The sequence below is a fragment of the Notamacropus eugenii genome, chromosome 2 (genome assembly GCF_028372415.1).
Source record: "Notamacropus eugenii isolate mMacEug1 chromosome 2, mMacEug1.pri_v2, whole genome shotgun sequence".
Lineage (NCBI taxonomy): Eukaryota > Metazoa > Chordata > Mammalia > Diprotodontia > Macropodidae > Notamacropus > Notamacropus eugenii.
Window position 1 is genome coordinate 215,474,862 of NC_092873.1, and position 514,391 is coordinate 215,989,252.

At 37.1% G+C, this 514,391-nt stretch overlaps 1 protein-coding gene and 3 long non-coding RNA genes across 25 annotated transcripts; 1 reads left to right on the forward strand and 3 right to left on the reverse strand.

The window, feature by feature from the left end:
* Positions 1–24,817: 24,817 nt before the first annotated feature.
* On the reverse strand, positions 24,818–60,464 carry LOC140526789 (uncharacterized). 4 transcript variants are annotated; one of them, XR_011974526.1, is made up of 5 exons: positions 60,179–60,464; positions 59,831–59,978; positions 39,502–39,573; positions 39,267–39,400; positions 24,818–27,316 (listed from the first exon to the last, which is right to left on the reverse strand). It is a non-coding gene; the product is annotated as an uncharacterized lncRNA (long non-coding RNA). The 4 variants fall into 4 exon arrangements; XR_011974524.1 differs by having other exon boundaries at positions 24,818–35,016; positions 60,179–60,463; XR_011974525.1 differs by having other exon boundaries at positions 24,818–26,925; positions 60,179–60,461.
* A 64,555-nt stretch (positions 60,465–125,019) lies between these two features.
* On the forward strand, positions 125,020–215,078 carry LOC140526793 (uncharacterized). Its single transcript, XR_011974528.1, has 5 exons — positions 125,020–125,108; positions 183,826–183,912; positions 203,025–203,062; positions 208,083–208,135; positions 214,124–215,078. It is a non-coding gene; the product is annotated as an uncharacterized lncRNA (long non-coding RNA).
* On the reverse strand, positions 151,399–435,314 carry EPB41L2 (erythrocyte membrane protein band 4.1 like 2). Of its 19 annotated transcripts, XM_072643329.1 has the most exons (25): positions 422,271–422,487; positions 309,636–310,131; positions 307,558–307,770; positions 276,814–276,918; positions 262,262–262,304; positions 233,375–233,450; positions 220,709–220,927; positions 217,361–217,448; positions 215,094–215,246; positions 214,483–214,580; positions 205,145–205,317; positions 197,859–198,025; positions 195,861–196,502; positions 193,140–193,202; positions 192,998–193,030; positions 190,725–190,871; positions 189,152–189,253; positions 186,560–186,727; positions 184,707–184,760; positions 183,958–184,497; positions 181,742–181,864; positions 179,073–179,171; positions 177,702–177,782; positions 167,687–167,800; positions 151,399–152,724 (listed from the first exon to the last, which is right to left on the reverse strand). In XM_072643329.1, exons 1-24 carry the CDS (start codon positions 422,312–422,314, stop codon positions 167,693–167,695), a joined length of 4,035 nt encoding a protein of 1,344 aa, XP_072499430.1. In that variant the 5' UTR covers positions 422,315–422,487; the 3' UTR covers positions 151,399–152,724; positions 167,687–167,692. The 19 variants fall into 19 exon arrangements, with proteins under 19 accessions (XP_072499430.1, XP_072499413.1, XP_072499416.1 ...); XM_072643312.1 differs by lacking the exons at positions 186,560–186,727; positions 192,998–193,030; positions 193,140–193,202; positions 195,861–196,502; positions 422,271–422,487 and adding exons at positions 186,292–186,333; positions 192,683–192,745; positions 325,207–325,276; positions 326,293–326,377; XM_072643315.1 differs by lacking the exons at positions 186,560–186,727; positions 192,998–193,030; positions 193,140–193,202; positions 195,861–196,502; positions 422,271–422,487 and adding exons at positions 186,292–186,333; positions 192,683–192,745; positions 435,137–435,314.
* Positions 435,315–457,464: 22,150 nt separating this feature from the next.
* On the reverse strand, positions 457,465–513,656 carry LOC140526795 (uncharacterized). The gene is made up of 3 exons (XR_011974529.1): positions 511,870–513,656; positions 460,120–460,306; positions 457,465–459,916 (listed from the first exon to the last, which is right to left on the reverse strand). It is a non-coding gene; the product is annotated as an uncharacterized lncRNA (long non-coding RNA).
* Between the last annotated feature and the right edge of the window lie 735 nt (positions 513,657–514,391).

Here is a 514,391-nt window from a genome sequence, read left to right on the forward strand (position 1 = left end):
TGGTATAAACCTAATTTTATATGCACTGGGAAACTGAAAAAGTCATGTCACTCATTTATTGTGATATTCACTTTATTATGGTGGTCTAGAACTGAACATACAATATCTCTGAGTTATGCTTGTACTTGATTCTCAGAGCAGCCAATGTATATTCAGCTCTATGCTGTCTTCTGGAAAAGGCTCTCCTCTCTTATTTTCTTGGGGCCATCTTCTTTCTGATTCTTCTTTTCCTTTTATAGTTAAGGCATTATGCAATAGCACTGGGTTTTCAGAAGTCATTTCAAGTTAACCTCTTATATGTAATAAATACAAAGTGCCCCAAAAGTTAGTTTAAGCTTTAATGGTTTAAATTGGGATACCACATAGATAGATATAAATAGATTTATTTATATAGGGAGATAAAGATCTATTTATAGATTATCTGTTTACAGATAATCTACACATTCCATATTAATAGGCAATCTGTAGATTATAAATAGATCCATATCTCTAAAATAAAAAATCAATCTACCTATTTCTATCTATAATCTTAGCATCACTACAGACAAATTGAAAAAAAGCATCTCTCAAAACCATTCCACTGATGGAGAAGCCAGATCAGAATGTCCATAAATGAATGAATGGATGTCCCATGGACACTTAATATTAGGGGAAGGGGAAAGGAATTAGCATTTACATAGCACCTCATATGTTCTAAGTACTGTGGTAAATGCTTTACAAATATAAATTATTTGATCCTCACAACAATCCTGAGAGGTAGATGCCATTATTATCCCCATTTTTACAGTTGAGGAAACTGAGGCAAACAGAAGTTAAGCAACTTGCCCAGGGTCACAAAGCTAATTTAAGGCCAGATTTGAATTGAGGTCTTCCCGACTCTATGCCAAGTGCTCTGTCACCGTGTCACCTAGCTGCCTCATTAATGACCTGCCATTCATTATTGTGATTATTCCTTAAACCATTAGCAAATGGGACAGAGAATATGAGAAATATTTGAACAAGTTTCACATGTGCTATACTAATTTCAGAATTGTTCTGCATATTAATTAAAAGTTTGCATGCCATGAAGCAATGAAATATGTTATACAGAATTACAAAACGCATCTGGCCAGACATTTCTTGAACCTCATGACCAGCAATGAAACACAAACCTCAGAAGAAAGCCAATAACCTTTTTATTCCCTGAGTCAGGGAATCTGTTATTTATACAAGGGCAAAGTACTACCAGCAACACTGCTATAGGCTTCTCTCCACAACACTGAAGGACATTAATATCCTTCTTATCAGCCACTAAGCCCCTGGTTTCTTAATGAAGGCCAGGTTGAAGGAGATAGAATAAGTGGAAGGGGTAATAAACTGAGGGTAGAAAAGTCATGGAAATAGCAGTGAGTCCATGGGGTGATGTTAACAATGAATTACTGTGAATTATTTTCCAAACTCTTACCTGAAATAAAAGCCTCATATTTAGGGCTTCAAATTCATTTTCTTTCTAGATTATCTGTTGAAATTCTTTAGACATTTTCATGAAAAGGACAACAAAATTCTTTCATGAATATGATTCAAATGACTTCATAGAACTTATAGTTTTCTAGAGGAGATTGATTATAAAAAGGGATTATTATTTGGAGATGAGCTTATGAGAAGCTGTCAAAACTGTAGAGATTCGGGAAAGCTCGAGTACTCTCTAATGGATTATGTTATGAGGGAAGATCTGAGAGGGGCTTCAGAGAGTAAAAGCCTTGTCACTTGGGCAATCCAAATGTCCAGAAAGAAGTCATATTTATTGGATCCCTTCTACAGTCTCCACTGCACTATCTAGGTATGGGGTGGGGGGTAGGGGATTGGGCTATACACTAATTTTTGACACCTCACCCTCTTATGATACCTGTTTACAGAATAGCCATAGAAATTTCTAAGATTTTTTTTAAAAGGAAGAAGTCTTTCATGCATGTGATTCAATTGAGAAGAGGGTCAAATAGGGGTGCACTTATGAAAATCCGCCAAAATTTTTTAAAAACTGGTGAAGATTGTATTCCTACTGGGATGAGGCAGAATGACTCAAAGAGATAACCATACAGATATTGTTTACATCTATATCTTTCCAGATACACTGGAAAAAACCAAGAGCATTTTCCTGACCAAGATGATTTGAAAGTCTCCCTGGTTCCCCATAGAAACCTAACTGACATTTGCATTTCAAAATTTGAGTTCCTCACCTGGGTAATATGCTTTCTTTACTAAGCTAAGGTAGAGAAATAGGAATTAGTTGAGGTGCCCTTAATTTTCCCAAGAAGTCATTGGAGATGAGAAAATTTTATTATATTATAACCATTAATATTAACTAAATGATAAGTTTAGTAAGTAGTTACTGGATAAAATTAAAAAAAAAGAAAAGAAAAGAAAACTGTGCTAAAACCCATACTTCCAAAGAAAAGTATGTCACCATATCACTGAACTATTGTTCTGTGATGGTTCCATTTTGGTGATTGTAGCCAAAGATGACATTATAGATCCTGAATAAAAATGACAAGACCCTACTCACCATTATCACTCCTATAAAGTCTATCTGTATCTCAAATCTGTTGGAAGCCAGAATTCTCCGGATCTAGGAAATGGATATTAGAACACCTGGAAATTAAACCCCACAAAATAAAGATGAGGAAAGAGAAAGAGACAGAGAGAAAAAGAGAGAAAATGAGAATTTACAGAGAACTCTCAAGCACATAAATTATAAACTACCAAGGGAAAATTTTAGGCCAACAAAAACAGACAAATCTATCCAAAATGACTCCTAAATGTAATTCTTGCCGTCTTTTGTCATACCCACAGAAACATGGCTACATAAACCTTGCTTAAGGGTCAGAGACCTGTCTATTATAGGCAGTGAGACAGGATATCCAACATTCCCTGTCTTTTGGCTTCCTTGCACTTGACCTGGGACAAACTACCCAAAGTTCCCAGTTAACCATGACATTGAACTAGATGTTCAATGGCTTGTGTGGCCATGTGGCAGCAGGGGCCATCTCAACTACCTTCAACAAGAAGCTGCAAAGTAGTTAAACCAACAAGCAGAGAGGCCATGTGGAGCTATTAGAGGGGCAGAATGAGCCCATCTAGTATAATACAGAATGATCACCAGGAGTAAAGACCTGGAAGGATTCAGATCATGATTTCTAGAAGCTACCAGACATGTATTTCTGTCCCAGGTACAAGCCAGAAGAAGAGGTAGTCTTTCTCTCTCTCTTTTCCTGCCTCTTTGAAGGAGTAAAGGTTTTTCCTCATTGCTAATCAATCCCTCTCCTTCCTGTGTTCCTAGATTCTTCAGCCAGCACTAAGCAGTTCAATTTTCCTATTTTGTGCTTATGCTATTTAAGCATAAGTATTGATCAGCCAACCCAAGCCATTTGTACTAGTTACAGAACTGTGCAGAAAAGGGATGAAGATGGGGGAAGGAGGAGGAAGACTGTTTCCCCTTAACTCAAATTTGTGGAGAAGACAGGTTGAATCGAAGAGAAAGTAAAGTCTGGTATTTTTATAACACTGACGACTGAAGGAACCTCAAAGCAAGCCTTTTCCTTTTATTAAATACACACACACACACTCACACACACAGACATACACTCACACGCACAGACACACAGACATACACACACAGACACACACATATACATACACAGACACACACACGCTCATACACATAGACACACACACACACATACACAGAAAGCTGGGCTGTGGCTCTAAACAACCTTTGTGAATAGCTCCTAGCCAAGGCAAAGCATGAGGACTTGAACATGATGCCATTGGTCTGAGTGGTTGGGTTCTGACTATGCAGTTCTATTGAGTCATTGTCTAGCACTGGAGGTTGGATGGCCCCTGCCCCTACTCATGAGTTACCCTGATAGATATATAAAGAAAATGGAACCCTTCACATTAACCCAAAGAACACAAGATCCAAATGACTATGGGGAAAAGAACAACAGTGGCTTAATAACTGATACGTACAGTAAGTGATCCATTACAATTCCAAAGAACTCGTGATATAAAATTCTATCCACTTCCAGATAGAGAACTAATGGACTCAGAGTGCAGATTTTTATGGAGTTAGGTGTATTTTTCCTTTATTTTCTTGCTTTTTAAAAATTTGTAATATGATTAACTTGCAAATGTGGTTTTTATGACTATGCACATGTAAACATTTACATATATATGATGCACACTGTATTTTTTGTCTTCTCAATGAGTGTGGGAGGGGTGGAGGAAGGGAAAGTATATGGAACCAAAAATAAAAATACAATTTAAAAACAAAAACAATTGATATCTATCCTAGACACTGCAGGGCCCACATGGGCATGAGGCCATGAGGACTTCTCAACTCCTAGGAGAAAGAGAGAGAGAAGAAAATAGAGAAAAAGAAGGAAAATACTGCTGGTTTACCGGTCATCTGTACGTAGAAAAGCTGAAAAGTAATTATTCTCCTTGTTCTTGTATCCTTTGGAAACAGATCCAGAACAGAGAACACACCTGGAACAGGGTCAAGAAGTTGCTCCTTTATTATGGTCAACCAGAAGTGAAGAGGAATAAAGACCTTAGCAGACCTGTCTGCAGTCCCACCTACCTATTGCTGCCATTCAATCAGGTGCAACTCTTTGTGACCCTGTGGACCTTAGCATACCAATACTGTCCATAGGGTTTCCTTGGCAAAGATACTAGAGTGGTTTGCCATTTCCTTCTCCAGCTCATTTTACAGATGAGGAAACTGATGCAAACAGAAGTTACCCAGGATCACACAGGTGGTAAGTATCTGAGACTAGATTTGAACTCAGGTCTTCCTGACTCCAAGACCAGCATTATACACTAAGCATTCTGTTCAAATCAGATTAGAACTCCTTATCATGTGACTTCTTGCAAGGGTCTAAAGTTGTTTCTCAGTTCTTCTTGGAAAGGTATGACAGTATTTTACTTATTTTGCCATTCTACCACTGACGGAGTCAGTCTGCAATTGAAGGAAATTGACCCTATTCATAAACAGCAAGTCACTTCCATAATCCCATCTACATGACTCACTGAATCACAGCTGTGTATAAGGGAGAATCTCCCCCATTTATAACATGCAGTTGGCCCATCAATTCTAGAACCCATTGGTAAATTCCTATTATACAGGATGGATTAAATAAAGTCTTCCATGTCAATAGAAGATATTCATTGTTAAATCTAATGTCACAAAGAATGACTGAGTGAAGTGTCACCATAATATTTAATAAGTAATTATTTATGATTATATAATATAATATGATTATTCTCTTATATTATTAAATATATTTAACTAAATGAAATATGTGATTATAATAACATAATATAATTATTATAACTATTGATATTTAATCACAAAGTAAAAGTGTAAATATATGAAATACTAACAGCTAGAAGGCAGGCTTGTATAGCAAAAAGCAAATTATTTTTTAGAGTAGAGACTCTGGGTTCAAATTCTAGCTTTTATACTACTTGTCCCCTCAGACAAATCACTGTTCCTCTACAAAACTCAGTTGCTTCATCCGTAAACTGAGTATGGGACTAGTTGGTTTATATGATTATAAATATACTCCTTGCCAGGTGTGTTGGTCTGCACTTGTTTTCCAGGAGATACAGACTAGAATAAAACCCAGCAATAAGATATATACATACTTAATTACAGTATGAAAATAGAACATGATACATGTGTATATAAGAGGTTCAAGCAAGGTTCTATGAGAGTTCATTGTTGAAAGAAAACAATGATGGGGAGAAGCCACAGAAAAGACAACATGGGGGTCACTTTTTTAGCTTGAACTTCAAGAACGACTATAATTTCAAAGGATAGAGATGGAAAGAAGATACTCAAAGTATAAGAAATATCATGAGTTTGGAATGGGGGCAAGGAAGTAGTGGGAATTTTCAGAGGCAGCAAATAGCCTGTTTTCACTAGGGCACAGAGTAGATGAAGGACAACACATTAGTACAAATACAAAAAGTTAGGTGAAGGACAGATTGTGCTAAGGAGTTTGGACTTTATTTAGTAGGCAGTAGGCAGGCTGAAAAGCTTTATCTTTTCCTAAGGGATGCTTCAGTCTTTATCCAAACCATGATTTTCCTTAACAATCAGCCTCACAAGTAGGAGAAGTCAAGAGTTATATAAATATGTCATTTTAGGGACACAGGGCACCTCCAGACACTTCTTTCCCCAATCCATTGCCCACAACCTATTAGTACCTAAATTCCACACCTTTGGGTGTTGAAGGCTTTTCTGGTTTTCATAGACCTGTTGCTTTAAATTACAAAGCAGCTAGGAATAGTGGAAAGAACACTGGGCACATAGTCAATTAAGACCTAGGTTTATATTCTGGATTCATAGCTCATTATCTGTGTGAAGCTAAGCAAATCACTTAATCTCTCTGAAACTCACTTCGTCATTTGTAAAATGAGAATATTAATTTGAATAGCAAATCTACCTCAGGGCTATTGTGAGGATCCAATGGGATAATATATATATATATATATATATATATATATATATATATATATATATATATATATATATATACACATGTATGTATACATATATACACAATATATAGCGCAGTATATAAATATCAACTATTTTTCATTTCAAAAGCTATTTGGGCTCTTTAATGTATAATAGTGAAATAGTTTTACTCAAAACCAATTTATTCTTGTAGCACTTTACATCACTCTGAAGAACAATTTAATTATTTTGATGTCTGTCTTAAGCAGCCAAATAATATTAAGTAATAAAGAAGCAAACATAATTTTCAGAACTGTCAATATGGGAGATACTTTTGGGGATAATGTTCCCTTTCCAACTTCCGGGCACTAGGCAAGATGGAGCAGTGGAAAGAATACTGGATTTGGAGACAGGAGACCTGGGTTTGAATCTCTTCTCCATTATTTGCTAGCTGTGTGACATTAGCAAGTCACATATCCTCTCTGAGCTTCAGGCTCCTTCTCCATAAAATGAGATGAATAATGCCTGAAGCACCTAACCTGCAGGGTGTTTATGAGGATCCAATGTGAGGATAGAGATGGAGGGACTTTGTAAACCTGGAAACACTACAAAGCATCTTCTGCTGTTCAACCATTTAGGGCATAGTGTAGATAGTGTGGAAGGAAATACTGAGAACTAAGGCTGAAAGGATGTACATTTTGGTTTGGTTTTTTCTGTTGCTATGGATTTCACTGACAAAGCTTCATAATTTTATGTAATATAAGATATTGCTGTTATTATGATCACTATGTAATTTTGCCTATGGCTCTATGGTATCACGAATAGGTAAGAGAATATGGGATGAAGGATGTTTAGTATCTCTCCATGGAACTATTGTTATCATAATCAAAATTGGGATTTATAATTCCACTTCATCAATTTTCACTGGAATTTAGAATAATTAATTCTATTTTATTATGAAGTTTGTATTATTATTGAGTAATTCTTCCAGAGACAGAAAAACAACTTTCTTACAGGTTGATAATGAAATTTTATTTTAGAAAACCTAATAAATCAGAAAATCTAAATATTAGTAATTCAGATAATTTGTAGTTTTATACAAAATATAAAGGAAATTCTTTCTCTTTTTGTTTGACTGTTGAAAGTTTTCTAGACCCTTTAATACTTATGATAACCCAAGGGCTGTCTACATTTTATTTTACTTTGCTAACTTTAAATGCTCTCTTGAGATAAAAAAAATGATAAACTACTCCTCATAATAAACCAGTATAACATGATAAATGTGTTACCTTATCTGTGGAGGACACCCTAAGTCATGCCTGAGGAAGCAGGTATGGCTGTTGACTTCTTGACCATGCCTTATGAAGTAAATATTTCTGTGTAATGGTAAAATATAACCATAAGAAGACAAAGAATTAGAACTGGAATTTTCCCTTTACGACAAGTCTTTCCTTTCCCCAGGATATTATAGTCCTCCAGACTCATAGCACCATCCTGTGGTTTGCATTCTTGTTGGGAGACAAACATGGCGTTGCTAGATAGGCAACATCCCAACATTTTGGTGAGTCCTACTTCACCCCACAAAGATCCATATAGTCATCTAGTCTTATTATAATAACCTAAAGGTATAGACTCTCCTGGAAGGAAAATATACTTATGTTTACAAGACAGGCAACCCACCTTTCCATGAGACTTTTGGTGTTTGTAATTCATACTAATGTTGGAGGGTAAAATCCAGGCCCTTTGTTCCCTCAAGGCATGATTTGAGTTCCTTGTAGTCCTTTGCTTCTCCTCCAGCGGGGATTGGGAACATGAGACAAGAGAAAGCTTTTATACTTCATCCTCCATTCCTGTGAGGATCTCAAAAATTCCTACTCTTATGTCCAGGAAATGAGGAGTGAGATGATCTCACTGCTTGAGCCACTGTTATTTTCTTCTCCATAGATGCCATCTCTTGAGCTGACAGGTTATGCCACTGTTTCTCCAAGACTGGAGCCAGAAATATGGGTCTCAAACTGCGTGGCTGAGTCCTACAGTTTTCGTGTGTCTCTGATCCAAAGCAGTCATTAGAGTTTCCTGGTTGGAACATACTTCTTAGTCTTCCAAGACACAGGTCTACTCTTAGCTCTTCTGTACTCTAATGAGTACAGGGAAGTTGGTTTTGCTCAGTTGTTTCAGCTGTATCTGACTCTCCATGACCCCATTTGGAGTTTTCTTAGCAAAGATGCTGGAGTGGTGTATCATTTCCTTCTCTAGTTTATTTTACAGATGAGGAAACTGAGGCAAACAGGGGTTAAGTGACTTGCCCAGAGTAACACAGCTAAGAAGTATCTGAGGCTGCATTTGAATTCGGATCTTCCTGACTCCAGACCCAGCGCTCTACCCAATGTGCCACTTAGTGACCCTAATCTTCCTTATAATGAGAGACAATATATTCATAGTGAAGTTCTTTGTCAATAGATCAACACTTTTCAAGATACCTCTTCCCTTTACCCATCCTTTAGAAGTCTAGATTCAGTTAAAGGGTCCCATCTGAGGGCCTAGAGGGTCACATGTGGCCTCAAGGCTGCAGGATCCAACTCCTGACCCAGCTTCTCATCCTATATGTATTTATAAATGAGTATGTGTGGGTGTGTGTGTGTGTGTGTGTTTGTGTAAACAGGCAGATGAGTGAGTGGCACAGTGGATAGAGTGGTGGTCCTAGAGTCAGGAAAATTCATCTTCCTGAGTTCAAATCTGACCTTACACTTACTAAATGTGGGACCCTGGGCAAGTCACTTAATCCTATTTGTCTCAGTTTTCCCATCTGTAAAATAAACTAGAGAAGGAAATGGCAAATCATTCAAGTATCTTTGCAAATAAAATCATAAATGAGGTCACAAAGAGTCAAACACAACTGAAAAATGACTGAACAAAATATATATATATGCATATACATGTATGTATATACATATACATATATATTTTTATGTGAATATACACATATGCATGTTACTGTATACATCTATACATGTATCTCTATATGGCTGAATACATAGTAACATATGTGTTATATACATATATATTTATATACACAATCTTAAGTATCTACATTATCATCTGAAATTCTTAAGGCTAGGTACTATACAGAACAAGGAAGTGATGGTGCCTGCAGTGGACCCTTTCTGTTTCCAAAGTTATACCCTCAAGCCATCTGAATCATAATACCGGAGATGTTTAATTCTGATTTATTAAATCAGGAAACACATATTCTTAAAGGTCCTCTCTCCATTTGCCCAGCACTTGCAATTTACCAAGGGTTTCAAAGGTTCTGTTGCTATGCAATATTTGAAGATTTTGGCAGGTAAGGAGACGAAATTGAAAAACTGGGATCCCCTAAATCCTAAGAGAAGCCCAGGAGATAATCAGTGCATTTCGATATTGAAGGTTCTAAGATTGGATTTTTACAGTTAACAATAAATCTTGACAAGGCTTTCTAGTCTTTCAACAGCTGCAGAGAATTTTCTCTTCCTGATTTCCCCTGTAATTCTGAGGATTCAACATATGACAAGCAGAAACTCACATCCATCTGAGTGAAGTGGAGGGATTGGGGTGGGGCTAACATAATGAAATTAATTGAAAAATCTCTCTCTACTGATTTCCTGGAAATGATTTGTAATTGTCACCACCACATCCTCCTCTTTTTATATACATGGAAGAATCATAGCACCAGATCACTGCTAAAATTCATATCTTAACCACTGCTTGAAACTAATTTCTAATTTTCATCTTTTGTGTAAATAAACTAGCAAAATTTCTCTTTTTTCTGTTAAAATGTGCATTTTCCAGTGATGTTTGTGTGAACTTTTCCCTACCTTTAAAGTATTCCTACCTTTAAAGAACTCTGTGGTCAACTATTTTGATGGGTACAAAAAAATAAGAAATTTCTTCCCTCCTCATGAATGGTACTCTTCTGACAGTTACTTAGATAAAATGTAAACAAATGAGTAAAATGTTTTTCACTGGATTCCACAATTAATCCAGGTCCCTAAAGGTAGGAACCATGACTTTTTTTCTTCTGATTCTTCTAAAGTGTATAAAAATTTTCCATTCATCACCTCTCTGGGGCCTCAGTTTCTTTGTCTGTAAGATGAAGTGATTAGAATAGATGACTTCTAAGGTCATTTCCAGCTCTAAAATTATGATTCACTCTACAGCCTCCCATTGCATCTCTATAAAGTGTGCAATAAGTGTGCAATAACTTTCCCAAGGATGCTTCCATCCCTGGACCATAGTTTTTGATTACATGTTAAATGAGAAGGTTAGACCAGATGACTTATAAGGTCTCTTCTTAGACGTGATTGATTCTACACGTTAAGCACAGAGACATCAGTGAATAAAATTTTATTAAGTAGCATTTAAAAGCAAATAAACACAAGATATGGCAGTTTGTGTATCTGTTTTTAAATGGAATGCCCTGAGAACCCACTTGTTTCCCATGTAGAATCAACTTTCAATGAAATTGTGTAAAATAGGTGAAATTTGGTTTTGATTCCATATTCTTTTTCTGCCCCTTCTTCCTTCTGGGTCTCCCAGTCTCTAACCATCCCTATACCAATACCCCTAAATTCCCTCTAACCCTCCATTTGTAATTCAGGAAATCTGATCTAGGTGGTACAGCAGGCACAGTACTAGGTTCTAATTTAAACTCAGACATTTACCAGCCGTGTTACCTTAGGTAACCTTAGTCGGAACTTCAGTCTGATTCAGTTTCCTCATCTGTAAAATGGGAATTATAATAACATTTACCTGCCAGAGTTGTTGTGAGGATAAAAGTAAGATATCTGTAATGTGTTTTGTAAACTAAGATTGGTTTTTTACAGCAAACAGCAAATCTTGACAATTCAAGTTTTTTCTATAGCTAAATATAAACACTAATTATTATTAACATTATTATTATACTAAGCCCCAATTAATATGTTAATTGATAATTTGCTTACGGGAATTATTCCTGCATTTTAATAGAATTCTTGAAGGTTAAAAACAAAGGAATGAATTTCTACTTATGAAAATTCAGGCATCACAATATGCAGTAAGAAGTCTGGCCCCATGATACCCACTTCATTAAAACCAGGGATCAAATGAGATAAAGTTGGTAATGTGTTTAATAAACCTTAAAGCACCATATAAATGCTAGCTCTTATTATTCATTATTAATAAAGCCAAACATAAAAGCCATCAGCCTTTCTTCTTACTTTTCATGAAATCTTTGGAGAACACCTCTTTGAAAGTCTGCACATTCCCCACCTGTAATGCATAACTGAGAATCAGGCAAAAGCTCAAATTCTAAGGGAGCTATTAGTGTCAGCCTAAAGGAACTACCAAGCTAGAGATCACCAGACCATCCATTATAGTTCTAAGATGCAGTGAGAGTCAAAATGAGAAAAATGAATGATAATTTAACTCTATATGTCAAGCCTATCCCAAGCCAGGGAGTGTTACCCCTGGAAAGAGTCATAAACTTTCCAGATTATGTTCTCTCCCCCAGAAATCTCAGGAAACTAAGATGGTCCTTGGTCATGACAAGGTAGGACTAGGATCACGCATCATCAAGTAGAAGCGAAGGCATCGCCTTGAGATGCAGATCTTTCAGACCAACAGGCTAACATTTAGTTCAAAAGAGGACTAATTTGGATCAAATGAGGTATGCATGTAGCTAATCATCCATTTCCCCTAAGTATCTAAACCTCTAAAGATATGTTAAATAGAATCAGGAATTCTCCTTTGTTATATTGACATCTCCATATGCACCAGCCCCTACAGAGTCTAGTTCCCCAAATTGGTGCTCATATCTTTGTAAGTTGAGACCCCAGAAGTCTCCCCCTTGAGGGACTCCCTAAAGTTTAAAGGATAGTTTATGAATCTACATCTCTGTTGGACAAGCTGCTCATCTGGGCTCCCAGAGTCAACTCTTCTCTGCAGCTCTCTTCTTTACTGCCACTTTCCTACCACTCTACCCAACAACAGAACTTATCTGGTTTTTTTTAAGTTGATCAGGGGTATGGCCAATAGTGACCATTCCTTATAATATCAAGGCAAATGTCACACATTTCATCATAAATGGAAAACAAAGAGTTAAGAAGTTAATACTTCTTCATCTTCCCTGTATTTTCTGAGATAGATAGATGATAGATAGACAGACAGACAGACAGAGAGAGAGAGAGAGAGAGAGAGAAAGAGAGAGAGAGAGAGAGAGAGAGAGAGAGAGAGAGAGAGAGAGAGAGAGAGAGAGAGAGAGAGAGAGATGCATGGATGGATGGATGGATGGATGGATGGATGGATGGATGGATGGATGGGTGGGTGGGTGGATGGATGGATGGATGGATGGATGGATGGATGGATGGATAGATGGATGGATGGATGGATGGATAGACATATAGACCAACCAGATAGACAGATGGAAGGTAGGATGGATGGATGGATGGATGGATAGATATAGATATGGATATGGATACAGGTATATCTTTACATTTAGCTTCACACCTCTTTATCTGCGATTATCCTGGACTGTGAAAAATCAGTTTGGGCAGGGACTCAACTGATCCCTTTTCACATAGACAAAATGACCATTTGGTGTAGATTTCAATTGAAATCCTGGCTCTGTCACTTATTAGTTTTGTGGACAAAGTACTTGCCTATCTGAGCCTCAGTTTCCTCATCTGTAAAAGAAGACATTGGACTGTATAATATCTAAGGTCCCTTACAGCTCTAAGTCATTTGATTAGAGGACTTCTAGAGTGTAATTCCAAATTTTTCATGGATGCCTTATTCCTTTGAACTCTGTCCCAGTTCACAGTTGTAACACATCCTTTGTTGAGTAATTTAGGCTTGAGTACCTTCTGGCTCTGAACCCATCAGTATATATTCTGGACTAGTGGTATTTTGCCTTGGGGCTTGCTCATGGAAAGGATACTTCATGAGAGACCTTTTGGTTTCCTAGACAGGACTCTGTGTAGTCGTTATTAAGCGCCTCCCTCCCACCCCCCCCGCCCCAGCCCCAGGTTGTAAATATAAACCCAAATGTTGGTGCTCTCTCAGTCTGGTGATGTAATTTCTCCACTTTCAGGGTGCTGACCTTTCCCCTGAACAAATGGATGATGTTAGTCTTTCTTGGACACTATGATCACTAGACATTTGGAGCCCTGTCTATTGGATCACTCATCAAAGCCTGAGAGAAGAGACATCTGATACCAACCCTTGTGAGAACACTGGAACACTGGACTAGAATAAAGTACTACAGAAAAATATGGGGTTTAGTGGGAGTGGGATAATTGTTCATTGTTTCCCAGTTATTGTGGTACTTATGTTTCTATGGAGCCCTCCCAAGGAATGCGAGGATGGAGTATGGAGCCCTACCCAAGAGTGGAAGGATGTGCCCTCTATCACTAGAGGTTTTGAGAAAGTTTTCCTGACCACACTAACTTAGCCCTGGAGGAATGGGAGAGTCAGTGTTCATTGACAGAAGTGGCAGTATCCCATACCAGTCCAGAGATACCTCAACCCAGTGGAGGAGGCAGTGACTATGAAACAGGCAGTCACAACCTGAGAAAAGCCAAGCAAGGAGAAGCAGCAGTAGAGAGCTGCCTGCATTGAGATCCTGGCAGGAGCAAGATGAAAACTTTGCAGCAAGGCAGGAGCACTGAGGGTACTTTCTTACTACATCCCCCTGGAATGGGTTGTCATCCAGGGGATGGAGTTGTCTATGGTGGGATTGCAGGAAGTGTCATAATACCCAGGGACCTACCCTATTGGTTTTGTCACCTAACCACCCCTCAGGACTTGGAAGCAGGGGGTTGGAACAGTGTTAGGACTTGGACCCTTTGACTCATTTGAGCATACGTACACCTGAGAGTGCCGGGGGGAGCCTGCAACAGTAGTGTATGGAGGACACACTCCCAAGAGGACTTTATTCAGACACTCTGTTTGGATTTAGGAGATTGTAACTTACTGTGACCTAGGAGTGGAGTGTGTTGTATTCTCTGCTACCCCTAGGGATGTGCTGTGTTAAGGGAAGACCCTGGCCTGATGATATAAACAAGTACTTTGGAACAGTACCTAAGCGAGGAAGAGCTGGTTGCTCACTCCCCAAAGATTTTGACCCCTAAAGAATGTATAAGGTAGGGGGCATGCTACATTATGTTATACTGAATGATATGTTTTGTTTTAGGCTTTATGGCCATACTTGTTGGGGGAAAAAGGCAAGGCTATGTGACCACCCTGGGAATAAGTGTGTTATGTTATGCTTTAGTTTCTTGGCTTAAGGTTTAGTTTTGAATACATACCAATCACATCTCATTGGAGATACAGGTGAACATAAATGAAGCAGCACTGTTGACCCTAGAGAGTGCAACGTGGTAGGAAATACACAATATTTCAGTTCTAAGGATCTGTTTGGATCCCAGCTCTGTCACTTAACACAAGTGCTACATTGGGCAAGCCATTTAAACTTTTTGGTTATCAATTGCCTTATCTATACAAAAAGAGATTTCTTCCAGATCTAGATAGATGATCCTATAATTAAAGGCACCAATTTCAGCAAAAGCCACTTGTGCCCACAGATGAGTTCATGACCATGATTAATAAAGTAATAATGATGATAATAATGTAGAGTATAATGATGAGCAAGAATGCCATTTATTGATGGTCCTGTGATACAAAGCAATATACTTTGCCCGAGAACGCTTTGTTACTCTTTTGATCAAGACTTTGCATTGACTTGAATCTGGCATTTACTATGCAAATTAATCAGAGGATGTGGCCCCTTATAAGAAAATCACAACAATTTCTGAAAGGGACATGCCATCAGATTTTTTAAAAATGATTATGTCCACAACAATTGCATCTTTTTAAGATCTTTTAATCATTTGATGTTTGTCACAAACTATCATTATTCTCTGTGGAGGGCATACTTTTATATCATTGATGGGGTTATTCCTAATGATCTTTTATATCAGAGATGTCAGATTCACTGCCTGAAAACTTCCCAAGTGCTACAATGTAACTGGGAAATGTTTAACAAAATAAGTAAAAATGAAATACTACATAATATTAATTTATGGTTTCCAAATCAATATGCATGCAGCAGGGATCTGTTTCTATCTGAGCTTGACCCCCCTGCTTTATATGACTCCTAAATTAAGACCTGTTTTTAGCATTCTTTTTTTAAAATTCTAATGAATGCTTTGAGCAGATACATCGATTTCAGTTTTTCTGAACATGAACATGAAGAAAATTCTCTTTATTAGAAGATAAAATATTTCCACTGAATTTTTCCATTATTTCATCTTCCACACTTTACCTTGTAATCCACTAAAAATGCTTTTTATGTATATTTAGTAGAAATCTGTCATTTCCTACTAATTCCCTCTCCTTTTTGCTGGTTAGAATCCTGTGAAGCCAAGCAAAGTAGGATCTTTTGCTGTTTTTGTTTTAGTATAATCAAGAAGTATAATGCCTCTATTTGAATGAGATTAAAGAAGATCTTACCCACCCATTGATGGGCCTGCCCTTTAAGGGAAACTTGATTAGAGGAGTTATTTTATAGGAGGGTCCCAAGTACCCTTTGTTTTTTCTATAGAGGCACTGAGTCTGAGGGTCATGCCCTCAGCTCTGAAAATGTATAAATACTCTGAGGGTGAGGATTTAATTTGGGGCTTAGTTTTTGGATGAAGCTTTGTGTACCAGATAAGACTCTGGGAAGCCTCAATTCCCCATTCACCCTTTCCTCCAGTCTGTCCTCCCTTCTATTACCTGTCCCCTCTTTCTTTCATCCCCTTCCCCTCTATTTTCCTGTAGGGCAAAATAGATTTCTATACCCCATTGCCTGTACATCTTATTTTCCAGTTGCATGCTAAAACACTTTTTAATATTCATTATTAAAGCTTTGAGTTCCATATTCTCTCCCTTTGTCCCTTCCTATCCACCCTCATTGAGAAAACAAGCAATTCAATATAGGTCATACATGTGTAGCCATACAAAACACTTCCATAATAGTTATGTTGGGAAAGACTAATCACATTTCCCTATCCTGCCCCCCATTTATTCCATTCTCTCCCCAATTTGCTGTCCCTTCTATTATCTTCCCTCTCCTATCCCCTTCCCCCCAGCCTTCCTACAGGGTAAAATAGATTTCCATATTGGAATTGAGTGTGTGTTATTCCCTCTTTAAGCCAGATTCCAGGAGAATAAGTCTCACTTATTCCCTTTCATCTCCTCCCTCTTCCTCTCCATTGTAAAAACTCTTTCTTGCCTTTTTTATGTGAGATGATTTGCTATATTCTACCACTCCCTTTCTCTTTCTCCTAGTACATTTCACTCAACTGTAAATTTTATTTTTTAGATATTCACCCTTCATATTCATCTTACCCTGTGCCCTGTCTTTGTATGTATATAGATGTATACATATATACACATAAACACACATACACCCATGTACATATACATACATATACACATATAATATAAAGATACCTATCCATACACAACTATATAGATATAAAGATAGAGATACATATCTACATACATACATACATACATATATATTCTCTCTAACTACTCTAATACTGAAAAAGGTCATAAGTTACAAATATCATCTTTCCATGTAGGAATGTAAACAGTTCAAATTCAGTAAGTCCCTTATGTCTTCTCTTTCCTGTTTACCTTTTCATGTTTCTTTTGATTCTTGAATTTGAAAATCAAATTTTCTATTCAACTCTAGTCTTTTCAACAAGACTGCTTGGAAGTCCTCTGTTTTATTGAAATTCCATTTTTTTTCCTGAAGTATTATACTCAGTTTTGTTGGGTAGATGAGTCTTGGCTTTAATTCTATCTCCTTTGATTTCTGGAATATCATATTCCAAGCCCTTTGATTTCTTAGTGTAGAAGCTGCTAAATCCTGTGTTATCCTGATTGTATTTCTACAATACTTGAATTGTTTCTTTCTGGTTGCTTGTAACATTTTCTCCTTGACCTGGCAACTCTGGAATTTGGCTAAAATATTCCTAGGAGTTTTCCTTTTGGGATCTCTTTCAGGAGGTGATCAGTAAATTCTTTTCATTGCCATTTTATCCTCTGGTTCTAGAATATCAGGGCAGTTTTCCAGGATAATTCATGGTTTTCAAGTAAACCAATAATTTTTAAATTATCTCTCCTGGATATATTTTCTGGGTTGGGTGTTTTTCCAATGAGATAGTTCACATTGTCTTCTAATTGTTTTATTCTTTTAGTTTTGTTTTATAATTTCTTGATTTCTCATGAAGTCATTATCTTCCATCTATTCCATTCTAATTTATAAAGAACTGTTTTCTTCAGTGAGCTTTCGGACCTCCTTTTCCATTTGGCCTTCTGCTTTTCAAGGTATTGTTCTCCTCATTGGCTTTTTGGACCTTTTTTGCCATTTGGGTTAGTCTATTTTTAAAAGTGTTATTTTCTTCAGCATTTTGGGGGTCTCCTTTAGCAAGCTGCTGCCTTGCTTTTCATGATTTTCTTATACCACTCTCATTTCTCTTCCTAATTTTTCCTCCTCCTCTCTTACTTGATTTTCAAAATCCTTTTTGAGCTCTTCCATGGTCTGAGACCATTGCATATTTTTGGAGGCTTTGGATGTAGGAGCCTTGACCTTGCTGTCTTCCTCTAGTTGTACGCTTTGATCTTCTGATTGTATGCTTTGCTCTTCCTCATCCAAAAAGATGGAAGAAAACACCTTTTCACCAAGAAAGTAACCATCAATAGTCTTATTTTTCTCCCATGTTTAGGCATTTTCCTAGCCAATTACTTGACTTTTGAGTCTTTTGTCTAGTATACAGTATACTACCTCTGGTTTCAGAGGTTTTATGCAGCTGTTCTCCAAGATATCTCTAGAGACCTGTAAGTTTTCTGTTCTTCCATGTGGCATAGTCAAGGGAGAAGTGTTTACTCCTCTCTTGGCCTGCACTCTGATCTCTGAGCAACCAAGCACTCTTTTTCTGCCCTGGAACCGCAAGTAGGATTTCCTCTCCACAGCCATCACCAGCTCCCCGACACCAGCGCTCCTCCTCACCCCAGGATCACCACTCAGGACTGAGACCCAGATCAGCTCCTTGATTACCCCAAGGTCTGTAAGTTGAGAGCTCCAAAAGTGGCCACTACTGCACCAGTGGCTGCAGCTACTCTGGGGCTAGAGCTAGGGCTGTGTCTGGGGCCTGAAAATGTCCCCCTCTCACCCAGGTGAAAGATCTTTCTCACTGGTCTTTGAAGCTGTCTTAGGCATTTGTGAGTTGAGAAATCTGGAAGCATCAGTTGTCCGTGATTCAGTGGCCTGAAGCCTGCTCCAGTCTCATCTGTGCCAGTGCAGCCCATGCTGGGCTATGCTCTGCCCTGCTCTAAGCCTGGTGCAATAGACCCTTCCTGTCAGCCTTCCAGCCTGTCTTGGGCTGGAAATCTTTTTCACTTTGTCATTTTGTGGCTTCTGCTGCTCTAGAATTTCTTTAGTCATTTTTACAGGTATTTTAAGGGCTTTGGGGGGAGAGCTCGAGCAGGTTCATGCTTCTACTCCACCATTTGGCTCCACCCATGATTGTCAGAATTCTAACATAACTCAAGTTTGGGAACACCATGGCAGTTTTACTCCATGTGCGCTCTACCATTTCCTGTATACTGACTAGTCTTCTCTCTTTTTCTGTCCTCTCAAAAGAGTACCAATCAATTAAAATTCTCTCCTCAGATGCAACTGCCTTGAGACTTCTTTCTGAGAATTGGAGACCTAGGATTTCTCTCAGTGTTCAGTGCTGTTTTGTCCTCAAGCAATGTAGGAAATAAAGTCATGAGAACTTAGTCCTTCAGCCATAGCATCTGAATTTTCATTTCTTTCCCAATCCAGTTTCCACCCCACATGGGTTCTCCTGGTGGGAAAATGTAGAGGGCTTCCTGGGCCTTCCGAGATTCAAGAGTCTTCAGTTCTACTGTTCTATTTCTTTTAACTTTGCTCTCTGAAGTGATTTCAGAAATGCTTGGTTTAGCAAAGCAAAAATAATACAAACTGTATTCAGTTATACAAACTCCTTCTCATTTCTGCTAATTATCAAGTGGCACAGTAATGATTATGCCTATCAGGAAAAATGAGTCAAATTAACTTTGTTGTAAGTTTTATTTCATTACAATACTAAATCTGTTAATTTACTTTCACATCCTCAGATACATATACTTTCCCAAACAAATTCTACTCCTGGTCATTGTTTTTATGTTTGTGCATATCTCTTGTTTCCTGTCTGTCCTGCCTTCTCTACTTTACTTCTACCTTGCCCTCCTATTATTTGCCTACTTCCCTCCCCTATCCTCCCATTTCTATAATCTAAAGACCCTTCTATATCCCACTTTTACCTATTCCCTCACCTGCCCCTCTAAAGATCCCTCTCTTGTCCTCTCCTCCCTCCCTATGCCCCTACTGTTTTATTTCTTCTAAATTTAGAAGACTTTTATACTCTTCTAGGTATATATTGTTCCCTCTTAAACACATTCCTGATGAAAGTAGGTTACCTGAACTATTAGCCCTCCTTCCCATCTAATTCCTCTGTATCCATTCTACCTCTTGCATTTCATTTTTATAAAATAATCACTTGTTTTAGCTGTTCCTAAATGGTTTTACTTTTTAAATTCATATCATACTCAGGTTTATCCTAATGTTTCTTATGAGTTGCCCAATTATTAATAAGAATCTTAGACATACATTATAAATATACATATTTACATAGATGTGTGTGTGTGTGTGTGTGTGTGTGTGTGTGTGTGTGTGTGTGTGAAATAAACAGTCGGTCCTTATGAATCTCTTATAATCAGTGTTTGGTACGTACCTTATATTTCTCTTGGCTACTGTATGTCAAATCTTTTATTAAGTTCAGAAATGCCTTTTTTCTAAATAAAGTGGATACAATTACAAAAAAATATAGAATTTCTAAAGAAGGTATTGCATTTGTGAGTTATCATAAGCATTCTGAATGTAGATTATAAATGTAGATATTTGTAAGGTGGTTCCCTATGACTAATTTTAAGTTTCAAGAGGAAATAAACACCAAACAACCAAAATGGTTTCTGACATTGAAATATTAACTAGAGGGACAGGGTTGTCCATAGTCGTGGGAGAGACATTATGGCACCTGAATACAAGGTTGAGGTCACAACTTTTAAGTTTGTACTCTGGCACAGAATAAAAATTTAATAAATGTTTGTTGACTGGCTAAGTACTTTCTTATCTCCATATCATTTTGTGATATCTTGATCAATGTGCCATCCTTATGTAGGAAACTCTTATGTTTTGGAGGGACAAAATCTTTGGGAGGATTTTTTACTTCTCTAGGCCTGTATTCTCCACCTAAGAAATCTGGAGACAAAAAAAGTACATATACCTATAGAGAGATACACACATTTATGTATGTACATAAATATGTGTATATATACATATATATACATATATTTATTTTGTTATAAACACATATACATATAAAATATGCACATATGAAGGCATTCATGGTACCCTAATACACATACATATAAAATATTCCTATATGTGTAAAGAGAGAGAGAATACTTTCAATATCCCCTTTCAAACTCCTTACTTACAAGCAAACATTTCACATTACACAGAAGAAAATCTTGGGACTGGCCAGAAACCCAACTTGCTTGCCCAGTCTAGGGGGATTCTATTCTGGGCAGGCCATTTGTTTGCTTACAGCACCATTTATCCTCCCTTTATTCATCCGACAGTATGAGGAGGGGCCAAGTAGGAAAGAGGAGTGAGTATAAAGGACCTACGTTATCACCTATAGTATTACTGCAGCTGTAACTGAAAGCAGCTTCCTTTTATATTGAAGGTTCTTGTTTCTTTTTTTTTAAATCATGGACCCCTTTGGCAGTCGGGTAAAGTCTACAAATCCCTTCCCAAAATAATTTTTTTAAATGTGAAAAATATATAACATTACAATATATAATAATATAATATATAACATTACAAAGGAAATCAATGACTTCTTGAATTGCCATTATCAAAATATTTTTAAAACAAGTTCATGGACCACATCTTCTAGATGCTTATTGATGTTTTGATATTATTTCAAGATACTTATAACCATGCTCATTTACTATAAATTGTGTCCAAATTCTCGACAAGCAAATGGGGAGGTAAAATTACAGAAGGAGAAGACAGAAGTGAGACAGGAAATTCACCTAAAATAGTAGCCTCCTCTGTTGGAAGCCCTTCCCCTACAAGTATTATCTTCGATTGCCACTCTTTGCAGATAGGAGACTAGAGGTCATGGCAGCTCTTTTCTGTGCTGCAGATCAGGGCTGCTTTTCTATGCTCTGGATTTCTCAGGGGGGGAATAAGTTTCTTAGGTTCTTCACTGTAGTATCTTCCCCATTCAAGATGAGTACTTCTCTTTTGGGGTAACACTTCTTTCTCCATCTCTTTCTCTTTGTCCCCTCCCCCTAAATTCCATGAATTACAACACCCTTGATCTTGCTTGATTCCCTCATGTGAATTTCAATCATTTCCTTAGTCTCTAAGTAAAAATCGTAGAAGGGAGAAAGATTTGTTGCCTCTGGAATAAATGCAGACATTCCTGAATTTCAGAGTTTGAAACCTAAATACCCCTGAAGTAACTGAAAAGGAAACGAGATCATTGCAGAATGGTGGTTTATTTTTTCAACTCCTGTATTAAAATATGCAAGAAGACCTAATTACCTGTATTTCAGTGAGTTGGGAAATTTACAAGTTTTTTCTGTGGTTTTCCATGAACTGATTGGAATGCAGAATTTCTGTTTTATAACCAAAGGAGAAGATAGGTAAGGGTTAAAATAAATTTAACTACTGTAATGAATAGAAGACTTTCTTGCCCTTTGAAGGATCTGTAATCTCATCAATATGGAAAATTCTCTTGCCAAATGTAGATTGCAGCCAGCAGGGAGGATTGCAATTTCTTTTAACAGTATTTTGCACATTTTTGTAGTTGCTATTAAGATTTTTTAATTCCAGCATTCTTCACTGATTGAAAACCCTTACAAATGTTTACCACCTAAAATAGCTCAAAAGGAAACCATGCTGATGGCAAATGGCTCCTCTAGCACAGAAAGTATTAAATGAGGTCATGTAGTCGGATAATATGGTCAGATGGCGTTTCTTGTATGAAATGTTAAAAATTAATCAATTCACCAATCGCTGTGTTATTGGCCTCTGTGTTCTCCTTAGGAGTCATGGTGGGATTGAAGAGAAGTAATTGATTTACCTACTCTACCTTACTCGTATCCCTTACACATAGCCAAAGAATCTGTGGCCATAGGGACTCCCCCTGCTAATTCTCATTAAAATTTTCCCTCCCCTCTTCCCTCCCCTAGCTGCTACCTGAGATCACCTTTATAATCTTAACCAGCCTCTTCTTACCTTATCTGAGAGTGATGTTGGTGGTCACAATTACCCTGACTATCATCCACTTTTATATAACACCTCAGTTTTGCACTGTCCTCTCCTTACTCCACTCCCATCAAATTGGTAGTGAAAGTATTACCTATTTTATAGATGAGAAAACTGAAGAGCCTCTCTGTTCTTCCCACATGTGGGAAGAGGCTCAAAAATTATATCTGCCAGTTCCTTCAGTACTCTAGGATGTAGTTTGTCCTCCATCTGGTAACTCAATCTCACGGAAAACAGTTGAACTCACTGAAAACAGTTGAACTCATTGCTCTTACATATGTGTGTGTATCCTAGCTTTGCTTACCCTCAGCTTTAACTTCCTTTTAGCCATTGTTGTCCTGTACTCCCAGTTCAAAAATTACTATCCTTGTAGAAAATCAGAGTTGAATACTTTAACTTTCTCCCTATTGTCTATTATCATCATCCCATTCCCTGCCATAAACCCAGGAAGGATTCTCTTCCTTTTTGGATCCTAACCATGTCCCCAATGAAGCTCTTTTAAAAGTTGTTTCTGATATCATTCACATTCATCCCCAGCCTTAGTTCATGCTAAACTTCAGCATTTCTGGTATTATTCATACAATAGCACACTACTCTCTGATATTCATCTTCAGTTAAAACCCATGCTTCTGTTCTCTATACATATTTTTCAAAAGTCAGAGTTCGTTGATGAGTTCTCTGGAGAGCCAAATTGAGTTCTTTAAGCAGCTTTCCTTTCTTCCTTCTCTGTCTCAGAATCATTTCTACTTGTCTTTAGAATTTCATTCTTAAAGCTTTTTATCCCCCTTGGGTCAATATCCTCTAAAGAATATCAGACCATTGGCTTCTACCCTTGAATAACTTCAAATCCTTTACCTCTAAATCTGGGATGACCATCAGATTATATTTAGAATTCCTCTCCTTTTATTTCAAATTCTATGTCAAAGTGGTCATTGTCTCCAAAATTCCTGCTCTTTCTATCTTAGCAACCACTTTTTTTCTTGACGGGCAGAAACAACCCCAAAATAGCAGATCATCATGTTGCTTTCTCACCTCTACAAAAATTAAACTCTCATTAATGTAATACTGAATTGATCAGCCACTGTCTCTGCTTTAGACAGAGAGTGGGAGATCTGGCAGAAGTCTCAATAATTGAAGTCTGCCATCACTTCATTACCATATTTCCCTATTATGTATTTGATCTCTTTCATAAACTCCTCATCTAATTCTTTCTTCTATCCAGGAAGTTTATGGAATACAGTACTTAGATGATGGTCTCATTTGTTTCTCCCTCCATCAATTTTCACCTAGAAACTCTCCATGTTTCCCTGCCTTGGGTCTCTGGATTTCCTTCTTAATACACAGTGCTTTCACATACACACACACACACACACACACACACAAACACACACACACACACAAACACACACACTTTTGTTTTATCTTCCTCATACTTTAGCATAAGCTGTACCCTTGCACAGGCACATTTCAATCATGCATCTTATTATATCAAGTCTAAGTAACAACAACTAACATTTATATAACACTTGCTCTGTGCCAAACACTGTAATACCTATGAGAACAAGTTTGCTGCTTGCTTTGAAATCTCTGGTTCTCCTGCTGTCTTTACACTGTATAACCATACGTAAACATCTGAGGCCATGAATTTGATTGCTAGCTATCTCCTTGGATATTGTATACCACAAATGATTGGTCTTTACTTCTGCAATTTTTATTTCTTTGTTGTGCATACATACACACATACATATATATATATATATATATTTCCCCCTTTTGAATTTTTTTGAATCTAGTCAAAGAATTTTGAATTTTAAAAAAAGAGAGAGAGAAAATTGCCCACATAGACCTGCCTGTTCTGGTACCATATTAGATAGCAAGCCCAACAAAAAATGTGTGTGTGTGTGTGTGTGTGTGTGTGTGTGTGTGTATGTATGTCTGTTGACCATTGTTAAATTCACTGTTTCTCCATTCCTATACATTGAACTATGTTCTAAAAATCTGAATCCCTTTCAAAAATACTATCTTTGAGTCATCTGTTCACTTCCCAAACTCATCTCTGTTCCTAATCACATCTATTCCTCCAGTAGTAGAGATGATAACAAAATATATGCCTATAGGGTCTTAAATTTTCTGCCCAGAATTTCATAATCCTTAGCAATACTTTCTAAATTTCTTCTGATGGCATCACTGGTTCCCATATGACTGTTTCCATTAGGTTTGACAAGTCATCAGAAGACCTCTGTCACATCCTGGCTACATTGTTTTTGAAGTCAGTAGATTTCCATGTGGTTTACATTAAGACAACAAACAGCCACCATTGTACTGCTCATGAGGGAGTCAGCCATCCTTACTAATTGTTTTCTTTGATGAATGCACATCATAATTCCGTGGCTTTCTTAACTCGTATGTTACTGCATCCCTCTAAATTGATCCAGTTCTATTCTTTACTGGAAGTCTCATAATTGTTACTAAACTCCAAAATGTTCCTTCCTTTTCTGTTTCTGCCCTCCAATCTCCTGATACAGGTAAGAATTTCCGATTACCCCTATCTACACCACTCCGCTCCCCAACACACACACCCCTGTTGCTCCATTGAAATACTTCTTTCAAAATCTATTTCCCCTGGAAATCTAGAGAATAAAGTTTCATTCTTCTAACCCTTTCTTTACTCCTATACAATGAAAATTAATGTTCATTGTGTGTATAACTTCTACTTGGTTGTGGTGGGAACTTAAACATAGCATACTTCCAGCAGGTCATTGCAAAATTCTCCTTGCCTTTCACATCTCATACTCTACTTTTTTTTTTTTTTGGTATCTCCTTGTGGCTCATTGCTGCCACCCCGTTTGCTATGCTGAGGGGATCAATCCCTAAAGTTTCCACCTTTTCTCACAATAGACCACATTCCTGCCATTTGATAGCACAAACCTGAAGTGTCTGTGTTTACACTCTGCTGGACCAGCCATCAAGGATCCAGGATCACTTTCATACCTAAAGAGACACTAGAAGAGGGACTTAAGGGAGTAATAGTATATTTAGGGGAAAACATTTATTTATTTACTTTTGTCAATATAATCTCCTTTTCTTAAAAGAATATACTTTCCACTATCCCTAATGCAACTAGATTTCCAAACAACATTTAATGTTTGATGCAGAAATATCAGAAGGTCTCAGGTATCCTCTGGAAAACCCTTTCTACTTTCAGTTTCTCTCAGATAAAGCAAAGGCTAGAAAGTCCTACAGGACTAAAAAAAAAAAAAATGACTGAACCAAAAACCACTCATGGTAATTCATCCACACGGCACTCCTCCATTCTGACAAAGCTTACAGCTACCTTATACAAATCCAGGCATCTGCTTTCTTTTTATATATGTTTATGACAAATCTCATGTCAAGGCAACTACATGTCAAAAGCAGTAAATATGTTTACCCTCACTCCATACTATCAACATATTTTCCCAGTAACTCATTACTTTAACACACTGGGCTACACTCAAAACTGCAAGTTACTATGACAACAGTTATATTTGTGGCTTTCTACCCCAGTGTGTTCCTCTGTAAATCACATTTCTAAGGGTAATTTGCCTAACAAAGTGTTGTTTAAATGACTACAAAGTTACAGCAATTAATTTTTTTAAATTATAAGCATCAGAAAATTTAGATGCTTCCAAAAAGCTATGATTTTGCAGTGGATGCCCTTTGGCAATGTTTCCCACAACTCATAAATGGTCTTTGAGAATTATTGTAGCCAAAAGAATTAGTCACCTAGGGGCCAACCTGGTGGTGTGCCTCTCTGCACTTGGGCTGATTCTCAGGTTGACAGATATATAGTTTATTGTTGGACCTTCCTTGAAGGTTTAACAGCTTTGAAAGGCTTGCCAGAACTTGTGATCCGGTAGCATGGCCCTTGAGAACTCAGGTCACTTCTGTGCTGTGATGAATAGACCTGTTATGAAGGAACGTATTTCATATTATTTATTTCATCAAACTCAAAGGTCAAGAAGCCTCTATTTTCCTGGGCACATACAGTGAACTGTCCTTGTTCACATACAATGAGCAAAAAACTCTCCATTCCTCTACCTCTCATCACTATCCATCCCTGATCTCGGCTTTTTGTCTTCTGCAATTGCACCCTTGGAAAGCCCCGTTCTGTCCTTAATACTCTTTCCTTAGTTATATACCTTTTAAACTCACTTATTATCACAAAAACTTGATTTCATCTGTTGTCCTTCAATCATTCAGCTGTGTCCAATTCTACATGACCCCATGAGCCTTGTCCATGGGATTTCTTGGCAAAGACACTGGCATTGTTTGCCATTTCCTTCTCTAGTGTGTCCCTGTAAAATGCAAACCAGATGAGAAACTGAAGAAAATAGGGCTTAAGTGACTTGCCCTAGGTCACCCAGCAAGTAAGTGTCTGAAGCTAGATATGAACTCAGATCTTCCTTACTTTCTCCACTGCATAACCTAGCTGCTCTGGTTTCATCTGGAAGACACTAAATCTCAGGCTACCCTTTCCAGTAGTGGAAGACTTCTCTTTTATGTTTGCTCATTCATTGGACCAAGAGGAAGAGTAGGCATATTCTTTGTTCTAAGCTGCCTCTTTCAAACTCTCCTGAAACCCACCATCCCTGAATAATCTCTCTTCCTTGGAAGTTCAATCCATTCATTTGCTAGAGCTGGTTCATGCTGACTCATGAGAGTGATTGTTCAATTTTCAGCAATAGTTTACACCTTGGAAATCAGCAAATGCTACAAATCAGGTTTTGATTTGACATTTTGTTAATTGTGAAATTTAAGAAAGTGATGAAGAAAATGTCAATAATTCAAATTCAACTTTAAAGTGTGTCATGCACATATTTTTAAAAAATCATTTTCAGAAAGCTAGTTGTTAAACATTTACCCAAACACCATTCATCTATCAAGGTTTTTTAACCTCAGGTATGAAAATACAGGTAGAGATAGATAGATAGATAGATAGATAGATAGATAGATAGATAGATAGATAGATAGATAGATAGATATGTACATACATACACACATATATATATGAATAACTACATTTCAATGTGATTGGTTTCCTTTGTAGGAAATATATTTGTTTTATGCATTTAAAAACATGATTCTGAGAATGGGTACATAGGTTTCACCAGAATAACAAATGAATCGATTCCTGACACATAAAAAGATAAGAATCCCAGACTCTATTATCCTATCTGGTTATAGTTATTTTTCAAACATCAAATCATTCTCTGCCCTTCTTTAGAAGCTTAGTATTTGGCTTACAATTTTCCCCTCTACAACAACTCCCATTCTTATATTTAGAGACTTTCATGAGAATGTACCTTTAAATGTTTCCTCCTAATTCATCAGCCTCCTCAAGCCCCATGACCTGCATCTTCACTCCACCTTAGTCATCACAAACAATAGAGGTACTCTTGATCTCACCACTACCCATGCCTTCTCTGTCTCCAAAATACTTCAGAATCGAATTCCTCCATCCTTTTCTTCCATGTCAGTTTTTGCTCTGGCCTCACTTTCTTTCCTTCACAATCCAGACCCTAGAGTTGCAGTTCCACTATATACTTGGTTCATCATCCCTGTCCCTATTCACATGCCGATAAATACCACCACATTGAATTAGACAACCTTATTGTCCTTTCCAAATTTATCAGTTTTTTACCTGGTAAGACATATATGAACGGATGCTGAGTGAAGTGAGCAGAACCAGGAGAACATTATACACAGTAACAGCCAGAGTGTGAGAGAACTGATTTTGATAGACTTAGTCTTTCTCTACAATGCAAGGACCTAAAACAATTCCAAAGGACTCATGATGGAAAATGTTATCCATATCCAAAGAAAGAACTATGGCGTCAGAATGCAGAGCGAAGCAGACTATTTTCTTTTTTGTTTTGTTTCATTTTCTTTCTCATGGTTTCTCCCATTCATTATAATTCTTCTGTGCAACATGACTAATGTTAAAATGTGTTTAATAGGAATGTATGTGTAGAGCTATATCAGATTGCCTGCCATCTTGGAGAGGGAGGGGGAAGAAAGGGAGAGAAAATTTAAAACTTATAGAAGTAAATATTAAAAACTAAAAATAAATAATTTTTTAAAAAAGCAAATGTATGAGTTTTTTATCTACTCTTGGATGGGCTTTCACAGCTGCATGGTAATCCTTTTATTCTCCTCTGATCATATTTCTCCTCCTACACTCTGTGATCTAACCAAACTGGCTCCTCTCCGGTCCTCATATACAATAGTCTGTCTCTTATCTCTGTATCTTTGCCTGCCATCCCTCATGCATGGAATGCACTTCCCCTTACCTCCACTCCTTAGCGTCACCATTTTCCTTTATATGCAGCTTGAACAACACTACATTCTGTAACAAAGCTTTTCCTGATTCCTCCAATAGTACCCTCCCTATCTACACTGTATTTAGCTGCTTTATGTGTTTGCATTTATTCTCTTTATATTTATGCAACATATTATATGTGTGTATATATATGTATAATGCATACATACACACATATTTTTATATATATTTTCTTATTTGTTCTTATCTACCCAGTGCCTAGCATAATGCCTGGCACACAGTAGGTGCTTAATCATTACTTGTTAGTTGATTGATTTTCTATCATCTCTCCACAAGCTTTCTCTTTTCTCCTTGAGCTTTTATGCCCAATCTATCCCTCTCAGCAGAGCACCTCACCTCCTATTTTACTAGGAAGCTAAAGGATACTTGTGAACTCCCTCTTCTCTCTGGCACTTTATCGCCCCCTCCCCAGCCCCAAACTTACCCAGGGTTGCACCATCAGTGTGTTTCAGAGATAGGACATGAAACTGAGTGTGGCTGGGTTTAAGGCCATCTCTCTAACCACTTCATCATGCAGTCCCCCATTCATTTCTATTATGAAGTAGGAATTTTGTTGTTTGATTTTTAATCACAATCTGGCTCCAGTCTGCCTTTTCAGAGTTATTATCTTAGTGCTGCCTTTCACATACTCCATGTTCCAGCCAGAGGAGTCTACACCCTGATCCTTGTACTCAACATTTTGTCTCCCATCCCCCACCCCCTTAAATAGAATATATGACCTTCTCAGCTCTGCCTCTTTGACCACCATAAAGGGTCAGCTCAGATGCTACTTCCATTAGGAGACCTATCCTGATCTCCCCAGTTGTTAAGGCTCTACCTCTCCTCAAATGACTGTACATTTACTTATCTGCACATATGCGGTATTCTCTCCTCTAGAATGCAAGCACCTCGCGGGCAGGAACTATTTCATGTTGCACTCTATGGAGAAAGTAGAATTGAGTAGCTCAAAAGAAACCCTTTGACTCAGCAATACCAGGTCTATTTCCAAAGATGCTTAAGGAAAAAAGAAAAGAACCTATATGTTTTAAAATATTTATAGCAGTTCTCTTTGTGGTGGCAAAGAGCTAGAAACTGCAGGGATGCCCATCAATTACGGGGTGGTTGAATGAGCTTTGGTATATGGTTGTGATGGAATACTACTGTGCTGTAGGAAATGATGAGCTCAATGATCTTAGGAAAAACATGGATAGAATTGCACGAAATAATGAAGAGTGAAACAAATCGAACCAAGAGAACATTATATACAGTGACAGCAATATTGTTTGAAGAACAGCTGGGAATGAATAAGCCATTTTGACTCCATAAATATCCAAATTAACTGCAAAGGACATATGAAGAAAGATACTATCTGCCTCCAGAGAAAGAGCTGATAAATATTAGTGTGTATATAATGATTTTACATACATATAAATATTTATGTCTAATAGTAGCCATTTCTGGGGTAGGGGTAGAAGGAAAAGGAAAAAATAAAAGAAATTTCCATGATAACTTGATTGTATATTTAAAAGGAACAGCAAATTGTATGTAATAGATTTGCAGTTTCATGTGCAATCATTTTTTTATTATACTATTTTATGGAAATGCTTGTTTTATTCCATAAATTAAAAATGAAATAAAAAAAAAAAGAAGAAATCTGAGATGTACCAGTTTAGAGATATCTCCATTCCAAATGTTCATATGGACCATTTGTGCCCAACATGTGGAAGAGTCTTCTGAGCTCATATTGGTTTCACCAATCACAGTCAGGCACAGTGTACCTTGACCCCAACATAGTGATGTCATTTTGGTCCTCTTTGAGAAGTAAGGACAACCACCACATGCTAAATACCTTGCATAAAAGTAGACACTTGGCAAATGCTTATCCAATGGAATTGCTTCAGATTTTTGTCTGGTTATTTCGTATAGACATGCCTTGCCTCCACTGCCAAAGGCATAACTCTGTGTTCTACTTGGTTCTCCCCAGAGGCCTTCTCTGGGCACAGGGCAGGCACTTGAGAAATGTTTGTTGAATATTTATATTTCGAGGACCTATGAAACTAGATGATTTTCCATAGGCACAGTCAAAAACACAATGGGATTTTTTCAGGCTGAGTGATTCATTAAACATTCTAGAGATAAAAGCAAGAAAAAATGGGAAAACAAAATATAAATGTGTGTAATTTGAATATATGTAAAATATGAATATAATATGAACATGTATAGTATGTAATAGGAAGCATAACCAGTTGGTTTATTCAGCATGCAACCAATGAAAAATATCTTAATTTCAATTAATTATAATATTTAAATAAGCAAAATAATTTATTTCTCCATTTGACCATGTGATATGTAATAAATAGAGATCTATGTATGCATGAGATATATATATGTGGAGAGAGATTTTTGGTTGACAGACTACTTAATAAGCCAGCCTTTATTCTATTTATATATCTTATTCATAGAATAGTTTATTATTAATCAACCAGAACCCAACAGATGAGCCTTCAATTAACTGTAACTTTTTTACTTTTCTCAATGCACTTCAACTGAATTCAACAAGCATTTATTAAGAACCTACAATACACACATCGTTATGTAAGATTCTTGGGACATGAAGATGAATTAAGACAGAGTCAACTTTTAGGATGACAGATTCAGAGTTGGAAGGAACCTTAGGGGTTATTAAGTTCTGCTTCATCTAGTCCCTTCTGGTCTTGTTCCTGAAGTGTTTTGCATAGAGTCAGGAGCAGAACGGTGGGTTAAAAGGAATCACTTCACCACAGCTCTGTTTAGTATAAGTCTTGTTTATTAACTGTTCCTGGGATAATTTTCAAGGACCCAGTCTAGTGACCATCAGTAGGATAGAAGCTAAAGGTAATTAATTTTCTGACCAAAACTCAAATAAGAGTTCATACTGAGAGAGCCAAGGAAGCAATGAAGGAATTCAGTTCAAAAGACAGAGAATGTGCAAAGGTTTCTCTGGCTGGCTGCGGTGTTAACCTGCCTCACAAAAAGCTAAAATAGCCTCTGACTCTGAGCTAAAGGAACAGATAGACTCCCCTTCCTTCAAGGAGGAAGAGGATGCATAGTTCAAAACTGAAGAGCAGCAAATGGTAGCAAATAAACAGAAAATTCAGTGATGAGAGCTGCAAAGAGCAGCAGAATACAATTTAGAGGAGACATTCTAGCTTCCTTCTCAGTGATATTATTAAAGGACATTGGCAGCTTTACAGGAAATAGGGAAGCTGCACTGATAGGGAGGCACTTTACCTTAGAAAATCAACCTAAGAGAGAGAGAGAGGGTAGACTGACTGGACTATGTATCCTTAGATATGTTTACTTCATACAAGTTCCCTGGCTACCATGTTGCCTGCCTTTGCCCCTTCTCCCACGTCTTGAGCTAACTGCTGAGAGGGTAATAGGTATTGAGTCATTTTTATTGACACTTATTTTGAATTAGTGTTTAATTAAATGTCTTTGCTTAATCATAGTACGTCCTCCTTATCATGAAAAATGCTATCCATCTCCAGAGAAAGAACTGAGGGAGTCTTAATGTAGATCAAAGTATACTATTTTTTACTTTCTTATTATTCTTGGTTGTTGTTGGATTGTTGGTTTTTTATCTGTTTTGTTTTAGAATGTCACTAATATAGAAATATATTTTGCATGACTATACATGCATAACTTATATCAACTTGTTTGCCTTCTCAATAAGGAGGGTAGGGATGGAGGCAAAGAATTTGGAACTCAAAATTTTAAAAATGAATGCTGAAAATTGTCTATACAAGTAATTGGGGGGAAACAAGGTATTAAATAAATAATTTAAAATAGCATGTCCTCTAGTTGTCTGATAAAAGAAATATATCAGTGGAAGACTGAAATATCTGTTCAAGCGACTGCTGACCCACAACATGCCTAGACATTGGAGAAGTTATAAGGGCACTCATGTTTGAGTGGATTATTCAACATCTTCTACTTACTATTAAGGCAGAAGGCTAGATTAATAAAACTTAGGACAATTTTGGTAAAATAGAAAATACAACCAACCTAACTATCCCATTCTCTTATGATTTGAATTGGTTAAGACAACATACTTGAAATATTATTTATGTGGTTAATACAACATACTTGAAATATTATTTATGTGGTTAATTTACTCCAATGCTATAGTTTATTGGCCACCATACCATACCTATTCAACTGTACTAGCTTAGGTCAAGAGGGAGAGATAGACAACCCACTGCCTTTTCTTGAGAAAGGTCCCCTGCATCTTAGGTGGACTTCTTGTAGCGGCTTTGCTGAAAGATGTAGATAAAATCCACATAGGCATAGATGGGTTGAGATTTGAATTTACCAAAGGGAATAGCCATATTGATGAAATTCTACCTCCCCTAAATGAGGGGTTCTTAACTTAAGAGTCCACAGAATTTTTTTTATACCTGTTCAGTTGTTTCAGTCATGTTCAACCCTTTTGGGACCTATCTGTGGTTACTTGGCAAAGATACTGGAGTGGTTTGCCATTTTCTTCCCCTGCTCATCTTATAGATGAGGAAACTGAGGCAAAGAGAGTTAAGTGACTTGCCCAGTGTTACACAGCTAGTAAGTGTCTGAGTCTGGATTTGAACTCAGAGACAAGTCTTGCTGACTCCAGACCTGGTGCTTTATCCACGGTATCCCCTTAGTAACTGTATTTGAATATAATTGGTTTCTTTTGAAATCCTATGTTTTCTATTTTATGCATTTAAAAACATTATTCTTACAAGGAATCCATAGGTTTCATCAGACTGGCACAGGGGTCCGTGACAGGAAAAAAAGAAGAAAAAAGATTAAGAATCCCTGCAGAAGACAATCAGAGCACTGAACTATAAAAGGAAATCAAACTATTAAGTACCAATGTACAATTAATCTAGGTTAATTCAAAGGCTGTTTCTTTTTAATTGGCAATTATAATGAAATTCTTTGAGTTTCAAGTAAGTCCAGAGCTTTCTTAAAGTAGTGAAAAGGAATTTTTAAAAAAGGAGGGGGGAGAATCAGAGAAATCTATCATGAGACTTAGAAGCAATATAGGTAAGCACTTTAGACCAAAAAAAACAGATTTCTCACAAGCCCCCTGCCCCCCAATAAGTTATGGCCATCAGAAAACAGGTTTAAATGGACACTATATTTCAGCATTAACTGTGACAGTTGCTACCACTGTCATTATATTAAAGTTGAAACTAGCTGACATTGGCTAATAAAGGTACCAAGCAAAGCAGAAAAAAATGAGTGATGTTCTTTTGTCTTCAGGTTTCTGAGCTTCTTAGCACTATGTGAGTTGAATAGATTAACTTGGACAAAAAGGAAAGGAAAGGAAAAGTGCAGAGCAGTGCTGACAATCCCCTTGTAATATAGAGGTGATTTTCATTAGCAGCACCTTGTGCAAATGATTTCCATAATGTTGACCATTTTTAACATATACACTGCCATGTCCTTTGTACAGTGAGTGACATGCTGTGCCTTTGGATAATGTCTATAAATGAAAACCTATACCTATTGGTTGAGTTAGCTAGGTAGTGCAGCAGACCAGGCTTGGAGTCAGGAAGACTCTTCTTCCTGAGTTGAAATCTGCCGTGGGACACTTAATAGCTTTGGGACGCTGGGCAAGTCATTTCCCCCTGTTTGCCTCAGTTTCCTCATCTGTAAAATAAAATGGAGAAGAAAATGGTAAACCACTCCATTATCTTTGCTAAGATCTTTTCCAAGACCCCAAATGGGGTCACAAAGCATCAAACACAAGTGAAAAACATTTGAACAACATCAAATACTAGTTACTGCTTTCTCAAAAGGTCCAGAAGTTTCATTTCAGTTTAGTTATCATTTACAGAGGATTATCATTTTGGTTTTTAGTTCTCGAAAGATTGCAAGGAATCAAACTAATTCCCCCTAGGGAATCATTAGTCAAATACACAGAAGATTGAAATCACTGTATTTAACTTTGCTATATGTTTTTTGTATATTTTCTCTCTTTTTTGATTATGCATAAGAGAAGCTGAGTGAAGGAGGAATTTGCTTGGCAAGAGGAAGAAAGATCCAGGACCTTTTTAAAATCATTTATGTCCCAAAATGAATAACATACTCATCTCTTTTCTCTGCACCTGTGCTGGTTCATCTGGTCTAACAAAAGATTCTTTGTTCTATGTATTTAACTAACAAGCCGCTCTAAAGCACATGCTACTTCAATCTCATATTTAATGCTATCAAACTGAAAACAGAGAAAGTAGATGGAAGTGTTCCTTGGCTTATAACAAAAAGCAGCGAACTTGAGTCCTACATAGATACCTAAGTGTCAAAAAGAGAGATTACTAGAGAGTATTAATCAGGCAAATTTAAAATATGTTACTGGTCTCCAATTTATAAAATAGACTTTATGATAGCTTTATAATAGCCACATAGAGATACAGCAAAGAAAACTGAAGAGCTATATATAGAGACATAGGAAAGAGAGCAGCTTAGAACCACACTGCTTCCAATGATCTTTTCCTTAAATTTTTTTCCACTTACTCTAATGTAATAATTTTCTTTAATAATCCATCTCTGTTCCTGTTGTACAAAGATTTACAACAAATATGGAATATTATCACAGGGGTGGGGAACTTGCAGCCTCAAAGCCACATGTAGCCCTCTAGGTCTTTAGGTTCAGCCCTTTGACTGAATCCAAACTTCACAGATCAAATCCCCTTAATAAAAGAATTTGTTCTATAAAACTTGAACTCAGTCAAAAGGCTGCACCCAAAGACTAGAAGGTCACATGTGGCATTGAGGCTGCAGGTTCCCCACCCCTGGATAGGTTATTCTAGGTATTCCATAAAGTTGAAAAACACACAATCATTCATAGCAGTACTAATGACAACCACTATTTATACATAACTTGTCAGGAGCATCCAATATAGTGAAAATAATACTAGATATGGACAGGATCTAGATTTTCATCCAAACTGCTCCTCTTACTACTGGCATGACATTGGGTAAATCACTATATTTTCCTGGGTCTCAGTATGCCCATTTCTAAAATGTAAGGGATGTACTAGATCAGAGATTCTTAACTTGTGTATCATGAACCCTTTGTGCAGTCTAATGAAGTCTATGAGCCCCTTCTCATAATGTTTTAAAATGTTATTTATAATAATAATCGCCAATAACTATTACTAATAACTATTAATAATAAATATAATATTATTATAAACATTTATATAGTGCCTACAATGTGTCGGGAACTGAGATAGGAATTTTTTTTCAAATATGATATCATTTGATCCTCACCACTCTGAGAGGTAGATCATGCTATTATTATCCCCATTTAACAGATGAAAAACTGAGACTAAGAGAATTCAGAGTCAGGTTCTCTTGGCTAATAAGTATCTGAGATAGGATTTGAACTCACATCTCCCTCAGTTCCAATAAATTGTATTGAAATACAATAATTAAAATATTCTTTAAAAAATAATTCACACAGAACTAAATAATCTCGAAGGATGTTTCCAGTTCAGAAATCTTCTTATGCTGAGGTTTAGGGAGAGCTTTCCTTCTTCCCTCCTACTGTCTCTCCTCTCCTTACAACCTACCCAAAATTCATATTACAAGTGAATCAAAGAGAAAACTAAGTTAGATTCTTTCCTTACTTTCTTCACTTCTACAGTTACTCGGTACCTATATTTCTTCCCCATCCACAACTATGATACCCACCACCTCACCCCACTATGGGTTCTGCTGGTAAATATTTAATAATCAAATCACAAAGAAGAAGAAAAAATGTATGCCTAACACACTTTTAAAATTAATCTGTGTTATTAACATTTACCCAATCGCTTTCTTAAATCTAAAATTCATCAAAACAATAACTCAATCTATTGTTTTCTGATTTCTAGCATTTAAACATGCACACTGAAAATGTAAGAGCAGACTTTCCCAAGCCAGTACAAGCTTGCCTCTCCTGCCCTCACCACCCCAAATCCTACATTTTTCTCATCCTCTCTGACCCTGCCCCAGTGTCAGTGGGACTGAACCGAACTGAAAGTGAAGCCATGGTAACCATTGTGAGCCAGTGCCCAGGACACTGCCATGTCTCCCTTAACCCTTTTCTTCTCTCCTGTTTAAATGAACAAGGTTAGTAGTCGCAATGGAGGGTGACAGCCATAAGGCAGAAGATTAACCAACCTCTCTGAGTTCATCCTGGTCTGATTTTAAAAGCAGTAATAAAGGTTGGGTTAATACAATCTTTCCCTGTCTAATGGCTTCCGTCAATTCAATTTAATTCAATTCAACAGGCATTTAAGATACTTCTTTGTGCTAGGTACTGGGGATAACAAAAAAAAAAAAAAACCTACTTCTTCCTAGAAGTTCACATTCTAAGTCATAACCATCTCTCCCAGGATTCCACTTGGAATCTAACAGGTAAAAAGGATATCATCAGTTCCAGGTTCCCTCCCACAAAAACAGAATGGCAAACCGTTGACCCTTGGGATAAGGTGACAAATGATCCACTGACATTGATATAGCCTTTAAGGATTGTAAATTTTTCAGTGGAATCATAGGTCTGTACAAAATCAACAATAATGAAACCACATTGGTAGAAGACAGCTCTTTTCCTTTCTGATTTATGAGAAATCACATGCCTTTGGAGAGACTGGAGATGAGTTGGAAACACAATCCAAGGAGCTATGACTAAGGCAGGCAGACTAGAAGCTCTGAGAGTCTGTACAGGCAACCACATTAGGCATCAGACCCTAACACTCTGTATTTCAAGGGTGCCTGCAAAAATAATGGAAGAGGAGTGCAAGGAGATATTGCTGTCCACTGGAGACCAGACCGTGACATAAGTGGTGCACATTCTAGACAGTAGACAAAGACCAAAGATCATTAGAAGCAGCTACCAAAAGGACAGAGCAAGCAAAGGTCTAAAATAAGGAGACTTATTGTGTGCATAGATAACCAGCTTATCATCAAAGGTATGAATGAATGGATTGACAACTAGAAAGAAAATGGCTAGAAAACAAGTAAAAATAAAGATGTCCACAAAGACCAATTCACTAAGCTGGATAATATGACTGTTGCCTCAAAACACCTAGAAACCAATCTAGATTGCTTGACCACTCTCATGACTTAGGGAAATGAGAGTCACCAACTTTTCCTTCAGGTAAAATAGACTGTGAAACAAACCTTGCCCTCTGCCCTGACACTGCTTTCTAAGGACTTCCTGGCTTTCCCATTTGACCTGCTTGTATGCCCTACAGTTTCCCAATATCATCCGACTTTCTGACAATCTAAAGATGCCTGTCTGGGCCATGCAATCTGCCCCTCCAGCGCATTCTCATCACTTTTAGGACTTAGAACTTTTAAAAGTCTTTTCATTTACCCAGCAACTGAACTCTCTAATGATATGTTGTCTTCTTTCCTCCTCCAAAGTGTGAGCTTGACCATAGACTGTCTTTCTGTAGTTGTCATCCATCCCCAATACTGAGCATAGCACTTGGAACTTAGTAGAAATTGGAATTCAATAAATGTTTTTTCATTTAAAAAAAAGGAGTTGAAAATTCTGTATTGCCTAGGGGCCTGGAGTCAGAAAGAACAGAGTTCAAATCCAGCCTTAGACACTTACTAGCAGTGTAACCCTGGGCAAGTCACTCAATTTCTGATTACCTCAATTTCCTCATCTTTAAAATGGGGGTAATAAAGCATCTACCAAATAGGCTTGTTGCAAGGACGAAGTGCTTAGCATAGTGCCTGGTACATATATAATTGCTAGCTATCATTATTATTAATTATTATTTATTGATCATCATGGTGACTCTATGAAATAAGTGCTGTTACTCTCCGTTTCACACATGAGGAAATAAAGTGGGTAAATTGATCACCCAAGTCAAGTCAACAAGATGTTATTAAGCACTTACCACGTACTAGGTACTTAGAGTACCTAGATGAGATATGAGCCCATGTCTCCAAGATTTCCAGTTCCATTCTCTATCTACTATAGCATAAGAGTCCTTCCATCCATGGAGCCATTTTATTTTTCAACACTCAAGAGCTTTCATAAAACAATAATACCAACAAAAACAGATTAGAAACTCAAGGTTTAGAAAAAAAAAACCATATTACTCATCTCCTAACTTATTGAATAGCACTTACTTTGATTATATTCCGATAATTTCACTGAATATTAGTCACTCAAATTGGTGGTAGAATGAGCCTCCTGAAAAACTAAGTAAATAAAAAAAGACAGAAGCAGATGGATGCCATATTATTGCCAGTCTGTCATGTAGCATGTGTCACCAAGAGCAAGGACTGCCTTAATTACCAGCTGTGTGAATTTCTGATCACTCTTATGGCAAAATTTAAATCTGGTTAATTTTCCCTGGCAGCTTGACAGCAGCTCATTTACAACCCTTGGGGCAGAGGGGGTAGGGGGTGTGGATGCAGGGAATGCAAACTTTATAGGTTTCTATCTCTAGTGGGAAGGCATCATTCAAACAAAAGTCTTTTAGGGGCCTCTGAGTTTTGTGACCTTGAGCATCATTCAGGACACACTTTGAATCCATAAGAGCCCAAGTTATGATTTTTAATGTCTCGGTGCAGGAAATACAAAGACATAGTGTGGGCAGAAAGGCAAGTAAGAGAAATTTGCTATGAACCTTCAAAACTGAAGCATGCTCCAGAGTTCTTATTTCTATAGGAACTCCACAGACTCAACCCAGGTAGAGCATAGCATTCCTTTCCTGAACCCAATGCCTTGTCATGGTAGAAGGGTTTGCATAACTCAATGAAACTATGAGCTTTACCATGCAAGGTTACTTAAGACAGACAGGTCATGGTGGAGAGTTTTGACAAAAGGGTATCTATTGGAGAAAGAAATGGTGAGCTATTCCAGTATCTTTGCCAAGAAAACCCTATCGACAATATGGAGGACAGAAGGGCCTGATGTGCTATGGTCTGTGGGGTCATGAAGAGTCATGAAAAGCTAACAACAAAAACGTAGTATTGGTATATGTTAGCCTGATAAGTCTAAAATCTTAATTTTATACTGTCAAAATCATAGGATCATAGAACTCAAAATTAGAGCACTCAGAGACAGCAGAAGTGATGTGTTCAACTTCCTCATTTTACAGAAAAAACTGAGGCCCAAGGAAATGGTTTTCCCAAGATAATACATAGTACTTACCATACTAGTATGTGTTAGTCAGGATTTAATCCCAGGTTCTTTGACTCTAGAACCAATGCCCTTTCCATCATTTCATGATAGGAGTACCATTACAAGTTCAATGCTAAATCGCAATGTCCCATTAGGAGTCAACATGATGAAATGGGTAGAATATTAATCTTTCAGTTAGAAATTCTCGGTTCAAGTCCTGTCTTTGAAAATTCTATCTGTGACCAGAAGTAAGTCAGTATTTTAGGAGTGGAAAGAATCAGATAACTTGGACTCCAATCTCTTCTCTGACATTTACTATTTCTGTGGCGTTGGGTGTATACCCTAAATTCTCTAGGCTGTTTCCTCATCTGTAAAATGTAGGCACTTAATCAGTGTTTGCTGATTAACTTAGACTCCCATATTCCAAACAACTTAACCATTTATTGTCCCTTGGCAACTCTAAAACCAGATTATAGAAGAGCTGTTCATGTCCATTGGTGAAGAGAGTTTCAACTATGGAAGTTCTCTACATTGATGAATCATAGTTTCAGATTAGATTGTCCCTCCCCAAAAAAACCCAAGACTTATATGATCCTCTTGACTAATAGAATATTGAAAGATATATTTTCTAATAAATTAAGATGTCTGTTTTATAAAATAAACTTTACAAAAACATGGAATATGCTCCTCCCCATTTGTTTTCTATGAATGTTCCTACTAAAGAATCATGAATGTCTGAGTATGCAAAATTATCTTAGTGTTTCCCATTTATAAGAATAACACTGGATCATTGAATATGAAGCTATCCAGTCTAACCTTTTCATTGTACAGATGAAGAAACTGAGATCTTGAGACATGAAGTGATTTGTATATAGGTAGTTAATGACAGGGATGGCTAGATGATTGCTCAGTGGATAGAGAGCTGAGCCTGGAGTCAGGAAGACCTGAGTTCAAGTCTAGCCTTAGACACTTAACGAGCTCTTTTATCTTGTGCAATTCAATTAATCCTGTGTAACCAGGAGGCAGCAAGGTGGTTCAGTGGACGGAGTACTGGACTTGGAGTCAGGGAAACTTGAGTTCAAATCTATTGGCTGTGTGAACCCAGGGAAGTCATTAAACCTCTGTTTGCCTTAATCCACTGGAGAAGGAAATGGCAAACCACTTCAGTATGCTTGTGAGGAAACTCCATGAGCAGCATGGTCCATGGGATCATAAAGAGTAGGTCACGGCTGAATGACTGAACAAGTAAGTTCCAGAGAAAGGATTTTGAACTCAGGTCCTCTGACTCCAAGAGAGCTGTTTCACCCCCTCTCAAATGACTCTTATCCTTTCTCTTTCCTAAAAAAAGTCCCCAACCTAGATTGCAGAGCTCTGGAAAATTATGCAGAGCAGTCTGAGATTTATAGCCACGCCTGTGAACTTCTCAAGGGGTCCTTGGAATCTTCTTTCCATAATATGCTGAAAAGTAACTTAAGGAAGCCCTCAGGAAATATTTAAAGGAATAGGTACTAGACCTATAGCTCAATGGCAAAGAGAACTCCTACGTGAAGACACTCTTTCTAATAAAAGTTGGAACCTTCTGCAATTCATAGTCTTAGAAGTGATAAAAGTATTCAGAGACTAAGTGCCTGGACAGGGCCACACAGCCATCAAGGCAGAGTCTGAACCCATCGTGTCCCGATTTCAAGGTCATCTTTCTATTCACTACATCATGTTTCCCCTCAGGAAGTACTGATATTCAACCAGAAAAAAAGAATTAAGATGAAAGCTTTTTTATACTACTTTGACATCAATTTGAAATGAAAAAATGATTCCTTTATATAGTAAATATATTCATAAACACATTTGCATACTAAGAACAGAGTTTTGTGGATATTTAAAAGACACAAAGCATTTTTTATGGAGGAAAATAAAATGTGTAGTAAGTAATACCCATGTTTTCATTTCAAGATAGTTTGACACCCCTCACCCCCCGAGGAAATTGGTCTAAAAGATTAGATGACTGCAATAAAAGCTTGATGCTGGAAAACCTGTAGATACAAGGCATGGGGCCCTGATGGCATGTGGGTTTTTCATTTTATTATCCTTCTCTTTGCATTCTTCCATTCATCTTGATGACATTCACAGCCCACATATACTTTTACATCATCCAAAACACATAAGCTGAAAACAATTGCCATTAGCCTGGAGAAGTCATATATTGTTCTACTGCATGAGCTCACTGTCTTTTCTGAATCACCATCTTGTAAAGGTCTTGAGGCTAATCTAGAAAAGGTAGACAGCAGGGCAAAATATTAATAGTTACCTTCTTAATAAGTAACTGAACAACAAGCAGAGCCAATTAAACAATACGCACACACTTTTTTTTGAGACATAACTGCTCACCAGTGATTCAGTTGGGATATAGAAAGTCTAACTCCCATCTGTCAGCTCTGAGATTTGTTTGAATATGAAACTAAGTTTGAGGTTTAAAAAAAAACAACTTTCTTTTCATTGACGAGAGCATAGGGAATTTGGGCTAATTAACATATTTTCTTCAGAGGCAGAAAACGTTTTTGTCTTAAGTGATTAGCCAACTCTCACTTTATTGCCTCCCTTGGTCCTTAAGACCTTCACATGGTCTTTGCCATAAGGTTTTGATTCCCCCTCCAATTCACCTCACTAATATAATTTCATCTCTGAAGTCAATAGAGAATAAACATGGTGGAATACAAAAGTCTTACTCCCTTGGTGTTTGTAAGCAACAATAATGGCTCACTGCAAAGCATTGTACACATACCGCTTTGAGGTCAGTAGCCCCCAGGTAGGTGAGACAATGGATTCAGTGCTGGACCTGGAGTCGGGAAGACTTACCTACCTGAGTTCAAATCTGGCCTCAGATACTGTGTGACTCTGGGCAAGTCACTTCATTCTGTTTGCCTCAATTTCTTCATCTGTAAAGTGAACTGGAGAAAGAATCACTTGACATATCACTCCAGTATTTCTGCCAAGAAAACCCCAAATGCGGTCATGAAGAGTCAGACACTACTGAACAACAACAAATAGGACAGTATAGTTGCCATGTAAATGCACTTCTTGGGCAGCTAGGTGGCACACTGGATAGAGCACTGACTGTGCTTGGAATCAGGAAGACTCTTCTTCATGAGTTCAAATCTAGCCTCAAACACTAACTAGCAGTGTGTCCATTATGTTTAACCCTGTTGGTCTCCATTTCTCATCTATAAAATGAGCTGGAGAAGGAAACGGAAAACCACTCCAGTATCTTTGTCAAGAAAATCTCAAAATGGAGTCACAAAGAGTTAGACACAACTTAAAAATGACTTAAGCAACCACAATGTGCCAGGCATGGTGCTGCCTGCTGGGAATACAGAAAGAGGTAAAAGATAGGCATTCCCATTAAGGATCTTGTTACATTCTGAAGGAGGAGACAAGGTGCAAATAAATATATAGAAAGTAGGATAAATGAGAAATAACTAAAAGAGGGAAGGCACTGGAATCAGTAGATCCTCATCCAGAAAGAAAATTCCTGATTAGGAGTATGATGATGAAGTTACAGGTTTGGGCAAAATAAAAATTAGTATTTACTTCTTTGTGCATTTATTGCATTCCTCCCAAGAGAAGGTAAGCTCCCTGAGGTCAGGGGGTGCTTTTGTCTTTGCAGGCCCATCTTCTAGCACCTTACCTTGCTCCTGACAGATTATCATCATCATCATTATCAATGTATTTGAATTGTTTATTGTTTTCAGCACAATAAAATGATTTCAACTAGACCAGCAGTTTTTTTGTGTGTATCCTGTACCTTTTTTGTGTCATGAACTCCTTTGGCATTCTGGGGAAGACTATGAATCCCTTCTCAGAATAATGTTTTTAAATGTATAAAATAGTATTACAAAGGAAGCCAATGATATTGAAATGTAGTTATTAAAATATTAAAAAAAAAAAAGCAAAGTCATACCACAAGTTAAGAATTTCTGAACTAGATGATTAGAGGAGCAATTAGTTGTGTCCCTTCATTCAGAGTGTGAGTCCTGCCTTCCTGAGGAGGTCTGCTCCAATTGACTACACTTAATGCAAGCCAAGGTAATTAAGAGAGGCAGTGCGACTTGGTCATAAACCTGACAGCGCCTCTGCATAATGGAAAGGACTTTGGATCTAATCAGAGGGTTTAGATTCAAATTGCAGTCTTAATTTCCTCTTTTGTAAAATGAGATAATCTCTAAACTCCTTTGTAATTGTAAATCTCAATCCCACCAATATTTTTGGGAAATCATCCAGCATCACAGCTTAGTTTAGAGAAGACTGCCACAATGATCACTTTGGCCTCTGAGTTCTGAAATGGCACAAGCATGGGTGTTCTGGGTATGCTGTCATGCCCCTGCTGGTAGGAGGGTGTCTTCTTCCTCCTATAAGCACACGCGCGCGTGCACACACGTGCACACACACACACACACACACACACACACACACACAGCGTTTCCTTCAGGCACACTTATGGACACAAGTCACCTTTCTTTATCCCCTTTGAAGACCAATCTAGAGGTGCTTACTGAACTAAGAAAATCACAGAAATCATCCTGTCTTTACAGATACCCAGAAACCTATTCTATGAACTTTAAATGTTTTAGAAAGACAAGTATTGTCAAAATAGGTATATCATTTGGACACAAAGGGTGATATAAGCAACTCAGGGGACCATGGAATATTTTACCTGACAGATTGATGGAAAAGAGAAGAATTTATGACCATATAAAAGGAAGAAAACATTATAGGAATTACAATGTACAGTTAAAAAGATTTTGTACAACCAAAATCAATGCAGCCAAGATTAGAAGGAAAACAAGGGGGGGAGGGGCAGGAATTTACAACTGGTCCTGATAAAGGCTTCATTTCTCTTCATTTATCAAATTTATAAAACAGTCATTTGCCAATTGATAAATGATCAAAGGCAGTTTTCAGAAGAAATCTACAGTCCTATAAAAATGTTCTAAATAACTATTGATTAAAGAATGAAAATTAAAACAACTCTGAGATATCTCTGCACACCTATGAGATTGGCTAATAGGACAGAAAAGGGAAATAACACATGCTAAGGGGGATGTGGAAAAATAAAGACACTAATGCATCATTGATGGAGTTGTTAACAATCCAACTATTCTGGAGAGCAATTTGGAACTATGCCCAAAAGGCAACCAAATCTGCATACCCTTTGATACAACAACACCACTACCAGGTCTGTAACCCAAAGAGATTAAGAAAATAGAAAAGGATCTATAGGTACAAATATATAGCAGCTCTTTTTATGGGAACAAAGAATTGGAAATTGAGGGAATACCCATCAATTGGGCAATAACTGAACAAATTCTGGTATATGATTGTGATGGAATTATATTGTGATGCAAAGCAAAATGAGCAGAATCAGAACCTTGTACACAGTAACAGCAATATTGTACAAACTATGAATCATTTAGCTATTCTCAGCAATACAATGATCCAAGACAATTCCAAAGGATTTATGATGGAAAATGGTATCTACCTCCAGGGAAAGAACTGATGGAGTAAAAATGCAGATTGAATCATATTTTTTCTACTTTCTTTATTATTCTTGGCTGTTGCGTTTTTTGTTTGTCTTTTTGGTCTGAGCTTTCTTTTGTAACATTGGCTAATGTGGAAATGTTTGGCATGATGAACATATATATTCTATTTCAAACTGCTTGCCTTATCAAGTAGGGGCAGGGGAGGGAGAGAGAGAATATAGAATTCAAAACTTTACAAAAAACATTTAAAAACTTTGTTTACATGTAATTGAAACAAATTAAATGTAAAATCTTTAAAAAAACAAACAAAAGAAAGGAAGGAAGGAAGAAAGGAAGGAAGGAAGGAAGGAAGGAAGGAAGGAAGGAAGGAAGGAAGGAAGGAAAGAAAGAAAGATGAGTACTCTAAATTGATAAGGAAGGTAGAATTTTCTTTCCTTAAATTGAACCTGCCCTATTCATTTGTTTTGAGAAAGCAAAAACAAATTTCTGACCCTTCACTATTTGAATTAATTAGAAATTCTAAAGTCAATAGATCATGATTAATGAGGTTTTACTGCTTTACCAACTCCTAATTACTCAAAGTCAAAAGAAACTACCATGGCATGGATTAGCCACAAACCACAGACAAACAGTCCAAGCGTGTACATTGAGGGCCCTTTCAGAGAATTTAATCAATTTCCTTTAAAAATATCTAGAAATCATTATGTGAAAATTTCTGCAAATGCAAAATAGGCCATTGAAAGACACAGGTATTCCAGCATTGTAGAATTATTAATGATAAAAAAAGCAAAAATGGTGGGGGAGGGGGGAGTTGGGGGAGGACACTTTTCCAGGTATTTCAGAGAAGAATCACAACCACTCAGCACAATAGTGAAACTGATGAAAGTATCAGAAATCAACAAATGGATTCTTTGAATTTGCTCTTTCTTTTCACTTCTCTCCCTGGCCTTCAGTAAAGGTGAATTCAAATGATAATTTAGTAGGTACTGCAAATCCCCTGCTGTCTCTCCATATAGCTGGCCCCATTCCTCCTCTACTTTTAGGACAAAGGCTCTTAACTGAGATCAAGGAACTTTCAGATAGATAGGTTAGATAGATGAGAGATAGATGAGAGATAGATAGATAGATAGATAGATAGATAGATAGATAGATAGATAGATAGATAGATAGACAGATAGGCAGACAGATGAACAGACAGAGATAGAGATACCTGCATTTCAGAACACTTAGTTTCCTTGTTAGTCTTGTGTATTTATGCATTTAAAAACATTATTCTGAAAAGGAGGTCCATTGGCTTCACCAAACTGCCAAATGGGTCCATGGCCCTTAAGAACTTCTGTTATATGGTAAGATCCTTCTGGTATTACCTTTTGCAGCTGACATTATGCTGATTACAAGGCCGGAAATACTGCAGAACCACCCCCTGTCCAAAGTGTCCATGATACAATAAAGAACTTCTGCTTTAGAAGATTTTTCTCAAAGTAACCCCAACGTACTTAGAATGAAACCAAGACTAACTGCCTGAGAAAGTCCAGATGGAAAAACAAGAGAGGAGAAAGTGAGAGTGCCCCCTCTAAACCTCAAGATTCAATGGAAGCTACTTTGGCAAAGGGGAAAGTACCTAGGTACTAGAAGAAGAGAGGAAGCAAACAGAAATGACTCAACATGAGCTGACAATGGAAACCAGAAACTTGTTCTAGTAGTCCAAGAAGAATGCATTCTAAAGCATCTTATGATGCCCTGGGAGAGGGATGATGGTTACTATGGGACCCAGGTGTACAAAAAGTTTCCAAGATCCAAAGTACTATTGCTCAGAGGTATGGTTTAGAGTTGGAACACATACAAGTGAGCTATCTCTCCAAGCTATGACCTGGTTGCCTGTGGAAGGTGGCCATTGCCATCTGCTGGAGAGAAGAAGCTAGCAGAAGAACTCAGCTATAGGTGGCACAGTTATAAAAGACTATGTAGAATGCATGAAGGGACCACTACCTTCAATAAGCTAAAAACAACTGTAGGAAATAAATAACAGTCAGGAGGAGCCACACAGGTAATACAATGAATATAGGTCTAGAGTCAAGAAGACCTAAGTTCAAATATAACTTCAGACACTGGGCAAGTCACTTAATCTCTATTTGCCTCAGTTTCCTCAACTACAAAATGGGGATAATAATAGCACCTACCTTTCAGAGTTGTTGTGACCATCAAAAGACATTTGTAAAGCACTTAGCACAGTGCCTGGCTATAAACTCTATATAAATGCTTACTCCCCAGCTCTGGATTACTTGTCCTTGATAGTGGTCCAGTTACCTAAAAGTTGTAACTCCCAGATACTATATGAGTCCTTGGGGGAAGGGAGAGAAATGTTAACTTTCTAAGGAATATAAATATGAGCACCTTTTGGACCCATTGGTTGATACATTAAGCTGTGATATTTTGAGCCTTGTGACCAGGAGGGCTTTTAAGAAGTGACGGTTGCTAAATACTGATGCTCCCAAGATCCATTTTAATGGAATTAATGAATTTAGAAATGGGGAGAAATCCTTGAAGTGTTTTGAGGCAAACTTTGACACAAAAAATAAAACAAAAATTTTTTTAAAACAAATAAACAAAGGAGGAACAAATGACCTTATTTATTCACAAAAGCATCAAAATGTTAAGATTCAATTAATTTGCATTAATCAATAATTCAATCAGTTATTGAGCATGTCCTCAGTAATTGATTGTGGTCTCCCAGATTCACAATTTCTTCACAAATTCTTCACACTTACTCACCTATGCATTTAGTTCCCAAGGCTCTTTATATCTGCCTCTATCATGTATCTCCTATTCAATCCCTTCTCTCTATTCATGTGGCTGCCATTCCAGTTCTTGCCTGGGTGATTACAATGGCATCCTGATGGTTCTCCCTAACTCAAATCTTTCTCCACTACTATTCATTCTCTACACATTCAAGTGTTTTTTTCCCTAGTCAATAAACTTCAGTGGCTCCCTGTTGCCTCTAGGATCAAATATAAGTTTCTTATCCCTTTCAGATCTCCATGTCCCCTGCAATGTCCTCCTTATTTCTACTGCTTAGAATCCCTTGTTTCCTCAAAACTCAACTTAAGTATAAGTAATCAAAATTTATCTTCCTTTGGACAGAACGTCCACATGTAAGGGTATGACTGCCTATGTGGATAGAGGGAGAAGGGAACAAGGAAAAGGAAGGGGAGGAGAAGGTGGTAGAGGAAGAAATAGCAGCATTGCTTAAATGGAACTAGCAGGTTGCATCCCCATGGGGCAACTACTCACAGAATATTTTCTGTCCTTCTTTCCTGAAGAGGACCAAGGACATCAGGAGGGTGAAGTCTTGACTTGTAAGTGAGGCAATGCTGTACAAGGTCATCAACTTCACTCTCTGCTCCAGAGTCATTGGAGTCCAACAGTAAGACAAAAGTCAAGGCTACTGCTGATAGCCCAGATGCAGTGGAAAACCTTGGCATTTTTAAGTTAAGGTCATTCCCAAGTCTCAGTTTGTTGGAGACAACTCCCATAAGGTAATTAAAGGAAGATGGCCTAGTTTGCCTTTACAAAAGAATCTGCCTGGGAGGGGAAGACCTTCAGAGTTTCTGGCAAAAATAGAAACAACTGCTATTTACAATTCCCATCAAAACCCAAACAATGAGCAAGTGAGGGTGGGGCTGCAACCTATTATTGGCCAATCAATGAAAGCCATAGTGATTTGGAATTAAAGGCATAGTCAAGTAGCTCCATTTGCATCCCAACAGGCTTTATCAAAGTCCCGTTTTTCAGAGCTATATTTCAAGAAATCATAAATGAAAACTATGTGAGACAAAAAAGTTAACTATCCCAGTTTTTTGGAGAAAAATATGATAGAATAGATAATAAATATGGAAGAAAAAGAAAATAGCCCCCAAACTCCAAGATACTTTGTGAAGTAAAAGCTCAACTAGTATAAGACTCAACTAAAGAAAGTACCAATTTCTACACCAGTGGGTTTAAAGGGCAGCTAGATGGCAGAATGAATAGAAAGCTGGGCCAGAAATCAAGAAGACTTGAGTTTCAATGCAGTCTCAGATACTTACTAACTATGTGACCCTAGACAAGTTACTGAATCTCTGTTTGATACCGTTTCTTTAACTATAAAATGGAGACAATAATAGTACCTACCTCCCAGGGTTATGGTGAGGATCACAGAATAGTGCCAGGTCCAGTAGGTGCTTTATAAATGCTTGTTTCCATATTTCTTTAAAGTGTGGTCCATGGATACCCAAGAGTCCCCTAGCCACTTCCCGGAAGTCCAAGGGGATCAAAATTATTTTTCAAAATAATACCAATGTTATTTGCCTGTTAAAGTACCCCTTTCCTTTTCCAACTATACAGCTGTGTGACACTGGATTTTCTTGATGGATTTCAATCAAAACAGCATATAGCAAAAAAGAAAAAGAACAATGTCAAAGCAGAGATGAGAATCCAGCTGTTTTCTATTAAGTCAGACATAAAAGAGATTTGCAAAAACATGCAAACCAATACCTCTCTGTATTTTCTTTTTTTGTTTTGGAATATATAGCTATTTTCATTAACAAGTAATAGGTTTATTATTGTTATCAAATTAACATTTAAAAAATATATCAGGTTTCATTTTAACATGGCAAATACTGATAGCTATAACCCATACAAACCAAATTTATTTGTGTTCCTCAGTCATTTTTAAGGTTGTAAAGAGGTCCTGAGGTCAAAAAGTTTGAGAATCATTGTTCTCCATCATGGCTTTCCAAATCTTCCATAGTGTCTATCATCCTCCCTCCCAAATTTACTGGGCGTTTCTTTATATATAATGTGTGTATCTGTGTGTATATATGTGTATACATCTGTGCATGTATGCATGTGTGTATGTGAGTTTATGTGTATGCCTATGTATGTGCATCTATGTATGTATAAAGCATTCCTGTGTGTATATGCACATGTGGGTACAACTATGTATGCATTATAATATTATATATAAAAACTAAGTAATGTGATATATGTGATATATGACACCATGTAATATTTTATACTTATACCTGCACACATATGTATGTGTATTAATTTTGAGGAAGCAGGTGATACACATGCACATATACATGTGTACATGTATGTATATATAGTGTACATATTCATTTATCTTTGTTTCATCTCCCCTGACAAAATGTAAGCCCCATGAGAGTAGGGATCATTTCATTTTTGTCTTTGTATGTTCGTTATTGAACACAGAGTCTGGCGTGTAATCTGTGATTAATTACTGTTGTTCACTGATTAATATGTTACTAGTGTACCATGGGCAAGTCACTTAATTTCTCTTTCTGATCCTCATTTTCCATCACTATAAAATGAGGGTGGGAGTGAGGGAGGAGGAGGAGAGAGAAGAGAAGCAGTTCAGTAGAGGAGATGGAGAATAGGACCAAAACTGAGCCTACTTACTCTACCACCTGGAGTAAGTCATCTACCCTCCCAGTGCCTCAGGCAACTCTAAAACCCTTCATTTGCATAATAGTTCTTGATCTACACTGATAAAGGGAGTTTTCTTCTGAGGGAGTTCCCAACTCAGTTGAAATCTCAAACCCAGGTCAAGAAATGGTAATAATATCTGCCCAGCCTCACATGGCTGTTATGAAGCTCAAATATATGTATTTTTAAAATAGTAAAGGACTATAAATGTCAGTTGATTTTCATGCTGGCTTGGTCTGTTAGTGCTCTGGAGTTTAAGAAAAAAGAAGAATGTTTTCTTTCCATTCAACATTCAAAGACAAAAGCAGAAAATATTTCAGTAATTTAAAAATTTACTAGGATCAAAAAAATCCTTAGAAATAAAAACTAAATACCAAACAAAATAATTGTTTTTCTATATGACATGCAGTAAACTAATCTATTTCTTTGAGAAAGTGAGAGAGAGAGAGAGAGAGAGAGAGAGTGTTTTATGTAAGCCAGAATAATTATAAGGAGACTTTGGGGTGACTGGGTTCAATAAAAGATACTATTCACATCTGAACTGATGAACTAAAGAGGGTAAACTTGAGGTTACAAACTACCATAACTGAACAGGCTTTAGGGCCCAAAGTCAGTGATAACTGGTTTCTTCTTTCTCTCTCTCTCCCTTTCATTCTACTGAAAAAAAAAAAAAAAACCTCTTTTTAAATCTGCACAAGAACCCAGAAATGTGCCAATATTGCCCATACAATTCTGCGACTGAATTGGGATGTTGAAATGTAGCAAAGAAAAAGAAAAGGACATGGAAAATTGAACGCATTCCAGGAATTATAAATGACCGTTTCATGTCCACATCCTAACATGGTTAGCTTCATCGTCTCTGACTTGGACAGCAACCTACAGCAATAGAGAAAAGGTCAAAGAAATAACAGAACATTAAGGACAGCCATATCTGTCACAGGCTACATATGTTCTGCAAAATATCATGCAGCCAACACTGTGCTTTTTCAGAAGGACTGGCCTGTTTTGTCTAATGTGCTTTTGTGAGGATTCAAAAGCATTGGAATGGGCAGGTGCCTTGGAAAGAATGTTTTGATCAAGTTAATACTCAATGTGCCTACACACAAGTAATTGACTCCTTTTCAGCCACATCCCCAAATAAACTCAAATTGTACATTAAACTGCTCTGCGGCTCTACCATATTAGGTCGTCTTCATCATCCAGGGGTTCAGCCCTCCCCTTATAGGCTAACAGAGAGAGAGAGAGAGAGAGAGAGAGAGAGAGAGAGAGAGAGAGAGAGAGAGAGAGAGAGAGAGATTTTATATATATATATATATATATACATATATATATAATTAAAGGTATGGTAAGTAGAGCATTCTGGCTATAATGGAGACTTTGCATTGAGGATTGGGGAAGAGATCAATAAGGGAGGGAAAGTAAGTCTTCATCAAACTACAGAGGGCTATCAGTACATTTGGATTTGACATTATGGTGTTGGCATCAAAAGTTATTGAGAAACCTTCCCAATATAACCAGAGGTGAAGCAAGGATGATCATTATCATCTCTATTATTTAACATTGTACTAGAAATGCTAGCTATAGCAATAAGAGAAGAAAAAGAAATCAAAGGCAAAGAAAAGGCAATAAGGAAATAAAACTATATGTATATATATAATCTCTCTCTCTCTCTCTATCTGTTAGCCTATAAGGGGAGGGCTGAACATGGAATTGCTTTCTTCTATGACAAATGACTTATTTAAGCTCCCGACTTCTCTAGAATCACATAATTTTTCTTTTATATGAAAGAGACCTTAGAGGCCATTTAGTATAAGTGCCATTAAAGGATGAGTAAACACAAGCTCAAACATGTAAAATGACACATAGAAGAGCAAAGACTTCAACCCAGATCTCTGGACCTCTGCTCCAATATTCTTTTCTCCATAGTGTGCTGTCCCTCATCGGTTCCTTCAGTTCAGCTGGTTACCTATAGCTGTTCATAGTGTTCAATCTCTAATGACTTTGAATTGGCTCCCCATAGGGACAGCTTTCCCTTCTTGTACCTGGTACAGTGCTTTGCAAATATAGAGGTATTATTGACTCTTGGTCTCGCAATGAGTTGTTCTGGGCTCAGTGTCCTGATCTGACACTTACTAGCTTATTTTGTTGTTGAGCAAGTCTCCTGATTTCTCTGCTATTAAATTCTTCACCCTCCATATCTATAATGCACTGCCTCCATAAGACCACATGTGCTTTATGTCCTAACTCAGGTATCTCTTCCTCCATGGCCTTCTTTCATTCCCTAGAAGAGGTACAAAATCCAAATATTTCACATTAAGATATAGATAGAGAGAGAGAGATACAGAGATAGATGATAGATAGAGAGAGAGACAGAGAGAGAGACAGGTATATATATATGTGTGTATGTATGTGTCTGTGTATGTATATATATATATATTCACATATACAAATATATACACACATATACACACCCTACATGATTCATATACATATGTATCTATGTATGTGTGCATGTATATATTAGAGCATGTTAAAATTATATACATATCCATATCTCAAAATAGGATGATTTTTTTAAAAATTCTCAAAAAAAATTCAACAGTAAATGAATGTTTTACAATATGACTTTTATATAAAACACTTGTAAAATATTCTTAAAAATAAATAGTGAAATGCCAAGCCAATTTTATGGAGTACAAGTTAATGAGGCAAAGTAGGTATTTCTTAGTTTATACAGTTTAAAGAAAAGTTCTGTCATATTCCTTGGCACTAGAAGGCATTTTAGTCAGTCACTCATGAAACATTCAGTCAAAATATCGGCAGTTCTACTTTTACTTAAACATTTGAAAAACAATGCGTTTGGATGATCTCCAAAGGAAGATTTTATTCCTTTCTTAATTTCTTTCTTAAATTGTCTGAGATACTTATCTGAGATCTCTCCTTACTCTTTATCACATTCTACTTTACCAGTTTAGTATTATTCTTGGTTTAAATTGTAATCTTTTGGTGGGTGACTGCTGGTTTTCGTTTTTATATTCCCAGCACCTAGCATAGTGTCTTGAGCAGAAAAAAAGTACCTTAGAATGTTTGTTAAAAATCTATTAAAAACATTGGTTAATCTTTGCTTCATTCATCATGTATATATAGATACGTCATCTCTTTATTTATATATAGATATATGTGTGCGGTATGAGTGTGGAGAAAGAGAGAGAGAGAGAGAGAGAGAGAGAGAGAGAGAGAGAGAGAGAGAACCTATAAATAAAGTGTTCTGGTGGATTCAGAAAAGCATAGGAAAAATCTCTGTCCTTGATAAGTTGATAAAATAGTTAAAGAGACAAGATATTCTCACATAAGAAGTAAAATGCCAGTATAAAATAGTACAGGCAGTCTCCAACTTGTAAGCTTAATCACAACCATTAAAAAAAAAGTTCCTAAATAATTCATTCACTTGAAGGCTGAAGAGTTACTTAATAAAATTTTTTTTGTTTACAATAGTCCAAATAAGGTGAACTATATGAATGAATGAATGAGAAAGCACAGAATAAAAACTTAACATGTCAAGCACTGTGTTAATCACCGAGGAGACAAACAGAAAAAGTGCAACAATTCAAAACTCTCAAGGAGACACACACACGCAGAGTCTCCTCTTATAAGAATGTGAGCTCCTTGAGAATTTGGATTGTTGCACTTTTCTGTTTGTCTCCTTGGTGACTAACACAGTGCTTGACACATGCTAAGTTTTAATGAGTGCTTTTTCATTCATTCGTTCATTCATATAGTTCACCTTATTTGGACTATTGTAAACAAAAAAATCTTTATTAACTAACTCTTCAGCCTTCAAGTAATTGAATTATCTAGGAACTTTTTTTAATTGTTGGGATTAAGCTTACAAACTGGGGACTGTTTGTACTATTTTGTGTTGACATTTTACTTATGTATATATGTATACACACACACATTTACACACATATGTGTTTATAGATGCAGGGTAGATAGCAATGTCTGGGGGAGCGGTTTATGGTGCAGGGGGTACACACTGTAGAAGCCTAGGAATTACTCAGATTTAAATAAAAATGGCCAAATTAGGCCACCAAATTCAAGTCCTAGTACTAAATTATACTTCCTTTATTTCCATAAAGTTACTCTCTCCAGAATTATTTAACTAATAAACCAAATATTTGATGATACCTCATTATGTAAGGGGCAATATGACAAAAGGAAAACTGACCTACCCTAAAGATGCTTACAAATAAAGGAAAGAATAATAACATAAATAATTACATTACAAAGCAAAGTGTAATAAGGGCCACAAGGTATTAGAGGTTCAGAGGAGGAATGAGAAAGGCAATTTCTCCACTTAAACAAGAAAAATTAACTCTGAGGCCAATTATGAAGCAGCTAGGTAGTCCAGTGGATAGAGGGCTGAACCTGAATGCAGGAACTCCTGAGTTCAAATTCAGCCTCAGATATTTCCTAGCTGTATGACCCTGAGCAAGTGGCTTAACTGCTGTCTGCCTCAGTTTCCTTCTCTGTTAAAAATGGGAATAAAACATAATTGTGTCTGTTTCTCAGGTTTCTTGCATTTGTACAGCACTTTATAAACCTTAAGGCACTGTATAAATGCCAATTATTTCCCTGTTTTTCTTAGTTAGCAAACAGGATAAATGCCACTGGAAGAATAGGGCCAGGAAAAGAAAGGGGAATATCCTCCAGAGATCAACTACCTTGCTATTCATTTGCATATCTAATCTACTCTGAAATTAGGGACTATCTATACTACCCTATCTAGGTATCTGACTCAGGCATCTGCATCTAGAGTGCAAATTGGGAGGAGAAGGGGTGGCAGGTGTCTTCCTTATATAACTTAGTCACCATGGAGCTAGAAGCTATAGGGTCATAGATTTAGGGCTGAAAGGGACTTTAGAGATCAGTCAGTCAACTATTGTTTATTAAACATCTACTATGTGCCACATACTATGCTAAACACTGGGATTATAAAAGCAAAAGACAAACACTCCCTGATCTAAAGGAGCTCCCAGTCCAATCAGGTCATCTAGTCTACTCCCCTTATTTTATAGATAGGAGCATGAGGTCAAGAGTTTAATTGATTTGCCAGATTCACAAGTTAATTTATCAGTTGACAGTCAGAATCCAAAAATAAAAGATCTGGAGAAGCTGGAATGTTGAGCTGAGTTTAATAAGATAAAAAAGTTTAGTAAGATAAAATTGAATACAAATACATATAGAGTCTTACATCTCTATTTGAAAAATCAAATCAACTACCAAATGGAGAAATGGTGATAACTGTTTTTGATTTAAAAAAAAAGATCTTGGAGCAAAATAATTTCAAATTATTCAAAGCAATATGAAAAACTGTTACAAGTTGCTAATAATAAAAAACATGAAAAAAACAATTCTGAGGTTTCACTTCACCCAACAAATTGGCAAAAAGGCAAAAAATGGAAATAATCAATGTTAGAGGGATGATGTAAAGACAGGAACACTAATACATTGTTGGTGGAGTTATGAATCATTCTAACTATTCTGCAGTTAGGCTGCATATTCTGTGCCTGTCTTGGGTAAGCTAGTTGGCCTTTGAGGTCCTTCTGATTCTTGCATTCCATATTTAAGTGCCAGTTGAAGGTATGGTAAGTAGAGCATTCTGGCTATAATGGAGACTTTGCATTGAGGATTGGGGAAGCGATCAATAAAGGAGGGAAAGTAAGTCTTCATCAAACTACAGAGGGCTATCAGTACATTTGGATTTGACATTATGGTGCTGGCATCAAAAGTTATTGAGAAACCTTCCCAATATAACCAGAGGTGAAGCAAGTATGACCATTATCGTCTCTATCATTTAACATTGTACTAGAAATGCTAGCTATAGCAATAAGGGAAGAAAAAGAAATGAAAGGCAAAGAAAAGGCAATAAGGAAATAAAACTATCACTCTTTGCAGATGACATGATGTTATACTTAGAAAATCATAAAGAATCAACTTTAAAACTCCTTGAAATTATAACAACTTTAGTACATTTGCAGGATAAATATAAATATATTAATACATAAATCATCAGTATTTCTATATATTACTAACAAAGTGCAGCAGCAAGAGATAGAAAGAGAAATTTCATTTAAAATAATGGTAGACAATATAAAATACTTGGGAATCTACTTGCCAAGACAAACCCATTAATTATATGAACACAACTATAAAACAATTTTCACACAAATAAAGTCAGATCTAAACATGGAAAATGTTAATTGCTTGTGGTTAGGCCAAGCCAATATAATAAAAATGACAATTCTACTTAAACTAATCTATTTTTTCAGTGCTATACCAATCAAATTATCAAAAATTATTTTATAACACTAGAAAAATAATACCAAAATTTATCTGGAAGAACAAAAACTCAAGGATATCAAGGAAATCAATGAAAAAAATGCAAAAGAAGGTCATCTAGCCATCCCAGATTTCAAATTGTATTATAAAGTAGTAATTATCAAAACTATCTGGTACTGACTAAGAAACACAGTGGTGGAGCAGTGGAATAGACTAGATACAAGTTACACTATAGTAAATTACCACAGTAATCTAGTATATCATAAATCCAAAGATGCAAACTTTCAAAACAAAAACTCATTATTTGACAAAAACTGTTGAGAAAACTGAGTAAAAGTATGCAGAAACTAGGGATAGACCAACATCTCACACCATATACCAAGATAAAGTCAAAATGAGTGTATGACTTAGACATCCAGGATGATACCATAAGTAAATTAAGAATGCATGCAATAGTTTATCTGTCAGATTTATGGATAAGGGAAGAATCTAAGATCAAAGAAGATACAGAAATCATTAAAATGTAAGATAGATAATTTTGATTATATAAAATTAAAAAGTTTTACACAAACAAAACCAATGCAACCAAAATTATAAGGAAAGCAGAAAACTGGGGGAAATTTTTTGCAACAAGTATCTCTCATAAAGATCTCATTTCACAAATACATTAAGAACTGAGTCAAATTTATAAAAATACAAGTCATTCCCCAGTTGATAAATGGTCGAAGGACACGAACAGGCAATTTTCAGATGAAGAAATTAAAGCTACCTATAGTCATCTGAAAAAATATTCTAAATCACTATTGATCAGAGAAATGCAAATTAAAGCAACTCTGAGGTACCACCTCACACCTATCAGATTGGCTAATGTGACAAAAAAGGAAAATGATAAATGTTGGAGGGGATGTGGGGAAACTAGAACTAATACATTGTTAGTATTAAGTTGGTAGACTTATGAACTATTTCAGCTATTTTGGAAACCAATTTGGAGTTATGCCCTAAAGGCTATAAAACTGCATACGCTTCGATCCAGCAAAACCTCTGCAAGGTCTGTATCCCAAAGAAATTCAAAAAAAGGGAAAAGGACCTATTTATACAAAAATGTTTATAGCAGCTCTTTTTTGTGCTGGCTAAGAATTGAAAATTCAGGAGATACCCATCAACTGGGAAATGAATATAGAAGCTGTGATATATGATTGTAATAGAATATTATGGTGCTGTAAGAAATGAGAAGCAGGATGATTTCAGAAAAACCTAGGAAGACTTACATGAACCGATGCATAGCGAAGTGAACGGAACCAGGAGAACGCTGTACATAGTAACAGCAATATTGTTCGATGAAGAACTGTGAATGACTTAGCTACTCTCAACAGTACAATGATCTAAGACAATCCCAAAGGCCTTAATAATGATGTATACCATATGTACCTCCAAAGAAAGAATTAATATTGTTTGAATATGGACTGAAGCATGCTATTTTTCACTTTCTTTTTTTTTGAGTCTTCTTGCACAAAATGATTCATATGGAAATGGTTTACATAATTTCACAGGTATAACCTATGTTTGATTTCTTACCCTTTCAGGGATGGGGGAAGGGAGGGACAGAAGTTGGAACTCAAAACTTTAAATAAAAAGTTAAAAAAAATTTACAGTTATTGACAAGTAGAGTGGCATGGTCATATCTGTATTTCTGCAATACTGATCTGAAAGCAATGTGAGGTATACCACACTACTTTCCCAACCCCCATTCTCATTGGTAGTCTGGTCCCCCAAAAGGTAGCTGCTGCTGCTCCCCTCAGGGTCTGACTGAACCTGATGGGGTTAGAAAGTATCTTTTCAATGTTATAACATTCCTGCATTGATTATGCTTCACCAATTGATTATCATTTGGTATCAATTAGTGAGAGAGATATAGTTTTTAGAGACAAGTATTTACTAATGTGGTATGGCAAGAATTATAAAGTACCTGGGTGGCATTGTGGACAGAGTTCAGGGCCTGGACTCAGCAAAACATCTTCCTGAGTTCAAATCCAGCTTCAGATACTTACTAATTGGGTGACCCTGGGGAAGTCACTTAGTCCTGTTTGCCTCAGTTTCCTCATCTGTAAAATGATCTGGAGAAGAAACCACTCCATTATCTTTTCAAGGAAACCCCAAATGGGCTTGTGAAGAGTCAGACTGAAAAAACGACTAAACAACAAATGCTAAGAACATTTGGATAAATACACACACACACACACACACACACACACACACACACACACACACACACACCCCTCTACATATACATTTACACACAAAATGGGAAACATACTTTTCAACATACAGAGTCGAAGGGAATATGAATTCAGACTTCAGCACATGTGGCAAGGTGGGCTGGGAGAGAATCACTCACAGCTCATTAAGTCCTTTGCTGAAAGTTTTTTTCTCCACTTTATGGGGTCCTCAAGAAATCCCCCGAGGCATGGTGGAGCTTTCTCCTGGGCTCCTGGTAGAGGCCTGAAGCTGCTTTTCCTCAGCCTGTCTAGTTTGTCCTTGACTCTCAATGAAAACACTGTTATCAACTGTTCCAGGGACATTGCCTGAATGCTGATGTCAAGTCCAAAATCTTCCAGACCTTTTGAAATTCACAAGGTTATCCTCTTCCCAAGGGAGGGAGAAAACAGACACTCTTCTCTCCCTGGCCCCAAAGTACATCCCTCTCAGAGGCTTTCCTGAAACTTGCTATTTCCTGTAATTTGCCCAGCACTCAAATGCTGGGTTCTGAACCAGCTTGATAGCTTATAAACAACCTGCAGCATATAACAGGGAATATGTTAGTTTCATGCCTGTGACTGATTTCAGTGGAGATTTTCTTACCTGATAAAGGTATCAGGGATAGAATATTTTATTAGTTACTTACTCTACTGGAGATGAGATCAGCAGTATGTTGGAGATATCTCCACTGTTAAACTTTCATTGTGAACATTTATACCTTGGAAATCATCAAACACTACAGATGAGGGTTTGATTTATTGTTTTCTTGATTGGCTAGACTTAGAAAAGCAATAGGGAAAATGCTAATTATGCAGACTAAACTTAGAAGTGTGTCCTGCATATTTTTTTTTTAAGAACCTGGTTGTTAAACATTACAATCCAAGTGGGGCAATTCATTTTTTGACACACACCCCTTCCCTTTACTTAGACTAGAATGACTGGGGAGTAATGACTGGATATAGGGGAAATGAGCAGCAGTTCATCTCCTTTTGATTTCCATTTTTATGAAAAGATGCTTGTTACAGAACTCTCAGGGTGCTTGCCATAGGTGATGCTAGTATTCTCTTAGTGACACTAAGACACTAACAGAGTTGTCTCAACAGGCAAAGCTACCTCAGTAGCTCTATCTGATTGAGAACCGGCAGAGGTGTCATGGTCACATAATTGTACAAAACAAGCTAGATTAATTTTCAGGAGTCTTTTGTTATTTGCCACAAGCACAGTCCAGGTTCTGCTTATCTTATAGATACTATGATTGTTCTAGAAAGTTTCTAAGCATTCTCCCTAATTCCAGTCTATCTTCGAATTTTCAAACCATCCTGGATATCACTACCAGACTTTGTTGTTGTTTGGTCAATCAAATCCAACTCTTTGTGACGCCATTTGGGATTTTCTTGGCAAAGACACTAGAGTGGTTTAACATTTCCTTCTCTAGTTCATTTTTACGGATGAAGAAACTAAAGCAAACGAGGGTTAAGTGACTTGTCCAGGATCACAAAACCAATGTCTGAGGCCACATTCAAACTCATGAAGATGAGTCTTCCTGATTTCAAACCCAGTGCTCTATCCCACTGTGCCACCTAGCTACCAGACCTGCCTTCCTTTCATCTTGACACTTGCTCAAAAACCATGTGGGCTTGTTTTATTTATTCATGTTTGTTTTGTTCCATTGATTAAAAGTAAAATAAAAGAAATTTTAAAAAATATGTCATGTGGGCAGGGTCCACTCAGAATTTTGTAAGTTCAAGATCTGTCATATTTTGAGGTTAACAAGTATAAGCAATAGAAAGGGTTTATTTATTTTGTGAATAGCATGCTTAGTAGAGTATGTATACTAGTTCCATTGAATGTATACTTGTAGCAATAGTGGGATACCGTGATGTAAAGAGTTGTTCAACAACTGTTATTTGCTCTACCACCCCTTGACTACTCACTCATTACATAGATGAGTTTCCTGGCATAACTACTCTGGGAAATTGTGTCAAAAGACTTATAATTTTACATGAAGACAGATATATGTACATATATGTATATAAATACTGATACATATAAATATAAGTTCATATTTATGTTTATATATAATATATATTTCACATACTCATTAACCTCAAATAATGTCAAACCTCAAGCTCATAAAGAGCTCAACAAAATGGCTACTAATTGTTGAAAGGAAACTGCTTGTGTGACTTTCCCAACTCTCCCATAGTGTTGCCAATGTTCAGTATGCCACAATTCCTCATGGCAAAAGATACTGCACCATGATTTTTAAAAGAGTTTGAGAACCACTGACCTAGTTCAGCCTTACTAATACTTTTCTCATATTTACAGAGATATTTATTCTTATATAAACATATAAACACAAATATAAACCTATATATGCATGAATATATAGGTACATTTATGTATGTCTATCTCTGTCTTTAAATGTAAAATTATAGATCCTTTAACACAATTGCATGTGGGATGTGTGTGTGTGTGTGTGTGTGTGTGTGTGCGCGCGTGTGAGTCCCTAGCCAGAGATAGCACTCTAGCAAAGCAGCCCTGTGGTAGATTTATCTTTCTTCTCTGGGGATGTTGCATGCTTTCTCCCAAATGTTTTTTCAATATGTATACCCAGACTAGCAAAAACCTGTGGTTAACACTGTTTATAAAGACCAAGTCAATATCTAAAACAAAGAATAAAAAAAGGTAAACAGACTTTCTTTATCTCCAGAGCTAAAATGTTCGGGTTTCCGTGAAGGAGCCCACAGTAACAATAGAGATTGTGACAAGGAGACCACCTTGAGGTCTGTAATAGTGTTAGGCATATTTCAGGTAGCCAAGTTTTTGTGGTTAATCTGCCCAAACTTACTCTCAAATTCCCCGCCCCTCTCTCTTTATGGAAGGTGCCTGTATGTGAGTGAGTGTGTGTGTGTGTGTGTGTGTGTGTGTGTGTGTGTGTGTGTGTGTGTGTGTGTGTGTGTGGTGTCCACTCTTTTAACTCCACAAAGCTTCTCAGTTTCCCCTTCTGCAGTTCTGTGTATTTTCCACATATCTTATCAGGAGCTTGAAACCTCTCTGAGTTGGACTTTCACTTGGCTGGCCTGAACTGACTTTTTGAAAGTCACCTTGGGATAGGGGTGCCATAACTATTTAGTGCCCCCTTTATAATTCACTCCAGGGCCTTGTTTACATATTATAAAGGGAACATCTAGTTTACTTCCTTTTTCTGTGATGAAGTTTTCAACTTTCAAGGACCAATTCCTATACATATCAGGCAAAATTATTTTTAAATTTTCTTTTATCTGCAGTAACATAGCTTTCAAAATCTCACAATGCAACTAGCATATCCTTTGCAAACCACTGATCCAGGTCTTTTCCTGTCCATTTGAACTTTGAACATTCACCAAGCTAGTATGCCTATTCTTTAGCATTTAGCACTTATTCTTTTTATCTTAGGAAAAACCCTGGGATTATTAGAGTACTTGATCTGACTTTATGTCCCCTGCTTTTTTGAAAGAGGTGGAACTTCTTTCTTAACAGCAAAGATATTTCCTCTTTCTTTTTTGGCTTAGCCTTAATACAGACAGACAGATACAGAGAGAGAGAGAGAGAGAGAGAGAGAAAGAGAGAGACAGAGACAGAGAGAGACAGAGAGATAGAGAAAGAGAAACAGACTAGAAAATGACTATTCAGAAGCAAGTCATAGATGAAGGCTTTTGTTTGTTCCAAAGTGTCCCCTTTATAGTTACATCACACACTCTTGACTAGGATGAATTATTTTGTCCAACTCACATTATTTAAAATCTTTCCACTCTGCTTTCAAATTCCTCTTAAAAACCTAGTTTATTCACAAAGGACTGGTACCTTAAAATGACCTGCTGTTCCTATGCAGTGTTCTCCTTTGAGGACATAATCATTCCTTACAGTTCCTTAACCATTAACTGATAAATGATTTAGCAATTTCAAAAAAGCTACGTAAGTATCACTAGTGCTCCCTTTTCTCAAAAGAAGTAAGAATTTAAAATGTGAATGGCTAAAGCTGGGATAGGTCAACATACACAAGCTAACAATTCACCAGGTAGTATTACATAGCTCGTGAACAAGATGTGGATTTGCGGGACAACAATCTCAATTTCAGTTGGGTAATGGCCCATAGACAAAAGCAGGTACAAGAGTCACAGAGCAAGAATTTTAAAGAAGGGTAAAAAAAAAAAAAAAAACAGCTTAGTCTCCCAGGGGCCATATAGTCTAGTAGAAAGCACTCAACCTGGATAATATCAAGGTTTGAGGTCTATGGCTACTATTTACTGGCTATGCAAGTATACCCAGTGCATTGATCCTAAGTTTACTCATTTGTTAAATGCACATAAGAATATCTGGCCTCCTTACATAACAAAGTGGGAAATGCATAGGAAAATGGATCTAAAGGTGCTTAGTAAACGGCTTTACAAGCTTAAATGTAATGGAGATAATCATAAAATCTCCTCCCTACCCTACGTGGTCTGACCTAAGCATGCTGCATATAGCTGAGGTATGTTGTCCTCATTATTCCCCTAGACCACTTTCCTGAATCCTGGTTCTTTTTTTCTCCATGCTTTAGAACAGGGGTTGGTGAACCATAGTTCACTCATATTGACCTCTCTCCAGGAAGCTCCCTATAGAAACCTTACTATGCCTTTAAGGTTTGGGGAGAGTATGTCACATAATTTGGGGGCAATGTTTTGTAACTATACTTACTGTACCATCTTAGTAAATGCCCCTCTTTAAAGGTTACATAAGGCTGGCTGGCTAAATTGATCCTCAATGGATAACCTTCAGGGGAAAGCACACCAGTGGAAGTTCATTCTGATGCCACTGGAGAACCATTCCTGACTCTTCAGTAGTACTCTTACAACCCCAAGAAATAACTTTGCTCTAGGACGTAAGTCTATGACAAGGGCAATTGGCACGAGAACCCTTAAATAGCATAGAGGTTATACAAGGAAGCAGGAGACGGCAACCTGAGGTCATTGAATACTTAGTAGTCGAATCTGATTGGAATGTAGAATATGGAAAAGGCATTCACTTAAATGAGACTGAAGACATTGTGGTGAGGAAAGCACTTTGTAATCCATAAAGCACTACAGAAATACGAAATGATCAGGTCATAAGATAATAGCATCTAGAGCTAAAAAAGATTCCAGTGACCTTCAGAGTCAAGATATTTTATGAATGTGAGAAACTAAGCTCCAGTAAAGGGAAATTACTTGCCCTGAGTTCACAAAAGGAAAGGAAGAAAAAGGAATAAATGTTTCTAGCACACCTACCGTGTAGCAAGCTCTTTGCTGAGTACTTTTTATAAATATTATCTCCCTTCATCCCCACCTTGCATAATAGATATTACTAATACTCCCATTTTACAGCTGAATAAACTGAGGCAAACAGAACTTCTGGTTACACAGCTATTAAGTGACTGAGTTCAGATTTGAATTCAGACCTTCCTGACTCCCAGCCCAGGGTTCTACACACTGCAGCACTACCTTACAAAGATGGTAAACAGAAAACTAGGGATTCAAACCCAAGTCCTTGACTCCAAGGCCTCACGGGACCTTCATTGCTATCTAAACTTCAAACTGACTTTCATCAAGTCTTAATTTCTCTGAGTCTCAGTTTCCTCATATTTAAAATGAGGAAATTGGACCAGATGACTTCAGAGGTGCCCCTCCCAGCTCTAAATCAATGAGCCTTTGTTCCTATGATCCTGTTACCTTTACAACATAAAACAAGAAAAACAAAACCACATTTATTAAGTGTCTACTATAGGTATAGCTCTATGTCTATGGGCAAACTCTTGACTACCTTTTATTATTTTGGCTGTTCTCTGGTAAAAATAAAAGGCAATTAAGCGCCTCCTCGGTTTAAAACACCCAACGTTGGTGCCTTTTTTACCTTTTGTTACATTATGTTTTTTTTGCTGAGACAGAAGAGAAGAAAAAGAATGACCTAGTTAAACTCAGCAAAACTAATCTTTCTGATTGATAAAAAAAACTGCTTCACAAAAATTCCCTTTTTAGAAATGCCTTGGGAATACTTACTAAGGATTTTTTTTAAATCCAAAATGCTGCACTGAATTAGGCCAGAAAGTCTCTATGATTCTTCATAGTCCCACCAAAAAAAGAGCTTTTTAAAAAAACATGACAGTTTTTAATAAACTAACTTGTTTTTATTATGGGTCTGTTTTACTTTTCTCCCTCCTTCCTTCAGCTCTCTCTTCCCCAAATCTTTGTAAATAGCACAAGGTCAACTTCATTCCCTTTCAGAACCCCAGGACTATATTTGAAAAGCTTTGTGACTGTTAGCAGTCAGGAGATGTAGACATCAAGACCAGCCACAACACATGAGAATTTCCTGCTAATGAAGCCACATTGATCCTATCAAGAATGGGCACATCCTGTCTGGCTGACCTGACTGAAAATAAACTGGATAATTGTATCCAAGTCTAGTCAGGATTCTCGACAATAGCATTGATCTAAGGGTCTAGGTCAGGCACTGGCAACCTACTGAAAATGATTTCATTGGATTTTCAGTTGAAAAAAGCAGCAGAAACAGGAAGTTGCTACTAAAGCCAAAAGCAAAATTACAAAATAGGAGAAGTTTACCTTTCCTGCCCTCCTTTATCTCATGGACCCAAAGAATATTGAACCTTTGAAATCAAATAGTCCAATGGAAAAGTCAATTGATTTCAACAAGTTCACATAAGAAATTGACAGAGGTAAATCTGACAAAGCTGAACCCCACAAAATTATTCCATAGAGACATGCTATGAAAGGAATATAAAATATAGGCATAATATTAGCTCAGTGATGCATACATCAATCTGCCAAACACATATAAGCTTGGGTGAACTGTTAATTCAAGAATAAACATAAGAATTTCTCAAAAATTATTCTATACGATGGAAATAGTATTACAATAAGCCACATAGTTAATAATTTCTCTTCTGGGGTCATCAGGACCTGTCTCAGCAAAATGTGGGTCTCATAATTCCTAGAAGAGAGGAGAGAAATAAGAAAAGAAACAAACTTAGGAACATTTCCTGGTTACTAGTAAAGTACGCATCTTCTCTCCTCTGCTGACAGAGAGTTTGGGGTGGGAGGGTTGTCTCAGGCTCCCCTGCTGCTCCACCTTTTTGCAAAGGAGGAAGCTGGGTCAGCAACCAGTTTGGACAGCTACCTACTCATGTGTCACTGGAAAAGAAGAATGGAAAAGAAGAATCTAGAGCAAACAACACTCCAAAAGACCTGGTTAAAACCACACCTACAACTCTGGTCAAGCTAAGTAATACACTCCTAGTTATATGCTCTCTCTTCAGCTCCTTTGTCTCCTAATATGCAAACCTACAGCTTCTGATGCTAAACCCAGTCCCCTTTCCAACATACCTTATTTTGAATTTACCATGAAGATACAAGCATCTGACTTGACAATAATACCTGGCCACCAAATGATGGTGCTTCACTTAAATAGAACTGTCTTCCTAATCCCACAATACTGAAAAGACATTTCTCCAAGAGCAAGAGAAAGGTTGAGGATTAAAATGGAGTTTAGAGAAAATCCAAAGAACACAGTATCTGTACTGCTGAGAAGCCTGAAGGCACAAGTCTCCCCAAATCAATAATGAGCCTCCTCAGAACAGAAATACCACTCAACAAACCACGTAATGTTCTCAAGGTGGATAAGACATTTGAACTAATATCAGGAAGTTATCTCCATGAATACACTAGCTTGTTTCAAGGAAGCTTCTTTTAAATTATCTTTCACAGAGTCGCAATTAGGTAGCATAGTAGATCAAGAGATGGACTTGAAGTCAAGAAAATTTGAGTTCCAATGCTGCCTAAGATACTTACTAGCTGTGGGACCCTCCATCTCTCTCAGGCTTCAGTTTCTTCATCTGTAAAAAGAAGATAATAATGGCTCCCAGGATTGTTGTGAGGATAAAATGAAAAATAGAGTATCTCAAACATCTTAGTGCAGTTTTAAGCTCAAAACTTCTATTAAAACACAATAGCTTTTAGTTATTAATTCAATAGTGTTAACTTTAATAGTTACTATACTATTAAAGCTTCAAGTTGCACTGAGAGGTTTGGGATACTCTGAATACACAAAGCATTTTGCAAACTTTGAAGTGCCATGTAAATGTTAGCTACTGTTGTCCTCATTGCCATTGCTATTAAATGTGTATGTATATGTGTATTTTGGGGAGGACACAATTCAGAATCTGGGAAAGAAGTGGACTACATGGTCTCTTGTAGAGACTCTCTAGGGTTTCATCTAACCCCAAAAATTCCATGAATTTTCAACTTTTGTTGATATCAGCTTTATGCACTGGACAGAATACTTCCAGATGTTTTCACTACACTGGTACCCAGATGAAAGTCCTTGAAAATCATGTTGGAGGAGCAAAGGAATATGAATGAATATTGCATATCATACTATACCAACAAATGCTTCCAGGCAGTTGGAAGAACTAAAATGCCTCCCTGTGAGCTAACTGTAGTTTTGTAGATTTCTTACAAGTTTCTTCCTGGAGAGGATTCTGGGAAGATGGTGGAGTAGGTGAGAAAATTCCAAGTTCTCAAGATTTTCCCTCACAAAAGAAATAAAATAGCTCCTCCGGGGAAAATGTGGGTGGGGGAGTATAAAAATAAGTAAGAGTGGGGGTCAGAATAGTCTGGGAGAAGATCTGAAGAAAAATCCCAGGAAGAGACTTGGCTACTGTGAAGAATAAATACCTCTAGGCTAAACAACAAACAGCAAGCTCCAAGGTTAGCTGGATTGGGAGGCTGCCTCCAGCCCAGCCACAGGAACTTTTACCCCAAGGAGGAGAGCAGTTGGGCATCTGACCCAGGGAAGATTGAGGTAACCTCTGCTGACAAGGAGTGTCAGACTCAGCTGTGCTGCTGAAAATTACCTGGGAGTGAGAAGGAAGCAGCACACTCCCAGGTGAGTACAGAAGCAAGTGGGCAAGGATGAGGCTGGCTGTGGGCACTTACAGGAGGCTGGAGTTTGAGGTTTCAGTTGTAGGCCAGAGGAGAGAACTGAAGAGAATTTGAGGCCAGAGGCATCATTCCACCCACTCCAGGACTAGAGGTGATTACAAAAATTAAGTTACTACAAATTAAAAAAAAAAAATCACAGGCAAAGGAGAAAGAATTCAGCCACAGAGTTCAACCAACTACGGGAATGGAGAAGATTGGAGTTCGTTTTCGGAGGAGGATACTGAAGCAAAGAAACACTCTTCTACCACAAAGAGGTGTGTCAAATAGTCACCTGCCCAAAAGGAATTCATAGAAGAACTTGAAAAAGACTTTAAAAATCAAATGAGAGAGATTGAGGAAAAAACACACAAAAAAGAACAATACAAGAAAAACAAGATTATGTAAAGAAAGTCAACCAATTAGAAAAAAGAGATCCAGAATTTTAAGGAAGAAGCCAACTTCTTGAAAATCAGAACTGGCCAAGGGGAAGCCAATGAAATTATGAGACATCAAGAAATAATAAAACAAAATATAAAAAAATGAGAAATTAGCAGAGAATGTGAAACATTTCATAAGAAAAACAGCTAATATGGAGAACAGATCAAGAAGAGAAAACATAAGAATAATCCCATTGCCTGAAAGCCATAATAATAATAAGAAGAATTTTGACACAATAATAAGAAATAATGAAAGAAAATTGTCCTGAAGCATTAGAACAAGGAGGGAAGTAGAAATAGAAAAAATCCGCAAATCACCACCTGAAAGAGATAAGCCTACAGGAGTAATATAGTCAATTTCCAAAACCCTCAGCTCAAGGTGACAACAAGAAAAAAAAATACAATTTAAATATGGCAGTGCCACAATTGGGATCACACAAGATCTAGCAGCAGTGACACTAAAAGACATCAGGTCTTGGAAAACTATATGTCAAAGAGCAAAAGAACTGGGCTTCCAGCCAAAAATACCATACCCAGCAAAGCTAAGCATAATCCTGAATGAAAACAAAATGGATATTTAATGAATTGTCAGACTTTCAGGACTTTGTTTGAAAAAAAAATCCTGAACTTAATAGAAGATTTGATGTACAAGAGCCAAGAGAATTATAAGGTACATACCAAAGACTATTTACAAGGGACTTGGTAAGGAGAAACTATTTACCTTTTATGTGTGTAAAATGTATGTCTAATGATTGTTAATATCAATTGGGTAGTTCATAAGAAAGGTTAGTGTAGACCTGAATATGATACGACTTTAAAAAGTAAAACTGTTTAGGAACAGCTAAAATGAGTAATCATACAAATGAGGTGAGAAAGGAGGAGCTGACACAGGAATTAGATGGCTGAAGACTGTTAGTTCTGGAAACCTACATTCATTGGGAATGGATTCAAGTGGGAACAATACATATATCTAGAAGAGTCTACTAAATTCAGAAAGAAATAAAATGCCAAGGGGATAGAGAGGGGGGAAAGGATTAGGGAGGGATCTCTAGATGGGAGGATGAGGCAATAGGTCAAAGAGGGGCATAGAGGGGTGTTTAGATTAATGGAAATGTGAGAATAAGGGCGGGATCTTTAGAGGGGGGTAGGTTAAGTAATAGGAAGGCAAGGTAATGGGTAGAAGAGTCAGGAGGGACAGGGAATAAGAGATATGCACAAACATGTTAGGGAAAGTATAGTTTATATATGTATGTGTATACATATGTATACAAGTATGTGTATATATGTATATGTGTATGTATAATCTATATCTATATCTATATCTATATCTAAATATATCCAAGATAATTTGTAGCCATCTAGGGGCAGGGGAGAAGAACAAAGTGAAAAGTGCACAGCAGAGAACAAAAGAAAACTTACAAGGAAGCCAAAAAAAAAGATGGATAGCTCTCAACACCACTTGTAGTATTTATTATGTATGCTTTCTTGAAATGGAAATTTATTAGGATATAATTTGAATCTTCTCTTACGTTCTGCTGTGCACATGACAGTTTTTTTCTTTTCTTATTTTGTATTTAAGTTTTAATATTAAGTTTATAATGTTTTTTCTTTTCTTATTGTTTGCTTTAGAAAAATAAAATTTAATTTAAAAAACAAGTTAATTGCAACATCATTTTAACTTTAGTATTGTGACTTTCCATCTACTCATTTTGTCCTTTTTTATGTTGCTGAACCCACAGTAAACTACCTCCTAAGACCTGTGTGACTGATTGATTAACTCTGCCAGCAGGAAGCTCAAGGAAAAACCCAGATATGGGGCTTGTTTTTATGTCGTTCATCACAAGTGATAGTTTTCAAGTTCTCCCAGTGTTATTTGAGAATTCCTCACAAATAGCTCAGATATTTAACCTTGAAATAAACTACAAATATCAGAAATTGTTTAGGAGTCACTTACATTTGTAGACAAGTACTTTGCTTTACAGAATAAATTGGTAAATATTTCAAAGTTCCATAATAAAGCTGACCTAACATTTTAAAAGATTCTTATTTGCAGAAGGATGGGCTGAGTCATAGATTTAGAGCCCAAGGAGAACTTCGAAGTCATTCAATCCAACCCCCTTATTTTACAGGTCAAGAAATTGAAGTCCCTGGGGGCAATGTGAATTGCCCATGGTCACATTATTAGTTAAGTGTCAGATTTAGAATTAAAACCTAGAATAAAAAGCCCAGATTTAGAATTAAAAACCTAAATTTAATTTAGAATTTAAAAAAGTTCTCAGACTTGAAATTTAGCATCTTCCCTACAGCACTCTCCAGGGAAAGTTCTGGAGCTGAGCCTTGCCCCCTCACTTCCCTGTTTCCCCTCCCCATTTGCAGCTGCCAAAACAGGAGACACAGCTTTTCATTGTTATTAGAGATAAAAGGCTGGTTGAGTTAACACATTGTCAAACTCTTCTATGCTAAAGCACAATCAGTCAATCAGTCACAAACTGAAAATTATGGAAACCACTAGTACTTTGTTGGAGCTGAGAGAGGTGAGGAGAATAGGCAGTCCTGTTTACCTCCAAGCAGGTCAAGACAAATAAAGGCTGTGTTCAGAAGTAGTTTTGCTGAAGCAGGGAGGTTACACTATTTCAAGAGCTTTAAAAAACATTTAACACCAATGACTTAATTATAAGAGAGCTTCTTTCCCAGAGGCTTGGTTAACATACTTATCATTAAGCAGGCAGATCCTGTGCCAAACTGACTACCAAGGACATGTCGTAAGATCATTTTATAATGTTGCTCTTAATATAAATTCAGCTATAACATTTATCTTCAGGCAAAACATCAAAGTCCCATTCAGTACAATTCCCTTTGTACTTTCCTCCCTCCATCTGGCATGTGACCTGTCTGCTCTCCATCCCAACACCACCCCCATCATACATCTGTCCCAGAGACTCCCCATTGGTGTTAACACCCACACAAAGCATTTCAGTGCCCTTCCCAGAAGCTGCTCATGACCAGAGGCAGAACAGAGGAAAGAAGAGTCCTTCTGGAATAGAGGACTAAGTTTGAGCCCCAGTTCTAGCTCTTAATCCCTGTCTAAACCTCAGTTTCTTGCTGTTCACCTCCTTCTTTATTGACCCAAACCTTTGCCTTAGTTTTATTTAGTTCAGTTGTATGCTTTCTCTTTAGGCACCCTCCACCCTCCACCCTCCCTAGGGTCACCCTCACACAACTCTATCATGTTTGGCTTTTGACCTAGCTTGGCTCTGATCATCCCAGATGCCTCCTATAAAACTCCCTAGGCCCTAAGTACTCAGGAATCTCCTACCTCCCCACCTTAATAGCCGCCCCAGGAAATGACTAACCCTTCTCCCCAGCAAGAACATTTACTATTTATAACATAATTCCTGTTATAAGTGCAACTATTAGCACTGTTGAGCCCAATGTCCTCTGATGCCTCGTTAGAGTGTGAAGGGGACTCTGACTTTTCAAAGTTTATGCTGTCATATAGTAAGCTTTTGTAGATTCTACTAAGCTGAAAAGCTTTTGAGTAAGGCCTCATGTCTGCATGGTCAGGACCAGTCTAAGTTTAGAGATGTTTCTTATCAGAAAATTGGGAACAAGAGATAATATTTTCTCCATAGCAAGGAAGGATAGGGATAAAGGCTAGATCTATGATTTTATTGATAAATTACCCCAAAATTCCCTTATGAAGAAACTATCACTGCTATTCATAGCATTTCAGAGTTGCCTCGAATGCTGAAAAGTTAAATGACTTGTCCAGGGTAACACAGTCAGTAATGGTATGCCAAGAGCTGGATTTCAAGCCAGGCCTTTTTGACCCCACGACCAGTTAGCTCTCTATCCACTAGATCAGATGCCTCTCACTATAAAAAAGAACATATTTAAGAATTACTTTTACTAATGCAACTATTTTTAATGGCAGAAAATTCTGTTCTCTAAGACCAGTAGATGTTTATTTATAATTCTCCATGGCGTTTGTTATAGTGAAAGTTGCCTTTTGTAAGCAGTAACATCCAGGAAACCCTTGCCTAGGGCACAAAAACAGAGCTCTATTCCAACATCTAAATATTTAGGATAATTATAAATCACTCCATCCAACAAACCAATTCATTGAGGATATAAGTTCCCCATGGAACGTAAACTTCCTTATAATCTCCTTGAGAGTGGTGGTGTTTTGTTGAATCATTTCAGTTATATCTAACTCTTCATGCCCTCTGCACCCCCCAACCTGGGAGTTTTCTTGGCAAAGATACTGGACAGGTTTGCTGTTTTCTTCTCCAGTTCATTTTACAGATGAGGAAACTGAGGCAAACAGGGTCATACAACTAGTAAGCATCTGAGCTCAGATTTGAATTTATAATGAGTCTCCCTGGTTCCAACTCCAGCATTCTATCCATTGCAACCACCTAGCTGCCTCTAGGTAATCGTTGAGGGTAGGGATTTTTTATTTGGTTTTGTCTTTTTATCCCCAGCACTAAGCAAAAACATAGTAGGCACTTATTAAACATCTGCTTTTGTTATATATCAGGGTGGGAGGGAGGAGGGAGAAGGTTAGTTTTCAGCTAACATCCTGGTAGATCCATCAGACTGCAGACATTCTTACTTGAAGAGAGCTGATCCCTTGAGGCTCTTCTGTGGATGAGAAAGTCAACCTGCCCTTAACATTTTTCCAGGCTAAGGTCTTCTTTTTTTTCTTTTTCCCCCAAATTTATTAAATTATTTGTTTTCAGTTTTCAATAATCACTTCCTAAGGTCTTCGTTCCAATGTTCTTTATGGGGCAAAAGTCAGAGGTCTTAAATAAATACTACTATAAAGGTCTGAGAGGTTAAAAAGCTCTTCTTTTAAAAAAATGTTACCCTTGTCCTCAGGCAGCCCTTCTGTCTAGCCCTGTTAAAGTAATCCTTTGCTTAGACAACAATAGAAACTGGACTTTCACAACAGATAATAACATCTGTTCTCCTTCAGGTTTGCTCCTTTAAGAGGAAAGAAGGAAGGAAGGAAGGAAGGAAGGAAGGAAGGAAGGAAGGAAGGAAGGAAGGAAGGAAGGAAGGAAGGAAGGAAGGAAGGGAGGGAGGAAGAAATAAAGAAGCATTTATTAACTACTATGTGCCAGACACTGTAGTAAATGCTTTACAAATATTATCTCATCTAATTCTCACAATAACCCTGGACAGTAGGTGCTATTATTATCTGTATTTTACAATTAAGGTAAACAAAGCAGCTAGATGTTATAATGTGACTTGCAGGATCACAGAGGCAGAAAGTGTCAGAGGTCACATTTGAACTCAGTTTCTGCCTCAACAACCAGTGTCACCTAGCTCTCATTTACCTAAAATATGGACAGTTTGTGCCAGCATCCCATGATTTCTGACACAGACCCAAGAGATATTGCCCAAGAGATATTATCAAGGCCAAAGCTATCCTGTGGCATGGAGTCATCCATTGCTCAGAGAACAGATGTTCTTTGGTGAGCCTAGCACTCAACACAAGACATTCTCAAGAGAACATGTGACCATAGACACAAAAGAAAAAGCAACAGGAAACCAAACCTTTGGAGTTGCACTGTTGAGGGGACTAGAGATCATACGATAAAAGGAGAGCATAAAGGAATTGGAGATATTTAGTTTTGAGAAGAAAAGGCTTATCATGTGCTTGCATGATATCTTATTGTAGAGTACTTAAAAGGTTGTCCTGAGGAAAACATGTTGGACTTCTTCAGCTTGTCCCCAGAGGGCAGGATGTTTTAGAATTCATACACAAACACACACACACACACACACACACACACACACACACACAGACACTTATTTAAATATTTAATTCACTTCAAATGTCATCCAAATTATGTTGGTTTCTATGCACCCCTAGAATTTTCAATCATTTAGCTCAGGTAGATTACAAACATAATATATATTCATCCTTCCAGTACAATGGTGTATCACATCAAATCCTTTTGCGTATTTTGAAATAATTTAGAAAGAAATATGTAATATTCACAATATTCATAGGAACAAGCAAAAGATCAAGTAATCTGCCTATTTCTTCTGAGATGTTCTCACATCACCTTCATAAGCATTCACCCTACAAAATATTAAGCTAACACGGGGAAACTGCAGAAAACTTGATTTTTGTCCATGTAAAGAAACACTTCCTAATAGTTGAAACGAGTTCAAAGTGGAATTCAGAACACTTTAAGTTTGAAGTAGAGGCATGGCCTCCAAGCTGAAAGGTCCAACAGACCATAGGAAATATGAGACTGAAGTTGGAGAGAAATATTAGGACTAGAAACTTCTATTTGGAAATTCATCTGCATTGCAGAGATGGTCAAAGACATGAAAGTAGCTATCCTCACTAAAACATCTTCCCTCCTAACAAATACTTAAAATGATCACCAAGAGCAGTACAACTTCAAAAAGATAAAATTTCAAACTCTTTTGAGTCAGAGGTAATGGGAGGACAGTGACTACAGCCAAAGACCTTACAGAATCTCTTACAAAACCCAGTGACTTCTTCCCATTCCAAATAAATAATCTAAATTTAGAATGTGTATTCTTGCACATTAGTTACTAGGGTTAAATGCAAAGTGAACAGTGATTTTTTTTTTTTGCAATAGTAAAAAAATAACTTTTGAGAGGCTGAAAATGGATAACAATGCATTCTTTTCTATAAAACTTAGAAAACAATTTCTTTAGGGAATACTTTTTTTTTTAAGGAGGAATAGTGCCAACCCAACTGGGGAAAATTGATAAGGAATAAGAACTCAAGGTCACTTAGTATCATCCACATAAGGCAAAAGTTATCCAGTGTCAAGAGAAATACATAAACACAATGAGACTGTTTAAATATCTAGTGAAGGAAGGAAAAGAAATGGGCAAGAGCTAAGAAGGACATCTTTATAAAAACTGAAAGACCTTTAGGATGTGAAGCTTAGACACACTGCAAATGTGTCTAAAATAGACTACTGCGAATGAAATAATGTCAAGACTTGTTAGCCTGAAACTGATCTGCCTCCTCTTTTTCAGGGATATCATACAAAGACTTTCAATAAGTACCTCCTGGAGCAACGGAACTCAGTATTTATCAAAAAATTGCTTTACTTTTACAATTAGGTGTTGTTTTTGTTTTTAAATAGAAGGTCATGGAGCAAAATCCCCACAACTGCTAAAAGGAATGATTTTAATATATTCCTGTGTAAAGACATCTCTGATATATCTTACTGAAAAATTAAAAGGGTAATTTCTTAAATAATTAAAATCCACATTTCATTAGGAGGAAATTCATTACAGCAAAATCTTAATTAAGAGGCAGCATAGAATAGTGGATGGAGAACTGGACTCAGCGCCACAATGACCTGCATACAAGTCCTGACACATACTGGCTGTGTGAAATTATTTAATCCTCAGAGCTCTAGGCAGCTAAGATTTCTAAGTTTCAGGGAAAGTATCTATCTGCACTGGTAAAGGGAGTTTCCTCACCTGGGAATTCTCTATGCCACTGAAATCACAGGTCCATTCTTTATTCCTATCTCCATCCTTAAAGACTTAATTATTTGATACTTAGACTGACATTCTTAACCATACTAGAATGAAATTGCAAGCTTGGGATAAAACATAGGAGGTGATCTGCTGTTGAGAAAATCTTCTTCATTGAAGACATTCTATGAGTCTGGACTGCCAGAAGAAGGAAAAGAATGCTTTCATTAGCTGTCTATAACAACAGAAATCAAGTTCTATGAATACCCAGAAATGAGAAGGGCAAAAAGCATCAGAAATAATGAGAGCGCAGTTGAAGTAATCATAGACAGGCAGATAGCAACAACAGTGGAGACAGACTGTTGCAGAGATAGACCAAAATACGTTCTAGGGGCATTTTAAATGGTAGGATTTAGATAGAAGGGATCCCCTATCTCAGAGGTTCCCAAACTTATTTGGCCTACTATCTCATTTTTAAAAAATTACTCAGTATCCCCCTGGAAATATACTTTCTTTAACCCTTTAATGTGTTTTTTTTTTAAATTTGTGTCATTTCAAAAAACTATAAAATGTTTTTTTTTAATGATGCATGTTAAGTTTAATGATTTATCATAAATTTATGGGAGTTTTCATGCATTGAAATTTTTATGATACAATGATGCATCATGGAACCATATAATATTGTATTGTAAACAAGTCATTGCACTTACACATTCCTGCAGACACATGTTGGACTTCTTGACAATGCTCAACATGCTCGCCTGACAACATTTGCTTGTTAAGATCTGTTGGCGAATTTGACCATTGATCAGTTAGAACTTGCATTTTCTATTTTTATTTGGAAAATAATGTAAGCACTTTAACCTCTATTACACAACAGATGGTATATATACCAACAGTTTTTCAAACTTTCCTTCTCTTCTTTTCTTATACTTCCACCACCCTTTTATTTTTATTCAACACCCCCAAATTGTACCAAAGGCTACTATCACCCTCCCCATAGGGAGCAGTATCACCCATTTTCGGAACTTCTGCTTCTAATCCAATCCTCTGCTTTTATATAAGGAAACTGAGGCCCTAGAAAGCTACATGACAGACCCAAAGTCAAACCACTTCTTCTGCCTAAAAAATCCAGGGCTCTTTTCCACTATACATAATGACAACATAAACTACATTGCATTTTATTAGAATCTGAGAGCATTTTCAGGTAGACATACAACTCCATGGCCTACCTTTTACTATTATATAATGATTGATATTTCTAATAATCATCAAAGAAATGCTACATTTTTATACTATTTACATTTTACTTGGAGAAATATATTATACATTTCAAGAGAAAATCATCAAAAGCATGGAGAAAAAAAACATAATTCAGAGATTAATCAAAGTGATTTTATACTGAATTTTATACTGAATTTTAAAGTTAGCATTTGCGATATCATCTCACAAAAACTCTGTAAAGTAAAGCACAGGCGCATTATTGTTTCCATTTCACAGATGAGAAAACCGGAACTCTGAAAGTTTGAGTGATTTACCCAAAGTCACACAGATAGTGTGTGCGTCAGAGGCAGGATCTGAAGTCCGATCCTTCTCCTTGACTCCAACATTAGCTTTCTATACATTATAGTATGCTGCCTAAAAAGTGAGTTATTCAGAATATCTTTCCACAACCACCTGGATCATTAGAATATAGAAAAACAAGTACTGGTAGCCTCGCTTCAAAGTCCTAAAACCTAATTTTGAGTTGTACTTCTGCTCCTTAGCTATATGACCTTATACAAGTCACTTAACTTCTCAGAATCTGTATGCCCTTATTTGTAAAATGGGGGTGGGACTTATAATACCTATCTCACAGGGCTGTCATAAAAAATGAAGCGCTTTAGAAGGGTGCAGCATTATGTGAATAAAAGCCATCGTCATCATTGTAATTATGCCAAAGAAAGTTTTTTCCTTCAATTTTCCCTATTATTACTTGGCACCCTGAATTTAATATCTGGAAAAGGCAGGATCAGAGAACAAAGGGTCAAAATGACAAAAAAAGTCTATATGCTTTATAAAATTATCCATAGTTCCTTTAAAATTTTTAAGTCAAAAAAGAACTTGCTCACATATTCACAGGCCAAGAATGTGAGAAGACCATAACTATTACAAAAATGTATGTGCTGCCTTTTCTAAAAGCAGAAGGAAGGACTGGATGACTTTTTGATGTGAGACTTGCTAAAAATTCCCAGAAATCCCAGCCTTTTACTGGTGCTAAAATCTCCAGTCATAGAGAGACACCTCTGAAACTTTCTCTCCCTCTGGGAAGCAGGTCATACCATACCTGACAACCTTTGCCTGCTCACACTAAGTAGGCTGTTTAAAACCAGGGCAGAAGGCAAGCACCTCTCCTCACCTCAAAAATTCTATTCCTGCTGTGCTGTCTTTGTGGACTTGTCTATTCCATGTCCTGAGACACTATTCCCCATTTCTCCCTGTTCTGGTCCATTCTCCACCTATTTTCTTGGGCCTGGTTGCCATCTTGGATGTCAAACTCTATCTGTAGATTGAGAGTTGTGTTCATGCCCACCAACCTAGACTAGCTCTCTAGAAACTAGCTCTGGTTCACCGACGTGGAATCTACACTTGACTGACACTCTACTCTTTGACTTCAGCTTGGTACTCTGGATTCATAGCGCCAACCCATCCCTTTGGTTTGTTCAACTTCCCTGGATATGAACTTTGGCTTATATAGCATATTCAGTTGTCAGTCATCTAGCATTTATTAAGTACCTACTGTATACCAGGAGTTGTGCTAAGTGATGGGGATACCAAAAAAAAAAAAGGCAAAAAGCAGTCCCCTGCCCTCAGGGAGCTAACAATCTCAAAGGGGAGACAACATATAAATAACTATAGATAAACATAATATATACAGGAAAAACAGGGTGGGGTGGGGGTAGGGGTGTGAGTGGTGGGGAATGGTATTCCCCGAGGGAAAACGTTAAGATTAGGAAGACCATAAAAGTTTCTTGCCAAAAACAGTCTTGACCATTCCCTTAGCATTCCATACAAACATAGTCTACCTCTTTAAATGTCCCATCCTACTACTATTTCCTATCACCTGAGGTCACCATTTAACATGCATTTAATTTCAAATCAATTCAACAAATATTTAGTACCTACTTTGTACAAGATACGGCCCATTAGGTTGATAGAACTTGAGGATGAGGCATATTAAGGGTAGCTATATCTAGTCTCTCTGTAAAACATACTACCTCACACATAGTAGTTAATAAAGATTTCTCAAATTGGAAAATAAAATAAATTAAGCATTCTATCGTGTAACTTCATTTAAATATATACGTATATAGATATGTAGATATACTCTAGCATCTAACTAAACAATATATAAAGTCGTTCAACAAATACACCAGTAAAGATGTGTCCTTGGACTGTATCAGTCCATCCAGAGAAAACTTCCTATATCATGAATGTTTTATAACCTCAAGAAACCAAATGGTTTGCTCCAATTCAGCTTTTCCTATTCTCTTATATTAATATGATTTTTATTCTGAGACCTTTAAAAAATCTCTGACCCAAATAGAAATTGAAAAAGGGATAACACACAGAGTCCCCAGGCTTTTCCATCATAGCCATCTGACAAAAATAATAATAGATCGAAAATCCATTTATTCATTCAACAAGTAGTTATTAAAAGCCTATTTTTGTACAATGCACTGTGGAAGGCACAGATGAGTTAGATATGGTGGCTGGCCTTTAGAAGCTTAAAATTGGGAATGAGCTATAATATTAAACAAATAATTATAATAGGAATCAAATATAATAAATTAGAAGCAAAAATTAACATACTGGTTGACAGAATCAGGATCTAAAAGGACCTTGACATCTAGAGCAGGATTTAACCTGGAATCTGTGAATTATTTTTAAAATATTCTGATCAGTGTATTTCAATACAACAGGATTATTTTATAATCATATGTCTTTTCTTTTATGCATCTAAAATCATTATTCTTAGGAAAGGTTCAGATAGTCAAAAGCATCCAGGACACAAAAAAGATTAAGAACTACCGGGCAAGAGGACTGGTCCATATCTCATAAGATGAAATTCAATAGTAAGAAATGTAAGTTTCACTTTTAGGGTACAAAAAATTAGCTTCATAAGTACAGGATGGGGAAGATAGTATTAGACAGTAGTTGTTTTTAAGAAAAAAAGATCTGGGTAGTGAGTGGACTTGTACTCAATGAGTCAGCATTGTGGTGTGGCAGATATTGCAATCCTGGGCCAAACTCAGAAGCACAACTTCCAGGAATAGGGAGATGACATTCCCACTGCAATTTGCCCTCATTAAGCCTCATCTGGTGTATCGTGTTAAGTAAATTAAGTAAGAAGATTGTTAATAGTTGAAGAATGCCCAGAGTTGAACCATCAGCATAGGGAGTGGCCTTGAGTCCTTGTCATGTGAGGATCATTTGAAAGAACTGGGCATGGTTAGCCTGGAACAAGCATGTTTACCTCGAGGATGGGGAGGACATAGTAGCTGTCTTCTAATATCTGAAGGTCTAGCATGTGAAGAAGAGATTAGGCATGGTCTTTGCCTCCAGAGGGTTGAACTAGGAACAACAGCCTTTTGTAAAGAGGAGGATTTTGGTTTGATGCCATGGGGGAAAGAAAAAACAAAAACAAAACTTCTAGATAATTAGGACTGCCCAAAGTAGGATAAGCTACTTCAAGAGGTGGTGCGTTCGCTCCCCTTGAACATATCAGAGATGGAATGGCCACTATGTTATACCAAGGATTCTTTTTGTGTATGGGTTGAACTAGATGATCACAAAAATCCCTTCAGCTCTTAAATTCTGTGATTCTATGCCATAAGACAGGCTATGGTATGTCAGAGGAGAAAGCACTTGAAATTGGCTCTGACAGATTGATAGAATTTTGAGAAGCAAAGATACTGGAAGCTTAGAACATTCTAGGTAAATGAAATGGCATCATTAAAGGCACAGAGTTTGCTGTAAAAACACAAGTTATATTTAAGGAAGAGTAAAGAGTCCAGTTTGGCTAAAGCAGAAGTTTCCTTTTGCAGTATCATGGGAAATAAGGATGGAATCACTGATGATTTTCAGGTCATGAAATAATCGTGGTACTTTACAACAATTAATCTGGCAGTGATGGGTAGGGTAGATTAGAAAGGGTATAACTGAAGGAAGGGAGACCATACATGGAACCAATCCATCTAAAAACCTAAGGAAACATGCTTGGAATGAGTCAATTTGTAATCAATAGCTTCATGGGCATGAAGTAAAAGTGCAGATTAAGAAGAGGACCCACAAGTAAAAAAGTCGTAAATGGCTCCCTTTTCATTAGTGAGTTGTCTAAACACAATACTCTGACATTCAAAGCCTTTCACAAACTGATCTCATTATGTAATAATATATGGACAAGTATTAGAATGAGTAGTCCTGGATGGACTGCCAACTGTAGCATTAAATTGAGTACCAACATTATTTCTATCATAGATCTTTTGAAGTACTTCAAATATCATTAAAATTCAAGTATATAGCAATAGGACTTGAATGAGGATGGCTTCAATGAAAATGGAAAATGAGGCACAGATGCAAGAGACAATAAAATAAATTGTTATTTCTCTTGTCACTATTGATATTTTGACCCTCGATATTTCCAGGAGCAAAATATATCCAAAATTCCCATATGCTACTGCTTGCTCTTAACAAATCCCCTATAATTTCTCATCAACTAGTGGTTTAGAACATTTGGATGGAAATCCATAACTCTGGAAACTGGCCAAATGAAATCTTTGTCCCCTTGAGTTTCAGTAATTAATGTATAGGATATCATAAATTATCAGTCCATTTCAATGGATAACAAGAATTCACATTTCTATAAATTTTAAGGTTTACATAGAATTTTCCTAACAACTATACTGTGATGTAGCTAAAGCAATCATTATTTTACAGAATAGAAAACTGAGGGTCTGAGAAGTTAAATGACTGACCCAGGATGACAATTAAATATTAGAGCTGGGATTTAGGCCTGGGTCTTTCAGTTTCCAAATCTTATGTCCTTTTTGCTATAGTACATTCCTTTCCTAAAAATCTAACACCAAATAACATTTTAAGAGACTTTCATGATAATGTTTTTTAATGTCCATAAGCAATCAGGTTTTGGCGACTTGCCCTGGATCAAGCAGCTAGTAAGTGTCAAGTGTCTAAGGCTGGATTTGAATTCAGGTTCTCCTGACTCCAGGGCTGGTACCACCTTGTTGTCTCATCTATGATTCCTTAAGAAGACATAGAAGCACTCTAAAGAATTCGTTAGTTTATAGCAAGTGTTGTTATTCTACATCACAACATACTCTGAAATTGGGCACACAGCATTTTGTCATGAAATGTCCCACAATGAACATTCAAACAATGCTTGAATTTGAAGAACTGAAATTGAATTGTGTTCAAGGACTTGTAAGGTAAAAATATGTGCAAGCAAATCTAGTGAGGCAGGAAACCAGGAGAGTTACATGAATGCACTCAGCAAACTGGGCATTTAAGGGGAGAAATAAATCCTCAAGAGAAATAGAGGGGAAAAAAATCTTAAGATAAAAGTATCATATGATCTATGACATGATTAGAGAGCAAGATGCTAACTTTTACAGACTATGGCAACTCAGCAGTCACACTTAAATCAGAGAAATATCAGGTCTTGTCTAGATAAGATGTGTGAAAATGTTGCATTTCAAGACTGACTCCCTAGCTATCCACAGTCAAGTACAATGCACCAAGATAACATCTTGTGATATATAGCCATGATAAGCAGTGGCAACAGATGAGTTCTGACAGTCTCCTACTAGACAGCTTCTGACTTCTCTCTCTTCCCCATCCAATCTACTATAGAAGTCAACAGTACTAAGCCTTCCATTATATTATAAAAATTAAGAATTGGTGTTGTAACAGTGTCTTTGGCCTGGTAACTTAAAAAAACCTCCCTGGAGTAGGGAGCTAGGGTATGCATTTCATCTGGAAAAAAGTTGAGTCTTTAATTCTCCAAAGAAGCCAAAACCTAGCATCCTTTTGTCAATAAAAAGGAAATGTCCACTGATTTAGAAGAAACCAAATATAGAGAAGGGATTCTTTTGTTGATCTGGACCTGACAGAAAGAGAAAAGATTTTAGTTTCTCAGATAACAGATCTTGACTTAAAGGTTTATTCTCCTTAATTCTATTAAGAACATTTTAAAAACCCTTAGACATAAATTTTTACTCTTATTTTACCTTGCTGCATGAATTCCTTTACCTTTGTTTCATGATTACTATAAAACAGAAGTTGATAATGACTTGGGTCAGAGAGAGAGAGAGCTGTCTATGAGGGGAATTCTGTCAATCTGAACCTTTTTCCACGGAGAAATACAGCTGACTACTTCCCTCAGGGTTCTAAAGGTAACGCTGGGGTGTTGGGGTATCTCCTACTGTATTTTGCCCATTGATCATCTGCCTAACTTAATTAGCTTTTAGAAATGGTGGTTACTAAGCAGGTATAGCAGCAACAGTTATTAGAGAATCAGCCTCTCTCCCAATTGCAAGTATATGCTCCCCTTCCATTCACAGGGTGCCTGGAGAGAGTAGGCTCAGACTTAGAGAAACATCTCCTTGTTGCTGGGAGTTTTTTTTCTCCATGTGGGGTCCTCATGAAGTTCCCCTTAGATATGACTGGCTCTCTTCTGGGCTCTCAAGGTCAGTGCCTTTCCTTGCTGTCTAATTTTTTCTTGATGCATCTCTCAGTTTCTGGTGCAGACACTTCTGGGACACTACTTTTGTCTTTTATAGGCATTGCTACCACCCACAGGTCACAAGTGGAACTTCTGATGGCTTTGATAGATTGACTGAATTCATTAGGTTGCTCGGGGTTGGTGGGGAGACAAGAGAGACTTGGTTAGAGTTGCTCCTCCCCTAAACTAGCCTGTTTCTGGAATGCATGTTTCTGAACTGTCTTTCTGTAGACTAGACATACTCAGAAATCTGATTATTTTGGTCAATTAAAATATATTTCCTATTTGGGGATTTGTATCTTTAACCACTGATCAAAACACTTGACTCCTCCCAAATTAATTAAGGATTTACTTGTATCTAGTTTATACTTTAATTGATTCAATGGAGAAGTCTGAGTCTCCTGTGTTTACATGAATTGGGGTGGGGAATAGAAGCCTGACAAATTGCCTGATAGTTTTTGGCTAACATGAAGAAAATGGGACAGTTTTCTTTGGTATTATCTAATTTTATTTCCCAAACATTACTCTCTACTACAATCGGGGAGAGGGGTCTTTTCACAATCCTACACCCATTCCATACTCATTTCTGCCTCTGGACCTTGACTTAGATTGCCTTATTTGCCTAACTGGCTCTCTATCTATCCAAACCCTGCCTTCTTAGACAACTAGCTTGTCTCATTTTATCTCATTATTGTAGGCTTCACTGATTTCTCTCTCTGCTAGATTTCTATAGCAAATACGAACTAGATTTAGGGTGAGAGGTCCCAGCTTTACTAATAGTTCCCTATGTAACCTTAGAACAGTCACTTAGCTTCCCTGTGCCTGTGCCTCAGTTTCCTTGATCTCTTCCAATTCTAAATGCTGTGATCCTGTCTACTAGTTGGTAATCTATTTATTGTAATTTCATGTGTCCCCATCTTATCTTCCCAATTAAAGTTTATGTTCCTTGAGAACAAATCTTGCACTTTTGTGCCTCCCAAGGAGCCTGGCACAATGCTAAGCAGGTACAAGGTGTTCAATCAGTACTTATTCATAGAATCATAAAGCTGTATGTGACCCTAGAGGTCTTCAAATACAACCCCCTCATTTTATAGATCAAGAAAGTGAGGGTACATGGGGATTAAATGGCTTGTCCAGAAACATACATCTGGTTTTTGATTGATGTATTCAATCTAATTCAGTTCAACAAGAATTTATTAAACACCTATTTATGCCAGGTGTTATCCTAGGCATAGGGATTCAAAGACAAATTAAACAGTCTTTGACCTTAAAGAATTTTATATTTCTAAGGGTGAGATCAAGGTTACTTTACCACATTTTAGAAGTGATACCTCCCCTAGGCAAGGACATATCTCAATCAATCATAGGCCTTCAGAATAAAAGTGAAGGCTTTAGAAGCCATTTGATGAACTGAAATGACATTTAAGTTACAAGTCTAGGTGATTGGGAAGGTAGTGGTGCACTTTGCAATAATAAGAAAATAGAGACAAAAGAAGGCTTGGAGGTAAGGGTAATAAATTCTGTTTTGAACATGCTGAATTTAAGATGTCTAGGGGACATCTAGTTTGAAATATTCAATAAGGAGTTGAAGATGTAAGAATAGAAATCAGGAGAGAGGGTAAAACCAAATAATTAAATCTGAGAATCATTTACTGAGAGATGATAACTGAATTTATGGGTTATGATGCAATCACCAAGTGAAATAGTATAGAGGAATAAGAGAAGAGGCCCCAATAAAGAGTCTTGGAGGGTGGGGGGAGGAAAAAGGGATGATACACATGATTAATAGCCATGACCTTTATGAAGACCCAGCAAAGGAGAATAAAGAGAAGTCTGGTAGAAGGAGAACTAGGAAAACACAGTGTCACCAAAACTCAGAAAGAGTATCAAAGAGTAAAGAGTGGTCAACAGAGTCAAAGGAAACTGTTGTTCTTGTCTGTCCTTTGTTCTGGAAGAGGACCATGACATCAGGAAGGTGATTCCATGACCTGGAGGTGAACTGGATTTAAGTGAGGGAGGGCTGTGCAAAGCCACCAGCCTCACTTTCTCCTCTGGAGCTATCTGGATCCAACAACACAATATAGATCAGGACAACTGGAGATGGCCCCTGCCAAAGGAAGCAAAGAGGTCAAAGATGATTATTGGGAAAATGTCATTAGATTTAGTGATTAAGAGTTCATTTGGAGAGTTTCAGTTGAATGGTGAGGTCCAAAGCCAGACTGCAGAGAGTTAAGATAGTGACTGAGGAGAAAGGAAGTGGATGTGCTAGTTGTTGGCTTTAATTAATTTGTAGTCTTCCTTTATATGAATGCATCATAATTTATTTAACAATTCCTCTATTATTGAACAAGTAAGGTGCTTCTGGTATTTTACAATTATATATAATGCAGTTATTTTTAAAAAAACTTCTAACAGCTACTCTTTTTTTTTCTTTGTTCAATGCTCCTTAAAGGATATATTCTCACATATTAAACTATTGTATCAAGGTTATGATTATCTTTGTAATTTTTTTGGATAATATCAGAACTCCAAGCTTGTGATTCCGCCATCAGTGAGTAAATCAACAAATCTATTCTTCCACAAGATCGTCAACATTGTTTCTATGCTTTTAATTATTTTTGCCAATTTCATGAGTATAAGATGGCATTTCAAAATTGTTTAAATATTTCTTTCCTCAAATATCAGTAATGTTGAATATTTTCAAGTGATTATTGATTACTTTTATTTTCTCTTTTGAAAACTTTCTGTTCATATCTTTGGATCTCAGTGTCATAAATCTATATAGTTCCTATTGACTATGGCAAACTTAGAAGATCCATAACTATAAGTTCTTACTGCCATCTCTTCAAACAATTTTTCTATTTATATGGCATTTTCCTGAAAGAGCCATTGCATCACACAACAACTTAACCTTTATTTCTTATCCCATTCAACCAAAATCTTCCAATGCCTCACCCTGGTATAGGAGGAGGGTCTGGATTTTTTAATGCGACACCATTAGAACTTTAAGAAGTCCTATCTAGCAACAAACTATTTGGTTGTCTGAGAACCAGCCTAGCTAAGCTCAGACAGACTAATTACCAGAAAGATGACCAACATGGGGTTAATTTTTAGATACTGCAAAATCTAAAGGAATAGGAGGGTTTCAATTTATAATCTACATAAACAGAGGTCATATCCATCCCTGAGGAAATTATGGATCTCCTGAAGGATTGAAAAAGCTCCATGTGAACTCACTTTGAGGAGTCTCTTCCATTACGGGCGGGGCTCTCTTGCTGGTAAGCTCAATAAACCCAAAGACAAGCTTGATATTCTGGTGTCTCATTATTCCTGCATCATTCACAAACTCATCCCTCCCCCCCTTTTTAAGCAAAATTTTCACTTTTATAACTATTACAGTATTTTTAACATTTCCAAGCTTCCTTCAGGTGGGAAAAATGACTCCAGAAGTGTGAGTGGTTATATTAGTTTTTTCAGGACAAGTCTTAACCTTTTTCAGCCCCAGTTTTTTCCACTGTAAAATAGTAATAGTAATAGCATCTATTTCATGATGATGCTGAAGATCAAAGGAGATAATGGATGCAAAGTGCTCTGTAAACCTTAAAGCACTATTTACATGTTCTTTATTTGTTTATTGATTTAGTATTGTTAACTTGGTGACAAAAAAAATTAATACATTTCAAACAGGGCTTAACTTACACTGACAAATTTTCAAGAATGATCTCTTAGCCTGAAAATAATAAATTTCCCAGTGGAATATAAGCTCTTTAAGGGTAGGGACCATTTCATTTCTATCTGTGTCCCTAGCATCTAGCACAGTGACTGCTACAGCAGCAATGTTTGTTCAGTTGAATTGGGGCAAAAACCTTCAAGTTAAAATAAAACTTTTAAAAAATGAATCAACCATCTATTAAGATAATATTGAATTATAATGATCATAGTAACTACGTTTCATATTTTCACTAAGATCATGTCACCTAAGACCAGTAAAGAAATATTAGAGTGGGTTCAAAAATATAATAAATGAAGAAACATTTCATAATCACTTTAATGAAAATTATTCTTTCATTGACTTCCTTTATTTTCAATTATTATACAGTCCTAATATGCCATGATTTATAATGTCAGTTTCACTGGTATATGTCTTCCCCTAGAGAAAACATCCCCTTATTGATGGGTTTTATGTTTATTTGGACAGACTGCCCTCCTCAACCATCTGCCCTCCCAATAATTGCATATTGTTTCAAGGATCATGCCTGATGTTTAGTGGAAGTACATATTGCTGAAATTCACATGTTTAGTGAGATTTTGACAGAAAAAATAGCGTTCTTACAAATGTGAAGGTTGAAAAAACAAAGACTTTTCATAAATCACTATAAGGTAATCTTAAAATGTAGTACGTTATCTGAGGTAGGACAGTAGTTGTGTGAGAATTGACATGGTAGGGGAAAGGAGAGTTATTCCGCACCTAGTATTGTCAAATACTTGAACGTCTTTCACCTTGTCAATAGCATCCTATAAAAGTGGAGTAGGTGAAGCATTTCTCATCTTCAACAAGACAATGGGAAATACTAAATTGAAATTTTAAGTAAAGATAAAGTTCCTGTGTTTTGAAAAAAGCACTCCAATGCATGCCCCAGTCACAGAAACAAAGTTATCAAAAGAATAAGATGTACTTGAGAGAGACAGATTTAGTGGGAGTCAAGGACTAACCTTCTCTACTGTCCCTGAAGAGGAAATCCATTATATCAGTGGCCATGAAAATAGAAAACATGAAAGTAGGTGGGGCGGGGGAGCTGCATGATTTGCTTGCTCTGCAAAGTATTTGCCTTGAGCTCAATGATCTTCATTGATTTTTATTCTCTGACATACAAAGGTGATCTAATAATGGGCTTTTTCCTTTTACCTCTTGTTTCTGTGTGGCTCATAATAATCTCAAGTAACTCCCGTGACAAAGTAGGACAGCTAAAGCATCTCTCCTGCCACCTGGGAGTCATCTGCCCACACCTGCCACAGCTGTATCCAGGTCACCTTATCCTTCTGTTATATCCCCTGCATGGTGATGCAGAACACAACTACATTTTCAAAGCAACTCCTAGGTTTGAGTGACATTTTTCTTAAAAAGTAGAAAAACAATATATTAAAGTTAAATTTTAACTAAGAAAAGCATGGATTCCTATCTGGGGTACCTCTCCCAAACTTAGGATCCCTCTTGGGAGAGAAACCTTTTGTGTGTTCTATTTTTCCTTTTAAACCACAACTCCAACAAATATGATTAGTAATATAAAGTGCCAGTCATCAAAGTTGTCACAACTAGTAATGATTGGTCATCATTTTAATTGATTACTTTTGCACTTTCTAATAAGGATTCTATGATCATATATCTAGACTTGAAAGGGACCACAGAGGTTAACTGGTCCAACCTTCTTATTTTACAAATGAGGAAACTTAGGTCTAAAGAGGTTAATTGACTTACCCAGGGTAATACAGGGAATAAATAATGGAGCCAGTCTCTCTGACTGTAAATTCAGTGCCCTTTTCGAAAGGACATTTAAAGAAATTCTATTTGCTATTTATATGCTTTACATTAAATTCTGGTCTAAACTCTTAGTTTTATACCCACAGAGTTCAGAAAGCAAGGAATTATACCAGTATGCCACTGATGAGCTTGTGATGAGGCGTTTGCTTATTTCCAACTGGGGCTGGGTAAATATAGACTGACTGAGGGAAGATGAAGTCACTACTGAGTTACTACAGAATTTCAGTCAGAGGGGGAACTGTAATGGTCATCTAATTCAACCCACACCTGAAAAAGAATTCCTATGACATACCCAACAAATGGGTCTTTCCTAGAAGACCTCCAATAGGAGGGACCAAGCTACCTGCTGAAGGCGGTCCATTTGGGATAGTTTAAATTGTTAGAAAATTTTTGTTTATATTAAGTGTAAATTTATTTATTTTTTGCAACTTTCTCCCATTCTGTCTAGTTCCACCTTCTGGAGCTAAGCAAGACAAGTTGTCTCCCACATAAAAACCCTTTAAATACTTGAAAGCAGCTATTTTGTATCTCTAAGTCTTCTCTTCCCAAAGGAAAATATCCCCAGTTCTTTCAAATAAGTCTCATATGCAGAGAATGCACCATTCCCCAAGGAAATATGGTATACATCTAGCGCTAGAAAGGATTTTATAGTCGATCTAGTCCAGTCCCCTCATTTCACAGCTGAATAAATTAAGACCCAGGAAGATAAAAACGATTTTCCCAAGATTACACAAGTAGCACTCATCAGAAGTGGAACGTGAACCCAGGTCAGAGCCAATATTCTTTCCTCTATATTAAAGTGCCTCTTCCAGAAGAAGGTGGCAGGGAGATACCAGTCAGGAGGGAATCTGTCAGAGCCAGAGAGATGTCACCAGAAGCAAATTGCCCTCAGCACTGCTCATTACCTGTTCCTTACAAGCAGTAGCAGGGAAGAAAAGGAGAGGAAGCTTTTCTCTTTCTTTTTCTTTTTTTTACAGAACTCACTTTGGTGTAAGCAATAATGGGGAAATGTCACTTTTCCTTCACATCCATGACAGAGGATCAGACAGAAGAAGCAGCAGAATATCCTTTGATCCAGTAATACCCCTTCTACGTCTGTATCCCCAAAGACATCATAAGAAAGGGAAATGAACCCACGTATACAAAAATATTCACAGCAGCTCTTTTTGTGGTGGCAAAGAAATGGAGATTGAAAGGAGGCCCATCACTGGAGGGGTGGTTGAACAAGCTGTGGTATATGAATACAATGGAATACTACTGTTCTATAAGAAATGATGAGTATGTAGATTTCAGAAAAACCTGGAAAAGCTTACATGAATTGACGCTGAGAGAAGTGAGCAGAACCAGGAGAACACTGTGCAATGTAACAGCAACTGTGATAGGCTTAGCTCTTCTCAGCAATACAACAGTCTAAGACACTTACAAAAGACTCATGATGGAAAATGCTATCAACATACAGAAAAAAACTATGAAATCTGAATGTAGATCAAAGCATGCTATTTTCTCTTTTTTTTCTTTCCCATGTTTTTTTTTCTTTTGGTCTGATTCTTCTTTCACAACACGACTAATGTGAAAATATGTTTAATATGATTGTACATGTACAGACTATATCAGATTGCGTACTAGCTTGGAGAGGGAGGATGAGAGAGAAGAAAAATTGGATCTCAAAATCTTGTAAAAGTTAATGTTGAAAACTCTCTTTACATGTAATTGGAAAAAATAAAATACTATTAAATGTGGGGTGGAAGGAAGAAGCTGCAGAAGGCCTCTTTTTTTCCAGAACCTAAAATTTCTCAGGGACGGCTAGAGGACACAATCTAAATACCTTCTTTTGGCCTTAGATATCCAGGGATGACATCAATTAGGAATCATGGGATATACCACTGAAGGCAATTATGACAAGGAAGAAACTGAACTGGGCAATCATAGCTGCAGCAGCTGGTCATTGGGCCTCCGACCACTCAGTGCTGTGGCTAGAGATTGTGTCATTATTCTCAAGGATAAATGTATGGAAAAGAACAAGGAATGTGGCTTCTAATGGGATTTTCCAGCACCAAAGTTACCCTTGAAAGAGTCCAAACCATTCTGGAATAGTGGATAGAATACTATGCCTGGAGTCAGGAAAACCTGAATTCAGATATGTATGGCAGTACTCCTGGGAAAGTCACTCTCTATACCTCCATTTTTGTCTTGGTAAAATGAATAGGTTGGAATAAAGGACTTTATTCCATTTATTATTTATTCCATTTATTAGAGGTGGATCCTTTCCACCTCTAAATCTGTGAACCTATGATTCTAGGATCACTGCTCTCCAGAAGTGCTACTCTCCCAAATTATTTCTTCCCAATTTCTGTGCTCTGGTGAAGGAGAAAAGTCTGGCCTAGTTGTATCATATTCACATTCTGCTTTCAGAGAACCTTGCTACTTAGTGCTTATGCAGCAGTGGTGAACTTCCAGACACTGGCCTACAGTGCCAATATGGTTCTACTGCTGACCAAAGTGTTTAAGTTCCAGTCATGATGACACTGTATTATCTTAAAATATCTATTAGCAGAGTTGGCCTTAGAGTAAGTAGAACAAACTATTGCCTTCTTGAGTGACTTGAAGGTCCCTGAATTGCTCCCCTTCCAAAATCATCCCTCCAATGTATCTTAATTACTAAAATTATACTAATAGAGATGCATTTTACTCCATGAAAACATTCCAACCTTCAAAAGTCTCTTTATTAAAATCCAAATAGCCTCAAGAAGACCAACCATATTAAAAGATTAATTTGTTATTCATTTGTTTCAGTTATGTCTGACTCTTTGCAACTCCATTTGAGGTTTTCTTGCAAAGATACTAGAGTGGTTTGCAATTTCCTCCTCCAGTTCATTTTACAGATAAAGAAACTGAGGAAAACAAGGTTAAGTGACTTGCCCAGGGTCACACAATGTCAGAGGCTAGATGAGTCTTCCTGAATCCTGCCCCAGTGCTCCACCAATGGCACCAACTAGCCATGCAAAATATTAATAACCTATGATAAATTAGTTTATTGTATCCCTTTTAAATGTAGTGACTAGCTATGAACTTGAGACGAATGAGAAATAACAGGAAAATTTTGGTGGAAAATAAAGAGAAGTGTTCAGAGAATGGAATGGCATTGAGGCATTGAGTACCTGTGAGCTGTAGCAAAGGCATGACATAGGGGCAGCGGGAGATCTGAGGCTGGTTGTGTGACCCTGGGCAAGTCACTTAACCCTGATTGCCTAGTAAAAAAGAGAAAAAAGAAATGTTTACTCTTTCTAAAACTACTTTTGCTCGCTTGTCATCAGCTGTCTTGTACTATGTGAAGCATCCTAGTATTGAGGATAAAGAGTAATCCTTGAAGCCATGGAGACTGCATACAAGTCCCATCTCTGCCACATACCAGCTATGACTCTAAGCAAGTTATATTACTTCTCAGTGCTCTAAGCAGCTCTCTGAGATGATACATTGCAGAGAATGTGCCAATATGGAAAGAAATTTCCTTACCTGGGAGTTCCCAGTACCAGTGCCCTGTCCAAGCCCTGTCTTTCATTTCATGTTTTCTGTATGTCATATCCCCCTGCAAGACTAGACTTTCTGTGAAGGCAGGATATACTTTATCTTAACTTTTATGGAACATCATATAATACCACAAGTACCACAGCACTCTCTCTGCACATAGTAGGTATTCATAAAAAGTTTGTTGAATTACATTCCATCAAAAGCAGGGCATCAGAAGGGAGACTAAATTAGATCATCTCCAAGACCCCTTTGCAATCTGCATCCTTGCATCATAAGACCACAAATACAAACTTCCACTACTCTGCAATTTTATCCAGGGCTGGGTCTATGAGACTCAGGAGTCTAAGAAGTTTAAAGACTGCAAATGTCACTGAAACTGACTTTTTTATACTTATTTTGAAACATTCTGCCACCAAGGCTGCTATTATTTAAAATGTTATTGACACATCTATTAAAAAACACGACATAAACATAACTTTATCAGTAGTGTCAGACATTAGTCCCCTGTGCTTTTAAGTCGAATGCTGAAGTAAAGAACTTGAGCTCATCCACTGAGAGAGTTTTAAAATAAAGCAGATTATATTAAAACACCCCCTTAGATAACCTGGTACTTTTAACATCAACTGCTATTTTTGTTTTGCCCAACTGTGATTTTCCTGGTATAGGAAGCTCAAGGAGAGAAACTCTCTGTCAATGTAGGACAGCACCTTCTCTCTAACTTCTAGTCTTGGACAATTGTCTGGAGTGCCAAGGGTCAAATAGCCAGTTTGCGGCAGAGGTTTAACTAAAACCCAGGTGGCCTTCCTCAGTGTGGAGCCCACTGTAATCACTGTGTGATGCAGCTTCTGCAGGTCACCAGCCAGCACCCAGTTTCAAAAATGTAACAATACCTCAGAGCAAAATACCACACAGACAGTGGTCCAAATATAGAGTGTACTGCATGTTAAAGATGAATTTTATGAAACCTGAGTGAAGTACATAATCAGTATCAATCTCCGTTTTTATCATTTAGATACTTACCTATTGGTATATATGTATATATTTAGGTACTGAATGTGATATTATTGAATAATTATTGAATAAAAGTATTATTCAATTCACTTGATCATATACTTTATGCTGGTTTCACAAAATTCATATTTCATCAAAAGGATTAAATCCTTTTGATTTGACATCCACATTATGCGTGTGTGTATTTATGCATGTGTATGTATATATGTGTATGTGTATATACATATGTGCATACATATATACTGAATACCATTTTATTGAGTAAAGGTAGTATGTATATATATTTATATATAGGATAAAGGTAGTATAAGTATGCTATACATGCATGTATGTATATATACTGTAATATGTGCATACATACATACACATACAAGTACATGTGTGTGAGAGGCAGCTAGGTAGATTAGTGAACAGAGCACTTTTCCTGGAGTCAGGAAGCCTTGAGTTCAAATTTGACCTCTTATACTTCCTAGATGTGTGAATCTAGGCAAGTAACAAATTCTGTTTGCCATAATTCACTGGAGAAGGAAACACTAAACCACCCCAGTATCTTTGCCAAGAAAACCCCATGAACATGGGATGTTATGGTCCATGGGTTTACACAAATAATTGAATGCAATTAAGCAATGTGTGTGGGTACAAACATATACACATGTGTATACATTTACACATTAATGTTACATATGTACATGTGTATAAATATATGCGCATATATTCCTACATGTGTATACATAAATATATGGTACCAAATATATTATTGAATGAAGATAGTATGTATGTGTGTATATATGTATATGTGCATATATGTGTATGAAATATATTATTCAATAGAACAGAGTATCCTTAAAATGAAATCTCTATAAGGGAAAAGATATATAAACGTAAAATATAGATAGCTAGGTAGATGTCTAAATTATGTAAACAGCAAATAGCATTGATTATGTATTCATTCAGGTTTCATAAAATTCATATATACATAAGCATATATATGAATTTTATGACATGTATGTGTGCGTGTATGTATGTATATATGTATGTTGCAACTCAGTTTTTCTGCAGCTTATTCCTTTGGTCTTATTCCACAGGACTCTGGAATTTAATTTCATTGCATTTTAGAGGTCATGGAATTCAAAAGGAGAAAGTTACTGCACACTAGGGAAATCAAAACAGGTCTGTCACATTCTTAAATTATTTAATCAGACATGACAAACATAGGTGCCAGAATGGATTTCAGAGTTACTCTTATTAATTTGTGTTAATTAAAATAAGACAAAAGAGTGGCTTTGATTTCAATCATCTGAGGAAAGAATTTAATTATTAAAATGTTATTAAAGATTTTAAAAATTCTTTAAAATCACATAGCAATGGTCAAAAAATGAAATTACTATGACAAGTTACAGAAAGGTGTGTCAGGCAGGCAGTATGTATTATGTACCATATGCCAGAGCCAGACACCATGCCTAGTGTTTAGGATAAAATTTAAAACAAAATAGTCCTTGCCCTCAGGGAGCTCATATTCTAACTGGGGAGACAGCATAAAAATAAAAATGTACATGCATACAGGATAGATACAGAGTAAATATAAGGTCACGTCAGATGATGACAGCACTAGCAGCCCAGGGTAAGGCTGGGAGGAAAGGCTTCCTGCAGAAGTTAGTATTTGAGCTAAGTCCTGAAGGAAACTAGGAAAGCTAAGAGATAGAAGCAAAAGGGCAGAGCATTCTCAGAATGGAATTGCCAGTCAATGAAAAGTCATGGACTTGGGAAATTAGTGTTTTGTGAAAGGGATAACAAGAAGACCAGTGTCACTAGACTTTATATGTGCAAGAGAATAAAGTATAAGAAGAATGGAAAGATAGGAAGGGTCCTACCTTCCTTTAACAGTCTTTAAGAGGACTGTTAAAGCCAAACAGAAGATTTTATATTTGATCCTGGAAGTAAGAGAGAGCCATTGGAATTTGTTGAATAAATAAGGGGCAGGGATGGGTAGAAGAAGGAGACATGGTAAGAATTGTGCTTTAAGAAGAGCCATTTGACAGTTGAGTGATGAATGGACTGGAGGGGAAGAGATGTACGCAAGGAGACCCACTAGCAGGTTATCAGAAGGCACCTGCAGCAGAATGCTAGCAGTATCAGAGGAGACAAGGGATGCTACAAAAGAAGAATCAAGAGGATGTAGAAATTGATCAGATCAAAGGAGTAAGAGAAAATAGAGTCAAGGATGACACCTATTGCAAAGCTGGGAGGATGGTGGTGGCATTGACAATAATAAGAAAAGGAGCTTTTCAGGAGAGCCAGAGAGGTGGGCAAATTATTTCAGTCTGGACATGGTGAGTTTAGGATGTTTGTGGTATGCTGAGTTCATGATTTCTCATTAGATAGTTGAAGATACTAGTCTGGAAGTCAAGAAAGAGTTTGGAGTTGGATAAGTAAATCTGAGAATCATCAGTATAGATAATTGAAACCATAAGAACTGATGAGATTACTAAGTGAAATAATAAAGAGGGAGAAGAGAACAGGGCCCAGTACAAAGCCTTGGGAAATAACCATTGTTAATCCTGTGGTCTGGATGAAGATCTAGCAAAAGACAATGAGGAACAATCAGACAAATAGGAGGAGGAAGGAGGGAGCACTATTACAAAAACCTAAAGAAAAGCGAATGTCAAGGATAAGGGGGTGATTGACAGTGTCGAAGGTTGAAGAGAAGTCAGAAAGGATGAAGACCAAAAAAAGTTAATTAGATTTGATAATTAAGAGATCACTGGTAACTTTGGAGAGATTTAAGTTGGATGATGAGGTCTGAAGCCCAACTGCAGAGAATGAAGAAGAGAGGGAAGAGGTCTATTGTAGATGGTCTTCTCAAGGAGTTTAGCCATGAAAGGGTGGACAGATATAGGACAACAGCTAGTAGGGATGGACAGATAAGGTGAGGGATTTTTTGAGGATGGGAGAGACTTGGGCATGTTTGTAGGCAATAAAGATATGCATAGACAAAAAAAGATTGAAAACTAATGTAAAAGTAGGGATGAGAGAGGGAACAATACACTGAAGAAGATGAAATGGACCAGGATCACTTTTGCTCATGGGAGAACTTACCTTGGTAAAAATCTGAAACAAGATTTGAACTCAGGTCATCCTGACACCTAAACCAGTTCTATCCTTGGAGTGTGCTAGATTAGTGAAATCATAAGTCTAAATCAAAATGTCCTTGCTCACAAACACACACATACACATGAATACACACACAATACACATCTCAAAGGCATTTATAAAATTTAATCATCTAAAAATTTTTCAATTAAGACCAGGGTAAGAGCTGAAAATTTTTTATTAGATTTCCCAAACTTCTAAATAAATCAACTCCCTGTCATGATTCTATGACAGTAGTAGTTGTTTACAGTCATCAATCTTTAGTGGCAGGCATCTAAAGACATTTTTCATGCAGAATCTGTGTTTTATTGGCAGCTGTCAAGTCTAGTAATAAGACAGAAAACCAAAAAGTTACATCAGTATTCGTAATGCTTAGCACAAATAGATGTGTTTTTCCTGCTTCTATGGGGAATCAGCTTTAGTATATTTGTGGTATGTAATAATTAACAACTCATATTTACATATCACTTTGGTGTTTACAAAGTGCTTTGTGAATGCAAACTAATTTAATCTGTAAAACAGTTCTTTAAAGCAAACAGTGCTAGTATTATCAACCTCATTTTACAGATGAGGAAACTGAGGCTCAGACAAGTTAATTAACTGCCCCCAAGTACTTTCTACTATACCAACATCAACTGTAAAAAGAAAAATTGATTATGGCAATCTAGGGAAGAAGAAATGGGAGAGTAGCACAAAAAAGCATATTAAATACTTTTAAAATTATAAAATATTGTCACTCAAATGATTATAACGTAATGTAACAACAGTATAAGGGGAGATGGCTGTATTTATAATTTTGTTATTTGTCATATGTAGCATTCCATTTCCCAGCTCTTTGTCTTTGTTGTCTATTCCCCATGTCTAGAATGGCTCTTCTCTCTCCAGCGTCTTAAAATCCCTAGCTCTTTTCATCACTCACCTTCCAAGGCCACCTCTAAATGAAGTCTTTGTAGATTCTTCCCCAACTCAGGCTGCTCCTGTTTCCCCAAAAGACACTGAAATAACTTTGTATCTACTTTGCGTATATTTTATACCTATTTGCATGTAAATATGTTTCTTACCCCAATAGGAAGCAAGCTCCTTAAGGACAAACTTCTTGTCTCTGTATCTTCGGTGTGTAGCAATTGCACATAGTAAATGCTTAGTAAATGATTATTGTTTGATTTATTAGGAAATCAGTGTGGAAACTCCATCCACCAATGCAGAGTAACAACTCAATCTGATGTGAATCAGAACTTGCCTATGATAGATGGACAGATGGATGGATGGATGGATGGATTGAATAGATAAATAGATAGACAGAGTCTATATAATGCAATTGACTCAACTTCCTGAGTTCAAATCCAACCTCAGACACTTACTCGCTATGTGACCCTGGACAAGCCACTTTGCCTCAGTTCCTCATCTGAAAAATGAGCTAGAGGAGAAAATGATGAACCACTCCAGTATCTTTCCCAAGAAAGTCCCAAATGGGGTCACAACCAGTTGGGCACAACTGAAAAACAACTCAGAAACATGTATCTATTATGTATATGTACATATATATATTATATGCATATTATATATTTATAGTATGTATATTTTATATGCATATACTTGTACACACATTTGAAATATACATACAACATAAAAGATACAATCAATATAGCATATATGAGATATACAATCAATACAGCATATATGATATATAGTAAATAGATACATACATATAAAATATTGTCAATATAGTAGAATTACTTATGACATTGACAGAGTAAGTGGCTTGCCTATAGTCACATAGCTACTACATGTCAGAGACACGATCTGAATCCATTTCTCACTAAGTGCAAGGCTGGTCCTCTATCCTCGATGCTTTGCCTCTTTCTTGATAATGTAGGAAATGCTTGTAATTGTTTAAAATGGTAGTCTGTTGCATATTTTAAATGTAAAGGGATGAAAAGTTATTATTTAGCCTCTGCATAATATTTATATATGGGTTCTACTCAAGTGTAATAGTCATATTCACATCATAAACTGTATTTACATGACATATATAAATGTAGCACGGTAATAAAATCTCATTATTTTGCAATTTATCTAGAAAAAATTAAGTTTTACCTGCGTGCTTCAAATAGTCTGCTTTTTCATTTAATTGGGCAATAACAATGTGCTCCAAATAAATGTCATCCACATCCAGAGAAGGAACTATGAGTCTGAATGCAGGTTGAAGCACACTCTTTCCTTTTTTGTTGTTTTTTCTTTCTCATGGTTTTTCCTTTTTGTTCTGATTCTTCTTTCAAAACATGACTACTGTGGAAATATGTGTAATATGATTGTACATGTATAGCCTATATCAGATTGTTTTTCATCTTGGGGAAGGGGGAAGAGAGAGAAGGAGGAAATTTAAAACTCAACATCTTATAAAAGTGAATGTTGAAAACAATAAATAAAAAAATAAATGATTTTTTAAAAAAATTAAAAAATAAAATTAGGAAGATCACCAATAAAGTGGAACTACTTTTTGAAGTATTAATTTCTCTGCTTCTACCTCATAGTGTGTTATGTTCTTCAAAACCAGGAATAGGACAAATCTGGTATAAGATAGAGCACCAGAGTTCAATTAGACTTCAGTTATATTTCAGGTGCTCCACCTGATGGACTGTCTGTACTCTACCTTGACTTGACCACACTTCCTCTAATTGTAATTAAGAAAATAAGGTGAGAAAGAAAAAAGGTAGAAATTGCTTCCTTCAGGCAACTTAAGTGATGGTCTGCTTCATATTTTTAATTCCAAAATATTTTTTAAATGAACTTAACTGTTAAGTGGTATTTATGCATGGAATCTGCCCAGTAAAATTCTAAAGGCAGAAATATTTTTATGATTGTCATTGCATCATATCTTGCAATGGACCCTTCACAATTAGGGGTTCCATCAAATGCAGGTTCCCAAAGGGAGGCTGATAGTAGTTCAAAGGACTTAAAACTGAAAGACAACTGAAAGATCCTGTAGTTCAAGGGTTCTTGATCTGTTTGGGGGTCATGGATCACTTTGGCAGTCTAGGGAAGCTGATGGACTGCTTCTCATAATTATATTTTTAAATGAAATAAAACAAAATACATAGGATTGTGAAAGAAACCAATTATGTTGAAATATAGTTTCAATTTAAAAAAAAACAAATTCATGCACCCAAGACAAAAAACTCCTACTGAATGATATTGGGGAATGGGGACACAACAGATGGGGGCTCATGAAAAACAACATTAAAAATCACAGCCCTTCAGGCTTATCTAATGCTAGAACCTTGAGGGGAGACTGACTGACCTCTGGAACCCAGTCCCAAATTGGAGTTGAAAAGTGACAAACAATATACATCAATGCTGTCCAAGATTCCCATTTTACAAAGAAATTGATATTGAAACCCCAAAAGTCAAGTGACTTGTCCATGGTTGTAGCGACAGCCAGTAGAAATCAGGCTTTCAATCCAGATCCTCTGACACTCCTTCTTCCCAATCCAATTCTCTTTTCACAATACAACTGGGAGCTCTACACCATCCCACCTGTATTAACTAAGAAGCACTTCCCATTTATTGCAGCCCCATAAGAAACACTGTAGTCAATTAACTAATCTGAGACTCAGTTTCCTTCATCAGCAAAATAAGGGATTGAACTAAATGCCATCTGAGATCCTTTCTTGCTATGAAGTAAAGTAAAAATGAGAACTGATGTGAAGGTTGATTTAAGTACCTCTTCAGTACGCTTTTGCCACCTTGGTCCTAGCCTGTTGCTTTTCTCTTCCTTAGGATATCCAAACTGGAAGCTAGTTCATGATGAAGCCATCCATTTCCTATTAAAGATGTTTCCCCTTTAAGAATGGCACCACCAGGAACAAAAGGAAATAATTGCAGAGCAGATTTCTCTTAATGTCTTTGATTGAGCGTATTATTCCAGAACCCCAGATAGCTGTGTTTGCCTCTGATGATACACTGATTGGTGAAGAGTGCTAGACAATAAATGCTACGGGAGGGCTTTGGAGAAACAGCAGGATGTTGATACATGATGGTAACAAAAAAATAAAGAAGGATGAAGCAATACAAGAAATCAGCAGGGAGAAAGAAAACAGAACCAGGATAGGAAGTGGAAGAAGATAAAGAGATGCATGTGCTAATAATGAAGGAAGACCATAGTTTTAAGACCTACAGAGGCCTTGGTGTGCAATTCAATGGGACATTTTCAGAAGCAAGTGAAATTCATTATATCTTTCCTACTCAAGTTGTAACATAAAATTTAGCTCCTCTCTTGTTCTAATTGGAACAACAATCCTAGAAGTTCCAATGAAGTCATAGAATATTTTTTTTCCTTCTTGGAGCAATATCCAAGGAGTAGTGACATTTGTCATTAATAGTGACACAATAGGCTTATACCAGTTAAGCTTCTTTGTTGTCAGAAAATGAAAGATTTCAGTCATTCTGCAGTTCATAAAGAGACTCACACCTTAGCCCTCCAGACTACTCTTGTGACCTTTCCATATTGGACTGTATCTTTTCCTTTCAGGAAATTATCATCAGGTCTATGCTGCCCTCAGGAATTAATGGAATCAAGAGGTTGTTTGAGACTTTTCTTGTGGAGCAGGAAGCTGGATTCTTTCTTGACCTGCCAGCAGCCTTCAGAGTTTGCATCTGCTTGGCAAATATGATGTCTCTGAGTTTCTTTCAGATCCAGTATCCATTGGTCTTCAGCCTAAGTGTGTGTTATTAGTTGAAGTAGTCTGCCAAAGCTCTATGTCCTGGTTAGGAGTCCACATACTCATAATAAGCACACTTGCTTTAATCTTTGATTCATATAGGGGCAGCTTTGCGTTTGCCTAATTTTGCCTTGTACAAAGAAAAGGACATTTCTTTAATGCACTTTATATAATGTACTTTTAAAAAAAAACGTAAGGGTACTCACTTAATGGGAGTTTAATTTGAATGCTTCAGTTGTGACCAGAAGAAATCCCTATTTTCTTCATCCAAGGAACTTCATGAACTGTATGCTCAACATACCTCTTACTCAACTAAAGTTAATGAAATCCATTCTTTCCTCCTGGCAACACATTTATAGTTTATAAAATGTCAAAGATGATCCTAGGATTCTAGAGGTCTCATTAACAATAACAACCGGAAAGGATAGTTACTACGGGGTGGGATGGAGCATGCCATTACTACTAGTTACACCTAAAATAACAGTATCTAATCTGTATACTTTAATGGATCAGCTATGTCATAGATGTCTGTGCCCCTTCTTTCCACATCTCATTTCATCTATATTCATCCACCTTAGTTCTAATCTTAACCTATCTCTTGTATTAGATACATTAAACTATACCTTCCTCCTAGATCTCAGTCTTCTCTGAGTATTCATGACAGTTTTCTCTCCTCATTTGCCTCCTACGAGAACGGTTCTTTAGACTCCCTTTTTTTTAGGTTATCATTCACATCTCTCAACCTAAACTGTTGGTGTTCTCCAAGGTTCTGTCCTAAAATTCTCTTATTTTTCAAACTATTCCTTTTGGTAATTTCATCAGTATTCATGGGTTTAACTATCATCTTTATGTATGTGACTCCAAGATTTATATATAGCTCCACTGTTTCTCCTGAGAATCAGCCCCACAAACCAATTGCCTATGGGACATTTTAAACTGAATGTCTCGTAGATATTTTAAGCTTAGCCTGGCTAAAACTGAAATCAGTATCTTTTCCTTTAAACCCTCTTCTTTTCCAAATTTTTCCTATTTCTGTCAAAGGCAGTACCATCCTTCCAATCTCCCAAGCTGATAACCTCATGCAGCATAAATGAAATCCTCATTCTCCCTCACTCTGCATATTCATCCAGTTACTAAATGTTGCCATTTTGACCTTCATAATATCTCTATTTAAATGGTCTTCTCTCTTTTCCTCACAAAAAAACATTCTATTTCATCTCCATAGGTTTGCAGTGACTATTCCCCATATCTGGAATACATTCCCTTCTCAATTTTGCCTCACTGAGTCCTTTAAGATACAATTTTAGCATCATCTTCTACAAGAAGTTTTTCCTATATCTTCCAAATACTAGTGCTCTCCTTTTGAAACTACCTTGTATATATTTATACATACTACTTTTAATATATTTATATTTCTTAACTTTTTATTTATCCTGTATATTTTTTATATTTACTCAGAAAAGTTATCTCATTAGAATGTATAAGCACTGATAGTAAGAATTGTTTCATTTTTTGTACTTGTATCCCTGATACCCAGAACAGTGCCGGAAAGACTGTAGGCCTGTAATAAATTTGTTAATTGATTAACAAGTTTATTAACTTGTTCATTAACAAATATTCCACAGAAGATCCAGCCTCTTCGTCAGGGGGCTTTCCTCTAGGTCAATGGTTTCCAAATTATATGCAATAATGTCCTTCTTCTTTATATACGCACACAAAAAAATCAGCATGTTCCTCACCTTTCAAAAAACAATACACATTTTTTTCTTAGCATGTATTTTATTTAAAATCAAATTAAGGATTTATTAAAACTTTGTAAGTGATCTTAAATGCAGTAAATAGAGTAAAATATAGTTTTTTTTAAATTAGTGTACTTTACAATTCTAAAACCCTTATGGATGCTAAGGACAGAGTATATAAAATGCCAGTTCTAGAGTCAGGAAGACTCATCTTCCTAAGTTCAAATCTGGCCTCAGATACTTACTAGCTGTGTGACCCTGGGCAAGTCACCTACCCCTATTTGCCTTAGTTTCCTCATCTGTAAAATGAGCTGGAGAAGGAAATAACAAACCAGTCCAATATCTCTGCCAAGAAAATTCCAAAAGGGGTCAGTTGGACGTGACTGAAAAACGACTGAACAATAGCTTAAAATTTTCATACTTAAACTTATAAAGATAATGAAAACAATACTATTAATATGAGTGAGTTTATTTCTCATTACAATTTCTTTCATAAATGCAATCCCTATCTTTTTAGATCAGAGTATAAATTTGAAGACCTTGCATTAATTGCTCATAAAACAGTTAAAAATATACAAATATGCAGTATATGTGGTGTGTATCAGTCAGTCAGTCAACCAGCATTTATTAAATGCTTACTGTATGCCAGGCTATATCAGTAAAGGGGTGCTGCTATCACAGGTTCTTAGGTCTGCATTCATAAAAGGAAAACAACTTTTAAAAGGTTAATAATCACTTTATTCAAGCACATGTATCATTCCTTTAACCAAGTGCATATATCATTCAGTTAGTTCAGGGAGTCAGCATCCTGAATTTCAAAGAAAATACAGAGAAATTAAAAGATCAACATACATTGCTTCCTCTGCCTGAATTCAACAGACAACTGGACCCCAATTGTCTGACCATTGTTACCAGAGAGGGAAGCATGACATCTGGGTGCTCAAAGCCAGTGAGCTTCTTAGTGGCTTCCCAGAGTCCTCACCTGTTCAAACAAACACTTCCAGTCAGTAAGCCCCAAAGTCATCAACAGACATGGCTTCCTCTGCCTGAATTCAACAGACAACTGGACCCCAACTGTCTGACCATAGTTATCAGAGAAGGAAACACAACATCTGGGTTCTCAAAGCCTGGGGGCTCCTTAAATCAAACCTTCTTACCAAAAACTAAGCCCCAAAGCAAAATCTCAACTCAGAGAATTTACACATTTTTTTAGAGCCAGAGGGCATCACAATCCTTGAGAACTAGTACTTCATTAACAAAAGGTTTGGTCCTTCCCACAAATCTTCCCTGATCAATACACTGACCATGAGAGGGACCAGGAAAACCTTCCAGCAAAGATTAGGATTTCATCTAAGTGTTAAAGAAACTCCAGAAAACCAAAAAGAGAAAGAAGAGAATGCTAAACAGTACGTGCTTATGTGTGTATATATGTATATACACATACTTACACACACACACACACACACATTGACCAAATACACACGTTTCATGATGAATTTTTGGCATAAAATAAATTTTCTTCATCTTTATTATTATAACTAAGAAAAATGGTATTTTCTTTTAGCTCAAACATCCTTCAAAATATTTAGATATGATAAAGTCAGTATGTTTTGCAATAGTATAAAAATGTCATATACTTCTGTCATCACACATTGTTAACAAAAGCTTTCCTTTTAATGAACTTTTTAAAAAATTTAAATTTATGACTTTTTTAACAACTTGAAAAAATTCTTTTTTCTCTATGCAACTGATTCTATGAAGCTTGACATTATCCGTATTCTGCTAAGGATTCCATTTTTAAACTAATGCTTATAGATCTACACATCATCCAGACATCAAATGAGCTCAGTCAGTGCAGTGTCCAACACAGTTCTCCCAGATCATATCTTTTTATTTTTAAGAATTAGTCAGTTAGGTTCCAGATCACATGACCAACAAGAATGAAGACTACTTATTCTGTTTCTCATAATGCCTCAAACCTCTCCAAAACAAAAATTATACAGTAATGATAAAGCAACTTCAGTTGTCTTGATGATCTAAAATACCAGTAACACAAAAGAAAGCTTAAGAAACAACCCAACAAATATTAACTATTCTAACTCACATTTATTTGGCACCCCCTTAAATATAATTTGCTACACTACTGACAGTAATGTTACAATAGTCAACCCTACTCATCAGCTTGTAATAAAACCCTACCAACTCTACCTTCTCTATCTTTCCAGTGCTTTGGAAATAGGTTGCAGGCTGTGGAAGTCTTCTGCAGCCTTGATGGCTGGTACCACAGCAGCATTCTATGTGGCAAAAAGATCTTTTCAGGTAACTAGAGAAACAGGTTGGGGCAAGATATGTGTCTGGGCTTAAAATAGAACTCAGCTTTATATTTAAACAATCCCTACTTCCTCAGCTTTCAGGGACTCAGAGTTACAAACTGCAAACTCTGTAGAAATCAATGCACTAACATCATCTTGATAGTGCTCTGAATCACTGGGCCAGAGAACTGCGCAACAGAGGAAACAGGGCAGGACATCACTGGGGCAAGGAGACATTGTATGGGGCTATTTGACACTCTGTTAAGTTGGAACAAAGAATCCAGGATTCAGTTGGGGCTAGTTCTGTTTCTCAAATAGTCACTTGGGGCAGAGATCTATACTAGTCAGCTATGAATTGTACAGGATGGAGGCTGAGATGCTTTGAGATCTAGACCCCAGGGAAACCACTATCGGAGGGGTGGGGAGTCAGAAAAATAAAAAATTGGGGAAAATAAGAGGAAAAACATACTGAAATTATTAAACATCTTAGGAAGGAGAAAACTCAAAGACTTTTAGAATAAGCCCATAAATTAACTGGGAAAACATTAACAGCAGAAGGAAATATGACCTCCAGATCTAGCAAATAAGTTCAGACCTCTATGAATTAATACCACAAAACAAAGGAAAATGACTTAACACTTGATGAGACAAAGGACTCTGTGGAATGTGAGGAGAACATGGAACCACAACACTTTGTTTCTAAGTGAATTAAAAGAGAAATTAGAATTACGAGAACAGAAATTATGGCCTGAATAGAAAACATAATTGTTAGAATAGATTAATGTGAACCTGTAATGGTCAAGTCTCACCAAAGAATTGAGAGATGACAAAGGATAGGGAACGCAAATGCACAAAAGTGAAAGACAATCTAGAAGAAGTAATAACATTAAAAAAATTGTCAGTTCAAGCAAAACATATTGATGTTGAAGACAGGATGTAGAGAGACAACCTAAGGATACTAGGTCTCCCTAAAGAACATGACAAGTCGAAAAACATGAACACTATATGTGAAAGAAATAATATAAGAAAACTTCTGAACACAGAAAAGGAAATACTAGTTGAAAGTATACACATAGATCATTCCTAGAAAGGGAAAAAAAATTCTGAGGCTGCAAACTCAAAGATACATAGTGCTAAAATTTAACAATTTAACTCAGAAACAATAAATTCTGTGAATGACAAGGAGAAAGCCATTCAAATATAAAGAAAATGAAATTTGAATAACACAAGACTACTTTGTACTCACTAGAAAATGTTGGAGGGAATGGGATAATGTATTTTAGAGAGTATTGGAGTTCAGGATGCAGCCTAGAGTGATCTACCCTGCAAATCTGAGCTTAATAAAAAATGAAAAAAGATTAACAATTGGATAAAGAGGAATTGAAAACATTCATAGAAAAAAATCAGACCTGAAGAGATTATTTGCTTCTCAAAACCTCAAACCATAGCAAATGCAGCAGCCAAGGACAGCAAGAGCAACAGAATGACAGCAGAGAGTACCAGTAAGAGCCTTTAGAGAAATTGTTATTAATAATCAATGACCTTGGGGAGATCCAGAGTTTTCCCCTCTTTCAAATGTCCTCATTTCAAGGCTCAGCTTCTGAAGGACAGTACTGATAATAGTAGGTAGGATTAATATTCTATTCAATCTAAATATTGCTGCTCTATCCAATTTTACTGGGAATTTAACCTAAGGTGAAGCTCTAGTCCATCGTCTTCTGCTCAGACATATAAATCCTTTGTCTAGATTGCCGAGGCTGAGGATAGTTTGAAAGTTAATGACATAATCAAAGTTACAGTCCCTCAATCCCTTACTAAAATAAGTCCACCTCTCATTAATTGTTCACCAAACGGAGTTGATTGGTACCCTCAGGAATACATACTCTTCCAAAGACATATAAACCATGAACCCATTACCATGACTCATCTTTGGCATTCAAGAGTCTCACTCACCTTTTTATTAGTAATATACTAGCATGATTAATAAAATGATTAATTATGACTCTCAAACCTTTTAAACATCACAGAGGTTCTTTCTAGACATACACAAGGAGAAAGGGATAAAGGAGGAAGTCAAGTGGAAGTGATGGTGGAGAAGCAGACCTGGGGCATTATGGACTGAATCTTACAAAATTTTACCTCCAGGTTAGTCAATGTCTTTCATGGAACTACATTACAAAATGGGAGGGTGAGTGGAAGAAATGTGTGATTTGACAGGCTAAATTGAGAGCTAGCAGTGAAGGATGGTCTCCCAGGAAATAGATGCGAAGGAAGAGAGAAGGCTCAAAGGGGAGAGGAAAAAGAGGATCCATGTTTTGGTAGTGGTAGAGGTTTCCACTGATGAAAGTTACTATGAATGAAGAGAGCTATTCTGTGAAGGGAGATAGGGCCACATGCTGGGTTTTGTCTGTTGGAATTTAGGGCTTGAAAAGGCCACTCTTGAGGGGGCAACATTTGGAAGAGTGAGAGAGTATGACTCCACGGAGATTCAGGGAAAAATGAGAAGGAAGGTGATTGGGAGGATATGTGTCAGAGGCGGGCTGTATGATCAAAGATGTAGTATGATGGGCACAAGGTTTAGGCATGATGAAGTGTCCTCTCTGTCACCAGTAGAAGTTGGTATTTTTCTGGCACTGAGGCACAATGGAAAAGGGGAATCTATAGGGCAAGCTCCACATGACGGTGGCAGACACTGCCTAGAAGTGAGAATCCAGAATGGATATCTCAGAAGTTTCAACACCATGAGGGATGCAAAGAATGGAGAGACTAGTGAAGTATGGCAATCAAGAACCAGAGAAAGAGGGTCTGGAGTAGACAGAAAGGATGGATAACAAAGAGAGAAAGAGAAATCCTACCTGGAAAAGGATACAAAAATGAAATTTAAGAAACAAATGAACCAAGACTAAGAGATGGGGATGACAGGAAAAGAGAATCTATCTGACCACCTGGGAGGGAAAAAAAGAAAGAAAGAATTAAACAAATAAAAGAAAGAAAGAAAGCAGAACCAACAAGCAAAACTTCTAAAGAAAAGAGATAAAAAATGGGAGAGGAGAAACAGAGTGAGGGAAAGATAGCTAGTGGGAATAGGGCCACTTCAAAAAAGATTAAAGTAAAATAAAGATGAGGAAAAGTACTCTATTTACAGTGGAAATACAAATGGGGAGGGGGAAATTTCCAGAAACAAATGGAGGAAAATATAAACCTAACTCTCTTAACTTTAAATGTGAATTAACTCAATAAAAGAATAAAATGAAAAAGAACAAAAAAATGAATCAGAAAACAAATCCAACAATCTGTTGCTTACAAGGCACACATTTTAAAAACAAAGAAAAACACAAAATATACAAAATAAAATTGAAGGAATAGAAAAAAATTTTTACTACACATCAAATCAATAAAAAAGTAGGAGTTGCAAGCATATTAACTGACAAAACAAAAACATTTTAAAAATTAGTCTATCATATTGACAATTTTTCTTGAAATACCATTGTCATCAATAGGTTTACAAAATACCAGGTTTTCCCTAACATCCATTTAAGTAATATATAATACATATGCAATCAAATGATTATATCGCTAAGTACATCTGCTACATTACTCAATTGCAAAGCAAAGCAGACTTTATTGGATATATGAGAAATTCCACTTTCCAATTTATTATCTGCAGGTGGAACCATTCTAAGTTGTTTCACGTATGATTTTTCAACCACCATTTCATCCATATCAGTAGCTGCAGGTGGCAATAATATTTCTACTATTCAACGAGGCTTTTTTATACTGAAGAATTCTATAAATAATCTTATATGAAACAAGCAATGGTTTTAATGTCACAGACACAGAAGTTTTTTTAAGTGTGTATTTGCTTATTAAAAAGCATCCAACTTTCTTTGGAAAGATACTCTAACCCTGCCACTATTTTCTGCATATATGCTTTCAAGATTTTATTTCATTTATTAAGCTTAATGCTATTTGCATTATTGCTTTCACAGAAATCAAACAAACACTACTTGTGAATTCTGATGATTAATAGAATGGATTATATTTTCTGGATTTGAACTTTTAATAATCTCTGCGTGTGTATACATAGATACATATATCCACACACAAGTGTGTGGATATATATAGATATACATGTATGTACATGTGTGTATATAAACATTTATATGAAACTTAAACTGTCTCTATATTTTTTGCTTTCACTTAGTTCAGCTTCTCCAATGAATTATTCATGTATTCATTCACCATGAAAGGACATTATTTCATTTTAAAAATTAGAGATAATAAAACATGTAAGACATTTAAAATTCAATTACAGAAAATTTTCAAATAATCTTCTATAGATTTTTTTCTTATTTCATTTTTTAATAAAGTTGAAGTGTTTTGGTTTGGGGTGGGGGTGGAAGGGTAGAGAAGTAGAAATTATCATATTGGTCCTAATCAATTAATTTCCAGTAAACTCAGCTGATGTAATCACAAAAAATAAAGGTAAGGAAACAGATACACACAGTAAGGTGCTAATGGCTTAAAAGACAAACTTTACATCCTTTCAGTATCATGAATTGTGAATCATGACTTTGTTATCCCTTTACGAGTTGTGAAGAAATTCCCCTTGGTGAAATGACAAGACAGCTGCCAATTGGTTATTGGATTGGATACACTCTTGGTGGCCTTTGAAAGTATGTTTGCCATCTCTGGAGTGAATGGGGCATGAAATGACTCTAAGGAATGTGACTCTTGGCGGCAGAGAAGAAAACCAGATATGAAAGAAAAACTTAGACCTTGTGGATAAATTCTTACTTCTTCCTCAATTCCTGGGACAATGGAAGAATTTCTCTCCTTTATCCAATGAGTTATGGCATTTTACAGCAGAGCTACTCACCTGGTATAAGACCCTGAACCAAGCAGGTCTGAAAAAGTTGAAAGAGTTGAGATAGTCTTTTGAAGTGTGACTTGGTAGTAGAGAAGATAACTAGCAATGGATTAAAGAGCGAATTAGCCCTAGAAGTCAAGAGTTGAGCTAAAGAGGTGAGTAAGCTCAGGGAGTCTAGCAGAGTAGCTTAGAAAATAATATGAAGACATCACAAAAAGTGGAAAGATCCCAACATCTGCAGCATTGGAAGTGGAAGTTGCCTTTGCCATATATATGCCCAAGTATGTTCCTCTCTATTATACTTTATGTGAATACTTACTTTTTATTAAAGATAAAAGCATCATTGGGGGTTCATAAGCTATACTTCTAGGAGAACAGATTCACAGAGTACCATGAACCTTGAAAATCACTCCTTGGGATGACTCAATCTGAAACTTCAAAAGCTAAGGGGTAATGCCCCATAGAGATAGCTATGTTTTGGGGGTCTTGTCTATGATATATTGGGGGTGGCTTATTCATTTATAGGGACCCAATAAAGATATTCTTGATCTAGGATTTTCATTAAATAATGGAAAAGGCAATGTGACATAATGGGGGGGAAAGCTGAATTTGTACTCGGGAAATACCTATGGTTAAATCCTGCCTCAGGATTTACTCACTAGCAGCAAGTCACTTAGCTTTGCTTTCACATCTATAAAAGGGAAATAATATCACCTATCTCACAAAGTTATTGTGAATATCAAGCGAATGTACGAAAAGACCTTGACAAATTTCAAAGTCAGCAATTAATATGCTTGATATAGAAAATAAAGGTTTTTTTCCATTAAAATTACAAAAATAGATGAAATGGGGGGTTTTTTTGTGCTGATTTCAAATACAGCTTCAGATGTTGTCTCTGACCCATTGTTTTCATGGGAATCAGTTTTATGTTTTCAAAATTTGTCTTCAATAAACAAAATTGTGCTCAATCAACCCATTCAATGTGTTCGTCTCATGAGTTCATCTCTGCTCAGCATCTAGCTGAAGTCAACCATCATGTTTGGCCTCTGTTCTGGTGTCCCCTTATCCAGATCTCTTAGTGGAAATATTCTCCATGTGCATTATCCAGGGCTTTTTGGGGGGGAATCCAAATGTGAATCCAAGAAATGGCTCCTAAGTGACATTTCATCCTATAACTTTAAATACTTTAAAAACATATTTTATGCATTTTTGATATTTTCTTGACAATTTTCTGACTTGTAATTCCCCCCCAAAATTTTCAATTATCAGAAAACGACATCTTCAACTTCATCCAATATTTCTTTAAATGTTGAGGACATTTGTGGGTCCCTTACTTGAGGGACTCACAAATAACCCCTCTTTGACTTCAGCTTCATTAATCATTGGAGATTTATTTTTCAGATACACAAAACCTGAGCCAGCTCAATACATCACTTTGATACTTTGAGACAAAATTTTTGTCTCAGAGATGACACTTGACTCCTTTAGCTAAGAGAGCATATGAACACTGTTCTAGTTGCAAAATAAGTAATGAGAAGAAAACATGGTTCCTTCACTTCTTTTATGCCATTTCCATTAGACAACTAATTGACTGGAGACACAACAGCAAGAAAGCTTTTGCAGGATTAACCAGCAGTTGGCTTACCATATTTTTCTTTCTTAGGATCAGTGCTTTTTTTGAGATCAGGGTTTTTAAAAGTCATAGGGCTTTTTCCTGCTTCTGCCGTTCCATTCATAAATAAAAGAGCACTGTTTTGCATATACAAAGTAATGAAAGAGAAATCATGATCAGATCTCCATACTTGCTAAGAAGCTTTTTTTCATTTTATTTCACTGCAACTTCTAGAAATCTTTCGGTTTCATTTGTAGCAAAAATGTGAGCACTGATGTGGTTCATATCCACCAGTAGTATTGTCATTAGATCAGTCTCACATTTAGAGTACCAATATAAATGAAAGTTTGAAGATGGCATTCAATTAAAAATTGAATAATTCTCTACACTTTTTTTGCCTACTTAATACTGTCATTACGAAGTGGGGCACACATAACTACCCTTTTTTAATTTTAAAAAAAAGGAGAGGGATTTTTATGTCTGAGTAATTTATTACCTACTAATCAAACTACTATTACAAGCCTCTCTATTCTTATTTAGGCTAGATTATTATGAAGATAGCATCTCAATCAGAGGGATATGACACTGATATTACTTTAAAATATTTTCAAAGTGTTTTTACACCTTTTTTATCTCTGAAGCAAAAGGGAATGTGTCCTGTAATTATCTACTTGTATAATCAGAAAAAGTGTTTAGTCCTTTGAGGATTTGTGATAGAAGCACTGTTGTTTTTTGTTGTTTTATCATTTTCTTGTTCAAGACTTCATGACCTCATTTGGGGATTTCTTAGCAAAGATACTGGAGTGGTCTGTCATTTCCTTCTCCAACTCATTCTGTAGATGAGGAAATAGAAACAAATAAGGTTAAGGGGCTTGCCCAGAGTCACACTGCTAGTAAGTGTCTAAGGCCAGATTTGAACTCAGATCTTCCTGACTCCAGGCCTGGCACTCTATCCACTGAGACACCATATAGTACATTAGAAAGAACACTGACTAATTTAAATTTTGGCTTGCTACTTACTCAGGTGAATTTCACAAGTCACTTAATTTCTCTGGACCCAGTTTCTGCATATGTAAAATGAGGGAGCTTGCTAGGTGACTTCTTAAGTCTCTTCTATGTTCCCATGATTTCTTTGCTGTGGGACTCTCACCCACTTCCATCCTCTCCCTGTGCCCCTCCACCAATGCAGTTCACGACCCCTAGTAGATGGCCTTTATGAGTTACTTTGCCCAAAAATTTATCACTGGTTAGCAAATATCTTGGAATGGATATTAGAAAAATATCAATACCATGATTCAATTAAATTCAGCAAATATATAAGATTACATAGGCTACTAGGTGACTAAATAGGTGAGAACTCCAGACTTGGAGTCAGGAAGACCTGAGTCCCACCTCAGACACTAATTCAATTATGTGACTCTGGGTAATTTGCTTTTCTCATCTGTAAAAAGTATGACAAGAGTTGTTGGGAGGATCAAATGAGATATGTACAATGCCAGCTATTACATAAACTGAAAAAGAAAAAAAAATTTAAGCTGAAACTAAATCAGCAGCAATATTTAAGAATGTTCTCTCCGAACTACAGAAATCCAAATAAAGAAAAATACCATAGTATTCATTCTAATGGACAAAAGTCATCAAATATAACAACAGAGATGAAATACAACAAAAGAGTCAAAAACTTGAGAGCTGGTATAACGAAAGCATTGCAAAATGTGGGATTTGAAAGCAAAATCTATGCCCACCAGCTCCACATATTGGAAGTTTGGTGGCTGGACCTTTTTATCAACTCCATCTTTCGAATAGAGTTGTTGGGGACCCTGGAAGGATCTCCATAACATAATAAATTAGTCAGGATTGTGGTACAGTGGAAAGAGCATTGACTATGGATTTGAGAGCTTAAATCTCATGTCTGAGGGGATTATTATGCTACTTGCATGACCAAAGCCAGGTCATTTAATTTTCCTTGGCCTCAGTTTCTTCACCTGTAAAAGGGTAAATGAGCTATATGTCAGATATTTCACAGAGGGGCTCTCTGTTCAGATATGGGCTCTTCCAACTCTTCAAATTCTGTGATTCTATGGAAATAACAGTTTAAGATTAGGTAATCTCTTAGGTGTTTTCCAGCCCTAGGCCTAGGTTTCTTTAAGTTATTCTATAACAGTGATATCAAACTTCTAACTAAGCAGATTCCTGAGGGCTGCATATTGACTTAGAAAACCACAAATTAACATTATCTATACTGTATTTTTATTTACTTTGCTAATCATTTTACAATTTTGGCCAGTGAAATCAAACTCAAATCTAAATGGATCCTTACAAACTGCATTTTAACTTAGAAAACCCCAAATTAATATCATCTATGTTGTATTAGACTTTTTTTATGGTACTAATAATTTTCCACTTCTATTTTTATCTGGTTCTAACTTCATTCAGAAGTTTCATAAGCCTCAGAGTCCCAAATTTGTCGTCTCTGTTCCACAATATCCTTGAGTTATTCTTGTTTTCTTTTTTAAAAAATTATTCCTGTTTTCTTTTATGAGGCAGTTTGAATTACTATCCTCTAGCCTCTTATGAACTTGTACTTCTAATTACTCCCAAGTAATAGACCAGATGCCTAACACTGGCTCTTCAATTTTAAAGAGTCAATGTTAACTATTGTTTTTCTTTTCCATCCTTCTTTAGAAAAATTAACCTTTTATCTAATGGAGCAACAAATTCAGTTCAACTTCTATTGGCACCTTTCACCTTTATTTTGGCTTCTCCCATTCTTATCTAATCCACAGACGTTGCTAAGTAGCATCCTCCACATGGACTGTGCTTTTGCTCATCAACCTTAGCACCAACAACAGCGCTTACACCCAACATCAGTCATTCCAAGGCAAAACAGTCACTCTCTTCTCTCTAGGAGTCAGCTATAGAGGTGGACATACACTTTGCATTCTCCCAGATAAAGACAGAGAGACAGTGCAGTTGGATGGAATCCCATGACAAGAATTTCTCCGTCTCTCATTCTTTTTTAGGGGGAATGGAAAAGAGAAAATAGGACTGCCAGATGGCTACAACTCATTACTGTATGGCAGCATTCAGGGGTGAAATGAGAGTAAATTAATCCACATTCAGTAGGAATGAATGGCAAAGGGTGATGTGTATTGATGCTATTTTCGCTCAAGTCAAATTAAACCTGTACTACTGACAACCTACATTAATCTCACTATTGCCTCCAGTAGTCATGCAAATGAGCTTGTGGGGCCTTTTTTATTTTTTTAAACAAACATCTATTATTCCCCTGTAACTACCAAAGCAAGACTTTGATGGACTGGTAGGTTAACACTACCTATTAATGCAGATTGTAAAAGTGAATGCTGCTGTGCTAATAGGAAAATAGCTTCTTTTATTGAACATGAATCTCTCTGGCTACTATCAGTCAATCACTCAGCCAGTCAATGAGGATTTTTAAAGCACCTACTACGTGACACACTATGGTAAGGGCTGAGGCTAAAATGAAAAGCAAAAATCAATTCCTGCTCTTAAGGAATTCATAGTCCAATGGGGAAGACAACATGCAATATACATATATATATGTATGTATAAAAAGACAAATACAGGATAAATTGGGGAAACTATGAGAGGGAAGGCACTAAGATTTAGGAGACATGGGAAAGGCTTAATGCAGAAGGTGGGATTTTAAGAGAGACTTGAAGGAAGCCAGGGAGGGTAGGAGGCAGAGATGAGGAGGAAGAAAGTTCTGTGCACAGGGCATAGACAGAAAAAAAATGTGTAATTGGGACATGGAATATCTTATGTTAGGATCAGCGAGGTGGCCAGTGTTTCTGGATCATGCAATATGTGGAGGGAAATTAATTATAAGAAAAATGGAAAGGTAGAAAGGGGTCAGGTAATGAAGCTGCTGTCAAACTAAGGATTTTATATTTGATACTGGAGATGATAGGAAGGTTTACTGAATGGGGAAGGGGGGCAACATATACCAGCATATTAGGAAAATCAACATGGAAGTAATGTTCATGTGAATTTCCAGGCACCTTAATCTGTAGGCTAGAAACATTAAGGCCTTAGATAATCCCTGTAGATTTAGCGTTTTGATGTTATTGAAATAAAGGCGATTTCTTTTCCCAAGGAATATTATGAGTTTAAAAAATTACTAATTTGTATTTAAAAAGCTTGATTATGTTGTCTAACATTCAGCATAGCATCAATGTACTTTCTCAAATAAATGTATTTAGGATATGTTTGGTAATATAGGCAAAGAAGTTTTCTCACTAAAGAAAAAAATAAATTATTCACAGGAAATAAATGATTTGTTTCATAAATATAGGCCTGGTCCATGAACAGCTTCGTACAGATAAGCTTTATACAGGACAAATTGGAGATAATCAATGGCGGGAAGGCACTAGCATTAAAGGGGATCAGGAAAAGACCTTGTAAAAGGTGGGATTTTGCTGGGACTGGAAAAAAAGCAGGGAATCCAAGGGGTGGAGATGAGAAGGAAGGGAATTCTAGGCATGGAAGAGAGCCAGTAAAAATGCCCAGAGTCTGAAGATGATGTGCCTTGTGCAAGGAACAACATGGAGGCTGATGTCACTGGACCAGCGTACATCAGGGTACATAAGGTGCAAGAAGACTGAAAAGTTATGAAACACTTTGAACATCAGGCAAATGGTTTTATATTTGATCCTGGAGATGATAAGGAGCCATTAAAAATTACTAAGTGTGAGTGAAAAGATGATATGGTCAGATGTGCACTTTCCAAGATCACTTTAGGAGGAAATCAACAGAGTCTATAAACTATTGACCATGGTTGACTAAATTAGATGGTTGGTGATGAGAGAGAGAGAGAGAGAGAGAGAGAGAGAGAGAGAGAGAGAGAGAGAGAGAGAGAGAGAGAGAAAGAGAGAAAGAGAGAGAGAGAGAGTTAGTGATTACAAAGAGTCAGCAGGATTTTATCAAGAACAAGTCATGCTGGACTAACCTCTTTTTTTTTTTTTTACAACTTTTCTAAATTAGTTGCTGAGAGGAATGTTGTGATAATAGTTTACCTAGATTTTAGTGAAGCTTTTGATAAAGTATCTCATGCTATTCTTGTGTAAGATAAGGATTAAAACAATACAGATGGATTTTGAATTGGCTGGATGACCAGACTCAAAGAATGGTTATAAAGGGATTTAATGGAAACCTAAAAGGAAGCCTCCAGTAGGGTACCTCTGGGATCTTTGTTTAGTCTCAAGCTGTCTAAAATTTTTATCAATACTTGGATAAAGGCATAGACTATATGCTCCTCCAAGTTGTAGGTGGCTGCACAAAGCTGGGAGGAATTGCTAACAGTGTGCATGACAGAATACAACTCTAAAAGGATCTTGACAGGCTACGGAAGATATAAGCAAGTTATAGACTATGGGTCAAATCCAACCCATTGCTTTTTTTTGTAAGGCCTGATGCCCAGAACTGAGAAATGGAGCATCTATTTAGTAGAACAGCAAAGAATCCAGTGTCACTGGATCAAGGGGCACACAGTAGGAAGTAAGATATAAGAAGACTGGCAAGGAAGGAGGGGACTAGGTTATGAAAGGCTTTGAATGCCAAAGAAAGGATATTGTATTTAATCTTGGAGGTGGTAGGAAACCACTGGAGTTACTGAGCAGGAGAGTGACATAATTAGACCCTTGGGAAAACCACTTTGATGGCTGAATGGAGTATGGATTGGCGTGGGGAGAGAGTTGAGGCAGGCAGACCTATCAGTTGGCTATTGCAGTAGTCCAAGCATAAGGTGATGAGGATCTGTATCAGTAGCATCATCACAGGAGAGAAGGGAGAGTATTTGAGGGATGTTACGAAGATGTAATTGATAGACCTTGGCAAGAGAATGGATATAGTGTGTGAGACATAGTAAGCAGTTCAAGGTGACCCACAGATTTAGAGTCTGGAGATTTAGAAGGATGGTGCTGCACTTACAGTAACAGAGAAGTTAGGAGGGAGTAGAAAATTGAGATAATATGTTCTCTTTCATGGAGATTTTAAAAAGTCTAATGGACATCCAGTTGAAGAAGTATGAAAGGCATTTGGAGGTGTGAGATTTAAAGTCAGCAGAGAGGTTGGCAAGACAGGTAGATTTGAGAATTGTGAGCAAGAGACATGGTAATGAAATCCATGGGAGCTGATGAGAATAGAGGGAGAAAAGAAAAGGGCCCAGGACAGAATCCTGTGGGACACCTACAGTTAGAAGGTGTGACCCAAATGATGATCTGATAAGAAGATAGAGGAGTGGTTACATAAGGTATGAGGATAGTGATTTCCCAAAAACTTATAGAGAAAAGACTGTCAAGGAGGAGAAGGTGATGGGCAGCATCAAAGGTTGCAGAGAGGTCAAAGAGAATGAGGACTGAGAAAAGGGTATTGGATTTGGCCTTTTGTTATTACAAAAAGAAATGGTGCTGGCATCTACAATTTTTTTTCAAGTAAAACAAATAGTTGATTGATAGTTTTTGTTTTGTGTCTTTGTTTCTAAATACATCAAGAAAGTGTTCAACAGTGTCAAAGACTGCATGCAGATAGGTCAAGAAGGATGAGGATTGAGAAAAGGTCGTTAGATTTGGCAATTAAGAGATCATTAGCACCTTTAGAGAGTAGTTTCATTTGCCAAATGAGGTCAGAAGGCAGACTGTAAAGAGTTATGAAGAGATGAGGAAAAAAGGAATGACATTTTCCCTCAATCTATTCTTCTTCCAGTGGGTACCTATCAACAGTCTTTCGTTAAAACAAAAAGACTAATATCTATTAAGAAAGAGAATAGCAGCGATAGTTTTACTCCTTAATTCAAATTTGAAAAGTGATATAAATGGGCATTCTCACCATATTGTGGAAAACAATGCTGCCAATAAGAATCACTTATTCTAATAGCCAGATTGATTTCAGGCCAAAGTCTTGGTAAATCATCAAACAGATAAAGTATTTCAAAGTCTTTCATTTTTTCACAGTAACTATGCTCAGTAGGTATCATCTGAACAGTGGTTCTCAAACTTTTTGAACCCTTCATGCTCTTAAAAATTTTTGAGGACTCCCTCTACCAATTTGTTTTTTGTTTATGTGGGCTAAGTCTATATTTTCTGTATTTGAAATTAAAAAGTCTTAGTCTTATATAAACACTGTTTTGACATCATGGACTCCCTGAAAGGGTCTTGAGGATCCAAGAGGTCCCTGTACTGTGCTTTGAGAACAACTGATCTGCAGAAATGTGAAAGGACTGGGATCCAAGGCTTTAACAGATAGAGTTTACATGTCCTAGAACTTCTGGTTTATGGCTAACCCATAAGTCTCCTAATAATTCTACTTCCAGAGTACTCTAAAAAAAAAATACTTGAGTGAACTCTCAAGACAGAGCCTTTCCAAATAAGCTCCGGGTTCATCAAAATACCTTAGCAAGAAGAAAGGAAATAAGATGCATACTCCTCCCAGAAGATGGAAATTCCATTCATCTGCCTTATGCTTTTACCTGCTCAGATGTGTACCAAGGAGACTGGTACTTTAAACACCAATTTCTGATGGAAACTGAACAAATTCCAGAGTTCTTGTTTTCTCAGAAACACACACATGAGTACTAATAGCCATGCCACTCAATGTGACAAAAGCCAAAAGAAAAATAAGCTTTCCAGATTGCAAACAAGTGCAATAAATGCAGGCTTCCTCCTTTGCTATGTTAAATTGGGTGCTCTGAAATTAAGATGCCACTCCTGAGACATGGTAACTGCCTACTTGGTTCACTGTACAGGAATGCCAGTCAGGCTTTCCAGAGAATGGATCTGGGTTGAGTGTCATTGTGGGAAATGGGGTCTGGATTATACAGATGGGAGCAAGTTACGACCACCTGGGGATGTCAGATAACTGATTGGATAATTCTGAATCCTACTGATGGAGCTTGTCTTCCTTAGTCTTGTCACTCTCAGAGAGGGGAATTAGGGAAGGTTTAATAGAGGAAGTGACACCTGAGCTCGGCCTTGAAGGAAAATGAAGGTTTCTACAATTCGAGACTGGGAAGGAATTCATGGAAGACAACCTACTGAATAAATGAAGGATAACTGGAACATAGAGCCTGTTCATATGCGGAATTATTATGAAAAGAGGAATCCAAAAAGAAATTACAGCCAAATCATGGAGATCTTTTTAGGATGGGCAAAGGAGTTTGTAGTTTATCCTCAAGGTAGAAAGGCACTGAAGATTTTTGAATAGGGGAGTGACATGGCCGGACCTATATATTTAGAAAGACTATTTTGACAGCCATACGAAGGGATGAATAGAAAAGAGGAAAGATGGGCAATAGAAAGGCCAGTAAAGAGCATAGGTTAGAGGTGATAGGAAGAGGACCTTGTGTCCTCGCTGTATGATTGGAAAGGAGAGGTTTGGGACAGGTTATCAGGTAGAACTGAAGCCAATTCACTTCACCAAATATGTATTATCTACCTGTGTGCCAAGTGCTGTACTAGACCCTAAGAAAACACAACAAAAAAAAAGCAAAAGAAAATTTCTTCTCTCCAGGAGCTCCCAATCTAACAGAGGTGACAACATGCAATCAATTACAAACAAATAAGCTACATGCAAGATAAATAGGAGGTGATCATTAAAGAAAAGGAACTAAGATTAAGAGAGACGTGGGAAAACTTCCTAAAGGAAGTGAGACTTGAAAGAAGCCAAGAAGGGCAAGAAACAGAGATGAAGGGAGTGAGAATTCTAGGCATAGGAGACAACCAGTGAAAGAACCAATGAGTATGGTCACACATCTTTCCACTGTTCCTCCAACAATTACTATTTAGAGTCACTTATCACCTTGGAATCAAGGCTTAGGTTTCCTTTTTGATCCTGGTTTCCTGACTCTCCATAAGGCGAAATCTCAAACTCGTTTATTTAGCAGTTGTGGTCTTCTCCCAAGAGAACAGAAGCTCCCTGAGGTCAGGAATGACCTTGCTTGCCTGTATTTGTATCCCAGCCCTGTATCACTGTATCACTACCTGAAACATAACAAGTCTTAATAAATATCTGTTTGTAATTTGGAGAATTTTTTTATGTAGTTGTTGATAGTTTGAATTTCTTATAAGAAATTTTTGTCTTCATTCATTAACCACTTATTTAATGGGTAATGACTCTTAGTCACATATTTGTGTCAACTCACCATCCATCTTTGACAGTAGACTTTGATCAATCATTTGATGATCTCCCCTTCCCATTTGATATTTCCTTTTCTTATTCAAACTACATTGAGTGTATTCATCCAAATCTTTTTAATTTCATGTAATCAAACTGTCTACTGTCTTTTAAAATTGTTTTATTTTATTTTATTTTATTATTTATTTTATTATATTTATTTTATTTTAAATTTATGGAATAAAACAAGCACTTCCATAACATAGTATAACTTTTCAAAAAGATGATTGCACATGAAACTGTAAATCTATATTACTATATTACTATTCCTTTCAAATATATAATAACACTATTGTGTCAGTTTCTTTTTTTTCTTCCCTTCCTCCTGCCCAGTCCCTCCCCCTCTCACCCCCAAGTCATGGGGGGCTGGGGGGAGGGGGTAAATGGCTACCATTAGACACAAACGTCTTTTTAAAATCTCTTCTACCCCTTGTTGGGTTATAAATTATATCCCTATCAATGAAAAAAGAAATTAGAAAGAAATTCGTTAACTTTCTAGGTGCTTTCAGTTCTAAAAACTGAAAATGAAAGTACACAGATCTCACAAACTATATTAGTTCTTTAGCTTTTTCTACAGATAGATGTGCAGAAAAGCCAGTATTTGGAGCAAATCTGAATGAGTGGACATCTACCCATTCAGTCCTTCTGGAAGTTATTTCTTTCCTTTGGTTCTATTTTAAAAATAATTTGACTTTTTACATTTCAGGACTTCTCTATTTGAGACTTGTTATGATATATGCTGTGAAGTGCCCTATATGCTGTGAAGTGCCCTCTTAGACTTTTGAGGTTGACAGGAGATGAGTAAGTAGAACAGAGGGTGAAGTCCAACAGAAACTAACTGATAAGAGGAAAAGACTCATACATAGGACTTTGAGCTAGATAGGACTTCAGGCATTGTTAGGGACAGGAATGTCAATAGTAACCTGTAAGCTTGGGGTTGATTTGGGAGCTAAAAGAAGTGCTAAATAATAAACAAAAAGAGGTTTATTTAATCCTAGCATAGCAAGTGCTGCAGGATGTAATGGCACTTTAGCTTCCCTAGACCCCACTATCTCTATCATGTCAAGTCTGCAAGGGAGGATGTAGTGACCCCTTGATTTTCATGTATCAATCATGTCCGAGGGACCCTAACTCCATGTGGGTGGGACTTTTTAATGCCCTTAGGTAATTAGAAAGATGTGTCAAGGGATGTAAAAATATCTTTTAGGGAAAGCTCATCCCTTTTGTGGAGAAAAAGGAATCTGGTAGACACTGGTCCTGTCAGAGAGATTAATTCATCCAACTTCCATATTTTACAAAAGAAGGGGAACGCAGAAAAGTTAAGTCAAGTTCTTAAAGTCATATAGGTAGTAAGTAGAAGGAATGGGATTCCAACTCAGGTTCTCTGACCTTAAATCCCACAGTTTCTCACTAAAGTTTCCACCACACTAACTCCAAGTAATAAGGAAAAAAAGAAATATATCTTAGACACTTAAAACTCCTCAAAATTTTTAAAAATATTTTAAAAATCATTTTTTAAAATTTCTTTATTTTCTTCCTTTTGTGCAACATGGCTAAAATGAAATATAATTAGCATGATTTCACATATATAATGAGTACCATATTTCTTACCTTTTTAATGGGTGGATAAGAGGCTGGAGAGAGGGAGAGAATTTGGAACTCAAAAAATTTTTAAATGAATGTTAGACACTAAGAATCCATCATTTACCTGACTAGGGTAGGTTCAGAGAAGAAAATAAAGACAAGATAGTCCCTGATTGTGGGAGAAAAAGAAATATGTGCGTGTGTGTGTGCGTGTGTACGTATACGTATGTACACATATAGAGAGAAAGATAAAGATACATACATTTATACACATATTACTGTTTCTAACCCTATTCTCTTGGATTAATCATATCTTGATTTAAATTTTGCATGTCTATGGGAATTACTTATTTTTCTTATATCAGGTTTAGGTAAAAAAAAGATATGGACCCTTCAAGTAATTTTAGTTCTAAAGTTCGTCAAGGAGAGGGGAAAATTTTTTTTCTATCCCTGAAAACTGATAAAGCACTGATAGATAGAGGTAGGTAACTCTTTTTTTTTGCCTAGATTAAAATCCAAATGACCCCTGGCTGCCCGGGGCAATCTGTGCCTCCCACCTTCCCACACCCCCACCCCCTCTTTCTCTCCCATGCATCTTCACCCTCCATAAAGGATTCAGTACTGGGAAATCTTGAGATGTTTCAGTCCTAAAACTTTGCACTCGAGTTACAGAGTAACTTACTCCCACCCCCACCCCCATTCATTCCTCTTAGAAATCATGGGGCTATTTAAACAGGCCAAAGTCCACTGAAGGCTACAATGGGATCCACAAAGCAGGCCAGAGAGGACATTAAGTGGAAACCCAGTCTAAAACGGAGGGGTCTCTCCATTACAGATTGGATCCTGGGCTCAGCTCCTCTGGCCTGCAGAGGCTGACACCACTGGCAATGAGGTCTCCAGCTGCAGCTTTTCTGACAGAGCTTCCAGGCTGGTTCCTGTTTTCTGGGATCTTTCTGCCCGTGACTGTACTGCTCCTCCTTCTCATTGCTTACTTCAGGATCAAATTGATGGAGTGTAAGTGAAATACCATTGAGGGGCAGAGGGGAGGGAGGGTAAGGAGTCTTGCTCAGTGACAAGTGATACCAGGCCAAAGCAATTAGCCCAGCTTCTGAGAGGACTAAGGGCACCTACGGTACTACTTTGATTTGCAATTACTTTGCATTAGACCCATTTTCAGAATACCTAGAAATTTAATGGAGCAGATTTTCAGAGTTTTAGAACAGGAGGTTTCTTAACCTGTTTTATATACTGGACACCTTTCCAGAATAATTTTAAATGCCTAAAATAAAGTATAGGAAATTACAAAAGAAACCAATTATGTTGAAATGAAGAGGATTTTTCTCCCTGATCCATCATGTTCATGGACTCCCTGAAACCCATCCATGGTTCTCAGAACCTGCGTTAAAAACTTCTGTTTTAGAATATATCCCTGAGGTAGAGGACCATGGTAGAGATTCATTAACTGTTGAGACAAAGGAAAACAGAAAAGACAAGCCACAAATCTCTAAACCTCTCAAGACAGAAGGAAAGCTTATGGTTAAAACAAACACAAACCCTAGAAAATCTAAATTGTTTTTGGTTTAACCATGGGCATGTGTATCCCACTGTAATTAAGGCTGGAACTGTGGTTTGGTATTTTAGTTAATATAAAATAATAATATGTAATAATAATAAATGCTAATTTATAAGATTCAAAATATAGATTTGGGAGGGACTTTAGTAGCCATCTAGTCCAACCTTTGGTTTCATGTGATAAAACAGCTTTAGTTTCAGGTAAGCACTGTAAGCATAAGGGAGGAGATCAACCCACCAAGACTGTCTGATTGAAGAGTTAGTGCTTTTTCCACAGTTATGCACTACCTCTAAAACAGGAGATCTTAATCTTTTTTGTGTCATGGACCCCTGTTTTAAAGGCCTAAAATAAAACAGATAGGATTACAAAGGAAACCAATTATATTGAAATGAAGATGTAATCTTTTAATATGAAAGTTCATAGACTTTCCTTAAATCTATTCACAGACTTTAAGGTAAGGAGCTCTGCTCTAAACCTTCATAAACACAAACAGAACAGACATACACATATCATAGTTATCATTTTGGTCATAATGTGCTAACATCTATAATTCAGAATTAGGAGGAAATTATTCTTAAAACTTCCCTAAGATGTGGGTGATCTGCCATTAAAGTGCTAAAAAATAATAACACTTCCTCAGTCTAAATGATGTCTCCTGGTGAATAATTATATTTCTTTACCTGGCACAGAAATATAAGAATTGCCTTAATTACTTAATTCTGTAGCATGAAATATAAACTTGAAATTTGAGACATCTCAGAAGATGAATGACAGATAATTTAATATTACATTGAATATGCTCAATATCTCCTTTGTTTTTCATTTTCTGTGTTTCACCTTTACAAATCATGGTCTTGTGGAATGTCCACGCTGATGCACCCAAACTATGCGTGATATTTGTGCTACATCCCCCTTGTAGGCTACTTTGGACATCACTGTTCCCAAGACCATCCTGCTAGGTATCTGACCATACAGTCACTCCTTATCAATGAGTCCTGGGGAAGGACTGTAGAAAAAGGACACACCAGTGAATTCCCCCTCAGAACGCACCAAATCAATTTAATAGCTACACAGGGCAAACAGAATCATTTCTGAGTCTCTCTTTCAAAGCTACTGAAATAGGAGCTATCAGTCATGTGTAACACAGTCTTCCTTGCATCTAGATGGCCCCAAGGAATGGGAAAAAGGATGAACATGTCACAGTTAATGACAACACTTTTATCTGTCCCAATTTTTTTCTCCAGCTGCCTCTTTGGCTAGATTAAAAAAATATATACAAAAGCCCTCAGCCTCCCTAAAAACCCACCAAGCATTAAATAAGGCACACAACATGCCAGAATAGCCTTATGGACTTCAAGGTCACTGACCTCTATGTGATGGTTAATATAGGTCAGCTATTTCAGTGTGACACCAGGGTGTTGGAGCTGAGGCAGACAGGCAGGCTCTGTAAATGACTTTGAATCTTGGTTCTTATATTTCCCCCTGAATCTGAGCAACATAATGGGAGGAAAATCCTGCAATATGAAATATCACCTTCCCATGTGGTTACTACACTTTTACTTGGACAACTACCTGTTACAAACACTCAAAGCATGGTTCCTTCAGGATGCCCTGGACAGCAGTTAAGTATTGTAAATTGCTTAGTGGGAAGGAAGCAAAAAAGGAAGAAAGGAAGGAAGGAAGGAAGAAAGGAAGGAAGGAAGGAAGGAAGGAAGGAAGGAAGGAAGGAAGGAAGGAAGGAAAAAAGGAAAGAAGGAAGAGAAAGGAAGGGAGGGAGGTAGGGAGGAAGGAAGGGAGGAAAGAAGGAAGGAAGGAAGGAGGGAAGGAAGGAAGGAAGGAAGGAAGGAAGGAAGGAAGGAAGGAAGGAAGGAAGAGAAAGGAAGGGAGGGAGGTAGGGAGGAAGAAAGGGAGGAAGAAAAAGAATTAAACACCAACTATGAGATGGGCATGGTACTGAGCACTTTCCAAATATCTCATTTTATCCTCACAGCAACCCTGGGAATTAAGTGCTATTACTATCTTCATTGGCAAAAACTTAGCAAAGCTGAGGTAAAATGACCTGCGCAGGGTCACACAGCTAAGTGTATGAGGCTAGATTTGAACTCAGGGTTCCTAACTCCAAGCCCAGGATTCTATCCAGGGTGGATAGGAAGAGTACTACCTAGATGCTTTTAAATAAAGTGCAGGAAAGGGGTTGAAGGACTGGAATTACAGCAACCCAGGGACAACATTGTCAAATCCTTTTCTTCTCACTTCCTAAATCTCCTTGTATTTATGTTTTGAATGTATTTTTGTGTGACACTGAACATTTAACCCTGTTTGCCTCAGTTTCCTCATCTATAAAATGAGCTGGAGAAGGAAATGGCGAACCACTCTAGTATTTTTGCCAAGAAAACTCCAAATAGGATCATGAACAGTCAGACACCTTAAACAACTGAACAGCCTACACATGTGTACATTGTCTTATTCGGATGAACTGTTAGCTCCCTGAGGGAAAGGAAGGGAATTTTTTTTTTTTTGCTTTTTTGTTTTATGCCCAACTCCTAGTACATTGCCTATCAAATAATAAGTATTAATTAAATGCTTGCTGATTAACTGATTTGTGGAGTAACCAACCTAACTGATTCTTATGCTTATCCTAGGGACTAACTATGCCTAAATTTCTGTCCCTTTCTATCTACCAGATCTAGAGACAGACATTCTCATCCGGTTGGTACAATGCTTCCCCTGGAGTATGTCAGTGAGTGGGGATCCCTGGAGAGAGGGGGGTGAAGTGCAGATGATATCACTCTTGACCCTATACAAACCTGATGACTTTTTCACTTGCTTGCCTGGCCAAGAATACTGAAAGACCCCTCACGCCTGAGAGAGATTCAGGCTTAGGAGCTGAGACCTGTGCCCTGTGATGTGGCTGAACCCAGAGAAGAGATTTTTGCTTCTTGGGCTCCTGACACCTTGGTTCACTGTGGAAAGGTGAATTTCCCAGGCAGGCAGGCAGTGAATAAAGTATTTCTTAAGCACTTATTCAATGCCTGAGCACTTCTTGCTAAGTGCTGGGTTTACAATTATAAGTAGAGACAAAGATAGTCCCTGCTCTCAAAGAATTTATATTCTAATGGGAAATACAACTCATAAAAGGAAGCCAAAAAGTGGAGTGAGGGATAGTCAAAGGTCACAGTAGAGAAAGTCTAGATTTCAGCCTGGAAAGGAATGAGATATGGATTGCTTAGCTGCCCTCTTTAAGGTTCCAGGGAGGAAGCTTCCAATCAGAGGGAGAGGCTAGAGAACAGGATACTTCCTGGGAGTAGATTGCAGCTCTAGATTGCGGCTTCAAGACGAAGAGCTGGCGCCTGAAGGTAGCAGGGAAGCCAGAGGAGCGCCAAGTCAACAGAGCAGTGTATTTCTGCAATGAAGTTGGCATAGTCTTGACTAGCAGCACAACAAGGTTTTACATGAATGATGGCCAGAGATGCCACACACTCAAAGTCATGTCTCCTCTTCTTTCTTTACTACGTGGATCCAAGCAATTTGTCGGTTTGAGAGGTGACCCACCTTGGGTGATTCATACTTAAGAAACAAAACACAAACTGTCCCCAGATGATTTGTTATTTAGAACTCTTGACCTTTTATACTGTCTCACTCAAACCAGACTCTTTGTCCCTAACTTTTCTCATGCCTTCCTTTCCCTATACTTTTTAAATTATTGAAATATGCCAGCTCAAATGCCATTTCCCTCAGGAAGTCTTTCCTTCCCCCAAGTTGGACTGGCATAACATTCTGTTTGCATTTCATTATGCCTTCACTAAGGCAGTATGGTGTGATAGAGCAGAGGTGTTCTGATAAATGTTTAACAGCTGACTCTCCAGGAGGGGGCCAAGTACATGTGGCACACTTTTAAATTCAATTTGCATTATTAATATTTTCTCCACAGCTTTCATAAGTCTAGAAATCAATTAAACAATAAATTAAGCCCTGATTTGTAGTATTTGCTGATTTCTGGTGTATAAATGCTCACACTAAACATTTAACAGTCAAGTCTGGTCATCTGAGCTGGCTCCAGCATGACCCTGATACAGAACCAGCCTTGGATAACATTAGCTAATGACAGCTAACATTTAAATAGTGCCTATTATGTGACTGGCACTGTGCTAAGCACTTTGCAAGTATTATATCTTTTGACTCAAAACAACAATAAGAGATAGGTGCTATTATCATCCCCATTTTATAGATGAGGAAACTGAGGCAGAGGTTAAATGACTTGCCCAGGGTTACACAGCTAAGTATCTGAGGTCAAATTTGAACTCAGGTCTTCCTGACTGCAGGCCTGGTGCTCTATTCACTGGGCCACATAGCTCCATGCCTTAAAGCCACAAAGACCTACATTTAATTCCTGTCTCTTACACATACTGGCTCTATGACTCTCAGTGTTCTAGGCAATTCTTTAAGACAGGAGCTCTTAATCTTTTTTTGTTTCCTGGACCCCTCTGACAGTCTGGCGAAACCTGTGAACCCCTTTTCAAAATGTTTTAAAATGTATAAAAGATATGAAATGACAATGAAAATAAATCATATTTAAATCAAATTATCAAAATACTTTTTAAACAAAAAGGGTCATAGAACCCATGTTAATAACTCCTGTTCTAAGATTTTAAGTTGTAGAGAAGGTGAATCAGTAGAGGGAATTTTCCCATTCTAAAGGTTCCTTATATTAATGAAATCACAGGTCCAGTTCCTAATTCATGCACTGTGTTCAGTTTTGTATTATATACATTTCTATGTGTTATATTTCACTAATGACCATGGCACTGCCTCCTTGCATTTCCTCTAGAATATGGCACAGGGCCTTTGCCCATTGTAAGTACTCAATGAATGGCTAATGAATATTTTTAGAACTCAAGATCAGTGACAAAGTGCTCAGGAAGTAACTTTTTCCTCCTTAAAGCATCCTGTCCCCTTCTCTACTATCCTCATTTTTGTTTCTCAAGAGTCACTGGATTCCTTTGGGTTTCTCCATCTCTATTTGTTAACTGTGACTCATGACTTCTACTTTCAGAACCTTTGTCATTCTCATCAGTCTAGGGCTTAACAATTTCAATTCAATTCTGGATTTAGTCAGAGGTTCAGCAAATTAGGGACCCCCATTTTTTGAGTAAAATAACTATTTTTTATACTTTGAAGCCAAGTATATCTCCCCAAGCTAAGGTTCCCTTCTGCCTGACATCACCAGGGCTAGGCTTTCATTTTACCTATGGAAAGTATTCTTAGGATTATGACATCAGAGAAGGGGCATCTGATAAAAATGATGGAAGCAGAAAACCTTCTCCAGTGTAGGGCTTTGGTCAGTGGTCAGTTAGGTGCCAAGTAAAAGAGACTATCATAGTGGCCTCTTTCCCTCCACCTTGAATCCATTCAAGTTAGAGTTAAGCACTTAGTCCATACAGTTCTTCTAAAACCTGAGATGTACGCTTGGGGCTGAGTGACCCTCTATTCTATTACTGTTTGGTTTCTTCTCTATTTGTACCCCCCCATAACCCCACAGAACTCTAATCTGATGAAATGAAGAAGATCTTAAGATCACAGATTTAGAGCAGGAAGGGATATTCCATACCACTGAACCCAAGGTGACCAGAATGTGTGCACCTGGGCACCTGTAATTTCTTATTAGTGAGCAGCTAGGTGGCACAGTAAATGGAGCACTGGCCTAGAATTGGGAAGCCTCAGATTGGCTATGTGACCCTGGACAAACCACTTACCCCTGTTTGCCTCCACTTCCTCATCTGTAAAATGAGGTGAAGAATATGGCAAACCATTCTGCCAAGGAAACCCCAAATGGGATCACCAAGAGTCAGACATGAATGAAATGACTGAACGATAAATGTGTTGGGAACTGTGCTAAGTGTTGGAGATACAAAGAAATAGCACCATTCCCTTCCCTCAAGGAGTTTCCATTCTACTCTGACACAAATATGTCCAAAGACCACCTGTTGGGATTGCAGCAGAGGGACTGATTTCTGATTTAGGAGTTGAACTAGGTGATCTTTCCAGCTTTGAGATTTTGGGGTTCTAAGATGTTGTACTCATTCTCTCAACTTTCTCCCAAAGCAAAATGAGCCCTGAGAGCCTTGACCAAATTCTTATAAGTATATATAAGAATTATATATAGATGACATAATATTGTCTTAAATATTAAGACACAACACTGTTTTAAAAACACTAGAATAAGCTGATGCCTAAGATCCATGTTTAAGTCTAGGCTAGACCACTGGCTTGTGGTGTGTTAGCAAATGAGATAAGGGGTGTGAGTTGACATGATTGTAAACTCTTCTCATTATGCAATTAGCAGGTAGCCTCTTCATAAGCTGGGCTAGGGCTAGCTCTTCCTTCATCTGAAGGCTCTAGAAGGATACAAAGCTTTAACTGCCATTTGCTTTATGGTCCTTTTCCCTAAAGGCAAGCAATAGCAGCCTCTTCAGTCTCAGGGCAAATGAGATCATTCAGCCTAAAATAAAATATCACCAGTTTGTATCTCTATATAGCACCTTCCATTTCAGGATCTCAAACAGATGGTCAAAAGTTATCTCGTTAATCTTCAAAACAGGGTTGTGACAAGTGCATCATCCCCTTTTTGTCACAGTAAAGAAAGTGCCATAGACAGATTAGCTGGCTTGTGGAAGAAGTTGATGGCCTCGGGTGGGGGCACAGAATGCAGAAACTCTGAATTCTAACCAGGGAACAGCCTGTCTCTCTCAGCTATGTATGTCCAAGTCCATTGGACCAGAGAGGCAAAGCATTTGAAGGTCTGATGGAAACCATGTGAAGGTAGTGTAATTATTCGACATCAATCCCACCACTTGCAATCTTAGGAGGTAATGGGGCATGTAAATTTAATTAGGATGCAGAGAACAGGTTTTTTTTAGGGAGTAAGAAAGCGAATTTGACTTTCCGGGCTTGTCACTCTGCTGCTGTCACCTATCTACCTTGCAGAGTGGAGTGGCTCCTGGGTTTGCAATACTGAATGTCTGAAAAGTCTCCCTGAACCAAGTGCTCCCACCAGCAAATGCAAAGGTTATATGTGATCAGCCATTTCTTTTAATGTTCCCAAGGGAGAGTACCTCACCCCGCCCACTGCCACCTGATCTCCAAACATCTAAGATCTTGATTGTAGAAAAATCAAAACACCTGCTTTAAAGGTTACTGAAGATTCAGAAAAGTCCACAGTTAGTCTTCATCATCAAAGTGTGAGTATAGCACTGTGTTCCGTACTGAATAAGGTCACTACCTTCAGCAGTTTACTCTCTGAAACCGACAACACTGCTGTAGTCATATATGAATAGGTGATTTGTCACTCAGCTACATGAATAAATATTAGATTTCATCAATGGAACAAGGCATGAACAAATGCAAAATTAAATTAATATTGAATAAGTATTTCCATGTAGTGTGCTACACTAAAAGCAGTGGGCTGGCTGGTTAAGGAGTGCTGCTGTGTTCAGTCACGTCTCATTCTTCATGGCCCTATTTGGGGTTTTCTTGGCAAAGATACTGGAGTGGTTTGCCATTCCTTTCTCCAGCTTATTTTACAGATAAGGAAACTGAGGCAAACGGCGTGAAGTGACTTGTCCAGGGTCACACAGATGGTAAATGTCTGAAGTTGGATTTGAACTCAGGTCTTCCTGACTCTAGGCCCAGTGCTTTAGCTACTGTGCCACTTAGTTGCCCGGGGTTAGGAGTACAATTATATAAAAGTCCTTTTGCTTGCAAGCTTGATATGAATAAGCACAACTTGCTCTCATAGGAGCTTCACTCCAGACACTGTGCAACTTAATGGGAATCAGGTTTTTAGAAATCAGGTTTTTAAAGGGGGAATGGGTCAACCTATTTCTAAGTAGTTTGTTGTTTCTTCACAGGTATTCATCTAATGATGAGAAATCCAAGATAAGGACCAAATTTTGATTAACAGAGAACTAGCTAGGGAAAATGGAGACATATTATTTATTCCATGGTGCTATCACCATGAAATCCACGTTCAGAATCTGGTTTCCAGGTCCTTTATCAGCCTATTCTACTTAATCCATTTCCTCAGGCTCCCTTTTAGGATCCCATCCTTTGTCCTCACTGTAACTTCCATCCTTTGGTGCTTTCCTAGCTCATCAGCCTTGCTCTGGCTTCACTTTCCTTCCTTCTCCATCTTGACCTTGTACTTAACTAGTTCCATCATCTACTGTTTTCTACACATGAATTCCTTGACCTTCTGTCCTTTTGCTATTCATATCTTGCCAAATCTGCCTTATTTCCTCTTACTCTCCCACTGTTGAGTTGTTGTTGTTGTTGTGGTGGTGGTACTTGTCCTTTGTTCTCCAAGAGGACCATGACATTAAGATGATAACATGACTTGCAGTTGACTTTGAGTGAGGGAGGGCTGTGCAAGGTCACCAATCTCACTTTCTTCTCCTGAGCCATCTGGATCCAGTGGCCTGATATTCATCAGGATGACTGGAGATGGCCCAGGATGCACTGGAAGACCCTGGTCCTTTCAGGCTAAGGTCTTATCACATTCTCACTTTGAGAGAGATAGACCCATTCAATGAATAGGCTTTTTTAAATAGTTACTCAAGGGATGGCCCCTTTTAAGAAAAGAAAAATAACTGTTGAGTAGTGATGTAAGAGGCCACAACTGTCTTGATTGGGCTCACTACAAGTTTATCTTACCTCTGGTCCCTTGCAAGGCATAAATTAGTCTTTTTTATTTTCCTTTAATTAATTATTATATTTCCCCTACAGTCTATTTTCTCAAGCTTCCTACCCCATCTTTCCAACCTCTCCTATTCAGCATAGGCCCTTATTTCATACCTGTGTTAGAGATATGTTTATAGATTATAGTTTGTGTATATAAACACACATACACACATATATAATTTATATATAACATAATATATTTTACGTTTATATATTACAATGTAGTACTTACATTATATAATATAAATTATAGATTTATAGATTATAGATCAAAATCCCTGTACTCTCCTTTTTTTCTCTAGTTTCTTATCAAGAAGTATTTTTGATCCTTTCACCTTCTGTCTCCTTTCTAATTATACCCTTCCACTAAAGTTTAATCTTTCCCTATTATATGCCTTTCTGCTGCCTAAAAACATACCTAGAGGCAGGGAGGTAGCATGGTGGATGAAAGAGTTGGATCACAAGTCAGGAACACCTGAGTCCAAACCTGTCTCAGATACCAACTATCTGATGCTGGGAACTCACAACTTCTGTCTGCTTCACTTTCCTCATCTATGAAACAGAGATAATAACAGCACCTTCTTAATGCTCCCAATATTCCTAATCTTTAGTGGGCTGTCATCCCTGGCTTAGGAACCTTGACTATCTTGATTTTTAAAAAATCTAAGCACTTGCTTTATAGGTTAGGAACGAATCAAGGGTAGAGCCATGATAGCGGAGTGCAGCTGAGCCCTTCTTATATTACCCTCCAAAAAGCTTAAAATTAACACCTCAAATCCAATTCTGGAGTGCTAGAGTCAACAAAGGGTCAAAGTGAGACATTCTTCCAGCCCAAAACAACTTAGAGTTTGGAAAGAGAGATCTATGGCATAAGATGGAGGCTGACCTGGATCCCACATGGATAAAACATCAGTGGTGACAGAAGTCCCAGCAGCTTCAGGAGCTCCCAAGTCAGAGATGGTAAAAAATAAAAACAAAAAAACAAACCCAAATGCTGTTTGGCAACTCCATTGTCTGTACCCACTTTTGGTCAAGAGGAAGTGAAAGTCCTGAGGAGCAACTGTTTGGCAACTTCATTGTCCATACCCATTTCTGGGTCATACTTCAAGGACAGAGAAGAGCACTTCCAGTGAAGAGGGTATGAAAATCCCAGGGAGCAATATCAATTCCGGTCCCAAGGGATCAGGCATCCCAAAGAGCAGGATTAGGGGCCTTTTCTGAGTGTGGAGAGGAGAGCACTGACCTGTCCCCAGATCACACAACTTTGGAAGCACTGAAAACTCTCTACCCTCAGAACTAGCTCTGGAAACACCAATGAGGAAAAGCCTGAAACTTGAGACAATGTTCCTCCACCCTACACACAGGGGACAGAGCCCAACATTAACATAAAGTTCAAAATCAAGAAATAGGGCAGAAAAATGAGAGAACAACCACAAAAAGAAGAACCTGGTCATTATATGGTGACAGAGAAGAACAAGACAAACTCAGAAGACAATGAAGTGTAAGCAAAGTCTCGAAAGGGGGAAACGTGAATTCGACATAAGCCCAACAAGAATCCCTAAAAGAGCTAAAAATGACTTTCAAAACCAAATAAGAGTGGTAGAGGAAAAATTACATTAAAAAAATGAAAGCAAAGGAAGAAAATTATGAAAAGACAATTAACAGCTTAGTAAAAGAGATACAAAAATACTAAAGAAAATGGCACCTTATTGGATAAATAGATTTGGATAAATGGAAATAGAGGTACAAAATCCCACTGAAGAAAATAATTTCTTAAAAATGAGAATGGTCCTCAATTGTTCTCTCTCTCTCTCTCTCTCTCTCTCTCTCTCTCTCTCTCTCTCTCTCTCTCTCTCTCTGTCTCTTCTCTCCTATATATCCATCTCCAAATTCTCCAAAGCTAAAATTCTATCATCAGCAACTGTCTATTTTTACCTAGATGTCCAGAAGGCATTTTAAACTCAAGAAATCTGAAACAAAACTTGTTTCTTTTTACCCCAAATGCTTTCTGCCCCATCTTTCTGTCAAGGACACCACTATCCTTTTAGGCACCTAGGTTTTCAACCTAGAAGTTATCCTTCACTCTCTTCTTCCCTCATCCTCTATATCCAGTCAATTGTCAAATCTTGTCAGTTTTACCTCTATATAGTTAACACTGGTCCCATTCTTTCTGCGCCCAGGGTTACCACCTTAGTTTAAGTATTCATTTTACTTCTTGGCCAGACTATTACACTAATTTATTAATTGATCTTTTAGGTTTGTCTCTCCTCTTCAAACATTAACCATACATTGCTAAGATAATATGCCTTTTTTTCTAATTTCCTTATTTGCAAAAAAAAAAAAATTATTTAAAATCCAAAACAAAACACTTAGCTAAGTACCTTATATACCATTTGTAGTAGGAACATTTTGCTTTTAACATGTGGAATAGTCAGAATTAAATATTACTACAAGTACTTCGAAACTCTTTTGAATTTGTATGGCTATTATGGAATTTTGAATAAAATTTGTTTCCATCCTCTACCATGATGATTTCGAAAAGAAAATGATCATGGAAATTTCTGTAGTGGTATGTACCATACTACTCACTTTATATATAGTATGCCCTAAATTATATCCACATTTTATACATATACATATATATGTATATACATATATATATGGAGAGAGAGAGAGACATAGACATATAATGCATGTGTGTATATGTAGGTTGCATATAACATTATGTTATACATCACACATTACATAGATACATGATACATTCAATAAGCACAATTACATATTATACACACAGTGAATTATATTCACATAGTATATTACACACGTACACAGTATACATATTTTACATTGTATGTATGTATATACACCTGGTCTCCAGAGCAACCTCATCTCCTGCCTTAGAGGAAGGGGAATAAAACCATTCCTTTAGTTCCCCAAAACTGGCTCCTCACTTGAACTGCCTAGGTCTCTAAATCCAGCTATCTACCCTAAGGCTAGCCCCTATGGAGATAATCACAGAAATGTGCTGATTGGGTCCAATACAAACATACATTACATAATCTCAACTGGGTCTGCATTACTACAGGACAATCCTTTACACTTCCCTAATTAACTCACTATAGCAACTCTTCTAAATATTTTCATTCATCCTCAACCTTCTCATGTCTCCTCTTTCCCCAACCCTCTCAGATGAGAACTTTGCCTCATGTTTTATTGAAAAAATTATCCATTCCCCATCCTGTCCCCTGCCTGCATCCCATATCACCCAGGTGCCTTCTGGCACTACCTCCTCTTTCACCCCTGCCTCCCATGATGTGATGGCCCTTCTCCTTGGCAAGGCAAACTCCTATACATGTCCTATAGACATCTTAAAATCAGCATTTTTAAAACTGTGTAAAACTGAACTTGTTTTCTCTTTCTCCCCTTTACCTAACTTCCCTATTACTGTTAGGGACACCATTTTTCCACTCACACATGCCAAGACCTGTTGATTTTGCCTTTGTATGTATATGTATACACACGTGTGTCAACACATATACACACAGATATGTCAACATATACATATAAATATACACATATGTGTATATATACACATATAGTACACTGTAGAATAATATCTAGTACAATAATACAGTAAACATTGTATTGATATTAAATACAGAATGTACTACATAGAACATATAGAGTATTATACATACCCCCTTGAATGTCTCTCTGATTATATGTCACGCACATAAATCAGGTTTCCATGACAAAGTTCTCCAAAGGCAGAGACTATATTTTCTTCTGTCTCCCTAGCAGCATCTAGAATAAGGCTGCTTAGCTGTAATTACTACATAAAAATTTGTTGACATCTTTAGACTTTGTCTGGCTTACTATCTTGTCCCTCTACATCTCATTACGTTTCCTCCCCTTGTGCCTTTGCCTAAGTTGCCTAGGCTGTGAATCCCTTAGCACTTTTTATTTCTGGTTTGTGCTGTACTATCTCATAATTCCATAATCCATACCTGTTGCTTTGGAATCCAACAATCACTCAGTCAGCATTTATTAAGTGCCTACTATATACCAACTACTATGGTAAGCTTTAAGAATAAACTCCCCAAAACACAGAACCCCAGAGATGGAAGAAGCTTTAAAGATACTGTTGAATTTCTTCATTTTAATAGTAGAAGAACAAGAGGTCCTAAGATTACATGATTAATTAGACTGGCCTTCTCATTCTTAAGTTCAAAATTCTTTTCACTTCTCTAGCCACTTTATTCAATCAGTTGCCAATCAATAACAGGACCATAAAATCATAGATTTAAAGCTAGACAGGACCTGAGGCCAGGGCTGTCTTCTTATTTAATCTTTCATGCAGCTTAGCACCTTGTAGGATAGGAGCAAAATTATTAGATTGAAATGAATTGAAAACCTTTGCGCCCTAACAGATTACAAGGAAAATGGAAGTAAGGGAGTGATTCTATGACTTGCCTAAAGATGAATCAATTTTAAACTGCTAATGAGAAGATGAGATTCCACACCGAGGTGCTTTTTCTGACATTGGGATTTACAAAGAGCCTTTATGTTTGGAAATTAACATTTTTATACTGTATTCTTCTTTTCTCCTTTTTTAGTCTCCAGGGTCTAGATTGGTGATTTCATGTGCAGACCGAAAAGACTTCAGGTCTCTTCTTGTATTTATAAAATCAATGAAACACAGAAAGTCAAAGAGGGCAGGAAGAGATATTAAAATTTATCATTAGAGCTGCCATTGACTGTTTCCTCTCTGCTGTCTCTCATCCCTTGTCCTGACCAACTCCTATTATATCAGTTGCCAAGCCTTACAGATCTTACTTCTACAACACCTATTATATCATTCCCTTTCTCTCCACTTATGTAGATTCTACCCCAGTTCTGGCCTTCATCACCTTTCTTTAAAAAAATATATGTATGCATAAGTATGCATAATACCACTGCCTGCTTTGATCAAAACAAAACAAATTTAAAAAGAAATACTAAAACGCTCATCATAAACCTGCATAGTTCAGCAAAATAAATTCCCACATTGACCATGCCTGAAAATACACCTCTTTTTCTATTTTAAGTTCATCACTTCCCTGGCAGGAGGTAAGCAGAATGTTTCATCTTGAGTTTTCTGGACTTGAGGGCTTATTATTACATTAATCAGAGCTCTAAAATCTTTCAAGATTGTTTTTCTTTCAAATGTTGTCATTGTACAAATTGTTCTCCTGGTTCAACTCACTTTGTTCTGTGTCTCATCATGTAGAAATTGTAAATCTTCCCTTTTTTCCCTCTGAAACTGTCCATTTCCTTTTAATTATGGCACAATAATTTCCAGGACATTCGTATACTATGAATATTTCTATAACATATATGGAATATGTGTGTGACCCTGGACAAGTCACTTAACCTCTGTTTACCTTAATGTATTGGAGAAAGATATGGCAAACCACTTCACTATTTTTGCTAAGAACACCCCATGGACAATATGGTCCACAGAGTCACAAAAAGTTGGACACAACTGAATGAATGAACATCAGATAGTGTGCATGTGTATATATATATAGATAGATATAATATGTACATACATATGATATATGTGTATACATGTATATATGTATGCATATTTAGGAATTAATATTCCTAAAGATTAGGTCTTTTTTATTTTATTTTTTAGGAAATAGTATTTTATTTTTTTCAAGTTAGATATAAAGATAGTTTTCAATGTTCATTTTTTAAATAAGATTTTGAATTCAAAATTTTTCCCCTCCCTTCTTCCCCTCTCCCCTCTCCAAGATGGCAAGCAATCTGATATAGGTTGTACATATGTAAACATGTTAAACATATTTCCACATTAGTCATGTTGTGAAAGGAGAAATAGAACAAAAGGAAAATATATCACTTCTCTTCTTAAGAAACTCTTATGGTTCCCATTTGCCTCTAGAGTAAAATACAAACTCCTCTCTTTTGAATGTAAAGTCTTTCCTAGTATGGCTCCAGCCTGTCTTTTGTGGTTTAATGAACATTAGTTTCCTTTCTATTTTCTACATTTTACCCAAATTAGCCTATTTGCAGCTCCCTATATGCAATAATACCTTCTACCCCTTTGACTTTGAAAAGGCTTTAAATTTTGCTGGGTATATCAATGCTTTATAAATGATTAATTAACCAGATGCCCTTGACCCTGGTCTTCCATTTCATTCTTAGCTCTCTCTTCCATATAGTCTCACTCTTTGGATTGTCTACCTAATATCTGCCATTTGTTTCCTATTCCTTTACCCAGCATTTACCGAAAATGATTCTCCCTATACTAAACCTTTCTTTATTAAGCCAGATCAGGAGAAAAATTAAACATCTTTAAAAAACAAAAGGAAATTGGAGTCTTTAAAAAATTCCCCTCCAAATCCCACCCTATTAGGATCCCTTAAAAAAATTATGCTTTTCAGCAATTCTTGTCTTTATCTGTAGGCTGTTGGAAGACAGGGCAACTCTGTCCTCAGCATAAATATCAGGATTAACCCAAAGGTATTTAATATTTTATGATAAAGGTGAAATGCATTTGGGATGGTGAATAGTGAGCAAGGTTGTGCTGGATGCCTTGAGGAGACAACAGGACTTGGAGGAGATAACAGTTTCAATATAGTCTGTAATGACCAAACTAGACCAAAGAACGGAGGGCTTGAATCCAGTATAGAATGATTAAGGGGCTCTTTAGGGGTTAAAAGAGAAGAGAAACTTGGCTTTGAACAAATGCAGCGTGCACAGGCAGTATTAAATTTCATTTGGTGAAGCAAAGAATTTTAACAAATCCAAAATGTAATCAGCAGGCAGCAATTCTTTTGTCTTTGGTAATCTCATCAAGCCCATTCTTTAGAAATGTGACTAATTTCTTTTGGGAAAGGATGGGGAGGGAATGAGGAGAGCGGGGAAAGAGAGGCTTACCAATTTGTCCATTTCAGCATGTTAAGGATGCATAATAAGCCTGAGCATGCTCTGGAGACCCAGGCACTGGCATAATTCTGACCTGGAACTTCAGGGCCAGCAGCGAATGGATGCTATCTGCTTAGTCATTAATAACTCAAGTCTGTGAATCAGCCAGCACTTTCTGTTCTCTCCAAGGTAACAATGGCTGTCCCCTCTCTACAGTTAATGCAGAAGTGGCCCAGGCTTCTGATCCCCGAGACATTAACCAAGATGACTATCTCCAGTACCAGAGACTGAAGCAACAAGCCATTCAGAGATCAGCCACAAAAACGAAATGAGTTTAAAGGGATTCGTGCTGGGTGGGCAGATAACCAGCAACAAATCGCTCACATCTAGGTATATAAAACAAAACCTCAAGGGAAACAAAACGGCAAGAGGTTTGTCCTATACGCTATCTAGCACATGAACAGCAACTGTCATGCATAGGGCCTCATCACTTTATTTTATTTGCTGTGAGATGCAGCTAAACAACAGCTTTTCTGATTCACCATCAACAGTGGTTTACTAAAATACAGTGTGAATTTTTAACAAGAATTCTTCCCCTTTCTTCAGTACTTGGCTTCAGGGAAGAAAACATCAATTGAGTCTATGTGATTTTGGTGATTTAATAATTTCCAGGGACAAGTGTAATTATATACAGTATTTACAGTATACCATTCTCAATGGTGTAGAGAGTCTCAGTGGTGTGGGTTGTTTTTAAGAAAACATACACACACACACACATATATACGTACAACCTTGAATTAATATTTACATAATCTAAAAGCAGCACACGATATTACCTTGATTTTACATGTGAAGAAAATGTGGCAGCAAGATCAAATGTCTTACAAAAGATGAGAAAGTCAGAAAGAGCTCCATGAACAATCCATCCCAGGCTGGACCTGATGCTTCCTCTCCTGACTTAAACTTCTATCCAACAATATCCATCTCCTTCAATAGTATTATCACAATTTTGCTACATGTATTCCTTCCTTTTTGTGAATTCATAAAGTTGAACAACATGGTGAAAAAGTGAAGCAATTCCTCAAAATAAATGAAATTTCTCAACAATGAATGGATCACTTTGGTTAACGACAGTTTTCAGTGCGTGGTAATCCAACCCCAAATCACAGAATCCTAAAGTTGGGGTGAGGGGAAAACCTGAGAGGCCATTATGTTTGGAGGATTGGTGGTGAAAAGGTAATAGGACACTCACAATATTCATGAAAGGAAAACAGATTTAAAACTTTGCCTCTAAAGTAGAAAACCTGGAAGGTTCATTCAGAACATGGCAGCAGGTGAGTGGCTAGCATGTAGCAGCTATTCCATAGGACGGGTTAGTTGAATTTCTTGAATTGAAAGCTTCTCACAATTTTTTTAATTACCATAGAATAGATTTTTTATGCTGCCATTAAGTGTCAGTCTCAACACAAACCAAGCTCTGTACAATGAATCATTCATTAGAGTGGTTGGGAAAGTCATTTACATTTCTGAAATGGTTTTCAGTGATATGGATCACAAGAGTTTTGGGTCCCAGGATGATGTTAATTTTATAAAAGAGAGGAATTATTTTTAAAAGGAATATCTAGCCTCACTGTAGACCAACAACATCTGATGAAGTCATAGAATTTTAGAGCAGAAAGGGGATTGAAGAGTATTTAATCACATGATATGCTTCTTTTCCTCTGGTGCATTCTTCAGATATATCCAGTGAGCTATTAGTCCCCATTTACACTTCTTGCATAATATAAAACTCACTGTTAAACTGGAGAGACTCATTTCTGTGTTTTATTAATGCTGGGTTACAATGAAAATGTCTACTGGGGCTTTCAGACTGGGGTTATTTAGAATAACAGTGTTTATGCCATATGGAAGGAATAGTAATATTCTTTCAGTTCTGGGAAAGATCTCATTTTAGCCCCCGGTGGAAATCAGCTTATTTAAAAATGCTTCCGTTAACAGAAGGCAAGGAAGATCACATCTTATTCTTATTCCAAGCAGCTGCCAGCCAAACCTGTAGCTCAGCCATTGGTGCTACTATATTTCCAATATAAATTATAACCATGGAAGCCGATTCTTTAACTTTTATATATGGATATCAAATTGTCACCTCTCACCGGGCAAGGAAAATATGTTAAGGTACACCTCAGCCACGGGGATGAGGCAGGAGTCTTTTAAATATATTTTCCCAGATTCAAATGACATCTGCCTTTTTCTTGTTCATGCTGAACAAGGTAATAGTAAACAATTCCTACTGAAATCAGTTCATAAATATTTTATTGTTGCAGGAACAGAAGAAGCAAAACACCACAGTTTTTCAATGAAAAGCAAATAAGTCCAAAGTGTTCCATTGTTATCTATTTGGAATCACCATAGGCAATTATGCAAAAGCAGTTAGGGATTATATTGAAGAAACGATTGGAGAGAGGGAGCAGCTCCACGTACATTTCTATAGCCTCTGAACTTCGTAATTCTTATGTTCTCTGGATGATTTGATGACATCACACAAAGTGCTTTCCAAATTTTCAAGCCACTGCTTTAAGATTCATAAAAATGACCTGGCATAACCTGGAAAACGTTTCATGAATTTTAGGCTTACAGGCATCACCAAGACAGACTTTATTTCTTGATAAATTAAAATAGAGCAATCTCCCCACATTCCACCAAGTTGATATTTCTCATTATGGTGGTTGTGGCTATACTTAGAATGTCACTTGCCTCCTATCTTGCTCTTTTCTCTGAATATACATTTGATCTGAGAATCATAGAACTTCCTTTTATGCATTCTCCCTCTCTGGGTGGTCTTTTGGATCACTCCTCATTAAATGACCATTCCCCTGCTTATCCTCCTTGTCATTCAAGTGATGGCCAATTCACCTTTAAAAGATTCATATTGTCTTCTTAATGTTCAATAGATCATTCTAAGACTGTACTTTAAAGCCCTTTTCCACGGTGTCAAAAGCTACAGATTGTCCCAACTAATTCCATCCAAATTTTGGCTAACACTGCAACTTCTAAAATACAGGTCAGATGTTTTAGTCAATGACTCAGTTAAGCATCTTTTTTAGGATAAATTTTTGTTGATATATTTGATTCTTACATTGCCTAAATTTTTCAGCATATTCATTTCTCAGAGAACTATTCTGTACTAACTAAAAAAAATTTTAAAGAGGAAAGAGGAAGAGACAAAGTTAGCAAAACTGATCAATATATTTTTTTAAATGAAAATATATGCTGTGTTCCACACCTGTGAACTTCTCACCTCTGCAAAGGGATGGGGGTATCTTCTTATCTCTTTTCTGGGGTCCATGCTCATTTTTGTCATTTTGCAGCATTCTCTTTTGGTTGTTTTGTGGTTATGATTGTTGATTTGCATAATTGTAGTCACTGTATTTATTGGGGGTTTTTTTTATAGCTCTGCTTTCCATCAGTTCATGTAAATCTTTCTGTGCTTTTCTGTATTCATCAAATAGTTTCTTACAGCACAGGGATATTCCATTATGTTTATGTACTTTGCTCCACAAAAAAAAAGTGCTGCTATAAATATTTTAGTGTATGTAGGAATTTTCTTCTCAACAATAATTTCCTTAGGATATACGCCTAGTGGTAGAATCTCCAGGCAATTCCAAATTGTTTTAGAAAATGGTAGTATTCACTCACTGATCTATCAGCAATGGATTGTCCTGATCTATGACTTGCCACTGGACCCAGATGGCTCAGGAAGAGAAAGTGTGGCTGGTGAATCTGCACAGCCCTATCTCACTTAAATCCAATTCACGTGGAAGTTATGAAATCACATTCTCAATGTTACAGTCCTCGTTGAAAAATAAGAGCAAACAACAACAAATATGTCTGTCTTCCCACAACCTTTCCAACATTGACTAATCCCATCATTTGTCAATATACTGGGTGTTAGGTGAAGCCTCAGCATCATTTGGATTGAATTTTCTCTTATTTTTAGTGATTCGGAACATTCTTTCATATGGTTGCTAGTGGTTTGCAATTCTTTGAAGAACTATTTGTTTTGCATCTTTGAGCCATTTATTTCACTGTGGAATTAGCGTATTGGTCTCTATACATACACAAATGCAGATAGAGAGTTGTCTATTTGTGTTGTATACAAAATTCTTGTTTAGAAAGTTTGGTATAAAGATTTTCGCCCATCTGACAGCAGTCAAATACAATGCAAAAATCTGCAATAATTTTGTGCAGGAACTTTTCAACTTCATGTAATCAAAATTATTTATTTTGATTCTCATTCCTGATTGGTTAAGAATGTATCTCCTACCCATAGCTATGAAAGGTATTCAATTTACTTCTAACTTTAAAAAATGCTATCTTTAGTACTAAGGCCATGTATCCACTTTGAAATTATTATGCAACATGGTAAAAGATTATGTATGGTCTAAGCCCAAATTCTGCTAGAATACTTTTTAGTTTTCCCAGAAGTTCTTATCAAATAGAGATTTTTGTCCGATTTAATTTATATTTTGGGGTTTATAGCACTTCTGGATTATTGAGTTACATTATTCCTGATCCTCTCCTGTCTATTCTATTCCATCAATCTATTTCTCTATTTTTTTTTAAACCAACACCGAATGGTTTTGGTAAATGCTGCTTAATAAATATAAAGTCTAGAAAGCGCCCATCTTCTTTTGTTCCTACCTTGTTCATTATTTGTCTGGATGTCTACGTTTTGTTTCTTTAAGTGAATTTGGCATGCTTTGGTAGATTGATCCCCAAATGTTTTCTCTATTTTGTATTTATTTTGAATGGGATTTTTCTATGAGTGTATCTTAGATTTTGTTATTTAGAATACTGTTGATTTTGATGGTTTATTTTGTAGGCTGCAACTTTGCTGAAGTTGTTCATTCTCTCCATTGATATTTTGGTTGATTCTTCAGAATTTTCTAAGTATGCCACCATATCATCAGAAAATAGGAATGGTCTTGCCTCTTCTTTACCTGTACTTACTCTTCTGATTTCTTTTCCTTGTCTTCCATTGTTAACATTTCTAAAGTGATGCCAAGTTATAGTAAGAAGAATAGACATCTTTGCTTTCTTTTTTCATTTATTAGGAAAGCTCTTATGATTTCACATTGTACATGATGCTTCCTTTTGACTTTAGACACTTGATATTTTTAAAAGATCCAGTAGCTATCTCTAGGGTGAGGTGGAGGGAGGGAAGGAAAAAAGAAATTTACACGATAATTCTGTTGTATATTTCAGAGGCACTGCAAGTTGCGCATAGCAGATTTGCAGTTTCATGCACAATCTTTTTTATCATACTATATTATAGAAATGCTTGTTTTATTACATAAATTAAAAATAAAATAAAAATCCCTCTATGCCTTTATTTTCTAGGGTTTTTTGTATAAATGAGTCTCATACTTTGCCAAAGGCTTTCTCTGCATCTGCTGAGATAATCATATGGCTTTCAATGTTTTTATTCTTAATATAATTGATCATGTTAATTATTTTTCCAATGTTGGATCATTCTTGCATCACTAGTATAAATCTAATTTGGTCATAATTTATAATTTCTTGAATCAATTGCTATCATCTCAACAAACATAAAGGTGCCTACTATGTGTTAGGTATTATGCTAGATTCTAAGGACACAAAATTAGAAGTAAAATTCTTTTCCAACTTACTAACATGTTCAAAGGAGGAAAAATCTATTCCATTATAATAAACTTTCTCAGGGCTATGCTACTTTTCACAAAAGTGATGTTTTGATAGTATGACTAGCTTAGTACAAATCCACATCACTTCTGGGTGTTAGTTCCCCTTGCTGGACCAGTATATCTGTAAAATATTACTCAACAAAATTTATTGAGCACCTACTACAGGCCAGGCATTGCTCTAGGTACTAGAGATACAAAGATAAAAATCAAGGTCCCTGCCCCCAAAGAACTTACTATCAAGAGAGGAAAATGTAAACCAAAAATGAGATAATTTGGAGAGGTGCTAGTAACTGGAAGGAATTAGGAAATGTATGCATGATATGGCAGGACTGTTTGAAGTGAACTCTGAAGGGAGCTAGGGAGTCTAAGAATTGTTTAGGAATGTGCCATACAGGCAGGAGGTGGAATATTGTGTATGAGGAAGGTTAAAAAGGCCAGTTTGGCCAACAACAATCTATGAAAGGGTAATGTAAGTCTGAAAGAGTTATACCTCTATGAGAACATACCTGAAGATAAGCTTCCATTTAAAATTTTTTTTAATTTTCAAAATTTAATTTTTTATTTTTTTAATGAATTGATTTCTCCCCATAGTATGTGATAAAATATGCTTCAAGTCACCTTTTTGTTTTGGAGCTCATTTTCCTCAGCTCTTATGGAAAACCTAATCTTATTATCACTACTTAAAAGCGTTAAGTTCATGGCCAGGACAGATATATCCTCAATTTTAATGGATCCAGTGTTATAGGAAATTGAACCAGGCATGGTCTCTGAAACATTTACCTGTTATTCATCAAAATGCTGAACTTCCTTATTTTATAACTATTAGTCTAACCAGGTTGAGACCTTCAGCCTATTCTAGGTGCAATTAAGAAGCCATTAAAGGTTAACTATGGAGGCTCATACTCAGGAAATAAAGTAATACTAATTTAACTCTGTAAGGTTTTGACAGAATAAGATAATCCATAAAGGCAGTGATCACATTTTTAATGAGCCTGCCTGCAAGGGCCTTGAAAATGATTCTCTGGTATCTCAAACTTCAATGTCAGATTTTACTAGGATGCTCATAATGCCTCCTCAAGCCCCTGCTGCTTTCTACCATCATCATTAGTGCTATCATGCTAATAGGATTGAGTTGATCATTGGAATTTATACAATGGCATTTTCCTTAAGCAACCAAATGCCTAGAAATTGACAGGGCTGAAAAGGTCATTTCACTTTAAAGGAAAGCATTATTGGATGAATATGCAATAAGATTTTCTGACTAATTTAGGAGAAACAATACTATCTTGTCTGGTTGACTGGGTTCAGTTAAACCACTGTGCCAATGAAGTCATGGGTTCCATTACTGTGTTTTCGAATGAGCTTTGTCCTGCAGTCACAGACAACAATCCTAAAGTGAAAAGGACATCTGGCAAGAACGTGTCCTTGATGTGAAAGTGTGTGCCTGGGTAACTGAAATTTACACAGTAATTAAAAGTTTGCAAAGCTCTTCTACATAATTTATCTAACTTGACCCTCACAACCACCTTTAATCTTTATCATTAGCATTATCCCTATTTTACAGCCTTATCAAAGTTTGGAGGTCAAATGACTGGTCTATGGTTGCACACTCAGTAAGTTTCAGGTCTTTATGACTTCAATTTCAGGGTTCCACTCTGCTCCCTTGTCTCTCTAGATCAGTTCAAGCCCATCCCTTTTACTGTAGAAATATTTCAGAGTGCAGTCAGTCCCACGGACCTTGGTTTATTATCAACATTTTCACATAGGTAAAGAATGTGCTGGAATGCAATGTTTAAAAAAACAGCTTGTGAGAGCATACAGCAACAGCCCTGGAGGCAGGAGGACCTGAGTTCAAATCTGAACACAGACACTTACTAGCTAACCTTGGGCAAGTCACTAAACCCTAATTGCCCTCCCTTTCCCCCTCAAAAAAAAAAAAAAGAAAAGAAACACCAATTTGTGGCAATCAAACTAACTGCTTTTTTGTATGAACTTATATTTCATGGAATTTTTAAAAATAAGAATATAGAGGAGATTGATTGTAACAATGACAAATTCTTTCCCCTATAAAACATGGGGATATCAGCTTGGTTTTTTTTAACTTACATTTATTTTTTTCCAATTAACAAAAAAACCACCTTATCTCTCCTTTCCCCTTGACAAAGAAAATGAAAATTCTTGTAATAAATACATAGACAAGTAAAACAAATTTCGGTATTGGCCTTGCCTAAACAAAAATACGCCTCAATCTATACCATCTCTCCGTCCATCATCTAGAACCTAGACTCCATCGTTGCTCTATCACCTTTCATCCTCAGTCCTCTGGAATCCTGACTGGCCACTGGGTTCATCAGTTGAGTTTTCCTTTACAATATTAGTCATGATATCCTCATGTAAATTGTTCTTCTGACTGCTCACTGTAGCTCATACAACTCTTAACAGGTTTCCCTGAAACCATGTCCTTCATCATTTCTTACAATACAATACCAGGGAAATCAGTTCAAAGAACAATAATTCTCATGTGTTTAATTACTAAATGCTACTGGTTTGTATCATGGGAAATAAATATGAGGTCACACCAAAAAACTATTCATAATGAAGACCAAACTACAGAGACTAAATATTTCACATCATTTTATCTTTCAAGCTGTTACAGACCATGAAAAATATAGAGATATCCCTGCCCATCTGATACTGAGGATCAAATGAAATAATAAAAGTTTTATGATGCGAGTATATGGCACTATTATCATCAACCTCATGGAGAGGTTACATGGGACAGTGAAAAGACCACTGGATCTTAAGTATAAGATGCAAGTTCAAACCTACACCTGCATGAGCAAACCTATTGCTATCTTCTTGAGCAAGCCTCTGGGCCTCAGTACATTCAGAAAATGAGGAGGTGGGCTAAGTTCTTTTAGCTCTATACTCACGATCAACACTGATTTTGGTTTATATTTTCATAAATAATCTCATATTAACTGCTTTAATTCTTATTGATCTTACTGAGGCATAAAACTCAGTCTTATAGTATGTATGAGGGGATTAACTATATGCAGGTCCACTTTACATCAATGAAATAAACACGAAGTGGGACCAACAGAAGTCAGGATTTTTTGTTTTTGTTTTTACAGATATTTCCTTAAGTGGCAGTCACTTAGAAATACTTTTACTTATTTAATACTTTCGGTCTCATATTTTCCAACTCTGGTGAACCTTAAGCTTGAATCTTGGGGAGACTCTTTAATAAGGATTGGTTTTCTGTTTGTTTTTTTTTAATTCAAAAGAAATTAAGGAAATGTTTTCCTATAGGCAGCTAGGTGGCACTGTGCATAAAGCACTGAGCTTGGCTTTCGGAAGACCCAAGTTCAAATCAAGCCTTTGACACTTAGTGGCGATATGACTCTGAGAAGTCACTTAGCCTATGTTTGGCTCAGTTTCCTAATCTGTAAAATAAGTATGATAATAACATCTCCCTCCCTGGATTGTTCTGAAGATACAATATTTGTAAAGCATTTTGAAACTCCTAATGCACCAATGCTAGCTACGATTATTATGACAGCGACAACTATGTCTCTCAAGAACACAAAGAAAAATAATTTAGTAAAAATTGAAACATCTGATGCATTGCACAGCAATGCAAAATATCCAAGCTTACCTTAAATCATGATGGAAAGGAATAATGGGGCATTCACAATGAAATCTTTCCCATGTTCTCTTTTACCATGCAGAAAGGTACTCAATCCAATAGAAATTAAGTAAATAAATTGCTTCCATTCAGTATCCCAATTAAAAAAAAAAAAATTGAGGGATACCTTGACTCTTTAGTACCACTGCGGGGAATCTTCCTAAAAGAATCAAGCCATACAACACAGGAAGGAGGATATGCAACAGAAAAGCTGTTCTTGAGGAGAATAAGGAAGGAAAACGGAGTATTTGTGGTAAACCCACCATTTTTCACATGATCCACTGTAGAATGGCTTTGTATAACAATCTATTATGGAGTAACTGATCAGTTGATCCCCTTTCCTAGGTGATGATAATTGGATATTGTTTCAAAGAAATTAAAATTACTGAAGGATTCTGTAGTAGAGTTCATCTTGAAAGGAAAGCCCCAGTCCACTGAAGCAAGTGAAAATGAATGTGAATTATTTAACCAAATTTAACTAAATGTGGGTGCTCTAAGTAGCAGTTATCAGCTTTCAGTTTATTTGAAATGGTGGTGATGCAACAAAAGGTTTCATAATTTCAAGCCCTGGAAGATGAATTTGCAGGGGAAGTGATTAAAAATATCAACTCTTTCTTTTCCAAACCTTTTAGATTAAAGAGAGATGACCAATTTAGAGAATAAACAAATTTTATTTTATAACAGTATTACAGAGAGCAAAATACCACTTAATACAATTTCAAGCTGCTATAAATCTAATCTGGCATTGTAACTATAGACAGAGTCAACAGCCAAAAACAAAATCAAACAAAATAACAACAACAAAAACAAAATGAAATTTCAACACGGTTAATCTTAAATCCCCTTTCTGGTGTCTCTGGTGACAGCTTCAAATGGTGTAGCTTTCTTTTCACCACCATAAAACCACTGCAGCGCCCATCCCTTTCCCTTGGCATCCTTTAAAACCTGCATGAATCATCAGAAACACTACCTGAAACATCTACCTTCTCAGCAACAAAAGAGGGTCAGTTTTTTTTTTTTTAAACATGTAGACAATGAGGTTTAATAAAAAGCAAGCATTCTACACAAGGGTGCAAATAATGGAAGATTTTGAAATTTGGACTTGTTAAGAGAAAAGCACTAAGGTTTTAAGCTGCCTATATATTTTAACAGGAGGGAAGAAATGTCTCTCCTTCCTTCCCTCCCTGTTCTGGAATGCTTCAGGAGACTGCAAGTCTGAGAACCAGCTGAGCATTATTATCTGCACTGGAATGCAAAGTCTCTAAGAATGGTGCTCATGGGCCTCCTGCATAACTCTCTACTCTGGAGAATCTGCCTCTTACTTTCCAATGAAAGTAAAGAGCATTTGGAATGAAAGAGTTAAGAGGGCTCAATATAAAATATATCTCAAGTGAAATTCTCAAACATGACCAAAATTTTTCAAAATGTAGGAAAAACTTTACAACAACCCTACTTTGTAATATTATCTTAGGCAGTAATATTGACTTCAATCTGAAAAATCAGTAAGATTTCAATTGACAAGACTGAAGGGGAGGGGGGAATCCCCTATCTAAATTAGTCAAAGATTTTCCTTTTTTTTTTTTTTTTTGTACAACAGCACCTGTTCAAGTGAACAGCACCTGACAGCTGAGGCTGGCTTTGTTCACCATCATTTGATCAGAAAGCAGGCATAATTAGCAGGTAGTTGTACACAAAGTCAAAGACAAATTCTAAACTTTGAAAAATAAAATAAAAACCAAGAATATTAGGAAGTGGTTATACAAAATAAAAAAGATGAATAATCATTAAGATGTCAGGAAACAGTATAGACTGGAGATGTTAAGGTAAGGTTTGGTGTCGGCATTTTAATCTTCAAGTGCCTGGTCACTGTTACCACTTGGGGTATGAATTCATTAGAGTAGTGGTGTGGAATCAAGACTAGGATTGGTCAGAATTCTTCATCTTCACAGAGTTGAATGTAATTTGAAAAGAGCAATTCTGGGAAAGAAGAGAGAGGCAAAGTTTATTCAGGATACAAAGACATCAATATTTAGCGAATTTCAATGGCAAAATTCAATGTTAAAAGCAGCAACTTTTTTTAAAAAAGCATTTATTTGGCCATTTATTTAATCATCACTGCTCTAGAAGACCATGAATATAAAATCAGCAATGAAATATAATCCCTGCCCTGTTTTTGGAAAAAATACATACAAACACTTAAAATAGTAAGAGAACAAGAGAGTATGCCTTAATATATTTAGACTACTTGGCCAAGAGAGTAAGTTGTGACAGGTGTTCAGAGGGCAGTGAAATTGGTGTAAGCTGGAATCATTAGAAAAGGCTTATGAAGAAGGTAATGGTTTAACCTGGACTTTGAAAGATGGGTAAGATTTTCCCAGATGAAGAGGAATGGGGAAAATAGTGGAAACAAAGATTCAGTGGGAGAAATGTGCCTATTGGGAGTGTGTGGGATAAGAAGTGGACAGAACCATGTTGTTATAAGGGTGGGCTCTTTTTTTGGGGGGAGGAAGTGTGAAGGGGGTTTAGATCTTTGATATCTTTGGCACAAAGAACTCCTGGATAGGGAAACTCACCCTAATGCAGACAGGTAATTCAGTTCTACAATTTAGTCTTAGGTGGTTGCCTGGGGTACCAAGAAGCCAAAAAGACTTGTTCAAAATCATAAGTGGAGATAAGACATGTGAAGGGGCCCCCTAAATTTGTTTTCTTGAGTTGTCCTATTTTCTAGAGATAAAGTCCAGACTAATAAACTGTGCAGCTGGGACCCTTTCAGAAAAGCAGAACAACCTTGCTCCATGGTCCAACAGTTCCCAAGCCCTCCTGCTCCCCTGCTGCTGCTCTCTTCCTTGTCCCACACCACTCCCATCTGGGAGGGGATTGTCCTCCACTCCTCTCATGAGACCTCCCCTTTCTGCTGTAATCCTTAAATACCCAAGGCTTTGCCTGCATCATCAGCCCCCTTTGTACTCTGAACAGGGGAGGACCAAGCATGCATGTTTCAGCTTTCTCCTGTAATAAAGTAAGTTACTACTTAAGTCTTTTGGAGTTGTGACTGGTTGACAGCAAGGATCTGAAGCCAAGTCTTCCAAATTCCAATATAAGTTCTCCTTGAAAGCTAAATTTTTATCTGATAACCTTATATCTACAGTATGCACTTAAAATGCTTTCACTGTATCTTTATTTATAATCAAATAGGAATGACTGGACAGAAACTGGGAGATACAAATACAGTTATGAATCTGTTACAGTAGGGTGAATGAAAAAGTCATAAGGGCCTAGGACAGTAGGAATCAAGAAGGAGCAATCAACAAAATAATTAACTTGGTGATTAAATATTAAAATCCAGGACAAAGAAGAAACTAAAGTAATTCTTGAGGTATTGTGCCTGAGGCCCAAAGAGAATAGTTTATGAAAATACTTTCCTACTAACTGAACTGGGAATCGTAGATGGGGAACAACACTGTGTTTTGATTTGGTATGTATTTACTTTTGGATGATACCAGGGAATCAAAATGGAAAATGTCATCAAATTATATTCTTACTTTTGCAAAAGTCACAAAATAAAGCTTAATTCTCTAGGCTTGCCCAGCTGGCTAGTGTAAATATCAGACTAAGTCTCAGATGGGCAGCTAGATGATACAGTAGGTGGAATGCCAGGCCTGGAGTCAGGAAGACACCTTCCTGAGTTCAAATCTGACTTCAGACATCCTAATTGTGTGACCCTGGGCAAGTCACTTTTTGCCTCAGTTTCCTCATCTGAAAATGAACTGGAGAAGGAAATGCAAACCACTCCAGTATCTTTGCCCAGAAGATCTCAAATACAGTCACGAAGAGTGAGACACAAATGAAACAACTGAACAGCAACCCGAAGGTTTGGATATAGGTCAGGATTAGAGACGTAATTCTGGTCATGAGAGTAGATTATAAATGCACAGAAATAAAAATAAATACAGAGGGGAACACAGAATAATTGTGTCACCATCTTGTTACAGATGTATTTATATATGTATATATAATGTGTGTATACACACATATACATATACGTACACACACATACAATGTTTATGTGACAATGGGCAAATCACTTAACCTCTGAAAGCTCTGGGAAAATCACTAAAACTAAGTTGCAAAGAAGGTGCTGACCTGAATTAGACTAGAAATTTCCTCACATTCTGTCCCTGTTGTGTGTGTTTGTGTGTATGTGAGAGACAGAGAGAGAAAGAGAGAAAAAGAGAGAGACAGAGAGTGACTGAAAACTGCAGTAAAACTAGACTTTTGGGCCACCACACCACCTCCACCCACCACCCCCTCCCCGTATGTATATCTCTTAAAAAGTAAACTGTGTAATGGAAATTCATGCTTTCTTCTATAATCCTCCTTTTAGCTCTGTGTATACTGAAATATTCATTTGTTGATAAGTATTGAGTTCTCACTAAGAAAAGAATCTGAAGAGAAAAAAAGGAAGATAGGGACAAAGTAAGGATAAAATACTGTCACTAAAGGAGGAAAGAGCTTCAGAAAAGGGGGCGTTTTACTCATCTTGAGTTTCAAAAACAAGAATTTCATTTCAGCTCCTTTCCAAGATTCCCTGAGAAGTAATTATGGCTCTTTTTCTGAATAACTTCAAAGGATGGTAGTCCTAAAGTAAACTGAAATAGTTAGTTTTTCATATTCATATTTGAAAAAATTATAGAAAAACTCTCCAATATTTAGGTTTTAGTCCAGAGTCCAGACTTCTGATCATTTAGGGTCTGGTTACACACTGATTCTTTGTTTTTCACTTCCTGACTGTCTTAAAGTCATTAAGCCATTAGGCTTTACTTCAGGGTAAAATGAGTGACATCAAAGGAGAAAACTCAAGCCAATCCATTTTTCTTCTAGTGAGGAACTCTGGAAAAAGGATTTGGGGTGGTTTGTTGAGAGGGTTAAGAAATGGGGGGAAAGGATAAGGCTAAAACTGAACCAATATAAGGTGTACTTTGTGTTTATCAGTTATAGACGTTATTATATTGTATTTCCACTATTTAGTAAAACACACTGTTGAACAGAGCTAAAGCCCTTCCTACTCCTTATCAGAAAGAATGAGCCCTAGAAATGTCGGAAACATGTCTAGATACAGTTCTAAGTCTCTTCACATGCCTTCAGATTAAAGAAAATGAAGTTTGGATTAACATAGGTCCCCAAACTAAAGAAACAATTTTATTCTGGAAGGACTTCCCATTACAAACATGAACTTTTTTTGCACGGGGGGAGGGTAGTGGGTTATCCATCATCAGACAACCTTAAAAAAACAGATTTTTAAAAGTTTTATTTGTCTTTTAACATTTTTTAAAGTTTTGAGTTCCAAATTCTATCCCTCTCCCTCCTTCCTGATATGGTAAGCAATCAGATATAGGTAATATATGTGCATTTATTAAAACATTTTCATATTAGGCATTTTGTATAAGACTTGAATAAAGGAAAAAAAGAAAGTGAAAAATAACATGCTTTTCAGTCTGTAATCAATCAATATCAATTATTTCTCTAGAGGTGAATAGTATGCTTCATCATTAGTCCTTTAGGATTTGTCTTGGATCACACTGTATTGCCAAGAATAGCTAAGTCATTCACAGTTCTTCATTGAACAATATTGCTGTTACTTGTACAACATTCTTCTGGTCCTGTTCACTTTACTATGCTTCAGTTCACTTTCTGAAATCATCCTGCTTGCCATTTCTTAAAGCACAATAACATTCTATTATAGCCATATACTACAGTTTGTTTATCCATTCCCCAATTGATAAGCATCCTTGTGATTTCTAATTCTTAGCTACCACAAAAAGAGCTGCTATAAATATTTCTAAACAAATGGGTCCTTTTTTCTTTTTTTTCCTATGCCTTTGAGACATAGACCTAGTAGTGGTATTGCTGGATCAGAGGGTATACACAGTTTTACAACCCTTTGGGTATAGTTCCATATTGTTCTCCAGCATGGTTGGATCAGCTCACAACTCCACCAACAGTGCATAAGTGTCCCAGTTTTCCCACATCCCTTCCAACATTCAACATTTTCCTTTTTTGTCATGTTAGTCACTCTGATAGGTGTGAGGTGGTACCTCAGACACACATGCATTTCTTCTACACTACATGATGGAATCTAAGCTTGCTCCCAACAGGTCAATAAACAAGATGTTAAGAGGAGGGTACAGACTCTTAACACCTTAAAAAACCTATTATGCCACATATATACAAGACAAACATTTAATTGATCCAGTAAACATTTATTAAGCATCTACTCTATGTAAGTCACTGCACTAGGCTCTTAAGATTACAAAGACAAAAACTAAACTGTCCCTGTTCTCAGGAAACTTAACATTCTCTTGAGGGTGGGCAAAGGCACGTAACAACAGGTAAATATACAGTAATGGGAAGGTCATCAATAAACAGGGAAATAAGAAAAGGCTTCTTGTGGGAAGACACACTACAGCTGAGAACCCTGAAGGGAGTTAGGGAGTCCCAGGTAAGGAGGGAGAACATTTCAGGCTCAGGGGGAAATAGCTTATATGGAGGCAGGGGACAGCATGTCCTGGAGGGAAAACAACAAGATGGCCAGTTTAGATAGAACATAGTAGAAGCTAGAACAGAATAATGTGAAGTTGGTTTGGAACTAAAATACAAAAGGCTTAAATGCCAACAACACAGGAATTTTTAAATTAGCCAGGAAGCTTCTCAAATAGGTAACAGACCTATGCTTTAGGAATACCAATTTTGTAGGTAGGTGAAGATGGACTGCAGATGACAGAGACTAGAACTGAGAGAGACCAATCAGGAGGACACGGCAATAGTCCAAAGGAGGTGATGAAGGTCATAACTAGGGGAAAGTCTGTGTGAGTACAGAAGAGAACATATGGGAGTGATGATGTGAAGGTAAAATGGATAAGACTTTGGCCAAAAGGGATATGGGGGAGAGGATAAAATTATGACTATAAATTAAATTAAATAATTTAATAAATTACATTAAAATAAATTAAAAGTTTATCCAGAATTCAAACCAAAGTAAAATGTTTTCCTCATTATTTATGTGTATATGTATATATTACACACAAACATGCATGTATGTATATATACATCTATATGCACACACGTATGTATGTGTACATACATACATACATATCTATATAAATGAGTGACATTAAGAAAGAATCTTGAAACAATGATGGAACTACGTTTAGTTGTTTTAATGTGTTTCATTCTAAGTCTTTCTCACCTGGGTACTTATAAATAATAGCTATTACAATTAAATAAAAATTTAGTAATCAATCAGAATATTTGCTGGTCAGAACTTTTCATTCTCCAAGTATTTCAGGTGAAATTTATGGCAATTTACTGTGTCAGTGAATTTAGGAATGGAGGAGAGGTTGACTGGTTCCTGGTCACAAATCTCTTGAATAAGTCCCCTTTTCTCCACGCAGAGGTAAGAACTTCTGGGTGAGGCCCTTATCAACCTCTTGCCTAGATAATTCCAATACAACAGCCCACTATTTGATCTTTTTACCCTAAAGTCTAGTCATCTAAGTCCATTCTCTATATAACCAGCAAAGTGATTTTCCTGACAACAGTATCCGTCTTGAATTGCAGTGGCTTCCTATTACCTGCAAGCTCAAAAAATATATTCCTTTGCTTGGTAATGAAACCTTTTCACAACTGGTTCCCTGCTACCCCTCCATTCTTATTGCACATTCCTCCCTTCTCCATACTCTACAGTTCTGCCACATTGGCCTACCTGCTCCTCATGCGTGACTCTCCATCTCTAGTGTCTGTGCCTTGGTCATAGTTTTTCTCCATACTGGTTCTCTTAGAGCATGAAGGAAAACAACTAACCAACAACCCAATCTCCATGCCTGGAATGCAATTCCTCACCTCTCTCACTTTGGTTATCTGGTTTACTTTAAGCTTTAGCTCAAGTATCACCTTCTGAGGGGGTTTTTCCTAGTTCTCCCAGCATCAATATCTTCCCATCTAAGGCTACCTGTTGCTTTTTTTTTTTTACATTTTTGATGTATGTGTAAATATGTATACACAAATACAAGTATTGCATACACATACACATACACAGAACATGTCCCTCATTAGAATGTAAACTCTTGAAAGCAGAAACTTTTATTTTTGTATTTGTATCCACAGTACCTGAGTATTATGTCTAGCATATTGTGAGGGCTTAATAAATGCTGACTGATTGATATGTAGAGCTATGCAGCTGAATATACATGTATGTGTGTATATATACACATGTACCTTCACAGATATTCATACATGTATGTACATATATATTCATCTTTATGTACAAAATATCTAATGATGAGAGAATAGGGGATAACGTCAGTGGAGCAACTCTAAATGAGATCCTCAGTTATCTGCCTTTGTGGAATGCATGCAGCACAGGAAGCAACAAACTAAAAACCTAGAATTCCATCTTAGAAATCATCTGGAATAATAACCCATTCATTCATTTTACAAATGAAGAAATTAATATCAGAGAGGTCAAGTGACTTGCTTATGGTCATACAATTAAAGTTAAGTGGCCAACTCAAACTCACATCTTCTGACTTCATCTTCTGCTTTTTTCTCCCTGGACTTAAATTTAAAGACTAGCACATAATTTCTTATTTCAATGAAGCGGAAAAACAATCTCAGTTTGCTCAACATATGTCCCAAAGTGAAAACTAAGTAATGGTTTCTTTGGTTTCTTGCTGTAAAAGCACTATTAGGATTTTCATCAACTCTTATCATTTTTACAGCTTGAGTCTCTTCCTATGGGGGTTGTAGAAACACTTTAATTTCCTAATCTTAACATGGAGTATGTATCAATCTAACACAATTGTACACTTCGCTAACATCTGCATGGTCATGTGGCTCCTCTTGTGCTAAGGTGAGATCTCAGATGTTGCAATATACTGCATTAGTTTGAATTCTGGTCCAGTAAAAACAACACTGTTTCCATTACTTAGTTTTATTCCCTCCCCTAACCCAACACCCCCAACTTCACACACAAATATTTCTAGATGTGATACTCATACATATTCCCTTGCCTCTATCTCCCCCTTTAGGATACTGTGCAAACATACTGATTCAGCCAGACTTTATTTCCTCCATTAGGAACAAATGCTTCATCAATAGTTAGTTGCCAGCTTCTTTTTAAGCTCTCACAGTACATCTGTATTTGATTTTCTCAGTATGTTAGGTGAAAATCTATGGCAGATAGCCAGAGAAAGGAATTTGGCACACAGTGAGGTGATAAAGCCTTTCAGGCATGGACGTCAAGAATGCAGCACACAGTGACAAAGTGCTTCATGATTTACAGAGCTTTTCTCAAAATAATACAGTAAGGCAGGTAGAGCAGGGATTATTAATTTTTATTTACATAAAAGGAAACTGAAACTCAGAAAAGCTAGGTGATTAATCAGGTTCACATAAGCTAGCTAAGTTAGAATCAGGATTTTAACCTCCCAACTCCAAGCTCAGCGTTCCTTCTCTTGTACCCAGGGATAAATATTTCAAAATGGTGGTTTAAGCATATATGATACTGAGACACTAGGTAAAACAGGTGAGTTTAATGGCATTTTAGATCCTGCATGCAAGAATGACTGTCTAAAATGAGTACCTTCCATGTGAATGATGAAGAATCAATGAGAACACCACTCTGAAGTATCTTCCTTGGGAAGACTGCAGTGTCTTACAGTGAAAAGAATCAGATTTGCAGTCCAAGGACCTGGGTTTGAACACTAGTTCTTCCACTTTCTGAACTGTGTGACCTTAGACCAGGGGTTCTTAAATTTTTTCTGTCATAGGCCCTTTTTGGCAGTCTGGTAGAGTGTATGGGTCTCTTTTCAGAATAATGTTTTAAATGATAAAATAAAATACACAGGATAAGGATGGAAACCAATTATATGAAAATATAATTATCTAAGTATTGTTTTAAATGATAAGAAATCCCTACCTTAGATAATAATTTCTCTAGGTCCCTATTTCCTCATCTGTAAAACAAAGTAGATGACTGTGAAGGTTCCTTCAAGTTTTATATCTATACTTCTGTGATGGAGAGATCTGAGTGTTTGAAGCCTGGCATTACCACCAATTGTCCATGTAATGTGTTAGTCCCTTATGTTCTCTGGTCCTCAGTTTTCTTTCCTGTAAGATGAGGATAAGTTGAGCAAAGGTCACCCCTCCCTCTAAGAGCTGATAATTCCAGGGTTCTGAAAACATCTGGTGACAGTTAAAGGAACTACTCAAAAAGAAGTTTTGAGGCTCTCTCTCCTGAAAGGGCACTCCAATTCTGTCCCTTCCCCTACTGCTTGAGAAGGAAAGCCATTAAACCCATGGGAAGGGGGGGAGGCAGGTCCTTTTATTCCTTTCATTGACTAACCGTACATGTTTTATATGCTAGGAGGTCTCCTTTTTTTCTTTTTTCTTTTTAAAGGGACTGCTACTTCTAAGTCTTAGGCAAAGTGGCAAAGCTTTCAAAGGGAATCCACTTTTGGTTATAATGCTTGGAAGGTATTCTGGTGAATTCAACTAGATTAAGATTTCTTTTAAAATAAAGCACTCAAAAAATCTTTAAAAAATTTTTTTCAAACAATAAATATAACAGAAAAAAGCATCTGGTATAGAACCACTGAAAAGTCCCACAGAGGAGAACCACAGTTAGTGGTTGTTCATTGATGGCCATACACCAGGGTTAAAAGTAGTGGGAAAAAGTACTTTCATCTCAGAGAGATGTGAACTGTTCTCAATGGGCACTTTTCTGTGGGGAAAAGGCATTAGATAGAGGAAAGAAAGTGGTACTAAGTGAATACTTGGGTTCCAATCTCTGTGACTTGAGGGACATTAAACTCTCTAGGGTTCAGTTTCCTCATTTAAAAAAAAAAAGAGAGAGAGCAAACACTCATCCTGATTATTTCTTGGACTTCTTAGCATTAGAGGAGAATTATAGATATGAAAAGCACTTTGAATAAAGTAGTAAAATACTACACAATTATTAAAATCTTACTTGACATACTTTACCTGGTACTTAAGTAATTACACAAGCATTATGACATCCTCTATTAGCCAGACACACTCTGATTGTACACACATGTGTCTGTACATATAAACTTCATATATAGTAAGCAAATACATATATGAAACGAACTTTTCATATATGTATATGATTACATAATTAAAAAATGAACTTTCAAAAATAAAACTATAGCCAATTTTTTAAAAAGTTTTAAACTAGCCAACTTTCTTCAAGCATAAGGAAATGGAACATAAGGAAAATATGGACAAAAGCCTTCTTTAGCCAATATTTTCAACTTTCTCCTCCAACCATATACTTCTCCAATTTGCTATGCAACCTTTGATAATTTCAAATTTCACCTTTTTCCATATTTTTTTCTTTGCTTAACTTCCATCTATGAACATTATGAAGACTAGGTTCAAAATCATCAGCAGAATTCAGAGGCTAATTATAAATTTAAAATGGTCATAGAACTGTAGGTTCAGATCAACTTTATCACCAATCACCAATAAAACTTAACACTCCATTATAGGGAACCTCATCAGGAATCCACAGGATCATAGATCTGGACCTGGAAGGGTCCTTAGAAGTCATGAATCCAACTGTTTCAGTTTACAGATGAGGAAACTGAGGCCCAAGGAAATAAAGTGATTTGTCCAGTGTCTGAGGGTGAGATTCAGATTTCAAGTCCAGCACTCTATCTACTATATCAAAGTGATTTCATGTAGCCTGTTCAATATCTCACAAGGCAGTCTGTACTATTCTTGGACTGCTTTGATTTTTTTTAAAAAAAGGGATTTTTTAAAATAATTATAATAAGCCAAAATCTCTATCTGCATAATTTCCATCAATATTCTAATCATCTGTTCCTCAGACATAAACATGCATAGTACAACCAAACACTTGTTCTTCCCTATATTCTATAATTCTTCCCAAGGGGAAAAAGTGAAATGAAAACTATTTTAAATACTCAATAATCATTCCACTTGAGCTCATGTCCAGTGGCTCATTGATGTCCCAAATACTACAGCTCTGTCCAACAGCATTAGATAGCAGCCTGTCTGTATTATGGTGCACAAGCACTATGATGGAGTCTCAGTAAACCTTCACTAAAGTTATGTAGAAATACTAACATTATCTTTCACAGGGAAAACTGCAAAGGGGGTAGGGGGGAGTAGAGTTGGAAAAAAAGCTATGCAAAACCAAAACTACCTTCCACTTATTCATTTACTTTGGATTCTAATACTGGGTCAGGCTTTGTTTGGGGTCTGAGTAAAATTGTACTGAAAGCAGAGATTCCAAATCATCCAAATTTCAAGAGTGAGACTAATAAAAGCGAGCTGGAGGAACTCCTGGCTCGTAACCTGAAAACAGTCATTTGGTAAATCAATAGATTTGCCCTTTTCCTCAAAGGTGGAGGCAATGCTAATCAGAGCACACGTGTAAATGAGCATCTCCTGATTAGTGAGAGTTACTTCATCCAAAATAATTCTTTACTCCTGTTAAATTGGTTAGATAGCTCATGCTAATTTTCTGCTTGGCTTGTGAGTTCATTTTCCAGCATCTTTAATATGATCCCTCCTTTGAAATGTTGGTTTGAACAAGGAAGTGACTCCTGTTTAGAAAATCATATTCCAGATAATTCATGCAGTATCCATACTCCTTCACACTTTTATTGAAGTGTACACAGAAGGACAGAAGAGTGGAAATCAACCTCAGTAAAGTGGTATTTGAGAGGCAATGTGGTGACTAGGCTGTGAAGGCAGAAAGACCCAAGTTCAAATTCTGCATCTGAGACATACTAACTCTGTGACTGGTTGTTGCTCAGTTGTTTCAGTCATATGTGACTCTTTGTGACCCCATTTGGGGTTTTCCTGGCAAAGATACTGGATTGGTTTTGCCATTTCTTTCTCTAGCTCATTTTACAGATGAGGAAACTGAAGCAAACAAGGTCAAATGATTTGCCCAGGGTCACACAGCTAGTAAGTGTCTGAGGCCAGATATGAACCCAGGAAGATGACTCTCCCTGAATTCCAAGCCCAGAACTCTATCCTGCATCACCTAGCAGCCACAGAAAGCAATTCATTTCTAGGTGATCTAAGAAATTGCAAATTGCAGAGAAGGTGCTAACTCACAGTTGTCTCCTCTGGGAGTTCCCTATATCAATGAAATCACAGGTTTAGTATTTATTTCTAAAATAGCATTTTATTAATAGTTTTGATAAAAAGCTAGATAAACAAAGAGGGTAAAATTATTGGCTAAGGTAAGGGACATAAGGTTTGGAAAAGCTGCCTATGGTACTTATTCACCCTTCCTATGGATTACTGTGAGACTTAGTTGGATGCACTTGAAAGTGTCTGATGAGCTCAGCTGGTTAAAGCATAGTGCTAATGGGATTAATGTCATGAGTTCTGTCTTTACTTGGCTTTCCTCCCATTCCATGGCCAAAGACAGAATCACTGTTCAGACCCACTGTTTTACAGACAGTGGTTCTGTCTTTTAGCACTATGCTAATCATATTGAAGGGGCAGCTAGGTGGTTCAGTGCATAGAGCACCAGTGCAGGAGTCAGGAGGACCTGAGTTCAAATCTCACCTCAGACACTTGACACTCACTAGCTGTGTGACCTTGGGCAAGTCACTTAACTCCAGTTACCTCATCCTGGGTCATCTCCAGTCATCCTGATGAATATCTGGTCACTGGATTCAGATGGCTCTGGAGAAGAAGTGAGGCTGGTAACCTGCACAGCCCTCCCTCACTCAAAACAAAGTCAAGTGCAAGTCATGTCATTAATTCTCTGATGATATGGTCTTCTACGGCAACAAAGGACAAACACATCATATTGAAATAGTTATCAAAATACAAAGGCCCTATGTTAAAAATTCCTGCTAACTATCCAGCCAGTGTAGATATAGTAAGATAGCAATGTTGTCCTATTTTATCACCCAAATGCATTTTTTTTCTGGAATAAATTATGGTAGATTGATGCAAAGACTTAAAAGAATGTAGGGACTAATTTATTATAAGGCAAAGTAGAAAGAGAAGCATCGGATTTGGAGTCAGAGGACTTTGGACAAGTTGGACAGTAAGTCTCTGGCCTCGATCTTCTCATCTGTAAGATGAGGAGATTTGTAGTAATGATCCCTAATATCCCTCCCACTCAAGATCCACGACCATATGACTTTTTTCCTTTCAAATCCTCATTTATCCCTTCATTGTTTCTCAAGATAATATTCTATACCAGGCACAAAGGCCAAAGTAACAGACAGTCAATCTCAGTGGTACCTTATCCAAAATTCAGAGCTTTCTTGAAGTGAGAATGTGTCAGCTTAGGAAGAGGAATATAGGCTTTTCACTATTGTGATTTTTTCTGTTTCTGATATATCCATCTATCCTGGATATTCTCCTCAAGATATCAGCCTACCTGCTGCTTTGTAACCACAGGAGAGTTATGATTGGCTGCTCACCCAGTTAGAGAGGTGTTACCTATAGGTAGATGCCTTAACAGACTATTAGAAAAACTGAGGGTACACGTGAGGAAAGAATACAGACAAACTGATTCACTTAAGTAAAACATTTGGAATCTACTTAACGTATTTATATCCTAAATGGATGACTATAACAATTTCCTCAATGGTGTTCCAATGGCCCAGAAGAGCAATTGTCATACATTCCCCTAAAGTGCTTCCACGGGACTTAGAATCATGAGTTCAATCCTGCCTTAGACACTTACTAGCTGTGTGACCCTAGGCAAGTTACTTAACCCTATTTGGCTCAGTTTCCTCACCTGTCAAATGAACTGGAGAAGGAAATGGCAAACCACTTTGGTATCTTTACCAATAAAACCCCAAATCAGGTCATCAAGAGTTGGACAAGCCTGAAGAACAACAAAAAGTCTTTCCTTGCTGGGGAATGCTAAGAGTACTTTCAAACTAGACTAATGTTTTCCAAATTCAACATGATACCTCCCTGCATTCACAAAGATACTCACTCTCCTCTTTCCCATGCCTGGAATGCCTTCCCTGAACCCCACATTTCCCACTTCAGTTACTAGTGTCTCTCTCCAAAAATTACACTGTATTTTCTTTATAGTTGAGCAACTCTGCCTCCTCTGCAACTTAAATCCAATTCATGCAGAAGTCAAGACATCACTCTTGATGTCAATGGTCCCTTTTGAAAACAAAAGACAAACAACTTTGAAAATAATTAGGTGTACGCCATATCATTTCCCCCTATAAACCATAAGCTCCTTAATGGCAGAATCTATTTCATTTTTGTCTTTTTTACTCCAGTGCCTAACAGGATGTCTGGCACATAGTAAGCACTTAATAAATGCTTATTGATTGGATGTTAAAATCTGTATCATCCTTTACGGCTCACCTCAAGTGGCCCTTCCCTGATCCTCTCGTAACTTCTCCTTTGTAATTCTCCTGTTCTACCCTGTTTTACATTTATCTGATTTGAAGTAAAGGGGAAAAAATGGGAGTTGTTGTTTCTTTTTTGCAGTCTAGAAACCCAAAGAGGAAATAGTTCAATGACAATAGAAGCATCTGGGATAAAAAGGTCTTGAGGAAAAATCAGCTGGAAAAGGAAAGAAATTTGAGAGGGTGTGTGTGTGTGTGTGTGTGTGTGTGGAGGAGAGATGGCATGAGTGAGGAAAAGTAGGAAGTATCTCTTTGGATACTTCTATTGAATACAGTACTCTTTTCATTGGATTGCTTATGGAAGAACGATGTAAAATGTCAAAGGAAAAGGATGCATTCAGAAAGGCAGAAAGGGATCCACAAGGACAAATAGCTGTCTTAGATGTATCCTACTTTTGGCAAATGCAACATCTGAAAAACCTGGATTTAAAAAATAAATCAGGAGGCAATTTTGCCACAGGTGGTTTTATTTTTAACATGATACTTCACAGATGTATCTTACTTCATGCAGCAGATGGATCATCATTGAAACAGCAAGTTATGAGTCATGCAGAAAATTGTACACATTCAGTTTCTGTAATATTTAAAATTCATTAGGGAAGCTTGCCTTTTTTCCCCATTATACAAGGCTAGTTCATTTAGGAAGTCATGCAGGTGAAGGCAGAGTCTTACTAGTGTTAAGCAGTCACCAGAACTTGAACTTTGTACTTGTGACCAGTTCAGAGAAACCAGCCTACAAAAGCCTAATGCCTTATATTTTCAAACCATTTAACACTTTTCAAAGCCCTCTTCATATCCATGGTCTCACTGCAAATCCGATTTTTACGGCTGAAGAAAACCAGGCCCAGAGAGATTAAGTGACCTGCCCAAAGTCTACACAGGTAGTTATAATGCAACTATAATGAACTAGGACGTGGGTCTCTTTATTCCTAAGTCATAGACACTTTCAACTATACCTACACAAATGTATTTTATTTCTAAAATAACTTATGATTAATTTCTAGGACATATTTACTATATTTGGGGAAAAACTGTGTGTGTGTGTGTGTGTGTGTGTGTGTGTGTGTGTGTGTGTGTGTGTGTGTCAGATTTCATGATTTCTGAAATGAAATGAAAATGACCTTGGAGCTGGCAAATTCTCTTACCTTGCTTTATTTCAAGATTTCTAATCTAATAAAACATGAACTGTGTTGAAACTCATCTTCAAAGAGGATTTTTGGTGAAGTTAGTGGTGTTATACTGAAGAGATTTTAAAAGGCATTTTAGAAACATACCCAAATTCATTCACAGAATTGCTGGAAATGCCTTCTTTTGTCTTGAGGACTACCTAGGTATACCAACCAAGTCATATGGTGCATAAGTAAATGCAAATCACCCATGCAGAGCAATCTGCAAGATTAAATTTTTAAAATGGAGTTAAATCTAGCATGTTCTAAAGGAAGAGCCACGACAAGGACCTTGGAGTCAGCAAGTTCTCTTACCTTACTTCATTCTTCCTCTTCTTCTGTGACTCCTGTCTCTTTATGCACCACCACTCTTGTGACTGACATGTCAGGGTGCTGCTCTTTGGCTTCCTTAATGGCTTGGGCCAATGCCTAGCAGGGGTTGAAGACAGATCATTTAGGTTAGCTCATCAGTGGTCAAATTAGAAAATAGAATTTTAAAAGGATCTCTGTGGAGAGGGCCCTGGGCTTAGAAGTAGAAAGACTCATTTTCCTGAGTTCAAATCTGGCTTCAGACATATTGTAGCTACGTGATCCTGGGCAAGTCATTTAGCCCTGTTCTCCTCAGTTTCCTCATCTATAAAATGAATTGGTAAAAAAGATACTCCAGGAGCTTTACCAAGAAAACTCCAAATGGGGTAAAAAAGAGTCAGACATGGCTGAGAAGACTGATCAACACAACACAGCTATCTCACTACTGGCATAGGCCAAAAGATCATCAAAGACAGAAAGAAAAGTCCTATCTACTAGTATCTATATGAATATAAATACACACATCTGCCAAAGCATTAATCAAAGCCCCTTTTCAGCAGAAAAAAAAAGGAAACAAAGTGGGTGACTATTGAGGAAAGATCAAACAAAACAATGGTATAAGAATGTAAACGTAAATAATGTGCTCAAAGAAATGATTAATATGAAGATTTCAGAGAAACAATAAAAAGACCTAAATGAATTGATACAAAGTAATGGAAGCAAGCAGAACCAAGAGGACCATATACAAAATGACTACCATGACTTAAATGAAAACAACTCTAAATAGGCAACTGAACTGGGACTGAATTTAAGAACTAATCTTGGTCCTAGAAAACAATGCCTATATATACAAACATACTCCCCTCTCCCCTTTTCCTAGGGAAGGAGTTTAAGTATCTGGATGACAGGATTATATATCTAGAGTTGGAAAGATAATCAGAGGTCTAATCTAGTGGCAACCCCTTTATTTTACCAAAGAGGGAAGTGATTTAAATGCCCAAGGAGCAATGGGTTTTCTGTTTTATTTAACTGTTTTTCTTTATGACAAGGAGGATTTTATTAGGGGTGGGAGTGGTACAGGCATGATGGGAAATAGCTATTATTGCTTAAAAAAAACCCAAACCAAAAGCATTAATAAAACTCCTTTTAGAGGGGCCAATTGGTTTCTAACAGAAGAGTATGCTGCTAAAATTCTCCGGACTTAAGACGTTCATTTCCTTGTATGCATGTATGAGGGAAAGATGGGTTATGGTGCCCCCTAGCGCTCATGTCGGGCAATTTTCTCATAAACAAAGTAAAATTCTTTACGTTTATTCCCTTGCTTACCTCTCCAGCCCACCCCCCTCACCCCCTTTATTGTGGAAATATAGAAAATCACACAGAGGTGATTAACAAGGACAGAATAATAGAATGTAAGAGTTGGAAAAGATCTTAGAAATCACTTAGTCTAACTTCACATGAAAAAAATTGAAACTCAGAAGCAACTAAAATTCAACTCTCAACCCTTTTCAGCACACCAATCTGAGAAAACACTGATCAGCATAAGCTTTCCTTATCCACCCAAATAAAAAGCATGTAATCTTTGCAGGTAGGAGGCAAAGGAAAACAGAATGAAGGATTTGGGGCTTGAGAAGCACAAAAAGCATTGCTCTTTGGAAGAAGTTAGAATTCCCTGAGGGAAAAATTAATCATTTTTTTTCTTTGATTTTTAAAGTTGGAAAGAAATCCAACCTAGGAGAGACTACTGTATCTTATTAGGAAAACATGGATCCAAAATGTAACACTACAATATGCCCAATACCATATGTTACTTCACTAAATCTACTGGCATTTGGTTAATGCCAAAAAATTAGCTTTTACAGAATGATTTCAGTTGTAAGCTATTCTATACAAAGAGTATGATCTATAAAAACAAGAGTTGAAAAATGGAGACTATGAGAATTGGGGAAAAAACTTAAATATACCTAAATGTTCGTGCTATCAGCAGAAAGTGGAAAATTAGGAGGAGGAGGGAATTTGGAAAGGATCATAGGTACAATAATATGCTGAAAAATCTTGTGAATGTGTGTGTTCGTGTGTGTGTCTGCGTGTGTGTGTGTGTGAGTGGAGGGAAAATCTGGGAAAGAGTAAGGATGGAAATAAATCTACCTGCAACTATAAAGTGTCAAGTATTACTGCAAGGTTTAAAACAAAAAAAAAAACCTTTATCTAAGGTCTCATATAACCAAGGCAATTCTATGTAAACTGTTTAGGCTTTAAAGAACTTGAGACACCACCTAGGCACTGTAGCTCTTACTCATTTTTGGGTCATAGACCTTTTTTAGGTGGTGTGAAGCCTACAGATCCCTTCTCAGAGCATTTGTAGCCTATATTCCTAATTGAGAAATAGCCTAAATTTCAGCTGGAGGTTAGTAAAAAAAAAAAAAAAAAAAAAGCAGTTTGTTTTTTTTCCATTCAAGTTCACTAACTCCTTGAAATCTGTCCATAGACCAGTGGGGGGTGGGGGGAGGGGAGGGTGTCTGTGGATCCTCCATTAAGAACAGATCTAAATCAAATCTTTCACTTTACAAATAAATTAGTAAATTAGTTCCATGGTAATTAAGTTCTTTATGTATAGTAGGTATATAATGAATGTTGGTTGAATTGAACTGCAATTTACAGTACTTTGGCAGATACATCCAACATTTATTCTACAACAAGCAACTCCTTTACTGGGGCACAGGGTTTGGGAAAAGTTGGTGTTTAGCTGTCCAGCGGTTGTTTGATGTAGAAATAGTTTTGTTATACCAGTCATACCAACATACAGCTTTAGAATGGATCTATACTCTTTAAAGTGGATTCCAACCTGTATTCATTAGGTGAGCATCTTACACAGGAAATATGCCTGGTACATAATGGAACTTCTGTGCATTAGAGCATGTTTTGGTTGGCTGAAAGTTAATTAGGCGCTGAGCATTGCTTCCCTTGCCTGGGCATCAAGGTAAATGTAAAATCAGAAGCTACTGCCATAATTTTCCTTCCATAAAACCAGCATTTTAAAATTGTATTCATTAGCAAATATGAATTTGTTGGCATTCTAATTGAGAATTTTGATAAAAGATGGTCATTTACTAAGTACAACATACCAGGCACTGTGTTAAGTTCTAGGGATACAAATGAAGGTTAAAAATAGTTCCTACCTTCAAGAAACTTACATTGTAATGGGGTTAACTTTGTATTTAAAAATGGAGATATTAAGGACTTTAAGGAGGTAATAATTGGACTTTACTGAGTAGGGGGTGATGTGGGCAAACCCACGCTTTAGGAAAATCACTTTGGCAGCTGAGTTTAGGATAGATTGGAATGAGGAGAGACTAATTAGAAGGCATTCATTCAGGAGAAACGCAAGGAGAACCTGAACTACAGCAAGGGCTATGTGAGTAGAGAAAAGGGGATGTTGGACAGAGTGAATGAGTGAGAATGAGGAGAAAGGGATGACACCAAGGTTTCGAGCCCTGATAATTGGGAGAACCAGTGGGGAGCTTGACAATAAAGGGAATTTCAGAAGAGAGAAGGGTTTGGTGGGAAGGATAATGGACATATCAAGTATGAGGACCCCATAGGCACCTTGAGTTTGGGTGGTCCAAAAGGTACTTAATAGGCACAAATCCTAGTAACTTCCCGTGGAGAAAGATCAAGCATAGGGCATGATTGGTCTCTTCCCTCATTAAGATTTGAAAATTTAATACAGAATGTATCATGCAGGTTTCTGCTATTTGGAACTGGGTGATGTAGTGTATAGAGCACTGGATCTGGAGTCTGGAAGACCTGAGTTCAAATCCAGTTTCAGCTGCGTGACCTTGAGCAAGTCACTTTAATCCTGTTTGCCAAAGTTTCCTCATCTGTAAAATGAGCTGGAGATGGAAATGGCAAACCACTCTAGTATCTTTGCCAAGAAAACCCCAAACGAGGCCACAAAGAGTCAGACAGGACTGAAAAGACTGAACAACAATACAGGCTGTTGATGTCTGTACGTCCCCCCGTAGGTTTTAGAAAGTATCTGGCAAAAAGGTTTGTGATATTGATTTGAGATACTATTTGATCTTCCCAATCTCAGCAATGAACTGAAAGCAAGCATGCTCATTTAATTCTCAACAGCTTGGTCATTTAATTACAGCCTTCAAGAAAAGATAAGCACAAGAGAACATGAAATTAAATTTCCTTAAAAATCCTATGCTACATTATAATTAAAAATTAAAATTAAAACAATAGGTTCAGACTTTTTTAAAAAACAAGTTTATTTTTTAAAAACAAATTTCAGGGAAGGCTAGCGAGGAGAAGGCATATAGATTTTGGCTCAGTTTAAGAAAGGACTTCCTTCTTTTTTTAAAGCAATTTAAAACTGCCCAAAAATGAAAAGGGGTTTTCATGCTAGGTAATAATATCTCTGCCATGGAAGTGGTTCAAGTAAAGGTTGGATGACTGCTTTAGTGGATGTTCTAGAATGGATCTGCTTGTCATTAAAGGGGACTGGATAGAGGGTAGGTGGCACAGTAGAGTCAGGAAGATTCATCTTTGTGAATTCAAATCTTGCCTCAGACACGTCTTAGCTGTGTGACCCTGGACAAGTCGCTTATCTTAGTTTGCCTCAGTTTTCTCATCTATAAAATGAGCTGGAGAAGAAAAAGGCAAACCACTTTGGTATCTCTGTCAAGAAAACCCCAAATGGAGTCATAAGGAGTCAGACATAACTGAAAATGACTGAACAACACCAACCAAAGGAGTTGGACTAAATGACCCTAGCAGAGATCCTGAGGGTCTAAGACATTTTAGATCCTCCTCACCTGCATGTTATTTCCAATTTCAAAACAAGATCTAAGTCATAACAACAGCTGTATCCCTGAACAGTAATGCCAATATTTCATTACAATAAATGCCTAATATTAAAGTTGTGCATATGTACTATTTGGCACCTACATTATAGATTTCTGCATATTTGGTTTTCACTAAAATGTGTTGCAAAATACTAATACTAGACTAGAACTTCCATGTAAACATCAAGAAAGGCAAAAAGACAGAGCTGAAATCATGCCTGAGTTAAAATTCCTGTGGGAAAGGAGCTATGTTGAAGATCTAAGGAGTTTGGTTGCAGGGGTAAGAGAGAAAGAGTTGGAGGGAAATCAGCTTCTGTTTGGGGGAAGAAGAAACTTCCAGGGGTAGCTCCTTCCCAGGCTTACTGTGAAGCAGCCTCAGAACTGGCAAAAATGGTTGGCAAAAATAAAGGGCAGCAATCTGGCCCACTTCCATCTGAAGCTGGGAAGTGGAAGATGCTCACTCAGACTAACCTGAACTGACAGGTCATATATAATCAGTTCCATACCTTTCTCAAGGTCACATGGATAATACAGATAGAATGCCTTCTGGTTACAGTAAAGGAGAAATGTTACTTTAACTTTAAAAATTTATCTTTGCTTCTAGTTCCTGTCCCTGCCCCCCAAGCCCTGCTCATTCAACCACATAAAATTTGGTTTTCCTCCCCTCCACTTTAAAGAAACTGGCTCAGTCCTTAACTTGGCCTCCTTCTCCTTGATCTCTTTGTAGTGGTTGATAATGTGGACGATGACTTCATTTCCAGATACTCTCCTTGGCTTGTCCAAATACCAAATTCCTGGTAATGTTCCTTCCTGATTAACTCTCCTGTTTCCTCTTCTTGCTTCTCTGTAGCTCAAATCTCTGCAAAAGGAGCCAGTGAAGGCCTCCTGGATCACATTGGGAGATGAATCTGATCTTGATAAGAGAGATGGCCATTTTTGTGTTCCCCCAACATTCTCTGCATAACAACAGAAATGGTCATCCTTCCTTGGAATTTAGGTAAAAGTACACTGGTGTGGAATGGTACAAAGAGCACTGATTTCGAGCAAGAGCACTCTGCTTCAAATGTGAGATCCTGGCAAGTCACCTCAACTCTCTAAGCCTCAGTTTCCTCCTCTGTAAAATGAGGGGATTCCATTAGATGAGTTTTTAAAGTCTTTTCCAGCTCTAAAGTCTATCATCAAATATCCTTTTTAGGTCTTACTCACTGATAAATAATATCCATCAATCAACATTTTTTGGGGGGGGAGGCAATCGGGGTGTGACTTGTCCAAAGTCACACAGTTAGTAAGTGTCTGAAGCTGGATATGAACTAAGGTCCTCCTTACTCCAAGACCAGTGCTCTATTGGCTGTGCTACCTAGCTGACTCATCAATAAACATTTATTAAGCACTTACTATGTTCTAGGCACTGTGCCTCCTTCTTTGAAGGAAGGTACTTGGTTTACCTTTTATCTGTATAACCTCAATGTCCAGCATAGTGTCTTAAACATATTAGGTATTTAAAAAAAAAAATACTCACTGCACTAAAGTTGAGTGTTATTCAAGGTTCTGGCCTTGGACTTCTCTCTCCCTCTCACTCCCTTGGCAATTCCATTTTCTTTTATGGTTTCAACTATCACATCAACGCAGATGACTCCAACTCTATTTGGCCAATCTTAACCTCTCTCCCAAGCCTAGGACGTGCCTTTCTGAATGCTATAGGGATATCTCCACCTTGGAATCTTACAGGTATGTCAAACTCAACATGTCTGCCACTGATTAGGCTTATTACCTTCTCCTCCTGATTTAATCATGTTTATTGATGACACCAACATCCACCCAAGGTCCCATGGCCACACCCTGGGGTTTTCTTTGATATTCCCTGTGATAACTCATCTGTATTAGTTATACTAACATCTCTCTTCCCTCTGTTCTTTCTGTGCCCATTGCCTCCACCCTACACTGGGCTACTCTGACCTGCTTCTCCTAAATCCTTAGATTCTTCTGCTCAGAAGCTTTGAGCATCTCTCTATTATCTCCTGAGGAAAATGTAAACTTCTTATCCTAGCATTCAACATCCTTTATAGTTTGGTAAAACTCTTATCTTTTCAGGTTTATTTCATAGCAGGGATCATCACCCATACATGTCCCTTACTTTCCCATCTCTTACGCCTTAGCTTGCATTGCTTTCTATACCTAGAATGTACACCTTTTCCTTCTCTCTATTATATTCTTGCTACTCCATTAAGGTTGAGATCCAATACTATTTCCTACAAGAAGCCCTCTCAAGATCTTCCACAATCTGGTTCTATTCATTATAAGCTTTAAGCCATCATCATTCCACACTCTATGTGGCAGTCAAACTGGACTGCTCTCCGACCTCCAAAGACACCCTGTAATCCTGTAATCTCGATCCTCTGTAATCTTTCCTAATGCTATCCCTCATGTCTACAACACTGTCCCTTTTTTTCCCATTTGTCAAAAGCCTTCCTATTCTTTAGAGGTCAAATGCCATTCCCTCCCCAGCCTAAAGATTTTCCTTTATCTGTACAGCTGGTGATGACTTTGGATCTCACATTACACTTTCATTAGGGCTAAAGGTAAATGTCTGGCACTTCAAAAAAATCAACTCTGTAAGCATAACATGAAGCATGGCATGAATAGATAGCAGTTATTCTGAAAAGCCTGTAGCTCAACATGAATTAGTAGGGAGATGTGGTCGCCAAAAAATTTAACACAATTCTAGACTGGATTCAAAGGGACAGAGCTTCCAGGAACAGAGAATATCATTGTATATTGTATAGAGAATAACCTTGTAACGTATCATTTACAGTATTATGTTCAGTTCTATGTGCCATGGTTTAAGAAAGACATTGATGAACTTAACAGAGGAGATTGGCCAGAACAGTAAAAGGTATGAGTTCATATTACACAAGGATCAAAGAAACTTCAGAGAGGATATCATATCATAGCTTTTTTCAAGTATCTGAAGGGCTATCATGTGGGAAACTGAGCTAGGCTTGTTTTATTTGGTCTCAGAGGGTAAAACCAGGGCCAGTGGGAGAAAGTCACAAAGAGGCCAATTTAGGTTCAATGTCAGGAAGAGCGTGTCAGCAATAGAGCCATCAAAAAGTGGAAAGGGCTTATGAGATGGGTACTGGTTTCTCCTTCCTTGTACAAGATTTTAGAGGAGAGAATCTAAACAACCACTTCCTGGATATGTTATAGTGGGCATTCATTGTGTAAATGAAGCAGACAAGGAGTCAACTAAGAGCCCTTCCAACTCTTAAATCCTTTAACTCTAATACATTTGTTTCCGGGATTTTATGTATTATTGTTCTCTAGGTTTGTGTCTTATTTCTCTACTAGACTATAAAGTTCATGAGGACAAGAATTATGTTTTATCTAAATTTTGTACTTACACCTCATTGCTGAGCATGGTGCTCTGATCAGAGTTGGTGCTTATACATTCTTTTGTTGTTGATGAGCCTGTGTATATCTTATATAATAGACATACATACACTTCTACCCCTTATCGCAAATATATGCTTTCATAAACTGTAAATCTTCTCATAATACTAAAAATACTAAAATTCCCTTCCTCTGAGGTCAGGTTCTATTCATTTAGAAATGATTAGCTCTGATCTGTACCTGATCCAAGCTATAAGAATCAGTGGTGTATTACTGTATTTTGCAGTAAAAGGGCTCAGCTATCTTTAAATGTAGCAAATTAAAAACACAACACACACCTGATATTCATATCAGCTAGTCAGCTCCTTTAAAAGTTTCCAGTATACCACCTATTGAAAACCATTTATGTGGCCACAACTCAATACTAGGAGTTCATTCACAATTTTCCTAGACTCAATTAATTTAATGTCCCACTTTTTCCTGCTAAACTAATAAAGATAAGACAAAGTGCAGAAGAGATATAGCTGATTCTGGAAAATGCACAATTTTTCAGGATTATTAAAAAATATCTTTAAAATTAAACTTTTCAAATAGTTTTGGTTAAGTAACACACCAGCAGCTAATCTCACTATACTCATTCATTTTATTTATTAGTAACCATCATGGATAGGTTATCATTAATTCTTGTAATACTGGTGACTTACATTATTTTTGACACATCAACAAACTGGCCTCACAACTCAACCAACTGCAATCCAGTAATACTTTCCCATCAAAATAATGAAGCAAAATCAAATACGGAATTTTCAACCAACACTATATTCATTTTACCTCAAAAGAAAACAAAAAAACAAATAAAAAACCAACAATTATATGAAATAACCAAGAAAAAAAAGGCTCTATAGATTATTCTAGCTTCAAAAGTATAGGTGTAACAGTAGGGGAAAAATAACATTCTATTTCCTGTATTTACGCAGTTCTAAACACTACTTTATTTTCATACTAAGCTGTAATTCTAAGTAGGCCAACTAAATATGGTGTGAGAATAAGCACTGGTACATGTGCCTTTGGGTCAAGGAAAAAATGGAAAAGGCCTAACTCAGGGGTTCTTAAACCTTTTTTTAAATAATATTTGGCTACCTGAATTTGAATATAATTTATTTCCTTCATAATCCTATGTAAATTAACCTCATGCTTTTTAAACATTATTCTGAGGAGGAGTCCACAGGATTGACCAGACTGAGTGGCGTAGGGAGAGGGGAGATGATACAAGTTAAGAATCCTTGGCCTAACAGAAGTTAAGCTATGCACCTAAAATATGTTTTTATATTTTGCTTCATTTTTCAAAATCATTTTGGTTTGTTTTTCTTTTATATGTGTTTTGAGAATGATGCCAGAATATAATTGTTAGGTATGTATTAAACAGGGTTTGATATTTACTTTATAGAACAGACTTCGGACAGGGACTTATTTTCTATCAGTCTACTACTACAAGAAATAAAAAGCAGGCACAACTGCTGACATAAAGGAAGTAATATCCCAGATTATCAATCAATCAATCAATCAACAGCCATTATTACATACCATGTGCCAGGCACTGTGATAAGCACTGGAGATACAAAGGTAAGATAAAAGAAGTTCTTGACGCAATCTGAGCATTACTATTGAATATTTTTGAGTCAAAGGTTTTCTGAGAATTAGGTATTCAAAAACGGAACACATGCAAAACTATATGAATACACATGAAAAATCCTGTTTCTACAACCTATGAGACTCACCTGGTCATGATCAATATCAGCATCTCCTGTGATGACAATTCGTTTCTCAATTCTTGTTTCTGACACTCCACCTTTTACGGTCTAAAAGTCATAGGGGAAAATAAATCGGAATAAAATTATTAAAATATGTTTCTATTTAATCAAAGACAGGAGAATGGGATCTAGTATTGTATTACGAGGCAACTAACTAGACCCTACTGGAAGAATGAAGCTAATGGTGGTTTATGCTTGAAGTTATAATGAGCACTGTTGCACCCAAAGATGGAATAAGTTTCCAAGTGCAGTTAAGCCCTAAGATGTACTTGTCCAGAATCACTTGAAGTTAGAATAAAAATATAAAGTAGACTGCTCTTTTTGTTGTTGATTTGTCTGCAAACTTTGACTTGGTTTAAAAGTTGGTTAAAAAAAGTTTTGGTATTTTTTTGCAAGTTCAGTAAATTAGTTGCTTTGGTTTTTAAAACATTTTATTTAATCCAATTTGCTTTTTAGTGATAGGGATTAACATATGGATGCCTAGAGGAGTAAAGGGAGGAGAGGGGAGAAGACACTCACATGTTTTCATGTCTTAGTTAAGTTCACAGGGTATGTCAGGGAATAGTCTCTAGAGATTTTGTTAATCTACTTACTACAAAACAGCATATGACATTTTATTACAGGCAAGAAAGCTCTATGTCAAATAGTCCTTTCAGCAAACAAACATTTAAGAGTCTGTAAATCTCTTAGATTCCTGAAACCACAAGGGGCAATGTTTTTAAAGGATTCTGGTGCATGGATAACATGAAATTTAAAAGCAGGTTCTTTTAAAAAATAAAAGTCCTGGCAAATGTGCCGAGGGACAAGGGAGAATGCCCAAAAATATTTCAAAGTATTAAAAAAAAAACCCTAGCATCACTGATATGGAAAAAATGAATAGGGAAAAATGGATAGGAAAATAACTCTAGGAAGAAATTTTAATGGTATGTGGTTTTATCAGATGATCAAAATGGTACTTAAACCACAAATAAATGACATAAAACATTTAATAGCAATATTTTTAGCCAGTATCCTCCTTAAGATGCTTTGGGAGACTAAGCTTTGTAATACTTACAAAGTCTACAGTGCTTATTTTTTTCATCAACATTGTAAACAAATGAACTTTTTAATATCTTCCTCCTCTCACCCTTTTAGGATGACTGTGTATATGATACAGATGAATCTGACTTCAAAACCTGAGTTCTTAAGTGATGGAAGTGAAGTTATGGCATTTTTAGTCTTAGCATTATCACTTTAAAGCTGTACAGTAAGAGGGTGGGATGAAGAAAAAAACACAATTCAAAAAAAGGTAAATTATTATGAAAGGACCATCTTTTAGGTTCATTTTAATTACTTTACCTTGGTGATGTGTGTTGTTGTAGTTGTAGACACGGATTCAGAAGTGATGGTTTGAGCGGTCAATAATGTGCCAACATCACCACCAGCACCACCATCAATCTTTATATAGTTTGGGAGGAAAATAAAAAGTAATACTTAACTTTGAGTATTAGTAGTGAGGAAAAGAATCTCCCCCTACCACTGAACAAGAAACTATGATTATCTTTTTTGTTGCAAACATGTAGAATCTATAGAAAGAAATGTATTCGTATAGGGTAAGCCATTGGCTAGGAGACCATCTGGTGGTTGGACTGTAGAACAAAGATAAGGTAGAAGTCAGTTTTACCAAATAAAATTGTAAGAGATGAAGGAAAGGGAAAACAGGAAGATAATCAGGAAGAGAATCTACAGGTAAGGAATCAGAATATTGAGAGGGCTTTGAGTGATTAAGGGAACCAGTTATTCCTAGTCTCAGTTTTCCCCATTTGTGAAATGAGGGGATGACATTTGAGGTCCCTTTCAGTTCTAGATAGCAAGTCCTATGGTCACAGGATAGAAAGGTAGGCTTGTGGCTGAAAGACTCAGGAATACTTGAGGTCCAGAAGAAAAACTGCAGAAATCAAACTAAAAAGTTTATTATGTGACCCGGAAAGAATAAAGAGAGTACTTGCACTAGAGGGAACTTAAAAGAACGATCTCCTAAATAAAGATAGCAACAGGCTGATCTCAAATGATAGGTGATCTAGAAAAATGGACAAAAAAGGAACAGAAAACCCCTCCCAATACTATAAGACTTGACCTTTTATAGCTGTCTTCTATGATGATATTTTGTGCCTGTATCATTGTGTCTACATCTACATCAGGCCTGCACAACCAATGGCCCACTTGCCACAGGCCCAAGGATTTTGGGCAGCCCAAGAAACATCTTTTACATTTTCCACAGGCTGCTCAAAATCTTTGGACATGCCCACAAGCCACCATAAGTGGCTGTAAGGTTGTGCAGGCCTGAGCTTTACAGTTAATACTATGATAATTTTCACTTCAGTGGCTTTTGGTACACAAGCTAGCTGTCAACACCTTATAATAGTGGTTCCTGAACTTTGATCTCAGGGGCCCTTTACACTTTTAAAAATTATTGAGGACCCCAAAGAGCTTTTGTTTACGTGGGTAACTTATGTAGTGTGTTATTTAACATGTTAGAAATTAAAACTGATAAATTTGTGAAATATTTATTCACTCTTCTAAGAATAACAATAATAAACATAATATGATACCATAATGTTTTTATGAAAAATAACTATATTTTTCAAAATAAAAGAAGTGATCATTGTTTTACACATTTTTTGCAAATCTCTTTAATGTCCAATTTATTAGAAGACTTCTAATAAATAATAAAATAATAAATAATAGAATGTTTCCGCATTCAAGCTGTTGCCAAATCTTGAGGTTGAAGTCTATAAAGAAAATCTGGCCTCATACAGATACATAGTTGGAAAAATGAAGAATATTTTAATAAGCAAACAGCATCTTAGTCCTATTATGAAAGTAGTTTTGACTTTATGGAGCTCCTTGAAAGTTCTTGGGGGACCTCCCCCCAGGAGTCCTTAGATCTCAGTTTGAAGACCTCTGCCTTACAGTAATAAGGAGAAATAGGAGATATAAAGGTGGAAGTGCTGCCCACTTTGGGCAGAGACATTAGTAACGACAAGGGAAGGAAAGTCAATCTGAGTCGGGTGATTCATCACACTTAGTAAGCTTCATTTTACTAAATTCAATTAATTTGACTCCAATTCTCAGACACTCACAAAAAAATGTAAGAATCAATCCCAGGGGAAAAAGTGAAGAGGGCTGAAAGAGCTAAAATCCTTTACAAGTAAAATAGGTTGAATGTAGAAACAATGTGCCAAAACAAACTTTCATGATGGCTCTTAGAAAAACAACATCTTTGTATTACCTCCCCTCTCCCTCTACCCGAATAAAAATATCTCCTAAAAACTTACCTGCTTTTGTTTCTGGAGTATGTGTGGTTAATATCAAATATATGCCTATAATATCATTTTGAAAACTATGTATTTAAGACACCATACACACTGAGCAATGCAACAAGGGAACAACTTATCATACACAATAATTAACTCTTCTCAGAAATTTAAGACTTCTTATGGGCAAAATCATTATTTCACATACTTCAGTGACATTCTGAAAAGTTGAATGCATCCAGCACATTTGGTATCTCTTGAGGGAAGCCACGTTTATACTTTATTTCTACTATTTTCATAAACACTGACTGAAGAACAACCTAAAGTTTAAAAACACATGTGTGGCAAACTATAGATGTACATGGTAACATGTTTCATATCACAGAAAGTCTTATATACTCTAGTACCAAATTAAGAGATAATTGGAAAGGCTTTAAAAAATAAATAAAAATAAAATGAAACATAGGTAACACTAAATTTCTAGTTTTCTAAGTCTGGTCCACAGGGATGCATTTCTATTTGAGTTTGACACCTAGCTGTCTCATCAAAGGGAAGGTACCAAAAGATATCTCAACCTCAGGGGCATGTGAATCACCAGAAAATAATAGAGAAAGATAAGACAAAATAAAGTATAAAAAATTAAAATATTAACCCCCTCCTGTACATCCTCCAAATTTTCTGGCTTTTTTTTTTTTTTTTTTTTTTTTTTACCTGTGGAGATTCATAAGTGATGGTTTTGGTCTCTGTTTGGACAATTGGGACTTCCTTGGTGGAGATCTCTGTTCTTTGTGAAGCATCAGAAATAGTTACCATCTCTGTTTTTACCACTGGTGGCTGAAGTGGAAAAAGGAAGGAAACAATTAGTTCTAAATGTAATTAGGTAAAGTTGTTTAGTGGAGCCGCCAAAATAGCCATAAGAAACATCCACACATGCATTCACGCACAAGAGAAAAAAGAATCAGCAGGGAAAGAATTTAAGCAAATCATCTTTCCCAATACAGCAAGAAATCAAATAGGAATGAGGGAGAGGGAAAAAAAAAACAGTGATTTGAAATCTCTCATCTATTCTACTATACTGAGAACACATTCCCTCCATAAGGTAGGTGTCAAACCTATCAAACCTGGATTCACCCCTCAGGCTTAAGCAAGTAACAGTAGAATGCAAGAAGTTATGCAGAATGAAATCCACAACAGTTGGCTATAATTCTATAAGGTGACCACTTTTTAGAAGTCAATATGGCAGACACCAGAGATTTCACTGCTTGTATCCCAGTTTGTATAAAGGTGCATTCACGGGCAGATGGTGTGGAGGCTCAGGTGGATTTGTGTTCGCTCTTTCCTCATATTCTTCTTATCATTCCCACATACAAAGGGTACAGTGAGGAAAATGTTGCTTTCTTGAGAATTAACCACAGAGTTCTTTGTTTAAAGAAGAAAAAGCTGTGTTTTCTCAACATCACAACAATTAAATTTTAAATGGGATCAGAAGAAAGCTACCATATCCATTTTGTGTTAGGCGTAGCTAGAATTCTTCCCCAGAGTGCTTTAAAATGGCCTCATGAGCTGGCATCACTTTAGCCTGTTAAGCAAGTGTCAGACTCAGCTCTGGATCTGCAGTGGCAATGTATCCTTGAAAATTAATTAAAACAGCAGCACTATTAATTCTTGGAAATCACACTCTGAAAAGACCTATCTGTGTTGGTTTAAATATTAACAACTACATGTTAAAAGCAAACAATAATAATAATGCCACAAAAATAAAATCACAGGCTCTCAAAATGCATGTTCATGAGATAAGAACATAGCCTTAAAAAGTAAATAGCACACAAATCTTCATTAAAATTTCAATATACAGTCAATTGAGGATTATAAGCCCTAACAAAGGGATGGTATGTTTATAAATATCTAAGAAAAAATCTAAACATCTTGTTAACTCAGCTCTAGATGCAGATAGACAGTGTGCATAGTTAATATTCCCCTCTACCTACAAAACAATTTGGACCACCAAAGCAGGATTACTAGAAGTCCAGGAAGTTGATGGCAACAGGGGGAGAAAAGGGAAAGACATAGAAATGCTATGGATAATCCATAAGACATTTAATCTTGCTGCAAACAATCCAGAATTGACTGTATAACAAAATTAAGGGTGAAGGAGGGGTCTCCGATTTAACAGGCTCTCTAGTTGATGAGGGCTGGAAGGAAGCTCTTAGACAAATCACACAATCCACAAACCTTCAAAACAAACACCACAATGACATCCCAAAAGCAAAGCTTTGAATCTGCAAGGAGATACTACCAGAGTATGGCAGTAATAGGAAGTGCTGCCCTCCTTAACATTGTTTCACCTGGATAATCTCTTCCTGGCTCCATTCCACTGATAATGCTCTAATTATCTGGGAGATGAAAGAGATAGATCTGACACTGAGCTGAAGACTGAGAGAAAGTTTAGTTGCAGAGACCAAACCCAACAATAAGAGCAGGAAAACGCAACCACTCACCACCCTTTGGGACACATTTCTCCACATTCAAACAAAGATCAATTTTCTTGTAGAAGCAATAAAAAAAGGGACATTTAGTCAGCAGAAACTAAAGACAAGACATATTCTGAAATATTTAGAACATGCAAGGACAAACTTAAATGTGAAATAGGAAGGAAAAAAAATAAAGGGCATGATATAGTGGCTGTAGGATGTATGGTGCCCTACCAGATGATCCAGTTGCAGCAAAGAAGTTAGAAACCATGAATTAAGCTGGTAGAAACTCCCTGCTCATCCGTGGTTTCTCTCTTCCATTAGAGAGAGAAGGGTCTGAATCTTGCTGAAATCCCTGAACAAGAACTGGGAGGACAGGAGGAAGAAGAAAAGGCAGGTGCTTTCACCCTGGTAAGTGATGCTCTAATTCAGCTCCCGCTTGGTGCTCCCATTTACCTCTGAACAACAAATGATTTCTGGCAAGACATCGATGCCAACATGAGACACCTCTCCATTTACTGGGTGCTGCTCTTCCTCAGTGTCTTCTCTCTCATCTTGCTCATCTCCTTCTTTTAAACTCTTTTCTCCACAGACCTTTTCCCAGGCTGCTCTGTCTGCTGTGATGGGCTTCACAGAGTCGGCTCCTGGAACTGCTTCCCCATGCTGCGCCACCTCAGAGGCTGCCTCTCCCTTCCCCTCCTCACCCTCTTCTGCACTTTCCTCCTGCTCTTCCCGGATGGTACCCGTGGTCCCCCGGTGGTGGGGTCGGTACTCTCCCACATCTTCTTCCTCACTTTCACTGCTGCTGCTGCTGCTGTTCTCTGAAGACAGTGAGGGGGAGTCTTTGTGTGTCAGAGACTCCACCTTACAAGTCTCCCCAGGATCACTCCTGGGTACTTTGTCTCTACCGTTCACACCTTCTGTGATGACTCTCTCTTCTTTCCCAACCTCTGCCTGCTTCTTCACCTCCACTACATTCAGAGTCTCATGTGAACTCTGTACAAAAAAAAATGGATGAGGAAAAACAAATAATATATGAATAAACCAAAAAAAGGGATGAAAACAAAAATTAACTGACGGCAGGTTCATGTCATGGAGAAAAACAAGGATGATTGTGATGGGCTGACTGAAAGGGAAGAGGGGGAAAATGTGAGGGTGATCAGACATGACAAGCGATGGAAATTAACATGGAAAAATGGGAGAACCTTAACAGCATCGTTGGCTCCAGAACAAGGCCCTTCTGCTGTGGGAGCACGTTTCTGTGGAACAAAAAGCAACCAAGGACACAAAATCAATAATGGTTTACCTCAACACCCACCAAAACAAATATGACACAACAAAGGCAGAACAGAAAGAAACAACACCTTCAGGAACCCTTTGCTCTTATCACACAAAACACAGTCAATACAAGCACTAGAAGCCTAAGGATCTAACTCCTTGATGACCCCCACCCCTCAAAAAGCAAACAAAACAAAAAACCAGGCAAAGCCCCCTTTCAATCCTACAAGAACCTCCTATTACATCTGCCACCTTAAATTAAAGCATCAACACTTAAATCCTACCAAAGCCCACTGATCTGTGAGAGTAACAGCTTCTTGATTTCTCTAAACTGTTCTAGAAAGAATACTGTTGTGTTTCTGTGGACTAGAAAATTCCTCACCTCAAGAATCCTAAATTAATGCATTGTCAAGAAAATGCTATCTTATTTGAGAGAATGGAGTTAAATTCCACATCTGGCTATTAATTCATACAGACTTCCATGGAGGCTAGCAAAATGGAACCCTAGAAAGTTTAGGCTGAATGATGATGTTCTAATGCCGGTAATCTGACTATATTAAACTGAAACCATTTTTAGTGTTTCAGATGCTGTCCCCAACAGCTTTCAAGATAATATTCTTTGAGGCTAATTACAATTTACTCTAGGTGGATAATAATCAAGATATGTAATAGGTGCTTAAAAAGTACAACCTAAATAGTTTACTACTGTAATCACTACAACATGACACATATGGCTATGAGGGCCAGCAAAGCAGGATCTTTGGCTGTTTTTGTTCATGCCAAGAAGTACAATGCCTCCAAATAATGTGACTAAGGAGGATCTTTCCCACCCATTGTTGGGCCAGGGAAGGTTTGTAGGAAGGTTCACACCTTTTGTTCACGAGGCACTAGTTCTCAAGGGATATGATACCCTTTGGTTCTAAAAAGTGTTTCAAGACTCTGAGGCACGAGTTTTATTTTGGGGCTTAGTTTTTAGAAGAAGGTTTACGTGCCTGGATGAGAGACTCTGGGAAGCCGCTAAGCAGCATCCTGGCTTTGAAAACCCAGATGTTAGTGCTTCCCTCTCTGCTAACTATGGTCAGACAGTTGGACCTGTCCATTTGTGATATATGTATTGGTTTTCTCTGTATTTTCTCTGAAGTTCAGGGTGCTAGTCCTCTGAACTAGGTGAATGATATATGTGCTTGATTAAAGGAAAGATACATGTGCTTGATTAAAGCAACTGTTAACTCCCTAAAAGTTGTCTTTTCTTTTATAAATGCAGATCTAAGAACCTATGATAACAGGCCCCCCACGTATGTTAGGGTGCTTATTGTTACAATGGCACGCTGAAATGGTACACTTTTATTCGGGGAATTTTTTCCCCTAAAGAGTTTTCATTCTTTTAAAAATCCAATTACAAGATAACTTGCTCATTAAGCAGGTTGGGAGCCACAGTTTCACTTCTCAAGGCAAGGAAATTTATATTAGGAGGAAGAGATGTTGCTATGATACAGGTGAAGGGAATATTACCATTGGAAGATGCTTTCCTTTCCCAAGATGGCTCCTAAACACCTGTCAATGGGAATAGAGCCATATTGTAGACTCAAATACCCACTCCCCTACCCATCTTTTTTCTCCCCATGTATCATAGTTATTAATACTATTTCTCCTAAATGGAGTATATTTTACTAATAAAAGCTCACTCCCCTCCTCCCCACCTAGTGAATCTTCAAAAATCTTATTCCTTCACATGTGGCTTTAAAGAACAGGAGAGGGAGGAAAAAAAAGCAAAATGCACCTCAGGCAACTGTGAGAAGGGCGAGGAAGAAAGCATTTCAGAAGGTACACTATAATTCGCAGCAGAGCCCTCTGCTGTCCGAATGCTGGTTGAGGTGAAGGTGGCTGTCATGCTAGCAGAAAAGCCCTCTTTACTACATAAAATTGATATTATCTCCTCTTCTAGGCTCTAGACAGTTAGAAAGGGAAAGCAAAGAATTAACAACAAAAGAGAAGATACAGACAACACTGACCTATGAAAGGAAAGATTACACAAGACGGGAAACATAAAGAACAGTATAAAACAGAAAGAAAGAATTTCTCATTCTAAAAAGGTTCTCTGGGCCTCATCATGTCACTCCCTTGCTGGGGAGCCATGGATGGCTCCCCACTGCCTATAGGATAAAGTGTACTAAGTGCCAATCTGAGCATTGGCTCAGGCTAGATTATTCTCTGACCCTCAAATATTCCAAGTTTGGTCCCAGTAGATATTCAGTAATATTGGAAAGAATCACTGAGAACCCAAATGGAGAACGTACCTTTCCACCACCACCACCCCCTAGCCTCTGTAAAAGAAATGACACATGGATCAATCACACTTCAAATTCTTGGGTTTAAGTGCCCAAAATCATTAAATGGCTTGCCCCAGGTCCCAAAGGCAGTATCACTGGTATCATGTGAACCCAAGTCTTTAGACTCCGGGGACAATGCTCTTTCCATTGCACCATTCAGCAAACACTACTAAATCAGCTTTTCAGACAGATGATGAAAATCCAGCAAGGAGAAGAAGAAAATGAGAAGCCCCTTTGAGAAATAATAAAACCTTACATTTGCCTAGCACTGTATAATTTGTAACATTTTCCTTGCAATAAGTCTCTGAGGGGGATATTGCAAGTATCACACCCATCTTCATTTTTAGAGATGGGCAAAGTGAGGCTCCAAAACGTTCAGGATATTTTCCCAGAGCTTGTGTCAGAGTCAGAACTCGATCTCAGGTCTCTAAATTACATCTCTAATGCTCTTTTTACCTGCATTCTTCTGAGTGTTGCACAAACTTTTAAGGGTGTTAAGAATGGGTGGGTTTCAGACTAAAAACCATACAAAAATAGTGAAAAAATGGGGTTCAATTTCTGAGAGGAAACTGGAAAAAATGACAAAGCTTTAATTTCTGTTGTTAGTGAGAATGAGGATGAAGGTTCTAAATGTCTACATCCTAACTCCATATTTTGTATGGTCAAAGAGAAAGGGATATGACTTTTAAATGGAATACTGGAAAATTAACTAATCCCTTCCCAATCTAAGGGAAAAAAATTCTGTTCCTCCTTTTTCCATTTCACTTGATTATAATATCATCATTAAAAACACTACTGTGAAAGTCTTTTGATCTCATTAGAATTGGGGTAAAACGCTCTTTGCATATAAAGATTAAGTTAGGCCAAGAGAATGTGAGAACTGTGGACTTAGATACCTACTATTAGTAGAATCCCTAATTTCATGGATGAGGAAACTGAGGTAAACCCTCCCTTCCCCTCACCCTCAATGAAGTAATTTCCTCAAAGTTGCTGACTTGCCATTAGCCAGTCTGCCATATGTTCTGAGTTCTTTCAGATGGAGTTATGTTAATTCCTGCCCTGAATTATGAATGCATTCTGTGCTAGAAGAACAGCTAACTAGTTTATTGAGGGATAGAGAACCCATGAGAATTAAATCTGGAACCCTATACTCATTAACAGAGTATTCTAACCAAGTGAGCTAATTAGCCCTAGAGAAAATACCTTTCTACAAAACACTCCCTTTCCCCAAACCTGAGTTATTGCATGGTAAAGGCAAATTGAGTAATTCCAAGTGTCCCCTCAAATAAACTAAATTCTCTAATAGCAAGACCATGCTGTTTCTTTTGCATCCTCCCAGTGGGTGTGGTGTACGTGGCAAATACAAAAAACACACTGTGGACTGACAGTAACTGCCCTCAAACAAGGTAAACATTTGCTCTGCAATACAGAAGACACATGAAAAGCACTGGAGAAAGAAGAAAAAGAAAGTGAGAGAATTCTAACTTGGCAACTTAGCACTGGTCCTTTCAAAGAGCAGAGGTACTGTTCACTGGGTTGAACAGAGGTTTGACGGGCTGCCATAGTATATCACTACCTTTTTCTAGCCTAATGAAAATTTAGCCTCAATGTAGTTCTAATTTTAAACAGTCACATCTCTTAAGCATTCACAATTGCCACTTTGACAATTTCAACACAATATTTGCAAACACCAGGTATTTTCATTAGAAGTCATGCTTTTTCCAATTCCACTTTCCAATTTCCACTTCACCCAATTCCAGGGAATGCCTTGGATGCCATCTGGGATGACAGTCACTTATGCATTCAATGCATAAGTCATGATTTAAAAAAAAATTCCTGAGGAGTAGTTACTTAATTGATATGTTTTGATCCAGCAGCTATCAAAATACAATTTTTTAAATGCAAAATTTAAAAGAAACCTGTTCCAAGGGGGTTCCCTCCCCCCCCCCCAAAAAGTTCACAGATGCAGAAAAGGGACTCCAATAGTCAGAAAAAGAAAAGGGGAAAAAGCAAAGGTAGATACAAGGATGCAAGGTGAACACCTTGTCTGTCTCCTGAGCTTTTTCTTCAACAATCAGGGCTGCTGGGATCTGCTGCTTCTCCTTCACGGGCAAAATATCCACTTTGAAAAGGTGATCTTTTCTCTATTATTTTAAACATTGAACATAATTAACACATAACACAAATACAAAATGCCCATAACAACACAGACATGAAATAAGTTTGTAGGTCAGTAGAACAAACATTTCAGGGAAATGAGACAGTGGGCTTCTGAGGAGTCTTCTAACCTTCTTAATCTAACACACAAGCATACCATCACATCATACATAAAATTTATCCATTATAAGAGATATTCATCCTGTTATAAAAGAATGAACTCATTTTATCAACAACTTCAGCATACCTGAAAGGAAGAATATAATAGTCATAAATAACAATCCTAAGCATCCACTTATATACCTTAAACCTTAATTAACACCTCAAAACATTTCAGATATAAAAATGGAATATTATTGTTCAACTGCTTTCATTAACTGACCTCTAAATTAAAGAATTTTTTCCTTTTAACCTCTCATAAAGCTCCTGATTTCATAGTTCATATAGTTTTTGGTTTTTGAAATATGGAAATAGCAAAAGTGATATTTTAATACCTGGATCATAACTGGCTGTGATTTTGTAAACTACAATCTAAATCATGACATATTACAATTAATTCACTAGAGAATGTGAGTTTGGAGGAGAAAAGACTATAGTTACACTTTAAAAAATAAAACAAAAAACTAGAACAAGTAGCATAATAAATCATTGCCTTCCTAAGTATAAAATCAGTGCCCATGAATGTCATTTGTGAATGACACACTAGTTATTGGGGCCAGGAGCTAGAACAGATGGAGGCCTATTTTTTTCATTCCAAAAACCTTTATTAAGCACCTATATTATGCACTAGTATTGTGCTAGGCATACAATGAGAAAAATGAAATGGTCTCTGCTCTTAATGGATTTATACTGAAGCAAAAGAGAAACAAAACGAAGAGAGTATTCTAAAAAAAAATTCTTATTTTGGTAATGAGGACAAAAGGATGGGCAAAGTATATTACGATAACCTTGGTAGAAAACGTTTTGGAACCACTAAGTCCTCACTTCAAAATATAGACAGGTACAGAATTGTATGCATTTTATTATTTCTGTTAACTTAAGAGATATTGACAGGAATATCGTGAAAATTAGAAATTTCTTATCTATTATCTTTAACTATTAACCAACTTCTTAATGTAACCAAGCTCAAACTTAAACCTTTAATACCCACTGCAATGCCTTGTTGTAGTTTTTAATTCATGCTTCAATGGTTTTAGATAAACCCTGTTGCAACTAATTGAACTTTAAAAAAAATGGGCCTATCTCTTCTCACATTCCTATCCAAGAATGGGTTCTGTGACTATAATAAATTGTTAATATATATTTAGTATTTTAAGAAATTGTTAGAACAACTTTAAAAAATTGAAAGGGAAACATTTCATACCTTCCTGATGGAGATTTCAACATAGCAGGCCAGAAACTTTAATTTTACTGAACGGCCCAAACAAAATACATGCTCACAAATATCTAGTGACATACCCCTTGTGTCTGTTGGGACAAAGGTGTGATACGTCGTTTTTCCCACTCATTGGGGCGTGGTTCTGGTGTGGATTCCATAAAATGGCGCTTGAGTTCACTAATGCTAGCCTGATGTTTCAGTATGTCGTCCTGGGTCTTATCCAGGTCCTAGCAATGTGCAACGTAAAAAAAAAGAAAAAAGAAAAAAAAAATCCAAAGGGACAAAAACAAAAGAAAAGGCCCAGTAGGAAAAATAAAAAACAAAAACACAACAAAGCAAATTTATATAATTGAAAAAATAAAAACAAGAAAAATGCCAAGTCTCAAAAGCCATCTTGCTATTCACAAATTACCATGTGTCAAAATTTGAAAAACAGGCAACTAATTTTCTTGTCCCCATTCATATTTAAGACAGTTCTAATTTTCCTTCCCCCCCATCTTTGCATTCTAAGAAACTAGTATCTCAAAAGAGCTAACTGAATTGGAATGAATCATGATTTTCCTTTCTTCCTTTCTCTCTCCAACCATAATTAATTTGCTTTTGGTTAATTTTTAAAATTAATTTGAATTTCCCAATCATACAGTGGGAAGTTAGGCAGAGAAGTATACTTGAGGAATGGTGCCAAGTTAAAAAAAAAGACAATAAAAAATAACCAAGAATAGATTGCATTTTTGCAGTCTACAAATTCCAAAGACTGCTTCTGATACCTTAAGGAACAAAAATTACGAAAGTAGCTGCTGCCAGGGGTTATTGTTACCCTTTGCTTAGGGATCTGGGTATACGAGCAGCATTCTGTCATAATCACACATTACCAAGTGTGATGTAGACACAGGCAAGGGAGAAACAGAAAGGGAGCTACTCCAGTTTGACAGCTGCTCATTCTGAGAACAGCAAATCCTACTTATGGGAGTAAATAGTACCTATTAAGCAAAATGCTTTTAGTTGAGTTTTAAGAGTGATTCTTAAATTTTAAAATTCAAGGAACAAATTGTATTCTTTCATGTCTTTAAATCCCTCTCCCTAATACAGAGGGGCAAACCATCATGCATCTCCCAAAATTAGCTATTCCACATTCATGCACAAGCACAGTAGCTGTTTTAGGGACTCATATCACTATTTTTAAAAAACAGAAAATTAAAAACAAAACCAAAAACTAACACCTTTGCATGGCATGGAAAAATTACTGTGGCTTGAGATCAGGCACATTTCTTGGATTTCTTCAAAGCAATGTTATACATTACACTTCGCAGAATTTTAGTAAGTTATGCAAAAATACATTTCTAGCAATTATCAAAGCTGCCAAAAAGCAACCAAAGAGATTAGTCAGATTACTTTGACTCGCAAACCTCTTGTATACATATTACAAAGACTGTCTTAAATATGAAGGGAAAAAAAATTTAAGTTCTGCTGTGACACAGGGAATTCAAGAGCCCACCCCCACCTCCCAACCTCCACAGGATGAATAAATTCTTTGTTTTTTAAATCAATAGAATCTTATCAGCTATCATGCCTTCAAAGAGAATATCTGAATAAATATTTATGTTCCCAATTCCAATTTCTACACAAAAGGTATGGACAAAGACCAATCAGCTAAATGGTAAAGTGATGCATTTTCAGATATCTTAGCATACTGATGGGAACAGAAAGTGAAGAGAAGAGCTTTACAATCTACATCCAGAGATCTGCAGAGAAATAAGTAGGTTTACTTACAAACCCACATCCTATTTTAAAAGGCTTGCTGATCAAAATTTCATTCATTGGTATTTTTCCCAGTTGCCACTTCAAGAACTTCCAAAAGATACATTCTTAGAAGCTACTATAAGAGAATAAGATTGACATCATGCACGCCCAAGTTGCACATCCCCATGCATTTCATGCACTGTGCTCATAAAGGATTGCCAGCCAGCCTGCAGTGACCTCCCATCCTTAGCAGCCTGGCAGCCATGAAAACAGAATGGGTTTCTTAGATTATACAAACCTCCAACATTAAATTGCTATGTCTGACATAAATATTTTCCCCTTCTACTCTCAAGGAATTCTTCTGTGAAATTAAATCACACACAGAGGGGGGGGAAAGGCAAATATAAACATAAATGTATCAACAAGCACCAGAAATGAGCTAGAGTTTGATAATCTGAGACTTTAAAAACAAATGAGAGCAAAAACCAAAGCCACCACTCAAACCAAACTCACAAATACACTCTGCAAGCATCTCCCAAACAATCATGATAGCAAGCAGCAACTATCAGATGTGTAATTTTAGGAAGGGGGAAAAACAAAAAGCATCCACCACCTCCAGCTGTGTTTCCTCTTCTTCAGTCCCCACCTAAAAGGGCACATAGTAAATGACCAGGAAAGAATGAAGTATCAGTGAGATTTCCAAATCAATACAACTGAGCTCCATTTAAGGTTAAAATACCCAGTTCTAACTTTACCAACCTGGATTGTTCAGTCTCAGAAGCAGCTGTAAATGTTAAGCCACTCTGGTCTTCCTTCACCTATGGTGGTTGTACAAATGGCTGAAGTAATCTTTTGCAAGGGTGAAATGGTCAAGATGGAAGCTCCATTGTCTTGCTCTCTCTCTTTTAGCCCCCAAATTGTGTTTTGCTCTTTTGAATGCCTTTCCCATAGGTGAGTGAAACTGGACAGAGTGCAAACCAGCACAGTTCATTGGACACTAGAGCTGGAAATTTTAATGCATGATGAAAAACTGAGGCCCAAATCAGTTAGGTGCCTTGTCCAAGGTCACACAGGTACTTAATGCCAGAGCCTGGATTCAAACTCAGGTATCCTGATTCCAAATCTAGCATTCTTTCCACTCCACCATAATCCTCCCTCAATCACTTCTAATTTTACAAGTCCAAGTTAGTTAGCTAGTTAAACAGAGAATATATAACTTGAAATTAAATTGGGATTTAGCCTTTTTCCTAGGGATAAATGATCTATGCATGTTGTCAAATATTTGAGAATGCTACATTTGAAAAAAGAAACAACACTTTGTATTTGTTTACATCTTTTCAAAAAGCTTCCAATTTTAAATAAAATGTTAGGCTATAGTCACTTTTATAAAGGACAAATAACATCATAAAAGAAAAATTCTTCACTTGGGAGGAAAAATCTTAAACCCCAATAATGTCACACATTAGGAACATCTGAAAAATTCACAGCTTCTCAAGAGAATGCATTTGGAAATCTTGAAATCCATGCAAACAAACAAACAAAAATGACTGAAAGAGGAATAGAAGTGAAGTTCACTAGTTTTGTTATTAATGGAACAATATATTTTTCTCACTTCATTCTCCAAGGATGCAAACATTTGCTTCATTACTGTAAAATTCAACATTTATTAAAGGTTCACTGTGTGCAGGGCACACAGTAAAGTCTAAGTGGCCTGAGTCTTAAAAAATGAAAACTAGATAGCATGCAATTGCTACACTATGAATCATAATGCATTGAAAAAAAACCAACTCAGTTTATATATAAAGGCCATTCTGAATTTAGACAGCACCATCTTCTGAGTTCAAGAAGATCTGCATAGTTTGTCATGTGGTCACAACACTCCCATAAGGGTGAAAGGTACTATCTTTTTATATGTGTAAAAACTGAGGCCCAACAACTCTCCCCCCAAAAAGTCAGTTTCAGAACTATCCCCACCAAGTTCTGAACACTTAAACACTAACATTTCTGTATTATGCATTCAGCTGACTTTCAACAGCACCATTTTCTTCAGAGTAGCAAGACTGATTTCCAAATTATAGTATTTTGTACACATTTGCATTTTAAGTCCATAATAAATGTTTCCAGTTTTTCATAGCCATTAAACACTATTTGCTTATAGTAAACAATGGGATGAAGGCACTAAATTAACCAATAGCACTTATCAAAAGGAAGAACTATCTGTATTTTCTGACTCTGTGGAATAGCAGTTGACTAATTTAGAGATAATTTTAAAAAATTATCTGCTGACCAACAATCAGGTAATAAAAATGGGCAGATTCCAAGTCCTAAGAAAGAATACTAAGATCTTCCACAGTTTCTAAAACTACAATAAAGTTATGAAAACATTCCTATGCTCCTAAGGAAATAACAACAGCATACATTTTCCCCTCTTGGATTACCCAGCACTGAAATTTTAAGATTCATGGATGATTTATGTAAAAACTTATCTGAAACCCACCACAGTCCAATAATACAAGGACTAGAAAGTTTCAAAACTATGGCTGCAATTACATCTTGCAGTTTTAAATCAATACTGTACTATAAATTCCAAACATTTTAAAAGGTTAGGTGAGGAACAAAGGAAGGGGGTTGGGGGCTGGGGAGGAGTAGTTACAATTACTCTTAAAGCCAGAAAGGCTAACAGTATCCAACAATAGTAGAAAGAAACAAATCCAGGTGTATTTTGTACGTGGTGGATTTCTTGAGCACAAGAGTTGGGAGTTAAAAGCCCAGCAGGTATTCACACCAAATATGGTGAACTCCAGAGGTGTATAGGGTAGGGAAGCCTTAAGCACACCAGACCAGATCAGAAATGGAGGAGGTCAAAGATTCCATGACAATCAGCAGTGGGATCAAGCCCATGAGTGGCCACTATAGTTTTAACTTAAAAATGAGAGGGAGACCCAGCCTCCAAAAAAGCAAAGAGGTTGTGGGGGAGGGGAGAATGAAGTTAAGAAATTCTACTACACAAACACCCATCTACACAGCAGCTCCTTCATAGAAACCAAGTTTCCTTTTTAAAGACTAGCATTTATTGGTTGTGTCTATTTAAGAGGAGGAATGAATAATATTCCAGGACCAATGGAGCCGGTAGAAATCATTCAACAATGGCCATTTTTTGTTCCTGTTTCTCTTGTTTTTTAATTACCAGGATTGGCTATGGGTGTACTCCCAAAGTGACTAGTAAATCACGTAATACTTTACTCTGCATAGTTGGGTAGCTATGGCTACAGGCTAGCAATCAATATATTTCTTACATTTACTTCTCATGCACAGATATATTTACTTGTGAACATGAATGAAGCTCTACTTTTCTGAAGATTAGTTGTGAGAAAGTTTATATTTGATGTCAGTAAGCATAACAAGATTCAGTGGGTTTTCATCAAGCTGATGAATTTCAGTCTATGTAGAAGCAATTAAACAACAGGGCTACACACCTCCTCTTCCTCTGCTTTGTCATGCAGGTCATTGTCATAAGAGGTGTTTAATGAAGTTGTCTTAGGCTCCAGGTAGCAGAGAGATAGAGCGAGAGGAAGGGAAAAGGTGAGTGAGAAAGGAACGGACTGAAAAGCAGAAAGCAGCAGCCCAAAGATGAGGAGAAAAGAAGGAATAAATGAAGGTGATGTGATAGGAACATAATGCTGTAGGTCAGCAGGGAGGAAGGAGACGCAAACCTTGGGGAGGCTGGGGAAAGTAAGGTACCCATCTTCATCAAGCAGTGAAGGGAAGTTAGTGGGAAAGCATTTGCAGAAATTGAACGAAAAGTAACCAAACTCAGTATCTTGGTAGTCAGCACCTTTAAGAGTTTTCCCATGGATTGGAGAAGGACAGCGGTGCTTAGCTGGGGATAGGGGAAGATCCAAGACAGAATCAAGGCGGGATACTTCAGTATCACCATGCCCTGAAGTTTCACTTAGAGAACTGAATTCCAAGCTCTCTAGTGTGATTTGATCCACCTCCCCAAAGAGGTCTTCCTCTGAAATGTCGGAAAGCACTTCCATTTCAGGGATTGGCAATAGGTTTGCAGATCGAGATGAAACACAGTAGATGGGTAGTGATGGTGGGTATATGGAAATGGACTATTTATGGTTAAATAAAATAAAATGTATGTTTGTAGGAAAAAAGAAATACATGGGGGGTGGGGGTGAGGGAGGAGAGAAAAAAGAAATGGATAATTAGTGAAAACTTTTACCTAGCAGAATGGAGAGTATTCCCAATAATTAAGTTAAATCAATGACCCAGTTTTTGTTGTTTTTTTAGAAAACTAACTACATTATTTTTATCATATAAAAATGCTAGATGACTAATAATTTAAGTATTATTTCAGAAATGGCAACAAGAAGTTTTTGTGAATTAGTCACTGAGTCCTTACTATAATTACTTTCAACAGGTAGGTACCAATAGAGATTCAAAGCATTAGAAGAAAAGCCATGAGAACAAGCAAGTGTGACTGTCAAACCTGAAAAGGTCTTAAAATTCACCCACACACACACACAAAAAAGTAGAATTCAGTTCAAATTGATCCATCTCTACAAAAATAAAATGCGACTGACCATTTCAGAGACCTCTCTGATCGACTGCTTTGGATAACTCTGAAAGTGGTACTACCAACTTCCTAATAGGTCAAAGTGGCACCCCTGTTTGACACAGTTTATGATATTGAAAAACTAAATGATTTACAAACCATGATCATAACAAATTCTTTGAAACTATAATGTAAAACATTCATTTTTTTTGCTAGGAAAGCAGAGTTAAGCAATCTATCCCGACATTTCAGTTTCAGTAAATGACTACTTTTATGTCTCTTCAGTTCATCCAATTCCCATCCTTAAAACAAAGGTTCAGTTTTGGAAATTATATCTTAAGGTTTTCAGTTTGGAGAATGTAACTAGTAAACATAAGTGTTAAATGAAAATTCCTTTCTGTCAAGATTAAAGCGAACTAATTAATATACATACAGCTGTTTCTCAGAGGGCACTCAAAAGCATATATACAAAATGATACATGAGGAAAAGCCCAACAACATATCATGTTTGCAGCCTTTAATTCAGGAGGGAAAAAGACACATGATCATTAACCTTGAGAAATCCTGAAATCTACCCAACAAACACTCAATGCAGATGTAAAACCCACCACAGTGTTTGTCATTAGAGGGCTCAAATTACATAGCAAGTACATGAAGATAAATCAAGAAATCGAGTTACTAGCTAGCAGGAATGTACAAAACATGTTGCTACCTGAACAGAGTCTAGAGTCAAAATGGACTCAAAAATCTATAACCTTTTAGCATATTTGGTAACAAAATCTGTCAGAGAAAATGATGTAGTAAACTCAAAATGCTTTGATTTCTAATATATCAAATATTACAGATCTGTCTCCAGCATAGGAAAGTGTTTGGTTTTTTTTTTAAACTATATTATTTTGGTTGATCATACCTTTCCTTCAGTAGTAAACTGTAACTGTGAAGTTTTGGTTGGGCTTTTGACCTCCCTTTTGCCATCTCCATCTTGAAATACGCCTTGGCCAGCAACTCCAGGGCCATAAACAGAAACCTCACCAGCAGGGCCAGGGAAATCCTTTTGGTCCATGACACCAATAGGTGCTAGGCAAGAAGAACATGGAGTTATATTTGTTATCATGTATGTTACAAAATCCCATAGGCTGGGCTTTAAAAAGTGTAAACACCTGTTTGCATGTATACCCGATTAAAAGGAAGGAAACACATACTCTCTCTTTGTCTGTCTGTCTGTCTGTCTGTCTGTCTCTCTCTCTCTCTCTCTCCTACCTTCATTTCTCCCTCTTGGTTTCCCTGAAGTCTAGACAACAATCCCAACTTCTACAGGATGACTTTTTGATTCAACCTTTCTAATGCATTCCCCTGTAAATTATTTCTTATTTACCCTATACATGTAGTGTGTTTGTACACATTTGTTTATGTGTTGCCTCTCTTATTAGATTGAGAGTTCCTTGAGGACAGTTCCTGGGACAGTGCAGGCTCCTGATTTACACAGACACCACCCTAGATAAAGCCACCTTCATTCTCTAATCTAAGTTACTGCATTATCTCCTGACCAGGTAGGTCTTTCTCTTCTTCAACCCATCCTCCACAAAGCTCATAAAGTGACATTTCCTTTGCTCAGGAAGGTCCTGAAGCTCTCAGCTCCCCCAAGGATGAAATACAAACTCCCAAGCTGGGCATTTAAAGCCCTTCATGACATGGCTCTCACTGATCTTTGTTCTTCACACAATCTGCATTCCAGCCAAATTGTCCTGTTTACTGTTTCCCCCATACACAATGTTCCAGCTTCCACCTTCATGTCATGACACAATTTGTTCCTATACCTGGAATGCTCTCCGTTCCTCACCTCAAGGAATTCCTACCTTCCTTCCAGGCTTGGGTCAAGGGTCAACTCCTACAAGAAGAGTAATTTGTATATATTCTACCATGTACACATTGTCCCTGCCCTCCAACCTCAATAAAAGGCAAACTTCTAGAAGTTGGGGATGATTTCACTTACATCACTGTATATGCTTGATATATATTTAAATGCTTAACAAATCCTTATAGAATCAATCACTCAACCTCTATTCCACGTGGTCCTGCACTGCCAAAATTCATGGATTTTACTCTCGACAAAGCATTAAAACATATGCTGAGTTTAAAATACACTATACTTAATATCATTAGTCACTCAAATACATCTTAGAGGCCTAATTTGTTTTATTATAGCACTAGTCAATAGGGGGAGCTCTAAGACTAGCTGAGTATAGAAGACAAGGAAAGACCAGAACATCCTTTGTAGGTAATGCTTTAAACAAAACTGCCGCAGAGACTCTGGAAACTCACCTGACAAACCAAAGCTATTAATGCCATAGTTGGTCTATCGTAACTTAATTACTTAAATACTTTATTTCTGTGGGTCACATCTTAAGGATTTGCCTTTCCTATGGCAAAAGATGATTCAGAAAATTTGCAGTAATCCCCAGAACAAGATATTCTCATCTTAGCTTTGAAAAATTCAGTATCCAAACTCAATAAATACTTACTGAATTGACTATGATAAATTTAATTGCAGCAATTTCTGTGTGGATATTTTAATTTTTTTGTTATCTTTCCACAACAGGGTCAATTAGCCAATAGGATGGATTTATAGAATCTGGATTGGAAGGGGCCACAGAAGTCATCAATCCAACAACAAATATCTTAATAAGAATCCTTTCTACAATTTAGCTTGATTTGCTTCCCCCTTTAGCAGAGCATCTAGGTGGTGCTGTGGATAGAATGCTGGTCCTAGAGTGAGGAAGACATTATCTTCCTGAAATCAAATCTGGCCTCAGATATTAGCTATGTGATCCTGGGCAAATCACTTAATCCTGTCTGCCTCTGTTTCCTCATCTATACAATGAGGTGGAAAAAGAAATGGCAAACCACTCCACGAAGTACCTCTGCCAAGAAAACCCCAAATGGAATCACAAAGAGTTGTACACAACTGAAATGAATGAACAGCATTGGGGGTGGGGAGGAAGGGCTCCCACTGTTACCTCCAGGGAGTCTGTTCCACTTTGGAACACCTTTAATTGTTAGGAAACTTTCATTCAAATCAAATCTAAATCTGCATCTTTGCAGCTTCAATCCATTACTTCCAGTAGAAATTATCCTTTAGGTTCCTAACATCTATACAGACACTGAACTATCAAAGATTTGACTCATGCTAGAAAGAAATGCTGAAAAAGTTATGGACTTGTTGCAACTACCAGTTCATGCATTTACTGTCTTCCTTTTCCTTACTGGTACTGTGTTGGATGGCTTTTTTAACTGCTGTTTTTTGTTTTCCTTCGAACTGATTATGTGTGTGTGTATGTACATATGTATAATGTATGTATGTATGTATGTATATATTTTTTCTCTCTCACTCACTTTGCCCTTTAAAGTCAAGCAGAATAAATCCACCAGATAACAACCCTTCAAATACTTGAAAACAGCTATCACGCCTCTTTTAAGTCATCTCCTCTCCAGGATGAGTATCTCTAGTACCTTAACTGATCTTGATATGGTACAAACCCCAAGTTGTTTGCTGTCACATGGACACTTGCTAATTTTATCAATGCCCTATCCTGGGCCTACTAAGTCTTCTTTTCTCATAGGATCATAGATTTAGAACTCAAAGGGACTTTAGAGGCCATCTACTTGCAACCCAGGGGTGGGGAACCTGTGGCCTTGAGGCCCTGTTCTTTGGGTGCAGCCTTTTGACTGAGGACAAGTTTTACAGAACAAATCCTTTCATTAAGGGGATTTTTTCTGTGAAGTTTGGATTCTGTCAAAAGGCTGCACTTGAAGACATAGAGGGCTACATGTGGCCTCGAAGCAACAGGTTCCCCAGCCCTGGTCTAACCCCTCATTCTATAGATAAGAAAACTGAAGCTTAAAAAGTCAAATCATTTGTCCAGTGTTATACAGTTCATCGTGATAGGCAGAACTAAATACTCTAACTGATCCTTAAATGATATTCACAAGGATAGGGATAGTTCCTATCCAATAGGGACACCCATGATTTCAATGGTACAGGGAACTTCCAGATGAAGAAACCCCTCTGCCAATGTAGGTTGGCACCTTTTTCCTACAACTTATGGTATTCTTTATGCAAATCAGGGTCTTAGGCTACATATTTTCTGGTACTCCCACATTATTACTACAATTCAGCTACTAGATCACAAAGTAGGTAGTGAGAAAGGGGAAGAGAGGGGAGGGGAGGAGAAGGAAGGGGAGGGAAGACAGAGGTGCTGATCAGAGAACTACAAGTCATCCCAATTGCACAGTCCATCCCCCTATACTCAAATCATCACTGTGGCCAAGAGGCGGATGAGGATATGGGAAATGAGTTCTCCATTTCTAACTCTCAACTTAGGCTCATATCTTGAGTTTCATTTTTTCCTTCAAGGATGCCCTTGAGTATTCAAGTTTAATCTGATCCTACCCTATATAAAATGAGTTGAGGAATGGGCAGTACAATGTTATGAATGCTATTTATCTTTCTAATAAGAAATATTTTAAATCTTTTATGTCCTCACTTTAAAAAGTAATGTTTATATTTTTAATTTCCTTTTCCTTCTTCATTTACAAGGTTCCAGGTTATAATTTGCTAGATTCTAAGAAGTTATTCACTTGGTTTACCAAAATGTTTGGAAATCCTCAGGATGCATGCCAAATTTTCTTTGGCCTCAGCTCATTTAACATCAAGTACTTCCCATCTTCCCCTTCCTGGCCCAAATCAATCTATAAGCCAAATAGGTTAAATCTGTACAATATTTTGCAACTTTATTACAAATATTTGTCATTTAGTATATGAAGTTAAATGGCAGAATACACCAAATATCAACATGCTTCTATGCTACTTCATCAAAGTTTCCTTGGGCACATGGGAACAGTAGAACTTCGGTTAAAAAAATGCTCTAAGAATAGAGTTCATTTTAAGTCAAGTTGGCCTAGTTGCAAATGAACAAATAAAGACCCATCTAGTAAAGACTGGTTTTTCCTCTGCTGGGCTGGTGGTGGTAGTGAAAAGAGAGGGATGCTCCCATTTCAGAACTTAAGGGAAGAGGAGAGGCTCCCTCTTCCCTAGACACCTAGGAGCTAAGGTGTTATTGCTTCAGGCTAGGCACTGGGCAGGCACCATTCCTCAGAGAGGTAGAAAACCCCTTCTCATTGGAACAAGAAATCAGAAAAAGGTCTTTAAGAAATGGTAGCATTCCCCAACCAGGATAAGAGAACAGGGAAATGTCATCCCAATTAATGTGGAGAGAAAAGCAGGATACTTCATGGGGAGGGAATCAGAGATGCTTCTAAAATATTAAAAAAAAAATCCAAATGCTACGTCAATCAGAGCACATCCTGATAAATGTGGTGTGGAGTACTCAGCATAGAACAGCCTTCTAGTACAAATTTGTTCTGAAGAAGGAAAAGAAAGGTAACTTTACTCCCCAATTGCTCACTATATGTCCAGTCATACATCTGCATGAAAAGCCTTCTATTTTATTTTCCACAATAGCCTTTTTGAGAACACACCCATCTTATGACTTAGAGTATCCAAGACAAAGAGCAAAAAAGAATGAACCACTGTGTAATGTTTGGTGCTTCTATCTGCAAACTCATTGTTTTCAGACACACATCTACTGTGGCCCTCTGTGCTTACTGGCTACACAAGATGGTGGGCTTCCCTAGAAGGAGCTGAGATGCTTCATATGATTCAAGATGATTAACCTGGTATATCACCCATCATAACAGTGTAAAAAGACACTGGATGAGAAGGAAAAATATGCAAAATTCTAGTCCAAGCTCCACCACTTACTAGTTGTGGGACCTTGGGCAAGTTAATTAATTTACTTAGTTTCAGGTTTTTTTCCTCTAGCAAACAGAAATGAGGACTGTTATCTGCCCAGATTACCTTACAAATTCACATGGAGATCAATTAAGATATGGCAGGTAGAAAGTGCTTTGTATGCGGTAAATTATTATTGCAAGATTAGCTGGTTGGTGGCAATGGGAAATAGTTTAAAATGAGACTTATCAGAACACCAAATAATAACAATTTTCTATGTTGCAGGGATTCTGTGTGGCAAGGGGCAAACATGTTCAACCCAGGTTAGTAACTTTTGGTACTTGAATGTCTCAAATGATGAACCAGGGGATAGTTTAACAACTTCTCTAGTGATAAACATAAAAATATGCTGAGAAAATTATTGTAGTTGTAAGTACAATCATTTATTCTAGATTATCTTTTTGCAGTTTTTGGTTTCATGGAAAAAAATGTGGCAGATTCTCCAATGATTACTGTGCTAGAAAATTTAGGAACACTGCATTATTGAAAATGATGGGTTGGGACTGTTTCATTTGATTCTGTGTGCCCATTTGTTTAGCCAAGTGCCTGGCATACAGTAGATGCTTTAAAATGCTTGCTAATATATTGGGACAACTGAGTACCTAAGAAATTTCCTTATGTATGTCTTCTATTTTATATATTGAGCTAATAAAATGTGGTAGGACAGTTGATTCATGTTGAGAAAGCTTTTTAAGAGTGTTGGATTCAGGAGAGTTAAGTTCAAATCCCATTTCAGACATCAGGACTGTGTGACCTTAGACAAATTACTTAAATTCTCAGAGTTTCCATTTATAAGGGAATAATAATACTTGCACTATCTCAATAGGCTGCAGTGAAGAAACTCTTAGCAAACATTAAAACATTAGAAAAATGCAAATAATCTAAATGAATTCCTATTTTGTAAAGGTTATCAAAAAGGTGTTTTCACAAAACAATAAATTTATAGTGATTTAGTTTCTAGTAATCCAATTGACTTCCAGTGAGAACCAGCAACCAACTATTTTTTTTAAATGAGACTAGTAATTTAAAATCCTTCTTCTGTATCCCTCATGTATTGGAAACTATATTTGGAGGATGTATTTCTTTGGGTAATAAACTATCTGCATTGATCATATCTTACTCATGCATAGGTAGGGAGAAGTAATACTAACCTATCTCTACAAAGGAGACACATGGAAAAAAGATAAGAAAAAAGAGAAACAAAAAAAGACAAAAGCAAGTGAAGGAAAAAAGAGAAAAAGAAGAGAGGTAAGGAAGCCACACAGATGAATAAATGAAAATGCTATGGGTCAGGCACTCAATGATAGGGATAAAAACAAGAAAAATAGAGTTAGCCTTGCCTTCAAAAAGCTAGGTTTCTAATACAGGGAGATACCACAACAGAAGTGTGGAAGGATAAGGAAGAATATTTTGGTTTCAAAAGTCCACACAAGAATGTAAGCAGAATAGGAGAACAGAATGATATGGTCTATCCAAAAGCAATGGCAGTCTTGATGTGATTCTGGATCTTAAAAAAGGAGAGAAAACTAAAACTGAATATTGAAGTATATGTACTTCTTTTCACTACAAATATAAAGACAATAATTATATTATTTATATATTTTTTGATCCATCAACATTTTATGCAATCTCACTCCATATTAATAAAAATACCAAATAAGCTATCTACAGAACAATTTTGTTCATGATTTTACATGCTGCAATATGCTATACATGCTATGAACATGTCAATTCCTTTTAAATTATATACTGGAAACATGGCATATCTATGGAAGTATGGAATTAAAATTTTACCACTATTTACATTTTAATTGAAGTCTCATAGAAGCAAAAATGTTTTCGAGGCAAAACAGCTACAGTAAATTCTAGGTTGCTGAGGCTCTTGTCAACTGGAAATAGTTACTAACAATCATTTCTACACATGTGTATCACAAAGAGACTTAATGATCATTATTATTCCCCCAAGTAAGAAAAGATCATGAAATATCATCAAAATATAAGAAATACTGAAACATATATATATGAACATTTGAACCATTAATGTATTTTCTTATACCTTAAGACTTGGCAATTTACATATATATATATGATAAAAACTATGTTATCTAAATAATACAGCTTAACATATTTGTCAGAAGAGTTCTTAATCTACGATCTGTGAACTTAAAAAAGTGATAACTATATTTCAGTATAATTGGTTTCCTTGGTAATCTTACATATTTCATTTTATGGATTTAAAAACTTTTTTTTCAGGAACAGGGCTCATAGAGTTGACCAGATTGCCAAAGGGGTCATTATAGTAAAAAGGAAAGTAATTCCTTCTCTATAATTACTTATTTTCTTACCTCCATCCAGACTTCTTGAGACCCGTTTGCTGGAGGTACGCTCAAAATATGGAGCTGGTCTGTCTATGAGGGTGCTTGCCTGTCGGGTCTGTGCTTGAGTACGGCCACTATATCGGAACTTAGACCCCAAAGTGAGGAACTTAGCCTTTGGTGGCTGTTCTGGTGACACAAGCCTATATGAGACAAAATTATAAAATTACAATTTGCAGCTATGATTCAGAAGAAAACCTTGTAATTTTTGAAGGTTTAATTCTCTACTAAGCATCTAAGTTTTCAAATAGAGTGTAGTTACTCAATTTTGAAAATGGAAGAGTCCCAAGGGTGGAGAACCTGGGTCTCAAGGCTACATGTGGCCCTCTAGGTCCTCAAGTGTGGCCCTTTGCCTGAATACAAACTTCACAGAACAAATCTCCTTAATAAAAGGATTTATTCTGTAAAACCTGGATTCAGTCAAAAAGGCTGCACCCAAGGACCTAGGAGGCCACAGTTCCCCACCCTTAAAAAAGATAATTACTCACAAGTAATATCGTGTGCTCTAAAGTAGGCTCGTAAATAAAACCAGACATTCCCAGTCCTCCCATCTTATTTCCCTCATACAGAAATAAAACAATAAGAAAGATAAAACCTTTATAAAAAGACTACTTACTATGTCCTTATTATTTACTTGCTACTTACTACTAAGCTAAGCATTTTACAAATATTATCCATCTGATTCCAGTAAATTTGTGAACTAAGCATTATCGCCATTTTAAGTTGAGGAAAATGAGGCAGACTGCTTTGGTCACTACCCAGGGTCACATAAAACAGTGAGGCCACATTTCAACTCATCTTTCTAATTTCAGGGCCAGCACTCTATCTGCTATAACACCTATCTGCTTCTAACAAAATGAATAAAAATCAATATTCTTTCCTATGCTTTTGAACTATGATAAATATCTAAGGCTGTAGTCAAGATCATAGTCACAGGGGTCTTATAATGCTTATGGTTCTATATGTTACAGGGGTATAATCCTAAAGACTGAATCTTTGCTTTTGGCTATAAAATTGCCAAGTAATTTGTTTTTAGTTTTTATTTGTGAAGCTTAAAGATATTTCTACTACAAAAATACCAGACAATTCATTGGATCTACTCCACTGAATAATTCTTTCCTGTGAAAAAAAAAAAAAACAGAATGAAAGTAGACCAGCACAGATGACTAACATGTTTGCTTGCCAGAATGATTCCATCACTTAAGCCCTGAGTTCATGAAATGAATGATAAGTCAACACTGTAGAATATGACACTATGGTAGACTGATGCAATTTTAAATAGAAGGAAAAAACCCACAAAACTTTTAGGCTACTAGTAGATGAGAACTGTATAGCCTAGCCAATCTATACCAGGAATGCTAGAATATGAATTCAGATATACATCCTTCATTGTGATAACAGGGTACACTGGAAAGAGTGCAGAACCTAGACTCAGGAATATATGAGTTCAAATCCCACCTCTGACATTAGCAGTGTGACCATGGGGTACATTTCTCAAGCATGGAAACACTATTAAATACCAGCTACCACAATATGGTCAAGAACAAACCAAAGAGATTAACTGTGAAATTCAAAATTTGCCTCAACACAGTTCTTGATTTTTTCAATCAACTAATGGGTTTTAGCCAACCATTTTATACAATGTGAGGAACACGGCAAGCTGTTTTCCTTAATCTGTCAACAATCATTAACATGCTGATAGCACTTTACAGTTGTAAAATAATTTGCTTACATTATCTCATTTGATCTTTACAACCATCTGTGGGCAGGTGTTTTTATTTCCATTTTGCAGATGAGAAAACTGATACTCTGAAAAACAAAATGATTTGCCCTAGGCCACCCTACTTCTCAGAATTAGTCTACATGGTACAATTCTATACAGCTCTACTAGCTCCATTTCTGCTTTAATTTTAGAAATCTTTTAGTGCCTTTTCATCAATGATGAGCAAGTGCCTCGAGGCAATAAGAGACTGAGCATGCCAATGTGCCAAGCAATCCCTGGCAGCCTCCCAAATGCTCAGTATTCTCAATCCATGCAATGCCAAAAAGTCTCTAGAATAGCAAAACATCAAAATCAAGCCAGTTACTAAGACAAACTGAATTACATTTTTGAATGTTTGGCCCTAAATCTCCTAATCCACTTTTGAGTGACTGCTACTCTATTGGGCCTCTAATTTTCTAATGATGATGGTGATAATGATAGCTTTTATGCAGCATTTCAAGCTATACAAAGAACATGTTTTCTTGCTTACTTACACTTGAGGAGAAGTGGTAGGGATAAGTACATGAAATTAGATTATGCCTATGACAATAGGCCCCGTGGTTGGAGAAATGAGGTAACCAAGAAGGTAATGCTACAGGGAGGGGAAAGTAAGCAGATTAGCTGGCAGTTTCGTATTTTGAATGATTCTTATTATGCTACATAAGATTGGTTGTTTCTTCATATTGGTATACAAAAATTTATATTAACCAACTTTTAATAGACTCAGGCAACATAAAGTCCATGCTTATCTTCATTCATGAAACATTTTTTGGCAATAATATTTATACTAAATCACTGGGTTATTTTTAAGGAAAACTGGTTTGTCAATAATATAACTGCAATTCATTAATGTATTTAATTTTAACAAGAAGAACAATTATCTATAAAAACATACCTCAAAAGAAAAACATAGGCATTCATGATCCAAAAAGAAATCTTTAAAAATGATCAATAGGACAAAAAAGTGAACTAGACATATTAGTTACATTAAATTTATTGAAATCTTAATGTAAAAAATATTAAAATAATATATAATATTAAAATATATGCATGTTAGATATTATATAAATACATGTTACATATATATAATATGAAAAATGTACATATATTTTTTAAAAGATTGAATTTTATCTTCCTCTTTCATAGGATGAAGAAAGATTGAAGAACTCATATTTCAAGGAGGAAAAAATTGAGGAAAAGTAATTTTTTGGATTTTTCTCCCATACCAATAATTAGGTCCTTGGGGGTGGAAAGGGTCCTGCTTTTTCTCTTTTGTATGTCTCTCCTGGAGATTCATGACAAGGTTATTAAGAACAAATGATAACTTATGGTAAGCCTAAATGCCCCAACAATATCCATACAATGTCAAGAGAACAAGAAGAAGGCTCCTGAGAGAAATTTCTAAGAGAATACAAAAGAGCTGAACAGGAGAGGGGCCACAGTCTGCATCACTGGAAGTATACACATGAATGAGATCATAAGTCTATTAATGTTATCTCTCCATATCAAATAAAGTAGGGGTCTACACCTAAAATGATTTACAGTTAGCAACTGATAATCTGCCTAAATAGAATCTTCAATGGTTAGCCTACTCCTCTGTCATACTTTTCTCTATCCTAGGGCTTCTGACCTTCCAGCTGCTGTATAAACTCTCACTGCTTGCATCCTCTCTACATGCCTCCTCAACCCTTTTCCTCAAGTTCCACTCTAGAACTACCTATTCCTTTTTCATTGTGCTGTCTGAAATCTCTGCTACATAGCTAATAAACTTGCTTTCATTTTAAACCTTTTCTTTTCTCACTGCTTCAATTTTTCTGGCACATACCAAGACCTGACTCAATCCCAAAGACAGGGCATCCCTGGTTACCCTTTCCAGCTCCTGTTGTATTTTCTCTCACACACCTTGACTGAATGACCATGTTGGAGGGATTTGGAATACTCCTTGCAAGGTTCATTCAATCCATATTTATCATCCAATCAAGATGCCAGAAACTATCATATATATATGCACCCCCCCAAAACACTCTCCTTCCTTCCTCAGTAAATCAGTGTCTACCTCACAGTCTCTCTCTACTGTAACTCCTGATCTCATGCTAGGGAACCATACATACAAGAGGATATACCTTTGATCTTACCATTACACAGAAATGGGTCACTCCCATGTTCATGAACTCCAAAGTTCTTTTATCTGATCATAATTTTTTATCATCTCCTACTTCCCTTTGCCTTTCAACCACTATTCCTTTTTCTCCTCCCACCACAACCACCAACCCCTCCACACTTTAGTTCTTTCCAAGGCCACACAGCCCTATACTTGCTACACTCTTCTCCCTGCCCCATCTCAACCACTTGGTGAATTTAATTCTACCCCATTATTGTCATGTTTGTCCTTCATTCTCGAAGGACAACGACATCAAGATGATAACATGACTTGCTCTTGACTCTGACTGAGGGAGAGCTGTGCAAGTTCACCAATATCACTTTCTGCTCCAGAGTCATCTGGGTCCAGTGACCTGAAATTCATCAGGATGACTGAAGATGGCCCAGGATGCAATGGGAGACCCTGGCCCTTTTAGACTAAGGCCTTTTCAGGTTCTCACTTTCAGTGAGATATATCTATTCAATGAATGCCCTTCTTTAAGTTACTGAAGGGATGGTCCCTTAAATAAAAAAAATTAAACTGGGAGAAGACCCTCAAAGTTCCTGGGTAAAAAAGAAAAAATTACTATTTAGTTATTACATTCACTCTGTGGTAGATGGGGACTAGTTGTCCAGTCTATGAGCTCCAGAGTGAACTGGGTTTAAGGCTTGATCTTCGTGCAAAAAAATGTAGCCAGTAAACCCAAAGGAAAAAAGGCAGCTTATGGCCATGGCGTGTACCTTCCCTGGGAAGGATAGGGGAGGGGAGGGAAGAAGAGAGAAAGAGGGAGAAGAAGGAGAAGAAGAGGACAGAATTCTACCCTATACTTTACACCTGAATACCTCAGTCCCTTAATCCTACTGAATGCCTTTCCAAGTCCCAGGTTGGGAATACTACCATCCACTCCTACTTCCATGTTCCTGAATATAACTGGAAAAAATCAAGAAACCACTATGACTGTATGCACTAAAAATTTATGTTAAACAATCTAAATGGGGGCCTAACTATGGCAAGGTATTCTTTTTACAACCCCGATTGATTCATCATCCCACTTACCACAAGAGCCTTTCCAAATTTTATTTCTCCCCACACCCCAATGGCTCCCACTTTCCTCATTCTCTAAGCTACAAACTTTGCCTTATAATTTATTGAAAAAACTGGGGTCCCTCTTTAAGATTTCCTCTTTTCTCCTCCTCCTCATCTCACATCTCTCAGATGCCATCTGCCACTGCTGGCTCCTTCACCCAAATCTGACATGAGGAGTTGAAGATGGTCTTCTTGCCAAAGCAGACTCCTCAACAAGCACAAATGACTCCATTCCATCCAATCTTCTCCAGCAGCTGCCCCCTCTATCATCCTCCCTTTCTCACTAATCTCTAATCTTTCTCTACTGACTGCTTCTCTACTATCCACACACACCCAGGTTTCCTCCATGGCCCCCAAAGCCATCACCTGATCCATCCTTGATAGCTATTAGCCCTGTGAGTTATTATCCTTTATCCTTCTTCGTCATTTAGTGACTGAATTCTTGAGGAAACTGTCCTACATATATATATGGCCTATCTCAATCCTCACCCTTCTTGGCCTATCTGAGGCCTCCAATGTTCTCAAGCATCCTCTCTTCCCTTGGTCATTCTTTCTTCTCTAGGTTTTTGTTAGCTTGTGTCTCCTGTTCTCCTCCTTTGCCTCTTCCTTTCCTTTTCTCCTCCTTTGCTGGCTCTTTATCCAGTTCTCGCCCAGTAATTATTGCTTTCTCCTTTGCCCTCTGCTTCTCTTCTATAATTCCTTGGCGGTTTCATCAGTTTCAGTGGATTCAATTATAATTAATATGTATATGATTCTCAGGTCTATAACCTCTTTGTTGATCTTCAGTCTCATATCTCCAACTGCATATTAGAAATCCAGAACTGGATTATTTCCACAGATACCTTGAGTTCAGCATGTTCAAAACTGAACTCATTATCTCTTCCCCAAACCCTCCCTTCTTCCCAACTTATTTATCCCTATGAAGAGTAGCCCTCAGGTTCATAACCTCAACGTTAGTCTCAAACTTCCCCTCCATTATACAATCTGGTGCCAAATCTTGTAGATTCTATCTTTAATACTTCTCATATATGTCCCTTTCTCTCCTCTTACTTAGTCGTGCAGCCTCTAATCATCTTTGGTCCATGTTACTGCAACAGACTTCTAAGCTTGTCTCCCCATTTCAAGTGTCTCCTCACTTCATTCCATCATCTACTCAGATGACAAAGAGATCTTCCTAAAGCACAGATCTAACCCTATCATCTCCCTATTCAAAAAACTCCAATGGCTTTTTATTACCCCCAGGACCAAATAAAAAATCCTGTAATTGGCTTTTAAAGCCCTTCACAAGCTAGCCCCCTTCTGCCTTTCCAGTCTTATACTTTACTCCCTTCCACCTTCATTCATTCATTCAATAAACGTTTATAAAGCATCTATTATGTTCCAGGCACTGTGCTAAGTGCTAAGGATACAAAAAGAGGCAAAAGACAAACTGCCCTCGATGAGCTTATGTTCTAAAGACCAACAAGGGCTTCTTGCTGTTCCTCACACAAAATTCCATCTCTCCACTCCATGCTTTGTCACTGGCTTCCTCCCAATGCCTGGAATTACTCTGTGGTCACCTCTACCATGGGGCTTCCCTTGCTTTCTTCAAGACTCCGCTCAAATCCTACCTTCTGCAAGACATCTTTCCCAATTTCATTCTTACTCTCAAACTGTTAGAGCCTTCTTTCTCAGATTACCTCCAATGAACCCTCTATGTGTCTTGTATGTACATAGATAATACTGGCATGCAATCTCCTTCACTTGCCTTTCTTTTTATCTCCAGAACTGAGGGTGGAATACAAAGATCTCCAAATACTTGTGCCTGGCACAAAATAGGTGCTCAATTAATACTTGATGAGTTAAGGAGCTTTCAAATTAACCACAAGGGAAAATTCTAAGACATTTATAAAATATTATTTTAGTTTTTCTTTTTGGGTGTTTCCTATGTAGTCTAGGTCTAGAACTATATCCTCTCTCTGTTTCTGTCTTTCTGTCTCTCTCTCCCCCTTTTTCTCTTGTTATGATAATAAAGAAACAGGTGATTCTGAGTCATAGTTCTTCCATTTAATATTAGAATCCTACCACAATTAAGTATAATTATACAATAGTTTAAATAGGAAAAATGGTCATACAAAAGAACACAAAGAAATCCTTTCAATTATGAAGGGAGGTAGTAGAATACAACCTATACAGGTCAGGATGCACAATCAGGTAAAAACTTTAATCAAAACACTCACATGAGAATAAGGAGAATCCTATAAAGCCTACAAAGTCATTTCTATGCAAGTTCCTTACATTGGTTGGGAAAACTGGTTTTCTTTTCAAAGCATATTACAATGATTTTGTCTAGGTACATTTTATTAAAGGCATTTTGTAAACATCACAGATCCATTCTCAGGTCTCAAATTCTAGAGAAAAGTTTTAGGTTTTGCATGAAGTTGTGAGTCGTCATCTTGTACAAAGAAAACACAAAAGATGTAACTTCTGGACAACTGAATTTATAGTCTTTCAAACTAGGATGAAAAGCTCTCTGAAGCTTCCTATTTCAATGGGTATTACATTCTCTTGCACAAACTTCCAGAATATGACTGTGACTAGAAATTTTCTAATGACATAGCAAGTCCTAGGGGAATTCTGTCTCAAATAGAAAGAGACTAGCTGTTTCTTTAATAAAAATGTGCTATGCTGAGCAAATATGAATATAAACCTACCTGAAGTATTTCCTAGAAAATACGAGGAGAGAGGGAACCCAAAAATATTTCAATAATATTTATCTTTTTTGGATCAGAAAACATTTGTTTTCTTCAGATAGAATATCTTTCACTCCCAGGCCCTCTCTATTATACATTGTGATAAAATATATCCATCAGCCAGAAATTTACTCTAAGACATTAAAGTTAAAATAAAAATACTAAAATTCATATGGACTAAAAAAATTCTTTGAGCAAGAGCAAAGGAATAAGACATTAAAAAGGAAATCTACTTATACAGATTTCATCTCTTAAGGTATATATTTACATTGACATAAGACTTAGCAATGCAAACATTACTAAAGGTTCCCTTGAAAAAGAAATAAAAGGGATTTTTAAAATCCTAATGATTAAAAAAGGCAAAGTCACATATATTAGCACCAGTGCCATCATTTAAAAACTTTTATTTAATAAACTACGGTCTTATTACTACGGGCAACTTAGTATCAACATGCAAAATTTAATGTTTCTTCATTTCAATAAAATATGACTTGAAAATTTTCAGAAAGCACCCTGCTAGTACATATATCCTCGTGCACATAAAGTAGCCTTGTATTCTGTCTGATCTGATATTAAAGGAAAAATGTACTTGCTTTTTAACTGCCTTTACGTGAAAATTAGGACTATTATTTTTAAAAGAAATCCATGGTTTTAAAAAAAATGCTTCCATTAAAAAATTATTGATTTAAAAAAATACAAAAATTAAAATTTGTTTTACAAAGTCCAATCAAATTTATTTTTAAAATGTTTAAATGAAAGTTTTTTCCCCAATATTTGGGATCTTAAGTTGATGTTTACAAATAAATTCCCAAAATCAGGTTCATGGGGCTTTGGCGGTGGAGGAAGAGGAGATATGAGAAGCCTATCGTTTCTGCTTCTCCACTGCAGTGGCCATGATAAAATACGTAAGGCTTTATGTCATCTATGGAAGAAGAAGAAACTTGCCTCAGAAATGACTCTAAAAGAGTTAGATAGATTTTTTTTACCAGAAGTCCTGAGGCTTGAATAAATGGTACTGGACGGCAGTAGCACATGCCACCATTACCAAACAAATTCATTACTCAGTAGCCACTTTTTTTTCTGGCTGGTAGAAGCAAAACTCTTTTGGGCATCAGGATATTCACTCAACAAAAGAGTAAAGCCAACGATTCAAAGATACTAAGGGTTTTAAAAAAAACCTATTGACTTACATTAATTAAAATACTGTGAATTTTTGTTATGTTGTTCAGGTGTTTCAGCTGTGTCTGACTCTTCGTGATGTGATCCCATTTGGGGTTTTCTTGTCAAGGATACTGGAGTGGCTTGCCATTTCCTTCTTCAGCTCATTTCACAAATGAGGAAATCGAAGCAAAAAGGGTTAAGTGACTTGCTCGAGGTCACACAGCTAGTATCCGAGGCTGGATTTGAACTCAGGCCTTCCTGACTCCAGGCCCAGCAACTCTATGTACCATATACTGCAATTTCTACCTTATATTCAACTGAACATGAAGGGAGAAGTCTGGATACACACATAGTTAAGAAAGATGAAACTAACCCATACATTCTTTCCTGACAGAGTAATTCCACCAATTGTGTCTCCTAAAATTACCTGTAGAAAGTATGATGCTCCACACACACTTTCCATAATCTTTTAGCAGCCCGGTGGTTTGGCAGTTTGAACCCAATGGTGCTCTCAAACTGTTCCAGCTGGAATGAATCCACAAAACAAATTAGCACATTTAAAAGTTCATCACTGACCAGTACCAGGGCTTCTAGGTTTCTATCAGTAGTAATTAGTAATTACCCTTTCTTGAGAAAGGCAAAAGGCTAGTTGCCACATACTTAATAATGTCACTGCACCAGATGGATATCTTGTGCACTGTAATAATAACAGAATTTTCTGTTTTCATAGACATAAAAACCTACTCAAATAAGCTTATTATATTTAAGTGTACCCTGAAAGTTATCAATCCTTTCACATATCTTTAATATTCCTTTCCTATTGATTTCCTTTTTAATTACAGGAATGTAATTAGAGAAAGGATTAATGCTGGAAAAAACTATTTTTGGGAAATGACCAACTGTTCATTAGATTTAAATTATTGTAAGAAAAAGTGATTTAAATATAAAAAACTTGTTTACTGTAAAAGCAATTAAAACTGAGAAACATGGAATTAACTGATTAAAGACACTCATAAAAACTGACTCCACACTGCTCACCTCTGCTGGCCTGACTTTAATGTAGAAATTACTGCGCTTATAGGAGATTTTCAGGATTTTAGGCCAGGCAAATCGATTAATTCTGAGTCTGTCCTTATAAATAAGCAGTCCATTAGCACATACACCCAGCTTGATGTCCACACCTTCTGAATCCTACCAAACACAAAGTATTGAATGCTAGATAAGAACAAAAAAACAAAATAGCAGTAACAATAATAATAATAGCTAGTATTTATAGCTTGCTTTCAGATTTGTAAAGTGCTCTACTTATGTTATCTCATTTAGATACATGATCATTTGGTTAACTAATCCTTTAAAGGACAAGAACAGAAAGGATGATTTTTATAGATTTCACCTTTAAATAATAGCAAGAGCAGAAAAATAGATTGAGACTGTACAAAAGGTGGTGTGTGCTAGAATCTATCCATTTTCAAGGATCATATTTTATTTTCCAAAGAACTGTTGTAATGTAATCTCAGATCTCACTACTTTTTAAGAGGCATGTGGTGAGTGAATTATTGAACTCCTTTGTTAGGGTTAAGAGGACAAGAATGGGTGGAGGGGGGAATGGAGCTAGATTTTCCACAGAGAAAGAGTAAGATGTTAAAATGTGTGTTTTGTTGGAATATATACCAGTCTCCTGTGGCAAGGTGACAAAAAGGACGCTTGGCAACCCTGACTCTGAATTCAGTCATTTTGGTTTTTAGTGTCTTTTTTTTAAACCATCAATGAATCATTTTGGCTGACAGGCATAGGATGATCTCAGTATTACAGTCTGCAAAAACAATCATTCATTCCCTTCAAGGCAAGCTGAGAGCTGCAATTTCCGCTAGTGTAATGGAATCCCCAAATTTTTCCAAGCAGGTCACCAGTAATACAGTGTTGACATCTACTTGTCATTACAACATTCCTTTGGCTGGCACATTTTTCAAAGGATTGCAAACTATTCTTGAGTTCACTAATATTGGCTTTCCTCTAAGGTTTTTGTTTGGAAAAGGAAGGCAATCTGAAATAACTATCACCCAGAAAGATTTAAAGGTACCAAGGAAATTGAGACAAAAATAAGCAACATGGCATATGTAATTCTCTGACTGTTCCAGTACTGTAAGAGATACAAGACGTACAATCCTGTAAATATATCATTCATTAATACTTCATAAAGCAAGAGACTTAGATTTCATTAAAAACATACAAACTAAATAAAATTACCCAAAGCCATCACATATTAAAAATCAATTAGTGACATGATACATGTGCTATTTCTTACAACATAAATGCAAAATGAACTGAATCCCAAAAATATCACCAGTTTCAATCATAATCCAATAAATTAAAATTCATATTTCAACCTGGCATTGAAAAAAGCTTTTTATAATGTTTGTTTTAAAAATAAATGTAGTGGTAGGGCATTTCATGACTACTGATTGCCAAATGTTTTCTCTTTAATTATACTTCTAAAATTCATGTGTGTACTTGAAAATGCACTAAACCAACCATGTGAATAGTGTTGTTTTGAGGGGGAGAAGGGAATCTAACCCATGTGGTGTGTTTTTCACTCTTCTGGAAGAGAATCATCAAGAAGTCCTAGAAATACTAGGAGTAGGGATAAAAGAGAAGAATCTCTTTACAAAGCTACTTGGTCCCCAAATCAGGCTGCCAAAAATTACATGCTAGGACCAGAGAAGCAAGAGGTTATCTATGCAAATATTAAGCTTTTACTCATCTTTTAAAGCCCAAATTAAAGTTCTGCTTCTATGAAGCCTTCTCTGAACGTCCTACAGAGTCCTAACCCACCATCCAACCTTTCACCTCAGGGAGCTCTCTGTTCAGCAACTCTCTAGGATACTTTTAATTTAATTTTGTGTATGCCAGATCATAATAAGTTCCATACCAGTAGAAACTATTTTATCTGAACTTTCCCAATATTTAGTGTAGTGCTCCACAAAGTGTTTAATGCTTGTTGAATGAAGAGATAAAGAGAGGTGGCCTCATCATAAATAAGAAAGCAAGCCCTATATGAAGGATTGTGTAAACCATTTCCATATGAGCTCAGCATTTGAAGATGTCCAAATATGACATTATTTCACATATTAATAATGGTGATTTGATTTCAGAAAAATTGAGCACATGATCTTAGATAAGATCATTATACTGGTTGGTTTTGCTTAACTGTTTGGGTTTAATGAGAAGCTACAGATTAAATGCAGAAATACCTTTTTGAGAATATCATATTCATAATGAAACTTTTAAAAACAGGTTCACAGTACCTTGGCATGATGTAGATCTACACCATACATGGAAAGTCTCTTTGCATTTTCTAAGAACTGAGAATCAGCTTGTGCTGGAGATAAGCCCCTAAGAATCACAAGGAATAATATTATTTTACTAATGGGAAAAAATGTGAATAAAATCCATGACCAAAAAACACTTTTCAATTTCATAGAAATGTACACAAATCATATTTTCCCTACACTTAACCTTCTTCTCCCTTCTTTGGACATCCTAAACATAGTTTTGATTTTTGGCTTGTTTTGTTTAAAAAAAAAAAAAGGAGGCCATATTTACAATTGCCTAAAGAAGCTATATTTTAAGTATTGTCTTATGGAAAACAGAACTTCATTAAGTCATCAAAGTTCAACTTAACTACTTTTTATAAATCTATCCCAGATGAACAAATTCTAAATCCTTCTTTTATTCTCAATTACATTATTTGATGACATAATTAGCTATAGATATCCCAAAGCAAGGTCACAGCAATTTTTAAAGCTATAAATAAGAGATGAATAAATAAATGTGGATTATTCAAGATGTGTTTTCAGTAGCTAAATGCCCTTCTGAAGCTATTCTGAAGTTCAAATGTAATATATCTGAAAACTTAGAAAACATGAAGCCCCTATACCAGGTTACTATTATTATGGCTATAAGTGAAACTCAAGATCTTATATTACATAAATAAATGCCAGTGTCAATTACCACAGATTAATCTCTTTGCTGCTGAAGTGTGCTTGAAAAACAAAACAAAAAACCTCCAAACTCCTTAAACTCTTCTACTTCTAGGTGTAAAAAAAAAAAATCTTCAAATCACAGCACTCCTTGTTATTTAGATGGATCTATTATTATATAAAGACATATATGCACTACCTCAATCAGGGAAGACAACACATTCTCCTTCCATAGAATTCTTGTCATAGATTATCCACAGAGATCAGCCAACTGTTGGAAGCTTTCTTATGGGTCTCTTTAAATTTTGTGGAATTAGCACAGCAGTCAGGCTTATCTATCTGTCCTCTCTCACTCTAAGACCAGTCCACCTCCTTTTCTAGTGACAGGCCTTCTCCATTCTATTCCACATTTTTATGATAACTCTTATTGGAAATATATAGCAGCCTCGTGCCCAACATATACCTCCCCATTGACTCCTGCTCTCCTACAATTTTGATTCTTCTGAATTTGTGATGTTTTAAGATTCAGAACATGTTGCATCACTAGGGAAACATTTGCTTTACAAAAAAAGGTTTTCATATCAGGTAGCCACTTGAGATTATTAAGCACACTGCCAATTCCCAACTGCAATCCAGCTAGATTTCTTCGTCCTACTCAATTGTCCATCAGATAAGTACAATGACATTATTGATATACTAATTCAATGGACAATACATCTAGCTGCATGTCACAAGACAAGAGACTTTTTAAACCTATTTACTATTTAATGTATGAATTATTAGGACAAGTTCTTTTAAGTAGTCATGGATCTCACTGGGAAAGGACTATAACATTTTGGGATTAATTATTACAATATACAGGACAGTATCAGCTGAAAAAAAGGATCATTTGGAGAACTCCACCATCTTCCACAATGACTACTTCTTCCATTTGGACTCATTCTCCATGGTTGTGGATGTTAGAATTTATCTCCCTTTGTCATTCCTACCTTGATGTTAACAATTAGACAGTTGTTAAACAGAGGTGGCATTTATCAAAGATTCTTGTAAAAACTTAACAAATTCATGAGAGATTTCTTGCTGCAGCTTTTAAGGCAAATCCATGAACTTATACTTAAGATATTTTGCTATGTGGATTTCAATTTAGTTGCTTTTCTTTCTAGTCCTACGTATTTTATTTTATGCATTTAAAAGAGTTCAAAGGCTTTCACTACTCTGCCAAAGGGGGAGAAGGTTGATGGAGGACCGTGAAACAAAAAAGATAAAAAGATTTCTGCTTACTTTTCCACGTTTATTTTTCTTTTTCAAATTCAGAGAAAAGTAAAGCACATGGTGATATAGATCTACATCTTTCAGTCAAATATGTAACTGTGAAGATATGGTCTTCTGCAGAAAACTGAAATACCCTGTCTTTTTCTTACATATGTAGATCGCTCTCAGATTTTATGAAGATGAGAAAGTAGACACATGGGTCAGAAGTTACTGATTTTTTCTCAATTCTTTTTTTGTGAGAGGGTAATTTCTCTTCCAATTTATCCTTTGCAATAGATGGTGATGGAGAAGGTACAAAGTTTCCAATTATGCTGTTGTTGGTTATGTACACTATAAGCATTGAATGATAAAATGGAAGCGTGCTCAACAGAATCTTGTTTTTTGCTACATTTGGACATATGACAAAACAACTCTCTGTCATGACTCTCCAAGGAAAGCCACTGAAGCACCTTTCCATTCAAATACAACTTCCTTTTATCTTCTAGTTTTATTGATCACAGGAATACCAATATGGTGTGATTCATTTCCTCTAAAAGAATACCAATTTGCTAGTCACTAGTCAAAGAACTCACCTTGATGAATGTCTATAGTAAATGTTTATAGTTTTCGTAAAAGCTGTGTGATTTTTACTTAGCATACCTTGAGCTCTATTTTCCACTATTCCATCACCACTTTGGGAGTGGAAGAAAGCCACAGAGTACTAAGGGCTATTCACCTTTGTCATTCCCAAAGAACACATCACCTAATGGCTGGCCTACTAGAAATAAATCTTTGCATTTCATGGAATTGGTCCTTGAACTATGGGTCAAGAACCCAAGGCATCAAGAAAGAATTTTCCTTTGGAATATTTATTTCTGATCCTCCTTGTCCAAGACAAAAGGTCATCAAATATATGTGTGCATGTATATGTGTATGTGTATGTATATATGTGTGTACATACATATACGTACATGTTTATGTATGTATAGGAGTCATTCATGTTTCATGTACCACATCTATTCCCACCCAAACTACACTTCATAGTCTATCAAAGCTTATTTAACAAATTCATAATTAAATATCTAAAACAATACTGTTAATAAGGATAAGTAGAAGATATATATAGAGAGAGGTATATAGGTATATATCTATATATATACACATAAATGAATACAAAAAATGAAATTCCTGAAGGGTAAAGTTAGTTTTTTCAAAAAATAAAAATTCATTATCATTTTTCTCCATTTATTAGGAGTTGGTCAGATAATCTTACTTTAAGACACTGGTAGGTGGTGACCACAAGGTAAAATGTAAACAATCTGCTAAAATATTCCATTTATCAGTTTCCAGATGTTAAACTAATCATATATAAGTAGAATTAATCAAAACCATTTGCCCTCTCCAGCACAAAAGTGAACAGACCTGTGAGTTTTGTGCAGCTCTATTACTTTGTCTTCCATCTCCTTAGTTTGATTGGGTGCAAACTGAAATTCACTGATGTAATCACTGCTGTGTTCCTCTGGGTCATAGTCACCAAGCTCAGCTTGTAGTGTATATGAACCAAGGAGAGCATGAGTCACAAAAGAACAGGGGAGGCGGCCAGAAGCAATATCCTGTCGAAGTTGAAGGCACAGGAAATATCTATGGTGGGGGAGAAAAGAAAATCACTTATTTTCACAGTACTTACAGGGTTCTAATAATATTCTTCAAACATAATTACATTAAGAACAAATGTTCACACAAGAGATAATATTTTTATGACAATAATTCAATTTGACAAAGCTCATGCTCAATCATAAGTCTTTTGCCTACATATTGTACAAGCTGTCTGTGCATTATGTGCATTGAATTATCAAATGCAAATGTAAGATTTGATTATGTACTGCTGACAGTATAGTTTTCAAATTTTTTATTTCATTTTTTCCAATTACATGTGAAAACCATTTTTAAAAATTTTGAGTTCTAAATTCTCTTCTCCCCCCCTCCTTGAGAAAGCAAGCAATTTGATATAGATTCTATATGTGCAATCATGCAAAACATATTTCCATATTAATCATGTTGCAAAAAATAAAAATTATGCTTCAATCTCCACTCAGACTACATCAGCTCTTTCTTTTCCTAAATTATTTCATTCGTTTTCAGTTTTCTAAAATCACTTCCATATATCTTAGACTTTTCCCCACCCTCCCCTTCCTTTCTTCCTCCCAGTCCCCTCCCTCCCTGAGATGGTGTACAATCTTATATAGGTTCTACACATACATTATTATTAAATACATTTTCACCTTAAGTCATGCTGCATAGAAGAATTGAAATAGGTGGGAGAAACCATAAAAACAAAACAAAACCTAACACAAGGGAAAATGGTCTGCTACATTCTGAGATACAATTCCATAGTTCTTTCTCCAGATGTGGAAGGCATTTTGCCTCTAGAGTCCATTGGGAATGTTTTAGGTCCTTGCACTGCTGTGAAGGGATAAGTTTACCCGAAAAATTCCTTGCACACTATGGTTATTGTTTGGTACAAAGCTCTCCTGGTTCTACTCCTTTCACTCAGCATCAGTTCATATAAGTCCTTCCAGGTCTCTGTGAAGTCTTCCTGTTCCTCATTTCTTATAGCACAATAGTATTCCATTACATTCATATACCACAACTTGTTCAGCAATTCCCCAAATGATGGACGTCCTCTTGATTTCCAGTTCTTGGCCACCACAAAGAGAGCTGCTATAAATATTTTTGTACAAGTGGGACCCTTTCCCATTCTTATGATCTCTTTATTAACTTAATTATTTAATTAATAATTTTATTAAAATCTAATAAAAATTTTAAAAATTCAAAATTCAAATTCAAAATTCTTAATTTCACCTTAATTCTCAGGTGAATATATATTTAATAGGAATGCATGTGTAGAACCTATATAAAATTGTATGCCGTCTCAGGGAGGGAGTTAGGAGGGAGGGGGAATGGAGGGGAAGGGAGGGGGAGAGGAAGAAAGAGGGAGGGGAAAAAAATCTAAGATATATGGAAGTGATTGTAGAACACTGAAAACAAATAAACTAATTTAAAAAAAAGGAAAAAGAAACTGAAGGAATTGAAATAGGCAAAGAAGAAACTAAGTTATCACTTAATTAAATTTTAATTTTAAGAATTTTAAATTTAAGAATTGAAATGAATGGGAGAAATCATAAAACAAAACAAAACATAATGCAAAAGAAAATGGGCTGTTTCATTCTGTGATTGAATTTCATAATTCTTCCTCTGGATATGGAAGGCATTTTGCCTCAAATCCACTGAGAACTTTTAAGTCCTTGCATTGCAATGATGCACTAAGTCTACCAGAAAAATTCCTCGCACACTGTGGTTGTTCTGTGTACAGAGTTCTCCTGGTTCTGTTCCTTTCACTCAGCATCAGTTCATATAAGTCTTTCCAGGCTTCTCTGAAGTCTTCCCGTTCATCATTTCTTATAGCACAATAGTATTCTATTACATTCATATACCACAATTTATTCAGTCATTCCCCAATTGATAAGAATCCCCTTGATCTCCAGTTTTTGACCACAACAAAAAGAGCGGCTATATAAATAATTTTGTACATGTGGGACCTTTTCCCACTTTTATGATATCTTGGGGATACAGTCCTAAAAAGCAGTAATGCTGGGTCAAAGGGTATGCATATTTTTGTAGCCCTTTGGGCATGACTCCAAATTGCTCTCCAGAATGGCTGGATCAGCTCACAGCTCCACCAGCAATGAATTAGTATTCTAATTCTCCCACATCTTCTCCAACATTTATCATCTTTCTGTTTTGTCATGTTAGCCAATCTGATAGGTGTGATGTGGTAACTCAGAGTTGTTTTGATTTGCATCTCTCCAATCAATAGTGATTTAGAGCATTGTTTTCATATGACTATAGATAGCTTTAATTTCTTCCTCTGAAAACTGCCTGTTCATATCCTTTGACCATTTATCAATTGGGGAATGACTTGTATTCTTGTACATTAACTCAGTTCTCTGTATATTTTAGTAATGAGGCATTTATCCAGACACTAGTTGGAGAAGTTCTTTCCCAGTTTTCTGCTTCCTTCCTAATCTTGGTTGCATTGGGCTTGTTTGTGCAAAAACTTTTCAATTTAATGTTATCAAAATTATCCATTTTGTACTTCATAATGTTCTCTATCTCTTGTTTGGTCAAAAATTTCTCCATTCTCCATAAATCTGACAAATACACTATTCCTTGCTCCCCTAATTTGTTTATAGTATCAATCTTTATACCTAGATCATGTATCCATTTGGATTTTATTCTTGTGTATGGTGTCAGGCACTGGTCTATACCCAGATTCCACCACACTGTTACTCAGTTTTCCCAGCAATTTTTGTCAAACAGTGAGTTCTTATCCCAGAAGCTGGGGTCCTTGGGTTTATCAAACAGTAGATTGCTATATTCATTAACTACTGTGTCTTGAGTACCTAACCCATTCCACTGGTCAACCCCTCTGTTTTTAGCCAGAACCAAGTGGTTTTGAGGATTGCTGCTTTATAATACAATTTGAGATCTGAGAGGTCTAAGCCACCATCCCTAGCATTTTTTTTTCATTAGTTCCCTTGATATTGTGGACCTTTTGCTCTTCCAAATGAATTTTAATATTGTTTTGTCTAGCTCTAGAAAATAATTATCTGGTAGTTTGACTGGCATGGCACTGAATACGTAAATTAATTTAGGCAGAATTATCATTTTTATGACAATTAATTTTATGACAATTAATGTAGCCTACCCATGAGCAACTGATGTTTTTCCACTTTCTTAGATCTGTCTTTATTTTGTGAAAAACGTTTTGTAATTGTGTTCATACAGTCACTGGTTTGCTTTGGCAGGTAGACTCTCAGATATTTTATAGTATCTACCATAGCTTTAAACGAGATTTCTCTTTCTATCTCCTGCTGTTGGGCTATTGTTTTAATTTCCTCCTTGCTGGAGGTGAGTTCACCGTTTTCATTTTTGGTATTGGTAATTTGGTTTTCTTCTTTATTTTTTTAATCAAACTGACCAAAAGGTTATCAATTTTATTGGTATTTTTTTCACAAAAGCAACTCTTAGTTTTATTTATTAGTTCAATAGTTTTCTTAATTTCAATTTTATTAATCTCTCCTTTGGTTTCCAGTAGTTCTAATTTGGTATTTACTTAAGGATTTTCAATTTGTTCTTTTTCTAGCTCTTTCAGCTGCATGTGCAATTCATTGATCTCTTCTTTTCCCATTTTATTCATGATATAAAACTTCCCCTAAGAACTGCTTGTGCAGTATCCCATAAGTTTTGGTAGGTTGTCTCATTATCGTTATTCTCTTGAATGAGGCTGTTGATTGTTTCTATGACTTCTTGTTTAACACATTCATTCTTTAGGGTTACATTATTTAGTTTTCTATTTTTTTATTATTTAGTTTATTATTTAATTTTTGGTTTCTCTTTCCATGGTATTTTATTACATATAATTTTTATTGTATTATGATCTTAGAAAGATGCACTGACTATCTCTGCCTTTCTTCACTGGATTGTGAGGGTTTCATGGCCTAGTACATGGTCAATTTTTGTATATGTGCCATGAGAAAAGGTCTGAGAGAAAGGTATACTCCTTTCTATCCCCATACAATTTTCTCCAGAGAGTTATCATATCTCCCTTATGCAGAGTTTTATTCACCTCCTTATCTCCTTTCTTGTTTATTCTGAGGTTAGATTTATCAAGTTCAGAGAGGGGGAGGTTGAGGTCCCCCACTAGTATAGTTTTGCTATTTCTTCCCGTAACTCCCTTAACTTCTCCTCTAAGAATCTGAATGCTATAATACTTGGAGCATATATGTTTACCAATGATATTGCTTCATTGTCTATGGTGTCTTTTAGCAAGATATGGTTTCCTTCCTTATCTCTTTTGATTAGATCTATTTCAGCTTTTGCTTTGTCTGAGATTAGGATTGCTACCCTTGCTTTTTGTACATTAGCCGAAGCACAATATATTCTGCTCCAACCTTTTACCTTTACCCTGTGTGTATCCTCTTTTCAAATGTGTTTCTTGCAAACAACATATTGTTGGATTAAGGTTTTTAATCCATTCTGCTATCCACCTCCATTTTATGGGAGAGTTCATCCCATTTACATTCACAGTTATGATTACTATATCTGTGTTTTACCTTTCATCTTCTTCTCTCCCACCCCCGTTTATGCTTTTAGTTCTCCCTTCTCCCTTCCCCTCCACAAGAGTTTTAATTTTAGACCAGTGCCTCCCTCAGCCTTCCCTCCCTTCTTTCAGCCCCCCTCCCTTTTACTCCACTTTTCCTTTACTACTTCCATCCCTTTTAGCCTCCCTTCCCTTTTCTTTCCCTTTTCTCCTCCTACAGACTACAGAGCTAGATTTCTATAATTAACTGAGTTTGCTGTTCCCTCCTTGAACCAAATCAGATGAGAGTAAATCTCAAGCAATGTTCATCTCCCTCCCCTCTTTCCCCTCTACTGTAATATGTTTTTGTGCCTCTTCCTGTGATGTAATTTATCTTTTTCTGACTCCTCCTTTTCACATCTCCTGTTACAATCCCTTCGTACCCTTAAATCACATTTCTATCATCACATTTAATTTATACCTGTTCCCTCTATTTATGTATATTCCTTTTAAATGTCATAATAAATATACAATTTAAGATTAACAAGTATCATCTTCCCTTACAGAGATGTAAACAGTTTGCCCATATTGAATAACAAGTTTTCCCCCCTCTTTACCTTTTTAAGCCTCTCTTGAGACTTTTGTTTGAAGATTGAATTTTTTATTGAGCTCTGGCCTTTTCATCAGGAAGGTCTGGAAATCCCTTATTGCATTGAATGTCCACCTCCTTGCCTGAAATATTAAGCTCAATTTTGCTGGGTAACTGATCCTTGGTTGTAGTCCCAGATCCTTTGCCTTATGGAATATCATATTCCAATCCCTCAGATCTTTTAATGTAGAAGCTGCAGGGTCCTGTGTGATCCTCGATATTTGAATTGTTTCTTTCTGGCTGCCTGCAGCATTTTCTCCTTTACTTGAGAGTTCTGGAATTTGGCAATGATATTCCTTGGTGTTTTTATTTTGGGATCCCTTTCAAGAGGTGAACGGTGGTTTCTTTCAATGACTATTTTGCCCTCTGGATGTAGGACTTCTGGGCAGTTTTCCTTGATGATTTCTTGGAAGATATTGTCTAGGCTCTTTTTTTTCATCATGGCTTTCTGGTGGACCAATACTTCTTAGATTTTCTCTCCTGGATCTATTTTCCAGGTCACTTGTTTTTCCAATGGGATATTTTAGATTTTTTTCTATTTTTTCACTCTTTAGATTCTGTTTGACTGATTCTTGATGTCTCATAGAGTCATTCACTTCTACTTGCCCAATTCTAATTTTTAATAGATTGTTTTCTTCAGTTAACTTTTGCATCTCCTTTTCCATTTGCCCAATTGTTCCTTTTAAGGAGTTATTTTCTTCTGTTAGGTTTTGTACTTCCCTTTTCATTTGTCCAATTTTTCTTTGTAAGGAGCTATTCTCTTCTGTGAATTCTTTTTTCATATTTTCAAAATCATTGGCCAGTTTTTCTTCTACTTCTGTAAGCTGGCTTTTAAAATTCTTCTTGAGCTCTTTCAAGAATGTTCTTTGGGCTTGAAACCAGTTCATATTCCTTTCTGAAGTTTCAGGTGGGAGTAAAGTCTCAATGCTGACCTCTTTGGTATTCATGTTTTGGTCCTTGTCCCCATAGAAAGATTCTATGGTCTTTTCTTTTCTGGTTTGCTTCTTGCTCATGATGATCACCCTTTTCCTGGCTTTTAATGTGGATCTCTGCTTCTGGGGCATAGGGGGGTCTGTCCCATGGTTCTTGTGCTTAGAACTTGAGGCTTTGTGAATTGTGGCTTCTGGTTCTTTCAGCTTGAAACTAAAATGCTGCAGCTTACCTGGTGCTGGAAAGCAGAGGCCAGGTGAAGTCTTTCTGAGTTTCCTTGGAGTTACTCTGGAGCTAGTTGCATTAGGTGTGGGGGAGGGGTGGTCTGGCCACAGGAGGTCTCCTCTACTGAGGTAGAGCACAGGCAGGCTCAGTGGTTGATGAACCTCATCTGCGCTAGTTTCATCACAATTACCTTGGCTGTGCTGAGGCATGCCTGGAGTCCTGGTGTTGGAGACTGCAGGCTCCACCTCCTGGGGCTCAGGATCTCCTCCCAGTTCAGTGAGGTGGGGCTATCTGGGACAGCTCCAGTCCTGCACTGTTCCCCTTCAGCCACAGCAAGAGGGATGCCCCTTTGTGATTTTCCTAGCCTCACGGGCTAAGAGACTGTTTACCCCTTCAGCTGATCCTACTGTTCCAGGATTTTTCCTGGGGAAATAATTCCCTGGGTTTTTCAAGGTCAACAAGGGGAGGGATGGCATTTACCAATCTCTCTGCCATCTTGGCTCCCAGAAGTTCAAGTGGGTGACTTACAGACATTTAATCTGCGGGCTGATACTCTCAGAAGTGACTGCTGCAGTTACCTGGTGTTCTGCAGTTCTCTCTCATTCACTTCCACTGGACTCCCATCCTGAGCTGATATGTTTGAGAGTCTACACTGCTGCTGCTGCTTCAGATGACCTGGGGCTTCCTGCTCGGCTTTGCTGTGGCAGGGTCTGTGCTGGCACAGTCTGTGCGCTGTGCACTCCTCCAGCCCCGTGCAACAGATCCCTCCCATGGAGCTTCCATTCTGTCCTGGGTTGGAAATCTGCCACACTGTCTCATATTGTATTCTGCTACTCTAAAATTTCTTCAGATTCTCTTTTAAGAGGTATCTGAAGGAGTTTGTCTTAGAACTTAGGTGAGTACTTGCTCTCACTCTGCCATCTTCACTCTGCGCATTCCCCCCCCACACACACATGAGTTCTTTAAATGGATGTGGATAGCATTTTTTTATCTTAAGTCCTTCAAAACTGTCTTAGATCATTGTATTTCTGAGGATAGCTAAGTCATTCACAATTGAGCAACATACAACAATATTGTACAATGTTCTCCTGGTTCTGCTCACTTCACTTTGTATCAGTTCATATGAACCCAGGTTATTCTGAAACCATCCTGCTCATCATTTCTTGTTGATGCTGTTACTTATGTGAAATATTCTTTGAGTGTGCCTCATCTCCAACTATTTCCCACCACTACTACCATTTTGGATGTAATTAGTAAACTGGTGTCACTTGAGCATTTAGTACAGTCCCTAGAGACCTAGACCTTAAGCCTGAACCAGTGCCCTATTATAAACAGAGGAAACACTGCACCAACACTATCCTCTAGCTGGTACATTCCTACTCTCCTGGTCTCCCACAAATTCACTAACATCTCTTATTTGACTATCGCCATTCCTTACTAACTTTGTCTCTATTCAGTTCAGTCTTCCACTCCCCATTTCCTTTCCTCATTAGCCTTCAGACTTCTCCCTCCTCCCAGGGAGGATAAAACTTCCTTTCATCTTCGAGCTCTATTTTTACCCTCTTCCCATCTTCATATACTAACAGAAACCTCATTATTTCTAAGACTCTCTCACCAATGCTTCCTACCCTGTATTTTAAACCTCTGATACACTGTATAGAAAGGAGAAGTTGGGATATCCCTTGCCCCCTGAAGCAACTTCTTGACTCCCAAACCACCATCACTGGGCAACCTCTCCATTACTGAGTTTCCCTTCATCCATCTACATTTCTCAATAGCAACAGGGTCCACTGCAAGTTCAGAACATCTTATGTCAACCAGGCTCTCACTGTCTCATAGCAAAACATGTATCCTTCTTTGATTCAATACAATTAGCATTTATTAAATACCTTCTAGATACAAAACACTTTGATAAGCACTGGGAATAAAAAGCTCCAATACAAAACAAACAGATCCTGCCTACTAGGAGCTTCCCAGAGAGGATGAAACATGTGCATTGATAAAAACAACTTCTACAGAAAGGAAAGTCAAGAAAGGGAGAGCAACAGGAGCATTACCCCCTCAATCCTAGGAGGGAACAACAGGAAAAACTTTTGTGGAGGAGGTAATGCTTGAACTGTGCTTTTAAAGGAAACTAGAAGTCCCAGGATGCACTTGGAGAGAGTGAGAAAGAGAGTATTTCAAAGAAGGGATCAGCTTGCATTTAAAGTCCTCTACAGTATAGCTACCACCTACCTTCCCAATCTTATTTCATTTTATTCCCTTTCATGTACTCTCTGTTGCAGTCACATTGACTAGCTCTTTTTTGACGAGAAAGAGAGAGACAGAGACAGAGACAGAGAGACAGAGAGAGAGAGAGAGAGAGAGAGAGAGAGAAAGTGACAAAGAGAGACGGACAGAGACAGAGAGACAGAGACAGACAGAGAGACAGAGAGAGACCAAGAGAAGGTGTGTTCTACACTGCAAAAATTGCACATAGATCCATGAAACACAGCATCCAATAATTTAACAAAGGACAGACAAGCAAGTGGCTCCTTTCAGGACTGCACAGACATTGCCCATAAACTAGGCCTTCAGTGTACCATTCAGGATTATAACTCTTTTAATTGCTGACAGACTTGCTTTTCAACATTTGCATGAAGACCCAAAGCACTTATTGATACTATAAAAAACTATAACCAAGATATTTTAATCCCTCAACAATTTACAGCAGGGAGTATGTATGTATGTAGAGTGGTTGTTGGTTTACAGAGCCCTAATTAAGGTCTATTATTTAAAAGCACTCTTGCTCAGAAGCTCTGTATTCTATGCATGTCAGCATGTCAGATTCAATGCTCCAACAGCTTACTATGCAGTTAAAAAGGCCATTATTTACTAGCTGAAGCAAATCCAGATCAGAGCTGGATTAGTAATGATGCATCTCCCCCACTTCAGCTACAAGCAGGGGAAAGTCAAGTTGCATAGCTTTTTACGCACTCCTGGAGAGGCATCTGCATCATCAGAAATTCATGTTAACATCACAGCCCCCTTGGGTACCTATACATGGTCAATGTGTGACAGAAAAAGGAGGCAGGAATAGACCTCAGTAAATTGTATCAAATGAGTATACAGCAAATTTACAAAGCTATCTTTTCCCTAAGACCTATAGGCAAAGTAAGATGAGAAAGTGTTTTATGAGATTAGCTCTCCATGTGCAAATTTTGCCATGTGCAAAGCCTCAAACCAAGCTGACTTACATACAGAGAGACACATCTACACCATTCATAACTAGAATGATGACTCCCATATAAGTCAACACCAAGAAAATACTGTAACCATTTTCTTATGTAGCAGAGAAATGATATAGATATACAGATAAATAACACTTTTCTATCTCAGTTTCCTCATCTGTAAAGTGAAAATAACAATAAAAAGCACTTACTTCCCAGGGTTATTGTGAGGATAAAATTAGATGAAATAATATTTTTTAAAATACTTTAATGCATTATATGAATGCTAGCTACTATTTTTGCTATTATTATTATTAGGGAGACAGCATAACATTATCAATTAATAAATAAACATTAAGTGCCTATTATGTAGTAGGCACTAGGGATACAAAAAGAGGCAAGAGATAGTTTCTGCCCTCAAGGACTTCATAATCTAACAGGGAAGACAATATATCGACAAATATATACAAAGCAAACTATATAAAGGACAAATAGAAAATAATTAAAAGAGGGTAGGCACTAAAATCAAGAGGCTTGGAAGGGTTTTTGTAAAAAAATGAGATTTTAGCTAAGACTTAAAGGAAGGGGAAATCATGACTTCTAGGCCTGGGGAACAGCCAGAGAAAATTCCTGAAGCTGAGAGATGAAGTGTTAGTTTGTGGAACAGCCGGGAGGCCAGCATTCCTAGATCAAAGCGTATGTGTCAGGGAATAAAGTATAAGAAGACTGGAAAGGTAGGAGGGGGGTAGGTATTGAAGGCCTTTGAAAGTTAGAGGCCTTTGTACTTGTTCCTGGAGGTAACAGAAAGTCAAAGGATTTTATTAAGTAGAGTCCATGCTTGGACTTCTGTTTTAGGAAAATCACTTTATCAGCTGAATGTAGAATAGACTGGAGTGCAGTGGGCACAGACTTGAGGCAGGCAGACCAACCTGCTGGCTATTCAAGAATCCATGATGAGGGCCTGTAGCAAAATGGTGGCAGTGTCAGAGGAGAGAAAGGGGCAATCATACTTGAGAGATGTTGCAAAGGTGAAATTGACAGGCCTTGGCAATTAGCTTGAATAGGTGAGGTGGTAGGTGAGAGAGAATTAGGAGTTAAGGATGACACCCAGGTGAAAAAACTGAGAGACACTCAGGATGGCGTTGTCTTCTACAGTAATAGGGAATAATAATAGTAATAGGTGGGAAGTCTGAGGGTAGGATTTTAGGGGGAAAGATATGAGTTTGGCTTCAAAAATAACAATTTAAAATGTCTACTGGATGTCCAATTTGAGACATTTGAAAGGAAACTGAAGAGGCTAGACTGGAGGTCAGCAGAGAGAGCGTAACATAAAGAGGAGGCACTGGTTTCAAGAAGAACCATATTCAAGTTCCACGTCTAAATATACGTGTGATGCGAGATTGGATAAATCATTTATCCTTTCTTTCAATGCACCAGGCATTTCTTTAAGAGGGTAAAGGAAGTTTCCTCACTGGGAGTTCCCTAAGAAAGGAAATAAAAGGCCTAGATGTGTTTGTGTGTGTGTATGTACACATATAATAATAATAATAATAATAATAATAACAATATATAAATATATTTATACAGATAGAGAACAATACATAAAGGATCTCAATGCAGTGTAATATCTTTTAAGCACAAACTCCAAGTCTCGTATTAATAATCTACTACTTTTTAAAGGCATCACCAGGTTGCTAATTCAAGTTTTAACTGATACCACCTCCTTCAGCCTTCTCTCTCCTCTGATTAGAAGTCTGGAATTGGACTTCCAGGCTCACTGCACTCTTCACTGGCAACTTGGCTTGGTTTTCAATGACACAGAACAAAATACCCAATGGGGTCCTCCTGTTTCCCTACCCACCTCCCCCTCATCTACTACTTTCCTTCACAAAGTCCAAAGGACTTCTCTTGATTCTCGTTTTCAGTACTACTACTAACTAGTACTACTTTGCTTGAATAACACCAAAGGCCTTCTCTTGACTCTTGTTTTCAGTGCCCTTGCTAGGTGAAAGGCAAAATTATTTTAAGGCACACTGGAATAGGTTGCTGCTTTGTTTTGCTTTTAATTGTAAGGTTCTCTCAATAGAGCACTTTAAGGTGCCCCGAAAATTCAGTTTGGGCCAAGTGAAAATGAAATTTACATCTGATAAAATGCCACTGCATTACAAATAAAGAAAACTGCATTAAAATTCCAAAGAAAAGAAAAACAAAGAAATGAAAATGAAGAAAGGGTTATCAAAGAAGTAGAGAAACACTTTTACTTTCTTAAACTACTACAAACTGATAAGAATCTATGCTATTTATAAAATCTCCAGCAAAAGAAACTTTACAACCTTCTTTGGCCACCATCTTGTCAAATTTCAAGTAGATGGTTAAGAAAAGGTTAGTAATTGTAACCTGGACAATAGTAAGAAAAGAACATCTGGCCCATCAGCCTCTGAACAATCATACAGCAGACAGCTAAATTACTAAATCTCTCCATTGGTTTTCGTTTTATAGGAGTTTTTAAAAAAAAAACTAATCGAACTATTCCTGGCCTCTGACATGCCACTAGAATATAGGCAAGAATATATTAATTGTACAATGAAAATCACTGAATTAAAAAAAACTAAACCTTTGGATCCTATTCTTGATGGAAAGTTTGACAAAAGAAACCACATTATCAGCAATATCAGCTTTGAATATTAATGGACATTAATACAATGATACTATATAGCAAAGGAAAATATAAAAGTACAATAATGAAAAAAGAGAAAAAAATTTCTTTTTTAAGGTCTTAAGATGTCCCAAAGAAATACCTGAATAAAAATATCTACTAAAAAGTTGCCGTTTTGAAACTCCTCCTGGAATGATTCCCATTTCTCTAAAACACATAATTGAACAGTGTCACGTTTTTTAGTTTCAAAGTGAAATTTATTCTAAAACACAAGTACCTGGTGATGTCTTCAGTCAGTTGTGAAGGGTCAGGAGGATAAAATTTCACATTAAATGTGAATATCCAGGGAAGATCTGCAATGATTAAATAGCAATTTATTAACACTCTCAATGATCAGATGACAGATTTCCTTTTATGACTTCCAAAGAGAAGGAAAAAGTCATCAAGAATCACATCTTCAGTTCTGAATATTTAATTAAACCAAAATATGAATAGCATTTACAAGAATGTCTAAGAATCAAACAAGAAACAACAGTGAAACATGGAGTAACCTCATTAATAACCTGGTTTGACTCACATTAATTTATCAGCACTTTTCTATGAAAATTTCTTATGGCAAACTGGTATACAATCTTAACATGGCCTATAATAAATACTTGTAGGACACTGATTCAAAAACTCAGTTCCAAAAAAAATATTGAATGTGTGAGATCATCAGATGCTTCTTTTTGTCTCTTTAAGGACTAGGTTGGGGTGAGGGATGGGGGGAATAATAGAAGAAAAAGATGTTCTGAGATTTCCAAAATGTTGATTATGGAAATGATAATTGACCACGAGGGATGATCTAGAAAAGAGTAAGAGGGGCTAGGTATCATACACAGGACTCATAATCTGGAAACCTCTAATTTAAATCCCCCCTCAGATATTTACTAGCTGTAAGACCTTAGGCAAGTCACTTAACATGCTTGTTTCAGTTTCTTCATCTGTAAAATGGGGATAATAATAGCCACTACTCACAGGGTTGTTGTGAGGATAAAATATTTGTTAAGCACGTAGCAAACCTGCAAATGCTATATAAATGTGAGTGGTAATGGTGGTGGTGGTAGTGGTAGTGGTGATGATGGTGGTGATGATGATGATGATGAAGAAGAAGAAGCTCAGAGAAGACAGAACAGAGGCGTGAGGTGAGGTGAAGCAGAAATAATGTGTTAAAGAAAGGATTCTAACAGTTTGTCAGTAACTCAATGTGTGAGTCCTATTGATGGCAACTGCCTTCCTCAATCCCATAGTTTGAAAGGGCAAAGACAGAAATCTTTGTGAGAAGAATGCTGTCAATAGACCTAGAAGGTATTCTACCAAATTCCTTTTACAACACTTAACATGGTGCTGATACCTAAACCACAAAGAGCAAAAACAAAGAAAGAAAACTATAGACCAATTTCCCTAATTAATACTGATGCAAAAATTTTAAATAAAATATTAGCAAGGAGATTATAGCAATATATCACAAGAACCATACACTATGACCAGGTGGGATTTATACCAGGAATGCAGGGCTGGTTCAATACTTGGAAAACTATCAGCATAACTGACCATATGAATATCAAAATTAATCAGACATCAAATGATAATCTCAACAGATGCAGAAAAAGCTTTTGAAATACAACACCTATTCCTATTAAAAGAAAACATTAGAGAGAACAGAAATAAATGGAGTTTTCCTTCAGTCTCTACCTAAACCATCAAAAGCATAATCTATAATGGGGATAAGCTAAAAGCTTTCCCGATATGATCAGGGGTGAGGCAAGGATGTCCCTTATCACCCTTATTATTCAATGTTGTACTAGAAATGGTAGTTATAATAACAAGAGGAGAAAAAAAGAAGGAATTAGAATAGGGAATGAGGAAACAAAAATCTTTCAAGTGCTATGATCCCAGGCAAGTCACTATCTCTCAAAGCTTTAGACAAATCCCTAAGACTACAAAATTCAGCCAATGGCTGAATAAGTTATAGATGTGGTGAAATACTAAAACTGTTCTGTGAGAAATGATAAAGGGGATGGTTTCAGAGAATGCTGGGAAGATATATGAACTGATTCAGAGTAGAAGGAGCAGAACAATTTATTCAACAACAACAATATTTTAAAGACAAATAACTTTGAAAGACTTAGGAACTCTGAGCAATGCAATGATCAACCATGATTCCAGGGGGACTTACTTACTCATATCTGCTTAGGGAGAGATGGACTCAGAATGAAAATTGAGACAGTCTATGCAGAACTTTGTTTTGTTTAACCGTATTTCCTTGTAAAACCAGGGTTTTGCTTTTCTTCCTGTCTCAGTAAGTGGAGGCAGTGGGAGGGAAAGAAGGCAGATTTTTCTTGGTTGAAAAAGAGTTGTTTTTTTTAAAGAATTTAAGTTGCAGAGAAGGTGCTAACTTACTTGGCAAAAGGAGCATCCTCTCCCATGGTGTTCCTTACACCAAAGAAATCACAGATCCTGTCAAAAATTAATTAAGTATGTACATGTTGTCTCTAATAGAATCTAAGTTTGGCAGGAGCATATTGTTTCATTTTTGTTTTTGTATCCTCTGATATACAGTACAAGGATGGATACATACTAGGTGCTTAACAAAGTCCATTGATTGCTTCAGAAATCTACTATTTATACGTGTATATAATATACACGCAACTGGTGAACATATGAAGTATAAGCAAAATTTAATTAATCTATTAATAATCCTAAATGATAATCAAGAAACTAAAATGTTGACTGATAAACTAACCTTTAGTTGTGTTGGCCTCCTCACAGTTTAGAATGGCTTTTGGAAGGATAAACAGGACCTTATTGTTTTTAATGTCCTCCAGGTAAGTATGAATGAATAGTTTCTTACCCAATTTATTTCTCTACTGCAAACAGAGCTACTTAAAATGATTCCATTGATGTTAAGAGTTGTGCGCAGGAGTTCAATAATTTTTCTTTAAAAAAGAAAAAAAAAGGACCACCACAATGTCTACTTGAGGTCTCTCTAAGAATTTTAGCTGAGGGCATTTGGATAGGAGGAATCCCTTCAATCTTCTCTTACTCAATCTATTTCCTTTGCCCTCCCCTGTCCACCCTCTCACAACTCCTAGGTCAACATCAAAGACAACTTAAAGGGTAAAGGAAATTAAAGGAGGCAGCAAAGGGAGGGAAAAGAGACATTTACATTCCTTTCATCATGACAGCAGAAGCTTCATGACTTTGTGCTGGAATGAATTATTGGTGTTGGGGTGCACAGTGGATGTAGACAGAAATACACAGAGATGTATCTGTACAGAGTTAACTGAAATCAAGAAAGTCAATGTGTTTGCCAAGGGAGCAACACGAGCAGAAAATATACGAAAGGTAGAAAGCATAATCTTAGGGATGCCTTCCTCCCATATACATTTAAGGGAGGGGAGGATGAGAGAGAAAGGATATACAGAAGGAAAAATAGAGAGATAGAAGTAGGGGCACACCAGGAGAATCTAACACCAAAATCCAAGAGCAGTTAGAGGAGAACATCTGAAGCAACAAATACTGCACAAAAGTCAAGGAGGTGGGAAGGAAAAAGGGAGGGAGACTAATTACAAGCATCAAGTATAATCTGAAAGTCATCTCATTCCAGGATCTTCTTCAGTACCATCGCCCTCTCTTAGCAGTAAGGATGTAATTAAATGAATAAGGAAAAGCATTTAGGAGTGAAAATAGATGTTTTTAGGTATGTTAATTAGTTTAAAAAAGCGATTATGTTTAAGAGACAGCATAATTTAAAAACATAGTTCTTGCTTTAAGGAATTTACAATTTTAAAGAAGTTAAGACACTTAAAAGGGATAAATACAAAGTTCAATCAATGAGTTATGAGAAATTTAAGGAGAGACAAATACCATCCAAATTAACAGTTATGGTTCACACCTGTTTCTGCCACAGGAGTGACCTGATCAGAGCAGAGAATAAATCATTTCAATACTCTAAATGAGAAGGCAGGAGGATCTTGAGTCATGGTGGCTGCAATGGAAATACAAAGAAGTAAAGATGCAAGACATATTGCTAAGGTCTAATCAACAAAGACAAGGCAATGTGGCACTGAGTGAAAAGAATGCTGTATTTGAAGCCAGAGGCCTTGGGTTCCAATCTCGCTCATTCATTTATTAACTATGTGACCCTTCTGAAGTCTGTTTCTTCATTTGTAAAATTAGGGTAATTGGATCAGGTTATGTCCTTTAAGATTCCTTCAGCTCTAAATTCATGATCCTCTTCTAGGCAAATTATTACATGTTTGAGAGAGGATGAGTTGGAGAGAGGGAATAAGCTCATATAAAGGACCACAGTGGGAATGTTAGAGTTGGAAGTGATCTTGAGGCCAACTAGTCCAATATCCTTATTTTATTTTTTGTTTTTTCAGTATCCTTATTTTAAAGGTAAAGAAACTAAGGCCCACAAGGTTAAGGTATTTTCTCAAAGTCACACAAGTAGTAAGTAGTAGTAGGTCCTCTTATTCTAGGAGTCACTGTCTCCAAGGTTACATAGTTTGGATAACTGGGAAGATAATGTCACATCAACAGAAACAGAAGAAGGGAGAATGAGAGGATAAAAGGAGAAGTTGGGAATTGAATATAAGGTCAATTATAAGCATACTGAGTTTAAAATACCAGTGGGCCATCCAAGTAGATCTATCTAATAGACATTTGAAAATATTTTACTGAATTTCAGTTCATAGTTCAGGTCAGTTCAGTGCTAAGGATACAGATTTGAGACATACCTACTTAGAGATAACGAGTGTGGTATAGTAAAAAGAGTATAGACTTTGGAGTGAGAAGACTTGGATTGAAATCCTTGATCTGTTACTTACTACTTGTTGACTGGGGGCAAGTCCCTTTACCTCTCTGGGCCCCAGTTTTCTCACCTGTAAAATGATGGAGGTGAACTAAACAGCCTCCCAGGTTCATTGCAGCTCTAGACTTCATGACCTTGTGAGCCTACAAATCATAGCAATAAGCACCTTTTCCCTATCTAAGTGAATTAATTTGCCAAGGGAAATTATGTGTAGAAAGAGTAAAAAGAAGACAAGGACAGAAAGTATGTATTTAAGGGAGGGAACGGTGAGGAATCAGTAAAGGGAAGGAAGAGAAAAGAAACAGTAGAGAGGAGGGGATATCATGAGACTACATTGTCATGTAATCATATGGAGGAGAATATACCCTAAAGGGAACCTGAGGACCACATACGCCAGAAATATCAAGGAGAATAAACACTTCAGGAGAAAAATACTAATATTAAGCATGATCTGAAATTCAATACTAGGTGCCAATTCTGACATCAGTATCAACAAGAGAATTGCTCAATACTCCTCAAAAAGCTAAAATATCAATGGGAGTGTGGGGAAACATAAGGGCAATTAAACAGTGAAAGAGGATGACTGCATGGGTTGAGAAATAGCTTTTAAAGAGGAAAACTAGTCATAGAGAAGCCACAGGCATGAGAATAAGTTCACACCAAGGAGATGGTAGGCTTAAATGGGAACAGTAGCAATATGGAAAGATGATTTGGAAGGTGATTATAGTGATCAGGTGCAGGTTAGAATTTGGAGGAGGGTTTGGTGTGTTTTTTGATGCTTTTGCATATTCATTGAGCAGAATGAAGAAACAGTAGGAGTCAATCAAATTGGACAGTTCTGGAGATTTTCTTGAAGACAATGGAAGGGTTTTTAATAATCAGGGAGGAAGGATAAGGGAAAGTTAGTAGTTTTAGAATAATGACAAATTTCAGTCAGTCAATAAGCTTTTATTATATTCTTACTATGTGTCCCCCAAAAGATTAAAAATTATTTAAATTACTATTTATTAAGTATGCTTTATATTATAAATATAATAAATTACTTTAAATTGTTTTAAAATTTAATGATATAAATTATTTACAAATTTAAAATTATTTCCTATCATCAAGGAACTCCCATTCTAACGGGAAAGACAATATGCATAGACACAGTATAAATGGTGGGTAATCTCAGTGTGATAACACTATTAGGGATGAGGTGGAGGTACTACAAAGGGGGGGTGCATACTAGGAAAGGCATCTCAAAGAAAATGGTATTTGAGTTCCATCATAAAGGAAGCCAGGAGTGAGATGAGGAGGAAGAACATTCTAGGTGGGTGTTGGGAAATGGAGTATCACGTTCAAGAAACATGAAGAAGGCAATGAAGAACAAGAAAGCCAATATTAATTGATGGAAAACTGGAAATGGGGTAAATATTATAGAACATGGAGGTGATCTTGAGTAGTATTATGGTTATTTGCTTAGGAATTGGGACACAGATGAAGGATCAATGGCTAGAAAGTCTAGTCAAGAAATTCAAGTAGAATCAAAATCCTGCCTTTGAAAGGCTAGTTGAGTGAACCTGGGATATTTAGACCAGCAAAGAGAAGATTTAAGGGGGAGACAAATATTTAAAGGGCTGACATTTGAAAGAGAGATTAGATTTGTTTTACTTGGTCCCAAAAGACAGAACTATGAGGAATGGGTAGAAGGTTTAGCTCAGTATAAGGCAACATTTCCTAATCGTTATTGTTGTTCAGTAATTTTTGACTCTTTAGGACACCATCTGGGGTTTTCTTGGCAAACATACTGGAGGAGTTTGCCATTTCCTTCTCTAGCTCATTTTATACATGAGGAAACTAAGGCAAACAGGATTAAGTGACTTCCCCAGGGTCACATAGCTAGAAAGTGTCTGAGGCCACATTTGAACTCAGGAAGATGAGCCTTCTTGACTCCAGATCCAACACTCTCTCTACTATATTACCTAACTGGCCAGTGCAATGGGCTGCTCAGGGGTACAGTATCAAGGCACTTACGACTAGAGATCTTTCAGTGAAGACTAGATGTCCCTTTGCCCAGGCATATTATAGAGAGAAATCCTGTTCAGGGTACAGAGAACTGGATGACCTCCGGGGTATAAAAGACAAATATTCTAAAGAAAACTTAGCTTGCTTATAAAGCATCTAATAATAATTAACGAGAGCCAGCAACCAGGTATCTATCAGGTATCTAGTAGATACTTCTAAAACTTAAAAGTGACTCACTGGTATAAAAGTGATTCTGAAGTACTCAATCATGTTATAATTGGGAAAATTATGATATTGGTATAACTACACACCTCATACGCAGAATTGTTTCAAAATTTATGTACAGTAAAGCCCCATTAATTTCTATTTCAAGAATTGAAACTTTGTAACAGTTCAGACCAGAGACTGAACATTCACTTTGACACTAATTATGATAAAATGTTTACTAATAAAATTAACAGAAGGAAACAAGGTGACAAGAGGACTAATGAAACCTATTTGTTCTCTCAAGCAGTTTTAAGCACCAAAAACCTCAGAAGCATTCTATTTTAACAAAACTATGTCAATTCCCAAATCATTCTCATCTTTTCATTAAAGCAGGTTTCTTATCTATGTAAAAAATACAGGTTCAGTCTCAAAGTTCTTTTTATCTTCAACAGCAGATCATTTCTTTAGTGGCCAGTCTAAAGAAATAAATATTTCCAATTTAATATTGGCTTTCATTGAGTATGAATTATTAAAGTATGATCATGATGCCTATGAAGCTCTAAACATGTAGATCTTAATACTTAGTCTTTATTTTCAAGTGGCATATCACTATATTTAATATAATGTTAGTGAATTAATGAAGTGATGAAAACAGGTTGTTAATTAGTTAAGCCTCTTTGTGGATTGACAGACAGCAGAGAAGACCAGTTAAATCCTTTAACTTCTCAGGACTCTGGCCCTATGATGTCAAACTCAAATAGAAACAGGAGTCACTAAATTGTGTGCCCTGAGGGCACACAAGTGACTTAGAAAACCACATATTAACATTGTTCACATTTTGCTATATCTTTATTTATTAAATTCTGTTAACTTCCATTTGATTAAATTTTAATCTGGTTCAGGGGCTCTTGGGGGTATTGTACATGGCATGTCTGATACCTGCTCTAAATAACTTGCAGAAGAAGATACTGATCTGTAATCTGTAAGAGTTTCATCACCAGAGAGTACCAGAGTACCAGTGGAATTATAGATCTAGTTTCTCTCTTATTTAAATCACCTTAATGGTAAATAACAGAGCCAGGTTTTCCTGTAAAATTAATCTCACTTAATATAGTTCATTGAGCTTGTGCGGGATCACCATGTTTACCTGCATATTTTCTACACTGTTCTCCCATCCCAAATCTAATTTTGAGAAAGAAGTCTAAGTGCTGTCCCACCCCCATTTTCAATTATTCTTACCAAACTTGTAATATAAAATTTCTGCCTTGTCAGAACCAATGGAGATTTAAGTTTTTCCCCCAATTTAGGTGGTAAAATAGCTGCTTGGGAAGAATGTAAGGAGATGGAATATAAATAAATAAAGCACTCTCCAAATCAATACCAAACACGGTCTTTTCAAATGTAGAACACTGATTTTAATACCCTAATGCTGTTATCAAAATAATAAGACGTCATACATGATTGAAACATAATATGAGTGGAAAGACACTCCCATAGTATGACAATCAAGAGGCCTGACTTCTAGGAATATAGTAAAAAGGCCTCTGGAGTCAAAGAACCTGGGTTCAAATCTCCCTTTCCTCCTAACACCTGTGTGGACCACGAGCAAATTACTTAAAACCCCTTTCACCCCATTTTCCTCCTCTATAAAATGATGCTGGGTGAACTAAATGGCCTCTCAGCTTTCTTCAAGCCTGGATTTATGATGGTGTTTCTAGCTTAATCATTTCCTAGCTGTGTGACCTTGGGCAAGTTATTCAATCTCTCTGGGTGTCAGTTTCCTTACCTGTCAAAAGAAAGAGTTGTGCTTCATTGTCTCTAAGACCCCTTTCTTATCTAAAAATCTGAGTCACTGCTACCTTGCTCTGTGCAGGCTAACAGACCTTTCCAATTCTAGACATGCCCCTAACCTGAACCCTCAGATTTGTTTCTTGCTGATGGATAAGGTAGAGAGTGTTACATTCACCAAGTTAACAAACACAATTTTCACTGCAGTCATCACTACTACATGCAGGTAAAATTGCCCAGACTCCTAGATTTCCTTCCCCTTTCACCAGTATGACAGAACCACACTTGTCCTCTCAGTTGGCCAGCATATCCTATATAGGAGTGTAAGATCAAAATAAAACAACTGTTCTATATACACTGGCCTGAAGCAAAACCCTAATAATGGCCTGGAAAACAACTTCGTGCCTTACCAAACTAGAGTCACAATCTCAAGGGAGTAACCCTATCCTTCCCTTCTTTCAGGAGATTGGATTTTTCTAAGTATCAAAATGAAAAGAACTAATAGAAAAGACAAATTCAGAGTCCACATTTACAACAAAATGAAAAAGTGTGATAAGGAGCGTTGTGGGGAATACAACACTTCTTCTAAGTCATAACTTAAGCTCTGATCTATGAAAGATGGAAATATGCTTATCAAAACCACCACCAGTAAGGATGATGCTGAAGAACAACAGTAGATAGAAATATACTAAGGATAAAAGGCTGCTTTAAGAACCAAAAATAGAATAAAAATAACAATCTATGATCTTGAACTAAAGAAAAACATGCATTTTTTTATATCTGCTTTCCTCTATCAGTTTTACTGATAGAGCTCTTCCTCAATTGCTTTTTCATCACATTAACACTTTAGAGTAAGTTTGAGCTCTTAGTTTGAAACAGAGTTTGTTCATTTCATTCACTCAAATTCCATTGTCTTTCCTAATCACTGGGCCTCTCTCATCTGACAAATCTTGTCTTAAATGGAGAATTAAAGGGTAATTCATTAAAGACTGTTTCTTCCTAAGCAAACTCCAGACTGGAAACAAGTTGATATTTTCAAGAGGTGAATCATGTCTAAACAGACTAGTGCATCACATGAAGAAAGAGGCTTCAAAGAGGCTGTTCTTTCCTCTTTCACCAAAGATACTGGATTATAAATTCATGCCTTGTTTTCCCCATAAGTCACATTCCTGGAAAGAATCTTAGTTTTTGGAATCAGAACATAATGGAAGCTCATGAAAAAGAATAGTCTTTTCCAACAACCAGACAGCCTTCATTTAGCCATGATAGAATTATTATAAAAACTCTTCCACTTCCTTCAATAAGTTACTTAAATCTTTAAAAAAAAATTAACACAAGTTAAAAAGTGGTTGCATTTAAGGACCACTCATATACAACTGGGAAAAATTTTCTAGATGAGAGGTGACATTTTCTATTGTTTTTTCATTATGACAGTAAGTTTTTGAGTCACCAGAAGACAGTTTGATCCAACAGTGCTAAGACGTTTGGGCATGGTGATGTAGTTCCTACTAGAGGTTGAGAATGATGGAACTCTTGAACCCAGGAGTTCTAGTTATAATGGGCTAAGTCAAGCAAGTGTCTGCACTAAGTCTGGACCCAATATTGTGAGCCTCAAGAAACAAGAAGCCACCACGTTGCTTAAGAAGGAGAGAACCAGGTAAGTCCATAAATGGAGCAAGACAAAATTCCCATGAAGATCAGTAGTGCAGACAGGTCTATGAATGGTCATTATCATTCTTTAGGCAAGATATTTAAAACCAAAGCCACCACCACAATAATGTTTCCATGGACACTTCTGAGTTATACCATTTTTAACAGGGAAATACCCACTAAATCTTACACAGAAGTGTGCTAAAAGCAAGCCTGCATATTTACTGTTACAGAAGCTTTAACTGTCCTGTGAAATGAGTTCTGCTTTGTGAATTATAGCATTTCTATATAGTCAATCAGCAAGTATTTATTAAGCAGGCCAGGAATTGTGCTAAGCTCTGGAGATACAAAGAAAAAAAGCAAAGACAGTCTCTGCAGTCAATAAACTTTCTTCTTATGGAGAAGAATCAGAACATACAAAATGAATACAGAATTGAGGGAAGGTAACATTAAAAGAGGTGATATTAGCTTCTGGAGGTACCCTAAAATGCTTCCAGGAAGAGGTGATGGTTGAGTTGAATATTAAAGGGAGCCAAGGAATCTAAGAGCTAAAAACTGGGAAAGAGAATAGTGGAAGAGACTCACTAATAAAAATATGCCTTCTTTTTGAAAATTGGGCCATTACTTTATGCTTTTCAATTAAGTCCACCACAAAAGTCAAATGGAAAAAATAACACAGGATCTGACTGGACTAGGATAGAAGAAAATGCAATTTCTAAGGAGGAATAAGAAGACTTTATCTGATCCAAAAAAGTTGCCTTTTGAGGATTAAACAGAAAACAGAAGACTTGTCAGTGACATTTTAAAAAATAATATTAAATGAAATGAGTTATGAAATAGCCCTTGCTATAATATAAAGGGAAAGAACATGTTGAACTTAACTGGGTCTCCTTAGCATAGTCTCATGTCTAGCATTTGTCCCCAAGTATAATCTCTAAAGAAACTTTTTCCCATAATCCCCTTACAACATCCATGACAAGGGAGCATACTTAGCTGTCCACTGCTGAAAAACTTTACTTATTAGATCCTGCAAGCTAGGTGTTATAGTGGATAGAGTCTCAGGCCTGGAGAATGACCCTGAGCAAGTCACTTAACCTATGTTTTCCTCAGTTTCCTCCTCTATAAAATGAAGATAAAAGCACCTCCAAATGAAAGAACACTTGCAAAACACTTAGCACAGTGCCTAGTATTTAGTATGTACTATATAAATGTTTGTTATCATCATCATTATTAAAATAAAGATTAAATCTAATTCTCTTTAATTTCAATCTCACTGGCCTTAGTTCTGTCCTCCGGGACCAAGCAGAACAAAGTCTAGTCATACCCTTGACCACCTTGAAGACACTGAAAGAAAGATAGTTGGGTGGGTCAGCAGATAGAGCACCAGCCCTGGAGTCAGGAGACCTGAATTCAAATCCAGTCTCAGACGCTTACTAGCTATGTGACCCTGGGCAAGCCACTCAACTACAAATGCCTCTCCAACCACCCTTCTCCCCCGCAAAAAAAAAAAAAGACACTGGAAGAAAACAGTCCCATCCTTCCCAAAGGCCCCAGCACTGTACCTGAACAGGCCTTTGTTCACACTGACTACATCTATAGGACTGATACATCAATGCTGCAAAACCTCTGCCTTAAACCTGAAGACCAAAGACTCCTTCTGATGCTAGATTTACTTGAAAGAGATGCTAGGATGGATGATGTATCCCACATATAGTGCCCAGCCACTAAAAGAAAGGAAGTAAGGCTGTTTTAAGAACAAAAAAAGGGACAAATATAACAATCTGTTGTCTTAACAAAAATATGCATTTCTTATATCTGAGGCCAAGGCATTAAACAGAAGAAGAGTTAAGGGGGAAAATGTATCTTTCTTAAGTTTTTCTAACATTAGAGATAATCTAGTTCAATCTTTCATTTTAATAATTACAACAATAATAATATCACATATAGTGCATGTATATGTATATGTGTATACATATACACACACTATATGGATATGTATATGTAGATATATACACATAACACTTTAAGGTTCACACAAGAGAAAGGGACATAGGGCCAACCATGGAGTCAGGAAATCCACATTCAAGTCCTGTCTGACATATTTTTAGCTGCATAACCATGGAAAAGTCACTCAGCCTCTCAGAAACTTCTAGTTAATGCTTCCAGAATAGAAATTACAAACTGTTCATCTATAGTCATGGAGAATATCAGTAATAATTCCCTCACCGTCATTTACCTGTAACTAGTTAATATGTATAGAAAACATACTGAAGTAGACATGTAATTTTTTCCAGCTTTTTCTGTCATCTTTTATCACTGTTCTTTCTTTTAAATTTATTTTTATTTAATATTTTATTTTTCCCAGTTACAGTAATCTTTTCAACGTGAATATTTGCTCCAACCAAGAAGATCAAAACCAGTCTGTGCCTGCCCATCCTGGGCAATTTTTGTCCATGTTCTCCTTTGGGTTTGGTCACTGGATTCAGACGGCTCTGGAGAAGAAGTGAGGCTGGTGACCTGCACAGCCCTCCCTCACTCAAAACAAAGTCAAGTGCAAGTCCTGTCATCATTTCTCTGATGGCATGGTCTTCTTCGGCAACAAAGGATTAGCACACACACACATCCAACATACTAAGGACTTTCCTCATTTTGTCTTAACCTTGTAAGGGTAAAAGTGGAGAACCTATGCTGTCTACCTGTTACACTTTTTTTAGTTGATTTTTCTCATATATTTCTAGCTTCAGCATTGTTATTAGGTGTCACAGCCTGCTGGCATCCATTCTTCTTTGTTCAATATTGATTTTTAATTCTTTAGAGGCTAGAAGTCTCTAAATCACAATTAAAACATTGGTATTAAAAAGATGGGAGAAGTTTGATTCATTGGGAAAGATTTCTGAAGGTTAGTCTAACCCATTCTGGCCACAGCAACAAGAAAAATGATAAGAGGCTGATTATTAGGGATTTAAACAGGGAGCTTGTTTGGAAATAATGACATTGTGGGCATCTTCAAGTAAAGTAGATTTGTTCTGGCAAAAATTTTGCTCCTCACAGAAATTTCTGTCTCCTACTGATACTAGTCAGTGTACCACACTGAAAAATCCACATTTTGTTGAGGCTTTTAACTCAAAAATACTTCAGAAGCAGCATGAGACACATTCTTAATGGGGGGGAAAGCAAAACTCAACACTGTACAATTAACATGATTCATGGCATCCCCACTGGAGAGTCACATTCATCCTCCCCATTCTGGAGGGTCACTGTCTGAGTCACATAAAGGCTAGCTTGTGTCTTTCTACTATTTATGTTACTTCCATAGTTTGGCTCACAGTTGTGGAACAGTATGGGTTAAAGATAAGGCTAAAAAGGAGAAAAATCTTGAAAGTTCAATTAAACTCCTGAACAACTAAAGTATTTTTTTTTCTTGGGTGGTGATAAGACTGATCCCCAAGAAGAAATTTAACACTTTTGTCTGGTTTTGTTTTTTCAGAACTTCTATGAACTTAAATGTTTCTCTGTCCATATTTTTTTAAGTCACTCCTTACTTTCCCTTAGTTGTTTTCTTTTTTTTACCACCAACCGTGCAATGCTGTAGAGGGCTTTCCATATCTATATCTCAATCAATCCAACAAACATTGATTGTGTCTCTCACGTGCCAGGCACCACACCGAATGCTAGAGACGGAGACAAAACAAGAACAGCTCCTGTTCTCGTGAACTACCGATAACAGCCGAAATTCATCTACTACTTGAAGGTCTGCAAAGCGCTTTTACACACTCATTTGATACAACTCTTTGCAGGAAGTGTTATTTTATCCCCATTCTACAGATGAGGAAACTGAAAATCAGAATGTTTAAGTGATCTGCCCTCAATGTCATGGCTAGTAAGCAATTGAAGCAGGACTCAAATCCAGGTCTCCTTGATTCTAAGGGTAACACTCCATCACACTGAGGAGATGCTGAGTAGCACATTGCATATACAGACATTATCGCAGCTCATTTGGTCCCCACTTACTTATTATATTAACTATATGATGAGAAACAATTTTGGTGAGAAAGAATTTAAAGAAAAATTCTATTAGTGTTAATGAGATAAGATAAGACTAGTATACTTTGAGTCTGGAAACAAAAATGAGACACTCTCAGAATTGTAAATTTTCAGACCTACACTAAAAAAAAAAAAAGAAAAAAATATCACCAATTTTTATCCTAGTAAATAAAGATGATGTTATTGAATTTCATGAGGTACACATCTGTGTTCATATCTGTCTACAAGGAGGAGGTGGGGTAAGCATGGAGCAGAGAGGATATCTATCTACTTATTAATAAGCAATGTTGTTCCTATATATACTTACCCTCCTTGCTTTGACTAGTTAGACCACGAGCCAAGGAAAATGGGGGCTGGGGTATTTGTTGGAGGTGGGGAAGCAAGGAAATACACTGTTAAAATGTTTCTCTCTATATGACACCTTGACAAATGAAAGGGAAGAGATACAGAGGCTTCTTCTAATTTTGTGATAAGACCCCAGGGTTACAATGTACATACAACTTTACTAGTGGCTGATGATACAAAAGGGGTTCATTTTTCAAACTGCAAGAGACATATCAATACTAATCTAATCTTAGCTCTACCTGGTGATGTTGGAACAGCTTTGAGGGTGATTTTCAAGCTATTTGGATGCGTTAAAAGGCTTCAGATACCAGATGACAAGTGAAAATGCAGGGACTTGGCTGAGTTCTCCCAGATTCCTCTCCAAGCAACTTTAAATAATGCCTCAAAATTTCATATCACAACAACTTACAAAGTCTGCAGGAAAGCTCTTCTGCACTAGGGTGAAAGTGGAACACAGTCCACAGATAGGGCAGGTCACACCCCAGCAAACTAAGAGCAGGAACTGCAGGCAACTATATAGCAGCATGTTGATGTCAGAGCTCTCAGCACACAGACTATAAGGGGGTCAGGTGACTGTACAAAAGGATATTACAGGGATTCCTTTACTGGCACTGAGCATAAAACTCTCTTGCTTGGCCCACACCAAGATCTGGGATGCAGTCCCAGGGCAAGGAAGAGCACACAAGAGCTTCTAGTTGCACAGGAGCAGGGACCCTGGTCACAGTTCCACTAGGAAAGAAAAAGAAAAAAAAAAGCGCTTATAGTAGCTCACAGACCAGTCAGGTAAGAAGAGTAGTAAATACAGCTCTCGTATCATACCACCTCAGAAGAACTGAAAACTTACAAACCTCTAGAAAAAGTTTTGAAAATAGGGGCAAAAAAAATCTAAAGTCTGGAAAGTGGTGTCCCTTCCATCCCAAGAGCAGAGTTCAACTTGAAAATAAAGTTAAAAGTCAAGAAACAGCTTGGAAAAATGAGCAAACAAACAAATAAACAAACAAAAGAACCTGACCACAGAAAATTACTATGATGACAGGGAAGATCAAAACACAAACTCAGAAGACAAGAAAGTCAAAACTGCTACATCCAAATCCTCAAAGAAAAATATGAATTGATTTCAGACTGAAAAAGAACTCCTAGAAAAACTCAAAAAGAATTTTAAAAATCAAATATGAGAGGTAGAGGAAAAATCGGGAAAAGATATGAGAGTGATACAAGAAAATTATGAGGCACAAAAAATACTGAAGAAAATAACACTTAAAAAATACAATGGGGAGGGGGGCAGAGCCAAGATGGCAGAGTAGAAAGATGCATATACTCTAGCACTTCCCCCACAGCCCACAAATACCTGTAAAAAATGACTCTCAACAAATTCTAGAGCAGCAGAAGCCACAGAACAACAGAGCAAAAGAGGTTTCCAGCCAAAGGTAACCTGGAAGGCCGACAGGAAAGGTCTATCTCACAGGACACTGAGCAGAGCAGAGCCCAGCCCTGGCCGTGTGGCAGGAGGAAGAACAGGACCTGAACAGACCTCCGGGGCAGAGTCCCTAGCAGGGAGGGTTCCAGATACCTCAACCCACAAGGGACAAAGAAAGCTCCAAAGGTCAGTGTGGGAGGGATTTCCAAGCTGGGAGAGAGGGAACTCAGTTCCTCCAGCGATAGCCCCAGGCAACAGCAGAGGCTGAGGCAGCAGATTGCTGGCAGCTATAGTGACTGGGAAGCAACTTGGGTCCATTGTCCAGGCTGTTCAGCTTAAAGTCTCTGGTGGTAGGGAGCAGCTGATCTAAACCTTAGTCCTGAGTGACGGCCCTGCCCTCACCCAAAGCACTGGGGAATCAAGTAGCTGAGTCGAATCTCAGCCTTGAACATGGCACTGGGGAGAGGAGGGACAACAGAACCATCCTCTTGACAAAGGATTCAGAAGTCAAGTAACTGGCTGGGAAAATGCCCAAAAAAGGGAAAAACATAAGACGATAGAAGGTTACTTTCTTGGTAAAAGGTGTCTCTTCCCATCCTTTCAAATAAGGAGGAATGAGGCATACTGTCACAGGAAGTCAAGGCCCTGCCTCCAGTGCCTCCAAAGGGAACTTAAACTAGGCTCAGGCAATAGAAGAGCTTGAAAAGCGAGTTAGCAGCTTGCTAAAGGAGAACCAAAAAAATGCTGAGGAAAATAACACCTTTAAAAAGAGGCTAACTCAACTGGAAAAAAGAGATCCAAAAAGTCAATGAGGAGAAGGAGGCTTTAAAAGGAAGAATTAGCCAAGTGGAGGAGAAGGTTCAAAAGCTCACTGAACAAAATAGTTCTTTGAAAGAGAGAATTGAGTTCAGGGAAACGAATGACTGTGAGATAAACCAAGCAGTTAAAAAACAAAAGCATGTTTGAAAAAATAGAAGATAATGTGAAACATCTTACTGGAAAAACAAATGACCTGGAAAACAGATCCAGGAGAGACAATTTAAAAATTATGGGACTACCTGGAAACCATGATCAAAAATGAGGTTAGACATTATCTTCCATGAAATTATCAAGGAAAATTGTCCTGATATTCTATAACTAGAGGGCAAAATAAATATTGAAAGAATCCATCGATCATCTCCTGAAAGAGACCCAAAGAGAGAAACTCCTAGGAATATTGTGGCCAAATTTCAGAGTGCCCAGGTCAAAGAGAAAATACTGCAAGCAGCTAGAAAAAAACAATTTGAGCATTGTGGAAATACAATCAGGATAATACAGGATCTGGCAGCTTCAACATAAAGAGATCGAAGGGCTTGGAACAGGATATTCCAGAAGTCAAAGGAACTGGGATTAAAACCATTAATCACCTACCCAGCAAAACTGAGTATAATACTTCAAAGGAATAAATGGTCATTCAATGATACAGAGGCCTTTCAAGCACTCATGATGAAAAGACCAGAACTGAAGAGAAAATATGACTTTCAAACACAAGAATCAAGAGAAGCATGAAAAAGTAAACAGCAAAGAGAAATAATAAAAAGACTTTCTAAAGCTGAACTGTTTACATTCCTATATGAAAAGAAAATATTTATAACTGTTGAGACTTTTCTCAGTATTTGGGTAGATAGAGGGATTGTACATACACACACGCGCACACACACACACATATAGACAGGGAGTACAGGCTGTGTTGAATCAGAAGAGATGATATCCACAAAATAAAATAAAATAAAAATTAAGAGGTGAGGGAGGAAAATACTGGGAGGAGAAAGGGAGAAATGGAATGGGGCAGGCCATAACTCATAAAAGAGATAAGAAAAATCTTGTTCAATGGAGGAGAAAAAGGCGAAGAGGAGAGGGGAAAAGTGAAGCTTACTCTCTCTACATATGGCTTAAGGAGGGAATAACATGTTCACTAAATTTGGTATGAAAATCTATCTTACACTACAGGAAACTAGGGGAGTAGGTGACAAGTGGGGTGAGAGGAATGATAGAAAGGAGGACAAATGGGAAAAGGGAGTAACTAGAAATAAACATTTTGGGGAAGGAACAAGGTCAAATGAGGGAATAAAAAATAAGGGGGGACAGAGCAGAATAGAAGGCAATACAATTAGTATTACACAACATGATTATTATGGAAGTCTTTTGCAAAACGACATATATTTAGTCTGTACTGAATTGCTTGCTTTCTCAGTGGGGATGGGTAGGGAGAGAGGGAGAGAAAGAAGTTGGAATTCAAAGTATTAGAAACGAACGTTGAGAAGTATTATTGCATATAGTCAGGAAATAAGAAACACAGGTAATGGGGTACAGAAATTTATCTTGCCCTACAAGAAAAGAGAGAAGATGCGGATAAGGGAAGGGTGGGGTGTGATATAAGGGAGGGTAGATTGAGGGAAGGGGTAATCAGAGTACAAGGTATTAGGGGGAGAGATGGGGAGAAAAATTGTACATGTTACAAAGTGATGTAAAAGCAATTAGTATTAAAACAATTAACTCAATTAATTACTGAGACTAAATCAGAGACATCTTTAGTTTGAGGGAAAGAATTTTAGTCTAAATTTCCTAGAGGCAGGTAACCTCGGATAAAATTTGGCATTGATGGAAAAGTTAAGGTTTTAATGGTACATTTGATTTTATGATTGCTATTTAATCAGAACTAGAACATGTATAGAAAGGCAAATAAGCCACTTAAGATTTGCCTCAAAAGATGTTCCTTAGCCAATGTGAAATTATAGTCATATCTGAAACCTGGTTATTGGAACTTGCTATTTTAAGATGCTATGGGACTATTAACTGACTGCTCTTCTGAGTCTAACTCCAGGTACGGATAGCAAGAAAGGCGGTCTGAGTCTCCAATCCATGATGCCAGTAAGCCTGTGAGATGCTGGTATGAACTGAAAAAGGTCATCTCATGGGAAAGGTGGGAGAATGGCTGTTAAGCCTGGGCTGAGGTAGGATTTTCCCAACTCAATTTCCCCACCGACACCTGGCAGACTTTAAACCTGACTGAATGCAAGTTGACAATCTACTCCTGCCGGGATTAGACATGAAGCTGGAGAGATACTGGTTCCCTGCAATGTCCCTACTCTTAGTGGCAATTTCCTACCATCAAAAGGTTTGTAAGCTTAATACCAAATCTATTAAATTATAGATTGTTGGCAGGGGCACATCTGAGGTTAAGTCTAAAATTAAGCTATTAGGCTTAGGACTTTAGACAAACAGCAAGAAGTTAGGGTCCTTTAATTCTTAGCAATAGTGTGGAGACAATTAGGTCAAGGGCTTGTGAAATTATCATACATAATTATTATTTGTGTATCAGTTGGTTAATGCTAAAAAAAAAATTCGTTTGTGGTCTATATTGGAAATGCTTTAAAAGAAGTATCACCTGACCAAAAGTTGGAATTGTTTTATGTGATATGAACTGTGTTAAAAATAAAAAATAAAAAAAATATATAAACTCAAAAAAAAATACAATAGGTTAAATGGTAAAAAAGGCACAAAAATCTGCTGAAGAAAAGAATTCCTTAAAAAGTAGAAATGGCCAAGTGGAAGTTAATGACTCCATGAGACATCAAGACACAATTTTTAAAAATCAAAAGAATTAAAAAATAAAAGAAAATGTGAAACATCTCATTGGAAAACAATAGATCAGGGACAGACAATTTAAGAATCATGGAATTACTTAAAAGTCATGTTCAAATAAAGGCCTAGACATCACCTTTCAAGAAACTATCAAGAAAAACTGTCCTAATATTCTAGAGCCAGAGGATATATAGAAATTGAAAGAATCCAACAATCACCTCCTGAAAGAGATCCCAAACATCAGAGGCCTCATCATCCCAGTGCAAGTCAATCTGGTCACCAACAATCAATTCTTATCCCTGTGCAACTGAGAGAGGAGAGAGAGAAGCAGGAGGAGGACAAAAGGAGGGAGAAAAGGAGGGAAGAGGAAAGAAAGACAGGAGAGGGGAAATAACAGACACACAGTGAGAGACAAAAGAAAGACAGAGAAAGCGTGAGAGGCAGGCTAAATGGCCTGCTACTTGCAACCTTAGGAAAGACAGGTACATAATATTTCTCTTATTTAGGACCCCAAAACATTTGTCCTATTATTAGCATAGTATTTTTTCAGAATTCCATAAGAGACCCTATAGAATGGCTTTTATGAATGTGTCAGGTCTCTTCTAGGCAGCTCATGTATAAATGCTTTGAATTATTTATAATTTATTGGCAAAGCAATGTATTAAGAATAGAAAGAACACAAGGCTAGGGAAAAAACAGGACGTTAGTTGTTAGTTGTTCTCTGCCTCTAACGAGCTGTATGACTATATGCTATTTAAGCTTTCTGCCTCAGTTTTTACACATGGGAAATGAATGCATTGGACTGTAAGTTCCCTTGTTAGTGTAAAATTGGATCTAAGTTTTATGTGCCAACCCCATTAGGTTCCTTTTAAAAGTCCACAAAACCCTTTAAAAATCCAAATAGTACATTAATTGTTTTCTGAACTTGTAAGGCACAATTTACTGTATGTAGTATTTAGGCTTCTTAAACTTTCCATCTGTGTGAAATGCTAATAGTGCCAATGGGAAACAAAATGCACCACCATTTAGATATGGGGCTGGCAGAGGGCCATTTCTCTGTCACTGGCTTTTATATTCATTAGTTTCAACAAACATTTATTAAAGGTCCACTATGTAAGAGTTGTGCTTTGCTCAGAGGGTCTTACAAATCCAGATGTGATATAGTCCCTGCCCCCAAGTCACAAAAAACTTGTTAGAGAGATAAGACAGAGATACAAGGAACTTGGATATAATTTGAATATGATGAGTAAATAAGAAATATAAAAAGTGATGGGTATATTATATGTGTGCACGGTCACGTCTGGATATCAGTAGCTTTGTTTATGCCTGTATATATTTTTACATTACATATATGAAGACAAATAAAACAATTCTACATAATAAAGAGAAAGAAACGTACAAATTTATACAGATAATTAGAGTCAAGTCATAGAAAGTTTTTTTCCCTAGAAGCCTTCAGTAACAGATTCTTATCTTTTTATAATGGTTTCCATGTATTCCAGCCAGGTAACAAGATACCTGACTGAAGTGCTTCTCCATATCTCTTCTGGCCTACATTCAACAAACATTTATTCAGAACCGACTACGTAAAAAGTCTTGTGAGAAACACTCAGGATACAAACGCACAATGCAGTGGAAAGATATTGACATTTGGAGTCAGGATAAACTGAATATGAATCTCATCTTTGTCCTACCCTTACAGGATTTACTTCAACCTAAGTATATAGTCTTGTGACTATTAGAAGGATATTTAATTGACTGTTGCCATTTATCAAATGCCCTTTAAGAGATTAGGGTGGTAAAATGACCCCTACTCTCCTTATGAGAGGAAACTGTCAATTAATATTAATTAATATAATATCAATAGAAGTTACTTGTTAATAAAACATGATGAAAGTATTCTTCCATTATGAATCTATATTGAAGGCATGGTCTTCTTCAGCAACGAAGAATGAACGCAATATTGAAGGAATAGTCTAGTAATCTACACCCAGGGGTAAACAAATACAAAAAACACTCATCAACCCAAGAACCTATAGTAGCTACACCAAGGAAAAGTACGAAATAATTTATCTGTCTGTTACTTCATTTCTGACAATGAGCTAGGAGTTAGCTGGATACCAGTAAGAGGAATGTGATTAGGCAAAAAGTATTTTTCTAAATGAAAAAGTACTCTGGTGGAAACCTCTACTGGAAGCAGCACTGTGATGACAGGCGTCAGGGCTAGGTTTTGTGGTCTTGGATCACATGGACTCCAGTACGCAGGTAGGTCGGTATGAGAAAGAACCTTTCCATGTTCTACAAAAATTCTTCCTTTGAGTTTCAGGAGTCCTGTACTGACTTTAGAGTTGTCTTGTTTACCTCTCTGAAAGACTTCAATGGTTCCATTCTCTGGAAGTGCCTGACCAATTCTTTAACCCAAATGACTTGCTGTTAACAAAATATCACATTAATAAACTAATAAACTAATGTTTCCTAGAACTCCTGAAGAATAACTCAACATTTGCTTCTAGGTCCTTATATCTATCAGTAAGGATATATAAAATGCCCCAAATATAACTGAACCTATTACACAGGTAAACTCTGGGTCATTTTACTGTCACAGATAAACAGAGCAGTAAGAAAACATTATCAATGTTAATTCTCTCAAAAAGGAAACCATTTAGCCACACTGTAAATTTTAAATCATATTTAAAGCTTGCTTTAATGTTTGGTATCAAAACTATCAACAAACCTTCTAAATACCAAATCTGAGCCATTGATTGAATGCCTTCTATGTATAAAGCATTGTGCTATTTGAAGAATACTATCCACCTTTAAAGATCAGATTTGCAACTGCTTTACAAAATGTATAGTCTTGAGTGTTGCCTAGAGCACTGAAAGGTTAAATCATTTGCTTGTAGTCACATAGTAAGTATATACATCAGAAAGGCTTGATCCGAAGCCAGCTCTTGACTATAAGGGTGGTTCATTAGTTTTATCACTGAATCCTAAATTGTCAATGGCTTACCTATGAGGCAGGCTTCAAAGCCTAAGCGTACTGCAAACTCCTTGAGGGGACTGGTTAACTGGCTATTCACTCATTCATTCTCATTCTCTCTCATTCTTTCTTTCTCTCTCTCTCTCTCTCTCTCTCTCTCTCTCTCTCTCTCTCTCTCTCTCTAAAGTAAATAGGGGTTGAATTGAATATGAATGCTTTAAGAGTTGAATGAATGAATGTTTTAAGAGTTAAGAAGCAGGAGAAAATACTACGGATTGCTGGAGTGGTAAGGAATAATCCCTAAAAAGAGGTTATTAATCAGAGCCTTGAAGGACTGGCAAAATCCAGGCGAGAGGCAAGGAAGACAGTTTTTATTCCAGGTAGAAGGAATAGCCTAAGCAAAAGCAAGAAGGCAGAGGTGTTGTGGTTGTTTTTCAGTCTTGTCCAATGCGTCATTATTCCATATGGGGTTTTCCTGGTGAATATACTAGAGTGGCTTGTCATTTCCTTCTCCATTTCATTTTACAGATAAGGAAACTGAGGCAAAAAGGGTTATGTGACTTGCCTTAAGTCACACAGTTAATAAGTGTCTGAGGCCATATTTCAACTCAGACCTTCCTGATGTGAGGCCCAGGGCTCTATCGACCTGTGTCATTTAGTTGCCCCCTAGAAGGCAGAAATAGGTAGAGTGTATTTGAGGAAAGAGTGGGAACATCGGTCTGGCTGGAATACAGGGTTATGTAGAGGAACACTGAAAGATGTGTCAACAGGCTTCTTGTGACATCAGTGAGGGTATGATGTCATCAAGGAGGGCAATCTACACTGGTTCTAATCAATGCAATTTTTGGCCATATTGCTTAGTAGAGCTTTTTCTATTTTATTGATAAACAGCATACATTCTATCCATTTATTATATCTTTTCCGTTTACAAGTCTGATGTCTTTCATGATTACAACTTGATTTCCCAAATATGATCCACCATGAATGATCTCCTACTCCTACTCAATTCTGGGTACATAGCCTTATTCATCTGCCACGTTAGTCCTGGATAAATGGTGGACTAATTGCCCTTCCAATTTCATAAAATAAAATGCAGAATTCTTGATCCATTTACTTCTCCCTCACTAGATTATTAGACTGATCTCTAGTGTTATTACAGATATCCTTGAGAAGGTCCTTTAGTTTTCTGGGGCTTGGCATCACAAAATACAATTTCTTCTGCAAACAGAAACATCTGGAGAACCTCAATATTCATCAGGAATCTCTTTTCAATTTGAGTTTCATGAAAAATAGTGCCCTTATCGTTTAGACTTTGACATCTATCCTTAGAGGAATGTTGACTAAAATTTTATCTGTCATCCTAACAACCACAAAATCTTATAAAGCATTATGATATACATAAGAGGTTTCTTGTTAGAGGAAGGTCTTAAAGGCTGCATTTTGCTCTATCAAGCCAACTGTTCGTACTCAGCCATAAAGATAACTGCAGCTAATCCTTTTATATAATGGGTAATGAAAGATGAGATCCACTATAGATAGTTTTCTGCAAAAATAGTTACCAGAATTCTGCACCAAATCAGACAAAATGACTAGAACTTAAATTAGAGTACCAGTAGTAAGAATGGAAAGTTAGGAACATATGTGTGTGATTATAGAGGATAAATTGACAAGATTTGGTGAGTTATAGAAAAGGGAGAGAGAGAAGTGGAACCACGTTTGTGTGTTGAGGGGAGAAATGTGAATTTGTGAACAGAGCTATAAATGATTCATCCAGTTTTAAACACATGGAGTTTGAAGGAACTACAGTAGATGCAAATACAAGAAAATCCGATAAGCAACTGGAAATATTAGGGCTGGAACTCAAAAGAGGTCAAAACCTGGAATACAGGTATGGAATCCCAGTACAGAGGCAGAAGGTTCTTTCAGGGTTACCTAAACCAACTCCTTTATTTTACTGCAGATAAAGTCATACAGAATGAGATGATGACTGAAGATACGAGAACAGATTAGCTCAAAGGAGAGGGTCTGAGAGAATACCTGAGAACCAGTGATCAATGGGGACAAACCTGACAGCTTAGATAAGTAAACAAATCAGCATGTCAATGTCACAGGGGCAATGGCTTCTCAAATTCTCTATCACTACACAGTCAAAATCAGAAAAATTCAGTGAAGTCCACCTAGCTCGTGTTCTAAGGATTTCTTTTAACATACAAGGTACAAATAAGTATTAAACAGCAATGCATGACCTCAGTCTTCTCACACTGACAGTTAATCCATAATCTTCTGCTGACTCTATGAAAGTTATCAAGACACTTAAATATCCCCTTGTCTGATGGATTCCAGGATTTAATCATGGGTCTAAATCTCTTGTAAACATATTCATAAAGCCATATTTACACTAGGGAATTTACTTACTTTTTTTAGAACATATTGCCAAGTCAAGAGGAATTTCTCATTCCTTACTGGGCTGACAGCTCACATGTACATGGAAACATGCACACTCTATGTAGTTAAATGAATGTACTAATATAACAATGCATCCATCAACATATTTAAATAACATAAGTAAGCAAAGTGTCAGCTAGTCTCATTGCCTCTCAAAGACTTAAATATTCACCTTTATTACTTGCCTATTAAACAAAAACTTTTCATTAGTGAAGACAGAAGCTGGGCAGAGAACAAAGGGCAGTTTTTAATCTAAGATTTCAAAACAAGCAGGAAATGAAAGCTAACATACATCTATACTCTATTGCTCCTTGGGTTTCATGATTCTGACAGTTCAGGAGATCACTTAAAGAACTGGCTCAAAATTTGTTTGAAATAGTCAAATCCTATTTGTTACTTTCCTTATTCTTGCCAAGCCATAAGGGCAAAAAAGTCTTAAAAATAACTCTCAGAACACTTCAATAACAACCAGACCATAAAAAAGCAGCTCGTAATCAGAAAGAATCTTGTCTTCCAAAATTTAGAAAATCTAAAAACTCTGAAATGTATGACATAGAAAAATAATCCATCTAAAAGCCAAAAACAACCAACCCACAAGAAACACAGAACCTGAGAGTTGGAAGAGACCTCAGTGGCCATCGAGTATAACTCATACCTGACCTCGCTGAATTCCTGGCTGACTCACAGTATTTCTCTCCTCCCCAACTACTGCCCTTAATATAATGGACTTCAACACACACACTGATTCTCCCTCCAACATCCAAACTCTCCAGTTCCTTTATATAACAACACAGAGATGGTTATACTTCTGATCGTGCTATCACCCACAAATATTCCATCACTACTCATAACTCTGTTCATGCATGCCATGACCTCCAGTCTCTCCACCCCAGTTCCTTCCCAGGCCAACAACTCTGTTCAGGTATACTTGCCCCTAATTCTCCACCTCAACCATTTGGTGAATCAGTCCAACTTCATACTGTCCCTTGCACTCAAATTTCTTACTCCTGTGTCCTATTACTAGTCAAGTCTTATCTTACCAGATTTTAGTAAGACAAGATTGGTGAAGGCCTTTTACTCCCATTCCTGTCTTGTTGAACAAAACTGGAAAAAATCACACAAGCATTCTGACTTATTTAGTTGCTTTTCAGTCATTTCCAACTCTGTGATTCCTTTTGGAGTTTTCTTGGGAAAGACACTGGAGTGGTTTTCCATTTCCTTCTCCAGCTTTTGTTAAAGATAAGGAAACTGAGGCAAAGAGAGTTCAAGTGACTTGCCCAGGATCACACAGTTAGTAAATAAGTGTCTAAGGCTGGATTTGAACTCAAGTCTTCCTGACTCCAGGCCCACCAAGCTATCATTTGCACTGTCCACTACAAATCTGTGTTATGTAATCTCTCTCTGTCTTACACACACACATACACACACACACACACACACACACATCCCTCTCTTAAATCTACTAATATCTGCCTTGCCATCTACAAATATACTCATGTCTCCTGATCCTGAGGAAAAACCTCACTTGATTCCACCTTCTCTACTGGATAGTATCCTCTATCTCTCCTTTATTTTTACTTAAACTCTTTGAGAAAGCAATTTACTCACTTCCTGATCTCCTATCATTTTATCTAAACCCTCTGCAGTCTGGCTTCTGATATCATCAATTCACTGAAACAACTTTAATAAGAGTTAGCATGTATCCAGCACCAAGATTTACAAAGTACTTTACAAATATCGCACTTTTCTCACAATACCCTGTGAGTCAGGTACTATTATTATCACCATAATATAGATGAGGAAACTGAGGTTAAATGACTTGCCTAAGGTCACATAGCTAATAAGTGTCTGAGGTCAGATTTGAACTCAGTCAGTCCTGACTTCAGGTTCAGAGCTCTATTGTATCAGCAACACAGCAATGATCTTAATCACCAAATCTAATGGTCTTTTCTTAATTTTCCTCCTTTCTGACCTCTGTGCAGCCTTTGCCACTATCAAGCACCATCCTCTGGATAATATCACCCCTTTAGGTTTCCATGACATGAATCTCTGGTGGTTCCTCTCCCTACTACATCTCTGATCACTCCTAAATCTCTTTTGCTTTATCACTATCTAGATTATGCCCAATAATTGTGAGAATCTCCCCAAAGCTCTATCCTGAGCCTTCTCTCCTCCTTCAATACAGTCTCACTCTCCTAAGCCCCCCTCAGAGTCCTATAATCATCTCTATACAGATGATTCCGACAGATGGATAGATAGAGATATCCAGACTTTATTTCTCTCCTGAGATTCAGTCTCATATTACTGTATTCTAGATATCTAGAATTGCATGTCCTACATACATTTCAAACTCAGCATGCCCAAAGTCAAGAAAGTGCTCATGAGAATAACAAGAGACAAGGGCAAATAAAAATGAGGGAAGTGCAGGTGTGGTAGCACACCAGGAATCCTTGCTAAGGGGGAAGCTCAAGCACTGGTATTCTGAGCTGTAATGGAGCTGAAGCAGACAGACTGTGCAGGCGCCAACAAGCCTTCTGGGGTGGGGGTGGGAGGGTGAACTGACCCAGGTTGGAAACAGGGAAGGTCAAAGCTTCCCCAACGAAAGAAAATATAGGAAAAAGGGAAAGGAAAACAGATCGGGAAAAGGGAGGAGGAAAATGAGGAAAGGAAGAGGGAAGATAAAGAATGTAAGGACAGAAGAAAAGCAAGAGAAAAAGAAGGATGAGGAGAATCAAAACAAGGAGCAAGGAGGGAGATGAAGGAAAAATACTAAATACATAGTTTTGTAAAGTTAAAAGAAAGTGGAAGGAAAGAAAAATGAGGGTAGTGTTCAAATGTTTTAATTGAGTAACTACGAAAATGTGGAGAAAGGGCAGGACTACGAAGAGTATTTTGGAGTTGGACACACTGTGAAACATGTATCTTTAGTTACCTCTGGCAGTCTTACAGCGCCTAGCTCACCAATCCGCAGCCCTGAGTTCTCTGGGATCTTTCCCAAGTATATAGCCCCAGAACAGCAACCCCTCACAGCTCCTCATCATCTCTGATTCTATCCTCCTTCGATTGTGCTAAAGAACTGGACATTCAGCCTCACATCCACTACTCTCATAAGAGGTCCTTGCAAAGGGCGGGTCTCCTGAGTCAGCAATCCTCAAGCAAAGCAAAGGATAAAGGGAGCCCTCAGTAGAGTATAAGAAGGGAAGAGAAAAACAGCCCTTGCTCTAGACATGAGCACTTTGTGGTTCTCACAAATGCACAACCCAGTGAATAAAGGGAAGAGGGTATCTGTGGGGTTTGGCATAGGCTCAGCATCATACCAAGAAGGTCACAGGGCACCCAGCAAATGAAGGACCATAGCAGGAGACAGACCAAAAATGCGACCATGTTGGCTTCAAAGTCTCGATAATTTCAGCCCTAGAATTTACATTCCAGTACAATATTTTTTTTAACACTTTCAATATGTAATATGTTCTCCTTTTGCTGAAATCACTCCAGCACAACTTTACACCCTCTGTAATTTCAGAGACAAGTTTAGTTCTCCAAGGTATTCATATTCAACCGTCAAACATAAATGTGCATCTTTAAAGAGACCATGAACAGCAGCAAGAAAACAATAGCAATTTGCATTTTAAATCTCTTAAAACTGTGTAAATGCTGAATGAAAAGGATTACTCGCAAGATATAGGACAGTAATTATAGCTTTATTAATTAAATCCACTTCTTATAGACTTTATTCTAGGTTGTAAGCTACATGAGGATTAAGTTCATAACTCTGCCACTGACATGTTTAAATACTTACTTCGAACTTGTTTCTTGATCTCCTTTGAAGGATCCAGCCAGCTCTTTAAATAAAAAAATAAAAAAAAATAAACATTAGGACTCAGATATTCTAACACAAAAGGGAGTAAGGTACAATGGCCCAGCACACAGATGTGTACATGCATGTTTTAATAAAAGTTCAAGTCAAGATGAACTACACAAGTAACAGGAAGAAGCAATAATGTTCAGAAGTCTTCTGCTCATCATCTTATATTATGGTCATAATTATATAATTATACCATGTTCTTTCAATGTTGCCTAATTACCTTAGATATAAAATTTAAGCATATAGAACATACAGGAATTTGGATAAATTGAATTTTGCAGATTCATTCATTCAAGCATTTTATTAAATGACTACACTGTGCCTTGTGCCAGGTACGAGAGGAGGGATAACATTTAAACAAGACATAGGAAATAAGTAATCTATGAAGTTGATAAAACATCATTAGCTACTACAAAATATTAAACAACTACTTTGGAGATTTACTGCATGTTGTGGACAGTCTAAATGGGGAGAATAGTGGCTGACAAAAAAACTGAGGGAAGGCTTCATGTAGGAGGCATCTGAATTAAATATTAAAAGATAGTTAAGTATTTAATAAGCCAATAAAGAGGACATTGTCAGTCAGTCAACAGACATTTATTTAGTGACTAGTACGTGCAAGGCACTGTGCTAAGAGCTGAATATACGAAAAGAAGTGAAAGACAGTCCCTGCCATCAAGAAACTCACATTCTAATGGGGATCTGAGCCAAGACAGGAAGGTAAGAAAGTACGCCCCTGGGTGCATTGACTGAGTCCAAGTTTTACAGAACAAATCCTTTTACTAAGGGGATTTGTTCTGTGAAGTTTGGATTCAGCCAAAGGGCTGCATTTGAGGATCTAGAGGGACATGTGTGGTCTCAAGGTTACAGGTACCCCACCCCGGAATAGGGTATGCTTGGGAGAATAAATGTCACCCAACTTTAGTTGAGTCATAGAATATGGGTGACGGATTAATATGAGATAAGGAAATAGCAGAGGATCTTGAATACCATACACACCACCATGTAATGATCACCTAGCTGAGAAGCCAGCACCCTACTCATAACTGTATCTTAAGTTTGGTTAAAAGAAAAGAGTAAATAATCCTCCACTAAATAAAAACATCTTTAAAATTATTTGAAAATAATGTCTAATATATACTTACCCCTACCTCTCTCTCTCTATATATGTATATGTGTGTATACACATATGTACTAGAATATATATACGTAATATTATGTGTGTATATATGTATATATATACATATACTTTTTCTCTTCTAGCATTCTACATTGCTATGAACTAAAAAAAGAAACTTAATGATTCAAACTGATCGTTCTCTCCCTAAATCTCTCTAAGCTGGCCATAAAATAGAATGTTCTCTGACAAAACTATGTAAAAATAAGTAACTGATTTTTTGGAGGGGCAGACTAATGCATCTGGCTTTTAAGACAAGGCACACTACTGGTTTAGTGATGAATGGCACCAGTTTATAAGGAGCAATGCTGCTTTATGCAAAATTTCACATATAAATAGTCAGAAGTTCTAAAGCAGAAGTTACGGATGGTTAGGGAACTTCCAGTGAGGAAACGGGCTATCAATGAAGATCTGAAACTGCTTGGCAATTTAAAGTCTTAAAAAATTGCCAAGGTGTAATTAGAGATTAAGTAGCTTTCCCAGGAAAATAGTACCAGCGTATTCACAGAGCTGAGACTTGAACCCAGATCTCCTAGACTTGGAGACTGACTCTCAATCCATAATGCCTCTTTTAGACTAAACATGTAACTATAAATCAATTATACCATATTTTAAAGTATCATCTTTTATTTGAATACAGTTTCTTATTTTCCTCCAAATGCTCTCATATATTTTGATTTGGTCACATGAAGCCTGGCTATAGAGTAAAAATTACTACCAGCAATTTCCAAATTCCAAAAAATCAGAAATTGAGCCCAGGTCTCCTATCTTTCATCTTAGTCTTCCTTACAACAGGTACTGGAGAAAGGGGGGGGGGAGGGAGAGGAGAAAAGGGAGAAAAGGAGGAGGGAAAGATGGAGGGAGGAGAAAGGGGAGGACAGAGGGAGGAGGGAGAAGGAGGAAGGAGGGAAGGAAGAAGAGTAATAACTACTCCCATTGATACAGCACTTTAGGATTCACAAAACACTTTATAGACTTGATCCTGACAACCACCCTGGGAGATGGGTACTGTTTACCACTATAATACCCATCCTACAGATGAAGAAACTAGAGCTCAGAAAAGTTAAATGACTTACCTCTCTGAGTCATATAGGAAATATGCATGTATATGTGTGTGTGTGTATATATATATATATATATATATATATATATACATATATATATAGACAGATAGATAGATAGATATATCTCCAAATCTAAATGCTTCTAAGTCCAACACCCTACATCAGGAATTGATTTTCTATATCACCTTTACATAGTCTGAAGTAAACTGAATTAAAAAATCTCAAATTATCCAGGTTCCTTTCTTCTGCTCTTAAGTCTTCTGACTACTTAAAACATTACCTAGACTTTATCCTATTCTCTTTTTAGCCAAATATTATAACAGAGAGCTAGGCCAAAAGACATTATTTGACAGATTGCTTGAGATTATCATTTGGCTTTCTCACCATCAGACCTCAAGAACCCCTTCAAGTATCCTACACCCCTACCCCCAGCCGAAATATTCAAACTGACTTCTTTTCCTTCTGTCACATTTCTGTCAGACTTTACAGGACTCTCTACACATCATCAATTCAATTCAACATTTATTAGAACCTATGACTAAATGTTAGTAATTCAAAGACAAAAATAAAGTCACAATCTCAAGGAGCATTACCTAATGTGGGGAAATACAACATGTAGCCAGACAATTATATTTTAGAAAACTGGGAGTGAAGGAGGTACAAAGGATCAAACCAAGTGTTTAAGTAACATATGATGAAAAGGAGAACACTAATGCTGGGGGAAATCAGGGTGGGCTTCACAGAAGCAGTGTCAGACTTCAGCTAAACCCAGAAGGAAGACAGGAAGCCAAACAACAGAGATAGTGATGGTATGTGTTCCATCCACAGGAGATATCCTGTACAAATGGAAAGGAAGTAAAAGAAGGCATATTAGGTTTAGAGAACAGTTAGTAGCCAGTGTGGATGCAATGGAGAGTCACAAACAGGTACAATATGATCGGAAAGACACGCTGGAGTGACGATTTGCAGAGGCATAAATCTCAGAGTTCAAAGTCTGTATTTTGTCCTGTGTACAAGAGGGAGCGAAGAGTGTGACACAGGACACCTAGGTCTTAGAAAGATAATTTTGGCTACAATTTGAAGGATTGCAGAGGGGAGACAGTGGTGGTAATGAAACCAATGAAGAGGCTATTTCAATAGTTCAGGAAAGTAGTCATGAGGATGCTTTAACTAGTGATATGATTTTGAGTACTGAGGAGGGGACAGAGATGGGTTATTTATTCCTCTGCCCAATATAAATCTATCAAGTCAAAATTCCTCTACTGTGCTTTTAAGATTTGACAGTTTACTCCCACTTTACCACAATATTGGTTACAAACTTATTTCACCTTATTGACAACATGTAATTTCTGTTCTAACCATATATTCTACTAGGTGTCAACACAAAGGTCTTTCCTGCACCCCTCCATTTAACCAAACTCTATCCTTCAAGGTCAAGTTCAAGTCCTAAACTTGTCCATAATGTTCTGACTAATCTAGCCCACACTTAAGTTTCTCTCTTCCCTTTTCAGAAAATCTACTTCTACACATTTTACATTTAATCTCATTTTATTTCATTTGTACTGTCCTGTTTTCCTAGATATACTGTAAGCTCTCTGAGGGGAAATGGGGAGGAATCGTATTCTTTTGAATCCCCCAAAGTACTAGGTACAGCACTAGGCAAAGAAAACCTCAAAAAAATACCACTAACAACTCAAAAATCTCAAATCATAGTATCATGGATTTAGAGCTAATAGGGTCCTCAGAGTTTATTTAGCCCATTCAACTCATTTTACAAATGGGGAAAAAGTTTCAGAGTTAAGTGACTTGTCCAAGGTCACATAGTTAAAAAAGGTGATTAGGCCTTTTCTTTCTTAGTGTTTTGGCAGCTAGGTCGTACAGTGGATCCAGTGTTGGGCTTAGGATCAGAAATTCTTGAGTTCAGTTTCAATTTCAGGCATTTTAGAAGCTGTGTAGCTCTGAGCAAGTCATTCAACCTCTATCTCAATTTCCTCATCTGTAAAATGAGCTGTAGAAGGAAATGAAAAACCATGGGTCACAAAGAGTTGGACACAATTTAAACAACTAAAACAGTAATAATACAAGAGATTTCAGTTTAAATACAAGTTTATACAGTCACAAAGGGAAAAACTGAGCAATAAAATCTTTAAATTCTCATAAACTTTCAAAAGTAATGCAGCAGAAAATAAACATTCATATTCACAGTTTGGATTGGGGAATGAGGGAAAAATGTTCTGAAAAAGACTGAAGCCCATGTGGACTTTACTTTTGTTAACATTACCTGGACTACATTTTGGGGAATGTTTGTGAATGATTTCAAAGATCCAGAGGTATACATCCTTCTACTTTAGATTAGCCACTTCAAAAAATTCTAATAAACACACTATTGAACTCAGTCTAGTTTCATGTTATACTGTGTTCCCCAGCTGCACAGATTACTGATGTGAAAGGTCAATGGATAGCCTCTAAAAGGGAGCCCTGGTGCTGGGTTAGGGAGCAGCTTGAATTCTGCACTCAGAAGAGGGCTTAGCATTCACTCTCCACACCCTGCAGCTGCAGACCAGCACAACAGCTGGCTCATAAATGGACAGCTGTGATGAGTGCACAAGAATGAGGGAAAAGAAAAAAAAAAACATCTTTCAGGATTCAGCATTGCCTGGACCTGGGGGGTGTAAGAAGGGAGGAATATGGGCTGGGATGTGTGGCATTTTAATCTGAGGAGGTAACAACTACTGCAGGGGGAAAATATGAATCAGAGGAAGAGCTAGGACCAAGAGAAAACAATTATTTATTCCTACATCCATCATCCTAGATCATAGAGTTAGAGCTGGAAAGGACCTTTAGAGATCATCTAAAAACCTCATTTTCCAGATGAAAAAGTTGAAACCCAGAGATGCTGAAAAGTAACATAAAATGGGAAATAAGTAAAAGAGAATAGCCCTTTAGACCTACATATTACAACTCTTCTAACCATTCAGTTTTTCATTAAACAGGCAGTTTGATGTAGTAGAAACCAGTCTGATACAGGGTGGCAAAGAATAACATTAGTCCCACAGATAATAGAATATTGTCCAGGACACTGTCCAAATAGGAAAAATTGGTTGTATTTTCCCAGGGAATTATGACATTCCAGATATGTGTCACCTCTTACACTTCACTGTCAGTCACCTATCCCTGAAGGACATAAAATTTTAGTGTCATTTACATGACAGTTTCTGCATGACAAAAGGTACTTATTTACAGGGTTGTAAAGCCACTGAGTTATGCCTCAAAACCAACCAAATTCCTCTGCAATGTCTCTGAATGATCACCTCTCATGGGGCTGCCAGGAGACTGAAATCTGACCAAGACTGAGCTAGCTCTGCCGCACTTCACTTCTTTCACACCCAGGGGTATGCTGGAGCCAGCTCCTGAACAGAGAGTCAATTGTTAAACTGTCAGTGTGAGTATTTACATATCAAAAATCTGCAAACACTAAAATGAGGGCATGATTTATTATTTTGCTGTTAGTCCAGGCTTAAAAAAGTAATGGAGAAAATGTTAATAATGCATATTAAACTTAACAATGTGTCGTGCATACAACGCCCTCACCCCTACCTCAGAAACCAATTGTTAAATATCATGAGTACAACCCTTCATTCTTCAGAGCCAAAGACTCTGAGGGGCACCTGTTGAGAAAATCAGCATTACAGGGAATAAGCCCCAATTAGTTCACTTCATTTCCCTCCTTTTTAATCATACTCTCTTCCATGAAGTATGTTCCATTACTGCTAAGAAGCATGAAGACCTCCCAAGCACTACAACTTTTCAAAGAAAGTGTAGGAAGGATCATGAAATCTGACAATAGCTCAGTGATATCCAGTCTACCCTCTCATTTATTGAACAATCAATAAGTATCTATTAAACACTTACTATGTTCCAGGAACTGTGCTAAGTACTAGGGATACAAATGCAGGGAAAAGAAATGTTTCCTCAGATTCTACTGGGTGTAGAGAAGAAAGATCAACAGATAAATGGAAGGAAGGAAGGAAGGAAGGAAGGAAGGAAGGAAGGAAGGAAGGAAGGAAGGAAGGAAGGAAGGAAGGAAGGAAGGAAAGGTGGTGGATAGATAGATATGGATAGATAAATGATAGGTAGAGATATAGATGATAGGTAGATGGATGGATGGATAAAGATATGGATGAATGACAGATAGATGATAGATGAAAGAGAAATGATACAAACATAACACATAGATAGAAAGACAGATAGATGATACATAGACAGATGACTGATAAATAGAAAGGTAGAAAGAGAGGCACATAGGTAACCAGATGATATATGATAAGTAAGCAGGTAGAGAAAGACAGAGGCAGATTGATAGGGAGATAAACAGATAAAAACAGATATGAATATATATACATATATAAATATGTATATATGTATATGTATATCTCACCCCTATCCAAAGTTCGCTTGGAGCAGCTCCCTGAAGAACAACCCTGGGACTCTGCACAATGACTCTGAGAGACCTCTGAGCCCTTGATGTGAGAGACTTCTGAGAGAGAAAGAAAAGCTGAGTTCTAGAGATACTGGCAAGAATCAAGGTGAGAACTTTTGAATGACAGATGAATGGCAGATATGAGACCTGCTTGAAGAGGCAGACACATGGGGGGCCACTCCTAACATTTTGCTTGATTCCCAGTACCTTCATCCCCAGAATCTGTGAGGAGAGGATTTCACCCTGAAGATCATTCACTCCTTGCTTGAGATGAGGTTTTATCTTCTCCATGAGTCAAAAAGAGTTCATTTCATTTACTGCTGTGTATTTTATCATCTACTCAAATCTATATAATGTCCCTGATTGGCTTTTGTATGGCATTTGATGGGAGATAACTAAGTTGGTTGAATCAACTATTACCCTCCTTTTAGAGAAAATCCTATCACTAGACTACTAATATTTAATAAATAGTAAATAGCTCTAATTCTACGCCCACTAACCCTCTTGGAGACAGGAGCATCCCCCTAGACTACTGGTGGTTCAGCCAAGGTCTCCTCTTACATTCTATAATGGTGGAAATCAAAATCCCCTTGGAGAAGGAATATGTCAAATTCCAGGTCATATTTACAGCTAGCATTTGCATAGCATTTTAAAGCCAGCAAAGTGCTTAACATATGTTAACTCATTTAAGTCTCAGAACAAACCTGCGAGGTAGGTGCTATCATTATTTTCATTTTGCAAATAAGGCAACTGACACAGAGATATTAAGCAATTTAACCAAGAGTCACATGACTAATAACTCTCTGAAGTAGGATTTTAATTCAGGTTCTCCTGACTCTTAAGTCCTGGCTCACTCAGCTGTCTAACTAAATATATCCCCACAATGTAGGATACTCTGAATCCCTGTTGGCTATTGCAGGAGCCAATCTCCAATCTACTTTACATATGCATTATATACACCAAATACATATAGAGCAGAGGGATGGTATACTTAAAAGGGAACATTCAAGCAGCTGGTGGGTGGCAGGGGGAGAACAAACCACAAAAGGCAGTGGAGGGGCTAGTACTTGAGCTAAATCTTGAAGAAAGCCAGGGATGCTCCAAAGTGAAGGTGAGAAAGGAGAACACGCAAAGCTTGGTTAACAGCCAGGGTCAAGACAGAACCCAGAGATGGACTCTTGTTTGAGGAACAGCTACAAGGTGCAAGGTGGGGAAGGAAATGAAGTTTAAGAAGACTAGAAAAGTAAGAAAAGGCTAGATATAGAAGAATTTTAAATGCTAAACAAAAGACTAGAACTAGTAACCATTTCTATACCTAAAACAACAATGCATGGAGGGTGGGAATATACTAATGTGTGCTGCCACTCCCTAGGAAGAATCAGAAATATTCAGGGACCTTGCAGACAATGGAATGGCATCGATTCCCTACTTTTGCCAGGAAAATTTAATAGGTATCCCACCTTTGCAGTGGCTATACCTACCAGTGCAGTAGTTGCTATTTGTCTATTTTATAAAAGGAAGGTTCACCAAGACCATTGTTTCAGTATAATATTGTACTTGGCTTAATATTAATTGTTAATAAATATACTTGGGTCTACCCCATCCTCTATACCTCAATTTCTCATTTAAAGGCTGATTATAACATAATGTTGTTTTATCCCAATATGTGACATGCACTACATTCAAATACTTACTGTATGCTCAAGTCCCCAAAGGTCCTCCTGTGTTAAAAACATGTTTAATTCTAACACTGCATATTCTAGTGATCTTATGAAGATCCTTTTGGGTAGCTCCTCCCTTCATCAACCTTTATATATAGCACCTTAGGGTTTACAAAGTGCTTTACAAATATTATCTCATTTTATCCTCACACCAACTGTAGAAAGTAGGTGCTATTATTATCCCCATTTTACAGATGAGGAAACTGAAACACACAGAGCTTAGATGTCTTGCCCTACAGTCATACAATTAGTAAGATCTAGGGCTGTATTTGAACTCAGGTCTCCTAGACTCCAGGCCCAGTACTCTATCCATTGTCCATCCAACTGCCTCCAGTGAATCAAATACTTAAGATAAACAATAAGAAAAGTGAAACTGTGTATTCTCTAAAGTATTTGGTCACTTGTATAGCTTATAAACATTTGGTTTTCAGTTGCATATCTTTTGTAAAAAGCTACCTGCTACTTACTCCCTTCTCAAATTTTTCATCAAAGGTATATTTGATAATTATACAGATTATTCACATAAAGGTCTTGTAAAAATGAAAAAGCATACATTTTATTGCAAGTTCCCTTTGTCTTCTTGGACTTATTAAAAAGTTTTTATTCATGATTTTTTTTCTAATTGTTTAGTACTTTTCCCTCTTTCAGATATCTTGAAAATCAGTAAATCAGTTCCAAACAAAACAGGGTCAATTATGGCAGATTTCCCTTTTATTTTTCTGTGTCTGGTTCAACTGCTCTTCCAGACTTCATCTACTAAGTACCATTTTTATTTCCCCCTAATATGTATGGTATGTAGTCAGAGACCATATTTTTACCTTTATCAGTTTCATGTTGTTGTTTTTTTCCCACTCAGTAGACCAGATGAAAACAGAAAATATCTTCTCATTTTTACCATTTCTTCTTGCTGTGTGTTGATTTTAACTTTTAAACCATGATGGGCTGGTATTTCTACACATGCACATCTGATATGGAAATGGCTCCCCCATCAATAAATAACCAGCCATTTTCAGTCTGTTAAGATGATTACGTTCATGACCTATGATTTGAGGTGCTTAGTATGTCCAATGCCTTCTTTTATTTCTTTAACAAAATATTCATGAGTTAACATGGAAATATTTTGTATGAATTAACATGTATAATCAATATCATATTGCTTTCCTTCCCAATGGGTGAGATGGAGGAAAGAGAGGAAGCCAAAATTCCAAAAAGTGAATGTTAAAATTTTTTTACAAGTAATTGGGAAATATTTAATGAAATAAATAAAAATATTTTTTAAAAGTATTCATGGCATATATAGCTATGGAATTTCTTTCTGTGTAATCTACAAGACTGCTTTCCAATTTACTTTTCTCTCTCTTTCCCCTGTATTCTTCTTTGCATTTAAGTATCAAGATTTGGAGAAGTTTCTTAAGTTCAAGAAATTTCCCTATTGCACACTTTGAAAGAGATGCTGGTACATAAGATGCAATTATTTTCCTGGTGGTGTTTTTGCTTATGCTAATTAAGCTCACTGCAAAGCAAGACAAACAACCATCCCATGAAATGATGTTTCTTGTTGCCTCTGCATATACAATGAAACCACTCTGCCAATTTCTTTATCTGCCTTTCCAAATTTAAAAGTGTTTTGACATAACTTAGGATGAATACGGCTTGCAGACAATTTTCACATCAGGTAAAACAGGAGGGAAATTAAATGAAAAATATAAGAATTATAGCATAGTTTTCCATCAAGGGTGGAAGGTGGGGAGAGAAACAGTGACTAATGGAACCAGTGGCCTTGAGGCCACATGTGGCCCTCGAGATCCTCAAAAGTAGGCCTTTGACAGGATCCAGACTTCACAGAACAAGGATCTCTGTGCTTCAAGGGCACAGGCTCCCCACTCTTGAACTAACATTTGATCCTAGAAGCTATATCAGTGTCTTTAAAACTTTTATTTTTATGATTAGGCTAAGAGAAAACAGCAGGCTGGCATTTCTTAACCAAAGGCCCTACTATTAGTTAACTACAAAGGGTCTTACTAAGCAGGCAAAATGTACATTTTGCCTAATTCAATGCAAAAGCCTCAGTGTTCTTAGCTCTCATGAAATAGGCAGCCTCCTTGGTACACTCGTCTTTCTGGTATGCTTCTTAAATGAATCCTTGGTACCTCAAGGTAAAATGAGACCTATCTGTAATGTATGCCACATAATATCAAAGGAAAGATTTTTTTTCTGGGTGTACAATTTTTAGTTTTAGTCTACTGCCAAAAAAAGATATAATCATTAAATGTGTTTTAATTATTTTTTTCACAGGAAGTTAGCTGTTAATATCAACTAGCACCTCTAATGAATTTCTCTTTGAATCCATCATGCAGAAAAACTATGTTATAATCCATGGGTTAAATGCCAACAACAAAATTTCAAGGCAACATCTGTCCTTTAATGAGTCTTAAATCCTTAATGAAATTTAGAAATGAATACAAGAGTTATATGAACATAGAATCCACCTCTAGAGTAAAACATTGCTGTTTAATGCTGCCAAGATTTTAAATGACACTTTCCATAGCAGAATTTATATAATGGTTCTCAACATACATTAAAAAGATCTAACACTGAAATGGATATTTTTATATGCAGTGTCAACTGAAACTCTTCCAACTTGGTGTGTAGTTGAAAAAAAGCGACTGAGCTCTGGTTACATCAAAAGTAAGCTTGAGATTTTTGTTTCAATGGAAACAAATCTTCATAAAAACAACAGTGGTCTTGGTCAGTCTTTCTTGAAAAATTATAAACTGAAATTATAAACAAGAGACTTTTTCCAAAACAAATAAAAATCTCATCCTGGAAACTGGTAGTACTTCTTGTGAGCTACAGACACTTCAACATCTTAATGCTGAAATTTGCATTTCAGTGAAAAAACTCAAGGCCATTCATTTCAACTCACCTTTTCTTTCCTCATTTCACATCACTCAGATGCCTTCTGCCACCATTTCCTCCACAATTCCCTCACCCCAGTCTTACATGAAGAGGTGACTCTATTCCATACACAAAGGAACACTTCCCCCTCCATATTCACAAATGATTTCATTCCATTCCATCTCCAAGAGATTGTCTCTGCTTTTCATTCCTGTTTTCTCATTGCAATCTCCATAACAGCTGCTTCCCAACTATCTACAAACATACTCATGCCTCCTCTATATTCCAAGAACTCTCACGTGCTCTGTTTATCCCCACTAATTAACATCCCCTATCTCCCACAGTTAGTAGGTGCATAGCAGGTAAGATAATAACAAGGAGAGAAGTCACAAAAAAACAATAAAAAGGAGGAGACAATCATTTTTAATATCTCATTTCAGTTTAATATCTTATTATTTTTTCTTTAATTATTAAAAAATATTTCTTGAAAAGGCTGCCAGACAGACACAATAATAAGTTCCTGCACAGAGATCTAACAGATGTTGGGGGGAAACTCAAGGAGGAAAATATTACAAATAAACTTCAGTAGGCAGATATTTAGAGCAGCTAGGCAGCACAGTGGATAGAGCCTTGGAGTCACAAGGACCCGAGTTCAAATTTGGTCTACTTTCTTAGCTGGGGGATCCCAGGCAAGTCACTTAACGTTGTTGGACTCTTTTTTCTCATCTGTGAAATGAGCTGGAGTAGGAAACAGCAAACCACTCCAGTACCTTTGTCAAGGAGGCCCCAAATGGGGTCACAAAGGGTCCAATATGACTGAAAAACTTAATAACAAAGACAGAATATCTGTTTGGAAGTAGAGAATGTAAATTCATCAAGGGGAGGAAATATTTTCTATGTCTTTGTAGCCCCCAAAACCAGTATAGTGCCTGGCACACTGTAAGGACAGACACTGGACTCGTGATTTCATCAACACTGGAAGCCCTGGAATGAGGAAATATCTTCTGACAACACCAGGAGTCATTTTCTTTGCAACTTAAACATTTAGAATGCCAAGAGGTTACATTATTTGTTAAGGTCACAGTATAGTGGAAGAGATGAGTCTCAAACCCAGGTCTTCCTCATTGAAATAGGAAATAGGTATTTTTTTAAGCCCTTTAAGTCACTCGCAGGGAATTTTATAAGCCATTCAGGCTTATAAAGTATTAAATAGAGTAAATAAAGTATTGTAACTCAACTGCAATGGAACAAAAACTGAGAAATATGGCAACCCTGCTAACAGGCACCCATTTACTTCAGTTTCTTTTTTCTTTTGGGGGTTGAGGGGACAACTGCCCAGGGTCACACAACTAGTAAGTGTCTTAGGTCAGCATTGAATTCGTGTCCTGTTGACTCCAGGGCCAGTGTTCTATCCCTTACTCCACCTAGCTGCCCCTGCACTTCAGTTTCTACATGGAGCTGATTACTTAAGAAATTTTTAGATCTTAGCTGAGCATCAAGGCCTGGCTGAGAGGCATTCCTTTAAGGACGGATGACATGGAGTTACCTCAGGGGCCATCTGAGACAATCAGAAGACTCTTGTATCTGCAGGCACTTTCCAGGATCTTATTTCTTCTCCCAATGCTACAATATAAAAATGCTTTTTTGCCTCTTCAATTTCAGATCCCCTTCCTCATCCCTGTCCCATCCTTGATTTTGGGTAACTTAACCACCCTACTTTCTTCTGGCCTAACTTTTACTTTGTTACAGCTCTCACACTCACCACAACTCCGACCCTTACCCCATTCCAGCCAATTTCCCACTTGCACTGAAAAATGTTCCACAGGTAGCATGGTCTGGGTATCATCCAGGGCCTGCCTCACATAGCTTTCTAATTGCCATCTAGTAAAACCAGCCAGTTCCCTAACTGCTCCTCTATTCCCTATTATTCCTATGGTCCCAAGATACCTTGGGCATAACAGTAATTAAGTTGGAAGGCATAACTGGCTTATCCCCCAGAGTAATCCAATCATAGAAAGATTAATTTGTTTGTATACTGGATGCTTGCTGTTCTCAAGTCTTCAAAGTCAATTTTAAAAGTACAAGAATTTCAGTTATACAAACCAAGCAGCAGCTGGGATGTACAAGAAACCACAGTTTATATCATACAAACAGCACAGATTTTAACCAGGTTCTGATTTCTACCAGTAATATCTAATTTCTCAGAGTTAAAAAAAAAAAGAATAAAGTGGATTAATGGACTCCAATAGGTTTTCGAAGTTTATTACACCTCTTAAATGCATTCAGCAACTGGAAGGTAGGATGTCTCCTAGGCTACTGGTGAATTATCTCCTTATTCTTAGAGGTCATGCCTTTTGTAACACAGTTTAAGACTATATTAGGTTTTCCATTAAAATCCCCAAATCTCTTACAGTAACATTGCTATGTAACCATACTCTCCTATATTCTCCTTGTGAAGTCAATTCTTTTAGCCTACATGTAAACTTTACATTTATTCCTATTAATTTTTATTTATTAGATTCAACTCAACACTCTTATTTGTCAAGATCCTTTTGTATCCTAATTCTTTTAGCCACTGTAAATTTGTTTTTACCCCTCCCTCTTTTTGTTACCTTCATAAACCTTGACTGGCAGGATGATAGAGTACTCCTCCTCTCCAGCTCTTAGTCCCAGTTAAGTCAGTGAACAAGCACTGATTAAGCTCTTCTAATGTATCAGGTATTGTGCCTAAGCTAAGATACAAATAAGGACAAAAACACAGCTCTAGTGCAAAGATATTATATCCTAATGGGAGCAACCACATGCACACAACTGGGAGAAGAGACAAAGGGTGGGAAGGACCAGGAAAGGCCTTTTCAGAAAGTGGCATCTGAACTGGGTCTTAAAAGAAGTCAGAGAAAACAGATGGTGGAAGTGAGAAAGGAGAAGAGCATTCTGCACACAACCACATCTACCACATTGCATCCTTCCTTTTCATCTTTGGCGATAAATGCCAGATCAGATATTCCATTTTATAGACAAATTTTTTCTTTAAAACTCAATGAATGAGAAACAAAATCTAAGAAGATTTACTTAGGACAAAATAAACTATTTCAGAGAGAAACCTTTTCTAAAGAGATAAATATAATAAAAATAATTCCTCTTACCTTCTGATCATTGTTCTCTTGAAATAAAAGTCCAAAATAGTCCTTTTCCAGTAAATTGAGTTGCTCACATACTTTGTCAAATAGTACTTGACCTGTAGCCCGTTTCTGAAAAAGAAATAAAAAATACCTTTAGTGATATCTTAACTTTCTCATACAATTTTAATATTAACAAAAATGCAAAGAGTAATATTTTAAATGGATTAACACAAAATATTGAGTGCCAACTCATCCAAGCATTTTTCATTTTACTTAGGTGACAAAGTAGTTTGATTTTCTGAATTTTGTTTCATATGCTGTTTAGGGGGGACCTGAAGCTAAGTCTCATTTAACTTCTTACAGCCCAAGTCTGCACTTCCATAAAATAGGAATTTACAGGACCAACTTCACAGGATGGTTGTAAAGATCAACCGAAGAAATACAGAGTGTCTTAAAAGTCTTACTGCACTAAGACTTTTGGGACATCCTATACACAGCAAGCATAATTGCAAACTTTAAAATAATTTATAAATAGTAGGTGAGTTGAAAAGGGGGAGTAAAAACAGCCTGGATTGATTTCAGAAAACCAAAGAGCTTTTTTACTGTGGAAAATCACATGAAAGCAAAGGTCTATCACTGAAATACTAACATTTTATAGTTGTTGTTCTATGGCTATGAGATATAAAATGCCAACAAAAGCCACCAGAAAGCTGGATGGATCCCCTGTGGATAAGTTTTAGGAGAACAGGGACCAAGGTCACACAGAATGGGTTATGATGTGCCTCACTTGGGAAGAACTACTGAATTAATGAGATGACAGGTCCTTTGGAAGGTGTTAGTTATCACTGCTATCATCACTGACAACTATCATCAAGAAATTCCAGAGCTGAAAAGTTTCCCCAAGGTCACCTAGTCTAACCAACCAGTACCTGAACTGAGATCCCTTCTACATGGTCTGAAATGGCTAAATAGCCTTCAAGGAAAGATTTCTGTTGAACTGGAATCCATAACTTCCCAAAACAGCCCATTCCACTTTAGCACTAATTATTAGAAATTATTTCATTACATTAAATGTCAATCTTCCTTTCTGCAATTTCTAATTCTATAATCTAAAGCCAATAAGAAGTCTACTCCCCTTTATGTATGGCAGCCCTTACATAAAATGCATAAAAAAGGCTATCATATCTCTCAAAGATATCTCTTCTCTGAGCTCAGCATTCACAGCTCCCATTCTCAGCTCCTTTCTCCTAGAGTATGACCTTCAGTTACCTCACTGTCATGGTCCCTGCCTCTCAAAAACATGGTACACAAAATGAAAGATAATCCTACAGGTGTGGTCATTCCAGGACACAGAAGGTTGGGACATGGCCCATATTTCACTTTTATTTCAGTTTTCATCATAAAATGAGACACAAATTCTGAATATTGATAGACTATTATACAACAAAAATACAAAAAAGGGGGAAAAAGAAAAGGACTATACCCCATTTTCTTGATACCAGATATAGATCCCAAGAGAACTCATGAATAAATCCATTAAAAGGAGTTTTTGGAAGGATTTAAGAGACAGAAGCACAGGATAGAGATATGCTCAAAGTGTTTCTTAACTCACTACCAACAACAACAACCAAGTTATCCTGTGCTATACATACAAAGGCATGTGCTCATGCCATATCCCCAGGGACACTTCTCTCCTCACCCCCTACCCTTTCAAAAACAAAACACTTTTGGACAATGTAACTGCAGAAGGAAGTCCGTCAATATTCAGTGGACATGAAGGATTAATTTTGTTCCTTCATATTTACAGAATATAAAGACTTTAAGTAGCTATATATAAATATCCTTTTAAAATTCCTGTTAAAACAATATACCTCCTGTATTCATTCAAATAGGGCAAATTTATTGGGAATGGGGTATTACACTCTCTGCCTCTCAAGCATTTAATATACTCTTCATACACTTGTTGGCAAATAGGTTGTTTTATTTAAGCAGACTGCTATCAACAGGAACATAAATGCCTTTGACAACCATAGAAAAGCTTATTGTCCAATCAATGACAGAACACAGTCAAAGGGGGAGCTCATTTCCAATTAAGATGTGTGCCCCCTGGGAACACCCAACAGAGAAGTAAAGCCAGACACACTCCTCCTTTTCCTTAATGAGTTTATACAAAAACACTCTTCTGGGCTCCAAGAGGAAAAAGGAAAGCCACCTCTGGTACTTTTTAAATGAGTGAGACCATCTCATCCAAGTGTTCACAGTTTAGTACGATAAAGTTCAATATTTCCTAAACATATTACAGTGGGAAAGAGCTTAAAATATTTCATTTTCAAATTTCACAGAACTTCAAATAAAGTGCAGCTGGTACTTTATCTCATTTGGCAACTTTGCCTTGTCTCTTCCTTTAAAAAAAAAAAAGCTGTACCTTATTTTCATCAGAGGTTAGAAATAGATGTCTAGAAGCCCTAAGAAAAAGAGATTGGATATTTTCTCTTCCCATCAGTCTTTGATGATGACTCTTAGATATGCATCAGAATTTTTTATAAATGAGAAGAATGCCAAATTAGGCTAGTTTAGTCATGTTAACACTAACAACAGATGATGATTTAATTTTATCATATGACTTGAATTGGAAGAGCATGATACACATACGTATCTGCATTAGGACATATTTTCTGTATATGTGTATGTATTTAAGTACACATACATCATCGATTATAAATTAATTTCCAGTAGGTCAAATGGGCTAGTAAATTTCAAACATCACTAGTCTCTTGGTGCAAGTCTTCCAACTTGAAGAAAATAAATTAATTATATATTTCCAACTCTTTATCTAACTTACAAATTGACATGATCAAAATGAGAGACAAATGGTATAATGGACAGAGTTGTTTGGCTTGGAATCAGGAAAACCAGAACTTGAATGTCTCCTCTCACCTGAATAATTACATAACCCTGGTTACAAGTCACATAACTTCCAGGTACTTCTAGAAACTCTCAACGATTTACCTACTACGTTACAGGGGGTAGGATGTACAAGTTACTTCAACAAGGTATTCTCTAACTATGCTGAGATGCTTCCACATTCATATGCGATTAAAACATTTTCTGGTTTACAAAATATGTTAATCTAATTTTAAAGAGTGGAGATGATACTTTATTTAAAAAAAAAAAAAGAAAACTCACCCTCTCGCAAATATTTGGTAAAATCCCTATTTTATACATTTCAGGAGACCAAGGATTTCCTACAAATAGCAATGAGGTATAAAAAAAAAAAAAGAAATTCAATAAACCACCTACATCTTTGTCACACATTAACATCAATTATAATAAAGCACACTACAAGTACTGTACCATATAAAAGGGATCATTGTTCACTTTCTGAATTCCAGGCGACCAAGAAATTCTTCTTTACTAGTAGATTATTACAGCTCCTGTCTCAATCACATGTTTAGGATTCATCCCTGGAAGTGTTTTTAAGAAATTTAAGGGGTCACTTTTATTAATATGGGGAACCTAATGGGTCAAGTAATTATGTATCTCTTAAGAAGATGATAAGTATTCTTTCACAGAAAGTATTCAAAACTAAAGGTTTGGTTCATAGCCTTAATAACTCAAGAGTTGTAAAAGACCTCAGAAGCCATCTGGTTCAAGCCCTTTATTTTACGTATGAGGAAACTGAGGCCCAAGTAGGTTAAGTAATTCATCCAAGGTAACACTGGCAGTGTTTACTGAGATATTTGAAGCCAAGTTCTCTGACTCCAGAGTCAATTAATTATTTGCCAAGAATTTCTAAGAGAAACATGCAAATTACAGCCATCAGAAGCAGAGGAAATTTATGGTTCTAGAAAACAGCTATAATCAGAGAGAAAATCAAGGCACCAGGCATTTATTCATCTGTGCTAAGGACTGGGGGTAAAAAGAAACACAAAAACAAAAACAGTGCCTCTCTCAAGGTGATAATGTGGTAATTAAGTAAGTCACAGATAGATAAACAAACACATAAATGAAGTCATGAATAAATAATAACTATCAACATTTATGTAGCTGGGGAGGAAGTGACTGATTCATCTTAGCATTTGTAAGAAAAGAGAAAGAAAATCAGGATGACACACACCCTACATTTTGGTGAGAAGAGATTTCAGATGACGCAGAGGAAGACTAGCCCCGTGGACTAAAATTCTATAGGGGAAGAAGTTGGTGCAAGACAATTATAGGATGATCTCGAGGAAAATTCTGAAGAGGAAGAAAAAGGAGATGAGACAGAAGCTGGCATGAATGGGCAAAGACTCATCATCCAATTCATATTAAAAATAAAAACTGGTGGGAGGTGTATATATGAGATGGAAGGGCCATGTCAAGACATCAGTTTGTGTGAACAAAGGTTCTGGTGTTTCAGTGAATTGCAAGGTGAACACTAGTTAATGGAATGAGAAAGCAAACAAAAAATTAACTTGGCATTAATGAAGGAATAGTTTCCATAACATGAAAGTTAATAGTATTACTTTATTCTTAGGCAGATAAGATCAAACTGTATTATAGCATATTCAGTTGCACACTATATTTTAGAAAGAACGGTATTTAATAAGTATTGGTTGAATTGATTAAAAACCAAACTTACTGCATGCTGGGTACACACAACAGTTCTTTATTTCATCTCTGGAAATACTCTCTCAGCCAATACAGAGTCTAAGTCTTTTCTGCCCTACTAAGTAATTTTAGTTTTGGTCTATCCCTTTCTCTTCCCTTCTCCTAACCCTCTGGAAAAAAAGCACTACTCTAATGTTTAACCTTACTGAAGGGTCTCTTTGAACTCAGATGAGCTGGTCCTTGGAGAATAGATATACAATCCTTAACTGAGCCCATATGAGAAGCTTTTCCAAGTTGGTACGGTCTTCTAGAATTTGTGCTCTGCTGATAGAAGCTTAGAAAACTCAGGGTCACTTCCCCACGAGCCACTGAAAGCCAACTTGAGTGGAAGAGCCTGCTGGACACACTGCACGATACATCCTTCCAGGCTGTACCCAGTGCAACCTCTCAACTAGCAGACATCTCTTTCTCCTTTCACTTGGGAGGCCACAAAGTCTAACAGAATTAGAGTCTTATAAAAAGTAATAAAGATTCACTAAAATGATCTGGTCATATGCTCTCATTTTATAGATGAGGAAAATGAGGACTTAGGGCAGTTAAGGGACTTGGCTACAGGTCATAAGCAGTCTCTGAAGTTAGATTTCTATATACTAAATTATCACTAAATAGACAAGAATAAACAAGAATTTAGCTAAGTGTGATCATAGATTAACATTTAAAGATGACAGAGACATTGGAAATTATTTAGTTCAACCCCCTCAATTTTACAAATGAGTAACCTGAAAGCCAGAAAAGTTGTAACTTGGATACCTTTTCTATAGCTTTTTGCTATCAAAGCTAAGAACCTAGCTTACTGACATTCAAGTTAGTGCTATCTCTATTATTATCCTATTTTTTACCTGAATTGTCCCTGCCCCTTCATGCCTGAAGGGCTTTAAGAAGTAGGCAGCTGAGGCACAGTGGCAAAGACCAGAGAAAGAAGGATGGTTGGTTCCTTCTTCAGAATGGAGGTTTTAGGAAGAACACACCAATGGGAGAAGGGGGCTGCACAGGGCTTGTTTTCACTTTGTGCTATCAAAACACTTGCTTTGAATAGGCTACACTTGTTGAGAAGACAATCGTGTCAATGGGTGAAATTTCATTTTCATTTGGAAATATTTAATTGAGAGAATAAAAACAGAGCATATTAAAACTTACAAAAGTCCAATACTCCCTACATCAGATCATTTTTATCCATTTCTCTCCTCTCACCCCAAACCTAACTCCCCAGCTCTCCACAATGTAAACAAGGCATTTCCATATGTTTTGACTGTGGGTAATTAAAAAGCAAGCTTTCCTTCTACTTTCTGGATACCAAATTTTTGGCAACAGTTCCGTTATACAAGAAACAAAAGAGAAAGGGAAGTGGTGTGGTGAGGGTCGGGGAGAGGGAAGGAAAGGGGGGGAGAGAGAGAGAGATACCTTTCCAGACCAGGCTGTGAAATTACACCAGGGGGTGGCGAGATTGCTTTGAGAAAGCAAATTCTCTCAATAAATGGCAGTGAAATCTGTTGCTGGCATCACTGAAGATCAGCATTCTAAAGCCTCTGAACTTGAGGGAAGTCTTCCATGCCTAGCCTGTTATTTGTGGCATTCGTGAATGGGGCCAAAACATGGCATTTCTGGAGGCCTCTCTGCTTAGAGGAATTTTTGCAATTGCTTAGCCTGCAGATTTCTACAGATGCCACACACCACTGCAATTCCATAAAACCACCATCATCTGTCTCTGTGTAGGCCCCTTTGACACTACAGTTATTGTGCACTTAGGAGAAGAGTGACTGAGAGCTCACAATGGAATACACACACAGCACGATCTTCAAGCTATGTATTCTGTCCTAACTCAAAGCTATACTATACAAATATGAAAGGCCAAGAAGAGAAAGGTATGTGCAGAGCAAACAAAACAACTGAGACACTTATTCAGTCTGGAGGGGAAAAAATTCAAATGGAACTATACAGAACAAGAAATATCAGGGCTTCTAAGAGAATCTGACGACAACATTAATCCTGCAATGATCCTTCCCCTCCTATCAATCTGAGATAGCGCTGATTATCCTCTTGTCTTCTTAAACTCACACAAAGCAACCTTCCCTCCATTTTTATTTTAAATTAAAAAATCATATTTGGAGAAGTTTGGATTTTTTTTTCTTTTCAAAGTACATTTCCAGAAATATAGTCCAGAAGCTTACCTAGTTTCTACCATTATCTACCCTTTGTTTTTGTTTGGGTTTTTTTTTTTTTTAAATAGCTTTCTCTCAACCTCTTTAAAAATATGGAAATAATCATGTTTATAAAAATAGAATCCAAATCATTTTAGAGCTGGAAGGAATCAGTTCTTAGTCTACCCTTTTCATTATAGGGAGGAAATAAAAGATACTAAGTGTAGTGACTTGCTCAACAATATACAATGACTAGACTACAACCCAGGTTTTATGATTGTCACCCAGTTCTTTCTTGTACCACCACACAACACTACTTCCTCATTATCACGACTACTACTATTATTATTATGATTTACTACTACTATTATAACATAATTTTATTACTGTTAATAAATCAAAAGAATTTTTGCATACTATTTGGAGAATATACTAAAAAGGGAGGGAGAAGAAGATACAGAAGAAAAGTTCACACTTAACTGACAGTTTCTACTAAGCTTTTAATAGTAACCAATTTTTTTCTTCCATAGGATCTGAAGAATAAAGGACAGAACAGTGGGAAAATAGAATGTTGTAGCATTGTTCACATGAAGGATATAATATACCAATTAAATCTGTTTTAAAGTCCCAGGAATAAAAGTAAAAAGTGGTTATTATTGAAAGAATATAAATACTAGAAAAGAATATTCTGCCAATGGATCCATCAGAGAAATCACTCTATAATAACCTCAAATGAAATTATAGTGCAGCCAGCAATTTGTATGCTTTTATAAGGTGTCCGAAAAGTCTTAGTGCAGTTTTAAGCCATTAAAGCACAGAACTGCACTAAGACTTTGGGGACAGCCTGAAGTTGGTGAAGACATAAAATAGTTAGCAAGCATAGCACATGCTACACTATAAAATTATAGGAACAGTGGCTTCCATAGCTATCCAAGGCAGGACGAATATTCATGGATAAAGAGGATGTTTTTCTGCCTCCACCTCCCAAAGCAAGAATCTTAAATTTTCAGATATTTTAAGAACTTCCCAAAATCATTTATGGAACAAGCTCATTGCGTATAATTGTCTCTCACAAACAAGAAGCTAAGTTCAGGCCACAAATGCTATTTCTTTGGTCCCCAAAACTGGGAAACGTAAATCTGCCTCCACCATAGTGAAGACACAACTACAGTAGCAAATCTGTAATTCAGAAGGCCGTCTTCATGGCACGGTCATTTTTATAAAACAAGTGTTAGTTTTCCATTTCAAAGCATGCACAGCACAAACACACACGTGCCAGTGTGCGCAAACACACACACACACACACACGCACATCTCAGAACTAATCTCCTGTCCACAATCATAATTTTTGTAAAACAGTTTTTTCAGGATTCCAAAAACCTGGAAATTTTCTTTGAGGGTTTTCAAAACTATCTAGGTCAGTGTTGTAAAAAGAGAGAGGGAATTCAGTGGGGGAACGGATGTGGGGGGGGGGGAGAAGAAGAAAGGGGAAAGAGAGAGGGAGGAGGAAAGGAAGAGAAAAGAAGGAGAAGGAGGAGGGAGAGGAAAAGGCAGAGGGAGTTAAAGCCACTGGTGAATACTGATGGGTCTCCTCAGACCTTTTATACTCAAGTGCCTGTCAGATTCTTCACAGAACTGCTTCCAGACAGTTATTAACAGGCTTCCCCTCACCTCAGTTCCACTCTAGAACTTCTGAATTAAGCCAAAGATTCAGGGGTGGAGCTAGAAGAAACCTCAACCTAAAAGTAAGACCAGCAATTCTGCTGGAAAAACTCTCTCCCCTTCACTTTTCTGCCACAGGCTTTATGAAATGTTGGCTTAAAATGAATGAACAGCAATAATTTGCAATTGATTTAAGGGCTGTAAAAGGAGAGCTTTCTGGATCTGGCTAGCTGTAAGTGATCTCTTTTCAAATTATACTGAATTTGTGTTATTTATATGTTGTGAACTGTAAAGCCCTGCAACCAGTCAGACCTACTGGTACCTACACTACATGCTAGACATGCTAAAAACAAAATGAAAATCTCTCTGCCTTCAAAGGTCTTACATTCTATCTGCTTAATCAGTCTGTTACACTTTGATTAAAGCTTAAACCTAGATTAAGACTTTTGGGACACCATGACAATACACAAGGTAACAGGGCATGGAAAGGCTCTGGCAACTGGGGAAATAAGGAAATGGTGAATTGTAGGAGGTGGGGCATAGGTTTAGAGAACATTAGGGCATCGAAGAGGCTGAGGTAAGGAGGGATCTTGATGGCAGAAACTTTTTTATTTTTATCTTTATATCCTCTGTGTATTTTTTTCTTAAAGTATCAGGATGAGTGCCTACTGAACTGAGTAAAGCCACTGGTATCCAGACTAGTTTGTAACCTTGGGCCTTTGCTCAGAACCTCAGCTCCCTTTTCTACAGCATAGGGATGACAATAATTGTAGTATCTAACTCATAAGATTGTTCTGAATTAAGCATTTTGTAAACCATGAAGTACTCTATTACTGGTAATTATAGCACTAAGACTATAACAACTCAAGAAAAAGATACATATTCCTCTACTGACTACTTGAAACTATGAGGTTCAGATGCTATAAAAAGACCAACTACCTCATTAATTAGCATAAATAATAAAGTCTTATAGCTGAATATTAAATTAGTCATGCTCTGATATTCCCATTCATTTTTAATAATAGTAGAATGACTGGATTATTATTCATTATTCAAACTCAATCTTTTATGTTAAAAATGCATGTATACACATATGTACGTATGCATACACCTACACATAAGGAACAACACCATTTGATTTTGATTCAGTAAAGCTTTAAAGAATAAAAACCACATTCTGTCACTTTTAATACATATCAATTGTTCAGCCGTGCATTTGTTTCTGCACCCTTCCTTTAAATGGCTTTCGTAATAAAAGTTTAATTGGAACAGCAATGTGGTATAGGAAGAAGTCCAACAAAATCTTCATGTTTCAAGTAAATAATGGCTACTAGGTTGCCAGCATTGTGCAACACTGAAATTATCCATTTTTTTTATTTTATCATAAATTAATTACAGCTGGAAAAACACAAACATTATACCTTCAAGTCCTTATTTTAAAAATCAAAAAAGTCAAAAGTGTGCACATGTGTGTCTCAAGGACTTCTTTCTATCCTTGCCTCCTCATTCTGTATTATCACCAAAATGTAAATGGTCCCAAACATGTAGGATCTTTCAAAAGAATTTAACAAAGTGTATTTAAGAGGAGAATGTCTTTTGTATGTTTGAAGAGCACAAAATTGTTGAATTTTTATTCAAAGAAGGTTTTGCAAATGCCAATTTCATTGTGGCTGCCCAATTAGTATAAAATTTAAAATCTGGGTTCTCAAGTCAAAGTATCAGTGATGTGCATTTTCTAGTCCAAGTAAAACCATTCTTGACAAATCATAATTACTTTAAAAGTAAATAATTAGTTATCCCATCTTCAATCTTTTCCCTACTCCCACCCCCCAATCCATCTTTCCCATTGATAGATTTGATGACATCAAGGCACTTAAAAATATTTCAACAGCTTCCCATTACGCATCAAAGTTGAGGCTCCTCACACTGGTGATTAAAGCTCTCTACCATCTTGCAACAACCTATCTGTCCATCCTTTGTCACAAGTTGTTTCTCTGCAAATTACATTCTGACCCAACTAGATGAATCTCCATTCGCAAACAGTTCGTAAACTTCTATTAATGTTATTAATCCTTCAATTAAGTCCTACTCATTGGCCTCATCATGGTATAGATGTGATCCTGGATTTTCTTGCTTTCTCTGAGATCATGATTGCCATGACCCTTCGGCCTGGAGCTCTGAATGCTGACTATAATATTCCTGAGAGCTTTCCTTTTGTGGTTTCTTTTAGGTGGTGACCAGTGAATTCCTTTGATTTCAACTTTACTCTCTGGCTCTAAGATATCGTGGCATTTCTCCTTTATCATTTCTTGAAATATGATATCTAGGCTCCTTTATTATGTTCATGGTTTCAGGTAGTCCAGTGACTCAAACTATCTCTCGTGATCTATTTTCCAGAGCAATTGTTTTCCCTATGAGGTATTTCACATTTTCTTTATTTTTTTCAGGATATTGACTGCTGAATTATAGCTGAATATCAAATTAGTCATGCTCTGATATTCCCATTCATTTTTAATAATAGTAGAATGACTGGATTATTATTCATTATTCAAACTCAATCTTTTATGTTAAAAATGCATGTATACACATATGTATGTATGCATATACCTACACATAAGGAACAACACCATTTGATTTTGATTCAGTAAAGCTTTAAAGAATAAAAACCACATTCTGTCACTTTTAATACATATCAATTTCATGACGTCTCATGGAATCATTAGCTTTTGTTTGCCCAATTCTAATTTCCAAGGAGCTACTTTCTTTAGTAAGATTTTGTACCTTTTTTACCATGCTGCTAATTAACTTTTCCCACTTTTTCCTCTACTGCTCTCAATTGCTTTTTTTTCAATGATTTTAGCTCCTTTAACTTCTCTAAGTATTCTTACTGGGCTTGTATCTAATTTGCACTTTTCTTTGAGGTTTTGCTTATAGATTTTTTCAAGTCATTCTCTTCTACGTTTGAGACTTGAGCTTCCCTGTCATCATAGCACCTTATTATGGTTGTGTTCTTTTTTATATACATTTGCTTATTTCTTAACTTTGGACTTCTTGTTCATGTTGGGCAGATCTCTCTTCACTTTGACAGGAGGGACAGTGTCCTTCATAAACTATGTCCTTCATATTTACAGCTTTCTGCTCATATATATTCTCTCTCTCTCTCTCTGTGTGTGTGTGTGTGTGTGTGTGTGAGAGAGAGAGAGAGAGATGGAACCCTGTGGTAGTATGATGAAATCCATGGACTCTTTCTCAGAATTCTGCTCTTAAATGCATAAAATAAAACATATAGGATTACAAAAGGACAAAGACTGGTGAAAGTAATAATTTTTCTCCCAACCAAGTTTATGAATTCCCAAAAGTCCATGAACCCTGATCTATAGGATTCTTCAGAATATAAACTTTAAAAATTGCATACTTTAAAAATTACCTAAAGAGTAAATTTGACTTTCTAGAGCACCTTTAAGAAATTTAATAATAACAAAGTATAAAATGCCAAGAAAATTGGCATCAAAACAAAGACAGCTGCAAGAAGAACCTTAGTTTTGCTGAAGCAGGTGCCACAAAAGCCACCACATCCAATAAGAAATTCTACTTAATGGCAAGGATGTTCAAAAAACCATGTCAGCTCCACAACCCAGTTTTCTAAAGAACTGAGCTTCCTACCTAAAAAGACAGATAGCCCCAAATCTGTCGAACCAGGATTTATAAATGAAATGTCATCGTAATCACATGAATAAGGACTATTTTTCCTATAGTCAGACAGTAATCTCTGTGATCTTCAAATAGGAAAAAAGAGTAAATTCTCCAAGACAATTACCAAAGATGTTGTTTCTCTGATATGTGATCTCCTAGAGAGTTTATAAACTGTAATACCCATTAGTTTAATCTTTGCTATTTTGTATTTAACTGCAATGCACTGAAAGATCTGATTTCATTGGTGTAAGGTACAATTTAATATCCAGTGCTTCCTAGGTTACTGTGATGAAAACACTTAACTGCTTCTTGGCCAACCTTCTAGTATTTACTAATCAGCTGGTTTTTAGAAAACAGACACAGGGTTTGGGTTTCACTGGCCAGCCTTTTAGAAATATAGCACCAAGCAGAGCTTGCGTTCCACTGACACCACTTCAGAAGCCCAAGGGATCTCCAAATCACAGGCAGGACTGCAGCGGACAACTTCGTTATCTGTTTTTGTTCATCTGGTAACTGGTAGCACAATGACAGTGAACAGAGCACTAGGCTTTGAGTCAGGAAGATCTGAGTTCATAGCCACTCTCACACATTTTCTAGCTGTGTGACCTTTGGATAGTAACTTAGCCTCCTCAGTTTCCTCAACTGAAAAATGGGAATAGTAAAGGCACCTGCCTTCACAGGGGTGGTGTGAGGATCTAATGAGGTAATATGTGTAAAAAGCACTTGGTGTGATACCTGGCACACAGTAGGCACTATATAAATGATTATTCTCTTTCTTCCTATTTTTCTATTTCAAAGATTGAGCTACACATTGATCTGTACTAAGAAAAAATTTGCCTCCAAACTATGAACAAGATTGATGGCCACTGAATGGGGTAGGAGTGGGAGGGTAAGATAAAATCCTTAACAAAATATTTTTTATTGTAACTGAATCATTTGTTTGAACAAGAATTTAATCAGTATGCAACCAATCACCCAAAAAAGACATTAATTACAAACAAATCATTCTAATTCATTCATTAAAAAACATTATGGACCTCAACTGGGCAATATTTTGTTCTCCGTTATAATTACTGTACACACTCAAAAATTTTAACAAAATTATTTTCTTTAGAAAAATATTTGCTTCCTTCCCAGTTAGCAAACTCTAATGGGTGAGGGTTTGGCTTTTTTCCTACAAGAAAAAGTCTATAATTTGGAAATTAAAGTAAATTTGATTCCTTTTTGCATATCTGTTTTATAATTAATGTTAAAGAAATCTATTTATGAAAGAGAAAATTTATTTTTATATGTAAGGTACACAAAATCATATGCCACAGGAGCCACTTTGATCTTATAAAGATGAGACATTGTATAGCATAACAATAAATATATGTCATACAAACAAGTGACTTGCAGCTGAAAATTACTATGGATGATACTTGTGTTTCCCCATGAAAATGTGAGTTTGTCGAGAGCTGGTAGGCCTGCCATGTTTTTTCCTGTTTGTATCCTCAGTGCTTTATATATGATAAGCACTTAAGAAATGTTTTGTTTCGTTTTTCATTCATTAATACCATTCATATAGCTAAAGTTCCACGTCTCATTTGGAGTATTTGAACTGAGCCAATGAAAATATCCTTGAAAATTCAAAGTGCAGTTTAGTCTAAAACATCTATTTTCCAATGATCTATTAGCTCAAGGACATCATTTGTCTATCATGTAGTAATGACATCTGGAGTGAGTTTTACTTGTCATCTTTTCATTCAATGAGGGGGGGCCAGGATCTTAAATAAGAGTGCATGTGAAAATGTTCAGAAATGTTTAAAACATATCACAGGATACAAAGCATACAGTGAAATGATACAACCACTTGTATGTTTTAATTATTGAATGTTATTCTAAAAATACCAAATATTTCACATCTAAAATACCTACTATTGTCCCCACTCCCATAATGTATTACAACTGTTAAGTCTAGTCTAATCTCCCATCCTAGAAGAATTTATGAAATTTAGCAGACAATACAGAACTGGTTTTTACATTTAAGAGAGAAAGGAAAATTGCTTCTCAGAAGACATATTAAGATACTAAAATATTATGTTTTCATATATTTTCTTACCTGCTTACTACAGACATAAAAAAATGACACTACATGAGTGGTTTCTTGTAACTAACTACTTGTCTGGCTAAAAATAATGCAAAATGATAAATAGAGACACAAAACTGTTTAATAATGATCATTCTCTTTTTTTAAGCATTAAGTACCAATTAACACAGAATTACAGAATTATATTGTTCCATAGATAGATTTCAAGTTGGTCACAAAATTGGAAGGGAAAATAATTCATCATTATTTTTACTAACTTCTAAATAAAATTCAAAAATTGCTCCAACTATGAATGTAGCCAACAAAATATCTATAGGCTTCTCCAGATTGTCAAAGGGGGTACATGATACACACAAAATAGGTCAAGAACTCTTGTTCTACAATATCTACCAATGGTCAAAGGCCTAAAGTGAGGAAGAAATCTTCCAGGGATCCTCATTTTATATCTGAGTATCTTTGTTAGAAAGTTCTTCCTCACATCAAGCCTAAATCTGTTAGGTCTAAATCTGTATACTTAGGATACATCTTGGTTACCCTCTCCTGAATGTGCTGTAGCTTGTCAATGTCCTTATTAAAATGTGAGATCCAGAACTGAACAAAGTATTACAGAATTCAGTCTAAAACTGAATTTGTTTTTTTGGCTGCCATGTCACATCTGTGATATTTATCAAGTGTAAAGTTCACTACCTTCTCTGTTTCACACCAACTGCTTGACAGCTATGCCTTTACTCAAACCACTGATAAAGATGTTAAACAATCAGGAATATCATATGAGTAACACCAAGTAGGTCTCCATAATACCTTCTTTGATTCATCCATCACATAGCACCATTTCTATGACTTTCTATGCATTTATCATTTTGTATCTCATCTGCCAACTTAAACTCACCCTACCCTCTTCCAAAATGCCTTAATTCTGTCAAAGGCACTGCTATTCTTCTAGTTTACCAGGTTTATAACCTCAGTCTCATCCTTGATCCTTGAATTTTCCTAACCCCATACATCCAATCAATTGTCAAATATTTCTGTTTCACCTTCTACAACATCTCTGGCTTCTAACCCCTTCTCTCAATTCATACCCCTTTAGTTTAGACATGCTTCACTTCTAAATAGGTTTATTTCAATGGTCTCCAAATTGGCATCCGATCTAACCTCCAAAAAGTTGCCAAAGTGATATGCTTTAGGTGAAGATTTGACCATCTCATGTCTCCACTGAAAAAGCACTAACGGCTTCCAGCTTCCTCTAGGATAAAACAGCAATTCCTCTCTCTTGCGTTAAAGGCCATTCACAACTTGACCCCATTCTATTTTTCTGCCTTCTTGATGTGTTACTTCCCTTCCTCTGCATGCTATAGTACCAGCCAAACTAATATTCTCTTTCTCACAAAAAGCATCTTCTCTCTCCCATCTGCTTGCTTTTGCCCAGGCTGTCCCCCATGTCTAGAATGTACTCCCTCCTCACTTCCACCTTAGAATCCCCTGCCCTCTTCAAGATACAGCTTAAGCATAACCCCTACACGAAGAATTTCCCAATTGCTGGTGCTCTCCCTCTGTAATGACTTTGTATCTAACTACTTTGTTCTTATTTTGTGTTTTTTTCTTCTGTATATATCTAGCCATATGTGCCTACTCTCATCTCCAGTAGAATGCTAACTCTTTGGCTTTATATTTGTATCTCTAGTACCTAGCACACAGAAGGTGCTAAATAAATGCTGATATCTAAACTTATTTTCCCCAGCACAGTACAATGTAACTTAGTAGGTTACTTCATTGTTAATGGAATTGAATTGCAGAATAGCAGAACTTGTATGGACCACGCAGAGATCAATAATTAAATTCTATTCTGTATAGTTCTTGTAAGAGGAGGCTTTGATGAAGTGGGCTGAGGCCTGGGTTTGGAGTCCACAAGGTACTGAGATTTAAGTCTCCTTCCAGTTACAGGCTAGCTTCAGTGACTTGCTCATATGAGCATATATAGCAGTGTGTGTGTATGTGCATGCATGCACATACACATGTCTTTTAGTGCTACAGATCAAAGGCATCAACCATGTGAGGCTTGAACCAGAATAGTTAACAAAATAAGTAAAAACACAATAAAATACAGATAACATTACATTTTAAAACTAAGTCACTATGCAGCCAGCAAGGATACTTATTTACGGATTAACAATACTCATTTCTATTTAAATTTGACATCACCATCCTAGAAAGCTGTCTAAGGCTCTGTGTTCTAGTGGAAAGAACTTTCACAATGGAAGCTTTGCACCTAAGTGAATCCCACCTCCCTGAAAAACTCCACCAAGAGAACCCACAAAAGCCCTCTTTATGGCTTCATTTTTTCCTAAGACTACATGTATACTCCACTGCAGAAAATATGGGACTTGGCTAAATAGTTGGTGAATTTTGCCCTTTTTTCTTCTTGTTTAACCTTATTATAAGATATGGGAAGAAAAAGAAAGAAAAGTGACAAAGACAAAAGGCAGCAATAAAAAGTAAATAATAAGTAAAGGGTTCATGTCCTTTATGGGATGTCCCAAAAGTCTTAGTGCAGTTTTCAGCTGTTTGAGAGTTTTTAGGACTGCAAATTTTGCTAATTATCTATCAGAGAACTTGCAAAAAGCCAAGCACCTAATAGGTTTTCAATACTTACTGATTAAGTATAGCTAAAGATGAATTTTTAAAAATCTTTTGAAAACGACAAGGCTTACAAATCTAAAAAATAATTTCCATACCAAATTTGTTAAGAATTCTTAGTTTTCCTTCACTGTGCTATCAGTGACTCGACCTTTCCAGATTTAAATGAATTCAATAACTTAGAAACTAAAATGTTGTCTATCAAGCATTTATTAAATAATTACAATGCACCAGCATGGAAAATATAAATTACACTCTGGTGAGCATCAGTCAGCACAGAAATGAACATTCCAATGGCTTTTAACTATACATACACATACACATATACACTGTCTATACATATATACACACATATATAGCTAGTTTGAAAAAAACATTTATTTTATATACACTCAAAGGACCAATATTTTACACACTCCTACAGTACTGTAAATCTGAATGATGCATTCTGTACATGTTTATATTGTGCCTTGGAGATTTTATTTTTGAGTGCTGGCAACATGTTAGGCAGTGTAAGGAATGCACAAATGATATGGCTCTTATTCTCTTGAGAGCAATTGAAGGCAGGGCAGAAACATATTTATAGCAGTATTTCTCAAATTCTTGTGACCCATCAAGCTTCTCAGTTTTTTCCATAAATAAAAGATTTTTTTTTAAGCATGATGAGATTTCCAGGCTGAGCAAGGGAATAGATAACAATAACTTCTCTTGAGCAAAGCAGAGGAAAGATAACAGGAAGAAGGGCAATAAAGAGAAATGAAGTATTCTGAACACTGTAGGCTCAGCAAAATGGTACAGGATGCGTACTGTGAAAATGCTATAATATGAAAGGGAGTGAAACTGAGTCCAAGAAACATAGAAAGCAAAGACGATGGCGTAAGTAAAGAGCTTCGGTTAAGGATTATATGACCTAACAGCTTTAGGGACTCATCTTTTTTCATGATCTTCATATGGGTCACATTCTTCATTTGGGGGAAAAAAATGAATTTGCAACTGGAGGACTTTATTTTTAAATAGTCATGTTTCCTTCTCCCTAAAATCTATCAAATTTGGAGATATTACTTCAATTATTATAATCATTCCATTCTTAATACTTTTCAGGGGGTGGGGGAAAAAAATCTAAAGAAGAATTCTATAAAAAACCTTCATCCTGATCTATCACCTCTTTATCTTAGGGCAAAATACCTCTTAGTAATGAATTCCAAAAGAGACTTTGCATGCAAAAAGATCCATGATCTTTAAGGGGAGCACAATGGTAGAAAAGTAAAGATACACATATGATTTATCAAATGACTAAAAGGTAGGTGTTTATATACAGAAGAATCTCCTTTCCTTTCAAGTTTCAGATTTGAGGCTTAAAATTTTAAAATGATTCAAAGGACCAAACTGTTTCAATAAAGGTGATGCAATTTTTTAACCCGTAAGGCAAATAAAATAGAAACAGTAGAATGAAAAATTTTATTTTAAGGTAAAATTAGATTTTTTGGGAGGGTGTCAGTTGACATATCTGATTCCAGAAGGAAGAACCAGACATCTTGTCTAGTTTCTGCAAACTAGGCTCATTGTTTTGGTATATCACCTAAGTATTACGTTGGAATCTCAAAGACCAGAATACTCACCAAACAGAAGGAGGGAGAAAAATAAAATAGAAATTGAGAGAAAGGCATGTGGAGGGAGTGTGCTGACTCACTACCCCTTCTCCTAATTTTTCAGTAACAAAAAGGCCAATGATGTTTTTGTCTAAACCTATGATTTCATTGGTGTTGGGAACTCATTCTGTTCAGACTTCAAGGCATATCAGTAACTCTCCTGAAATTTATAGTCTTACAAGCTTGCTGGGTCATTGAAACATTAAAAGTAATTTGGCTAGGCTCACCAAAGTCAGAAACAGTCTTGAACTTGGACTTGGCCTTTGTCTAAAAAACAGGTTCTCCACCCACTTTACCATCAGTTTTTCCCAGTATGATTATCGCTCTTTTACATTAATGAATAATGTTCTCAAAGCTCCGCTCTAAATTTTTACCAACTACCATTTCTACTCTTTCAAAGCTAGTAGGGGGAAAAGGCATGGGGGGGAGGGTGCGGGAGAAGGGGAAGATTCCTCAAAAACATATAACAAGTTAGATAAAGGAAACTTTTTTCTTTCAGTTCCTTTCAAATATGATGTGAAGAGGTACCAGATACAGTAGTAACAACTTCATATTTTATATGGGTAAAGGAGTACTGAGATAAAATAAAAACAATAGTTATTAAGTACTTTTACGGATAAAGCACTTAAATATCTTATGGGAAGGAGGGGGGAATACAACATACTGTCCAAGCCCTCAATGAACTAACATTCCAGATGGTAAGACAAGACATGGGAAAAGTTAAAGCCACACAAGTGATATATATTAACCCAAGAAGGTGTTTGATTAATTACCAAGTAAATGAGAACAGTATATTATTTGTACGATATTGGCCAAATCACCTCACTTCTCTGAATTTCAGTTTTCTGACTTGTAAGATGATTTCTAATGCCCTTTCCAGATTCAAATCCCATGACAGTCAAATGTTATAGGAATTTTTTAAATGGAGAGATCACTGCAGGCTAGAGTAAAACAAGGAAGAATTCACAGAGAAAGAAAGGGTTAAACTCCTTCTTAAAGGAGTCCAAAAGATTAAGAAACAATAGGACCCATTTTTTTTTAATTCAATAGACATTTAGTAAAGGTCAACAATGTGCCTGATAGTTGGAAAGGACAAAGATGGGCCTGAGGTCATAGGATTATACATTTAATCCACCCCTATGATTTTAAAACAGACAAGGAGAAAAGGCCCACCAGAATAAAGTGACTTGCCCAAGTCACTAATGAATAGGAGAATTAGGATTGAAACTCAGGTTTTCTTAGTGATTTTTCCCCCACAGTGGAGGGAGGTAGGGTGTAAACAAAACAATCAAAAAAACCAAAGATATATTCATAAATTATTGAATAGAGTAACTGAACTAGTGGGAAGAGATAGTGACTAAGGTAACATTTTCAGAGGGCCTTGAATGCCAGGCTAAGAAGGCCTGAATTTTATCCTGTAGGCGATGACTAATTACTAAAATTTTCTGAGCATGAAACAGGATAAACAGTTTCTCATATTGGAGAAGGTAGGGGTTGGGAGGTAGAGGAGTGAGAGTAATAAAGAAGCAGAGGAAGGTCTGAGAACCTGAAATATAACTTATGGATTATGATAAACAAGTAAAAACAGTAAAACAGGTTCACAAACACGAAGAGAGTAAATTAGGTTTCTTAATTCCCTTAGACAATGTACCCAAGGAGATCTTTAGACGGTGACTCAGAGAAAAGTTATTACCAGCAAAGAATTACAAAGGAAAAGAGGTCCTCCACTATAACTGCTCCCCCTTATTCATAACACCCAATAGAAATGATGTCCACATTCCAGTGTGGGCAGAAACAATACCCTCAATTCTCACCCCATGCAGACACGTGGGGACAACTCTAAGATGCCGAAGGAAAATGTGAGCAAAAACAAATACAGACGTATTGGTAAGGCCTTGCACTAATGTACTCCTAGCAAAGTATCAAAAACAAGAGCCTGGAAATGCATGACTGCTAAAAAACCAAGGGTTATAACATGGAGAGTAGGAAGTATTCTTTCCTTCCTTTGTAGTCTGAGCACAATAACAAAGGCAGATTAGGTGACTTTTCCCAAGCAACCCAATGAGTCAAAGGAATAGAAACCGAGATCTTTCTGACTTCATTTCCATGGTACTAAGTATATCTAATCATATGTAATTCTTATATAAAACAACCTCACTATTAAATTCCCATAGGGAGGAGTTGGCACAGTTATTATTAACTTTAATTATGCTATCCAAGTTTTACTAATAACTTCTTACTTATAACTTCTCCTCTGGGGATAATGTTCCAAATTAGGAAGAAGGTAGGAGAAGGGCATAAGCTTTTATATACTGTCTAATGTGTACGCGGCCCTGTGCTAAGCACTTCTACAAATATTATCTTACCTCATCATCACAATAACCCTGGTGAGATAGGTATTATTATCCTTATTTTTACAGTTGAGGAAACTGAGGCAAACAGAGGTTAATGATTTGCCCAGGATCACACAGCTAATACCTGAGACTAGATTTGAACCCAAGTCTTCCTGATTCCAAGTCCAAGGTTCTTTGCACTAAACCATGCTTCCTTTCTATCTTCAAAATAAATGAGAACACATGACATGAGATCAGGGAAATCATCTCTGCCTCTTAGATCCCTGGTTTCCCTCCATACTCTACTCCCCAAGTGCTACCTTCTCCATGAAGCCTTTCTTAATGTCTTCAGTTCTGAGTGTTCAATCTCCCAAATCTACTTAGTGTTCATTCTGAATACATTCTGTAGGCATTTACATACCTGGTCTTTCCCTTCTTTAGAAAGCTCCTTGAAGGCAGGGACAATTTCCTTTTGTATTTTTGCAAATTTCTTGGTATCCCCCAACACTCAGCACAATTCCTGATACATAGGAGATTCAAAAAAAGTGGCTGGGAGAGGATCTGAACACAGGGCTTCTAAGTGAAAATCAGTTGCTCTTCCAGAAGAAGAGCTTTGTTTTATTAAAATGATAAGACTTAGATAGAAGAGGGCTCCTCTTTTAGATCTTTAAAGGCATTTATGTAAGTCATCACCCAAAAAGATTAAGAGGTGACAGGATCCATTATTTTTTTCATTTCAATAAGCATTTATTAAGGGCCTACCAGGTACTAGGCTCTTTACTAAGCCTAGGCATACAAATAAGGAAAAGAAAAAGTCTGCACTCTGAAGGTTCCAATCAGATGGGGGAAGACATCCAAAAGAAAGCTAGAAAGGGAGCGGGGAGGATGAGGTACTAAGGCAAAAGAGTATCACATTCCCTACAGACCATACCAAACAGATCTGCTGATGGAAAATAGACTCAGCTGGAAACTTCAAATCTTAGTCTTCTAAAAAGAAAGACTTTGGGACTTTAGTGTTCCATCCTTCAGGTCTCTAATCAAAGTGAAGAAGAGGTTGATTTGAGAAGGTGTTGAGTATCCAAAGCTTAATTAATCTCAGCATAATGATGAGATTTCATGTTATCCTGGGTAGAGAATTATTAGAAGGGGGAAGAAAAAAACTGGAAACTTGCTTCACTACAGCACATACTGAATTCCTTTTTGTACGGATGTCCAGGGGTAGTGGTAGTAGCAGTAGCAGCAGCAGTACTATAGTAACAGTGGTAGTAATAGCAGCAGTAGTAGTAACTGATTTACCAAATGCTTTCTAATGTTGTCTCAACTAATCCTTGCAACTGTAAGGCACATATTATCCCCACTTTACAAAAGAAGAAAAAAAGATTCAAGAAGTGTATCTAAATGTCATAGATCCAGTTTATTACTGCTAGATAAATTTGGAATTCACATTTCATCTCTGCCCAGCTGTAAGGTATGCCTAGTTAGCTTCGAAGAACATATTGAATCCAAATTCAGAATTTCTGACAAATACAGATGGTTTTGTGCTTGTCTCTACAAGCAAATACATGTTCTGCAGTAAACTTATTCCTACATAAAACTAAGTAACTATAAATTAATTTAGTTCCATTTTGTGAAAACATTCTTTATCTTTCAAAGACAAAAATATGAAAATATATCAAAGGATACAGTTTTATCTAATTATAAACTATTAATGACTATATGAAAACACTGAAACACTAAGAGAAATTCAAAATAAAATCTGAGTATCTTGGTAGATCTAGAAAATTGGAAAAGATGACAAACAATAGTGGCGGTTAGTGTGACAGTGGTTACTGAAGTCAGGTACTCTGAAATGCTACTGTTGATCTATCAATCCAACCACTCACAAATAATTTTTGATTATGAAATTCTGATAATGAAAGAATTAGAGACATAAGTTACATACCCTTTGAGCCAGTTATATATTAAGCATACAACCCAAGCAGATAAAAGTCACAAAGAAAGGTACAGTATGTGCAAAATATTCATAGCAGCAATTTTTGTTATAGCAAAGAATTGGAAATAAAATGCCACATAATAAGGGAATGGCAATACTGAAGGAAGGGAATGAACAGAATACAAATGAAAATTTTGAGAAATTCTAGAAAATGGGAAGACATGCCAAAGGCAACATTGAGTGAAATAAACAGAAATAGAAGAATGCACATAATGACGAAAATTATGTAAATGAACATTAAAAGTAAGCCAAATACTGAGTATTTCTAAAAATTGGTCCCAAGGGGCCTTTATGTAAACTGAAAAAGACTGTGAAGCAAGGTAATGGAAGGCTAAATTAAGGGAAACACAGAAACAACTGATATAAAAACAAACCAAAAAATGAGATATTTACTTATATTTATTTATAACAAAAAGGATTAGTAAATTTTGCTCACGTTTCATTTTAAGATAATATTTATTGTTTTATTTTCTGCACTTACCTTGACATACATGTGCATATTTTTTCCTGAATCAGCTTACTTCATAATCTGAATCAGTTTATTGAAAAATGCTTCTATACATCTTTGTATTCATCATTTTCATTTGTTACATCACCGTACTGTACTATTATATTCACTCAACACACTTTAGTTAGTCATTCCTCAATAAATGTGCCTCTCTATTTCATTTATAACTCTTTACAATCAGAAAAGGTGCCCTGATTAATATTTTAGTGTTTGATCAATGACCACCTTGGGACACATGCATAGCAGAGCAATCTCTGGGTTAAAGAATAAGACCACATTAGTCACTTTGCATAATTCAAAACTGATTTCCAGAATCACTGTACCAGCTGTACCAATGATGTATTAATACAACCCTTTTTCTACAATCCCTCCAATACTGATTACTCCCATCTTTGATCATCTTTGCCCATTCACTAGTTGTGAGATAAAACCTTAGAGCTATTCTGGTTTAAATTTTTCTTTATTATTAGTGATTTAGAGAATTTTCATCATATTGCATTAAAATTTGCAATAGTTTTTGGAAAATGTTCAAATTTTTGACCATTTATCATCTAGGGAATGGTTTTGGGTTTACTAGTTGTTGATATGTCCAGGATTACAGAACTTTGTCAGAAACATCTGATAATTAAGATTTTCACCTCATTCAAATTCCCTTTCTCATTCTAGTTGCAGTAATTTTGTCTGTGCAAAAGTTTTTTAATTTTATGTAATCAAAATTATATGTCTTATCTTTTTAGTCATCTCTATATCTCTTGTTTAGTTAAAATTTTAGTCCCTTCATACAGCTATTAAGACATGATTTCTCTTCTAATGTTTTTTATGATATGTTTTTTAATATTCAGATTATTCACTTTGAATTAATTGTGGGATATAGCATACATGTTGGTTGAACCTAATTTCTGCCACAGTGTTTTTTAATTTTCCCAGTTGTTCATATCAAAGAGGGAATAATTTCATAAGAGATTAATGTTTTGAGGCTTAATATGAGAGTTATTAAGTTTAATTATTTCTAACTCTCCCTTATCTAGTCTATTCTGTTGATTGGTACTTTATAATATAATTTGAGGTTTGGAAGTATTATTTGCCCTTCATTCTTACTTTTTCATTATTTCCCTTGGTAGTCTAAAACTTTTAAACTTCTGAATGAGTTCTGTTATTATTTTATTGATTCCTTTGACAGTTTAATTGGTATACCACTATTAACTTTGTGAGTATTGTCTTTTTATTATATTGGCATAGCTGAGCCACAAAAACTGACTATTCTCTCTATTTAAGTTGTTCTTTATTTCTTTAAAGGAGCCTTTTGTAAATTTTATCTATATAGGTAATGACAGTGCTTTTGGAGACTGACTAACAGATATATTATACATTCTGTAAGTATTCTGAATAGATCATCCCTTTCTACTACTGCCTCTTGGATTTTTTTTTTATTATTATATTGTGATATTCATGACTTTTGTGGTGTTATTTTGTAGCCTACAACTTTAATGATGCTTTTAATTGAATCAGTGTGTTTATTTATTCTCGAGGATATAAACTATCACGTCATCAGCAAGTAGGGATAATTTTGTTTCTTCTTTGTCTATTTTTGTGCCTTTAATTTCTTTATCTTGTCTTATTCCTATTACTAAAACGAATTTCTAGAACTATGTCAAATACTAGTAGGGAATGGGGGTAATCTCATTTTATTCCTGTACTTAATAGAAGAACTACTAGTATTTTCCTATTGCATAAAAGTGTAACTTTTGGCTTTATAAAAAGGTTTATTCAGTGCTAAAAGCTTTTCCTGCATCTATAAAAGAAATGATGTGGTTGCAGATATTTTTATCTGAGGCAATTATATCTTGAATCTCTAGTAAAATTACAACTTTGATTATAATGAGTTTTTTGTTGTTAAATTGTTATAGTTCTGGAGGGGTTTTCTGGGGGGGAGAAGGAAGGGATTTTATTTTAAAATTTTTACCTTATATTTATTAATATTGGTTTTTAGTTCTCTTTCTTTGCTGTATGATTCCTTGGTTTAGATATTAAAAATATATTTGGCTCATAAAAGAAGCATGATAAAGTGCTTTCTCAATTTTTGATAAAATATATTTAATACAAGAATTAATTTTTCTTTAAAAATTTGACAGACTTCTTTTGCAAATCCATCTGACTAGGAAATTTTTCCTTGGTAGTTCTTTTATAGTTTATATATGGTGTTCTGTTAATTTGAGAATTTTGTATTTTTTGTTGGTAATCCCTTATTTCTTTTGTTGGCATAGAACTACATATTGCAAGTTCTGATAATTCTCACTTACTATTGTCAAATCCCACAAGTTTTAGAGAACAGTATCAGACTGAACTCCTCACTAATCTCTACATAATGTATGCTCACTAAGGTGTCATATCTGGAGTCTTGCAAGAACAAATTCTATAACTCTTATCTTATTTGTAAGTTTGTTATCAGCAAGATCCAAAATGGCACCTGAGTTACAGATGTTACACCTAGCACAGTCTTAAGAGGCATCTATTAAAAGTGAAAAAGGCCAAGTTAAGGAAAAGGGAACAATGTAACTAACATGTCTATAAAAAGAAGAAAAAAAAACCAGGATGACTCGTAAGGGTTAGAATTGGGAAACCAGAGGCCATGGTATTAGAAATTGGACAGTGAGGAAGGTGCAGAAAACCAGAATGAGATAACACCACAATCAATATAATCTCAGAGAATCAATATAATCTCAGAGAATTATACATCTTAATACAAAAATTGGTGTTTTACCCTACAGAGTACTGAGTTGGATAAAGGTAGTCGTAAGAAATTGATATATTTCAATATATTCATAGGGAACATAAAGCAGATATTCATGAATTGCAACTGATTTGCATATCTTTAAATGCATGTTTGTCAAATCCTTCCTATAACATACCTATTTACAGAAAACTGCTAATATAAATATTAACATAAGGACAGAAAATTGTTAATACCAAATATAACTTGCCACTCCCTTAATGATCCTAGTAATGTTAGAATTTCAGTTAATGTCTTTACAATTCCTAATCTTAAAATATTTACTCTTGATTAGGTTGAGTAAAATACACCCTAAGTAAGCCTGCCTCTCTGCCCTTTCCCCTTCCAGAGATTTTATACTATAGAAACATAACTTAACCTGGATCTCAGCTTGTAATGTCCTTGCCCCTTCCACTGGGATTCATGGCACGAAGGGCAAAAAAGCCAGAACGAAGTAGTTTTCCTTGGCTGTAATGCCAAGGGCCATTGGGGTCCCATGACCAGGCCCTGTTACTTCATACAACTTTCTTCCTCTCCCCTCCTAAAAGTATAAGAACCTTTCCCTATGAGTCTTCTGGCGGGACATGGCCCAGGGAAGCAGGTTTGCTACTCTGTTATCTCAATTAAAGACATTTTATTTCTCAACTCATGGCTTTGATTTATTTCAGGACTTGACACTATCTAATGCCATAAATTTATTAGTCTAAATTCTCTGCTTTTCTTGGTTTATAAGACCAGCATCCTACAATTCCTATTATTTTGCTACCCGGCCTACTCAAATTAAAATGGTCCTAACTTCCTTTCAGATCAATTTTAAACTTAAATTACTCTTGTCAATGGAGTGGAAACCTGGTTCTGCTTTTTTCACCCAACTGTTTTTCATGCTAGTACCCTATACCTATGCTTCAGATAAGAGCTCTACAATGCTTCCTAAGAAAATTAAGTTCATTCTAGTTTTTATTCATGCTGTTCTTCTACCTAGAATGCCCTCTACCAAGCTCCAATTACCAATCTTTCAAAGTGCTAAGTCTTCCATAAAGCCTTCACCAATATATTCCAGCCAACAAATGACCTCATTCCTACCTACCAGCAGTTCCACTTGTCTTTTGTATGAGTGATCTCAAATAGATTGCCTATTTGTTTTCCCTTTATAAGCATTTCCCCTACAGCAATACCTACATCTTTGTTCTCTTTCACAAAGACTTTAAATTAAGTATGATGTATCTGAGAAAAAGGGGCAAAAAGCAAAAAACCAAAAGCTGACTGTAGGTGTGACAATTCTGGTCTACACTATATTTATGGCATTTCATTATGCTTAACACTATTGTACCTTGTTTTGTGTTTCTCTAATTTTTTCATATATACATATATGTATATATATTATATTTTAATATTTCAAGGACTCATTATTCATATCCATATACAGCTTCATATTCCATTATGGCATCCAATCCAGCACTTGGCACAGTACTTGGCACATAGTAGGCACTTAATGCTTATTAACTTATCAGCCACTCTTTTATTTTTTGCCATCTTACATGCCACAGCAATATCCTCCAAACCACATAGACCTCCAGAGACCAGGCCCTAGAGGATTAAGCTACTCAGCTTTGGAGCTCCTAATTTAGACCTGGTCTGTCCTGATGAGCAAACTAACAAAGCCATATATGAAGCCAGTCTCAGATCAAGCCATGCTTCACATCTCATCCAGTCATCTACCCTAGGCATTGCATAAGTCACCCTTAAACACACAAACACACACACACACACACACACAACCACACCACACTCATCTCTCCACCTTTTGCTCTGGGAATAGTAATCAGATTGCTATGACCAATGCTTCTGGAAAGATCATGTTAATATCTGCTGTATACCTTCATGAACCATCCCCTGTGACTTCCCAGACCAAAATATCCTTCCCATCCCCACTCCCTCAAATGCATGTTCTCCGTCCATTAGTATTCTCTAGTCCTTAGGATAATACATCCCGTTCATTCATTCATGCTTTCAACGACACAAGTTCTCTTCCTTTACTGATACAGATTACAATCCCTGCATGACTTGAGTAGCTGAAAAAATGCTCCTATTCAATGCTATCAGTTCTCACTTCTTGTGATGAGGTTTCCCCAAACTTAAGTAGGATGATTCTCAGAAGAGGAATATTCAATCCACAATTGAAAACACTGCAGCTTTCACAACTTAAAACTCTTCTGAGATAGCCCTAGAAGGACCAGGAATTACTGCCATACCAGAATGAAAACAGAACAGGACTTTAGTGGATTAAAGTTCCTTCTCCCAAAAGATTATAAATGACAAAGATCACGTCATATTTTTCTTCTGGATATACCTCATAGATACTGGCAAAATGCTAAGTATAAAGTCACTGCATTTCCCACATTAATTTGGGCAAAAATGCTTTGAGTATTTAAATATATAACCAAAGAAACATAAAGAATAGTCCCATGAGTCGATGGAAATTGGAACGCTCACCAAAGATAACATGGAAAACAGAAAATTTTTAGGGACATTCAAACAAATTATATCTCTTTTCATGATAAAAACTGCTTCCAAAAGTGATATAAATATGAACGCAGCTAAGTGGTGGAGTGATAGAGTACCAGTGCAGGAGTCAGGAGGACCTGAGTTCAAATCTCAACTCAGACACTTGACACTCACTAGCTGTGTGACCTTGGGCAAATCACTTAACCCTAATTGCCTCATCCTGGGTCATCTCCAGTCATCCTGATGAATATCTGGTCACTGGATTCAGACGGCTCCAGGGGAGAAAGTGAGGCTGGTGACCTGCACAACCCTCCCTCACTCAAAACAAAATCAAGTGCAAGTCACGTCATTATTTCTCTGATGGCATGGTCTTCTTTGGCAACTAAGGATGAACACACACAAACAGAAACACATTTTATCTTTTAAAAGTAAAACCAACATGAGTATTAAAATATTTCATGGACCCCTATTCACATCATACAAAACATGGAACAATTCGAAAAATACTCTAATTAAATCAGTTCTTTGTAGAATCTAATTTGCATCTCTTGTCCCAAATGCTTGCTCACACTCTCTCTCTCTCCCTCTCTCTCTCCTCTCTCTCTCTCTTTCTCCCTCCCTCTCTCTCTCTCTCACACACACACACATATACTCTTCTTAGTAAATATTTTATATAAATAGGTTAAGAACAAAAAGTGGAATTAAATACCCAAAAAGCAAAGAAGCAAGTCAATGAATCCTGAAAAACAATATCACTAGTGATATCTGAAGTCATTAATGACAGTGAATAGATGGAAATCAATATCATTAAGAAAATCATCAAGTAACATATAAAGTTACTTCCTCATTTTATTCAGTTTTCCTGAGGCTCAAGTGCATCAATAGCAGTTTCACAAAATACAGTAATTCAATAATTCTCAGTCTTGGTTTCCTGCTGTGGTGGCAGCTATTATCTTAAACTATATCTAAAATTCATAGTTTGCTTCAACAAGAACAACAGTAAATTTCTGCTGTTATTGTTCAGTCATTACCAACTTTTTGTGGCCCTATTTGGCAAAGACACTGCAGGAGTTTGCCATTTCCTTCTTTAGCTCTTTTTACAGATGAGGAAATTGAGGCAAAAAATCACTGACTTGCCCAGTTCACACAGCTATAAGTGTCTGAGATTAGATTTGAACTCAGGTCTTCCTGACTCCATGCCTAGCACTCTATCCACTGAGCCCCCTAGCTGCCATTCTAACTTAATAATAGGTAGCTCGCATTAATGGGGTATTTTAAGGTTTGCAAAATGCTTTACAAACATTTTTATCATTTCATCCTCACAACATTCCAAAAATGGAGGCAAAAATCCCCATTTTACAAATTTATTACTGTAATCTTAAAGCAAAGATGGTATGAGTATTTGAACAGCATATACTATTTTTCCAAACTACATTTCCTGCTTTAAAGACCATGAAAACAAATATAATTCAAGAAGATTAAATGCTGCTAAGCAAAAACACAAGTCTTATCATGTCCTCTTAACTTCTGTTCTTAATAACTGAAAAGGCAAATAAATTAGGGGGAAAAAAAACCAGGAACATTTAAACAGATTAGAAAATCTAAATCAAAATATATAAAGCAAAAAAATTCAAATCACATAAAATAATAAGTTGTATCTTTAAAAAAAAAACTAAAACTCACAATTAGCTTTAATTGGAATTAATCACAATTCTATGCATTCTGTGCTCTGGAAGCTTGGGCTCTTCATTAGCTGAACAATATAAAATGAACACTGTGCCATTCTAGGCTAGTGCTTATCAGTTTCAGATTTTAAGATGCTCCACTGCTTCAAACTGCATTAATTTAAAAAGTCTACCTAGCTCTGAATTTTCTCCTTGAGGGATAATCTTACAGCTATGTCCTAAAGTTCAGAAGATTAACTGTTCATACTGAAAATGCTAACTTATCACTCTCTCTGGCCCGCTGAATGTGACTTTGCACCAAACCAGCTCATTAGAACTTTGCAGGGGGAAAGAGAAGGAAAAAGGAGCAACCAACCAAAACTGTATTTGTTGTGCCATCCAGCAAACAGTAGAACACTATATGCATGCTGCTTTCATAGCACACATAAGGGTCTCTTTATACCATGCCTACTGCCTTACCTCTAGGTCACAGCTGTATTCCGTGCCATCGAGGAGCATCACTTTACACAGCACCGTTTTCATCTTCTTGGAAGCTTTCTGGGCGGCTTTCTCTGCCTTGAGCTCAGTAGTCTGAACTTCCTTTGTCTCCCTTTTAGCTGCTTCTCCTTCTTTGTCTTCCTGGATTCCTTCTACCTTTGCTGCTTCTATCTCTTTACTATCTTCTTTAGCAGGCTGTTAAGAAGTCAATATAATAAATCGTTACTATACAACAAAGGCAAACCAACTTCCCAAACACAACCATTCTGATGAATTTAATTATCTCTCAACCAGGGGTTCTTAACCTTGGATACATGTTTTTATTATTTTAATACTCTGAGAACTATATTTCAATACAACTGGTTTCCTTTGAATTCCTATGCATTTTATTTTATGGCATTTAGAAATATTATCCTAAGAAAGGGTCCTTGGGCTTCACCAGACTGCCAAAGGGGTCCATGACATAAACAAAGTTAAGAACCACTGCTGCACAAGAAGGCTTCAGAAAAACCTAGAAACACTTATGTGAACTAGTATGCAATGTATTGATCAAAGCCAGGATAACACTGCACACAATAGCAGCAACATTGTACAATGATCAACTGTGAACGACTTAGCTATTCTCAGCAATACAATGATCCAAAGGACTCATATGAAAAATGCTGTCCACCTCCAGAGAAAGGACTGATGGAGTCTGAATGCAGATCAAAGCATATTTTTTTAACTTTATTTTTTTTGTTTTGTTCTGGTCTGTATTTTCTTTCATAAGATGGCTAATATGGAAATATGTTTTGTATAACTGCACATGTTAATCTGTATCAAACAGCTTGCCTCCTTAAGGAGGTGGCAGAGGAGGAAGGGAAAGAAAGTATTACTCAAAACTTTAAAAAATGTTTAAAATTGTTTCACATGTAATTGAAGGGAAAAAAAGGAAACATAGAAAAAGAAAAAAAAGAACCACCGCTCTAAGCTAACCATAAGTAATTGCTACCACTGTACATAATGTTATTTCAAAATCTCCATTATCCCTTATCCAGAATGTAGATTTCATCATTCCTTTGGGAAAGAGGCAATGAAATACAGAGAAATTATTCCCCAAATATCTTTAGTTCGCTGTCTATCAGCTAACTCTATCAACAATTTTGGCATTAAAGAATAAAGATCTAAAGTCACTACAGTGCAAATTGTACTGATGATTAAAAATTAATACACAAGAAAAACATTCAATCTACACAGTCAAAATCTCTGAGTAGTACTGCCAAAAAATTGACCAAGTGATTAAGAGGAATTTCTGGGCTTGTTTTACTTTCAAAGTATCATAGATCTACCACCAGAAGGGGCCTCAAAGGCCATCTATTCAAACCTCTCCTTACAGAGAGGAAATTAACTAAGGCCTTGAAAGTTTAAGTGACAAAAGTAGTACTAGGTCTCCTGACTTCTGAGCCAATGAATGCCCCTTCCTCTGTACCATGCTGCCTTCTTCTTTTTATTAAAATGAACATCTAAATTAAACTAAGCGGAAGCAGGCTCAGATCAATTCCAAGTTATAACTTAATTTAAAAGTTACCTTAATTTAAAAATTATCATTGAGTGGTACAGGTAAGAGAGAGACAGCCTCAGAGTCAACCTACCAGATATGACAAGAGTTAAGTTCTAGAATGAACCTTAGAAACAATGTATCATGATTTATCTAATCCAATTCTGCTTATTTTTACAGGTGAGGAAACTGAGGGTGAGGGGAAAAAATAAATTGTCCAAGGGCACCCAAGGTTTTGTCGCTAGCTGTATAAACCTAGTTAAGTCACGTTCCTCCTCTAGACAGTTGTTACCACTTTCATATGCAGAATACAATTAAACTGGATAATTTCTAAGCTTGTTATATCCTATAATCCTATTCTTAAGGGTCTCCAGGTAGAGGCCAGTTCCTAAAGTATTATGGATGATCTTAATCAGAGTAGAGAAATTCTGAGTATTTAAAGACTTGACAAGTCCTTTTTATTTCTCAGCCTACATTGCTAAGCTGTACCTTTATTTGTTCCAAATCATCTTTTTAAACATACCTGTGTCTCAGCACTGCTAACTGAATGTTTCTCGTCCTTATCATCAATTCTAACATCCTGCTGCTTTCTCTCGAGGACTTCTTCCGTGTCTCCCCTGGCCATGCTCCCTTCTTCTGGAAGGGATCCATCTTTTTCGACTATGGGCTCTTCCAAAACGGCCTCAGGGGGCTCTTTCCTTTCGACTTCATCTTTGGCCTCCACCAGGTTATAGGACTTCTGTTTCTTAAGCCACGGGGGTATGAAGCGAGAGATACCCCGACTCTCTGAGGGATCCTTCTCCTTCTTCTGCCTCCGGGGGCTGCTTTTGCTAACAGCGGCAGTGGGGGACACTGGATCTTTTTCCTCCTCAGGTTCCGAGGATGGATTCTGTTGACTTTCTGATGCTTCTTCATCTGGGTTCTCCTGGGCGGCATTTGATCCCATTTGCTCAGCCTGTCTGTTCACTTCAGACTCAGAACCGACTTCAGTAGTCATGGTCACCGTGGATGCTAAGATGCTAAAGACAAAATGAAAGCACAAGGGTTACCTTTGCATTTGCTCTCAACGTTAACCTAAGGGACACGGATATGCCAAGAGGGAGGACAGAGCATTAATTGCGATCCTCTCAAAAAAAAAACAACAAAAACAGACAAAGCAGCTCTGAGGTTTGAACACACACGATCTAGAGGTAAAAAAGCATCAGGATCTCTAATGTACAGCATTCAGTTTCGGCTCTTCTTAATGCTTAGGATAGTGCTGGCACACAGTAGGTGCTTGATAAACATTTACTGACTGACTGGCTGATTGTTTAGCTCTTGTTGATACTGAGATTTGTAGAGGGAACCGCTAAGGAAATCCTCTTGACCAGGGCAGACTGGATGTCTGATACTTAAAATCTTAGGTGGTAACGTGGGGCACTAAGGTTAAGTTAGGTTAAATATGTCCTGGGTCACATGGCCCTGTAGATGTAAACTACAGAAATTTAGGGGGAAAACCTTCCTGTATTTCATTGCCCCTTTCCCTGAGGAATGTTGACATCTACATTCAGGAAAAAGAGAGTGAAGATTTAAAAAATCATATATTATTTACAGTGATAGCAATTACTGATGGTTAGCTGACAGCAGGGGTTCTTAACCTTGCTTATGTCATGGACCCCTGAGGCAGTGCAGTGAAGTCCAAGGACTCTTTCCAGTATAATATTTTAAACGCATAAAATAAAATATGTTAGAATAAGTATTTGAACCCAGGTCTTCTTGACTCTAGGGTGGGCTGGCTCTCTATCCACCAAGCCATGCTTCCTCTGAGTATTGTATACATGAATATAAATTAATTCCCAAATGCTAATGGGACAGCCAGTGATACACTGGATAGAATGCTGGATCTGAAAAGAGGGATACCTTTATTTAAATCTGGTCTCTGACACTAGCTATTTGACCTTGAGCAAGTCACTTCACTTCTAATTGCCTCACTTTCCTCCTCTGTAAAGTAGAGAAAATAATAGCACATACTTCCAAGGGTTGCTCTGCAGATTGAGAAAATAACTGCAAAATGCTTAGCACTCTATCTGGCACATAGTAAGTATTTTATATTAGCTATTGTTTTTATTCTTACAGAACTTGGAATTTCTTTCATCCCATATCCACCCCAAATAATAACTACAAAGAACTCTTACAAGACAATGGTGTTTTGCCTTTGTAAAGAAATTAGAATTTTATTCTATTCTTGGCTATAAAAAAAACTTGAAATTTTGGCTGCTGACATTACAATTATTAAGACTTTTTAATTTTAAAGTCTGTCAGTTTTTAAGCAAAACTCAAATTTTCCAAAGGTGTAAAGTATTATAAAATGAAACAGATAATTTTTATACCATATACTTCTTGTAAGTGCATAGGTGTGCATGGTGTCATCCCCTTTAGGATGTCAATTCCTGGAGAGGCAAGGACTGCACTTTTGCCTTTCTTTGTATGCCTTTGTATGCCTGGCACATGACATCCAGTTAATAAATGTTTATTGACTTGCTTAAGAGTGAGAAAACTATAAAATCAGAAATTTTCTATTTTTTACATCAAATTTCAAAATCTATTCCTAAATATCCTTCCTTCTATTCCAACTTACACTAATTTTAGAAACATCCAAGCGCCTCCAAGGATCAAACCCTTGGTTTTATTGTTTGGAGGGGGTTGTGTGCTAATAGAACAGACTCCACTCAAAGTTGAAATTAGATATCTATTCTGAAGGTAACTGTCTCAAGGTTGAAGCAAGTAATTCCAAGGAAATTACAGTGAAAAGATATTAGAACCAAAAGGGGCCTTGAGGGTTGGAATCTTACCTCACTATTACAGATGAAGCAACTTTGGTCTACAGAGAGTGACTGGCCCTAGATTACAAAATTAATTTAGCAGCAGATACACGATCAGAATCCAGATCTAACTCCCAAGTCCTATTACAAATTTTGCCTTACTGTAAAATACCAATAGGCATCTTAACACATTACTTTAGTTGGTGTTTAAAACTTCCCAAATCAAAGCAGTATTAAATCTAAATATTCAACATTGTTCCAAATTTACTTGATAACCAACAACCCCACTACTTAAGTTCATTTACAAGATTTAGGTTTCTAAAAAAGGGCTAAAGTTGAAAATTTGCCAAAATATTTTAACAGCAGTAAAACATCATCCTCAAGTTTCTTACGGCTATTTTAACTATATGCAGGTGTTATTTGCTTTTAGCATTTAGTAAAGCATAAAATCTATTCTGGCCTAAGAAGTAAATCAAATATTTGCTGACCTCCCACCATGAACTGTGAAGTTATTTTATAATTCAATCAAGGTTCTATTATGAATTGGTTTATCACCCAGCAAAATAATATATACAAGTATTTTACCTTTCTTATAGGAACTTAGGTGGCACAGTGGATATAGAGCTGAACCAGGAGTCAGGAAGACCTGAATTCAAATCCAGCCTTAGATACACTAGCACTGGGATGTTGGGCAACTCACTTAACCTCTGCCTTCCTCAGTTTCCTCAAATGTGAAATAAAGATAATATTTTAGCACCTACCTCATGGAGTAGTTGTAAAGATCTAATGAGATAATATTTGTAAAGCATTTAGCATAGTGCTGGGCACACAGAAGGCATTTAATAAATGTTTGATTCCTTGACTCATTCTTAAAGAAGGCCAGCACCATTCTGAACTGTGAAGTACAGAGGCGCATAAATGTAGACTATAATCTAACATAATAGGGACAAAAAAAAATTAGCTTTTCAGATTATGATCACATTTCAAGAAAAATAACGTGAAGAGATCTTATTCAGCCTTAGCATTTATGACCTAACGGATTGGAGACCTACAACTGGTTGAGCCAGATGTTAATTTTAAAACAAGCCATTACCAAATAGCTCTGTTTTATTAGAAGGTAAAACTGTACCAAGCAACTTCAGTTAAATTCATCTTCAAATCACTACCAAATGTTTATAAATCAATGACCTAATGAAATATAAACATACAAAAATGAAAAAATATTGCCATTTTGAGCATTTTCACCTGAACCGCTGAATCTCATTCTATTAATGTTAGGGAGCAAATTCTTAAAGCAGTTAAAAAGGTCAAAGCTAAGTAACTATCTTCATAGTTCCTACACTACCACGTAATAAAGGTTACACAATATGATAGGATGCCTTTTTTTTGCACAGGATTTTTAAACCTAATTGTTAATTACATTTTTCTCAAAAAACTATAATTCTAAATAATTGCAATACTGTCAGTTGCTTCACCTAGGACCACAGAATCCTACCATTTTACATAATCTTAGCAATCATCTCATCTACCACATCCTCTCCCCCTTTCCAGATGAGAGTACTGAAGCCTATATAATTAAGTGATTTGTCCAAGGCATGAATAGCCAGGCTAGAAAGAGAAATATCTTCAAATTTCTACTAATTTTAGGACTCCCCGCCTCCACTAATCTCTAATTACTTTTCCTTAAAATCTATTATTTATAGAGCTATATATTAAGTAAAATATTTTCTGTGTTTCCATTTGCCTTATTATCATCAGCTAAAAGAAGACTGGAGATTAACAGCGAGCTCATTAGGAGATCATGTGGTTTCGACATAATCAGCACATTAGCATGCTTCATCTGTGCTTATAAAAGTTTTCATTATTGTAACAGTACCATGAGAAAAAGCATGCATCACTTAACCGTCAGTCATGCAGAAGTTTCCATTAATAAAATAACAGTACTGGTTAGGTGGGCAGCTTTGTAATATGAAACCATTCTTTTTCAAAAGAGAGGTTAATTACCAAGTTATCAACTTCACTATGTCCAAATACTAATTAGTTTTTTTGGGGAGAGAGGGGTAAATCAGCCACTGATTAAAAAACAGAATGTTAATACAACCATGATCACTCTCCTCCCCCCAAAAACCCCATATACTAAAATATTTCCAACCACGAATTCCCAATATTTGGGGGAAGGGAAAAACTTGTGAATTTCTAGAAGTCTTGAAATCATCAAAGGGGAAGTGAGGATAGGGGTAAGTAGAGGGTGGAAAATGAGGTTATTTATAAAGTCCCTGTATGGGCAAAGGACTAGGCTGCTAGCTAAGCTTCCATTTTATGTAAGAATCCTAGCAAACCATGATCATTTGGGCATTTAATCTTAGATTTGGAAGGGATACTATAAACAATCAAAAACAACTCCCAATTTTTACAGGCCCAAATTGGGTTTCCCAATGAATCCAACCCCAATAATCAACTACAAAGATGGTCTCTCTCCTTTAGCTTCTTATATCACCGTAGAATTTTTCTATATGTAAATGATTTACCTTCTCATTCAGTTATTTTCATACTTATTTCTTTTGCCCTTTCCAAGGTGAGTGGAACTCTTAAAGGGCAGGAACTGTGCTACTGCATTTTTGCATCCCTACTCAGAAGAATCAATCAATCAATCTCTGACCCCATTTAGGTCACCTGGAGAACCAATAGCTAACAGGTTGACTCAACTTCTCCTTTCCTGCCTCTACAGCTTCAACCTTCTTAACAAGGTGTCATCCCCTTTTCCTTCCCTACCTGGTTAAAGAATCCTCATCTCTACCTTGCAGGAGGAAAACAAGAATCTCTGACCAGCAGGTCCCCTTTCCCAATGATGGTGAGCTGCTGCTGTAGGACAGATATCCTGATATACTGACCAAGAACTTCTTGGACTTCTGGGTCTTTCCATTTGTCCTACTACCAATCTTTCCTCCATATACTGTCTCCCCTAGTTAGGGAGTATGAACTCATTGAGAATAGGACCTGTGTTCTTTTTTATATCCATCCCTAGGATAGTGGTTGGCATTATAGTAGGAACTTAATAAATTCCTTCATTCATCCATCAACAAACATTCTCTCTTAAGGACGTGCTATATGCAAGGGCACTGTAGTAAGCCCTAGAAATATAAACACAATGAAAACAATCCCCTACTGGGAAGGACCTCACATTCTAATGAGACACAATAAGGATATACATAAGTATATCAAGAATAAATATAAATGAATGCAAAGCAGATAAATACAAGATGGTTTGGGAGGGAGGGCACTGGCAGTTGGAGAGAGGCAATGGATGGGGAAAGGATTTATATACAACAATAATTTCCCAACTTTTTGGTCTCAGGACCCCTTTATACTTTTAAAGTTATTGAGAACCCCAGAGTTTCTGTTTATATGGGCTATATATATATACTGGTATTTACCATAGTATAAATTAAAGCTGTTAAATTTATTAAATGTTTTGTATTAATTCATTTTAATAAGTCCATTATAGAAAATACACATTTTAAATAAAAACATACTTTCAAAAACAAAAATTTGGTGAGAATACTGTTTTAGATATTTTTGCAAATCTCTTTAATGTATGTCTTAATAAAAAGGTAGCTGGATTCTCATATTTACTTCCACAGTCAATCTGTTAAGATATGTTGTTTTGGCTTAAATATATAAAGAAAATCCAGCCTCACACAAATGTATACAGTAATTGGAAAAGGGAGGAGTATTTTAATGGGCAGATGTCAATATTATTAAGAAAAATAATCTTGACTTGGTGGTTTTGGGCCATGGACTACCCACTACCCTTTGAGAACCAATAATGTAAAAAATGGTGCTTGAGCCGTTCCTTGAGAGAAGAGATTCTCTGAAGTGGAAAACAAGAAAGGAGTGCATCCCAGGCATAGGAGGTTGGTCAGTGCAAAGGAAGCATTTATCAAATGTTTGTGAAATTGAATTTAGTGACTTGTCTCAGATTACACAACAGGTTGCTAACTCAGGTTAGTAGCAGAACAGGGATGAGATTCTCAGTCCAGTCCTCTTTACACTATCATATAATCAATGAGCTAGCTTTAGATAGGGCAGGGTAAAATGACAGCACCCTCAAATTTAGAGATTTACCACATAAATAAAGGCTTTAAGATGAAATGATTGCCATATTCCACCAAACCTTGTCATTCTGCTCTGTGGAGGGGGAAGAAGAGAGGAAGAAGAGAGTAAGTATTTATATAACACCTGCCAAAAGCCAGACCCTGTGCTAAGCACTTTACATACATTATCTCATCTGATCCTCAAGATAACCCTGGAAAGGAGGTGTTATTATTGCTTCCATTTAACAGATGAGGGAACTGAGGCAAACAGAGTTGAAGTGACCTGCCCAAGCGAACATAAGAAGTAAGTGTCTGACTCCAGGTCCAACCACCCATCCATCTACAATATCCTATATACCCAGAAAACTGGTGTAAAGTCTTCAAGCTTCCTACAGTGTCTCCACTCTGCTCAGCTCTGCTTGTATGACACAATCCCCTGTATTGTTATTCTGCTTAAAGTCAAATTTTCATAGAATTAAAAGTGATGTAATGTTCCCACCCGGCCCTCCCAAGGGCATATCAAGTTTCATGTACTTGTTACCTCTAAGGTTCCTTTCTACTCTAAGAATAAAATAAATAAGAGTCCGGCGCAAAAGAGAAGACTGAGTTGAATTAAGGAATAGTAGCACATCTTTAGTCAGCTCTGATTATCCAACACATATTGCAAGAGAGTCGTTTAAAATCTACTGGTTTAATTGAACAGAAAAGATGAAGTTATCAAGTTAACAAGCATTTATTAAGTGTTTTTTATATGCCAGGCATCGTTCTAAGCCCTAAGGATACAAAGTCAGGCAAAAACAAATCCACAAACCAGAGTCCCTACTCTAACCATTTTGATTCCTGTGCATCCTAAAATTGAGGCCTTCTAAATTCAAACCTACAAACCAAGCAAAGGGTAAAAAAGCAAGATACCAAAACCAAAAGCCTAGTTCAAGTAGCAATTCTGGTCTATCTTTGAAAGAGTTTGTTAGCAACTGGATGAAGAACAAGGGAGTTCTGAGAAGGAAGAAGTCAGAAAGCTTCCCAGCTCTTTGCAAGTCAATTATTTATAGTATGTTTTGAGGATTTTCTACGAAATATTGTGATGGGTCAAGAAATTAGAGACTCCCCACTCCAAATGAATGTGGAAGGCTTAATAATTTAGACTACCAGGGCAGCTAGCCTACATGTTAGCAGTGTATGCATCTGCGTGCATACGTGTGTCTCTGTGTTTATATGCATATACATATGTGTATATGTGTAGATATAGTTCCAATATACAAATTTATATTACTACATCAATTTATTATCAAATAGCCTAGGAGAAACTACATGGCATAGCAGACAAAGCACTAGAACTGGAGTCAGGAAAACCTGAGTTCAAATACGTCCTCAGACACTTGTTAGCTGTGTGACCCTGGGCAAGTCATTCTGTTTGCCTCAGTTTCCACATCTGTAAAATGGGGATAATAACAGGCTCTAACTCCCATGTGGTTGTGAGAATCCAAAGAGGTGATAATTGTAAAGCACTTAGAGTACAATGCCTGGCACATAGTAGGTACTCTATAAAAGTTAGTTATTATTATTATTGCTGTGGCTATTGAGCTCCTCATAGATAACTGACAAATGGGTATACTCCCAAAATACTTTAGTGGTTCCTACTCCATCTAACTTTATATAGTCATTACACAGCTTTTAAAAATAAGAAAACTGGATCAAGATAGTGATCCTGTAAAAGTTATCTTTTATTGTTCAGACATTTCAGTTGGTTCTGACTTTCCATAATCCATTTGGGGCTTTCTTGGCAAAGATACTAGAGCAGTTTGCCACTTCCTTCTCCATCTCAATTTATACAGGAGGAAACTAAGGCTAACTGAATTAAATGACTTGCCCAGGGTCATACAACTAGTAAATGTCTGAGGCCAGATCTGAACTCAGGCCTAACTCAAGGCCCAGCACTCTATCTACTGGAGAATTATCTTTCAGAAAAATACTACATTGACACTTCAATTTTTAAAAATTATTTCAACATATTTCTCACATTTATTTTGTAAGTCACACTTTTGTGGCAAATAGAAATCCAAAGAGGATCAAATTAACTTTAGAGCATAGTTATATTAGTCTCTATGCATAATCTGTATAAAGTAATGAAAAAGAAGCCATAAGCATAATGAAGCTTATGGGGGAAACTCACATGTAATCATTAGTCATCTGCCTGGCTATATGCCCATGCACACCTGTCTTTAAATACCAAGGTCTTGAAAACTTGTCATTTTTTCCACACATTCACGTTCTCTGAGTTGAAAAAGAAAAATCTAACACCTCCAGTTAATGTTTATTAAAAGAACTTTAAATTCTACATCCCACCATCTCAAAAGAAAACAAAACTACTCAATGTTCAGCCACATGAGGGGTCCTTTTCTTCCCATTTAGGGTGGAGTACTTACTTTCAAAAGGATCTAATTTAAGATACATCAACTAAGAATCATATCTGCTTAAAAATATTTTCATGCTGTATCAAGTATGATGACTAGAAAATATAACTATACCAAGCAAGGTACGGCACAAATCTGGCTGAATCATGGAGAAAGACTCTTTATCACACGTGAATCAGAGATATCAGGCAAGCAGCAATCATTCCAATCACGGACACTGTTACTGAATAGCAACAATGTGGACAACAAACAGTAGGATGTAAGCTCCCTGACAGCAAACATTCTCCATTTGTCTTTGTATGACCAGTTCCTACCACTGCCTAACACAGAGTAGGCATTTGATACTTGTTAACCCATACATCCTGCTTCTCACTCTGGCAATGAGAAATACATGAATAAGGGTAATGAAGTGTATTTTTTTTGTTTTGTTTCTTAAGTTTAGTATTTTATTTTCCCCCCAATTACACATAAAAATAATTTTAACATTCTTTTGTTTCAAATATTGAGTTCCAAATTCTCTCGTCTATCCCTAACTCATTGCAAGGGCAAGCACTTTGACATAGGTTATACATGTGTACTCATGAAAAACACATTTCCTTGTAAATCCATATGTATATTTACAGAATTTAATAACAACAGCTAAATTTTTCACCAGAATAGTTAATAGACAAACTATTTCCTCACCCTCAGTTCCAATTTCAAGGCTACTTTAACATTTGTGAGCCAGATGGTCACAGTGAGAGTGCCCATGTTCATTCAGCCACAGATCAGAGTTAAAGTCCACTAGTCTCCACAGGCATTGATTGACACTGTGGTTTTTGTATATCATACCCACCATGTTCTGAGTAGTTAACATTTACTAACATTCAACAAGAAATGTAGATGTTATGTGAGGGCAAGAACCTGCATTGCCTACACTTTTTGTCTCCCCCAACAGAAACTGCTTAAACAGAATGTTTGCAATAATACCATTAGTTTGCAATCTGATTTCCATATAACCTTATTCACTGTGAGTCACTCCAACCCTCAGGCTGAATTCAAGTACATGATCTGGGATTTAATTGTCAATATGATACCAGATTTTAAAAGTGTCTCCAAGTTAAACTCTTTTTTAATGATATACTTCTGACTCAAGGTTATCTCAGTGTCGAGATAAGTATTTTACGTGAACAGGTATAAGAAACATGCCATCAGTTGACCAACAAATTAGAACTTATAAAGACTGTATCCATGGCCAATCACAACTGCTGTCAGAATACTGGAGACAATTTTAATTCAACTGAATTTCACAAGTATTCATGGATTGTATTATGTGCCAGACACTGTGCTAAGTGCTGGGAATACAGGACCTGACTTCAAAACATTCAACTCCATGAGTGGGGACAGTAACAATATAGAAGCATATCTAAAATGATCTCAAATTAAATGAGGTGATTTCAAGAGAACTACACTGGTAGCTACAGAGATAAAAAAAGATCACATATAGCAGGAAACTAGGGATTATCCTAAGAGGAAAAGCTGAAGATAGAATTTCTGGCATTGGGGGCTGCCTGTGCAAAGGCATAGAGATGACAGATGGAATGTTGTTGGGGACAAACAGCAAATGGCTATTTAGACCATACAGTATAAGGGGAATAATGTGTAAAGAGTCCCTGTCCTCCAGTGTCTTATATTCTTAATGGAGAGAAAGAATATGTAAACAGAAAATTAAGAACAAAATATGCCCCATGAATAACTGAAATGTTACTTCTATACCCTACCACATAATTTTGGGGGCAAAGATGAACCCCAAAAATGAACCTGACTGAATTGTTCAGTCTAATCCAATTCAGTCACTAAGTAGGAAAGGTATGAAATGAAACTGAATTTCTACTGTATGATGATTTAAGACTGTCTCTATCTCTTCAAGGAAATGGATTTCTGTCAGACTATAAATGATAAAGCTTTATGAAAAATAACCTGACAATACCTGCCCCACCATCAATTGGGAAAGACTGACCCAGGGGGGTTCTGCGGTGGAATGAACAGTAGTAAGTCTGCTGTAGAATGAGAGATGAGACAATCAGACAGCCCTCCCCTCAAGAAGAGATTTCATCTTTCCTTAGTGCCTCCAATATGCTAAGAATTCTTGGCAGGTTTTTTTTCTTTCTCCCTTTTCCACCAATTATGGAGAAAAGAGCAAGTGTCCACTCCTCATTATTACTGACCCACATAAAAGCAGGCTAAGGAAATTACTTCTATTTATGATTTGGAAGGCTAAGAGTCAGGCTGTTAATATTCTTGAGCAATATTGGAGGGGGGAATGGGAAGAGAGAAAAAAATACACACACACATAGATACTAGTCAGCAGCTTCCTCCTTCTCAATCATTAGGGGAGAGGAAATAGGGAACAAAAGTTGTCCCTGGAAGAACAGATATCATCACACTTCCTGTCCTTACCTCTCCCCTAAATCACATCTGCTCCATTTCCCTGAAGTGAAGAAAGGAAAAGCTCTGTTCTCTCAGCACTGTGTAGTTATCCTAAGCACATTCGGACGAGTATTAGAGGTGTGTACATGTGACAATAAGCTTCCTGAGACTACATACTGTATCTTAACTAGGTATCTTCCTGGCTTAGCACAGTGCCCTGTCCATAGCAGGAACTTAATAAATGCTTGCTTCATTTGGCGAATTTTAGGAGCAAACAAGCTACTTACTACCATTAGAAAGTCATATATAACTCTCTAATTCCTTGGTTTATCAAGAAATGTCATTTTTAGATGATTGCTCTAATGACTTCAGGGGCAATTATTCTGGTCACATTATTCATTACTTTATTGGAAGAGAGACTATAAAAATATTTTTGTATGAAGCTTACTAGACTACTTCCAGGGACATGTATAATCAACTCATCAAGCAGACCCTTACCAACAATAAACATGCACTGGATCAAAATAGGCTAATTATTAGAACTAAACAAAAATGTATTTTTCCCTGATTCTTTACATATATCCACTAATACCCTACTTTTAAAAGAATTATTTGGGAGAAATTCAACAAATTTCAAAAACATTTATTAAGCACCTCCTATGTGTAAGGTGGGGCAACTAGACGGTTCAGTGGATAGAATGCTGGGCCTGGCAGTCAGAAGAACTTATCTTCCAAATGAGGTCCCAAAGGGCTGGATACAACTAAAAACAACTTTAACAACATAAGCAAGGTACCATTTTAGGTAATGGGAACAAAATCAAAATGAAAAATGATGCACTTTAGCAGATTATGTTCTACTGAAATAAGATAATATGTATACAACTAAATCTAATAAAAGGAAAATTAGGAGACAACATTAACTACTGGAAGTGAAGAGGGAATAGGAAGTTTTACAGAGGAGGTAGCACCCAATTTGAGTGCTGGAGAAGGATGAGGATTTTGAGAGACATGGATGAGGAAGGAGTTTATTCTGGTCACAGAAAACTGCTTATGTGAATATATTTAAGGGGGAAATGGAGTACTGAGTTTGAAGATTTGCAAGGAGTTCATAAGAGTTCATGAAGGGGAGTAGTATGAAATATAACTAGAAATGCGGAAGTCAATACTGTGGAAGAGTTTGAAATGCCCAGCTAAGGGGAATAACAGTTTGGGGGTAGAGGAGTAGAAAGGGTATACAACTATAATTAACAGTACTAACAAGAGCACTGTCTTTAAATAACCACTACTTAACTGAATCTGTGCTCTCTCTGGTGCAGATACTTTCCCCAACGATACGTAACACAACCTATCCATGCTGGGCAACTGCTATACATATCCCACTTTAAGTCTATCACAGGGGATTCATCCAATGTGTTGAGGGACACCTTCCTGGCTTTCTTTTGAGATTATAACAAGAGTCTATGTATTATTCATCACTTCAATTCTTTTCAGAATACAATGTTCCATGATATTTTTAAATGGCTCTCTCTTTCAGGGAGAAGCTTCAACCTATTCAACTTGCACGAGTAGAGGACTGTGAACTGGCATGGCCTTTCTAGGAAGCAATTTGGAACTATGACCCAAAAGTTCTAAACCTGCATACCCTCTGACCCAGCAATATCAAGACTAGACCAATATGTCGAAGAGGAAAGGGATCTATATGCATACAAAAAGATTTACAGTAGCTCTTTTGGTAGGCCTCAAAACTTGGAAAATAAGGGAGGAACCACCTGTTGGGGAACAAACAGACTATAACGGACAAATCTAATGGAATATTACGGCTCTACTGGAAATGACAAAATGGACTATTTCTGAGGAAATTGGCATAGTAAAGTGAGACAACGATAAATCATGAGTCCAAATGATTAAAGATGAAACACACCACTCACATCCTTCCAAAAAGGGGATGAACTTAAAATATGGAATGAGAAATGAATTTTGAGACCTATCCAGTGTGAGAATCAATTTTGTTGGACTATTCCTATCTGTTACAAGGTTTCGTTTTTGTTTTCATTTTTTGCTTTTAATTGTTTAATAGAAAGGAAGAAGAGGTGGAAGGGGAGGAAGAGTTAATAAATTCTAGAATGTATGTATAAATAAATGAATTAATGAACAAATAAAAGTAGCAGCCAATTTCTGTTGTTGTTCAGTTGTTTCAGTCATGTCCAAATCTTCATGACCTCATTTGAGGTTTTCATGGCAAAGATACTGGAGTGGTTTGCCATTTTCATAAGGAAACTAAGGCAAACAGAGTTAAGTGACTTGCCTAGGGTTACACAGTGAGTGTCTTGTGATAGAATCTGAACTCAGATCTTCCTCATTCTACTACCTGGAGTACCAGTTTAGTACCACTTAGCTGACCTACCAGCCAATTACATATTTAAAAATTAACTTTGAGAACTGAATAGATTTGAAAGTCATTCATATTATATTTTACCTTCCAAAATAAAACAAATTAGGGAAGTTACATAGGGATCTGGGGCACGTACAAACACAAATAAGTACACCAGCTTGCTTACAGTATTTAAAACATACTCAAACATCACTGGCTCCATCTGTATGAGCACTCCTTAAACTGATGAAGATCACAACTAATATCATAGTATCACAAAATAATAGATTTAGAATTGAAAGGGGCCTTAGAATTTACTGTCTAACCCCCTCATCTTATAGATGAGGAAACTCAAAATAAAGAGAGAACAAGTAACTTGCCCAGCATCAGTGACTTGGTACAAATATCCATCCTCCAACAGCCAAGCCAGAGATAAGCCATCTCCTACCTTAGCCTGGTTGCTGACACAGACAAAGGCCGCCTCTGGGCTCATGCTCTTAGAGTGTTTTTTAGCTGATTTCTTGGCAGAACCTGAGATCTACCAGCATAGCCTTTGGGAACACAGAATCAACACAACACTATGAGGTCTGAGAGTAGGACTTTAGTGTAAGAAATATCCATTCACTCAGATGGCAACATGCTAATAATAATTGAAAATGTAGCATGTTTTGTCAATGTGAATTCAGATCTAAAATACTACAGTCAATAAACATTGGTAGCAGCTAACAAGGTCCTCTCCAAACACCCAACAAATCCATCAAGGTTAACTGCATAGGATAAGTTACTGGCTGCAGAGTCAACAATTTAAGCAGTCATATGACAAAAGGATGTCAGAGCCAATCAACTTCCCACACTATGACAAGTCTGCCAAGCAGGACAGAGCTCAACAGATCTCCAGCTTCCAAATGCTCTCCTACGTAAGCTCAGGAGCTCTAGCCTGAATGGGCATTAATGCCTCAGTAACATCAATAAAACATAATTCACTTTTGAAACTTGACCATCTTTGCCAATTCTCTTCCAAGGGTTTCAATGAGATACATAATAATAAAAGTCTACTAGGGTTCACAGCCAAAGAACACTACTTCTTCCAAATCAGGATACAAAGATCACTCGGGGTCTGTGGTTAGATTTCAGAGAGTTCTTGAGCTTGGGTAGGGAAAATAGCACCTTTATGTCAATATAACCAGTTTCCTTTATAATCCCATGTATTTTATTTTATTTTATTTCATACACTTTAAAACATTATTGTGAGGAGGGGTTCTTAGGACAAAAGAGGTTCATGATATAAGGGAAAAAAACCTTTGTTCCAGATTAATATACAAATTTAACTTGTATCTTGCTGCCTCGAGGTGAACTGATTCCTATATTAATGCCACTCCATTGGTCAGTCAGCAGATGGTGCCACAAGAGTGCTACTGCTACCTTCTTCCAAAGTCTGAAAATGATAACAGTAATTTTCCCAGGCCAGGAAAGTTAACACCATAACTGTAAAGAAATTACACATATCTCATTTGGAAGGTCCAAGGGTCAGTCTCCATCCTCATTTTGCTCCCCAAAATGAAATTTAAAACTACTACTGTATTATCTTTTGAGGGGCAGGTTAAGCCACCTTCTTTAGCCACCTTGAATACCTTCAAGTAACTAGAATAGCCAAGGGAACTTCCTTCTAATGATGGTATGTGGGGCTTAGCTGACACTTCAGAAAAGTAAAATATAATCTTTCTTAAGGTGAAGTTGTGAAGCTTGAAATACTTTTGGTTTGTGGAAGGTGAAGGATATCACACGATAAGGACTTCACCTTTTCAGGGCTCAAGTGAAACTAGAAATGAAGAGAACTCAAGCTTTCTATCCTCTTTATCATGTCCTCAGTCCTACATTACACATTACTGGTTGGCAAAGTAACTCACAGTTACCACATGTTCACAGAATATGAATTCTAACAAGAGACCTTTTTTTGGCTGGCTTTGCAGTCAGCAGAGATGATATCATTTTTAAAAATCCCTACCCCAGAGAGTTATTCATTCCAGTGCATAGGCAATCGACAGACGAAAATGTGGAAGACTTCAACCTCCCTCCTATACACAGAAGAAATAACAAATTACTTCGGTGGTAAAGGAGAAATCCCTACCATGACAACAATAAACAATAACCCAGGTAGTGACCGTATATACATATGCACATGGCAAGAGCTGCGTTTTCAGTCTTGGTAAGAAGGCAACAATCAAAGCACGGCTCTATGACAGTATTGGCTGTCATACAGATGGAATTTGTAAATAAAATACAGACAGCAGCTCCAAAAATCAAGCTAACTTTCTTAGGTCCCGATGACCAAACTTGAACAAAAGATGTTGCATTCATATTTCTTCACTGTCAAGAGTAGACTAGTAGTTCAGCAATGACAGTAAAAGGGCAAGGATAAATATCAGTATTTTACCATTTGCAACTTACTTAGTGACAAATGCCCAACCATATAACATCCAGGATGATATTGCTGATAACTGTCGCTAATATACCAAATTGCAAGCTGAATGAGTCTGGTGTTCTTAGACAATTAGAGTCCAGTTTGGTGACTGTGGGTTCCCCACCCCTTCCATCCAAAGCAAAGAAAAAGGAGAAATATTCTGCAAGGCAGCGCAAGTTTAATAAACCTGTTGAGGTCAGCAAGTACTGTATTTTTAATATGACATGATATCCATGACAAAATCAACTGTAAAATAGCAAACAAACAAATAAACAGGTGGGTTTTCCCATTCATATACTGTTCATCAAACTTCAGAAGATCACTATAACAAAAGTCAACTTAGTAAAAATTCACCATCTGTATCCACACACAAACAGGTGGCATGAAACAAGTTTGGCTTCTGAAAGAATGGTAAAACATAATATATGCTGTTCAAACAGACCTACAGCACCGAGATGTTTGCCAACTCCCTCATCAAACAATACGCACCCCCTTCTGATCTACCCTGGCTAAAAACAATATTATAAAGCCTTCTGGGTATTGATTCAAATTCTCATAACAAACTTCCTTCCTAAAGGAAGGCCCTCCAAAAGTAATTTCCTAAAACATTTCCCCTTCAAAGATACATACGTAGTTTTTATTTTTGCACATCAAGTCAGTTGTCTGCTGTTCCCTGTTATTAGAGGACTGTGGCAACCCGATGGAAATCCAGCAGTCTCTGAAAAGCTTAATGAACTCGACAGACCCCACCCAAACCCTGACACTGCTGGAGAAGGGCATGCTCAGTGGAAAACCCCAGCTTGCTTCCAATTCATTTCATTCCTCAGCAAGGAAATTCACATGGGTCTAAAAGAACACTCTTTTCCTGTTATCAGTTTTATTAGCTAAAATAAAGGCAGATGGAATGGGACAACTTTATCCTCTTTCAAGGGTAATGTATTCTACTACAGTAGGGAATTTTTTCTTGTTTGTTTTGGGGTTGGGGGGAATTCAGCTTTCTTTATTATTCCTTTTTTTTGAAGGGGGAGGGTTGTTCTGGCTCCTTAAATCTACCCTGCTTAATAGCCATGAAAAGAGTATGTATAAACAAGGTACCATCCAGTCATCTTTCACACCCTTACTCTCCACTAATAATGGACTTCATCTATCCATGTACCCTATAACACATACACAATGGTAGTTTTTTTTTTTTACAATGGAAATGAATCAATTTCCTGCCACTTTGATGTTTTTTAAAGATATTTAAAATCCAAGTTGTGATTACTTCTGTGGTATGCAAGACAGCAGACCAATAATTGGGGGGTTTTAGTCATTAAATGGTTCATTTTTGCAGGAAAAAATGCTTTAAAGCCACAGGAAATCACCCTTGTTGGTTTTCACAAGTCTAGGGCAAACTCCCACCACCACCACCACCAGTGTATTGTTAAGACATTTCTTCCCCTGGGCTCACATTCACTTCTCCCAGAAAGGCACACTGCCTCTGGAGGATGACAATCAAAGGCATTTCACCATCTGGCAGGGGGTACAAGTACCATGGCCACTGGGCTTTCGCCATGTAAAGCACACTGAACTGTGAGTCAAGAATCCAAAGTTCAAGTTTTGGCTCTGCCATTAGTTTGCTGTGTGACCTGCTTCTCTTGTCTTGGTCTCAGTTTCCTCATCTGCAAAATAAAAGTGTTCCAACTAGATAATCTCAAAGGTCTTATGCTAAAATTCCATGGCCAATTGTCACTTAGCTTACTACTATGCCATCACATGAGACTATTTAACACCACAGTGGGTGCCATGCAGACAAGGACAATACCTGGATGTCCAAACAATTTCAACCTCTAACTTAAATAATGGTTTTTAGCTGCTACATACGTATCAATCATCTTACTGTAAAAATAATACTTTTACATTAGGTTACATAAGAGTCAGTTTTATACAGCAAAGATCTGTCATTATGTAAAAAATCTAAGTCATCTCTCTTCATATATCACACATATATACATAAACAGACACATAAAAAATCAAAAGCAAATAATGACACATGCCATCCACTACTATCAACTAACACTAACCCAGACTATTTGAATAAAAGTACATATGTGATTGTAACTTTCTGACCAAAGAAAATTACTGCCATTAAAAGGAGAGAAAAGAATTATTTTACAGACCTAGAAAAAATAATATCAAAATTCATCCAGAAGAACAAAAGGTCCAGAATATCAAGGGAATTAGTGAAAAGAAACGCTAGGGAAGGTGGTGTAGCCATACTACATCTTAAATTGTGTTATAAAGCAGCAATCATCAAAACCACTTAGTACTGGCCAAGAAATACAGGGATAGCTCAGTGGAATAGGTTAGGTACACAGGACACAGCAGTCAATGACTACAGAGCATACTGTCTGATAACCCAAGGATCTCAGCTTCTGAGTTAAAAACTCACTGTTTGACAAAAATTGCTGGGAAAACTGCATAGACCAATGGCTGACACCATATATCTGAATAAAGTCCAAATGGGTACATAATCTAGGAATAAAGGCTGATACTATACATGAACTATGGAAGCAAGGAGTAGTTTGTCAGATTTATGGGAAATGGAAGAATTCATGACCAAACAAGAGATAGAGAACACATGAAATGTAAAATGGATAACTGATTACATGAAATTGAAAAGTTTCTTTACAAACAAAGCCAAAGCAACCAAGATTAGGAGGGAAGCAGAAAACTGGGAAAGAATTTTTACAACTAGTGTCTGTGATAAAGGCTCATTTCTAAAATGTAGAGAGAACTGAGTCAAATTTACAAGAATATAAGTCATTCCTCAATTGATAAATGGTCAAAGGATATGAAGAGGTAGTTTTCAGAGGAAGAAATTAAAGATATCTATAGTCACATGAAAAAATGTTCTAAATCACTATTGATTAGAGAGATGCAAATCAAAACAACTCGGAGGTACCACATCACACCTATCAGATTGGCCAAAATGACAAAACAGGAAAAGGATAAATGTTGGAGAAGATGTGGGAAAGTTGGAACACTAATTCATTGTTGGTGGAGCTCTGAGCTGATCCAACCATTCTGGAGAATAATTTGGAACTATGCCCAAAGGGCTATAAGAATATGCATACCCTTTGACCCAGTAATATGGCTTCTAGGGCTGTATCCCAAAGAGATCATAAAAATGGGAAAAGGACACACATGTACAAAAATATTTATAGCAGCTCTTTTTATGGTGACCAAGAACTGGAAATCGATGGAATGCCCATCAACTGGGGAATGGCTGAACAAGTTGTGGTATATGAATATAATGGAATACTATTGTGCTTTAAGAAATGATGAACAGGCAGACTTCAGAAAAACCTGGAAATGACTGCTGAAAACTGAAAACAAATTAATAAACTTGGGGGGAAAAATAAAAGGAGAGAAAGGGAGGAAAAAAGTCAATTTCAAGAGAGGAGGTAGTGGTTGGTTGGGGCAGATAACAGCACTAAACCTGGAAGTCCCAAAGACCTGAGTTTGAATCCTACCTCAGTAATGTAACAGCCCTGTGACCCTGGACAGGTTATTTAACCTCCCTCAGCCTGTTTCTTTTCCGTAAAATGAAGGAGTGGATTCAATAGCTTCTTAGATCATTTTGCTCTTATGAAATAAGGAGTTTTGTCATTTAACATCGTATACAATCTTCTGCTGGTACACTCCAGAAAGCAGAATGTCTTCCTGTCTCTTTCTTAAAGAAGCTCTGCTACATTTTTAACATCAGTAAGCCAGACGCAGACTTCAGTTTTCATAACTTCATTCTTTTTTTATAACCTTCCTATACACCTTTGACTATTTCACTGGGCTGCTATGGAGAAAATACCCAGTAATTCTTAAAATGTTTTTTATAAAAAAAAATAACAAAAAACAAAAACTACAAGCAAAGTGCCCATGCTGAGTAAACTGTAACTTTAAAAAATGAAGGGAGGGGGACTGATTTTTTCTGGATATTTACAAAATTACAGAATAAAAGGCAAAAGTTTATCACAAACGGAATAGTTTGTATATTTAAGCAAGAAAGATGTCTCACATACCAAGTCATAGAGAAAGAATGTGACAGGCAAAAAAGGAAGGCAAATTTAGGACAGAATGATAAAAAGCAAGAACATCTTTCAATAACAGTTATAAGAATTAACATTGTGTCAAAATGACTGTAACTATACATTTATCACTGAAGCAATTACTTATTGATAGCATTCCATTACTCTACCATGTGTACTTTTCTTGCTCCTTAATTTTGTTTTACTCATCTTATCACTCTCCTTTACAAACTCTATTGGGTTTTTTTTTTTAACTTTCTCTCTGACACGGTGTGTTGTCATTTAATCATTTTTTCAGGCATGTCCAACTTTCACGGCTCCTTTTGGGGTTTTCTGAGAAAACATGCCCTGCCTAAGAGCTCTTCTGAACCCCACTAGCTTTACACTGATTATCAATAGTAACTGTTGCTATTTCCCACCCAGCCTAATGTCTTTCCTTTTCTTGGCCTCATTAAAGGGGCCATGCCCTGGCTACTTCTTAAACAGGCCTATTCAATGAAAGTGTGTTACCTCACCCTAAGTGAGTACCTGCAAAGACCATGGCCTAAAGAGCCCAAGGTCTCCCAGTGCATCCTGAGTCATCTCCAGTCATCCTGATGAATATCTGGTCACTTGATTCTGATGGCTCTGGAGGAGAAGTGAGGCTGGTGACCTGCACAGCCCTCCCTCACTCAAAACAAAGTCAAGTGCAAGTCATGTCATCATTTCTCTGACAGCATGGTCTTCTTCAGCAACGAACAATGAACACAACTGGAGTGGTTTGCAATTTCCTTCTCCAGCTCATTTTATAAATGAAGAAACAGAGGCAAACAGGGTTAAGTGACTTTTCCACGGTCACACAGCTAGTAATTATCGGAGGCCAGATTTGAACTCAGGAAGATGAATCTTCCTGACTCGAGGCCTGGAACTCTATCCATTATGCCACCTGGCTGCCCATTTAATAACTTCCTTCCTCTATTAAAGAACATACAAGGCTCACAGATATGATTAAAATGACCAGTACAGATCTTAATTTGGCATCACATTGTCATAGGTGGGTTTTAAAAATTCAATTTTGCCCCAGAAAAATTTCGGATTGGCATTTCTTCATTCTGATTCATTCTAACTCACCCACCATTTTATGGTACACAGAGACAAGGCATGAACAGGAAAGGGGGATGATGAGGGGCAGCAGCAATCTGCTAGGTCACTCTCAGCCCACAGACCATTGCTGGGAAAATGCTAGAGTAAGTACAAAAGTCATCAGTGACACTGAAAGGAAAATTAAGGAGACAGAGATTCTTTCAGTCTTCCCTCCTCTTCACACTTCCCACCTCTATTCATCAAGCCTCCATCTGAAAACCAATTATCCATTCTACAAGGGAAAAAAAGCACCGACATCACAATTTTAAGGCATATCACTAAAGACTGCCTCAGAACACCTCTGTATTTTATAGAAAGGAAAAAAAAAAACAGCAGAAGCAGAGAATCAGTGGGAAAAAAGTCCTCAGTCAGGAGCTCCAAGAATCTTAATCCTCCTCGCTTATCAACCAACCACTTCACAGCACAACCAACTGAATATTTCCCAAAGATTTTATGAATCTTCAAGTAGAAAAAATCCTGCTGGCTTATTTTTCATCCCTAACCGAAGCCTCCACAGTAGAAAAGCTGTGACATATCTAATGACAACAGATGCCAGGACTTCAAGAACAACAGCACTAGATTATCCATCACTTTTTCTTTCCTACTTGAAGCCTTGCTTTACCCACACAGCTCACTTCTTAGACCCACAGTCTAATCTCTCCCTGGCTCAAAGTCTGCATGGCTGCACAGGAGTCATATGCAAAATTAAGCTTTTCACCACGTATTTGTGTTATTAGACTCATCTATGCTTTATCATATAAAGCTAGAAATTACTACACAATAATAGAATTGGGATTCCAAAACTTTATGAGCTCTCATTTTCATTAGGGAGTGAAAAGAAACATGGGGATTGTGGGAAGACAGGGCTTTATAAACACTTAGGTCTACTGACCAGCAATGTACATGGGGCATCTGTGATTTCATAGAAAGACGCCTTCCAAGACAAATCAAAGCCACGAGTTTCTTCAAACCTGGGTCATGTTCATGGTCAGAACACACACAGTCCCTCACCAAGACTTTACTGGAACGTTCTTCATCTTGGAAGAAAGGTCCTGACAAATCTGTGTTGTACTGGCAAGGACTCTGAGTAACCAAGGTCACCTCCACACCACCATGAATTAGTGCAGGGGTTCTTAACCTTTTTGTGTCAGACTCCTTTGACAATCTGGTGAAACCTATGGACCTTTTCTCAGAATAATGTTTTTAAATGCATTAAACAAAACATATGAGACTACAAAGAAAAGCAATTATATTGAAATAGTTAACAAAACATTTTTAAATAAGTTCAAGAACTCCAATTTAAGAACCCTTGCATTTAAAAAAAAAGACTAGAAATGCTTACCAATACCAAACTACATTTTAAAAACATGTTCTTGGGCAAAAAGTATGATTAAGATCAATATGCCACTATACAGTGGAATACACTGTAGAGTATAAGTCTAGTGAACAAAATGGCTGCTCATTATACTTCCTTTTACTTAATTATAAGTTTTCAATTAAAGATTTCCTCTTCTTCCCACTTTCCATCTCTTTGAAAAAAAAAGAAAAAGAAAGTAAAACAAAACTCTTATAATAAGTACGAATAGTCAAACAAAACAAATTCTCACAATGGACATGTACAAAAAAATATATGGCTTCATTTTACTTTCCAAATGTTTACATATTCCACCATCTCTCTTCAATTATTTAAAACAACTGGATCCTGTAACTCCTATGATCCATACCAGATGTATAAAATTCACTAGACTAAAATTCAAAGACTAACAAGCATTCAAAGACCCGTGTTTTTTTTTTTACCCATACAACATGAGCAAAGGGGTGTACAACTATGTCCCCCATAATAAAAATGGCATTAATATGCTGTGTTTTGCCACAACTTTAAAGGATTTGCACAGATTTATCAATACTCCTTGGATGAATAAGCACAAATTCTCATGCTAGCTTGCTTCACATAACTACTCTTATCAAGACTACCTTCACAACCTCTCTCTCATTGTCTCCTTACAACTTACACAGCCACCACTACTGTTTCTGACCTCATCGCCTCTCACCTGAACTACTGAAATATTCCCTGGCATGCTCTCCTTCCGCACTCATCTGCTTCTTTCCAAATAAATTTACCTCAGGTACCACCTATGTTTTCTCCCGTTAGAATACAAGGTTTTAGAGGAACTATTTCACCTTCCTTTTTATCTCCCATACTTAGCACGATTCCTGACACATAGTAATAAGTGTTTGCTTAATAAGCGCCTGTTGACAGTTACAGTTCCTTCAGGAGTCTGCAATGTTCAGCTACTTGATACTGCATAGGGAGCAGAGAGGGTTAAAACTGTATTAACATTTATTCTTCACTTCCATTTGCCTGTCTTACCTCCCCTTCATATTTATCTCATCCTCTCCCCTACCTTTACTTGACCTATTGTCCCTGCAATGTTCAACCAATAAATATTTATTCCAGGGACATACAAAAAAGGTAAAAGACAATCCCTGTCCCCGTTTTTTCATTTTTCAAATTCATAATATCTTGTTTGTCCCCTACATGTTAAAACAATTATTTAACATTAATTTTTAAAACTGAGTTCCAAATTCTCTCTCCCTCACTGAGAAGGCAAACAATTTGATATTGGTTATACATGTGTATTCATGCAAAACATATTTCCACATTAGGGTGTGAAAGAAAACAGACCAAAGAAAAAAACTCAAGTAAAATTAAAGTAAAAAAAGATGTGCTTCAAAATCTGTACTGAGACACTATCAGTTCTTTGTCATAGGGTGGGTAGCATTTTTGATTTTAAGTCCTTCAGAGTTATCTTGGATCACTGAATTAATTAAGAGTAGCTAAGACATTCACAGCTATCATTTTACAATATTGCTGTTATTTTGTACACAGTACATTTCACTTTGCTTCAGCCCATGTAAGTCTTCCCAGGTTTTTCTAAGAGTATCCTGCAAGGTGCTCACATTCTAATGGCTACCTGGAAACATTTGAGATTCTGATGTACCTCTAATCCTTAGAAATGCTAGACCATAAATCAATTCTTTTTGCTCTGGACTTTGAAAACTTATTTCCTAAACCTAAAGCTTGAAAAGAAACGAAATCTTCAATGTTGGTATTACTTTGCACTTAATCCTTACTTCTCTGTCAGTATCCCAGGACAACAAAATACACATGACTCTATTCACTCATTTATTTTCATTCTAAGTTCTCCCTTAATTTTCTAATGAAGTAGCATACTAGGAACCAGGTGCTCATTCCAGATGGCATGCCCATCAATATGCCAGTTTTAGTGTGAAAATACAAGTAAGGGGGAAGAAGTAAGTGAGAAATACAACCCTTTCATAAGTCTCTTGGGACTTGGGTCACAGATCATGCCACATCAATTAGAGGTACCAGGGATGTTCATCCTGGAGAAGGGAAGAGGAGTCATTGACAGCTGTCTTTAAGCATTTTAAGTTCTATCACCTCGAAGAAGGGGAAAGGCAATAATAAGCATTTACTATATGCCAGACACTGTACCTCAGCACCTTATAAACAGTTATCTCATTTGACTGGAAAAGAAAACAGACTTCTGCTTGGCCCCAAGACGGAAGTAGGGAAACAGGCAAAGGTTACAACAAATGTTACAAGCCTGACATGGGGTTAAAATCTTTTAAACAATTAAAAGATGTACAAATGTAATGGGAAGTCTGGGGAGTAAGGAACTTTGCCTCATCGTTAGAGGCATTAAAACAAAGGCTAGATGACTATTTTTTGAATATGTTATGAAAGAATTTTGCTCAGATGCAGGCTGGGTCACAAGATCTTTATAACTGTGAGATTTAGGGATCCAATGTTAAACTGAAAAATTCTTTCCATAAATGTTGAACTTGGGATGAGGCAAGTTGATGAAATTTCCTCAACCACTCAATTTACTGCACTAATTACTTGATTTGCAATGTTATGAGATGTATCTCACAAAAGCTTCACCTAGATTCTAATAAAATCAATCAATCAACATTTATTAGGTGCCTACTATGTGCCAGGCACTGTAAAACCACCCTTAACATCAATAAAGGAACAGAATAATAGGAGCTCAGAAATTACCTTCAGCTCTAGAATGTGCAGCTCACTATGTTTATACCTTAGGACTTGGCCAGGGGCCCAGGTTCATATATTTTACACAGAAACAATAATCATAAATCAATATCCTATTTTCAGCCCATGTAACATGTGCCTTATTAAAATGGCAACTGAGAAACTAGAGACTGTGGATCACCACCACTACCACATGATAACATATGAAACCTTAGAAAAACAAAACTCTCTTTACAGAACTGAATCACTTCCAGGGTGGGTCTTTCAAGGCAGCCTGACAGTGCACACAAATACTATCACTGGAATAAAACCAAAGGGTCACAGCTGTAATACATCTGCCACTGCACCTCTAACTGTTCCAAGAGCTTTTCTCCCCTTTAAATAAAAACCTCCAGCAGGCTAAAACAAGAACCATGTCTCCCTCTCCTCTCCTCTCCTCCCCACCCTATCTATCCCTTGGATCTGCCTTGTGGATGCCTATACTCTCCTTCCCCAAATTCTGGCCTCCATTTAAAAAGCTGAACTTGCAGGTTGCATGGTTACTATAACATAGCTAAGTAGTAAAAGAGTGCAGATGAAACTTGGAAAAAATACAAAACAGCATATGAGATCCATTTAAAAGAACCGAATATAAATTGTCCTAAAATACAGTAATCCCTTCTTAAAATCAAATTGTCCAGGTTGTAAAAATAACTAGTTATATTTGTATTTGAAGAATTTAATTTAAAAAAAAAAAACAACTCTTGAGTTACACTAAATTAATCCAATCTAGATCAATAAAACCATGATAAATTCAGTCAGTTTTGTCCAAACTTGAGATCACTGTAAGTTAGCAAGAGAAACTAAAATCAAAATTAAGTCAAATTATGAGTAAGTTCACTATAAATTAGAAAATGTATTCCAGTACCAATAGGCTTTAATTCCAAATGTTGTAAATGATGTGCCTCTGAATGAGTTTCTATAGAAATAGCTATAAATATTCTTATATATTACCTCTACAGTCAATATTAAGCCAATGACTACTTCTCTGATTTATTCCACTATGCCTTTTGACACACAATTATCTTTCCTAAATCTGGGTCTTGATACTTCTAAATGTAAAGCCTGAGTACAGGATAGTTGCAGTTTATCACTGGTATCACAGGTTCTCAAATGTTCCCGGACTAAGCTTCTTTCAGTGAAAGTATAAAGTTCCTCCCTTCTTCCAACAATAGCTGATTCTAACAAAAATACAATAGAAGGAAATAAATCACACTAATTACTTAGTGAGTGACCCACTTGGACTATTTTCTGAAAATTAGGTAGGCTGAACTATAAAATCTCTATGCCAACAAGGAAAGATCAACAATCCAGTATGCTAACTACCACTTATTAGACAATGAACTTGGCAGCCTTAGTTTCAGGACACAGTTTTAGAAATTCTCCTGTTGGTGCTATCAGATCACATTGACCTACTGAAAGCATGGTCATTTTTTAAAAATAATATTATTGTTATTTAAAAGTCTCAAATCATATGTCATAGAACTAGAGGTGACAACTGAATTAAGGGGACTGGACTTAATAAGTTCTTTAATGCTACTTGAATATTGTCCAACAACTAATATTTGCAAGTCTCCTATAACTCATTAGAATATGGTCTCCCAAGAGTTACAAAGTATGTCAGACGTCAGAAAATTTCATCACATTCTGGGCAACTTGGTAATATTCCTCTCTCTAAAGTTAGTTAGGCTAGTCCACATATGACATCTGGTTTATCATCACTTCCAGCTTCCAGCATGGCAGGTAGACGCAGCTAGAGTTTATGGTTCACCAGCACAGTCTTGAAGAACACAGGTTCACATCCATGATACAGTGGAGCACCCAAGTAGAATAATACAAAGAAATAAATGCTGAGGGTGTAATAAGCAAACTGAGAAGTGCTATGATAGTTCACAAAAAGGTAAGATCAGGGTAGATTTTCAGGGGTGAGAGAATCTCAATGGAAGAATCTGGTTATGAATAAGGCCTTGAAGAAGAGGTAAACTGAGATATGTGAAGGGAAGGGTGTTCGAAATGAGAAAGAGTACAACATGAAAACTGAGGCCAAAAAAAAAGATAAAATGTGTATAAAGAAATGATAAACCAATTTGGCTAAAGGTGATGAAATGTGAAATGAGGGAAAATTATGAAAGAACTCAACTATGGGTCTGGTTAACAAGACTGAACTTGACCCTGTGAATGATAAGCAGGAACTGAAGGGTTCTGTTTAACAAAGTGACAAGATAGAAATAGGATTTTTAGGAATATTCATGTGGTTAGCAGACTAAAGTATTCAATTCAGTTCAATTACAGAAATATTTTATTAGGACCATATGATGCCTAAGACCTTTAGCCATCAAAAAAAGCCCTTTATATCACACGGCCCAGTGTTGTTTCAATATTGTCATGTCTGTGTGTTACAGCATTCTAACGTCATGATGGCTCCATATGTGATCTTTGCTTCTTCCACCTCTACAGGAAAAATATTATATAATCTTGTCTTCAAAAGGTGGCACTGCTAGGAGTCTATTGTAAAAGTCTGCATTTTGAATATTTACCCTGCCTGTAAGGAGTCTCTCATCTTAATGAATTAGTAAACAAACAAAAAAACTAATTGTACAATACCCACATATGCCAACACATATATAAACATAATACAATACCACAAGCAAAAGAGATTTAAGAACACTAGCACTACCAAAATTAGATGCTACAACTAAAGCTAAATGAGGAAATAAAAATTGGGCTCCTGGGTAGGCTGCTTTAAGAGACAAAAAACTAACCAAGGAAGTTATTCTTGCTGTTAAAGGAATGTTCCCCTACAAAGATATGTAGTATAAGAAAATTATCATCAGACGAGGGATTAGTACTTGCCGTTTTATTACTGTTGGTTTCCAGCACTTTCCTGAAAATACTCATTTTCTGGTGGTAATCATAGAACATCTGAGAGTACTGAGCACATTAGGGGACAAACCCCACCCCACACAGATATTTACAAAGAGGAAGGGAGAAATGAATTGGACCATCATCTTAGGGCCTACTTGGCCTCCTTCAAAAAACTGCCTGCGATCTCCTTCAGATGAGGGCCCAGAGACAAGGAAAACATGCTTAGCACCTTCCTGTATTCCTATATTCCCTGTCACTGGCTGCCTAAGGTCTCTATCATCCAAGCAGGTCTTGCTCATTGTTTCTAGCTGAGAGGCAATGTGATATAGTAGATTAACAGTATTGGGCAGGCCTAGGTTTGAATCCCCTTTTGGACACTTATGAGCTACAGGGAGAGGGACGAGGGAGAGAGGTAGTGTCAGCCGCTGTGGACCTCAGCTTCTCCATCTGTAACATGGCAGAAGCCCTTTACAACTCTAAACCTATGACTCTATGGCAATTCATCTAGCCAGTGACATCCATTTGGTACTTTCACGAACCTGGAGAAGATCTAAAAAATAACCCTTTCTTCCATCTTAGTCATATGGCAATTAGTATGAGATGCAAACAAAATTGTCAATTATTGGATGAATATGGTGTCTTCCCAGTTACTGTTTTGTGGTTTTTTTTTTTCATGAAAAGAATCTGCAAAACATAAAAGAAAAGTAAACTAAAATATTTCTGACATTTCACTTTCATACCCTGAATATGGAAAAAAATAAACTGAGTTGGAAGAAATATCAGCAGTTACTTAGCCTAACCTATACCCAAAAGAGACTCTCCATTACAATGTGGCAAAATCAACCAACAACAGGCATTTATGAAGTGCTTAATGTGTGTCAGGTATTGTGCTAAACAATAAAGACACAAAGAAAAGAAAAAAACAAACAATAGTCCCTGAAATTCAATAGACTAGAAGGAAAATAACCTTTGAGGGGAAGAAAGTAGAATGCAGAGTTGGAAGGAGGAGATAAGGTGGTATTTAAACTACATCTTGACAGAATGCAGGGAATCAATAAGGTAGAAGTGAGAAGGGTGCATCTATTAGGAATAGGAGACAGTGTAATATATGAAAACTGGAGATAAAAAGTCAGTCATGTCTGAGCACCAGCAGGTTGGTAAATGTGGCTGAACCACAGAAGTACAGATGGGGAGTTAAATGTAAGAAGACTAGAAATATAAGAAAGGCTAAGGCTGTGGAAAAATTAAATGCCAAACAGAAGAGTTTATATTTTATCCTAGAGTATGTAATATGGTACCACCAGCGTTTGCTGATGATGGGAGGAAGGGGGTGACAAGTTAGATCGACCCTCCTGCGAAGCCAGTGTGAGGATGGACTAGGGCACAGCCAGACCAGTGGCAGGGAGAATGATGAGGAGCCTATTATTCAGAAGGTCCTGAATGGGGGTGGGAGGAGAGCTGGGAGGGGTAGTTAGGAGAGTGGCAAGAAGAAGCAGTAAATAAGAGATGATATACAGGTAAAAACAAGATGGTATGGTAATTGAGTTGGATACATGAAGATACATGAGAGTGAGATCAAGTAGTCATCCAGTGCCTGCTCAAAGACCACTAATGAAAGGGATCCAACAACATCCAGACTTGAAAATAAAAATAATTTTAAAAGTGGAAATGTGTTTTGTGTGACTTCATAAAAACACATCAAATTTCTTGCCTTCTCAATGGGTGGAAAAGGGGGTGGAAGGAGGGAGGTAACTTGGAAATGAAAATAAAATAAGTACAATTCCAACTATTAAGTAGTTTTCCAAGACTAATTTGTCTCTATCTGCTCTAATAATCCAATGGATCAGTGATCACAATGTGAGCAGACTCACAATGGATACATGAATGCTTTTCCTGTGAACTCTGCTCTATTATCTTCCCATAAATTCACTACAAGGATTTCACCCAACATACAAAACCTCTTGCTATTATGAAGATAATAATGATCCAGGTGCTATTCATATGGTCTGCTCAAATTCACTACTATTGCCTCTTTGGGTGATCCCCAACTTAATTTTTCAGAAGCTACAGTGGGCAATTTATAAACTGCTAACAGACTTACTGACTAGGCCCTGACTCACAGTCATTTAACATCAGAAGAAATAGGTTAGAGTCTAAAAGGTGGAGGCATTGCTTCTAGGATAAATTTGGGACTATTTCAACGTCTGTTCAACCAATCAATAAACATTTATGAAGATGGGAGGGGGAAACAACATTGGAATTGCTTTGGGAAGAGAAATATATGACTAGTGTGAACTGGTCCAAACATTCTGGATATTAATTTGCAATTATTCAAGAAAAATGACTCAACCTTTCATACCCTTCAGTTCAGAAATACTACCAAGAAGATATGAGGCATCAGTTCATACAGATCTTCCATGTATCCTTGACTTTCTCACATTTTTTCAGTCATCCCCCAATCAATGAGCCACCACTTGGTGTCCAAGGTTGTTTTGTTTGTTTGTTGCTACAAAGAGTACTGCTAGAAATATTTTGGACTTTTGTTTCTGTCTCTGTTGTTGTTGCTATTGCTGTGTTCCTTTGTTTTCAAAGAAGATCATGACATCAGAGAAATAATGACAAGACTTGCACTTGACTCTGATTTGAGTGATGGATGGTTGTGCAAGGTCACCAGCCTCACTTTCTCCTCCAGAGCCACTGACCAGATATTCATCAGGATGACTGGAGGTGGCCCAGGATACAATAGGAGACCTTGGCTTTTTAGGCTAAGGCCATTTCAAGTACTCACTAAGAGTGGGGAAGCACCCACCCATTCAGTGAACATGCCTCTTTAAGTAGTCAGGGAATGGAGCCTTTAATGAACAAAAGAAAAGAAGAACTAAAACAAGCTGGAAGGGAAGGGGAAACAGATACTACTGATAATCACTCTAAGCCAGGAGGGTTCAGAGAACAGTAATTAAGTGGAGCTTGGGCAGGGATCAATTGTTGTCCAATCTATGAGAAAATCATAGTATATGAATGTAATATTATTTGGTATTACTTGGTGCGTGAAGAAACAGAAAATGGAAGAAATCGAGAAAGACATAAGAATATTTGTATGAATTGATATAGTGTGAAATAAGAAATGAAAAGAATATACCCAATTCTAACAATGTAAATAAAAAATCACTAAGGATGTCAAACTCTGAATAAGTGAGAAATCACTAGAATTGTGGAGAAATGATGATGAAATATACTTCCCTCATCATTAGAGAGAGACAGGTAACAGGATGCTGACTACACCATCATTTACAGTCACAATATTACAATTTTTTTCCTTAATTTTATTTATTACAAGGGAGGATGCAACCTGGAAGAAAGGAATGTAGGGTTTTTTTCCAGAAATTACTATAATATGAAGACAAACATTATCAATAAAATATACGAGACAGAAAAGAAAATCAGCGAACAAGCTTTCTCAAACAAGTCAAAGTCATTCAGTCAATAAACATTTATTAAATACCAACTGTGTGCCAGGCACTGTACTCAGTTTTACATGTACTCAGTTCTTATTTTGATTTGATGGCTTCTTCAGAGGCAGCTGGTGGCACAGTGGATAGTGGCACTAGGCCTAGAATCAGAAGGACCTGAGTTCAAGTCTGATTTCAAACACTTTCTAGCTATATGACTCTGGGCAAATCAATTAACCTCAATGAGCCTCAATTTCCTCAAATATAATATGAGGATAATAACAGCACTCACCTCACAGGGTTGTTCTGAGGATCAAATGAAATATTTATAAAGCTCTTAGTATAGTGCCTAGCACATAGCAGGAGCTACATAATAAAGCTGATATTTATTTATATTCCACGGACTGTGCTAGGTGCTTTACAAGTAAATGCTGATTTATAATATAAACACTTATTCCCTTCCCTCCTTTATCTTGATATTTGTAATGTGTACTTTTCAATTATTCTACCAGAGAATATCCAGAATAAAAAATCCATCCTATTTTGCTACTTAAATCCACAAGTAAATAAGCTGCCAAACTTTCTATTAATTTTGACCTTTCCGCTAAGTACATCTAAATGAAGGGTGTCCTAAGGTATAACATTCAGAATATATCCAGAAAGTAATCTCTTTCTGAAGAAGTCGAGTATCAATTATTTTCCTAATGGGGAATAGTTATTCCACATTAAGGGAAACCTGCTTAACACTTCCGAAGTGAATTTTGTACAGCATGTACAAGTCCCAGAACAAAGTAGGCATTTACTGTGTAATGTTAGGCTCACCGGAGCCAGTTACCCTTTTCAAAATCACCCAGCCCCTCCAAATGTTCTATATATTCATAGACATTTACTTTAAAGGTAATTATTTAGTAACCTAAAAGTTCAATTTCACCTGAATTTCATAATGGAAACTGCCAAGTAGATTTCTGTTTTATTCTTCGCCTAATTAAATGGCTAAGACAGGTTATTAAAATGGAATGTATAGCTGCCATTTGAAATACTGTTAGAACATGTAAAACTGAAACAAAAGTCTCTTAAGCCAGAAGCTTATTTCTACGAGTCAAACATGACAAAACTTTAAAAGCCAGCTCTGGAGAAAGGCTTAACGCTTTCCTGCTAAATGAATCAAATTTAACTAATGTTCATATTACATTTGCAAATATCTGTGGCCACACCTAAATCCATGAAGAAGTCTGTAGTCTGACCACAAAGACCAAGAGGATGAAGAAGGAAGAAACTGAAGATCTGCACTAGGTCAAAAAAAAGGACCCACTTTGTTTTATTTTTCTAACTAAAATGAGCATCACTGTCAAACTATCTCTGCAACTTCATTAAAATGCCACACTATAAATTTAAACATACACAACTGAATATTCGTAGCAACCCTGACCAGAGTACAAAGGAAGACAGGGACATATTTTTCAGAGTTGCAAAAATGTCATCTGCAGCATGTCTCCTGCCCAGTTATAAAGGCACTTCTTTGGCTCCCACAAAGGGAACGATGTTTCCCACCAGGACGTTACACACAAGGCTATTAAATTTCAGAAAGAAACAGAGCAGTAAAAATTAACACAGAACAGAACTGAGTATGTAGGGAGTCTAGGGAGAAATTATGAGAAACTGCTAGTCACTCAAATTTCTATCAAAGAAAGTAAAATAAAATATGGCCTTAAATGTGTTTTTTTAAACTGGGTAAATTTCAAATATAAGTGCAAAACTTAGATCTCCTGGAAAATTAGGGAAATTACCTCACTCCCATAAGAGGCAACCAGGCAAAGTGGCTTGAGAGCTAGGGTTGGAATCAGGAAAATTTAGACTTGGAGACAACAGACTTTGGTTCCAATTCCAGTCTGGCCACTTACTACCTATGTGACCCTGGGCAGATCACTTAAACGCTCAACCTCAGTTTGTGGGGTTTGAATGAGTCAGGCAATAAACATTTATTATGCAACAACTATGTGCCCTGTGCTGAGCTAAGTGCTAGAAATACAAAGAAAGGCAAAAGGTCATCTCTGCTCTAGAGGAGCTCACAATATTTGGGGGACAACAGAAAGAATACAAATATGTACAAATAAGTTTACATAGAGAATAAATAGGAAATAATTAACAGAAGTAAAGTACTGGAATTAAGAGTAACTGAGGAAAGGCTTCCTGTAGAAGATCTGTGAGGTTCCTTCCAGGTCTAAATCTGCGGGTGCTATATATGACACTTATCTGGGTGAACCTGGGCAAATTACCACTTCTATGCCTCAGACAATCTCCAAGATTTAATTGCCAAATCATACATAAGTTGTGCTCTGGGATTTCAACATGCTGAGGAAATCACAGATCCTTTCTGAGCATCTCACTCTCAAAATTATTATTATTATTATTATTATTATAGCAGTTAACATTTATTTGGCACTATGTACCAAGCACTTTATAATTACTATTTCATGTGATCCTCCCAACATCTTTGAAAAGACAATGTTACTATTTATCCCCATTTTGCAGATAAGGAAATGGAGGCAAACAGGTTAAGCGACTTGCCCAGAGTTAAACAGATAATAAGTGTCTGAGGACACATTTGAACTCAGGTCTCCCTGACTCCAGGCCCAGTGCTCTATCCACTAGACCACCTAAATGCCCCTAAATTATCTGATGTTATTTGATGAATTTACATCAATTTGTATAGTGAAAATATATTTTATATAATATATATGATGTATGTAACACATATATACATACACTGTGCTAAACTGTAAGCTCTTCTAAATCAATGAATATGTGCTTTATTTATCTTCAACCCTAGAATAATATAAACTTTGAAAGGAAGCTTTATATCTTTTGCAGGTACTTAATAATTATTGACTACTTTTCTCACCCCAGAATACAGTAAGTGTTTGACAGATACTGAATGAATGAAAGAAATGTGTTTTGACAGCCTTTTTGTTCACATATCACTTCAATGTATGGATAGCACTATAAAAGACAGGAAGCATAACTGATTCAAGGGATCTGGATTAAAATTCTGCCCTCAGATAAATTCACAGGATCATAGATGTGAGATCGTAAGTTCCAACCTCTCAGACTCTCAGCTTCATTTGTAAAATAAGGATAATAATACTTGTACTATTTACCTAACAGATTTAAAGTGCCAAGTACAAGAATTATTATTCTTCATCTGATAGGTAACAAAACTGACTCAGATAAGGGACTTGCCTACAGTCACACAGCTAGCGAAGTCAGAGCCAGAATTCGAAGGCAGGCCTCCAGTGCTCTTTCCTTTATCCCACACTTAAAAACAGGTTATAAACAAAACTTTTAACAAAATAAAAAGATTATTTTTATACAATATAGTCTGTAGCTTAAATTTTAAATATGCTTGTCAATTTCATTAAAATTCTTCAAGACTTAACTGCTACATCTTCAAAACAAGTTTAATTCTAAGAAGACTGAATTGTATGTATTTGTGATAGGAAGTTCATTATGGCACTATTTTCTAAAGACAAAAAAAAGGGCAATTAGGGAAGAGAAAAAGCATTCATTAAATTCCTAGTATGTGCCAGGCACAGCACTAAGCACTTTACAAGTATCTAATCATCACAAGAGCCCTGGGAAGTAGATACTATATTATTACACCCATTTTACAGTTGAGGAAACTGAGACAAGTAGAGGTTAAAAGACCTGGCCAGAGTCACAAACCTGGAAGGTATCCAAGGCTGGATTTTAACTCTGGTCTTCCTAACTCCCAGCCCAATGAGCTCTCTATCCACTGAACTATCTACTAGCTGCCATTAGTCTTGGACTGGATCAAAGACCAAATGATTTTCAGACACCTAATAATCTGCATTCATTTTCACATTTAATATTAACATTCCTACTTGAAACTCTAAAATATAAATTAAATCAGACTGAAAGAATTTGATAAGAGTCCTGGTAGCTATTCTGCAATAAGTTAAGTATTCTTGAATAGTGCATTTATTTGGAGAATTAAAAAAACTGTTTTCTGCCATGTGAAATCAGAAAATCACAGATTTAAAGTAAAAAGTAACATTAAAATCCATTTATGCTAAATCCCTAATTTTGCAGGTGGTTTAGAGACGTAAAATTCTGTACTCAAGGTCAGATGGCTAGTAAAGGCCAGAGCCAAGAACTGAACACTGGCATTTAGAATTCTAACCATTGCTCTTCACACTGTATCACACTGCCCTCGTAAGAAGACCTAGCTTCAAATCCCAACTTAATATTCACTGGCCATGTGACCAGAAGAAAACCTCTTTTCTTCTCTGAGACTCAGTTTGCTCATCTGTAAAAGGCATGTAATATTTGTACTCCCTAGTTCACAGGGTTCTTGAGAAGTACTTTGCAAACATAGGAAGCCCTACATAAGTGAGAGCTACTGTTTTAATTTAATCTTTCTCCAAATCAAGCCTTTGCTCTCAATATTAAAGGATCAAATGTCAGAACTTTCATTTGGATAATGATCATTCCCTGTTTTTCTAGTTCCTATCTCACAGAGATGTTATGAGGTTCTAACAATATCTATGTGTTATCTATCTATACATACATACAAAGACATAAGTCTCCAGTCATTCGCAAACTTTTAAACATAATGTAAATCTCAGCTATGTATTATTATCCACACAAAGCATTTCCACATAAGCTTTCAAAAGATGCTTTTATCTCATCTTGTTTAGGTTTGGGGACTTTTTTTTATTAAATAAGTTAAGTAATATGCTATCCACTCATTTCTCAATTTACTAAGACTGAACCATGGTGTTGCCTAATATACTGCATTAACACTTCATCACTGAAGCAGGTACTACAGGATGTTCCCAAAGTTTCAGTGAAGTTTTAAGTTATTAAACTTTGAGTCAACTATTAAGCTTAAAACTTCACTGAGACTTTGGGAACAACCTAGAATACCTATTCCAAGTGACGGAGCATTAATGCAGTATATTACGCACCTATATCATACACAGTCTTAAGTAAATGGCTGAGGAATGAGTGGATGGCCTACAGCTTGACTTCTGTGATAAAATACAACATCAATCACTAGAAAGTCCGCATGCCAAACTGCAGAAATCTGGCTTAACTTCATGCATACTTATTCAGCTTCTTCGTAAAGGCATGGTTCAGCCTCTAACCCATGATTTCATACGTAACTCTGTTGGCTCCAATATTGCTATTGGAGCTTGTCCACAGGAAATTAAGACAAACAAAACAGATTTCCATAGCCATTTCCTCCACGTTGTTCCAGCTAAACTAGCCCAAGCACAAAACATATGGTTTTATTTTGGGGGCAGTTTGTTGTTTTTGGGGGGGAAGCTGGAGAACAAATAAAAAGTAATAACAACTGATGTTTATAAAGAAGTTTAAAGTTTTCAAAGCATTTTACATGTCACCTTGTGAGGTTGAACAAAATAACCTTGGGTCCCAGATACTACTGGTATTATTATGCTCATTTGACAGATACGGAAAATGAGGAGCAGAGAGAAAGAGAGAGGTTCAAGTGATTTACCCAGAAACACACATGCTAGCTCGTGGCATTCAAACTAAGGTGCTCCTGATTGAACGTCTCACACTCTTTCTATTAAATTCCTTGAAGTTGGGATGGTGCCATTCATTGTCGTTTGTATCTCTAGCACCTAACATGGGGTCTAGTCCATAATACAGGGACTCGATAAATAATTATGATACCAAAAAATAAAAAAGCCTAAATATTTCATTTTTAAATTAATGATACAGTAAAACACTCCAAACATTTTTCTAGGAAACAGATTTTAAATCATTCTAGGAAAAAACATCTTGAAAAATGGAAAAATATTTTAGAAGTCAACATAATGGCATAAATACTTAAATATGACATGAAAATAAATTTTTATTAGTAAGAACTTCTTATGCCAATTTTTATACTTATATTAAAAGTAATATGTGCCTAGTACTTCCAACTATCTTCAGGAAGGGTTAAACAATTTTTAGAATACCAAAATCTCAGAGCTGGAAGAGACCACTTCAATGATCACATTCATTCCAACACATACCTAAATATGAATTCCCCCTATAATGCACCGGATAAGATACACTTTATTATGTTCTCTCACTGGAGGCTTAAAACAATGTGATAAGATGGGTACTGCAAGCATTTTCCATATTTTACAAATGAGGAAACTGAGACTTAAAACATAATTTTCTAAGTCAAGTAGCTATTTCTACGTAATCACAAAGCAAGAGAGTACCGGGAATTGTAGCCTTAAAAAATAAAATAAAGAAAATGTACTAGTTTTAATACCAACTAATAAGTTTTATACCATTTTGGCTACTTGTATATTAGGAATCACTTCTGTGGTTTGGTAAATACAGTAGCAGAAATAGCAGCAATGGTCATGTTTGCTACTGTTTATCTAACCTGTAATACTCATGTTTATAACTCTTTTCATTTGAATGGAACTGAGGAAAGGAATGCTTTAAAAAATTACACTGAAAAATGTAAAAGAGTATTTCCATATTACAGAAAATGGATTCCAGTAATGAAAGACCTCATTTTTTTAGTACAAAATATAGTCTTCTTTTATATTCAATAAAATGTCCAAAACTGTCACCCCCTCATCATGCTAGGATAAAATTTTTGCACAAAAAATAGTAATATAAAGTCTTCATCATCTTTCAGATTTGTCTTAGCAAACCCTTAAATAAGGTCTATCTTCACCCAATTTAGTCTCTCTTTTGTTGATGAACTCTAGTTCAATCTAGAAAGAGTAGACATATCACTGGGAAAAAGACTTAAAATTATGCATACCTCATATTTTCATTGTGAGGGATTAGGTAAGAACTGGCTTTTTGTAGTCATAGAATACTACAGCTGGAAGGGGCTTTACAATGATTCAGCTTAAATCCTTTAATTTTACAAATACGAGTGGCTAAGAAATTCTACATTGAATTTAATGACAGACATTAATTAATGACATTGCTTAAACAGACTCTTCCTGGGTATTTGCATTTTATGATTACTTAAGGAAAGAGACCCATGTCTTTTTCAATGTCATTCTACAATAGATATTAGATGTTGAGAATGTATGGCTGTACTTCCTAAAAATCAATAAACATTTATGGACCTGATAGAAAACAGTGCTGGGCGTGTGATGCACTACTTTATTTTTCAAAAATATTTACACAGGCTTGTAACATTGATTTTGAATACCAACTTTTTAGGATGAATTTGTCATACATCATTCTATCAAGTAAAACACATTTTTCTTATCAATAACACATATGGGTTTCCTTACAACACCTCTCTCCTTTCATAACCAACCCTACTACATATTGCCCCTTAAAAAGATGACAGTCCCATAACAGAATCAACAATACAAAAATGTTCAACATAGAAAAAAACAATAACAACAACGTATTTCAGTTTTTCCTAAATCAAGACAGATAACTGGTCAGGAGTAAAGGACACAGTTCTTCACCCTCCCTGCCCAAGGCAATACTAGGATCGTAGTAAAGTGGTGACTGGAAGGCTCCAGATAGCCTCACAAGGATGGTAACATATACTTTATATAACTCTTACTCCTTCTACCCTCAAACTTAATTTGTACAAAGTTACACAGAACGACAGGCTGTGCCTATATAAGCAAAACTGAAAGCCATATAATTTGCCAGAAACTTAAAACCATCCACCCAGTCTATCCAAATATTTAAAACCAAAAATCTGTACCATCTGCCTGGCTGTGTGAAGTCTTTGCTGGCTCTGACTATGTTCTTCTTCATTTCCCTTCTGTGATATACAGACATCCTGTTAGACAGGCTGTGAATGTTTCCAGTTCTAGATCAACAAAACCATCAAGAAAAATACCAAGATACAGCACATCACATAAACTAAGTATTCTGAAGGAAATGCCAACTCACACGGATGGATCCAACCTAACGGATCTCATGTGAAGCCATTAATCTCCTCAGCATTCTGTCCAGTCTCTGAAAATGCATATACTCTCATCATGGTAGGTACAGAGCCTCGCGGCTACCGTGCAATCCAAGGACACCTTGACTGGGATAAAGGCCTTAAATAGCACTGCTGACATAGTTAAGAACAAGGAGCTAATGTGATAGCCCCAGTTTCATGTCAGGAAATAATGATTAACAATCCTGGTACACACATACACATAAACATGAAGTTTCTCTCTAAAATGTTTTTCTTTTTCCTATGTTACTAAAATTGTACTGAATTTATTAGGACCTCTAATAACAACTACAATTTGCATGATACATATCAGCATACAAATTAGAACTCAAGTATGATGAAAACTGAACCAAAAACATACATATAGTTGCCTCATACTATACTTATTTGGGGGGGGGGGGGATCCAGAGCAGATTTCATTGACATAAGGACTTCCTAGTGAAGGCATTCTCACTCCAACAATGTAACACAACAACTTCCGGGTTTGACATAGGTAGCACCTGTCAGAAACAAACCTTAAATTGAAATTATCCTGATTCCAGTGCTAGCTGCCTACCTACTATGCCTCTCTGACCCTCACTATATGTGGGGAAAGCAATAACACAGGTGATGTGTCTACAATTTATTTTTGTTGTCTTTTTGTTTTCTTTTTTATTTTAAATCTAACCAACACCAAATAAGATAAGCACTTCTATATACAAGGCAAAACAAAAACAGAACTCTATATGAAGCTGAAAATCTAATACTATGAATGACTTGCTTTTCTTTTTAAACATATAATGCATTCAAGTATGTTATCTCCAAAGATGTCTTGCTTATCTGTTTCCAATTGACCTTTGCTGTTCTTTTTTGTTCATTTTTTAAATATTTCAATAATCACCTCCTCTTCCTTTTTTTTTTTTTTCAATTTTGGTAACCCAATGCTAGTTCCTCCTACTTGTTCCTCCATCTAAATTGAAAAAAAGAAATATAAAACTCTCATTTAAGTATAGTCGAGCAAAATAAATCCCCTCAGTGGCCATGTCCAAAATGTACGACTCATTTTATACCCTTAGTTCATCACCTCTCTGTCAGAAGGTAGGTGTGTCTCATCACCAATGCTTAGGAATCATGGACTTGATCAGTGGTGCTGTGGGTTTATTTTTTAAGTATTGTTATTACAGTACAAATTCTTTTCCAGATTATACTCATTTCACTCTATATCAGTTCATACATTTTTACCAGTCTCTCTGAAATTATCTCTTTCACTTTCATTAATTCCAAAATATTTCTTTACATTGACATACCATAATTTTGTTCGATCACTAACCAACTGATGGGCAATCACTTAGTTACAAGTGCTGTATTACTACAAAAAAAAAAGTTCCTATGACTATTTTTGTTTATACAGGTTCTTTTTCTCTTTCTTTGATCATTTTGGGGGTAAAAATGATATCTCTAGGTCAAAGAGTATGCACATTTAGTGTCTTTTGGGATTTAGTTCCAAATTGTTTTCCAGAATAGCTGGAAAAATTCACAGTTCCACCGGCAATATACTAACATGCTAGTTTTCCTATAATCCTCCAACAATTATTTTCCATTTTCATCATTTTTGTGAATCTGACATGTATAAGTTTGAACCTTGATTATGTTAATTTGCATTCTCTAGTTAACAGCGATTTGGATTTCTTCCTTAGAGATTTCTTCCTGTTCCCTTTGACCATTTTCTTTTGGTTAATTACTCTTGTTGTTATATCAGTTCCAGATCCGTCAGTTCCTGGCTCTTATTCTAATATATTTAAATCAATTCCTTATCAATCATGAATATTAATATGGGATTTGTCAGAGAAACTTGGTGCAAAGATTTTTTTCCCCCAATTAACCTTCCCTTATAGTTTTTATTGCATTTGGTTTGTGTAAACACTTTTCAATATGATATAATCAAAATTATCCATTTTATCTTCTGTGTTCTTCTGTTAAGCATCTACTAGGTACCAGTCACTGGACCAGGTAGAGAACACAAAGAATCATGCCCTCAAAGATCTCATACTCTAATGGAAGAGGCAAAATGCAAAAAAGTATTTACATACAGGATATAGTATCTTAGAAGCAGCTAGGTGGTACAGTGGCTTTCAGCCTTGGCCTTAGGAATCAGGACAACCTGAGCTTAGAATTCTGCCTCAAACATTCACAAGCTATGACACGTCATCAAGTCACTTAATCGCTCTCATTTTCTCATCTGTAAAATGAGGATAATAATCGGAACTACCTCATAAGATTGTTATAAGAATGAAATGATATAACGTATGTAAAGTACTTTGCAAACCTTAAATTCTAGTTGCTATTATGTACTTATTGTTATTAATTAAATGGAAAATAATTTTATGGGCAAGGAATCAGCACTGGGAGAACTGAGAGAGGCCTCTTGCACAACATGAGATTTAAAAAAGAGTCTTGAAAGAAGCCAGGGAAGCTAGGAGCCATAGGTGAAAAGGGAGAGCGTTCCACATATGGAGGACAGTCACTACAAATCCTAAGGGTCAGGGGATCTGTGTGGAACAAGTTAACCAGGCTAGCATCTGCTCTGCAGTTATTTCTGTCATGTCCTACTCTTCGTGACCCCATTTGGGGGGTTTCTTAGTAAAGATACTGGAATGCCTTGTCCTTTCCTTCTCCAGCTCCTTTCAGAGATGAGGAAACTGAGATAAGCAGGGTTAAGTGACACCAAGGTCACACAGAGCTAGTAAGTGTCTGAGGCCACATTTGAACTTGTGAAGATGAGTCTTCCTAGGCACTCTATCCACTGTGCCACCTAGCTGCCTCTGACTAGCATCTACCACTCTGTAATTTCTAATTCTGCTTTCCGAGGCCAAACAGAATAACTCTAATCCTATTGCATGACAACATTTAAATGTCAGAATAGTTAATATGTCTTGCCCACAAGTCTTCTCCTCTTTAGGCTAAACATACCCAGTCGCATCTCATATGACAAGCATACTTATACTCTTTTAGAGTTGGAGGCAGTCAAAATCTGAATTCCAGCTGAGTAAGGTCCATTAAAAAGTAATTGGGAAATACCTAACCCAATAAAAATGCAATGGAACATACAATAATACATATAGAAAATATAATAGAATATATTAATATTATGTATACAGTTTTGGTTTAGGGGCCATGTTTCTACTTGAGTTTGGTATCATCGATACAGTCAACCTCTCCATTTTATACATGAAGAAATTTAGGTCCAGAATTCAGTATCATGTCTAATATCACAAGAGGTAGAAAGTGCCAAAACAAGGATATAAACCCAAGATCTCTGACTCTAAATCCAGTGAACTTTCTATTATACCAGGCTCTATTTTGGTTGTTTGGAAAACAATGGTGTTTTGTGAAGTTGGCCTCAAGAGCCAAGTGGTGGTTACCTGTCTCCAAGGTAGCTAAGACTACTGAACACTTTGAGATAGAGACTTCTGGATTACAGTGGATGTAAGCTATGCCAACACAATGAGTCTCCCAATGGCAGAGAGCCATCAGATTTACAAAGGAAGAGAGAACCAGACCAGTCAGAAAAAGGTGAAGGTCAAAGCTCTCATGATGATCAGTAGTGGGACTGTGTCATGAACAAGCAATTGCAATTCCAGCCTAGGCAAGATAGGAGAGTCAGTCTTTTAAAACAACAACAACAACAACAACAACAAAAACCATAGTCTCCCCTAATTCAGCATCTCTTACAAGGATATATGCAGAAAGTATATTAGCTAAAATTCAGTCTAGATTCATAGACATAGTTTAGGAATTCAGTAATAAGCTTATCTCATCCATTCATTTTACAGATAAGACACAATTAAAGCCAGAGATCTGATATGATCCCTAAGATACTTTCAGGCAATCAGTCCAAAACACAGAAAAGAAGACTTGATTAAAGAAGAATTAAAGTCTGTCTGAAAAAGTGAAGATAGTTATCTATAAGAAGAAGGAAACAAGTTGTTCTGTACATCCTTTAAAATAAGACAACCAGGAATAGGATTGTTTGATGGTGATTCTTACTGTTATTTAAACCTAGACTAGATTTCCTCATACTTCTCCAATACTTACATTGTGATTCCACTGGGATTTCTCCACCCATTATCTGAACAGCTTCTGGCTGGGGACCAAAAGAGCTATGAACTCTAATACAATTGCCAAATAATATTCAGATCCAACCCATCCTAATATTCTGCTATGCTTTCTTGGGTTTTTTTTCCCTTTGATTCCTTTTCTCTACCTTTTGCTTCCCTTGACCTTTCTGCCCCAAATATCTTGCTCAAATTATACATCTTGAGTATACTATTTCTTTTCTAATTTTTAAATTCTAAAATTTAAATTTTTAAAATTTTTAAATTTTAAAAGAATTTTAAATTCTTTTCTAATTTTAAATTTTTTAATTTAAATTTTAAATTTTTAAATAAAATTTTCTTTTTTCACTCCCCATTTTCTTCCAGCCATTAAAAGCACAAACTGATTTTACTTAGACCTCCTCCTGCACAGTTCAAAAGACTAGATATTCCTTACACAGGAAAATTTTTTTTCCAAAGAGTGGGAATTGACACAATTTTTACAGATTACCTACCAATTTCCCCCGTGAACCCCTAAATTAAAAAAAAAAAGGTAACAGTAACGTCAAAAAAGAACAAGATATAGAATATATTTATATACTTTGTGAGGGTATCAATGTTTCATATACCTCTTCGCATGTCAGATAATATAAATAACTGACAGCTGATTTTGAAATTAAATTGCATACATTAATATAGTCTTGCTAATAACATCTAAATATTTCCTAGAGTACAGGTCCCCCAAAGGCACAAGACATGACTTTCCTTAGCTTGAACCACATGAAAATGTCTATTCAATGAACACTGCTGAGCTAAGTGTCCATTAGGATAGTATAGGACTTAGAATCAAGAAGACATAAGCAAATTCTATTTCTCACAGAAACTGGCTATGTGATCTTGGGCAAGACACTTAAGCTCTTTCTGTTTCAGTATCCTCTTCAGGAAAACAGGAATAATAATAGTAGCACTGTTTTGAGGGTCAAATGAGATAAAATATGTAAAACACTTTGCAAATCTTAAAGGTCTATGTAAATGCTGGCTACTAGTGTTATGTGAAAAGTCAAATCATAAAGGGAAGGATGGAAGGTGTTAAAAGATCATGTAAGTAATTTCCATGTTAAGATAACAGCAATATATAGCTATAAGATTTAAGAAAAAGAAGCAATCATAGAGTCCTAGATTTGGAGTCGGAGTCCTGACCCTGTGCATCTTTGTAGTCATGGGCTTTTTACTACCACTTCTCTGGGTCTTGGGTACCTATCTTGGCAGCTGGGTGGTGTAGTGGACAGAATGCCAGGCCTGGGGCCAGAAAGACTCATCTTCAGAGTTCAAATCTGGCCTCAGACACTTATTAGCTGTGTGACCCTGAGAAAGTCACTAAATTCTGTTTGCCTCCATTTTTAAATCTGTAAAATGAGATGGAGAAGGAAGTAGCAAACCACTTAAACACCTCTGCCAAGAAAATCCCAAACAGGGTCACAAACAGTCGCATACAACTGAAAAATGATTGGACAACAACAATCTAGGTCTCGGCTGCTTTATCTACAAAGTCCCCTCCAGCTCCATATCCTTTGATTCTGTGCGTGGAGTGGATCATGGAGGATTATTATTAGATTGGTGGAATGTGAGCTATAACTTGACAGATGGGTAGAAGTAGGACAGACAAAGAAAAAGTAGAGTATTCCAGAACTGTGAATATCATTATCATCATCGTACTTATCATCATCAACCAGAGATATACAGTTTGTACAGGGAAGTATTGAGCGATTAGGATCATAGACGTGGAAATGGAAGAAAACCCTGAAGTCATCAAATCTAAGACATACAAAGATCAGAGTTAATGCCAGGGTAAAAAGTTTAGTTCTAGTCCAAAAGGGGAGTCACTTAAAATTTTATAAGGCAAAGGTGTAGCATTATTTAAGCAGTATTTTGGGGAGGATAATAATGGCAGTGGATATCCTAAATGGATTTAGGGGAAGAGGAAGCAAGCTGGGGATACTAAGAGGTTATCACAAAATACTTCATAAAATGATAAGAGTCTGAACTATACTGAAGATGAAGAAGTCAAAATAAAGAGAAAAGAATAACAGTTTACTGACATTGATAAAAGAAGAGAGGGAGTGGAAGGAGGTAAGAAGAAAGGAGAGAAGAGGGGTCACAGTCACTACTAACAAGAAAACTATGAACCAAAATAACCCTGAGCTTTCATCTATCATACAAAGAATGGGCAATGACAAAAAAAGATGGGAACAGTTCATGTTTGCAAGATTGTATTAAGATAACACACTAAATACTTTGTTGATGGAGCTGCAAAATGGTATGACCATTTTGGAAAGCAATTTGAAATTATGCAAATAAAGTGGCTAAAATGTCCATATCCTCTGACCCAAAGATTCCACTACCAAGCACAGATGCCAAGGACGTCACTAATAAAAAGAAATACCCCATATAAACCACAATATTTAGAGCAATGCAATACTTTTTATGGTCGCAAATAACTAGAAACAAAGTACATGTCCACCAAGAGGGGAATGACTACCAGAGGCAGGGAAACTGTGGTCTCGAGGCCACACTGCTAGGTCCTTGGGTACAGCCTTTTGACTGGGTCCAAGTTTACAGAACAAATTCTTTTATTAAGGATATTTGTTCTATGAAGTTTGGATTCAGTCAAAGGGCCACACTTGAGGACCTAGAGTGCCACATGTGGACTTGAGGCCACAGGTTCCCCACCCCTTAAATTGTGGCATATCAGTGTAATGGAATGTTACTTTGCCTAAAGTTAATGAAGACTTATTTATTATATTAGCTGGAACACTTTAGCTGATATTTGAAGATAACTTTCCCATTAGATTACAGGGTCCTTGAGGGCAGGGACTATCTTTTGCCTCTTTTCGTAACCCCAGCATTTGGCACAATGCCTGGTACATGGTACATGCTTAATAAATGAATTGAGTAGAGTGGGCCTAGACCTGTGATTTCAGGTCAGGGAAGTCCAGGTTTGGACATTCTCTAAGCGAATGCAGAGACTAGCAACTGGGGACTTCAAGCAGGATGGGAAAAGTAACAAAAGAAAAACAACAAAGTTGACTTTCCCTGTTAAGTCATTGAAGTTCACTCTGTTATTTCCTAATAGAAAATTCTCAATTCTCAATGAAGTTTCATTTAGGTTGAAAATTAGTTCAAAAGTTCAGGCCCACTGTTCCAATGCTGTTTTTATAACCGGCATAAGAGATCATAGAATTTCAGAGTTGGAAGGAATCCTGGAAATCATCTATCACTTAATTTTGGAGCCAAAAAAGACCTCTGAGGCCGTTTAATCCAAAATCTCCATTTTATGAAGAGAGCGAGGAGACTTGCAGAATTCAGTTTGGTAGGAAGGCAACAGCATAGAGTACAGAGAACCTTGGAGATGCAACCAAAGTGCCTAGATTCAAATTCCAGGTTTGTTACTATTTGTGTGACCCTGGGCAAGTCATTTAATCACTTAACATCCCTGAATCCTCTGCTTCCTCCTACTTAAAGCTTTGTGTTAAAAAGTAAAATGCAACATTCTGTAACTATAAAAATACAGCTTGGCCCTCACATAAGAAAATATTCTCCCTACCTTTCTTTGCAGATGGGAAACTATGGGTATGGAAAATTGCAAATGATGTATTTTACTAAACTGTCATATTTCTTAAATTTTTAATTTATATTTCAAAAAACAGGATTTTTTTTTACATTTTTTTAGAAGGAATGGCTCTCTACATGGGGAGGAGGGAGTAGGTGTGTTATATTTGGAAACAAAAGTAACGAAAACAAAAATTTTCCATAAAACCCATTTTAAATGTTAAAAATAAAATGCACAAATTTCTGTTTTTATGGTCTCTCCCATTTGATCCTGGAGGTAACAAAACTCTTTGTCTTTGAAAGGGTTGACAGATCATGCAACTTGTCCCTATCCTTTTTTTTTTTTTTTGTAGTAGTCACTTTGTTAAGTCATTCAAACCTTGCTCCCAAGTCTGAACAAGTTACCTCAGAAGGGAAATAAAATGCAGTGAGGTACTTTGCAAACCTTAAAACAACATACACATTTTAGTTATCACATTTATCAGGCAAGGTAAACCAGAACATGAACTGGTTAATTTGACGAAACTATATCAGTCATATATGGGTAAATGGATTTCTTTGCTTCTCAGTTTCCTCATTTTTAATAACTGTTCTTTTACATTCACATTTATACATTATTTTAAGGTTTGTAAAACACCTTCAGTACAATCCTGTTTAAATTTTGTTGGGTTAATACTTTTTTAATATTACATTAGATTAGATTAATAATATGATATTAAATTAAAATTTAATAAAATGCAATTTTATTAATGTGGAAAATATCCAATAAGGAAATAACTTCTACCAAATCAGGCCAGGACCTGCTCTGCACCTTCAAAGTCTTAAGAAATTTTCTTTGGGGTACTGTTATGTGTGTGTTCATCCTTCGTTGCCAAAGAAGACCAGGCCATCAGAGAAATAATGACCTGACTTGAGCTTGACTTTGTTTTGAATGAGGGAGAGCTGTGCAGGTCACCAGCCTCACTTCTCCTCCAGAGCCATCTGAATCCAGTGACCAGATATTCATCAGGATGACTGGAGATAACCCAGGATGAGGCAATTGGGGTTAAGTGACTTGCCCAAGGTCACACAGCTAGTGAGTGTCAAGTATCTGAAGTGAGATTTGAATTCAGGTCCCCCTGACTCCTGTACTGGTGTTCTATCCATTGCACTACAGACATTACGTGAATTAACTAGGATCACACAGCCCAGGTATTCAAAGCAGGACTTCTTGACTCTCAGGCCCATTTTATCTACTATGAATGTCATTAAATCACTGTTATTCTCATTTTACAGATATGAAAAGAGGGCCAGAGAGGTTAAGTGAACCTTGATTTCATAACCAATGCTCTCTCACTGCACCCTATATCCTACAAATATAGAATTCTTCAACAAGAGTCTCCTAGCTCTCTCCACAAAATGGAGATCTTGAATAAACTGATCTCAGAGGTCTCTTCTGAACATCTGAACTAATTTCCAATCTCAACGAGACTTTACTGAGAACTGAGAATTTTCTACTGGGAAAGCTGATATATCACAGACCAGACTTCTAGAGCATAATGGGAAACTCAACGTTTTGTTTTTCTTCTGCTATTTTTCCCACCCAGTTTGAAGTGCCTTCCCCAGCCCCTCAGCAAAAATCCCTTGGGAGTTGCTGAACCAAAGTAACCTAAAACTGGAATTTCAGGGATTGTGAAGTTTTAAAAAGACATTCTGTACAGTTTATCCCCACCCACTAGAATTAAATTTTGCACCACACAATCTCAGTGAAATCTCTCATGTAATATCTGTAAAAATGTTTAAAGGAAGTAACAAAAAGAAGGTATATATAGGAAAAAGAGAGAAATGTTTTGGTACATGAGGACATGATGTCATTTTAAACCATGGCTCTGAACCGTCCCTGGAATGCAGTTGGCAGATACTCGACAGTTACAATGCCTCAGCTCTTTCAACACCCACCCAATGCTATTTAACTTATAGCATATTGTTTTCTGTGGGCCAGAAGGGAATCTCACACATATATCCATGCTGGCCACACAAGGATTGCCCAAGCCTGCTGGAAAACTTTATACAAACCACAGGAACCGAAAATCACAACCCAGACTTGGGGAGGTCAAAATTTGTCTGCTATTAGTCCTGCTTTTAATATCTCGCACACTTATAAACACAAGAGGAATGAGTGAGTTCTCTAATTTTATGGCTAATGCAATTCAAACTTCAAATTCTCTTAGAGATACATAGACTTTTCAAAAATGCTTTCATAACCAATGTGTGAAAAATATATTATTATGCCCCATTTATTGTGATGAAAACAGGCAAAGAAGTAGTCACATGACCTACAGTCCAGAGGAAAGAGTGAGTCTGGTGACTCTGCACAGCGCTCTCTCACTTAAATTCAGTTCACTTGCAAGTCATGGCATCATCTTCCTGATGCCATGGTCCTCTTTGAGAATGAAGGTGAATCAACCATCTGTAAGTAATAAGGAATTGCCTCACTGGGGAATCAATTGGCCACTTTGAGTTGGGCAATGCAGCTCCTTCCCTTTCTCCCTCCTCTCCTTCTATCCACATAGGGTATCATACCCTTACCTGTGGGTGCTCTGCCCAAAGGAATGTAAATTTTGATTACTGAAACCTCACAAGATATCTTGAGGTTTACAGGTTAGATTTCCTTCCTAAGGCCCATAACTTAAACCCAAATCACTCTGGTTCTCATTGATTGACCAAAAACAAGTCCTAGTCCAAGCCTCAGTTGGTCGCTGTTGGACCGTGATGGCTCACAGTGAGTGTAAATAGCAATTATTTTTGTTTTGGACAGAAACCTTGATGATCTTCTCTTCCCAGGTTGTTGTTTTCCTTTTTCTTTTTTTCTTCCACTAGGTAAAAAAGGCCATTCTTTGCCTCATTTCTTACCTATCCTTAATTACTGAATGGGGGTTTGTCTCAGTCAAACTGAGACCTGGGAAAGACTTTAACTTAAAAAGGCCAAGGTTGCCTACTACATCCAGGGTCATCTCCAGTCATTTTGATCTCTATCTTGCCACTGGTACTAGATGGTTCTGGAGGAAGAATGAGGAATATGTCTTCGCATAGCTTTCCTTCACTTCAATCCCATTCATCTGCAAATTATGGTATGACCCTCCTGATGTCACAGTCTTCTTCAAGAACAACAACAAGCTGCTCATTTAGAGGCAAGGTATTGCTTCCTTTTTTCCTAATTTCCCAACTCCCATGCCTTATCTCTTCCAAAATTAAAAAAAAAATCACTACCTTCTCTTAACATGTTTCACATTAATTCAGCACCAAAAATTAAGGATCTACTGTATACCAGGCACTGAGAATACAAAGAGGTATTTTTAAAGAGATTATAATCTGTACAGAAAGACAAGTTGTGTGCACAGATAGCAATCAGGTAAATTAGAATACTACTGACTGAGTGCCCAGGAAAAATCAAAGAGGCCTGAGATATTCAAAGATGGAATGATTACTTCTAAGGTGCTGAGAAGGAATGTGACATTAATTCATGGAAGACTTAATGAGGGGTGTAGGGTAAGAAAGTGCCAATCAAAGCAGACAATCAACAAAATTTAACAATGGGTTATATGTGAGGAATGAAAGAGGGGAAAGTTATCAAGAGTGATTTTAATATTTCAAACCTGGGTGAGTAGGAAAATAGTGGTGCCATCCACAGAACTGAGGGAATTACGGGAAAGAGAAGATTTAAGAGAAAAAAATAGAGCACAGTGCACTTGAAGGGATGCTGGATTTGAAGTCAGGGGCCCTGGGTTCAAATCCTAGCACCACCAGAGTAACCTTGGACAAGTCATTCACATCTCTGGGTGTCAGTGCTCTCAAATGTAAAATAAGGGCTTGGCGTAGATGACCACTAAAATCCCCCTTGCAGCTCTAAATTCAGGATCCTATGATCAATTCAGTTTGGGAGATGTTAATAGGAGACACGGAAACCAGAAAAAGGTTGGGATTGAAGAGAGAGTTTGTACCTTTCTCCCTTCACAGTATACTGTGAAGTATACAGTATACTGATCATTAAGATGATCAGTTCTCAATTATTCACCAAGTGAACTATTTACTGCAATTTTTAAATTGCAAAAGTCTTCCCCTGTGACTGAGAACACTTCAAAGTCACCTCCCTTACTGTCAGCCTGTTGAAGACTTACTAAATCTCAGAATTGAGAATAGTCTTAAGAGTTTCACATCTAACTCCCACATAAGGAAAATAAGACACTTATTTTTTAAGGTACCTCTAGGAAAATTAAGAGACTTATCCGGATCAAACAGCTTACTACTGACAGAGAATGTATATAATTGAAGTCCCTCTCTCTTATTGTTCAGTATCACACTGGCCCTTAAAATGGTTCATTACTGGATAAAATAATACAATTGTAGATGACAGCTCTTTATCCATATTACTTCCTTCTATAGGCACAGAAACACAATTGACAAAATGTACCCCTTTTAAACAAATACGATACATAAAATTCAAGTTAACAAAAAACAACATTAAAAACAATATAGAACGAAGTATTTATTTGACTAAATATTTAATAATATAATTCTTTCAAATATTGAATGCCATTGGTACATTTAAATGGAATTAAATTTATAAAAGCTGTTCATAGACAGTAATAAAAGCAAATTTATAATTTTAATATCTTCAAAATACTTTTATTTCCATTATCTTACAATTTTTCTTCAGCAGAAGCATTCTTTAAATTAAGAAGCACAAAATCAAGTGCAAGTCATGTCATCATTTCTCTGATGGCATGGTCTTCTTCAGCAACTAAGGACGAACACAATCCTGTGAGTAGACTCCTCTTCTCCTGTCTACCTCCCCCTCCTCTTCCTTCTCCTCTCCAAAGGAAGGTAAATTTAGATGGCCAAAACATGCCCAGCTGACTTAGGTTTTACTGGCGAGTTTCCTTTCCTGTCCTGTCCTGTCCCAAAACCTTAAACCTACTGCACTCTGAAGCTGGAAAACCAATGGGCCCCTGCCTAAGGGCTCTTCTGGACCCTCCTAGCTTTAGAGCAATTATCAGTAGTAACTGTTGCTGTTTCTCACCCAGCCTGATATCTTTCTTTTTCTTGGCCTCATTAAAGGGGCCATGCCCTGGCTACTTCTTAAACAGGCCTATTCAATGAAAGTGCGTTACCTCACCCTAAGTGAGTACCTGCAAAGACCGTGGCCTAAAGAGCCCAAGGTTTCCCAGTGCATCCTGGGCCATGTTCAGTCATCCTGATGAATATCTGGTCACTGGATTCAGATGGCTCTGGAAGAGAAGTGAGCTGGTGACCTGCACAGCCCTCCCTCACTCAAAACAAAATCAAGTGCAAGTCATGTCATCATTTCTCTGATGGCATGGTCCTCTTCAGCAACAAAGGATAAACTTTATAGTTCTTACCAACAGTAAAAAATAAAGAAATCCATAGTATCAAAAAAATATTACTTCAAATTAGAATTTTACCATGGAAAGGCCAATGGCTCTAGGGTGAAAAGATCTGGGCTCAAATTTCATTTCTGATACATCTTCTCTGTGACCTGGGGCTAGCCACAAATCAAGTTAGCAAACATTCATTAAGCATCTACAGTGCCAGGCACTGTGTTAAGGGATAGAGATACAAAGAAAAGGCAAAAAAAAGAAAAATAGTCTTTCCTCTCAAGGAGTTCAGTCTAATGCAGGAGACAACATAAAGCTGCATCAGAGAGTACATGGAGACAGTATAGTATGAGAAAACTAGAGAGGTATGAAGGAACCAGGTTATGAAGAGTTTTTAAAGCCAAAGGGAAGGCTTTAAAATAGGGAGCCAACAGAGATTACTGAATATAGGAGTGACATATTCTGGTCTACACTTTAGGAAGATCACTTTGACAGTTGAGTGGACAATAAAGTGGGGAGAGTCTTGAAGCAAGGCTATTGCAATAGTCCAGGCAAGATGAAGGCTTGCACCATGATGTCTGTGGTGTCAAGGAGAGAAGGAGGCATATTCCAGAGATGTTACAAAGATAGAAACAAATAAGGCTCAACAAGCGATTGGATACAAGGGTAAAATAAATAGATCAAGGCAGCAAGGATGGCACCTATGTTGTAAGCCCAGGTGACTGAAAGATGGTGGTACCCTTGATAACAATAACTAAGAAGGTTAGAAGAGGGAAAGACAAAGGAAAGAAAATGATTTTAGTTTTGTAGATAATTGAACTTAAGATGTCTACAGGACATCCAGTTCAAGATATCTAATGAGAAACTGGAGATACAAAACTGGAGTTCAGGAGAGAAATTAGGGCAAGATCGCAGAGTTATCTACAAAGAGATGACAACTGAAACCATGGGAATGGATAAGATCGCAAAGAGAAATAGTATGGAGAAGAGGGTTCAGGACAGAGCGTTGGAGGACATTCACCCTTTCTGGGTGTGACATGGATGAGGAGAAAGAAAAAGATCAGAGAAGAAACAGGAAAACCAGGAGAGAGCAGGGTCACAAAAGCCTAAAGAGAAGAGAGTATCCAGGAGAAAAGGGTGATTGACTCTGTCAAAGGCTACAGAGTGATCAAAGGATGAGAACCGAGGAAAGGCCATTAGATTTGGAAATCAAAGAGATGACTAGTAATTCTGGAGTGCGGTTTCAGGTGAATGATGGAGTCAGGAGGCAGATGCGAAGAGTAAAGAGCATGGGAATAAGAGAGAGCTTTTGGTGAACGGCCTTAATTTTTTCAGTAAAATATGATGCAAGGTAATAACCTCTGAGGGTATACAACACAGGAGAGCTATAAGAGACTTGATGAAAATGTTTAGAATAGCTGCTATAGTGAGTAGAAAAAAAAAAGACTATTAGGGAAACGGAAAGAGTTCTTTGTTGCAGTGAAGTCCCACTGAAATTATGTAACATAAATTTGTAATGGACACAAATAGCACAATTTCACGATTTTCACCAGCTTTGTTCAGAAGCATGTAAGTAGGAGCAAAAGCAATGCGTAGTCAGAGTGATCCAAGTCTATAGAGGTGGGCAGGCCAAAATCTTGGATAGGATGAAGTTATTCAAGACAACAGTAGAGTTGAACTGGTTCACCAAAGGGTCAAGATAAAGCAGAAAGGGGAGTGTAGGTTGGTACAGGGGGACAGTCTGGGAAAAAAATGAGGGATGAAGGCACTGAAGTCTGAATGCAGATCAAAACATATTATTTGCTCTTTTTTTTTCTGTTCTTCTTTCTTGTGGTTTCTCCCATTGGTTCTAATTCTACTGTACAACACAACTAATGTGAAAATAGGTTTAATATGAATGTACATGTTGAGCCTATATCAATTTACACACTGTCTTGGGTTGGGGGGAGGGAAGAGATGGGGAGAAAATTTAGAAATCCAAATCTTACAGAAGTGAATGTTGAAAACTAAAAAAATAATTAAAATTTAAAAATAAAAAATAAATAAGTGCCAAAGTTCAAGAAAAAAAGATATAAGGAGTAAAGTGATACTGGTAGAGGGGACCTGGAAGTGACAATAAAGAGCAAGGGGTAACCCAACTCCCCCAATCACAGCCAGAGGGTTTGGAGGCATGAATGAAAAAACAACCAGTGATGGAAAGGGTAGTCACAGAAACCGAGTCATTAGTAAAGTGAAAAAGAAAAATATTTAAGATGGCTTCTAGTTTGCTACCTATGGAGTATTCTAGAGAACAAATTAGAACGACTGGGTAGCTTTGGAGTGAGAGGTTAGTAGAGAGGCAGAAAGAGGATGGGAATAAGGGAGTGGTCCCTGGGGAAAGAGATTAAGATTTGATCAATGACAACCAAGTTTCAGAATCACAGTAGAGTGGGTAAGACTGAAGGATTGAGGAATGAGTTTAAGTAGGTTATTACTGTCCACAAGAGTACAGACTTGTCCCAGAGAATCAGGCAAGTGGGAAACAATCTTCTTTGGTCTCAGTTTATTCATCCATAAAATTGGGGTGTTGATCTAGATCGCCTCTGAAGTCCCTCCCAATTCTAGATCTATGATCACTGTATCATTATGAATTCAGATGACTCTGGTTCTTCTCTCAAAACAGCTTAAGCATCTCCCAAACAACCTTGCATGTACTTTGTATTTATTCTCTATATGCATATGTGTGTATGTGTGTGCATGCATGTGAACCTGTTATCTCTCTCATTAGAATGTAAGATCCTAGAAAATGGGGTTCATGTCATTCAATGATCTGCATCTCCAGAACCTAGTGCACAGGGCCAGGCACAAAGGACATACTTGTTAAATGTTTGTTGACTAATTAACTTATCCCAATTCCAACCACAGAAGCAAATAGGAAAAATCCAATCCTGTGTTAGGTCAGCAAATTCAATACACCTAACAAAACAAGAAGGCAAAAAGACATCAAAATCCCTGCCCCTTTGTTTATACTGCTCACCTAGACACATACAAAGGAACTCTGAACCAGCACGAAAGTCATATGGAGTTCAGATTGTGAAGTTTGTTCTCTCTCTCTCTCTCACACACACACACACACACACACACACACACACTCTCTGAAACTACAAACCAGCCACAAGTGGTAAAAAGGATTCACATTACCATCACAACATGTCCTGCTGTTTCCTCTCCTTTTTTTCAACTGATATTTAGTAAATATAACTTTACTACCTGACATGCCCTTTGCTCACCGATTCACTTATCTCACAGTTTTGCTAGCTCCCATGAATTGTCATCAGTCATAACAGACTACTGTTCAAACACAATCTGTTCATTCATTTAAACATCAATGCACTCAGGCATGTTCAATGTGCAAGCAACCAGTCCCATGGCATGGCCACAAGAGATAAGCATTGCTGAGTTGCTGCTGGAAAGCCTTGCTCATAAACAAATTGGTTTTCCCATAATTATCTCTAGGTTGAATCAGAGTCAAAAAAGCCTTTCATGTTAGTCTCAGGAGAGAAACAAAAAGCAGCACTTAGGATTTGGTGCAACTGTTTATTAGACAGGTCACAAACAGGAGACTACAGAGCATCAATCAGGCATTTAAACTGTGTCCCAGGAGAAGAGCATTTTTCTGGAGGAAGTGTGTGTTCGTCCTTTGTTGCTGAAGAAGACCATGCTATCAGAGAAATGATGACATCACTTCCACTTGACTTTGTTTTGAATGAGGGAGGGCTGTGCAGGTCACCAGCCTCACTTCTCCTCCAGAGCCATCTGAATCCAGTGACCAGATAATCATCAGAATGACTAGAGATGACCCAGGATGAGGCAACTGGGGTTAAGTGACTTGCCCAAGGTCACACAGCTAGTGAGTGTCAAGTATCTGAGGTGAGATTTGAACTCAGTCCTCCTGACTCCTGCACTGGTGCTCTATCCACTTCACCACCTAGCTGCCCTCTGGAGGAAGTATCACCTACTAAAACATCACTACTTCAAAGTGCCCAGAGTAAGTACACCGAGACAAAAAAGAAAAAAATGCATCCTATCACTAAGAAAAGATTGGGGGAGGGGGGAGAGAAAAAGAGAGAGAGTGAGAGAGAGAGAGAGAGAGAGAGAGGAGAGAAAGGGGAAAGAAATAGAGGGGAAGAAAGAAAGAGGAAGGAAGAAGATGGAGGGAAGGAAGGGAAGAATGGAGGAAGGGAGGGAATTTATTAAGTGTTTACTATATGCCAGGCACTGTGCTAAAGCTGGCAATAAAAATATAAGCAAAAATACAGTTCCTGTCCTCAAGCAGTTTACATTGTAATAGGGAGCTGAAAGGGAAGGGCAGATGGGAGAACTACTTACATAGGGGCAAAGTGAAGTAGTCAGACAGATTACAGCAGATTAGGAAAATAACAACCAATTAGTAAAGTAATACAAGATTTTGAGGGAAGAATATATGGAAAATAAAAGCTCTCTACTTAGTAGAAAAATATATGTAAGAGAGCAATACATGTACGTGTGTGTGTGTGTGTGTGTGTGTGACTACATGGGCATAAACAGGCTCAAGAAAAGTCACATATAACATCAAATAGACCTTGGACTATATTCATATACAAAAAGGATGGAAAGAGCTTTGAGTTGGGGTTTTCTTGGCAGAGATACTGGAATGGTTTGCCATTTCCTTTTCCAGCTCATTTTATAGATGAGGAAACTCAAACAAAGAAAGATAAGTGACTTGCCCAGGGTCACACAGCTCGTAAATGTCTGAGGCCAGATCTGAACCCATGAAGATGAGTCTTCCTGACTCCAAGCATTCTATCCACCTAGCTGTCCCCAGATATTATTTTAGATAGTACAAAAATAAAACTGAGTTCTAATACTATTGTTAAGTCTGGGGCAGCCCACAATTACATGAATCTGGGGGTATCTTCAAATTCAGGCCACAAAAAAAAAAAACCATCAATGATTAAACAAAACAGGATGTATGACGACAACTGGCAGTCACATGTGAGAAAGAGTGATGGAAAACTCATCATCCTAAAAAGTGTCAGAACTAGCTTAGTTGCACATGGCCAAATGTGTACTGGACAATTTTTAGCCTTCCAAATATTTTTTTAATTGATCTCATATATTGTACTATTCTTCTAAATGTGCAAGTAACACAAAACATCTTACCCAAGTTAACAAATAAAGAGGGGACACACTGAATAATCAAATGCATGCGGTTTAAAAAAATCTACAAAAATATATAGCTCAAGCAGTTGAAAAAAATGGGAAAAAACCATATAACTCATACCTAGAAAAGCACATGTTGTCCTACTTTACACAAGTGAATGAGACAGGAGCAAAATGAAGGACTGGGGTCTGCTGGGGTTCTGTCATTGCTATTCTGTGGCTTTAGTCTTGTTTTGTTTTTCTTTCTTTTGGGCTGTTTTTGTTTTTGTTTTTTGCTTTTAACATAATAGAGTATATTCTACTTATACTCCCTTCAAAGAATGTTGCCCAGGAATTTTACCCTGACCTACCAAAGCCAAGATATGGCTTTATGAAGTTAGATTTTAAAAATTACTTTCTGTAAAGACCTACCAAGGTTAAGAGGGGAAAAAAATAGAATTTTCTCACACATAACCAGAGAGCCTGTCCAAAATCTGCTGTTCTCTCAAGTTATTCTTTAGCCACAAGCTACTACAAATTGTTCAAGCCTTTTGGCAGCCATACAGGAAACTGTCCTTTTCACCCTCTTCCTCTCTTTTCTCTCTCCTCACATTCCCCCTCCCTCTCTTTCTTTCTCTCCTTTCCTCCCTCCCTCTCTTTTCCCTTTCTCCCTCCCCCAAACAAAAGTGTAGTCAATTCCTAGCTAAAACCCACCCATCTTTCAGAGTTCCTACCTTTTTGAATCAAAACACCCATTAATGTTTCATTCATTTTCCTATGAAGAAACTTTGTATTCACTTGTATAAAAATGGAAAATAAATTACATACAGCAAGGTAAGAAATAAGAGTGAGCAAAACCCTTTATTAAAATAGAACATAAAGAGTATAACCCCAATGTTAAGAATTTATGGAGCATACGTAATCAATGAAAGCTGTTTCCATTTTACTCACAATTTAAAGGAATCAGTAAGAAGGCAGTATGAGAACCATTTCCTCATTTCCAATTGTCCACATCTTCACAATGTCCAGCTTTTGATATACTTTTAATAGGAAGAATCGCTTAACAAATCCGTACCTAATACTATCCTTTGAAAAAATCCTCCTAAAGCCCTTCTGCCTCTCCACATGCAGACTCTGAACTTGGCAGTCTCCCACAGAAGAGCCCAGGATGAGAACCATCTTACAGGTCAGACAGGGGCATTTTGGCAAACCTCATCTTGAACTTGAATTCACAGGCTTTGCTCAACTTTTCACAGTGGCCCACAAAATCCATTCACATTCTTCCACTTCAGACATTAAAGAGGGAGAGTGCTCAACAACCATGACTTATTTAATTTCTAAAATAAAGCCAACCTTGCCATTTATGACAAAATTGAGGAAGACTGCTTGAAAAGTGGGAATTCATCTGTGTCCCATTTAGCTGAAAATCCCACTGATGAATCACATACAGAAAACAAAGGCAGCCAATGCAGCAAAAAGTCATCTGCAGTTAATCACAAAACCAAGGGCACTCAGATGCCCAGGCCCAGTGAGCTGATAAAGAGATGAAGTAAAGATTAATCGAAACCAGTATTTTACACGAAAACTTTTCAATCTCCAATGGCTACTGACTATTCCAATAACGATATAAAGTTAATTCCTTAAACATGGTCAAATTTTGAAAAAAGGGGGGTGGGGGGAAGGGGAAGAAAGTATGAATCTAACATTCTATTAGATTACTATCCTGCTCCAAATGTAGATTATTCCCCCAAATATAGCCTACATCCTTAAAATAAGGGCTCTTTAATGGGCTAATATAGAATAAACTGAAAATTATGATGCAAATTTATTATATAACATTTTCTATAAAGGAATTTTATACTTCTTCCAATTAAAATAAATATATTTTATTCATTTATATCATCCCAACACTTTGGCTTCACATTATTTTTAACTACCTTTCCTGACCCTCCCCCCCCTCCAATTTTTGGTAATCCCCCATATGCATTTCGTATCCACTTATCTATGTATAAGCTCCCTGTGGGCGAGGATTTTTTTTTAACTTCTGTGTACTAGTACCTAGCACAGTACTAGGCACTACATGAGTACTTAATAAATGCTTATTAAATTAGATAAGAATGTGATCACAGGATGGGCTGTATTTGGGTTTGTATAAAAAACCACATTTGAAAGCAAAACTATAGCCAAGACTGATATAATACTTAAGTCACAGTACTTTGATTTGAGATGAAAAAGTCTTAAAACTAAATTTCCTCATCACAGCACAATAAACATACAAATTGAAAATATACTCAGGATCCAGGAGGGGACTTGAGATGTCAAACAAAGATCAACTGAAGGAACTGGGTAAGTTTAGTTTGGAAGAAGAGAAACCCTAGGAAGTGATATAGCAGTATTTGAATGGTCTCATCTGGAAGTACCAGAGCTTGACAAAATGCCAGAAATGTAGGAGGCACTTAATAACTGTTTACTGATTGATTGATATTGATTGATTGGGCTTATTTTACTTCACTTCAGGACAAAGAACTCCAGAGAACTTATAGTGCCTAGAAGTTTCAAAGCTGACTTTGGTTCCATATGAGGGAAACCTCCCTCACTATCAGAGCTGTTCAAAAGTAGAAAGGGATGCCTTGGGAGATAATGAGTTCCTAATGTTTTTTTTTCGGGGGAGGGTGGTTCTGTGGGGAGACCAGATGATCACTTGTCAAATAAGTCCATAGAGGTAATTCATATCCTGAGAAGGGTTAGACTAATTGACCTCTGATACCTGGTACAACTGAAGTTCCAGGATCTAGAATATTCACAAGGTCATACTATCACAAAAATGTTAACAGAATTATTAGGACAAAAGTGTGTAGGAAGAAATTCCAAATCTATGGTACCCAAAATAAGAATGACTAGAAAGTTTGACACACTCGTAGGAGGAATTTGGCTGTGTATGACTTGGCTTGTCTATATTTAAATATAAAAGGAACACCTGTTATTTTCATTATGTTTAAGTTAGTTTAAACAGATTAACTGCACAGTTACTGATCTGATTACATAAATGAACTATATACTGCTCACCATAAATACATATGTTAATGAGTTGGGTTGCCCCATCTTCTATGTCTCTATAAATAAATAAGATCATTAAAGAGGTAGTACATGGTCTCATCAAGTTATAAGCATCATCAAAGTGCATAACAGTTTATAATCACATGAAATTGTCAGGCAAGAAGAAATCACCTCTCTGATATAAATTAAAATAACTTTAACTCATCTAATGGGCAAAAACAATAAAAAACAATGAAATTCAACACTAGAAGAATTGTGGAGAAAGAGGTACACATTCATTTACTGTTAATGGAACTGCAAGAACCCAGTAGGTTAGCACAGTGCCTAGCACAGAGTAAGCAATATGTAAATGTTAACTACTGCCACTGCTGTTGCTACTGTTGATGAATAATCAATAGTACATAATAAAAGTTACAAAAATAATCATAATCTAAAAATTCCATTGTTTGCAATGTTCCCTAAAATTGTCATCAGTAATAAAAAAAAAATCACTAGAACAGCAGTAATATTTGTAACCATTGCCACCCCCCACACCCCTGCCAAAAAATCTAAAAGTGACCTAAAAATGCAACAATGGGGAATGGTTAACTAAATTGTGATACATTAATGTAATGAAATGCTAGTTGACTGGAAAAAATGGAGGAGAACTTTTAAAGCTGGGAAATTTTTTATGACATAATGAAAAGTGATAATGCAGAAGTAGAGGGAATAGAGTCTGTTATATAACTACTTAAAATGAAGTCAGTGGGAACAAATGAATAAAGCCTCTAAAGGAATGAAAAAAGTACTTATTAAGTATTTATAAAGTGCTAAGCATGGTATTAAGGACTGGAGACAGAGATGTAAGCAAGGGCTCTGCCCTCAAGGCACTTAAATTCTAATGGTGGAAAAAAAAAAAAACCAGTAAAAGGAAAAGAGGTGGGTAAAGCTGCAGTACCTTTCAGCATCCACGTTCCACTGAGAGGCGAATGAAGATGACCAGACTGTTGCGTGGAAGAATTTGGAAATGGTTCAAAAGGGGGTGGAGACTTAGAAGACCGAGAAATGATTTAATACATTGAAATTAAATCTAAGTATTTACTAGGCAAATCATATTGATGTTCAATGTGTAGAATGTAGATACAGAATAAAGCTACATTTCTTTAAAAAAAAAAACACTTAAAAGAATACAATTAAGGGTGGAAGACCACAGAAGCACAATTGACTTCCAAACAGCTACTTGACACATGGTAGTAGCGCTGAGCTATGTCAGGAACACTTGAGGTCAAACCCAGCCTCAGACACTTAATGTGTTTGAGCTGTGTGACCCTTGAGTCTGAGTGCCTTACTTCAACTATAAAATGGGGATGATATTAACACCTACTTCCCAGAGTGATTGTAAAACCAAATGTTAAGTGCTTAGCACAAAGCTTCAAACAGAGTAGGCATGTTTCTTTCCTGCCTTCCAAATAAGTTGCCAGTAGCAAGAGAAGTCTTGCCATGAAGTTACTCCAGAAATATAGAGAAGGAAGGCTGGTAAGATATTATATTTTAATTATTTAATAATAGTTAATAATAACAGCTAACATTTTTATAGCATCTACTATTTGCACTATACTAAATACTTTACAATTATTATCTTCACAATAACCCTGGGTACTATCATTGTTCCCATTTTACAGATAAGGAAACCGAGGCAAACAGAAATTAGGTGACTTGCCCAGGATCACTCAACTGATAAATGTCAGGCTGGATTTGAATTCAAGTCTTCCTGATTTCAAGTCTGGTGTGCTCTATCCATAGTGCCACTTAATAGTCCCAGCATCTTCTAAGTTCATATTGTGAAGATTCAATAAGGCAATATTCTGCTTCATAGAATTTGAAGTTAAGATATCAATTAAATTAACTGTTTTATACTACCTATGTTTCTTCACCATGAGAAAAGCCTTTGCAGAACCAAACTGATATCGATCTATTTCTAAACATTAATAATTAAATATTAATTTACGAACATGGAGGAAAGGGATTATCACACCAATTTCTATTCCTTTCTCCCCCTAATCAAATGTCTTTATTACCAGAGGAGTTGCTAAGGCCTATATTTATGACCTGTCCAGTTTGAAGTTTTGTTTGTACTTTTTAAGTATCCTTGTACAGCTTATTTTTTATAAATAGGAAGAACAATGAAGCCCCTTTATGATCCTAGATGAGAAATTTTGTAAGTCTAGCTTCAGTGAAACCAGGAGTTTGTAAAAGCTGGGTTGTGGCTAGGAATTCTCTGTAACTGTGTGGGAGAAAAGGGTAAAAAGGGCAATTTTCCTCTATGCTGCCAAAAGGCCTGAACAATTTGTAGTACTTTGTGGTGAGAGAAGAGCAAATTCCAAATTGGCTCACCACACATGTGAAAGGAGGGCTCCTTTGCTCCACTCCCTTTCATTTTAGAGAGCATCTTCCTGGTTTGAAATTTTAAAATGTCTTTAAAAAGCTATATTTTGTTCTTTAAAAGACAGATTTTATGAAATGTGGAAAAGGCAAATGGGGGAGGAGGGTGAAGAGAAGCTATACTTGAAACTTAACTCAGCTTTGATGATTAAAAACTTTTCCAGTATTCACAATTCAAATTAAAAGGCTGCCTTCATTTGGCTTTTCAGTTGGACACCCAGATAATGGTATGATACAGATCATAGTGTCAAGATTAAGAACCAATTTCAGAGGAATTAAAAACAAAGTACAGAAGACTAAAACAAGGCATATCTTATTTTGAGCAGAACCGATATTAAATAAGAAAACCCAGAATCACCAAAAGGGAAGGAAGGAAGGAAGGAAGGAAGGGAGGAAGGAAGGAAGGAAGGAAGGAAGGAAGGAAGGAAGGAAGGAAGGAAGGAAGGAAGGAAGGAAGGAAGGAAGGAAGGAAGGAAGGAAGGGAGAGAGGGAAAAAGGAAGGAAGGATGGAAGGAAGGAAGGAAGGAAGGGACGGAGGGAGGGAGGGAGGAAGAAAGGAAGGAAGGAAGAAAGGAAGGAAGGAAGGAAGAAAGGGAGGAAGGAAGAAAAGGAAGGAAAAAAAGGAAGGAAGGGAGGAAGGGAGGGAGGAGAGGGAAGGAAGAAGGAAATTAGGGGGTGATTACTCATTTTGCATTTTCCTGGTCCTCTCAATAAGAGAGTTGCCCTGATGACCTAGCAAAGCCAGTTCTCAGTCTATGATGCTGGCATCATATGAGGCATACCTGTTATGGCCATATGAAATAATTCAATTCACAAGAAGGTGGCAATAATAATAATGTTTTTTCAAAAAGAACACTGTAGAAGGACTGAGACATCCAAGTTCTGAAAGAACCTTTAAGTAAATCACTTCACCACTCTGGGCTACATCTCTAAAATAAAAGGTATTAGACCAGATGATCCCTCAGGGTTCCACCTCTATTTTACTATCTGTGATTGTTTCTTTATGGTTATCCAAGTACTAGAAATTTTATTCATAAAACTAGAAGGCATCAGCAGAGATAATGAAATATGAGAGAAAATGAAAAGTACCAAAAGCCTGTTGCTAGTGTTAGAAATAGTTTGGCTGCAATTACGGTTTCTACTTCAAAGATTTCTCCAAAATTACAACATCATCACCACACAGTGGTTAAATTATCTCTCAAGTACAAAGGCCTGACAGTGACATAATATTCAACCACTACACTTTCTTTCTAAAGCAATTATTAATAAAACACTGCCAAGAAAAAGTTAGACCAGAAAGAATTTCAAAACAAACCAGATAATATATTAATACATGAGATCACTGAAAGTTGACTATTTCCATAGAACAAAGAACCATAACTGGCTGAGAAAGTAAAATATGGGGTCACTGATCTCTAAATGCCTGCGTTAGAATGAGATACTACCATCCATTCACATAAAGAAGTAACATTACTTTAACATTTACGATAAACCAAACATTAAACTGTTTGTCTCATTTATCTCATCTATAAAATGGAGATAAGAATAACTACCTCCTCCTAGGGTTGTTATGAAAATTAAATGAGATAATGTTTGTAAAGCACTTAGCACCTAGCAGCACATAGTGGGTGCTATGTAAATGTAAGCTATTATTATTATTTATTAAGTGCCTATTACCATTCAAAAGTTTACTGTACTATATAAATGTAAATTCTTATGCTTATTTTAAGTATTCTCTTCTCAAAGGAAAGCAAGTTTCACTTCTACTTTGAAACTTTTCAGGATTTAAATGACCGTCATTCCAAGATATATCTGTTAATAAGCCAATCAAATTTAAAAACAAGAAAGCCCTAAACAATTTTATTCCATTCTGCATATATTACCAATTATTGGTTTTTATTTGTATTTAATAAGAAATGCTGAACTTCAAAAATCAGGGGGAAATTTCTATAACTAGAGAGATTTCTCATTTTCACCAAAACCATCAACAGCCATTTGTTTGGTACTCTAACCATGAGCTCCCTGGGGAATAGCATATCACTGACCCACTAAGTAAAGGTACATATTAATAGATTCACCTTTGTGGCACCTGTGCTGTCTTAGAATCCTTAGCTTCCTTCAGTGTTCAACTCAGGTATCCCCACCTGTAGGGAGACCTTCCTCAGAGCTAATTGCTTCCTAAATTACCAGGACCAACACACAGTGCCCTTCTATTTTTTTGGTTCTGATACTCTCTTTTCAAACCAAAAATCAATATTAAGGCTGCCGAGAGAAATATCAACAATATCAGATATGCAGACAATACCACTCTAATGGCACAAAGTGAAGAATAAAAAAGTCTCAATGAAGGTGAAAGACAATGTAAAAAGTTGTCTTGAAGCTGGTTAAAAAAAAAGTAAGATTATGGCAACTAGTCTCATCATTTCCTGGCAAAGAGGAGAAAAAAGTGGAAGTAGTATCAGATTTTACATTCTTGAGTTCAAAGATCGATCACTACAGACAGCAACTGCAGCCATGCAATTAAAAGACACTTTCACCCTGGAGGGAAAGTTATGGCAAAAAAAAAAAGACATCACTTGGCCAACAAAGATCCACACAGTCCAAGCTATGGTTTTTCCGCAACATATGGCTGTGAGATTTGGAAGATACAGAGAAGTGCCACAGAATCAACACTTTCAAATTATGGTGCTAGAGAAGACTTTTGAGAGTCCCTTGGACAAAAAGGAGATCAAATCAGTCAGTACTTAAAGAAATTAATTCAAACTGTTCACTGGAAAGTCAAATACTAAAACTTAAATACTTTGGTTACATAAGGAGAAAACAGGACTGTTTGGAAATGACCCTGATGTTGGGAAAGACTGAAGGTCAGAGAAGGAGATGGCAGAAAATGAGATGGACAGAGAGTGCGCTGCAGGCAGTGACCAGGAGCTTGTACTGACTTTGGGAAACGGAGAATTAGAAGGGCCTGGTGCACTATGGTCCATGAAGTAACTAAGAGTTGGACACAATTGAAGGACTAAACCACAACCACAAACTCTCTTTTCAGAAGAAACTCAAGATAAATCAGAATTTGGGGAGCAAGAACCTGGATGCCTGATAATGTCTCTAATAACAGCCACTTAGTACTGCTAGCGTCTCATTGTAGGGTTGGGGAGAGCTCATTGTCAAACTTGTCACCGTAGGATTAATTTTTCCAGCCATAGCAACTTGAGAAGATTTTCTACTAAGTCATGGATGTAGAGGTAAGAATGTAGCGACCATGACTTCAAAATTTCATTTCCTACAATGTGTGTGCCTGATAAAGCACAACTTATGGGGACAGAACTGAAACTACACTTCCCAGGGAGCAATGCAAACACACATCATGCTGATATCACTAGAGCAGGACTCAGGTTGATTCCTCTTCTTGACTTTTCTATTTCCTTTAAAGTTAACCGTTTTCCCAGACCCAAATCTCAGAACTTGCCTTCGTTCTTTCTCTACCTCCTCCAACTAGTCCATCACCAAATCCTCTAAATTCTTCATTTACAATGCTGTTCCCATCACCCCATTTTAGGCTCTTATAATTGGATTAATATAACTTCCCTCAGTATAATTTCTCCTCTTTCTCCCATTCCTTTCTCCAGAAAAGCATCTTTTCTGGATTGGGACTGAGGATTTTTTTTTTTTACATTTCTAGAAATTACCATCTGTATATTACCACGAAATTAATCTTCCTAACATACTACTACTCTGAGCTATGGTCCGCCACTCAAAATCCTTGAATGGTCAATAGATAAAAAAAAATACAAATTCTTAACACCCAAGACTCTTCAAAACCGAACCCCCAACCTTTCTAGCCTTCTCTCTCAACTACTCCCCAGTGCTCCACTCCAAACAATGACCAAGATACCTCCATGCCTCTTGTTCATGCCATTTGCACTACACCACCAAGAAATATCTTTGTTCCACATTACATATCTAGGGCCTACCCATCTCTCAAGGCTCAATGTGAGCATATTTTGTTCCAGGAAACGCTTCTGTGTTATTCCAACCCACAGTGGTATTTCTTACTTTTGAACCTATGCCACTTATTATCAATGTCACTCACTGAGCAATTGAATGATGAACCTTACCTGCTGAAAGCAAAGCAACAACATAAGTTCTTTATCCTACTTATTTAAAATATCATATGTATACAGAAATATAATTATATGTATATTTTTTCCCTCAAGTAGAGCTTAGAAATTGTCTTATACTTCATGTCACCACAGTGCCTCCTACAATATATATGAATGATAATGCTGTCATTATGAGAATTCTGACTTTTATAAAAAGAGGTGCGTATACTTTTTTTTGTTGATGAATCTGTAAGTAGGTGGTTTTAAAAGGGATAGAACTCTCCTTCTTTGTTTATCTAATTATAAAGAAGTACCAAGTGCTTATCAATAAAATGTATATGTGTGCATATATGTATATGTATGTATGTGTAAGCATATATATATATACATATATATATATGTACACACAAAATCTTCAAAGAGAAGCTGCTACTAATGATTGTGTAATGAGATGAAAGATTGTTAAGCAACCATTGGTCTATTTCTACCTGCCCAATAATTCAAAATGGTGAGTGATAGAAAGGATGGGGAACATACAGCCTTGAGACCACATGTGGCTCTCTAGATATTTGGGTACAGCCTTTTGACTGAGTTCAAGTTTTATAGAACAAATCCTTTTACTAAAGGGATTTGTTCTGTGAAGTTTGGATTCAGCTGAAGAGCTATACTTGAGGACCTAGAGGGTCACATGGCATCTTGAGGTTACATGTTCCCCACCCCTGAATTAGACTATTAGACAGGGAGTCAGGAGACCTGTGATCATTTTGTTTGTTTTTTTCAGTTCAGCTTTGATTTTACAGGGTTAACGGAGGCAAGTCACTTAAGGTAAACAATAACAAAGAGACTACATGTAAAATAAGAGACTGACCAATTCAGTTTAACTGCAATTGCTAAATCTTGATCCCAGAATGAGACAGAGATGGACAAACAGACAGGGCAGCAGGAGGGAGGAGGGAGAGAAAGAGAAAGAGGGAGAGGGAGAGAGGGAAAAAGGAAGAAAGAAAAAGAAAGGGAGAGAAAGAAGAGGCTATGGGTGTAGAAAGCCACATTTGCTGTCAAATGGGATCATTTTGTGCAATCGTTTTACATAACTGTCTTAATTTGTTAAAAGTAAAAGTGAAGTGGGGGAGGGAAATATTTAGAAATGAATGTAGTATAAAAAACTAATGATACTGACAAAAATTCAAAACAGAAGAAGGTACTAAGTAGAGAGGTTAAAATTATAAAAATTTATTACTTTCGTTTAAGGAGCTAGGCTAGATGATCAGATACCCCTTTATGCTCTAACCAGACCTACATAACTTGGCAGTATGTAGGGGCCAAAATTAAAACAGACTAAAGTTCTTCAGTTCTTCAAAGATAGGTTTTTAGAGGCTCACCTTCCAAGTAAAAGTATAATTAATTATTAAGCTGTTTTGCAAATAAACCATATTTTTAAAAAGGGAAATTTCAATTAACATTACTCTCAAGGTCTTTCTTAAGAACTTTGGAATTGACTGTGTAACATGGGAGACACTGGCACAAGACCACCCAGCACGGCATGCCCACATCAGAGGAGGTGCTGTGCTCCATGAGCAAAGCAGAACTGAAACAGTTCAAAGGAAATGCAGGATACACAAAATTAGAGAACCCACCCCAAATGTTCACACAAACTATTTGTGCCTGACCTGTGGTAGAGCTTTCTGAGATCATATTGGTCTGATCAGCCACAGTCAGACACACTGAAACTTGACTCTAGCATAGTGATGTCATTTTGGTCCTCTTTGAGAATGAAGGACAATGCCCAAGAAAACCAACCAACCATTACTTAAGATTTTTATTTATTGTGAAATCATAATGATGTTAAAAAAAATTACAATGCTAAGCGGTACAAGTTTTAATACATTTTTCAGGTTTACTATTTACATTTAGTAAAGACCAAAAACACAGTTAAAAGATACAATTCTCACTCCTCTCAGACTGGAGACAGATGGTTAGCTACCATGAGTCATGAGAGTACACAGTGGCAACCCACTCGCCAAGTTATATAATGGGCACAATAGTGTAGTGGAAGGTGGGTTAAGCAAGGCATGAATAAGCACTTGTTACATCTTTACTTTCTTTTACACCCTCCACATTTCTCATGGGCTACCCAAGTTCCTTTGGCAGGCCACAAGCAGCCCATGGGACATATGTTATACAAGCCTGTTCTAACCCTTTCACCACTCATAGTAGTAGTAGTAGTAGCAGTAGTAGCAGCAGGAGGAGGAGTAGCAGCAGCAGCAGCAGTAGTAGTATATGTACTATATTAGTATTAGAATAGTATTAGTACTATAATAGTAATAGTGGTAGGAGTAGTAATAGTAGGAGTAGTGGCATCAGGAAGATCATCCATATAGGATCCATGATTCATTAATATAGCCATTCCCTCCAAAGATGTTTTTGGTTTTTTTCTTGATAACTATAAGCTTCACAAGAACAAAAAGATTAAAATGAATTTGCATTTAGAGTTTATTGTGAATGGGAGCCAAGATGGCGGATTAGAGGTGGCAACCAAGTTGAACTCTCTCAACATTCCCCTTCAAACAACTTTAAAATAATGCCTCAAATCAAATTTTGGAGTGGCAGAGCCAACAAAAAGCCAGAGTGAAGCATTTTTACATTTTTCCAGCCCAAGAAACACAGGAGGTTAGCAGGAGACTTCTGAGATATTGGGGTGGAGGCCTGTCCTGAGCCCACACACAACAATAGCAACAGTGGCAGCAGTAGCAGCAACAGTTGTGGCGATCTCAGTCCAGAGATAATAAGGGGGGTGGACAACTGGTAAGAAAGAGTACAGAGAACCTTCGCTGGTACTACATACAACTGGCCCTGATTGGCAACTCTATTGCCCACACACAGTGTGGGTCACAGTTGGTTTAGAGCCAAGAGGAGAGCTAGTATTTATAACTTCAAGGGAGAAGGGGCCCTTCCTCTGTAAAGACCAAAGTGCACATCAGGAGACCAGTGACTACACCTTTTCCTGGATCACACTACTGTGGAAGCACTGAAAACTTGCACATCCCCAAAATTAGTAAATCAGAGCAAAAACATCTAGAGCTTTACACAGTGCCTGTTCACTCCAAAGTGAGTAGAGCCCAACTTTAACAAAGTTCAAAATCAAGAAACAGGATGGAAAATGAGCAAATAACAACAACAAAAAGAGCTTGACCATAAAAAACTACTACGGAGGCAAGGAAGAGACAAACTCAAAAAAAATGTGAAATTTTCACAATGTGAAACAGCCACAACCAAAGATTCAAACAAAAAAATGCTATTTGGACACAAGCCCAACAAGCAATCCTGGAACAGTTAAAGAAAGAGAAAAGAGTGGGAAAGGAAAAATTAGGAAAAGAAATAGAGCAACGCAAATATATATATGTGCGTGTGTGTGTGAGAAAAAATTAACAGCTTGGTAAAAGAGGAACAAAAAAAAAAAAAAATTCAAGAAAAAGATACCATAAAAACCAGAATTGGCTTAAAGATAAAAGAGATACAAAAACTCAATGAAGAAAAGAACTCCTTAAAAAGTAGATCTGGCCAAATGGAAAAAGAAGTACAAAAACTTACTAGAGAAAGCAATTCCTTAAAAATTAGAATTGGGCAATTGGAAGCCATGACTCCCTGAGAATTGAAAAACAATAAAACAAAGTCAACAGAATGAAAAAAATAGAAAATAATATGAAGTTATCTCACTGGAAAAACAACTGACCTAGAAAACAGATCAAGGAGACACAATTTAAGAATTTTTGGACAACCTGAAAGCCATAATCAAAAAAGAGCCTAGAGAAAGGATTCTGGGAAGATGATAGGTCAGAAAATGCCAAGCTCTCAAGATTTTACCCCACAAAAAAGTTAAAATAGCACCTTAAGACAAAGTATGAGTGGAGATAAATAAGAATAGTGGCACTACAGGGGTCTTCCTGGGACAATACAAGAAGATTGGAAGAGAAAACCCAGGAGGAGGTTTGGTCCAGGTGAAGAGCAAACACCTCCTGGCTAGGTTTCATTTTAACAACAAGCTGCAAGCCCTGGGGTTATTTGGTTTGGGATGATGCATCAGCCCCACCAACAGGAACTTTTACCCCAAATGGGGGGGTGGGGGTTTAGAATTGGGCATTTGAGCTCAGGAAGATTGAGGGAACCTTTGCTGATAAAGAATGCCAGACCCAGCTGTGCTGTGAAGAGTGAAGGGGGAAAGAAGGAACCAGCATGTGCCCTGTGAATGCAAAAGCAGTGGGGCAGAAAACCTCTGGCTAAGAGCACTTACAGGAGGTTGGAGGTTTGGCTCTGGTTCCAAGCTAGAAGGGAGAATTGAAGATCTGGTGCAAAAGGCTCCATTTCCCACACGCCATTCATTGAGAGGGAAAGCAATATATCATCCCATTATATAGGGCACTGAGTCAAAGTTATAAAAAATAAGAGCCACTCCCCAAATGAAAAATGGTCAAAGGATATTGTGTGGGATGGCTCAGGTCCCTACCTAAATCAATTACTCAGAGGCCTCTCAAAGTGATGACAGAAAGTTGATTTACTAGATTCTCGAGAATCGGGACAATCCTACAGCAGTTCACCTGAAGTAGGAAAGCCGAAGACAAAGAAAAGGCAGTGATTTATATAGACCCTAATGCAAGTCCCTCCTCCCCCACTGACCATTATCCTCATTAGCTGAGAATATGATCTTACATTCTAGACACGAAATCTAACCAATCCCTTTTGAAATGAAGACATTGAAGAATTAGGTAAACTTTATCCAATCATTGAGACCCTAATGTACTACACAGTTTTGTATCCTTATATGGAATTATTCTGTTCTAAAAATAGAGTAAACTTGAGCCTCTCAGTCTTACCTCACCCCTGGGAGAAGAATTACAATCTGAGAAGTCTTCACTAAACCTATCCCACTCAATATAAACAGGCAGTTTTCAGGAGAAATCAAAGCTTTCTATAGTCATATGAAAAAATGCTCTAAATCATCATTGATTAGAGAAAAGCAAATAAAAACAATTCTGAGGTACCACTTCATACTTATTAGAAATGACAAATGTTAGAGGGCATAAGGAGAAATAGGTACACTAATGAACTGTAGGTGGAGTAGTGAACTGATTCAACTATTCTGGAAAACAATGTGCATACCTTCCGACACACCAATACCACTACTAGGTCTGTACACCAAAGAGATCAAAGAAAACAAATTATCTATATGCACAAAAATAAATATGTATAGCAGCTCTTTTTCTGGAGGCAAAGAATTGGAAATTAAAGGCATGTTCATCAACTGGGGAATGGCTGAACAAGTTGTGACATATGACCGTAATGAGATACTACTGGGCTATAAGAAATGACAAGGGGTGTGGTTTCAAAAAAAAAAAAAAAAAGGCAAGACCTATATGAACTGATACAAAGTGAAATGAGAAGAACCAGAGGATCATTGTTTACAGTAACAATAATGTTGTAATGATGATCAACTGTGAAAGACTTGGCTACTCTGATCAATACAACGAATCAAGGCAATTCCAAAGGATTATGATGAAAAAAAAAGCTATTCATCTCTAAAGAGAAAACTGAAGAACTTTTAGTACAAACTGCAGTATGATTTTCTCACTATTTTTTTTGCTTTTTTTTGCAATATGGCTATTAAATGTTTTGCATGATTTCACATGTAAAACTGATGATATATTGCTATCCTTCTCAATGGATGGAGGAAAGGGTTGGAAGAGAGGAAGAGAATTTAGAACAAAAAAATTAAAAAGAAAAGAATGTCAAAAAATAAATTAAAGAAAAATGTCTATTGTGTTATTTCCTTTCAGTACTTAAAAATGATGAAATTATATTCAAAACTTCTCCAAATAGCTATCATTCAAGGAAAAGAAGAAAGAGAATAACTTCAGCTATCTGGTTTGTTAAGGGGTAGCAGGGTGGAGAAGGTGGTAATGAGACACTACAAATCCCTTATGGAAGAAAATGAACTGAGAGGATATTTTAAATGGATAAAATATCCAGCTGTTCTTTCCTAGTCTCATCACCCTAACTTTGAAACTGATGTAAAGCATTAGTAATTCAGAATGCTCTCTAAGGATAACTTGACTATAAATCCTGTGAAGAATCCAAGGCAGCTTTTAGATGATGTACAAAAATACTACTCAAACTGTGAATGAAGATAACACACAAATTCAAGTCCTGGAACACTGAATAGAAAAAAAAATTGCAATGCCTGGAATGGAATGATCATCATCACAATGTGGCTTCAAAAGAAAATAGAAATCTGGAATTCCAGACATTATACCTCTAATGACTGTATTCCATTACTTGATAATAAAAGTGGCAAAAATAAAAAAGGATGACATCACAAGCATCAGAAGTCTAGACACACCCGAGATGAGTCCAATTAAAGGTCTAGGTAAGATTTCCGTGATGCACCCAACAATTCTTTAAACATTATATACACAGTTATTTGCATGGTATCTCCCCCATCAGAATAGGCACACCTTGAGACCTGGGTCCTTGCTTTTGCCTCTCTTTGTATCCCCAAAGCCTGGCATAAAGACTTTTAATAAATGCTTGTGGATTAACTACAGGAATGAAAAATGTGGAACAGAAATCTGGCCAAACATTCCTTACATGCTTGTATCCAACATATCAAATGTGAGGATAAAAACAATAATTCTGAATCAACATCACAATGGAAAATATGTTTATCTGTAGAATAAAAAAATCCTTTTTTTCCCATGGTGAGCTGACTGGTTTCCACAGGTTGATCTGCCTGTTACCAAATGTAAATTACTATTTAAATCTTCAACCAATGAAATGCAGAGATGGCTTCCTTTTCAGGAAAGGGAAGTTTGTACTATACTGTACCCACCAAGAACATTTGGCGTCTTACAACTGATTTGAGGAAACTGATTTGGAAGGAGGCACTGTATATGGCAAAGGGAAAGGGACACATAATAAGGCTGTTTACATCTCAGATATTTCTTAGGCCACTTCCTAGAACAGTTTCTGTAACCTAGAATTTGTCATAGAAAGGGTAGTGAAGCTAGAAAAAAGAATGAAAGACAAAAACGGGCTTACACCAACTTTAATAGTCTGTAGAGCACACCCAACTGTTCTTTCTTTGGTAAACAAGCTGGTGTTCTCTAATACCCTCCTCCTCTCCTCTCTCTACTTCACTAAGATCTATTCATCAGTTCTGACCTTTTTTAAATTAAATTTCATTTTTATATCCGTATCCTCTCTCTCTCCTACCTTTCTCTCCTCCCACCCCCACTAGCAAAAGCAAGACAAACAAAAAACCTATTACAGTCGAGCAAAATAAATGATCACACTGGCCACATCCAAAATATAGCTGTATGCATGTATGGATGGATGTGTGTCAATACAGACAGGGAGAGAGACACATAGACAGATACAGACACAAACACAAATACAAGCATAGATATATGTCTCTGAATCCATAACCTCTCTATCAAGAGATAGGTAGCATATTTCCTTGTTAATCATAGCTCTTAAGTCTTTCCAAGTTGTTGTCTTTATAATCTTGTTATCATGGTATAAACTGTTTCCCTGGTGCTGCTCACTTCACTCTGTATCAGTTCATTCACGTCTTCCCAGATTTCTCTGAAACCATCCCCCTTCTTCATGTCTTTCATCATAATCATATATTATAATTTGTTCAGCCATTCCTCACCTGACAGAGTACTCCCTGGATTTCTAATCCTTTGTCCCCACAAAGAGAGCTACTGGGTGGGGTGTGTGTGTGTGGGGGTGTGTGTGTGTGTGTGTGTGTGTATGTGTGTGTGTGTGTGTGTGTCTGTGTCTGTGTGTCTGTGTCTGTGTGTGTGTGTGTGTGTGTGTGTGTGTGTGTGTGTGTGTACATATTTCTGATCCTTCTCAGCCTCTGACTTCTTAAAACTTAGTAAACCCCTCCCTGGCCCCCATCTTACACTGCAATGCTATTTAATTCTTATAACCTTTCTGACAGGCCTTTGTTCTCTTTCTGTCCTCCACAGGCACTGTCTAAGGGTCAGTCCAGGTGTTCCCCCTCTATTCTTCCTCCTCAGAAATTTCAGTCACTCCTCAGACTTTAGTTTCTTTTTCATTTCCGTACATTTCAAACTGCTTTTGCATACACTGCCCAAATTTAGCCTCCAAGCAACACTGTGAGGTAAGTAGAGCATGAATTATTGACCCCATTTTATAGATGAGGAAACAAAGCCTCAGAAACGTTATTAGTCTAAAAAAGTCATGCAGCTATTACATATTTGGGAACTGTCTAGCTCTGACCTCTCAAAGTTCTAGATAACTAAAGACAGCGTCTACACTTGCATATCCTATTATCACCACAAATTTGCCATTCAAGAAACAAAAACAAAATCATCTTCCTTATATACTCCCCTAAAACAAGACCCTGTCTCCCACTTCCCCATATTTGTCAGTGTGAAACTATTCCACTGGTTCCTTAGACTTTCCACTTCAGAATTATCTTTTCTTCCCCTCTAGTATATCACATCCTTCTCATTACACTAGTCTACGCTAATCTCATCGCCTCCTACTTGAACTATAGAAATGGTCTAGTTTATCTCTATCTAAATCTCTCTCTACAACTTCATCATACTTCTACAAGGTTTTTTTTTTTTAAATCACATCATTTTATCAAGTATTTACAATGATTCTCCTATGATTTTCATATCAAATTTGAAACTTTTCTGGCTTAAATTGAAAAACTACCATCTTATAGTCTCATCCCTTTATCATTTAACAAATATCTCTCCTAGATACATTCTAAGCTTCTTGAGAACAGGTATGGTATAGCACACATTTCATGTTTTCTTCACTAACTGATCTTTCATCTCCACCAAAATGGATATCTATCCATCCATACATACATACATACTTATACATACATGCATATACATACACATTATCTATTTCTTGATGTAGCCAATGTGGTCATTTGTTTTGCTTGACATGTTGGTAACAAGGCTTTATCTTGCTTTCCTCACTGTCCCCTTTTCCAATTCCAAATGAAATCTTCTTGATTAGTTTATCTCTAGGGTCCCTCGCACCTCCAATAAAACAAGCCTGAGCAAAGCAAAGGTTCTTCAATACTAGGAATAAATATCTTCTCGAATGGTTTCCTTGTATTCTGGATACTTGTGATTACTAAATATGCTTCTTTTAGATCTGGAATACACCATTAGACAGTTTAAACACAGGCATCACACTAGCACATATACATATATTTCAGTACATGGAATCTGACAGTGTCCCATACTGACTCCTCTGCCAAAGTAGGATGGGTGAGACAGTGAGCGATTTAGTTCTAGTCTCCCTCTGGAGTAACTGCAAATCCATTCTCAGCTGTTGCCTAGGTAAGTAAACCTCCTGACTATTGTTCTCAACCAATTACCTCACAAATCCTGGGAGACATAAATGTTTGCCAAAGGCAGGCAGCTCTTAAGGGTGACTTGAGCCATTTAACGTGACTAACAGCAGATAAACGAAGTGTCTCATGAGCCAAAACGTCCCATCTCGTAGTGCTGAGTATCATTCTGAAGAACAATAATGAAGTCATCGCAGACTTAAGTTCATCTTCCTTCCCTCACCAATTACAGTTTATGATATCTTTAAGGACACTTGCCAGGGATGACTGAAAAGAAATGTGATTTTTACACAATACTCAAAATAAAACAGACCCCCTCAATTCTGCCCACAACAGATGTAGGAATACATTGAACAAATGTTGTGAACAACTTTTTCATCATGATGCTGTATCTTTCTGTACATCTGGTTTCCTATGAGAGGCAGCTAGGTGGCACAGTGAATAGAATGCCAGACTGGATTCAGGAAGAATCATCTTCCTGAGTTCAAATCTGGCCTCAGACATTTAGTAGCTGGGTGACTCTGGGCAAGTCCCTTAACCCTACTGGCCTCAGTTTCCTCATCTGTAAAATGAGTTGGACAAGCAATGACAAACCACTCCAACATCTTTGCCAAGAAAACCCCAAAATGGGGTCACAAAAGTTGGGTACAACTGAACAACAGCAGCAAGTTTCCTCTTGTCTATAATACACAGGTAGGACTTGTTTTAATTAAGCTTGGACGACTGAAAATTCCAAGTAATAATAGAGTTAAATTAAGGTGTAACAAAGTCTACTTTATAAAAAGGATTTGTGAAGGGTGTCTTCAAACAGGATTTAGGGGTCTGACTTACAGATGTGATGTGATTTATACTTATAAATGGGAAGTCAGCCCAGTTCAAGAACAATGGCCATTGACCTGGGAGTCACAAGACCTGAATTCTCATCCTAATTCTGGCACTTCTGGCCACTTTCCACATCAGTAAAGTAAACCACAGTGAAGATTCTATGATTCAAATCACTTTTCTAGAACACAGTACTTTTGCATCCCTTGGCGAAATGAAAGTCTGACCTTAAACCCTGACAATTTTCTCTGAGAAAGGAGAATAAACATAACCAGGTCAGGAGGCCCAAAGAATACACAAACCAAGAAGCACTAAGTGTTCCTTTATTCCAGTCACTGTGCTAAGAATATAAAGACAAAAATCCAACAGCTTCTTCCCTCAAAAAGTTCACTCTAAGAGGGAAGATAATGTGTGTGTGTTTCATATGTAAAACATGTATATAATAGTACTAGGCAGGTACTAGCAGCTGGGTAAGACTGGGAAAGGTCTAGAGAAGGAAAAGGGACCAAGCTAAATTCTGAGGTAAACTAGAGATTTTAAGATGTCCAGGTGAGGAGGGAGTATATTCCAAGCATGGTGGATAGATAGTTCAAAAGTAAGGAAATGGGAAATGAAATGTCATGTGTAAAGAATAGCAAAAAGACCAATTTAGCCAGACTGCAGAGCATCAGAAAGGAAATAATGAGGTTGGAAAATTAAGGTAGGGGCTAGGCATTCAAGAGCTCTGAATACCAAACAGATGAATTTGCATTGGATCCTGGATAGAATAAGAGAACCACCAGAATTCATTGAGCAGGGGAGAACACGACTAGTTTTATACTTCAGGAATATCATTTTGACAACTGAGGATAACCCAAAAAAGGAAGACGTAAGGGAGTGAGACCAATAAAAATCTATCACAACAGTCTAAGCACAAGGTAGTATGGGCCTGAAATAAGAAGGTGGCAGTAGGAGTTGAGAAAAAAGACCAGATTTGAGAAACATCATAGACACAGAATTGACAAGACTCAACTTGACAAGGAAGAAGGACAAGTGTACCATAACTTCTAAGCTGCAACCTGGGTGACTGAAAAAAAAAAATTGGGAACTTCACAGGAGAGGTGGTTTAGAGGGGAAAGATAAAGAATTCTGGTTTTGAGATGCCTAAAGGGCATTCAATTCTAAATGACCAATAGGCAGTTGGTGCCTCTCAAGAGACAAACTACTGCTAAACAGACAGGTCTGGGAGTCAACTACAAAAATGTAATAATTGAACCCAGGGGAACTAATGAGATCATTAGGATACAACAAGAGAGAATGTAGTTAGGAGGAATATATTGATGATGATCCAACTAAGGAGACTGAGAAAGGGTAGTCAGACAGGAAGGAGGAAACTCAAAGAGAACAGCATCATGAAAACTCAAAAAAGACAGAACAGTCAATGTATCAAAATGCTACAGAAGTCCAAAAGGTTGAGGACTGAGGGAAGGTCACTGAATTTGGCAATTAGTGGATCACTGATAACTTTGGAAAGAACAAGTCCTCCAGAGTAATAAGGTTGGAATCTAGATTACAATCAGTTGGAAAGGGGACTAAACAGTCTAAGGAAAAAAAATGGAACGTTACAAGTGCTAACATATCACAGAACAGCAAAATTTAAAAAAAAAAAATTGAAGAGAAAATCTCCTGACAAAAAGCTTGGCATGAAGTAACACTAAGTCGAACAGATAAGGACAGAGATGAAACCCATGATTTCAGTTGGTGTGGAGATATTCCCTCTTACCAGTGCACGTCAGCACCTTTTCTGCAAGCATCTCAATAGTATTACAGAGCTATTGACAACACTGAGAGATTAAGTTCCTTGCCCAGGATCACCAAGTTAGTATGTGTTAGGCAAAACTTAAACCTGGGTGTTCTTCATTTCAAACATCAGGACATGATAGCAAAGTCCAAAGGGAGTACATCTGGGTGGGAAATGAAGATTAATTTTAACAAATGGAACAGACTGCCAATATTTGTATGATAATGAGTTCTTAACCATGGCAAGAATAGCTCTATTACACTGGAACTCTATCACCTCAGTACAGGACAAGGTATGTAAGGAAGTAACAGAATTTGAGAAGATGAAGTCTGGAAAAGTAGCTAGACCTGATCAAATACATACATAAGAAATCTTTATCACAGTCAACTGAATTTTAAAAGCTACTTGGGAAATGGCAGCAGAAGAGTTTGAAAGTATTGGAGAGATCATTGTTAAACAAAAATGGCTATCGAGAAGATATTAGCATCTACTGACCTGTAGAACTACTTTTCTCATCTCTTAAGATGTGTTTTCACAGACTATCTATAGCTAACAACATTCTCATAGTTACACCTCATGCCCGGACTACCTTGGGACCCTGGATAAGTCACTAACCATCTTTCCACTTCATTCATTGTGTATCTGCGGTTCCATCTAGCTGCCCATAAAACTGACAGATGTCCTTTAGTATACGATTGGCTAGAGATCATTTGTGAAAGTCTGTCTTAAGAGATGAATAGTTCTCACCCCATCTGTAAAATAAGAGCCTGGGTATAATGGTCTCTAAGATCCCTTCTGGCTCATAATCTATGCTCCTATGCTATAAAAATCAAATACCTACTACCTTTAAGACAGAAAGACAAAGAAATTTAGAGGACAGGGAGCCAGCTTGCCTGTAACTCATACTGCATGTGTGATCATGAGCCAGCACTTAACAAACTCTGAATAGAGAAAAGTTGCTGATATGCATCAATGAAAGGAGTTTTCAGATAGAGGAGTCCCCTACACTGATGATATCACAGGTGCTATACAAATATTAAACAGTCCTTACTCTCAAAATATTCATATTCTTCCTGGGGGTTTAGGGAAAAGGACAATGCACAACATGAACACTGGTAAGTAAATTAAAAGGCATATACTATGTGTACACGGATCTATCCCCTGATATTATTCTTGAATACTGGTATCCAATCTGTGAATATATATATATACACACACACACACATATATATATACACATATATATACATACACACATATACATACACATGCATACATACCTATATACATATATATTCAGAGAGAGAGAAACAGAGAACATGTGAACATGCTAGGGTGAAACTTCCTTTCTGGTCCTAAAATTAATTCTTAGGATTTACTTCCATTTTCTCCTTTCTGCCTTCTTGCTACAAACCCCATTCCTGCTGTGATATTACATCCTACATAACCCAAATTGCAGTCTCCCCTCACTCCACAGAAAATTCAAAAATATGCTGCCAATGGTATGCCTGACAGGGATAAATTTGGTGAGGAAGAAGGGAAGAAAGTTGTGTACATCTCCAAATCACTCCCCACCCCACCCCATCACTCCTAATGCTCTATCCACAATGTATGGCTTTAATAAATCTCAAGCACTGTGTTCCTATTTTATTTCTTGAGGGTGGAGGGGAAACCAGAAGTGGCAGTATATCTTCAAATGTCTAAGGATGAAAATCTACTTGTATCTTCCTAGACAAATATGGTTGTACATAATAGTTTACCAGTGGAACTTCTAGTCCCAAACCTCAAGTATTGCGCTAACATGGGCCAGATTCACCCTTTGGCGATCACCCCTAAAATCACTAACAACCAAAGTGTTCACACATTCCAGGGAGATACAACCAAAGTGTTCACACATTCCAGGGAGATACAACCAAAGTTTCAAATGTGGATTCATTCCTTTAATCTGCTACTGCTTAGTTTCACCACTGACATCATAGTAGCCTGGCAACTTAATATAGTCTCAATTCCTTCACCTCTTCTCCCCTCTTATTGGGGTCTCCAGAGCAGGGCACTAAACGCCTCTCAAAGCTTTACATTATAGAAGGCTGGGATCTGAACTTTCCAGCTAACTCTCCATGCTTCATCAGCAAGATCTGCTTGGTTTCAGCTCCACAGGTGCAGGATACTTTTATGTGTCTCCCTCCCTTTTCAGCTTCCTTTAGGGCATTGTCTTCCCCCACTAGACTGTGAGCTCCTTGAGGGCAGGGACTGTGTTTTCTTATTTGTATCCTCAGTACTTAGCACAGTGCCTGACACATACATAGTAGATGCTCAATAAATATTTATTATTGAATTCAATCTAACACTCTACATATAGCAGGTATAACATGCTCACTCCTGGTCATATTCTATAAAATATAAATTATCAATAGTTTAAGCCAACATTTTAGATTACAACTTTAAATTAAGTCCACATCCCTGAGCCTCTGTTTCTTTTTCCATGAAAGAGAGTCAATAAGACAATGGATACAGGAGCCAAGAAGACTTAGCATCATGTCTTACTTTTAACACATATTGACCTTGTCACCACGGGTAAATCACTTAACCTCTAGGTTCCAGCACTCTAGGCCAGTGATGTCAAATTCAAATAGAAACAGGACCACTACATCTTACGGAAATATCCCTGTGGGTGGTAAAACTTCATTTTAAAGTACAATGCTTTCCATGTTTTACTGTATTTTAATTTACTTCGTTAAATAATTACATTTTAATTACATTTAATTACATTCTAATTACACTTTAATCTGGTCCTGCCTGAACTCAGGAGTAGGTTACATGAGGCCAGTGAGGTCAGGGAGTGTTATGGGCCACCAGAAACCAGTGGGCCAAGTGTTTGATACCTCTGCCCTGAAAAACTCCTCAATCTAAGTTGTAGAGAGCTGGCACCATAATCTGCATTAGCAGAAAAGTTCTTCACAGGCTGCACCAATGACATCACAGGACTCATCCCTACTTCTAGGATGTGCCTTAAAGACTATTGTGAGGAAACTATTTAATAAACTATAAAGCTCCCAACAAATATGATCTATTATCTTATTATTAGTACCCTACAACATTTCAGCTATTATGGATTTTAAAAGGTCTTTGTACAAAGTCCTGAGAATGTTGCATATTTCAGTGTTTTTATGAGCAATGCATTCCGGGTCTTTAAAAAAAAAAAGAAAAAAACCTGGATTTACAAATCAACTTTTGTAACATTGTCAAGGTCCTTGCAAGCTGGGGACTGTCTAGGCATGTAGCACAACTAAAAGATAAATTGTCTTGGAGGAAATCCTGAAGGTCTTTACAGTCACTGAAATAAACTAAGTGATTTCTTTGTTTCATCTTCATCTAGATAAAAGATTCCCTCCTCTAAATATAGTTCATTTATTTTTACAGTGTCATCATGACAAATCTACTCCTACCTGCCTCTCCCAATCCCAAATGATAATCTCACAAAGAAAAGACTCACATCACAAAATTGATAAGAAGTGAACAATCCTCTACCATTCCCAAATAAATTTCATTTCAGGATAATGACACAGGAGGATTATGCCTACTTCTCTAACAATCCAGATATTTTCTTAAGAAATCTGTGAAGGGTTGCAGAAAGTGAAATACAAAGAAGTTTAAAAAAAAAACACTTCCCAAATTCTGGAAAAATTATTTAGCTTCCTCCAAACATTAGACTCTTTGGCTACCTAATAAAAACAATCTCACAAGACATTTTTCAAAACATTATCCCTGAGTCTGTCTTTCAATCAGGTAATGTAAATGACACTAATTAAATAAAAGTCTCAGTGTGAAAAGAAAATCATAAAAAAGCTGTCTCCATTTTGTGAGAAATGTGTTCCTTTAAGAGAAAAAGCAAAATGGATTTTTAAAAATTGTTACTGAAATGTTTCTTCTATCAACTACCAGAAAAAAACCACAAGGTCAATCAATCAAGGAAACTACATTTGTGAAGCTTTTGGCCTCTCCAATTGAAATTGCCAGGTCCAACGCCCAGCTCCAGGGGCCTCATGACATCCTTTCGAGGAAAGCAAAGAGCCAAAAACCCATTACTGCCATGTTTTCTTGCCAAATAACAGATGAAAATTTTAACTATGCCAACATGACTCCAAAATGCACCCCAAAGAAAAGCTTAAATTGGTCCTTTGAGATGCTCTTCCTTTGGCAGTCAGTCCATTCCAAATACTGACATGCTGAGAATACAAGAAAACAGAAGGCCCCCTTTGAAAGATATTTTTTGCAAAGTTGGCATCAGTTATGACAGCTTAAAAATCTGGCAGCCACTCTTTATAAAATAGAATTGTCCTCTACTACTGCCACTGGACCAAAAAGCCTAAGAAATGGACCAATGTTACTACTTATAACACAATAGTGCATCAAGTTTTTTTCATAATTTCAATCTGTGCATATTTTTTTCTGGCATGAATATTATATGATATTTGACACCAGACATTACTTCACTGGTACTCTACTCAAAGGAACACTATTCTTGCCACAAATTCTGATCATTTTGAAGGTTGCTTTTTCTCCCCCTTAGGGTTTTTTGGTATCTGTTTACTTCTCTGAGTAAAAAGTGACAGATGGGTCGAGTGGTTTATAATGTGTTTGTGCCCCTTTGAAGAGTCAACAAACAAAGTCTGAGAAACACTATTCATTAGAGATAATGGAATAAGGAGTTATTACAAGATATGATTTAATTCCTACCCAGAATTTACTCTTAGAGAGGCATCATAATGTGGGCAGGTTGTGGAAGAAGTGGATGAACATGAATAATATGACTGTGAAGCAAACATCTCCTTAGATAAAGTAGTCTCTGAGACAAAAGAAACAGAAACAGACCCAGGAAACCCAGACAGGATATGGCTCATATCAGAGAAGTAATTCAATCACAATCTCCTGGGTCCACTAATCTTTTCCACATACCATAACTGCCTTTCCACAAAGCAAAATAATGTAGTAAATAAAATTAATATCCAGTGCCCTCCACTTACTTTCACTGAATATCCAATTTATCAATTGGGGGCAGTCTTCCTAAGGTCAACCATCCTGCTCCTGAAGGTATCTAGGGATTTCAACTCTGGCACAAATAACAGTCATACAGGCCCCTGTATCACACCCCTGCCCTGCTCAAAAACTGTCGATGTCTTCCCTACTGCCTTTAGGAGATAATCAATACATTTCAGCCAACTGAAGGTCCCCTATCATCTGGATTCATCCTATTTTCCCAGACATGGCATATGTTATTCCTCCCCTCCCTTCAAACACTATTTGTTCAGTCAAAATAAACTATATATCCCTCAAACTTTCCATGCTCTCTTTTGCTTCTGTATCTGCTGTCCCTGACGCCTAAAATACATTCCCTCTTTATCTCAGCTTTTTGGAATCCTTATCTTCCAACAAAGCTTAGCTTAGTATGCTACCTCTCCTAAAATGCCTTCTCTGATGACCCTAACTGAAAAGGTTCTCTCCCTCTTAAGATTTCCCTGAATACTTCCCTGAGCTCTCCTTTGCCTATCACTCTCAATCTTATATTATACCTATGTGGCATATTCCCCACTACCTATGTGTTTGTCCTTATCATTCTCTACCTTATATTAGATTTATCTGTGTGTGTGTTATGTCCCTACTACCTACTACCTCTTAGCGGACAAGGAATATGTCCACATTCTCATTCTCTCTCTGTCTCTGTCTCTCTCTTTCTCCCCCCTCCCTAGTACCTAGCACATAGTATGCACTTAAGAAAAGTTTGTCCAATTAAATTCCTCATACAAAACTTGCAAGATAGGTAGCGCTTATTATCCCCACTTTACAGATATCAGTAAGGCTCAGAGCAGTTAAGGGACTTTCAAAGATGTCAAGAGAAGCAAAAAGGCCTGAGTAAAGGCCATTGTATTTGGCAACATGGATTGATGTACAAGGAAGATTACAGGGGAGAGACCAGAGACAAGAAGACTGGTGATTTTCAAGAATAATTTCTGTAGTGATGAACCAGAAGGCAGATTGTAAAGGATTAAAGGAGTGAAACAGAAAAGAACTAGAGGCCCTAGTATAGACTACTTTTTTGACAGGTAAAAAAAAAAAAAAGAAGGAAGGAAGGAAGGAAGGAAAGTGGATGTGGGTAACAGGGTCATAGATTCTGGGTTGTCACTAAGGGGGTTACTTAGTTCTTTTTAGGATAAAGGAAGCCTGCATATGTTTGTAGAGGGAAAAAAAACAGATCCACAAAGAATGGATTACAGATACAAGACGAAAGGAAAAACTGATGATAGTACAAGGTGTCAAAGAAGAAGGGGAAGGAATCATGAGTATTCAATATTCCAAAAATCCTAGAGTTGGAAAGAACCCAAAAACACTTTGATCCAACTGTAGCTGAACAAGAACCTTCTCTCCAACTAACATACTAGTCAAGCAGCCTTCACCTTCTAGCTTTTTCCTTAGATAACTTTAATCAACAGTCAGTGAGTTAGTAAGAATTCATAAGCCTTTACTAGGCTGTATCAGGCCTCAGTGTGTAGCACTGAGGACACAAAGAAAGTCAAAAACATGGTCTCTGCCCTTAAAGAGCTCCCTTTGTAATGGGGAGATCACTTTCAAACAATACCTCATCAGAATGGCTCATGAATGTAAGGCTGATATAGATAGTTCTGAGTACGTCCATGAATTAGAGGCAATTATCCCCATTTTACCAATGGGGAGGCTAAACTCAAAAAGGTTAATTGACTAGCTTGAGATCACAGACTTAATAAGGGGCAAAGGCAAGATTTGAACACAAGTTTTCCTGACACCAAGTCCAGGAATTCTAGCCACTATGGCTCACTACCTAAATTCCCACATTTGGATGGTAATGGTCTTTTCTAAGCATCTCTGGAGCAATACCTACATCTCTTTTAAATAGTGCCACCTTCCCTAAAATTTTAAAAAACAGAACAGAACCACAATATGACTGTCATGGTCCATAAAAAAGAATGGCCCAAATAAACCTCATATGACATCAGGTCAGGCCCATTTCCTACGCAGCACACAGAACTCCTTTTTCCCTTCTGAGGCAGCCTGCTGGTCTTGTATTATTCGTCACTAATGGATCAGGTCACTCCTCAGTGTGACTATTTGTTCTTCAGGGAAGAAAAGCTTTAAAGTAAAAACATCCCAATCTCTGAAATGCAGAACAAAAGAGACCATACAAAAAGCAGGCTTTCAAAGGATAATTTTTTTTTAAAAAAGAAAAACAGTGAACTAAAAATGTATCACCAAACAAGTACATTTGATTCAATACCTTGAAAACTAAATTAGTGCAGGGATTTTGTACTGATGTAAGGAAAGAACACCTTTAGTATTAAATCAAAAGGGGGATGAAAGGGTCACAGTCACTAACCTGCACTTTCTGTCATTTGTAAACAAAAGTTGGTTGTTTCATCAGTTAGAATGAAAAGTCCTCACCTACAGGAAGATAGGTGGCTCTCCGAATATAGCACTGGGCGTGGAGTAAGAAGACCTGAATTCAAATTCAGTCTCAGAGGCTGTATTACCCTGAACAAGTCACTTAACCTCCTTTCCTCAACCACAAAATGGGTATAACAGCTCCCACCTACTGAAATTGTTATGAGGATCAAATGAGAAAATATTTGTAAAGCGCTTAGCACACAGTTCCTGGCACTTAATAGTCACTATATAAATAGCATAAATATTTATTCCCTTCCTTTTTCCTGTAAGGTATAAAATGTTTCAAAGGTAAATGTACACATTCCACATTTACAAGAAGATTTGCATCCCCAAGGTTTACCATGGTCCTTAACACATGGTAAACACTCAAATGCTTTTTCACTCATACTATAATGAACTCAACTTAGCTGATAGAAGGTTTTGATTGGTAAGACATCAATTCACTTCTACCTGGCAAATATCTGGACCTTTCTACTGCATTAGATAACATGTAAGATTTTTACCTGCTACAAGTCCTATGGCCCTATAAATCTGCTACCAATAAAAACCCATTAGCAGCTAGTTGGGGAGAGGGCCTAGGAAAACCAACTGACTGAAACAGTTGATCTGCTTATTCATTTTTCTTCTTCATATATTTCTCTTCCTCTGTTTCAGTTTTTAGGTGAAACATAGATTGTTCCCTCCTCCCTGCAATTTCCTTTTATAACCAAACTATCCTTTTTAGCAGTTATCAGGCAAATAACTGACTTGAAACCAGTTCTCAGTGTTTCTCTGTAACCTGATCAGCACCACCACCTAGTTTAATGTTTCCTATGCCCAAGATCTAAAAATAATTTGGTTTTTTTCCCTTTCAATAGGCTCAGAGGGTGTGTTACTCAGAGGTAAAAAGCATTTGTAAAACCCTTTGCATTCACCTGGGCTATGGGGCATCAGAGTAAATTATCACTACCCTTTGAAATGTTAATAAGTAAGCTTTTCTGCAGTTTACTTCCATAGAAATCTTCCTTTTCTAGGGTTTCATTACTGGCTCTCATTTCAACCTTCCAAGTTTATTTCTGAAATAAAAGCTGTTTTTCCCAGGGACTTAAGATCTTTCACACCTGTAAAGAGGCAATTTCTTCAGATTTTAAAAATGTAGTTTGGAATATTGTATTTTTCTGTAAATGTATTAAGATATTACCTTGAAATCCCTTTGAGATTCAAAATCCGATAGCCTTATCTTTGCTCTTAAATAGATTGAGGTAGTCAAACTCAAATGACCAAGGACTATGTTTTACACTAGCATTTCATCATTCCATCTCCTTTTTCTACACACACACACACACACACACACACACACACACACACACACACACAAAAAAAAATTGGGGAGAAGAGGAAAAGAACATCAGAGACAGAGAGTTCAACTGAGTTTTAAATACATAGCAATAGCTAGTACTATATGTGCTTTCAGGTTTGCAAAGGGCTTTACAAATATCTCATTTTATCCTCTTAGCAACCCAACGAAATAAATGTTATTATTATCCCTATCCCTTTTTATAGATGAGGAAACTGAAGCAGACAGGTTAAGTGACTTGGCCAAGGACATCAAGCTAGGAAGTGTATGAGGCTGGATTTGAACTCAGGTCTTCCACAATCCAAGTCCATAGTTCTATGCACTGCTCCACCTTGCAGCTTAGAATACTGCTAATTAGGGGCAGCTAGGTGGTGCAGTGGATAGAGCACCAGTGCAGGAGCCAGAAGGACCTGAGCTCAAATCTCACCTCAGACACTTGACACTCACTAGCTGTGTGACCTTGGCCTAGTCACTTAACCCCAACTGCCTCATCTTGGGTCATCTCCAGTCATCCTAATGAATATCTGGTCACTGGATTCAGATGACTCTGGAGAAGTGAGGCTGGTGACCTGCACAACCCTCCCTCACTCAAAACAAAGTCAAGTGCAAGTCATGTCATCATTTCTCTGATCGTATAGTCTTCTTTGGCAATGACGGACGAACACACCTAAGTATTAAATAATTTTCTTAATTTGAATCATTTTACATAATGACTCACAAGACTCATCTTGTAAAAAATGCATTTGTAGATGGACAATGTTTTATGTACACACACACACACACACACACACACACACACACACACACACAATATAGACTCCTGATACATTAACTCACCCAGTTAAAGCAAGAATCAACAATTCCAAAGGTGAAAAACAGTGGCAGGACATATTAAGCTCTATCTAGAGCAGGGCAAGTAAATATGTTGATTGAAGTGGTTAGAGCATCAAAGTGGGTTACTATTCATTGATGAACCATAAGATAAGATTAGCAGGTGTCTGAAGGCATCATTAAAGTGTAATCAGAGTTTAAGATTAAATGAGAGTGGCAAGTGCACCATTTCATTCACTTTTTGAGCAGTCATTAAGAATGCACTACTATCCTGGCATTGAGGATACAAAGCCAAAAAAACAAGTGTAGAGAGAAGGGGGGTCAAGAACATATATTACACTGGGGAAGGGACCAACATGTACAGAAACCAGGTAAATACAAAGTAAGGGGGAAGGGAAACCACAATAACAGGTGGAAAATCGGGATAGCCTACCAATAGGTGATAACACTTGAACTAGACTTTGAAGGAAGCCAGGAATTCCAAAAGGAGGTGGTGAGGTGGGGTATTGTGGAAATAGGGGTGTACACAGCCTAAGTAAAGGCAGGAACAGGAGAATGAAAAGAACAGAAGGTAGGCCAATTTTGCTAAAGTGGAGTGTGGAAAGGACAATAATGGGCAAAAACCCTGGAAAGACAGGTTGGAACCAGGTTGTAAAAGGGTTTAAATGCCAAAAAGAAGGGTTTCAATCCATCAACAAGAATTTATTAGGCATTTCAGTGCTAAGCAAAGTGAAAAACAAAAGTGTCCTTGCTTCCGGGAACTTCCATAGTGAAGAGACTATGTATGTGCATTTATATATATATATATATATATATATATATATATATATATATATATATATTTATATACACATACATGTATTTGATGTCAAGGTCTTCTTTGAAAACAAAGAACAAACACAATCTGTGAATAGATCAAGCTGCCTGAGTGGGGACCCAGCTACCTGGGTAACCCAGCTTATCCTCTCCCTTCTGTATCCCTCTACCCTTCCTTTGGAGTTTACTGGCTTAATGTCCTTCTATCCATCCTTCCTTCCTTCTTTCCCTCCTTCCTACCCTTCCTTCCTTCCATTCCCAAAACCTTAAACCCAGTGCACTCTGAAGGCCATAGGTTGGACAACAATATAAGTCCCTGCCCAAGCTCCTCTTAATGGTTGGCTTAGAGTGATTATCAATAGTAACAGTTTCTCTTTCCCTCCCATCAAACTTTAGTTACTTTTTTTCTTTTGCTCATTAAAAGGGCCATTCCTTGACTACTTCTTAAAGAGGCCTACATTCACTCAATGGGCAAATTCCCTCTAAGTGAGTACCTGAAAAGGCCAAGGTCTCCCATTGCATCCTGGGCCATCTCCAGTCATCCTGATGAATATCTGGTCACTGGATCCAGATGGCTCAGGAAGAAGTGAGGCTGGGGACCTGCGCAGCCCTCCTTCACTCAAAACAAAGTCAAGTGCAAGTCATGTCATCATTTCTCTGAAGTCATGGTCTTCTTGGAAAACAAAGGACCAACACAATATGTATATCTTTATATGCATATATACATGTGTGCATATATGTCTGCATACATTATATGTACATACACACACGTAATGTGTGTATTATATAATACTAAAAATTAATAGTGTATTATTATATGCACAAGTATGTATATACACATGTATGCATACAAAATACAATTTTAAAATGAATACAAGGTAAATTATGGAGGGAAGATATTAGTATCTGAGGAGGAAATCAAGAAAGGTTTCATGTAGAATATATCACTTGATCTGAGTTTTGAAATTAACAAAGGATTGTTTTTTAAATTTATTTTTAATTTATGGAATAAAACAAACATTTCCATAACACTACTGTGTTATGTGCACATGAGACTGCAAATCTGCTATGTAGAATGTGCTATTCCTTTGAAATATTCAACAAAATTATCATGTAAATTTTTTCTTCCTTCTTTCTTCCACTCTCCCCTAACCTCCACCCAAGGGATGCCCACCATTAGACACAAATAGGTATATATGTATAAAATTATTCTATATATACTTCTATTTATCACTTCTTTTTCTGTATGTAGCATCTTTCTTCATATATCCTTTATAGTTAACTTAGGTATTTATAATACAAAATGACTTATTTGCTTGAAATCATTCTTAAACCAATGTTATTGCTACTGTATACAGTGTTCTCTTGGTTTAGCTCATTTTGCTCTTCATTATTTCATGCAAGTCTTTCCATGTTTTTCTAAGATCATTGAGCTCATCATTTCTTATATCACAATAGTATTCCATTATAATCCTGTACCATAACTTGTTCAGCCATTCTCCAACTGATGAGCATCCCTACAACCTCCAGTTCTTTGCTACCACAAAAAGAGCCGCTATAAACATTTGGGAACATATAGGTTCTTCTACTTTTAAATTAACAAATGACTTTATAAACTTAAATTAAAATTTTGTAAATTAACAAAGGATTCTAAAATCCACTGAGAGTTGAGAAAGCATAGGTGATAGTCAGTATAAAGACAAGAGATGGGATATAGTCTACCACATTTCAACCCTTATCCAAACATAATATTAAACAAATGATAACTTAAAAGAACAACTCTATGCCCAAATACTGATGATAAATACCCTAATTTCCATGCATTCATTCTTAGGGAGGAAGGTGCTATCACATAATATTGATCATTCTACTTAGGGCATTTACTTTAAGTGGAATAGAATGGAAAAAGAAAGGGAAATTAGACATCTACTTAAACCATATGCAATGTTTGAAATAAGAGGTTTAACTTTAAGTATGTTTGAATAAAGAGGTTTGATGGTAGAAAACATGGTTCATTCAAACAGCAAGGGACCTCAAAGACCAAAAAAGATAACAATCAACAAATATCGCTACTGAAAGAGTGGCTATCTAATAGTTATTCTGTGCTCACTGGGGCTATTTATTTTTTAAAGATTTTAAAGGTATCTTCTAATTTTATAATACCTACATTTACCTCTGTACCACTACCACCCCCAGTTCCACTGAAAAAAAAAGAACTGAAGAAGAAATTCAGCAAAACCAAGCAAACACACCAAAAAAATCTGACATTACATGAAATTTCCATATCTATGGATTCCTGGGAGGGGGAAGGGGTATCTTCTCATATCACTTCTTTGGGGCTAAATTTCACACTCAGTTATATAGTGGTTGTTTCTTCCATTTGAATTGTGATAAGTGTGGTAATCAAACATTATTTTTTCTGGTTCTGCTAACATCACTTTGTATCAGTTCATATAAGTATTTCCATACTTCTCTATATTCATTTTTCTTACAGTGTAATAATATTCCATTACATTCACAAAGCTTAATTTAAGTCATTCCTCCACCACAATGATCTAATCTGTTTCCAGTTCTTTGCTACCATAAAAAGTGCTGCTATTAATTCTTTCTCTCAATGACCAACTGGGGGGCATATGACTAACAGTGGAATTTCTGGTTCAAAGGGTTTGGATATTTTAGTCACCTTATCTGCATAATTAAAAACTGTTTTCCACAACAGATGTACCAATTCACAGCACCACCTGACTATTAGTGAGAATAAGAATGATGATAATAATAAATATATACATATGGTAGATGGTGGGGGTTTGGGGTACAGATCTATGATTTTATTGGTGTGGTGCAGATAAGCAATTCATCTGTAACTTACAGTCTTTGAGTATGGAGCACTGAGAAGTTAAAGGGACTTACTACCCATGGTCACTCTGTCACTATGGATCAAAAGGAGGTCTTGAACCCTGGTCTACCTAACCCCAACTCAGCCAGGCCCTCTATCCACTTTTTAAAAATCACACCAAAATTAACCTCCATTTGTTTTACACAGCTCAAAAGAGCAGAACTAAGAACAAAAGAGTTAAATAGAATCAAATTTAGGCTCAATTTGAAGAGAAAATTTCCTAACAATTAGGGTTATCCCTAAGTGGAAAGGGCTAGATTTGATCAGGATTTGATGTGGGTCTTCTAGTAAAGGATGACCATCAGTGTTTTTTAACCTGGGATTTCTGTTTCAGCATGCATTAGTCTCAATGGCCTCTGAGGTACTCTCCCATTCAGATTTTGTGAGCTATGAAGTCCTATACTGAGAGGGAAAGCACTAGGTTCTCAGAGGAGATGCTGGCTGAATAAATGATCTGACAAGTTGTACTGAACTGGGAAGTATGGGTCTACTGACAGTCTACACTGTTCAACTGTCAACATAGACAATTTGGGAGTGGCTCAACATCAGAAAAGTTACCAGACTAGGCAGTACATAGTTTTGGCCAAACCAATTCATGAAGACAGTCTACTTAAGTGTGTATAAGGGTGGGAAAGTAGAGTAAATAGATTTTACATCAGTGGAAAGAGTAATTTTTGAAGATACAAGTAAGTAAACAACTTATAAAACAGCTAAAAACAGGGATAAAGTGCTTTTGTAAATGGTAAAATGTTAAATAAATGTGAACTCATTAAGACCTAAGTTCAAGTCTCATCCCTGACACATACTGACTGGGTGAAACCAGGCAAGTCACTTCTCAGTGCCCCAGGCAAATCTCCAAGACTGTGCAGACTTTGGCAGAGAAGGTGTGCACATATAGAACAAGCATTCTATATACCCAAGAAATCACAGATTTAAAAAAAAGATCATCATTAGAAGTCCCTAAAGCCTCACAATTCTCAAAAGTTTATATATTCATCAATATCTTATCTACTAACAATCCATCTCTAATGAGGCCAAATCCATGGCTGATCAATAGTACCCTTAAGGACAACTCCAATAAACTATGCCTTAGATAACCTTCTCACCAAAAACCAGCACAAAGAAATGAGCTATTAAACACTATATTTCTTGTACCTATTAAATGTTAAAATAAAAAAGTCATGGAATTTCAAAGCTGGAAGAAGCCCAAACAAGAATATGGCTGACAAACATTCTACCATGTCACAGTCTGCTAAGACTGAATACAGAAAAGAGTGCTAGACTAGTCAGGAAAAATTTTAGTTCAAGTCCTTCCTCAGCAGCTTACTTACTGTTTGATCCTGGACAAGTCACTTAATCTCACCCTCAGTTATTATCTGTATTATGAAGATAATAACACCTACCTCACACAGCTGTGAGGATCAAATGGAATAATATGCTTCAAGTACTTGGCAAACATTAAAAATATCATATAAATGTTAGCTATTATCAATAGAAGGAGGCAGTTTCAAATCCTAAGGAAAAAACTCACTAATAATATTGTGAAGTTCTATGAGTTCATATAAGAGTTCTATATACTCTTCATATAAGTCTATCATATTCTGATTTGTATTTCTCTTTATACTATTATCTCCCCCACAAGACTGTAACAAGTCTATAGAACAGGAATTGTATCTTAAACCTTTATCAAGTACTCATCCAGCACGAGACACAGTACAATTTTAAATGAAAGAAAAACCACTCTATACAGTATCTACACATTTCCCCACAAGGAATGCCTGGTGTTCTAATTCCACTGAGAAAATCCACTAATTTTAGAAGAAGGAGGTGTTCCATAAGAACACTGTATAAGAAACACAAATCCCAGAGCAACAGAGAATGTTCATGCCTAACCAGCTTATGAGTTTCACTTTCCCACTGGCAACAGGGACAAAAGATTCTTCACACCCCACTACACAACTGCAAAGGATGATCACTTATACTTGGCATCAATAATCTTGATTGCTGCAGTCCACATACCTGTAATAAGCTGTTCTCTCAGAGAAACAGGGTAATAAAGCTGAGCTACTAACTGTAAAAAGCTCCAGTCTACCCAATATACCAAATTAGCACACATTTAATTACATCACCAAACTGTTCAAAAACTTTCAAAGGTTCCCCTGGTCTACCAAACAAACATGTCTAAAATTCATTCCTCACTCTATTCTGTATCTATTACCCTACCTAGACTCAAGATGCCCTCACCCAGAATAACCTCATCCCTTCTAACCTCATCACCATGCTGCTAATTCAAGCCTTGGATAACAACTTGTTCAGTCTCCTCTCCTCTCTGACTGGAGGTCTGGAGGATGGAGTATCAAACTCCTCCAAATGCCTTTCTTTATAGAGAGATCACTCCACTCTGCACCTGTAGCTCTTTCTGGATTCAGCTCCACTGAACAAGATGCTCTTATGCCTGCTAGCCCTGATGCCCCCTCCTTTCATGCCTCCTTTTGTGTTTGATTTTGATTGGAGCACCCTGAAGGCAAGAGTTATCTTTCTTTTCCTCCACTGTATCCCCAATGTTAAGCACAGTGCATGGTAGGTAGTAGGCAATTAACATACATTTACTGAATTCAAGTGAATTTCCCACCCAGCTGCCTCCACTCTTTTGAACTTTTCCATCACCCCCTAGGTTGGGTAATTTCCTACTCTTCTCTCCCTTTTTCAATTTCTTTTTGTTTTCTGTATATCTTCCCTTACTAACCAGTAAGCTCCTTGAGGTCAGAAGCTGTTGTTCTGGGGTTTTTTTCCATATTTGCATCCCCTGAGCTTTAGCACAGTGCCAGGCACATAGAAGGTGCTTAATAATTGTTTATTAACTAACTAAAATCTTATGGCTTGATTCTCAAAGCACTTCACAAACACTTTACCTTTCCCAACCTTATCTCATACTACTCCAACATCAATCAGTCAATAAGATTTATTAAGCACCTACTACATGCCACCCCTATGACCACAAATTCCTGTAATTAAAACCAGAATTTAGCCTTTTCTTTTTACTAGCTGGTAAGACTCTGTGTGTAAAGAATCTCTTTTATCTCTCTCTCTCTGCATCTTCCTCAGAATCTAAAAAATACACTGTCCATACTAAGGCTGCCATGATAAACACATTTAATAAAGAAATTAAAACTGAAATGTGCTTTTGATCCATGCTTATTCTGTTTAAAGATGTCAAATCAGCAAGAATACTTGTGAGTAAAGGAAAAATACAAGAGTGCAATAATGGTCAAAGGTCTAGAATTACCACAGAACTCTCAGGAATATGTTGTAATTTTTTTAATTTAAAAAATGTATTTCTATCTCACCCAACTTCACCATGGAGCAAAGGAGGAAACCAGGTAGCACAGTCAAGCATCTACTTTGTGTCCAAAAATATGTTTTATTCTACACCCTAAATCAATCCCCTCTGTCAGGAAGTGGGTAGCATGCTTTAGGGGTGTAGGGTGCATTCAGGGAGGTCCGGTACCTTTTCCAAGACTCTTTCCACCTTTGGTGTCCACCTGTTCCACTCAGCTGTCACCAAAAAGCTGCAGCATGCACAGTGGCCACACCCTGGTAAACCATTTCGGCAGACAGGCCAAACCAGATGGAGGGTAACCAAGGGGTCTCAAATGCAGTGGTGAGTTGGGGGGTGTCTACTGCAAGGATGTGAAGACTTCCCCTGGTTGAATGGGCAGATGAGAAAAATTTGTTATGGCCATGAAGGCAGCTGAAGCTGGCAATGTGGAGCACTTAGAGGTTGGTTAGACACTGAAGACGCCAAGGTCATACACTGCATCCTGAGCCATCATCAGCCTTCTTGACTCCATCCTGGCACTGTGGAGGAGAGAATGAGGCTGACAACTTTGTGCAACTCTGCCTCACTTACATCCAGTTTACACAGGAATCAAAAGACATCACTCATACCATTTCACTATTATGCCTCAAAGTCCTGTGGTGACAGGCAAGTGATGAAGCAGCAGGTATGGCTACACTGGGAGTTGTAGTCACAACCCTGCACACAAGCAGCCCAGGCCATAGGGTCGTTTCTCACTGGAAGCAGGCAGAAGGACTTGGCAACACCCTGGCTGTCTGAACATCCTTTTAAGAATTGCACTGCTCACCTCTTGGTGTGAAGATTGGCTAGAAAAGGTGACCTAAAAATTGTCTGCTTACCCAATCCTGCCCTGATTACTGCGGCATGTGGGGAACCCCACTATGCTGTCAAAACACAAAAAAATGTACTAAAATAGCTGCAAAGATGATTCCACTCACCATTGGCATATGGAACGTGCACACTTTCAGACAACACAAAATCCAGTAGACCTGCAAGAAGAACTGCTCTTGTTGCAAAAGAACTCAACAGGTATCATATCCAAACAGCAGCCAAGTGAAACAAGTTGGCAAATGAAGGCCAGCTTACTGAAGTTGGAGCTGGATACACCTTTTTTTGGAGTGGGCACAGTGAAGAGTAGTGCTGTGAAGCTGGCATAGGTTTTGCAATCAAAACTAATCTAATCAGCAAGTTGGTATGCTTGCCAAAAGGAGTGGTTAAGCTCATGACAATGTGATTGCCACTCACAGAAAAATGCCATGCCACCATCATCAGTGCCTATTCTCCCACCATGACAAACCCTGATGAGGTCAAAGAAAAATTTTAGGAAGGCCTAGAGACTCTTATCATCAATGTGCCAAAAGAGGACAAGCTTATAAGTCTGGGTGACTTCAGTGTTAGAGTAGCCTCAGACTACCACACTTGGCAGGGAGTCCTAGAGAGGAATGGAGTTGGAAACAGCAACAGCAATGGTCATTTACTGCTGAAGACTTGTGCATTGCATGACCTTCCCATTGCCAACACTGTTTTCCATTTACCTAAATGCAATAAAACTTCATGGATGCACCCTTGCAGCAAACATTGGCATTTAATAGACTATGTGATTGTAAGCAGAAGAGATAGATAATATGTGAGAGTGACAAAGGCAATGTGTGGTGCAGAGTGCTGGATTGATCACAGACTTACCTTTCCAAGCCAAATATTCACATTCATCAAAAGTGCCACATCCAGGCAAAATGACTACCAAAGAATTAATGTCAACAAGTTAGAGCTCTTCTCTGAGCATGAACAGTTAGTTTGTTGCTAACTTGCAGTAAAGTTGAGTCAACACACAGTTGGCAACAGTGGAGCAGAAAAGGAGTGGGCAGCTCTCAGAGATTTGGTGTACAGCACTGCTCATCTGGGTCAGAACCCTCACAAACTCCAAGACCGGTTTGATGAAAATGATGGGGAAATCCAGAAGCTACTAAATGAAAAATGAGAACTCCACAGGATCTACTAGCAGGATAGTTCATCCATCTCTAAGGAGGCAGAATTTAATTCTATCAAAAGTAAAATACAAGCAAAGCTTAGAGAGATGCAGGATTTCTGGCTCAGTAAGAAGGCAGATGAAATTCAGTTTTATGCTGATAATAACAATCTAAAGAGATTTTATGATTCGCTGAAAGTTATTTATGGACCAAAAACCTATAGTGCATCACAACTACTCAGTGCTGATGGAGCCACATTGATTAGTGATGAGGACATGATCCTAGAGAGATGGGCTAAACACTTCCATAGTGCTCTCAAGAGACCATCATCAGTCAATGCTGAGGCCACTGACCGTTTAAGGCAATCCCTCCTTAACTAAACTTCCAACTAAAGAAGAGGTTTTGGTGCCATTAGGCTCCTTTCATGTGGCAAAGCACATGGTGCTGATTACATTCCAGCTGAGATTTACAAGGTAGGGGGACCACTGCTCATACAAAAGCTGACTGAAATTTTCCAAGTTATATGGCAAGAGGAGGTTATCCTCCAGGAGTTCAAGGATGCCTCCATTGTCCATCTCTATAAAGGTAAAGGGAATAGACTGTCCTGGGACAATCACAGGGGAATCTCTCTCTTAGTCACTGCTGGCAAGATTCTTGCTAGAGTCCTCCTTAATAGGCTGATCCTTCACCTGGAAGATGGTCATATATCTGAGATAGAGTGTTAGGCCTGGAGTCAAGAAGACTTGAATTCAAATCTAACCTCAGGCACTTAGTAGCTGTGTGACCCTGTGCAAATCACTTAACCTCTGTTTCTTCATCTGTAAAACTGGGATAAAAATAGCACCTACCCCCAAGAGTTGTTATGAAAGAACCAAGTGAGATAGTGTTTGTAAAGCACTTAGGACAGTGCCTGGCACAGAGTAAGCACTATGCAAATACCAGCTAGGAGGAGGAGAAAGAGGAAGAGGGAAAAGATGATGATGATGGTAAATGTTAAAAATATTAACTTCATAACCAAAAAAAATCATCTGTCCAATAAGAAAAATAACAGAGAAGAAATAAATACTGCTTATGCCACAGTGATAACCCTGCTTAGTCAACAGATCCTGTGAATGTCACCCAGCCCACTGGGCAGACTTCCTGTGATGGAAGCCTCCCTTGAGCTTTCTTGATACACATGTGTATTGTTCATCTGTTATCACACATTATCACTATATGGCTGGCCTATCTCCTTTTCCACTAACATTTTATCTCATTTCTTAAATATAATTCTTCACTAAACCTGCTTCTGACTCCCACCACATCCTGACCAAGCATCTTTCCATTGCCCAGTGGCTGAACTGAACTTGTAATTCTTCAGAGCCAAACCCGGGTCCTCTGACCCTCTATCTGACATACAGGAAGAGAAGGGACCTGGAGGTGACACTTGCTAGTAGTGTGACTGTGGAAATCACTTCTCCCAGAGGCTCAGCTCCTTTATATGTAAAATAAGGAGGCTGGATTACAAAATCTCAAGATTCCTTTTCTAGCTCTAAATCTATTATTAAAAAAAAAAAAAAAAGAAAGGTGTGGCTCAATTTTTTAAAAATACTCAGAGACAAAAGTGAGTATCACTGATGTGTGGAAGAAAAATGTTTCTAGAAATTTACTTAAATTTTTAAACTTCCTTCCCCAGGTTATATCATCACAAAGTTTCATTAAAAGGTTTTTTATTTTTATTGCTCATATTTCTCATTAATTCTTTAATGCCATTTTTATCTTCTTGACCTTAGAAATAATGTCAATAAAGGGCAATTGGGCACAAGAATTATCTTCAACAATACCATGTTTTAAAAAGTTTATTCTAAAAAATATATTACTCAAGAGAAACCCAGATGACTAAAAATTAAGTCATTGTGATAACTATTAGCAAGGGTCTAGAAATATTAGTTTCAACAGAGTATAAGAAATCCTATTTTTCATTCTAAGAGTTAAGCCTTCAACTACAAGTCATTTCCACTATAAAAAATATTTCAAATGAAATCTATGTACATTAAGGGAAAAAAAGTTTCCAGGTTCTCATTTGTAAAATTAAAATGATACTGTTATATTACCTAACCTACTTTAGCAAGTATTTTTTAAACCTTGAAGCATTATGCTGAAGTATTTTTAAAAATCCTGATCAATATTCATTTATTCCAACATAACAAAATAATTTTGACAGTCCTTTAAATTTAATTTTGGCCTCTTTTTTCATTACGTATCACTGTAGAAAAAAATAGCAGTGAAGCCTATTTCAATTTTCTTTTAAGTTTCTCCAGATATATTAGCTTCAAATTATTCTTACAAATTCTAAAAGAGGGATGTGGTGAGAAGTACTCAGAAAGAACATTGCACCTGAGAGTAAGAAGACCAAGGTTCAAAATATAAAATTACATGTATTTTTAAAATTCTAGTTATTTCTTTCAGAGATGTTATGTGGAATATTCTCATGATGGATTTGTTGTTTTGCCAGACACTGACAGATCTTTCCTATCATCATAATCACATATAATTGGAGCAGACACTGTTGCCTCTGATACAAGGGAGAATAAGAATCATGGTTCTGCTATCATAGAATTTTCTCATTCAGGCAAAGCAGTATTGATTTAAATTACAGTAATTCACAATTCATTAATGTCTTGAACGGGAAAGATAATGAATCAAATCTCCTTGTGGTTGCCACCATCTGGAAAGTTCACAGAAAGAACTTCATTCACTAGTTATGGCAATATGCATCATCTTCAAAGCTGAAGCATTAATAAAGAATATTTTTGCCCATAAATTTTAGAGCACTTTAAAATTACATTGCTCATAGGTATTTTAAAACTACCCAGTAAGAATCCTGCAAGAAGTTATTTCCCTACTCAACCACACATAACACTAAAGTAGAAAAAAACTGTCATTGTTCCCAAGGAAGTCAAAAGGCTATAATACAATCATTTAATTGGGCTTTGAAACTTCACTCCTTCAAAATTCTATCATCTGTCCTTCTATTCTTCGAAGGCCACTGGTATGAAGGAACAGAGTCTCATTTTTATTACTCTGGCATGCAGCTGTATCATTTGTATGGGTGCCCATCATTCAATAAGCCTTTAAACTATTCAAGAATTAACCATTCAGAGCCAATACCATCACCAAAAAAGTAGTCACCACGTTAGTAATTATGTAGGCCTAAGAATATGACTGAGAAACACTGATTCTGACCCAAAAATACCACTACCAATTTTAAAAGAAACTGCTGCTCCTGGGGGTGACAGTTACTCACATTTAATTACACTCAAGGAAAAGAAAAATTCAATTTATTCTAACATGTTTAGAAAAGTGCTCTACAAAAATGTAAGCCAATGACCATTCTAGCGTAGAAACTCAATACAAGCATTATGATGTTATTTCTTTGCAATCCCTCACAAAATGAGTAATGCTTTAAACTCGATGGGACCCCAACCATTTACTCAAATAAGAGGAAATAAAGCTGGAAATTAAGTGTCAGGAAACAAGGCAGTAACATATTGATCCAACATTACAAAGTTAACTTTCTTTGTCTAGTACAGAGTACTTATTACTGGAGCCCAAGGCAAAGGTTAAAATGTAAACCTCCGTTCTTTGGTTCCTCTGTGGATCATTTTTTTTTACATTTCTATTTCACAATTGTACTTCAGAAACCATCCTCTGGCATACTGAGAGTCCTTGACTGCACAGCCTAGAATGGTGGTGATAAGACAAATAGGAGAATTATAACTATAAAGTATTTCAACCATAGTTCGTTTACCATGGAAAGGTTTTTAGAGTCTAGTATTAGCCAAAAAAAATGGATAATCTCATCTATTATGGAACATTAGATGAAAAGGAAGAGCCTTAAAAAAAGTCACACCACCTAACCATTTCATTTTGTAGATGAGAGAAAGTGAGGTCAAAAGTGGTCAAATGACTATCCCCCCACCCCGCAAGGTCATAAACCTGGTCTCTGCTGAGCCGGGCAGAGTCCCTTGTCTCTCAGGCCACTACAACAAAACTTATAAGAAGGGACCCTGAAATGGTAAGTCTTATTCATATATTCAAACCAAGCTTTTAAAAGGCAAAATACACATTCAAAAATTATAAAAAACTCATATTTAACATAACAGGGAAATAGTAGAGTACACTGGATAGAGAGGACTGGCCTCGAAGCTCAGATTACCTTTTGATATAATATTGGTTGTGCCTCCACTGGCAAGTGTTTAGCCTCTCACTAACAGTATTAGTTGAAAAGAAGATGTGAACCTGCACTGGTAGAGGCAGTGTCCTATATGAAATCATAGGACTAGTTACTACGCCTAGAAGATTTAAAGTGTAAAAAGTACTTTACATATTTCAATTGAGTCTTAGAGTAACCCTTTGGACAGCATTCTCCTCACTGTACATAAGTGAATACTAAGGCTCCTAATTAACGTGCATTTATTAAGAACCTACTATGTGCCAAGTACTGTGCTAATAAGCACTAAGGATACAAACCCAAAAGAATTCTCAAGCAGCTCACAGTCTAATGAGGGATACATACAAACTGGGTAAAAACATGATTTATACAAGAGAAATTGGAGATCAACAAGAGGGAAGAATAGGGGAATCAGGAAAGGCTTCTTGTAGAAGATGAGATTTTCGTAGGAACTTCAAGGAAGCCAAGGAGAAGAGAAATGGGGAATGGGGGAGAGAGGAGGAGGAGGAGAGAGAACGCAGAGTGGGGAGATGGGTGTCCTATTGGAAGGTCAGCAAGGAGGACAACATCACTGGATCAAAGAGTCTGTGGGAGTAAAGTGTAAGAGGACTAGAAGGCAGGAGGAAGTCAGGGTGGTGAAGGGCTTTGAATGCCAGAGTTACATTTAATCCTGGAGGTGATGGGGAGTCACTGAAGGTTACTGGTGAGGGAGAGCTGACATGGTCCGACCTGAGCTTTAGGAAAATCAGTTTAACAGCCGAGATGAAACTGGACTAGAGTGGGAAGAAACTTAAGGTAGGTTACTGCCATAATCCAAACATAAGGTGATGAGGGTTTGCATCAGAGTGGTAGCAGTGCCAGAGAAAAGAAGGGGACATAAAGGAGAGATATAAAAGTAAAATCAACAGAACTTAATAATGGTTTGGAGATAAGGGGTGAGACAGTGAGGAATCAAAGATGTTACCTAGGTTACAAGCTTGGGCTCCTGGGAAGACAGGGCTGCATTGGATAGTATTAACAATGATTGGAAGGAAGGGAAATGATTCAGAAGAAAGGAAAATGAATTCAGATTTGGATATGTTGAGTTTAAGATGTCTACAGGACATCCAGTTTGAGATGTCCAATAGGCAATATCAGTTTAATATGTATCCCTCCCCCACTGAACTAAGCTGCTCATTTTAAATTCCTCAATCCTCATAAAATTCTTTTTTTTTTATCATTTATTTCCCCATCTAGCTAACACTAACACTGCATGCCTCACAGGGTGGTTATGAGCCAAGTGATCTGAAAGTTTTAAAATATTATATAAAATGATTTAGTGTTATCATTGAAATTTCTTATGTTGTTTCTCATTTTCCAAATTCTTCCCAGAACAATCCAGAAGTAGGACTTCAAATAACCACATCCACCCCACTGAAACAGATGGAATCACTTAGAAAATCTGGAAGACAATTCTTTGCAAACAAATACTATATCCAACTACAAGTTACAGAAGACTTTCCAGTCTAGTCTGATTTCCAAAAAAAGAAAGAGGGAGGGAGGGCTGCATGCAGCAGAGGAAGAGGGCAAGAACAGGTCTCTCTTTACTGCCTTAGTAAGCAACAAAACACAAACTGAGTTCTCATTGAAGGTGAGACATCTGACAAAAAAGTCACAAGCTCATTTTGCCTAACACCATGTCACCAAATAAACTTCCTACCCAAGAGGCATCCATTCAAACAACAATAATTTTTTTTTTCCTCTTGGAAGTCTAGAGATGGGTAAAGTGGGAAAAGATCCCCTCAAACTGATCATGAAGTCAACATATGTGGATAGACCAATCCAATAAGTTCAGTGGTAAAACTTTTCAGCTGAAATACATTTTTATTCAATATTATAAAATGCTTCTTAGAGATTTTGCATATGGTAAACTAAAACCTCTTCAATTAACTGAATCCAGCTACCCAGAACAACTTTTTACTGCAATCTGTTTTTATCAGAAAGTGATAAATGACAAAGAGTAACAACTCAATAACTCAATGACTACAGGAAGTAATAATATTGGAAAGATTTTCAATGAGGATGCAAACAAAAGTAAGGTTCTAATTAAATTAACTAGGTTACCAGACCATCTCATTCTCTAACCATTCCAACTTAAGGTACCATCGGTGTCAGAGATGTGAACTGGGCACCTGGAGCCAGGACCAGCTGGTTCAAAGTGGTTCACAGTACACCTCAGATACCTGGTAGCACACTGATTCCAAACTAGATTTAAACCCCTGTGTGTGTGTAAGTGTAGGTGTGTGTTCATTCTTAGTTGCCAAAGAAGACCATGCTATCAGAGAAATAATGACATGACTTGCACTTGACTTCGTTTTGAGTGAGGGAGGGCTGTGCAGGTCACCAGCCTCACTTCTCCTCCAGAGCTATCTGAATCCAGTGACCAGATATTCATCAGGATGACTGGAGATAACCCAGGATGAGGCAGTTGCCAAGTGACTTGGTCAAGGTCACACAGCTAGTGAGTGTCAAGTGTCTGAGGTGAGATTTGAACTCAGGTCCTCTTTACTCCTGCACTGGTACTCTATCCACTGCACCACCTAGCTGCCCTAAACCCCTATATGCCCTAACACAAAGGCTGCTCTCCTCTGCTTTATATCTTTCTTTTATATCTTGTCTTCCCCCATTAAACTGTAAGCTCCTCAAGGGCAGGAACTGTCTCTTTTTCCTATTTTTATCACCAGTCCTTTGCACAATACCTGACACATAGTATGTACTTAACAAATATACTGAATTATTACCTGGTCTTCCCTCATTAGACTGTGTGCAACTTGAGGAATTTGTTGTCTTGCTTTTTGATTTTATGTGTATTCTCTGTGCTGAGTACAGTACTTGGCACATAGTAAGCCTTAATATATGTTTTATCTAGTATGAGCCTGAGCAAGCTACCTAACCTGGTTCAGCCTCAGTAACCTGATCTGTAAAATGAGAGAGGTTGGATTCAACAAATCGTAAGGTTCCTTCCAACTCTAAATCTATGATCCTATAAAAGGTTTTCCTCGCTATACATACATACTTACATGGGGCAATTAGGTGGTGCAGTGGATAGAGCACCAGTGTAGGAGTCAGGAGGACCTGAGTTCAAATGTCACCTCAGACACTTGACACTCCCTAGCTGTGTGACCTTAGGCAAGTCACTAACCCCCAATTGCCTCATCCTGGGTCTCCAGTCATCCTGAGCAATATCTGGTCACTGGATTCAGATGGCTCTGAAGGAGAAGTGAGGCTGGTGACCTGCAGAGCCCTCCCTCACTCAAAACGAAGTCAAGTGCAAGTCATGTCATTATTTCTCTGATGGTATGGTCTTCTTTGGCAATAAAAGACAAACACACATACACACACACCATACTTACATAGATAATAGAAATTTTCAATACTCCATTTTTTAAATCTCACTTTAAGTCAAACCACTAAAGCATTTTGGATCTAGTCAATGTTTATCAGAGGTTAAAACTCCTAGGAATTTAACTCCCAAGGAAATCTAAAACTAGTGCCATTTGGGGGACTTTGTCCTCTATTCTAGGGGTTACCTTTTCTCTAATCTTGAAACTCACAATTTCTCCATTTTCCCAAAATGTGGATCAATCAACTGGATAAACACCCATTAATAAACCTCAAGCACCTTTTGTTAATTTTCTAATGAGGAACTGGTTCTCTAGGGTGATGCTTTCTGGCTCTAAAAAGTGTATAAATACTCTGAGGTGAAGTTTTACTTTGGGGCTTAATTTTTGGAAAAAGGTTTCTGCACATGCCAGATGAGACTCTGGAAAGCCACTAAGGAGCCCCTCTGCTTTGAAAAACCAGATGATGCTGCCTCTCTTTATGTATGTATGGTCAGACAGTTCGCACTGTCAGTTGATCTATGATGCATGTATTGCTTATGGTCAGACCGTTGGAAGCCCTGTCTGTTGAACTCTCTGAAGTTCAGGGCTTTTTCCCCCGAACTAAGGGAATGATATATGTGCTTGATTAAAGTGACTGTTTACCCCTCAAAAGTTGCCTCTTCTTTTAGAAAAGCAGATCAAAGAACCTGTTGAAGCAGGCCCTTCTGTGTATGTTGGGGTCCTTGCTGTTACACCATTCTTTGCATGCTTCTAGATGGTACTGATATGATGACAAGGACAATAAAGTACCTAAAGGCAGAAAACTCCTAGACAAGGCTTAATTCAGTTCTAGGAACCTCACAGGCCTAAGCAAGTTATATAGAAACTGAAATGATGCCACTTAAGATTGAGCTACAGTAGTAATGAAACAAGGCTTAAAAGCCATAGAGCCACAGGACCTGGTGACCTGAGATCCTTTAGTCCAATGCCTTTAATCTTTTAGATGAAAAAATTGAGTTCAGGGGTTGGGCACGTTACTTGCTCAAAAATCAAACCAACAGGACAACAGAAAGAAGGCATGAGCATCATGTGGGAAGGAATAAGAGAACCTAAGTTCAAATCCTAACTCTTGTCATTTATTATCTATGTGCTCTTGGACCAATCTCTAGACACTCTGGTCTTGGTCTCAGAGGTCCAATCCTGCTTTAAGTCTAAGTTCTCACTCTAGAATTTTAAAGGAAAACAAATCATATCTTTTTCTTTCTTAATATCATGAGACAGATGGAGAATGGAGATACAATGGTGACAGGATCACGGGAATCTTGAAAGAGCCAAGCTGGGATCATGGTCACAATCCCCCCATAAGAAAATGTCTGAGACGGAGGTATCACTGAATCAATGAAAGTGAAACTTTATTTTTGCTGTCAACTTGATGATGTGGCAGATATTTCACGTCCTCTACCACACCCTGCACCCCCACCTCCCTTGGCAATTTTAAAGTCCAACCTTAAGTCAAACATCTGGAAGTTTCACATATTTCTACATTTTCCACTGAAGTGACATTATTATTTCCCCCTCTAAAAGGGTTTAGTAAATCTTTAAAAAGCATTAAACCTAAGTTTTGAATAATTTTCCATTAAAATCAGTTGCCATTCCTCAGACCCCACTTTTTTTTTTATAATATGCTTTCATAAGGAAAAAGGCAAATGATAAGAAAATAGAGCTTTTATTGAAAAAAAAACTAATTTCAGTGACTGGTGTTTCAAGATAATCTCCCATAGTTTTCTATCTATAGTATTTTAAGATATTTGCAGATATTCAGCAAGATTCTGAATCCCAAAATAAAATGATAAATGATGAATAATGATACTATATAAGGCAGCAAAGCGAATAAAATTTAGGAAATAAAAATAAAAAGTCAGCATTCATTATCATGTTAGACAATTCTAATTCCTTCCAATAAAATGAGTAAAAATATTAAGCACACTCCTATAAAGTTTTATTTTTTTTCCCTTTTAGAGTCATGACAAAATGACTACCTTTTAACAGACAGGAAAAGATTTTTTATTGACATAAAAGTTTTCCCTGAGTCAACTGTCTGCACTCAGTCAGAGTAGCAACTCATCACAGATAAGACCAAAATTTATAATGAGCAAGAGAAAGAGTAATGAGGAAAAAAGATGGCACGCAATTTTTAAAGATCTAACCTCAAATTATTAAAGCAAACTATCAGCTATGAAAAATGGAAAATGAGCAACAGAAATTACATTGACATCTATTATAACAATTTCATCCAGAATATAAAGTAATATAAATTCACTGCTACTTAAAAAAGGTCAAAAAGCATCGGGGTTAGCAAACATTGGATTAACTTGACAAACAGTGAAAGATGGCTGCCAAAGGCAACCTGGGGTTAGAATAGAAATTTCTCTATCAAATCATAGGAAAGAGTATGACAGACAACTATAAGCAGTAGTATTTCATAAAATAAAAAGAAGTCTAGGGTAAAACAGGTCTTAAAAAAATTTGGCAAGATGTACAAATTTGGCAAGATGTATAACTAATTAAAGTCATTCCAAGGACATTTATGAAAAAAAGGGAAAAAAGATGATAAAGAGAAGAAAAATGGAAAAGATTTACAAAAACTACTTCACCAACGCCAAATAAGAACCAGAATTAAGGATACCTTCAATGAATTTATGTCCATAATGGAAGATAAGCTGGTCACTTAGCCAGTGACACCAGACTGGTCCCCTGGTACTTTTGCAATGTTAGGAAGTAGCTGAAAAAACCTCTAGCACATTGTATGGATACCCTATGGTGAGGTTTCATAAGGATGTGAGTGAGACTCAGGACCAATAAGCAGAAATATAAAATGAAACAATGTAATGGGATTCTCTTGGACAATGTCAGAAAGTACAGGTGAGAAAATTAAATGTGCATTTTCATGCCAGACACAAAGAACACTTATCGAGCATTTATTACTGGAGACTTGCTTTAGAGTAATTATATTCCTGATAGATTTAGGAGAAAAGGGAAAAAGTACTTGCTACTACTCTAGGTTCCAAAAACTGAATTCTTAATAAAAACCATTTTGCACTTAATGAGACTTTACCAGTCTACCAGTTCATACACGCCAGTTACTCCCCTCCCTAATGCTGCCATTTTATAGCTAAGTACCACACAGTGATGTTAAGTGACAACTTAAAAGAACAATGGATGATGCACCATTTGAAGACTGAGGTTCAGTTCTTGGTTAACTATTTATGACCTGTGTTTTGTGACCTCCGTTAAGTTCTCACTTACATTTTCCCATCTGGAAAATGAAGAAGCCGGACTAAATGATCTCTAAGGTCTTTGCCAGTTCTAAATCCTATTAGTCCTCATCTGTTTAACACACCTACCCAACACATTCAATGAGCCAAATCCTTGGACTTTAAAAACTATGTTCAGTAATGCTACCAAATGATGTTTTTAGCTTTTTCACTTAACTCATAGTTAAATGGGTTATGGTCAACAAGCTAAAGGATATAAAGAAATCATTTTATCATCATAAAAAGGTCTCAAATCACAGAATGTTCATTGTGATCACTTAGTCCAAACCTTCCAGATGAGGAAATGTCAGACAGCTAGGTAGTGACAGAGGTAGGAAAACCTAATTCCCAGGCCATGGTCTTTTTCTGCTAACCAGGTAGCTAGGGAATGGCTATAAAGTGAAGGATGCTATGCTAGGTACCAGACAAAGCTAGAAACCATAGTACCTGCCCTCAAGGGGTTTGTAATCTGAGAAACAGATGACTGACAAAATCAAACTGCATATGCTAAATATCTGGAGTATAGACCATAAAAGGCAAAGGAGATCCAGAAAAAGACATCCAAAATGAAAGGAACCTTTTATAGGAAAAGAATTTTTAAAATTTTTTTTAATATGCTAAGTAACTACTATATGCCAAGTACTGCTAAGTGGTATACAAAGAAAGGTTTTAAAAAAGAGTTCCAGCACTCTCTGTCAAGTGCCAAATTTGCTCTTCATTGATGCTAGCTAATCTTGTTCTAGAACAGTAGTAACAATAATAAATATAGTTGGCATTTATGTAGGGCCTTAAGGTTTGCAAAACGCTTTCTATACATTATCTCATTTGAGCCTCACAATAAATCCTGCTGGGTGGGTGTTACAGATATTGCATACCCCATTTTACAGGTGTGACTTCCATGGTCACTCATTGAATGATCTAGTCCACACCTATATGCACCACACAGACCACAATGCTTCCCCTATGGTTAAGTTGGAGAGGTAATTAGGGATCAAAGTGTGCAGGGCAGAGAACCACTGGGATCAAGTATGCTAATCAACAGTTTAGGAAAATCAATATGCTTGCAGCATAAAGAATGGATTTAGGAGAAGGGAGAATGGCAACAGAAGGGCAAGGTGGAAACTAATCCAGGTATAACCAAGTGATGTTCTGAACACCTCTCAAATGAATGGAAAAGGTCAGCTACGGGAGACACCAAAGAGCAACCCGCAGAAATGTGAAGTTACACATGCATGGTGAGACATTCGGGGGGAAATTTCAAACCCAGCCTGACAGGAAAGCAGGAGATGGGTCAGAGCTAGAGACCTGGATGTGGAACTCATCCATTGGAGGGAGGTGTTATTTGGAAGTCAACAGAGTAAGAAGAGCTCTCTGAAGGAGAGGAGGCTCTCCAAGAAAAGAAACATGAAAGTTCAAGAGACCGAGTCTTGAGATGAGCCTACATTTATGGGTAAGGAGAAGGAAAAAATCATAGGAGGAGACAGAAACAGCTGGAGAAATCCATTAGAAAAGGGCTCCAAAAGCTAAGGGAAGAGAAAGCTTCAAGGTAGAGAGGGGGTACCCAGAAACACTGAATTTTCATCACCAGAGGATGAAGTTTACAAAGTCTACTAGATCCCATGATGAAGATTATAAACTACTTTCCCTCCCCTCAAACGTTAGTAAAACATTAATCATCTTAGACTTATACATACAGCAATTTTAAAAGCATTTTCACATATATCAGCTCATCTAACTATTACAAAAGCCCTGTGAAAAAGTCAGGGCTTATATTGTTTCTATTTCACAGATGATGAAAAGTGAGACTCAAGAAAGCTATAGGATCTGGCAAAATTCAGAAAGCAAGTTGAGGACTTGGCAACTGGTATTTCACATTCTAATGTTCTTCCTACTGGAGTTAAATAAATCAAGGAAGGGGTTTTCTTTAAGATTAAACTCATCTGAGTACATTTTCAGACAGGAAGGAGAAGGTGAAGCAGAGTATACAAGACCCTAGAGAAGACCATAGAGGAGCATAGGTGGAGAGGTTACATGGAAATGAAGAGCAATTTCAATGAATCAATAAATATTTATTAAGTGCTACTATGTGCCAAGAACTGTGCTGGGGATACAAAAAGAGGCAAAAGATAGTCCCTGCCCTCAAGAAGCTTACAAGCCACAACAGTATCAACATCAATCTGTCTCTATCTATCTCTGTTCCTCCATCTCTGTCTGTCTCTCTGGAATTCTCTCAGAATAAGGTAAACTTCTTCAAAATGTCTTAATGGTAAATTAATTAATTAATTGCTTTTAATTAATTGCTCATCAGCTCTGAATCATCCTGCATTTGTAAAGCTTACATTTTTACAGCAGACATCAAATGTCAAAAAAAAGTAACAAGTATTCTATATGACAATATGAAACTCAAAATAATACTATTCTACTCTCCAAACCAGACTCTTACTGTTCTGCATATGCATCCTGCCTCTGCCTAGTGCAATCCTACCCTCCTTCAAGGACCACCTCAGTCAGTCAACTTCATTTATTAAGCATTATGTACTGTATGCTTAGTGCTGGAAATAAAAATAAAGTCAAAAGCACTGCCCCTGCCCTCAAAGAGTTCACATTCAAATGCCAACACCTTCAATAAGGATTCCCTGAGCTCCCAATTTGGAAGGAATTATGTTTTCGTCTATCAGCCCTCAACAAACTTTTGTTTGAATATCTTGGAAGGTACATATTCCACTCCTCCCCAACCAGGGCCCTCATCTAATTTATTTTAGTATTTCCCCTAGTATAAGCACAGGTACTAATAAATGTTTCTTGGCTTGACACACATTAAAAAAAAAAAAACCAATAAAACTTCAAAAAACAGCCATCAGGCAAATTTCTTACTTCTCAATCAAATTCCTGATCATAATAGTTGAACTATTACATGAACTATTGCTTAAAACTGCTTAAGACACTTGCCTTTTCCCCCCTAAATTAAGACTAAGACTCTTGTGTTTCCCCCCTAAATTAAGATTGTTTCAGACTCTTGCATTCCCCCCACCAAAAGTAAGTGTATTTGAGACATATCATTTTGCCAGTTATACTGCCAGACACTGCCCTTCACAATGACCAACAAGCTAAGACTCAAAAAATTCATTCAAGAAAAACTTTCAGCTGGCCTAGCTCTAATATACTGTCATTAGACAACATAGTCTGAGGAAAATCTAAACACAAGCAATAACTGAATTCGGAGGATAGACTATTTTGTTTTGTTTTTTCAATTTGAGGCAAGAATTTTTTGGTTTTTAATTCTCATTACATTGGTCATAGATGAAGTTCCAGGGCTGTTTTTTTTTTTAGAACTCATTTCATTGAGTTCTAAAAACTATTTTTTAAGAACTCATCTCACTGACGAAAAGGTATTCAAATACCTAACAAAATACAGCATTCGAGTTCTTTTACTGGAACTAGTATTCTGTAATATCTATTATTTTAGTAAATATAAAGCATTTCAAGATTCGAGGATCAGATCATAGATTTAAAGAAGGAAGGAGATTTTTTGGGAGACCTCTAGTCCAATCTTCTCTTTTTATAGATGCAGAAACTGAAATGTTGAGTAGGGAAGATTTCTCCCTATTGGTAAGAAATAAGCAAATATGGTAGTTTAAAATATGCCTTACCATCTTGGCCCCACAGAAGAGATGAGGAAGAACCTTGTGACCATGAGGGAGAACTATGGAAACAGAATGCTACATACACTGCCTGCCTATTGCATTTGCATAATTGCTTCTCAGTTCCAAGGGAGGGTTCAGAGAGGGAGACAGGTAAAATGTAATACACTAGGAAATCACTGGTATAAAAAAAGACATCAATAAAACATTTTAAATAAAAGCTTTAAAATTTAACAAATAAAAAGTTTATTAAGCACACCAGCTCAACCTTTCAGTTTCCATGTTGTTATTTATATGTTTGCTCTGTTACACTGGGCAAGTCATTTAACACTTTTCGCCTCAGTTTCCTCATCTGTAAAATAAGCTGGAGAAGGAAATAGCAAACCAGTCCAGTATCTATGGAAGAAAACCCCAAAAAGGAGTCACAAAGAGTCGGACACAGGTGAAACTACTAAACAAAACAAGTAACAGACAACAGATAGGAGAGACTCCTATCCTAGGCGCTCTCTCATCAGGCTTTCAAATTAAGAATGTATGAAACACAAGACTGAAAATGAGTTAACTTCATTTAAAAGAAAAGTAGCCAGAAACATGAGCCACATCTTCATGACATATGGAGTTTTACAAATCAACCTTTCACTGCAGACTTTAAAACACCTAAGAATATCTTCCATACCTTTATTTTTTTAGTTGAAAATTTAAAAGGGGAAGATAAAGGAAAATAATTACATTTACCATCTCCAAATAATTTAAAACAAATAAACTTGGCCTTTAAAAAATTAAGATACAGAGTTTACTGGTATGGTTACTGATTGTACATAAATACTTTTATTCACAAATTTGTAGACAGTACTCAAGATGCCTGTTTCTACAAACATGCCAACTCCACAAGACGTCTAAGAAAACAATATACTCAGCACTTCTTAGGGTGACCTTTCTCCATGCTTTCATTTCTTCTACTACATTGTTAACAAAAAGTTTTTTTTTTTTAATTTGAACTTTTTTTGGACATATCTACTGAATTCATACTACAAGATTCTAGAACAATTAGAAAGAATGGAAGATCATCGGAATGAGACGGGGCTCCAGAGTCTAAAGGCAAAAATGAACCACAGTGGAATGCTTACACCACTGTCATATTTCCTTTTTCATATAGGAGAGAATGCACTGTTTCCTAATTAGGACTTCTTCCTGATTTCATCAGTAACTGCTAGCATTTATATAGCCCCTACTATGTGTACTGTGCTAAGTAAGCACTTTACAAGTATTATCATTATTTAATCCTAACAACCACTCTAGAAAGTAGATGTCATTATTATCCCCATTTTACAGTTGAGGAAACTGAGGCAAAGAGGTTAAGTGACTTGCCCAGACTGACACTGCTGGTTAAGTTTCTAAAGTGGGATCTGAACTCAGGGCTTCCAAGCCTGACACTCTACTACTGGTGCAGAATGCTCTCTACTGCCACTACGAGGTTAGTCATTAGGTGATACATCTATCAATAAATTAATATTTATTAAGAGCCTACTGAGCCAGGCACTAATTCACTACACATTTGAAAATTTTTCATTTATAAAAACTGACAAACTCTTTCCCTTAAAATCTGTCAATAAATACTTACAAATCATCCACTAGGTACCAGGCACTGTGGTATTATCTTCTTTCATGGAATTTCAGAAGTATTCAACTTTGTAGATACAGCAAATTAAAAGATAATACTGTGCTAGGGTAAATTTGTTACCTGGTCATTCAGTTCCAATCTGAAGCCTAAGAAGTAAGGGTTTGTGTGTATGCATGTTGCTAAGAAAGCAAAACTATCATCCACACAATTAACAAAGACGGCCATTTTATTTCCCGGGCTGGGAGCCCTTCACCTTGCCCACCATCTGAACTAAAAATGTGCCAGCAGATAAAGTCAATGAGATCTTGATGGCACTGCAGCTTCCCAAAGCTCAGCAAGCACCCTCTTTTTTCCTCTCAGAAAAACAAAGACTGGGATTCCATTAACCTTCCGAGTGTGAATTGTAAGAGAAGAGGTCTGTTCTATTAGACCTAGAGGTAGAAGCCCTAGACTCACTTACATCCCTAACTTGGCTCTGTGACCTTGAGGCAAGACACAATTTTTCACTCTATTTAGATGGAAGTACAAAAAAAAAATCAAGACCAGACCTTTCTATACTGCAGACACCTACAAATATAGCAGAAAAGTGTACCACGGCTGGAACAACTGAGAAACAGAAAGCCATTCTCATTCATTACTCTTTTTATGCTTATTAACCAAAGAAAGGGAAGAAATACCAAAAAATTCAAATCTAGCCTCAACTACTAACTATGTAATCCCTGGAAAGCCCTAACCTCTGTGCCTCAGTTTCCTTATCTGTAAAGTAAGGATAATAACAACACCTCCCTCACAAGATCATTAGTGAAGAGGAAATGAGTTATCTGTATTTTACAAGCCTTAAAGCATTATATAAACTTAGCTATCACTGCAAAAGGGCCATTATTATGGCATGATGATAGCACCTGGGTTCTTATAAGTAACACTGAAGAAGTACATGCTGTCTTAGGTTCTAACATGCTAGAAAAGCCCTACAAAGAGATATGTGTCTCTCTTAGATGCCTAATCTAGCTAGGTTTATCTGCTTCATCATCAGAAGGCTGATATACAACAGTTTGGGGGAGGGAATGGGAGAAACAGGGGTGCAACAGCAACTTATTTACATGGCTACTTTAACTAAAGGGTGGAAGACATACAATCTGGATGAGTGGAGATACTGTTAGAATCACAGATCTTTTGAAATGGGGGGGAGTGAGTGGTGATTCTATACTCAACAATACAGTAACATTTATCCTGAACACTAAAGACATATGCATCAAAGATTTAGATGACACCGAACAGCCAATCTATGAACAAAACTGACCAAAGAGCAGAAAGTACATGTGTCTTTTGGCAGACTCATGGAACAATTCTAGTTGCTATCATATCCTTAACAGAAAAAGGTCTGGAGAACAGTGCTGATGTGTCCAACCCTCTTTATGGATAGGATCATTAAAAATAAACATTACCCCCAATTCTGACTATTATTTGACTTAGTTCTAGACAGGCTAACCATGACAGAGAAATAAAAGAACAAAATGAAGATAGAGACAATAGCAGAGGAGACTAAATTATCCCTATTTATAGATAACAGGATGGCATATTTTAAGAAAAACTCCAGAGAAATCAGTGAAAAAGCTATTTGAAACAATTAAGATCCTTAGTAAAATAGCAGATTACAAAATAAATCCACAAAAATCATCAGTATTGCTATACAGTACTTTAAAAAAAAATCTAGGAAGAAATGATAAAAAAGGAATTCATTCAAAATAACTCTAAATTGAAAAAAAAAACCTGGAATGTTAACCCACTAAGACACATATTTAAGAACTATATAAACATAGAAACAAAGGGAGACAAATAATTGGAAGGATATTCACTGCTCAATAAAAATGTCTTCCTTATAACTTATATACTTAGACAAATTAAGGAGGGGATGTTTTACAGAATTTTAAAATACAGAATTTTTAAAAATAACAAATTCATTTGTAAGAAGAAAATGTCTAGAATCTTAAAAGATAAATAAAAAACACAAATGGAGGAGCATTAAGATAACCAGTCCTAAAACTATATTATAAAGCAGTAATATTCAAAATGATTTAGCACAGGTTAAAACAGAGAAAAGCAGGTCAGTGAAACAGAAAAGATAAGTAAAACATTGAGAACAGTTCCAATGTGTTTGATAAACCCAAAAAACAAATTAATAGGGGAAGGATTCTCTCTGTGACAAAAAAGTTTCATGAAAATTTAAGGCTGGCAAAAATTAAGCTTAGACTAACATTTTACGCCACATACCGGAAGCTCAAAATGGATATGCAAAACTAATATAAAAAGTTACAACATTAAAAAAAATTAAGAGAAAAGGAGGAGGTACTTTTCATAACAAACACTATGGGAACGTTTCTTATCCAAACAACAGAGTAACTGCAAAAGACAAAATAGACAATTTTTCATTACATAAAATTTTTTAAAAAGCTTTTGCATGTATAAAATCAATAAAGACAAAAGAAATTGTTGAATGGAAAAAAATTTGCATCAAGTATCAATGACTAAAGTCTGCTATCTGAGATATGTATCTGTGATGTAAGTCTTCTATTTAACAGGAGCCTAAGGTAAGTGATCAAAGGAGATGAAACATTATCAAAATAAGAACTTCAAATTATAAACAATCATATGGAAAACTGCTCCAAATTGGAGGTGTAGTAGCATTGTAGCACTTTCCCCCCAGAAAATGGTGTATAAATAATTTTAATCCAATAAAAGATATAACTGTCTAGAATATGGAGAAGATGAATGGCAAAGTAGCTATCATGAAATTTAAAAATTCCTGTAAGCAAGGAAGGCAAAAGTATTACTATGAGGGCAAACTAAAACACCACTTCATCAAGTATGATCTAGCCCTGAAACAAATGAAACCAAGAAACTGCACTAGTATATATGATCTAGCAATGCGTCAGATTGGAACAAGGACTGGAACAAAGGATCATGCAGTTTATTTACTGAGAGGAAGCACAACAAAAAGTGATGATGCCCTAGACTCTTCCATTTACATCTGTAACAGACACACAAAAGTCTTCAAAAATACAAAAAAAGTCAAGAAATGGTCATTGACATGATTCAATGGTCGAAGAACACCGGTATTATGGGTGTGAATCCTAGCAAGTTAACACTCAATATCCTCTGAGTCTTCCATTTCAGATATCTCAGTTTCTTCATTTGTAAAATAAGAGGATTGGACTAGATGACTTATGAAGTCCCTTCCAGCCCTATACGTAGGCAGTATACCTCAAATACAAAAAGTAGTAAGATGTTACAAACTAGTGAGTCTTTCAAGACCCTCAACTTAACACTTCCTATACCCAAAGCAGAGATAAGGCTGTTCTCAAAGAAGTAACTTTTTAAAACAATATTCAAAAAGCTAGAAACATCAGTAAAAAACTCTTTGCCCTACAGTTTTTATTCATTATGCCTTTTATCAGTGATAAAAGCAACATGTTATAAGTACAGTTTTGCACATTGAGTCATTTCATTCTCATACATAGTATAACAAGGGTTTGTGTATGTGCTTAAAAGTAAGACTGCAATAGTAGTTATCAAATGTCATCTTTTAGACCAGGGCTTCTTAATCTTTTTTCTACTCACTACTCCCTTTCACCCAAGAAAGTTTTACATGACTCTTAGGTATACAGGTATATAAAATAAGTATACAGAAACCTTTTCTTTTGCCAATTTTTTCACAACCCTCACATTTAGTCACTGGACTTGTATGGAGTCACAACCCACAGTTTAAGAAGCACTGCTATTCTAGGTATGCTCATTTGAACTAAGAACAAAAACTTCTGCCATATGCATGCTGTTGGGTGGATGGCCAACAAAGGCAGAGAAAAACTGAAAAGTGGCATCAATAATGTTATATAAATTAAAAGTTTTCTGATACTGTATAAACACACACAAAAACTGAAAATAAAGGCAAACTTTAACAAAGCATATTGATGCTACAAAACATTTACACTACAAACACTACAAAGCACACTCACGGAAAGACTATTTTTAATAAAAAGTATATTATTATATATTATATACAGTCCAATTAATTTCAATCAAAGTTATCTATCAGCAGCAATACAGTTTCACCTAAGCACAAATTTAGAGTTCAGTCTAACTGAAAATATGGCAAAGTGGGTCAGTGACAAAAGAATAGCATTTAATAGGAATAAATATAATTAGAAAGTATATAATAATTAGAAAGCAAAACCACAACTGTCAACATCATTTGCAATGGAGCAACACTGGTTTTACTGAACTGCTTTTTTTCCTTCTTCTTTGTTACAAAGAGAGACTATATTTGGAAATGAAAATGATGTAAAAAATTTCCATTTCAAGTCACTGCAATTTTACTTCTACACAGATAATTAAAATGTTCAAGAAAAGTTAGTTTCCCACAGATTGACAAGGCAATTATTCTTACACACACACACACACACACACACACACACACACACACACACACAAAACTGGATTTGTTCCCAAGGTCAGTCCAATTAATTTCAATCAAAGCTTTCAATCACCAGCAATACAGTTTCACCTAAGGAAAAATTTAGAGTTCAGTCTAACTGAAAATATGGCAAGGTGGGTCAGTGACAAAAGAACAGCATTTAATAGGAATAAATATAATTTGAGAGGAAAACTTAATTGCAAATACAATTAAGGTAGCCCAATGAGAACAGAGGCCTTAAAATCAGAGAAGTCAGGCCAACTGCAGCTAACTATATGACCTTCAACAGACAGGCCTCAGTTTTTTTATCCATAAAAAAAAATATCAGACTAGATGACTTCTAAAGTTCTTGAAGGTCTGAAACTCTGGAAAATAAGTGTTTCCATCTAGAAGAAGACCAAAGGATACTAGTGAAGTGTAAGACAAAATTGAGGGTAGAATCTGGATCCAGGAAGACGCATTTTTCCTGAGTTCAAATCCAGCCTCAGATGCTAACTAGCTTGGTGATCCTGGACAAGTCTCTTAACCCTGTTTACCTCAGTTTCCTCATCTGTGAAATGAGCTGGAAAAGGAAATGGCAAGCCACTCGAGTATCTCTGCCAAGAAAACCCCAAATGGGTCACGAAGAGTGGGACATGACTGAAAATAACTAACAACAACAAGAGCATTATTAAGCATAACAGTACACAAGTCAAACAGTCACTTCGAGGGACTGGAAGACGCCAAGAAACAATCAAACAATCAAGACAATCCATTTGAGAAGGGATGCCAACAGAGCAAAAATGTGGACACCTCTCTATACACTGAGAGTTCAAATTTACCCAATTCAGCACTCTTATATTATTGAGGAACTCAAGAGGCAGATGCAGAGCTGGACTAGGGGTCAGGAAGATCTGAGTTCAAATCTTCCCTCAGATACTGTATCCTTAATAGATTTTAATGTATGTTTGCATAATGGGAAGATCTTTCCCATCCATTAATAAGCCATGTGACTTGCTTGAGTCACATGGCAGCCTGAGTCACATGAGTCTATAGTGGGAGGAGCTAGCTGAATGGGTGGAACAGGAAGAGGCGGAGCTGGAGCAGAGTTGGGAGGAAGCTGGTCAGACTAGTGAGAGCTGGGAAGGACAGAGGAGGCAGGCAGCTGGCTGTGAGTGAGAGAAGGGCACTTTGCTTAGGGAGCCTGTTGGTGGGCAGGCCTGATAATGTGTATAGACTTCTTGGTTACTATGATGGATTCGGCTTTCTGGTGTTTGAATAAATGTTTTGGTTCTGTCTTCCATGTGGAGAGTCTGTTATATTTTGTGATTCAGAATTGTGCCGGCATATTCATAGCCGCTGTACATACTGTGAATATCGCATTGGTGCTATAGATACTTACTACTTTAGTGATCCTGAGCTACGCACAAACTCAGTCTCTTCATCTGTAAAATAGGGATAATATTAGTACCTATGTCCCAGGGTTATAGTAAGGATTAAATGAGTTAACATAAGTGTTTTGCAAACCTTGAAACATAAAACTATAACAATACACTTCTAAGTACACTTCTAAGAGCAAGATGATGAAAATTTTTTAATGGAGCCCCCGACCTAGAAGAGTTTATAATCTAAAAAGAGAGCTAAGACACAAATATAAATAACTAATGAAAGGAAGGAAGAGAGCGAAAGAAAAGAGAGGAAGAAAAAGATAGAATTTATGTGCAAAGGAAAGGAGGGCTAAATAGAATGTGAATCAAGATTAAAGGATGGCGAAATCACTTCCAAAGGGAAAAATGAGCACCAGGGCTGGTACCTGACTGAAAGGAAAAATTTCAAAAAGCAGAAATATGAGAGAGTTGGGGTAAGAAAATTTAAATAAATGTTAGTCTAGGCTTTCCTAAGAGAAGAACTAAAAAATACTCTTTACATCTGGATTACTAGAAACTTTATTGATTATCTCTGCGATGCTGATTTTGACTAAGCCTTGGCATAGAATGCCAACTTTACCTTGGACTTTGAAGGGCCTCTTGCTTACTCACAATTTCCAGGATGATGTTTTCAGTTTAAACTTGAGAGAGGGCAGTAAAAACAAGGCTTATCTAATATTTGCTGACTATAGTAGCCAGAATAAATGTTTGAGGTTTGTTTGTTTGTTTGTTTGTTGTTTTAATCTGTAAGGATAACCAGTGGCCATGCACTTCTAAATCTAAAAAATAAACAAGGTCACTGAAAATAAGTTTCCAAATGAAAGGGTGGAAGACACATTTCCGTTGTTATCTCAAAATAAATAATAACATGGTTTTTAAGTAAAGCCAAATGCACCATCTACTCTGTAATGGATGACTACAAACTATCTATTTTCTCTCCTCTTAAAAAACTAGAAATCCACACTCTCATGAAGTTCCACACATGCTGCTTTTAAACCAACTGCTTCAGTTCTGGGGTAAAGAAAAACTGCTCCTGTTTTCCACTGTGGTGACAGAGCCCAAGTCAAACAATTAAAAAATACACAGTTGTTGGTTGTATGAAAGACAAAAACCTACATTCCTTAAGCTTTTTAGACCAATTCTCACTCAGCCCACTGAACAGAATGTCACAGATACACACTCCATAGTTTTTAAAGCCACAGTAATAGGATAGCAGTGATTTAAAGGGGAACCTGGTGTTACCCATGATGACACACAATATTACTAATTACAGAGTGATTTTACCAATAAATATTTTGGTCAGGGACTGCTTTGTCATCACTGCAAGCAAGTATTTTTAGCTGAAAGCAAGTGGTTGGGCAGTACACGTAGACATAATTCTGGTTTTTAAAAATCTGTTTTTGTATTCTGGTAACTGGGTAGTTCTCTGAACTCTTTTTCTTGAGAGCTGGTAATTTGGAAACAGCAAACCACAAAAATGTGAAAATGCAAAATACTAAGCCACCCTCATGTCCGGAAGCCAGGTCAAAGCTACCCTAAAAATCTTGTCCTTATCTTACCATGTAGTGGTTCCTTAGGTAATAAATAGTATGGTCCATATATAATCTGTCACATGTGAGTAAAAGTAGTAAATGCTGACTGGTGTCAGAAGGAAAAAGGGATAGTTGAATATTCTAGTTTTGCATCTGCTAGGTTATTTCTTTGGGAGAGCCATTCAAAATTCTTCTCTAACCTCAGATCTAAAAGCAGCAACTATTCATGAGGATAAAGTTCTATAGATAATGTCATTGAAGGGATGTGTATACGTATACATACACATACCTATATGTATATGTACATACATATACACATATATATATACCTATACCTATATATACACACATAAATATAGGCATACACATATAGATAGATACACTATTATATCTTTAGATATGAACTAGCTTTTACTTTGGTGAAATTCTCCCTTTAAAAGAGGCTATGTTCCCACTTTCCCATCTGGTACTTTTAATCTTTTTAAACTAGCCTCAAATCTAACACAGATCTCAGAAGTTTTCTAAGCTGGTTACCCACCAGGGCATTTTCCATTGAAAATCTTTGCACACAGCACTCTAAATACCAAGACTAGAGGTGAAGATTAAAGGACTATTCTGTCTAGGTCGTTCTTTAAAAGGGGATGTTTTAGAAAGGAAAGAAACTGTCTTCCCCATTACCCTAAATGAGCAGTCTCTTGTTCTCTGCAGTCCTTCTGCACACAAGACCACTACTGACTTCAGTGGGAAATCTGCCCAAGAAGTGACTCTGAGACTGGGTAGGATTAAATTAGTCCTAAATCCATGCCATTGTTCCAAGGTATTACAACATACACTGTTCTCTAATCGGCTCAAAAAAGTGACTGAGAATAGATGTTATAGGTTTGGGGGCTGTGGTCTCAAGTTGGAATATAGGAGTAAAGCATGAACAGGTGACAGTCTAGCTATTCAAGTTGGTGTCAAACTTAAGAGCCTGATTGATGTGCTTTGTTGGCCCTTATCACAATTCAAGACTGCATTACAATTCAGCCCCACCAGTAGCCCAAACAGCAGTCTAGTGATTTTGCCCAGAGAATAGGCTGAAAGGGGAAACTGAATAGGATCAATCAGTATTAGTTTCTCTGGACAATGTTTGAAGTCTTCGAACTCTGACATAGAGAAATCGACTCAGTTTCCCCTCTTGTGCCAAATTCATGAAGGACTGCCATAGAATACAAGTACTATTTCTTGACAATTCTTAGAATAAAATGGAGACACAGAAAGCAAAATGGGAAGGAAGGACTTTGGAAAAAACAAGGGCAAAAATATAAGAAAGGAAAATAAAAGAAAACTGATTTAAGTAAGCAAGGAAAAAAAGAAGAGTTGTAAGCAGTATGTGAGAAAGTGTTATACTTTCCACAACACTTAAAGTAAAAAAAGGGGGGGGGGGGCAGTTAGTTTGGGACTTCGGAGACTAGGCAGCCCAATCCACTCATTTCACACATGAGGTCTAATAACTGTCAAGGTCGCACAGTCAGTTTTATGATAAAACAGGGACAAGAATTCAGGTTTCCCAATAAAGAAAAGCTGGTGCAATGGGAAATTAACAGATGGGGGGGGAAAAAGGCCTATTCATGTACTCTTTTAGCTCACTCTCTTTTCCAAAAGAAGTGGTACTTAAAACTAGGAAAGGAAGCTATGGTTGTTGCTAATACAAATGATGAAATCATTAAGTTCCACACTCATGATGGTCCCCAAAATAATGTTACCACTCTGTGCAAGAGCTCTTCTAACTTAACCAAAAAAATCTGGCCTCAAGAGGAGGTCAGGAGCCTTGGGAAGGATAATGATTTATGCCCCACCACAGTCAAACATGCCTGCTATTGGGAAAGCATGGAGAGCTGGGGACAGCATATTTTCCAACTTGGCATCCTGGGATTACTGGACTGAGAGTAACCCACAAATGCTCAGACTGCAGTAAGACAGCCCTTGAGTGAGTACCTGAAAACTGAACAGCAGAAATCTAACTAATTTTATTTAATTTTAGATTACTGAGAATGATGTGGAATTAGAGTAAGACAAGAAAACACCTCATTAAGAAACCGAGTTCTAGAGAAAGTATAATTTGCCCACCGTTCTGTGGCAGAATGAGGATTTGAACTTGGCTCTTCTCACCCCAAATTCAGCAAGCACTAAAAGCCTAAATTTCAAAATTTCTGCTGGTCTATCCCAAGTCCTAACCTTCCTTTATCTTCTTTGCAGTTAACTTTTAAAATCTTGCTGCTACCCTTTCACTACCTCCAAAGGAGGCTCTCTCTCTCTCTCTCTCTCTCTCTCTCTCTCTCTTTCATTTCCTTCTTGGATAGGTAAGACTGAAAAACAGAAAACTTTTTTTCTTTTTAAAAATGTGTTTCTTTCTTCATCCACTCTCCCCCTGGCTTCTTCCACTTTCCACTTTTTCATACAAAGGTATGCCTTTGGTGAGGGCACAGTCAAGTCTGTAAATGACTTCTCCCGGCGGGGGGGGGGGGGGGGGGGGGGGGGGGGGGGCGGGGCAGGGTCTGTCCTCTGCCTAGTCAGGTAGGTGGGGGCATAGGTGCAGGGTGGCAGCTGCTGCTGAGGCTCCTCCTGGCTCTGCAGCTTCTCTCCTCCTTCTCCCCCTGTGACTCCCCTGGGCCCCAAGCCTTAGGAGCCCCCTTCCCCCTCCCTCCTTTCACACACACACACACACACACACACACACACACACACATCTACATGTGTAGATACACAAGAGCCCCCTCGCCTTGCACACATACCCAAAAGCCATCCTCTCCATGCACATGATACACAAGAAACCCCTCTCCTTGCACATACGCATTACAAACACAAGAGCCTCTCCTTGCACACACACACACTCTCACTCACACCCACATACACTCTCACTCACACTCACACACACCCCACACCACACACTCTCACACTCACACCACATACACACCACACACACACAGTCACACACACCACACACACACACATACACCACACACTCACACGTACACCACACACACACACCACACCACACACCACACACACCACACTCACACACACACCACACACACACTCACTCACACCACACACTCACACACCACACACTCACACACACACCTCACACCACTCACACACACTCACACCACATACACACCACACACACAGTCACACACACCACACACTCACACACAGTCACACACACCACACACAGTCACACACACCACACCACACACACACTCACTCACACACACCACACACTCACACACAGTCACACACACCACACACACACACAGTCACACACACCACACACACTCACACACACACACACAGTCACACACACCACACACTCACACACAGTCACACACACCACACACTCACACACACACACACACAGTCACACACACCACACACTCACACTCACACACAGTCACACACACCACACACACTCACACACACACACACACAGTCACACACACCACACACTCACACACACACACAGTCACACACACCACACACTCACACACACACTCCTGGGCTCCCTCCAACACCCCGGGGCGCGCGCCCGGCCGCCCCGGGCTCCCCGCAGGACGCGCGGCTCCAGCCCCCTCCGGAGGCTCCCGAGGCCGCGGGGAGGAGGGGAAGGGAAGCGGGGGGCGGCTCCGGCCTGGAGCAGCAGGGCCCGCAGAACAGCCCCCGGCCCGCCGCCCCTCCCTCCGGCCGCCGCCGCAGCTTCCTGCCCGCGATGCCGGACCAGTTGTAGCCCGAGGGGAAATCAGAGCCCAGCCGCCAGTCGGCCCGGCGCCGGCGCCGGCTCCTGCCCTCCTTTCCCGGCCGCTTACCCCGCACGATGCCCGCCAGGAGCCACCTCAGACCCCGCGCCCCTCGTCGCCGGTCTCGGCAGCCGCCTCCTCCTCTTCTCCTTTTTCCTCCTCCTCCTCCTCCTCCTCCTCCTCCTCCTCCTCCTCCCTCCCTCCCGCAGGTTTCAAATTGAAATTCCCCGGCTGGAGCCGTCAGAAGAGTCTGCGCCTCGGCCCCGCCCCCCACAAGGCCCCGCCCCTGCAGCGGAAGCCCCTCCCGCTCCCCCTCCCCTCCGAGACCAGCCGCGGGCTCGGAGAGCCGGGGAAGGCTGAGTCCTGGGACTGGGCTCGCGCGGCTCGGTGCGAGGCTCTGCGATGCCAAGGCAGGAACTTTTTTCTTTTTATTTCCTTGTTTCACAAACCTCAGGGGCTTCCAGAGCTGAAAGAGACCTCAGGATCAGCCATCCTCCTGGCTGTACAGATAAGGAAACTAAGGCCCAGAAAGCGGAATGGGGATTGGCATCCAAGCCCCAGGTAGCAGCGGCCTGCTCCCCGGTACCACAACTCCCTCTGACGCTCTCTCGGAGGAGGCCCCCCTGCCGGCTCTGTTTCGTCTCTTAGTTCTTTCTCCTCGGAGCAGCTTGGGTCCCCGAGGAGTCTGGCCAGACAGCCCCCACGTCTGCGTGACTCGGCCAGCTTGTCCTGACTCCGCTTGCCAGCCCAGACTGGACATCCACGGCAGCGCCCCTTCTCACGCCTCAGTCACTGCTGGCCGGGGGCACCGCCGTCCTCCCGAGCCCCCAGGCTGCGTGGCCAGCCACCCCGAGCCCCGAGCTCCGAGCTCCCCCCGGGCGGCTGAGCGGGCTGCCCGAGAGTCTCCTTCCTGCCTTCATCACGTTCTGCTGTGGGTCCCTTTCCCTCCGCTCACACAGCATGCGCTCCCAGCCCCCACCACCTCGACTTGACTGTGGCCGGAGCCTTGGGATGGGTCCCTGATCCACCCTCCATCAGCCACCACGGACTTTCCTAACCATGCGCGGCTCCTCCTCAGTGAACTCCAGTGGTCCTGCCACCACCAGATAGGATGTCCTCTGCTTAGCACTGAAAGCCTTTGAGTACTTAGCCTTACCTACTCTCTCTAGTCTCCTTACACTTTCGTTGTAGTGCTTCACTCATGTCCAACTCTTTGTGACCCCATTTAGGATTTTCTGGGCAAAGACACTGGAGGGGTTTGCCATTTCCTTCTCCAGTTCATTTTACAGATGAGGAAACTGAGGCAAACAAGGTTGAGTGTCTTGCCCAGGGTCACACAGCTAGTAAGTGTCTGAGGCCAGATTGGAACTTAGAGGATAGAATCTTCCTGACTCCAGGCCCTGAACTTTAATCACTGCACCACCTCCCCTCCACCTCAGGGACAATGTAGCTACACTGGACCTACTTGCTGCTCTCACCTGACACTGCACCTCTGGTCTCCATGTGTTTGCTCTGGCTAGCTGTCCTCCCTGCCTGACTCCAGGCTCTCCTCTTCACCTCTACTTCTGGAAGTCTTCCATGTGCCTTCAAGACTCAGCTCCAATGCCAACTCCCACAGAAGGCGTTTTCTGCTTTCCCCAGCCACTAGTATCCTCCTCTCTTAAATTACCTTCAATCTACTTTGTATATGTCTTGAATTTTTCTGGTTCTTTACATCTCATCTTCCCTAACTGAAGGTGAGCTCCTTGAAGATAGGGAATGTTGTTGCCTTTCTTTTGGTTTTGTTCCCTCTCTGCTGAACAGAACGCAGTAACCAATCAATAAATGTTTTGGGATTGACTGCTTCCTCAAAGTTTCTATCTCATCTCAGTATACGGGAAAAAAGAGTGGACATAGACACTGGAAAGAAACTTAAAGTCACAAAAACTGAGGTTAAAACCCTATCTGAGATGCTCAGTCGTTATATCACCTAGACAAGATTGTCTTAGCCTCAGTTTCTTCATCTGTAAACTGGAGATCATAGTAGCATCTGTTTTACAAACCTGAAAGTGATCCTGGCTAAGTCTACTGTTCTAAGTTTTCCCATCTATAGAATAAAGGTTTAGACTAGATAACCTCAAATGTTTCTTCCAAATGTAAATCTTCTGAACCTTCATTTTCAGTAACATCATAAATATTCTTACCTCCTATCTATTCTTTCCTTTCCTACTCTTTATCCACTTCACTCCTTTTCCTTTTCCAGTATAGCTTCCAACCACATAACTGAAATAAAAACTTACCTCTGATAAGGTCTTACCTTAACCAAAGTTTTTACAGGGTTTTCCTCTTAGCCAAAATCAAAGACTCTTCTCTTTCCTAACCCTGACCTTTTTCCAAATTAATACCATATTGGTATCTTAAAGATATCAAAGAAAAGGGAAAAGGATCTATTTGTACAAAAATACTTGTAGCAGCTCTTTTCTGGTGGCAAAAAATTGGAAATTGAGGGCATGCCCATCAGTTGGGGAACAGCTGAACAAGTTGTGGTATATGACTTTGATTGTGCTGTAAGAAATATGGTCTTAAATGAATTCATGCAAAGTGAAATGAGCAGAGTTAGAAGAACATTATACATAGGAACAGCGATATTGTAAAGATGATCAACTGTGAAAAACGTAGCTACTCTGATCAAGACAGTGATCAAAGACAACAAGTCCAAGGGTGCCATGATGAAAAATGCTATCCACCTCCAGAGAACTGATGAACTCTGAATGCAGATTGAAGCATAGTTTTTTACTTTATCTTTGTTTTTCTTATTTTATTTTTTTTGTGCTTTCTTTTGCAATATAGCCAATATGGAAATATTTTTTGTGTGACTTCATATGTGTAATTGATACCAAATTGCTTGCCTTCTAAAGAAGAAGGGAAGGGTAGAAGAAAGGAAAAGAATTTGGAACTTAAATTTATTTTAAAAAAAATTGTCAAAGGTTTTTTTTTTTTTACAAGTAATTGGGAAGTATTCAATGAAACAAATAAAATACATTTAAAAATTTTTAAAAACCTAAATCAACACTATATATTTTCTTCTCCCCAATATTCCTTCTAATCTGGCCATTAATTTTAATAATTGTTTTGTCCTCTAACCTTTCCAACTACTTTCCATTTTTACTTTGTAGCTACTGGTCTTCCCCTTTATTCTTTCACTGTACTGAATCTTTATTTCCTCCTGTTCTTTTGCTAAGTACTCAGGTTGAACTTTTATTCATTCCTTGCTTTGATTGCCACCTAATATGGAAGGCTTTCAAAGCAATCTGTCCATGATTAAGCTCTCTCCCATTATTCGTTCCAGTCTGATCTGCAGTTGTTTTCTTCGTCATTTCCACCTTATCATCTCACACCTGGAATACTGCATTCCCTTTCTCACAGGACTTCCTGCATCTGAAGACCTTCTCCCCTCAAATCTCTTCTGCGTGTTACCACCAGATTAATCTTCTTAACATGCACCTTCATCATTAATCCTTTTCATAAATCTTCAATGACTCCCCATTATTGTCCTTACTTAAAAAGGACCCCTCAAAATCTAATTGCAACCAAATTTCAGCTTTATTTCACAATGTGCCATTATTTCTCCCATTCTACTGTATTTCCCAGCCACCACGCATCTTCTGACCTTTCTTTCTGCCTGGAATGCCGTCTTCTCTCTCTATCCAAAACCCACTATTCTAGACTCAAGTTCTGTTATCTACAAGGCCTTCCATAATCTGGTTCTTATCTACTCACTTGCCCCTGAACATGACCTGATCTTTCTGACTTTTGCTACGTCTTGTGGCAGGGAGTGGTGAGAGGGAAAGATCAAAATAATAACTCTTAAGCTTGTCCAAGCACTTTCCTCAAAATAATCCAGTAGGTTAAGTAGTGTATTATTATTCCCATTTTACAGGGGAAGTGATTGAGGATCAGATATTTGCTCATCATTGCAGAATTAGTGTCAGTGGCATAATCAAGACTCAAACCTAGTTCTTTAGACTCACATTCAAGTGTTTCTATTTCTTCCCCAGCCCCTATGCCTAAGGTCCTGCTAGCATGATGAAGGAGGGAAAAGTAGGAATTCTGTCCTAAGCTATGTGGTTCAGCTTGTTCCTATCCAGAGTAATGGGAATGGTAAAGATTATTCCAACCGTCTTCACCAAGCATGCCCTCTTTACATCTCTGACATTCCTGCTTTCTGTCAAGTCTCCCTTTTGTGGTATCCTCTCTTGTATAACTAACTGGTTCTACCCATTTTCTTCTCTCTCCCCTCTCCTCACTCTATCAAAGGCAACATGGACTGATGCTGAATCCTGATTGAAAGATCAACAGAGGCTGAAGTGGCCCAGAAGCAAGATAGTGGGGGAAAAAAATATTAAAAGTATCAAAACTCTAGCACCAGGGGCCAAAAGAGGAAATCCACAATGTTTTGTTTTCCCCAGAAATCCCGGGAGCTGTGGGAAAGGATAGGTTCTCATGTGCTCCCGCTCAGAACATCAGCTTCCCCTGCGAATTTACTCCCCTAACGTCTCAGGATCACAAAAGTAAGGTCATTAGATTGAATTCTATTACCCCAATACAGAACACTCCTGAGGAATTACTCTATTTGTTTCTCAATAGAATAGTGTATCTCATGTTGTTTCCTTTCTGACCCTTTTTCTTACCCTCTCCCTACCTTCTGGAGTCTTTTCTTTTTGTTTCTGCCCCCCAACATATCTATTTAAAGGGTTCCAACACCTACTGAGCAACTGGTTTTATTATGAACTCCCCGATGCCACACCCAGACCAAAGTGCCAATAAGGAGTTAGGTTCATAAAAAAACAAAGGCCACTCTCAGCTGGAGAACATATGCTCAGGGAACTTACCAGAAAATCAATACCCTTACCCCTATGCCTCCATCCTTGTATATATTAAGATACCCTATCTCTACACATCCACCCTACCATTTCCCCCAATCTCTGTATATATACTACCCCACCCTCCTTCTGCCCACCACACATCTATCCCCAATCTGTCAGCTCTTATAGAGTACCCAACCTAACCATTTGCACAATTATTCATTGACCTTTTGAAAGCAAATAATATCTTTCATGGGCCATTACTTAAAAATAACTATTAAGCAGACGATTGCTTGAATTCTAACACTGAGAAGTTAGTACATCATATTTACATATTAGTTTCCTCTAAACCACCCTACAAAATATAAAAATGCAGTGTGGTAGAAACAAGAATATTAATCTGTGACTGAGGAAAACTAAAGTCTAGTCTAGGCTCTGTCTCTTGCTTGCTGTGAGACCATCAGCAAATTATTTAATCTCCCAAAATCTCAATTTTTCCATCTATAAAATGGGGGTAGAGAGTCATGGTGGACTAAGTAATCTCTGAATTTTCTTCCAATTCTAACAGTTTCTGAGGCAATACTGTTATGCTAAATTTTATCCTCTCTTTGTAGATGAGGGCATTGAGGCTCACAAAAGTTGTGATTTTTTTAAAGGTCACAGTGTATATTACTGTGTGTTCCTGGCAAAGCTGGGATTAAAATTCAAGTGTTCTGTGTGTGAGTGTAATGCCCTTTCCACTTCACTATTCCTCTTTTCTATCATAATCAGTTAATCAAAAAGTGTTTACTAATTATCTACTCTGTCCTAGGTACTGTGCTAGGTTCCAAGGATACAAATTCAGGAATGTGAGAGTGACAAAGTTGATGATATGTTGTCCATTCCATTTCCAATGGAATTAAGAAGGATGTCCAAGTCACAATTATAGAAGGAGCTTTAAATTTGGAGAAGACCTGAGTTCAAATTCTAGCTCCTAAATTTATGAATTGTGTCAATTGGGGCAAATCACTTTACCTCTCTAGGCTTTAGCTCTCTCATTTTTCACAAAAATGAGAGAGCTGAATGAGATGATGGCTAACGTCCCTTACAGTTATAACATGACACAGGTCTAATTCAATTCAATATAAACCAGCAAATATTTATTAAGTGCCATCTTATACAACACAAGAAACAGTGTGCCATGATGGATACAGAGTCAAAGGGACCTGTGTTTAAGTCTTGCCCCTGACACACATTAGTTGTGGGATCTTAGGCAAATCAATCAATTTCTCCATACTCAGGCATCATTGGAGTTCTTTACACTAATAAGGAGAGGGATTAGAAAAGACTTCCTGTAGGATAATAGCAAGAAATGGAATGTCCACCTCAGAGAATAGTAAATATGTCAGTTTGGCCAGAATGTAGAGTGGAAGGGGTATGATATGTAAGAGATAAGATAAGATAAATTGGAACTAGATTGTGAAGGGCTTTAAATACCAAGCAGAGCAGTTTATATTTTATTCTTAGAGGCTACAGACCTCTGAGCTGGATAGTGACATAATCAGACTATTTTGTTTTAGGAATATTATTTGGGAAGCAGTGTGAAAGAGGTATTGGAAAGCAGAGAGACTGGATGCCAAGAGTCAATTAGGAGGCTGTTTCATTAGTTTCTGCAAGAGGTCATGACATGCTGAATCTCTCTCCAGTGATCATGTAAGTGGAGAGAGGGCAATGAATGGAAGAGATGTTGTAGAGGTAGATATGGTAAACGCAACAGCATGAAAAGTAAAGGATGACTTTAAGGAGGAAAATATTGGTCACTAGATGGTTGGTGATATTCTCAACAGATATTAGAAAGTTAGGAAGGTTGGATTTAAAGGTGAAAATAACAAATTATGTTTCAGTTGAGTTTCAGGATGCCTATGAAAATGAAGGCATCCCACAGTCTGTGAAAGATTATGGTTGGATTTGGGATTTGAGAATCATCTGCATAGAGATCATTGAATTCACAGGAACTAATGAGATAACCTAGAGAAAGATACTAGAGATAAAAGGACCCAGGATCTCAACTTAGGAAATACTCAAAATTAGAGGATCAGAAATAGACAAAAATGCATTAAAGGATACTGAGAAATGTTCAGAGAGGCAAAAAGAGGAGAGCACTATTTCACAAATACACAGCAGAGAGTAACCCATAGATTGCCAATGCTATCAAATGGTTTAAAAGATGACAGCTGAGAAAAGATTAGTAATCTTGGAGATAACAACTTGAGTTGAATTACCATTAAGAAGGTCCAAAGCCAAAAAAGATCATTTAGAGCTGGAAGAAACCTTAGAAACTCTCTCTGTCTCTATCTCTGTCTTTCTGTCTGTCTCTCTCCCATTAAAGTGAAGAAAGATGGAGAACATTAGTTTGAGGTGATAGTATCTTTGAGCTAAATGATGGAAGAGATTGAAGATTACAGAGAGAAGGAATAATAGAAGGGACAAGTTCCAGCAGTAGATAGGAGGTAATGGAATCAAGTGGAGAAATAAAGACATCTGTGTTGAGAAGAGTGAGTTCTTCATCAGAGATTTGAGCAAAGGAGAAAAAAAAGGCGAATCATGTCAAGGTGCTTAAAAGAGTACAAATAGAGATAAAGAGGAAGCTTACAACAGATGGCCTCTATTTTTTTTTCATTTAATAGAAGGTGATCTGGTTTAGTAATTATTTTGGGGACATAATAAGTAATCTGACTGATAACTTCCATCTCTCCTTATCTACTGCCTCCTTACATTCAACCATGCACAGTTCTCCCCTCATAGAATAAAGCTTTCTCTTAAAGCTGCTTAAATCTAACATCTGATTTCTCTCTTCTCCATAACCTAGCACCAAATGAGGTCTACCTCCATGGACAAAGTCCATTTCCTCACAATTTATTTACTACTTAACCTCCAATAATCTGACTTCTTCTGTCACTATCTTACTGAAACAGAGTTCTTAGAAGGTCACCAGACACCTCCTAGTTGCCAAACCTGATTTTTTTTCCAGCCCTTGGTCTGCTTTAGCATTTGACACTATTGACTACTATCTCCTAGAAACACAGTACTGCCTTGGATCCAGGGACTCTAACTTATCTTGATTCTCCCTTTATCTTTCTAATTGCTCCATCTCATATCTTACAATTAAATTCTACCCAATAAACACTTATTAAACACTTCTAAGTTTGAGCCACTGTGCTAGCTGCTAGAGATACACAAAGATTTTTTGAAAAAAGAAGATGGATTAGAGAGGAGATTAGATTGGAAGCAGAGAGACTAATTGTAATAGTTTTTGTGGGAGGACTGAAAATTTAGGACAGATTCTTCTTAGTTTGTAAAAGAAGTATTTATACTATGTGACTCTTAGAAAAAAAAAGAATTCTTCCATTAGTTTGATAGAATAGTAGGTTAGCTAGCCATTGGTGAGCTAAAAGATCAGCCACATCTCATGGTAGCTGTTAAAAAGCCAATATTTTCCCTCTCCTCTCAGTATTGTAGCACTTATTATCTATATCAGTGGTCCCCAAATTGGGGTGTACAGACCAAACCAAAAGAGGAAGGGATCCATTAGAGTACCTAAAGAAAATAAGGATTGAGGATCCCCTGCATCTGGCATACCTAGTTTCAAGTAGAAGGTGCTTTATCTTGGTACTACTATGACACCAGTGGGGCTACTGGATCTCTTCTTTATCACTTCCCTCCAAAGATTGGGCAGGAATTGGTGGCAGAAGGAGAGATGGAAACCAAGATAGGAGCCAAGGCAGCCACACATGGGGTGATGAGACCAGGACCCACTGACATACTGCAAAAAGCATCATGGCAGAGGTATCAACAGCACCATGGAAGTTTGGGGGTGGGGGGAGTCAGGAGGCCAGTGGAAGGAGACAGTCAACCAATTAGTATTTATTACATAGCTATATGTGCCAAGCACTGTGCTAGGTACTGGGGAAACAATGATAAAAGGAAAACAGTTCCTGACCTTGAAAAACTTACAGATATCTCTAGATAGAGAGATAAAGACATGTAGACATATATAGTGCGTATTTATATATGAATGCATATATATACATAGATATACATATGTATATATAGACATAGAAATATACATACATATGTGATACACATACAAATACACTGATAGATATATACACACATACATATATGTATATACACACAAATATACATAGATATGTGATATGCATACACACATTCTAATAGAGAGATATAAACATATAGACACATACAAAATATCTACAAAATTAAATATAAGATAATTTGATGAGGAAGGTAGAGGGAAAACTTCATGTAGGTAAAGCTTAAGCTGAGCCTTGAAGGAAACTTGTGTATGTGTGCTCAAACACTTTCTTATTAATAGAGGGTACCACCAAAAAGATCGGGAAATCATTGGTTGATATGACTCATTTAGCTCTGACTGCCTCCAATTTCTAACTTTTCATATGCCTGTGTTAGGATTATACTGTAACTATCATTAGTGGGAGAGAGAAAAAGACAGACAGAGAATGCCTGTGTCTGTCTATCTATCCATCCATCCATCCATCCATCCATCCATCCATCCATCCATCCATCCATCCATCCATCCATCCATCTATCTATCTATCTATCTATCTATCTATCTATCTATCTATCTATCTATCTATCTATCTATGCCTTGCAGTGCGTTACACAGTGGATATTTAATAAAACATTTTTTCATCTACTGACATTTATCTGAAAGCTGATTGTGAGCTAACATATTCTAGTCACATATTAATCTGCAACTAAGTCCTATTGATCTCTAAAGTTATAATTAGAGATATCAAACTGAGCATAGGAAATCAAAGCTCAGACAAATAAACAACACACAAAGAGTAAGAAGCAGAACTATCATTTGAATTCAGGTATTCTGTTTTTAGCATTCTAACCCACTATCCCCAACTTTGTAATTTTACATATGGAGAAACTGAGTTCCAAAGAAGCAAAGTGACTTGCCCAAAGCCAATCAGCTAATTTGTGACAGAGCTGAGACTCAACTCAGGTCTCCTGATTCCTGGTGTGGGAATAGAAAAAGAATTCTGTTATTAATGCTTTTTCTACTGCACCATGCTGTGTCTAATTTCCATTATGGTTGCCACCACCATTGGGCACCAATTCTGTGTGGAACCTTGTAAAACAACGCACTGATTAATAAAGTTATATAAGCCATATCCTAAGAGGCAGGTTGCCCTTTAGAAAGCTAGGAGAAGATTGTTAGCATCAATACAATCTTAAACCTTTTACCAAGCTAATGGCGTATGTTGAAGTGCATTGTATTATTAGTGTGAATAAATAATTTACAGACATTGCTTTGCTTTATTTTGTTTTATTTTTACCAGCCTTCTTTTCAAGTCATATCTAGCAACAAATACCAAGGCAGACTCAAAAGTTGACTTCATTTTAAGCATGATTTGCTGCCACTTCATTTCAGGGAGAAGAGACTTCCAAAGTCTGGATGAAAGTAGATATCAAGCAGACCAGAGGATATATGCCTAGTAATCTGGTTGCACATGCACTGGCAATTGGTGTGTGCAAGTGGAAGGAGGAAGTAAGTTTGGTCAGAGGACTGCACCCCTGGAAACTCTGCCTTAAAAAAGCAAACAGTAACAGGAAAACAATTATCATTATGACTTTAGTACTGTAGAGGAAAATAACACTGAGAGGCTTTAGAAGTTCTCTTCATAGTTAATGCAGTGAGTATACAGGACTTCAGAGGAACTGACAAAGAAGCATGATGCTATGACCTTATGAAGGGTATAGTTGTGGAATCTGGTAAAATGATAAATGGCAGGAACCAGAATGACATGTAGTAATCACAGATGTGGTAAGTCTATAAGGAAAAAAAATAGAGAGAGCTTCCAGAGGAATGAAGAGACAAAGCCACAAAAAAGTCACATGGACTTCTTGGCACAGCAGTGTTTATGTTCTTTCATGTATATGTCAGATCACTACAGTAAATATGAAGAGTAGTAAGAGGATGAGGAGTAGAATGTATTAGTCTTGGAATAACATAGCCTGGGTTCTAATCTTGGCTCTCTCATTTATAAACTGAGACTTCAGTTTCTTCATATACGTGATAGGGGTTGGACTTTTAGTTGTGCCCAACTCTTTGTGAGCCCATTTGGGGTTTTCTTGGCAAAGATACTGGAGTAGTTCTTCATTTTACAAATTAAGAAACTGAGGTCAACAAGGTAAGTGACTTCCTCAGGACCACACAGTTGGTGTCTGAGGCAAGATTTGAATTCAGGTCCTCCTGATTCCAGGCCGAGCACTCTATCTACTATGGCACCTAGCTTCCCATTCATATGTGAGCTGTTACTTTTATGTGTAATTGGCATTTTTAAGAAAATCAGGAATTTAGCAATATGTCTATTACAAATGTCAATATTTTGACAATGTGGGAAAATGTTTATCTTTTCCCTGGAAGTTATGTATTTTTCCTGGAATCTCATGCTTCTTGCCATGTGGATTTCCCATGAGGTTTTTTTTCTTCTTCCATTCCTTCATAAGCTGATGAGCCAAGGAAAATAACAATATACTGAACTTCAGGCACTGGTTCTATGTAGAATTTTTTTCTAATGAGTTTCCCCTGTCTCAGTCCCAGCTGGAGACAACCTCTTCATCTGTATAGTTATTGCTCTTTGCTTCTCTTGCCACAGAATCAGGCCAAAGTGGAAGAAATGGTTGATGATATGAAAGTAGTGATAGGAACCTTTGGAATAACTAACTATGTCATCTGGGAGTTCATGACATTAAAGAACAGGGATGCTGGCCACTGTAGCATTCTAGCTGCCACTGAGGAAGATCATTGTCAATGACCCTGGGCAAGTCATTTACAGTCTGTGAACCTCAGTTTCCTCAATTGTAAAAATAACTCTTCTAGCTCTACAGTTCTTTTTAAAGAGGGTTACAAAAATGTGTAGCATTACTGTTACTACGATTATATCCCAGGGAGATCATAGAAATGGGAAAGGGTCCCACATGTGCAAAAATATTTATTGCAGCTCTCTTTGTGGTGACCAAGAACTGGAAATCGAGGGGATACCCATCAACTGGGGAATGGCTGAACAAGTTGTGGCATATGAATGTAATGGAATGCTATTATGCTATAAGAAATGATGAACAGGAAGACTTCAGAGAGGCCTGGAAGGACTTATATGAACTGATGCTAAGAGAAAGGAGCAGAACCAGGAGAACACTGTATATAATAACAACCACAGTGTGCAAGGAATTTTTCTGGTACACTTAGCCCTTCACAGCAATGCAAGGACCTAAAACATTCCCAAAGGACTCAAGACAAAATGCCATCCATATCCATAGAAAGAACTATGGATTTGGAACCCAGAATGAAGCAGGATATTTTCTCTTGTGTTATATTTTGGTTTTGGTTTGTTTTTTCTCATAGCTTCCCCCATTCATTTTAATTCCTCTATACAACATGACTAATGTAAAAATGTGCTTAATAAGAATGTGTGTATGGAAATCATATAAGATTGCATACCATCTCGGGGAGGGAGGGGGGAAGGAGTGGGAGAAAATCTAAGACTTATGGAAGTGATGGCAGAAAACTGAAAACAAATAAATTAATTTTTTTAAAAAGAGAAAGTATTCATAATGTATTGGCATGAGACATATGTGCATACTTATCTGTGTGTATTGTATGTACATGTGTACAATACATATGTATGTATATGTATATAATACAGTTGAGGTGTGTGAGCACATGTACACACATATAAACACATGTGCATGTAGACATGTGTGTGCAGTGCTTTATATGTGTGTCTATATGTAGTGTGTATATGTAATACACTATATACATAAATGTAGTATGTGAGTGTTATATATGTATACATGTAGTATATGTGTGTGAGTGTGTATGTGTGTGTGTACAGAAAGAGAGAGAGTACAGTAAGCAGAGGGCTGGTTTTACTCCAGGCAAGGCATTTAACCTCTGCCTGCCTCAGTTTTATTAATTGTAAAATAGGAATAATAATAGCAATTCACAGGGTTGTTAAAATCAAATGACATATTAGTAAAGTACTTAGCATAGTACCTGGCATATAGTCAGCACTTAATAAATGCTTATTCCTTTCCCTTCTTTTGTCTATAAGAGTTTGGTCTCTTTTGTTCCTTAATTCTGAGACATATTTTCAAATGTATTTTGCACCATCCTTGACACGAAAGTCATTGAATATTGAAATATATATATATATATATATATACATATATATATATATTTAGCATCTGACTGAGTTGTTCATAGAATTTCTCTACCTCCTCTCTCTCTAAAAGAGATGTTCATAGGTAATACACAATTATCTTCATGGTGGCCTTTTTTTCCTTCAAAAGCTCAGCACAATGCAATATGAGATAACCAAATATCCCACAAAGTGACGTTTCTTGTTACCCTTGGGCTCATAATAAAACCAATTCTCCCATCACTTGTATTACCCTATTCAAGTTGAACTTGTCAGTGATCATCCTGCAGTTTAGCTGCAACTTTCTTGTATGTTGCTATTTCCACAAGAGGGAGAATGACAATACTCATGAGTACTAGTCATGTCAAATTATTGGACTACTTAGGAGGTAGTCTTCAAGCACAAGCTAGATGACTGATCACTTGGTCACATAAGTCACATAGAGTATTTTTGTTTAGAAATGAGTTGTACCAGATGACCATTGAAGCCCCTTCCAAATAGAAATTTTTGTAATTCTATAATTCATGGATCATTGGCAAGGAATCTCACATTTTATAATTCTAATAATTACTATAAAACTACTAATGTTTACGTACATTCTCAAAACGCTTATTCTTTGTATTCTCTGCTTCCTTTTCCTTGCTATGCTACTATCCCTGTAGAAGCAAAAAGGACCCATATAATGCCTCATTCTTAGTTTTCTCTTCCCCTTTCAAGAGAGCCAAATAATATTTTTGTAAACAAAATACATAAAAAGAAGAGAAAAAATAAACAAAACTGATGAATACATTAAAAAAAGGAAAATATATGCAATTTACCATACTTGTGGACTTCTACCCTATACCAAGGGGTGGGCAGAAATATCTCCTTCCGCCTCTCCTTTGTACCTCTGCTCACTCTTTGTAACTTTGCAACATTCTTTTTGTTGCTCTTCTTTCTATTTACATTATTGTAAAAATGACTTTTTTGTCTTTCCTTCACTCTACCTCAGTTCATATAGATATTTTTATTCTCCCTTATTCATCACACAAATAATTTCTTAAAGTTAATATTCCATTGCCTTCATATGCCACAATTTGCTTAGCCATTCCCACAGTCAAAGGTCATTTAAAACTTCTACATACTTGTCTAGCTTGCTCTTTGGAAAGCATGATGCTAGCCCTATATTTAAAGTCAGTCTGGGATTATGAGACTTGCCCCAGCTTATGCATCTCTACCAGGACCTTTGAAACAACAAGGTCGCAAACAAAATATGTGTCCAACGTTTGAGCAATGACAACAAATAGTGGTATGTGAATATAATGGGATATTATTGCACCATTAGAAATAACAACTATGGAGCTGCTAGATGGTACAGTGGACAGAGCACCTGCTCAGTAGTCAGGAGGACTTGAGTTTCAGACACTTACTAGCTGTGTGAACCTGGGCAGATCACTTAATCCCAATTTTCACCACTACCACCACCACCTGATAAAGAAAGAATGAAGGAAAAGGAATGACAAATACGATGAATTCAGAGAAACATATGAACACATGTATGAATTGATATGGATATATAGGGGTTTTCATTCTATGTTTCCAACCTGTTTATAACTATTATCTAAATGAATACCAGCTTTGGAAGACAATTGTATACATTTTAAAAAAAAAAAACAAACATGTTAAAAACTCAGCAACTTTTGTCTTTCAAAAATATGTTTACTGTCAAGTGTCCTGAACAAAATCCTCTATTTCCTAATTGCCAGTGGCAGTATCAGAGAACACTCTAATTCAGGGAATGTATAGTCTATTACTTTACTTTGTACATTCAATTTTAAAAGAAAGGCCTGCTGGGGGGGAAAATGCCTATGTATTATTACATGGCCTCCAGTCACTTGACCAGTTTTCTGTATTTTTTTTTAATCTTTGAATCACACAACAGGTGTAAATTATTCTAGCCCTCTATGAGCAAGCCTCCAAAAGAATGTTGGATTCTAGCATACTTACCATTATGTGTCACAGATTATAATAATAGTAATAATAACTCATTGATATGTCATTTAAATGTTTATATATTATCAGGATTTGATGTATGTAGTATGCCTAAACACTAAGGGGCTATCACTGAAAAATAGTTCATGTGTTGTGTCCATACCTAGAAGAGCAATCTACCCCAGCAAAGGAAAGAAAGCCTTCCTATATCATTTGCCACAGGATCCTCATTCTCCTTCCAGAGGAGCATAGGGCACATGATTAATGGAGGGTTAGAAAAGTAAAAAAAAAAAATTCTTTTTTTTCCATTTTTTTAGCTCAATGTGGATTTTTTAATAAAAATGATTACAATAGGATAGAATGAGAAATTAATCCTAAATAAAAATGTGGTAAAATCAACTGAAAAACACTTCAGAATAAAATATTTAACAGTTTGAATAATAGAGATATTCCTTAAGAGGCAGAATTTTCTACTAAGATAATTGCAATCTTAATAATAATTTAATAATAATGATCTACAACTTTACCATACGAAACGTTCATTTACTAGACATGATCTTATACCTCACATTTATATAGCATTCAAAGGTTTACAAAGTGCTACGTTTCCAATGTCCCTATGAGATATATAGTACAAGCATTATTATTTCCATTTATAGATGAAGAAATTGAAGCTCTGACTTGGCCATGACTAGAAGCCGCATCTCCTGACTCCAGGTCGTAGGTATTATGTGTCCGTGACACTGCCTCTCCCTATAGCAGGCTGTCTCTGCTCTATGACTCTGTTGTTGTAGTTCAGGTGTTTCAGTCATGTCCAATTTTTCTTGACCTACTTTTGGGGTTTTCTTGGCAAAAGCATTGGAGCAGTTTGCCATTTCCTTCTCCAGCTCATTTTACAGATGAGGAAACTGAGGCCAACAGGGTTAAATGACTTGCCCAGGGTCATACTGCTAATAAGTGTCTGAGGCCAGATAAGAGCTCAGGAAGATGAATCTTCCTGACTCCAGACCTGGCACTTTATCACTGTGCCACCTGGCTGCCCCTTGAGTCAATTAGCTACTACAAAGGTTCTTCTGTAAAAATCCAATAAGGTTTTGTTATTTATACCATGTCAGGACGTAGAGATGATTATGGTTAATGCAGAGAAAACTGAAGCCACAAATGAGGAGTCCTTAGGTAGAAAAACAATGAGAGAACCGCAAATGTAGTGAACAAAAGTGCTCACTTTCAAAACTCTTCTTCATTATTTATTCTGTGTTCTGAGTCCTTTCTTTTGACTGTCTTCAGAACTCCGATATTGCCTAGCTTTAAACAAACAAAACAAATCTCCCTTTCATCACCTCTTTTCTCCAGTTCCCCTTTTATCTTTTCCCTTTCTCTCATCTATAGATTCTCTCCCTGCTCAGAATATTCCCTTTACCACCATCATTTATTATCCACTTTTCACTGTCCCCTCTTCCTACTGAGAAGGGACTACTGCATTGAATTGAGTTTTGAAAATTAACCAAAGGAAAGGCTTATCCCTCATTTCTCTGACCTACAAATCTAATCTTTTTCCTCTCTCAGAAGATGGAAGACTGTCCTTGACCTTGACCTTACTTCAAATCCCATTAAATTGTTTAATTCTGCTTGTCACCAGTAAGCTTGGATTTGACAGTTAAGGGAATGACCTTTGTTGCTTTTTCATAGGGAAATTCTTCTTTGAAGTCAGTAGGGGTTTGCAGCAGATAAAGTTCATTGTCCAGTTTCTACAAATTTAGAGAAAGAGGTGCTTGTGAAATATAACTTTGCCAGTGTTCTCCATTTTTTTGTGCTTAAAAATTCACCATTCAATTGTGTTTCCTTTTTCATATCATAGAAAAGTCATACTCCTATATTTGAACAATACTTTTATAACTTCTTAAAATACTTTGATATAACAACTTCACAACTCCCATCATCAGATTTAACCAGAGGGAATAGAAGACTGAAATGGAAAATTTGTTTAACCAACAAAGTACTTCAATAATTACCAAAAAGTTAAAGGCAAAACAGCAAAACACCTGTAAGCTATTAAAGCTGTAGGTAGAGTTATCCTGATGTTTACATCTAAGAAGGAACTTTCGTTAGAAACACTACTTCCATTGTCTGAACCTTAGAAGGCATGGCTGTGAAAATACAACATCATTTCCCACAGGGTTAAGAGTTCTCGGGTTGAACCTGGACCTTTTAAAAATATTCTGCTCAGAAATATGAAATCACTTCAAGAGAACAATAATCTAATGCATACCTAAAGATATATTTGTAGTATATAAAATATATTAAGATAACACAATGCTTAATAAATGTTTAATGAAGACATACATCAACAAATCCAATTTTAAGAATACAGCAATCCTCAAAATCTTTTACCCTATGATTAGAACACAGACCTCTCTATTGCATAATCCAATGCACCATATTTTCATGGTTATTTCTGAATATGTTAAAAAACAATGTACATAGTATACAGGGGGCAAAGAATACTGTAAATAATATTTGAATCCTTCAGAAAAAATATGCCACAGAATGCAGTGTAAGCTTGATTTCAAATTTGGCCCAGTCAGGTGAGAAATAATTTTTTTAATGTCATATTTTCTACTCCAGCCCTGGAGAAAAAAAATTACCTCAGGGGGCAGGAAGGGGAGTATTTACATCACTTAATTTCTGTATATGCAGTTAAATCCTTACAAGAATTTGTTGTGTCTCTAGGGTGTTTGGGCAGTATTCTACATGTAATAAAAAATGAAAATATTTCCATTTTCCCTGAAGCTCTCAAGACCAATAATAGTTGGCATCTATGAAGCCCTTCAAGATTTGCAAAGCCTGGGAGGATTATGGAAAGATGGCAGAATAAGGCAGGAAATTACCTGGCTCTCCTAAATTCCCACAAAAATAATTTAAAATAATGCCTAAAATTGAATTTTAGAGTGGTGGCAGAAATAACAAAAAGTTGGGGCAAAGCAGTTGTCTAACCTAAGACAACTTAAGACGATGTTAGGAAAGACCCAGCCTACAGGATGGTGGTCTGGACAGGAGCAAAATACAGATACTACTGCACTAACAAACAGCAAGCCTTGGGAGCAGCTGTGTTGGCCTCAGCCCAGGCTTCCGGGAACTTTTGGTCTACAGATGGTTGTGGGGCTGAGAGGCTGAGCAGGGGAAGACTGGAGGTGGGGGGAGGGTCCCTTCTGGCACTGGATACAGGACCCAGATGCAAGCACATGCCTTTGACTGCAGTCTGCTTGTGCTTCTCTAACAATGAGGACTAGCAGTGGTCATTTCCAGGAGAGCAGAGTCCCTGTCTTTAGTGCATTTCCTGGACCTCAGGGAATGAGATCATTTGTGGTGGCAGCAGTGATAGGTCCCTGGCCCTGGCTCAAGGATAGAGAGGAGATATTGAGGTTGCTCATAAACCAATGTGTAAGCCAGAGGAGCAGCGACCACACCTGGTGTTGGATCATAGAACACCAGAAGAACAAAAAGACCCCCCAGAAAGAGCTCTGAAAACAACAATGTGAAAAACCTGAAGCCTGAGACATTATCCCCCATATCTCAGGAGCAGAGCCTGACTCTAACAAAGTTATGTTGTTCAGTTCAACTCTCTATGACCCCATTTGGGGTTTTCTTAGCAAGGATACTGGAGCAGTTTGTCATTTTCTTCTCTAGCTCATTTTACAGATGAAGAGCTGAGGTAAACAGGATTAAGTGACTCGTCCAGGGTTACACAGCTAGTAAGTGTCTGGGGCCAGATCTGAACTTATGAAGATGAATCTTCTTGACTCCAGGCCCAGTACTCAGAAAACAACAAAGCCCTCTGGTATTTTTACCCCCCAAAAACCAAACCAAATGTCATCATGAAAGAGCTGGTCATGAATGAACAATAAAAACAAGTTAACAGCCAAGAAATAGGCTGATAAAAAATGAGAAGATAGCAGAAAAAGAACCTGACCATAGATTTCTATCACTATGCTGATAGAGAAGATTAGGGTTCAACTCAGAAGAAGACAATGAAGTCAAAATAGCTGCCTATAAATCTTCAAAGAAAAATACTAAATGGTCACAAGTCCAAAAAGAGTTCTTAAAAGAGTTTACAAAGGACTTTAAAAATCAAATAAAAGAGGTGGAGGAAAAATAAGAGAGGTGGAGAAAAGAAATGAGTACTGCATGAAAATCAAGAAAATTATAGAAAAAATCAATTGGAAAAAGAAATACAAAAATGTACAGAAGAAAATAACTTCATAATTAGAATTGGACAAGGTGAATCTAATGAGTTCATAAGACATAAAAAAATAAAATCAAAAGAATGAAAAAAATAGAAGAAAACGTGAAATATATCATTGGAAAAACAACTGACCTGGCAAACAGATTGAATAGGGATAATTTAAGAATTATTGGACTATTTGCAAGTCATGATAAAAAAAGAGAATCTAGACATTATACTTCAAGAAATTACTAAGGAAAATTGCCCTGAAGTTGTAGAACCAGAGAATAAAATAGAAATTGGAAAAAATCTACCAATCATTTTTTGAAAGAGATCTCAAAATGAAAATTCACAAGAACATTATAGTTAACATTCAAAGATCCCTGGTCAGGGAGATAATATTACAAATAACTAAAAAGAAATGTCAAATATTGTAGAGCTATAGTCAAGATAACACAAAGTTTAGTATCTTCTACATTAAAAGCCTAAAGAGAATGAAATACAATATGCTGAAGAGCAAATGAGCTGTATTCACAACCAAGAACAACCTACCCAGCAAAAATGAGTATAATCCTACCAGGGAAAAATTAATATTTAATTAATTAAAGGCCTTTCAGACATTCTTGAGGAAAACACCAGAACTGAATGGAAAATCAGACCTTCAAATACAAGAATCAAAAGAAATGTAAAAAGGCAAACATTAAAAAAAACTAATTATAAGGGATTTAATAAGATTAAACTGTTCATTGTTTTATATGGAAAAAAGATATTTGAACTCTTAATAATGTTATCATTACTAGGGTAGTTTGAAAGAACATGTGTAGATACAGGTCTTCGGTTTGAGTTGATTTTGATAGGATGATCCTAAAAAATATATTTGAGTAGGGAGAGGTAAAATGGAACAAATTGTCTCATACAAAAGAGGTTTGAATGAAAAAATGTTTACAGTGGAGGGGAGAATGGGGGTAAAAGACAGGCAGCACAGGAACCTTATTCTCATTGGAACTGGGTTAAAGAGAGAATATCATATACATCTAGTTGGGTATAAAAGTCTTCTTAATTGACAGAGAAGTAGGAGGCAAAGGGATAGGAAGAGGGAGGGATTCTTAGAAGGGTTGTGAATTAGGGAGGCAGTGATCAGAAATAAATTAGACTTCTGAGAAGGGATAGGATAAAAAGAGAGGGAGATAGAAGGATAAATGGTGAGGAAAAACAGAATGGAAGGGAAATATAGTAAAACCTCAGTTTACAAGTAACCTGGTATGCTTCACTGGATGAGGGAATATTTTTCACAAAATTGGCTTGCAGGACAAACAAAAATTCACAGTACGGACATCATGTTTGGACTTGAACAGCTCGTGAAGGGATAAAGCTCAGCTAGGGCAATGGGTTTTTGTTTGTTTGTTTGTTTGTTTTAATCACTTTTTAAAAGTACAATTCCAAATCAAAGCAGATATCTTTTAAAAGTTCCACCCCCGTTAAAAAAAATGTCAAAAACAAATGTCATTAGTTTCCTAGTCAGAAACAAACGTAAAGAAAAATCAGTGAGTCAAAACATGAAAGTGATTCTAAAAAACGAAAAATAAGTGAAGGCAGTAGTGTTGTCTTACTTTTTGTGAAAGTAGCATAAGAGAGAACACTCCCAACCCTGAAATTCCTTATGTTCTTATAGGAGATTCTCCTTCCAAGCAATAACCCTTCCTCCTCCTCCTCCCTCTTGTCTCCCTCATACCAGCTACAATTCTTCTCAAAGGTAAAGTACAGGTTAATTTATTTTATTTTTGGTTTAAATTTGCATACTGATCATTGCTCCTGTATTTCAAGTGGACAAAAAACTTACTTAAAATTATAAATAATTATTTTTATATGAATATTTTTGGGGATGTGGTATCAATCATCTGACTTTACATTATTTCCTATGGAAAAATTCGCTTTGTAATACAAACAAATCACATGATGAACAGAATCTTGGAATGAAATAAATTCAGAAACTGAGGTTCTACTGTGCATGGCTAGTAACTATAACTTTGAATGTGAATGGAATGAACTCACCCATAAAACGGAAATGGATAGCACAATGGATCAAAAACCAGAACCCACCAATATGTTGTTTACAAGAGACACATTTGAAAATGAGAGACACACGTAGAATTAAAAATAAAGGGCAGGAGTAGACTTTATCATGCTTTAGCTGATGTAAAAAAAAGGAGGGGTAGTAATCATCACCTCAAACAAAGTTAAAGCTAAAATATATTTAATTAAAAGAGATAAGCAGAGAAACTACATTATGTTAAAAACTATATCAGTACTAAACCTATACGTACCAAATGCTATGGTATACTATTCAGATTTATAAAGGAAAAGGTAAATGAATTACAGGTTGAAATTAATAGCAAAACTATAATAGTGGGGGACTTTAACTTTCCCTTCTCAGAATTAGATTAATGTAGCCAAAAAATAAATTAGAAAGAAGTCAAGAAAGTGAATAGAATCTTATATAAACTAGATATGATAGACATCTGGAGAGAACTGAGTGGGAATAGAAAAAAATGTACCTTTTTCTCAGTAGTATATGGCACCTTTACAAAAATTCCTCATATATTAAGGCATAAAACTGTTACAGTCAAATGTAGAAAAGCAGAAATATTAACTGTATCCTTTTCAGATCATGATGCAATAAAATCCCACATTTATTAAAGGATCACATAAACAAAGATAAAAATTAATTGGAGACAATAACTTAATCTTAAGGAATGAGTGAGTCAAAGAACAAATCACAGAAATGATAATTTTGTTAAAGTGAATAAAATCGTAAAGACAATATACCAGAACTTATGAGATGCAGCAAAAGCAATAATCACAGGAAGATTTATATCTCTAAAAGTTTACATCAACAAAACAGAGAAAGAATAGATCAATGAATTAAGTATGCAATTAAAAAACAAAAAGAATAAATTAAAAATCCCCAATCAAACACCAAATTTGAAATCCTGAAAATTAAAGGTGAGATTAATAAAACTGAATATAAGAAAATAATTGAAATAACAAATAAAACTAGAGCTGGTTCTATGGAGAAAAACATTGGTTAATATGATTTTTAAAAAAGAAGAAATCCAAATCATTAATGTCAAAAAATGAAAAGGGTCAATACACCTTTAATGAAGATGAAATTAAAGCAATTATTAAGAGCTATTTTGCCCAAATACATGCCAAATATTCGGAATACTAGGTAAAGAAGAAGTCCTACCAAACTCCTTTTATGAAACAAATACAATTCTGATACCTAAACTAGGAAGAGCAAAAACAGAGAAAGGAAAGTGTAGACCAATTTCACTAATGAATATTGATGCAAAAATCCTAAATAAAATACTAACGAGTAGACTACAGCAATCTATCACAAAGATAATACATTGTGACCAAGTGGGATTCATTCTCATTTGTGCCTCACTACAATCCTACGTGGTAGGTGCTACAGGTATCACAGCCCTTTAAATATGGAGAAATGGAGCTTAGATAGGGTAGAAACTTACTAAGAATTACATAGCCAGAAACTGTCAGAGGGAGGCCCTGAATCTAGGTCTTTCTAACTCTCCAGGCCCTCTGTTCTATTCATTATTTTCTGCTAACGTGTCATGTATTTCCCACTCTCACACCCCCCCAAAGATATTTATTTAAGGAAAATCAATTTCTGAATCCATCATAACCAAGTGATACAAGCAAAATATTATATTTTGGAATACTGTATAAATGGAATAGCAATATTCCATATCAGACTAATGGGGTGGGGGAAAGGAGGGGTAATCTTACTCTGTCGTCTATGGGATAGCACATTTCCTTGACCCCATTCACCTGTCCCCAAATTTTCTTCACTCTGTCTTAAATTCTTCAATTTGTCACATACATTAAAAGTGTAGTATTTAGAGATGCATTCTGATTAATAAAGTACTTTTTTAAAAAATGTAAATACATTCAGGAAGGCTGACCACCTAGCAGTGTGATTCATACCTTTGTATGAATTAGTTTACCAGAATACTTTCCTCTTAGCACTTAACACCATCTGGGATGCAGTGCCTATGATTGGTAGCAGGAGATAGCCTACAGGTTAGTGCAGAATGAAAAGGAAATATCCATTTGAGCTGCTCCACAGGAATCATTTGAAATTCTTTGAAAGGTATCTTGGAGCCAGAATGTAAAGGACCTTAAATGCCAGACCTAGTGAGGAATTTGTATTTTATCCCATAGGCAACAGGGTTAGATATCTGAGTAGGGGAATGACCTGGCCAGAACCTCTGACATGGAAAAGCTCATCGTCTTTGATGAGGATATACGATTTATCTATGAAAAAACTATCAAATACACACCAACTATAAAGGACACTATAAGATAATTCTTAGTTAAGTAATATACTGAATTTAGTCATGCAAGATGAATATTGTCTGAGTCCAGGAAAGGAAGGATTAATGCTGTCCAGAATTGCTGAGCAAGGGATCTGTGAGCAGGAGATTTTGTGTTGGGCCTTGAAGGACTGGTGAAGCTGGATATGGAAAGGAAAGAAAGGATGTGCTAAACAAAGGAAACGGCATGAATCAAGACACAAAGGTAGAAATACATTTTAGTGAATAAGTAAAAATTAGAATAGTTTATTGAATATCATCTATGCTAATGTCAGGAACTTAGACTTCGTCCAATAGGTACTGGAGAGCCACTGTAAGTCCTTAAGAAATAAAATAACATAATGGACAATAGTTGCTAGATGTCAGATCATGGAGGTATATATTTATATCCATATGTGTACACATATATCCATTTTTCATTGAATTCTCCATTCTAGTCCTTTAGAGATTATAATGTATCATGATTCATAAGCATACCACGTATTAAAAATGTGGGTCTTTATTTCAAGAAGCTTACAGTTATTAAAAAGAACTTTGCAATTTAGCAATCTAACCTGTTCTCCTCCTCTCCAATTTTGGGACCAGTTCATTGTATATTTCCAGTGTTTATGCCCACTCCAGTGTTTGTGCACTGTGTACCTTCCCCATCCCAGTAACTCTAAATCTCCAGCTGCTATTGTTCAAATACTGATGAGATAAGGGGATTTCAGACTTCTTAAACATGGATTTGTGAGTGATGGCAAGATCAAGGGTTCTTTGTGTCTGGCTGAAGTAGAATGGAGGAAGTAAGTAGGTTAAAGAACTGAGAGCAGTTAGGGTTCTTGAGGGAACATCAGTATGTATGTTGAAGTCCCCTATTTTGAGGCAGGAGTTGCAGAGGAAATAAAGATTGTAAACCAAGTACTGAATTCATGGAAGAGGGATAGCGTGCTGGAGATCTGCAGACAATAGCCGCCAGAATTTTCATTGGGTGGTAAATATGGATTGTATGGATCTCAAAGGAGGAGAGGTTACTTAGTGCTGGAGGTAGGGGCAGGAACTGGAAGTGGCAAAAGGGAGAAAAAGAATTCCATCTCCGCTGCCTTGACCAGTGAGCTGAGAGGAGTGCGTTAAAGTGCAGCCATAGTTGGAGAGGATGGTCAAGGAGGCGGTGTCATCAACAGGGAACCAGGTCTCAGTGATTTCTAGAATATAGAAGGAATTGGAAAAGAAATGATTAAAAATAAAGGCAAGTTTGTTGGCTATAGGGCAGGCATTCCAGAGGCCACAGTGGAAGGGATGGGTAGCATTAGGTTGGTATTTTGGGGTGGGAGGGTTGAGGGAGATTAGAATAAGGAAACAAAAGGGAATGTGGTTTGAATGATGACCTACAGGAGTTCAGACTCACTAGGAATCAGTATGTGGAAGGCTCCTCTTCTCTTCCCAAGGGAGGCTGAAGATCAGGCAAGAGATGGCCCAGCAGGAGATGGAAATCAAACCCATACAAGTGCAGTAGAAGATAGAACTCAAACCCATTCATCAGGAAATAGAAGTCTGCTCCCTGCTGAATGTCTTTATCTTGCTTCAAGGGATACCTATAGCAGGAGATGGAAGACACTTGGTCAGATGGAAGGTAGAGGCTTATTTTTCCTCTTCTAATTAGAGGCTAGAGTTTAAGTGGATGTCATATCCAAAGGGGGAGGGGGAGGAAAGGAGATGAAAGTTTCCATCCTCCTCAACTTATCCCATGCAAAATCCCACTCTAAAGCTAACTACCCTTTTCTCTCTCCTCTCTGGAATACCTGTTCCATAGGTAACAAACTAGTTTTCATCTTAAAATTTTTTTCTTTCTCACTCCCTACATCTTGTATTGAGACCTAGCTCCCTCTCAATGTCACAAGATCCCTGGCTATTCTTTTCAGTATCTGATGTACTTTTACTCATACCTCCCAAATCACTGGTCATAGTGCGAGAATCAGATCAGTCTTTGCCCCACAGTGCTGCTGCCAGGTTTTCCCTCTACCTCCATCACTTGATAAATACCTTTAATATTCACACACACACACACACACACACACACACACACACACACACACACACACACACACACACACACCCTAACCCTAAATGCTACTGCCAGGTTTTCCCTCTACCTCCATCACTCAATAAACTCCTTTAAGGTTCACACATATGTGTATGTCTATACATACATACATGCAATCGCCCAATCAAGATTTTGATGGCTATTGTCTATGTATATCCAAGGCACTTTCCTTTCTTCCTCAATGAATTCAGTGCTTGACTCATAATCTTTCTCTTCTCCTTCATTTACTTTCCTACTACAATACTTCAGTATATTCATACTTCCTTAAAAACCCTAAATTCCTAGTTCCTAAACTTAGTCATTTCCCATGATCAACTCTTCCAACCCACCTCAGCTACACACAGATATCATCATATCTTTCATCTTGTCATCACCTAAAAATGTTCTACTCCCATGTTTATGAACTCTGAAATTCCTTTATCTCTTCATAATCTGCTATAATTCTATTTCTCCCCCTCCTTTCCCCTGTCTACCCTTTTCTTCAACCTCACTGTGACCTCCAATTTTCCAATCTTCAGTTCTTTCCCCGGTCATCACCCCTATGCTCTGAACATTTTTTCCCTGGGTGAAGCAGTTCAATTCTACACTGTCTTCCCTCAAGTCTCTTAACTACTTATCCTAAAAAAAGAACTTGTCCGCCTAAGCCAGGAATGGGGAACCTGAAGCCTCGAGGCCACATGTGACCCTCTAGGTCCTCAAGAGCAGCCCTTTCACTGAATCCAAACTTCACAGAACAAATCCCCTTAATAAAAGAATTTGTTCTGTAAAACTTGGACTCAGTCAAAAGGCCGCACCCAAGGTTCTAGAAGGCCACAGGTTCCCCACCCCTGTCCTAAATCTTAGCCTTGGATTACCCTCACCATTCTCTTTCTTTGCTCCTATTCGTATGTGACTGGAAGAAACTGGAGAAAAAAAATCACAAAACCATGCTGAGTCCAGTACAAACTTATGTTACATAATTTCAACTGACACCTCCCTAATTGAAACTTTTCAATCCCTCCTTAAAACTTCCATGGATCCCCCTCTTCCTATACTCTCAGCTAAAACCTTGCCTTACATTTCACTTCAAAAATTAATGCCATTCATCAAGAGCTCCCTTTTCTCCCCTCCTCCTCAGCTCACTTCACTCAGATGCCTTCTGGCACCATCTGCTCCTTTACCCCTGACTCACAAGAAAAAGTGACCCTTCTCCATGCCAAGACAAACTTTCCACATGGAGAAGTGATCCCATTCCTTCATCTCTTCTCTAGAAGTTTTCCCCTTGCATCAAGCCCATTTTCTAGCTTATCTTCAAACTCACGCTGTCTACTGGCTGCTTCCTTACTGTCTACATATATATATCTATGTCTCCCCCATCCTCAAAAATATTCAAAAGGAAAGAGAAAGGGGGAGGGAGGAAGGAAGGAAAAGAAAAAAAGAAGGAAGGAAGGAAAGAAGGACAAAAGAAAGGAAAGAAAGGACAAAAGAAAAAAGGAAGAAAGGGAGAGGACAAAAGGAAAGAAGGAAGGAAGGAGGGAAGGAAAGAAAGAAAGAAGGAAGGAAGGAAGAAAGGAAGGAAGGAAAGAAGAGAAAATGGATTATTAAAGATGTTATTAAAAAGAGTGGTCTTTCAGGAAGCAGTTTGGCTTATTAAAAACATTTTGCAATTTCCTAAAGTCAGTCCAAATGGCTCTCGTGCTCTACTCCTCCAATTCAATACTGGGTTCACTCAATGCCCATTTGTGTCTCTTTGGAATTATGGTGTGGCATGAGTCACAAATACCAGGAATAAGATAATCTCTAAGCTTTATGATACCTGCCAGAAACATTATACTAATCAGAGGATAATGACTGTTCAAGATGAAAACTACACACCCTCTACTGTTATATCTAAGAATCTATAAACTAGTTTACACTGATAAGAAGCACACCATTATTCTTTCAAAATATTAATTTGGGTTCCAAAATATTTGGGGAAGCAAGTTCTAAACAGAGATAAATTCACCATCTGTCTTCAAAGAGCTTATGATCTAATAAGTAGCTTAGAAAAATAAATAGATGTATGTATATTATATATACATATGTAAATGTGTTTATGGGGATTTGGACTGGACCTGTGATTTCACTAGTACATGAAACTGCCAAGTGAGGCAATTCCTTTCTACTAATGTAAGGTTATCCTCATTTTACAGGTAAAGAAACTGAGGCAAGAAATTAAGTGATTGCTCAGGGTCACAACTCTAACATCTGAGGAACACAGGATTAGATCTTATTTCTAACTCCAAGCCTCGTATTCTTATCTGCTATACAGAGATGTCTAAAATCATTAAGTCAAGTGACTTGTGCAGGCTAACACAGCTAGGTATATGTGAGAGGCAGCATTTGAATTCCTATCTTCAAGACTGACTACTACTTCATATTTCCTCTCAAACACACTTATACAAAGGAGAAAACTCTTTTTAAAAATCTCCACCTTTGTTGTTATAGAAGATTCCCATTGCACTCTCTGTCACTCCTATCCACTGTTCTGTTTTTACCTACATAATTACTTCCCACCAACACTACATTTGAACTTAATTAGAAAGGGCAGCTTGGCTCTTCATACAGAATATGATTCTCCTACTCCTAAAGGAGGGAGGCTTTTTCTGCATATTTGATAACCTCATTCTGATGGTTTTCACTTCCTTGTGACAGACTCCAGGCACAAATTTATGAATCTCTGCCCAGACCCTCAATTAATTCAGTTCCATGACAATCCTGAAGTCCAAGTTATTTACTAGGTAGAATATTTTTTTTTAATTCCCTGTTCAATAGATGGGGGAAACTTGCCAAAGTTGGAGAGTGGTTTTTTTCAACTTTACACAGTAGGATATTGGCAAAGCACAACCTAACGTCTAACTCATCATCTTTCATTAGATCTCAGAACCAAAAACTGTTCCCAGAGAGATCCTTCCCCAGGTGAGGGAAGGTTAGCTCCCGGCAATACCTTTTATGTGACTACCTATTTTGATTTGCAAAAGGCTAAATGGGCATCAGTTGCCCAACAGATTCTCATTCTACTTCTTACTTAATTTATCTCCTCTCGTCATAATCGACAAATGCCACATGTTATGAGGGAGCTGATGTCGAAAGACTGGAAGTCAGATGCAGCCAAAGAGGTGGAATGCAAAGCAACTTAAGCCCCAGAAGGACCATGTCCCAAATATACACATGTTGTTAGGAAGTTATTAAAGGAGAAGCCTGAATTTTTTCATACATAAGCAACGTGTCCCTTCTAGTACTTAAAGTGGTAGAATTTTGGATTCAAAAAGGATCTTACAGGCTCATCAAGTCCATTCAGCCTCTAAATATTTAATGAAACTAAGGCCACAGAAGTTAAATGAATTACTCAAGGTCACATAGTTCATGGCAGAGCTGGACCTGGAACAGATGTCTTCTGAGTCTTAATCTAGTGATTTTCCATTACAAATGACAAGTAGCATAAGCAAAGGGATGGAAAATCAAAATGATAGATCATCTGTAAACCAATAATTGTTCCCTGAATATACAATACAGTTTCAGTTCTCATTTTCCCTGATATCTCTGCAGTTTTTGATCCTGTTAACCTGTACTCTGTCTTGACAGACTTCCCCATGGCTTCAGTGATTAGTCAGTCCATCAATCAACTAGCATTTATTAAGTGCTTACTCTGTGCCAGGTACTGGGATAAACCCTGGAGATACAAAGAAAAGCAAACTTCCTTGCTCTCAAGGAGATTATAATCTAGTAGAACTTCACCTTTTTCCTTTCTGATTCTTTTGTCTCTCTTGTGGGTTCCTTTTCTTCCTGTTTCCTAGATGAAAATATTTCTTAAGATTCTGTGTTGGGCTTTCTTCTCCTCAGCCCTTGAGTACTTACCATGGGGCCACAGACCTAGGGTTAGATTTCAAGAGGTCTGTCAACTAGGTTGAGAAAAAATTACATCTTTATTTCAGTAGAATTGATTTCCTTTGTGATCTTGTGTATTTTATTTTATAAATTTTAAAACACTCCTCTGAGAAAAAGTTCAGAAGCTTCCTGACTACCAAAGTGGTCCATGACACAAAAAGATCAAGACTTCTCCACTAGATGATATTATTATCCCCCACAACTTCAGCTGTCATCTCATAGGCCAAATTGGTACCCCTAACTCCAAGATTTCTACAATAATTCAGTTCCCCATTTCTAATTTCTGTCTAGTTAAATTCAGTAAGATATCTAGCTAGTGTCTCATACTCAAGATTACCCAAATGTAACTCCTTATCTTTTCCTTATTCCATTTTACCCAACCAGCATACTTTCCAGGCTTCCCTATAGCTATTAATTCTTTCTGGATAAACCAGTCTCAAAAAACCTTATCAATTTTTAGCTACTTCATCTCCCCATATCCAATCAGTTCCCAAATTCTATGAATTCTACCTTTGCAAGATCTCTTGAATCCTTCCCTTTTCCATTCCTATTACCTCTAACCATCATAACTGGTCCTCCTACCTTTAGTTTCTTATCCCTCTAGTCTATCCTGCACATCATTATTAGATTAAACTTTCTGATGTATAACTATCGCTATGGTCCTTGCTCAAAAATATTCAGTGCCTCCATATTGAATCATAGATTTAGACATGGAAGGAACTTTATAGGTGACCTAACCCAATCCCCTCATTTCACAGAAGAAATTGAAGACGAGAGGTGGGCCTGCTCAAGTTCACAAAGATAGTAGATAGTAGAAGTATAATTCAAACAAGAGTCTCCTGATTCCAAATCTAGTGCTCTTTCCACTAGGGCAGGCTGTTTCTCATAATTAAATCCAAATCCTTTGGTCTCAAAACTATCTTTGCAGACTTATGCTTTAATATTTTCTTATACAGCATCCAAATTCTAGTCAAATTAGATTATTCCAAACATACCCCACAATTCTCTAGCTCTGTGTCTTTGCTCATGATGTTTCTTATGCCTAAGACGCTCTCCCTCTGCGTTGGTACTATTGAAATTCTGCCCATGCTTCAAGATCCAGCTCATAATCTCACCTCTTATATGAAAACTTGCTTTATCTTCACTCTCAGCTAGTTATAATCTTTGCCCTATTGACCTCTTCAAGAAACTCATAAGACACAACACACATTATTTCATCTATCTTTAAAGCATCCTAGCAGAGAAGGAAGAAAGTAGACCTTGTATGGTTAGATAGGACAATTGAGGCTTTTAAGAGGCTAAGCAATATGTCCATTCTAAACTGTTATGGTGGGGGGGATCTTTTAGTTATCATTTCTGTGTTTGGTCCATTAGATTTCCTTTGTTGTTCACCTGGATTAGGAGTGTTTATTGATGTTACATAAAGCTAGTAATTGTCAGAAGTGGGATATGAACCCAGTTCTTCCTGACTCCTAGCCATGTACTCCATTTATGAATTAATGGATTATACCAGGTACTTAGTATATACTTAATAAACATTTTTCAATTGATTGATTAGAACAATATCTTGCATATAGTAGGTACCTAAATACAATGTGAATTTACTTGAATGAGGTATTCCATAGAATATTAACCAGTGAATGTTCACAGGGACTAAGGAATTATTAGGTTGCTTTAAGGAGTATATGGGGTGTTCAGAGAGGCCTAACACCTCCGATGTGGGGGCTTGCTGAGCCTTTTTCAGGGTTGCTCATTCATTTTTAATGTCCACGTGCCACCCAGTTCTCACCTGTGGCTCCAAGAAGCTGTGGCATGTGGAGCAGCCACACCCTGGTAAAACCAACTTGACAGACAAATGAAACCAGGTTGAGGGAAACCAACTCTGTGAGTGAGTTAGGGGGATGTTGTCACCAAGCATTTGAGGACCTCCCCTGGAAGAATGGGCAGATGAGAAATTTGTTTCAATGGCCATGAAGGCTGCTGAAGTAGGCACTGTGGAATACATCATGGTCATCCACTGCATCCTAGGCCATGGTCAGTTGTCCTGACTTTTGTCTTACCATTGGATTTTGATGACTCGGAAAAAGAGAATGATGCTGACAACTTTGTGCAACCCTGCCTCACTTAATTTCAATTAATAAACAAGTCAAGATTTCACCCTGTGATGTTATTGGTACTCTTCAAATATGAAGAATGAACAACAAGGTTGCTAGTCCCTATCTTTAATGGCACTGATTAGTGCTACTACTGCTGCTTAGAGATCATTCCCCATCTAATTATGAGTTCTCCCTTATTGTCTAGAAAGTTGAAATTGCCAGAAGTCTGACTTCCAGATAAATGAGGCACAGCTATATTATGCCTTGTGGTGGTCAACATGATTTTATTTTACCTTATCCCAGAAGAAGCTAGAGATAATTTTTTAAAATAAAAAAACCAGTGAACTTTCAGAAACAGGTGTGAAAAAAGCCCATTTGGAGAGGAACCTCAATTCTGCTTTGGACTAAGCCTTTATATCAGACTGTGGAATGATGTCATTTACTTCCAGTGTAGAACTGAGGACAAAAAAGGAATGAATTGAAGGTAAGAATATGGAATCTAGCCATTAGTTCCTTGATATAGTTACTATAATTTCATTGGACATGTGATTTCACCACTAAAAGAACTTTTGAATAAGGAAACTCCTTCTACGAATTCAGGCTGTTGCCTTCGCCACAATTTAGAGAGAGTTGCCTTGATTACTGAGAGGTTATGTCATTTTCCCAAGGTCGTACAGCCAGTATGTGTTAGAGATAGGACTTCTGGGCTCCAAGACCAGCTCTCTAGCCACTATGCCAGATTGCCTCTCAGGCAATAATAAGAGAGACAACTTTCTTATTTTTTCGAAGAGCTATAAACTCCTAGATAGATATATCCAGGGAGCTGCATGATTTCATAAGTGTGGGGAAGTTCCAATGAGAAAGCCACCTCTGCCAATGCAGTTCTATAACTTGTAGCCTTGGTGAATTATCTGGAAGACAATAAGTCAGTCAGTCAATAAACATTTCTTAAGCCCTCAAAATATGCAAGCACTGTGCATGCAAAAAGAGGCAAAAGACAGTCCTGGCTATAAAGGAGATCACCGTATAACTGAGGGTACAAGAAACAAATATGTACAAACAAGCTATAGGCAGAATAACTGAAAAATGACGGATTGAGGAGCGGTACTGAAATTAAGAGGGTTTGGAAAATGCTTCCTACATAAGATGGGATTTTAATTGGGAATTAAAGGAAGCCAGAGAAGATAGGAGATGGAGATGAAAAGGAAGAACATTCCAGGCATGGGCAAACAACCAGAGAAAATGCTCAGAGTCAAGAGATGGAGTATTTAGCTTACAGAACAGCCAAGAGACCAGCATCCCTGGATTGAAGAATATATGCCAAAGAGCAAGGTGTAAGAAGGAGGGAGGCTCAGATGCAATCCAGCTCAGACTCTGTCTAGCTGGGATTGTGTCTGGCCCGCTTGTGAGTACAAGCGTTACAAAGCTTAGGCTCCTTAAGAGGCAACCCAATTTGGCAAATCCTTAATAAACTTTGTAAAAAAAAAAAAAAAGAAAGAAAGAAAGAAAAGCTTTTTTTTTTTACGAAAGGCTTTGCCATCCCCAAATGGAAAATGGTCAAAGGTGTGAACAGACAGTTTTCAGATGAAGAAATCAAAGTTATCTCTATAGGCATATGAAGAAATGTCTAAATCACTTTTGATTAGAGAAATGCAGAATAAAACAACTCTGACCTATCACTTCACACCTATCATTCTGGCTAATATGACAAAAAAAGAAAATTATAAATCCTAGAGATGTGGGAAAATTTTATTTTTATTTTTTCATTTTATTTTATTTATTTTATTTTATTTTTTTATTTATTTAACTTTTAACATTCATTTTCACAAAATTTTGGGTTCCAAATTTTCTCCCCTTTTGTCCCCTCCCCCACCCCAAAACACCGAGCATTCTAATTGCCCCTGTCTGCCAATCTGCCCTCTCTTCTATCATCCCTCTCTGCCCTTGTCTCCATCCTATACCCCTTTACCTGTATTTCTTATTTCCTAGTGGCAAGAACAGTACTCGACAGTTGTTCCTAAAACTTTGAGTTCCAACTTCTCTTCCTCCCTCCCTCCCCACCCCTTCCCTTTGGAAGGCAAGCAATTCAATATAGGCCAAATCTGTGTAGTTTTGCAAATGACTTCCATAATAGTAGTGTCGTGTAAGAACTAATTATATTTCCCTCCATCCTATCCTGTCCCCCATTACTTCTGTTCTCTCTTTTGATCCTGTCCCTCCCCATGAGTGTTGACCTCAAATTGCTCCCTCCTCCCCATGCTCTCCCTTCCATCATCCCCCCCACCCTGCTTATCCCCTTATCCCCCACTTTCCTGTATTGTAAGATAGGTTTTCATACCAAAATGAGTGTGCATTTTATTCCTTCCTTTAGTGGAATGTGATGAGAGTAAACTTCATGTTTTTCTCTCACCTCCCCTCTTTTTCCCTAAACTAAAAAAGTCTTTTGCTTGCCTCTTTTATGAGAGATAATTTGCCCCATTCCATTTCTCCCTTTCTCCTCCCAATATATCTCTCTCACTGCTTGATTTCATTTTTTTAAGATATGATCCCATCCTCTTCAATTCACTCTGTGCACTCTGTCTCTATGTGTGTGTGCATGTGCGTGTGCATGTGTGTGTGTGTAATCCCACCCAGTACCCAGATACTGAATAGTTTCAAGAGTCACAAATATTGTCTTTCCATGTAGGAATGTAAACAGTTCAACTTTAGTAAAGTCCCTTATGACTTCTCTTTGCTATTTACTTTTTCATGCTTCTCTTCATTCTTGTGTTTGAAAGTCAAATTTTCTTTTCAGCTCTGGTGTTTTCATCAAGAATGCTTGAAAGTCCTCTATTTCATTGAAAGACCAATTTTTCCCCTGAAGTGTTAGACTCAGTTTTGTTGGGTAGGTGATTCTTGGTTTTAGTCCTAGTTCCTTTGACTTCTGGAATATCCTATTCCATGCCCTTTGATCCCTTAATGTGGAAGCTGCTAGATCTTGTGTTATCCTGATTGTATTTCCACAATACTTGAATTGTTTCTTTCTAGCTGCTTGCAATATTTTCTCCTTGACCTGGAAACTCTGGAATTTGGCCACAATGTTCCTAGGAGTTTCTCTTTTTGGATCTCTTTCAGATGGTGATCTGTGGATTCCTTGAATACTTATTTTGCCCTCTGGTTCTAGAATCTCGGGGCAGTTTTCCTTGATAATTTCATGAAAGATGATGTCTAGGCTCTTTTTTTGATCATGGCTTTCAGGCAGGCCCTGCCTGAATTTTTAAATTGTCTCTCCTGGATCTATTTTCCAGGTCAGTTGTTTTTCCAATGAGATATTTCACATTATCTTCCATTTTTTCATTCTTTTGGTTTTGTTTTGTGATTTCTTGGTTTCTCATAAAGTCATTAGCCTCCATCTGTTCCATTCTAATTTTGAAAGAACTATTTTCTTCAGTGAGCTTTTGAACCTCCTTTTCCATTTGGCTAATTCTGCTCTTGAAAGCATTCTTCTCCTCATTGGCTTTTTGAACCTCTTTTGCCAATCGAGTTAGCCTATTTTTCAAGGTGTTATTTTCTTCAGCATTTTTTGGGTCTCCTTTAGCAGGGTGTTTACTTGTTTTTCATGCTTTGCTTGCATGTCACTCAATTCTCTTCCCAGGTTTTCCTTCACCTCTCTAACTTGATTTTCAAAATCCTTTTTGAGCTCTTCTATGGCCTGAGCCCATTGAGTGGGCTGGGATACAGAAGCCTTGACTTCTGTGTTTTTCCCTGATGGTAAGCATTGTTCTTCCTCATCAGAAAGGAAGGGAGGAAATGCCTGTTCACCAAGAAAGTAACCTTTTATAGACTTATTTTTTTCCCCTTTTCTGGGCATTTTCCCAGCCAATGACTTGACTTCTGAGTGTCCTCTCCACCCCCACCTCACCTCTGGATCCTCCCAGCCAGCACTTGGGGTCTGAGATTCAAATGCTGCTTCCCAGCCTCAGGGCTTTGGGCGGGGGCAGGGCTGCTGTTCAGTGTGAGATTAAGTTCAGGTGCTCAGGTTGGGGCAGGGCTGCCTCTCAGGCCCAGTTCCCTCAGGGGGTTAATGCAGAGACCTTTAACAAAGGATCCGGGCTCCTGCCTGCTTGGGGAGCCCTGGTCTGCTCACGCCTCTGTTGCTGCCTCCCGAGGGGGCCTGAGTTATGGGGACACCCCACTCCCCTCTCGACCCACCAAAGAGACCCTCTCACCGACCCTTGTCACCTGTGGGTGGAGGGACCCGGGCGGCTGGTGGAGATTCCCTCCCTGACGCCTGCTTGGATCTGCTCCTTTCCGCGCTGCGCTGCCAAGGCAGGGTTGGGCTCTGCTCCAGGTCTGGGGAGCGAGGAACCTTTTGTGAGAGGTTTTCAGGCTCTCTGGAGGAGAAATCTCATCCGCTCTGTTCTGTGGCTTCTGCTGCTCCAGAATTCGACGGTGGTTCTTTTTTTTACAGGTATTTTATGGGCAATGGGTTTGGAGGCAGTGTATGTGCGTCTTTCTACTCCGCCATCTTGGCTCCACCCCCAGATGTGGGAAAATTGAAACACTTACTGCTGGTGGAATTGTGAATTGGTCCAACCATTCTGGAAGGCAATTTGGAACTTTACCCAAAGAACAACCAAACTGTGCACATTCTTTGATCCAGCAATATCACTACTATATCTATATCCCGAAGAGAACATAAAAAAGGGGAAAGGACCTGCATGTACAAAAATATTTATAGCAGCCCTTTTTGTGATGGCAAAATATTGGAAACTGAGGGGATGCTCTTTAATTGGGGAATGATTGAACAAGCCATGGTATATGAATGTAATGGAGTACTATTTTACAATAAGAAATGATGAACAGGCAGATTTCTGAAAAACCTGGAAAGACTTGTTTGAACTGAAGAAAAGTGAAGTGAGGAGACAAGATGGCAGAGTGATAGGTAATTGCTATCTCCCTCCCCTTGCTGACCTTGAAGAGCCCAGAGAATATTTCCCCAGGAAAAAGCCTGGAACAGTTGGATCAGGCAAAGGGATAAACAGTTTCTTAGCCTGTGAGGCTAGGAAAATCACTAAGGAGGGTCCATCTTGCTGTGGCTGAAGGAGACCAGTGTAGGACCAGAGATGTCCCAGATAGCCCCACCTCAACAAATTGAGAGGAAGGAGATCCTGAGCCCCAGGGGGGTGGGACCTGCAACTGCCAACACCAGGACCCCAGGCATGCTTCCACACTCCAGGGGAATCAGGAAGACTCTAGCACAGATGGGATCACCAACTGCTTTGCTTGCTTATGCTCTAGCTCAGTAGAGGAGAGCTCCTGCGGCCAGACCACCCTTCCACCACACTTAACATAGTTAGCTCCAGGGTAACTCCAGGGAAACTCAGAAAGACTTCACCTGGCCTCTGCTTTGGCACACCAGCCAGCTCAGCACCAGGTAAGTTGCAGCATTTTAGTTTCTAGTTGAAAGAACCAGAGGTCACAATACACAAAGCCTCAAGTTCAAGGCACAAGAACTGTGTGACACAGGTCCTTAAGCCTCAGAAGCAGAGATATACTTTAAAAGCAAGGAAAAGGGTGATCATCATGAGTAAGAAGCAAACCAGAAAAGAAAAGGCCATAGAATGTTTCTATGGGGACAGGGACCAAAACAAATAACAAAGAGGTCAGCATTGAGACTGTACTCCCATCTGAAACTTCAGAAAGGAATATGAACTGGTCTCAAGCACAAAGAGCATTCTTGGAAGATCTCAGGAAGGATTTTAAAAGCTAAATTAGAGAAACAGAAGAAAAACTAACCATGATTTTAAAAATATGAAAAAAGAATTCACTGAAGAGAACCCCTCCTTTAAAAGGAAAATTGGACAAATGGAAAAGGAAGTACAAAAACTAACTGGAGAAAATAACTCCTTAAAAGGAACAATTGGACAGATGGAAAGGAGATGCAAAAGTTAACTGAAGAAAACAATTTGATAAAAATTAGAATCAGTCAAGTAGAAGCTAATGACCACATGAGACATCAAGAATCAGTCAAACAGAATCTAAAGAATGAAAAGATAGAAAAAAATGTAAAACATCTAACTGGAAAAACAAGTGACTTGGAAAACAGATCCAGGAGAGAAAAATCTAAGAATTATTGGTCTGCCAGAAAGCCATGATGAAAAAAAGCTTGGAAAATCTTCCAAGAGATCATTAAGGAAGACTGCCCAGAAGTCCTAGATACAAAAGGAAAATACTCATCAAAAGAATCCACCATTCAGCTCCTGAATGGGATCCCAAACTAAAATCACCAAGGAATATCATTGTCAAATTCTAGAACTATCAAATGAAGGACAAAATGATGCAGGCAGTCAGAAAGAAACAATTCAAATATCAAGGAGCTATAGTCAGGTTCACATAGGACCTGGCAGCTTCTACATTAAAAGATCAAAGGAATTGGAATATGATATTCTGTAAGGCAAAAGAGCTGGGACTAACCAAGGATCAATTACCCAGCAAAGTTGAGCATAATATTTCAGGCAAGTAAATGGACATTCAATGAAATAAAGGATTTGCAGACCTTCTCAATGGAAAACACAGAGCTCAATAGAAAATTTGATCTTCAAACACAGGTCTCAAGAGAGGCATAAAAAGGGAAATAGAGGGGAAAAAAACTTGTTATTCAATATGGACAAACTGTTTTACATCCCTATAAAAGAAGATGATACTTGCTAATCTTGTGAATTGTACATTTATTATGATGTATAAAAGGGTTATACATAGAGGGAGAGGATAGAAGGTAAATGATGTGAGAATAAAAATATGATTTAAGGGTGTGAAAGGATTGTAATGGGAGATGTGAAAAGGAGGAGGCAGAAAAAGGTAAATTACATCACAAGAAGAGGCAAAAAATATATTACAGCAGAGGGAAAGAGGGGAAGGAGATGAGAATTGTTTGAGATTTACCCTCTGATTTGGTTCAAGGAAGGAACAACAAACTCAGTTAAGTATAGAAATATAACTAACTCTATAGGCAGTAGGAGGGGAAGGGGGAAAGAAAAAGGAGGGGAGGTTAAAAGGGAGGAAAGAAGTAGTAAGGGAAAAGGGGAGTAAAAGAAAGGGGGCCTGAAAGAAGGAAGGGAAGACTGAGGGAGGTGGTGGTCAAAAATTAAAACTCTATTATGGAGGGAAAGGGAGAAGGGAGAACTAAAAGCATAAATGGGGGGAACAGGGATGGAGGGAAGGACACAGATAGCAATCATAACTGTGAATGTGAATGAGATGAACTCTCCCATAAAATGGAGATAGATAGCAGAATGAATTAAAAACCACAATCCAACAATATGCTGTTTACAAAAAAACACATTTGAAACAGAGGCATACACACAGGGTAAAGGTAAAAGGTTGGAGTACAATATATTGTGCTTCAGCTGATGTACAAAAAGCAGGGGTAGCAATCCTAATCTCAAACAAAGCAAAAACAGAAATAGATCCAATCAAAAGAGATAAGGAAGGAAACTATATCCTACTAAAAGACACCATAGACAATGAAGCAATATCATTACTGAACATATATGCTCCAAGTGGTATAGCATCTAAATTTTTAGAAGAGAAGTTGAGGGAGCTACAAGAAGAAATAGACAGCAAAACTATAACTCAGCCTCCCCTTCACCGAATCTTGATAAATCTAACCTCAAAGTAAACAAGAAAGAAGATAAGGAAGTGAATAAAACTCTGGATAAGGTAGATATGATAGATCTCTGGAGAAAATTGAATGGGGATAGAAAGGAATATACCTTTTTCTCAGTGGTATATGGCACATATACAAAAACTGACCCCATACTAGGGCATAAAAACCTCACAATCCAGTGCAGAAAGGTAGAGACAGTCAATGCATCTTTCTCAGATCATAATTCAATAAAAATTATATGTAATCAAAGACCATGGAAAGATAAACCAAAAATTAATTGGAAACTAAATAATCTAATCCTAAAGAATGAGTGGGTTAAATAACAAATCGTAGAGACAATCAATAACATCATTCAAGAGGATGATAATAATGAGACAACTTGCCAAATCTTATGGAATATTGCAAAAGCAGTTCTTAGGGGAAGTTTTATATCTTTGAATGCTTACATGAATAAAATAGAGAAAGAAGAGATCAGTGAATTGGGCATGCAGCTGAAAAAGCTAGAAAAAAACAAATTGAAAACCCCCCAAGTAAATACCAAATTAGAAATACTGAAAACCAAAGGAGAGATTAATAAAATTGAAATTAAGAAAACTATTGAACTAATAAATAAAACTGAGTTGGTTTTATTAGAATACCAATGAAATTGATAAACCTTTGATCACTTTGATTAAAAAAAGAAGAAAACCAAATTATCAATATCAAAAATGAAAATGTGAACTAACCTCCAATGAGGAGGAAATTAAAACAATAATTAGAAATTAATTGCCCAACTGTATGCCCATAAATTCAACAGTTTAAATGAAATGGATGATTATTTTAAAAAATATAAATTGCCCAGATTAACAGAAGAGGAAGTTGAATACTTAAACAATCCCATCTCAGAAAAAGAAATTGAACAAGTCATCAATGAACACCCTAGGAAAAAAATCTCCAGGGCCAGATGGATTTACAAGTGAATTCCATCAAACATTAAAAAAAAAACACTTAATTCCAATACTATACAGTCTATTTGGGAAAACTGGGGAAGAAGGAGTCCTACCAAATTCTTTTTATGATGCAAATATGGTTCTGATACCAAAACCAGGAAGAACCAAAACAAAGAAAGAAAATTATAGACCAATTTCTCCAATGAATATAGATGCAAAAATTTTAAATATGATATTAGCAAAAAGAATACAGCAACTTATCATGACAATAATACATTATGATCAGGTAGGATTTATACTAGGAATGCGGGGCTGGTTCAGTATTAGAAAAACTATTAGCATTATCGATCATATCAACAACAAAACTAACAGAAATCACATGATCATCTCATAGATGCAGAGAAAGCTTTTGACAAAATACAACACCCATTCACATTGTATTATAAAGCAGCAATCATCAAAACCACTTAGTACTGGCTAAGAAACAGAGGGGCAGACTAGTGGAATAGGTTAGGTACTCAAGACACAGTAGTCAATGACTATAACAATCTACTGTTTGATAAACCCAAGGACCCCAGCTTCTGGGATAAGAACTCACTGTTTGACAAAAATTGCTGAGAAAACTGGATAACAGTGTGATGGAAACTGGGTATAGACCAATGCCTGACACTGTACACAAGAATAAAGTCCAAATGGATACATGATCTAGGTATAAAGATTGATACTATAAACAAATTAGGGGAGCAAAGAATAGTATATTTGTCAGATTTATGGAGAATGGAGAAATTTTTGACCAAACAAGAGATAGAAAGCATTATGATGTGCAAAATGGATAATTTTGATTACATTAAATTGAAATGTTTTTGCACAAATGAACCCAATGCAACCAAGATTAGAAGGGAAGCAGAAAACTGGGAAAGAATTTTGCAGCTAGTGTCTGTGATAAAGGTCTCATTTCTAAGATATATAGAGAACTGAATCAAATGTACAAAAATACACGTCATTCCCCAACTGATAAATGGTCAAAAGATATGAACAGACAGTTTTCAGAGGAAGAAATTAAAGCTATCTATGGTCATATGAAAAAATGCTCTAAATCAATATTGATAAGAGAGATGCAAATCAAAACAACTCTGAGATACCACATCACACCTATCAGATTGACTAACATGACAAAACAGGAAGATGACAGATATTGGAGAAAATGTGGGAGAGTTGAAACACTAATTCATTGTTAGTGGAGCTGTGAGCTGATCCAACCATTCTGGAGAGCACTTTGGAACTATGCCCAAAGGTCTACAAAAATGTGCATACCCTATGACCCAGCAATATCACTTCTGGGATTGTATCCCAAAGAGATCATAAAAATGGGAAAGGGTCCCACATGTACAAAAATATTTATAGCAGCTCTCTGTGTGGTGGCCAAGAACTGGAAATCAAGGGGATGCCCATCAACTGGGGAATGACTGAATAAATTGTGGTATATGAATGTAATGGAATACTATTGTGCTATGAGAAACAATGAACAGGAAGACTTCAGAGAAGCCTGGAAAGACTTATATGAATTGATGCTGAGTGAAAGGAGCAGAACCAGGAGAACTTTGTACACAGCAACAACCACAGTGTGTGAGGAATTTTTCTGGTAGACTTAGTACTTCGTTACAATACAAGGGCTTAAAAAATTCCCAATGGACTCTTGAGGCAAAAGGCCTTCTACATCCAGAGAAAGAACTATGGGATTGGATTACAGAATGAAGCAGACCACTTTCTTTTGTAGAAAAAAAAGTGAAGTAAGCAGAACCAGGAAAACATTGTACACAGTATCATCATCATTGTGTGATGATCAATTATGAATGGCTCATCACTCCTCAGTAACACAGTAATACAAGGTAAGTACAAAGGATTCATGAAGGAAAATGTTATCCATATCCAGATAAAGAAGTGATGGACTGAGTGCAGAATGAAGCATATTTTTTCACTTACTTTATTCTTTATTGTGGTTTTTTCCCCTTTTGATCTGTTTCCTTGACTAATATGGAAATATTTTTACATGATTGCACATGTATAAAGTATTTCACATTGCTTACCAGTTTCAGAAGAGGAGAGAAGAGGGAGGGAGAAAAATTTGGAACTCAAAATCCTGTAAAAATGAACGCTAAAAATTTTCTTGACATATAACTGGGGGGAAAATAATATTTAAAGAAAAAAAGAAAGGCTTTGAACACCAAACAAAGGCTTTTGTATTTGGTCCTGGAGGTGACAGGGAGCCACTAGAGTTTATTAAATAGGGAGGTGGCATGAGAAGATGGACCTGTACTTTGCGAAAATCACTTTAATGGCTGAGTGGAGGATGGATTGGGTGGGGAGAGACTTGATCTGAGCAGACTCACCAACAGTCTACTGCAATAGTATAAGTATGACGAAACAAAGGCTTGAATCAAGGTAGTCACAGAATCAGAAGAAAGAAGGGGACATATTTGAGAGATGTTGCAAATGTAAGATTGACAGGTCTTGGCAAGAGATTGGATATGGGTGAGAGAGATAGTGAAGAGATAAGGATGATACCTAGGTTTTGTGTCTAGGAGACCGGGAAGATAGTAGTATCCTTGAAAACAATAGGGAAATTTGAATGAAGGGGAAGATCTAGGGGAAAAGTAATGGACAGTTTTGGACATGTTGAGGTTATGATGTCTAATGGACATCTGGTTCCAAATGTCTAAAAGGCAGTCAGAAATGCAAGACTGGAGGTCAGTAAAGAGGATAGGGCAGGATAGGTAGATATGAGAATCATCAACATAGAGATGATAATTAAATCCATGAGAACTGATGATAACATGAAGTGAAGTAATATTGAGGAAGAAAAGAAGAAAGCCTAGGATGGAACCCTGTGGGAAACCTGTGGTTAAGGAGCTTGAGAAAATTAGGGTCAATTCTTATCTAGGGAGAGAATAGAAACACAAGGATGCAGAATCAGGGACTGGTTTCAGAGACATGAAATTCTGAGCTGTGGGGCCAGACTCAAGAGGCAGAGCCTGGACCTTATGCACAGTGACAGTACCAACATCAAGATTTGAGCTCTGTGGAGTTCAACATAATTTTCAGCATTCAGCTACTTGCAGACCCATGTATATTCTTATGCATTCTGGCCTAATGTTCCTGGGCATAAATTAAGTGCCAGTGGACAGCTCCCCACAGATGACTGCATTCCATTCAAGGGAACTGTCCATTTCAAAGAAGCAGAGAGTACGTAACTGTTTTCATTTGTGAGTTACAATTGTAGGAACCAATTTTACTTCCAGTTATTACCAATTTCCCTTAACAGTTCTCACTATACATCCACTAAAGCTTATTGCAGTAGTGGCTAAGTGTTTGTCAGAAACTTATATTTGCCCAATATATCTTAGCAAGTCAGTATACAATGAACTTCCATTTACTCAAAATGCTTGGGGAATAGTGTGTCCCAGTTAATTGAATGTCCTAGTTAGTTTAGAGTTCCCATATATATCCTTTGTGGATTGCCAGTTTTCAAAAAATTAGAAGCACTAAACTAAAAAATATTAAATGATCTTGAAGATGATTTAAGATCTTATAATTAATTATTGTACAGTATTGCAGATGAAGAATATATAGATTAGGCATGATCAGTACCAAATTTAATGCACACTCTAGAATTTTCAGGATCTTTTGACTCTGTATGTTGTATTTGTTTTAAAAAATAAATATTTGACAGCTTGTTTATCTGTAATTTTTCTCTCACTTGCAAAAGCAGAGTCTCTTCCAGAGGATGAATACAGTATTCAGATTCAGAAAAGCAGAGTATCATTTGAATTTATAAATTAACTAGATAAAAGGACCCTGGGAAACAACACAAGGAATTGGATCAATAATAATGTCTCCCACCTTAGTAAGTCTCCAGTAGTAGAAAAAAAATATTATTTTAATTTTCTGGTTGTTTGGATTCAGAATTACATTTTTTGTAATATAGAATGCCAATATTTGTTATACACTTATCTAGCACTTATTGAGATAACAGGGATGAAGATAATTGGCCCTGCTCCATCAAGATATGAAATGCCATTCACCACTACTTTTCTTACCTGTAATTATGATGTGGTAGAAAGGATGCAGGATCTGAAGTCAGAGACCTGTGGGTTTGAAACTCAATTCTGTCACTTACTGGCTATGTGTTCCACAATCTAATCCAGCAAGGATTTATGAAACATCTCCTATTTGCAAAGTACTGTGTTAGATGCTAGGGATACCAAAACAAAACCAATACCAGACCTTCCCCTTCAAGGGTCTTACTATTTTATTCAGAGAGGGGTTATGATACATAAAGAGAGACTTATGTATACAATAATTTGAGGAGTATAAGAGTCCTAACAAAAAGGAGATTAAAAAAAGAGGTTTCCACAGTAGGTGGCACATTGACTTTCAAATGAGTGTTTTCTAAGAATTAGAGGGAAGGAGGAGGTGGATTTCAGGTATGGGGAACAGCCTCATGTTGCACCTTACTAAGGTTTGAGGAACATCAAACAGGATAGTTTGACTGGAATAGAGTATGAAGGAAAGAAATACATGCTAAGCCTGTAGAGTAAGCTAGAAATAGATTGTAAAGGGTCTTAACTTCTGATCTAAGTAATTTATACTTTATTGTGGGGCAGCTAGGTGGTATAGAGGTACTGAGACTGGAGTCAGGAAGTTCAGTTGTTTTTCAGTGTTCATGACCCCATTTGAAGTTTTGTTGTCAGAGATACTGGAGTGATTTGCCATTTCCTTCTCTAGCTCATTTTACAGGTGAGGAAACTATGGCAAACAGGATTAAGTGACTTGCCCAGGGTCTCAAAAAGTCTGAGGCTAGATTTGAACTCAGGAAGATGAGTCTTCCTAACTATCCTGGAATCAGGGAGAGCTGGGTGTAAATCCTACTTCAGACAATCACTAACTATATGGCCCTGGGCAAATTATTTAACCTCTGTCTGCCTCAGTTTCTTCATTAATAAAATGGGAATAATAAAAATAATAACAGCACCTGTCCCCCAGGGTTGTGAGGATAAGATGAGATGTTATTTGCAAATCACTTTACAAACCTTACACTGCTATATAAATGCTAGTTGTTGTTAGGACATCGATAGAAGCCCCAAAGATGACTATTTATTCTAGAATAGGGTTTTTAACATGGGGTCCATCCATTGATAGATATCAAGGGGTCCTTGAATATGAATGGGAAAAAAATACATCTCTCTATTTCAATAGAATTGGGTTTTTTTTTGTGCATTTTATCTTAGAACTTCTAATTTAGAATGACCCAGATAGCCACGAATATTAAGATTATTTTAGCAGTATGTAGAAAACAAATTGGAGAGAGGAGAGACTGGAGGCAGGCAGACTAAACAAGAGGCTACTGTGCTTCTGTTTTTCAGCTGGGTCACAACAATCCACTGGACAACATAAAGGAGATCCAGAACAGTAGAACTCTCCATAAAACTATCCATTTGTAGAGCATTTGCTGTCAAATGGAGGGGGATGGGCTGGAAAAACTGATCACTTTTGAATACTTTGTATCAACCCCTCACATACAGCATATTTGACCTTGCCCATATGGTCATATCAGGATGATTTGAGTCTTGGTAACTTTGAAGAATCAAGTTGAGTTAAAGCATCAACTATCTGTTACTCCCTATATATTTTTTCTTAATTTCTATGTGTTCCCTGGGCTTTGAAGTCTTATTGACAAAATGAGTTTACAGCAATGTTCTGAAATAAAATATTAGTCAGCTAAAATCTAATTTTTTTTCTAGTCACACAGTGTATTAAATTAGATTTCTGCACACATTCACTTTGAGTAGTTGTTGTAGAATGCTATGTCTAACTGTACTGTCATATTGACTTGAGTTTAGGAAACTGAACAGAAAACAAGGAAAGGGAAGTAGATAAAAGCTAGGACTATTTAGAATAAGGAAGCCTTATTCTAAATAGAGACTTAAACTCATGCCATACTAAGATCTGTTGAAGGAATTGGGCACATTTAGTCTTCTACAAGAAAAAAGATTTAGGAGAGATACGATAGAGTCAAGTATTTGAAGACATCTTATTGAAATAAATTAATCCAAACATTTGTGAAACACCTACCATGCATGAGGCACCAGCTCACTGCTAAAAATACAAAAACAAGCATATGAAGAAGCTTGTCTCCCTTACCCACCCTTAACACACAGAAGAGGAGTTGACCTCCTTTGCTTGGTCCCAGAGGGAAGAACTAGGAGCAAAAGAAGGAAGATGCAGAGAGGTGGTTTCAGAGCTGTCCAAAAGGGAAATTAATTACTAGGAGAGGTGGTGTATTTTTAATAACTAGAGGTCTTTGAATTATAGCTAGATGAGTATGCATCAAGAATGTTTTAAAAGGCCTTGCTCTTCAGGTAGGAGTAAGACGGGATGACCTTCTAAGTCTTTTCCAACCCTGAGATTCTGTGATCCTATGGCCAAATCTCGCTCTCTTGCATACACTATCCTTATAACTTGGAACCCATTGTTTTTAGAAAAGGATTATCCATCTTCCCCTATCCCTCAAGCCCCAGGAGTAAGAGTTTATCTAATCACTAGTAAGTTCCAGGGCTAGCTTGGGTTGGGCATGATATCTACTTTATCCAGTTTCAAACACCTTCCTAAAGTGTGGAGAGCAGAGCTTTTCAATGGGCAAGTAAATGATGCCAGCTGAGTTGTTCCTCTTGTGAATTATGATAGCAAATGGACACTTTACCAAGTATTTTCATTTTAATTGCTTTAATTGTTATTCTCCCTCTGGATCAACCTATGATATTTTGAGAATAAGGTAGTGGAACACACACTGTGGTACCATTAGGTGTAGAGAATTGTGGGAAACTAGTAGGGCTTTCTTTATCATTTGCTAGTCTTATAGAGACCAGACTAAAGAACCAAAACTTTCCTGTACATTTGACTTGTACATAGTCCTGCCCAGGCAGCCCCAAGTGGACTCTCTAACTTACTCTGATCCATCTACAGGGCATAATGTACTAGAAGGTACCCTAAACTTCCTCAGGTTTTCATTCATTTTTAAGCTTAACTCCAGTAGACCTTCCTCCACGGATCTCCTTAAATATTACATTTTATTTTGGGGTTGTGTTTTTATTCTACTGAGTCTATCCTTAAATTATTTATCTGCTTCATTAATATATATTAAACTATAAATTCTGAGAGGGCAGGATCTATAGAAGTCTTTTCTTAGATATAGCATCAGGGCATACATGAGACCTATACCAACACCATCTATGTCATTAGCACTGATTTTGTTGTAGGCACCTCAGAACTTAGTTGAATAGGTAACTGGATTTAGGAAGATCCTTAAAGCCCCAAGTTGTGGGCTATCTTTTTTGTATTCTCTTCAACACTAGTACATAAAATTATTATTTACTAAATACTGGACTAGTGGAGAGATGGATTAATAACTTTGACCTACCTGATAACGCCTCCAGTTGGAGACCAGGTGAAGGAATACCTGTTACACCAGCTTAAGTCTTGCAAACAAGCAATTTTTTCACACCTAGTGAAACCCACTTCAAGAGAGACATTAACTTACAATATCATCATCTCCACACTTAAGGTCATTTGTGTTATCATAACAACTTGACAGGATGTTAAAAAAAACCCACCCCCTTATTACAGATCATATCATATACTAATAGAGCTAGAAAGGTGTTCATCTCATCCTGCCTCAGGCTGTAAGCAGGACTGTACTTGAATCATTCCTAAAAGATAACTAGTTGTTTCATAAAAGAAAAAAATCTTCAGAAGTAGCGCTATCTTTAAATACTTTAGAGTATCATAACTGGGCACTCTGAAAGTTCTTCCTATTTTCTAACCTACACACTTCCTGATGTAACCAAAGTCTATGTGCTCTTAGAATGTTTTCTGTGAAAACAAAATAGCTGATTATTGATATTCATTCATTCAATAATTGGTCACATACAATAATAAGGGGCAATAACAATATAGCATATTTAAAATTTAGAGGCTATTATTGTCTCCCTTCAGCCTTTATGCCTAATTTTCAGTAAACTGATTAGCCCATTGCAAAAACTTTGGAAATGTCAAAATGTAATTCTCAAAACCTTGGGGAAAAAAGACAGCTTGGCAGTTCAAATTTTGGCCTTAGAGTCAAGAAGAGCTGGATTCAAGTTTTACCTCTGACACATATTAACTGTGTGACTTGGCACAAATCTCAAAGACCATTTGCAAAGGCTATAAATTGTTTATTTCAGAGGTTCTCAAAAGTTTTTAGGTCCTTGGTGCACATAGTATCTCAGTAATTTTTTTTCATGGTACAGCTAGGTCAAAAGAAATACTCAACAATTCTGTTTATTATGTGGGTAGGTTGAGAATTTTAAAATGCCTATAGCATGCTGTATTGTTGATGTATTTTTACATAATAGTAAGAACCTGCCTGAGTCACATGGAAGCCTGAGTCACATGAGTCTGTAGTGGGAGGAGCTTGCAGAATGGATGGAGCCGGAAGGGTGGAGCAGAGCTGAGAGGAAGTTGAACATAGCTGTTAGAGCTGAGGGAGAGAGAGGAAGCAGGCAGCGAGCTATGAGTGTTTGTTTGTGGGAAGGTCCTAGGAGGAGGAAGGCTTGGGGATGGTGGTGCCCCCTGCATTGTTATGGTGTATAGATTTCTTTGTTGCTATAGTGGATTTGGCTTTCTGGTGTTTAAATAAATGTTTTGATTCTGTCTTCCATTTGGAGAGTCTGTTATATTTTATAATTCAGAATTACCCCAGCATATTCATAGCTGCCGTACTATGGCTCCAGAGCTTCCAGTCCTTTCCTGGTGGAGGAATGGTTTCTAGATGAAGCCTTTCACTTCTCCCTTGTTCAAGAAGCCTCATCCTATGCTATGAGAAATTCCCAGTCTATAGCAGGCTTTCCTCAAGTCCCTCCACTGGGTAGGGTCTGAAGGAATAGAATACTTTTTGAAAAGTCAGGATAAAAATCAATAAATGTGAATTTGAAGCTCTTTAAGCTGCTCTGAAGACTAGCATGGTAAATAAGCAGAAACTGGACTGGAAGGTAAAGTAAATCAGTTAATAGACATTTATTAAAAACCTACTATATTGCCCGATATTGTGCTAATCACTAAGGATAAAAAGAATGCTAGACTTCATCAGGAGACAAGTGGATCTGAATTGCCTCTTGTACACTGTGTGTACCACTGTGTGATCATGGGTAACTCACTAAAAATCTCTGAGTTTAGAGAGAGCTGGTTGGGACACTGAGAGGTTAAACAATACAAACGATAATAACCACTAGCATTTATATGGCACTTAAGCTTTGCAAATCATTGTATATATGTTATCTTAGTTGATTCTCACGAAACAAATGGGAAGATAAGTGCTATCATCATTAACAGATGAAGAAACTAAGGTTTAGAGAGGTTAAGTCACTTGCCCAGGATCACATAGCTAGCAAGTGTCTAAGGTCAAATTCAAACTCAGTTCTTCTTGACTTCAAGTCTTGCAAACTATCCTCCACTCTTCCATATTGCCAATATGGAGCAGAGGAAGGATTTAGACCCATGCCTTGTGGACTAAGAGCCCTTTTCTCTATTTACTACACCACTCTGACTTTCTAGGCATATGTTGATTTAATTTGAAGAACTTTGTTGAGTTCCTCCTAGACTTTAACCATATTGTGATGTTCTATTGTTTTGAGTCATGGAATTCTACAGCTTATGGGGAATTAAAGTTGAGTGGCACCCAAAGGGCAATTCAGAGCTCCAAAGGAAATATGACATATTGCCAACAAAGAATTGTGAAGGAGATATCCAAGGGGATGTATAACGAAAAAGGAAGGTGAGTTTAGTCATGCAACAAGAGAAAGGGATCATTAACAGGTAGCTTGCATATGCCTAGACATTCACTCAACATCAAGGTCTCTAGAAGAAGATTCCCAGGACTTCGGGTAGGCTGGACAAGGGTACACATGTTGAGATTTTGTGAATTGGGTTGTGACCTGGATTGTTAGAGGAAGTAACCATGGTATTGAAATATCTACTAGTACCTAGACCAATGTCTTGTATATAGTAGGTACTTAGCAAATGTTTGGTGAATTTGGATTTTTCCCCCAATTTACCCTTTATAACTCATGATGAAAGATGCTTTCCGCATTCAGAGAAAGAGCTGATTAAGTCTGAATGCAGATTGAAGCATACTATTTTCATTGTGTGTATGTGTGTTTTTTCTTTTTGCAAACTGCTTCTTCTTTCACAACATGACTAATATGGAAATATGTTTTACATGATTCCACATATATAACCTATGCCAAATTGCTTAGGGAGGAGGAAAGGAAGGGGAAGGAGGAAAAGAAGAGAGAGAGGGAGAAAATTTGGAACTCAAAATTTTATAAAAAATGAATGTTAAAAATTATCTTTACATGTAATTGGAAAAAGTAAAATACTATTAAAAAGGATTTTTAAAAGTCTAATTTTTCCTCTATATAACCTTTTAAAAATTCTTATTAGATTCTTTCATCCTCTCTAGTTATTGTCTTATATTTCTTCTTCCTTTCACAGCCTAACTTCTTGAGAAAAAAATGTTTATGATCATTGCTTCTGAATCCTCAAAGCCTGACTTCTAACCCCATCTCTCAACTGAAATAGCTCTCTCCAAAGTTGTCAAAGATCATTTAAATGCTAAATCTAACAACCTTACAAACTCATTGTTTTTTATCTCTCTGCAGCATTTGACCTTGTCAAGTACTTTCTTTCCCTGGAAACTCTTTCTTTTCTAGGTTTTCATTACAGTGCTCTCTTTTGATTCTCCTCCTCCTTCTCTGACTACTACTTCTCAGTCTCTTTACAAGATCATAATTCATATCACACTTACTACATGATAGCATATCTATGGCTTCTTCTCTTTTCTCTCCATGATCCCTTACTTGGTAATCTCATCAAGTTCTATGGGCTCAATTATTTCTACAGAGATGACTCCTATGTCTAGATATACCTAACCCTAGTATCTCTCCTGAGCTACAGTCCCACATCACCAAATATCTACTGAATATTTTGAACTGGATATCTCACAGAGATCTTAAACTGAACATGTTTAAAACAGGACTCACTCTCATTACCCCCCAAAACTCATCTCATCACTGTCTCTCTGTCTCTCCCTCTCTCTGTCTCTTCCCTCCTCTTCTTCTCTTTCTCCCTCTCCCTCTCTCTCTCTCTCTTTCTCCTTCTCTCTCTCCCCCCTCTTTGTCTCTTTCCCTCTCCTTCTCTCTCTCTCCCTCTCTTTCTCCCTCTCTCTCCCTCTCTCTGTCTCTCCCTCCCTCTCTCTTTCTCCTTCTCTCTCTCTCCCTCCCTCTCCCTCTCTCTCTCTCCATATGTATACATATATCTGTTTATATATTTATGATGTAAAAACACCATTCTTCCAGTCACTCAGTTACTCAAAAGCTTGTACTCTTCTTCAACTCTTCCCCTCTCATTCCTTCATATCCAGTCAGTGGTCAAAGCTTGTTTACTCTACCTTCATAACACTTAAATCCATCCCATTCTCTCCTTCACACAGCCACCATTCTAATTCAGACCATCATCCCTTCTCTCTTGTTCTATTGCAATAGCTTCCTAATCAGTTTTTCTGTCTTAAGTGTCTCCCCTTTACAATTCATACTTTATACAACCAAGAAACTGATATTCTGAATGAATAGTTCTGATCCTATCATTCTCCTGCTCAAGGTAGTCAATGATTCCCTGTTGTCCCTAGGGTAGAATAAACACTCTTTCTGAGAACCAAATAAAATAATACACCTAGCACATAGTATAGGTATTTCATAAATACTTATTTCCTTCCTTTTTGCTCTATATGATATTTAACACTCTATGATTTAGTTATAATCTATCTTCCTAGGATTATACTGCTTAATACCCTTTCAATTACTCTGGCCAACCAACAACCAAATTGACTGACTTGCTGTTCCTAGTACATGACATTCCATCTCCATTGCCCAGGCTATCTCCCATGTCTGGAATGCACTTTTACCTCCCACATTCAGTGTTTAGAATCCCTAACTTCAAAGTTCAGCTCAAGTGCCATTTCCTTTATTAGGCTTGTCCTAGATTCCACTGTTGCTGGTGCCCCCTGATTTTTTAAAATTTACTTTGTATTTAGTTTGTATTTATCTGTGTCCTTGCTTTTGTGGGTCAAGAACTGGTTTGTTTTTTCCTTTGTATCACTAAATACCTTATACAGCGCCTGAAATGTTAGGCATTTAACTAATGTCTGTGAAAAGAATGAAGGGGTGAAGGTGAGGATGGTGAAAAATACACTGGAAAATGTGAGTCAGGATTAAAAAATGAAACAGGCGAAAGACTTGTCACCCAAAGTTTTATGCCCATTCATTTCAAATAGCATCTTCAAGAAAAGAATTGTGAGTTAGAAGACAGGAAAGCACCAAGTGATAACATAAAAAATGAAAGTGATTATGTTATAATTCAAAAGAAATGATCCATTATTTTTGAGGAAGTCATTCTTGAATTATCTACCCACAGACCAACATCTTACATCATATACCAAGAAAAGGTCAAAATAGGTACATGATTTAGACATAAAGGGTGATACCATAAACAAATTAGAAGAAGGAATAGTTTGCCTGTCAGATCTAGGGAGAAGACACAAATTCATGACCAAATAAGAGTTAAGGATCATTACAAGACATAAAATAGATAATTTTGGTTATATTAAAATAAAAAATGTTTTGCAGAAACAAAACCAATGCAACCAAGATTGGAAAGAAAGCAGAAAGCTGGGGGAAAATTTTTGCAGCAAGTACTGAGATAAAGGCTTCATTTCTCAAACATACAGAGAACTGAGACAAATTTAGAAGAATACGAGTATCCATTCCCAAACTGATAAGTAATAAAAGGAATATGAAAAGGCAGTTTTCAAATGAAGAAAAGCTACCTATAGTCATATGAAAAAAATCATTTAAATCACTATTGATTAGAAAGATGTAATTTAAAACAACTCTGAGCCACTACCTTACATCTGTCTGACTGACTAATGTGACAGAAAAGTAAAATGCCAAATGTTGGAGAGGATGTGGGGAATTTGGAACAACTAATGCATTGTTGGTAGAGTTGAGAACTGATTCAAGGATTCTGGAGAGCAATTGCCCAAAGGCCAATCAAACTGTACATACCCTTTGATCTAGCAATACTACTAGGTCTGTATGCCAAAGAAATTGCAAAAAGGCGGAAAGGACTTACATGTACAAAGATATTTATAATAGCTCTTTTTGTGTTGACAAAGAATTGGAAATTGAGGGAATGCCCATCAATTAGAGACTAGCTGAATAAGTTTGTGGTATATCAATGGAATGGAATACTACTATGCTTTAAGAAATGAAGAGCAGGCAGATTTTAGAAAAATCTGGAAAGACTTACATGAGCTGATTCTAAGTGAAGTGTACAGAACCAGGAGAATACTGTACATAGTATCAGCAACATTGTACAATGATCGACTGTGAACGAATTAGCTCTTCCCAGCAATACAATGAACCAATGATACAAATGATATGGTTCCAAAGGATTCATGATGAAAAAGATGCTGGTCACATTCAGTGAAAGAAATGGTGGAAGCTAAATGCAGATTGAAGCATACTATTTTCACTTTCTTTATTTTGTCATGGTTCTTTTGGCCTTTTTTTTTTCTTTCACAACATGACTAATATGGAAATACATTTTACATGATTACACATACATATAATCTATATAAAATTGCTTACCATCTTTGGGAAGGGGTGGTGAGGGAAGGAGAAAGATAATTTGGAACTTGAATTTTTTCAAATGAGTACTTAAAAGTATCTTTACATGTAATTGGAAAAAATACAATTAAAAAAATAAAGAATGGTCCTAATAAGCAAAAAAAAAAAAAAAAAAAAGAACTAGGGAACTGCCTATGCACAGTAAGGCCATTATTTGTTAGAACAAAAATCAAAGTTAATATGAAACTAGAAGAAAGAATATAAATGGGGAAAAGATATGGTGTGCTATTAAGACACTTCTAATGTATATTACATAAATAAATTATTGACATAAGAATGCAATGTGGATGAAGGATGATCATTTTAAAATTTTTCATATTGAAATTTAACCAATATGAGTTAATTACCTTAAGAAAGGGATCAAAAGAGTACCAAATCACTTTAGCACTTGACCTGTTTTCCAAGTAGAAAAATATGCTAGACAAAGACACCTTTAGGAATATGGACTCCTTTGTAAACTATTCTGGAGAAGAAATGCAGGAAACTTTCACAAGTGATATTCTATAGCAGACCACATCATTACCAACATGATTGACTGAAAGATATAAAGAATACAAGAACTCCTTTACTTATTTTTTATTGACTATTAAAAAAAACCATTTAATTCAGGAGAACAAAATGCTGCCTTAAAAGTTCTCTTCCAGTGATGTTTCCCATAAACAGGTCAAAATTGTATTTGAAAAAATATAACAGAGATGATCCTGTTCAACGACCCTCTGGTTATTAACATCAAGTGCAACGCAGGAAGGAGATAGGGTATGCTTGCCAAAATCATTGATCATTGTTATAAAGGAGTTTCACCATAAAGTCCAAGGTGAAGAGGGACTGCCTACTGATGATGAGTACCTCCAGACAATAGTGTTTGCATATAACAGGGTGCTAGATATATAAAGCCCTGGAATATTGTAAAACCTTCTAAATGAGATCTGTATCTCAAAAACATACCAACATGAATTAATAGTCCACAGAGAAAAAACCAAATGGATGTAAAATACATATTATCCATACTATCATATGCTGTGGTTGCTGCAGCTCCTATCCATCAGGATATATACTTTGAAAAATAAACAACACATTGGGTCCAGAATTGAGCAGAAAGTGAAGAATGATCTGTTTTGCTCTGGGGGAAAGTGCCGAGATCTTTAAGCTTCTCCATGAAACAAGGGACCATCGTTTTTAATGCCAGTGTCCTTCTGGTGATGTTTCTGGAGAACTGAAGTTGCAAATCCTTCAAAGGGCAATGAAAAGATATGTGGTAAGTGTGAGATATCTGTAACGCCTCACAGAGAATGAATTATGAAGGAGAAGTGATGTAAAGAATGTCATCAAATAAGTGTAGGATTGATAAAAGAAAACAAAAGAAGGATAACTGTTTTGTAGTCTGAATGACCCATTTAAATCCTTGAAATGTCAAGAGAATGTCCGTAACGCCCCAGCATAGTAGATGGGCTCCTTGTATCATATTTATTGAAAGACATTGACGAGAGTTTCATAGGACAGACAAGCATGGATTAAGTTGTCTTCAACATTGGAGGAAATGCCAAATCAATTACGTGAACAAATATTTATTAAATGGCCAAGAATCTTACTAGGTGATACCTTGGAATATTTGAATATATACTTTTCCATTTCCCACCAATTTCCTATTCAATTTTTGCAAGGAGTTTTTACTGAATAATCACTTCTTTTCCATTGTTATTTATGTTCTTACTTTTATTGGATATTACACCACTGTACATATTTGTTTCTAAGTCTTACCTAATCTAGTCCACTGACTTTTTTTTCCATTTTTATACAGTGCTGTATAGTTTTGATAACTATTACTTAATAACACAATTTAAGATCAGAGGATGAAATTCCTCCTTTTCATCCCTTTTTCATGGTTTCTTTTCATTTTCTTGACTTTTTTTATCCACGTGAACTTTGTTATTATTATGTCTATAATGTAGCCATTGATATTTTATTGATATCAAATTCAATTAAATAGTTCTTATGTGCAGGGCACTGTACTATGTAATGGGAACTTATAGATGAAAGACACAGTCCCTGACTTTAGAAAGTTTTTTTTACCAAGTGTGAAGTGTAAGACAAATATACAAATAACTTAAAATACAAACTTGAAAACTATCAGAGAGCATTTTATGGAAAAGTAAAGATCTGAACTGGGTCTTGGGGAGGCACAGAAATGGAAGAAGGAGCACAGTGAGTAGTTTAATTTGACAGTGCCATAAAGAGCATGAAGGATCATAGTGTGCGCAGTGAACAAAGGCTAGAAAGGTAAGTTGAAGTACGAATAAGAAGATTCTTGACTTAGAAATTTGATTATGTTCTATTCAATAGGCAATCAGGAGCTACTAAAGATTTTTGATCAAGGGAGTGATATGATCAGACCTGACCATTGGAAAATTTATTTCTCCAGCAGTAGCTGTAGATTATAACAAGGATTATAGCAAAGAGACACTGGAAAGAGAGATATCAGGAAATTATTAAAATAATATAGGAAAGCGGTGATAAGAGCTTGAATTAGTTTTATAGTTATGGAATTTGCAATGAAAAGATAAATACCTGGTATTTCAAGACAAGGTAATTGAAAAAAGAAAAGTTCGAGAAAAGGGCAAATTTTGGGGGGAAAATAAATACAGTTTTGGCCATGTTGAATTTAAGTTGTCTACAAGATACATAAATAGAAACATCTAGCTGGTGGCTGAAGATAAAAATATCATCAACAAAAAGTAAAATATTTCACATTTTTATGGCATTTCATAGAATTAAAGCTTATTTTGCCTGTTATGAAAATCTTCATGACCACATCTTACAATGGAAAGGATCATGGCTGTTTATGTCTAGTTCTTAAAGCACTACTAGTCTTCCTAAGTGATTATCACAAAGTATTATCCCTCAGTGCCATATGGCTGTCTGATATAGAAATGTACTAAAGAAAGAAACCAAGTTGAATGGTCCTGGTTATTTTTGAGTTGCTGTTACCGTTGTTTGAATATAAGACATGTACCTTGTAAGGATCTGCTCTAGGGGAAATACCTTCTTTATTCAGGGAAGTCTACCTTCAGCACCCTTCTCAAGTAGCCCACTGTAGGCACTCCAGGCACTAGAAATACTGGTTGGGCAGTTACCAACTCTGATTTGGCACCTGCAGTATTCAGCGATACTGTAGGTATTTTAAAATCTGTTTCCATAAAAAAAACCCCAAAAAGTTTCTACTGCCAGTTATGGCTGCACAGAGCTCTTTTAAAAATAGAATTTCTGAGATGGCCACAAATATGCAAAGTCTTGGTGGAACTCTGAACTGGTCCAACCATTCTGGAAAATAATTTAGAGTTATACTAAGACAGTGACTAGAATGCCTATGTCCTTTAAACCCTTAGATCTCCCTGTTGGGCCTACAACTTAGGGAAGCCGCATGTAGAAGAGTCTTATATACACCAACATGTTTATACTGATCTTTTTTAAAGACAAAGTACTGGAAACAAAGTTGATGTTCATCAATTGGGGAACCTCAAATTATGGTTCATGAGGGTAATGGAATATTTCTTGATGAAAGAAATAATGTGGACAATTCATAAAAGCACAGGAAGACGTATTATTTGAAGCAGAGCAAAGTAAGGAGAAGGAGAAAATTCAATATATACAATATAAATGAGAAGAACAACCAGAAATTAAATGTTGCATAATCAATTACATTGATTAAGCTTGGTCCCAAAGAAGAGATATAGGAATATACTTCTCTTCCTTCTTTGCAAAGGTGGATGGATTATGGAAGTGGAATGCACAGGACACAAGAAATGGTTATCTATCAGCTTGGTAGGTTTTGTCATCTTAAAATTGTTTTTTTAAAAATATTTTTAATTTTTATTCTGAATAACAAATACTGAGTAGAATGGAATATTGCCTACACATAGAATACCAAAAAGGGAATTGTACATGAAACTGCAGGTCTCTCTATTACATATAACTTGCTTTTCTTTTTAAATATATATTTAGATCAACCTATAGCTTTTAAAATCGTCCTGCTTCTCTGGCCTTCTTTCTTGGCCTCCTTCTGTTCTTTTCTCTCTATTTTTAAAAGAATGCATCAGTGATTCTTTCATTTTCTTTTCTGTTTTTTTCCTAACCATCCTTTCATCTTCCAGTGGCCCCTCCATTCCCAAAGGGAAAAGATGAAAATCAATATATTCAATAAAGCAAAACAAATTCCCACATTGACTGTGTCAGAAATATATGTTGTGTTGGCCAGTCTTGAGCTACTTTCCCCACCCCTTTTTCTTGTTTTTCTTTGCAGGGGGAGGGAGAGGGAGAAGGACTAGGAAGCAATATATGATATAAAAATAAAAGATACCAACAAATTTAAAAAATAATTTTGACAGAAGTCAAAGGAACTAGGACTAAAACCAAGAATCACCTACCCAGCAAAACTGAGTATAATACTTCAGGAGAAAAAATGGTCTTTCAATGAAATGGAGGATTTTCAGGTTTTCTTGATGAAAAGACCAGAGCTGAAAAGAAAATTTGACTTTCAAACACAAGAATGAAGAGAACCATGAAAAGGTGAACAGCAAAGAGAAGTCATAAGGGACTTACTAAAGTTGAACTGTTTACATTCCTACATGGAAAGACAATATTTGTAACTCTTGAAACATTTCAGTATCTGGGTACTGGGTGGGAGTACATACACACACATGCACACACGCACACATACATAGAGACAGAATGCACAGAGTGAATTGAAGAGGATGGGATCATATCTTAAAAAAAAAAAATGAAATCAAGCAGTGAGAGAGAAATATTGGGAGGAGAAAGGGAGAAATTGAATGGGGCAAATAATCTCTCATAAAAGAGGCAAGCAAAAGACTTATTAGTGGAGGGATAAAGAGGGGAGGCAAGAGAAAAACATGAGGTCTACTCTCATCACATTCCACTAAAGGAAAGAATAAAATGCACACTCATTTTGATAGGAAAACCTATCTCACAATACAGGAGAGTGGGGGACAAAGGCACAAGCAGGGTAGGGGGGAGGATAGAGGGGAGGGCATGGGGAGGAGAATGCAATCCGAGGTCGACACTCATGGGGAGGGAAAGGATCATAAGAGAATAGAAGTAATGGGGGACAGGATAGGATGGAGGGAAATATAGTTAGTCCTATACAACACAACTATTATGGAAATCATTTGCAAAACTACACAGATTTGGCCTATATTGAATTGCTTGCTTTCCAAAGGGAAGGGGTGGAGAGGGAGGGAGCTAAAGAAGTTGGAACTCAAAGTGTTAGGATCAACTGTAATGTTCTTACCACTAGGAAATAAGAAATACAGGTTAAGGGGTAAAGAAAGCTATCTGGCCCTACAGAACAAAAGAGAAGACGGAGACAAGGGCAGAGAGGGATGATAGAAGAGAGAGCAGATTGGTCACAGGGGCAATTAGAATGCTTGGGTTTGGGGGGGAGGGGATAAAAGGGGAGAAAATTTGTAACCCAAAATTTTGTGAAAATAAATGTTAAAAGTTAAATAAAAAAAAATAATTTTGAAAAGTGAGTCTTGTGCCTCTTTATTTTGGGACCTCATTTTGTCTCAAAATTTAGGTCAAAGCTATCAGTCTTTAATTTGATATAAGTTAGTTGTTGATGGAGCAAAGTTTTTGAAATAATTTTTTTTACTCTTCTAAACCACAATGGTGTAAAGAGATGAGACAATGAGAACCTGATCCTGTGACAGCCAGTTATTCACCTTTTGAATCTGAATCTGCCATACTCTATGTGTCAGAAATAAATGATTTAACACAAAGGTACAAACCAAATAAAATAAATGTTTATTTGAAAAATTTTAAACTAATTTAAACATTAATAAAAACCTCACATTTTTCTAATGCTTTTACAATTCATTCCTACTTTCTCTCACAATATATTTCTTCTGAAGTTTTTCCTTTGCTATAGTCCTATTGAAGTAGGTATAAGGTGAGAATTATTATCTTCTTATGATGCTGAAGTTCTGGCTTGGTGACTTGCCAAGGACACACAGCTGGCAACTCTTAGAGGCATGGCCTGAAATTAGGCTCCCCTTCCATCTCTAAATCCACTGTTCTTTGCACTATATTATAGTTCATTAATGAAATAAAATATAGAATTCAGGCAATTAATTATCTGTGTAATTTTAGACTTGGTACAGGACTTAAATTATTAAATCATTAAAGCAAAAATCTTCTTTTTGATTTGTAATACAGAGATCTCTTCAGTTCTCAGGTTAGGAACAGATTAATATAATTAATAGAGCCCTGGATGTAGAATTTCAAGCCTCAGCACCAAGCTGCCTGTATTTATTTCTTATTTTGTGACATAAGACAACATGTAATGTTGTATTGTGACTGTCATGCAATTGTAAGTTATTGTGATGCAACTACTATCTCAGGCAGTCACGACAGGGAATGCAAGAACTCTGAATCACATCAATTTTATCATCCCCTTCTTCCTACTCTGTTGTTTTACTATAAAAATGAGTCTTAAGGACATGAAGTCTAGGGATGCAAAGTGTCTTCTTCACACTGGAAATGCTGCTGTTAGAAAGGTGTTCACTACTAAATCCCCAAATGATACCCAGTGTCTTCTTTACCAATTCATAAATGGTTAGGACTGAAGTAGGGGAGGGACACATTCTGCTGGGATGTAATTATTTCCAAATGGAAATATGTCTCCAAAGCTTTGGTGCCAGGATGGACTTAATACAAGCTAAAAGATTTATCCGTCAAAAAATATTTATTATGTGCTTACTTCTCTATGTGCCAGGCACTGTGCCAAGCACTGAGAATACAAAACGAGGCAAAAGATAGTCCCTTCCTTTAAGGAGCTTAAAATCTATGGTAGAGGAAACATGCAAACAATATTCAAAGTAAGTTATACACAGAATAAATAGAAAATGATTAACAGTGGTAAGGCATTGGAATTAAGAGGTTTTGGGGAAGGCTTCCTTTAAAGGTGGGATTTTAGATGGAATTTAAAGCCAGTAGTTGAAGTGGAGGACAGAAAGTGTTCCAAGCATGGGAAGAGCCTGAGAAAATGCCTGGAGTCAAGACATGGAGTGTTTTGTTTCATGAACATCCAGGTCAGTGCCACTAGGAAGAGTACTGGACAGTTAGGAGGGGCCTAAAAGAATGTACAGCTTAGAACGGCAAATAGAAGATTTTGTATTTGATCCTGGAGGCAACAGGAAGTCATTGGAATTTAATGATTTTTTGTGGGGTAGGGTAGGGGTGACAACATGATCAGACCTGTACTTTAGGAAAATCACCTTAGTGGCTGAATCAAGGCTGGATTAGAATGGAGAGAGACTTGAGGCAGGCAGATTTATCAGTGTTTTTAATTCCATGTCCCAACTGCCTGAAGTTTTAGAACTCTCTCCTCATCCAAAAAAAAAAAAAAAAGATTACTGTATTCTTACATAATCACAACGGTCAGAATGCAAACACAATGCAAACTTTGCCATTGAAGTCCTATATGGTATTTGCTCTTAAAACTAACAAAAAAAGAAGTACAAGAGCCCAAGGATTACATGAGATGAGAAAATTTCATAGCCCAAATATCGAAATCCACTGGTTACGAGCCTATGTACACATACCCACCCTATAGAACAGAATTACACATTAAGGCTACAGCAGACAATGTGGAAAAGAAACTAAAACAGATTAAATATACAGGGTCTTTGTTGGCCACTTTAGGAAAAAGAAAAACTTAATGAATGATAAGTGAAAAAAATTTCTTAATCCTGATTATGAACTTGGAGGCAATATATTTAATACCTTCTTTTTAGTATCCAAAACCAAAAAAAAAAATCCTTGCCTGAGAACAAATTTTTAAAAATGAAAGCATTGTAATTAATCTATTGAAAAGAAAGCATTTTCCAATTTCTAATTTCACTGAGTTTTGTAGTTTATGAAAATTCGTAGACTTTTGTGATAATTCCAAAAAAACCTTACCAAAAAAACTACAAAGAAAATAGACAGACTTAGGAAATCTTGTGACTTTGATGAAACACCAAATGAAAGGCTATGTTCATATTGAGGAAGACCTATTAAAAGTCTTTAACCTAATCCCCAATCTGGACACTTTCCCAAGCCAGGGTCTGGGAGACCAATTGTCTCAGCACATAAAAAGCAGAGATGTTCTCAACTCAAATAAAAAGAGGTATTAGCAAAAGCATAACAGGTTATTTTCTCCTTATGTTCAATAAAACAAGAACATATTATTTTATTAAATAACAGTATATCCAAATGCTAAATATAATCCATCCTAGTAAAATACTTTATTATTAATCATAATTTTATTCAATTAAATATAAACCAGAAAACATTAACTTTCTCAATGAACAACCTCTGCTGGGGTTATTGCTTATTTTTTTAAAACTAGCTCAGGGCAGACTGCTAATGAGCTCTGTACAAAAGATTCAGAAGAGTAGGACAGAGGTTGAGATAGTGTACTAAAGAAAGCCCTGAATTTGGAGCCAGAAGACCTTGGTTTTAGTCCCAGCTCTGCCACCAATAGCAAGTTGACTTTGGGCTCATCACTTAAAATTTTTTTGGTCTTTTTTCCTTATCTGTAAAACAGTGACAGGATTTACAGGATTATTTTAAGGCTTAAATGATATTTGTAGAAAAACATTTTGTAAAGTGGGAAAAATGCCAGGAATTTTTCTTATATGTACAAGGGCTTTGATTTCATTCTTTTTTTTTTTTTATTTTGTGCTTAAAAAAAGATTTTATTCCCTGAAAAAACATCTTCCCCGGGGATCCTCTTCACTGGGAAAAAAACTTTAAAAAAATGAAGAATACAAGGATATAATTAATATGCAGCTGCTTTCCATGATTTTATCACTTATGTTTTAGCATATCTCCTCAGTGTTTTTTTTTCATTAAACAAACAAAAATCACTATAAAGAAATTAATGCAAGGTAGGGAGATAAACACTGTCAGTTCTGCTATAACACTGCTTTTGAAAACATGAATTTGTTCCAACATGATTGATACTTAAAGGAACAATTTAGGCAATTTTATCCAGGAAAAACAGCTGTGGAACATAGAAAACTGCTTCCAGTTGTAGAAGAAAGGAGGGCAGTGAGCTATACCCATCTAGTATTACAACTTCATTTAATTTCAGAAAACTTTCCTTCTATCACTTAACAATAATTCACAGGGTACAACCCTTCTGATGCCTACTTCTACAAGCAAACTTTAGGTCTTCTGCAAGGTAAATGCCACTCTTATTGTTGAGTGTGTGCGAGTCTTCATATCCACATTTGGGGTTTTCTTGGCAAAGACGCTAGAATAGTTTGCCATTCCTTCTCCAGTTCTTTTTTTACAGATGAGGAAACTGAGGCAAACAGGGTTAAGTGACTTGCTCAGGGTCACACAGCTAGTAAATGTCTGAGTAAGATGAGCCTTCTGATTTCAAGCCCAATGGCTCTATCCATTGCACCACCTAGCTACAATATTGATTATATATCTTTTGGTACAGAAAGAACTTAGGGGAGAGAAGGGCTGGTCTGTACCCCACGAACTCTATTCTTCCCACTTTCAGTGATGGTCTCACCACTTCACTCGCTGTACTCCAAAGTTGTGGCCTGAGGTTACCCCTTTGCTGGTTGATTTTGCTAACCTTAACTCTATGGGAACTGAAGTGTAAGGCTGAGCAGCAGCCTGAGGCCAGAGACATGGCCACTTTTTATGGTATTTATGTATTTTTTAAACCACATAACATGTATAAAACTGGGTTACCATTTTTATTAGGTTTCTATCTTTTTATGTTAATGACTAAGTTATATGTATTATGCCCCAACTCCATTTTCCCCCTAAATTCTGTGGTTTGTATTGTGTGAGATTTGTGTAGTGTAATAATTTTTAGGAATGCTCATATTATATTGTAGCAGAACTGACTATACTGCAAAAGATGACATTTCAGTGTTTTATACTTTGTTTTCTCTTTCAGGTTCTACCTTTGAAATTTTTTAGAAATTTAGTAATTTCTATTTTTCCTGTAGTGAGACTGATACAGAGTACTGAATATTTTTGATTAGTCCTTTAGTTAACATTTACTGAGTTCCCTTATGAACCATTCTAATTACCAAGTTCTGTGACATTCAGAAAAAGAAAAATAAGTCTTCTTTAACCTTAGTCCTCTGGAATCATAGTTAATCATTGTATTTGATATTAGGGTCAGCTTATAGGGTTGTTATATGCTTGTGAAACATGGATGGTCTACCACCACCATGCCAGGAAACTGAATTGCTTCCATTTGAACTGCCTTAGGAAGATTCTGAGGATCACCTGTCAGGATAAGGTACCAGACACTGAAGTCCTTGCTCGAGCTGAACTGCTAAGTATTCAAACTATGCTTCAGAGAGCGTAGCTCCGATGGGCTGGCCACATTATTTGAATGCATAATGTACGCTTGCCAAAAAGACTATTTTATGGAGAACTTGCATGGGGCAGGCAATCACATGGTGGCCAGAAGAAATGATACAAGGACACTTTCAAGGTCTCTCTCAAGTACTTTGGATTTGACTGTGCAACATGGGAGACACAGGCACACTCTGCATGGCGTGCCCACATAAGAAAGGATGCTGTGCTCTGTGAGCAAAGCAGAATTGAGACAGCACAAAGTAAACGCAGGATGCACAAATTTGGGATATCCACCCCAAATATTCACACGAACTATCTGTGTCTAACCTGTGGTAGAGCATTCTGAGCTCGTATTGGTCTGATCAGCCACAGTTGGACACAATGAAATTTCACTTTATCATGGTGATGTCATTTTGGTCCTCTGCAAAGATGAAGGACAATAACCAATTAGGGTCAGCTAGGTGGCACAGTGGATGGAGTGCACGGTCTTGGAGTCGGACATGTTCCCAAGTTCAAATTTGACCTCAAGTACTTGCTAGCTGTGTGACCCTTGGCATATCACTTAACCCTGTTAACTCCAGTTTTCTTATCTGTAAAATAACATCTGTATTTTTGTCAAGAAAATGCCAAATGGGGTCCCAAAGAGTCAGACAAGACTGAAAAATGACTAAATAATAATTGATAATATTAAGTCTTTCAAAATAGCTTATCTTTGCAAAGTTACTGTCATTGTAGAAATTGTTTTTCCTAGTTCTGCTCACTTTACTCTGTAAGAGTTCATCCAAGTCTTCCCAGATTTCTTTGATAGGCAGAGACAATAGTAGGACAAGTTCATTCAACCCCTTCAAATAAGCTCCTCCTCATTATTTGCCTCCTCATGACATCTTTTAGTGGCATTTTCCATTCTTTCAGATATCTAAGATACAATTTTGAGTTACTTTTGACTTTTTTTCTCACCACAACATACAACCAAATTCTGTTATCTTTTTCCTTCAAAATATCTCTTATACCCACCTTTAGCCACCGTAGCACATTCATGACCTTATTTCTTCTCATTCAAACTATTGTATTGCAATTGTCTCTAATTCACTCTCTTTTCTAATCCATATTGCACACCATGGGCAGATATATCTTCCTTAAATATTTTTTCATCATTTTAATCCCTTGTTCAAAAAACTTCCTGTTAGAATAAAATCCAGATTATTTAGTTGGACACTCAGAGACCTCTACTACATGACTCTAGAGTAACTTGCTACTTACCAACGACTACCAGCCTAACAAACATAGTACCCTGTTACGTGAACTTTCTCCATCTAGACTAGTTTACTCCTATCCTTCTCCTGGACCATTGCCAGTCGTCCTGACTCCTATCTTGCCACTTGCTATCTTATGACCCTGGAGGAGAGAGTGTGATCTGATGACTTTGCACAGCTCTGCCTTATTTACATATAATTCACTTGCAAGTCATTAGCCTTGTGGTCTCATTGGTCCTCTTCTAGAGCAATGGGCAAACAGCAAACCTATGCTTCCAAACAAACTGTACATATTTAAATTGGGATCGCATTCTCCAAAGACATTTTGCTCATGCCATTACTCTGATAGTTGGCCCTTTTTGATCATTTATATGGGCCCTACCCACCCACTGGGTCTTCTTCGAAAACGAAGGATAACACCCAACCCACCCCACCCTTTCAGACTCATTTTTTTCAATGATTATTATCCCTACAGATGCCAATAACACAAATTGTCTGTATCATATTCTACCCTATTTAGCTATTAAAGTTACATTTTGATAGCAAAATTTCTTATCATCTGGAAATATGGAGTGAACTTGAAAAGGTACCTTGTAGTACTAAAGCTTGGCTGTACTAGCTTTAGCAAGCCTTTTATTGTAAGATCAGAGGGGAAGGTCAGTCTCAGGCATTTTAACCTAGCTGGTTAGTTCTTCTACCTATCCTGTGACTTACTGTTCCCAAGCTCCCATATCTTGTATACCTCCAGTATATGGTTTCTGAGAAAATGAGATCGCTTTTTGTATTCCTAATTCTCCTTTATTAAGTTTATATTATAGAAGCAGTTTATGTGGAGATTTGTGATTAGGAAGAGTTTGAAGTTATAAACCTGGAATGAAATTATATCTTAAGTCAACCTGGTCCTAACAGGTTCCAGTTTGGGGGATTTAATTGAGTGGTCAACCTATAATACTTATTCTTAACAACATGAGAGTAATGATCGCTGAATATAGCCCTAAATGATGATTAGTGAAACTTGCTGTTTAAGGCTAAATCCTACAGCACTATATTTAATATTATTCTGAGTCTGATTCTAGGTTTGATTGTTGGAAAATGCTAGTGAATCAATGATGCATGATGCCAGCAGCCCTGTGGAGGTGATATCTGTGAGCTACAGTGGAATGATGTTTCTGGGAAAGCTGGGAGAGTGACTTTGGGCATGAACTAAGGACTCTTGTGACTATTTTCCCAGTGTGATATTTCCTCTTGAATGAAAAATTTTACTACCTGGCTAAAATTCTGAGCCTAGAACAGTGACATTCTGTCAGTACAAATGACTTCCTATATGACTCTTGCCTGAAGTTGACATCAATCTAGGGGAACATTTCCCCCTTTCTGTAGGTATGTCTCTCATTTTCCTTTTATGGCAAATTTCTATAATCATGGTAGGTGGTTAGCAGAAAATATCAACATATTAAATTTTTATCTAATAGACTAATGCTGGAAGACATATGTTACCATAATAAGTTGCATGTATGTAACTTATTCAATCTGAAAGTTATAGTCCTTTCCATATGCTAAACAAATAAGTGGATGAGTATTTGGACTAATCATCTGCTAACTGGTAGTTATGCATTTATGTGCAAGGTTAGGTCCTAGAAATAAACTTGGATATGAATCATGCTCTGAAATGCAAGCAAATTACACAAGAGTTACTTTAAATCTATCCTCATGTTTAGTGTTTAAGAGTAGTGGTCCATGTGGCTATAATAACTACTTGAACATAGCTAAAAACCAAATATGTCTTACTATAGAAAACTCATTTGATATAATCTGGAATTAATGACTTAGTCGGTTCACACATTCCAACCCAGGCCTTTTATTACAATTAAAATAAAGTAAACATCCCTTAGCTAAATTCATTTGTGTGGCCATTAAACCTAGGAATAGGAGTTATCTACTTACAAAGTGTGTTGTTACCTATGAGCTCATGAACAGGATTAGATCCCTAGCATCATCTCATCCTCCTAAAGGGGGAACAGGCAGCTGAAGTGAATAGCTGTAGTGAAAAAAATGTTTGAGGAAGCAATGAGATCAGTGATTCTAATGGAATTCAAAAGTATGTTCTAATAACAAATATTAAAAATTGGGTTCAGAATTTTACATATGTAATTTGTATTTTTCACCTCTCAGGCAATTTAAGAGGGCTAGTTGTTATTTGAATTTCCTAAATGTTATGCATCAGCATAACAATTTATATCACATGGCAGGTTTTTTCCCTCTGTGGGGCTTGGATCTGAGGTGAAGAACAAAATAAATGAATACCAGTCTGAAGCAGTTAAATGATGGTGGAGTAAATGCCAATTTGAAAAGCTCCTCTTAGCCTTAGCTTACATATCCACATTGATAAATATCAAATCTGTAATCTGAAGGGCTAATTCTACAAGTCAGATCCTTACAGATTCTATTACATTATTTCTTCCGTCTGTTGTTGGCAGTGTCTAAATCAAATACCTGATTTAGATAAAGATGTTTCCAGAAGACCAGATGACATTAGGAAATGTTCTCAGAAGCCAGAAAGCTGCATGAGAAGTCTGAGCCTTAAGATGTGATGAACTGATGAAATGGAAATTAGGAATGGGTTGGTGAGAAAGAGACCAAAGGGCCACCCTTCCATCTTACTCCTTCCTCATGTGCCCTTGTTCTTTGTAAGTCCTGCTTACCAAAGGAGACTGCCCTCAATGGTTACTGTCAATGCATCAATTTCTCTCCCTTTTGCCCTCATACTATTTTCATCATTGTAAAACACTTAAGCCTTGTAGTTAAAAACCCTTGATGAAGTGTTTAATAACTTTAGATCTTTATGTATCCCAGTGAGTCAATCTTAAGATGTATAATTGTTATATTAGTGATTCACTGAGGAGATATCATCCTCAAATGGATGATCAAAGGGGGGAATGAGGAAAATTAATATTGTGCTCTATTATTTAGTAACCAGTATCACTCTGGGATCCATCTTTTTCTTCATTTTTGTCAGATCTCAATTCTGAAGGATAGGTAGTTTCTGAAGCAATGTGAGCCCTCCTAGACCCTGAGGAATCTGCTCATTAAAATGTCCACCAATCAGGATGGCTTTGCCTTTGCCAGGGGAGATCCGAATAATGTACTGTCAGGTCAATCAGAAGAAGACACACCTAGGATTAAAAGCCTCTAGGTCTTCACTCTAGATCTTTTGGCACAAATAGAGACACAACAGAGGACCCTTTATTAGTAGGTTTGCAGCCCTGTTAATAAACTATGAAGAAACTATGCATGGAGAATTGCCTCAGTTTACCTTTTTGCTAAATTTCATTCATGATACCACTTCATTATCATTAGTAAATAGAACAACTGGGACTAGGAAGTCATAGATTCAAATCTTGCTTCTGGGGCACACTGTCTCTATGGTTAGAGGCATTTCATTTAATATCTCTGAGTCCAAGTTTCTTTATCAGTAAAATGGGAATGATAGAACCATTGATACTTATCTCACAGTGTTATTATCAGGTTTAAAGGAGACAATGCATGTTAAGTGCTTTGCAAACTTTAAAACACTACAGAAATGTTAGCGATGATAGCGATGATGATGATGAGGATGCATAAAACTCAAGTATCCTGATCTATGGTTCATTGTTCTTTTACCATCTTTATACTAGCATCAATCAATCAACAAACATGTTCAAGGAGGACTAGTGCCTCTGGCATGAGGATTGCCAAGCCCTTTTTAGGTTTGTTCACCCACCTTTGGTGTTCACTAGACACTCAACTCTCACCTGTGACTCCAAGCAGCTGTAGCATGCTTGGAGAGATCCTGGTGGTCAGATCCTGGTGAACTATCTTGGCAGACAGGCTAAACTGGCTTAAGGGTAATTGATAGGCCTCAAACCTATCTGTCAGTTAGGAGAATGTCTACCCCACAAATGTGAAGATTTCTCCCAGCAGAATGGGCAGATGAGAATAATTTGTTCCAACAACCACGAAATTGGCTAACGCAGGTGGTGTGGAGTACTTAGAGCTTGGTCAGACATCAAAGATGCCAAGGTCATCTACTGGATCTTGGGCCATCATCAGTCATCCTCACTTTTGTCTTGCCACTGGACTTTGATGACTCAGGAAGAGAGAGTGAAACTGACCACTTTGGGCAGCTCTGCCTCACTTAAATCCAGTTGACATGCATGACGTCACTGATCTTCAGAAACGAAGGGCAAACAACATTAAACCCTTACTCTGTGCAAGGCTTGGGTCTCAGTGCTGGGATTGCAAAATACAAACTAATTCCTTTTAATTATCTTATATTCTATGGGGGAAAACTCTATGTACAGTTATATAAAAATTAATATATAAAATTATATATGTTATACATATATAGTACATAAATAATAGTCTATAAGAAAATGATATTTAGATTGGGTTTGAGATTTCATTAGTACTGGAAACTTCTCAGTAGGAAATTCCCTCTCCCAGTGCAGATCAGCAACTGCCCTGCAACTTATATCCTAAGAGAGTTGCTTGGACATGATAAGGAGATGATATAATGTTAGGAAATCACAGCTGCGACTAGGAGAAATTGAGAGAGTTAATACTCTTGGAAGCAGAGTAGCTGTTATTGCTTCTTATTTTTTTCCTCTTTCTGAAACAGACATGTAAAAGAGTCACATGGGATGGGTAGGTGTGAATGGGTTACTGTCTTCATTATCAGAGGGAGTACCTACATTGATGAATCACAAATACATTAGAGTTTTAGAATACCTTTGAATGAGGGAGAAGTCAGATTGAGGTATCTGAAGCCAAGGACACAGGACTGGCTCTACCACTATTAAGAGTTGGGTTCTTTTGGTGGAAAAAGTGAATCTTGAGAAGTTGAGGAGGCACAGGGAGGACATCTAGATTCAAGTCACAGGATGAAATAATCAAGAGTGGCAAGTAGGGGGTTTCTTACCTGGAAAGCATAAATGAAGAAGGTATAGGAGAAAATTCAAGTACAAATTTTAATTTATTACAAGAGGTACTTGGAAACAACTGAAAGATTATGAAAAGGGAAATTATATGATTAAAATTTCACTTCAGGAAAAAAATTCTGTCCTCTCTACAACAGAACAAGTTTACTATGAGAACACTCTTGGTCCTAGCTTAATTAAATAATTCAAACAAATTATGTTTCCAAAAATAACAGACTGCTTTTTACTGAACTAGATTTGGTAGAATAAATACATGTTGTTAATTTATTATATGCAGTATAAGTTGGTGTAATTGATCCTTGGACCATTCTAAAAGTTTTGTACCTTAAGTCTTAAAATTAATTCAAGATCTTTATTGATATGTGGCTGGAATAATGCAATTACTACATAGGCAGTTTGATTCCTTAAACTGATGTGGTCAGCATATGTGCATCATTTTGCTAAACATGTTGTGATACTACCGCAACAAGATGAAAATATCACTTTGGGTCTTTTTTTAATAGTTCATATTACATCTTGTTTTGAAAATAGCATGTGTGTGTGTGTGTTTTAAGCTAACCCTTTACATATATAAAGACTTCAATGAAACCTATGGTTAGAACACAGATTTCTATCCTTGGGAGGAAGAGATAAATTAAAAATATGAGGATGGGGATATGAACTCTGTGGACAGTGAAAGTTAATAGAACTCCCTGCAATAGATATCAGTAGTACAATAAGAGAAAAAGGTGGGAAAGATGAAACTGTACTATAATTCTGCCCATTTGGTAGACAGGAGAGAGTGCCCACGTACTAACAAAAAATCCAGTCTCCTAAGTGTTCGCCCCTTTAACATGCTAAAATTTATACAGTAAGGAAAGAAAATCAGGATTTAAAAAAAGAATTACGACTTTATTGAAATAAAATGGAAAGAACATAAGTGAACTTTGATTTTAGTATAGCATTAAAACTTGGACAATACTAAAAAAGAATTATGAAATAAAAGAATGACAAAAATGCAAGCATGAAAAAGATATAACAAGAAAAGTATTTGCTGAAAAAGATTCTGCAGTCATTTACTACTTTTTAAAATGAGTTGCTTTATATTATTTTTAAACTTCATTTTCATAGCTAAATTTAATTCAATTCAACAAACATTTATAAATACGGGGCACTGTGCATGGTTCTGAGGATTTAAAGAGGGATCCAACACAGACTTTGCTTTCAAGGACTTCACAGTTTGATAGAAGATGATGCATACTTCTGACTGTGATATACGGGGAAATGTTGAGTTGAAGAGTTAATTCCAGGGATGTCATGAACAAAAGCATACAAACAAAAGAAGGGAGAATGAGAATGGAAGATGAAGAGTCATCCAGTTTGCCTGGGGAAGGGAAGTATGGGATAAGGCAGAACAGATGGCTTGGGGCAAGTTTATGGAGCGCCAGTGATGAACTTCTAAAGGTTTTTGATTAAGGGAATTATCAGAGTGGTTCATTAGGAAGATTACTCAGACACTGATGTGAAGGATAAATTGAAGAGTAGATAGGCTGAAGACAAAAGGAACAGTTAAGAGGCTACTAACTGGTTTAGGTGTGAAAAGATTAGGGCATAAACTAGGGCAATTACAGTCGGAACTGAGAGTAGGGGATGAATATGAGAGAGAAAACAGAGAATGAGGGGAAGGACTTGGCAAACGATCATTCTGAGACTAGGTAAGAGAGGGATAACTGAGAGACTGGTTAACTGGGAGGATAAGGTGCCAGCTATAGACATAGAGAAGTGTGAGAGAGAGGTAGAATTTTTAGATGGGGGAAGGATAAAGCAAGGTCTGTGTTGGATCCATCTCTAAAAACAGTTTTGGATATGTTCAGTTTGAACTATTAATTGAGCACTCAGATGAAACATTCATCATAAAGCTGGAAATTGGGAAATGCATCTTCAAAGAGATATTTGATTGGAGCTGTTAACTTAGGAGTCATCTGATAATTGAAGCCTTGGGAATAGATTGTATCACCAAAAGACAGAGAATAAAGAGGAAAGGTGGCAAAAAAAAGAAACTTGAGGGACTTCTATTTTAAAAACTTTATTGGTATCTTTTTACCATCTGTATTTCCCAATGTCTTCCCCTTTCTTTCACCTCTTAGAACTGTGCCTTATAGCAAAGAAAAAAAAAGGGGAAAAAAAGTTCATTAAAATTGGCCAATAGAAAAAAATCTGACATTATATGCAACATTCCCTCCACCTCTTCAAAGAAGGAAAATACCTTTTCATCTCTTCTTTGTCATTACACTATCATAAAATTTAGGTTAAATTTTTTCTAACTTAGTGCTAATATAAATATTTTAATGTTTAATGTTTCCATGCTTCTCTTCCTTCTCCATATTCATCACTCTTTTTATCACAATAATATTTCATTACATTCACATGCCAAGATTTGTAGAACTATTCCCCAACTAGGGGGAGTCAATTTTGCTTCCATTTTGCTATTTTAAAAATGCTAACATAACCATTTGGAGCATATATAGCACCTTTTTGTCCTATCTTTCTCCTATAACACCACCAAAAGAGTTGCTATAAATAAGTTGGGTTATAATGGGACCTTTCTTTTTATCACTGACTTCTTTGGAGTACAGGCCTAGCAGTGGGATATTTGGGTCAAATGGCATGGACCTTTTAGTCACTTCCTTAGTATAATTTCAAGTTGCTTTCTAGAATGTTTTGACTAATTCACAGTTCTTCCAACAGTAAATTAGTATGGTAAGACATTCCCTTTAGAGTGTGAGAGGAGGGTGAGGAGTTAGCAAAGGAAACAGTGGAGGGATGGTCAGGCAAAGTAATACATAGGATCTCAAGGTGTCTCACCGTTCATTTAGTGCAACTCTGTCATTTTCCAGATAAGGAAACTAAGTCCCAGGGAGATTAAATATTTTTGCCAAGGTTACACAAGTAGTAAACATGGGACTGTAATATCATGGAAGCTAAGGAAGGAGAGGTTATCAGACAGAAGGGGTGGATAAACAGTGTCGAAACCACAGGAAGAACTGAAAAAGAATCAGAACAAAAGAAAGACTGTTGCATTTTGGACAAAGAAGTTTCAGGAAAACAATGAACATAGGAGCCAGACTGCAATAGTCTGAGAAATGGTGAGGACAGGAAGTCAGCAAGCATAAACTATATTTTGTATACATTTAGTAGTGACGGGCAAGAGGAAGGTGGGACAAGAGTTGAGGTGGGAGTCAGGGTCAGGGGAAAAGGAAGGGCTGAGTTTGTTTGTAGCCTGAAAGTAGGAAGCCAGAGAAGAGAGAGAGATGGAAGATCACCAGAGAGTTTAGCTTTGCCAGGAAGTTAATTCCTCCTCTAGGGAGGAAAAAGTTAAGAGTAAAATTCATAGACCATATAGCTAATTTATATCAGATCACAAAAGAAGAAATGATGACAAAAACAAATGAAAATCTGGTCCTCTACAAAAGTTGGAGAGAAATAATGACAGTAGTTATAGGGTGTTTTGAGATTGCAAAGCGATTTACAAAATATTACTTCCATTTGATCCTTACAAGGTCTCTGAGGTAGGTGCTATTGTATCCCTAGTTTACAGGTGCAAAAGCAGAGGCAAGTAGTGGTCAAATGACTCACAGAACTAATAAGTAGTTGAGATGAGATTTGAGCTGAAGTCTTTTTGACTTCAGCATTCAGCCTACTGTGCTATCTAGTAACCTTGAAAGAAAGTAAACAGTATCCTTTGTTTTACAAACCAAGGAGAGGGAGGGACAAAAAAATGCGGCCAAGACAGTCTTATGCAGGTGGGGGTCAAAGTTGCAGTACAACAAGCCACTATCTTATAGAGGGCAAATGAGTCATGGAGCTGAAAATCCAGAATCAAATACTAAAGAATAGAGGCAAAACCCAGCCAAAAGAAGGTTGAAAGGTGAGGACATCAAGCTCCCAGTTCAGTCTGTAACCGTTTGGCACTGGGCAAGAAAGAGAATGTTGTGCTGGACGAAGAATTATCTCAGTTTCTCACACTGTTTGTGGGCAAGTGTGCCTTTTTAATGTTCAGCCATGTCTAGCTCCATTACCATCCTGCAGTTTCTGTTGAAATTTCTTCAGCTGGGGAGCTTACAGCATCACCTTTATCATCATTTATTATATCAACGACTAAGTGCATTCAATGTTGGACACCTTCTCTAGACTTTTCTGGGAAGATATTAGGATCAACTATTGCTTGCCAGGAAGAGTAAACCACATCTTGGGTGTGTGTCATGGTATAATCAAGAAGATGTGAGCTCAGTCCCAACTTGGACATTAACTGGATAGAGAATCATAGGCAATTCACAACCTCCTTTGGCCTCAGTTTCCTAATCTGTAAAATGAGGAGGCTGAACTAGATCCCTTATAGGGCCATAATTTTATAAAATTAATATTGAGGTTTTCTTATTATCTAATTCCCCTAGATGCTGGACTTTGGGAATAGGGCTGTTTAGGAAGGGGACCAGGACATAAGAGCCCAACAATGAAATATAAGTTTCTTTCAGAAAGGCACTGTTTCATTTTTGCCTTTGTAGTATCACAGTATCATAGAGTAGAGGCTTTATAGATGCTTGCAAGCTGATTTATTATATTCCTTAATTCCCTCTCTAGCTTGCAGCAACCTAAAAGCGTACAATTGATGTTTTCCCACTTACTGCTGGACAACAGATTTTCTGAATGATCAGTCTCTTGGTCATGGCACGGGTGTTAGCAGTGATTAAAAAAAAAAAGCTCACCCTTGTGGTAACACATGGTTTCTTTCAGATTAAGTAACTCAGGCTGTATCCTATAGAAATGTGTCTCTCACCTGAGCAACTTTCTGGTCACTGTTACACAAGGACTCCCTTTGGGACATATAGACCATAAATTAGGTGCTTTATCACCCTTTTACTTGTTAGCTTCCAATAGAGTGAAGGGACTGGCCCAAAAGGAACTTGTACTCAAATCTACTACAATAGTATAAACACCCCAGAGTGCCTGATTGAATAAAAGGAATAACTGTAGTAACTCTGGACCCCCTATTGATCTCGGAATGCAAGTAACATAAACACCATAAACAGACAACACAATCATAAATATTCCCAAACCATTTGACCATATTGTTTACCTAGCTGCTCTTCAGGCATTTGCTTTGTAATTTGCCTCCCCTTAGACATCTAATTTAAACATGTACCTATAGATGTGCTGCCATTTTTAAGTGCTTTTGACTTCTCCATGTCAATATAATCTTCATTTCAGGCATTAGATCGTCATCATTATCCTCAACGTAAGTACAGCACTTTAATCTCTACAGAGTACTTTATGCGCGTCATGGCATACTCTTTCAGGACTCTTATTAACCTTGCAGAGAAAGTATTATAGACGTTATTTCTCTCATTTTCCAAATGATGAAGTGGCTAGCTGATGAGTTTCAGTTATCTCTAGTATAATATGCTGTTTCTCATCTCTCAAGATTTGGTGTCCCAATGTACAGGTTACGTCAAAGGAAATGATCCTGCAGCACTGGAGTTAATATAGATAAGTGGCATGTAGACCAGGTGAGCTATGACTACCCCATAAAGAAGCTGCAGGTAAAGTTGGGCAGACAGGACTACAGGTATAAATGTAAGAACCATTCTAGACCTGACATTTAATATATCACTTCTCTGTTGTGCAAAACAATCATCATCCAGAGAATAAAAAGAAATAGAAGATGAAATGTTTAATTTCTCATCTCTAAGATCCAAGGCTATCATCAGTCAAGAATATAAACTCATCTTATTTTGTTATGCTTCTAAGGGAATCTGATATTACTGCAAAGGGCCATGGGTAGGCTGGATATGATTGCAGCATTAACACAACTAGGAATAGATGTTTCTCTGTTTTAATAATAATGACTTGCATTTATAAAGTATCTTAAGATTGATGTTTCTTAGGACTTCCTGAGTTGGATAGTTTAATGATTAGTATTGCTCCCATTTTATAGATGAGAAAATTGAGTCTGAAGAGAAGTTAAATGTCTTACCTGTGGTTTCATGGCTTGCAAGTGTCAAAGTTGGTATTCAAAACCAAGGTCTTCTGACTCCAAATCCAGTGATCTTTCTGCTACTCCATGTAGCTTTTTTCTCTCCTCTCCTCTTCTCTTCCTTGTTTCCTTCCTTCCTTCCTTCCTTAGTACAATGAGATTCTAAATTTGGAATAAGAATAAGTTAATATCTTGGTGAGGCTTTTTAAAAAGATATTTTTAGCTATTTCCTGTTGAGATATTTTATTTTAAAATTTCTTAATTGTAGAAATTGAATAGCCTAGTGGATAGAGAAGTGGTCTTGGAGTCTAGAAGCCATAGATTCAGATTCTTCATCTACTGCAACACTGACTGTGTGATTGACTACAAGTAAGGCACTTAACCTCTCAATGCTCCAAGCAATGCTCTAAAACTACAAATACAGGTAAGTTGCTGATCTGCCCCACTGGGGGAAATGTCCATATCAGGGAGTTTTTCACATTGATGAAATTAGGATATGTAGACCATCCCCTGAAATAAACAAACAATTAAATGGAGATCGATATTATTCATCAGATTTAAATTGTGCTATGAGCTTTCACTGAAAAACAATTTCCTAGGCAGAACCAAGATGGTAGAGGACAGGCTGGAACCTAACTGAGCTCTATATTCTCATCCAAACAACTTTAAAATAATGTCTCAAATCAAACTGCAGAACAACAGAGCCAATAAAAGATCAGAGGGACACATTTTCCTAGTCTAAATCAACTTAGGAAGCTTGTTACCGAGGTCTATAACACTGGGGTGGGTACAGGCCAAAAGCTTGGAAGGAGCACCAGTGGTAGGCCTTAGAGGCAGCCATGTAACAGCATCAGCTTCAGGAGGTCTCAACACAGAGATGATAGGGGGTTGGAGAACTGGTCAGAAATAGATTATAGCAGATCCTTTGCTGGTATTGGCACAGCTGGCATTGACTGGCAAGTCTATTGCTCATATACAGTTCCAGGGTAGAGAGGCATGCTTGTTATCCGTTACAATGAAGGAAGGGCCCTGGTCATAGTTTCAGGGACAAGAGCAGTTATGGTTGCAGGGGAACCTGAGTTCCTTCCTGATAAAGACCAAAATTTAGACCAGGATAGCAGTGACTACACCTCTCCCAAGATAACATCACCTTGTGGAAGCACTGAAAACTTGCAGACCTCCAGAACTAGCTCTAAAAACAGCAGCATGAAAAAGCCTGGAGCTTGACACAGTGACTCCCCTACCCCAGGAGAGCAGAGTGTAACTTTAATATAAAGTTGAAAGTGAAGAAATAGAGTGGGAAAATGAGCAAACAGCAACAACAGAAAACCACTTGATCATAAGAAGGGATTACAGTGGTAGGGAAGACCAAAATAAAAACTTACAAGACAACAAACGTGAAAATAACTACGAGCAAAGCCTCAAAGAATAGTGCTAATTGGATCCAAGGCCAGTAAGAATTCCTGGAAGAGTTAAAGAAGGAGATATTTGGTAGAGGAAAAATTGGGAAAAGAAATAAAAGTGATACAAGAAAACTATGGGAAAAAATTAACAGCTTGGTAAAAGAAGCACAAAAAATACTGAAGAAAATAACACCTTAAAAAAACATTATTGATCTAATAGTAAAAGAGGCAAAAAAATTCACTGAAGAAAAGAACTCCTTTAAAAGCAGAATAGGTCAAATGGAAAAGGAGGCATAAAAATTCATTGAAGAAAATAAGTCCTTAAAAATGTAATTGAGTAAGTGGAAGCTAATGACTCCATGACACTTTAAGAAACAATAAAACAAAGTAAAAAAATTTAAAAAATATTAGAAAATGTGAAACATCTTATTGGAAATACAACTGACTGAGAAAATAGGTCAAGAAGAGATAATTTAGGAATTTTTGGACTATTTGAAAGCCATGATAAAACAAAGTTTAGACATAATATTTCAAGAAATTATAAAGGAAAACTGCCTTGCTATCTTAGATCCAGAGGGTAAAATAGAAATAGAAAGAATTCATCAATCACTTCCTGCAAGAGATCCCAAAATGAAAACTTCCAGCAATATTATAGCCAAATTCCAGAGCTTCTAGATTAAAAAACATATATGGCAAGCAGTCAGAAAGAAATAATCCAAATAATGTGGAGCCACAGGCAGGATCATACAAGATGTAGCAGCTTCCATATTAAAGGAGCAGAGGGCTTGGAACTAGGATGACAACCAAAAATAATCTAACTAGAAAAAATGAGTATAATCCTTCAGGGGGAAAATGGATATTTAATGAAACAGAAGACTTCCAATTATTCGCAATGAAAAAAACCAGAGCTGAATAGAAAATATGACATTTAACATTTAAATAAGACTGAAGAGAAGCATAAGAAGATAAACAGGAAAGACATTATAAAGAGACTCATTGGGGTTAAACTGTTTGTATTCCTATATGCGAAGATGATATATGTAATTCTTAAGAACTTTATTAGGGCAGTTAGAAGGAATATACGTAGTCAGAGAACATGGATGTGAGTCAATTATGCTG

Coding starts and splice junctions, on each gene's coding strand:
- EPB41L2 (XM_072643329.1), bottom strand. CDS start 422,314: ATGGTCACAAGGTTCTTCCTCATCTCTTCTGTGGGGCCAAGATG. Junction 307,771..309,635: donor TTAGCAGTGCTGAGACACAG/GTATGTTTAAAA, acceptor ACTTCTTAACAG/CCTGCTAAAGAAGATAGTAA. Junction 193,031..193,139: donor AGACTGAACAATCCAGGTTG/GTAAAGTTAGAA, acceptor GTGCCCTTTTAG/GTGGGGACTGAAGAAGAGGA.